The sequence below is a fragment of the Rhinopithecus roxellana genome, chromosome 19, assembly GCF_007565055.1.
Source record: "Rhinopithecus roxellana isolate Shanxi Qingling chromosome 19, ASM756505v1, whole genome shotgun sequence".
Taxonomy (NCBI): Eukaryota; Metazoa; Chordata; class Mammalia; order Primates; family Cercopithecidae; genus Rhinopithecus; species Rhinopithecus roxellana.
The window spans coordinates 77,295,405-77,857,494 of record NC_044567.1 but is presented as its reverse complement, the minus strand read 5'-3'; the positions used below and the strand labels follow the sequence as shown (position 1 = coordinate 77,857,494).

General features: G+C 46.8%; 8 protein-coding genes, 2 long non-coding RNA genes, 2 other non-coding genes and 1 pseudogene across 38 annotated transcripts; 6 read left to right on the top strand and 7 right to left on the bottom strand.

Moving 5' to 3' along the window:
- Positions 1–4,437: 4,437 nt before the first annotated feature.
- Positions 4,438–33,705, bottom strand: MILR1 (mast cell immunoglobulin like receptor 1). 7 transcript variants are annotated; one of them, XM_030923948.1, is made up of 10 exons: positions 33,518–33,697; positions 33,384–33,425; positions 29,794–30,063; positions 25,495–25,779; positions 22,323–22,433; positions 17,284–17,373; positions 16,324–16,380; positions 16,160–16,228; positions 7,023–7,236; positions 4,438–5,143 (listed from the first exon to the last, which is right to left on the bottom strand). In XM_030923948.1, exons 1-10 carry the CDS (start codon positions 33,570–33,572, stop codon positions 5,128–5,130), a joined length of 1,209 nt encoding a protein of 402 aa, XP_030779808.1. In that variant the 5' UTR covers positions 33,573–33,697; the 3' UTR covers positions 4,438–5,127. The 7 variants fall into 7 exon arrangements, with proteins under 7 accessions (XP_030779808.1, XP_030779807.1, XP_030779809.1 ...); XM_030923947.1 differs by having other exon boundaries at positions 4,438–5,102; XM_030923949.1 differs by having other exon boundaries at positions 4,438–5,102; positions 7,023–7,170.
- Positions 33,706–60,485: 26,780 nt separating this feature from the next.
- On the top strand, positions 60,486–168,710 carry PECAM1 (platelet and endothelial cell adhesion molecule 1). 9 transcript variants are annotated; one of them, XM_030922498.1, is made up of 18 exons: positions 93,373–93,523; positions 100,444–100,506; positions 101,668–101,829; positions 101,916–101,942; positions 114,421–114,714; positions 117,457–117,762; positions 121,292–121,567; positions 124,315–124,563; positions 127,049–127,324; positions 131,077–131,364; positions 132,742–132,849; positions 134,233–134,260; positions 135,271–135,344; positions 138,527–138,580; positions 140,978–141,040; positions 148,885–148,941; positions 161,166–161,188; positions 167,366–168,710. In XM_030922498.1, the coding sequence occupies exons 3-18, from the start codon at positions 101,712–101,714 to the stop codon at positions 167,393–167,395; spliced, it is 2,271 nt and encodes a 756-aa protein (XP_030778358.1). In that variant the 5' UTR covers positions 93,373–93,523; positions 100,444–100,506; positions 101,668–101,711; the 3' UTR covers positions 167,396–168,710. The 9 variants fall into 9 exon arrangements, with proteins under 9 accessions (XP_030778357.1, XP_030778359.1, XP_030778356.1 ...); XM_030922497.1 differs by lacking the exons at positions 93,373–93,523; positions 100,444–100,506 and adding an exon at positions 60,486–60,695; XM_030922499.1 differs by lacking the exons at positions 93,373–93,523; positions 100,444–100,506 and adding an exon at positions 77,683–77,755.
- Positions 65,264–65,338, bottom strand: LOC115894976 (annotated as a pseudogene).
- Positions 168,711–229,388: 60,678 nt separating the features above from the next.
- On the top strand, positions 229,389–345,781 carry TEX2 (testis expressed 2). 3 transcript variants are annotated; one of them, XM_030923048.1, is made up of 12 exons: positions 229,389–229,545; positions 276,033–277,701; positions 295,868–296,068; positions 297,074–297,404; positions 302,546–302,793; positions 316,242–316,388; positions 321,751–321,850; positions 332,304–332,436; positions 338,260–338,379; positions 340,058–340,267; positions 342,237–342,357; positions 344,108–345,781. In XM_030923048.1, exons 2-12 carry the CDS (start codon positions 276,058–276,060, stop codon positions 344,228–344,230), a joined length of 3,378 nt encoding a protein of 1,125 aa, XP_030778908.1. In that variant the 5' UTR covers positions 229,389–229,545; positions 276,033–276,057; the 3' UTR covers positions 344,231–345,781. The 3 variants fall into 3 exon arrangements, 2 of the variants coding, with proteins under 2 accessions (XP_030778908.1, XP_030778907.1); XM_030923047.1 differs by having other exon boundaries at positions 338,254–338,379; XR_004054957.1 differs by lacking the exon at positions 332,304–332,436 and having other exon boundaries at positions 338,254–338,379.
- On the bottom strand, positions 313,124–324,537 carry LOC115894784. Its single transcript, XR_004054960.1, has 4 exons — positions 324,264–324,537; positions 323,439–323,508; positions 317,915–318,104; positions 313,124–313,301 (listed from the first exon to the last, which is right to left on the bottom strand). It is a non-coding gene; the product is annotated as an uncharacterized LOC115894784 (long non-coding RNA).
- Positions 344,575–347,313, bottom strand: LOC115894783. Of its 2 annotated transcripts, none has more exons than XR_004054958.1 (3): positions 347,212–347,313; positions 345,859–346,980; positions 344,575–344,689 (listed from the first exon to the last, which is right to left on the bottom strand). It is a non-coding gene; the product is annotated as an uncharacterized LOC115894783 (long non-coding RNA). The 2 variants fall into 2 exon arrangements; XR_004054959.1 differs by having other exon boundaries at positions 344,576–344,689; positions 346,600–346,980.
- LOC115895052 lies at positions 346,739–346,871 on the bottom strand. The gene has a single exon (XR_004055256.1). It is a non-coding gene; the product is annotated as a small nucleolar RNA SNORA76 (small nucleolar RNA).
- LOC115895035 lies at positions 347,056–347,125 on the bottom strand. The gene has a single exon (XR_004055242.1). It is a non-coding gene; the product is annotated as a small nucleolar RNA SNORD104 (small nucleolar RNA).
- Positions 347,314–362,509: 15,196 nt separating the features above from the next.
- On the top strand, positions 362,510–453,874 carry ERN1 (endoplasmic reticulum to nucleus signaling 1). 2 transcript variants are annotated; one of them, XM_030922959.1, is made up of 23 exons: positions 362,523–362,719; positions 389,928–390,059; positions 394,484–394,604; positions 412,536–412,569; positions 413,615–413,687; positions 418,096–418,168; positions 421,223–421,345; positions 425,022–425,123; positions 426,376–426,637; positions 428,000–428,078; positions 429,145–429,310; positions 432,684–432,802; positions 435,217–435,408; positions 436,912–437,185; positions 438,036–438,126; positions 438,433–438,622; positions 439,513–439,612; positions 439,908–440,107; positions 443,696–443,843; positions 444,918–445,045; positions 447,500–447,623; positions 448,079–448,146; positions 448,835–453,874. In XM_030922959.1, exons 6-23 carry the CDS (start codon positions 418,165–418,167, stop codon positions 449,045–449,047), a joined length of 2,583 nt encoding a protein of 860 aa, XP_030778819.1. In that variant the 5' UTR covers positions 362,523–362,719; positions 389,928–390,059; positions 394,484–394,604; positions 412,536–412,569; positions 413,615–413,687; positions 418,096–418,164; the 3' UTR covers positions 449,048–453,874. The 2 variants fall into 2 exon arrangements, with proteins under 2 accessions (XP_030778818.1, XP_030778819.1); XM_030922958.1 differs by lacking the exon at positions 389,928–390,059 and having other exon boundaries at positions 362,510–362,719; positions 448,835–453,867.
- A 13,822-nt stretch (positions 453,875–467,696) lies between these two features.
- On the top strand, positions 467,697–488,138 carry ICAM2 (intercellular adhesion molecule 2). 5 transcript variants are annotated; one of them, XM_010380019.2, is made up of 6 exons: positions 467,697–467,813; positions 483,977–484,081; positions 485,397–485,663; positions 486,560–486,691; positions 486,777–487,097; positions 487,807–488,138. In XM_010380019.2, exons 2-6 carry the CDS (start codon positions 484,021–484,023, stop codon positions 487,983–487,985), a joined length of 960 nt encoding a protein of 319 aa, XP_010378321.1. In that variant the 5' UTR covers positions 467,697–467,813; positions 483,977–484,020; the 3' UTR covers positions 487,986–488,138. The 5 variants fall into 5 exon arrangements, with proteins under 5 accessions (XP_010378321.1, XP_010378323.1, XP_010378324.1 ...); XM_010380020.2 differs by having other exon boundaries at positions 467,714–467,930; XM_010380021.2 differs by lacking the exon at positions 486,560–486,691 and having other exon boundaries at positions 487,807–488,137.
- PRR29 (proline rich 29) lies at positions 486,456–491,990 on the bottom strand. Of its 3 annotated transcripts, none has more exons than XM_010380015.2 (6): positions 491,931–491,990; positions 491,561–491,636; positions 491,264–491,370; positions 489,433–489,662; positions 489,209–489,279; positions 486,456–489,013 (listed from the first exon to the last, which is right to left on the bottom strand). In XM_010380015.2, exons 1-6 carry the CDS (start codon positions 491,988–491,990, stop codon positions 488,985–488,987), a joined length of 573 nt encoding a protein of 190 aa, XP_010378317.2. In that variant the 3' UTR covers positions 486,456–488,984. The 3 variants fall into 3 exon arrangements, with proteins under 3 accessions (XP_010378317.2, XP_010378318.2, XP_010378320.1); XM_010380016.2 differs by having other exon boundaries at positions 491,561–491,615; XM_010380018.2 differs by lacking the exons at positions 486,456–489,013; positions 489,433–489,662 and having other exon boundaries at positions 489,177–489,279.
- Positions 491,991–500,412: 8,422 nt separating this feature from the next.
- SCN4A (sodium voltage-gated channel alpha subunit 4) lies at positions 500,413–551,724 on the top strand. Of its 2 annotated transcripts, XM_010380023.2 has the most exons (25): positions 500,414–500,615; positions 516,819–517,485; positions 517,569–517,687; positions 517,814–517,903; positions 518,190–518,318; positions 518,786–518,877; positions 521,717–522,049; positions 523,530–523,593; positions 523,830–523,971; positions 525,396–525,605; positions 526,249–526,402; positions 528,629–528,867; positions 530,613–530,786; positions 532,670–533,026; positions 538,304–538,780; positions 540,694–540,829; positions 541,448–541,602; positions 542,150–542,323; positions 543,039–543,161; positions 544,552–544,830; positions 545,132–545,185; positions 545,381–545,518; positions 546,367–546,471; positions 547,156–547,426; positions 548,233–551,724. In XM_010380023.2, exons 2-25 carry the CDS (start codon positions 517,213–517,215, stop codon positions 549,453–549,455), a joined length of 5,511 nt encoding a protein of 1,836 aa, XP_010378325.1. In that variant the 5' UTR covers positions 500,414–500,615; positions 516,819–517,212; the 3' UTR covers positions 549,456–551,724. The 2 variants fall into 2 exon arrangements, with proteins under 2 accessions (XP_030779834.1, XP_010378325.1); XM_030923974.1 differs by lacking the exon at positions 545,132–545,185 and having other exon boundaries at positions 500,413–500,615.
- A 5,143-nt stretch (positions 551,725–556,867) lies between these two features.
- CD79B (CD79b molecule) lies at positions 556,868–560,459 on the top strand. Of its 2 annotated transcripts, none has more exons than XM_010380024.2 (6): positions 556,868–557,024; positions 557,812–557,865; positions 558,799–559,113; positions 559,301–559,419; positions 559,724–559,765; positions 559,875–560,459. In XM_010380024.2, exons 1-6 carry the CDS (start codon positions 556,958–556,960, stop codon positions 559,971–559,973), a joined length of 696 nt encoding a protein of 231 aa, XP_010378326.1. In that variant the 5' UTR covers positions 556,868–556,957; the 3' UTR covers positions 559,974–560,459. The 2 variants fall into 2 exon arrangements, with proteins under 2 accessions (XP_010378326.1, XP_010378327.1); XM_010380025.2 differs by having other exon boundaries at positions 556,870–557,024; positions 557,815–557,865.
- The last annotated feature ends 1,631 nt before the right edge of the window (positions 560,460–562,090 follow it).

Below are 562,090 nucleotides of genomic sequence, written 5' to 3'. Positions count from 1 at the left end.
ATTCTAGTTAGGAGAAAAGTTAAAGAGACAAGAGCTAGTCAGCCAAGACTCTTCCCTTTTAAATTAGGAAAGTAAAAACTTTTCCAGACATCCCAGTTGGAAGATGTCTTTACATGTCTTTGGTCAGAACTAAGTCAAATGATGATTTCTAGACAAATCACTATCCAGGGAAATGAAAATGATTTAGATCAAACAATTTATTCCTTGAGGCTGCAATAGTATCTTACTCTCTCAGAAATGGGCTTTGTTACCAGGAAGGAAAAGGTCTTTATGGAATCTGCCACATCTGTATATCAAAAATTGACCTAAAAATAGACTTTTAAAACTTATTTATGGATTTTTGAAAACCAAACTAAAATATATGTTAGATGTGATCTATTGCGGTTTGTTTCCTGTCTAATATCTATGTTTATAAGAAATCTTTTATGTGTTGATATGATTGTGTAAAATATCCCATTGTTATCAACTTGACAAAAATTCCAACTGATAGTGCCTGTAAAATATTTCAAAAGTTTGGCTAACTTATCTTAATTGATTTTACTTAGTAGGTTTTTCTCTTTTTTTTTTTTATTTTAATTTTAATTTTTTTGTAGAGACAGAGTCTCACCATGTTGGCTAAGCTGGTCTTGCGCTCCGAGCCTCAAGCAGTCCTCCTGCCTTGACCTCCTAAAGTGGTAGGATAACAATTGTGAGCCACTGCACCCAGCCTCGTTTTGGTTATTTTATGCTTTTTTTTTTTTTTTAATGGAGAATTTTAAAAACAGACATATAATTAATAGTACTAATTCCGTGTACTGATTATCTAGCACCAACAACAGCCAACCTTTGGCCAGTCCCACCTCATCCACCAATACTGCCCTTCCATATTATTTCAGTTATTTATTTAAATTGATTTAGCACCAACAACAGCCAACCTTTGGCCTGTCCCACCTCATCCACTAATACTGCCCTTCCATATTATTTCAGTTATTTATTTAAATTGATTTATTAATATATGAGACAGGGTCTCATTATGTGGCCCAGGCTGCTCTCAAACTCCCAGGCTCAAGTGATCCTCCTGTCTCAGCCTCCCAAAATATGGGGATTATAGGCATGAACCACCTCGCCTGGCCTCCTTGAATATTATTGCAAGGCAGAGAGCAGATACCATTTAATCTGGAAATATTTTATTTAAGGATCTTTTGTTAATAACCACACCATTATCACATTAAAAAAAACACTACATGATATCAAGGAGTTATTTACAATTTTCTTAGGTGTAATAATGGTGTTTATATTTTTCTTTTTTTTTTTTTTTTTTGAGACGGAGTCTCGCTCTGTCGCCCAGGCTGGAGTGCAGTGGCGCGATCTCGGCTCACTGCAAGCTCCGCCTCCCGGGTTCCCGCCATTCTCCCGCCTCAGCCTCCAAGTAGCTGGGACTACAGGCGCCCGCCACCGCGCCCGGCTAGTTTTTTGTATTTTTAGTAGAGACGGGGTTTCACCGTGTTAGCCAAGAGGGTCTCGATCTCCTGACCTCGTGATCCACCCGCCTCGGCCTCCCAAAGTGCTGGGATTACAGGCTTGAGCCACCGCGCCCGGCCTATATTTTTCTTTTTAAAACAATCCGGCCGGGCGCGGTGGCTCAAGCCTGTAATCCCAGCACTTTGGGAGGCCGAGACGGGCGGATCACGAGGTCAGGAGATCGAGACCCTCTTGGCTAACACGGTGAAACCCCGTCTCTACTAAAAGATACAAAAAACTAGCCAGGCGACGTGGCGGGCGCCTGTAGTCCCAGCTACTTGGGAGGCTGAGGCAGGAGAATGGCGTGAACCCGGGAGGCGGAGCTTGCAGTGAGCTGAGATCCGGCCACAGTACTCCAGCCCGGGCCACAGAGCGAGACTCCGCCTCAAAATAAATAAATAAATAAATAAATAAATAAATAAATAAAACAATCCTTCTCTGACAGATACATAAGTTTATGCTATCTGAGACTTGGTTTATAATTCTCCTGTTTAGAAAAAACTTTAAGTGGTAGGAGATGAAATAATAGCACTGAGTTGGCCAGGCGTGGTGGCTCACACTTGTAATCCCAGCCCTTTGGGAGGCCAAGGCAGGTGGATGACCTGAGGTCAGGAGTTCGAGACCAGCCTGGCCAACACCGTGAAACGCTGTCTCTACTAAAACTACAAAAAATTAGCTGGGTGTGGTGGCGGGCGCCTGTAATCCCAGCTACTCGGGAGGCTGAGGCAGGAGAATCGCTTCAACCCAGGAGGCGGAGGTTGCAGTGAGCCGAGATCGCGCCATTGTACTCCAGTCTGGGCGACAGAGTGGGACGCCGTCTCAAAAAAAAAAAAAAAAAAAAAAGGAAGTGGTAGTAGTGAGTGTCTGGTTGTCTCTTTTTTAGGGTTGCCAGCAACCCCTGATTAATACCTCAAGTGGTGAGTTTATTAAAGCTTGCAAAATGGTGATATTCTCTCTTCCTTGTTTGCTAGAGTACTTTTTTGGGGGTTTTTTTGTTTTTCTTTTGAGATGGAGTTTCACTCTTGTTGCCCTGGCTGGAGTACAATGGCGCAATCTCGGCTCATTGCAACCTCCACCTCCCAGGTTCAAGTGATTCTCCTGCCTCAGCCTCCTGAGTAGCTGGGATTACAGGCATGCGCCACCATGCCTGGCTAATTTTGTATTTTTAGTAGAGACGGGGTTTCTTCGTGTTGGTCAGGCTGGTCTCAAACTCCCGACATCAGGTGATCCGCCCGCCTCGGCCTCCCAAAGTGCTGGGATTACAGGCGTGAGTCACCGCACCCAGCCGTTTGCTAGAGTACTTCTATGAAGAAAAGCTTCTCACTGAGTATTTGCCTATGTAGAAGTATGGGAAAGGTAGGATAAATGCTGGATTCTTTAAAGTTATTATTCCTTTTGATGTTCAGATTGTCCCATCTTTGGCCAATGGGAGCCTCTTCAAGTTGGCCTCAAGTCTTTTTTTTTTTGGAACAGTCTTGCTCTGTCACACCATCTGGAGTGCAATGGTGCGATCTTGGCCTATTGCAACCTCTGCCTCCCAAGTTCAAGCCTCCCTGCCTCAGCCTCCTGAGTAGCTGGGATTACAGGCACCCGCTACCACACCCGGTTAATTTTTTGTATTTTTAGTAAAGTTTCACCATATTGACCATGCTGGTCTCGAACTCCTGACCTCTGGGTGATCTGCCCACCTCAGCCTCCGAAAGTGCTGGGATTACAAGTGTGAACCACTGCGCCTGGCCAGCCTCAAGTCTTTTTGACACACCTTACTAGTCTTTGATAATTTCCTTGCTATCTAATAACTACTGTAGAGATTGTATATTTCCATGTTATTCCAAGGAGCTCTGGGTTTTTTTTAATCGGAAAAAAGTGGACACCATACTTTGGGTACTAGGAATGCTCATTGATAGAAGACGATCTGTTTCTAGGCCTTTCCAGTACTAACAGCTAGCAAATATAGGAGAGTGTATGTTTCCTCCCTGAAAAAAAAAAAAAAAAAATTGGCCAGATGTGGTGGCTCATACCTATAATCCCAATACTCTGGGAGTCTGAGGCAGGAGGATCACTTGAGCCCTAGAGTTCGAGACCAGCCTGGGCAACATAGACCACATCTCTAAAAAAACACTTTGAAAATTAGCCAGGCATAGTGGCTCAGGCCTGTAGTCCCAGCTACTCGGGGAGCTGATGGGGGTGGATGGCTTGAGCCCAGGGGATTGAAGCTGCAGGGAGCCTGGATCACACCACTGTACTCCTGCCTGGGCAACAGAGCAAGACCCTGTATCAAAAGAAAATAAAAAATAAGGCCGGTCGCAGTGGCTCACGCCTGTAATCCCAGCATTTTGGGAGACCAAGGCAGATGGATCATTTGAGGTCAGGAGTTCGAGACCAGCCTGGCCAACACGGTGAAACCCCGTTTCTACTACAAATACAAAAATTAGCCAGGTGTGGTGGCAGGTGCCTGTAATCCCAGCTACTTGGGAGGCTGAAGCAAGAGAATTGCTTGAACCTGGGAGGTGGAGGTTGCAGTGAGCCGAGATCACGCCACTGCACTCCAGCCTGGGCAATAGAGTGAGACTCCCATCTCCAAAATAATAATAATAATAATAAAATAAAAAATAAATTCATCATGAGTTCACACCAATATTTTCCATTCAAATTCAGGACTGCAGAGGGTCTGGGGTTTGTATGTGTGTTTTAATCAGTTTCATTAAGATACAATTTACATACAATAAATTTACCTCTTTTAAATGTACAATTTTTTTTTTTTTTTTTTTTTTGAGGCAGAGTCTCGCTCTGTCGCCGGACTGGAGTGCAGTGGCCAGATCTCAGCTCACTGCAAGCTCCGCCTCCCGGGTTCACGCCATTCTCCTGCCTCAGCCTCCCGAGTAGCTGGGACTACAGGCGCCCGCCACCTCGCCCGGCTAGTTTTTCTATTTTTAGTAGAGACGGGGTTTCACCGTGTTCGCCAGGATGGTCTCGATCTCCTGACCTCGTGATCCGCCCGTCTCGGCCTCCCAATGTGCTGGGATTACAGGCTTGAGCCACCGCGCCCGGCCTAAATGTACAAATTAACGAGTATTGATAAATGTATAACCATCTCTACAAAGGCAATGTAGAAAATTTGCATCACCCCATAAAGTCCTCTTATGCTTTTTTTGAGACTGCCTCAGTAGTAACCACTTCTAAATTTAGCAGAGAACTGCACACCTGGATTGTATTTTGACAGAACTTCCTTCTAACCCAATTGCTTTTAATAATTTTTTAATGATAAATTTTTACCAAAAATTTTATAGAATGTATTTACAACATTTCATAAGTTGTATTTCACTTACTGGTGTGGTATTATGCTAAGGAAACAGGTCTGGAGTCATGAAATCCTTAGGTGTCTAATTTTTCTAACCTCTAAGTTTCTGTGCTACTGCAGATCTCAGTTACTGTCTCTGGTGGTGGGTGTGTGCTGTGGAAGAGTCAGAGATAAGGCACTAGTCCGTTTCCTTCCAGGACAGTTAAGGAGAAAGAAGGAAATGAGCTCCAGGCATTACAAATCCACTGTTGATCATTCCTCTGGTCAGGTCTCCCCTTTAAATCCTTGGGAAGAAGCAACGCTGAGAAAAAGACAACTTCTTTAGGTCATGATTCTCCATCCCTGAGAGCAGAAGAGGCAGAAAGCCAAAAGGTCGACCACACATGTTTGCAACTCCTCATCCCAGCAAGATTTCTGTGCTGCCCTGGTGTTACCCTGCAGATGCCACCTTTTCCCAGTTTTCTACTGGTTTATTCGTCTTTCTCTTAATGATTTGTAAAAGCTCATAATATTATAAAACTTCATACAGTATCTGAGACTTGGGCTCAAAATACAGTCATGCATCGCTTAACGGTGGAGGTCACTGTTTGAACATCACAGCATGTACTCACACAAACTTAGATGGCATAGTCTGCTACATGCCTAGGGTGTATGGGATAGTCTATTCCTCCTAGGGATAAACCTGTACAGCATGCTACTGAACACTAGGCAATTGTAGCACAATGGTAAATATTTGTGTATCTAAGTGTGTCTAAACATAGAAAAGGGTAGAGTCAAAACATGGTATTATAGTTTTATGGGACCCCTGTTTTATATTTGCTCCATGAATGACTGAAATGTTATTATGCAACACATCATGGTGTTTTCTCCCTATTTTTTTTTTTTTTTTTGAGATGGAGTCTTGCTCTGTCGCCCAGGATGGAATGCAGTGGCACTATCTTGCCTCACCGCAACCTCCACCTCCCAGGTTCAAGCAATTCTCATGCCTCAGTCTCCCCAGTAGCAGGGACTACAGGTATGCACCACCACACCCAGCTAATTTTTGTATTTTTAGTAGAGACAGGGTTTCACCGTGTTGGCCAGGCTGGTCTCAAACTCCCGACCTCAGGTGATCACCTGCCTCGTGGGATTACAGATGGAAGCCACTGCAGCCGCTCCCTAGTTATTCTTTGGATTTAGTTTATGATTTCTAAATGTAATTTTTAAATGTCTCATCTAATTAAATGTTTTATCTAAATTTAACAATCTTTTATGTCTTCTGGATTGTGAGTCATACCTATAAAAGTCTTCCCCACCTCAAGATTATTTTTAAATCCCCCACATATTCTTCTAGCACTTCTGTGACCACATCTATCTGAATTAATTTTGTTGTAAAGAATGAGGTAGGGGACCAACTTTTTTAATGTGGTTCTCAAGTTTTTACAATATATTGAATAATCCATCTTTTCCCCATTGATTTAAGATGCCATATTTATCCTATACTAAGTTACTGTATATATTTAGAACTATATCCAGACTTTTCGTTCCATTGTTCTACTTGTTCAATTATGTACCAATACCTCATATACCAATACTATGCTTTTTTTTTTTTTTTTTTTTTTTTTGACACAGGGTCTTGCTCTGTTACCCCAGCTGGACTGCAGTGGTGCAATCTCGGCTCACTATAGCCTCTGCTTCCTAGGCTCAAGTGATCCTCACACCTCAGCCTCCTGAGTAGCTAGGACTATAGGCGTGCACCACCCCACCTGGCCAATTTTGTTTTTTGTGTTTTTTTTTTTCAGTAGAGATGGGGTTTCATCATGTTGCCCAGGCTGGTCTTGACCTCCTGTGCTCAAGTGATCCATCAACCTTGGCCTCCCAAAGTGTTGGGATTACAGGCATCAGCCACCATGCCCGGCCCCCATTTTTTAAATCATGATAAATTTATAATGTTCCTGAACCTTATGCAACTCTCTCATTTATGTTTTCTCACATGTTGAATCCTACACACTTTTTCTGTATTCAGTTTCCTTCTTCATAAAGTACATCATTTAGTTCCTAGTTCTTTCGGTGAGAATGTGTGATTAGATAACCTGCTGAGTCTCGGCTTTAAAATATATATTATCCTCACTCCCGATTGATATTTTGGCTACTGTGGTAGATATTTTAATGGGCTCTTTCATGCCACATCTTAACCCTCCTCCTATTTGGTGGGGTCAGAAACCTAAAAAATTACAGTCACCGTATTCCTGGGATCAGGGATGTGAGTCTCTTCCGCCAATGAGGTGCCCAGGCTGGGGTTTGGAAAGCAAAAGGTTGTGGCTGAGAAGCAAGTGTCCGCAGTGGCAAAGCTCTCCTCCATGGTGGGCTCATTTCTGGGTGTGAGGCAGCTGTGGCAGAGGCAACAACACAACAGTCACAACAGTAGCTTTCTGGTCTCCAGACTGTAAGAAAATCTACAGATAGAGAGTATTAAAATTGAATTTAGCAAGGATGCAGGACACAGAATCAACCAAAAAGATTATTTCTACATATCAACAACATAAAATCAAAATATAATTTATGAGTTCAAGACCAGCCTAGCCAACATGGTGAAACCCTGTCTCTACCAAAAAATACAAACTTTAGTTGGGCGTTGTGGTGCGCAACTGTAGTCCCAGCTACTCTTGGTAGGCTGAGATGGAAGATTTGCTTGAACCTGGAAGGTAGAGGTTGCAGTGAGCCAAGATCATGCTCAGGCCCCAGTTTCTAAATACAGAGCTCTTCTTAAAGGACGCAGAGCTCCTTGGAAATACAGCTGACTCCAGAGTCGGGTCAGGACAAGGACAAGATGAACCTGGAATATATTGTTGGGCCAGAAAGTAACCGGGCGCAGTGGCTCAGGCCTGTAATCCCAGCACTTTAGGAGCCTGAGGCAGGTGGATCATCTAAGGACAGGAGCTTGAGACCAGCCTGGCCAACATGGTGAAACCCGCAATCCCCTAAACCACAGGGCTGGGAGAGCTTTTGGGTTGATGAATGCATCCGCATGCCCCAAGGATGGCACTCCCCATGCCACGGGAACAGAAGCGCCTGTGCTTGAGATCCTTCTGGACTTTGCCCTGTGCATCTCCTCATCTGCATCCTTTGTGCCTTTTTTTTTTTTTTTTTTTTTGAGATAGGGTCTCACCGTCACCCAGGTCAGAGTGCAGTGGCAGGATCACGACTCACTGTAGCCTCAACTTCCCAGGCTCCAGTGACCCTCTCACCTCAGCCTCCTGAGTAGCTGGGACCATAGCTGTGCACCATCACGCCCGGCTCATTTTTGTATTTTTAGTAGAGACGGTTTCACCATGTTGCCCAGGATGGTCTCAAACTCATGAACTCAAGTGATCCACCTGCCTCGGACTTCCAAAGTGCTGGGATTATAGACATGAGCCATCGTACCTGGTCTTCTTTACATTTTTATAATAAACCAGTAGTAGTAATGAAACTGGTTTCCTGAGTTCTGCAAACAATTCTAGCAAGTTATCCAGCCCGAGGAGGGGGTGGTAGATCAGAAGTATGTGATGCTTTGACTTGTGATTGGCATCTGAGTTGGGGGGCAGTCTTGTAGGACTGAGCCCTTAACCTATGGGGTCTGATAGTGACTCCTGATAGTTAATGTTGGGATTGAATTATTGGTGTCCAGAGAGTTGGAGAATTGGTTTTTGGCGTGGAAAAAACCCACACATTTGGTGTCAGAAGTGTGAATGGAGAAAGCTTACCTTTAAAATGTTAAATATTATTTCAAGGCTATGATATTTTATTTGTCAGAACTCTCTTGGAGTCAAGATTCTGCCACCTGGCTGGGTGCGGTGGCTCACACCTGTAATCCCAGCACTTTGGGAGGCCAAGGTGGGTGGATCGCTTGAGGTCAAGATTTCAAGACCAGTCTGGCCAACATGGTGAAAGCTCATCTCTATCAAAAACACAAAAATTAGCTGGGTGTGGTGGTGCATGCCTGTAATCTCAGCTATTCAGGAGGCTGAGGTAGGGGAATCACTTGAACCTGGGAGGCAGAGGTTGTAGTGAGCCGAGATCACGCCACTGCACTCTCCAACCTAGGCGACAGAGCGAGACTCTGTCTCAAAAAAAAAAAAAAAAAAAAAGATTCTACCACCTGGTCAGGGCCTGTGTGTGCCAACATATGTTCTTGTGCCTGCCTGGATGTCCCCTGGCCTCACACAGTCATGAATCCTGCCCACAGGCCTGAACACTCACACAATCTACCTCCTTGTCCATAACCATTGCCCAAATGCCCAGCCCTCCTCTTCATGCATTTTTCAGATGCAGTCACGCACTGCCTAGCAACGTTTCAGTCAACCACGAACCAGGTATGTGACAGTGGCCCCTAAAATCATACCATATTTTTACTGCACCTTTTCTATGTTTAGATACAAAAATACCATTGTGCTGCAATTGCCTCCAGCATTCAGTACAGTAACATGGCTTCAGGTATGTAGACTAGAAGCAATAGGTTACCGTATAGCCAGGTGTGGAGTAGTGGATACCATCTGGGTTTGTGTAAATACACTGGTGTGCACACAGTGGAATTGCCTAATGACACGCATTTGTCAGAACCTATCTCTGTCATTAAGCAATGCATGGCGGTGCTTCCTTCTGCCTGTTTGGGTGATCTCTCTCCCACTTTCCTCCCATTGGCTTTGCCGCTTGACAAAGGGGCATCTTCAGTGAGCATGTGTGGGCCCCAGGTCCCTGCATCCTTGCTGATCTTGCTAATTCTGATCTGATGACTTTTCTGATCCGATAAGCCCTCAATATCCAGGTGTCCATCCTGGAATGTTAACAAGGTAGTGGTTGGAAGTGTGGGCTTGGCCCGGCGTGGTGGCTCATACCTGTAATCTCAAAACTTCGGGAGGCTGAGATGGGAGGATTACTTGAGTCCAGTAGCTTAAGCCTGGCCTTAAGGCTGAGGTGGGAGGATTGCTTGAGCCCAGCCTGGCCAACGTGGCAAAACCCCATCTCTACAAAAATATAAAAATTAGCCAGGTGTAGTGGCATGCATCTCTGGTCCCAGGTACTCAGGAGGCTGAGGTGGGAGAATTACTTGAGCCAGGAGGGTCAAGACTGCAGTGAGCTGTGATCCCATCACTGTACTCCAGCCTGGGCAAGAGGGTGAGCCCCTGTCTCAAAAAAAAAAAAAAAAAAAAAAATGAAGAAGAAGAAGAAGAAAAGAAGTGTGGGCTCTGGTGTCACTCAGATCTGAGTTCCTTTCCTGTTTCCAACAGGTGTTAGCTGAATGAACTTGTGAGTCAGTTTCTTTTTGTATGAAAAGAGGGAAATAAGAGTACCTGCCCCAGGCCAGGCACGGTGGCTCACACCTGTAATCCCAGCACTTTGGTAGGCTGAGGCAGGTGGATCTCCTGAGATCAGGAGTTTGAGACCAGCCCGGCCAACATGGTGAAACCCCATCTCTACTAAAAATACAAAATTAGCCAGATGTGGTATCATGTCCCAGCTGCTCAGGAGGCTGAGGCAAGAGAATCACCTGAACTTGGGAGGCAGAGGTTGCAGTGAGCCAAGATCACGCCATTTCACTCCAGCCTGGGGAACAAGAGCAAAACTCTGTCTCAAAAAAAAAAAAGAAAGAAAGAAAGAAAGAAAAAAAGAGTACCTGCCCCAAAGAGGTATTGTGGGGCTATAGAAAACAGGTACACAAAGCACTTAATAATAGTACCTGGAACATGCTATAAGCTCAATACATATATTATTGTTGTCATTTTTAATTAATTAATGTATTTATTTACCTACTGAGACAAGGCCTCACTCTCTTGCCTAGGCTGGAGTGCAGAGGTACAGTCACAGTTCACTGCAGCCTTGACCTCCCAGGCTCAAGCAGTCCTCCCAGCTCAGCCTCCTGAGTAGCTGGGCCTACAGACATGCTAATTTTAGTGGCAGTGATGCCTGGCTAATTTTTGTATTGTTTGTAGAGACAGGATTTTGCCAGGTTGCCCAGGCTAGTCTTGAATTTCTGGGCTCAAGCAATCCTTCTGCCTTGGCCTCCCAGGGTATTGGGATTATAGGCGTAAGCAACCACACCCAGCCCTATTGTTGCCATTGTTGTAGTTGTTGTGATAGAGGAAATGTTGGGAGGTGGTGTATCAGCCACCTCTGTGTCCTGCGTCATATCCCTGGGCCTTCCCTCTGACCCAGCTGCATCTGAGGGTCTACTCACTTTGCACTGATAGCTTCTTGCTTTAACTGCATAATACACATGTTCACTTTCTGTCCTGGGGTGTTTGCAGTGCCTGGGGTGAGACACTGAGGGAAGCCTGCTTGGAATACGCATATGCTAGTCTAGAAGTGGGGAGGTGTCACTTCCTGGGATGATCCTCAACCAATGAGGGTTGGACACCAATCGATAAATACCTCTCACTATCAATCCTCAAGTGGACAATACTGAGAAGAGGCTCTTGGACTCTTCAGAAGATTCCAGTGGGCTCATGTCCAGCTGCCCACCACAGTGCCCAACTCAGCAAAACACCCTGTACTGGCTTTTCCTGTGGCGCACTGGGCCTGCTTTCCAGGGCCACCTCCTACATAAATGATTTGCATAGAAGGCCTTATTTCAGGCTCTGCTTTCAGGTCTAGTCCAGGATAAAACAAGGGACCAGAAGGCCCTAGAAAGCAGCCTCAGGGAACAAAATTAACCCCTAGGAATGGATGGCAACAAGGACTCCCTTGCTGGTGATAGGCAGGCAGTGAGAACCCTTAGCACACCACAGCTCCACAATTCCTAAGACCTTCCCTTGCCATGTGGAATGAGGTTTAGAAAGAAAAGAGGCACTAGTGGACGCCAGCATTCCAGCACTTGAAAGGTTTGGGGCAATGCTAATTATGTGGATTGTGAAGCTAGTTGGCTTCTCTTAGCTGCCTTAGAAGCTTTGCAAGGGTAAAATGAGAGGCTACCAGTTCGGGGCAAGCTGTGAAACCCCGAGGATAGGGTTTAAGCCACCCTCATTTATCACAGCCAGCCGGAAGACTGTGCTGAAAGCCAATTCCAGAATCTGATCAAAAGGGTGGGGCAACCAAGGAGGAGATGGAATGAGCACATCTGGCATTTCTGCTCTGCTAACGTCTGACACTGACAGGGGCTGGGTGGGCCTTGGGATGTGGACATTTGAGAATATGAAACTCCCACAAGCCCACAAGCTCTCTTGAGAAGGAGAACAGCCCCTCTTCTTAGAAGTCCTCACATGAGGCAGGTGCCTCACAATAGTTTTTAAATTATTGTGGTAAGTTACACATAACATAAAATTTACCATTTTAACCAATTTTAGGTGTGTAATTCAATGGGATTAAAAACATTCATTCATATTGACCGGCACAATAGCTCACACCTGTAATCCCAGCACTTTGGGAGGCCGAGGCAGGCAAATCACTTGAGGTCAGCAGTTTGAGACCAGCCTGGCCAACATGGTGAAACCTCGTCTCTACTAAAAATACAAAAATTAACTGGGTGTGGTGGTGGGTGCCTGTAGTCCCAGCTACTCGGGAGGCTGAGGCACAAGAATCGCTTGAACCTGGGAGGCAGAGGTTGCAGTGGGCCTAGGTCATACCACTGCACTCCAGCCTGGGTGACAGAGAGAGACTCTGTCTCAAAAAACACCAAAAACACAACTCATATTATTGTGTAACCATCACCACTTTCCATCTTTTTTCCAAAACTTTTTGTCTTCCCAAACTGAAACGCTGTACCCGTTAGCCAGTCACTCCTAATTGTCCCCGGACCCCAGCCCCTGGGAACCACCATTTTATTTGCTTCACTACATTTTGCTTGTCTTCTTTAAGATCCATCCCTGTCTCCTTCATAGCTTAATAACCAGGGTCGGGTCTCAGCGGAGCCTGACGGAGGAAGGGCAGTTCCTGATGTGAGCGGCAATTGCTGAGCCACACAAAGACTGCAGCGTCTGCGGGTGCGCTCCTCCAGGAGCCAGGGGAGCCCACAGCAGCGTGGGTCTGAGCGGGCTACGGCAGTGAATGTGGATATAAGACTATATCGGGAAATGGAGGGCCAGGCAAGGTGGCTCACGCCTGTAATCCCAGTACTTTGAGAGGCTGAGGTGGGCGGATCACTTGAGGTTAGGGGTTGAAGACCAGCCTGGCCAACATGGCGAAACCCTGTCTCTACTAAAAATACAAAAATTAGCTGGGGATGGTGGCACATGCCTGTAATGCCAGCTACTTGAGAGGCTGAGGCAGGCGAATCGCTTGAACCCAGGAGGCGGAGGTCGCAGTGAGCCAAGATGGCACCATTGCACTCCAACCTGGGCGACAGAGCCAGACTCTGTCTCTAAAAAAAAAGGAAATGGAGGTTTAGTGTCGTGTCAAGGACACCTGGAACTGGCCCTAAACATGCATGATGGGTCTCCTTGAAGCTTGGATCCCACAAGACTCTACAGCTGAGTGGTCTAATACGGGATCCACAGCAAACCAGAGGCAATGCTACATTCTGAGGGAAATAGGGTAGTTGTACTTGTTAAAATGATAGGATTTTTGGATATGCTGGGTTAAATAAAATATATTATTCCAATTCATTTAGCCTGTTTCTCTTCTTTTCTCCTTTTCTTCCTTCCTTCCTTTTCTTTTTTTTTTTTTTTTTTTTCTTCTTTTCTTTCATTTCTTTTTTTAACACAGGTCTCACTCTGTTGCCCAGGCTGGAGTGCTGTGGTGCAATCTCGGCTCACTGCAACCTCCGCCTCCTGAGTTTGAGCGATTCTTGTGCGTCAGCCTCCTAAGTAGATGGAATTACAAGCACCCGCCACTACGCCCAGCTAATTTTTTTGTATTTTTAGTAGAGATGGGGTTTCACCATGTTGGCCAAGCTGCTCTTGAACTCCTGACCTCAAGTGATCCACCCACCTCAGCCTCCCGACGTGCTGGGATTATAGGCATGAGCCACCATGCCCGGCCATCTTTTCATTTTTTTATTGTGTCTGCTAGAAAGAGTGAAAAGTATGCCCATGTGGCTGACATTATATTTCTGTTGGACAGTGGTGACCAGTGGAAAATATCATGGAGATGCCAGACAGGTGTGAGCAGAATACTGAAGAGTCAGAAGGCTCAGAGAAGGATGCATGTTCAGATGAATTTATTCTGGGAGACGCTTTCTTTACTAAAGCAATTCAGGGCCGGGCACAGTGGCTCACGCTTGTAATTCCAGCACTTTGGGACGCCGAGGTAGGCTGATCATCTGAGGTCAAGAGTTCGAGACCAGCCTGGCCACTATGGTGAAACCCCATCTCTACTAAAAACACAAAAATTAGCTGGGTGTGGTGGTGGGTGCCTGTAATCTCAGCTACTCGGGAGGCTGAGGCATGAGAATCGCTTGAACCAGGGAAGTGGAGATTGAATTGAGCTGAGATCGTGCCACTGGACTCCAGCCTGGGCAACTCTCAAATTTTTTTGAGAATCCAGCTCAAAAAAAAAAAAAAAAGAAGAAGAGAAAGAACATAAAAGGCCATGTGAAGACAGAGGCAGAAGTTGAAGTGAGGCAACCACAAGCAATGTTTGGAGCCCCAGAAGGTGGAAGAGGCAAGGAGGCTCCCCCCGAGAAATTTTGGATGGAGCACAGCTCTACGGACACCTTGGTTTTGGACTTCCAGCCTCCAGAACTGTGAAATGGTTGCTGTAAGCCACCAATTTGTGGTCATTTGTAGCAGCAGCCCTAGGGGACTAAAATATTCTCCCTCCCCACAACTCAACTCCGTGGACTCTGTCCCTGGAACGTGACTGGGAAAGGCAGCACATCAAGGCACACCTTTGGCATTAGCTAAATCTGGAGGGTTAGCTAAATCATGAACATCAATGAACGTCTTTTTTTTTTTTTTTTTTTTTTTTGAGATGGAGTCTCATCTTGTCGCCCAGGCTGTAGTGCAGTGGCATGATCTTGGCTCACTGCAACCTCTGCCTCCCAGGCTCAAGTGATTCTCCTGCCTAAACCTCCTGAGTAGCTGGGACTACACACACGCACCACCACACCTGGCTAATTTTTGTATTTTTAGTAGAGACCGGGTTTTTGCCATGTTGGCCAGGCTGGTCTCGAACTCCTGACCTCAAGTGATTCACCTGCCTCAGCCTCAAGTTTGCTTTTTGTTCATGGAAATCAGCTTCATAAAAAGCATCTTACCCTGAGAGGTAGTTTGTTTCTGTAAATTTCAGAAGTTGAGTTCAGAATAGACATATCCAGGTTTATAAGAATCACAGGCTTCTGAAATATAAGAGGGAAAATAGTTTACTTAGGATATGTGACAGGTGAGGCTGTTTTTAAAAATCCTATTTCTAGTAGCTGGGTGGCCTGACAGAACCAGGTATTAACTAATTTTTTCCTGGACTGTGTTAAATAATTTATTCTTGAAAATGTTAGCGGGCATAATGCCTCATGCCTGTAATCCCAACATTTTGGGAGGCTGAGGCAGGAAGATTGGTCGAGCCCAGGAGTTCGAGACCAGCTTGGGCAATATAGCAAGATACCTGTCTTTACCAAAAAAAAAAAAAAAAAATTAGACGTGATGGTGCACACCTGTAGCCCCACTACTCAGGAGCTTGAAGTGGGTTGATTGCTTCAGCCCAAGATGTAGAGGGTGCAGTGAGCTGAAAGTGTGCCACTGCACTGTGGCCTGAGTGACAGAGTGAGAGTCTCAAAAAAAAAGAAGAAAGGCAGGAAAGAAAGAAAGAAAAAGGAAAGAAAGAAAAGGAAGGAAGGAAGGAAGGAAGGAAGGAAGGAAGGAAGGAAGGAAGGAAGGAAGGAAGGAAGGAAGGAAGGAAGAAGGAAGGAAGGAAGGAAGGAAGGAAAAGAAAAGAAAAGAAAAGAAAAGAAAAGAAAAGAAAAGAAAAGAAAAGAAAAGAAAAGAAAAGAAAAGAAAAGAAAAGAAAAGAAAAGAAAAGAAGAAAGAAAGAAAAAGGAAGAGAGAGAGAGAGAAAGAGAGAAAGAAAAAGAGAGAGAAGAAAGCAAAGGAAAGGAAAGGAAAGGGAGGGGAGGGAAGGTAAAAGAAAGACAGGAAGGAAGGAAGGAGGGAGGGAGGAAGGAAGGAAGCAGGGAGGGAAGGAGGGAGGAAAGGAAGGAAATGTTTGAGTAATGATCCTGTATCCTCCTCTCTGGATTTTTTCTATGACATTCCCCGACCACATCTTTCCCTCTTCCCCACCCTCCATTGCCTGATGAGATTTTTTTAGGAGCTGGGGTGCTGGTTGCCATTGGTTCCTTATGGTGTGCCTGCATTGCTCGAATCCACCCCATTCTCAGGCTCCTGAAGCCCCTGAGTATGGTGACATCACAGGGACTACCTGTCTCTAGTCACCAGCACCTCTTATCTCTTATCCCAAGCTGTGGCTCACCTTGCTGTCTTGGTGCCACCTCCCAGAACACAGGGGTGGCATACTGGAGCTCCTGGGAATGTTCGGCCTCTGGGCAAAAGATAAGGAATAGGAGTTATTGGGCCAATTATCTGAATTTCTAAGCACATGAGGGCAGTGGGAGAGACTCTGCAGAACATGCTCACCATCTTGGGCTGTGGAAACACATGGTCTGGATCCCACTTCTGGGACAGATCCCTCCTCTGTAAAATGAGAATGACATAAATTGGGGGTTGGTAGTGTTTGTGTTAGAAAAGGTGGGTAAATTACTCAGCACTGCATCTGGAATGTGGTTGTGTTGGCTGGGATTGTTCTATTGTCAGCTGATGATAGGGTTTGGCTGTGTCCTCACCCAAATCACATCTTGAATTGTAGTCCCCACAAACCCCACGTGTCATGGGAGGGACCAGGTGGAGATAATTAAATCATGGGGGTGGTTTCTGTCACACTGTTCTAGTGATAGTGAGTTAGTTCTCACAAGATCTGATGGTTTTATAAGGTTTTTCCCCCTTCCCTTGGCTCTCATTCTTCTCTCTCCTGCTGCCTTGTGAAGAAGGATGTGTTTGCTTCCCCTTCCACCATGATTGTAAGTTTCCTGAGGCCTCCCAAGCCCTGCGGAACTGTGAGTCAATTAAAACTCTTTCCTTTATAAATTACCCCATCTCAGGTATGTCCTTATAATAGCAAGAGAATGGACTAATACATCAGCCAAGCCGCTGGGTCTTGTTTACTGCAAAGCAATGTGCAGTGCCTGCTTTGAGAGGTGACCATGAAAGACTGTGAAACACAGTGCAGATCATTCTGAACAGATGTGAAAAATCTTCAAGATATGTTGTTACATGAAAAAAAAAAAAATCAAGGTGTAGAAAGTCATACCTACGATATGCTACAATCACTACCATTTCTTTATTATACACATAGAATATCTGTGGAAGGATTAAAAAAAAAAAAAAGTTTTTACCCCTAGAAAGTAGGGACTGGGCATCAATAGACATTGAACTCTATCCCTTTTGCTCCACCCCCCACTCCCGTATGTCTGCCAACCTTAACAAAATCAAAAGACAAAAACCTGAAACCACCCAAAACACCTAATAAAGTTCTCTTACTTGCTTGTTTTTCATGGATATTTGCATAGATTCCAACTTCCACAGCTGTGTCTCCACAGTCCCTGGGCACATTATTTCTCATGGCTTTTCCTACATAAATCGGTACAGAATCATTAAATTAAACCAATTCAGCCACATTTCTCTCATCTCCTCAGCCAAGGAGCAGAACTCCCCAAAGTTCTGAAACAAGGAGTGACTTGTTCCAATGGCCCAAACTGTTGTCTAACAAAGGAATACTATAGACTCAGCAGGGAGTCTAGACACGGCTTCACCAAGCCAGGGGCTGTTCTGATTTATTTTCCTGGCTTTCAGAGGAACAGGCTTTACCTATCAGATTATGCCTGAACTAGCCAGACTTATTTTCTTTCCTTCGCTGAAGAGAATATTCTGTGGAAGCTTTGTAATATCTTCAAGAGAGTGTAAATGGCCTACTGCTTTTTTTTTTTTTTTTTTAAGACAGAGTCTCGATCTGTGGCCCAGGCTGGAGTGCCATGGTGCAATCTCCACTCACCGCAACCTCCGCCTCCTGGTTTCAAGCAATTCTTCTGCCTCAGCCTCCCAAGTAGCTGGGATTACAGGCATGTGCCACCATGCCCAGCTAATTTTTTGTATTTTTAGTAGAGGTGGGGCTTCACCGTGTTGGCCAGGCTGGTCTCAAACTCCTGACTTCAGGTGATCAAAATGCTGGGATTATAGGCATGAGCCACTGTGCCTGGCCAGCCTCGCTGAATTCTATTGTTAGCTCCAGCCAGTAATAAAAAATATTAATGCCACTTTTGCAATAACCTGGACTTTTTATAGGAAGGAGAAACATGTTTTTAAGACATATGAGATGTGGGCCAGGGTGCAGTGGCTCACGCCTGCAATCCCAGTGCTTTGGGAAGCTGAGGTGGGAGGATCACTTGAGGCCAGGAATTCAAGACCAGCCTGGGGAACATAGTGAGACATTGTCTCCAAAAAGAATTTTTTTTTTGAGACGGAGTCTCGCTCTGTCGCCCAGGCTGGAGTGCAGTGGCCGGATCTCAGCTCACTGCAAGCTCCGCCTCTCGGGTTTACGCCATTCTCCTGCCTCAGCCTCCCTGAGTAGCTGGGACTACAGGCGCCCGCCACCTCGCCCGGCTAGTTTTTTGTATTTTTTAGTAGAGACGGGGTTTCACCGTGTTAGCCAGGATGGTCTTGATCTCCTGACCTCGTGATCCGCCCGTCTCGGCCTCCCAAAGTGCTGGGATTACAGGCTTGAGCCATCGCACCCGGCCACTAGAATTTTGTAATTAAAAAAAAAAATACTGTAATCCCAGCACTTTGGGAGGCTGAGGCAGGAGGATGATTTGAGTCCAGGAGTTCAAGACTAGCCTGGGCAACATGGTGAAACCTACAAAAAAAAAAAAAAAAAAAATTAGCCAGGCATGGTGTGCGCCTGTGGTCCCAGCTACTCAGGTAGCTGAGGCAGGAGGAGGCCTGGGAGGTCAAGGTTGCAGTGAGCAATGATTGCACCACTGCACTCCAGCCTTGGGTGATGGAAGTGAGATCCTGTCTCAAAAAAAAAAAATATATATATATATACACACACACACACATATATACACACATATATATACATATGCATATATATATACATGTATGGGATTATAGCCCTAGCTATAATCCCAGCTCCAGCACTTTGGGTGGCCGAGATAGGCAGATCACGAGGTCAGGAGTTCAAGACCAGCCTGGCCAACATAGTGAAACCCCGTCTCTACTAAAAATCAAAAATTAGCCGAGTGTGGTGGTGGGCACCTGTAATCCCAGCTACTTGGGAGGCTGAGGCAGGAGAATCGCGTGAACCCAGGAGGTGGAGGTTGCAGTGAGCCGAGATTGTGCCACTACACTTCAGCCTGGGCAACAGAGTGAGGCCCCATCTCTTAAAAAATGAAATGAAATAAAATAAAATCTTAAAGATGCATCAGATGTATAACTCGTGACCTCTGTGTTCAAGTTTTATGTCAGCTGAGTCCCTGACTTCTCTGAGTTGTGACTCTCTGGAGATGGTTCTCAATTGGTTCTCTTGCCAGTTCTGACAATATCTCCATGGCCCATTCCACAAGTCAGAACACTGAGGCTCAGAAGCAACAGCCTGAGGGGCTTGTCCAACAGCCCTCAGCTTGCTGATGGGCACCAGTGCTGGGACAGTCTTTTGTGTAAATCTTCATATCCTTCCACACTCATGTGCCAAATGAAAAAACCACTTTGAAGTCTTAACCAGCAGTGGCCATAAAACATGAGGAATGAAAAACAGTAAGTGGGCTGAGTACAGTGGCTCATGCCTGTAATCCCAGCACTTTGGGAGGCTGAGGTGGGAGGATCGCCTGAGTCCAGGAGTTCAAGATCAGCCTAGGCAACATAGTGAGATCCCCGTCTCCAAAAAATACTTTTTTAAAAAAAAGCTGTAACTGATTCTTCTAATAACATTGACAAGTTTTCTGTGGATGAAGCACTTAAGGTGGGGAAGAGAGAAATGATGCTTTTTTGTTTGTTTTTTTTTTTTTTTTTTTTGAGTCTGGTGTGTTTAATAAGGTTTTTTAAAAAAAAAATCTTATAGTAGAATAGATTATACTTTTACATTGAAAATCTAGAAAGCATAGAAATGTAGAAAGAAAATATATATATATATTAGGTTGGTACAAAAGTAATTATGGGCCAGGCATAATGGCTCACGTCTGTAATCCCAGTACTCTGGGAGGCTGAGGTGGGCAGATCACCTGAGGTCAGGAGTTCAAGACCAACCTGATCAACATGGTGAAACCCTGTCTTTACTAAAAATACATGGTGATGGGTGCCTGTAATCCCAGCTACTCAGGAGGCTGAGGCAGGAGAATCGCTTGAACCAGGGAGACAGAGGCTGCTGTGAACCGAGACTGCACCACTGCACTCCAGCCTGGGCAACAGAGCAAGACTCCATTTCAAAAAAAAAAAAAAAAGTAATTGCGGGTTTTGCCATAAAAGTAATGGCAAAAATTGCAATTACTTATGCACCAACTTAATATTTTTAATACTTCCAGCCCCAAACAATTGTAAACCTTTTGAAGGTGTCTTTTGTGCTAATGGGATGACGCTTGCTTGTCCTCATGCACTGAGCCTCCCCTACGTATGTGGCAGACCTAGAGTCGCGCGAGGCAAAGCTCTTGCTTGAGGTACTTGCAGTCAGGAGCAGCCGCACCACTTGCAGTGCCCAGGGTGAAACGAACACTGTTCACATGCCTTAAACTTGTGTTTAATTAAGAACACAAGTTCTTGGCCCAGCACAGTGGCTCACGCCTGTAATCCCAACACTATGGGAGGCCGAACGGGGAGGATTGCTTGAGCCCAAGAGTTCAAGACCAGCCTGGGCAACATAGTGAGGCCCCGTCTCTATTTAATATAGAATAAAAAAATAAGAGAGAGAGAGAGAGAGAAAAAAAAAAAAAGGAACACAATTTCTTAAAGTCATGACCAAGTACGTCTTTCATAAGAAGTTACACAAAGAAGCCGGGCGCGGTGGCTCAAGCCTGTAATCCCAGCACTTTGGGAGGCCGAGACGGGTGGATCACGAGGGCAGGAGATCGAGACCATCCTGGCTAACACCGTGAAACCCCGTCTCTACTAAAAAATACAAAAAACTAGCCGGGCGAGGTGGCGGGCGCCTATAGTCCCAGCTACTCGGGAGGCTGAGGCAGGAGAATGGCATAAACCTGGGAGGCAGAGCTTGCAGTGAGCTGAGATCCGGCCACTGCACTCCAGCCTGGGTGATAGAGCGAGACTCCGTCTCAAAAAAAAAAAAAAAAAAAAAAAAAAAAAAAAAAAAAAAAAAAAAAAAAAAAAAGAAGTTATACAAAGAAGAGAAAAGGGCCTCTTGTTTAAAAACATTAATAATTGCACACCCATGTTCCTAGCATTATCAAACAATAGACAAAAGGTAGAAGCAACCCGGGCATCCATGGGGGATAAATGGATAAACAAGGTGTGGTGTACTTATGTACAATGGGGCATTCTTCAGCCTTATCAAGGAAGGAAATTCTGACACATACGACAACATGGATGAACCTTGAGGACATTAACTAAAGTGAAATAAGCCAGTTATGAAAGGACAAATGCTTCCACTTCTACGAGGTGCCTGGAGGAGTCAAACTAATAGAGATAGAAAGCAGAATAGTGGTTGGCAGAGCCTGGGGGAAGAAGGGATGGGGAGCTAGTGTGTAATGGGGACAGAGTTTCAGTTTGGGAAGATGAAAAAGTTCTGGACGTGGATGGTGGAGAAGGGTGCATGACAATGGGAACGTGCTTAATGCCACCGAACTATGCATTTAAGCATGGTTTAAAGTGGCCAATTTAGTGTTATGTATATTTTACCACCATTAACAATTTTTAAAAGAGTATAAAATATTATTAAGAATTTCAAGATGTGGCTGGGAGCAGTGGCTCATGCCTGTAATCCCAGCACTTTGGGAAGCTGAGGTGGGTGGATCGCCTAAGGCCGGGAGTTCGAGACCAGCCTGGCTCACATGGTGAAACCCTGTCTCTACTAAAAATACAAAAAACTTAGCTGGATGTGGTGGCGGACACCTGTAATCCCAGCTTCTTGGGAGGCTGAGGCAGGAGAATTGCTTGAACCCAGGAGGCGGAAGCTGCAGTGAGCTGAGATCGTACCACTGCACTCCAGCCTGGGCAACAAGAGCAAAACTCTGTCTCAAAAATAAATAAACAAACAAACAAATAAATAAATACCAAATGTGGAGTTCTTCTTGGCACAGGGCCCTGTGTGACTGCACAGGCTGCACATCTGTGAAGCCAGCTCTGCTCGCCCTCAATCAGAAAAGGCTTTCCCTGGAGAAAGAATTACCCTCTGCATGAACCGTTCAGGGAGTCTATTCCATTCCCACTCCCCTTTCTCGTCTTTTCCTCCTGTTTTCATTTTCTCCCTATTCTATTTCTAATCCCCTTTTCTCTTTCTCCTCACCCTCTGCCCTGCTGTCTGTATCCCAAACCCATGGGAAAACGGTGGCAAAGCGACTAAAAGAACTTACTTGCTTTGTATTTGGGCAGTATCCAAAAAGCCAGAATTAGGATTATCACCAGCAGCAGCAGTAATAACCCCGGAAGCAGTAGCTTCAGACAGAAAGGACAGCTGCCTCCGTCTGGAAGAAGACAGCATCCACTGGTGACCATAGCATTTTCTTTGCCAATGACGTTAAGCCAGTAAGTGTTTTAGAAAAGGTGATGTCTCCCAAGTTAACCAATGTACTATGCACCCAGGTTCCCAAATGGTCATGACATCTGCCACTTATGGGACTTATTAGTCAATAAAGTTCTTGACCGGGCGTGGTGGCTCACACCTGTAATCCCAGCATTTTCGGAGATCAAGGACGGAGGATCGCCTGAGGCCAGGAGTTTGAGACCAGCCTGGGCAACATAGTGAGGCCCTTGTTTCTACAAAATAAATAAATACATAAAAATCAGCCAGGTGTGATGGCATGTGCCTATGATCCCAGCTACTCAGGAGGCTGAGGCAGGGGGAATCGCTCGACCCCAGGAAGTGGAGGCTGCAGTGAGCTACAACTGTGCCACTGCACTCCAGCCTGAGTGACAGATCCAGACCGTGTCTCAATAAATAAATAACTTAAGAAATAAATAAAAATAGCCCAGGCGCAGTGGCTCACACCTGTAATCCTAGCACTTTGGGAGGCCAAGGCGGGTAGATCACCCGAGGTCAGGAGTTCGAGGCCAGCCTGGCCAACATGGTGAAACCCCGTCTCTACCCAAAATACAAAAATTAGCAGGGCCTGGTGGCATGTGCCTGTAGTTCCAGCTACTTGGGAGGCTGAGGCATGAGAATCACCTGAACCCAGGAGGCAGAGGTTGCAGTGAGCCGAGATCATGCCATTGCACTCCAGACTGGGTGAGTGAGACTCCATCTCAAAATAAATAGAAAAATAAATAAATAATAAAATAAGTAAAAATAATAAAGTTTAAAAAGTCATGAGCAAGCATATCTTCCACAGTGGTCATCCAAAGAAGAGAAAAGCAATGTTTCCGGGGTCATAAGCACCAGAAAAGCCTGGGTGTTTACTGGGCAAGGCCCTGAGCCCTGGCAACATGTTTCGTGTCATCCAAACAGCTGCCAGTTTTTGAGTTTTAGCTGCAGGCCAGGCACTGTGTTAGGTACTTAGCCTGTGTTGTCTTACTTATCCTGTTGGCATCATTCCCATTTTATAGATGAGGCGAGTAAGGCTCAGGGAGGTGAAATGACTTTCCTAAGGTCACACAGCCAGTGAACGGAAGGGCTGTGACTCATAGCCAAATGCCTGACTCCAGCAGGCTGCCTCACTTGTTAGACCACCCTCACTGAATACCAGGGCGTAGGTTCTGTTCTGAGGATGTGGCTGGCTGGAGTGGTCAGTGTCCAAGCATGCCTTGTGCCTTTGCTAACCTAGTTTTTCTTTTCTTTCTTTTTCTTTTTTCTTTGAGACAGGGTCTCGCTCTGTTGTGCAGGCTGGAGTGCAGGGCACGATGATCACAGCTCACTGCAGCCTCCACCTCTCAGGCTCAAGCAATCCTCCTACCTCATCCTCCAAGTAGCTGAGACCACAGGCATGCACCACCACACCCGGCTACTTTATTTTCTGTAGAGACAGGGGTTTTGCCATGTTGCCCAGGCTGGTCTCAAACTCCTGGGCTCAAGTAATCTGCCAGTCACAACCTTCCAAATTGCTGGGATTACAGGTGTGAGTCACTGCACACGACCTAGTTTTCCTTCTATCCTTCTACCTTGACAAATGCACCCTCAGAAGGACCTGGAAGGTCAGGTTTGAATCTGGAATTCTCAGACTTTCCAGAGTTTGGCATCAGGACGTGGCAGCATGGACCGAACCCACTGAAGTCCCGGGCTGCCCCGCTTCCCACTTGGGCTCTGACCTGCACCCTAAGGGGCCTTGCATGCACGTGGACGCCCCAGCCCACATGTGCAAACACCATCCACACCCCCCACAAACAGCTCCCTTGGCTCAGGTCTAGGGATGCTTATACCCTCACTGTGGGCCACCCTCGGGAGGATGAGCTGGGGGAGAGACTGACGGGTACAGGCCCTGGAAATGGGTTCTGAGCTGAACCCATTGGGCAGGGGATCTGGGTCCAGGTACCCAGAGTGTGGAGCAGAAAAGTGGGAGTATAGGGTCCGGGTGGGTGCATCCCCATGGCTCCCTGAACCCCTCAGCGTAGGGGAAGGTACATAGCCCGGAGGTACCAGACCAGAGCCCTCCAAACACAGAGCTTGGCCAGGGGCGCCTCTTGCCCTGAGCCAAGGATGGTGCAGGAGTCTGGACTCACCATTGTTAGCAGTGGAGCAACAAACAGCCAAGCAGGAAGGCATGGGTATTAGAAATCAGTACAAGATGGCCAGGCGCAGTGGCTCACGCCTGTTACCCCAGCACTTTGGGAGGCCGAGGTGGGCAGATCACTTGAGGCCAGGAGTTTGAGACCAGCCTGGCCAACATGGTGAAAACCCATCTCTACTGAAAATACAGAAATTAACCAAGCGCGGTGGTGGGTGCCTGTAGTCCCAGCTACTCAGGAAGCTGAGGCACGAGAATCTCTAGAACCTGCGAGGCAGCACTGCACTCCAGCCTGGGCAAGAGAGTGACATTCTGTCTCAAAGAAAAAGAGAAAGAGAAAGAAAAAGAAAAAGAAAAAGAAAAAGAAAAAGAAAAAGAAAAAGAAAGAAAGAGAGAAAGAGAGAAAGAAAGAAAGAAGGGAAGAAGGGAGGGAGGGAGGAGGGAGGGAGGAAGGAAGGGGAGGGGAGGGGAGGGGGGAGGGGAGGGGAGGGGAGGGGAGAGGGGAGGGGAGGGGGGAGGGGAGGGGAGGGGGGGAGGGGGGAGGGGAGGAAGAAAGCATACAAGATGACAAAAAAAAAAAAAAAAAAACACACACAAAGAAAACCAATCTGGCAGTTCCAAGAGAGGTGCAAATTGGAAGGGGGGGGCAGAAAGTTTCGCCACAAGTCCCCCTCCTGCTCCAGCTTCTAGGCTTTTCTATGGTTCCTTTATGGCAGAAAGCAACCCCATGAGAGTTTGCGTGGACTCTATCATAGGGACCCTCCATGTGGAAGCAGGTGACCGTGGTGGGAAATGGGCAGGCAGAGGAGCAGCTGCAGTTTCTGGAAGCGAGTTCAGACCTGGCTGAAAGAACTCAGGTCACTCTTACCTGTTGAGGGCATGGTGACAGTTTGACTGTATGCTGCATAGTCGGGCAATCTGTTTTTAGCTTCACACCTATACTCTTCCTCTTCTCCAGGATTCTTCCTGGTTAACTTAAATTCAGCAGACTCCCTGTCGTACTTGGAAATAGCTGGTGATATGGCAATATGCTTTTCAAAGAAAGTGTAATTGATGGGCAGCGAGCCATTGACTGAGAGGCAATGTAATGTTATATGTCGGTCTGTTTCTGTTTGAATGACCGTAATGTTCAGCACTGGGGCAGTCACCGGGTCTGGAAGAATGAAAGTGAACATGAAAAGGATAAACAGACTGGGCACGCTCACTCAGACCACAAATACGGGTGGAACCCTTACTCCATTCCAGGCTGTGGAACCAAGATGAACGACCCCCTTCCTGAGAAGTCAAGCAGCTCACCGCCCGCTGGGAAAGGCCAATGGGCATGTGGCCAACCCCGTGCAGTGTGGGGTTAGCCGAGGTTCTCAGCCCAGTGCTGAGAAAGCCAGAGAGTGGAGGGTATCTCTCTGCTTTGAGGAAATGGGGTACAAGGTTGCCCTTCCTAGAATTCACAATCTATTTATTATTAATAATGAATATAATTTTGTCAATGATCCAGTTCTAAGTATGAAGTTGATAAGTGGTTTTTTATGTTTATTTTTTATAGACATAGGGTCTTACCATGTTGGCCAGGTTGGTCTTGAACTCCTGGCCTCAAGTGATCCTCCCACCTTGAATTCCCAAAGTGCTGGGGTTACAGGCAGAAGCCACCACACCTGGCCCAAGATGTGCTTTTATTCTCATTCCTTGTAAATTTACAGTGGGATTTTTTAATCCAAAAATATCATTTTCTTTTCAATGTATTTATTTATTCAGAGACAGGGTCTTGCTCTGTCAACCATGCTGGAGTGAAGTGGCACAATTATAGCTCACTGTAACCTCAAACTCCCGGGCTCAAGTGATCCTCCTGCCTCAGCCTCCCCTGGAGCTGGGACTACAGGTGCACACTGCCGGCTAATTTTTAAATGTTTTGTAGAGACAGGGTCTCGCTATGTTGCCTGAGCTGGTCTCAAACTCTTGGCTTCAAGTGATTTTCACACCTCAGCCTCCCAAAGTGCTGGGATTTCAGGTGTGAGCCACCACGCCCAGCCCCAAAAATATTGTTTTCTCTAACTGTACTTTTATTTATAGAACTCAGCTGCACAATTATCTTTCACTTTCTCCGAAGAGCAGGAGTAACCCTGCTAGCTAGATTCAAGAGAAACTCTCAACAGGAAATGGGTCTGCTACACTGTTAGATCATAGCCTATTCTATAACGTAACAGAAAAACCCAGCTATACATTTTATTATATAATGTATTAATAAGACAGTATTATAGGAAAGGAAGAAAAGTTGTTAAGTATCTACCATGTGCCAGGCATGCCATTCACATGATCTCATTTGACCTGCACGACAGTCCTGCAGTGTGGATAGTATCATACCCATTCCACAGATGAACCAACTGTGCTTCAGAGAGACTGAGAAATTTGCCCAATGTCACACAGCTAGTAAATGGCTGAGTCAGCACTGACTTCAAGAGTCCATACTTAAAAACAATTATTTTTAAAAAATGTACTTTCTGGGCTGGGCGCGGTGGCTCAAGCCTGTAATCCCAGCACTTTGGGAGGCCGAGGCGGGTGGATCACGAGGTCAGGAGATCGAGACCCTCCTGGCTAACACGGTGAAACCCCGTCTCTACTAAAAAAAAATACAAAAAACTAGCCGGGCGCGGTGGCGGGCGCCTGTAGTCCCAGCTACTCGGAGGCTGAGGCGGGAGAATGGCGGGAACCCGGGAGGTGGAGCTTGCAGTGAGCCGAGATCGCGCCACTGCACTCCAGCCTGGGTGACAGAGCGAGACTCCGTCTCAAAAAAAAAAAAAAAAAAAAAAATGTACTTTCTTTTTTGTTTTGAGACGGAGTCTCACTCTTGTCCAGGCTGGAATGCAGTGGCACGATCTCGGCTCGTTGCAACCTCTACCTCCCAGGTTCAAGCAACTCTCCTGCCTCAGCCTCCCAAGTAGCTGGGGATTACAGGTGCCCACCACCATGCCTGGCTAATTTTTGTATTTTTAGTACAGACAGGGTTTCACCATGTTGGCCAGACTGATCTTGAACTACTGACCTCAAGTGATCTGCACCCATTCGACCTCCCAAAATGCTGGGATTACAGGCATGAGCCACCGCAGCTGGCCCTGTGTTCTCTTTAAACATTTGTTGAGTGAGCACTTTGGGAGGCCGAGGTGGGTAGTTCATGAGGTCAGGAGATTGAGACCATCCTGGCTAACACGGTGAAACCCTGTCTCCAGTAAAAATACAAAAAAAAAAAAAAAAAGAAAGAAAATTAGCCGGGCGTGGTAGCGGGTGCCTATAGTCCCAGCTACTAGGGAGGCTGAGTCGGGAGAATGGCGTGAACTCGGGAGGCAGAGCTTGCAGTGAGCTGAGATGGTGCCACTGCACTCCAGCCTGGGTGACAGAGCAAGACTCTGTCTCAAAAAAAATAAAAAATAAAAAATTGATGAGTGAATCAGTGGTTAATGAATTTGTGTTTATGGCTCATAGTTTCAACTTTGACTGGGTTGGGGACAACACTGTGTTTTAGGCCTCATTAAAAACTCAGTAGTACAATTGCTTGCATGGAGTAGGTACTCAGTAGTGCCTATTGATCTGCCCTAACTGAAGATAATACAGTTTTATAATCTACCAAGATAGTTTTATTACTGGACTGTGTAATTACCCGAACAAATTGCAGGAAGGTCGTGCACAGAAAACATATGAACTGATGGGCTTATCGCCCAGCGCAGCAGGAGTCTGACCACTAGAGAACACCATCAGCTATGTTCCTGCCCTCACATATCCATCATATTCCAGTACCATGTTTGCAGGGATTTTCCCCCTCCTTCTTCCTTTTCCTTTCACAAGGAATGTACTCAGTTTATGTCCAAAGATCATTGGGATTTTTTTTTTTTTTTCTTGAGACAGGGTCTCTCTCTGTCATCCAGGCTGGTGTGCAGTGGTGCAATCACAGCTCACTGCAGCCTTGAACTCCTGGGCTGAGGCAATCCTCCCAACTCAGCCTCCTGAGTAGTTGGCACTATAGACATGCCACCATGCTCAGCTACATATATATATTTTTTAACTTTTTGTAGACACATGGTCTCCATATAATGCCCAGGCTGGTCTCAAATTCCCGGGCTCAGGTGATCCTCCCGCCTCAGTCTCCCAAAGTGCTGAGATTACACCTGTGAGCCACTGCACCTGGCCAAGATAATTGGTTCTAACCTGGAGTCCGTAGCATCCTCTAAAACCTTATGCAGAAATTTGTATCTGCAGTTTTATGAATATTTCTCTGGAGAAGGTATCCATTGCTATCATTAGATTATTAAGACAGTTATAACCTAAAAAGCTAAGAATCACTGAGCTACAGCAATGTCACCCAGTAGAACTTTCTGTGATGATGGGAATGGTCTACATCTGTGTTGTCCAGTGTGGCAGCCACCAGCTACAGGTGTGGCTACCAAAGTCTTGAAATATAACCAATGAGACTGTGGAGTGAAATTTTTTATTTCATCTAATTTTAATTAACTTGATTTCAATTATGGCATGTGCTTGTAATCCCAGCTATTCAGGATGCTGAAGTGGGAGGATCTCTTAAAAACAGGAGTTTGAGACTGCAGTGGACTTTGATTTCCTGTGAGTAGCCTCTGCACTCCAGCCTGGGTGACATAGTCTATTAAATTAATAAATTTTGGCCAGGAGAGGTGGCACACGCCTGTAATCCCAGCACTTTGGAAGGCTGAGGCGGGTGGATCACCTGAGGTCAGGAGTTCAAGACCAGCCTGACCAACACGGTGAAACCTTGTCTTAAGTAAAAATACAAAAATTAGCCAGGTGTGGTGATGGGTGCCTGTAATCCCAGCTACTTGGGAGGTTGAGGCAGGAGAATGCCTTGCACCCGGGAGGCGGAGGTTGCAGTGGACCAAGATTGTACCACTGTACTCCAGCCTGGGCAACAGAGTGAGACTCTGTTTCAAAAAAAAAAAAAAAAGAGAATACAGATCTCAAAAATTCAAAAATTAAAAATACTTCCTGTTGACCAGGTCTAAAAATAAATAAAAAATAAAAAAAGACTAAAGATCGCAGTAACATACTTTCCAGGTTGTTAAGTGTTCACAAGGGTCATGGAGAGCCCCTCATAGAACCAGAAAAGACCCTATAAATTATAGGAGCTCCAAGGAACAGGTGCTCTACTTACCGACAATTGTGAAGTTGAAGTCACGGCTGTATTTTGAGCAGCTGCAAACTTGGGCTTTGCATTTGTAGGGGCCTGATTCATGGGCTTCTGTGATGCTTAGGTTAAAAATTGCAGGTTCACCTTTTCCATTCTGGGTTCCCAGGTGTGTCTTATGTCGAAACAATGAATAGGTGATCTGCAGTGATTTGTTCTTATGGGAGCAAAACATAGATACATTTTGACCCTTCATAACCACATTAGTCTTCGAGTCCAAACATGGAGAAGGGAATTCTGAAAAACAAAATGACACAAGAAAAAGTCCTTGTTAAGATCCTGGCTGGGCAAGGTGGCTCACGCCTGTAATCCCAGCACTTTGGGAGGCTCAAGGCAGGTGGATCACTTGAGGCCATCAGTTCGAGACCAGCCTGGGCAACATGGCAAAACCCTGTCTCTACTAAAAATACAAAAATTAGCCAGCATGGTGGCGGGCACCTGTAATCCCAGCTACTCAGGAGACCGAGGCAGGAGAATTGCTTGAACCCGGGAGGTGGAGGTTGCAGTTAGCCAAGATCATGCCACTGCACTCCAGTCTGGGTGACAGAGTGATACTATTTCAAAAAATAAAAATAAAAAATAAACAAGAAGTTATTGAAGCTGGGTGTGGTGGTTCACGCCTATAATCCTAGCACTTTGGAAGGCTGTGGTGGGAGGATCACTTGAGGTCAGGAGTTCGAGAACAGCCTGGGCAAAATAGAGAGGCCTCATCTCTAATTTTTAGAAAGCAAAACAGAACAAACAAAACATAGCTGGGACCAGTGGATGGCTTGGGTGGAAGACAGATTAAGACTCTTCAAAAACGCTTTTAAAAATACAATAAACTCTTCTCCCACTCTTTGATCTGGACAATTAACATTTTCTCAGTCTTATATAAACTCAACTTTTTTTTTTTTTTTTTGAGACAGAGTCTCACTCTGTTGCCCAGGCTGGAGTACAGTGGCATGATCTTGACTTACCACAGCCTCGACCTTCCAGGCTCAACTGATCCTCCCGCCTCAGCCTCCTGAGTAGCTGGGACTATAGGCACACATTACCATGCCCAGCTAATTTTTGTAGTTTTGGTAGAGACAGGGTTTCACCATGTTGGCCAGGCTGGTCTCGAACTCCTGACCTCAAGTGACTGCCTGCCTCAGCCTCCCACAGTGCCGGGATTACAGGTGTGAGTCATTGTGCCCCGCCATATAAACTCAACTTTAAGACAAGACCTAAACTACCTTTCCAACCAAATAGCCAACCCTAAGTTTTTTCTAATATAGGAATGCTAGAGCGTTTGTGGCCAGTAAACATGAAAAAAGATGCTCAGCTTCACAAGTGATGAGGCAACTGCAAATTAAAACAACACTGAGATATCATTTTTCACTCATCAGATTGGCAGAAATTTTAAAAACGATTGGCCAGGCACAGTGGCTCATGCCTGTAATCCCAGCAATCTGGGAGGACGAGGCAGGCAGATCTCTTGAGTCCAGGAGTTCGAGACCAGCCTGGGCAAATGGTGAAACGCTGCCTCTACTAAAAATACAAAAATTAGCTGGGCAGGGTGGCGCACACCTGTATGGCACTACTTGGGAGGCAGCGGAAGCGGGAGGATCAATTGAGCTTGGAAGTTCAAGGCTGCAGAAAGCTGAGATCGCACCACTGCACTCCAGTCTGGGCGACAGAGCAGAGACTCTGTCTCAAAGAAAGAAAGAAAAAAAAACCCTAAATAAAATTAAAAAGTAAAAGTGATGATATCCACCATTGGGGAGTGGGTGGGCAAACTCATCCACCGTTGGTGATGGATAGGATACGATCAGCCTTGTTGGGAGGGCAACTTAGCAGGGTCTGTGACAATTTAAATGTGTATGCCCTCTGACTTTGCAATTTCAATTCTAGAATTTCATTCTACAGAGATGCTTTCAAGCTCTCAAGCATCCATAAAGGATGTTTTGTACAAGGATGTTTACTGTAGCATCGTTTATATTGCCCCCCAAAAGTGGAACAATAAATAAGGATGGTTGAAAGAATCATGGCTGAGTCTTAAAATACCATGCAGCTGTTGAAAAAGAGGAACTGAGGCCAGGTGTAGTAGCTCATGCCTGTAACCCCAGCACTTTGGGAGGCCGAGGCGGGAGGATCACGAGGTCAAGAGTTCAAGAACAGCTTGGCCAACATGGTGAAACCCCGTCTCTACCAAAAAAAATACAAAAATTAGTCAGGCATAGTGGCACCTGTAATCCTAGCTACTCGGGAGGCTGAGGCAGGAGGATCCCTTGAAACCAGGAGGCGCAGGTCACAGTGAGCTGAGATTGCGCCACTGTACTCCAGCCTGGACAACAAGGTGAAACTCCATCTCAAACAAACAAACAAACAAAAGAAAGAAAAAGATGAGCTAAATCGGTATCTACTACTTAGAAAAGATGTCTATAATATATTAAGTTAAAAGAAAGTCACAGACAAGTTTATTTACTATGATACCGAATATAAAATGACTGTTGACAGCAGTTGCTTCTGAAAGTAGGAAGGGGAGAAGGATTAGACAAGGATTGTAATGGAATTTTACATTTTATACAGTAACAACAACCACTTTGACTATCACTTATGGATGGTTTACCATATGCCTGGCACTGTGACGAGGAGCAGGGATTGTCTCATTTGATCTGCACACTAGCCTTCCAGGTAGGTGCTTTTATTAGCCCACTTCACAGATGAAAGAAATTACGGTGTCTCACGCCTGTAATCCTAGTACTTTGGGAGTCTGAGGAGGACGGATCGTGAGGTCAGGAGATCAAGACCATCCTGGCTAACAAGGTGAAACCCCATCTCTACTAAAAATATAAAAAATTAGCCAGGCTTGGTGACATATGCCTATAGTCCCAGCTACTCAGGAGGCTGAGGCAGGAGAATCGCTTGAACCCAGGAGGCAGAGGTTGCAGTGAGCCGAGATGGCACCACTGACTCCAGCCTGGGCAACAGAGCAAGACTCTGTCTAAAAAAAAAAAAAAAAAAAAAAAAAGAAATTAAGGTCAAAGTCGGTATGTCATGAGCTCAGGCTGCTGGCTAGTAACTAGTAGAACCAGAGTTAGACCACTTCCCCATGTATATTTCTAGTGTTGCTGGAATTATTTCACAATAATTCCGTGGGGTTTTTTTTTGTTTTTTTTTTTTTAAGAAATGAGGTCTCACTATGTTGTTCAGGCTGGCTTCGAACTCCTGAGCTCAAGCAATCCTACCCCATTAGCCTCCCAAAGTGCTGGGATTACAGGCCTGAGGCACCATGCCCAGCCTGTGTGTTGGCTTTCTAGTTAAAACACAACAACCATTAAACAATAACAAGGAAAGTTAGAAAACTTTCATTGTGAAAACAATTTCAATATTTTGTCAGAGTCTCAGGAAAAAACGCTGCAATCCCCTCCCAAAAATCATTTTATTTTAAGTAATAGATAATTGAAAAGACCATTCTTTGGTTGTTCATAAAAGTTCAGAAACACTTTCGAATGGACGCTCATGTTGCAATCAGACTGTCTCACCACTTCAATGAAAATGGTTTCAGTAAGAAAGAAGTAAGTGAAACTTACCATTTGTTTTCATTGCCTCACAATCCAATACAGCTTTTCTACCTGAAAGAGAGAAAAGGAGCACGATTAAGCTCACTTTCCACATGACGCGTTGGCTTAGAGGTTCGAGCCTCAAAATAATAAGGGGAGCTTACATGTGACAGAAGAAAATATGCTCCAGAAAAGGAGCCTGTTCAAATGTCTCCACATTCTCCCAGATGAAGTCCAAGACGGGGTCAGAAGGCATAGTAGCACCACAGTAGTGAGTCACTCGGAGAACTTCCTCTTTTGTGTGGCCAAGTTAAGAAAGTCAGAGGGTTTAGATGAGCTTTGTATAATATGACTGGTTCGTTCGACCAATCTGTTTTCCTCTATGAGTTCCCGTAAGTAGAGAGATATTTGGTAGACTGTCACCTGCCCCCCACACCCCCTGCCACCCAGTCCCACACTGGCTGGGAAAGAGAAAAGGAGGTAAATCTGACTGTTATATTGTCTATGTAAACCCACCTGATCTCCTTGCTCTGGACTCAGTCTATGCCAAAAGGAGTTTAGTGGAAGTTCGGTTTAGTCTTTAGAAGCAAACTGACTGTCTTAAGCAGATAATACAAATATTGTATCAAAAATGCCTGCTTTTTTTTTTTTTTTTTTTTGAAACTGGCCTCACTCCATCACCCGGGTTGGAGTGGAGTGCTGTGATCATAGCTCATTGCTGCCTCAAACTCCTGGGCTCAGGTGATCCTCCCACTTCAGCCTCCTGAGTAGCTGGGCCCACAGGTGTGTACCACCATGCCTGGCTAATCATTTTTATTTGTAGAGACAGGGGTCTAGTTGCCCAGGCTGGTGTTAAACTCCTGAGCTCAGGTGATCCTCCCACCTGAGCCTCCCAAATTGCCGGGATTACAGGTGTGAGCTACTGTGCCTAGCCAAAAATGCCTGCTTTCGTTAAATGTTGATTCCTAGACCCCACTCCAGACTGAACGGGTTTGAAGTCTGGGACTCTGATTTTTTTTTTTTTTTTTTTTTAAACAAGGGCCCCAAGTGATTCTTACACACAGTGAAGTCTGAGAAATATTTGTACAAGATGCTGCTGCCTCGGTGATTTCTGAATCAAGGGAGCCTTGGGGACTTGTTATTACAGCGAGCCCTCCAGTGTCAGGAGATCTGAGGTAGGAGTTAACTTAGATCAGCCTTTAAAATAAAACATGCAGGCCAGGTGTGGTGGCTCATGCCTGTAATCCTAGCACTTTGGGAGGCCGAGGCGGACGGATCACCTGAGGTTAGGAGTTTGAGACCAGCCTGGCCAACACCGCAAAATCCCATCTCTAGTAAAAATACAAAAAAAAAAAAAAAAAAAAAAAAAAAAAAAAAAAAAATTAGCTGGGCATGGTGGTGCGTGCCTATAATCCCAGCTACTTGGGGGGCTGAGGCAGGAGAATCCCTTGAACCCGGGAGGTGGAGGTTGCAGTGAGCCGAGATTGCACCACTGCACTCCAGCCTGGGTGATAGAGTGAAACTCCATCTCAAAAAAAAAAAAAAAGTCAATTGAAATAGGATGTGCAGAGCCACTTCTTGATGGAGTGGAGATCACCAAAAGGATAGAAAGGTATGACTATGGGGCTAGGTGGGCGAGACAGCTGGTCGACACGTGCAAGAATTGACAGGTCCACCAAGAGGAAGCAAGGAGCTAAATGGCAGGGGTGGCCTTGAGCTGGAACATTCGTCTCTGTGCCTTAGGTCCCAAGGTGTAACCAAATCCCTCCTTATTGACTTAGGGTCACCTAGCTAGGGGGTTTGACAGAGTCTTGCTCTGTCTCCCAAGCTGGAGTGCAGTGGTACCATCTTGGCTAACTGCAACCTCCACTTCCCAGAATCAAACTATCCTTCCACCTCAGCCTCTCTAGTAGCTGGGACCACAGGCACAAACCACCATACACTACTAGGTTTTTAACTTTTTTGTAGAGATGAAGTCTCACTTTATTGCCCAGGCTGGTTTGGAACTCCTGGGCTCAAGCGATCCTCGTGCGTGTGGCCTCCCAAAGTGCTGGGATTACAGGCATGAGCCACCATGTCCAACCCTTACTACAGCAGCTTTACCGCACTTTGTAAAAGTTTGCATGGGTGAACTGTCAGACACATGTGCAAAATTCCATCAACTTTTTCTTTTCTTCACATCTGCAATGTTTTTCATCAGCATCCTGTCACTTTTCAGCTACCACTGCTGGCCAGCTGGAAAAGAGCAGACAACCATAGGATCATTCCCCGCATCCACATTTTCTTTCTCTCTCTCTTTTTTTTTTTTTTTTTTTTTTTGAGATGGAGTCTCTCTCTGTTGCCCAGGCTGGAGTGCAGTGGCCCTATCTTGGCTCACTGCAACCTTCACCTCCTGGGTTCAAGGATTCTCCTGCCTCGGCTTTCCAAGTAACTGGGATTACAAGTGTGCGCCACCACGCCCGGCCAATTTTTTGTATTTTTAGTAGAGACAGGGTTTCACCATGTTAGCCAGGATGGTCTCGATTTCCTGACCTCGTGATCTGCCCACCTCGGCCTCCCAAAGTGCTGGGATTACAGGTGTGAGCCACGGCGCCCGGCCCTTTTTTTTTTTTTCTTTTCTTTTCTGAGATAGGGTCTTTCAAAAGTGCAGTTCTGAATGAAGGGAGCCTTGGGGTCTTGCTATTATGGTGAGCTCTGCAGTGCCAGGAGAACTGAGGTAGGAGTGAACTTAGATCAGCCTTTGAAATAGAATGTGTGAGGCCGGGTGCAGTGGCTCATGCCTGTAATCCCAGCACTTTGGGAGACTGAGGTGGGTGGATCACTTGAGATCAGGAATTTGAGACCAGCCTGGTCAACACAGCGAAACCTTGTCTCTAGTAAAAATTTAAAAAATTAGCTGGGCATCGTGGCAAGTGCCTGTAATCCCAGCCACTTGGGAACCTGGGAACCAGAGGTTGCAGTGGCCTGAGATCGTGCTACTGCAGCTATTACTCAAGTCTGAAAATACTAGAAGTTGCCTATATATATATATATATATATTTTTTTTTCGTTGCCAGATGTGTCTGCAATTTGTACTGGATCTGATAGAGAAACCATTTCCATGGGTCTATATGAAAATGTGGAGCCGGGGGTGGTGGCTCACTGGTAATCTCAGCACTTTGGGAGTGCCACTGCACTCCAGCCTGGGCGACAGAGCGAGACTCCGTCTCAAAAAAGAAAAAAAAATATATTTTTTTAATGGTGATATAGAAGAACATTTCATGATGTGGTAAGAGAACCACAATATACTTAAGAAAAGAGAAAAGCTATTATTAACAGTTGTAATAACATAAATCATTTTTCTACATAAGAAAGTGCATGATTTATATTCATAGAAAAACTATCTGGAGTCCAGGCACAGTGGCTCATGCCTATATTCCCAGCACTTTGGGAGACTAAGATAGGTGGATCACTTGAGCCCAGGAGTTTGAGACCAGCCTGAGCAACGTAATGAGACCTTGTCTCTAAATTAAAAAAGAAAAGGAAAAGAAAGGAAAAGAAGAAAAGAAAGAAAGAAAGAAAGAAAGAAAGAAAGAAAGAAAGAAAGAAAGAAAGAAAGAAAGAAAGAAAGAGAAAGAAAGAAAGAAAGAAAGAAAGAAAGAAAGAAAGAAAGAAAGAAAGAAAGAAAGAAAAAGAAAGAAAGAAAGAAAGAAAGAAAGAAAGAAACTATCTGGAAGGATATTTTCTCAAAATGTTAACAATAGCTATATCTGGAGAGTAGAATATTTTTATTTATTTTTTTATTATTATACTTTAAGTTCTAGGGTACATGTGCACAATGTGCAGGTTTGATACATAGGTATACATGTGCCATGTTGGTTTGCTGCACCCATCAACTCATCATCTACATTAGGTATTTCTCCTAATGCTATCCCTCCCCTAACCCCCCACCCCCTGACAGGCCCCAGTGTGTGATGTTCCCCTCCCTGTATCCAAGTGATCTCATTGTTCAATTCCCACCGACGAGTGAGAACATGTGGTGTTTGGTTTTCTGTCCTTGTGATAGTTTGCTGAGAATGATGGTTTCCAGCTTCATCCATGTCCCTGCAAAAGACATGACTCATCCTTTTTAATGACTGCCTAGTATTCCATGGTGTATATGTGCCACATTTTCTTAATCCAGTCTATGATTGATGGGCATTTGAGTTGGTTCCAAGTCATTTTGTGAATAGTGCCACAGTAAACATACGTGTGCATGTATCTTTATAGTAGCATGATTTATAATCCTTTGGGTATATACCCAGTAATGGGATTGCTGGGTCAAATGGTATTTCTAGTTCTAGATCTTTGAGGAATTGCCACACTGTCTTCCACAATGGTTGAACTAATTTACCAGCTTTTATTTTCTTATTCTAGCTCCTCTTTCTTTTCTTTTTTTTTTTTTTTTTTTTTTTTTGAGACGGAGTCTTGCTCTGTCGCCCAGGCTGGAGTGCAGTGGCCGGATCTCAGCTCACTATAAGCTCCGACTCCCGGGTTTACGCCGTTCTCCTGCCTCAGCCTCCCGAGTAGCTGGGACTACAGGCGCCCGCCACGTCGCCCGACTAGTTTTTTGTATTTTTTATTAGAGATGGGGTTTCACTGTGTTAGCCAGGATGGTCTCGATCTCCGGACCTCGTGATCCGCCCATCTCGGCCTCCCAAAGTGCTGGGATTACAGGCTTAGAGCCACCGCGCCCGGCCGCTCCTCTTTCTTTATTTTTCTTTCTTTCTTTTTTTTTTTTTGAGACAACGTCTCACTCTTGTCCCCCAAGCTAGAGTGCAATGGCATGATCTTGGCTCACTGCAACCTCCACCTCCCAGGTTCAAGCAATTCTCCTGCCTCAGCTTCCCAAGTAGCTGTGACTACAGGTGCCTGCCACCATGCCTGGCTAAATTTTGTATTTTTAGTAGAGACAGGGTGTCACCACATTGGCCAGGCTAGTCTCGAACTCCTGACCTCAGGTGATCCGCCCTCCTTGGCCTCCCAAAGTGCCGGGATTACAGTCATGAGCCACCGCGCCCGGCTGCTCCTCTTTCAATTATTTCTTTCCACATTAATATTCTTATTATGGAGAAGGAGGAAAGATGGGATAATGGCAGACCTTGACACGTTTCCTTGGGTCCTCCATAAGGAGAAAGAGCCTCCTCTAAGCCTGATAGCATGGTGCACTGAGTGAGAACAGGAGGTTGGGACATTTCCCAGAGGCTTGGGTTCAAAACCACTGAGGTATTGGGAAAGATAAAGTAACTTTTACATGGAAGGTAAAAACAAGATCCTTTCCTCAAAAGACCCACCTGGAGCCCATACTTATGCTGAGGCAACCCACAGGCTTGCAAAAAGAGTGTCTTTTTTTTTTTTTTTTTTTTTTTTGAAACACAGTTTCACTTTTGTTGTCCAGGCTGGAGTGCCATAGTGTAATCCTGGCCCACTGCAACCTCCACCTCCCAGGTTCCAGCGATTCTCCTGCCTCAGTCTCTGGAGTAGCTGGGATTACAGGCATGCGCTACTATGCCTGGCTAATTTCATAGTTTTAGTAGAGATGAGGTTTCACCATGTTGGCCAGGTTGGTTTTGAGCTCCTGACCTCAGGTGATCCACCTGCCTCGGCCTCCCAAAGTGCTGGGATTACAGGTGTGAGCCACCACGTCCGGCCAGTGTCTATTTCCTTAAGAAAAAATATGTGTTTTTTTCCCTTAAGAAAAAAATTTATAAAAATCGAAACAGCATACAAAATCCAAAGAAAATATCCAACAGGCATGAATATAATTCATTTCCACGTATTGTCCTTGCCCCCAGGAATGTCTTTAGCACCCCCTCCCCTGCATACATTCTTTGTTGAGGATAGCATGCATTGTTAGAAGCAGTTTATCACGAATTGCAGTTTCTCATGAATTTCGGTTCATAGCCATAGTGGCAGCTGTTGTGTATTGACTAGGCCTCGTGTGAAATGCTTTTTCCTCATGATCTCCTGTAATTCTCTAGAGGGTTATTGTACCCATTATATATTTGGGGAAAATCAGCTAGGAAGTAGCATGACTGGGATTCAAACCCTGTGTGGGTTGGGTACAGTGGCTCACACCTATAATCCCAGCACTTTGGGAGGCCAAGGCGGGAGAATCATTTGAGCTCAGGAGTTTAAGACCAGCCCGGGGAACATACTGAGACCTTCTCTCTACTAAAAAAATAAAAATCAGCCGGGTGTGGTGGTGTGCACCTGTAGTCCCAGCTACTCAGGAAACTGAAGCAGGAGGATCACTTGAGTCTGGGAGGACGAGGGTGCAGTGAACTATGACTTGCCACTGCACGCCAGCCTGGGCAGCTGAGCAAGACCCTGTCTCAAAAAATAAAAACAAAGAATAAGTAAATAAAAATAAAACAAACAAAACTCCCTCATCTGTCTGAAGTCATAGCCTGGCCTCCCAATTCTTTTCCACTATCTGTCTGCCCAGTGCCCACCATCAAAACTTTCTTGACTTGAGGTCTCAGAATCCCTAAATTACAACGTGGAGTAACTTGTGGTTGGTTCACTTCTATAGGACCCAGAATTCTCCTGGCGCTGTGAAGTGTACACAAAGTAATGCCACATATTCCAGTCTCACCAGTCTGAAGTGGGAGGTGGGAAATGATGGGAGGGGCTTCCCAAGTGAAAGGAACTATAATCAGGCAGGGTCGCCTGGGTTACTGATTCTTGTCACCACACAGGGTTAACCCTGTAGGTAGGTCCTGCACATTCCAGGTGAGGTTGCTCACGGCTGTAATCCCAGTACTTTGGGAGGCTGAGGTGGGTGAATCACCTGAGGTCAGGAGTTTGAGACCAGCCTGGCCAATATGGTGAAACCCCATCTCTACAAATAATACAAAAAATTAGTTGGGCATGCTGCACGCCTGTAATCCCAGCTACTCGGGAGGCTGAGGCATGAGAATCACTTGAACCTGGGAGGCAGAGGTTGCAGTGAGCCGAGATCGTGCCATTGCACTCTAGCCTGGGTGACAGAGTGAGACCCTGTCTAAAAAAAAAAAAAAAAAATCAACCAAAAAACCAAAGACAGGTGTCGTCTCTGTGGGGAAGCCAGTTCCCTGCCCACATCCAGATTCTCCTAGGACATCCTCCTCACCCCAGTGTTGACTCACTCCAGGCTCCCCAGACCCCACCTCCTGGTGGTCAGCCACTCTAGGGCCCACACTCTGCCACCACCAGGGGCCTGCTGCCCTCATCCCACTTCCTCCCTACCTGCCCACCACCGCCTGGCAGCAAGTCATCTGTAACCCTCAGTTCACAAAAGGCCTTTATTCCCTCTTACAGTAAAAATTACTTCTCAGGCACTTCCCTTCTAAAAGAGATGACATGGTGCTTTTCATACTGTGACATCAGTGGCAATTTCTCTCACCAAAGAAGCAGGGATGGAAAGAACTCCACAGGTTTAATCTCTGAGGGGATAACTCTCAGTGCTAGAATTTCTGCTAAAGGGAATTGGAGGTTTTGTAAGCATGACAGTTTTGACACTTTCCCCACCAGCATGTCCTCCTTGCTTGCCTGGGCAGAGGGAGGGATGGGGCCCCTGAGATCTGTCATGTCTGGGAGGACTGGTGACTTTTCAGAAAAGCTGAAATGTCTAGAATTCTCTGCTGCAAGCAGGAAGCTTGCTGACCGCAGATCTGACCCAAAGACAGATGAAACCAAGGGAAATATTGCTTATGGCTGTTAGCAAACATTGCTAGAAGCGCTTTAGCAAGGCCCTGGAAAAGGGATTTGTCAAAAGTGGAATAATATTAATCAGCCGGGCGTGGTGGCTCATGCCTGTAATCCAAGCACTTTGGGAGGCTGAGTAGGAGGCAGGAGTATCATTTGAGCCCGGGAGTTTGAGATTAGCCTGGGCAACAGAGTGAGACCCCATCTCTAAAAAAAAAAAATAGAAAAAATAGAAAAAATTAACTGGGCTTGGTGACATGTGCCTGTGGTCCCAGCTGCTTGGGAGACCAAGGTAGGAGGATTGCTTGAGCCTGAGAAGTCAGGGCTGCAGTGAGCTGTGATTGTGCCACTGCACTCCAGCCTGGGCAACAGAGCAAGACGCTGTCTTAAAAAACCAAAACCAAAACAACGACAACTACAAAACAAGTGGCATAATAAACCAGAGGTGAAGTCTTAAATTGAAAAAGAAAACATGTTCCCCATAGACCTGACACATTTCTCAAAATCATGCCAAATCCATGTTATCGTGGTCTGCAGTAATTTACCATATTGATAAGACTGATAATAAATATAGTAACACACAATAAAGTTGCTGTAGTCCTTTCTGCTGTGCTAAGAGCTTCATACTGATAATCTCATTTAATCCTCACAAACTTCTAATGAGAAATGCAGAAGTATTATAAAAGATGTTTACTGTCCAGGCAAGGTGGCTCATGCCTGTAATCCCAGCCCTTTGGCAGGCTGAGGCTGGAGGACTCCTTGAAGCCAGGATTTTTAGACCAGCCTGGGCAACGAAACAAGACCCTGTCTCCGTTAAAAAAACAACAACAACAATCATTAGGAGAACATAAATAGAGAACACAATACATAAATAAAAGATTTAAAAATAGATTTCACCATTGCCCCCACTTTCTAACTAAACTGACCTATATTACAAAACTACTTATACTTATCAAGATATAGAAGTTTTCATACAAATTGTTAATCACACCATTCTCGTATTTTCCAAGGTTTTGTTGATGTTTAGAAATGGATGGCCGGGCTCACGTCTGTAATCCCAGCACATTGGGACACCGAGGCAAGCGGATCACCTGAGGTCAGGAGGTTGAGACCAGCCTCACCAACATGGAGAAAACCCGTCTCTACTAAAAATACAAAATTATCTGGGCATGGTGGTGCATGCCTGTAATCCCAGCTACTTGGGAGACTGAGGCAGGAGAATCACTTGAACCCAGGAGGTGGAGGTTGCAGTGGGCCAAGATCACCCACTGCACTCCAGCCTGGGCGACAAGAGTGAAACTCTGTCTCAAAAAAAAAAAGAAAAAGAAAAAGAAGTGGATGGTGTAGTCTTTTGAATTCTGGCATGATTTAACATGGGCCTTGAACTTTTCCAATACATTCTTTCAAATTGATGGCCACTGGGTAATGTATGGTCTCCATAAGAAGGGAATTTCTCTTCATACTAATAGTATTATTCATGGTGTTAAATCCTCAACCCCTGGCCGGGCACGGTGGCTCAAGCCTGTAATCTCAGCACTTTGGGAGGCCGAGGCGGGCGGATCACGAGGTCAGGAGATCGAGACCATCCTGGCTAACACAGTGAAACCCCGTCTCTACTAAAAATACAAAAAAAAAAAAACTAGCCGGGCGAGGTAGCGGGCGCCTGTAGTCCCAGCTACTCGGGAGGCTGAGGCGGGAGAATGGCGTGAACCCGGGAGGCAGAGCTTGCAGTGAGCTGAGATCCGGCCACTGCACTCCAGCCCGGGCGACAGAGCAAGACTCCGTCTCAAAAAAAAAAAAAAAAAAAAAAAAAAAAAAAAAAAAAAAAAATCCTCAACCCCTGATGAACAATAACAATTACAAAATTTTTAAATGTTCTAGCTCGAATGATGCTGTTTGAAAATTTTATATACCCAGTGATATGATTTGGCTCTGTGTCCCCACCTAAATCTCATCTCAAACTGTAATCCCCAAGTGTTGAAGGAGGGATCTGGTGGGAGGTGATTTGATTATGGGGGCGGTTTCCCCATGCTATTCTCGTGATAGTGAGTTCTCATGAGATCCAATGGTTTAAAAGTGTGTGGCAGTTCCCCCTGCCTCTCTCTCTCCTGCTGCCTTGTGAAGAAGGTGCTTGCTTCCCCTTTGCCTTCTGGCATGATCATAAGTTTCCTCAGGCTTCCCCAGCTATGCAAAACTGTGACTCAATTAAACCTCTTTCTTCATAAATTACCCAGTCTCAAGTAGTTCTTTCTTTCTTTCTTTTTTTTTTTTTTTGAGACGAAGTCTCACTCTGTTGCCCAAGTTGGAGTGCAGGGGTGCAATCTTGGCTCACTGCAACCTCTACCTTCTGAGTTTAAGCAATTCTCCTGCCTCAGCCTCCCGAGTAGCTGGGGCTACAGGCACCTGCCACTATGCCCAGCTAATTTTTGTATTTTAAGTAGAGACGGGGTTTCATTACGTTGGCCAGGCTGGTCTTGAACTCCTGACCTCGCGATCTGCCTGTCTTGGCCTCCCAAAGTGCTGGGATTACAGGCATGAGCCACCGTGGCCGGCCTCAAGTAGTTCTTTATAGCAGTGTTAAATCTGGCTAATATAGAAAATTGGTACCGGGAGTGGGGTACTGCTATAAAGATACCTGAAAATGTGGAAGTGACTTTGGAACTGGGTAATGGGCAGAGGTTGGTAAAATTTGGAGGACTCAGAAGAAGACAAGAAGATGGTTGGACACGGGGGCTCATGCCTGCAATCCCAGCAGTTTGGGAGGCCAAGGTGTGAGGATTGCTTGAGCTCAGGAGTTCAAGACTAGCCTGGCCAACATGGTGAAACCCTGTCTGTACTAAAAATAAAAAAAAAAATAGCTGGCCATGGTGGTGTGTGCCTGTAATCCCAGCTACTCAGGAGGTTGAGGCATAAAAATTACTTTAACTCAGAAGGCGGAGATTGCAGTGTGCTGAGATCACACCACTGCACTCCAGCCTGGGCAACAGAGCGAGACTCTGTCTCAAAAAACAAAAAGAAACCCAAGAAGAAGACAGGAAGATGTGGAAAAGTTTGGAACTTCCTAGGGACTTGTTAAATGGTTTTGACCAAAATGTTGATAGTGATATGGACAATGAAATCCATGCTGAGGTGGTCTCAGATGGAGATAATGAACTTATTGGGAACTGAAGTGAAGGTCACTCTTGTTATACTTTAGCGAAGAGACTGGTGATATTTTACTCCTGCCCTAAGGTTCTGTGAAACTTTGATCTTGACAGATATGATTTAGGGTATCTGGCATAAGAAATTGTTAAGCAGCAAAGTGTTCAAGAGGTGGGCTGGCTACTCCTAACAGCATACAGTCATATGCATTTACAAAGGGATGATCTGAAATTGGAATTTATATTTAAAAGGGAAGCAGAGCATAAATTGGAGCTGGATGCGGTGGCTCACTCCTGTAATCTCAGCACTTTGGAAGGCTGAAGCAGGCAGATCACGAGGTCAGGAGTTCAAGACCAGCCTGGCCAACAAGGTGAAACCCCGTCTCTGAAAGCAAATACAAAAATTAGCTGGGCACAGTGGTGTGCACCTGTAGTCCCAGCTACTCAGGAGACTGAGGCAGGAGAATTGCTTGAACCCAGGAAGAGGAGGTTGCGGTGAGCCGAGATCATGCCACTGCACTCCAGTTTGGGTGACAGAGTGAAACTCCATCTCAAAAAAAAAAAAAAAAGTTTGGAAAGTTTGCAGCCTGACCATGTGGTAGAAAAGAAAATTGCTGCCGGGCACCGTGGCTCACGCCTGTAATCCCAGCACTTTGGGAGGCCGAGGCAGGTGGATCACGAGGTCAGGAGATCAAGATCATCCTGGCAAACATGGTGAAACCCCATCTCTATTAAAAATACAAAAATTAGCCGGGCGTGGTGGCAGTCGCCTGTAGTCCTAGCTACTTGGGAGGCTGAGGCAGGAGAATGGCATGAACCCGGGAGGCGGAGCTTGCAGTGAGCTGAGATCGCGCCACTGCACTCTAGCCTGGGCAACAGAGCGAGACTCCGTCTCAAAAAAAAAAGAAAAAGAGGCCGGGCGCGGTGGCTCAAGCCTGTAATCCCAGCACTTTGGGAGGCCGAGACGGGCGGATCATGAGGTCAGGAGATCGAGACCATCCTGGCTAATACGGTGAAACCCCGTCTCTACTAAAAAATACAAAAAACTAGCCGGGCGACGAGGCGGGCGCCTGTAGTCCCAGCTACTCGGGAGGCTGAGACAGGAGAATGGCGTGAACCCGGGAGGCGGAGCTTGCAGTGAGCTGAGAGCCGGCCACTGCACTCCAGCCTGGGCGGCAGAGCAAGACTCCGTCTCAAAAAAAAAAAAAAAAAAGAAAAAGAAAAAGAAAATTGCTGGGGAGAAATTCAAGCCACTGGGCTGCATAAATTTGCATAAGTAAAGAGAAACTGAATGTTAATAGCCAAGACAATAAGGCAAATGTCTCCAGAGCATTTCATAAATCATGGCAGCTCTTCTGTCACAGGCCTGGAGGCCTAGGAGGGAAAAATGGTTTTCTGGGCCAGACCCAGGGCCTTGCTGCTCTGTGCAGTCTCAAGACACAGTGCCACACATCCCAGTTGTTCCAGCTCCAGCCATGGCTAAAAGGGGCCAAGGTGCAGCTCAGGCCATTGCTTCAGATGGTGTAAGCCCCAAGTCTTGGCAGCTTCCATGTGGTGTTGGGCCTGTAGGTGTACAGAAGACAAGAGTTGAGCTTTGGGAGCCTCCACCTAGATTTCAGAGGATGTATGGAAATGCTTGGATATCTAGGCAGTAGTCTGCTGCAGGGATGGAGCCCTTATGGAGAACCTCTATTAGGGCAATGCAGAGGGGAAATGCGGGGTTGGAGCCCCCTACACAGAGTCCCCACTGGGGCACTGCCTAGTGGAGCTGTGAGAAGAGAGCTACCATCCTCCAGCCCCCAGAATGGTAGATCCACTGACAGTTTGCACTATGTGCCTGGAAAAACTGCAGGCACTCAATGCCAGCCTGTGAAAGCAGTTGTGGGGGCTGTACCTGGCAGACCCATGGGGGTGGAGCTGCCCAAGGTCTTGGTAGCCCACCACTTGCATCAGCATTCCTTGGATGTGAGTCATGAGTCAAAGAAAATTATTTTGGAGCTTTAAGATTTAACGACTGCCCTGTTGGTTTTGGACTTGCATGGGGCCTGTAGCCCCTTTGTTTTGGCTGATTACTCCACTTGGAATGGGAGCATTTACCCACTGCCTGTACCCCCATTTATCTTGGAAGTAACTAACTTGCTTTTGATTTTCCAGGCTTGTAAACAAAAAGGACTTGCCTTGTCTCAGATGAGACTTTTGACTTGAACTTTTCGGTTAATGCTGGAATGCGTTAGGACTGTGGGGGACTGTTGGGAAGGCATGAGTATTGTTCTTTTTTTTTTTTTTTTTTTTGAGACAGTGTCTCATTCTGTTGCCCAGGCTGGAGTGCAGTGGTGCAATCTTGGCTCACTGCAACCTCCACCTCCTGGGTTCAAGCAATTCTCCTGCCTTAACCTCCTGAGTAGCTGGGACTACAGGCATATCACCACACCTGGCTAATTCTTATATTTTTAGTAGAGATCTGGTTTCACTATGTTGGCCAAGCTGGTCTCGAACTCCACACCTCAAGTGATCCACCTGCCTTGGCCTGCCAAACTTCTAGGATTATAGGCATGACCTACCATGCCTGGCCTGATTGTATTTTGAAATGTGAGAAGGACATGAGATTTGGGAGGGGCCAGGAATGGAATGACATGGTTTGGCTCTGTGTCCCCACCCATATCTCATCTTGAATTGTAATCCTCAAGTGTCAGGGGAGGGACCTGGTAGGAGGTGATTGGATCATGGGGACAGTTTCCCCCATGCTGTTCTCATGATAGTTCTCACAAGATCTGATGGTTTAAAAGTGTGTGGTGGTTACCCCCAACCCCTGCTACCTTGTAAAAAAAGTACTCTCTTCACCTTCCCCTTCTTCCATGATTGTAAGCTTCCTGAGGCCTTCCAGCCATGTGGAACTGCAACTTAATTAAACTTTTCTTTTTTTTTTTTTTTTTTTTTGACACGGAGTCTCACTCTGTTGCCCAGGCTGGAGTGCAGTGGCCGGATCTCAGCTCACTGCAAGCTCCGCCTCCCGGGTTCACGCCATTCTCCTGCCTCAGCCTCCTGAGTAGCTGGGACTACAGGCGCCCACCACCTCGCCCGGCTAGATTTTTGTATTTTTTGGTAGAGACGGGGTTTCACCGTGTTAGCCAGGATGGTCTCGATCTCCTGACCTCATGATCCGCCCGTCTCGGCCTCCCAAAGTGCTGGGATTACAGGCTTGAGCCACCGCGCCTGGCCTAAACTTCTTTTCTTTTCTTTTCTTTCTTTCTTTCTTTTTTTCTTTTTTCTTTTTTTTGAGATGGAATCTTGTTCTGTCACTCAGACTGGAGTACAGTGGCACAGTCTCGGCTCACTGCAGCTTCTACCTCTCAGGCTCAAGTAATTCTCCTGCCTCAGCCTCCCAAGTAGCTGGGATTACAGGTGCCAACCATAATGCCCAGCTAATTTTTGTATTTTTTTTTTTTTAAACAGAATTTCACTCTTGTTGCCCAGGCTAGAGTGCAATGGCATGATCTTGGCTCACTGCAACCTCCGCCTCCCAGGTTCAAGTGACTCTCCTGCCTCAGCCTCCTGAGTAGCTGGGATTGCAGGTGCCCATCACCATGCCCAGCTAATTTTTGTATTTTTAGTAGAGATGGGGTTTCATTATGTGGGTGAGGCTGGTCTTGAACTCCTGACCTCAGGTGATCCCCCCGCCTTGGCCTCCCAAAGTGCTGGGATTACAAATGTGAGCCACCATGCCCAACCTAAACCTCTTTTCTTTATATATACCTAAGACTACCAGTCTTAGGTAGTCCTTTATAGCAGTGTGAAAATGGACTTATACACCATATCTATAAAATATAGATAGAGATTTTATATGTTTATAGATATTTATATATATTATTTATATATAATATTTAATAGTTCTCAATAACAAAAATTATCTAATTCATTCATTTAACTTTATTCTTCCACAAAACTTTAATAAATACCATCTGGTGAAGGTGTAATTGCCTGATGAGTTCTTCTTGCCTGCTGCACGAACAAAAATCAATTCACTGAGATGACAGCATTGCAAAAAGAGAGTTTACTTGGCATGCAGTCAGCCACACCACATGGGGAATGAAATTTATTGCTCAAATCAATGTCCCTGAAGGCTATGATGTTAAGGGTTTTGTGGAAAATTTGGTGGGCAGGGGACTCAGGAGTAGGTGTTACTGATTGGTTGAGGATAAAATCACAGGGGTGTGGAAAACAGTCTTCATGAGTTGAGTCCACCTCTGCATGGAGCCACAGGATCAGCTGACTCATGAGTCATGGGTCCAGGTGGGGTCAGTCCGAAAGATCTCCAAAACACCAATTGTAGGTTTTACAATAGTGATGTTATCTACAGTGTTTCCAGAAAGGGGTTCTGATCCAGACCCCAAGAAAGGGTTCTTAGATCTCACACAAGAAAGAATTCAGGGTGCGTCCACAGAGTAGAGTGAGCACAAGTTTATTAGAGAAGTAAAGAAGCAAAAGAATGACTACTCCATAGGCAGAGCAGCCCTGAGGGCTGCTGGTTGGCTATTTTTAAGGTTATTTCTTGATCGTATGCTAAACAAGGGGTTGATTACTCCTAAATTTTCTGGGAAAGGGGCGAGGAGTTCCCAGAACTAATGGTTCCTCCCCATTTTAGACCACATAGGGTAACTTCTGGACATTGCCATGGCATTTGTATACTGTCATGGTGCTGGTGGGAGTGTCTTTTAGCATGCTAATGAATTATATTAGCATAATGAGCAGTGAAGATGGTCAGTGGTCACTTTTGTTGCCATCTTGGATTTAATGGGTTTGGGCTGGATTCTTTACTGCATCCTGTTTTATCATTGGGTTCTTTGTGACCTGTATCTTGTGTCAACCTCCTATCTCATCCTGTGGCTAAAAATCCACAACCTCTTGAGAATGCAGCCCAGCAGGTCTCAGCCTTATTTTACCCAGCCCCTGTTCAAGATGGAGTCGGTCTGGTTCCAACACCTCTGACACACTTCCCCCTGCCTTTTACAAGGGGACTAAGTGTTGTAGAGGGATGAAGATCCATCATCAGTAACTTCTTTGGGCTGAATAGGGGTGGTGATATTCCTGCCTAACTATTAGGGTCTCTTTTATTCAGGGTAGAAAGGAGCTCAGTCAGAAAGCGTTAGTATGGTGAGGGCCATTCATAACTCTGAGTTCTGACAAAAGGTGGTATCTGGAAGATTAATAAGTGTTCAGTTTAAGAAAATATTGGCTGGGCACAATGGCTCATGACTATAATCCCAGGGCTTTGAAGGCCAAGGCAGGCAGATCACCTGAGATCAGGAGTTCAAGACCAGCCTGACCAACATGGAGAAACCCTGTCTCTACTAAAAATACAAAATTAGCTAGGTGTGGTGGCACATGTCTGTAATCCCAGCTGCTCGAGAGGCTGAGGCAGGAGAATCGCTTACAGTGAGCCAAGATTGCACCACTGCACTCCAGCCTGAGCAACAAGAGCAAAACTCCATCTCAAAAAAAAAAAAGAAAGAAAGAAAAGAAAATGTTGAGTGAGTTTATCCTGCATTCCTACATACAAAGAGTACAACAGTCATATATTCCATAATAATAAAACAAAATAGATAAAATAATTCCAAGTAAACTAAAAAGGAAGGCTTTCCATGAATTGGGCAATGGTTGGAACCAAGCTGATACGGAGTTGCTAGCCAATCCCAATACATGCCCAGAATTTTAAACTGATTCCACATTTTTACATCTCCCATTCCTCCAGTTTCTGCTGAGCAGCAGACAGAGATCATGGTTCACAAAAATAATCAGGGTCAGTCTAAATAGCAGAAAATGTCAGGTGTGATGGCTCACGCCTGTAATTCCAACATTTTGGGAGGCCGAGGAAGGTGGATCACTTGAGGCCAGGAGTTTAAGACCAGAGTACCCTACATGGTAAAACCCCATCTGTACTAAAAATACAAAAATTACCTGGCTATGGTGGTGGGTGTCTGTAATCCCAGCTACTCGGGAGGTCAAGGCATGAGAATCACTTGAACCCAGGAGATGGAGGTTGCAGTGAGTCGAGATCATGTCGCTGCACTCCAGCCTGGGTAACAAAGTGAGATTCTGTCTCAAAAAATAGCCAGACACAGTGGCAGGCACCTGTAGTCCCAGCTACTCGGGAGGCTGAGGCAGGAGAATGGCATGAACCCCTGGAGGCGGAGCTTGCAGTGAGCCAAGATCGTGCCACTGCACTCCAGCCTGGGCGACAGAGTGAGACTTCATCTCAAAATAAATAAATAAAAATAAAATTTAAAAAGCAGAAAAAATTCAAAAACAATGGATGAGATCAGACTCTAATAACAGATATGTACCAGTCCATTTTCACACTGCTGATAAGGATATACCTGAGACTGGGCAATTTACAAAAGAAAGAGAGGTTTAATGGACTTACAGTTCCACATGGCTGGAGAGGCCTTGCAATCACGATGGAAGGCAAGGAGCAGCAAGTCACGTCTTACACGAATGGCAGCAGGCAAAGAGAGCTTGTGCAGGGAAAGACCCCTTATAAAACCATCAGCTTTCATGAGACTTATTCACTATCATGAGAACAGCATGGGAAAGGCCTGCCCCCATGATTCAATTCCTTCACACCAGGTCCCTCCCACAATGTGTGGGAATTCAAGATGAGATTTGGGTGGGGACACAGCCAAACCACATCAAGGTATACCATAGTTTTTGATACATAGTTTTTTCTCTCTCTCATCTCCCATTTTTATTAAATTAAAACAAATCATGGTAGGACTGATTTGTTTGCAAAACAAGCTTTAGTCTTATGATACTTGGCATATTGTTCACATAATGTGCAGCAAGAATAATTATTTGCTATATAGGCTTCTTTTAAATTTGGCTTTGATTGCCAGGTGTGGCGGCTCACGCCTGTAATCCCAGAACTTTGGGAGACTGAGGCAGGTGGATCACCTGAAGTCAGGAGTTCAAGACTAGCTTGACCAACATGGAGAAACCCCATCTGTACTAAAAATACAAAATTACCTGGGCGTGGTGGTGCATGCCTGTAATCCCAGCTACTTGGGAACCTGAGGCAGGAGAATTGCTTGAACCCAGGAGGCGGAGGTTGCGGTGAGCAGAGATCACGCCATTGCACTCCAGCCTGGGCAACAGGAGCAAAACTCCATCTCAAAATAATAACAATAATAATAATAACAGAAAAATAAAATTGGCTTTGATGGAACTTTGTTCTATAAGTGTTTTGTTTTTCTAAGACCACCAGAGCGGGTACAAAAGAACCAGCGACTAGGCAAGGGTAGGAGCAAAACTGCAAGTTTATTTTGGTCACCTAGCTTCAAGGGAAGAAGGTGGGTAGGGAGAGGTCTGTTGGCCCCCCGACAAAAGGGTCCCCCAGAGTCACCCGTACAGCTCTCGGACGGAGTTCCCACGGTCCTGACATCCCGACAGGAGTGGAGGACTGAGGAAGGCCGCACGTGGCGTGCCTCCGGAGCGGCTTTTCTAGGAGTGGGAGGGCAATAGGTGGGGCACGGGCGTGTCAGGGGCGTTCCACAGGTGCGACCAGGTAAATCTTGGTCTCTTCAGATTGACATCACCTGGCGCATGCCTAGTTGGTCTGCACCTTCCCGGGTCGCCAGCTGGATTTTCGCGCGCGCGGGAAAAGTTGGGGGGGGGATGAAGAACCCGGAAGTGCGCCATCTTGCCTCCGTTCATCCAAACAGTCCAACCTTTTATTGATAATAGTGATAAGGGGCGCCGTGGTCTGTCTGGCTACTTCCTGCTGTTAAGGGGTGCTGTTAAGGTCGGGGCCCATGGTTGGCATTTGGACGTACGGATGAAGAATAAAATAAAGCACAGTATTAGTATAGGAACGAGGTATGGAAGCATTTGAGGGTTTGAATGTTAGTGTCTGCTAGGCCTGACTTGCTAACATAATAGCAGCACTCTTCTCTAAGGAAGAGACAAGTGCCTCCTTTTTCAGCTGTAAACAAGCCTAGGGCTTGCCTGTTTTGGGCAGCTACTTAGGCTATTGAGGTAGTTCGGCGCTGCAGGGAGGCCAGGCTTTCAGCTGATTTCAATAACTAGAGGGAGGAAAAACAGCCCGTTTTGACGGGAGTGGCGTAGTGGCATGGAAAGTTGCTGGAAAAGCTCTGCTACTTCTGCCTGGCTGTATAGAGTTAGACTGGGGACCAAGGACACGGGGACATAGAGGGATCAGTTAGTGGCTGTATGGTTAAGAGTTTTGGAGAGAGATCAGTTGCACGAGAAATAGCCTTCAATGGGGGCTGTTTTGGCCTCCATTGGGTGCCTGAGTATGATTACCTCAGGATGAATTTGGAGTTGAATAACGGAAAGGAAGGATCGGGCAGTTGCACGAGAAATAGCCTTCAATGGGGGCCGTTTTGGCCTCCATTGGGTGCCTGAGTATGATTACCTCAGGATGAATTTGGAGCTGAATAACGGAAAGGAAGGATTGGGCAGTAGCACGAGAAATAGCCTTAAGGAAGACAACTGGCAGAACTATGTACTACTGAGTGTGTTCGGCTGTCTTCCGGCCAAGTTTCAGTGATGAGAAAAAAATTGCCATACAGTAGGCGGACTAGCAAAGGTCTGAGTGTATGAGTGAAACAGCAATATAAGTATAAAATGAGACTTCATTTTCAGTGTAGTCACGGAGTGTCCCTTGCCACTGGAGATGTGTCTGGGTCCTCCCATGTGAAAGCAAAAAGGAACTGGCAGTCTGTGTGTAGGGGTATGGTAAAGAAAGCATCCTTAAGGTCTAGCACAGTAAAATAAGTAGAATTGGTGGGGATATGGGACAGAAGGGTGTAAGGGTTGGGAACTACAGGGTGCGTGGGACGGGTGGCTTCATTGACTAGCCGAAGATCCTGTACTAACCTATACGTTCCATCTGCCTTTTTAACTGGAAGTATTGGAGTGTTACAGGGGGAATGTGTGCGGACAAGAATATGTTGGCTAAGTAGTCGCGTGATAATTGGCTTTAAACCTTGTAGATGTGTCGGAGAGAGAGAGAATTGGGGGCGGTTTGGGAAACGAGTGGGATCTTTGAGCTTGACGAGAACTGGTGGGTGGTGAGCAGCTATGACCGGGGTGGAAGTGTCCCACACTTGAGGGTGTACAGAAATAGGGAAGATGGGGGGTGGGGGCGACATAGGAGGAGCCTGTGCACTTGCACAAAGCATGAGCAACAGGTCATGAGGGGGTTGAAGGGGAGTGGATGAGTTGGTGGGAATGTATATGGAGGCCTTTAAGGTGCTCAGGATGTCTCGGCCTAGTAAGGGGGTAGGGCATGAGGGTATAACGAGGAACGAGTGCGCAAAGTAGTTGTTTGCCAGGCAGCAATTAAGGAGTGGAGTTTTTCGTGGGGTGGATGGCTTTCCGTCTACTCCTACTACAGAGATATCGGATGGAAGGCTAGGTCCAGAGAAGGACGGCAAAACAGAATAGGTAGCCCCGCTATCTATTAAAAAATTGTCTTACCCGCTACCAGGAGAGTTACCCGCGGCTCGGCGAGGGTGATGGGGGTCCCCGAGTCTCGGCACCTTCAGTTGTCGTCATCGTCCAGATGTAGGAGCTGGAAGGAGCTCCCAGGATCCTGGGAAAGGGGGTCACGTGGAGACGCAGCACCTGTTCTCAGGGTGGGGCAATCAGACTTCCAGTGTCCTCCCTGCTGGCAAGCAGGGCAGGGGGTTGCTGGTGGACGAGGCTTAGGACATTCATTGGCCCAATGTCCTGACGTCTTGCACTTATGGCAAGGCTGCGTTGGGGCTCGGGGACCTTGCGGACACCTGTTGGCATAGTGTCCCGCCTTGCCGCACTTATAGCAGGCTCCTTTTGTAGCCTTGGAGTCTGCGGAGTATGTGCTCTCTGGTCTGGGGTTACAACTGGGCCGTAAAGCCGCTGCTAGGAGCTGGGCCTTCTGTTTGAAGCGTGCCTGTCGCACTGCCTCAGCCGTCTCCTCTCTGGAGTTATAGACCTTAAAGGCTAATTTAACCAGGTCTTGTATTGGTGCCTGAGGACCATCCTCTACCTTCTGAAGTTTCTTACGAATGTCAGGAGCTGATTGAGAAATGAAATAAGACGTCAAAATGGTGGCCCCTGTAGGGGAGGCCGGATCTAACCGGGTATATTGGGTTAGAACCTCAGTCAGCCTATTTAAGAATGCGGCTGGATTTTCTTCTGGATTTTGAATAATTTCTTTTGTTAAAATTTACAGTTTTGTTTGAGGCTGTTTGCATACCAGCCAACAAACACTGAACCATTATGTCTCGCCTACGGCGCCCAGGCTGGTTTGCTTGATAGTTCCAGTCCGGGTCTGCCGAGGGAACTGCTTGCTCCCCTAGTGGGATGGTGGCGTCAGTTAAATGTAGTTGGTTGGCGTGCTGCCTGGCGGCCGCTAGGATGCGCTCTTGCTCCTCAGGGTTTAGGGTGGAGGTTAGGATAACCTGGAGGTCATGCCAAGTTAAGTCATAGGCCTGACAAAGGTATCTAAATTCCTTTATGTAGATTGTGGGATTAGCTGAGAAATCCCCTAAACGCTTCTCAATTTTGGAAAGATCGGCCAATGAAAAAGGGACATGCACTCTGACTACCCCCTCCGCCCCAGCCACCTCTCGCAAAGGTGCTAACACTGTAGGAGGGTGTGGGGCAGGAGTGGAGGCATCAGCAGGGCACTTAGAGCGGGTGTGTGCAGAGACAGGAGACTCAAGACAGCCAGTTGGGGGCCCCGAAGGAAGCACAGGACTGAGTGGATTACTAGTAGGTAAGGAAAAGGAAAGAGGAGTCCAAGCGGAGGGAGGAGAAGTATAGGGCGGAAGTGAGGGAAACCCTAGATCCTCCGGCTGAACAGAAAGGAATGAGGACTCCTCTTTTTCGGGTTCCTGTGGGCCGGCGTCCTTGGCTAGCGTAACTTGGGCCAAAGAGCATTGGCTACACAGGTCGGGACGAGAGCGTAAGGCCCAAAAGCCTTGTATGTACGTAATTTCAGACCACTTGCCTAGCCGCTGGCAGAAATTGCTGAGGTCGATTACGCCACAGTGGAAAGGAAAATTAACCGCTTCCTCCTAAGGTCTTGTTCAAGCTGTAAGGTTTTTAAATTGGCTGGGAGGCACCCTAAGGGGGTGCTCTTTGGAAATTTGGACTGGGGGTTTCCCATTTGTTTCCTCTTTACCGACACAATGGACCCAATGGACATGGGAATGGATCCCTACCTGGCTTCAAAGCGTCCTTTGGAACCAGCAGAGACAGACGAGAGGCTCTTGAAGCCTAAGTGGAGATTACCTTCAGGCGGACGTCTCCGTCCTGAACGGGTCTCCCGAGCCACTTGGTGGCTCCAAATGGACCCCGGACCTGCGCAGGATTTCTGGCCGAGGGAGGTAAAGAGGAGACAAGGGCACTTACCCCAGAGAGGCCGTGGGAGTGAGGGAAGCCGGTCTCAGGTCCTGGTCCATCTGCTGCGTGGGAGCAGGAGGAGGTTCCTCAACCCTTAGAGGCCTGAGGAGGGGTCTCCTCCCGGGTCTTCGGCACCAACTGTTTTGTTTTTCTAAGACCACCAGAGCGGGTACAAAAGAACCAGCGACTAGGCAAGGGTAGGAGCAAAACTGCAAGTTTATTTTGGTCACCTAGCTTCAAGGGAAGAAGGTGGGTAGGGAGAGGTCTGTTGGCCCCCCGACAAAAGGGTCCCCCAGAGTCACCCGTACAGCTCTCGGACGGAGTTCCCACGGTCCTGACATCCCGACAGGAGTGGAGGACTGAGGAAGGCCGCGCGTGGCGTGCCTCCGGAGCGGCTTTTCTAGGAGTGGGAGGGCAATAGGTGGGGCACGGGCGTGTCAGGGGCGTTCCACAGGTGCGACCAGGTAAATCTTGGTCTCTTCAGATTGACATCACCTGGCGCATGCCTAGTTGGTCTGCACCTTCCCGGGTCGCCAGCTGGATTTTCGCGCGCGCGGGAAAAGTTGGGGGGGGATGAAGAACCCGGAAGTGCGCCATCTTGCCTCCGTTCATCCAAACAATAAGGACTCTTAGATTAGAGTTTTTAAGGCCTTGAGCCCAGCCACTGATTAATCTGTGCCTGCAAATACCTATATGAGTTGGGTAAATTTCTCTCTTCTTGAGGTCCCAAGATAACTTGAGGCTTCTGGGCCTGTCAGAAAGTGACATTCTTTACTTGCCACAGGTCAGAAACCCCGTACAGGGATTGTATAGACAAGGTATGATGGCAGTTTTCCTAAGGGGCTTTTATTGGCTCGATATGTCAACTTTGATTCCTTTAAAGCAGTCTGTTTGTATTTGAAAGCACTCCAGGTAAAATAACCTGATACAAAAGAAAAACAGATTCTTATTGCACTTATGCAAATAGCTATATTGCCATAAGTTAAGAATACTAGTCCAGATGTGGTGGCTCACACTGGCAATCCCAGCACTTTGTGGGGCTGATGTGGGAGGATCACTTGTGCCCAGGAGTTTGAGACCAGATTGGCCAACATAATGAGACCTCATCTCTAGAAAAAAATAAAACAAAATTAGCTGGGCGTGGTGATACACAATTGTAACCCCAGATACTTGGAAGGCTGAGGTGAGTGGATCACTTGAGCCTGTGAGGCTGAGGCTATAGTGAGCTGTGACGATTGTGACCATGCCACTGAACTTCAGCCTGGATGAGAGAGAAACGCCCTGTCCAGACAAACAAACAAACAAACAAAAAACCAACCAACCGCCGGGCGCGGTGGCTCAAGCCTGTAATCCCAGCACTTTGGGAGGCCGAGACGGGCGGATCACGAGGTCAGGAGATCGAGACCATCCTGGCTAACACTGTGAAACCCCGTCTCTACTAAAAACTACAAAAAACTAGCCGGGCGAGGTGGTGGCGCCTGTAGTCCCAGCTACCCGGGAGGCTGAGGCAGGAGAATGGCGTGAACCCGGGAGGCGGAGCTTGCAGTGAGCTGAGATCCGGCCACTGCACTCCAGCCCGGGCGACAGAGTGAGACTCCATCTCAAAAAAAAAAAAAAAAAAAAAAAAAAAAAAACCAACCAAACAAACAAAAAACACTCATGAATACTCACAAATAGTTTCCAGATTCTGGAAAAATCAGGTAGAGAGAAAGAAATATGCTCCAAATTCTGCTCATAGGAGTATACTTTACTCAATTGTTAAAAGCTGTAAATAATTCAAAAGAAGAGTTTTCTTGACTCTGAAAAACAAAACAGAGAGGATCAGCAATGTTTGAAGCAAAAAGTCATAAGAAGATTATTTTGGTCTTTTATTAATTTAGTCTATGCAATTAATTCCTGTTTTGCTTGATATTTATGAACACATTAGTTTTCCAAGAGAGTCTTGGAAATTTTTCCCCTCTACTTTAATGGCACACTTTCCAAAGTTAGCAGAGACCTGGATTTAAGAGTCAGAGTCCTATAGCTAATTATAAAACATCTTTTGAACAGGATCAAAACAAGACAATTGTCTGTGGATGACAAAAGGTCTTGGGGAGCCACATTCAAAGACACAATTGACAAAGAAATTTGGTCACTTCTGTGGTATACAACAATTTTACATAAAAATTATAATTATTACTGATAACTTACACTAACTCATATCAGAACTATAGGAGTTTCCCATAATTTTATACTATGTATCAATAACATATTAATACAGATAAATCCCAAAGAAAGCCAAACACCATTTCATATTTGACAGTGCTTCCAGTATGATTTTAATATACCACATAGGTCAAATCTGTTTTCTTTTTTTTTTTTTTTGGGACAGTTTCACTCTGTCCCCCAGGCTGGAATGCAGTGATGCAGTCTCACTCTGTCCCCCAGGCTGGAATGCAGTACATAATCTCGGCTCACTGCAGTCTTTACCTCACATGTTCAAGTGATTCTTGTGCCTCAGCCCCCTGAGTATCTGGGACTATAAGCACACACCACCATGACTGGCTAATTTTTGTATTTTTAGTAGAGATGGGGTTTTGCCACATTGGCCAGGCTTGTCTCAAACTACCGGCCTGAAGTGATCCACTGGCCTCGGCCTCCCAAAGTGCTAGAATTACAGGCATGAGCCACTGCACCTGATCCAAATATGTCATTTTTGGATTTTACAGGACTTAATATCTAAAAGGATTAATCAGGTCAGAAAAAGACATAATTTAAAATTTGATTTTGGAAAGTTTATCAAATATCAAAGATTTAAAATACTGATATTATAAAATAAAATCCTAGATCAACATAAGTCATTTATTTAGCCAAAATCATAACTCAAAGGTTTTTTTTTTGTTTTTTTTTTGAGACGGAGTCTCACTCTGTGGCCCAGGCTGGAGTGCAGTGGCTGGATCTCTGCTCACTGCAAGCTCCGCCTCCCGGGTTTACGCCATTCTCCTGCCTCAGCCTCCCAAGTAGCTGGGACTACATGCACCCACCACCTCGCCCAGCTAGTTTTTTTGTATTTTTTAGTAGAGGCAGGGTTTCACTGCGTTAGCCAGGATGGTCTCGATCTCCTGACCTCGTGATCCACCCGTCTCGGCCTCCCAAAGTGCTGGGATTACAGGCTTGAGCCACCGCGCTCGGCCAACTCAAAGATTTTTAAAAGACAAAAACCTTTACTCACTGATAGAGGAAGATGTAGCTTTCCAAAAAAAAAGTCTTTTTAATTTCCCTTCTTTTTCCTGTAGTTTATTCAAAAGGCAAGCAAAAATCTTTCGTTATCTTTTAATATTACGTGAAAATTTTATTCAAGAGAGAAAGCCAAATTTCACCTTTGCATTAGTGTACTATTAATGTCAAACCCAATTCTTAATAAAAGCTGTAGACAAATTTATTTAATTTTAATTAGTTTGACCATAAGGTAAGATTATGATAAGCCTTTTATAGCCCTTTACAATTTTCTGTTAAGGATCAAATTGGCCAGGCGCAATGGCTCAAGCCTGTAATCCCAGCACTTTGGGAGACTGAGCTGGGTGGATCACTTGAGGTCAGGAGTTTGAGACCAGCCTGGCCAGCATGGTGAAATCCCATCTGTACTAAAAATACAAAAACTAGCCAGGCTTAGTGGTACACACTTGTAATCCCAGCTACTTGGGAGGCTGAGGCATGAGAATCGCTTGAACCTGGGAGGTGGAGGTTGTAGTGAGCCCAGATTGCACCACTGTATTCCAGCCTGGGCAACAGAGCGAGACTCTGTGTCAAAAAAAAAAAAAAAGGATCAAATCAATGCCCTAAGAAAACTCTGTTGTGGTTTTATTTCAATGTTCAATTTATGGAAAAACTGAATAATACCCCTTTAACTTAGACAATATGTTCACACATAGAATTTGTTTTATAAGATTAATCTTTCACAAACCTTTCACAACTTTCTCAAAACTTTAGCTTTATCCTGTCGAATTTAAAACAATCCTTTAACTCTCTAAATTAGGCCAAAAAACCTATATTCCCATATCTTCTTTACCAAAAACACATTCTACTTTCCTTACATACTTTGCATGTAAAACTGTTTCTCCAGTACTGTCAATTACATATGTTACAATATTACCTCTTAGTTACTTTTATTCTTGGTGAAAAACCTGGCAAGTAAGAGATTTTATTTATGTACCAGGTGTGGAGTCTAGAACACCAGCTAAGAAGTACAGATAAGGTCTGACTCTTCTCAGCATAGCTAGGGAGGGGACATAGCTAACTCCACTTCCTCAGCCCTTTGCTCCAAAGCAGGTAAGTTGAACAATTATCACATTAAAGAAGCAATTTATGACATTAAATCATTTAGCAAATGTGTCAGAGGTGCGAGGTGCTGCAACCAGAGCAACTATTCTTTTTAATAGGAGCTGGGTAAAATGAGGCTGAGACCTTCTGAATTGCATTCCCAGGTTAGGCATTCTTAGTCACAGAACAGGAGATCAGCACAAGATATAGGTCACAAAGACCCAAGTGATAAAACAGGATGCAATAAAGAAACCAGTCAAAACTTGCCAAAACTGAGATGACAAGTGACCTCTGGAATGTCTTCATTGCTCATTATATGCTAATTATAATGGATTAGCATGCTAAAAGACACTCCCACCAGTGCCATGACAGTTTACAATACCATGGCAACGTCTGAAAGTTACATGGACTGCCTCAGTTTCAAGAATTCCTTCCCCTTTCCCAGAAAACTCATGAATAATCAACCCGTTGTTTAGCATACGATCAGGACATAACCAGAAAAACAGCCAACAGCAGCGCTCGGGGCTGCTATGCCTCTTGAGTAACCATTCTTCTGTTTCTTCACTTCTCTAATAAAGGTGTCTTCGCTGTACTCTGTGGACACATCCTGAGTTCTTTCTTGTGTGAAATCCAAGAACCCTCTCTTGGGGTCTGTATCGGGACCCCTTTTCCAGGAACATCTTGGCCCTTTTCCAGGAACATCTTCCTGGCAAACCACAAAAAGACATTACCAGATAGACCCTTGGCCCAAAAGAAAATCATCTGTGCAGCACTAATTGACCGACTTTGGGTAAGTAACGGGTACATTTTATCCTGGTTAAGGGACAAAAAGTTGGGTTAGAAGCCCAGCTTCGAAGGGTTAGATTCCCCCCTAAGACATAGGGGGTTAGAGGTCCCCCTCAGTAAGGCCCCTCTTAGTTAAAAATGGATCTAGTGGCTGGGCGCAGTGGCTCATGCCTGTAACCTCAGCACTTTGGGAGGCTGAGGCAGGTAGATAACTTGAGGTCAGGAGTTCGAGACCAGCCTAGCCAACATCGTGAAACCCCGTCTCTACTAAAAATACAAACATTAGCCAGGCATGGTGGTGTGCACCTGTAATCCTAGCTACTGAGGAGGCTGAGGTAGGAGAATCACTTGAACCCGGGGGGTGGAGGTTGCAGCGAGCCGAAATAGTGCTACTGTACTCCAGCCTGGGCAACAGAGCGAGACTGTCTAAAAAAAAAAAAAAAAAAAAGAATTTGGCACTATGGGATGCTAACAGCTATTCTCTTTGGATTAATCCACCTTGCGTTCTTTGCTGATGACTGCGGGTTTTTTCCTCCATCAAAGGGGAAAATTGAGATCTGACGGGACTCCTGGAAAAGATCCCTTTGTTCCTGACAAGCAGTCACCTGAAGTTTTGTTTCAGTGTTGCTTTGATGGTGGTTCTTTCTATGGCCTTCCGGTGCTTCTCATCCCCCCTTCTCTGCCACGGGCAATGCTTTACTCCCTCCCCTTTCCTCTCTCTGTCTTCCTTTCCTTTCCTTTCCCTTTTCTATCTTTTCTGTCACACAGGGTGACTGTCCACTCTTCCGTCTTGCCCAGAGACCACATGTTGAAACTCCTGGTTTGGAGATCCTTCCACTCCACTTTGAGTAGATCAAAGATAACAGGGGCCAACAGGGGCAAGTTTGAGCCTTGCCAGGTTGATATTGGGTGCTCAGCGGGGTGGCTAGTGTCTATGTTTTGTCACATGTATTTTGCTCCAGCCAGAATGAAAAATATTAATTTGATTTCTCCATGCAGCCTCTTGGGCAGCATCTTGCAAAATTGAGAGGCTTTTGCTTATGGTTCCATGAAACAGAAAAAGATGATTTTCTTTTGTCACATGGCTTGGCCCCCATAGCTATGGCACAGCAAGCAGGGCCACCAAAGTCACACAGAGAAAGGGAACCTAGAAACTTGGCATGCTGGCAAAAGGGTAAGGATTTCTTACCAGTCAGAGACCAGGTGCAGTGACTCACACCTGTAATCCCAGCACTTTGGGAGGCTGAGGTGGGAGGATCACCTGAGATTGGGAGTTTGAGACCAGCCTGGGCAACATGGTGAAACCCCCATCTCTACAAAAAGAACCACAAAAATTAGTTGGGTGTGGTGGTACACGCCTGTAGTCCCAGCTATTTGGAGGGCTGAGGTGGAAGGATCACTTGAACCAGGGAGGTGGAGGTTGCAGTGGGCAGAGATCTTGTCACTGCACCCCAGCCTAGGTGACAGAGAGATACCTTGCCTAAAAAAAAAAAAAAAAAAATTCTTACCAGTCAAGCTTCTGGCCTCTCTCTGTGCAAAATGGTTGAATAAATGGTTTAAAAAAAAAAAAATACTGTCTGTTTCCTCTGCAAGGTTTTGATTAATAGGAAAAAGTATTTGTGAGGCTAGTCTTAGGCTGTAGTGAATCTGGTGTACCTTGTGTCATGAATTTGTCTTTCTGTGTTGTTCTGTCATGAAGAGAGGGGTACCACAGGATAGAATGTGGACTTGGGACCCCTATAAGCCCACTATTCAAGCTGGCCCATCAGATTTCCAGTCTTGAATTTTCCTTTCTTAGAGTTACCTTTGGAGATTCCAGATCTTATAAAACCGCTCACCATCTCTTTGAAAATACCTCCTATGCCCATGATTAAGTCACAACTTTAGTTAAGGCTCATTGGTTTCACCTAGGAGATTACCGTTGGTAAAGTTCAAAAGCCAGAAATACTGTCTGTTTGTCCCGGCCAGAGTCTGGTAATAAGAGATTTGGTTAAAACTCAGCTAAATTAAAAGTGGATATTCAAGCTACGTATCTATCTATCTATCTATCTATCTATCTATCTATCTATCTATCTATCTATCTAGATATCTATTATTTGAGATGACATCTCCCTCTGTCGCCCAGGCTGGAGTGTAATGGCATGATCTCTGCTTACTGCAAGCTCCACCTCTCAGATTCAAGCAATTCTCCTGCCTCAGCTGGGATTACAGGCATCTGCCACCATGCCCGGCTGATTTTTGTATTTTTAGTAGAGACGGAGTTTCACTGTGTTGACCAGGTTGGTCTCGAACTCCTGACCTCAAGTGATCCACCTGCCTCCAGCTCCCAAAGTGCTGGGATTACAGGCCTGAGCCACCTCACTCAGCCAAAGCTATGCATCTATTTAAAAGGCCTTTACAGTTTCTTTCTCTTCTTAAATCAAATATTTCTTTTTAAAAAGTTTTTTTCTTCTCAGTCAACTGAATTGTTTTCTCCATTTTGTCTTCTTGTCACTCTTGATGCCCACATGAGAAGACCTGAGATAATTTCTAAGAACCTGAGACAGACCCCGTTTTGGGAAAAACCTATTTTCCTCATGAAATCCCAGAAGTTGAAAGCGGAGAGATCCCTCTCAAAATCTAAGGCTCTGCTCTGTTATGCATTGCATTACTTGATGTTTTTGACTTTTGGGGGTATCAGAAATGACTTTGCATTATGAGAGAGCTTTTAGTATTGGTATGTAACAACTTGGTGGGAAATAAACTTTTAGGGATGACTAATGGCAGCTATGGGGGGTACTCGGCTCTTTCCATGTTTGGGTCAGAGTCATCTTCTTGGAAGTTGCATGCTTTCCTGACCCTATTCCTCAAAGGGTGCCAACCTGAAGTTAGTAATCCAGTTAAGAAACTTAAAAACTGGGCCAAGTGGCTCACGCCTATAATCCCAGCACTTTGGGAGGCTGAGAAGGGTGGATCACTTGAGGACAGGAGTTTGAGACCAGCCTGGGCAACATGGTGAAACCCCATCTCTACTAAAAATACAAAAATTAGCCGGGCCTGGTGGTGGGTGCCTGTAATCCCAGCTACTTGGGAAGCTGAGGCATGAGAATTGCTTGATCCTGGGAGGTCGAGGCTGTAGTGAGCCAAGATCACGGCACTATACTCCAGCCTAGGTGACAGAGTGAGATCCTGTCTTAAAAAAAAAAAAAAAAAAAGCTCTTCTTCTGTGTGCATATTTATATGTGTTGTGTGTATCATGTTTATATAAAAGATCTCTAGTTAATTTGTTTAAAGAAAAATAAGCACTTAAGTATTTCTCAGAAAAGTAGAAACTTTAATGCCTTTTAGTTCACATGACTTAAATAATCTTTGGGAGATAGATAGTTTTAAAGATTATTGGTAAAATAAAAAATGTCTTCAAAATTTAAACATTTGGTCTAAGTTAGGCAGGTCAGATATTGTGTTTACTAAACTACACAAACTGCTTCTATGACTTTTGGAACCATTAGAGTCTAGGGAAGGCCTGGGGATATGTGAGGGTAGCTATGCCCCTTGGCCATGCTGGAAAGAGTCAGACCTTATCTGCACTACTGCCTACTGTCCTAGGCTCCACACCCAGGACTTGCCAAGTTTTTCTTTTTTTTTTTTTTTTTGAGACGGAGTCTTGCTCTGCCACCCAGGCTGGAGTGCAGTGGCCGGATCTCAGCTCACTGCAAGCTCTGCCTCCCGGGTTTATGCCATTCTCCTGCCTCAGCCTCCCGAGTAGCTGGGACTACAGGCGCCCGCCTCGTCGCCCGGCTAGTTTTTTGTATTTTGAAGTAGAGACAGGGTTTCACCGTATTAGCCAGGATGATCTTGATCTCCTGACCTCGTGATCCGCCCGTCTCGGCATCCCAAAGTGCTGGGATTACAGGCTTGAGCCACCGCGCCCGGCCAAGTTTTTCACCAAAAATAAAAGTTGCTAAGAGTTAACACTGGGACATGCATACAAGGTGTGTAAGAAAAGTCCAATGTTTTTGGTAAAAGATTACAAGAAGGCATGGGAATGTGGATTTTTTGGCCTAGTTTGGAGGGTTAAAAGATTATTTTGGCTGGGTGCAGTGGCTCACACCTATCCCAACACTTTGAGAGGCTGAGGCAGGTTACTTGACCATTTGAGTCCAGGAGTTCAAGACCAGACTGGGCAATATGGCAAAACCATGTCTCTACTAAAAATATAAAACTTAGCCAAGCATGGTGGCGCAGGCCTATAATCCCAGCTACTCGCCAGGCTAAGGCACGAAAATCTCTTGAATCCAGGATACAGAGTTTGCAGTGAGCCTAGATCACACCACTGCACTCCAGCCTGGGCAACGAAACGATTCTGTCTCAAAAAGAAAAAAAGAGGGAAAAAAAAAAAGGACTGTGAAATTTAAATAGGATAAAGCTGAGGTTTGAGCAAGTTGTGGACGGTTGTGAAAGGTTAATCTCATAAAAGAAATTCTATGTGTGAACATATTGGCTAAAGTTAAAGGGGGTATTATTCAGTTTTTTCAATAAATCAAACATTGAAATAAAAGCACAACAGTTTTCCTTGGAACTTTTTTTTTTTTTTTAAATATGGAACGCTTCACGAATTTGCGTGTCATCCTTGTGCAGGGGCCATGCTAATCTTCTCTGTATCGTCCTTGGAACATTGATCTGTTTTTTTTTTTTTTTTTAAATAAAGAGAGAAAGCAAAAATCTTACAAAAGGTTTATGAGAATCTTACCCCATGGTGAATCATTAAGATTGTATAGATTTGTCTATAAGGTTTTATTAAGAATTGGGTTTGACATTAATAGTACATTAATGCAAAAGTGAAATTTGACTTTCTTGAACAACATTTTCACATAATATTAAAAGACAATGAAAGATTTTTGTTCGCTTTTAAATAAGCTACAGGAAAAAGAAGGGAGGAAAAAGAGACATTATTTGGAAAGCTGTTTGCCCGCTATCAATGAGTAAAGGTTTTTTGCCTTTTAAAAATCTTTGAGTTATCAATTTGACTAAATAAATGACTTATGGTGACCTGGGATTTTATTTTATAATATCAAGTGCTTTAAATCTCTGATATTTGACAAACTTTCCAAAATCAAATTCTAAATGATATCTTTTTCTGACCTGATTAATCATTTTAGATGTTAAGTTCCGTAAGTTCACAATGAAATGTTTGGCCTATTTGGTATATTAAAATCATACAGGAAGCATGGTCAAATATAAAACAGTGTTTGGCTTTCTTTGGATTTTATTTGTATGAATGTGTTGTTGATTTTATGCTCCAAAATTATGGGAAACTCCTGTAATTCTGACATGACTTATTATTGTATGCTATCAGTAATTATAACTGCAATGTAAAATTGTTGCATGCCACAGAAATAACCAAAAATTCTAGTCAGTTGTGTCTTCAACTGTGGCTGCCCTAAGACTTTTTGTCATTGTTAACTAAAAGTATCTGAGACAGGTCTCAATCAATTTAGAAAGTTTATTTTCAAGGTTAAGGACATGTGCCCAGGAGACTGTGCCATTCTCCAAAGATTTTGAGGGCTTCAATATTTAAAAGGGGAAGGATGGATATTGCGGGAAGAGGAAGAAATTTTTAAAATGTCTGGGTAGATAAGAGACAAATGGTTGCATCTTTCTGAGTCTTTGCCCAGCCTTTACACAGTTTACATAAGGCAGGGGAGTAGATGAATAGTTACTTATGCCATTGTCTGACTCAGTAAATCTGCATTTTTACATACGATAATGTAAACAGTAGGGCAGCGGAAGAAATCAGATATGCATTTGTCTCAGGTGAGCAGAGGGATGACTTTGAGTTCTATTCTTTGTCCTGCACCTGTGAAAATAAGCTATCAATTTACACTGCCAGCGTGAAATTCAACAGAACGGTTCTAAGGAAAAGATCTTGAGACCCCCAAGGAATTTACTTGTGGGCAAATTGTAAGGGAGGTATATGGCTCTTTTTTTTTAAATCTTTGTAGCTATCTTATTTAAGAAGGGAGAGGCCGGGAGCGGTGGCTCAAGCCTGTAATCCCAGCACTTTGGGAGGCCGAGACGGGCGGATCACGAGGTCAGGAGATCAAGGCCATCCTGGCTAACACAGTGAAACACCATCTCTACTAAAAATACAAAAATTCGCTAGGCGTGGTGGCAGGTGCCTGTAGTCCCAGCTACTCAGGAGACTGAGGCAGGAGAATGGCATAAACCCAGGAGGCGGAGCTTGCAGTGAGCTGAGATCCGGCCACTGCACTCCAGCCTGGGCGACAGAGCGAGACTCCGTCTCAAAAAAAAAAAAAGAATGGGAGGCAGGTTTGCCTGATGCAGTTCCCAACGTGACTTTTCCATTTTGCTTAGTGATTTCAGAGTTCCAAGATTTATTTTCCTTTCACATCATCTACAGCCAATTGTCTTGTTTTGATCCTCTTCAAAAGGTGGTTTATAATCAGCTATAGAACTCTGACAAGTACTCTTAAATGCAAGTTTATGATAACTTTGGAACGTGTGCCATTAAAATGGAGAGGAAAGAACTTCCAAGACTCTGTTGGAAAACTAATGAGTCTATAAGCATTCAGCAAAACAGGAACTAACTGCGTAGACTGAACTAATAAAAAGACAAAAATTCTTCTTAGTTTTTTCTGCAATTTAAACTGACCCTGCTTATTCCTGTGAACCAACCAGTGATTTCTGGCTGCTGCTCAGAAAAAGAGAGGAATGAGTAACATAAAAATCTGGATCAATATCTAATTCTGGGCGCAGACGGAATTGGCTAGCCACTCCATCTCAGCTTGGTTCCAACACAGTTGTCTAATTGATGGAAAGCCTCCTTATTTAGTTTACTTTGGATAATTTCTTAAATTGAACACTTATTAATCTTCTAAATATCACCTTTTGTCAGAACTCACAGTTATGAATGACCCTGACCATACTGTCGCTCTCTAAGCTCCTCTCTATCCTGAATATAAGGTAACCTAATAGTTAGGCAGGAATGCCATCACACGTATTTCTCCTAAAGAAATTACAGAGGATGGATCCTCATCGCTCTACAACGCTTGGGATGAAAAGTCCCCTTGTAAAAGGGAGGGGGAGTGTGTCAGAGGCATTGGAACAAGAATGACTCCATCTTGAGTAGGAGCTAGGTAAAGTGAGGCTGAGGCCTGCTGGGCTGCATTCCTAGGAGGTCAGGCATTATCTCGAAACTAATAGGGCTTATTTAGAATCGAATGACTCCAAAGCAGGTAAGTTGAACAATTATCAAATTAAAGAAACATCCTGGCCAACATGGTGAAACCCCGAGTCTACTAAAAAAATACAAAAATTAGCCAGGCGTAGTGGCACATACCTGTAGTTCCAGCTACTTGGGAGGCTGAGGCAGGAGTATCGCTTGAACCCAGGAAGTGGAGGCTGCAGTGAGCCAAGATCGAGCCACTGCACTCCAGCCTGGGTGACAGAGCAAGACTCCAGTCTCAAAAAAAAAAGAAAAAGAAAAAGTTAAAGCAGTTTATGATATTAAAGCATTTAGCAAGGCTGGGCACGTTGGCTCACGCTTGTAATCCCAGCACTTTGGGAGGCCGAGGTGGGTGGATCACCTGAGGTCGGGAGTTTGAGATCAGCCTGACCAACATGGAGAAACCTCATCTCTACTAAAAATACAAATAATTAGCCAGGCATGGTGGTGCATGCCTGTAATTCTAGCTACTTGGGAGGCTGAGGCAGGAGAATCGCTTGAATTCGGGAGGTGGAGGTTGCAGTGAGTCAAGATTGTGCCATTGCCCTCCAGCCTGGAGAACAAGAGCAAAACTCTGCCTAAAAAAAAGAAAAAAAGCATTTAGCAAATATTTCAGAGGCATTCGAACCAGAGCAACTCCCTCTTGAATAGGGGCTGTGTAGAATGAGGCTGAGACCTGCTTGGCTGCACTCCCAGATTAGACATTCTTAGTCCCAGGACAGAAGATCAGCACAAGATACAGGTCACAAAGACCCAGCTGATAAAACAGGATGCAGTAAGAAGCTGCCAAAACCCACCAAAATCAAGATGGCAAGGAAAGTTGCCTCTGGCTGTCCTTGCTGCTCATTATATGCTAAGTATAATACATTAGCATGCTAAAAGACACTCCCACCAGTGCCATGAGAGCTTACAAATGGCATGGCAATGTCTGGAAGTTAACCTATACGGTCCATAAGGAATAGAAATCATCAGTTCCAGGAATTCCTTGCCCCTTTCTCAGAAAGCTCATGAATAATCCATCCTTTGTTTAGCATATAACTAAGAAATATCCAAAAATAGCCAACCAGCGGCCCTCGGAGCTGCTCTGCCTATGGCGTAGCCATTGTTCTGTTTCTTTACTTTTCTAATAAAAACTTGCTTTCACTTTACTCTGTGGACTCACCCTGAATTACCTCGTGTGAGATCCAAGAACCCTCTTTTGAGGTCTAGATTGAGACCCCTTTCCAATAACAAATCTATATTTTACTCAAACCAAGGAAAAGGGTGTGAATAACTGCAGTTAAGATTGTTAACAGCTCGGCTGGGCACGGCGGCTCACACCTGTAATCCCAGCACTTTGGGAGGCCGAGGCGGGCAGATCACGAGGTCAGGAGATTGAGACCATCCTGGCTAACATGGTGAAACCCCATCTCTACTAAAAAAAAAAAAATACAAAAAGTTAGCCAGGCGTGGTGGCAGCCGCCTGTAGTCCTAGCTACTTGGGAGGCTGAGGCAGGAGAATGGGGTGAACCCAGGATGTGGAGCTTGCAGTGAGCCGAGATCGCACCACTGAACTCCAGCCCGGGCGACAGAGCAAGACTCCGTCTCAAAAAAAAAAAAAAAAAAAAGAGACTGTAACAGCTCAATGGGTTCACCTTGCCCACTGCCTAGTCAGACTGATTTATTAAGACAGGAGAATTACAATAGAGAAAGAGCGATTCACACAGGGCCGGCTTTGCAGTAGACCAGAGTTCTATTGTTACTCAAATCAGTCTCCCCAAGCTTTCAGGCAGCAGAGTTTTTAAGGGCAACTTGGTGGGTTGGGGGAAGCCAGGAAGCCAGGAGTACTGATTGGTCAGGAATGAAATCCACAGGGAGTAGAAGTTGTCTTCTTGAACTGAGTTCCTGGGTGGGGACCACAAGATCAGATGAGTCAGTTTATCCACCTGGGTGGTGCCAGCTGATCCACCAAGAGCAGGGTCTGCAAAATATCTCAGGCACTGATCTTAGCAGCAGTTTAGGGAGGATCAGAATCTTGCAGCTTCCAGTTGCATGACTCTTAAACCATAATCTCTAATCTTGTGGCTAATGTTAGTCCTACAAAGGCAATCTAGTCCCCAGGCAAGAAAGAGGTCTGCTTTGGGAACGGGCTGTTAATGTCTCTGTTTGTTTGTTTGTGTTAGAGATGGAGTCTTCGCTCTGTTGCCCAGGCTGGAGTGCAGTGGTGGGATCTCAGCTCATTGCACCCTCCACCTCCCAGGTTCAAGCAATTGTCTTGTGTCAGCCTCCCGAGTAGCTGGGACTACAGGTGACTGTCACCACACCCAGCTAATTTTTGTATTTTTAGTAGAGACAGGGTTTCACCATATTGGTCAGGCTGGTCTCAAACTCTTAACCTCAGGTGATCCACTTGCCTCAGCCTCCCAAAGTGCTGGGATTACAGGCCTGAGCCACCTCACCCAGCCACCACCGCACCCAGCTTGTCTTTATTTTAAACTACAAACTAAGTTTCTCCCGAAGTTAGTTCAGCCTGTCCAGGACAAGGACAGCTTGGAGGTTAGAAGCAAAATGGAGTCAATCAAGTTAGATCTTTTTCACTGTCTCAGTCATTCTGCAAAGGCGGTTTCAAGATGGCCAGGAAAATCTTACACATGGAGAGTTCTTTAAAGTCGTAAGTTAAGGCTGGGTGCGGTGGCTCACGCCTGTAATCCCAGCACTTTGGGAGGTTGAGGTGGGCAGATCACCTGAGGTCAGGAATTCGAAACCAGCCTGGCCAACATGTCAAAACCCCATCTCTAATTTTGTAAAAATACAAAAATTAGCCAGATGTGGTGGCACACACCTGTAATCCCAGCTACTCTGGAGGCTGAGGCAGGAGAATCACTTGAGCCTGGGAGGCAGAGGTTGCAGTGAGCCGAAATCGTGCCATTGCACTCCAGCCTGGGCGACAGAGCAAGACTCTGTCTCAAAACAAAAAAAAGAAGGACGTAAGTTAATTACTGGCTTTAGGGTGGAGCCTTTTAAGGAACAGGGCCAGGAAAGTATGCAGTTTCCAGGGACTAATAGGCAGGCTTGGATCCCTAAATAAAGGGAATCCGGCTATCCCTTATAGGAGTCTTATCTCTCAGGGGGTGAGGGGGTGGGTATGTTTCCATACCTTCTAGGTGGTCAAGAGCATGGTTCTCTGATCTAAACATGCAAAGAACTGAATATTCCCCCATAACTGCCATTAGCCATCCCTTGAAGTATATTTCCTACCTAGCTATTACACATTAAGGCTAAAAGCTCTCTCATAATGTAATTTCTGATACCCTAAAAGTAAAAAAAAAAAAAAAAAAAAAAAATCAGGTAACACAATGCAAAACAGAGCAGAGCCTGACTTTTAACCAAATCTCTTATTACCACTCTAGCCAGGACAAATAGCCGATATTCCTGGCTTTCGGACTTTACCAAAGGTAACCTCCCAGGTGAAACCAGTAATACTTAACTAAGATTATGACTTAACCATGGATGTGTGTGTGTGTGTGTGTGTGTGTGTGTGTGTTTTTTGCTTTTTTTTGAGATGGAGTCTCGCTCTGTTGCCCAGGTTAGAGTGCAGTGGCACAATCTCAGCTCACTGCAACCTCTATCTCCCAGGCTCAAGCTATCCTCTTACATCAGCTCCCCTTGTAGCTGGGATTACAGGCACGCACCACCACGCCCAGCTAATTTTTGTATTTTTAGTAGAGACGGGTTTTGCCACGTTGGCTAGGCTGGTCTCAAACTTCTGACCTCAGGGGATCCACCTGCCTCGGCCTCCTAAAGTGCTGGGATTACAGGCGTGCACCACCGTGCCCAGCTGAACCAAAGTCAATAAGGATCTAGGTAGGCCCTTAGCTGCCTGCAGAAGTGATCTATCCTAAGAGATGATTTGTCAAGATTTTGTTAATGGAGAGAAGACGATTCCAGAAAATCTGGGTGTTTACCACAGGCTGAGCACAAGGAAAGAAGGGAGGCTTTGGGATTCCTTGTAGGGGCAGGGAACTAGTAGGGGCTCTGGTGACTCTGTCTTGCTGTCTTGTATCCAGAATGGCCTGGGCTGCCACCTGGGAGAATGCTGTACTCGCTGGGTCCCAAAGTGATGCCAGGAGACCCCCAGATCTCCCTCAGGGAAGGGGTTGCTGAGGATTCTGGGAAGACTACACCAGCTGACCTGGGTGAACTTGTTTCTTGTTTGTTTGTCTTGCTTGTTTGTTTGAGACAGGGTCTTGCTATGTAGCCCAGGCTAGAGTGCAGTGGTGTGATCTCGGCTCACTGTAACCTCCATCTCTCAGGCTCAGGTGATCCTCCCACCTCAGCCTCCTGAGTAGCTGAGACTACAGGTGCGCACCACCACACCTGGCTAATTTTTTGTATTTATGTAGAGACAAAGTCTCACTGTATTGCTCAGGCTAGTCTTGAATTCCTGGGCTCATGTGATCCTCTCACACTGGCCTCCCAAAGTGCTGGGATTACAGGAGTGAGCCGCTGTGCCTGGACTCAACATTTTTTTCTTTAATTTCAAGTGACTCAAAAGAAAAACAAGGACAAATAAAAATAAAGTGTTAAGGCATAAGCAGTTAATGGGCAATCAGTTCCTTCCTAGCACATTTGAAATTACAGACACTTGACAATGACGCCATCTAGTGGAAGATTAGCAGGTCAGACGAAACTCATCTATTTCTCCTGATTCTTGCTCTGTCAGTCCATAGCTGTGAATAAGTGAGTTTTGGTGGCCATCCCAGGAGTGGACTGGTGACCTCCCAATTGTAGGGCATCAGCACCCAGGAACAACATCCTGTGAATGGTCTTTCCTGCTTCTCTGAGTTTGCTGGGCTCTCCTCTGGTCTTTCAGGTTCCAAAGAGAAGAATCTAGCACTTACTGAGTACCTCCTGGTTAAATGTCAGTTCATTAGATGGCCAGCTGACTCCATCCTCATGATGACCCTGTGATGTGTTCTATTTCACACATGAAAAAACCCAGCCTGGTCAACATGGCAAGACCTCATCTCTACAAATAATTTAAAAATTAGTCAGATGTGGTGGGGCGTGCCTGTGCTCCCAGCTACTGGGGAGGCTGAGGCAGGAGGAGTGCCTGAGCCCGGGAGCTCAAGGCTGTAGTGAGTCATGATCACACCACTGCACTGCAGCCTGGGCAACAGAACAAGACCCCATCTAAAAAAAAAAAAAAAAGAAAAGAAAAGAAAAGAAACTAACTATAAAGATAGTCTGTCTCTTTGTAGGAAGGCTGAAATACTTGTTTGTACATAGTGCTAGAAGAGCCTTACTGTTGGAATTTACAGAGGGAGAAGCTGAGATATTTGCTCAAAGTTGCTTGCTATTCAATGGGAATGGTGTTTGGGCTGAAACTCAAGTTTTTTTGGGCAAAAAACTTGCAGTGAGCACTGCAGCCTCGACCTCTGGGGCTCAAGTGATCCTGCTGCCTCAGCCTCCCCAGTAGCTGGGGCTGCAGGCATGCTTCATCACACCTGGCTAATTTTTTTTATTTGTGGAGACGAGGTATTGCCATGTTGCCCAGGCTGGTCTCCTGAACTTAAGTGACCCTCCCTCCTTGGCCTCCCAGAGTGCTGGGATTCCAGGCATGAGACACCATACCTGGCCTGTTTTATATATTTTCAATGTACTATTTCTGTATTACATATTTTATATACTTTTTAACATCAATAGTTTGTCTGTATTAGAAATAACAATGTAAAAGTGAAATAAGCAATGAGAGTGTCCAAAGCTATTTTAAAAGTGTTTAGGGCGGCCAGGTGCAGTGGCTCTCACCTGTAATCCCAGCACTTTGGGAAGCCAAGGCGGGTGGACAGACTTGAGGCCGGGAGTTTGAGACAAGCCTGGGCAACATGGTAAAACCCCGTCCCTACTAAAAATACAAAAAATTAGCCAGGCATGGTGGTGCACACCTGTAATCCCAGCTACTCGGGAGGCTGAAGCACGAGAATCACTTGAACCCAGAAGGTGGAGGTTGCTCCATCTCAAAAAAAAAAAAAAGAAAAGAAAAGAAAAGCATTTAGGAGAAGCTGCGACTGATAAATTACAAATAGATGGGTTTTCGTCTGACCTGCTAATCTTCCACTAGATGGCGTCATTGTCAAGTGTCTGTAATTTCAAAAGGGGGCAGGAACTAACTGCCCATTAACTGCTTATGCCTTAACACTTTATTTTTATTTTTTCCTTGTTTTTCTTTTGAGTCACTTGAAATTAAAGAAAAAAAAAAAGTTGAGACCAGGCACAGCGGCTCACTCCTGTAATCCCAGCACTTTGGGAGGCCAGTGTGAGAGGATCACATGAGCCCAGGAATTCAAGACTAGCCTGAGCAATACAGTGAGACTTTGTCTCTACATAAATACAAAAAATCAGCCAGGTGTGGTGGTGCACACCTGTAGTCTCAGCTACTCAGGAGGCTGAGGTGGGAGGATCACCTGAGCCTGGGAGATGGAGGTTATAGTGAGCTGAGATCACACCACTGCACTCCAGCCTGGGCTACACAGCAAGACCCTGTCTCAGACAGACAAACAAACAAGCAAGACAAACAAACAAGCAAAACAAACAAATAAGAAACAAGTCGAAGTTCCCTTCAGAAATATCCTACTATTTCAAGCCTATAGAGGGTAAACCAAATGAGTTGCTTGTTAAAAGAATTTAGTCCTTAGATGAAAAATACCATCAAATGCATGTAGAGTTTCTTTTAGTCCTGCAGAAATTCACCCCTGATACCTTGATTATCACAGAGAAAAATGTTTTTGGCTGCTTTAAAATGTTCCATAATTCTGAGCAGGCTGGCAGTCCTACCTTTTCACCATCAACAACCCCTCCATTATTTTTATTATGTATTTATTTATTTTATGTTTTGAGGCAGGGTCTCGCTCTGTTGCCCAGGCTAGAGTACAGTGGCACAACCATGGCTCACTACAGCCTTGAACTCTGGGGCCTCATCCTCCCAACTCAGCCTCCTGAATAGCTGGGACTACAGGCATGCACCACCAAGCCCAGCTAATTTTTGTTTTGCTTTGTTTTGTTGTTGTTGTTTGTTTGTTTGTTTTAGTGATGGAGTCTCACTATGCTGCCCAGGCTGGCCTCAAACTCCTGGGCTCATGTGATCCTCCTGCCTCTGCCTCCCAAAGTGTTGTGATTATAGGCATGAGCCACCACTACTGGCCCCTTCATTATTTGTATTTTATAAATCTCATTATTGGGAATATTTTATCCAAAATAGCATTGACTAAGTAGTCAATGATTTTTCTATTTGTATTTACATGTATATTTGATTAATTAAAGTCCTCAGTAGATAAGGGACAACCTTGCTAGGATGATAAAACTCCATCCCTGCTGGGCGCAGTGATTCACGCCTGTAATCCCTGTTAGCCACCGTGCCCAGCCTGTCCTGTGATGTTTCTGACCTTGAGTCTTGCCCTCTGCAGGCCATGGGCACCGGGAAGACAAAGCTAATGTGACTGTTTAGAATGTATTTCCTATTAGCAGGGTGCAGTGGCTCACGCCTGTAATCCTAGCACTTTGGGAGGCTGAGGCGGGCAGATCACCTGAGGTCGGGAGTTCAAGACCAGCCTGTCCAACATGGAGAAACCCCATCTCTACTAAAAACACAAAATGAGCCAGGCATGGTGGCCCATGTCTGTAAGTCCAGCTACTTGGGGAGGCTGAAGCAGGAGAATCACTTGAACCTGGGAAGCGGAGGTTGCGGTGAGCGGAGATCGCACCATTGCACTCTAGCCTGGGCAACAAGAGTGAAATTCCATCTCAAAAAAACAAACAAATAAACAAAAAAGAATGTATTTCCTACCTTGGTGGCTTCTATGGGTTCCTGGGCAGGTGGGATGGTTTTTGCAGTTGTATTGTGCTAGAGGTGATAGTGGGGAGGAAGTGCATGGAAGGTAAAGCTGGGGTTTTTTTTGTTTTTTGTTTTTTTTTAGATGGAGTTTTGCTTTTGCTACCCAGGCTGGAGTGCAGTGGCGTGATGTTAGCTCACTACAACCTCCACCTCCCGGGTTCAAGCAGTTCTCCTGCTTCAGCCTCCCTAGTAGCTGAGATTTACAGGCACCTGCCTCCAGGCCCAGCTAATTTTTTTTTTTTGTATTTTTAGTAGAGATAGGGTTTCACCATGTTGGCCAGGCTGGTCTTGAACTCCTGACCTTAGGTGATCCACCTGCCTTGGCCTTCCAAAGTGCTGGGATTATAGGCATGAGCCACCCTGCCCAGCCAAAGCTGTATTTTTTTAAGCAACAATATTATTCTAGGCATTGTGCTAAATTTAACAGCTTTACCTACCATAAAGCTCACACATTGTAAGTGTATAATTAATTCAGGGTCTCTTAGTTAGGCTTGCACATAAAATACAGGATATCCAGTTAAATGTGAATTCCAGGCTGGGCACAGTGGCTCAGGCCTGTAATCCCAGCACTTTGGGAGGCCTAGGCAGGCAGCTCATTTGAGGTCAGGAGTTTAAGACCAGCCTGGCCAAAGTGGTGAAATTCCGCCCCTACTAAAAATACAAAAATTAGCTGGGTGTTGTGTGTGTACCTGTAATTCCAACTACTTGGGAGACTGAGGCAGGAGAATCACCTGAACCAGGGAGGCGGAGGCTGCAGTGAGCCGAGATCGCGCCACTGCACTCCAGCATGGGCAACAGAGTGAGACTCTGACTCAAAAAAAAAAAAAGAAAAAAAAAAGTGGCCGGCCGCGGTGGCTCAAGCCTGTAATCCCAGCACTTTGGGAGGCCGAGACGGGCGGATCACGAGGTCAGGAGATCGAGACCATCCTGGCTAACACGGTGAAACCCCGTCTCTACTAAAAAATACAAAAAACTAGCTGGGCGAGGTGGCGGGCGCCTGTAGTCCCAGCTACTCGGGAGGCTGAGGCAGGAGAATGGCGTAAGCCCAGGAGGCGGAGCTTGCAGTGAGCTGAGATCCAGCCACTGCACTCCAGCCTGGGTGACAGAGCCAGACTCCGTCTCAAAAAAAAAAAAAAAAAGTGAATTCTAGGTAAACAGCAAATGATTTCTTTTTTCTTTTTCTTTCTTTTTTTTTTTGTTTTTTTGGAGACGGAGTTTCACTCTCGTTACCCAGGCTGGAGTGCAGTGCAATGGCGCAATCTCGGCCCACTGCAACATCCACCTCGCAGGTTCAAGCAATTCTCCTGCCTCAGCCTCCCAAGTGGCTGGGATTACAGGCATGTGCCACCATGCCCAGCTAATTTTGTATTTTTAGTAGAGATGGGGTGTCTCCATGATGGGCAGGCTGGTCTCAAACTCACGACCTCAGGTGATCCACCCTCCTCAGCCTCCCAAAGTGCTGGGATTACAGGCATGAGCCACTGCGCCCGGCCCAGTAAATGCCTTCTTAGTGTAAGTATATCCCATGCAATATGCAAGGATGCTCCATCTGAGACATACTTATATTAAAAATAATATTTGTTGCGTATCTGAAATTTAACTAGGCATCCTGTATTTTTATTGACTACATTTGGGAACCCTATAATTTGTGAAGACAGAGTTGTACAAGCAACACCACAATCCAGTTCAGCACATTTTCTTCACCCCCAAAAGTTCCCTCTAGCCCATTGGCAATCGTCCTCCGATCCCTCTCCAAGTCCCAGGCAACCTCTGGTCGGCATCCTGTCTCTATAGATTTGGAGAAGACTGTATTTTTAAGTGGAGAGACTTGGCTGTTACATAACTTTGTTTAAAACCCGAGTATTTGCATGAAGAGTTTTGTTTCATTTTTTCAAGCGAAACCATGCAGGAGAGTGGCTGCCCAAGGTGGGGTTTGTCTTTTGCCGTCTGAGTGGCCCCTGGGATGCAGGTATGTCCCTTATTTAAATCTCTTGGTGTTTACAGACCACATGGGTAACCCCTGTTGTGGCAAGGCTGAGGGCCTCTTCACCCGTCACTGAGTGTGGGGACTGTTTTCAGGCCTGGGCAGGGCAGGGAGTCTGGAGGGGATATCAGGCGATCAGAGGGGCCATTCAAGAATGCTGCAGGCTACACTGACAAAATGCTGGTCCTTGGCTACCTGGGACCAGTCCTGGAATGACTTAACTAAATTAACTATTATGAATCAAGGTGCCTAGCACCATGCCTGTTGCCTAAACGGTAGCTGGAAAATAGTCTCCCATGAATCCAGAGGGACGTTTGCTCCACACCTAGTAGGGCCTAAACCTCTAGATCTAGAGATATCCATGAAGGATGGCTCTTGCTTTAAGAACTTAATTCTTTAGTGACTAATGTTTCTAGAGCATTAACCACAGGCAAGCATTTTCTAAGTGCTTTACATGTGTTAACGTCCAGTCCTCATAGACACACTGTGAGGCAGATGCTCGCATTCTCTCCATCTTGCCTATGGAGAAATCAAGGCTCAGAGAGGTTAAGCAAATCCCCTGAGGTCACACAGCTAGTCTGGGCCTAGAAGAGCCTTTTCTCATACTACTACTCTGTGTTGCTTCACCATATGGTGTAAGTTCTGTGGGAGCCCAGAAAGCAAGGCATCTGAGCTACTGGGAAGGAGGGATGAAACAAGTCCCCTGAGGAGTTAGCTGACCAAGGAAGCAGGGAACAGTATTTCAAGCAGAAGGAACAGCACATGCAAGGGTTACAGGCAAGAGACCGTGGCTGCATAAGGAGTGGCTGATGACGTTTGGGATAAGTGACTTCCCAGAGCATTTCAAAAAAACTCAAATGTTTTCTTTGGGGAAAATGGTCTGATTTTGGCAAGAGAAAGAATCTCAAAAGAGTGCCTTGAGACCTTCAGGAGCTATTGTTAACTTGGTGAATTGTCTCTGGTGCATGTCTCTCCCTCACAAGGCCTGTTTCTTCTTCTGTGATAAAAGGGCTAATAGCACCTGTGCTGTGGGCTTATTTAATAGAACACAGTCGTGTGTAGGGCATAATATAAGAGAACGGAATGGAATCATGTAGGTGGCATGCATCGAGAGCTTCACATGTGGCATGTGGCCACCCAGTTGTGGCACAGCCCTGGGCCCCGATGCATTTGCTTGGGCATCCATGCTTTACTGACACGTTGAAGAGGAGCTGGGAATTTGTTTTCCATCTGGCAGAGTCCCTTCTGTCTTCCTCTACCTGCGGTTCTGGGGGCTCAGTCTGGAGAGGCGCCAGGCCGCTAACCGACTCTGGTGTTGGGAATGCGTTTGCAGGGAGCCAGGGGAAGGGAGCAGTCTTATTGCCGGCTCCCTCCAGGCTCCCTTCCTGGTGATTTATCACTATGGAAACTGAGCTCCTTTCCTCTTCGCGCGGCTGGCTGGTGGGGGTGCACATTGTTGATGCCGTTGCCGCACGGGTCAGAAGTTCCTTCCTCTTTCCTGCTGCAGAAATGCCACAGTAACCTACGTGGCCCAAGAACTGCAGCTTACACCTGAAGAGCCCAGTCTTGGGAAAAACAATCTCATCGGATTCCCCAGGGCTCACGGGGGCCTTCTGGGTAAGCAGAGCCGGCCTGAGAACAATGTCAGGGGAGAACAATGCAGCCACTGGGCTGAGCTGGTGGCCCTGCTGTTCCTCTTCCTTCAGCTTCCCTAGCTGGGGGTTAAAAATGGATTTACAGGCAGTGGCAGATAGCATCATGTTAGGCGGCAGAAAACTGAAACTCAGAGTCTCTTAGTGTGGGCAAAGTCTCCCGTGACAGCCCACTTGCGGCAGGTGCCCAGCCCTGCATATGCCACCCATGACATACACCCACCCACTGCATATGCCCACCCACTGCATATACCCACTCACTGCATATGCCCACCCACTGCATATGCCCACTCACTGCATATGCCCACCCACTGCATATGCCCACCCACTGCATATGCCCACTCACTGCATATGCCCACCCACTGCATATGCCCACCCACTGCATATGCCCACTCACTGCATATGCCCACCCACTGCATATGCCCACCCACTGCATATACCTATTCACTGCATATGCCCACCCACTGCATATGCCCACCCACTGCATATACCTACTCACTGCATATGCCCACCCACTGCATATGCCCATTCACCGCATATCCCCACTCACTACACATGCCCATCCACTGCATATGCCCATCCACTGCATATACCCACTCACTGCATATGTCCTTCCATCACATATGCTCACCCACTGCACAGGCCTGGTGAGAGCTGGCTCTGCTGGACTTGGTCCGGCCCTCAGTAACCATTCCTTAGAGGCCAGTGCCTGGATTAGAGCACCCTGGGCATGGCATCACATGTACCTGTGCCAGGTCCTAGACTCAAGGACACAGGGCAAGGGGGGATTCCAGAGACAACGAAGGAAGCTCCCTGGCCAGGAAGTCCTGAGACACTGCCAGGCCCAGCAGTCCCCTTGCTGGCCACACAGACAAGACAAATGGCCAACCTCAGGGCCTCAGGGTCCTTCTCTGTAAGTTGACCTAAGGGATTCCTCTGTAGGCCTCATCCTATGGGGGATGGGAGAGAGGGAGCTAAGAGCACTTCCTACTTGCCCATCTCTCTCTTAGAGAGGTTCATCTAAGAGTAGTTTTCTGGGGAAACTGGCCTTGAAACGACCTGGGAGAAAAACATTTCATTTAGGAGTTGAGGCTTGTCAATGCATCTCACAATAATTTGCAGAAATCCCCTTTACCTCCCCGAATATACAAGATCTTTTCTAGGTGGAAAATGTCCTTGTTTGTTTTCCGTTTAGAATTTCCCCTTTTTGGGAGCATATTTGCTCCCTCTCACCCTCAGAGAAAATTTCCAAGTTCCTTCCACATTCTAAAGAGCAATGTAAAAATTCAAGGTTTTTTTTTTTTTTCTTTTTGAGACTGAGTCTCGCTCTGTCGCCCAGGCTGGAGTGCCGTGGCAGGATCTCGACTCATTGCAACCTCCGCCTTCCGGGTTCAAGCGATTCTCCTGCTTCAGCCTCCTGAGTAGCTGGGACCACAGGCACAGGCCACCATGCCTGGCTAATGTTTGCATTTTTAGTAGAGACAGGGTTTTACCATGTTGGCAAGGTTGGTCTCCAACTCCTGACCTCAAGTGATCGTTCTGCCGCGGCCTCCCAAAGTGCTGAGATTACAGGTGAGAGCCATGGCACCCGGCCTTATTTTTTAAATAGAAATATTTTTATTGAGATAATAGCACATTTGCATGCATTTGCAGTAAATAATACAGAGATATGTACCAGTTTCCCCTAATGGTAACATTTTGCAAAACTACAGTATACCATCACTACCAAGGTTTCTGGTTTTTGTTTATTTGTTTGTTTTGTTTTTGAGACAGGGTCTCGCTCTGTCACTCAGGATGGAGTGCCATGGCCCAATCATGGCTCACAGTAGCCTCCACCTCCCACCTCAAGCAATCTTCCCACCTCAGCCTCCTGAGTAGCTGGGACCACAGGCATGTACCCCCAGGCCTGGCTAATTAAAAAACAAAATTTATGTAGAGATGAGGGGGTCTCACTATGTTGTCCAGGAGGGTCTCGAACTCCTGGGCTCAAGTGATCCTCCCGCCTCAGCTTCCCAAAATGCTGGGATTACAGTCATGAGCCATAGCACTGGCTGCAACTGGTCCATTTTTAAAAAGCTCTAATTAAAGCACGTCCTTGACATTTGGGAGGTATCCATCCGCAGGCCCAGATGTTTTCTCACATTCTGAGTATTAGGAATGTTTACACAGGCTCCTGACATGGTCCTAAATCACATGAATCTCATTTCTGTCTAGAAGCACCATATCCTGTGCATATTCTCATACCCCAACTTGGCTACCTTTTTGATTTTTATTTATCTATTGATTTTAATTTTAATCAGGTAATGAAGCTGTAAAGAAACAGGAAACATGAAGACAGTTGTTTAGAACAAGGTAAAGGATTACATCCTTGAATAACCTTGGTGAATACATATGTTATATTCAGTGTATTTCAACTGTTTCAGACTTTGATCCCTTCCATCTTTGTTCTAGACCAAATATTTTTCTATTGTGGAGCATTTCAAGAAGTCCTGAAATGTTTCCTTTCTTCTTTTCTTTTCTTTTTTTTTTTTTTGAGACAGAGTCTCACTCTGTCACCCAGGCTTGAGTGCAGTAGCGGGATCTCAGCTCACCTCTGCCTTCCGGGTTCAAGCAATTCTCCTGCTTCAGCCTCCCGATTAGCTGGGATTACAGGTGTGCACACCATGCTCAGATAATTTTTTTGTATTTTTAGTAGAGATGGGGTTTCATCGTGTTAGCCAGGCTAATCTCAAACTGCTGACCTCAGGCAATCCACCTGCCTTGGCCTCTCAAAGTGCTGGGATTACAGGTGTGAGCCACCACACCCGGCTGTGAAATGTTTTTCTTCTAGAGGCCCTGTGTGAGGAACTAGGGCTCAGGGCTGAAGGCAGGCAGTCAGCATCGCCACTTCAGCTGTGGGATCGTGGGCAAGAGTACTAACCTCTCTGAGAGTCTTGTTTCTCTCTTGTGAAAGGGGGTAATAACAGTAACTGACTCATAGGATTAAAGGAAACGTGAGAAGTATGTAAGCACTCAATAAATATTAGTTATTATTGTTTAAGTAAAAGCTCCAGAGTGGAGTCTTATAATTTTTAGGAGTGCAATCATAACTCTCATACAAATATAAAATGAACATGTGTCAAATATTTTATTCAACTTATCAATTAATGAGTGAACCAGTGAAATGCTATAACTTACTCAAAGGAGAACCAAAGAGCATATGTGTATATGCTTAGATTGATCAATTGATCATTAGATACACAGATATCTACCATCAGGGATGCTAAAATGAATTGGCTTAAAAAATGTAAAACTGGCCGGGCGCGGTGACTCATGGCTGTAATCCCAGCACTTTGGGAGGCTGAGGTGGGCAGATCACCTGAGGTCGGGAGTTTGAGACCAGCCTGACCAACATGGAAAAACCCTGTCTCTACCAAAAATAGAAAATTAGCCGGGCGTGGTGGCACATGCCTGTAATCCCAGCTACTTGGGAGGCTGAGGCAAGAGAATCACTTAAACCCAGGAGGCAGAGGTTGCAGTGAGCCGAGATCGTGCCATTGCACTCTAGCCTGGGCAACAAGAGTGAAACTCTGTCTCAAAACAAAAGATGCAAAATTGCTCAGTATCATTAGGGGAATTATCAACTGCATCATCCCCACTGGACACAATTTGCATTTCTCTGGACAACCTGGAAAATTATAAAATATCTCAATGACAAATATCTCATAGAGTCAGATAAGCTGGAAGAATGCACTAGACAGTGTCAAGTTTTTGTTGAAGACACCCAGGAACCTTTTAGGCCTATTTCAAACCCTTTCACAATTTTTCCTGATGCTTGTTCATTTGATATGAGGTCAATCAAAGGACAATACTTAAAGTTACCCATATCCCTATAGAATTTTATGATATTGAGGCCCACAGTGGCCTTATGAGGAGCAATGTACAGGCTGGTGAGCTGAGGCTTGGGCTCACATGAGTTCAGAAGTCCACAAATCTCCCCCAGGGTAGCTCCTCCTCCCTCCTCCCTTTCTTTTTTTTCTTTTCTTTTTTTTTTTTCCTGAGATGGAGTCTCACTCTGTCACCCAGGCTGGAGCATAGTGGTATGATCTTGGCTCACAGCAACCTCTGCCTCCCGGGTTCAAGCGATTCTCCTGTCTCAGCCTCCCTAGTAGCTGAGATTACAGGTGCCCACCACTATGCCTGGCTAATTTTTGTAATTTTAGTAGAGATGGTGTTTCACCATGTTGGACCAGGCTGGTCTCAAACTCCTGACCTCAGGTGATCCTCCCGCCTCGGCCTCCCAAAGTACTGGGATTACAGGCATGAGCCACCATGCCCTGCCAGCTCCTGCTTCTTTTCATGGCAGGTGGTGCAAAGCAGGATTGTTCTTGGACCCTCAAGGCCGAACTAATGAAACTGTGCTACGTGGAACTGATGCGGGGCAGGTGAGCTCCAGAACTGGGGCTTAGCCTGGCAGGGTTCTTGGCTTTGCCCAGCAAAGAATTCAAGTGCAAGCTAGGGGAGCCAGTGGTGTTAGCAACTTTTATTAAAGTGGCAGTACACAGCAGCAGCAGAGGGGCTGCTCCTTGTGAAGCAAGGCTACCCTATAGGCAGTGTGCCCAGAGTACCAGCTCAGGGCAGTTCTCCATCATATGTGTGCCCATTTCTAGTTATATCCAAATTAAGGGCCAGACTCTACAGAAATTTCTAGAAAAAGGGTGGTAACTTCTGGGTCATCAGGTCATTGCCATGTAAAGGGGTGGTAACTCCCGGTGTTGTCATGGCAATGGTAAACTGACATGCACACTGGTGGGCATGTCTTATGGAAAGCAGCTTTCTCTCAGTCCCTGTTTAGCTAGTCTTCAATTTGGTCCAGTGTCCGAGCCCTGCCTTTGGAGTCCGGTCCCGCCGCCTACCTCACAACATTTGTACAGCACATTTAAAAAGTAAAACTCGCCAGGCGCGGTGGCTCAAGCCTGTAATTCCAGCACTTTGGGAAGCCGAGACGGGCAGATCACGAGGTCAGGAGATCGAGACCATCCTGGCTAACCTGGTGAAAACCCGTCTCTACTAAAAAATACAAAAAACTACCCGGGAGAGGTGGCAGGCGCCTGTAGTCCCAGCTACTCGGGAGGCTGAGGCAGGAGAATGGCGTAAACCCGGGAGGCGGAGCTTGCAGTGAGCTGAGATCCGGCCACTGCACTCGAGCCTGGGCGACAAAGCGAAACTCCGTCTCAAAAAAAAAAAAAAAGTAAAACTCTCTAATGTGACCCTTTGTAGATCCACCTTATGTCTGATGAGGAAAGGCTGGAATTCTTTCCGCTGTGTAGGCACAGGTTCAGGGCCACACAGCCTTTCCCTTCTATGAACACCTGGATTGGTGCACCAGGGAGCCCTGGCGTGGTGGATTCAGGCTCAAACACTGAAAACAGTCCAGCAAAACCTTGACCTATAGAGAGTGAAGGGCACAGGGCCAGGGGAGGGGAGCTCCTTTGCGGACACAGGGCGACTTCTTTCTCTAACCTGCCTTTTGGGTTTCCTTGGCTTTTCCTCCCTCCTCCTCTCGGGTGAACTTGTGAGAATGAAGGTGCATGTCTGTGGCCCATGCTGGGTCCTCCAGGCATGGTGAGGTCTGGGAGGGCCATGGCTGAGGAACCCAAGGAAGCCGGGCCTGTTGCTGTCTCACCTGAGGACTGGTCTCAGAACCATGATGCAGTCAAATGAGAACAGAAACCCCACTCTAAGGCCGGGCGCGGTGGCTCAGGCCTGTAATCCCAGCACTTTGGGAGGCCAAGGTGGGCAAATCACTTGAGGTCAGGAGTTCGAGACCAGCCTGGCCAACATGGCAAAACCTCATCTCTACTAAAAATACAAAAAGTAGCTGGGCGTGGTGGCATATGCCTGTAATCCCAGCTACTCGGGAGGCTGAGGCATGATAATCGCCTAAAACCCGGGAGGCAGAGGTTGCAGTGAGCCAAGATTGTGCCACTGCACTCCAGCCTGGGTGACAGAGGGAGACTCCGTCTCAAAAAAAAAAAAAAAAAAAAAAAAAAAGTGTCTGTGACCCCACTGTGGAAGCCTAAGCAGATTGGCTGGACGGACTTTAGAATAACAGGAATCCCAAAAACAAAAAGGAACGCAAAATGCAGCCTAGTCTCTATCCCCAGGGGTGGTGGGGTCATCTGGGGGCAACAGAAGGATGAAGGCCCAGGATGAGGCAGAAAGGAGCTGATCTGGGGGTTAGGGAAACAGTGAGACTGACTGGCTGACTTTGGGAGGGGTGGCGGGGACACTGGGGCCACTACCGTGACTCTGAGGGAGACACGGGTTTTTCATGGGTTTTTCTCTGTGCAGTGTGGTGTAAGTCTGCCCTCATGTCTCCCTTCTAGCAACCTTCAAGTAACCTCTAATAGAGATTTGAAGTGGGATTTCTTTCTTTTCTTTTTCTTTTCTTTTCTTTTTCTTTCTTTCTTTTTTTTTTTTTTTTTTTTGAGATAGGGTCTTGATCCTTCGCCCAGACTGGAGTGCAGTGGCGCAATCTTGGCTCACTGCAACCTCCACCTTCTAGATTCAAGTGGTTCAGCCTCCTGAGTAGCTGGGACTACAGGCTTGTGCCACCACGCCCGGCTAATTTTTGTATTTTTAGCAGACATGGGGTTTCACCATGTTGGTCAGGCTGGTCTTGAACTCCTGATCTCAAGTGATCCGCCTGCCTCAGCCTCCCAAAGTGCTGGGATTACAGGCGTGGGCCACCGTACCCGGCCAGATGCTGTTTTTTTATGTTGTCTGGGCAGTCATTTCTCCATGAACAGTTTCATGCTCGTTTTTAGCATCAGGCCAGAGCTATGATCCCAGCCCACAGTGACAGAGGCCACCTAGCCACCTTTGCAATGGCAACCACTTTGGCGATGACAGTCTTCCTTCCTTTTCCATTGTCTTCAGCTGTGGCAATCAGTGGGACACTGCTCTGACCCCTGGCCTTGGTTTTGACAAATACTTGGCTCCTGTTAGCTTTATTAATAAGATGAAGAGACATTTGACAGCTACATTTTCCCCCTAGAGGAAGAAGGAGTGGCCCACATGGCTTCTGGAGTCTTTGGGAACTGACACAAAACTTGCCTCTTGGTGGAGGCTGGGTTTGCCTCAGGTGGGCCCAGAGTAGACTCCGCAGCTTTAGTAATCACCTCCCTGTCTCTCAGCTGGTTTTTTTTTTTTTTTTTTTTTTTTGGACAGAGTCTCGCTCTGTGACCCAGGCCGGAGTGCGGTTGCGCAATCTGGGCTCACTGCAACTTCCGCCTCCCAGGTTTATTCGATTCTCTTGCCTCAGCCCTCTTAGTAGCTGGGACTACAGGCACACGCCACCACGCCTGGCTAATTTCTGTATTTTTAGTATAGATGGGGTTTCACCATGTTAGCCAGGCTGGTCTCAAACTCCTGACCTCAAGTGATCCACCTGCTTCGGCCTCCCAAAGTGCTGGGATTACTGGCGTGAGCCACTGCATCTGGCCTTTTTTGTATGTTTTTAAATAGAGACAGGGTTTCACCATGTTGCCCTGGTTAGTCCCAAACCCCTGACCTCAGGGGATCCGCCTGACGTGGCCTCCCAAAGTGCTGGGATTACAGACGTGAGCCACTGTGCCCAATCTCGTCTGGCCTTTTAAAACATTTGCAAAACTTTTTTTACCTGCTGTGTTGCACAGTTCTGGCTGAAATCTACCTCCCTATAATTTCCACCAAAGGTAGAAAAAAGTCTAATTCTTTTTTCGTATAAAAACAACGTAATTATTTAGGCTGTGCAGGATCAGGATGTCAGGTACTTTTCAGGTGTGAGGAGAGGCTGTGGGCAGGGCAGTTTCTACTCACCTCATCTCAACTCTACCTTTTCTTGCTCAGTGTCACATGTAGAACCAGTTACATAATTTGTGGGTCTAGTGCAAACGAAAATTCAAAATTATCAAGAATTTCAAGGTGGCGACAGCAAGGCATCAAACCAAGCATGGCAGCTTCTGTGACAGCACGGGTCACACATCCATGAAGCTGGCTCTGGTCTCATGACTCAGGGGCTGGGTCTGAGTCTTCTGCCCAGAAAGGTGCTATAAAAGGTCAGTTATAGAAGCCTTATAGCAAGCCGGGCAGACACAGGCAGGCAGATGTGGTGCTGGGAACTTGGCTGATGCTTCACCTCCTGACCCTCAGCTCCCCATCTGTAACATGGGTCATGATATCCCTGTGGTAGGCTGCTGTTGGCCCCCAAGGATACCAGGTCCTGACCCCTGGAACCTGTGAATATTGCCCTATATGGTGTCTTAGTTTGTTTGGACTGGGTGCCTTAGAAACAACAAAAATGGACCAGGCGTGGTGGCTCGTGCCTATAATCCCAGCACTTTTGGGAGGCCGAGGCAGGTGGATCACCTGAGGTCGGGAGTTCGAGAACAGCCTGACCAACATGGAGAAACCCCATCTCTACTAAAAATACAAAATTAGCCAGGCGTGGTGGCTCATGCCTGTAGTCCCAGTTACTCAGCAGGCGGAGGCAGGAGAATCGCTGGAACCCGGGAGGCTGAGGTTTCGGTGAGCTGAGATTGTGCCATTGCACTCCAGCCTGGGAAACAAGAGTGAGACTCCATCTCAAAAAAAAAAAAAAAAAGAAAGAAACAAAAATGTACATCTCACAGTTCTGGAGTTTGGGAAGTCCAGCACCAAAGCTCTAGCAGCTCCAGTGTCTGGTGAGGCCTACTTCCTCATTCATAGATGGCTGCCTTTCTGCTGTGTCATCACATGATGGAAAGGACTAGGGAGTTCTTTTCTTGCTTTTTTTTTTTTGAGAAGGAGTCTTGCCCTGTCGCCCAGGCTGGAGTGCAGTGGCGCAATCTCGGCTCACCACAACCTCCGCCTCCTGGGTTCAAGGATTCTCGTGCCTCAGCCTCCCACATAGCTGGGGCTACAGGTGCACCACCGTGTCAGCTTATTTTTATATTTTTAGTAGAGATAGGATTTTGCCACATTGGCCAGGTTGGTCTCAAACTTGTGGCCTCAAGTCGATCTGCCCGTCTTGGCCACCCAAAGTGCTGGGATTACAGGTGTGAGCCACCACACCTGGCCTAGGGATTTCTTTATGGTCCCTTTCATAAGGGCACCAGTCCCATTCATGAAGGCTCCACCCTCACTCATGATGTAATCACCTCCAAAGGCTCCACCTACAAATACTAGCACCACTGGGGATTAGGTTCCAACATGTGAATTGTCGCGGGGATGCAAACACTCAGTTTGTAACATATGGGAAAGTGGGATTTGCAGATGTGATTAAGTTAACAGTTTTGAGATGGGGAGATTATCTGGTGGGCTCCAAATGCAATCACAAGTGACTTTACCAGAGAGGCAGAGGGAGGCGGGGCACACTGGCTTACGCCTATAATCCCAGCACTTTGGGAGGCCCAGGCAGGAGGATCCCTTGAGCTCAAAAGTTCAAGCGAGACCTCATCTTTACAAACAATTAAAAAACTATCCAGGCATGGTGGTATGTGCCTGTGGTCCCAGCTACTCAGGAGGCTGAGGTGAGAGGATTGCTGGTGGTCAAGGCTGCAGTGAGTTGTGATTGAATCACTGCACTCCATCCTTGGAAACAGGGTGAGACCCCATCTCAAATAAATAAATAAATAAATAAATAAGGGACACAGAAGAGAGGTGATGTGAAGATTGAGCAGAGATTTGAAGATGCTGGCTTTGAAGACGAGTGAGGCACCCACACACCAAGGAATGCCAGCAGTCACCAATCTGCTCCTGGAAGAGGCCAGGAACAGATTCTCCTCCTGTAGAGCCTCTGCAGGGAGAGTAGCCCTGCTGGCAGCTTAATTTTGGTCCATTCATACTTATTCTAGATACGGAATGGGGAAAGAATACGTTTCTGTTGTTTTAAGCCAGGAAGTGTGTGGGCATTTTTCACTGTAGTCACAGGAAATAAAAACATACCCTCTAAGATTTTTAAAATAACAGCTTCATTGGCCAGGCGCGGTGGCTCAAGCCTGTAATCCCAGCACTTTGGGAGGCCGAGACGGGCGGATCACAAGGTCAGGAGATCGAGACCATCCTGGCTAACACGGTGAAACCCCGTCTCTACTAAAAAATACAAAAAACTAGCTGGGCGAGGTGGCGGGCGCCTGTAGTCCCAGCTACTTGGGAGACTGAGGCAGGAGAATGGCGTAAACCCAGGAGGCGGAGCTTGCAGTGAGCTGAGATCCGGCCACTGCACTCCAGCCTGGGCGACAGAGCAAGACTCCGTCTCAAAAAAAAATAAATAAATAACAGCTTCATTGAGATATAGTTCACATGCCATACCATTTACCTATTTAAACCGTGCAATTCAATGGTGTTTCGTATATTCAGAGTTATGCAACCATCACCCCAATCAATTTTAGAACATTTCATTCTCCCAAAAAGAAACCTGTATTCTTTAGCTATCACGCGTAATCCCCCAGCCCTAGCCAACCAAACTACTTTCCATCTCCATAGATTTGCCTTTTCTGGACATTGCATAGAAATGGAATTATATAATATGTGGCCTTTCATGTGTGGCTTCTTCCACTTAGCATGTCTTTAAGGTTCATCTATAGTGTAGCATGTATCAGCATTTCATTCCTTTTGTTGTTGTTTAGAGACAGAGTTTCACACCGTGACCCAGGCCAGAGTGCAGTGGTGCAATCCTAGCTCACTGTAGCCTCAAAGTCCTGAGCTCAAACAAGCCTCCCATCTCAGCCTCCAGAGTAGCTGGGACTACAGGGGTACACCACCACACCAGGCTAATTTTCAAAAATGTTTGAGGGAAGTTGGTGGCAGGTGAAAAAAATTTTTTTTTTTTTTGTAGAGCCAGGGTCTGGCTATGTTGCCCAGGCTGGTCTTGAACTCCTGGCTTTAAGCAATTCTCCAGCCTCAGGCTCCCAAAGTGCTGGGATTACAGGCGTAAGCCACCATACCCTGCCCAGTACTTTATTCTTTTTGTTGCCAAATAATATTCCATTATATGGATATATCACATTTTGTTTACTCATTCATCAATTGATGAACATTTGTGTTGTTTCTACGTTTTGGCTATTGTGAATACTGCTTCTATAAAGATTTGTTACTTTTTTTTTTTTGAGACAGAATCTCGCTTTGTCGCCCCAGGCTGGAGTGCAGTGGTGTGATCTCGGCTCACTGCAAGCTCCGCCTCCTGGGTTCATGCCATTCTCCTGCCTCACCCTCACGAGTAGCTAGGACTACAGGCGCCCGCCACCACACCCTGCTAATTTTTTGTATTTTTAGTAGAGACTGGGTTTCACTGTGTTAGACAGGATGGTCTTGATCTCCTGACCTTGTGATCCACCCGCCTCGGGCTCCCAAAGTGCTGGTATTACAGGCGTGAGCCACTGCGCCCGGCCCTATAAACATGTTTCTGTGTGGACATGTTTTCAGCTCTCTTGACTATATCCCCAATAGTTGAATTGCTGCTGGACCACATGGTAACTCTAGTTTTAATTTTGGGGGAACTGCTAGCTGTTTTCAAAGTGGCTGTATCATTTTACAATGCCATAGTAGGCTGTGGGCATTCCTGTTTCTCTACATCCTCATTAATGCTTAGCGTCTGTCTTTTTGGTTATCGTTATCCTAGTGGGTATGAAGTGGTATCTCACTGTAGTTTTGATTTGCAATTCCCTAATGACTAAAAATGTTGAGCATCTTTTTATGTGTTTGGGGTCTTTTTTTTTTAAATCTTCTTAGGAGAAATAATCTGCTCAAATCCGTTTTTTTTTTTTTTTTTAAGACGGAGTCCCATTCACTCTATCACCCAGGCTGGAGTGCAGTGATGCGATCTTGGCTCACTGCAACCTCTGCCTCCTGGGAACAAGCGATTCTCCTGCCTCAGCCTCCTGAGTATCTGGGATTAAAGGCGTGTGCCACCACCCAGCTAATTTTTTGTATTTTTAGTCGAGATGGAGTTTCACCATATTGGCCGGGCTGGTCTTGGATCTCCTGACCTTAAGTGATCCTCCTGCCTCAGCCTCCCCAAGTGCTGGGATTACAGGCGTGAGCCACCACGCCCGGCCCCTTTGCCAATTCTTTAAAGTGGTTGTGTTTTTGTTGTTGAGTTGTAACAGTTCTTTATATATTCAATATCCTAGACCCTTATCAGATATATGATTTCCAAATATTTTCTCCCATTCTGTGAATTACCTTTCACTTTCCTAATGCTATCCTTTGCAATAAAAACATTTTTAGTTTTAATAAAGTCCAATTTATCTATTTTTGTTATTTTGTTGCTTGTGCTTTTGTGGTTTTGAGAACAGAATGCACAAATACCTGTTTTGGCTTCAGTGCCTGGGACATGGCGGTGCTCTTCCCCAATCAGCGGCCAGGTCACTCAGGGTGTAAGACAGTAGCTCCCCTAATCCCTTGGGCTGTTGTGTGCCTGATCTGCTGTCAGGTCCTTCTTCATTAGATCTAGAAGATACAGTAATCAGAAGAATAAAAATACTGTCTAGGTAAAAGAAATTTTTAAATTTATAATGTGAATATGTTTTTATTTATACCAGTACAGTTTCAAAACATAATTTTTATTTCTTTTTATGGAGGAAGAGGTCTACAAAGGCAAAAATGCCTATGGTTATGAGTCATAATACAACCATGTCAGTCAGGTGCAGTGGCTCATGCCTATAATTCCAGTACTTTGGGAGGCCGAGGCGTGCAGATTGCTTGAGCTCAGGAGTTTGCGACCAGCCTGGGCAATGTGGCGAGATCCCGTCTCTACAAGAATTACCAAAATTAGCCAGATGTGGTGGCGCATGTCTATAGTTTCAGCTACTCGAGAGGCTGAGGTGGGAGGATGGCGTGAACCTGGGAGGCAGAGGTTGCAGTGAGCTGTGATCACGCCACTGCACTCCAGCATGCGCAACAGAACAAGAACCTGTCTCAAAGCCCCCCCAAAACCAAAACCAAAACAACCATGTCCCTTGTAACTGGAGGGGGCCTCCTGCAGGGGATGGGATAGCACAGACTCCTCCACAATGTCTCTGCCTGCCTTTGCCCAGCTGCCCACCTTTGTGAGGGGCCAGACTGGGGTGGTGAGGGCAGCACATGGTGGGTGTGGAAGAAAAGGCACTGAGCGCTTGCCCTTGGGTTCATGAAGTCAGCAGAGCTCCAGAGCAGCGATTCAGATGTGGCACGCCCAGCCAAACCAGACCAACAACTGTTGTTATTATTGTTCAATCATAACTATTGTTTTTTAAAAAAATTTTTAATTAATTATTATTACTTTTTGAGACAGGGTCTTGCCCTGTTGCCCAGGCTAGAGTACAGTGGCGTGATCGCGGCTCACTGTAGCCTCAAACTCCTGGGCTCAAGCGTTGCTCCTGCCTCAGCTTCACGAGTAGCTGGGACCACAGGCATGCACCACCATACCCAGCTATTTTTTAAATTTTTTTGTTGTTACTATGTTCTTATTGTGCTCTGCTGGTTAAATGTGCTTTCAAAGGCTAGCTCTTGTTTGATCTTCCTAACAAGCCTATTCAATGGATAGATGGGCATATTATTCCCATTATATAGGTGAGGAACCTGAGCCTCAGAGCATTTAAGCTATTAAATTACAGAGAACAGACAAGAACCTCAGGCTTCTGATTTACGCATTAGTGCACGTTCACTCCCAGGCTGGGGTGTGTCCCAAACCCAGTGGATGCGGGCTGTTGAGTCTGGCTCTTCAACTCTCCAAGACTAACGAGATCTGCAGCTACAGGTGGGGGAAATGGAATGGCCGGTGAATCTCATTTCCCATCACCATCGTCATGAAAAAGGTGGTCGGCCTCCTGTGCCTGGTGCTGGTTGCCCTCTGACATGTCTGTTGCCCACCTGCCTCCACCTTCCTCCCCCCACCCCACCCTCAGCTGCTCAGAAAAACCACTTCCTGAAGTTTACTCCAGCAGACAGCTTTTTTTGTGTGCAGTTAATGAGTTGCTATGTTTCGGAACTGCGTTACTTACCTGGTATTTGAAGGCAGGAGCACTGCAGGTAGAAATGACTGTGTGTCTGTCCTCCCTCAATTCCACTTGGCTGAGGAGAAGAAGTGAACAACACCATGCGAGAAACAGAGTCCTGGGTGAGTTTGTTAAGCCTGGTGGGAACTCCTGGGGTCCCTTGGTTATGTAGGAGTCGGTCACTTGATCAGTTACCAAGAAGCCAAAGCAATGGGGGAATCTTTGCCCCCACCCAATCAAGGAATCCACCAAGGTCAAGGGGAAGAAGAGGGGAGAAAGGAGAGGCCCACAAATAAAAACCCATTCAATTTACTATATTGAAAAAGGCCAGGCCAGGCATAGTGGCTCATGCCTATAATCCCAGCACTTTGGGAGGCTGAGGCTGGAGGAACTTTTGAGACAAGAAGCTGGAGACCACCCTGGGCAAGACCCTATCTCTACAAAAAGTAAAAAATTAGCCGTGCATGGTGGCGCACACCTATAGTCCCAGCTACTTGGGAGGCTGAGGCAGGAGGATAGCTTGAGCCCAGGAGTTTGAGGCTGCAGTGAGCCATGATTGTGCCACTGCACTCCAGCCTAAGCGACAGAGTAAGACCCTGTCTAAAAAAAAAGGAAAAAAAAAAGATGTTGGCTGAGTGCAGTGGTTTACACCTGTAATCTCAGCACTTTGGGAGGTTGAGGTGGGCAGATTGCTTACGGTCAGGAGTTTGAGACCAGCCTGGCAAACATGATGACACTCCGTCTCTACTAAAAATACAAAAATTAGCTGGGCATGGTGGTGCATGCCTGTGATCCCAGCTACTCTGGAGGCTGAGGCAGGAGAGCTGCTTGAACCCGGGAGGCAGAGGTTGCAGCAAGCCGAGATTGCGGCACTGCACTCCAGCCTGGGCAACAGGGCAAGACCCTGTCTCAAAAAAAAAAAAAAAAAAAAAATGCTAACTGATACACAGATGACAAATAAGCATATGAAAACATGCTCTATATTGTTAGTCAATAAGAAAATGCATATTGAAACTGTAATAAGATATTACTACACCCCCCACTAGAATGGCTAAAATTAAAGGCCTGCCAAGTGTTGGTGAGGGTGTGGAGCAACTAGGACTCAGGCACTGCTGATGGGAATGCAAAATGGCATAACCAGTTGGGAAAACAGTTTCTGAAAATATTAAACATACATACACCTATCGTATAATCCAGCTGCTTCATTCCTAGGTATTTACCCAAGAGAAATAAAAATATATGTCCATACAAAGGTTTGTTCATAGCAGCTTTATCTGTAACTGTGTAAGATTGGAAACAGCCTAAATGTCCATCAGTAGGTGAATGGAGAGGCTGGGTGCAGTAGCTCATGTCTGTAATCCCAGGGTTTGGGGAAGCTGAGGCGGGAGGATGGCTTGAGACCAGGAGTTCAAGACCAGCCTGGGTAACAAGAAAAACCTTGTCTCTAAAAAAAAAAAAAAATTAGAAAAAGTAATAGATGAATAAATAAGTAAACTGTGGTGTGTTCATATAATGGATTGCTACTCAGCAGTAAAAAGGAATGAAATACTGATACATCCACCAACATGACAACATGGAAGAATCTCAAAATAATTACACTGATCGAAAGAAGACAGGCCAGGCTGGGCACGGTGGCTCACACTTGTAATCCCAGCCCTTTGGGAGGTCGAGGTAGATGGATCACGAGGTCAGGAGTTCAAGATCAGCCTGGCCAAGATGGTGAAACCCTGTCTCTACTAAAAATACAAAAATTAGCCAGGTGTGGTGGCAGGCGCCTGTAATCCCAGCTACTGGGGAGGCTGAGGCAGAGAATTGCTTGAACCCGGGAGGCGGAGGTTGCAGTGAGCTGAGATTGTGCCATTGTACTCCAGCCTGGGCGACAGAGAGAGACTCCGTCTCAAAAAAAAAAAGAGAAAAAAGACACACCAAAGATAATGATAATAATAATACAAGGTACATACTGTATGCATCTTTACAAAATTCCAGAACATGCAAACTCATCAGAAAGCAGATCAATCCTTGCAGTGGGGAGGATGTAGAGGGCAAGGGAGACAAACGGCACAGGATCCTTTTGGGGGTGGTGGATGTATTTACTTCCTTGATTGTAGAGGTTGTTTCATCAGTATACACATGTCAACACTTTTCTAAGTGTATACTTTAAACATTTGCAGCTTATTGTATGTCAGTTATACAAAACTTCATAAAGCTGAACAGAAATTCAATTTCTTAATTAAATTTTTAAAGGTAATACTGCCGGGCACGGTGGCTCAAGCCTGTAATCCCAGCAGTTTGGGAGACTGAGGTGGGTGGATCACCTGAGGTCAGGAATTCAAGACCAGTCTGGCCAACATGGTGAAACCTCATCTCTACTAAAAATACAAAAATTAGCCGGGCATGGTGGCACATGCCTGTAGTCTCAGCTACTTGGGAGGCTGAGACATGAGAATTACTTGAACCCTGGAGGTGGAGGTTGCAGTGAGTTGAGATCGTGCCACAGCCTGGGTGACAGAGCGAGACTCCGTCTCAAAACAAAACAAAACAAAACAAAACAAAACAAAAAAAACGGTTAAAGGGTAATACAGTCACATGATTTGAAAACCAAAGTACAGAAAGCTTTACAAAAAAAAGCCCCCAAATGCTCAGTTTCTGCCATCCACCCCTCTGCCACAGATAATAAGAATCCTTTGCATCCTTACTGACTTTCTACAAGTTGATGTTTACCCTCCCCTACTGATGGTAAAGTATCCTAGTCTACTGTAAATAGCAAGTTAAACAAAGGTTAATACCCTTAGAGAGTCAGGTAAACCCTGGGCAGGCATGCAGTAATCACTTTTGCCTATTTCCAATTTCAGATACTTTTTCTTACATTATGGAAACTGTCTGTTCATATTCTTTGCCCATTTTTCTATTGGATTGTTGGTCTTCTCTTTTTCTTCTTCTAGTTTCTTTTCTTTCTTTTAATCAGGCAGCCTCCCAAGCCAGAGTTGGCTTAGACAGACTCTCGATCTTTTTCTTCTTAATTTATGAGTGTTCTTCACATACTGGGGAGGTTAGCTCTTTGTCCATGATGTGAGTTGCAAACATTTTTTCCAGTTAGTAGTTTTTCTCTTGACTTTTTTTTTTTTTTTTTTGGCAAAGCAGAACTTTTTTTTTTCCCATAAAGTACAATTTATCAATTAATTTTAAGGCTTCTGGATTTTAAGCTTTAGTTAAACCAGCCTCTGCCATTCAAGCTTGTAGGGACTTCTCTTGTGTTTTCTTCTAGAACTCTTTTTTTTTTTTTTTTTTTTCATGAGACAGAGTCTTGCTCTGTTGCCCATGCTGAAGTGCAGTGGCACGATCTTGGCTCATTGCAACCTCTGGCTCCCGGGTTCAAGTGATTCTCTTGCCTCAGCTTCCCAAGTAGCTGGGACTACAGGCATGTGCCACCACGCCTAGCTAATTTTTGTATTTTTTAGTAGAGACAGGGTTTCACTATAGGTGGGCCACACTGGCCTTGAACTCCTGACCTTAGGTGATCTGCCCGCCTCAGCCTCCCAAAGTGCTGGGATTACAAGCATGAGCCACTGTGCCTGGCCTCTTCTAGAACTTGCATGGGTTTATTTGTACATTCATTATCATTGGTCCATTTGGAATGTATTCTGGTACATAGTGTGAATTATGGGATAGAATTTTTCAATTTTCTAAAAAAAAAAACATTTATTTTTGAAATAAAGCTTTGTTTTATCATGGTATCCTAAAAGTATTAGAATCATTTATGAAGCAATTGCCACATTTTAGAAATTTACTTTGGAACTTGGAGGCACGGGGTCTGGAGTCTCGGCATTTATAGCTATCATTTGAATGTCGCTCTGCAAAAGGTGCTTATTCTGCAATATCTAAAAGTTACCATTGAAGCCAAAATTTATCTTATTACTCATGGTGTTTCCTTTTTTGTTCCCACATCAAAATTTGGTAGATGGGTGAGGGTAATTTCCAGTAGGTTGCCAAAGAAGATAGCTTATAGTGGGGAATGGGGAGCACCAAACAACAGCCAACAACGCAATGGAAAACATTCCTTTAGAAATAAATGGGTAAAGTGTGTATTGCTGTTCAAGGCTCTTATCAAAACTTCCACTGAACCATAGGTCAGAGAGAGGAATTGTTTTCTAGCTGGAAGCCATTACTTCTTGGTTATTGCCCTGAGGTAGAGGAATCTGGTTTCAACTGTGGCCAGTTTGTATCTGTCTTAGCTTTACCATGGGGAAGTCCTAGAGGGTGGCATTTCAGAAACAATATGGCACCCTAAAGGCAGGGATCTCTGATTCAGACAATACAGTAGCCTGTCTTCATCCATCCAGACAGTCATCCATTGCACTAATGCTTTTTCAACGTCTACTAGGTTCCAGGCACTGTGCCTGTCATCAAGGAGATTGCAGTCCATTTGGGGGAGGACAGGCCATTATGACACATTGTTTAATAAAAGTGTCCAGCCAGGTGTGGTGGCTCACGCCTGTAATCCCAGCACTTTGGGAGGCCAAGGCAGGCAGATCACTAGGTCAGGGGATTGAGACCATGCTGGCTAACATGGTGAAACCATGTCTCTACTAAAAATACAAAAAATTAGCCGGGCATGGTGGTGGGCACCTGTAGTCCCAGCTACTCGGGAGGCTGAGGCAGGAGAATGGCGTGAACCTGGGAGGCGGAGCTTGTAGTAAGCTAATATCATGCCACTGCACTCCAGCCTGGGTGACAGAGTGAGACTCCATCTCAGAAAATAAAAATAAAAATAAAGTCCAACAGCTGGGCACGGCGGCTCACACCTGTAATCTCAGCACTTTGGGAAGCCAAGGTGGGCGGATCACCTGAGGTCAGGAGTTCAAGACCAGCCTGGCTAACATGGTGAAACTCCATCTCTACTAAAAATACAAAAATTATCCAGGCACGGTGGCGCATGCCTGTAATCCTAGCTACTCAGGAGGCTGAGGTAGGAGAATTGCCTGAACCTGTGAGGCGGAGCCAAGATCACACTACTGCACTCCAGCCTGGGTGACAGAACAAGACTCCGTCTCAAAAAAAAAACAAAAAGTGTCTGACAGAGGGAAAACCAGGCAGGTGAGGGGGGTGCAGAGGAAGGGCAGCTCAGTCTGGGGAAGACAAGGAAAAATTCTGCAGAAATGGATTCCTGAACTGAGTTGAGAAGGTTGGGTAGGAATTTGCTTGGAAAGAAGTGGGGAGGCATTCCAAGTAGGGGAGCAGCCCCAGCAAAGGCACAGACAGATGAAGAGTGCTGGGAACTAGAAATTCTAGCAGCCATAATGTAGGTGCAAGGAAGGAAGTGGTGAGAGACTAGGCTTGAAAGGTAAGCAAAGGCTTTTTATGGCGGGCTGTAAATTGACTTTTTCCTGTCTCAAACAGAGGAATGAAAGGAAATGATGTACATCTTCTTTTTTTTTTTTTTTGAGATGGTGTTTTGCTCTTGTTGCCCAGGCTGGAGTGCAATAGCGTAATCTCAGCTTACTGCAACCTCCACCTCCCAGGTTCAAGCGATTCTCCTGCCTCAGCCTCCGAGTAGCTGGGTTTACAGGCATGTGCCAACACGCCTGATTAATTTTTGTATTTTTAGTAAAGATGGGATTTCTCCATGTTGGTCAGGCTGGTCTCGAACTCCTGACCTCAGGTGATCCGCCCGCCTTGGCCTCCCAAAGTGCTGGGATTAGGGGCCTGAGCCACCGTGCCTGGCAGAAATGATATATATCTTAGAAAGCTCCCGCGTAGTGGCCCAGTAGAGTATGCATTTGTTTAGGGGTGCAGGCTGGAGGTGGGCCTCTCATAGGGCTGCGTATGTCATCCACACCAAAGGCCAGGGAGACCTTACTAGTTCTGTTACCAGATGGTGCCATGCAGCTCCAGGCTGTTGGTACCACAAACAAAGAATTGGACATGACACACGTACAAACAGCAAAGCAGCAAATGATTGATTAAGCACAGCGCCACTCGGAGAGGGGTGAGTGGGCTGGCCTGCAAGTGGTTATTAGCACCGGTTTGTTACGTTTCATGGTCTTTTGTATGTTTTTCCTCACTTGCTTAACGTCACTTGCCTTTCTCTTATTGCGCCTTAACCCTACTTTATTTCTTGTGAGCTTGACCTTGTTTATCCCCACTTTACCTCTTCTGACCAAATTGCCCATCTTTACTTTTATTTTTTGTGACCAAATAGCTACTGGAAGGCCTTCCAACTTACTTCTCTTACCTTGCATGTCCCAACTTACTGCTTACTCCCTTATCTCTTATATTACTTTCTGCAGCAATATTTGATAGATGCTTTAAATTACAGACTATAAACACCATAAAATATTAAGACAGTCTGAGAGATTTTGATATGCTATTAATATCCACCTGGTTTGCTTCTTTTCCAAAGCATCTCATAACTTTTGACTCTAACAAGTTAGATTTTTAGAAACTGATGCAAAGGGTCAGATTTCAGTAGTTTCTTCCTTTCTTTTTTTTTTTTTTTTTTGAGATGGAGTTTTACTTCTGTCACCTAGGCTGGAGTGCAGTGGTGCAATCTCAGCTCACGGCAACCTCCGCCTTCTGAGTTCTCCTGCCTCAGCCTCCTGAGTAGCTGGGATTACAGGTGCACACCTTCATGCCCGGCTAAGGCTAATTTTTATATTTTTAGTAGAGACGGGGTTTCTCCCTGTTGGCCAGGTTGGTCTTGAACTCCTGACCTCAAGTCATCTGCTTGCCTCGGCCTCCCAAAGTGCTGGGATTACAGGCATGAGCCACCACGCCTTGGCCAGATTCTAGTATTTTCTACCATCAAAATATCTATTACCCAACGAATAGTCCAAAGGCCAATTTTTTTTGTTTTGTTTTGTTTTGTTTTGAGACAAAGTCTTGCTCTGTCACCCCAGGCTGGAGTGCAGTGGTTTGATCTCGGCTCACTATAACCACCACCTCCCAGGTTCAAGCGATTCTCCTGCCTCAGCCTCCCGGGTAGCTGGGATTATAGGCATGTGCCACTGTACCCAGCTAATTTTTGTATTTTTATTGGAGACAGGATTTCACCACGTTGGCCCGGCTGGTCTGAAACTCCTGACCTCAGGCAATCCAAAGATTACAGGTATGAGCCACAATGCCCGGCCCCAAAGGTCAATCTTAAAGCTACAATGTATTTTCTTTTAAAAGGAGTAGGAATAGTGTATTTTGAGGCTTGAAGGAGTAAGCATAGTATATTTTTAAGGTTGAAGTCATCTTCTAAAGGGTATGATATTGGGTGAACATGTCACTCCTTATTTCCATGGAAGAAGTTAATTCTATTCTTTTTTTTTTTTTTTTTGAGATGGAGTCTCACTCTGTTGCCCAGGCTGGAGTACAATGGTGCGATCTCAGCTCACTGCAACCTCTGCCTCCCAGGTTCAAGCGATTCTCCTGACTCAGCCTCCCAGGTAGCTGGGATTACAGGCATGTGCCACCACACCTGGCTAATTTTTGTATTTTTTTTTTTAGCAGAGGTGGGGTTTCACCATGTTGGTCAGGCTGGTCTCGAACCCCTAACCTCGTGATCCACTGCCTTGGCCTCTCAAAGTGCTGGGATTACAGTTGTAAACCACTGCGCCCAGCCATTAATTCTATTCTTACTGCTTACTTCCTTATTTCATATGTTGTTCTTCTACTATCTTACATCTTATGCTTTTGCTATTGCTTAAGCTAACCTACGCCCATGGGTCCTCTTTGTCCACTACTTCCTCTGCTATTCTCCCGCCTCAGTTCCGCTGTGTTCCAAGCTCAGCCTTCCCTAGCAGCAGGTCTCTTTGACAAACCTGCAATTTTGGGGAAAAGCCAGCCCAGGAAAGGCGGGGGGCCCAGACTTATGCTGTGTGGGAAAAGTCCTCTTTAATGGGGGAAGGGGAGGACCGGAAAAGCAGAGAGATCTTTCTGGACATCCTGGGAGAGAAACCCTCTGGGTGGAGGCTGGAGGTAGGGAGGAATCCCCTCACCATGCCATGAGAAGGGTCCCCAAACCCAAGCGAGACAGAGGGAGGTTTAAGAATGCCGAGGCAAATGTCACTTGTGCCTTGTTTTTTCCCTAAAGAAACTAAACAAAGCGGCCGCGTTCGGGGGCCCCTCAGGAAGGCCGGTCATTTCCTGAGGAGATATCAGGCCAGCCCAGGCCCCATTGTTCCCGGTTTCCAGCCATGGCTGCCATTACCTGACCAGCGCCACAGCCGGTCTCCCTGCAGGCGCCGGGAGAAGTGACCAGAGTGGTTTCTGCTTTTCACAGGGCGGGTTTCTCAGCAGTGACTTGTGGGCAGTGCCTTCTGCTGAATGAGCCATGGCCCAAAGGCAGAACTAACTGTGCCTGCAGTCTTCACTCTCAGGATGCAGCCGAGGTGGGCCCGAGGGGCCACGATGTGGCTTGGAGTCCTGCTGACCCTTATGCTCTGTGAGTGTTTACTCTCTTTCCACATCACTTTAACTCCATGAGCATCGAAGCTTCTGGAATCAACATGTTTCTTCTGTTTCTTGCAGGTTCAAGCCTTGAGGGTCACAAAAACTGTAAGTCTGATGTTTCCACTGTAACAGGTGTTTCTATCTGGTTTCCTCCCTTCTCTTCTGTGATGCCTAAAACGCATGTCAAATTGTTGGGGTTTGTTTGACATTACTAACAATTAAGGAAAAGATTCCAATTGAGAACTAAAGTTTATCCCATGTGGGCATTTTTAGAAAGGCTTAGATCTAAGCCAAGTTCTGGTCAGTGTGCTTTAGAAGTAGCATACGTTTCCTTGGCTGATCTGAAGGTAGTAGTTTATCTTGATGAGTTGTATAGTCAGTTACAGATCAAACTCCATGTTCTTTGTTCTCACTGCTACTCTTGACTAGTCTGAAAATATATTAGATTGTTGCAAAGTAATTGTGGTTTTTGTCATTTATTTTATTAAAAAATGGCAAAAAACACAATTATAAGTAGCATGCATTTTCTTTTTTTTTCTTTTTTTTTTTAAGACAGAGTCTCTGTCACCCAGACTGGAGTGGAGTGGCGCAATCCTGGCTCACTGCACCCTCCACCTCCGGGGTTCAAGGGATTCTCCTGTCTCAGCCTCCTAAGTAGCTGGAATTACAGGCGTGCGCCACCACGCCCAGCTAATTTTTGTATTTTTAGTGGAAATGGGGTTTCACCATGTTGGCCAGGCTGGTCTCGAACTCCTAACCTCAGGAGATCCGCCTGCCTCAGCCTTCCAAAGTACTGGGGATCACAGGTGTGAGCCACCGTGTCCGGCCTCACATTTTCTAGATTCCAGTGCATTGCTGTTTTCTGGAGATGGGGAGGTGATTTTATTTTGTTTTTTAATGAGCAATTCCATAATTAGTTTTTTGGTTTTTTTTTTTTTTTTACCATAATGGCTTATTTGAATATTGTAAACTATCCCCAATTGTTTTTATTTGCAAATGAGATATAATTGATCTGTTAGACATATGAAGACAGATCCTAGTTTAAATTATTGCTACTTTTTTACTCCTAAATGATAAAAATCACACACTGGAGCTCATTTTCCATTCACCTGTGAGACTACAAGTGTTTTCTATAATATTTTGTGCTTGCACATAGGGAAGGGAGGTGCTGCCTATCTTTGAAGCCTGGCTTATCTTCCACTTTAGAGCTAATTTTGAACCTTTGTCTTGAGATGAGAGGGTTCTGTTCTGCTGCTGCTGGGACCACATGAATGAGGGGGCTCACTAGTGTTCTGGGGCTGTGAATAGAGGGAGAGGCCACAGAACGCTACTTCCTTGTCAGAAGTCACTGCAATCAGCAAAGAATGGTGGTGACTGGGTTGCAGGCAAATTGCACAGCTCTTTGGAGGTGAAGTCCATGGGCAAGGCTAGCTGGTGAGTCAAGCTTCAGAGCAGTGGCCCCAGGCTGGGGAGGGCTAGTTGGCCACTGGCAAAGCCACTCTGCCAGGCTTCTCTGCTCAACTGTACAGTGCTTCTTTGGGCATTTGATCCCCATGGCAACCCAGGGAGGCAGGATATCCATTATCTTCATAATTATCCTGCTGGACTGATGGTGTCACCAAGCCTCAGAAATAACCGATTTTACCAGCTGCGTTGACTCACACCTGTAATCCCAGCACTTTGGGAGACCGAGGTGGTCGAATCACTTGAAGCCAGGAGTTCAAAACCAGCCTGGCCAACATAGCGAAACCCCATCTCTACTAAAAATACAAAAAATTAGCTGGACATGGTGGCACATGCCTGTAATCCCAGCTACTTGGGAGGCAGGAGCATGAGAATCGCTTGAACCCGGGAGGCACAGGTTTGGTGAGCCAAGATCGTGCCACTGCACTGCAGCCTGGGCAATGGAGCAGGACTTTGTCTCAGAAAAAAGAAAGAAAGAAAGAAAGAATCGATCTGTCCACGAGAGAGGCAGTTGACTGGGCACTGGCACTGGAACTTCTACTCTCTGAAGCCGCACCATTTGTCTGGAGCCATAAGCCTGACTCAAGTCTTTCAGACCAGTTTTACTTAACCTCTTTGAGCTATTTTCCCAATCTGTAACATGGGGATGATAAGAGAACTTCACGGGCATGAAGTGGGTATGAGGTTGAGACTGGACAAAAGGAGGTGATTCATTGGCCCCTGTCACGCAGTGATTGGTAAATGACAATGGTGTTTACTACACAGTCCTAGCCCACCTTTACAACTGTGGTTCCTGCCCCACCCACTCTCCCTTTGTCCACTCCAGCCCTGGTACCCTCCCAGACCACACCCTTTGGCCCATACCATGCCCTGCAGACACTCATGCTTTGGGGTTCCTCTTTTTCTCACCTGCAACATCCTGTTTCCCAAAACCGTGGTGCTCTCCCCTCTCCCGTTCCATCCCACATGGAAATCAATTGCTCCCTTCTTTGGGCTCCTAGAGAACGTTCTTTGTACCTTCAGGGAAGATGCTGGAACTGCAGAACATGGCACAGGGAGCGACTCTCCCACTGCTTCCTGGGGCCTCTGCCTTGTTTTACACTCAAGGAAACAGATCTGGAGGCCACAAGGCACCAAGCGAGCAGGGTCAACATGGGGGGTGGACAGGGCGGGGGCTGAAACCAGGTCTCCATTCCTTAGGCCCCCCCCAAGGCCAGCATTTGCAGTGTGTGGCCTGCAGGCTTGCTCTGCGTCTCCCGCTCTGTGGCTGGGGTCCTGGGACAGCCTCAGTCCTTTCCCTTCCTTTCATCTCAGGCCTCCTTGTTCCCCTCCCCGCACCTCACTGCAGCTGCCTCACCTCAGTGGGTGACCGCTGCTCCATCTTCACCTAGAAAACAGTCATCTGGAGGGAACTCCCTCAACTTCCCGCCTGGGCCTGGCTGCTGGCTTATCAGCCTCCCCACCCATCCTCTCAGCTTTCCTCCCGGCCTGCGAGGACATGTGCACTCCGCTCCTCAGCTGATCGGGGCCAGCCAGGCTGAGCCCCTCCGTCACCCCCAGGACCCCACACCTACTTGCATTCATGTCCCTCTCCCCTACCACCACTTGTAGAATCTCTATTTCTGCTTCTGGCTCTGTTCTCTCAGTGTACAAACATGAATGGGAACTCTTAGGAAAAAGAAAAAGCACATGCAGGCACCCAGCCCCACCGTTTATCTTGTGTCCCCCACATCTGGTCTTTCTAGTTTCCTTTTTCAGTCGAACCTCTCTGAAAGTTAGTTTATAATCTGTCCCTACCCCCGTCACCTCTCAGATACTCCTCGCCTCCCAGCAGCCTGGCCTCAGGCCCCACTTCTCCGGCTGTTGGGTCTCCTCTGGCTGAGGGGTCACCAAGGACCACCTGATGCCAGATGCAATGGACACTTCCAGCCCTCGGCTCCCTGTACCCCTTTCCTGCCTTTGACTTTTGATCATGCCCCAAAGCCTCCCTCCTTGACCTTCTCCATCCTCTTCCCTGCTTTGTCTCCTCCTTCTCTAACAAACCCTCCTCCTTCTCCCCCAGGGCTGACTTTGAACTTACTTTGTCTTCTCCTGGAGTCTGAACCCCGTCCTGGTCTCTGCAGGCTCCTGGTCTTATCCTCCCTGGAGACCAGCTCCTCTCTCAACACCTCCACATTCCCCCCTCCCCTAAATCCACACGCCTCCCACCTTCACAGTCCAGCCCTGGCCTCTGCCTTGAGCCTCCAGTTAGCACAGGCTGACCTTTGATGTCTCCTCCTGGTCCTCCTACTGGCCCTTGGCACCCAGCTGTACCACCATCACTTTGTCTTCCTTCCTTATCTTTTTCTGTTTTTTGTTTTTTTGTTTGTTTTTTAGTTTTAGTTTTGTTTTTGTTTTTGTAGAGACTAGGGTCTCATTTTGTTGCCCAGGCTGGTCTAGAACTCCTGGACTTAAGCCATCCTCCTGCCTTGGCCTCCCAAAGTGCTGGGATAACAGACATGAGCCACCACACCCAGCTGCGTGTGGCATTTTCTATTTTAGTTTGGTGGCACACACATCCTCCTGGGAATCTAATCCAGGAAGTTTATCTTCCATTCTTTCAACCCCATATCCAGTCAAACAAAATCTTTTTTTAAATTGTGGTAAAATACAAAATCTTTTTTTAAATTGTGGTAAAATAATATAACATTTATTATTAATGACATTTAGTACATTCACAGTGTTGTGCAACCATCACCATTGTCTAGTTCTAGAACATTTTGTTTCTTTTTTTTTGAAACAGAGTCTCACTCTTGTCGCCCAGGCTGGAGTGCAGTGGTTGGATCTCAGCTCACTGCAACCTTCACCTCCCAGATTCAAGCAATTCTCCTGCCTCAGCTTCCTGAGTAGCTGCAATTACAGGCACACACCACCATGCCCGGCTAATTTTTGTAATTTTAGTAGAGACGAGGTTTCACCATGTTGGCCAGGCTGTTCTCAAACTCCTGACCTTAAGTGATCACTTGCCTTGGCCTCCCAAAGTGCTGGGATTCTTTCTAGAACATTTTCAACACCCCAGAAACAAGTCCTGTTGAGTCCGCTCAAGAGATCCTCAGCCTATCCTTCCCTCATCCCCACTGCACCCACCTAGCTCAGGCCTCATCAGCTTTCACCTGGACCACTTCCAGGTTGTTTACTGGCCTCGGGTGCTATCGCACCCCTCCTGACACCTTCAGGACAGGGCCCAGCTTGTCAGCACAGCAGGCTGGCCCTCCATTCTGGCACCACAGACCCAGCCACCTGGCCTCTCTAGCCCCACACTCTGGTTTCTGTAATGGGCCATGCCCAGAATGCACTGATTTCTCACACCCCTGTGTCCTGGTACACGCTGTTCTCCTACCTGGAGCACCCCACTGCCTGTCCTTGGCCTGGCAGGTTCCGTTCAGTGGTCACTTCCTTCAGACTCCTTGACCTCTCCTAGGCAGCCCTTCCTCTTGGTGCTTACTGATATCACTGGAGTCCAGCTATGTGGGCCCCGCCAACCTTCGCTCTTTGGGACAGCAAGGATGATTTCTTATTTACTCTGTCAGCCCAGCACCTGGCACAGGTGCTCGACACATGTCTCATTGATGGGAACTTGAACTGAACTTGGAGATGCTTGAGATTCAGGTAGGAAGATGGCTCAGCGTGCTCTCTGATGAGCACAGAAGTTCATCAGGGGCTCTGTGCTTCATGGCTCCCAGTAATTTTCCTGATGAGAGTGGGCAGCCCCTCCTTCTCCTGCACCCTCCACTTTCTCTCTGAGTCATTTCCAGGTTGAGGGCCAGGTGGCTGGCCGACTCATGGTGCCGCATGTTTCCAGGGAGCGCCACCATCCATTGATGAGTGGCCTTGAGGTCAAGGTCCCACTGTTTTAGCATTTTGGGGTTTGGCACTGTGGTCACTGGCTGTTCCGTGGTGACTTTACAACTTTGGATCCTTCTCCGTCAACCTTCATCTCTCCAGGTTGAAAAGATCTGACCTCTTTAGGCTGTCCCACAGCCCCACCCTTCGTCACATTAGTCCTAAACCTTTTTGGGTTCCGTAAGGAAATCTGTGGGCCCTCTCTCCAGAAAAAGCACACATTTGCACACAATTGGAGGTAGTTGATGAGCCTCCTAACACCCACCCATGCACCTCCCAGGGCCCATGTCCCCCGGGTTGTGAACAGTCACTGTGTAAATAGTGAGACCTCCAGGCAGTAATTCAGTTTGCCTGGGCTTGGCTGGTTTATTTAAAAAGAAGATAATGTTTTCCAGATTATCAAAACAAGAATCAAGTAGAGACTTTTGAAGTTTGGTTGCATGGCATATTTGTTACTTACTGCTGCTTAGCAATTTACCTAAAACTTACTGGCTTAAGATAACACAGATTTATTATCCCAAAGTTTCTGAGGGTCAGGAATGCAGGGATGGCTGAGTTGGGTGGTGCTGGCTGGCACCGGGTCTCATTAGATCGCGCAGATAAATTGTTGGTCAGGGTTGCGGTTTATCTGAAGGCTTGACTGAGTCTGGAGAATCTGCTTCCGAGCTCACTCCTGTGGCTATGGGCTGGAGACCTTAGTTCCTCATCCTGGGGGCCGTCCACAGGGCTACTCATGACATGACTGCTGGCTTTGCCCAGAATGAGGGATCCCAGACAGGAGAAGAGAGTGGCCAGGATAAAAACTGCATTGTCTTTTATTACCTGATGGAGTATTTTGTTGGTTGATGTTAATGTGGGAGGCGACCACGTGTAAGTGTGATGAGCAGAGGGCAAGGATCATTGTGGGGGCATCTTGAAGAGCAGCTATAGCAAGGGAGGTAGTGGTTGTTGTGGCAGTAAAAACTAGGCCACTGTTTTTGTTGTTTTGTCAGTGATATTTGCGTTAAGATGAAGGGCTGAGACTCATATCTTGATAGATTTTATAAAATGCTTTTCCTTTTTCCATCCTGCCCTCTCTTCTCCCTTTTCTGTTCAAGCTAGCCATAGGAATGTGGTGTTCCTGTCAGTGCATACATTGAGTTCGTTTATTGTTAATTAATTTATTTTTTGAGATGGAGTTTTTGCTCTATTGCCCAGGCTGGAGTGCAGTGGCGCGATCTTGGCTCACTGCAACCTCCACCTCCTGGGTTCAAGTGATTCTCCTGCCTCAGCCTCCTGAGTAGCTGGGATTACAGGTGCCCGCTACCATGCCCGGCTAATTTTTGTATTTTTAGTAGAGGTGAGGTTTCACCATGTTGGCCAGTGGGTCTCAAACTCTTGACCTCAGGTGATCCACCCGCCTAGGCCTCCCGAAGAGCTGGGATTACAGGTGTGAGCCGCCGCGCCCACCTGAGTTTGTTTCTTTGAGCAGATGATGTGTGTTAGAGTTGCTTATAAAAGCAAGATGGTGGAAGTGCCCTGTGCTAGTGGGTACCAGCCCCACTAAAAAAACCACTGCTTGGTGCTTTAGTCAAATTTGCTTTAAAATTGTTTTTTAAAAAGGGAGGGCTTTTATAAAAATCAAATGAACTAGGACTGGTCAGTAGGAGGCTCAGGCAAGGATTGTGCTGAGGCTGGATGGCCCAGAGTAGGAAGAGTTGTGGAGTGCAGACCGAGCTCCCCAAGGGCAGACTGCCAGCCTCACTGTTCTCTGAACCCCCAGTGTGGGGGACAGTGCTTGGCATAGAAAAACCCCCTTAAATGTTTGCTATGAGTGGTGCTAAGGAAGAAGGCAGAGAATGTCAACCAGGGGCCAGCCACTGGGCAGTATATACACGGCCCCTTCTGTGCCCTCAGTCACTTGGGTGCAGTCACTGTTTAGGTTAAAGATACTGGAGAAGGCAGGTATTCGTGTTCTTATTTTGTAGGTGGAGACATGGTGGCCCAGAGAGGTTAGATAACTACCAAGATCACCCAGCTAAGGACTGTGGGATCAGGGGTTTGAACCTGGCGTGTCTGACTCCCTTCTGTATCCAGCACTGTCTGCTGGTCTAGGGCATGACCAGCCAGGGATGGGAGCTGGTTCAGTAAACAGGAGAGCAGATGAATGACTCGTGTGGAGAGCACTCAGTGGAGTGTGCAAAACTGGGAGGCTGGATAAGTCACTATAAATTAACCTGAAAATGTTAAATATGGTTTTTGTTTTGTTTTTGTTTTATTTATTTTTTTGAGATGGAGTCTAGCTTTGTCGCCCAGGCTGGAGTGCAGTGGCGCGATCTCAGCTCACTGCAATCTCCGCCTCCCAGGTTCAAGTGATTCTCCTGCCCCAGCCTCCCGAGTAGCTGGGATTACAGGCACCTGCCACCACGCCTGGCTAGTTTTTGTATCTTTAGTAGAGATGGGGTTTCATCATGTTAGCCAGGAGGTTGGTCTTGAACTCCTGACCTCAAGTGATCTGCCCATCTCAGCCTCCCAAAATTCTGGGATTACAGGCATGAGCCACCATGCCCAGCCTTAAATATGGTTTTTATTTGGGGGAAAAAAAAAAAAAAAAAAAAGCCCTAGAAACATGGAGTGGAGACACAGCTTTAAAGGTCTGAATAGTTGATTTTCGGCTCATGCCTGTAATACCAGCACTTGGGGAGGCTGAGGCAGGATGATTGCTTGAGGCCAGGAGTTTAAGAACAGCCTGGACAACATAATAAGACCCCATCTCTAAAAAATTAAAATTAAAAAATAAAAAAGTGTTGACTTTATTTCTGAAACTGGAAGAATCTATCTAACATTTCTCAAGCACTTCATAGGTGCCAGGAACTCTAAGTACTTAAACTCAGGTTCTAATTTATACTTGCATTCCTTGTGCCTATTGTATGGATAAGCAAACTGAGGCTCAGAGGAATTTAGGGACTTGCCAAAGGTCACACAGCTTTGTTGGTAGCAGAGATGAGATTTGGCCCAGGTCTGGCTCCATGCACTTGATTTCTGCTCTCCTGTTTGAGTCACTGGAATACACAGCATAGCTTAAAATGAAGGAGGAAGTACTGAAGAGGTCATGGAAGGAGACCTAACTGTCTCTGAGAGGGAAGAGATTGGATGGGAGAGAACTATATTAATTGAGGGGTACAGAGAAATTAATATGGTCCAAAGAAAAAAAAATTTTTTTGACATGGAGTTTTGCTCTTGTTGCCCAGGCTGGAGTGCAATGGCATGACCTTGACTCACTGCAACCTCTGCCTCCTGGGTTCAAGCAGTTCTCCTGCCTCAGCCTCCCAAGTAGCTGGGATTACAGGCGTCTACCACCACACCCAGCTAATTTTGTATTTTCAGTAGAGACAGGGTTTCGCCATGTTGGCCAGGCTGGTCTTGAACTCCTGACCTCAAGTGATCCACCTGCCTCAGCCTCCCAAAGTGCTGGGATTACAGGCATAAGCCACTGTGCCCGGCTGGTCCAAAGAAAATTTTGTGTCGAGAGCCCATCCAGCAGGCTCCTTAAATCAGGAGCTTGTAAGTTGCACATAAAGACAAAAAAGAGAGTTCCAAAGAGTAACGCTGGGGGAAATGACTTGAATTTAAACCATCACCTTGTTTTGCCTCATGGACTGATCAGACGCCATTTTTGTTGTTGTTGTTGTTAAATTAATTGCTCAGAATATAGCAGCAGACACAAACTGTGGTACTTATTTTAAAATTGCAGATTAAATTTCAATTACCCAAAAAAGGCCTAACTTTGTTAAAAGAGAGGGAAAGGATAGGTTTTGCCAGTATCTCTGGCCAGCTAGCTAACTTTTTTCTTATTCCAAAAAAACGACTTGGGACCACTTATAAAAATTATGTATTGTTGTTTAACAAGATACAATTAATGAGGAAATCAGGATGAGAGAAAAATAAAGGCAGGGAAATAAAGCCATGGCCCGTTTAGCACAAAACACATCCCAAAGACTGCTAGAAGCAGAGGTGAAATTTTGGCTGTGTGTTAGCAATCAAAGCAAAAAGGGGAACAAGGTCCATTAGAACATTCTCAGAATCCACAAGATAGAAATAAATCAGTTGTTCACCATAAACACAGTGTTTCCTGGTGCTGTTGGAACACTTTGTGAAATTAGGGACAACATCTCATCAACATCCCAGACCAACATCCCAAAAGACCATTTCTTAATAGCTTGCATCTGTGCTTCTCCCTACCCATAGTCTCTCCCTCCAGAGATGACCACTATGCTGACTTGTAAAATATGAATCTTATATCCAGCCACCTTTGCTTGTTTGTTTGTTTGTTTGTTTGTGTTTTTGCAGACAGAGTATTGTTCTGTCACCCAGTGGAGTGTTGTGATCTCAGCTCACTGCAACCTCTGCCTCCCAGGTTCAAGTGATTCTCCTGTCTCAGCCTCCCAAGTAGCTGGGATTATGGGTGCATGCCACCATGTCTAGCTAATTTTTGTATTTTTGGTAGAGATGGGGTTTCACCATGTTAGCCAGGCTGGTCTCGAACTCCTGGCCTCCCAAAATGCCAGGATTACAGGTGTGAGCTGCCATTCCCAGCCTTATCCAGCCACCTTTCTAAACTCACATTTATTTCAAATAATTTTTCTATAGACTCTTTGAGGTTTTTACATATCATATCATCTGTCTTTGAGAGTTTTAAACATTTGACTGCTCCATTCACTCACAAATTTAAATAAAAAATTTTAAATTCCATGATTGCATTATTCACACTTCATGGAGATAGATGGGGGACTAACAAAGCATACCAGACATAGTCACTTTCCATCCCAGGTCCAGATGCTGGATGGATAGCTTCCTTGAGAATGGGCATGTAGAAATTTCTGGGGGGAACATGTAGGGATTTGGGAAAAACACCTGGTTTTATGGTCATGGGCTTTCAGTACATTTTTTCCCAAATCCCCTACAGATCAGTTACTTTTTTTTAATTAATTAATTAATTAATTAATTAATTTATTTATTTATTTTAGTTTTTTTTTAGACGGAGTTTCGCTCTTGTTGCCCAGGCTGGAATGCAGTGGCGCAATCTCAGCTCACTGCAGCCTCTGCCTCCCAGGCTCAAGCGATTCTCCTGCCTCAGCCTACTAAGTAGTTGGGATTACAGGCATGTGCCACCACACCTGGCTAATTTCGTACTTTTAGTAGAGACAGGGTTTCATCATGTTAGTCAGGCTGGTCTCAAACTCCTGACCTCAGGTGACTCACCCACCTTGGCCTCTCAAAGTGCTGGGAATACAGCTGTGAGCCACTGTGCCCAGCCTCTTTTCTTTTTCTTTTTTCTTTCTTTTTTTTTTTTTTGAGGCAGAATCTAACTCTGTCACCTAGGCTGGAGTGCCCTGCCGTGATCATGGCTCACTTCAGCCTCGACCTCCCAGGCTCAGGTGATCCTCCCACCTCAGCCTCCTGAGTAGCTGGGACTACAGACGCATGCCACTATGCCTGGCTGATTTTTTTTTTTTGTATTTTTGTAGAGTTAGGGTTTTGCCATGTTACCTAGGCTGGTCTCAAACTTCTGGGCTCAAGCAATCCTCCTGCCTCAGCCTCCCAAAATGCTGGGATTACAGGCGTGAGCCACTGCATCTAGCTTCATCCGTATTTTTTTAGCCATGTATAGAACATGAGATGTTTGAAGTTGTTTTCTGACAGGAATTTGGAGAGTGAATATTTTATGGTGCTGATTAAACCCGGATTCTTGTGCTTGGAAAAGAGAACCACAGGGAAGATAGTGAGTGCTTTGAGATATGTCAAGGGGTATAACTAGGACCACAGGTGGGCTGCAAAAGCACCTATAGGCATTGCCAAGAGGATCTTCGAAAAGCAGGCCACCCTGGTCTGGTCTGAAGTTTGGATACAAGTCCCGACCCATGGGCATGGTTCAGGATCTTCTAGCCTGGAAAATTTTCAGGGCAGTGGCTCGCAACCAACCAACTGACAAAAACACAGCAATAGCTAGAGAGCACCCAGTTTTAAGCAATCCACCCTTCTGTCAGCCTGCTACCGTGAATGGGCCTCAACATGTGATCCGTAGTTAGCTGAATTCTATTGACAGCCTATGGTTGCTGGATATAAGCCAATTGTGTTCTGGGGACATCGGCCAGAAATGACACTATTGGCCAGTTGACCCAGAGCCTAGTTCCTGGCAGAGATTGGATAGCTGGTTGAGCGTTGTAACTGTTTTGGGTTTTAACTGGAGATGCCTGTCGTGGGCAGAGGGGAATCTGTAGTCTTTGTTTCTTGGTAGCAGGTGAGGCTGAAAATGCAAGTAGCAGCCTAAAAACTGGTTTCAAGTCCTCACCATCTGGTGAAACCTCAGAGCCCATCAGATAGAAAATGCCAGCTGGGACTGTGCTAATTCGGTAAGGCCTGGGTGGAGAAGGAGGGCCTGGGTATGACCATCTGGTTTTGGAATGGAGGTAGCGGTAATTTATTAAGCACTTAATGTATATCGGGCACTGTACAGGAGATGTTCTGGCTGCTCTCCTGTATGTTTCCTGCAAAGACCTAGTGAGATATGACTACCCCATCCAACAGGTAAGGAAACTGAGCTCAGAGAAGTTAGCTGCCCAGGGTCACACAGTACATGATAAGCCAGGACTTGAACACTTGACTGCTTGAATCCTATGCTCCCTCCAGGGGTCAAGATGTGGCAGCTCACAGGATACCTACATCTTTTTTTTTTTTTTGAGACAGAGTCTCACTCTGTCGCCCAGGCTGGAGTGCAGTGGTGCAATCTCGCCTCACTGCAACCCCCGCCTCCCAGGTTCAAGTGATTCTTGTACCTCAGCCTCTCAAGTAGCTGGGTTTACAGGCATGCACCACCACACCTGGCTAATTTTTGTATTTTTTAGTAGAGAGGGGGTTTCACGATGTTGGCCAGGCTGGTCTCGAACTGCTAACCTCAGGTGATCTGCCCACGCCTCCCAAAGTGCTGGGATTATAGGCGTGAGCCACCATGCCTAGCTCTACATCTTTATCATACTCTGCTCCTTTGCCTTGGTGGGAAAAGTTGCAGCTTAGTACCAACTGCCTCCTACTTGAGCCACTATGCACTGTTACTATCAGCCTGGCCCTGTTGGCATGTAGGACCTCTGGACTCAATACTGCATAGGATGGGATAAGATCACATCTGATGTGGTGAAGGTCACCAGGATGATGTTTCTGAGATAACAGGTATGTCTGCCTTCCTTCCCTTTGCATTTAGCTTTCACAATCAACAGTGTCGACATGAAGAGCCTGCCAGACTGGACAGTGCAAAATGGGAAGAACCTGACCCTGCAGTGCTGCGCGGATGTCAGCACCACCTCTCATGTCAAGCCTCAGCACCAGATGCTGTTCTATAAGGATGACGTGCTGTTTTACAACATCTCCTCCATGAATAGCACAGAGAGTTATTTTATTCCTGAAGCCCGGGTCTATGACTCAGGGACGTACAAATGTACTGTGATTGTGAACAACAAAGAGAAAACCACATCAGAGTACCAGGTGTTGGTGAGAGGTGAGTCCTTGGAACTAAGCACAGGCAAGCAGATGGAGCATAACACAGTGGCATGAATAACAGCTGTGAATGAATAGTGACGCTGGACTTAACTCTCCACCCATCACCCTCTCATTCATCTGCCTGGCATTTTCCTTACCTGAAAATGTAAGCACTAGATATATTTCCAATAGGCCAGGCTTTTTTTTTTTTTTTTTTTTCTTTCTTTCTTTTTTGAGATGGAGTCTCACTCTGTCGCCCAGGCTGGAGTGCAGTGGCGTTATCTCCGCTCACTGCAACCTCCACCTCCCAGGTTCAAGCGATTCTCCTGCCTCAGTCTCCCAAGTAGTTGGGATTACAGGTGTGTGCCACCACGCCTGCCTAATTTTGTATTTTTAGTAGAGACGGGGTTTCACTATGTTGGTCAGGCTGGTCTCGAACTCCTGACCTCAAGTGATCCACTTACTCTGGCCTCCCAAAGTGCTTCTTCATCTCATCTCATAAATTATGATTTCTTCCTCAAGACTCAACTCAGGCCAGGAGCAGTGGCTCACGCTTGTAATCCCAGCACTTTGGGAGGCTGAGGCAGGTGAATCACGAGGTCAGGAGATCGAGACCATCCTGGCTAACCCAGTGAAACCCCGTCTCTACTAAAAATGCAAAAACTTAGCCAGGCGTGGTGGCGGGCGCCTGTAGTCCCAACTAGTCAGGAGGCTGAGGCAGGAGAATGGTGTGAACCCGGGAGGCAGGGCTTGCAGTGAGCCGAGATCGCACCACTACACTCCAGCCTGGGCGATAGAACGAGACTCCGTCTCAAAAAAAAGACTCAACTCAATGATGTCTTCTCTTTTCAAAACAAAATTGATCTACCCAAGGGTGCCAGTCATTACAGCTCTGATGCTCTCTCTACATTCAATGGTATTTGTGTGTCTAAAGGCCACAGCGGTGTGTTAAGACACTGCATTCAGCAGTCTCTCTGCCTGGGTTACAATCTGGGGAAGTCCCTTAACAGCTCTAAACTTCAAAATCCTCACCAGTAAAAGGAAGATAACAAGACCCAGTTCAGGCAATTATTGAGAGGGTTAAAAGCTGTCATGTGGGTAGAGTGCTTAGCAAAATTTCCAGCACCTAGTGAGTTCCTAATAAATGGAAATTTATTTATTTATTTTGAGACAGAGTCTTCCTCTGTCGCCCAGGCTAAAGTGCGATGGTGCAACCTTGGCTCACTGCAACCTTCACCTCCTGGGTTCAAGCAATTCTCCTGTCTGAGCCTCCCAAGAAACTTGGATTTCAAGCATGTGCCACTGTGCATGGATAATTTTTTGTATTTTTAGTAAAGATGGGATTTTACCATGTTGGCCAGGCTGGTCTCGAACTCCTGACTTCAAGTGATTTACCCACCTTGGCCTCCCAGAGTGTTGGGATTACAGGCGCGAGCCACCATGCCCAGTCCACAAATTTCCTATTTCACTCAGTATTGCCATCCTTTCTTACACATCTGTCTGCTCTTCTAGATAGTGAAATTGTAAAGACAGAGATGGTGGTTGGTTTATTTTTATATCTTGAACAATGAATCTGGCTCATAGTAGGCATTCAGTCAATGTTCATGGAATAAATTAAAGTCAGTCCTAGCCTGTGGCTGCGTTCAATAAAGGGTAACAACAATCACAGTGACACTGACAAATACTGACTACCTTTCCCCTCTAAGCATCATCTGTTGGGAATCCGATTGTGTCCTCTTCCCAATGGGATTATAAACCATTGAAAGAAAACACCAACTACATCTTGACCATATATTATTTTTTAAATTAATTTTTAAAATTAATTTAATTTAATTTTTTTTTTTGAGACAGAGTCTTACTCTGTTGCCCAGGCTGGAGTGCAGTGGCGTGATCTCAGCTCACTGCAACCTCTGCCTTCGGGGTTCAAGCAGTTCTCCTGCCTCAGCCTCCCAAGTAGCTGGGATTACAGATGCCTGCCACCATGCCCGGCTAAGTTTTTGTATTTTTAGTAGAGACAGGGTTTCACCACGTTGGCCAGGCTGGTCTCGAACTCCTGACCTCAGGTGATCCCCCTGCCTCAGCCTCCGAAAGTGTTGGGATTACAGATGTGAGCCACCTTGCGTGGCCTTAGTGGTGATTTCTGTGATTTTGGTGCACCCATCACCTGAGCAGTGCACACTGTACCCAGTGTGTAGTCTTTCATCCCTCGCCCCACTCCCACTCTTTCCCCTGAGTCCCCAGAGTCCATTGTCTCATTCTTATGCCTTTGCTTCCTCATAGCTTAACTCCCATTGAGCGTATTTTATATTTTTTCTTTTCTTTTCTTTTCTTTTTTGAGACAGGGTCTCTGTTGCCCAGGCTGGAGTGCAGTGGTGGGCTCACTGCTCACTGCCACCTCAACCTCCTGGACTGAAGCAATTCTCCCACCTCCCAAGTAGCTGGGACTACCAGTGCGCACCACTAACTACTACTGGCTAATTTTTAAATTTTTTGTAGATATGGCATTTCACTGTGTTGCCCAGGCTGGTCTCAAACTCCTGGGCTCAAGAGATCCACCCACCTCAGCCTCCAGATTTTATATTTTTCAAATTACCTGGTACTGTGCTGGGTACATACCTGTTCAGTTATTACCTGGTAGGTCGCACTGGGTATTCAGAGAACAAAAAAGAGTCCTCTCATGGGTCAACTACAGTCACTCAGCGGAGGGAGGCTTGTGTCTCTCAATCAGGCTGATACTGACAGACTTTCTCTTTCCCCATAGGAGTGCCCAGTCCCAGGGTGACACTGGACAAGAAAGAGGCTATCCAAGGTGGGGTCGTGAGGGTCAACTGTTCCGTCCCAGAGGAAAAGGCCCCAATACACTTCACAATTGAAAAACTTGAACTAAATAAAAAAATGGCCAAGCAAAAAAGAGAGAAAACTTCTCGGGACCAGAATTTTGTGATGCTGGAATTCCCCATTGAGGAACAGGACCGCGTTTTATCCTTCCGATGTCAAGCTAGGATCATTGCTGGGATCCATGTGCAGACCTCAGAATCTACCAAGAGTGAACTGGTCACCGTAAGGGGTCAGAGTCCTGCTCCCTTTCTCATCGTTCTTTGTGGTTTCTGGTTTGGCATGGGGAGAAAGAACCCAGAACTGGAAAGAGGTTGGGCCTTCTGACTGGGCTGTTGTTCTCAGGACTTAAGACCTGTTCTTAATCATTTTAAGCCAGTTATTTTTCAAGCTTTTTTGACTGTGATACAATTAAATTGCATGTAATTTTTCAAACGAGAGTTTCGCCAACAACACTTTACTCTTAATATATATGATGCTTTTTGTTTGGTTGGTTTGGTTTTTTGTGTGTGTTTTTTGTTTTTTTTGAGACAGAGTCTCGCTCTGTCGCCCAGGCTGGAGTGCAGTGACGTGATCTTGGCTCAGTGCAGCCTCTGCCTCCTGGATTCAAGCAATTCTTATGCCTCAGCCTCCAGAGAAGCTGGGATTACAGGTGTGCACCACCACGCCTGACTAATTTTTGTATTTTTAGTAGAGACGGGGTTTCTCCATGTTGGTCAGGCTGGTCTCGAACTCCCAACCTCAGGTGATCTGCCTGCCTTAGCCTCCCAAAGTGCTGAGATTACAGGCATGAACCACCACAGCTGGTCTGTGCATTTTCAGTTAAAAACTTCAGCATGAGGCCAGGCATGGTGGCTCACGTCTGTAATCCCAGCATTTTGGGAGGCCGAGGCAGGTGGATCACCTGAAGTCAGGAGTTTGAGACCAGCCTGGACAGCATGGTGAAACCCTGTCTCTACTAAAAATACAAAAATTAGCCAAGTGTGGTGGTGGGCACCTGTAGTCCCAGCTACTCTGGAGGCTGAGGCAAGAGGATCACCTCCTGGGAGGTGGAGGTTGCAGTGAGCCACCGTGTCACTGTACTCCAGCCTGGGTGATTGAGTGAGACTCCATTTCAAAACAACAGCAACAACAAAAACTTCAGCAGGAAAACCTTATCATAAAATAAAAAGACAAATGACAAACTGGAGAAAGTATTTGCATAGTACCTTTGACAAAGAGCTAATTCCTTTAATTTATAAAAGGTTTGGCCAACTGTGCCTGGCTCAATATTGCCAAAGTGCTCTTCAAGATGCCTGAACATTTTCATCAGAAGTGATGCTAGTGTTTATTTTCCCACATCCTTACCAACAGAGTCTTTTCCTTCCTTCCCTTCCTTCCTTCCTTCCTTCCTTCCTTCCTTCCTTCCTTCCTTCCTTCCTTCCTTCCTTCCTTCCTTCTCTCTCTCTCTCTCTTTCTCTCTCTCTCTCTATCTCTCTTTTTTCTTTCTTTTTTTCTAAATAGAGATTAGGGTCTTGCTATGTTGACCAGGCTGTTCTCGAATTCCTGGTCTCAAGTGATCCTCCCATCTCGGCCTCCCAAAGTGCTAGGATTGCAGGCATGAGCCACTGCGCCTGGTCCCAACAGAGTATTTCAATGTTTTATTATTTTTGACAATCTAGTTGAGGTATAGTGATATATATCATTGTTGTGGTGGTTTGTATTTCTTTAGTTTTTAGTGAGGTTGAGTTTGTTTATTCATCTGTTACATTTTTTTCCCGTAAATTGACTATTCATATATGCTTTGTCATTTTTATTGTGAATCACAAAACTCCAGTGCCATAAAGAAACAGGATAGGTAAATTTGACTAAAGTCATTTTTATTGTTCCTGATTGGATTTGTTCAAGCCCTTTATTTTATTTTTATTTTTATTTATTTATTTATTTTTTTGAGATGGAGTCTCACTCTGTCGCCCAGGCTGGGGTGCAGTGGCACGATCTCAACTCACTGCAACGTCCGCCCACCAGGTTCAAGTGATTCTCGTGCCTCAGCCTCCCGAGTATGTGGGATTCCAGGGGGCTGCCACCATGCCCAGCTAATTTTTGTATTTTTAGTAGAGACAGAGTTTCACCATCTTGGCCAGGCTGGTCTTAAACGCCTGACCTCGTAATCCACCCACCTCGGCCTCTCAAAGTGCTGGGATTACAGGTGTGAACCACCGTGCCTGCCCCCTTTATTTTATTTTTAAAAATATTTTATAATATGTTTTTTTGAGATGGAGGGTCTCACCATGTTTCCTAGGCTGGTCTTAAACTCCTTAGCTCAGGCAATTCTCCTGCCTCAGCCTCCCAAAGTGCTGAAGTTGCAGGCGTGAGCCACCGCCCCCAGATGAGTCTTTTATAAATTAATTAGTTATTTTGTCAGTGATATTATGTAAATATTTTCTCTAGTTTGTCATTTTTCTTTTAGTTTTATGATAAGTTTTCCATGCTGAAGTTTCTAATCTTCAGTTAGTCAAATTTACCTGTTTTGTTTCTTTATGGCGCTTCAGTTTTGTGATTCATACTTAAAAGTCTTGACATACATTCTTCACATGTCAAGATTATTAAAGGAAAAAAACGCATCTATGTTTTCTTTTCCTGTGCTGTGGTTTCACTTCTTGTTCCCCTGCATTTAAATATCTGGTGCATCTGGAGTTGATTTGGGTGAAAGAAAAACACCCTTCAGCTATTATTAAGGTTCCCCAGAAGACCTAAAATTTGAGAGTCCTAAAACATGTAAAGGATGCCTTCCCCTTTTTTACTTTTACTTGAGAAGTCATATGCTATTATTTTATGATAACTTCTTATTATGAATTGACTTTATAATGTTAAAAATCACTAATGAATATTAAAGTATTAGATTACTCTAAATTCACTATTAGCATTTTTTAAATATCCCTACTCTATATTTTACACAGTTGGAATCTGTGTATATATTCCAGTTTATGCCCTGGGCTTGTTTTTTTGTTGTAAGTGGAAACAAAAGCCTAGGACCTATCCCTACTTCCCTGAAGATCCTATGCCCTGGTTGGTATCTGACCTATACTTGATTAAAATTATTTTTCTTTTTTAATAGAGATAAGGTCTCACTATGTTGCCCAGAGGCTGTTCTAGAACTCCTGGGCTTTCTAAGTGTTAGGATTACAGGCATAAGACCCCACGCCCAGGCAAAATTGTTTTTCAACTGTGTGAGTCATGAAATCAGTTTAGTGAGTGATGGCCAGGATTTTAAAAAATGAAATAGAAAAGACTAGAAGCCACTTTTTTGGAGGCATGCGATTATTTAAATATGCATTTCCATGAAGCAGCCCATTTCACATAGCTGAACTTTTTTAAGCTATAGTATCTTCCTGCTGAAATACCAAGCTTCCATGAAGTGCTGACAAGAGCCTAGAAAATTCGTAGTGGGCAGGAGGAAGATCATTTCTAAATACAGTGGTTATTTCTGAAGTCGTCCGAACAAGGTTCTGCAGGCGAGATCTAGAGAAGGTGTTTGGCCTTTGGGAAGCTTCAGAAAGCCAGAGAATTGCAGTGAAGAAGCCTGAAGATGCAAGAGTGAGTTAGAAGGGAGGGGGTATGAGAGCAGCCCAGGCAAAAGTTTTAGAGAAGAAATGTTGAATTTTTAAAGTTAGTTAGGAACAATAGAAGTTGGAAAAGGGGAAGCAGCAAAAAGAGCAGATGAGGTTCCTCTTGCGCAGGTTTGCACCTGAGTCCAACCAGGTTGCCTTCCTCTCTTGCAGAATCCTTCTCTACACCCAAGTTCCACATCAGCCCCACTGGAATGATCACAGAAGGAGCTCAACTCCACATTAAGTGCACCATTCAAGTGACTCACCTGGCCCAGGAGTTTCCAGAAATCATAATTCAGAAGGACAAGGTGATTGTGGCCCACAGCAGACACGGCAACGAGGCTGTGTACTCAGTCATGGCCATGGTGGAGCACAATGGCAACTACACGTGCAAAGTGGAGTCCAGCCGCATATCCAAGGTCAGCAGCATCATCGTCAACATAACAGGTAGGGCTGCTGCTGTGGGAGGGTGTTGGCATATGGTGGGCTCAAGGAGCCAATATGCTGCAATCCAGCATGGCCAAAGAGAGCTGATACATTTCCTGCTCCTGCTTATCTGAATGGATGTGCTCAGGTGGGGCTTTGGTGTTCGTGGGAAGAAGCCAGTGCAGAGCAAGTTAACAGTCTACTGTGCTTGTTGAGGGTACAGGCTCCGGCACCAAAACTCAACCCTGCCGCTCACTGCTTCTGTGACCTTGGGTGAGTTATTGAACGTGCCGCAGCTCTGTGAGATGTGATGATGACCACACTCACCTTTTAGGACTGCTATAATGAGATAACTATGCTATAAGCATGAGTGGAGAGACTTGTACAGAGTGAGACTCTATGAATACTGGTTACTGTTTTCTTTACTCTGTCATATTTCTCCATCCCCTGTGACAAGCACTATGCTAGATCCCAGACATGGGTCCTATGTCAGGGCCACAAATGAGAAAGTGTTAGTAAATTCAAAAATAATGATAACATGGTTGGGCATGGTGGCTCACGTCTGTAATCCCAGGACTTGAGAGGCCAAGGTGGGCAGATCACTTGAGGCTAGGAGTTCGAGACCAGCCTGGCCAATATGGTAAAACCCCATCTCTACTAAAAATACAAAAATTAGCTGGGCATGGCAGCATGCCTGTAATCTCACCTACTCGGTAGGCTGAGGCACAAGAATCTCTTGAACCTGGGAGGCAGAGGCTGCTGTGAGCTGAGATCATGCCACTGTACTCCAGCCTGGGCCACAGAGTGAGACTCTGTCTCAAAAAAAAGAAAGAAATAACAACAATTACCCTTTGTTGAACACTGTATGATGGGTTTATATATATTTTCTTTTCTTTTTTTCCAAAAAGGGTAGAGTATATGTTTTTCCAAAAATATACTCTACCTTTCTTGTTTATTATGTGTATGCAGTCACTAGAATGTAAGCCGCTGAGAGCAGGAACATTATTTTGTTCAGTGCTATATCCTTAACACCTAGAACAGTGCCTGGCACACAGTAGGAAGTCAATACATATTTGTTGGATGAAGGAATGAGTGTTGGATGACAATGTTTCAGGGGATAGAGAGAGTCAGCACTTCTTGATTGCACGGTGAAGGTGTTCTCGTGTGTCTGCGTTCATACGTTCATTCATTCATTTGTTCTCTTATTTACTAAAAGCCTCCTATGTGTCAAGCACTGAGTGTGCAGTGTCAGCAACAGTCCCCAGCATCATAAGTAGGCTGCCAACTACCCAACTGGGATATTGGCATATACATTGGATCCTGCTGGTCTATAGTGTGTGTTAGCAATTTAGTAAATATTGGTCATGACTTACATTTTGATGACTCATGATATTTTTTTGCTGATACAATTTATATTATCTCATTAAAGAAAAGTACAAGTTCAACACATATTGAGCACTTTCTGTATGCTGGGCAACTTACTGGGGATAAAGAGCTACCTAAGATTCGGTTTTACCTGTGAAGAATTCATAGACATAAATAGACCCGTCTACAGCATTTTGTGATAGAAGCCCAGATGGACTGAGACATTCTGTCTCAGACACTTTCCCTGGATAACTTTCTCCAAGAGGCCTTTCCCTGATTCCCCAAGGCTAAGTTCAGTGTTTTTTCTTTTCTTTTTTTTTGAGACTGAGTTTTGTTCTTGTTGCCCAGGCTGGAGTGAGGTGGCGCAATCTTGGCTCACTGCAACCTCCACCTCCCGGGTTCAAGCGATTCTCCTGCCTCAGCCTCCTGAGTAGCTGGGATTATAGGCCCCTGCCACCACACCTAGATACTTTTTGTGTTTTTAGTAGAGACAGGGTTTCACCACGTTGGCCAGGCTCCTCTTGATCTCCTGACCTTGTGATCCGCCCGCCTCAGCCTCCCGAAATGCTAGGATTACAGGCATGAGCCACCACGCCCTGCCAGTTCAGTGTTTTTTCTATGGGCTCTGCCACAAACAGTGCATCTAAATCAACCATTAAATGTAAGCACTTTGAAGTCAGAGACTGTTTCTTATTCACTGCTACTCTAGCAAGGGGCCCACCACAGAGAGAACTTGCAATAAATACTTGTGGGGTGAAATAAGTGAGTGAATAAATAAATGAGTGAATTCATGAATCAATATTTGCTGCATTACAAGCTGCAAAACTTTCCTTTCCTTTTCTTTTCTTTTTTTTTTTTGAAATGGAGTTTCACTCTTGTTGCCTAGGCTGGAGTGCAGTGGAGCCATCTCGGCTCACTGCAACCTCTGCCTCCTGGGTTCAAAGGATTCTCTTGCTTCAGCCTCCTGAGTATCTGGGATTATAGGCACCACCATGCCTGGCTAATTTTATATTTTTATTAGAGATGGGGTTTCACCAAGTTGCTCAGGCTGGTCTCAACTCCTGACCTTGGGTGATCCACCCACCTCTGCCTCCCAAAGTGCTGGGATTACAGGTGTGAGCCACCACACCTGACCACAAGTGGCAAAACTTTTCTAATCCTTATCATTGAAATAAATTGGATTAACAAGAAAGGAAAACATGCCATTGGAATCCTAGGCAAAGAATGAACCCTAATGCCTTATTGGGGTGATCATTAGGTATATGAGAAGCAAAGGAAAACTTTTTGCTGGAAGTTGGAAGTTGGTTCTGCTAAGAGCACCCGACCCAAGGGCCTCTCCAGGAAGGGGCTTTTAGGGTGGTGGCCAGACACATCTGGCTCCATTCCCACTCACTGTGTTTCAGAACTATTTTCCAAGCCCGAACTGGAACCTTCCTTCACACGTCTGGACCAAGGTGAAAGACTGAACCTGTCCTGCTCCATCCCAGGAGCACCTCCAGCCAATTTCACCATCCAGAAGGAAGACACGATTGTGTCTCAGACTCAAGATTTCACCAAGATAGCCTCAAAGTGGGACAGTGGGACGTATATCTGCACTGCAGGTATTGACAAAGTGGTCAAGAAAAGCAACACAGTCCAGATAGTCGTATGTGGTGAGTATATCATTGCTGACTCAGAAGGCATCCGGGGTTGAATGGGAGAAAGGAAATTTATCTGCAGCTGCCGCCCTATCCGGTCTGAGCAGACTCAGGCAGGGTAAGAACTAGAGGGAGAGAAGGGTGAAATCAAAAGGCCAAAGAAACAAGGAGGTATTCCTGCTCAGAGCACTGATTCACTGATGATGATGTGGCCTCTGACGTGCTAAGATTCTGGCAAGATTCTGCCTCCTGGAACAAGCACCCACCCAAAAAGTCAGGAAGGAAACACTACTTAGTCAATGTCAAACTTTTTTTTTTTTCTTCGAGACAGCGTCTCACTTTGTCTCCCAGGCTAGAGTGCAGTGGCACAATCTCAGCTCACTGCAACCTCTGCCTCCTAGGTTCAAGCGATTCTCCTGCCTCAGCCTCCCGAGTAGCTGGGATTACAGGTGCCCACCACCACATCTGGCTAATTTTTGTATTTTTATTTTTCTTATTTTTATTTATTTATTTATTTATTTTTGAGATGCAGTCTCGCTCTGTCGCCCAGGCTGGAGTACAGTGGCACGATCTGGGCTCACTGCAAGCTCCGCCTCCTGGGTTCACGCGATTCTCCTGCCTCAGCCTCCCGACTAGCTGGGACTACAGGCACCCGCAACCACGCTTGGTTAATTTTTTTTTTTTTATTTTTAGTAGAGACAGGGTTTCACCATGTTAGCTAGGATGGTCTCGATCTCCTGACCTCATGATCTGCCCGCCTTGGTCTCACAATCCTGGGATTACAGGCGTGAGCCACCACACCCAGCCAAGAATATCAAAATTCCATTTTTTCAATCTGTAACCTGGCTAACCCAAAAGGTAAGATTACCAGTGGACAGAATGTAGGTGTTTGACCACCAGGAGCTGGGCTTCTCAGGCCTGAATGTGCATGCAAGACCTGGTAAAATACAGGTTCTGATTCAGTATTTTAGGCCCAGATGGGGCCAGATTCTGTATCTCTAACTAGCATTTTGGTGATGTGGATGCTGTTGGTCTGTGGACCACACTTTGGGTGGTGAGATTCTAGATGATTATAGAACTCCAGTTAAGTTGTCACTGTCACTATATTGTCCAGTCACGATCCTTTCATTTAACCTGTGACTGTGTTTTATCAAGCTAAGATTCTATTATAGCTTCAACTGTAGCAGGATTTTTAGCCTATTTTCAGTGCTCTAACCACCTAACTCAAAAGGCAGGAATGCAAGAGACAAATGTGTGTTATTGCATTTTATTTTATTTTTTGTTCCTGGGAGGAGGAAATCTCATTGTATAAGGTTTAAATAATCTAACGCCTAAATAATGACCTAATATAATTCTTATCTGTTAAGAGACTGAAGCACTAAGGAGAATTTTTTTTCTTTCTTTCTTTCTTTCTTTTTTTTTTTTGAGACAGAGTTTTGCTTTTGTTGCCTAGGCTTGAGCGCAATGACATGATCTCGGCTCAGCAAAACCTCTGCCTCCTGGGTTCAAGGGATTATCCTGCCTCAGCCTCCCTAGTAGCTAGGATTACAGGCATGCGCCACCATGCCCAGCTAGTTTTGTATTTTCAGTAGAGACGGGGTTTCTCCATGTTGGTCAGGCTGGTCTTGAACTCCTGACCTCAGGTGATCCACCCACCTCAGCCTCCCAAAGTGCTGGGATTACAGGCATGAGCCACCATGACTGACTGAGAAGAATTTAAAAACATATATATTGTCTGGATCTGGTGGATTATGCCTGTAATCCCAACACTTTGGGAGGCCAAGGTGGGTGGATCACCTGAGGTCAGGAGTTTGAGACCAGCCTGGCCAACATGGTAAAACCCCCTCTCTACTAAAAATACAAAAGTTAGCAGGGTGTGGTGGCAGGCACCTGTAATCCCAGCTACTCGGGAGGCTGAGGCAGAAGAATCCCTTGGACCCAGGAGGTAGAGATTGCGGTGAGCCGAGATTGCGCCATTGCACTCCAGCCTGGGTGACAGAGCAAGACTCCGTCTCAACACACACACACACACACATCCTCGGCCAGGTGTGGTGGCTCATACTTATAATCCCAGCACTTTGGGCAGCTGATGTGGGAGGATCACTTGAGTCCAAGAGTTTAAGACCCTGTCTCTACAAAAAATAAAGAATTAGCTAGATGTGGTGTGCACCTATAGTCCCAGCTACTTGGGAGGCTGAGGTGGGAGAACTGCTTGATTCCAGGAGGTTGTAGTGAGCTGTGATTGCACCACTGCACTCCAGCCTGGGTAACAGAGTGAGACCCTGTCTCAAACACACACACACACACACACACACACACACACACACACACGCAGACTGTCAGTCTCATAGGTGTCCTATAAAGGTAAATAAGGCAGGCAGGAATTTGAAATTACAGCAGGGACAGAAAGCAAAGCTCAGGCTTTGGAGGAGAAACTCTTGGGCTGGATGCTTTGCTTTTACCTTCAGTGCCTTTTGGATTGTTTCTCCCTTTGTTTTAGAAATGCTCTCCCAGCCCAGGATTTCTCATGACGCCCAGTTTGAGGTCATAAAAGGACAGACCATCGAAGTCAGTTGCCAATCAATCAGTGGAACTTCACCTATTTCTTATCACCTTTTAAAAACAAGTAAAATTTTGGAGAGTAGTACCAAGAACTCAAATGATCCTGCGGTATTCAAAGACAACCCCACTGAAGACGTAGAATACCAGTGTGTTGCGGATAACTGCCATTCCCACGCCGAAATGTTAAGTGAGATTCTGAGGGTGAAGGTGATAGGTAAGTTGCTGTGCTATAAGAAGAAATCATGTGGGCTTGGGGCTTTCGTTCATGCCCAGGGACTGTGGGAAAAATAGGAGAAGTAGGGGGCCAGGCACGGTGGCTCACGCCTGTAATCCCAGCAGTTTGGGAGGCCAAGGCAGGCAAATCATTGAAGCCAGGAGTTCAAGACCAGCCTGGCCAACATGGTGAAACCCCATCTCTACTAAAAATACAAAAATTAGCTGGGCGTGGTGGCGAGCGCCTGTAGTCCCAGCTACTTGGGAGGCTGAGGCATGAGAATTGCTTGAACCCAGGAAGCAGAAGTTGCACTGAGCCAAGATGTGCTGTTGCACTCCAGCCTGGGCAACAATAGCGAAACTCCATCTGGAAAAAAAAAAAGAGAGAGAAAGAGAAGTAGTGGGTGCTTATGCAAAGTCCATACACTAGATATGCACCAAAGCAGGACCAAGGCCCAGTAAAGGAGGCTGGAAAATATTTGGGAGCTATTGATGAAGACAGTGTAATCTCTTTCCAGAACCTTTCAACGAACTGCTAAAATATGATAAGCGTGAAAGTGTCCTGACTGCAGAAAGCACTGAAGTTTTGCATTTGGGCTCCCTTAGCACTTTCTCCTTTTCAGATATACTGTTCTGAAAATTATAGATCAGGTCTCTGCTGTTGTGACTCCTAGCCGGGCAACCCTGTCTTGTGTGAAATCCACAGCAACGAGAGCTACAGGCTGTGGTCTCATGGGAATTGCTAACATTTGCCTGGGATTCTCATCATACTCAAGAGAAATATACCATTGTCTTGGGGGTGGACAGTTTACTTTAAGCCTCTATCTCATGCCTTTCAGAAGGCCTCAGGAGTGCCATTGCTTACATGTCTTAGATATTTTGCATCCTGTTGTAAAAAGTTTAATAAGGATTCCTCCTCTTCGTCCTTCTTGTTTAGTAACTGCCTATCTACACGTGCTGCTGATGGATGTGAATAGGAGGGAGGGATTCCTGCTTCTATTCGTGTATAGTCTAATGGTAGCCATACCTTTTCAATTGATATTACCATAGGCTGGGTGAGGTAGTTCACACCTGTAATCCCAGCACTTTGGGAGGCTGAGGCAAGCAGATCACCTGAGGTCAGGAATTCGAGACCAGCCTGGCCAACATGGTGAAACCCTGTCTCTACTAAAAATACAAAAAATTAGCTGGGTGTGGTGGTGGGCTCCTGTAATCCCAGCTACTCAGGAGGCTGAGGCACAAGAATCATTTGAACCTGGGAGGCAGAGGTTGCAGTGAGCTGGTATCATTCCACTGCACTGCAACCTGGGCAACAGAGCAAGACTCCATCTCAAAAAAAAAAAAAAAAAGAAATTAACGTTAACATAGACTAAGCACCTAATGGTGTGAGGCATACAAAAAAAGAAGGCATATTCTTTGTTTCAAAGCTGTAATAAGAAACACAAGATCTCCTAATTAAATGATGGAGAAACATCTGAATCATAATACAAATAAGCATAGAAAAAATGTTAAAGGTAATGTTTGGTTAATTGTCACATGAACTATATCCCTACAGTGATGGATAGTAATTCAGGGTGTGTCAGACGTCATCTAGCTTAAGTGGGTAAACATTGTGAAAGAGCTGGGCGAGGAGCCAGGGCTTGAGGATGGATGGGCAGAGAAGGCTGAAGATGGCTGAACATCTCCAGCAGACATATGAGCCAAAGGTTCTGCGGGGCACTTCAAAAGACTGTGCGGCCAGGTGCGGTGGCTCGTGCCTGTAATCCCAGCACTTTGGGAGGCCGAGTCGGGTGGATCACTTGAGCCCAGGAGTTTGAGACAACATGGTGAAACCCCGTCTGTACTAAAAATACAAAAATTAGCCCAGCATGGAGGTGGGTGCCTGTAGTCCCAGCTACTCAGGTGGCTGAGGTGGGAGAATCGCTTGAATCCAGGAGGTGGAGGTTGCAGTAAGCCACTCCAGCCTGGGTGACAGAGTGAGACTCTATCTCAAAAAAAAAAAAAAAAAAAAAAAAAAAAAAAAAAAAAAAAAGACTGTGGCCAAATCAGATGGCTGGAAACAAAGGCTGGACATTGGGAATGGAGAATCACTGGATATGAGTTGAAAAAGTGGGTGAGCCTAAGTGTGAAGGGCGTCAGGTGCCAGTCTCAGGAGTAGGGAACTGTCCTGCGTACAGTGAAAAGCCAAAAGATGGAAGGAAGGACAGGATGCAAATGAGTTCTCGGAAAGATTCACCTGGTGGCTGGGTCAGGGAGCAGACATGGGGACTTCAGACCTCATGGCACGTTAGAGGCTAATGCAGAAGCCCATGTGAAGCTGTTGGTTTAAACTGGGTCAATATTAGTAGCTCACATTTACCGACCATGTGTCCAACCCTGTGTGAAGTACTATAGTAAATTGGTCCAGTGGAAACTCACAATAACCGCAGAAGACCAGTAATAGCATTGTCATTGTTCTATCATGATGCAGGTGAGGCTTAGGGCAGACAGCTGGTGGGTGGTGGGACTGGGATTTGAGCCCCCTGGTGTCTCAGGCCCGGAGCATGGCTTCTTCCATTGTCTTACCACAGCCTGCACTCACAGCAGAGTGACTCATAAGTCACAATACCATCTGCTGACCATCTGCTCTCACACTAGAAGGAAAGTCTACTTGGAAAGACAATTTAGGATCTGAATTTTGGTAGTTGAGGATAGAGCTAGGAAAAGCAGATACAGGAGGTAGCTGAGTTCTGCTTGGACCTGCAGGGAAGGAGGCTGGCTGGGCTTCCAGGTCGAAATGCCCAGGTGAAAAGGGAGACTTGGAGTTCAGGAAAGTAACCTGGACTGGAGCCATAGGTTTAGGCATCAGTGGCTCGGAGACAGAAGCTCTGCGTGTAGGTGAAATCACCTAGGAGGAGAATGGGGATGGGAAACAGAGGACTGAATTTTGCAAAAAGTTCATACTTCAGGGCAAAACAAAGAATAACCAGTGAATAAGAAAGGGGTGCCAGGTAAGAAAGGAAGAGAATCAGAGTCATGAGGAAGCCCAGAAGCCCAGAAAAAGCTGAGTTCCACAGTAAGATCTGGGCAGCAGCAAAACTGTGGAGAGCCCGAGGTTGGAAGCCTGGAGGAAGAGCATCTACCACTGAATTTAATCTGCACAGGACTCAGGGACATTGGTTGGAGAATCAAGTGACCTTCCCAGTTTCTTCAAAACTTGAGATAGAGTGCAGTGTCACAAGATCGTGACTACACCAGAGTGCAGTCAGATTTCAGGGGTAACAAGAAAGTGGGAAATAAGGGTGTCAAAGCATAAAAGAAAAAGGAGAAAAAATGGCCGATAGGTAGAGAAGGCAGTGGGTCAAGATTGTTTGTGGCCTGGCACGGTGTCTCATGCCTGTAATCCCAGCATTTTGGAAGGCTGAGGTGGGCAAATCACTTGAGGTCAGGAGTTCAAGACCAGCCTGGCCAACAGGGCAAAACCCCATCTCTAAAACAACAACAACAACAGCAACAACAAAATCCAAAAAGTTAGCCGGGCCTGGTGGTGCACACTTGTCTTTCCAGCTATTCGGGAGGCTGAGGCAGGAGATTTGCTTGAACCCAGGAGGCGGAGGTTGCAGTAAGCCGAGATTACGCCACTGCACTCCAGCCTGGGTGACAAGAGTGGGACTCTGTCTCAGAGAGAAAAACAAAAGTTGAGTGGTGGCTGTCTCATGTTCCTCTTCCTCTGCCCTTCTTTGCTCAGTGTGAATCCTTTTCCTGCTTTTTCAGCCCCAGTGGATGAGGTCCAGATTTCTATCCTGTCAAATAAGGTTGTGGAGTCTGGAGAGGACATTGTGCTGCAATGCGCTGTGAATGAAGGATCTGGTCCCATCACCTATAGGTTTTACAGAGAAAAGGAGGGCAAACCCTTCCACCAAACGACCTTGAATGCCACCCAGGAATTTTGGACCAAGCCGAAGGCTAGCAAGGAGCAGGAGGGAGAGTATTACTGTACAGCCTTCAACAGAGCCAACCATGCCTCCAGTGTCCCCAGAAGCAAAATACTGACAGTCAGAGGTGAGTCAGGGTCTCCACAGCAAGCTGTGCTGTGGGCTCCCAAGGGCAAGACCAGAAAACACACCCCTTGTGAGAGGGAGTTGGGGGGAGTTTAGCTCTTGTGACTGAAGACTAGGAGACTAACGTCCTCCAGGCTCTTGGTTGCAAGTGACAGAAACCCACTAGAATTAAGTAAAAAAGAGGAATTGATTATTATAAGGAATTGGAAGAATGTCACATTGTTCCAATTACAAATTCTTGGAAGACTCACCATTGAGTCACCTTGAGTCAGACATCTACCCACAGACCACCTGTGGCCAAGTGGATTGGGTCATGCAGAACAGACATGGTTGGGGAGCCCACTTATGTGGGTGGGGGTGGTTTCCTGGAGAGGAAGAGGACTGAACATACGCGCCAAAAAGGAGTCTACTCCACTTGGGCTCCGGAGTTGGAGACCAGCCTGGGCAGCATGGTGAAACCCCGTCTCTACAAAAAGTACAAAAATAGGCTGGGCGCAGTGGCTGATACCTGTAATGCCAGCTACTCGGGAGGCTGAGACATGAGAAACACTTGAACCCAGGAGGCAGAGGTTGCAGTAAGCAGAGGTTGCCCCACTGCACTCCAGCCTGGGCAACAGAGCAAGACTCTGCCTCAAAAATCAAACCAACGGCCGGGCGCAGTGGCTCAAGCCTGTAATCCCAGCACTCTGGGAGGCCGAGACGGGCGGATCACAAGGTCAGGAGATCGAGACCATCCTGGCTAACACAGTGAAACCCCGTCTCTACTAAAAAAATACAAAAAACTAGCCGGGCGAGGTGGTGGGCGCTTGTAGTCCCAGCTACTCGGGAGGCTGAGGCAGGAGAATGGCGTAAACCCGGGAGGCGGAGCTTGCAGTGAGCTGAGATCCGGCCACTGCACTCCAGCCTGGGCGACAGAGCAAGACTCCGTCTCAAAAAAAAAAAAAAAAAAAAAAAAAAAAATCAAACCAACAAAAAATAGCCGAGTGTGGTGGTGTGCTCCTGTAGTCCCAGCTACTCAGGAGGCTGAGGTGGGAGGATTGCTCAAGCCCAGGAAGTTGAGGCTGCAGTGAGCTGTGATCAGCCTCTAGCCTGGGTGACAGAGTGAGACCCTGTTTCAAAAAGGAAAGAAAAAAAAGTCTACCCCAGCAAAGCTGGTTTGTTCCCTCCCTGAGGACCACAGCTGACCTCTATTTGTAGCAGAAACAATCATTTCTGCACCAGCTCTGAGTGCAGAACCCCTCAGAGGTATTTGGCAAGCTGCCAGTTACAAGAGCTGTGAGAATCAGTCTGACTTTTGTTGTTTAAGCCCGATATTATGTCTTCCTGGTAGAGGAAGAGCCTATATAAAAAAAAATTTTTTTTTTGTTTTGTTTTTCAGTCGTTCTTGCCGCATGGAAGAAAGGACTTATTGCAGTGGTTGTCATCGGAGTGATCATTGCTCTCTTGATCACTGGGGCCAAATGTTATTTTCTGAGGAAAGCCAAGGGTGAGCATAGTTCTTTCCTTCTATACTGACTGGTCGTCCTTGCCAGGAAACCAGCCAGGGATGTGTGGTGCTTTTCTGACCCCTGGATGCAGCTAGGCAAAAATGAAAGCTATTACTTTCCTCGTTGGGCAAACCAGAAAAGATAAATTGGGGGGAAATTGCATCTTCGTGTGGTTAGAAGAAGCCATTTCTGTAGATTTGTCCACACCTAGTCCTGTAATGCATGCAGAGTGGGATGCAAGCGTCTTGGAGACACACATACATGCGCATAACACCCACATGTTACACACACACATTGATTGCTTAGTAATTAACCTGGCAGTTGTGCTATGACTTCTACCCTATGCTTGGGGTTAGCTAAGTAAGCCCAGCTGAGCAGCCAGGACCACTCGATAACCAGGAATCAGAGTCAGCTGTCCAAGACTCAAGGAAAAGGGCAGAGCATCAGTAAATTCTGCAAAAAATTTTTTGTGGGATAAGGTAGGTTCTTTTGGAGCCTCTGGTGCTGCTGCCTAGGATGGGAGGGGCAGATGGGATGAGGAAGGGCCCTGGGTTTTGTCAGGAAAGCTGCTACCCATCAGGGAAGACAGAGCAACACCCTCGCATTGGTCTCAGGCCAGCTTCGAGTTCCAAGTGCAGGGATTGATTTGGCCTTTACTTTTTGTAATTATCTGGAATCAAAGAGAGTGGTCAGGCGCGGTGGCTCACACTTGTAATTCCAGCACTTTGGGAGCCAAGGCAGGTGGATCACTTGGGGTCAAGAGTTCAAGACTAGCTGGGACAACATGGCGAAACCCCGATCTCTACTAAAAATACAAAAAATTGGCCAGACGTGGTGATGGGTGCCTGTAATCGCAGCTACTCGGGAGGCTGAGGCAGGAGAATCCCTTGAACCCAGTGAGCCCAGATCATACCACTGTACTCCGGCCTGGGCAACAGAGTAACACTCTCTCTCAAAAAGAGAGAGAGGGAGAGGGAGAGAGCTGCCTGCTTATCTAGCTGATCTGATTCCTGTATCATTGTCTTTTTTTCCATCACATTTCACTAACAAAAATCACTTCTGGTTAAAATAGTCAAGAGATCATGTTTCTGGGGAAATATCTTGGTATAAGACCAAGAGAATACCTCTTTCTTTTCTGTCTTTTGTAAAAGAGTGAATATGTTTGGCTTCCTTTTCTGTCTTTTTCTGGGTATTCAATCTTCTGGAAAGTCAAATGTAGTTGAAAAGAGTGTTCCTTCACAGCTTACTAGCAGTAAAAGAAAGAAGAGAAAGTGTTTTCTATCTATTAGGTTAGTGCAAAAGTAATTGGCATTTTGGCCATTAGAGTAGTATGGATGTGGGCACCATATACTGACTTTGGTTTTTCTTTTTCTTTTTTAAAGCCAAGCAGATGCCAGTGGAAATGTCCAGGTGAGTGTAGTTGTAAGAAGGGGGCGGCTGCCCTGTGAGCACAGTGGACATGTCTGAAGCAAGATTCTGGTCATTAGGAAGTTTTCAGTGGCTCTGGCAAACTCAGAAAAATATAGGCCTTCCTTGGGTGTGAGTTTGTGTGTGTGTGTGTGTGTACGCACGCGTGCATATCTCAGTGGAAGATTGCCAATTGTCCTTTCATGGGGAGGAATGGCTTTTATTCTGAGATCATGTCCTTCCTACATGATTATTTGTGAAATCTCCTTTTCCTTATGAAATTATAATGGTAGTAGATAATTTTTTTTAATTTGGCAAAATAGAGTTGGCATTTAAAAAATAGTTTTACTACCTTTACTGTTCCTGAAATCTCAAATCCAAAAGTAGAGAAATGATTGCTCTGTTCCAGAGAGAAACTAGCACAGCATAAGGAATTCAGGGGCTTGGGAGCAGCCTGTGAAGGACTCCCAGTATTCATGTGCCCTTTGGTCCTGATACTTATTTTAATAGGAAAAAGTTTTATCACCGCCAAACATGGTGGCTCGCGCCTGTAATCCCAGCACTTTGGGATGCCAAGGCGGGCAGATCACCTGAGGTCAGGAGTTCAAGACCAGCCTGGCCAACATGGCGAAACCCCATCTCTACTAAAAGTACAGAAATTAACCGGGCATGGTGGTGCACTCCTGAAATCCCAGCTACTTGGGAGGCTGAGGCACGAGAATCGCTTGAACCCAGGAGGCGGAGGCTGCAGTGAGCCAAGATTGCACCGCTGTACTCCAGCCTGGACGACAGAGTGAGACTTTGTCTAAAAAAAAAAGTTTTTTCACATAATCCTTGGAGCTACCAAAAATATTAGTTTTCCAAATGAGAGAGTGAGTTAAGTTTTCCTTACGTTGGAAAACTCTTCCTGGTTTTCTCATGATCTTCCTTTGATTACTTCATTGGTTTGGGGTTAGAACAACAACAACAAATATATCTATATATTGTTTTCCCTTTTTATATTCCATTTTAAGGCCAGCAGTACCACTTCTGAACTCCAACAACGAGAAAATGTCAGATCCCAGTATGGAAGCTAACAGTCACTACGGTAAAGTCATGGTCTCCTGCCATTGCTAATTTTCCCCAACTTGCTACATACTTCCTTATCCCTCTCAGAAGCATAATTTGTAAGTGGTGGGAATGCAGTTGGAAGAGAAACCCTGGCTTCAACAGGGTACTTCATCTCATCAGCCACTGGGCCGTGAGCTAATATACAGAAACATAAAAGGAAAGGTAGCACATTTTATTCTAACTTCGCCACCTTCTAAACTCCCCGTAGATGAAAGATGGAGAATAATCATAATGCCTTGTTACCTTCAAAGACTTTGACATTGTTCCAGCATAATATTATCATTCTCCATTTTCAAGACAGAGACCAGATATTCAATGAAAACACTGGTAAAACATCTTCTCAGATGGAATTATTACAAGCACAAGACAGTTTTACTTCAAATTTGCCACAAAGGGAAAGCAATTACAATATTCTCTTAGTAGAGGCATTAAAAAAAAGTGTTCCAATTAAGAAATGTCTAGTCATAAGGCTCGTCACTAGCATCAGGGTCAGCTCAGCTGAATGATAGCCAGTCCTAGGAGTTCTTAATCCCAGCCTAGTAAGAAAATTGCTCAAGCATTTCAGCAGGGATGCTACTTACTTCCCAGAGGGGGCTATAATTACATCACACAAAAAGTCCTGTCCCACACCGGAACACTCTTCCTCTTTTCTTCCTTCCTTCCTTCCTTCTTTCCTTCTTTTTTTCTTCCTTTCTTTCTTTCTTTCTAGACAGGGTCTTCCTAGGCCTGCAGTGGTGCGATCTCAGCTCACGGCAGCCTCTACCTCCCAGGCTCAGGTGATCCTCCCATCTCAACCTCCTGAGTAGCTGGGATCACAGGCATGTGCCACCATGCCCAGCTAATTTTTATTTTTTGTAGAGATGGCACTCTACAATCCACTAGTTTCAGACTCCTGGGCTTAAGCAATCCTTCTGCCTTGGCCTCCCAAAGTGCTGGGATTACGTGTGTGAGCCGCTGAGCCCAGCCACTTTTATTGCTTTATCAGCAGGTTTGGTCAGAGAATGCTCATGTTCTTTTCTAATTCTATAAATATCTCACAAAATAAGAAATTTTTAGGATATACCTTTTACAGAGACATATTTTGCTTGAGAAATATGTTTCAAGAATTGAGTAATTCATATAGTACTGAATCATAAACTTTAAAAAAGGAAAATAAAATATTTGTAGTAATAAAACTAGTGTGTCAGTAAATAGAAAACAGCAAATATATTGTTTAAGAAACTATATTCTAGGCTGGGCGTGGTGGCTCATGCCTGTAATTTCAACACTTTGGGAGGCCGAGGCAGGTGGATCACTTGAGGTCAGGAGTTCAAAACCACCCTGGCCAACATGGTGTAATCCTATCTTTACTAAAAATATAAAAAATTAGCCGGGCATGGTGGTGCATGCTTGTAATCCCAGCTACTCGGGAGGCTGAGGCAGGAGAATCGCTTGAACCTGGGAGGCAGAGGTTGCAGTGACCTGAGATCACAACATTGTACTCTAGCCTGAGTGACAAGAGTGAAACTCCATCTCAAAGAAAGAAAGAAAAAGGAAAGAAGGAAGGAAGGAAGGAAGGAACTATATTCAGGCCAGGCATGGTAGTTTATGCCTATAATCCCAGCTCTTTGGGAAGCCGAGGTGGGACGATCACTTGAGGCCAGGAGTTCGAGACCAGCCTGTGCAACAAAGCGAGACCCCCCATCTCTTTAACAACAACAACAAAAAAAAGTAAATATTTAGCAAAATGTAATCTGCTACAGATAAAATAATACCTTTTTGGCATAAGGGGCTTCTGTCAGTGATTTGCATTATTTATACATAAGTAGAACATTTTTTTTTTTTTTTTTTTTTTTTTTTTTTTGAGACGGAGTCTCGCTCTGTTGCCCAGGCTGGAGTGCAGTGGCCAGATCTCAGCTCACTGCAAGCTCCGCCTCCCGGGTTTACGCCATTCTCCTGCCTCAGCCTCCCAAGTAGCTGAGACTACAGGCGCCCGCCACCTCGCCCGGCTAGTTTTTTGTATTTTTTAGTAGAGACGGGGTTTCACCATGTTGGCCAGGATGGTCTCGATCTCCTGACCTCGTGATCCGCCCGTCTCGGCCTCCCAAAGTGCTGGGATTACAGGCTTGAGCCACCGCGCCCGGCCATAAGTAGAACATTTAACTAAATTAAATGTTGATATAGGTTTATATGAAATAAGATTTTTCTCCAAATTTCCAAATACTCCAATTCTTATTATATCATCTCTGCATAGATTATTTCAATTTACAAATATATTTTAATAATTATGATAGTAATTAATTCAAATACATGATGGAAAACTGTGTGTTCAAGAATAGTATTTGTGACATTTGTAAGAATTATTTGTAATAAAGGACAACTTAATAAAAAAAAAAAAGACAAAAATGGTCTTTGTCCATGCCCACTGAGATGACAACATGGAGATACTGTTGTTTCTTTAAACTATCTTTTCATCAATCCAGTTCTCGAACTAGACAGGCTTAATTAACTAGTGTCCTTCATGTTTATGAGCACTAGCTGGTCCCTCCCAGAATTTCTCATGAACTTGCTCACATTGAACAATTCTGAATTCCAAATAGTTCACAAACAGAAGTGCCTCTGCCATGGGATGGTAGACGTCCCACCAGTGTTAGAAAAAGACCACACAGGCCTGGCGTGGTGGCTCACGACTGTAATCCCAGCACTTTGGGAGGCTGAGGAGGACAGATCACATGAGGTCAGGAGTTTGAGACCAGCCTGGCCAACATGGTGAAATCCCGACTCTACTAAAAATATAAAAATCAGCTGGGTGTGGTGGTGCGCTCCTATAATCCCAGCTACCCGGGAGGCTGAGGCAGAAGAATCACTGGAACCCAGGAAGAAGAGGCTGCAGTGAGCCAAGATCGCACCACTGCACTCCAGCCTGGGTAACAGAGCAAGACATCGTCTCAAAAAAAAAAAAAAAAAAGAAAAAGAAAGAAAAAAAGAAAAAGACTACACAATAGGTCAAATGGAGCCCACAGGGAGACCAACGAGAGGACCCAGGACTCAGAAACAATGCTGACTGTCACTACACTGAATAAATCAGACTTGACTTTGTTAGGGGCACTGAATTTTTAAAAGGTTTTAGAAAACTAGAATTTCCCTTGTCACTCATCCTACTTCTTGTTTTTCAACTAGGTCACAATGATGATGTCGGAAACCATGCAATGAAACCAATAAATGATAATAAAGGTAATTATCTAATTACATGTTTTTATTAGAACCAACTTTTACATTAAAAAAAAAAAATAGACTCACAGGAAAAGAAAACTAAAACTTGAAGGACTGTGGATAATTTCCCACCTCTCTTAATGACCCCGTACCCAACTGATGCGTCAAGGGAGGTGGCTAGTTGCTTTTACCAGAGATGCTATCTAGTGTCCTCAGTAGGAAAGTCACCTAAATCAAAGTAGGGAAGAACTGGGTTATATCCGAAAAACAACTTCCTGACTCATAATGGGCTACTGGGTAAGGCAGTGGGACCGCTTTTCTCTTGGGTATTGAGGTGGTGATTTTTAAAGACAATTGTACTGCTCTCTTCTGCCTGAAGCACTGAGGGATTGGACTAAATCATTTTTCAAAATTCCTTTTGCTCTGGGCTGCTGCCATGGGAGCTAAGGCTCCTAAGGAAGATAAAGGATTCCGTGAAGATCTCTTCCTTTCTTTCTTTTTTTTTCTTGAGACAAGAGTCTTGTTCTGTCACCCAGGCTGGAGTGCAGTGGTGCAATCTCAACTCGCTGCAACCTCCACCTCCTGGGTTCAAGCGGTTCTCCTGCCTCAGCCTCCCAAGTAACCAGGACTACAGGGGCCTGCCACCACCCCCAGCTAATTTTTTTATTTTTAGTAGAGACAGGGTTTCACTGTTTTGGCCAGGCTGGTCTTGAACTCCTGACCTCATTATCTGCCCGCCTCAGCCTCCCAAAATGCTGGAATTACAGGTGTGAGTCACTGCGCCTGGCTCTTTTTTTTTTTTTTTTTTTTTTTTTTTTTTTTTAAATACAGAGTCTTACTCTGTCGTGCAAGCTGGATGGAGTACAGTGGCACAATCTCGGCTCACTACAGCCTCTGCCTACTGGGTTCAAGCCATTCTCATGCCTCAGCCTCCCAAGTAGCTGGGATTACAGGTGTGTGTCACCACGCCCAGTTAATTTTTGTATTTTTTCGTATTGATGGGTTTTCACCATGTTGGCCAGGCTGATGAACTCCTGACCTCAGGTGATCTGCCCGCCTCAGCCTCCCGAAGTACTGGCATGAGCCACCACACTCAGCCTGAAATGTATCTTTGACTGCAGAATCATTGTTTTAGTAGCTGATGAGAGTCCCTGTTCTTTAGGGCTTTAAAAACAAAACAGTAATGTTATTTTTGACTTGAAGACAAACTACTTTTCTAGCTTTCACCTTGTACCCTGAGCGATTTCATTCACTTGTATGCCTCATACTTCCAAGTATTTTAGGCTAGTGACCCCTGTTCCCCATTTCCTGAAATCCTCTTGGTCTCGGAGGCAGCTTTGTTTGTCTGTGGCTGTGGAGAAGGCTTCCAGCATCTTGAGTGAGACTGAATTGGGAGAACTGCTGGGGCTGATACTGGGCTGTTTTCTGTCTCTACTGACCTGTTCCAAGTTCCCCCCACTGTAGAAACAGGGACCTAGGCCAGGGGGTCCCTCCACATCTTGGTAACAGGAGTCAGGGAGGAAACCATGGGCCCCGAGGCCCTGTGTCTGTCTCCTGGACCAGTGTGGGGGTTTCTACTCCCTTCTTTCACAAATGGAGGTAAGCCTGTGTCTGGCTGCCCCCTCAAAATACAGAATACTTTAGTAAGCTGAATGAAAATCTGGCCAGGCACAGTGGCTCATGCCTGTAATCCCAGCACTTTGGGAGGCTGAGGTGGGCGGATCACTTGAGGTCAGGAGTTCAAAACCAGCCTGGCCAATATGGTGAAACCCTGTCTCTACTAAAAATACAAAAATTAGCCTTGTCTCTACTAAAAATACAAAAATTAACCCTGTCTCTACTAAAAATACAAAAATTAGCCTTGTCTCTACTAAAAATGCAAAAATTAACCCTGTCTCTACTAAAAATACAAAAATTAACCCTGTCTCTACCAAAAATACAAAAATTAACCCTGTCTCTACTAAAAATACAAAAATTAGCCTTGTCTCTACTAAAAATGCAAAAATTAACCCTGTCTCTACTAAAAATACAAAAATTAACCCTGTCTCTACCAAAAATACAAAAATTAACCCTGTCTCTACTAAAAATACAAAAATTAACCCTGTCTCTACTAAAAATACAAAAATCAACCCTGTCTCTACTGAAAATACAAAAATTAGCTGGGCGTGGTGGTATACACCTGTAATCCCAGCTACTCAGGAGGCTGAGGCAGGAAAATCACTTGAACCCAGAAGGTAGAGGTTGTAGTTAGCTAAGATTGCACCACTGCACTCCAGCCTGGGCAACAGAGTGAGACTCTGCCTAAAAAAAAAAAAAAAAAAAAAAAAAAACAAGAAAAGAAAGTCTCTACTTCTACGATCTGAGGTGCCCACAAGAGATTCCACCTAAACAACAAGCTGCTGTGGTTTCTTTGAGCAGAGCCTCTGACCTCAGACGTGCAGTACACGGAAGTGCAAGTGTCCTCAGCTGAGCCTCACAAAGGTAAGTGCCACTCGAGTGAGTCCCCAGGCATTGCCTTTGGCTTGGGTGTAAACCCCAGGGGTGGCGGGCTGCTGTGTTCAGTGAGAAGAGTCTGTGCACCCTCAGTTGCTCCAAAGGAAGTGATTAGCAGACCTACCGGCCTGCTAAAACTGGAAGGAGCAAAGGCTCTGGCCCTGGACCTGTCTCGGAACTATAAAATTTCAGTAATTTAAAAGAAAAAAAAAAAAGACCAGGCACAGTGGCTCACACCTGTAATCCTAGCACTTTGGGAGGCCAAGGTGGGTGGATCACCTGAGGTCAGGAGTTCGAGACCAGCCTGACCAACATGGTGAAACCCTGTCTCTACTAAAAATACAAAAATTAGCTGGCTCTGGTGGCGTGCACCAGTAATCCCAGCTACTCAGGAGGCTGAGGCAGGAGAATCACTTGAACCCGGAAGGCAGAGGTTGCAGTGAGCTGAGATTGTACCACTGCATTCCAGCCTGGGTGACAGAGCAAGACTCTGTCTCAAAAAAAAATATATATATATATATGTGTGTGTGTGTGTGTGTGTGTGTGTATGTTTTCTTTGTGTATATACAATATATTTATCATATATTTTATGTATTTTTATTTTTATATATTTTATGTATAATATTGTAATATTTATATTATTTATATTTTTTAAATAATATATATATATTTTTTTTCTTTGTTGAGACAGAGTCTCACTCTGTTGCCCAGGCTGGAGTGCAGTGATGTGATCTCAGCTCACTGCAACTTCTGCCTCCTGGGTTCAAGCGATTCTCCCACCTCAGCCTCCTGAGTAGCTAGGATTACAGGTGTGCACCACCACAGCCGGCAATTTTTTTTTTTTTTTGTATTTTTAGTGGAGATGGGATTTCACCATGTTGGCCAGCGTGAATTCGAACTTCTGACCTCAAATGATCCACCCGGCTCAGCCTCCCAAAGTGCTGGGATTACAGGCATGAGCCACCACACCCAGCCTCAATAATTTTAAAACTTAATTAAAGAAAAATAGAGACAGGGTTTCGCCATGTTGCCCTGGCTGGTCTCAAATTCCTGGGTTCAAGCGATCTACCCACTTTTGTCTCCCAAAGTGCTGGGATTTCAGGCAGAAGCCACCACACCTGGCCAATTTTTGATAATTATTAGTTATGATACTACTAATAATAGGTAAGATTTATTAAGCACTTACTAAGTGCCAGGGAATTAGGAAGTACTGAGCAATTTGTCCCTTCCAGAGGTAGACCCCTTGCCCACACCCAGTGTGTTCCTAAAGTTGCTTGTGCAGACTGAATGTGTGTAAATCAAATGCATGTTTCAAGGTATCGAGTGCTTTGCTATTTAGAGGGACACTTAGGTAAAGGCCTTTGAAAGCACAAGATCCCTGTCCGTGTGAGCAGTGGCACTGATTTTACACCTTGGGTTTTGTTTTTGTGTATGTGGTTCTCTCAAGGGCAGGCTGGCCTGGAAGTCCCTGTCTCTGATTCTGTGCTGGGGAAATGGATGCAGAGTGGGCTGCTTCATAGCAAATACTAGAACATCAATCTCATTTGCTTTGGGCACCATAAAAAAACATGGATCTCCCGGCCAGCCACGGTGGCTCACACCTGTAATCCTAGTACTTTGGGGGGCCAAGGCAGGCAGATCACTTGAGGCCAGGAGTTGGAGACCAGCCTGGCCAACATGGTGAAACCCCATCTCTACTAAAAATACAAAAATTAGCTGGGTGTCGTGGCGCGTGCCTGTAATCCAAGCTACTGGAGAGGCTGAGGCAGAAGAATCGCTTGAACCCGGGAGGCAGAAGTTGCAGTGAGCCAGGATCACGCCACTGCTTTCCAGCCTGGGCAGCAGAGCAAGACTCTGTCTAAAAAAAAATTAAAAATGCATCTCCTAACCCTCCTCCTCCTTTGCTAATCCAGACTGGGCAGTACACAGTCCCCGGGGGTCACTGCACACTCCTGCACGCTCAAAGGAAACAGTGGCTCCTGCACGCTCAAAGGAAGCAGTCTCAGAATCTTCCTGCCCAGCTGGGAAGCTCCCTGGGATCATTGCCATCTGTCTCCCTTCCTCTGAGGCTAACCCCAGGCTGCATCCACCTAGCCAGGCAGGCCTGGGGCAGTTTTCCAGACTGTGCAGGCTGAATGCGTGCAGTTTTCCAGGCTGCGCCAGCCAGACCGCATGGCAATGGGGTCCTGAAATCACCCCTTGCTCCGTGACCTGGGAGGAGTCTTGCATTTCTCCTTTTCTTCTCTTTTTGAGCCTGGGCTGAGTGTCAGCAGGTGTATGCACAGAACCTTCCTTACAGAGATGCCCCGCAGAGCCGCTGGGCTGTATGCTGCACCACTGGGGCACATTCCCATAGCCTACCAACAGAATGGCCCCCGGGGATTGTGTACTGCCCAATCTGTACAACTCACTTCCGAGTCTAGGCTGGACCTGAGAGGGGTAGGGAACATGGCAGGCCTGAAGCTCTCTTCCTCTTTTTTTTTTTTTTTTTTAAGACAGCCTTGCTCTTGTCGCCCAGGCTGAAGTGTAATGACACAATTTCGGCACACTGCTTCCTCTGCTTCCCGGGTTCAGGCTATTCTCCTGCCTCAGCCTCTTGAGTAGCTGGGATTACAAGCATGTGCCACCATGCCTGGCTAATTTTTGTATTTTTAGTAGAGACAGGGTTTCACCATGTTGGCCAGGCTGGTCTAGAACTCCTGACCTCGGGTGATCCACCTGCCTCGGCCTCCCAAAGTGCTGGGATTACAGGCGTGAACCACCATGCCTGGCCTCTTCCTCTTTATTTCATTGTAAAGTGATTCACTTGTTGAGATAACAAATTGTGATTAAGGCTCGTGATGGACCAGCCACTATGAAGGCAGCACAGGCACATACAGATCCTCCTTTGTGGAGGGACAGCCTGAGAGGGAGCCAGGAACACACTGCAGCAAAGGCTGGGTGGCATCAGTAATCATAAGTGCCTGGAAGGGGAAGAACAGGGTGCGATGAGAAGGCATAAAAGGTGACACCTTTTCTGGCTTGGATGGCCCAAAGAGGCCTCTTCGAGGGGTGACATTTAAGTAGGGCCAGAAGGGTGCAAAGAAGGTAGCCCCACCAGGAGGGAGGGGTGTCCCTCCTGGAAATAGGAAGTCCCAGGAAATAGAAAGGACAATGTGAGGCAGTTCAGAGCTTGGCTCATCCAAGATTTGAAAGGAGGCCCTTACGTCTGCAGAGTGAGCAGGACAGAAAGCAGGCGCAGGAAGCTGGGGAGAATGCAGGGCCTCTGAGGATTTCTTTGCATTCCATTCTAAGTGGATTCGAGAGCCTTTGGAAGGATTTAGACAAGGAAGTAACAGCTTTCAACTTTCTTCTTTAAAAAATGTTCTTGGCCGGGCATGGTGGCTCACACCTGTAGTCCCAACACTTTGGGAAGCCGAAGCAGGCGGATCACCTGAGGTCTGGAGTTTGAGACCAGCCTGGCCAACGTGGTGAAACCCTGTCTCTACTAAAAATACAAAAATTAGCCTGGCATGGTGGCATGTGCCTGTAATCCTGGCTACTTGGGAGTCTGAGGCAGGAGAATTGCTTGAACCCAGGAGGCGTAGGTTGCAGTGAGCCGAGATTGTACCACTGCACTCCAGCCTCAGAGATAGAGTGATACTCCATCTCAAAAAAAAAAAAGTCCTCGTGGTTGGCATGGAAAACAGACTGAAGGAGGGCAAGAACAGAAGCAGAGAGACTAGTATGTTATCACCAGGCAAGAGGGATGGGCGGGCACAGTGCTGGCAATGTATGGATTCTATTGTAGATATATCTTGGACTCAGATTGCAGCACCAGATGAAGAATTGAATGGCCAGGATGGGAGACCTAATTACTGCCTGCTGCTGCTGCTGCTGCTGTGTGTGTGTGTGTGTGTGTGTGTGTGCGCGCGCGTGTGTGGCAGGGTCTTGCGCTGTTGCCCAGACTGGAGTGCAATGGTGCCATCTTGGCTCACTGCAACCTCGACCCCCCGGGTTCAAGCAATTCTCCTGCCTCAGCCTCCCGAGTAGCTGGGATTACAAGTGCCTGCCACCACATCTGGCTAATTTTTTTAATAGAGACAGGGTTTCACCACGTTGGCCAGGCTGATCTCGAACTCCTAACTTTCACTGATCTGCCCACCTCAGCCTCCCAAAGTGCTGGGATTGCAAGCATGAACCGCTGCACGTGGCCCTGGTTTTCTTTTTCTTGCTTAAAGATGGGGAAGGGTTGAAGGGACAAGAAGGAGGTATTGTAATGCCAGCACTTTGGGAGGCAGAGGCGAGAGGATCACTTGAGGCCAGGTATTCAAGACCAGCCTGGGCAACAAAGCAAGAACTCATTTCTACAAAAAATTTTAAAATAAGGAGGTATCGAGACCCCCCCAGGATTGGGTGAAGCAGAAGTGGTCAGCATGTGTCCTCCTTGCCAAGCTGTGCAGCTGCAGGGGTGCCATCACCTAACTGGCCCCTCTTTCCCCATTTGCACAAACGCTGTGTGGGTTGCAGAGGTCCAGGTAGACCCATAAGGAGGGTCACTTGGGGGCAATGGAGAGCTTTTTGGGGATTCAATATGAGTTTTCTAGACTCATCCTCCTCCTTGGCAGCTGAGGAGCAGTGTGGGAGGTCAGGCCTGAGCCTCAGGTGTTCCCTCTCTGCCTTCCTGTGGGTGGAGAGCCAGGTATTACCAGGTAAGAAAAGGGGCTTTGTGGGTACAAGGCCAGTGGTGAGTACATCTGACCTGGTCTTAACCAAGCCAGTTCCCTGTTCTTAAGGCTTCTTCCTCCTATGGAGGAGGGGATGGGAACCACATCCAGCTCTGACCCTAGTGGCAGCCAACCAAGTAGTCACTTGGGGTGGAGGAGGGGCAGGAAGGAACTCAGTAAATCCTGGTATGCTGCATGTTTGCTCTGAGACTAATTGCTGGGAAAACCCCATGACGTTGAAGCCATCTCCTTCTCTGTTAACACAGAGAAAAACAGAAGCCAAAATAAAGCCCCATCCGGAAACATCCCTGACAGCAGAGACAAACAGCCTGCCAGCCTGGTTTACTCATTAGCAGGCAGCTGCTGCCGTGGAGCGGGTGGGGAGGGGAGGTAGTGATAAGCTACAACTCTGCCTGCCCACCCGTCACTAAGCTGGGCAGATTTGGGAGCAGCTGCAACTCTAGCAGCTCCACCAAGAAGCAGAAGCCTCCCCTGCTGCCCTGGCTGGTATGAGTGTTACAGCATCCCCAAGGCCACCACAGAGGTCTCCAGCTGCCCCTTGTGGGCCTGGGGACCATGGGGTTCCCAAAGTGTGCAAGGTGTCCGGGCCCCCAGGCCCAAACACCAAGACCTCTCCCCCCATTTATTCCCCACCTGTCCCAGCCCCCACTGTAGGCCTGGGTCGGAGGGTGAGCTGGCCGTGACTGCTCCCGCACCATGCACCTGGTACATGGCGTTCGGCAGCATTTATTGCAGTGTCTGTGTTGTTTGTGCACCTGTCTGCCTTGCAGCCTGGAGCTCCTGAAAGCTGGGACCAGGCCTGATCACCTTTCCTCTTCCACAGTGCGGGGTTCACACTAGGTGGCTAGGATTCTGCTGAGTGAGTGACTTGGCCAGGCCTGACATCAAGCAGAGGGTGTCTTGGGGATGTGGAGGATCCCCCAATAGGGATGGGGATCCCTACAGCTTCCCTTGAGGCCCCCACATCTGGCGCCACAGAGAATGAGGGGTGTGTGGGCATCTCTGCTGTCCCAGCAGTGGGGCACCCTGGTGGCTCAGTCGCTCTACTGAGTTCCAAATCCTGTTTGGTGCCCTGGGGAAGTCAGTGTAAGGCCCTAGTCTCCCCAAATGCCCCAAGTTCAACTGTAGGGATCTGACCCACCCCCAGGCTTTCACCTCACAAATGGTTCCTGACACAGGAACCACCACCATTATTGTCACTTCAAACTTGGACAGGTGCCCCTGGGCAGCTGAGCAAGCCCAGGAATGGGACATGTCCAAGACCCCAGCTGTCGCCCCAGAGGAGGTGCCAGGGAGATGGTCTTGGGAACAAGTCACGTCAGTGTGTTGTGGACAAATATTACCAACATGCTATGAAGCTTAGGGGGCCCTGTAACTTCCCAGGACACAGAGGGAGGGTGAGTGTGGGGGTGTTGGTACATGCGTGAAGCTCTACCAGGGTTGCAGGGAAATGGGGCAGGGAGAAAGGGCAGTGCTGGCTGTGGAGGAGTGTGTGTGGGGCCAGGAGGTGAGAGTGGGGTGTCCCTGGAGCATGGTGAGACGAGGGCATCTCAGTGCAGGTAGAGTCCAGGGTCACACCCCGGCTACCCACTCCGAGGAGGGAAATGCACTGACCGTGGCACAGGAAGTCCCTTACCCTATCTGGGGCTCCCTTTCCCCATCTGTAAAAGGAGAATAATGGCCCACACGACATCAGGCTCTTTTCTACAGAGAGGCTTCCTGGGCCTCTGTGCAGGTGACAGGAGCTGGGAAGTGGCCAGGTTCCATCCTGTTTCCTCAGGGTTGGTGGGTAGGTATGTGTGTGCACACCCTGTGTGCGTGAGTGCGTGCACACCCAGCTTGCATATTTGTACATACAGTGTGTATGTACGTGCTGTATGTGTGTATACAATGTGTGCAGACACACCCAACACACTGTATGAGGGTGTACATAGCACGTATACACATTGTGTGCATGAGTGTGCGTGTGTGTACGCTGTGTGTGTATTTTTGTGTACACATCCTGTGCCCATACCCCAGTGTAAGGTAAACAGATGGCAGGAAGGGCGCCCTTGAGTCTCCCCTGGGTATACACCACACCCTGGGTCAGTCATCATGCTGCTGTATTGAGAGGGTCTAGCCCAGAGGATCTCAGCCTTGTCTGCATATTAGAGCCCCTGAGGAGCTGCTAAAAAAACCAGCACCAGGGACCCGCCCCCAAGACCGATCCAACCAGAAGCTGCAGTGAGTTTCAGGAGCCAGCAGTGAAAACAGCCAGCCCAGCTGTCTAACCCTGTAAGAGTTCTCAGTCCTGGCTATTCCTGGGGTCACTGACAACCCCCAGGCTCTAACCCAAACCTTGGGATCTGGGCTGGGCTCTCAGGTGATGGGAAGGCCATAGCCCAACCCTGCATTGAGGGACCTGGCAGAGTGTCTGGACAAGGGTCACGGTGGCAGGGGAAGAGGAACGGGGCCACCAAGCTGGAGGCTGCAGGCCCTTGCTGGGGCCCCTCCATCCGTGGCCCCTCAGGTCCAGGATTCCTCTGGAGCATGTGGCCCTGCTCCACAATGACCTGCTGACCTCCTATTCCCAGACTAGAGGTGATGCTGGTTAAACCAAGATCTTCTTCTTCTTCTTCTTCTTCTTTTTTTTTTTTTTTTTTTTTTTGAGATGGTGTCTCACTCTGTTGCTCAGGCTGGAATGCAGTGGTGCAATCTTGGCTCATTGCAACCTCTGCATCCTGGGTTCAAGCGATTCTCGTCCCTTAGCTCCCGAATAGCTAGGATCACAGGCACGCATCACCATGCCCAGCTAATTTTTTGAATTTTTAGTAGAGACTGGGTTTCGCCATGTTGGCCAGGATGGTCTCAAACTCCTGACCTCAGTGATCTGCCCGCCTCACCCTCCCAAAGTGCTGGGATTACAGGCGTGAGCCACCACGCCCAGCCAGGATCTTCTAATATCAGAAATGACAAGGTCTCTGGGTGCTTCTGGACCTGGTTCTGGTGGGGTGCGGTGGTGGGGTACAGCCTTGCCTGCAGAGCCTCTGACCTTTTCCTATGACTGCAGTGGACTGACCTGGTTCCCAGAGGCAGCTACTAACTTATGCCTGGTCCTTTTTCCAGATCTAGTAAAGAAGGGCACAGAGACAGTGTACAGTGAAGTCCGGAAAGCTGTCCCTGGTGAGTGAGGTTCCCCAGTGCCCCAACCTGGGGAATGCCCCTTAGAATCACTGATGGGGCCTTGGGAGTGGGCAGAGAAAAGAGGAAGCAAAGAAGGCCAAAAAAGGGGTGCCACCTCTTACACCAGTGCTCTGGGCTCCCTCTGTCCCACCCCCCTTAAAAAGTCACTCGGATTATATTTACTATTCATTTAGTCAACGAGCACTTCTTGAGTGCCTACTGTCCCCAGCCAGTAACCCTTACCTGCTCCCCACACAGGCCCTGGTGGCTGGGGTTCCCCAAGGTCTTGGACGTCGAGCGTTTTGCTTTGGAGACTCCCAGTAGCTTCAGCCCTTCTTCTTTTTTCTTTTTTTTTTTCTCTTTCTTTTTCTTTTTCTTTTTCTTTTTTTTTTTTCTTTTAATATGGAGTCTTGCTCCGTCACTCAGGCTAGAGAGTGCAGTGGTGCAATCTTGACTCACTGCAACCTACACTTCCTAGATTCAAGTGATTCACCTGCCTCAGCCTCCTGAGCAGCTGGGCTTACAGGTGCCCACCACCATGCTCAGCAATTTTTTCTTTTTTTTTTTTTTTTTGAGACAGAGTTTCGCTCCTGATGCCCAGGCTGGAGTGCAATGGAGTGATCTCGGCTCATCACAACCTCTGCTTCCCGGGTTCAAGCAATTCTCCTGCCTCAGCCTCCTGAGTAGCTGGGATTACAGGCATGCGCCACCACACCCAGCTAATTTTGTATTGTTAGTAGAGACGGGGTTTCTCCCAGTTGGTCAGGCTGGTCTCGAACTCCCAACCTCAGGTGATCCGCACGCCTCGGCCTCCCAAAGTGCTGGGATTACAAGTGTGAACCCCGTGCCCAGCAGCTTCAGCTTTTCTGACAATAGACTGACTTTGGGAGTGGGTGTGGGTTTGCAGGTCTGCTCTGTTTCCTTTGGTTTGGCCCCACTTCACTTCCCGTGATGACCCACTGCTTCCTCATGGAGGGCTTCTCCCGGAGCTGAGCACAGAGCTTTAGCAGACCCGGAATTGGGGGAGTTCAACAAGTCCCTTTTTCTGGGGGTGGGGGTTATAATAACTGTATTCAATTCTGGTGAAATGAGATACACAATGACAACTTTTAAATTCTGAAAGTAAGTCAGCAATCTAAAAGACATAAACATTATAGGGGAAATAGTGACTATGTGAGTATCTCGCTTTGTACAGCAGACCTCTATTTAAGTGGATTCTTGAAAAGGGAATCATTAAAATGGTCCAGGACATTTCTGCAAAGGGTAGCTACTCCGGCTGGGAGCGGTGGTTCATTAAGCACTCAGTAAGTGCTTTATTTATTTATTCAAAATAAATAAATAAATGTAAAAGGATGGCTCCTCTGATTACAGTCGGCAAACCAGCAGCAGCAGCAATATCAGGCCCGGCCCAGACCCACAAAACTAGTCTCTGGAATCTGAACTTAGCCAGTCTCAGATGTTTCTGATGCTGCCAATATTTGAGATCACTGTTTGTGTTTCGTTTTGTTTTTTGTTTGAAATGGAGTCTTACTCTGTCACCCAGGTTGGAGTACAGTGGTCCCATCTCAGCTGACTGCAACCTCTATGCAACACCCCCTGGCCCCTAAGGCTTGTGATTCTCCCAAGTAGCTGGGACCACAGACACACACCACCATGCCCAGCTAAGTTTTTGTATTTTTGGTAGAGATGAGGTTTCACCATGTTGCCCAGACTGGTCTTGAATTCCTGAGCTCAAGCAATCCACCCCCTTCGGTGTCCTAAAGTACTGGGATTACAAGTGTGAGCCACTGCGCCAGGCAAAAAGCATTGTTTTAAAAGAACCATCCAATTCTCTGAAGACCCTGCTTTTTATCTGAAACACTGATCACTCCTTACTTCACTTTATTTTTTATTTTTTTATTTTTTTTGAGACAGAGTCTCGCTCTGTCACCCAGGCTGGAGTGCAGTGGCCAGATCTCAGCTCACTGCAAGCTCCACCTCCCGGGTTTACGCCATTCTCCTGCCTCAGCCTCCTGAGTAGCTGGGACTACAGGCGCCCGCCACCTCGCCCGGCTAATTTTTTTTATTTTTTAGTAGAGACGGGGTTTCACCGGGTTAGCCAGGATGGTCTCGATCTCCTGACCTCGTGATCCGCCCGTCTCGGCCTCCCAAAGTGCTGGGATTACAGGCTTGAGCCACCGCGCCCGGCCTTTACTTCACTTTTAAAAGTTGGTATATTTGTAAGGAGAACAGAAACTCAACCCCTTGCGGAATTTGACCCTGAATAATTATTGAATAACCAATTCTCTGGGGAATTTTTGGCTCCAGTACCTCATTTCACACTCTCCATATATTCAGAGCTAACAAAATGCAAATCTGACAATAAATAGGCGTTCTCTATTTGTCTAGTGTAAGGGAAAGTTATAAGTGAGGTAGGGTTCAAGGTTGCTCCCATTGTGCAATTGTACAAAAATGCCCCTTCTGCTTTCTTGGCGGTCCCTGAGATTGTTCACTTTCTTGGACAGAGCTGAAGAGTTCACTTTTAGTTGCTTTGGTTATGCAAAAGCTCCTATTTGAGCACTTACTGTATGTGCTAAGTGGTCTAAGTACATCATCTCTTTCAATGGGATTTGTCAATGAGATTCACAACAAATCCCATTTTACAGTTGAGGCTACTGAGGCATAGAGAGGTTAAGACGCTTGCCCAAGATCACACAGCAAGCAAGCCCCTGAGAATCGTTCCTCCCCGGAGTGGACTCCATGCTCTTGATCACTGAGGTGTACTGTCTTCGGTTTTGGGAAGTGGGATGGTAGAAGGTGAAAGCTGCAGGGATCCTCACTGCAGGAGGCCAGCTCCTTCCCACCTCTGCCTCGAGGCCTCCAGCGAGGTCTGTGATCATCTGAGGCTACTGGTTGGAGGCCCTTTTATAGGTGGAGGGAGGCACCTTAGTGTGCGTTCTAGAGTCTATATAGGAAGGGAAAAACTTAACTTTTTTTCCTTTACTCTCCTAAGTACTCCGACTGGGGCCCTGCGAATTGGACAAGCAGATTAACAAGAGAAAAACAGAGTTTATTAACATACATAATGCAAATCACACAGGAGAAACATCAATGATGAGTAACTCAAAGGGGCGGTTAGCACTTGGGGTCTATAAAGCATCTTAGGTGATAACAGTGGCTTACGCCTGTAATCCCAGTACTTGGGAGGCCGAGGCAGGTGGATCACCTGAGGTCAGGAGTTGGAGACCAGCCTGACCAACATGGTGAAACCCCATCTGTACTAAAAACACAAAAAATTATACAGGCATGGTGGTACATGCCTGTACTGAGGCAGGAGAATTGCTTGAACCCGGGAGGCAGAGGTTGCAGTGAGCTGAGATCACGCCATTACACTCCAGCCTGGGCAACAAGAATGAAACTCTGTCTCAAAAAAATAAAATATATATATATATATATATATAAAGCATCTTAACAAAGAGCAATAAATATGTAGAGGAATGACAAGACAAAGGAAAAATGGTTTTTGGCTTCCCAGAGTGGCAAACTAGGGAAGTGAATCAAGTGGCCACAAAGCTTCTATGGGGACATTTACAGCAGGCGTCTTTTCTTAGGAGTTTCTGCTTTTAGGGTTGGGCATGGTGGTTCATGCCTGTAATCTCAGCACTTTGGGTCTTTTCTTAGGAGTTTCTGCTTTTAGGGCTGGGCATGGTGGCTCATGCCTGTAATCTCAGCACTTTGGAAGGCTGAGGTGAGAGAATCGCTTGAGCCCAGGAATTTGAGACCAACTTGGGCAACATAGTGAGTCCCCATCTCTACAAAAGAAGTAAAAAAAAAAATAAAAATAAAAAAATAAAAATCAATAGAAAAAAAAATTAGCTGGGTGTAGTGATACGTGCCTGTAGTCCCAGCTGCACAGGAGACTGAGGCAGGAGGATAGCTTGAGCCTGGGAGGTGGCGTCTGCAGTGAACCGTGATTGCACCACTGCCCTCCAGCCTGGATGACAGAGTGAGACTGTGGGTTCCAAAAAACTTAACTTTTTCCCTTTACTCTCCTAGGTTTTCTGACTGGGGCCCTGTAAATTAGACAAGACAGATTAACAAGAGAAAAACAGAGGCCCTCTTTGTTTTTCTCTTGTTAATCTGTCTCAAAAGAAAAAAAAAAAGGAAGAAGTAGTTTCCACTTTTAGTCAGATGAAGAAGCTCTGGGAAGACTTCTTTCTACATCTGAACCAGCTCAAGATGATCCTTATACCAAACGGCCATATTTTGTGGTGGCATATTCTGATTTCCTTCATCTGCTTTAGGGCAGCTGGCTATTCAAGTGGGCTCTCTCGTGGTCTCCAGGTTGGTGTCTGGGCTGTTGGAACCTGACCCCTCCCTCAGGCTGAAACCACAGGCATTGTAGAACCCATTCTTGTAGGATTTGAAGCGGTGTAGGGCACAGGCTTTGCTGGGAGACATCGCAGTCCCTGTTCCGAGGCAGCCCCCAACCAGCTGTGTGACTGTGACCAAGATGTCTTACCCCTCAGAGACTCAGTTTCTTCAACTGTTAAATGCAAATGGGGTTAAATGAGATAGAATCATGGGAGATGGTACTGGTTATCCCCACAGTTATGGTATTATCCCTGCCACAGAGTGAGCATTTAATCAATTTCAGTTTAAAAACACAGGAGGAACTTGAGCCCTACAGAATTCAGTGTCTTGCCCAGAGTACTACTAGAGCAGTCTCCTGACTCCCAGGCCAGGCCTCCCACAGCACCACCTGGGCCACCTGGAGTCGGGGCTCTGTCCCTCTGCAACCTGGTCTCTAAGCTGGCAGACCATTAGGGAACCTGCCAGGTCTCTAACCTGCCCAGGGGTGAAGGTAGAGAGAGCCCTGGGTCCTGCATGGGCTGTAGCCCTTGGGGCCCGCAGCTGCCTGCAGCTGTGTCTCCAACCCACCTAGAAGCCTCTGGTCCTGGAAGCCAAGGGATTTCTTGTTTCTCAGTGCTTCCTTGAGGAGAGGAGCCCGTAGGACATGGCTGATTCTCTCTCTCTTTCCTTTTCTTTCTTTCTCTCTTTCTCTCTTTCTCTCTTTCTCTCTTTCTTTCTCTCTTTCTCTCTTTCTCTCTTTCTTTCTTTCTTTCTTTTTCTCTTTTTCCTTTCTTTACTTTTTCTTTCTTTCTCTCTTTCTCTCTCTCTCTGTCTCATTCCTTACTTCTTTCTTTTCTTTTCTTCTCTTTTCTTTCGTTTTTGTAAGACAGAGTCTCACTCTGTTACCCAGGCTGGAGTGCAGTAGCACAATCACGATGCACAGCAGCCTCTACCTCCTGCTCAAATATTGGCAGCATCAGAAACATCTGAGGCTAGCTAAGTTCAGATTCCAGAGACTAGTTTTGTGGGTCTGGGCCGGGCCTGATATTGCTGCTGCTGGTTTGCTGACTGTAATCGGAGGAGCCATCCTTTTACATTTATTTATTTATTTTGAATAAATAAATAAAGCACTTACTGAGTGCTTAATGAACCACCGCTCCCAGCCGGAGTAGCTACCCTTTGCAGAAATGTCCTGGACCATTTTAATGATTCCCTTTTCAAGAATCCACTTAAATAGAGGTCTGCTGTACAAAGCCGAAGTGGTGGGATTTAAGCGTGCGCCACCTGAATGCTCGTTTTTTCTTTCTTTCTTTTCCTCTTATTGGTTTGCTAGAAAGCAGGCATCCATTTGAGGAATTTTTATCCTAAATTCTCTGGGACTTCCTTAATATAAACCATCTTCTAAGTAATCTCTTTTCCTCCACTCCCTACATGAAATCAGAGAGATTCTCTCTTCTCTGCCTGGGGGAAGGGAGATGATTCTACAAGGAGCCAGATCCTTTAGCCAGCAGTAACCCACCCGCTTAGGCTTCTCCCACACTCATCCTCAACCTCTCTTTGTTCAAGTCCTCCCCAGAGCCCAGAGCTCATTAAGGATCATCATTTCTTTATTTCTTTTTCTTTTGTTCTTTTCTTTTCTTTTCTTTTCTTTTTTTGAGACGGGATCTTCACTCTGTTGCTCAGGATGGAGTGCAGTAGCGTGATCTTGGCTCACTGCAAACTCCAGCTCCCAGGTTCAAATGATTCTCCTGCCTCAGCCTCCTGAGTAGCTGGTACCACAGCTACTGCCACCACGACTAGCCATTTTTTTTGTTGTTGTTGTATTTTTAGTAGAGACAGAGTTTCATGATATTGGCCAGGCTGATCTTGAACTCCAGACCTCAGGTGATCCACCTGCCTCGAACTCCCAAAGTGCTGGGATGACAGGCATGAGCCAGCACGCCCAGCCAGATCATCATTTCTTATACATCATCATAACCATCCCCAGATTCTTTCTCATTGCTAAATTCTTCAGCAGCTCTTTCCTCTGGATATTATTCCACCTCTATAGACTGCAGATTTCTTTTGTTCTGTGTTGATTTTTTTCTCCCTATACTCTAATTCTCTTGTGGTTGGGAGAGTCCCTTCCTCCTTGGTCACAGTTACAGCTAATATGTATTGAGCACTCCCTGTGTGTGAGACACTTGGAGCCCTACCTTAATCCTCAAGATCATCATACGGCTGATGGGGGTTCTATTATTATTCTTGCTCTGCAGATGGGGAAACGGGCCCAGAGGTTAATTAACTTGTCCTTGTTCCACAGCCAGTGGTAGAGCAGGGATTGAACCCAGGAGGCCTGGCTGAAGTCATGCTCTTCAAAGCCTTCCTGTTCCCTCTCTTTTTTTCTCTCAATTGGTTTGTTACCAATTGCTGTCAGTTGTTTGTTGCCAAACCAATTGACTGCATTCTTCTCTGTTTTCCATCTTTCTTAGTCTAGTTTTCATGTTATCTGCATAATTGGAGAACTCTGTCTACTTTTTTTTTTTTTTTCTTCCAGACAGGATCTGGCTCTGTCACCCAGGCTGGAGTGCAGTGGCATGATCTTGGCTCACTGCAACCTCCATTCCCTGGCCTCAAGCATCCTCCCATCTCAGCCTCCTAAGTAGCTCGCATCTACTTTAGACTTTAAGAGTAATATTCTACTGTGGCCTGGGTGGCCCTGGGCGAGTCGTAGAGCCTCTTGAGACCTTGATCACCTTCTCTGTAAGATGAGGGATGGTCTGGATGCAGGTCAGTGGTCCTCGGGCTTTATTAAAACATCGATTGTTTGGCAGCACCCCACTCCCTGTGAATTTCCCATTCACTAGGTCTGGAGCGGTGCCAAAAATGTGCATTTCTAACAAGTGCCCACATGCAGCTACTGCAGTCACACTAGGGCCCGGGCTTTGAAAACCACTCTTGATGCTGTGTGTTCCTTTCCGGTTGTGCCAGGCTAAGGCTCCGTTCTTGTTGGAAGGAGTAGGGTCTTTCTCACCCTCCAGAAATCCTGGAGGGATCTTGCAGCATTGGTGGGCAAGTAAAACCCAGAAATACTGTGCTTATTGGAGGGAAGGTGGTATTGAGTGACCCCCCTAAAACAGGGGGGCCGGTGTGGGGTAGGTCTTGGACAGATCAGTGAGCCAGCTGGGTGCAGAGTGGAGTCTTTGCTGACCTTTCTTCCTCTTGTTCGCCATCATCTTCTAGCCTGCAGTACTTCAGGGTTGCCTATTTTGGGAAATGGCTTACAGGGCACGGTTCTGGCCCTTAAACCCCCTTTCACCCCCTGACTGATACAAAACAAACCCTCCCCTAGATAAGCAAAGGGGCATGGGGCAGGCCTGCCTCCAAGGAGCAGCCCCAGGGCCGAGGAGAGAGAGCTGGGTGCTGGCACAGGAAGCTGGAGTTCGATGGGAAAGCTTGCAGACAGCGGGGAGCTGCCTGGTCTTTCCGGTCTTGGCTTTTGGCTCTAAGCACAGCTTTTTTTTTTTTTTTTTTTTTAATTGTTGTATCATGAGGCCCCTTCCACTCAGCTGCCTCCCCGCTTTAGGGGGTGGACACAGCACTGGCAGGGATCCTGTGTGTCTCAGTTTCCCTATTGACTTTCTATGGCCTAGAGATATACAGTAGAATTCTACACTATGCTTTTTTCCCACCTTTTTTTTGAGAGAGGGTCTCTCTCTGTCACCCAGGCTGGAGTGCAGTGGCACAATCTTGGCTCACTGCAACCTCCGCCTCCCAAGGCAGGCCCCTCTGACTCAGCTGGGACTACAGGCGTGCACCACTGCACGCAGCAAATTTTTTTGTATTTTTAGTAGAGATGGGGTTTCATCACGTTGACCAGGCTGGTCTTAAACTCCTGAGCTCAAGCAATCCGCCTGCCTCAGCCTCCCAAAGTGCTGAGATTGCAGTGCCTGGCCCACTTTTTTTTTTACTTTTTACAATTTTATTCTTAAAATTGTGGTAAAACACATATCACATAAAATTTACCATTCTAACTCTTAAGTGTCCAGTTCAGTGGCACTAAGTACTACACTTTTGGTTGTCACTGCGTGGTGGACAGAGAAGAGAATGCTACTGCGTCTCATGGATAGAGGCCAGGGATACCACTAACCATGCAACAATGCACAGGACAGCCCTCTCCCCACCACAAAACACCACCCAGCCCAAAATTTCAACAGGGCCACCATGGAGGAACCCTGGCTAGAGGAATTTACCTCCTGCAACTCCTCCAACAGGAGAGCTGGTTTTTCTCTCCAATGCCAGCTCTCGCCTGCCCTCTGTCTTGGGAGGTGACTTGGGGCACATCTAACCTGATTACTGTGGCTCTGGATGGGTGCTGAACCTTGCTCTGGGCACCAGCCAGTCAGAGAGGCCCACCTCCCCATCACAGAATCTGTTCACTCAGCGGTCCATCTTCTACTTTTTTGTTGCTGTTTTCTGGTTTTTTTTTTTCTTTCTTTCTTTCTTTTCAAGACTATATCTTGCTGTGTCACCCAGGCTGGAATGCAGTGGCATGATCTTGGTTCACTGCAACGTTCGCCTCCTGGGTTCAAGTGATTCTCATACCTCAGCCTTCCAAGTAGCTGGGATTGCAGGCACGCACCACCACGCCCAGCTAATTTTTGTATTTTTAGTAGAGATGGAGTTTCACCATGTTGGCCAGGCTGGTCTCAAACTCCTGACCACAAGTGATCTGCCCGTCTCAGCCTCCCAAAGTGCTGGGATGACAGGCGTGAGCCACTGCGCCCGGTCTACCTTCTACTTTCTATTTGCCTGGAATTCAGACTTCTAGGATGTTGCTTAAGGAGGCAGAAACCCTAGTCCTCACCACATCCCCTGCCACCCAGTATACCAAGAATGACTGGGCTGCGAGTAGCCGTGACAGGAAATGGCTGAGAAAGAACCGAAGAAAAGGAGGCCTCTGTGCCAAGTCTCCCATGGGAGGAAGAGAAGAGCACTTGAGGATCAGTCCCCACCCATCCTGTGAGGCCCAGAGCCAGTGAGGCCAGAGGGGCACTGCCAACCTTACCCCTAGGGAGGCATTTCCTACTTTGGCGTGCAAGATGGTAAAAGAGCATCCCATGAAAAAAATGGATGCTACCTCCAATTCTACTTTGGTGGTGACTGCTCTGTTACCAAAAAAACAAGAACTGCAAGTGTGTGTGGAGTGAGTGTTCCATCAGTATTTGAGATTTTAGCATTGTGTCTTCAGATTGCTTTAGAAAATGCTGACTTGAGGTTCTTTCTCTGTTGGGGAGGAAGTTCCAGAGCCCTTGGGAGAATAGGAGGTTCCAGCAATCACGGGGTCCTTTGGGTCCTTGCAGGTCAGATTTGCGTTGGGGATGCTGTCCCCAACCTCACTCAATGCATGGAAGTTGACACAATGGCTCAACATTACCCTTGGGCTGATTCATCATTTGGCTGTTGACGCCAGCCTCTGGCCCAGCCGGGACAGAAAAAGGGCCTCTGAGGAACTTCTGGCTCTGTTCCCTCTATGGGGGAGGAGCAATGGACTTGTGATAAGACAGGGTGTTAGGGTGAGGTGGACTTGGGGAAACAGGATATTTCTAAATTAGAGAAACAGAAGGGTTGTGACCCCCGCTGTGACAGATGGGCCCTGAGCCTGCCCGTGGTCCAGGAGGAACTGTATGTGAGCTTGGGGCTGGCTCTATACTGAGGCCCCTTGGCATGCTTTTCTCGATAAGACTGAGGACTTATGGCCCTCCCACCATTCCCTCCACCACCTTCGAGAACAGCAACCATCCCCAATGCCCACATCACTTCTTGGGGTCTCTCCCAGGCAGCAGGTGAGGTTTCCATGACTTCTCTGTCTTCAAGTCAGGGTCCACAGTCGGCTGTTTGGGAATCTGCCCCAACATATGGGCCGCTGACCATTGGGTGGGGGTCCTGGGGCAAGCCATACCCATCACTTGCCTCTCATAGTGAAGACCATCTCTAATGAATGCAGGCAGGGATCACCCACCACCCATGCAGAGCTTCCTGCTCTCATTGGCTTTTCTCACCCTCACTGTCCTCTTGCTGACATCTGGTTGGGACCATTTGCGCAACTGCAGACTGGCAGGGCCAGGCAAACACAGCAGGTCGCCTGCCAGGAAGGTGGTGTGAGACCGGGCGCGGTGGCTCACGCCTTGTTATCCCAGCACTTTGGGAGACTGAGGCAGGTGGATCACCTGAGGTCAGGAGTTTGAGACCAGCCTGGCCAACATGACTAAACCCCATCTTTACTAAAAATATAAAAATTACCTGGGTGTGGTGGTGGGCACCTATAATCCTAGCTGCTTGAGAGGCTGAGGCAGGAGAATTGCTTGAACCCAGGAGATGGAGGTTGCAGTGAGCCACTGCACTCTAGCCTGAGCGACAGAGCTAGACTCCGTCTAAAAAAAAAAAAAAAAAAAAAAAAAAAAAAAAAAAAGAAGGTGGTGTGGGCTCCTGGGCAGTTGAGAAGAGACTCCTGAGGGGAAGGGAAGGGGAAAGAGTTGCCCAGACCTGCTAAGAGCATTGGCAATGCTTCTGCCTCCTGCTCTGTTGAGTCTGCTCCTGGAAGGGATGGACAAAATAGTATGAAATCTAGAAATAGCTTTATTCCCAAAGAGGATACTGGTGGTGTTATTGAAAAGAGCAAAAACTTGGAAAGAACCTATATTTTTAAAGTAAGGAATTGGTGAAGTCAATAGTTGCACATCCATTTAACAATTATTTAGTAGCTAATTGGACAATTATGCTTAAGAAGTTATCAGAAGTTTATAAAGCCATGTTACATGAAAAAGTTAAGTTATAAAGTGGCATATACTGTATAATTATAACTGCTCCCCTGCCTCCCTGCCCCCCAAAAAGTCAAATCATAGTGGAAAATGACTAGAAAAAAAAAAAAACATCAACAGGGTTTGGAGAATGAGGCCAGAGATCATTTTTATCTGCTACTTCCTACTTTCCCATAGTTTTCATTTTTTTTTCTTAAAAAAAAATGTGCTACTAATTTTTTTTTTTTTTTTTTTTTTTTTGAGATGGAGTCTTGCTGTGTCGCCCAGGTTGGAGTGCAGTGGTGCGATCTCAGCTCACTACAACCTCTGCCTCCCAGGTTCAAGTGATTCTCCTGCCTCAGCCTCCCGAGTAACTGGGACTACAGGTGCCCACCACCACACCTGGCTAATTTTGTATTTTTAGTAGAGATGGGGTTTCGCCATGTTGGCCCAGCTGGTCTCCTGGCCTCAGGTGATCCGCCCACCTCTGCCTTCCCAAATGCTGGGATTATAGGCATGAGCCACGACACCTGGCCATGATACTACATTTTTAAAAAACTGTTTAAAATATTAAATGAGACCGGACATGGTGACATAGCCTGTAATCCCAGCACTTTGGGAGGCTGAGGTTGGCGGATCACCTGAGGCCAGGAGATCGAGACCAGCCTGGCCAACATGGCGAAACCCCATTTCTACTGAAAATACAAAAAGATTAGCCAGGCATGATGGTGCGTGCCTGTAATTCCAGCGACTTGGGAGGCTGAGGCAGGAGAATTCCTTGAACCCGGGAGGCAAAGGGTGCAGTGAGCCGAGATGGTGCCACTGCACTCCAGCCTGGGTAACAAAGGGAGACTCTGTCTCAAAAAAAAATAAAGAAAATTTTAAATGAAGTGCCAGGGACTTTATATGCATGTCATGTGGAGCTAGAGGGTCCCGGGGAACCTGTCTGTGCACACAGGAGCCATAAACCTCTAAGGGCACCTGCGGGCTGATGTCTCCTGGCTCTTGCCTCCTCCCTCTTTTCTCGGCCTGCTCCTGCCCCTGTGACGTTGTTGGGGCGGTTGAACTGGGTTCTTTGCATTGCTCACTGCCATGTCATCCTTTGTTTTGCAGATGCCATGGAAAACAGATACTCTGTAAGTACACATTTCATATACATTATATTTAAAAGTACTCCACTGAACAGTGAAATATTTCCAGACTCACCCATGTCCTGCATTCCCACGAATTCTTCCCCACTCCCTACTCTGTTTCAGACCAGGAGCCCTGGGCTTCTCTGACTAGCCTTGACCAGTTCTGATTTTGAATATTCTCTCTTGCAATTTCCATCATTACATCTCAGCCCACATGTGAGGGATTGGGACTCCAGGGTGCTTAGCACCAAACAAGCAAAGCACACATTTCGATTAATGGCAGAGTCTAGGCTCTGGAAGTGAGGCAGATCTAGGGCGTATGCTTGGAGGAGTGGAGAAGCTGACAGCTCAGTGCAATTTAGCCGATACCAATTACCCACTACACACCAGGCCATCAGCTGCAGGAGACACTCAAGGTTCTCCTTCTCAGTTCACCTTCTGTTGAGGGAATCAGACATGTGATCACTTATCATAAAGCAAAGTGAGCTATGCCAGAGCCTATGGGAACACAGAAGAGAGACCTGGCTAGTGGCCTCTTTCCCAAGGAATCATTTGGATGGGCCGTGAAGAGTGAATGGAGCGATGGCAGCATCGAGGGAGAAAGATCAGGAGCACAGGGGTGAGGGATGACCAGTTTCAAGCAGCGTGGGATGGGAGAAGAAGAGTGTGACAGTGACAAGTGATGGGAGAAAGATAAGTCAGGGCTTAAATCCAAAGGACTTACATGCCTTGTCTTGTTAAGAAGTTTCATTCTGTAGGAAATAGAGTTAGGAATCTGCTATTTGGCAGATGGGAGGGTTTAAGAAAGACACAGAGACACGTTCAACTTTTGCAAAGACCTGTCTTCCACTCCTTCCACTGAGGTCAGGAGTTTGAGACCAGCCTGGCCAACATGGCTAAACCCCATCTTTACTAAAAATACCAAAATTACCTGGGTATGGTGGTAGGCACCTATAATCCTAGCTGCCTGGGATTTTATGTGTGTGTGTGAGCTACCCAGCAATGCAGGAGTTAACTGGGCAGCTAATATCTTAAGAAATGAGGCATTTGCCATATAAACTTCTTTTCGGTCTGGGAAGAACCTTCAGCAAGATTTCTGGTAGCTCTTCCAGTGAGCCCCTGGCTTCCTTTGTTTTGCCCATGTCTGGACTCTTGTAAAACAGAGCTCATTATACCTTTGACAGACAGGAAGCCACTGATATTCCTTTTATGGAAGAAAGCTATGAATTTAAGGAAAAGAGGAATGAAATGAATGGTTGTTTTTTTTGTTTTGTTTTGTTTTTTTCTAGCCAGAACCCACTCAGACTCCTGAAATCAGAGATTATTGTGTCACTGGGACAAGGAGCCCAATTGGCAGATGAGGAAACTGAGGCCAGCGATGGTAGAACAGCATGCCTGGGGTCACCTGGATAGCTAATAGAGTGAGGAGCCCGGGCCTCTATACTCCGTGGCCAGTCCTCTGTCATGACAGAGACTCCTTCCAAGATGTGAAGTTGCTGTTCCAGCAATAATCTCTTTGAGAGAGTGGAAAATGAGGTCTTTGCTCCCTGGGCAGTGCGGGACACAGATGTGTTCTCCTGGAGCGATAAACATGGCTGGGTCCACCCAAAACACCCTGTAGGACCAACTTATTTACTTTGTCTTGGATCCAAAGGGTGTCTCTGGACAAAGGCTCTGAGCTCCAGATCAGACAGAACTTTCCCCAGAAGCTGGCCCTTGGGCATCAAAATCTGCTCCCAGGATGGTCCTGAGAGCTCACCCATGGCTGGTCCTGTCCCCCCAGAAAAAAGAATAAAGTCATCTGGTGGGAGCACAGGGTTTCCAGCCATTGGGAAAGGAATTTTGAACCTTTAAGCAAATGGGTTTTGTTTATAAAAGAAGCAGGTATAGCTTCCCTAATAATCAGCTGGTGTGGGTCAGGAGAAAATTAATTGAATTGCCTAGTGGGGAAATGGGAGGAGATTTCCTTCCTGAAATCAAACCTGGCGATCATTCCCAGTTGTTTAATGGCCGTTGCCTCTGAAAACATTGGAGGAAATATCTTAACAATGAGATAGCCACTTAGCCAAAGACTAATTTGGTATTGTTTGACTTGCTTCAATGGCACATTCTGACTTCATTTTTCCTCTGCCATTTTTACCTTGTTTATAAATTGTGTGTGTGGCCGACGTAGACAGATAGCATGGAAGAGAACACCCTGTACTTAAATGAAAGGGGTGAATCTGGACCTATGACAGTCTTGGGATCTTGGAGAGAACCCTGCCTTCTTACAGAAAGAAAGGCAATTGCCAGCTATAGCTCACCTCCCCACTTCCTGGAGGCCAGGAGGCAGCTGGGCTACAGTGGAAACTGCCCAGGTGATAGGATCAGGGGATGGGAGGGGAGCTCCAGCTTTCCAGCTGTCTTTTGGGTGATCCTGTCTTCCTCAGGCTCAAGCTTCCTATTCTATAAAGTGGAGGAGATGGTGATGACAATGATGATAACAGTAACCTCTTAGGATTTTCTTAAGGATGAAATGAGCAACTGCAACCACCATATAAAAGCTGTAAGCTGCAAACCACCACATACAAGCTGGTTGATTTCAAGCTCTTTTCATCACTTGCACAATAGTAGGTGTGGATGGGGGAACTTAACTTGATTTGGCCATGAAATGACCCTGCCACATATGGAGAACGTAGCAGTTGCTTACCTAAGGCATAGGATTCAACCAAGGCCAGGCTTTGACTTAGGAATCAGAGACCCACATTAACACTTGACTTCCTGCTTCTTAGCCATGTCACCATGGACAGATTTCTTGGTCTCTCAGGACCTCTGCTTCCTCATCTGTAAACTGGGAATCATAAACTCCCTCATCTGGTTGTTGCAAGGGTTGAATGAGCACCTGGCACAGACCTGGTCTATTGCAAGTACCCATAGCAGCACTTTGTAGAAGCAGGAACTGGAGATCCCAGAGTGTGTTGAAATCAAAATGACACCATATTCCGGGTACAAGGCAGGGCGATTTCACAGCTGCACTTGAGTGGCTGATGGCTGGCTTCTGATTTAAGCACAGCAAGCCCAGGCCTTGGATGTGAGCGTGTTAACCTTTACTTCGAAACCCCTAAGGCCCTGTTGACTGTGGCCCAGCCCTTCCTGTCTGTGGCTTTGGTTCTGCAGTGGTGCCCCAGGCATTGACTGCCCCCACAGAGGGAGAGCAGAGGTGTCTGGGGAGGGACTTGGTCTGGGGCCCGCAGAAAGGCTGGACACCAAAGTCATGTCTCCCCCATCCAGGCGGAGCAGAGGAAATGGAGCAGGGTGGCTGCCAGCGCTGGCAGGCCTCCAGCCTCTGGGGCCAGCACGGCTTGCTTGGCCCACTTGCATGGGGCTCTCCTGGCAGAGGAGGGGCCAGAGCCTTGGCTTTCTAGTTGGGGTACCTCAGCCCTGGGTCATCCTCCGGCTCCTGCTCCTGCTTTGCTGAGTTCCACCTGCAGCAGTGTCCTGTGTACATGGATTTCCAGAATAGTGGATTTAGGTGTTGCCTGCTCTTCAGGGCCCACTGTTGCCCAGGAGCCCCCTCTACTCTGGTATCTCCCAGCATGCCTGCTCTTTTTCCCTGCAAGGGCTCCTTCCATTTGTCAAAATCCAGTCTTTAGGCTGACTCCAGAGTTGCTTCTGTGAATCCCTCACTGCCCAGCCCAGAGCCCTCTCACTGCCTCTGAACCCCTTCCACAGTTTGGTGAGACCTCTTATACCTTCTGCTTCATAGTGGTGTTATCAATAATTGATACAATATAAAATTCTTGGGAACAGCTTCTTGCATCCCCAGCATAGAGAACAGCATATGGGTCAGATAAGGGTCCAGGCACTGATAGGTGGATAGGTGACACAAATACCATTTGAAGCTGTTAGAGAGCACGACAGGATGGCAGAAGGAATCCAGGAATCCTTTTGTGGGTGTTTTCTTTTTGTTTTGTTTTGTTTTTGAAATAAAGTCTCACTCTGTCACCCAGGCTGGAGTGCAGTGGCACTATTTCAACTCACTGCAACCTCCACCTCCCAGGCCCAAGTGTTCCTCGCACCTTAGCCTACTGAGTAGCTGGGACCACAGGTGCACACCACCATGCATGCCTAATTTTTGGCATTTTTTTATACAGACGGGGTTTCGCCATGTTGCCCACACTGGTCTGGAACTCCTAAGCTCAGGGGATCCACCCACCTTGGCCTCCCAAAGTGCTGGGATTACGGGATTGAGCTACCATGCCCAGCCAGGAATCCTTTTTGTTAAATTGTCATAAAATAGACATAATATTAAATTTACCATTTTCTTTTTTTTTTTTTTTTGAGACAGAGTCTCGCTCTGTCGCCCAGGCTGGAGTGCAGTGGCCGGTTCTCAGCTCACTGCAAGCTCCGCCTCCCGGGTTCACGCCATTCTCCTGCCTCAGCCTCCCGAGTAGCTGGGACTACAGGCGCCCACCACCTCGCCCGGCTAGTTTTTTTTTGTATTTTTAGTAGAGACGGGGTTTCACCATGTTAGCCAGGATGGTCTCGATCTCCTGACCTCGTGATCCGCCCGTCTCGGCCTCCCAAAGTGCTGGGATTACAGGCTTGAGCCACCGCACCCGGCCTCCATTTTCTTTCTTTCTCTTTTTTTTTTGAGATGGAGTCTCACTCTGTCGCCCAGGCTGGAGTGCAGTGGTGCGATCTTGGCTAACTGCAAGCTCCGTCTCCCGGGTTCACACCATTCTCCTGCCTCAACCTCCAGAGTAGCTGGGACTACAGGCACCCGCCACCATGCCCGGCTAATTTTTATATTTTTTAGTAGAGACGGAGTTTCACTAAGTTGGCCAGGCTGGTCTTGAACTCCTGACCTCATGATCTACCTGCCTCGGCCTCCCCAAATGCTGGGATTACAGGCGTGAACCACTGCGCCCGGCAAATTCACCATTTTCAAGTGTATACTTAACCATTTTCAAGTATATAATTCAGTTGTCTTAGGTCCATTCACATTGCTGTGCAACCATCACCACTATCCATCTCTAGAGCTTTTGCTTTTGCTTTTTAAGTGAAAGCAAGTTTATCAGAGAAGTAAAGAAACAAAAGAATGGCTACTCCATAGGCAGAGCAGCCACTAAAACGCTGTAGCCATTAAACACTAACTCCCCATTGCCCTCCACCAACCCCTAGTAACCACTGTCTACTTTCTGTCTCTATGAATTGGACTATTCGAGGTACATCATATAAGTGGAATCATCTATTTGTCCTTTCATGTCTGCCTTATTTCATTTAGCGTAATGTTTTCAAGGTTTTTCTGTGTTGAAATATATCAGAATTTCATTCTTTTTTTAAGGTAGAATCATATCATTTTAAAACATTTAAGTTGGACCATCTAAGTTCAGTCCTTCATTTTTAAAATAAAAAACAGACCTCAAACAGGTACATCTTATGTTAGTTAGAGGCAGAACTGGAGCTAGAAGCCAGATCTCTTACAAAATTTCCTTTCTTCTTCTGTGGGTAAATGGGGCACCCTCGGGGCTCTGTGCTGGGTGTACATGGGTGCTTGATGAAGTTACTTGGTGGACTGATGTGATTGGTGTCCAACATGTATGCTGGGACAGAGGCTATAGTCCCTACAGAGCAGGCATGGAGAGGAGACATGCATATGGGCAGGAGCCAGGAGAGGGAGGGTGTAGTAAGCAGAGATTGCGCCACTGCCCTCCAGCCTGAGTGACAGAGTGAGAATCTATCTAAATAAAAAAAATTGCTTGCTAAAGAAGTGGTCTCCTGAGGTCTTAAGACGCTCCTGACAGTGTCTTGAGTGGGTGGGAGAGAGGCTGCAGTCATTGTACTGTGGAATTTCACAGGTGAGAACCATGCCTAACCAAAATCACGTTCCCTGTTTGCCTCAGTGACACAGCTACAGGGACCCTGGTGGGTGTTGTATTAAGTAAAATTTGACCTTTACTCTTTGCAGATCTGTGAAATGTTGTCTTCTGAGGGGCCACATGCATCTGTAGTGCTGAGGACTCCTTGGGCCTCTAAAGTCACAGAGAGAACCCTGCAGGGTGGGGGACCAGTGCGTGACAGCCCTGCTTTGCATTTTCTTCGAGAAATGCTGTCTGCCATTTTGTATTTCTCTCCACCAGGGCAATCTTCAATCTTGAGAGGTGTGATCATAACTTGCCTTGTTTCTTGTCACTACAGAGAACGGAAGGCTCCCTTGATGGAACTTAGACAGCGAGGCCAGATGCATATCCCTGGAAGGACATCTATGTTCCAAGAAGAGCAGATGATCCCTATATTTCAAGAGCTCTGTGCACTTATTTATGAACCTGCCCTGCTCCCACAGAAAACAGCAATTCCTCAGGCTAAGCTGCCGGTTCTTAAATCCATCCTACTGAGTTAATGTTGGGTAGAAAGAGATACAGAGGGGCTGTTGAATTTCCCACATACCCTCCTTCCACCAAGTTGGAGCATCCTTGGCAATTGGAAGGGCAGAAGAGGAGATCCAGGGCAAACAGGCCATTGGGATATTCTGAAACTTGAATATTTTGTCTTGTGCAGAGATAAAGACCTTTTCCATGCACCGTCATACACAGAAACCAATTTTCTTTTTTGTAGCCAATCACTTCTAGCACATGGCCTGGTTAGAGGCTAGTTTTTTCTCTTTTCCTTTGGTCCTTCAAAGGCTTGTAGTTTTGGGTAGTCCTTGTTCTTTGGAAATACACAGTGCTGACCAGACAGCCTCCTCCTGTCCCCTCTATGACCTCGCCCTCCACAAACGGGAAAACCAGGCTACTTGGGAGCACCGCCTTTGAAATACTGACCTGAAGACACGGTTCATTCGGGCAAAGCACATAACAGAAAATGAAGGTGGAACAAGCACAGACGTTCTTAAACTGTTTCTTTCTACACTCTTTTTCTTTTCTTCTACCATGCTGAAGGCTGAAAGACAGGAAGATGGTGCCTACAGCAAATATTATTCTTAATTGAAAAATTGAAATGTATATGTTTCTTACTAATTTTTAAAGATTTATTCCTTGCCAGGGCAGGCGAGGTGGTTCACGCCCGTAACCCCAGCACTTCAGGAGGCTGAGGCGGGCAGATCACCCAAGGTCCGGAGTTTGAGACCAGCCTGGTGAAACCCTGTCTCTACTGAAAATACAAAAATTAGCCGGGTGTGGTGGCGCATGCCTGTAGTATCAGCTACTCAAGAGGCTGAGGTGGGATAATCGCTTGAACCCAGGAAAGAGGTTGTAGTGAGCGGAGATTGCACCACTGCACTCCAGCCTGAGTGACAGAGCGAGAATCCATCTCAAAAAAAAAAAAAAAAAAAAAAAAATTGCTTGCTAAAGAAGTGGGCTCCTGAGGTCTTAAGGCGTTCCTGACAGTGTCTTGAGTGGAAGAGAGGCTGCTGTCACTGCACTGTGGAATTTCACAGGTGAGAACCACGCCTAACCAAAATCCCTTTTCCTGTTTGACTCAGTGACACAGCTGCAGGGACCCTCGTGGGTGTTGTATTAAATAAATTTGACCTTTACTCTTCGCAGATCTGTGAAATGTTGTCTTCTGCCACATGCATCTGTAGTGCTGAGGACTCCTTGGGCCTCTGAAGTCACAGAGAGAACCAAGCAGGTCTATGTTTTTGTTTTGTTTTGTTTTGAGATGGAGATTCGCTCTTGTTGCCCACGCTGGAGTGTAGTGGCGCGATCTCGGCTCACTGCAACCTCTGCCTCCTGGGTTCAAGCAATTCTCCTGTCTCAGCCTCCTGAGTAGCTGGGATTACAGGCTGGTGCCACCACGCCTGGCTAATTTTTGTATTTTTAGTAGAGACGGAGTTTCACCATGTTGGCCAGGCTGGTCTCAAACTCCTGACCTTTGGTATTCTGCCCACCTCGGCTTCCCAAAGGGCTGGGATTGCAGGCATGAGCCACCATGCCCAGCCTAGATTCTTCTGACAATATGATGAAAGCTGTTGGTTCCTTTCCCCAACACACACACACACACACTTGTATCACAAAAATGTCATACAATTTCCAAGTTTTCAGAGTGGTGGGCTCAGATTGAGGTCAAAGGATCAGACGACCTCTAACAGCCTTCACATCTCTGTTGATGATCTGGGGACAGCTGGAGCCCCTGTGTCCAGGGAGTTCCTTAGTCCCTTGCCCTTACCAGAGAAGGGCAATTGCCACAGGAGCTGCAAAAACCCTATTCCTGCTCTCGGTGCCTTATGCAGCACGACTGAATTTTTTTTCTTTTTTTTTTTTTTGTTGAGACAGGGGCTTGCTCTGTTGCCCAGGCTGGAGCGCAGTCACCGCAGCCTCGAACCCCTGTGCTCAAGCCATCCTCCCACGTCAGTCTCCTGGGTAGCTGGGACCAGAGGCCTGAGCCACCATAGCTGGCTAATTTTTTAATTTTTTTGCAGAGATGAGGTTTCATCATGGTGCCCAGGCTGGTCTCGAACTCCTGGGCCCAAGTGATCCTCCCTCCTTGGCCTCTCAAAGTGCCGGGATTGCAGGCATGAGCCACCATCTCCGGCCTGTGGAGCACACACGGGTTTAAAATTACTTTCCCTTCCGCCTGTATTTCCAAGGAGGAAACTTCATGCGCAGGGATCTTTCTTAGTGGATTTAATTCTTAGTGGATTTAATGGCTAAAAGGTCTGTCTGAATCCAGGACGCTGGCTTCAGCCTTCCTATGCAGCTGCGGTAACCCCAAGCCTGAGACATCCCAGGAGCACCCACTCCACTTTTCTCGGCCGCGGAACTCATTAGTTAGAGCGCCCTCTTGTGTCCTCACGTGGTAATCGGCCATTAAAGGACTTAAAACGGTCCTTAGCCAACACACAGAACTTTCCCTCTTCTGACCCCAAGAGGTCAGCCACCCATTTCATGAGCATATACTGGTGGCCCCATCAGCGTTCTCTGATTGGCTAACTGAACTCACTCCCCAGCCTAGACTCAAGAGAGGCCAAGTGACGCTAAGGTCAACACTCACTAAAGCAATGACTCTCGGGCGATTTTGTGTCCCGTTGGTTTTGGAATGGTGTCTGGAGACATTTTTGGTTGTCACAGCTGGGTGGGTGTGCTCCTGGCATCTGGTGGGTAGAAACCAAGGATGCTCCTAAACATCCTACGGGCACAGAACCGTCTCCCATGACCAAGCATGATCAAGTCCCAAATGCCAATAATGGCCAGGTTGAGAAACTCTGCATAGAAGCATCCAGTTATTTGTCTGTTTGCTCAACAAGCTTGTGCTCATCGTGCTCTGTGTTCCTGACACTGTGCTGAGTGTTGGGGGTGGGACGATTACAAGAGTTACATGGCAGCTGTCCTCCTGGAAGGTACAACCCAGTAGAGATGCAGACGAACAGAGAGCCAATTACAAAGCAGTGTGACAAGCGTCATGCTGGAAAATTAAAAGCTCAAACAAGGGCACATGGGAGGGGCTTCCAACACAGACTTTGGGGAATCCAGGAAGGTCTAAGAGAAAGATGAGTCTCACCAAAGCCTTGACCACAGGCAGAGGGTACCAGGTGGAAAAGGTGGGGTGAAGAGCATTGAGGACAAAAGGAGAAAGTGCAGGAAGGCCCTGAAGCAAGGAAGTGGGGGGTGCCCTAGAGGGATGGCAGCAGGGCAGTCTGTCAGACTGAAGTGGCCTCCAGCCCTAGAGGCCAATTAGTCTTCCTCAAAAAGCTGCCGCTGTCCCCTAAGAATTGCTGCCATGCTCCCAATGGCCTGACTCAGTCTTAGAGAGTCTTACGGAGAAGGTCTCTGAAAGGTACACAGCAAGAACTCTCCCCAGCACAGCTGTTTTTAAGACTCTCCACTAGCGTCATTAGCGTGTTGGGAGGAAACCCTCTGCCACAGAGGCCAGCTTCAGCCTTTGCCTAACACCGCAGGGGCAAATGGAAAGGTAAACGGGAAGGAGATGTCTCCTCAGCAGGTTATTTGCGGACAGTCTCCCCTGCAGAGGATCTCAATCTGGGGTCCACAGAGTGGACATGTTAGAGTAGGGAGCTAGGCAAACATGAGCAGGACAGGAGAGGGTCCCCACAGGAACGTCAGGCGACCATCAGGTGATGGTCTCTGTAAAACTGTCTCTGTAAAATAACAATTGGTTGCAGCCAGTTCCAAGCAAGCACAGTCTCTCAATAGATACAAAACACCTGGATCTGGTGATCAGCCGCTTCCCAATAAGATCTCAGGAGCTGGGCAAGCAGGCTGGAGCATGCGCACCAAGAGGCAAAATGGCAGAATTTAACCAGTGTATGACTTTGCTCTGGGAACGCACGCCTGGTAAGGGAAAAATGCCTCAAGTGAGCATGCGCACAACTTCAGTAATCAGACTGTGCTTGTGACCCCTCCCAAGTGCTGGCAGGTCACCACATACGCGGACAGCCTGCGCCAAGGGAAGAATCAGGGGGAGATGAGATGTAAATCCCAGAACCATGCCAAATATATAACACCCCAAGTTAAGGGTCAGGCAAGGCACTTAGATCTCTCAAGTTGCCTGTCTGACCCAAGCATACTGTACTTCCTTTTGTTCCTGCTCTAAAACCTTTTAATAAACTCTCACTCCTGCTCTAAAACTTGCCTTGGTCTCTCCCTGTGCCTTAAAAAATCACTTAAAACCACCTCTGCCCCTCAGCTGAGTTCTGTCTTTGAGAAGGCAAGCATCGAGTTAGCTGCAGACCCGTTGGATTCACCACTGGTAACAGAAGTTGGGGTAAGGCGTGGGGCCTGAGAATTCTCTAAGCGTAGGTGCAAAAGGTTATGAGGGTGTGCAGTTTTCTGTGGGAGAGAATCCATAGCTTTTATCCATGTCTTTGTTTGTTTTGAGATAGAGTCTTGCTCTGTCACGCAGGCTGGAGTGCTCTGGTGTGAACATGGCTCACTGCAGCCTTGACCTCCCGGGCTCAAGCAATCCTCCTGTCTCAGCTTCCCAAAGCTAGGACCACAGGCGCCCACAACCATGCCCAGCTAATTTTTAATTTTTTTGTAGAGATGAGGGTGTTGCTATGTTGCCCAGGCTGGTCCCAAACTCCTGGGCTCAAGTGATAAAACTCCTGCCTCAGCTTCCCAAAGTTCTAGGATCATAGGTGTAAGCCACCACGCCTGGCCTTTTATCAGTTTCTTAAAGGGAGATAGGGTTCAAAAAAGGCTTAGGAACTTCTAAATAATTAAAAACTCACATATGCTTCATATTATTTGATGTCAGTTAAAACCCCAAAATAGTGATCAATACATTTCTTACCAAAGGATCTACTTTAAAGACAGTTTTACATCCGATATCCTCAGCAAGACTTGGCTTGCCTTCAGAAAATTGCTCAGAATAAGGAAACAAGTGGTGATTTCAACATTTGAAGGGGGTAGCCCTCATCTCTCAAAAGTAATAAGCTATTAGAATGTTTTGGAATACCAGACCAGGTGCAGTGACTCATGCCTGTAATCCCAGCACTTAGGGAGGCAGAGGCAGAAGGATTGCTTGAGCCCAGGAGTTTAAGTCCTGCCTGGACAATATAGCGAGACCCCATTCTCCACAAAAAGAAAAAAAAGAAAAAAAAAAGAATATTTTGGAATATCAAAGAACCAGCAGTAAATCTATTGAAAAACTTCATAGTCCAAAGTATTTCTAAAGCCTAAATTGTCCCTTCATATATATTTCATAATTCAGTAAGAAGTGAACTCTTGGCCGGGCGCGGTGGCTCAAGCCTGTAATCCCAGCACTTTGGGAGGCCAAGACGGGCGGATCACAAGGTCAGGAGATCGAGACCATCCTGGCTAACACGGTGAAACCCCGTCTCTACTAAAAATACAAAAAAAAATACAAAAAACTAGCCGGGCGAGGTGGCGGCGCCTGTAGTCCCAGCTACTCGGGAGGTTGAGGCAGGAGAATGGCGTGAACCCGGGAGGCGGAGCCTGCAGTGAGCTGAGATCTGGCCACTGCACTCCAGCCTGGGTGACAGAGCGAGACTCCGTCTCAAAAAAAAAAAAAAAAAGAAGTGAACTCTTACTTCAAAATGAACGTTGACAATAGAAAAGAAACATTATTTCCACATTCAGAAACGATGATGATGCTGGAAAGCAAATACACTTTTTTGTTTGTTTGTTTGTTTGTTTGTTTTTGAGTTTCACTCTTGTTGCCCAGGCTGGAGTGCAGTGGCTCTTGGCTCACTGCAACCTCTGCCTCCCGGGTTCAAGCAATTCTCCTGCCTCAGCCTCCCAAGTAGCTAGGATTACAGGCATGTGCCACTATACACTTGGCTAATTTTGTATTTTTTTAGTGGAGATGGAGTTTCACCATATTGGTCAGGCTGGTCAAACTCCTAACCTCAAGTGATCCACTAACACTGGCCTCCCAAAGTGTTGGGATTACAGGCATGAGCCACCACGCCTGGCCGCAAATACAATTCTTAAAGAAAAATAAAAGCTAAATTGGAGTAGGGGATTGGCCACCAGTCAACTACATGACCTTGGATGTGTCACACATCCTAGGGTTCCTCTCCTGCAAAAGAAAACGTATTCATCATCTCCCAGGGATGCAATAACAAATTACCACAAACCAGGTGGCTAAAAACAACAGAAATCTATTCTTGCACAGTCCTGGAATCCAGAAGTCCAAAATCAAGGTGTCAGCAATGCCATGATCCTCCAAAGCTCTAGGAAAGACTCCTTCTCTGCTTCTCCTGGCCTCTGATGGTTCCTGGCATTCCTTGGGATTTTCTGGGTTGCAGCTGCACTGGGATATTTTGGGTTACAGTGACTCCAGTCACTGCCTCTGTCATCACAGGGCATTCTTTCACATGCGTGTCTGTGCCTTCACATGGCCTTCTGAGAAGGACACTGGAGCTGGGTGTGGTGGCTCACACCTGTAATCCTAGCACTTTGGGAGGCTGAGGCAGGTGGATCACCTGCAGTCAGGAGTTCGAGACCAGTCTGGCCAACATGGTGAAATCCCACCTCTACTAAAAATATAAAAACATAGTCAGGCATGGTAGCGGGCACCTGTAATCCCAGCTACTCAGGAGGCTGAGGCAGGAGAATCGCTTGAACCCAGGAAGCGGAGGTTGCAGTGAGCCAAGATTACACCACTGCGCTCCAGCCTGGGGGATAGAGCAAGACTCTGTCTCCAACAAAAAAAAAAAGAAAAGGAACACTAGTTATCGAATTTAGGGCCCACCCAAATCCAATACAACCCCATCTTCACTAACGTTATCTACAAAGACCCTATCTCCAAATAAACTCACATTCTGAAGTTCCAAGCAGACATGATTTTGGGATTTGGGGGTGATGCTATTCAACCCAGTACAGAAAGAACTGGACTAGATGAGCTCAGGTCCTTGTAGCTCTGACTTTTCAGGTTTCTAAGATGCTCATGTAAATCGGAAGGCAGAAAGATGGTGATTTGCCTTCAGATAACATCATCTTCTCAGCATCATCTTTTGAGCCTTCTCAGGCCAATATTCTCTCACTGTGCTCTGTTCTCTTGTGCTTTGTGTCTCTGTATCTCTGAAATATTATTGTTTTCTTTTCTATTTTATTTATTTATTATATAGAAATGAGGTCTCACTATGTTGCTCAGGCTGGTCTCAAGCTCCTGAGCTCAAGCAATCCTACTGCCTCAGCCTCCCAAAGTTGTGGAATTACAGGCATGAGCCACCATGCCCAGCCTTTTTTAAAACTTTTTTTGAGACAGAGTCTTGCTCTGTCTCCCAGGCTGGAGTGCAGTGGTGCGATCTTGGTTCACTGCAACCTCTGCCTCCCAGGTTCAAGTGGTTTTCGTGCCTCAGCCTCCCAAGTAGCTGGGATTACAGGCGTGTGCTACCATGCCAGCTAATTTTTGTATTTTTAGTAGAGATGGAGTTTCGCCATGTTGGCCAGGTTGGTCTCGAACTCCTGACCTCAGGTGATCCTCTCGCCTCAGCCTCGCAAAGTGCTGAGATTACAGGCGTGAGCCACCAGGGCACCTGGCCTATTGTTTTCTTTCTCTGACCTTCTTCAAAGTTCTCCCTCACTCTCCTCTCTCATTCTTTCTCTGCATCCTCCTTTCCCTTCCTTTTTCTCCTCTATTTCAGCTTTTCTCTTTGTCTCCCTCCCATTCATTGGCCAGAATACGTAACTGAAGTTTATAAACTTCTTTTTTAAAATTTAGTTTTATTTATTTTAGAGACGAGGTCTCCCTTTGCTGCCCAGGCTGGAGTGCAGTAGCTGTTCATAGGTGTGTGTGATCGTAGCACACCACAGCCTCAAACTCCTGGGCTCAAACGATCCTCCTGAGTAGCTGGGACTACACGTGCGTGTCATAGCACCTGGCCTGAAGTTTATATATTTCTTGTATATCCTGAAGAATTTTATATTCCCAGGGTTGTTCTTGTTATGTTTTGTTTTGTTTGTTTGTTTGTTTGTTTGTTTGTTTTTGAAAGCCAATGCCTGCAATATTTTTTACTTTTCTCTCTTTTTAGGGAAAAAAAGGCTCCAAAAGCCTTCAAAGTTGTTTTCTACATATATTTCACCCTTGGTGGATTATTTTTCCAAGGATTTATTGGACTCATTAGGAAAAAGTCCCCAGTTGCTGCCTTACTTCCTCCCAGTCCTGGGATGTACTCGTTTTCCTGGAACCTCTTGGCACAGGAGGGTCTGGCGTGACGCCGGGCACTGTTCCATCAGTTTCTGGTACACCAACACACCCTCCTCAGGGACTGGGTTGTTTGGGCCAGAATTTGTAGCATGAGGAAATCTCCCACTCTCCTCCCAAGACTTCTACAGAGTCTGGGACTGGATTCTAGGAAGGGAAAAAGAGTGGATTTCAGTGCCTTCCAACGACAGACCTAAAGCAGAACCTAACACTGTCTCTGGAAGCCCATCACACCACCAGCCATTGATTAAAAGTGTGTATCCCTGGGCCAAGACGAGCTCAGTTTGCAGATGGTGTCTCTGGCAGGGTTAGTTTAAGATGAAAAAGATAGCAAATTTTAAAAGTTCTTTTTGGCTGGACACGGTGGCTCACACCTGTAATCCAGCACTTTGGGAGGCTGAGGCGGGCAGTTCATTTGGAGTCAAGAGTTTGAGACCAGCCTGACCAACATGGCGAAGCCCTGTCTCTACTAAAAATACCAAAAAAAAAAAAAAAAATTAGCTGGGGTGTGGTTGTGCACGCCTGTAATCTCAGCTACTTGGGAGGCTGAGGCAGGAGAATCACTTGAACCCAGGAGGTGGAGGTTGTAGTGAGTTGAGATGGCGCCACTGCATTCCAGCCTGGGCAATGGAGTGAGACACTGTCTCAAAAAGATAAAAATAAAAAATAGGCCGGGCATGGTGGCTCATGCCTGTAATCTTAGCACTTTAAGAGGCTAAGGCGGGCAGATCACGAGGTCAGGAGTTTGAGACCAGCCTGACCAACATGGTAAAACCCTGTCTCTACTAAAAATACAAAAATTAGCCAGGCATGGTGGTGCGCACCTGTAATCCCAGCTACTCAGGAGGTGGAGGCAGGAGAATTGCTTCAACCCAGGAGGCGGAGGTTGCAGTGAGCCCAGATCGCGCCACTGCACTCCAGCCTTGGTGACAGAGCAAGACTCTGTCTCAAAAATAAATAAATAAAAATTAAAAAATAAAAAGTTCTTTTCATCAGGAAGCTCTTGACTACAGTCATTTCAATAGACCCTTTGGCATGAGCAGATTAAACATTTGAGGTTTTGATTATTTAGAGAATGACCACAATGATTTAGATTTGAGGCAGGCTGTCCTTCCATTGGGCCCCTGTGGCAGGGTCATTTGCAGAATTAATTTGTTGTTAATCTCCCTGGGCTCCTTCCTGTCCCTGCTGCCACACATACCTCTAGAAATCCCAATTTGTGTGCTTCTCACCCCAAGAGAGGTTGTAGAGCAGGAAGGGGCAGAGGTGGGGCAGCAGATAATAAACTGTCCCCAAAACTAGAAAGAGAAAGCTGCAGGGATCCACTCTCTGCCTCCAGGTGATGGAGAGTCTCTCAGGAAAATGGCTGATGCCCAGAGCACCCAGGAAGACTAGACTACAGGCCCTGGGTTACCCAGGTAAGCTGGATCCCAGGCCCTGGGTCTTACAGCCTTGGCAGAGATCCCATGCACCTCATGTGGCCGGGAGCCAGTGGACCACCTGCCTTCTGTGGACCTTGGAAGCCTGGACTTCAAGGAGCTTGAGCAGTGACTATAACCAGAGTCCCTTCCCCTTCCTCTGTTTTCTAGAAACCACAGGAGCCTTCCAGATTCCTGTGCCACCCTAGAGGGAAGAAGGGATTTTCCAATTGAGACAAACATTAACTTTCCCAACAGTCTGGCAGAATGGGAGATCAGAGGCAGATTCTCTTTCATTTAATGACAATGAAGTAATGTGATGTTTGTTGCAAAACCAAGTTTGGGATTGATAAGTCATGCCCTCTATATAAAACTTTCAATCACGTTCTTTGAGGCCGGCAAGCAGGAATGGATAGCATAGCTGGTGAATGAGCCTAACCAGCCACTCAGTGGCCTCATCTTATTGAGTATATTTGCAAGAATTTTTTTTTTTTTTTTGACAGAATCTCGCTCTGTCGCCCAGGCTGGAGTGCAGCAGTGCAATCTCAGCTTACTGCAACTTCCGCCTCTTGGGTTCAAGCGATTCTCCTGCCTCAGCCTCCCAAGTAGCTGGGATTACAGGCATGTACCACCATACCCAGCTAATTTTTGTATTTTTAGTAGAGACAGGGTTTCACCATGTTGGCCAGGCTGGTCTCAAACTCCTGACCTCATGATCCACCTGCTTCAGCCTCCCAAAGTGCTGGGATTATGGACATGAGCCACCAGGCCTGGCCCGTTTGCAAGAAATTCTTAAGTGCCTACTAACGGTCTGGATCCTATGCTATGTATAGGGGATACATCAGAGAACCAGACAGACATGGTCCCTGGAGCTTGCAAGGCTTTACTCAGAGAAGTCAGGTTTTCCGGTCATGCCTCTCAAGGGGAAAGTTGCTAGATTGTGAGATGTTTGTAGGAGTCTTCCCTTTCCAGTGTTACAGATCTACTCAGGAAGTGGATCTGACATCTAGAAGACCCCGTAGTCATTGCAAAAGGTCCTCAAGGGCATGAGGGCATATTCTTTACCAACTTACAGTGCTAAAAGGACACTTTTGTCCTTTTGCGAGGGTCTTTGCAATAGTTTTGTTTGTTTGTTTTTTGAGATGGAGTCTCACTCTGTCACCCAAGCTAGAGTAGAGTGGCACAATCTGGGCTCACTGCAACCTCCACCTCCTGGGTTCAAGTGATTCTCCTGCCTCGGCCTCCTGAGTAGCTGAGATTACAGGTGTGCACCACCATACCCAGCTAATTTTTGTACTTTTAGTAGAGATGGGGTTTTACCATGTTAGCCAGGCTGGTCTTGAACTCCTGACCTCGTGATCCGCCTGCCTCGCCCTCCCAAAGTGCTGGGATTATAGGCATGAGCCGCCACGCCCAGCCTCGCAGCACCATCTCGAGGTTATGTGACTGTGAAGACCTCAGTCCCCGAGTATACACAAGTAGACATGTGCACAAACACACATGTCCATGCACTGAGACACATGCACACACGCATGTGCACAGCACACTGGAGAAAAAGGATGCCCCCATCCTGCCCTCGCAGCAGATCTTGTGCCAAGACTAACACAGGTGCTTCTCTCTGTTTTGTGGAGGTGTTGGCATATGGGCTGTGGTAGCTGAATCAAAAAGTGAAAATTAAGACAGCATGACTCCACATAGTTGAACACGCCGCCTTTGCTTTATCAGAGTTTATTCAACAAACAGCAAGCGTCTGGTTTGTGCTAAGCTCTGCAATTCCGTGGCTGTATGGAAGACGCCAGGCAAGCAGATACCCCAAAGAACTGATACAGACTAAAAGCTCTTCTGCAAAGCCTACCATAGGCCTACCCAGGCCCTTCCGACAGTGCTTTGCACACAGCAGGATCATGGCAGCCCCCGACCAGTCCCTTTTTTCAAGATGGAACCAACTGATCCATGTGGTTGAAACAGACTAATCCAGGCCATTCAGGCAAAAGCCTGGGGTTTGATTGGAGCAGAACCCAGCCTGGGATTACAGGCATGCACCACCATGCCCAGCTAATTTTTGTATTTTTAGTAGAGACAGGGTTTTGCCATGTTGGCCAGGCTGGTCTTGAACTCCTGACCTCAAGTGATCCACCTGCTTCAGTCTCCCAAAGTGCTGGGATCACAGACATGAGCCACTGCACCTGACCTGTTTGCAAGAAATTCTTAAGTGCCTATGAAGGGTCTAGATCCTAGGCTAAATACAGGGGATACATCAGAGAACCAGACAGACATGGTCCCTGGAGTGTGTGAGGCTTTGCCCAGAGAAGTCAGGTTTTCCAGTCATGCCTGTCAAGGGGGAAGTTGCTCAGTTGGTAGTTGAGGCCACTTGGTTTGTTGCAGATTCAAGCCCCTGGGCCCTCTCACAGCCAAGGATTGTCAAAATGGAGAACCAATGCCAGGTGGAGAAAAAATATTTCATGTGTGTGCCACATCTGTGACAGAGAGAGGCAGAACTTGGCAGAGTGAGGTGGGGTGGAGGGGTTGGTGGGGAGTGACAGTTGAAGATGACCATGGTGACCTCTACTTGTAACAAGTGTACCAGACAGAAAAACATGCCCTAGAAAATCTTCAAAATTGGGCCGGGCGCGGTGGCTCAAGCCTGTAATCCCAGCACTTTGGGAGGCCGAGACGGGTGGATCATGAGGTCAGGAGATCGAGACCATCCTGGCTAACACGGCGAAACCCCGTCTCTACTAAAAAATACAAAAAAAAAAAAAAAAAAAAAAAAAAGAAAATCTTCAAAATTGAAAAAATAATAAAAGATGAGGGGTCTAAAAGAAAAATTGCATTCACATTTATTAAAATATATTAGTTAATATTCATAGGATGTTCTGAGGCTCTATAAAAGAACTAGGTTTTTGAAAAGGCATCAGCAGAAGTCAGTAACTGTCCCTGCTGTGTAGTGGAGGACAACGTCCTAGTGGCCAGAAAAGGTGAATTTGCTGGATGTGCAGTCAGAGTTTAAGATAAACTCTGGCATAGGCTTTATGAAACTTGGCTGGGTGTGGTGGCTCACACCTGTAATCCCAGCATTTTGGGAGGCCGAGGTGGGCAGATCACTTGAGGTCAGGAGTTTGAGACCAGCTTGGCCAATGTGGCAAAACCCAGTCTCTACTAAAAATATAAAAATTAGCCGGGCATAGGCCGGGCGCGGTGGCTCAAGCCTGTAATCCCAGCACTTTGGGAGGCCGAGACGGGCGGATCATGAGGTCAGGAGATCGAGACCATCCTGGCTAATACGGTGAAACCCCGTCTCTACTAAAAAATACAAAAAACTAGCCGGGCGACGAGGCGGGCGCCTGTAGTCCCAGCTACTCGGGAGGCTGAGACAGGAGAATGGCGTAAACCCGAGAGGCGGAGCTTGCAGTGAGCTGAGAGCCGGCCACTGCACTCCAGCCTGGGCGGCAGAGCAAGACTCTTGTCTCAAAAAAAAAAAAAAAAAAAAAAATTAGCCGGGCATGATGGTGCATGCCTGTAATCCCAGCTACTCAGAAGACTGAGGGGGGAGAATCACTTGAACCCGGGAGGCAGAGCTTGCAGTGAGCCGAGATGATACCACTGCACTCCAGCCTGGGTGACAGAGCGAGACTCTATCTCAGAAACACAAAAAAGACTTTATGTAACTTGAAGAAATAGAGCTGGCTTTCCCTCTCATCTCTGTGCTCTTCCTCTCTGCCTTAGAGATAGCTGGGCCTGGGGAGTCGCAGGCAGAGAGTCGGCAAAGGAAAGAGGAGAAGGTTTATAGTAGCAACTCAATAAACATTTGTTGATGTATTCAACAAATCCAAACCATGAGTTCCCTGTGGTTTAATGTTTATCAAAGATTTGAGACATTGGTGGATAATAATAGAAGATATTCCTAGACAGGTTTATTCTAGATTCCTTAGTTTTCATCTTCATTTTCAGTTGGATCATCACAATATAATTCACCTGAACCACAAGAACTATAATGTGTTTTGTTTGTTTGTTTTTGTTTGAGATAGGGTCTCGTTCCGTCGCCCAGGCTGGAGTTCAGTGGTGTGATCTTGGCTCATTGCAATGTCCACCTCCTGGGTTCAAGCGACTCTCATGCCTCAGCTTTCCAGGTAGCTGGGATCACAGGCTCATACTACCAGGCCTGGCTAATTTTTTTTTTTTTTTTTTTTTTTTTTGAGACAGAGTCTCGCTCTGTCACCCAGGCTGGAGTGCAGTAGCATGATCTCGGCTCACTGCGAGCTCCACCTCCCAGGTTCACGCCATTCTCCTGCCTCAGCCTCTCGAGTGGCTGAGACTACAGGCGCCCGCCACCACACCCAGCATTTTTTTTTTTTTTTTTTTTTTTTGTATTTTTAGTAGAGACAGGGTTTCACTGTGTTAACCAGGATGGTCTCGATCTCCCAACCTTGTGATCCACCCATCTCAGCCTCCCAAAGTGCTGGGACTACAGGCGTGAGCCACCGCACCCAGCCAGCCCTGGCTAATTTTTGTAATTTTAGCAGACACGGGGTTTCACCATGTTGGCCAGGCTGGTCTTAAATTCCTGGCCTCAAATGATCCACCTTCCTTGGCCTGCTAAAGTGCTGAGATTACAGGCATAAGCCACCATGCCCAGCCTATAATGTGATTTAATATTACACCCTTAGTCTTTGCAGATAAAACGACTATGTTCTTCAACCATGACTTTGGGTTTTTTTGGTAAACATTGTCCAATGTGGGGCCAAAGGGATATTACACAGGGTTCTCCAGGACCTGGTTCCTTCTGGATGTGAGTCTCTGTGGAGCACTCAGTCTTCCTTAGCTCAGACAAGCAACGTTATGGAGTCCCACGTGCTTCCCGTTTAACCTCAGCTGCCAGAGGACTCAAAGCCAAATTCTGCCCCCCTTAGAGTAATTAACTACGATCTAGTGCCTGTTAGGCTGACTCCCTCTTCCTTTAGATGATATCTCCTCCATTTGGACTCCTAACTGTTCCATTCTATATTGCCTCTCATCTTGTCCACTGCTTCAGATCCCTTGGGGAAAATACCTAACACAAATTAAAAAATAAAACAAAATTAGAGCTTAGAAAATTAACTGATAGAAACAAGTCCGGCTTTTAGATTATATTCATTTAGAAGAATAAGAATATTCCCACAGTCTATGTGACCCTGGGCAAACCTTCGTCTTGCCCAAAGACCCAGGGCTCCTTTCTTCATCAATTAAATGAGGGGATTGGACTCTGTTATCTTGAAGGTCCTATTAAGCTTCATTCATTCAGCAAATAGTTCTTGTGCACCTACTATGTGCAGACACTGTTTAGGTGCTCAGAATATATCAGTGAAGACAACAGACAGACAAAGATCCCTTCCCTCGTGGAACTTAGATTCTAGAAGGGGGAGACAGAAATAAACAATAAACACGGGAGGTAGATTATATGGTATGTGAGAAGGTGGAGAAGGCTGGAGGAAACAGAATCAAGCAAGTTAAGGGAGGGTGTGAGGGGATGGGGGAGGCAGCAGTGTTTAATAAGGAGGTCTGGGTGAGCCTCATCAAGAAAGTGAAGTTTCACTTTGGGAGGCCAAGGTGGACGGATCGCTTAAGCTCAGGAGTTCGAAACCAACCTCGGCAACATGGCGAAACCCCGTCTCTACAAAAAATACAAAAATTAGCCGGGCGTGGTGATGCATGCCTGTAGTCCCAGCTACTGTGGAGACTTGGGAGGATCAATTGAGCCCAGGAGCTCGAGGCTACAGTGAGCCATGATCACGCCACTGCATGGCAGCCTGGGTGACAGAGCAAGACCCTGTCTCAAAAAAAAAAAAAAAAAAAAAAGAGAAAGGTTTGAGCTAAGAACTTGCAGGAGACAAGGAAATTAGTCAAGCAGGAGGATATCTGGGGGAATTGCATGCGAGGCAGAGGGGAAAGCTAGGGTGGAGGCCCTCTGGGAAAGAAGCAAGGCCAAGGGGCTGGAGTAGAGGGAGGAAGAGGGGAAGTAGTGGAAGATGAGACTAGCTTTACTGCTAATTATGATATAAGAATAGCGGCCAGTTTCCTTTCCAACGTGGGCCCAGCAGAATGGCTCCTGCAAAGAAGGGTGATGAGAAGAAGAAGGGCCATTCTGCCATCAATGAGATGGTGCCCCGAGAATACCCCACCACATTCACAAGTGCATTCATGGAGTGGGCTTCAAGAAGCTTGTGCTCCTCAGGCACTCAAAGAGCTCCGGAAACTTGCCACGAAAGAGATGGGAACTCCAGATGCGCACTTTGATACCAGGCTCAACAAAGCTGTCTGGGCCAAAGGAATAAGGAATGTCTCATACTGTATCCATGATTGTTTGTCCAGAAAATGTAATGAAGATAAAGATTTACCAAACAAGCTCTATACTTCAGTTGCCTATGTACCTGTTACCGCTTTAAAAAAAATCTACAGTCGGTGTGAATGAGAACTAACTGCTAATCATCAAAAATCCCAAATAAAGTTATCAAATTGTTTTTTTTTTTTTTTAGAGATGGAATCTTGCTCTGTCGCCCAGGCTGGACCACAGTGGTGTGATTTCGGCTCACTGCAACCTCCACCTCCCGGGTTCAAGCAATTCTCCTACCTCAGCCTCCCTGGTAGCTGGGACTATAGGCATGCACCAGCATGCCCAGCTAATTGTTGTGTTTTTAGTACAGATGGGGTTTCGCCATGTTGGCCAGGTTGGCCTCAAACTCCTGACCTCAAGTGATCTGTCTGCCTCGGCCTCCTAAAGCACTGGGATTACAAGCATGAACCATTGTGGGAGCCAACATTGTTTAAATATATATATATAGTGGCCAGGCGTGATGGCTCATGCCTTAATCCTCCTAGCACTTTGGGAGGGCAAGATGGGAGGATCCCTTGAGCCCAGGAGTTTGAGACCAGCCAGGGGAAGATACAGAGACCCTGTCTCCAAAATATTTTTTTAAATTAGCCAGGTGTAGTGGTGCATGCTTGTGGTCCCAGCTACTCAGGAGGCTGAAGCAGGAGGATCACCTGAGCCTCGGGGTCAAGGCTGCAGTGAGCTGTGATGGCTCCACTGCACTCCAGCCTGGGCAACAGAGTGAGACTTTGTCTCAAGAATATAAGCCGCTAATTGTAAATAGATTATAATTCTTCATAGGCTTGTTCTAAACCCCTGCTACTCAAAGCGTGGTCTTCAAATCAGCAGCATCACAATCACTTGGCCATTGTTAGAAATGCAGAACCTTGGCCAGGACAATGGCTCATGCCTGTAATACCAGCACTTTGGGAGGCTGAGGTGGGAGGATCGCTTGAACCCAGGAGTTTGAGGCTGCAGTCAGCCGTGATCATGCCACAGCACTTCAGCCTGGGCAGCAGAGTGAGACCCTGTCTCCAAAAAAAAAAAAAAGAAAGAAAGAAAGGTAGAATCTTGGGACCCATTACAGGTCTAACCAAACTATAACCCTAATTAGCAAGATCCCCAGGTCATGGAAAAGACACCACGTGCCTTTATAAACATGGGCACTGCCAACATCATATGCTTTACCAAATAACAGCTTTAGTTGATTGAGACAAGTTTGCTTGCCTTAAATTGATTGCCCTTTCTCAAGAGTTTCTAAGGACCAGGACCTACCGAGTGCGCCACCTGGTGGCAGCATAGATAAAATTTATATCTCTAGGACCAAGATCACGTGTAGAATTCAAATAGCATAAAGTAATTGTAATTTTAACACAATCGGCTTGGACTTTTCAAAAATGTCCGTGTCAGAAAAAATCAAAATGGTCTGAAAAGACAGCTCTAGATTAGAAGATGCCAAAGGGTCTGAACCACTAAATGCAATCTGCGATCCTGGATTGGACCTTAACAACAAAAAGCTATTCAAGGGCAGGCGCTGTGGCTCACCTCTGTAATCCCCGCACTTCGGGCGGCCGAGGTGGGTGGATTACCTGAGGTCGGGCGTTCAAGACCAGCCTGGCCAACATAGTGACACCCCAACTCTACTAAAAATACAAAAATTAGCCGGGCATGGTGACAGGTGCCTGTAATCCCAGCTACTCGGGAGGCTGAGGCAGGAGAATTGCTTGAACCCGGGAGGCAGAGGTTGCAGTGAGCCAAGATCACACCGTTGCATTCTAGCCTGGGTGACAGAGCAAGACTCCATCTCAAAAAAAAAGCTAGTCAAGTACATAATTGGGCCAATTGGAAAAATTGAATGTGGAATATATATATCACAATATAGTATTAATGTTAAATTTCCTTCTTTTTTTTTTTTTTTTTTTTTGGAAACAGTGTTTTGCTCTGTCACCCAGGCTGGAGTGCAGTGGCATGATCATGGCTCACTGCAGCCTCAACCTCCTTGGCTCAAGCAATCTTTCCACCTCAGCCTCCATGTAGCTGGGACCACAGGTGCATCACTATGTCTGGCTAATTTTTTGTGATTTTTGTAGAGACGAAATTTCGCCATATGCCCAGGCTGGTCTCAAACTCCTGGGTTCAAGTGATCCACCTGCCTTAGCCTCCCAAAGTGCTGGGATTACAGGCACGAGCCACTGTGTTCAGCCTAATGTTAAATTTCTTAAGCATGACAATATACTGTGGTTATATAGAATGTCCTCATTCTTAGGGGATACATGCTGAAGTAATATTAGAAATAAAATATCAATGATGCCTGCAACTAACTTTCAAAATGTTTAGCAAACATTGAAATAATTTTTCTTTTTTTTTTTATTGAGACAGAGTTTCACTCTGTCACACAGGCTGGGGTGCAGTGGTGTGTTCTCGGTTCACTGCAATCTCCGCCTCCTGGGTTCAAGCAATTCTCCTGCCTCAGCCTCCCGAGTAGATGGGATTACAGGTGCACACCACCACACCTGGCTAAATTTGTATTTTTAGTAGAGATGGGGTTTCACTGTGTTGGTCAGGCTGATCTTGAACTCCTGACCTCAAGTGATCCACCTGCCTCGGCCTCCCAAAGTGCTGGGATTATAGGCGTGAGCCATTGTGGCTGGCCAGAATAATTTCTTTGAGACAGGATCTCACTCTGTTGCCTAGACTGGAGCACAGTGGTGAGATCTTGGCTTACTGCAATTTCAACCTCCCAGGCTCAGGTGATCCTCCCATCTCAGCCTCCTGAGTAGCTGGGACCACAGGCACATACCACCACGCCCGGCTAATTTTTGTATATTTTATAGACATAAGGTTTCGCCCAGGCTGCCCAGGCTGGTCTTGAACTCCTGGCCTCAAGTGATCTGCCTACCTCGGGCTCCCAAAGTGTTGGAATTATAACCACGAGCCACCACACCCGGCCATAAATTAAAATAATTTTTTAAAAATGTGTGTGTGTGTGTGTGTGTGTGTGTGTGTGTGTGTGTGTGTATACAGACACAGAGGGGGAGAGAGAAATGGGCAAATGGGCAAAATGCTAGCAACAAATGAATCTAGGTGAAGAATATACAAGTGTTCATTGTCCTATTTCTTGTAACTTTTCTGAAAGCTTGAAATTTTCAAAATTAAAAAAAGGAGGCAGGCACAGTGGCTCACGCCTGTCATTCCAACACTTTGGGAGGCTGAGGTGGGTGGATTACCTAAGGTCAGGAGTTGAAGACCAGCCTGGCCAACATGGTGAAACCCCCATCTCTACTAAAAATACAAAAATTAGCAGAGTGTGGTGGTGGGCACCTGTAATCCCAGCTACTCGAGAGGCTGAGGCACGAGAATCACTTGAACCCGGGAGGCAGAGGTTGCAGTGAGCCGAGATCACGCCACTGCACTCCAGCCTGGGCGACAGAGAGAGACTCAGTCTCAAAAAAAAAGAAAGGAGTATCACTTTTGGATACACTTTCAGCTGCAAGGAACTACTTAAGAAGAAGCCCTGGGATGTGCGGATCAGGCAGCAACAGCTGAAGTAAACTTGAATCCCAACTCAACGCTTATCTCTGTTTCTCTGGCTTACTTGAGAGGTTAAAGATCAAAGTTCTTGAGAGGTTAAAGATCAAACCTGTGAGTAGATAGAAAACTGAAGAGATGACGTCCTACCTCTCTGGGCTATGGAAGGAACGGAGGTGGGAAATCAGACACCTGTTTAAAAAAGGAAAGGGCCAGGTGTGGTGGCATTTGCCTGCAATCCCAGATGCTTGGGAGGCTGAGGGAGGACAATCACTGAGCTCAGGAGTTCAAGACCCTGTCTCAAAAAAAAGATATTTTTTTTTCTTTTCTTCTCTTTTTTTTTTTTTTTTTTTTTGAGGAGTCTCACACTGTCACATGGGCTGGAGTACAGTGGCGTGATTTCATCTCACTGCAACCTCCGCCTCCCGGGTTCAAATGATTCCCCTGCCTCAGCCTCCCAAGTAGCTAGGATTACAGGCGTGAGCCACCATGCCTGGCTAATTTTTATATTTTTAGTAGAGACCATGTTGGCCAGGCTGATCTCGAACTCCCGACTTCAGGTGATTCGCCTGCCTTTGCCGCCCAAAGTGCTGGGATTACAGGCATGAGCCACCATGCCCAGCAAAAGATAATTTTTTTTTAAGAAAAAAAAAAAGATGGCTTACACCTGTAATCCCAGCCCTTTGGAAGGCCGAGGTGGGTGGGTTGCTTGAGCTCAGCAGTTTGAGACTAGCCTGGGCAACATGGCAAAACTTTGTCTCTACAAACAATACAAAAATTAGCTGGGCATGGTGGTGTGCACCTGTGGTCCCAGCTACTTGGGAGGCTGAGGTAGGAGGATCACTTGAGCCTGGGAGGTGGAGGTTGCAGTGAGCTGAGATCATGTCACTGCACTCCAACCTGGGTGACAGAGTGAGACCCTGTCTCAAAAAAAAAAGAAACCTGTCATCATGAAATATCAAGATCTATCAGCAAATGGAGCTCATTGCAAGTTAAGACTTTCTCAGTCACTCAACATCCATTACTGAGCACACTATGGAAGGATGAAGGTTGGTGGGTTGAAAGGGAAAGCCTGAGTAGAAGAGGGCACTCAGCTGGAGGTAGACTGAGTCAGACAGAAGCATTTCCACTCTGCTCGCTGATGCACAATTGTGTGTTGACCTCCTTACTCTAAGGGTGGGGGGGCGATGGTGTTTGTCAAGGAAGGGCAGGAAATGTCCAGGCTCACAGCCCCCTTGGCCTCCTACCCCTTGGCCTCCTGACCAGGGCAGGCTCAGCCCCTCACAAAGTCTCCAGGGCCAGCAGCCTGGTCTGATGGGCTCATGTGTACAAGCCCAGGAGAATTTCCCACTCTTTAAGTTGCTGGTGAGGGTGACTCCAGGGAAGGGACCCTGTCTGGCTGAAAGCTTCCCAGCAGAGCCTGAAGAACCCCTTCAACTCTGTCCCATCTGGTCATCTGACCTCTCACCCAGACAGTTGCCATCCCTGGCTCTTCATACTGGCAGTACCCGGTGAGAAAATAACAGAGCTTGGTCTGGCTTAATGGCTCATGTCCGTAATCTCAGCACTTTGGGAGGCCGAGACAGGTGGATCGCTTGAGGCCAGGAGTTCAAGACCAGCCTGGCCAACATGGTGAAACCCTGTCTCTACCAAAATTACAGAAATTAGTTGAGCATGGTGGTGCGCGCCTCTAATTCCAGCGACTCAGAAGGCCGAGGCACAAGAATAGCTTGAACCCAGGAGGTGGAGATTGAAGCAAGCTAAGATTGCACCACTACACTCCAGCCTGGGCAACAGAGCGAGATTCTGTCTCAAAAAAAGAGACAGAAAATAACAGCTTTAGGACTAAGATGAAGACGTAACTTCGGGCCTTAGCATCACCCTGGAATCTTGCAGGGGTAGATCCCACCTTAGTGCAAATGGTTTAGGGGACCCTTTGACCTTCTCTCTGCCCTTCCTATTCCAGTCAATCAGCTTCTTTTCTTTTCTCTCTGTTAACCATTAACTCAACATTGCTCTCTGCCTGACCCCCAGCTCCCCCTATTACTTCTTTCTGAGCTGATAACCAAGTCAGAAAATAAAATATCTTATATTTATATCATGCTTTACAATTGACTGAGCTCTTTCAGATAATGTTCTCAATAAGCCTCATTCTATCATGTGAAGAAGATATGATCCCATTTTAGAGCAGGGAAAATAAAGTTCAGAGAGGTCAAGCAACTTGCCCATGATCACACAGCTGGTTGACAGAGGTTTCACAACTAGCCCACTTCCCCCTACTATCCAACCACTTAGAGCAGAGGTTTACAAATTTCAGCTGCATATTAGAATCACCTGGAGATCATTAAAAAGCTGATGCCTGGGTCCCACCCCCAAAGATTCTCTTTAATTGGTCTGGGGTGAATTTGGACACTGGGAGGTTTTTAAAGCTGCCCAGGTGATTCTAATGTTTAGCCAGGGCCAAGAACCACTACTAAGCATGGCTGCTCCAAGACTGTCCAGACCTTTCGTGGGAAACTGTTTAATACCAAAGCTCTTCAGGAATCAAAGGAACGTTGAATAGTGAGTTTCTGTGTGTGTGTGTGTGTGTGTGTGTGTGTGTGTGTGTGTGTGTATGTATGTGTGTGTGTGTCCTTTCTTTTTTTTTTTTTTTAGATGGAGTTTCACTATTGTTGCACAGGCTGGAGTACAACAGCATGGTCTCGGCTCACTGCAATCTCCACCTCCCGGGTTCAAGCTGTTCTCCTGCCTCAGCCTCCTGAGTAGCTGGGATTACAGGCACCCACCACCATGCCCGGCTAATTTTTTGTATTTATAGTAGTGATGGGGGTTTCACCATGTTGGCCAGGCTGGTCTCGAACTCCTGACCTCACGTGATCCACCTGCCTTGGCCTCCCAAAATGATGGGATTACAGGCGTGAGCCACTGTGCCCAGCCTCAGTCTTTTTGCTATTTATTTATCCACCCTGGCTATGTGTGTTCCATGAGGGCAGGGGCTCTGTGTGGTTTGCCTTTTTATCCACAGTACCTGGCATGTAGTAGATCCTCACTGAATGTTGATTGAATAAATTATTTCCTTTTACAGAAACAGGATTGTTTTGTACAGGGATATTTTTTCTCCACTTGCTATTCTCATTTAACAGCAGATATTTACTTACTGTCTATACAGGTCTGTCATTGTTTTGTGTGTTTTGCCTCATTATTTTTAACTGCCTGGTATCCCACTGTATGGAAGGACCCTCAGTTACTTAACCAGTTGCCTGTTAGTAGGTGTTTGTTTGTTTGTTGTCTAACAGTAGGGAAAGTCCTTGCAAATAGCATTATGCACATGTGTAAGCATTCTCTGGGATCGATTTCCAGAATGGTAGCTGTGGGTCAGAATATGAGCATATTGAACAATTGAATGAACATTGTCCTCCTTTGGACTTGGTCATGGCATTCTTCCCTCCTGGAAACTTCTCTTTCCCAGATACACTGTAGATCCTGGAGCACAGGGGAGGGAATAATGGCCTTTTCCATTCTAAGGCAGGAATGAGCTGTCTAGGCAAACTTCAAGAAACTCTGCCAGGGGTGCCCTTGCTTGCCACAGATGGAGGAGGAAAGGGTGAAAACATGAAATATGACAGCTAAGAACATTGAGCTTTGGGCAACATTCTGCGCGGTGGACAGCCAGTCCCCTGCCCACACTGTAGGTGTAAATATCTCGGGTGAGATGCTGTCAGCTGAGTGGACCTGCCCGTTAGCTGAGTGTCTGGGGAAGATGAAACACACAGGCTTCATCCTTCACACATAGAGAGAGCAAAGCTTTTCTAGGAAAATGAAGTGATGGGTGTTTACAGCGTTGGCAAAATTACCAACCATGCATTGCAATTCTCAGTCTCTGCAAAAAGAAAATAATGAGCCTGTGTGTTCCTAGGCTGATTAAACAGTAATTAGGCTTCAAAAGCTTGCTAAATGCCTCTCTTTAAAAACCACCCAGCCAGGCAATTTTTCTTTCACATTTAATACCAACTATTCTCGTATTCTTTCTTGTCAAAAGTGGCCATAATTGTGGGGGTTTGATGAGACAAGCACCCTCGGAGGCTCCGGTGGGAGAGGGAAGTGGTGCAATCTTTCTGCAGAGTAATTGATGATCTGTCCCGGGAGCCTTAAAAACCTGCCTGCCCTTTGGCTCAGTAACTCCACTTGTAGGAATCTGTTCTAAGGCAATAAATAGACCCAGAGACAAAGAATTATATACAAAGATATTTATCACAACTTTGTTTATAGTACAAAAATATTTGAATCACCAGACCCTTAATGATGGATAATGTTGTACTAAAAGTAAGTACAGGGATGGATGAGTTTTAGAATCAGCTGGAATTTCATTAAATACATGTATGCACACATGTATACACACACGTATATATTTATATATATATATATATATAATACACTGAAATACAGTAGGAAGTTGAGCTGGCAAATACCTGTTGCATATCAGGCCGCTGTGCTTGGTGTTGAAGATTCTGAAATAAAGAAGACAGTCTGCCCTTTAAGAAGTTCACAGTCAGCCTGGCATGGTAGCTCATGCCCGTAATCCCAGTATTTTGGGAGGCCAAGGTGGGCGAATTGCCTGAGGTGAGGAGTTCAAGACCAGCCTGGCCAATATGGTGAAACCCCATCTCTATTAAAAATACAAGAAATTAGCTGGGAATGGTGGCAGGCGCCTATAATCCCAGCTACTTGGGAGGCTGAAGCAAGGAGAATTGCTTGAACCCAGGTGTTGGCAGTTGCAGTGAGCTGAGATTGTGCCTTTGCACTCCAGCCTGGGCAACAGAGGGAGACTCTGTCTCAAAAAAAAAAAAAAGTTCATGGTCTACAATAGAAAACAGCCACATAAAAATAAATATTATTCAATATACACAGAGAGACAAGCTGTACTAAAAGTAAGTGCTAGGTATAGAGATGATGCAATCATGGGGGAGGTGATTAGCTCTGGTTAGGAGGCTTGGGAAAATGCAGGCCAGGCACGGTGGCTCATGCCTGTAATCCCAGCACTTTTGGGAGGCCAAGGCAGGAGTATCACTTGAGGCCAGGAGTTCAAGACCAGCCTGGTCAACATGGTGAAACCCCGTCACTACCATAATTGCAAAACAAAAAAAAAAAAGTAACCAGGTGTGGTGGAGTGCACCTGTAGTCCCAGCTACTTGGGAGGCTGAAGAATGAGAATCACTTCAACCTGGGAGGTGGAGGTTGCAGTGAGCCAAGATTGTGTGACTGCACTCAAGCCGGGGCAACAGAGCAAGACTCTGTTTCAAAAAAAAAGTTTGGGAAAATGCTTCTGAGCAGGGGACATTCCAGCTAGTACATTCCTGAAAGCACATAGAGGAGGCAGGGAGGAAACAATGCCAGGCAGACGGAGACCCTCATGGAGGCATGAACACCCCCTCTTGTTGGAGTAATTAAGAGCAGTGAGCCGTGGCCAGAACAGAAGCTTGACCAGGGCACAAGAGGAGGTGAAACCAGAGAAGCAGCACTGGGGCCTGTGTACCAACTGGGCTAAGGGCCTGCAACTTGAGCCAGAAGCCCAGTGGTTCCCAGACTGTGTGCCGAGGAACACCAGTCCTCCTTCAGACTGACAGATGCTCTGTGCAAAAGGGTTCCATGGCAAAGTGCCCTTGGCAAACTCTGGGTTAAAGGGTTTTGGTTTTGTTCTTTAATTGCAGACGTATCAAAGCCTTTACTATACTAATATGAGAGGAATTCTCCAAGAAGGGGCAGCACAGGGAGCTAGTCCCAAATGGATTTAACCACAGGCCTCCCATGCCCACCCCACACACTTTGTTATTTAGGGAAAATTTCTGGCCAGGTACAGTGGCTCGTGCCTGTAATCCCAGCACTTTGGGAGGCTCAGGCAGGAGGATCACTTGAGCCCGAGAGTTCGAGACCAGCCTCGGCAACAAGCAAAACTCCATCTCTACAGAGAGAAAAATAAATTAGTTGGGTGTGGCGGTGCACTCCTGTAGTCCCAGTTACTCGGGAGGCTGAGGTGGGAGGATTGTTTGAGCCCAGGGGGTTGAGGCTGCGGTGAGCTGTGATCATGACACTGGACTCCAGCGTGGGTGACAGAGACCCTGTCTCCAAAAAAAAAGAAAAAGAAAACTTATTAACCTCTTATACAGTGATGTCCCCAGGCCACAAGTTTCAGAAACTCCGCTGTTGGGCAATGGGAAGCCAGTGAAGGAAACTAGTAAAGTGAGAAGAACTCAAACTTTGGAGTCCCACGGTCCTGAGTTCAAATGCATTTCACTGTTTACCAGCTCAGTGCCCTCGACCAACCTCGGGCAAGTTGCCTCATCAGTAAAGTGGGACCCGCAGAAGCTACTCTGTAGGCTTTTGGAAATTAAATGAAAGAACCAAGCAATATGGTAGACACTCAATATGTTCTTGGTACATAACTGGCAGTCACCTTTACAATCTTTTCATCCTCATGATCAGAAGGATCTCATGGCAGCTGGCTTGGGGGGTTGCTCTGCCCAGGTAAGGCCTGGACACAGCGAGACTAGAGAACCGGCTATGCAACCGCCCCAGGAGGGAGGCTAAGGGGAATATCCCACAGCTGTGAGAGGCGTGAAATCCACAGGACTGGGAGGCTGGATGGAGTCAAGAGTGAGATCAATATTGAGGACACCTGTGGGGCTAGGGCGAGGCTGGATGGAGTCAACCGTGAGATCAATATTGAGGACACCTGTGGGGCTAGGGCCAGTGGGTCAGGGAGTTGGAGGGGCTTTTAACCAGCACGGAAAGTCCAGACTGAGCAGCATTTCAGGTACAGAAACAAATTGTTGCATGTAGCCTCCTCTCTCTAACTCAGATCTTTCTGGCACGACTTAAGACTAGCTCTAAAAGCTACTCCTTGATTTGTTTACTTTTTTTTTTTTAGAATTGTTGACACAATGATTACTTCCAATGTTAAATTGCATTTCATGTTGCCTTCTTTGCCAGACTCAAAGGGTTTTTATTATGTCCTTTCTCCAGACTATAATAACAAAAGAAGGAAGAATCAATTTTAGGTGGGAAAATTAGTCACTCAGCACTCAGCATGAAAATTACCATGGATGCGGGAGTCTAGGTGCTGTCTTAGAAGAAATATTCTACAGATGGTAGCGGTGCCCATTTCTTTTTTCTTTTTCTTTTCTTTTTTTTTCTTTTGAGACAGAGTCTCACTCTGTTGCCCAGCCTGGAATGCAGTGGTACAATCTCGGCTCACTGCAACCTCCACCTCCTGGGTTCAAGTGATTCTCATGCCTCAGTCTCCCGAATAGCTGGGATTACAGGCACCTGCCACCATGCCTGGCTAATTTTTGTATATTTAGTAGAGACGGGGTTTCACTATGTTGGCCAGGCTGGTCTTGAACTCCTAACCTCTAGTGATCCACCCACCTCAGCCTCCCATAGTGCTGGGATTACAGGTGTGAGCCACCGCACCGGGCCTGTACTGTTACCCTTTGAATGGATGTGGTAGCGCTTAGATGGTTTTCTACTGAGAGACAACAGCTCACCCGCCTTTGTGAACACCCCCTTTGTGTGTTCAGGAATCCTAGTCACAAAGAACAAATGGTAGCAAGAAAACTGTGCCAGGCATTTCGCTCAAGGTAAACCTGATCCTCACAACATCCCAGGAAATAGGCAAAGACAGCACCATTTTGTAAGTGAGGCTTATGATGCTCAGAGAGATTGAGTCACTTGTCCAAGGTCACACAGCTAATTGTGGCAGATCTGAGACTCCAACTCAGGTCTTACTGATTCCAAGTGCAAACTCCACTAGCCTATTTCCATGCTATTTCTGGAGAATATGGACACTCTGGAGAACAAGCCAACTGCTTAACACAGCACCTGGCACGCAGTAAAGGTTAGCCACTCCTGTTATCATTCTTGTTATTCCAAAAACTCAGAGCCGGGTGGCTGTCAGGGGAATGAATCTAAGGGTCCCACAGCCCCAAAGGCAAGGATAGACCATGTTTGTGCAGCATTCCCTTTAAGCTTAACAGCATTTGCAGCAGGAGGGAAGCCTCCTCTTCTACCCCATGTGGGAGTTTCACAGCCAGGGAAACCAAAGGCCTAGGATCACTCAGTGAGGAAGGCAGAATGGGACTTGAACCCAAATCTCCTGATTCCCACATCAACACATTGATTCCTTGGCTGGGCTGCCCGCCCATTCCCGTGAAGCCTGCTTTGTGTTAAGGCAGAGGTACAGAAAGCCTCTTTAACCTAGCTCTGACCAGGTGCAGTGGCTCACGTCTGTAATCCCTATACTTTGGGAAGCTGAGGTGGGTGGATCACTTGAGGTCAGGAGTTCAAGATCAGCCTGGCAAACATTGTGAAACCCCATCTCTACCAAAAAATACAAAAAAATTAGCCAGGCATGGTGGCATGTGCCCAATTACTTGGGAGGCTGAGGCACAAGAATCACTTGAACCTGGGAGGTAGAGGTTGCAGTGAGCCGAGATTGCACCACTGTACACCAGCCTGGGTGACAGAGTGAGACCTGGTCTCAAAAAAAAAAAAAAAAAACCACTAGCTCTGAAAGCAGTATGGGGGAAGGTCATTTGACTTTATTGATGATTGCAGATAATTACTGTAAATAATTACTCAATGACTGTATTAGCTTTCTAGTGCTACTGCAACAATAGGTGGCTACAGAATAGGTGGCTTAAAGAAATACACATTTTTTCTCTCAGTTCTAGAGACCAGCAGTCCAAAATCAGTATCACTGCGCTGAAGTCAAGGTGTAGTCAGGGACTTGCCCCCTCCAGAGGCTCTAGTGGAGAGTGGATTCCTTATCTCTTCCAGCTTCTGGTGGCTGCTGGCATCCTTCACTCCAAGCATCAAGGCCAGCATCTTCAAACCATTCTCTGTTCTGTCTTCAGATAGCCCCTCCTGTGTGTCAAACCTTTCTCTGCTTCTCTCTTAAAAGAACACCTGTGATTGCATTGTGAGCCTACCTGGATAATCTAGCATACTCTCCCCCAGTGCAAGATTCTCTCTCTCTCTCTCTTTTTTTTTTTTTTTTTTTTTAGATGGAGTTTTGCTCTTGTTGCCCAGGTTGGAGTGCAATGATACGATCTCAGTTCACTGCAACCTCCGCCTCCCAGGTTCAAGCGATTCTCCTGTCTCAGCCTCCCAAGTAGCTGGGATTACAGGTGCATGCCACCACACCCAGCTAGTTTTTTTTGTATTTTTAGTAGAGACGGGGTTTCATCATATTGGTCGGGCTGGTCTCGAGCTCCTGACCTCAGGTGATTCACCCGCCTTGGCCTCCCAAAGTGCCCAATGCAACATTCTTTTTTTTTTTTTTTGAGACAGAGTCTCACTCTGTCGCCCAGGCTGGAGTGCAGTGGCCGGTTCTCAGCTCACTGCAAGCTCCGCCTCCCGGGTTTATGCCATTCTCCTGCCTCAGCCTCCGAGTAGCTGGGACTACAGGCGTCCGCCACCTCGCCCGGCTAGTTTTTTGTATTTTTTAGTAGAGACGGGGTTTCACCGTGTTAGCCAGGATGGTCTCGATCTCCTGACCTCGTGATCCGCCCGTCTCGGCCTCCCAAAATGCTGGGATTACAGGCTTGAGCCACCGCGCCTGGCCAATGCAACATTCTTAATCACATCTGCAAAGATTCCTTCCTTCCTTCCTTCCTTCCTTCCTTCCTTCCTTCCTTCCTTCCTTCCTTCCTTCCTTCCTTCCTTCCTTCCTCCCTCCCTCCCTCCCTCCCTCCCTCCCTGCCTGCCTGCCTGCCTGCCTTCCTTTCCTCCTTTCCTCCTTCTCTTTCCTCTTCCTCTTCTCTCTTTCTCTCACACTCTCTTTTTCTTTATTCTTTCTTTTCTTTCTTGACAGGGTCTTGCCATGTTGGCCTGGCTAATTTTTTATTTTTGTAGAAGCAGGAACTCACTATGTTGCCTAGGCTGGTGTCAAACTCCTGGCCTCAAGCAATCCACCTGCCTCAGCCTCCCAAAGTACTGAGATTACAGATGTGAGCCACTGCTCCCAGCTCCTTTTTCCATATAAAGTAACAGTTAGCAAGTATGGTAGTTCATGCCTGTAATCCCAGCACTTTGGGAGGCCAAAGGAGGTAGATCACTTGAGCACAGAAGTTCGAGACCAGCCTAGGCAACATGGCAAACCCCCATCCCTACAAAAACACAAAAAGTTAGCCAGGGGTGATGGTGCATACCTGTAGTCCCAGCTACTTGGGAGACTGAGGTGGGAGGATCACTTGAGCCTTGGAGGTGGAGGCTGCAGTGAGCTGAAATTGCACCACTGCACTCCAACCTGAATGAGAGACTGAGACCCTGTCTCAAAAAAATAAAACAAGGCCGGGCGCGGTGGCTCAAGCCTGTAATCCCAGCACTTTGGGAGGCCGAGGCGGGCGGATCACGAGGTCAGGAGATCGAGACCATCCTGGCTAACCCGGTGAAACCCCGTCTCTACTAAAAAATAAAAAAAACTAGCCGGGCAAGGTGGCGGGCGCCTGTAGTCCCAGCTACTCAGGAGGCTGAGGCAGGAGAATGGCGTAAACCCGGGAGGCGGAGTTTGCAGTGAGCTGAGATCTGGCCACTGCACTCCAGCCTGGGTGACAGAGTGAGACTCCTTCTCAAAAAAAACAAAACAAAACAAAACAAAAAAAAAAAAAAAAAAAAAAAAGCCAGTCCAGTTTCCAGGGATTAGGATGTGAATATCTTTCTGGGGAACCATATTTTAGCATACCACGAGTGCTAAATAGATTCACTTATCTACTAACTAACCTTCAAGGCCCTGGGTGAATGAAATCTGGATGGAGAATGCCAGTTAAATGGAGAGAAGAAGAGGAAGACAGGTCTGGGGCCTCGGGTGAGCTCTCATCTACCAAGCTTAGGTAGGCCCTCTGGGTTTTGGGGATGCTGAATGAGCACTCAGGGTACTCACTGGATGCTCTCGGGGAGAGATTGGCAAACTATAGACCACGGGTTGGCTGCCTGTTTTTATAAATAAAGTTTTACTGGAAGACAGTCATGCCCATTTGCTTATATATTGTCTATGATGGCTTCTGAGCAGAGTTAAATAGGCTGAGTCGACAAGTTGCAATATAAACCATATGGCCCTGGCCAGGCACGGTGGCTCACGCCTATAATCCCAGCACTTTGGGAGGCCAAAGCAGGCAGATCACCTGAGGTTGGGAGTTCAAGACCACCCTGGAAAACATGGTGAAACCCTGTGGTGGTGAGCACCTGTAGTCCCAGCTACTCAGGAGGCTGAGACAGGAGAATTGCTTGAACCCGGGAAGCAGAGGTTGCAGTGAGCCAAGATTGCACCGCTGCACTCCAGCCCAGGCAACAGAGTGAGACTCCATCTTAAAAAAAGAAAAAAGAAAGGAACCATATGGCCCACAAGCCTAAAACACCCACTATCTGTTCCTTTAAGTAAAAGTTTGCCTATCTCTACACTACAGAAATATGGGAACAGAAAGATAATGCTCTGTTTATTCCCCCCTCCCCCACCAGGGACTATTTCCAAGTTCATTTTTTTAGTCTTTTTCCCTTCATGTTTCATTTTGAATATTTGTAAAGGTTATGTCTTCAAGTTTACTGGCATTTTCTTCTGTGATATCTAATCTGGAATTAGCCCATCCAGTGTATTTTCCCACCACAGGCATTATATTTTTCATTTCTAGAAGTTCAGTTTGGATCTTTTAAAAAATATTTTCAGCCGGGCATGATGGCTCATGCCTGTAATCCCAGCACTTTGGGAGGCCGAGATGGGCGGATCATGAGGTCAGGAGATCAAGACCATCCTGGCTAACACGGTGAAACCCCGTCTCTACTAAAAGTACAAAAAAAAATTAGGTGGACATGGTGGCGGGTGCCTGTAGTCCCAGCTACTCGGGAGGCTGAGGCAGGAGAATGGTGTGAACCCGGGAGACAGAGCTTGCAGTGAGCTGATACCACGCCACTGCTCTCCAGCCAGGGCGACAAAGCAAGACCCCGTCTCAAAATAAATAAATAAATAATATTTTCTATATCTCAAACATGCTCAATCCTCCCTCTACCTTCTTGAATACAGGATATGTAATAGCTGTTATAAGAACTGTTTTGTCTACTAATTCTATCATCTGTGTTTTGTTTTTTTAAGAGACAGGGTCTCACTCCATCACCCAGGCTAGAGTACAGTGGCACCAGCATCGCTCACTGCAACCTCAAACTTCTTAGCTGAAGCTATCCTCTCACCTCAGCTTCCCAAGTAGCTGGAACTACAGGTGCATACCACAATGCCCAGCTAATTTTTAAATTTTTAGTAGAGACAATGTCTTATCATTGCCCAGGCTGGTCTCAAACTCCTGCCTCAAGCCATCTTCCCACCTCAGCCTCCCAAAGTGTTGGGATTACAGGCATGGACCACTGTACCCAGCCTCATCTGTGTACCTTTAAAGGTTATTTCTATTGATTGATGTTTCTCCTCATTATGAGTCATATTTTGTCTTCTTTGCATGACTGATCATTTTTTATTGAATGTCGGACTGTGTCTGTACCAGCTATCAATCTATTCTCTCTCAGCTTCAAATCTACCCTTCCTTGCGTGCCCTGTGATAACTGAGCTGGACCCTGTAAGAATTTCTCCCTTACGGTGAGCACAATGCTAAACTTTGTCAGTAGAGGGAGCTGGAGGAGCACTGTAGGTAAAAAGTTGCTTGCTTCTCTTTATTGTTTTCATGCACTTCTACGGGTTTGTTGCTCTTAGTTCATGGCTGCCAGGGGAGTATGAGGGACATCCAGTGGTACTTACCCTCACCAAATTTTAGAAGTATCCCCACTGACAGCTTGTCATCAGGTTTCAGCAGTCCCCATGGGCAGATTCTTAGTGAGTCCCACAGACCCCATGGCAGTTCACTTTCCAGCTTTAGCCCATCTGCACCCTGGTGGGGAGATTTATTGCTTGCCAGTCTTAGCCATGGGTCTGTGCCCACCAGTCTCCACCTGCTTGCACCCCAGATGGGAGTTTCTGTTTGTCCAGCAACTGTGGACCAGCTGTGGCTTGGAACAACACAGTCAACTTCATTATCCAGTGGTCTGTAATTTCACTTTGCCCCACAAAGTCTGAATTCCAGCTGTGGGTCTTCTCCCTTAGCCGTAGGATATTCTTTATTTGTTTGTTTATTTTTGAGATGGAGTCTTGCTCTGTTGCCCAGCTTGGACTGCAGTAGGGCAATCTTGGCTCACTGCAACCTCTGCCTCCCAGGTTCAAGTGATTCTCCTGCCTCAGCTTCCCAGGTAGCTAGGATTACAGGTATGTGCCACCATGCCTGGCTAATTTTTGCATTTTAAGTAGAGATGGGGTTTCACCATGTTGGCCAGGCTGATACTGAACTCTTGACCTCAGGTGATCGATCCTCCCACCTCAGCCTCCCAAAGTGCTGAGATTATAGGTGTGAGCCACTGCACCCGGTCTATTTCTCTTCTCTCAAGGATTGTTGTCCTTGAGATCCGTTGCCTGACATCGAATGTCTTGAAAACCATTGTTTTATATTTTGTCCAGCTTTTTTTTTTCCTTTTTTTTTTTTTTTTTTTTTGATTCACTGAAATCTTTTGTCCAATTTTTTACTTGTTTCAGGCTGGTCCCTGTCATTCCATCTTCACCAGAGGTGGAAGTCAAGTCTAATTTTAAAATATTCATTTACTCAACATGTACATCCAAAAAATTGTGGCACACCAGCCATGGGGATGCAGCAATGAAGAAAACAAACAGAAATTTCTGCCCTCCTGGAGCTCACATTCTTATGACAACAGATTAAGAAAATGTCTAATGCTGTTTGTGCTCACCGCTCATGTCCTGGCCTGGACCACCAGGCTGGGAATCCACAACAATACCTCCTTCCCCCTCATTGCTACTCTTTCCTTCCCTCCTTCCCCCCTTCCACCATGCCCACCACTCTGGAGGTGCCCCCTCCTCCTCTTTTCCAAGGTAATTCATGGAATCATTCAAACTGCCTTGTCTGTGCAATGCCTCTGGAAAGGTCCATGATAAATGTCTTCCAAGCCTGGAAAGTGTGATTTATATTTTTAATTATATCTTTCTGGCATCACAGGAGGAGTTTTCCTCTTCCCCATCTCCACAGCATCACAGTTGGCTCTTTAGTGAATAGATTGAGATCAAACTTTGCTCCTTGCAAGGTCACAGATAAGCAGCCCTCATCAGCACCTTGCATCTGACAACTACAAGCCAAGGTCTTATTTATAGGCCCTGTTACATACTCGCCCCACACCCCCAGCTCATCTTTTATTGTTCTATTTTAAATTGGGAAGACAGCCAACCCCACGTCCACCTCTTTCTGCCTTATCACCCTGCAGCACAGGTTGGATAATGGATATATATATATATATTTTTTAATAACAGCTTGATTGAGATATAATTCATATGCCATAAAATTCATGCTTTTAAAGTGATGATTCAGAGGTTTTTGGTATATCCAGAGTCCTGCAACCAACATGACAATCAATTTTAGAACATTTTCATCATCCCCAAAAAGAAACCCCTACTGGCTGGGCACAGTAGCTCACACCTATAATCCCAGCACTTTGGGGGCGGAGATGGGAGGATCACTTGAGCCCAGGAGTTCAAGACCAGCCAGGGCAACACGGCAAGAACCCATCTCAATAAAAAATACAAAAATTAGCCAGGCGTAGCAGGGTGCACCTACAGTCCCAGCTATTCAGGAGGCTAATGTGTGAGGATTGCTCGAACCCAGGAGGTCAAGGCTACAGTGAGCCATGATCACACCACTGCACTCCAGCCTGGGTGACAGAGCAGGACTCTCATAGTCCTAGGAAACTATGTATCAGTCTTCTGCCTCTGTGGATTTGCCTCCACTGGACCTTCCATATAAATGCAATCATAATATGTGACCCTTCATGACTGGCTTCTTCCACTTAGCATAATGTTTTTGAGGTTCAAACATGTTGTGACATCCATCAGAACTTTGTTCCCTTTTATCGCCAATAATATTTCGTTGTATGGATACACCACATTTTATCCATTCATCAGTTGGTGGACATTTGGATTATTTTACCTTTTTTGCTATAATGAATACTGCTGCTAAAAACATTCATCAATTAGACAGGCGTGGTGGCACATGCCTATAGTCCCAGCTACTCGGGAGGCTGAGGCAGAAGAATTTCTTGAAACCGGGAGGCAGAGGTTGCAGTGAGCCAAGATCACGCCACTGCACTCCAGCCTGGGGAACAAAGCGAGACTCTGTACAAAAAAAAACAAAAACAAAAATTCATGTACACATTTCTGTGTGGTGGGCATAAATATTTAACCTCAATTTCCAACAGCACTTTGGCTGAGGGTGGGCTTGGGACACAGAAAATGAAGGCGGCCACAAAACCCAGCCTGTCTTCTGACTGACACTGATAGAGCCCTCAAGGAAAAGGAAGACAGGAGAGCTGGCTTCCTCCTAGAAAACTCAGCCTAGGCCGGGCACGCTGGCTCATGCCTGTAATCCCAACACTTTGGGAGGCTGAGGCAGGCAGATCACTTGCGGTCAGGAGTTCGAGACCAGCCTGGCCAACATGACAAAACCCTGTCTCTACTAAAAAGAAGATACAAAAATTAGCCAGGCATGGTGATGGATGCCTGTAATCCCAGCTACACAGGAGGCTGAGGCACAAGAATTACTTGAACCCTGGAAGAGGAAGTTGTAGGGAGCCAAGATTGCACCACTGCACTCCAACCCGGGTAACAGAGCAAGACTCCATTTCGAAAAGAAAAAAAAAGAAAATTCAGCCTAATAAACAAGAGTTGAGGACTTGCTGTGTGCCTGGTTCTGAGATGGGAGCTGGAGGCTGTAGCCTCCCTCCCTGCTCACTCTTCCTCCTTCCTTCTTTCCAGCATTCCTGTATTAGCATCTACTCTCTGTCAGACTCTCTGGGGGTACCCCCAAGGGTCTTAACCTAACTTAAAACGCAGGCAGTTGAATTCAGAATTGTAAGTGCCCTGGTGACTGATGTCGGGCCAGGACAGCAACTAGGGTCGCCCATGAGAGGGACACCCAACCCAGTTCTGGGGAATCAGGGAACGTCCCTCAGAGGTGGTGACCTTTGTTCTTCCTACATTATATTATATAAATTTCCAAACATACAGAAAGCTTTACACGCTCACCACCCAGGCTTAACAGTTATTAGCATCTTGCTAGATTTATTTCTAACTTCCTTCTGAAGGATTTTAAAGTAAACTTCAGACATTGCAGCAGTTCACCCCCAAATACCTCAGTGTTCCTTTTTTTTCTTTTGAGACAGAGTCTCACTCTGTCACCAGGCTGGAGTGCAGTGGCGCAATCTTGGCTCACTGCAACCTCCGCCTCCGGAGTTCAAGGAATTCTCCTGCCTCAGCCTCCCAAGAACCTAGGATTACAGGAGTGCACCACCACGCCAGGCTAATTTTTGTATTTTTAGTAGAGACGGGACTTCACCATGTTGGCCAGGATGGTCTCAGTCTCCTGATTTTGTGATCTGCCCGCCTTAGCCTCCCAAAGTGCTGGGATTATAGGCGTGAGCCACCCCACCCGGCCTCCTTTTAAAAATAAAGATAGCTGGGCATGGTGGCTCATGCCTGTAATCCCAGCACTTTGAGAGGCGGAGGCAGGCAGATCGCCTGAGGTCAGGAGTTTGAGGCCAGCCTGGCCCACATGGTGAAACCCAGTCTCTACTAAAAATACAAAAATTAGCCAGACATGGTGGCACACGCCCATAATCCCAGCTACTCAGGAGGCTGAGGTAGGAGAATTGCTTGAACCCGGGAGGCGGAGGTTGCAGTGAGCCAAGATCGCATCATTGCACGTTAGCCTGGGGGATAAGAGCAAGACTCTGTCTCAAAAAACAAAAAAACAAAGATAATTTCCTACGTAGGATACCTTCATCACACCAAATGTAGGTCATCATATTTCTTTGATAATCCAATGCCCAGTTCATATCCAAATTTCCCCAGTTATTTCAAAGATGTATAGTTCCTTTGTGTGAAAAAGGATCTAATTACGGTAGAGGTGCCCTGTAATCTGCAACAAGAAGGCAGGGTGAGAAGGCTTTGTAGGCAAAGCAGCTCCTGGACCAAGGCTCAGGGGGACAGTCAGGGCTGGGGGAAATGGACGAACTCAGAGCTTGAGGAAGATGGGCCCAGTCCAGAGGCCCTACTTGCCCTGCTGTGTTCCCGCTGGAGGAGAGAGAGGGAGCCCTCCTGGGCGCAGCCGTGACATGCCAAAAGAGTGGGGGTCTGATGAAAGGGCCTGCTGGTTCTTGCTATGATCCCCAGGGCCTGACTCAGGACACACCTCAGGCTGGAAGGCCTTCTTCGAACCTTCCTTCAGTCAGGGGAGCAGTCAGTCCAACAACCCACGGCTCCGGAAAGTTCCCCCTGAAGATTGGTTCCTTCCTGCTCACCCTGTGCACCCTATGGGGACAGGCCCTGCCTTGGACTCCCAGGACAGTGTCTTTCTACTGTCTCTCAAGACAGGCAGGGTACTTGTATTAATCCATTTTCACACTGCTGATAAACACATACCCAAGGCGGGTCGTGGTGGCTCATGCCTGTAATCCCAGCATCTTGGGAGGTTGAGGCAGGCAGATCACCTGCGGTCAGGAGTTTGAGACCAGCCTGGCCAACATGGCGCAACCCCGTCTCTACTAAAAATGCAAAAATTAGCCAGGCGTGGTGGCGGACACCTGTAATCCCAGCTACTTGGAACGCTGAGGCAGGAAAATTGCTTGAACCTGGGAGACAGAGGCTGCAGTGAGGCAAAATAGCACCACTGCACTCCAGCCCGGGCAATAGAGTGAGACCCTGTCTCAAAATAAATAAATAAATAAAAATAAAAAACATACCCCACATACCCGAGACTAGGAAATTTACAAAAGAAAGAGATTTAATGGACTCACAGTTCCACGTGGCTGGGGAGGCCTCACAATCATGGCAGAAAGTGAAAGGCACGTCCCACGTGGCAGCAGACAAGGGAAGAGAGTTTGTGCAGGGAAACTGCCCTTTATAAAACCATCAGATCTCATGAGACTTATTCACTATCACATGAACAGCATGGGAAAGACCCGTTCCCATGATTCAATTACCTCCCATTGGGTCACTCCCAACACGTGGGAACTGTGGGAGCTACAATTCAAGATGAGATCTGGGTGGGGACACAGCCACACCATATCAGGACCCTTCCTCCAGCCCCGTTAGGACATGTGGCAGATCCTGACTCTAACAGCCCAAGACGGAGCTGTCTCTCTCCCAGGGCCCCATCATCCAGCCCTCTCAACTCCAGGATGGGCTGCCATGGCCCTCTGGGTGCCTTTGCCTGGTTCTAGTCATGGTGTTGAATGTCAGAGAAGGAAATAGCTGCAGTCTCTGTTTAGAGCCCTGTCCTTTGAGAACAGCAGGTACTCTCAATGTGGGCTGTAGATGACCTTTTGAAAGTCAGACCCTGCTTTCCGGGAGCCTTTCATCGTGTTTCTGAGATATTGCTCTTCTCTCTTTGATGGAACTTCAGACAGAAGCCACTCTGCAGCCTGAGCCTGGCTGGGCCTTGAGTCCACTTAACAACCTAGGAGCCCTGTTGGATGTGCCAGAGGAGTATTTATAATCTGGGAGCAGAGCTAGAGGAGTTAGGCAGGGGCAGCTGGCCCTCTACGACCTCCTGGCATAGCACCATGAAGCCCAGGGGTCTGGTCCCTGACAATTTGCTCCATGCAGCAAGGGGCAGGGTTGGGAGCGGTCTTTCTTATTCATCAGCCAGTCAATAAAGCATCTTTCCAGGCGGGGCTTTAGTTCAGGCCTTATGTTTCCCAAAACTTATTTTGTTTGTTTTGAGATGGAGTTTCGCTCTTGTTGCCCAGGCTAGAGTGCAATGGCGCAATCTCGGCTCACTGCAACCTCCACCCCACGAGTCCAAGTGATTCTCCTGCCTCAGCCTGGAGACTACAAGCATGCTGCACGCTGGAACTACAAGCGTGCACCACCACGCCTGGCTAATTTTTGGTATTTTTAGTAAGACTGGGTTTCACCATATTGGCCAGGATGGTTGAACTCCTGACCTCAAGTGATTCTCCCACCTTGGCCTCCCAAAGTGCTGAAATTACCAGCGTGAGCCACGGCCCTCAGCCTCTGGAACTTTTTTATTTTTTTTTGAGACAAGTCTTTCTCTGTCGCCCAGGCTGGAGTGCAGTGGCACGATCTTGGCTCACTGCAAGCTCCGCCTCCCGGGTTCACGCCATTCTCCTGCCTCAGCCTCCCGAGTAGCTGGGACTACAGGCGCCTGCCACCGTGCCCAGCTAATTTTTATGTATTTTTAATACAGACGGGGTTTCACCGTGTTAGCCAGGATGGTCTCGATCTCCTGACCTCATGATCCACCCGCCTCGGCCTCCCAAAGTGCTGGGATTACAGGGAAACTTCTTTATCAGCTTACTTCATTAATCAAGCTGTCAGGAGTTGGGTAAATAATTCAGGAGGCCGATTTCATTCAGTCATTCATTTATTCACTTATTCAATATGCATTTTTGAGCACACACTGTTTTCCAGACACAATTCTAGGGGCTGGGCATACAGTGGTGAAAAAGACAAAGTTCCCACCCTTGCAGGGCTGTAGTCTGGCAAATCCACCTGCGTTTAATTGGTTTCAGCGAGAAACTGAATGACCAGACCACTGAGGGCTCAAGTCAGCTAACCCACCACAGATAGGATCAGCAGGAATGGTGTGGGCAGCAGACCTAATGACAGACTGATACAATGTGAATATATATCCTGGCCAAATCTCATATTGAATTGTAAACCCCGGTGTTGGAGGTGGGGCCTGGTGGGAGATGTTTGGGTCATGGGGGGCGGATCCCTCATGGCTTGGTGCTGTCCTTGTGACAGTGAGTTCTCAAGAGATCTAGTTAAGTTTGTGGCACCCTTCACAACCACCACTCTCTCTCTTGCTCCTGCTCTGGCCACATGACATGCCTGCTCCCACTTCACCTTCAGCCAGGAATAAAAGCTCCCCAACGCCTCCCCAGAAGCCAAGCAGGTGCTGGCACCACGCTTGGACAGTCTGCAAAGCCATGACCCAATTAAACCTCTTTTGTAAATTACCCAGTCTCAGGTATTTCTTTATAGCAATGCAAGAATGGCCTAATACACCAGCTTTGGTCCCTGGACTACTAGAAGCATCTGAGTACCACAGTGGTGCCCACTTTGGAAAACCCTATTCTATGTCATCACGTACTGGTCATAAACCTTGAGACACTGCCCTAGTCATGACAACCGGCCTTGGCTGTCCCTAAATCCCCCTCAGGCACCCACTACTCATCCTTCCCTAGACAGATCACTTCTATAAATGACACAGATCATCCATGACATGGGGATTCCACCTGAATTTACTTAGGGGAATGGCTCAAACCCTGTATTTTAACTACACCAAGAGATTCTTCAAGATTCCTTTAAGGGTTTGTCTTAGTCTGTTCCTGCTGCTATAACAAAATACCTTAGTCTGGGTGATTTATAAATAGTAGAAATTTATTCCTCACAGTTCTGGAGGCTGGAAAGTACAAGATCAAGGGACTGGCAGATCCAGTGTCTGGTAAGGGCTCCGTCTCTGCTTTCGAGACGGTACCTTGTTGCTGCATCCTCCAGAAGAGACGAATGCTGTGTCCTCACATGGTGGAAAGGGAGAAAGGGATGAAAAGGACAGACTCCCGTAAGCCCTTTTATAAGAACCCTAATCCCATTCATGAGGGCAGGACTCTCTGACCTAGTCACCTCCGAAAAGCCCCACCTCATGCATTGGGAATGAAATTTGAACACACATTTCGAAGAGACACACACATTCAAACCATAGTAGGGTTGTTCCTTTTAAACATTATTTAAAGGCACCCACATGTATGTAATAATAATAAGGGGGGCTGGGCACGGTGGCTCACGTCTGTAATCCCAGTACTTTGGGAGGCCACGGTGAGCAGATCACTTGAGGTCAGGAGTTCAAGACCAGCCTGGCTAATATGGTGAAACCCCATCTCTATTAAAAATACAAAAATTAGTTGGGTGTGGTGGCACGTATGCCTGTAGTCCCAGCTACTCGGGGAGACTGAGGCAGGAGAATCGCTTGAAACCAGGAGGTAGAGGTTGCTGTGAGCAGAGATCACACCACTGCACTCCAGCTTGGGCAAGAGAGCAAGACTCTGTCTCAAAAATAATAATAAGGGCTTTGGGCTTTACCTATATTAAATAATTATGACTAAATAAATATAAATGTAATTAAATTATTACATTAAATAATCTTCACAACAAGCTTGAGAGGTGGGTATGAAGAGTACCATGTTCTTTTCGCAGATGAAGAAGCTGTGGCTCAGCAGGGTTGCGGGCAGAGCCAGGAGGAAATCTGCCATCTGCCTCCAGAGCCCTGCTTCGATGACATGTGCCACTCTTGAAACAATGCCACACTCTGGAGGAAGTTTTCCAGACTCCTCCGGAAGAGGACAGAGACTGGCAATTCCGGAAACGTCATCATCTCGGGAGTCCCAGGTTCCCAAACCCACTGAGTCTTTGTCAATTACAGATCCCCAGGGCCCCCCACCCCTGACCTCCTGCGTCAGGATTTCTGGGCGGACACAACAAAATTATGTCAAAGCGCCCCAAACACTTCAGAGCCAAGTGGCCCCACAGCTGGTTTAGGGTCCTTCCAGAACAACAGTTGGCTCCGGGGGAATTCGATGTGGGTGGAGGATACGGGTGTGGGTTCCTCTCGGACCACCCTCTTTCAGGTGGGCTTCCAGCGGGCAGGGGCCAGGTGTTCTCTGCACTGGTGGGTGGGCTTGCTCCTCTCTGTACGTTGCACACAGTGGAGACAGATTTCCAGAAAGGCTCAGGCTGAACAGAGGATAGCCCTAAGGGTGGGCTAGATTCATGAAGAATGTATCACGGACTAGTCAGTCATATAAAATACTTGAGCCTTATTTTTGTTCACCTGAGGTCAATTCCATGAGGCCCTTGGGATACCCACTGGGTCCATGAAAGCCCCGAGATAAAAGACGCAGCATAACATTTTTGCTACTTATGGAGCTATACCATTGCTCGTTTAATCCTTCCTTGGATTTTTTTTTTTTTTTTTTTTTGTCTAAGAGTAGTTGCTTAGTTTGACCACGAGGTAGCGCTAACGGGCTTGGTAGCCAATGGGCGGGGTTGTGGTAAGCCTTGTGGACTTAAAAGGAAAATCTCAACATTGCCCCCTTATTAATCAATCAAACCTTGGATTTTTTTCCCCCCATTCTGCACTTTCCAAATTTTCTGTAATGAGTTTGCATTGTCTTTACAGAAGCAGAGTAAGGGCAGGGGTGGGGGACGATAGGGAATCACTACGCAATGATAAACTGTTATTTTGACATATTAACTTTAGACACTGTCTTTATGTGGCTGTAGTTGTAGGATATGTGTATTTGTTTTATTGGAGTGCAGTGGCATGATCACAGCTCACTGCAGCCTCAATCTCCTGTGCTCAAGTGATCCTCCCAGCTCAGCCTCCCAAGCATCTGGGACTACCGGTGAGTGCCACCATGCCCAGGTAATTTTTTTGTTTTTAATTTTTTGTTTGTTTTGAGATGGTCTTGCTCTGTCACCCAGGCTGGAGTTGTGGTGATGCGATCTTGGCTCACTGCAACTTCTGCCTCTCAGGTTCAAGCGATTCTCATACCTCAGCCTCCCGAGTAGCTGGAACTACAGCTGCATGCCACCATGCCTGGTTAATTTTTGCATTTTTAGTAGAGATAGGGTTTCGCCATGTTGGCCAAGCTGGTCTCGAACTCCTGACCTCAAGTGATCCACCTATCTCGGCCTCCCAAAGTGCTGGGATTACAGGCGTGAGCCACCACGCCCAGCCTGTTTTTATTTTTTTGTAGCGGTCTCCCTTTGTTGCCCAGGTTGGTCTCCAACTCTTGGGCTCAAGCAATCCTCCAGTCTCAGCCCCCCAAAGTGCTAGGATTATAGGTGTGAGCCATCAGGACTGGCCTGTTTTATCATTTTTAAACTTGACATTATAATAATTTTTTATGTTACTACAGGTTCTTCACGAACATTTGTTACTGCACATTTTATAGTGACCATATATTGAGGGCTCACTTGGAAACATGCACTTTGCTGTCTCAGGTGCATTTTTGTGTAATCCTCACAATGGTAGGGCCTAACCCATGAGGTGGGTATTATCATCACCCATATTTTATCTGTAAAATGATGCTTCGAGAAGGCGGGTCACTTAATAGTAAATGAATGGTGGAGTGAGTCTTTCTAACGTCACTGCCTTTCTCTAACCACAATGCTATTTCACTGGGTATGACCGTGACTTAATTTACCTAGTGTGCCCATTTAATTTGGCCACATTTCATTATCAATAGCACTGCAGAAAACATCTCTATGTAGAAAATTTATTCTGCATTCAGGAAATATTTACAGAAGTGGACTTGATAGCCTAAACATTTTGAAGACTCTTGATAAATATTCAATGCCAAATATGAAGGAAAAACTCAGGAAAACTTAACTCTGGCTGGCTATTTTATGATATTAAGGAATTATTGTTACTTTTTCTAGGCATGCTAATGTTATTGTGGTCATGTATTTTTAAAGATACATAACGAAGTACTTACAAATGAAAGAATATATTTGGAATTTGTTTGAAAATACAATTGAGAGAGGAGTAGGGGGTTGATGAAAAAAGATTAGGCATGTGTTGCTCATTGGGTTATGGGTACATAGGCATTGATTCTGCTGCTATCCTCTCTGCTTTCGTGTCTGTTTGAAATTTTCTTTTTCTTTCTTTTTTTAAAATTTTTAAATTTTTTTATTTTTGAGACAGAGTCTCGTTCTTTCACCGAGGCTGGAATGCAGTGACAGGATCTCTGCTCATGGCAATTTCCACCTGCTGGGTTCAAGCGATTCTCGTGCCTCAGCCTCCCAAGTAGTTGGGTTTACAGATGCATACCACCATGCCCAGCTAATTTTTGTATTTTTAAGTAGAGACAGGGTTTTACCATGTTGGCCAGGTTGGTCTCGAACTCCTGACCTCAGGTGATCCGCCACCTCGGCCTCCCAAAGTGCTAGGATTACAGGTGTGAGCGCCCAGTCTTTTTGTTTTGTTTTGTTTTGAGACAGAAACTTGCTCTGTTGCCCAGGCTAGAGTGCAGTGAGGTGATCTCAGTTACTGCAACCTCCACCTCCCAGATTCAAGCAATTCTCCTGTTTTACCCTCCCGTGTTTGAAATTTTCTATGATTAAAAAGCTTAAAATATACAGATGAGGCAACTAATGAAAGAAAAAAAGCTTAAAATATAGCTATAAAATAAAAGATCTGACAGTAGACAGGACAAGCCAGCCCCATGATTCCTCTTCTGCCTAATTAGTGAGAAACACAGAAGAAAGGGGTAGCTTTCTAGAATAGTTTTGTTCAACCTCCTCTCCCATCAAATAAAAGTTAAGGTTTCCCTAAAACCAAAACACATCACTCTATTTTGTTTTTCAAAAACTTGTATTTATTTTATTTTATTTTATTTTATTTTATTTTATTTTATTTTATTTATTTCCAGACGAGTTTCACTCTTGTTGCCTAAGCTGGAGTACAGTGGTACAATCTTGGCTCACTGCAACCTCTGCCTCCTGGGTTAAAGTGATTCTCCTACCTCAGCCTCCCAAGTAGCTGGGATTATAGGGACCCGCCACCACACCCAGCTAATTTTTGTATTTTCAGTAGAGATGGGGTTTCACCATGTTGGCCAGGCTGGCCTCGAACTCCTGACCTCACATGATCCGCCTGCCTCAGCCTTCCAAAGTGGTGGGATTACAGGTGTGAGCCACTGTGCTCAGCCAAAAACTTGCATTTATTTTAAAATAGGATTATAAAGTTGGACAGAATTTTAAAGGTCTGGTCCCTATTCTTTTAAACTTCTGATTTTTTTTTTTTTTTTTTTAATGGAGTCTTGCTCTGTCATCTAGGCTGGAGTGCAGTGGCACAACTTCGGCTCACTGCAGCACCTCTCTGGGTTCAAATGATCTTCTCACCTTAGTCTCTCAAGAAGCTGGGACTACAGGCATGCTACCAAGTCCAGCTATTATTATTATTATTATTATTATTATTATTATTATTATTTTACTTTTTTTGTAGAGATGGAGTTTTACCATGTTGCCCAGGCTGGTCTTGAACTCCTGAGCTCAAGCAATCCACCTGCCTTGCCCTCCAAAATTGCTGGGATTACAAGTATGAGCCATTGCGCCCAGCCATAATCAATAATCTTATGACAATTTTACACACACACTTCCCAACTGTAATTTGATGCAGCCTTTGTTAAATTTCTAGAAACGTCTAGTGTTCCCCTTTACAGTGAGGAAACTCACCAACTGTTATTGGACAAAGTCCCTTGGGGGAGGTCACAGCATCAAAAGGAAAGAGAGTTACACCTCTTGTCAGTTTGTAGACACACAGACACATACACATACACACGCACGTGTGTGCACATCCTTAGTTTTACTCACATCCCTATCCTTCCCCCTACTCTGTCTGGGCAGGCACTTCCTGTCCACCCTCCCACATTATTCTCCCAGGACACTCACGCCTCACCTGGCCAACTCTGCCAGAATCAGCAGCCAGGCTTGGGCCTGTCACACAGCACTCATGCAGCTGGTTCCCAGTGGGCTAGAGTCAAAACCGCACCCCTCTTAATAGATCTTGGTTTTTCAGTCTTCAGGAGTCCTTGAGAGAGCAAAATTTAACATACCCCACTCACTCTTTTTTGTCCAGACTCAGCCACAGAAACAGGAATTTCCTCATGGTACTGCTCTGTTCCCTAGATGGGACTTGTCAGTTTGAAGCTTCTGGGGCCTAGGAAGAAGTGATGTCTGTCACACCTTGCGAAACAAGAACAGAAACTCAGGGCCAGGCAGGTGGCTCACACATGTAATCCCAGCACTTTGGTCTGAGGTGGGAGGATCGCTTGAGCCCAGAAGTTGGAGACTAGCCTGGGCAACATAGTGAGACCCTATCTCTACAAAAAATGCAAAAATTAACTGGGTGTGGTGGTGCATGCCCATAGTCCCAGCAACTCAGGAGGCTAAGGTGGGAGGATCACTTGAGCCCAGGAGGTGAAGGCTACAGTGAGCCGAGATGGTGCCACCGCACTCCAGCCTGGGCGGCAAAGCCAGACCCTGTCTCAAAAAAAAAAAAAAAAAAAAAAAAGAACAGAAACTCTGGTTCATCCCAGCAGCTGTTAGCCTAAAAATATCTCAACTCAGCATGCAGTAACTTTTTTCTCTCTCTCTTTCTGGCAGATGAAGCTGGAGTCAGACAGGACCTTTCCAAACGCTAGCTGGATACAGTATGTTGTGTCTAGAAAAGCTGGGAGAAGGACAGAGAAGAACTGAGAAGTGTTTCCTCGAGTTCAACAGGCCCAGAGACGGCCCTTCACGGGCCCCTAGTGGATTTCACTCTTTCAGCAACCCAGTGTTTCTGGAGGGCCTCTAAAGGGCCTGGTCTTGGGAAAAGAGGGAGGGGACAAGGTCCAGTTTCTGCATTCCTGGAGTCCACAGTTCAGGAGCAGAGATGCTAATAATTATGTGTATGGCTCTTTTGATGTGTCACATGGGAGATCTGCAAGGGGCCTCAGGAGAGGACCGGAGGGACCTAGGCCATTCTTGATTTATAACCCCAGGCCAAAGGAAATGTGTTTTCAGTATGACAAGGCTTTGATTTCATCTTTAGAGGAAGGAGAACTGAAGCTTCTGAGTCCAATAAAGGTGAAGAGGTCTGAGAAGGAGATCGGTATTGATACAAAAGTTTGGGATTGAATATGGATTGATCTCCAGAAAGAGAGAAAAGGCAAAGTTTCAAATGGTTCCCTGGGGCATTCTTTGTCAGCATAAAGGTTCAACAGAGTATATAGCAGGTACATGGATTCTATAGCCAAGTTCTTGAAAAGGTCACTGAGACACAATCCCTGCTGCACAGGAATCCTGAGTGATGCCAGCTAGGCTCCAGCCGTCACATCCTTCCGAGCTGCCGCTGCCGTGAGCAGGTCTCCATGAATTGCTGCCTGTGGTGGGGGGATTCTTCCCTGGTCACTGCCCACAGGCAGGATCCGTGCAGATGAGGGCCAAATCTTCTTATCAGGCATTGTACATTTTGGCACTCAACTTTTCTCTGTTGCCTAAACACCATTTTTTGTTTGTTTGTTTTGAGACAGAAGGAATCTCGCTCTTTCACCTAGGCTGGGGTACAGTGGCACGATCTTGACTCACTACAACCTCTGTCTCCCGGGCTCAGGCAATCCTCCTGCCTCAGCCTCCCGAGTAGCTGGGACTACTGGCATGTGCCACCATGCCCAGCTAATTTTTTTGTGGTTTTGGTAGAGACAGGGTCTCACCATGTTGCCCAGGCTAGTCTCGAACTCCTGAACTCAAGTGATCTGCCCACCTCAGCCTCCCAAAGTGCTGGGATTAGAGGCACAAGCCACCGTGCCCAGCCCCTAAACACCATTTTAAGAGCAACCATGGAAATTGAGAAGGGAAAAAGAAACACTAGTGATCCTGTCACTTCCTGCATCAATGTTTTATTCATTTTTATTTTTATTTATTTAGATTGATTGACAGGATCTTACTCTGTTTGTCACCCAAGCTGGAGTGCAGTGGCACAATGATAGCACATTGCAGCCTTGGCTTTCCAGGGTCAAATGATCCCCCTGCCTCAGCCTCCCGAGTAGCTAGAATTACAGGCACATGCCACCATGCCTGGCTAATTTTGTTGTTTTTTTATTTTGTAGAAATGAGGTCTTACTATGTTGCCCAGGCTGGTCTCAAACTCCTGGGTTCAAGCAATCCTCCTGCCTTGGCCTCCCAAAGTGCTGGGATTACAGGCATGAGCTGCTGTGCCTGGACTGTATCAATGTTTTACATTTTCTATTTCCAGCCCTGTGTAAAAGATAAAGAGAAAAGTTCACAGGGACATTGTCTGGTGATCCTAGTGGACATCTCATGGCCTGCCCTGGCCAACATTCCACCCTTGCATTTTCCAGCACCAGTGGACAGATTGACGTCCTTTCTTAAGTCCCATCTGCTGGACCACCACAAATGTGTGACCTGAGTGCTTAGACTTGACATCTCTCCATCCCACCATGGCCTGGAGAGAACAGAAGAGCTCATTGTAAGTGAATCAGGCTTAGATAGACTGAGAGGTGGCCAATGGATGTTTTGATCTCTAATTTTTTTTTTTTTTCCTAGATGGAGTGCAGTGGCGTGATCTCAGCTCACTGCAACCTCCGCCTCCGGGGTTCAAGTGATTCTCCTGCCTCAGTCTCTCCAGTAGCTGGGATTGCAGGTATGCGCCAACACACCTGGCTAATTTTTGTATTTTTAGCAGAGACAAGGTTTCACCATGTTGGCCAGGCTGGTCTCGAACTCCTGACCTCAGGTGATCCACCTGCCTGGGCTTCCCAAAGTGCTGGGATTACAGGAATGAGCCACTGCTCCCGGTCTCAGTAGATGTTTTGAAAAGGATTGTATAAAGGGCCAAGTAAGACAGAGACCTAGACGTGACCTCTGGATTTGGCAGAGTGGAGATCATCAGTGGTCTGACAAGAGCAGTTTTAGGGGAGCAGAAGAGGCAGAAGCCACTTTGGAGCAGGTGAAAGAGGATGATAGGAGAGGAAGATAACTGTTTGGAAAAGTTTTGCTGTAAAGGACAGCTGGGAATGGAGTAGCAGCGAGAGGGGTGATGGGCAAAAGGAAGGGAATTTTTCAGAAGGGAGATAGGAGAACATGTTTGGATGTTGATGGGAATAATCCGGTAGACAGGAAGAAACTGATTTTGCAGGAGAAAGGGGGAAATGGTTGCAATAGTAAAGTCTCAGGAAGCTAGAGAAATTAGGCCTTCTGTGGAAAGGGTGGTCACAGAGGTCTGAGAGTGGCAGAGTGAACTCACCCAGGTAATATAGGCTTGCCAGCCAGGGCCCAGTGCCCATTTGAGATTTGTGATGATTGTTTTGAAGTGGAATCATTGAGTAACAGCAGAGGTATGAGGTGAGAGAGGATGGTGGCTGTGGGGCTGGATTTGGGACAGAGTTTGGACATGCCCAGCCCAGGACTTGCTCATAGATTGATATGACCGGGAGAGGACAAAATTGATGACAAGGATGAAACTGAGACAACTCATTGTTCTTGGCTTGAACGAATGGGTGGGTGCCATTGATGAAGAAAGGGTGGGCAGAGCCTAAGAGCTCTGTTTGACACATTTTGACGTGAGATGATTTGAGATGATTATTAGCATCCAACAGGCGAGACCCAGCAGGCAGTTGGGCAAGTCTGGGGTGTAAGGGGAAGGTTGCTGTTTTCTCTTCTGCTCTGCAATGTATTAAAACATCCCATGGGCTGGGCCAGGGTATGTGACATTCACCATCATAATGTGCACACAAGCAGAGGAAGCGCTTCTGAATTTCCCACTAGACTGCGAGCTCCTTGTGAGAAGGGCCTGGATTTTGTTCACTAGCACCTTGTAGGGCACCCCAGAACCCAGCAGGCATTCAACCAGTATTTTCTGCTGGATAGATGAATAATGTCATAGTCCTCCCAGCCTCTGGAAACCAGGTGGCTTTCTAAAGTCTGGGACAGGTACCTTCTTAGTTTAATGAGGTCTTACTAATTATAATGGTGACAATGATGCTTTGGGGATGACTTATAGTCAGGGAGGGCCAACTGGTCTTCTGAATAAGAATTTAAGTGATTTAAGTGGGTCACACCATGATGGCTCAGAGTGACACAGCAGGTCAGGTGGGTGTAGGAGGGTGGAGTGGGTGATTGGATATACAAAGAAGGCAGTTCCAATTCTGCCAGTAAGCTGAGTTTGTTTTGTGACCTTAGGCAAGAGACTTGGCTTCTCCAGGCCTCAGTTTCCTTTTTTTTTTTTTTTTTTTGAGATGGAGTCTCACTCTGTTGCCCAGTACACAATGGCATGATCTCAGCTCACTGCAACCACCGCCTCCCAGGTTCAAGTGATTCTTCTGTCTCAGCCTCTCGAGTAGCTGGGATTACAGGCACCCACCACCACGTCTGGCTAATTTATATATATATATTTTTTTTTTTTTTTGAGACGGAGTCTCGCTCTGTCGCCCAGGCTGGAGTGTAGTGGCATGATCTCAGCTCACTGCAAGCTCCGCCTCCCGGGTTCCCGCCATTCTCCTGCCTCAGCCTCCCGAGTAGCTGGGACTACAGGCACCCGCCACCTCACCCGGCTAGTTTTTTTTTTTTTGTATTAAAAAAAATACAGGAAATACGTGTATTAAAAAAAATACGTGTTAGCCAGGATGGTCTCGATCTCCTGACCTCGTGATCCGCCCGTCTTGGCCTCCCAAAGTGCTGGGATTACAGGCTTGAGCCACCGCGCCTGGCCATTTTTATATTTTTAGTAGAGACAGGTTTCACCATGTCGGCCAGGCTGGTCTCGAACTCCTGACCTCGTGATATGCCTGCCTCGGTCTCCCAAAGTGCTGGGATTGCAGGCGTGAACCACCACACCTGGCCCCTCAGTTGCCTTTTTACTTATTTATTGTTTTAATGGGAATGGTAGGGATCTACCCCCTGCCCCCAGATGGCCGCAGGCACCGCTAGTAAAAGTGATCATGATGTTTCTTTCCTTTTTTTTCTTTTTTTCTTTTCTTTTTTTTTTTTTTGAGACGGAGTCCCGCTCTGTTTCCCAGGCTGGAGTGCAGTGGCCGGATCTCGGCTCACTGCAAGCTCCGCCTCCCGGGTTCCCGCCATTCTCCTGCCTCAGCCTCCCGAGTAGCTGGGACTACAGGCGCCCGCCACCCTCGCCCGGCTAGTTTTTTGTATTTTTTAGTAGAGACGGGGTTTCACCGTGTTAGCCAGGATGGTCTCGATCTCCTGACCTTGTGATCCACCCGTCTCGGCCTCCCAAAGTGCTAGGATTACAGGCTTGAGCCACCGCGCCCGGCCCCTTTTTTTTCTTTTTTGAGATGGAGTCTCACTCTGTCACCCAGGCTGGAGTGCAGTGGCACTATCTTGGCTTACTGCAACCTCCGCCTCCCAGGTTCAGGTGATCCTGCCTCAGCCTCCTGAGTAGCTGGGATTAAATGTGCCTGGCACCACGCTAGGCTAATTTTTGTATTTTTAGTAGAGGCAGGGTTTTGCCATGTTGCCCAGGCTGGTCTTGAACTCCTCAGGCGATCCACCTGCCCTGGCCTCCCAAAATGCTGGGATTATAGGCACGAGCCACCAGGCCCAGCCGATCCTGGTGTTTCTGTGGCAAATAAGGGAACCTAATAAACCCAAGGCTGAGCATTCGTTCTCAGAAGCCGGGTTCTCATCTCTGCTCTAGGAAATGAAGCCCGGGCCCTGGACACTGTGAAAGAGGCCAGTCATGTTCTAGCAAAAAGACGACTCCAGGACTTGGCCTTGAGGAAGAGTAGATGGCAGATGGTCCGCATTTGTTCCTCTTGTCACCTGTGTGTCACAGGGCCCTGTTGGGAACATTTCTAGTGTCCTCTGGCTGAACTGAGTAGGTGTAACCCAAAAGGCAGAGGGCCTGTACTGCTCTCCTCCTGCCAAATCGCACAGCCCCATGATCGAAATACCAGGAGAGCTTCAGGAGGAAGTGGGTGCCTGGGGTGTGTGAGCGCCTCAGAAAGAAGGGAGGTGGAACTAGCATGCGGTGGAGGACAGAGACGCCACAGATGCTGGAGTTCCTGCAAGAATGAAGTGTGACCCCGCAGCAGGCAGCTGGGCTAGGAGACAACACCACAGAGAGATGGAGACTAGTAGAATGTGAGGCATGGAATAGCCTAACCTCTGTGATGTTATAGGAGAGGAAGCTGAGACTCAACAAGGGTCACCCATGTGTTCACCAGATATTTTTCTCTTCTTTTCTTTTCTTTTCTTTCTTTCTTTCTTTTTTTTTTTTTTGAGACAGAGTCTCACTCTGTTGCTCAGGCTGGAGTCCAGTGGCACAATCTCGGTTCACTGCAACCTCCACCTCCCAGATTCAAGCAATTCTCCTGCCTCAGCCTCCCAAGTAGCTGGGATTACAGGCACATGCCACCACACCTGGCTAAATTTGTGTTTTAGTGGAGACGGAGTTTCATCGTGCTGCCCAGGCTGGTCTCAAACTCCTGAGCTCAGGCAATCTGCCCACCTTGGCCTCCCAAAGTGCTAGGATTACAGGTGTGAGCCACTGCGCCCGGCCCACCAGATATTTTTCAAGAGTCAATTAGATGCCGGAAGCTGAGCCAGCTTATGATTAAATATTGCAGTACAACACATCACTCCAAAACTCAGGCTGAAAACAACTGCCATTTTATTATGTCACATTTCTGTGAGTTGACTGAGCTCAGCTGTGTGTTTTGCTGTCTGTGGTGATAGCTAAGGTGTCTAGGGCATGACATGGCTGGAACCTCCAAGATGGTCCATGCACAGAGATGGCAACCAGTGCTGACTGTTGGCTGTGAGGCTCAGTGGGGCTTTCACCTGGAGTGCCTCAGTTCTCTTCTATGTGGTTTCTCCATGTGCCCTGTGCTTCTTATAGCATGGTGCCTGGATTCCTAAGGTCAAAAAGTAAAAGCTTCAGTTCTCTTAAGGCCTGAGCTTAGAAATCCCAGAATGTCACAGCTACTGCATTCTATTGGACAAAGCCAGTCATGGGGTGTTTTATTTATTGTTGCATAACAATCCCAAAATGTGGTTTAAAATGATGATAAACATTTATCTCTCACAGTTTCTGTGGGTCAGGAATTATGGAGCAGTTTTTCTGGACAGTTCAGGTTGGGAGTGTCCATGAGATTGCAGAGAAAATGTTGGCCAAGGTTGCACTCATCTGAAGGCTTGACTGAGGCTGAAGGATCAATTTCCAAGGTGGCTTACTCATATAGTTGACAAACTGGTGCTTGTCGTTAGCAGGTAGTCTCAGTTTTTCTGCACATCAGCCTCTCCACAGTCTGCCTGAGTATCTTCACAACCTGATGGGTACTTTTCCTCAAGCAAGTAATCCAGGAGACCAAGGCAGCAGCCCAAATGCCCTTTATAAGCTAACCTGAGAAATCATACATTGTCATTTCCACCATGCTCTATCTGTCATGACCCCTGACTCATGGTGGAAGGAGAGATTATGAAAGAGCAGGAATGACCAGGAAGTGAGAATTGTGGGGGCCATTCTGGACGTTGGCTACCTCACAAGGCCAGCCCAAGATTCCAAGGGATGGAGAAAAAAGCTATAGCTGTGGATGGGGGAATAGTCACGACTAAGTGGCCATCTTTAACCAATCAGAGTCCAACTGTCAGGACATAGCAGAGGACCAGTCAGAAGGCCCTCATTGTCCACAGAGCTCCCAGTCTAGAGGACCACACAGAAAACTAGCAGCAGAGAATGGATGTGTCTATAATCTTCATTATATAGATGAGAAACCTGAGTCTAAGAAAAGGTAAATTGTATGTCCAAAGTCTTATGGTAAGTGTCATAGCGGGGATTCATACTCAGACCCTCTGACTTCAAGCCAAGCCATTTTCTGTCTTATGTTATATTGCTGCTTATTATGTGACCACGTTGCATTTTAAATATAGAATATAAAATCATATATGTATAGTGTAAAACAGCTACGAAAAACAAATTAAACAAACAAAAGAACAGAAGGAAACACAAAATGTTGACAGTTGTTATTAGGTTGTAAGAAAATGAGTTATTGGCTGGGCACAGTGGCTCACGCCTGTAATCCCAACACTTTGGGAGTCTGAGGTGGGAGGATCACTTGAGGTCAGGAGTTCGAGACCAACCTGGCCAAGATGGTGAAACCCCTTTTCTACTAAAAATACAAAAATTAGTCGTGCATGGTGGTGCGCGTCTGTGTGATCCCAGCTACTCGGGAGGCTGAGGTGGGAGAATTGCTTGAGCCTGGGAGGCAGAAGTTGCAGTGAGCCGAGATCGTGCCACTGCACTCCAGCCTGGGTGACAGAGCCAGACTCTGTCTCAAAAAAAAAAAAAAAAAAAAAAAGAGTCTTTTCTTCCTTCTTCTATGTTTCTTTATTTTAAAAACATACTAAATGAGCTTCTATCATGTTCATAACAGAGAAACCCAAACCATTTTCTTGCTGCAGTGGATCCCACAGGCTCAGCAGGAGAGGGCTGCGGGGACGGCGCAGAGGTTAAAGGTGGGGGATTCTCCACCTGTGGATTTTGGTTCCTCCTCTGCTGTGGGGTATCCATTGCCAGGCAAGTATCTGGTTCTTCTGAAAGGCCTGTGGCTATTAATTAACTTACTTCTGCAAACAAAACTGTCCCTTCAGGCGAGGTGTTGGAGGAAGAATCTCAGAAAAGAAGGGTTATGCTTCTGACACTGCAGGAGTGGGTGGAATAAAGAAAACTAGAGGCTGATGTTTTCCCTCCTGGGTGGGGTAGACCTATAATGCTGTTTTCTGGTTCAAGATCAGGGTGACTGCCTCTCAAATATGAGTTTATGTACTGGGACAACCAGAGAGAATATTTTAAATAGATGCTATCTTGGAAATACCAGGATACGTAGTCATTGTAGATAGAAGCTGCTTGGTTGTTCAGAACATTTAAAAGTCTTTTTGGTTTCCTGCAACCGTATGATATCTTCTTTCACTTCTATTTTTGATTTTTGAGGCTTTAGCACATCACCCCATTATCTTCCTGCATGCCTTACGTTCCATGGTCAGTAATTTTCTCTATAGTAAAAAGCATCAGCTTCCGTTAGTTGGGCAACTATTATGTAAAGATGCTATACTAAGCAATTTACATACACAATCTTTACAAAAACGTAGGATGTGGACATCAGCAATTTCTAGACGAGGGGCTCAGGGAAGTTCAATAACTTCTCCAAGGTCACACAACTCAGAAACAATAGAGGTGGACACTGAACCCAGGTCGAAATCTGAGCCCAGGTTGAAATGACCTCAAAGCCACTAGCCTAATGCTGCCTCCCTAAAAGAATACTGTAACATTAAAAGACATTTGATATCTTATATCCTTCCATCTTAACTTAAGATATCTTTTTTGGCTCCAAATTTATCCTTCTTTTTGAAAATAGTCTATACCACACACCTCTTAAACACCCTCTGAGATCCTTCCAGCCACTGCTGTGGCAGTCAGACCTGTGAATGTCCCCAGCAGCTCTGGCAGGTGTAAACTGACAGTATCTTGCCTCAGGCCTGCAGCTGCCATCTCTCAGCCCCAGCCCAAGGCATCTCTTTTGACACTGCAGCTTAGAAAGCACTGGAACCCATTCAGTGCCAAGCCAGTGCATTCTGGAAACTCGGCTCAGGCAGGTGTGCAGAGCCTTTTACCTTTGGAGAAGGGGCCAGTGGGTAAGTGCCCTCCCCTTTACTCCAGGGGCGGGTCCTGAGACACTTCTTACAGTCCTCAGACAGTCTCTCCAAATCAAGCAGCCAGGAATGTGGCCACCCCAGTGACACACACTCAAGTGCTTCTGCCTCCCTCCCTGTGTCAGTTCCTGGAGCCTCAATTATGCTCCCTGGGCTCACACTCCCCAGTAGTGTATTCACATATAAGCTTTTGTCTCAAGCTCTGCTTTCTGGGCAACTCTCACAGATCCAAACATTTTCCTTGCCTAAACTCTCACCCAAATATCTTTGTTTTCTAAATCAGAAAATGGGTGCTAAGTAACCATATGGAAATGATGAAAGCTAGCAATTCCACGATTTCCACTCACAATTCTGTTGAACAACCCAGGAGGGAGCCGGCATCTCCCGCTTATTCCTGGGTATATATATCTGGGTATATAAATCACCTTTTCAAGGTTATGAACCAAAAAACACCCAACCTTCCTCTGTGTTTGGGTGGATGTATATGTCATTAAATGGCCAGTTGAGCCCTTCCACTTCTGCCATTTTAGGTGTGGTGTGTTCTGGTGGGGCTGAGAGGTGTCCCAGCTGCAGGACTGGGGCTGTCATCCATTGGCTGTGCTGCTGACCCTCTGTGCCTGGAGTTAGAGTCGTGTTCAGGGGTGATTCCAGGCAAGCTCAAGATTGGATTTCCCATGCTGGAATGGAGGCAGGAGGACAGTAGTCACGAGCAGGGGACCTTGTGGTTGGAAGGCAACAAAGATGGCAGGCAATGTCAAGGTCATCAAGAGAGCAAGGGAGTATGTGCTGAAAGGCATATTCCTTCTCTATGCAGAGTGTTGGGAAGGCCCTGAGAGACAACACGCAGAATCAGGGCAGAAAGGGAGGAAAATGTCAGTCTTTCTCTTTAGAAATTCCACCCTGGCACTGCTCCACATCCGTTAGAAGCTACCATTCCCCAGCAGGCCTTGGAATGACAGAGCTTTGAGCCATTTATATTTAATAACCTCAGGCCTCACATGCTAACTAGCAAAGTAAATAATGGGCATCACCACTGTCTGCTGCCCCAGTATGGCAGGGAATTATTCTTGTGAGTGCATCCACCACTTGAGGCATCTCTAAAGCCCCTGATGACGTCCCTCAAGGAGCCCTTCCCACAAATGTTCGTATCTCAAAGGTGGTGGGAGTCCTGATTATAAACAAGTTTTCATTTCAGAAGGAAAACCAGTCATGAATGAGCCTCTCCCCCTGCCCCTGATCTTGCAGAGCCTTCCCAGTGCTGGTTCAGAGTGGAAAGAAAGTGCTGGAGCCTTGCCCAGTCCTCAGATTGATTATTTCCCATAAAGGAACCAGGGGAAGAGAAAACCCAGGAGTTGAGCATCTTTAGAAACTCCCATTCTGTGGCCACACCTGACCTTGTCATCACTTGGAATGGTTCACCAACAAACAAAGTCAGTTTCCTCTCATCTTTCCTGCCACCACATATTTCCTCCCATCTATCCCCTCTTTGGATTTCCTATCCAGCATGGAACCCACGACCTATCTTTTCAACCACCCTGTTGTCAGTGTCCTCAACTGTTTAGTATTTCTCCTGTCTGTCCATCCCTAACCCTGGGATTCTCCATACCTGGCTTCTGTGGCTAAGCCCTAGAGAGTCATCCACCCAACTCTGCAGACCTGGTGCCACCACAAATGCATGGGTTTCCCAGAATCCTCCCTCTCCATCGGGCAGCTCCCACTTTCATTCCTCTTGGTGGCTTTTCCAGACCCTCACGGTACCCCTCAAAGCCCTTCGTCATCCCCTCCCCACCCATTCTCAAGAGATGACTTTGCTTCCTACCTCGACCCAGGGCCACTCTCTTGTCCCCTTGGGCCTCCTTGGACCCCATCACTGCACAGTCTCTTCAATCTTCTTTTCTTTTTCTTTTTTTTTGAGATGGAGTCTCACTCTGTTGCCCAGGCTGGAGTGCAATGGTGTGATCTCAGCTCACTGCAATCTCCACCTCCCAGTTTCAAGGGATTCTTCTGCTTCAGCCTCCCGAGTAGCTGGGATTACAGGCGTGCACCACCACATCTGGCTAATTTTTGTATTTTTAGTAGAGACAGGGTTTCACCATGTTGGCCATGCTGGTCTTGAACTCCTGACCTCAAGTGATCCACCCGCCTTGGCCTCCCAAAGTGTTGGGATTAAAGGCGTGAGCCACTGCACCTGGCCAATTCTTCTTTTTCCTTAACTCTTCTCCTCAGCCCAGCTCTAGGGAGCCTCTACATTTCCAGCCACATCTATGCTGCATGTGTCAATGACCCTACTTTTCTAATTTTGAAATCCCAAAGCATACTTTCAGGCCTCTTCTAATTTGACCCTTCTGTGGCATCTGTTGCTGTTGCTGTGGCATCTGTTGCTCTCTCTTTCAATGTCTTCTCCCTTGGGTTTGGTGACTCTTACTTGGGTTTTTGTAAACTTTCTGGCTTCTCTTCATAATGACCTTCATCTGGCCACCCCTAAAAACATTATTCGGTTCCCCAGGGGTTCTAAGCGCCTATTCTGTGTCCCCACAGGTCCTGGGCTTCCTCTAAGGAAGCCTGTAATGGTCTATCAACGTGTCAGTTTCTCTACTAGATCTAGCATCTACAAGTGCCTTGATCTCTATCCCCAGTACTGAGCCCACCACCTGGTACTGAGTGCACAGTGATTGCTCATTAATGGTGTGGCTTGTGGCATAATGATCCCTAATCTTTGTTAGATGTACATGTGGATCAACGTTTTGCTTTTCTGTACTTCTTAACCATTTCTATCTCCAAGTGTGCAATGTCAAAAACAGAATTAAAACTCTTAGGCTGGGCATAGTGGCTCATGCCTAATCCCAGCACTTTGGGATACCGAGGCAGGAGGATCATTTGAGCCCAGGGGTTCATGACCAGCTTGGAAGAAGACAGCAAGACCTCATCTCTACAAAAAGTAGAAAAAAATTAGCCAGGTGTAGTGGCACATGCCTGTAGTCCCAGCTAATCAGGAGGCTGAGGTGGGAAGATCACTGGAACCCAGGAGGTCAAGGCTGCATGAGCCATGAGTGTGCCACTGCACTCCAGCCTGGGCGACAGAGAAAGACCCTGTTTCAAAACAACAACAACAAAAATCTTAGAGCATTTTTTGGTTTGTTTAGAGATTGGTGAGAAAATACGGATTCTCCTGAAATGCAATAATTGGGAATCTTTCAAGTATATCAGAACCTATGTGGGCTTAACCTGATAGGTGAAACCTGGGTTTCAAGAGAGCCTGGCATGAGGGTTGAGGGGGTTGGGGTAGAGAAAGAGGGCAGAGTATTAGCTTGGGCTCGCATTCCTGTGACTTAAGATCCTACTCTAGGTGAAAAAATTTAGATCACTTTGTACATGCTATACATATAGAGTAGTTATTTGGGGGACAAAGTAAGGAATCTTGCTTGATATCTGAATTTAGCATCACAATCCCTAAGCTTTCTCAGAGGTCACTACGTTGAGTCACAGATGCCACGCTCTAAAATCACTCTTTTAAGCATGATTTGGGCCAGGCACAGTGGCTCATGCCTGTAATCTCAGTACTTTGGGAGGTTAAGGCAGGAATGTCGCTTGAGCCCAGGAGTTTGAGACCAGTCTGGGCAACATGGCGAGACTCCATCTCAAACAGAACAAAACAAAGCAAAACAAAATGTGATTTATAAGTTCAAAGTTCATATGTATTCATACATATTCTTCATTTGATTTTATTTTCCTGTCAGTCCAAGCGGGCAGAATATGTTATTGTTCCCATTTTATAGATGAGTGATCTAAGACTCAAAGAGATTTAATTATTCAACTTGTTCAAGGTCAAACAGATGGTAAGTTAGAGCAATGGGACTTACACTCCAAGTCAGTGCTCCTATATTATACTTCCTTTTGATGAAGACAAGTGATATTTGTTTCTTTTGCCTTTTGAAGTTATCCATCCTGTTTCTGTTAGCAAGACAGGGCATCTTGGCAGGCACTGGAGAAGCCTGGTGGTTAGGGTCATGAATGCTGGCTATTTCTTCAACTAGCCCTGCTATCTCGGACACATCACTAATCTGTGAACTTCAGTTTCTGCATCCATAAAATGGAGAAAATAATGGTCATATCTACCCTAAAGAGTTACTGTAAGGTTTCAGTGAATTACTATGTGCAAGGGACTTGGCATAGTACCTGGCACATAGTAACCTCTTAAGTTAGGAAACAGGCCAGACGCAGCGACTCATGCCTGTAATCCCAGCACTTTGGGAGGCCCAGGCGGGCAGATCACCTGAGGTCAAGAGTTCGAGACCAGCCAGGCCAACATGGTGAAACCTCGTCTCTACTAAAAATACAAAAAATTAGCTGGGTGTGGTAGCACGTGCCTGTAGTCCCAGCTACTCGGGGAGGCTGAGGCAGGAGAATTACTTGAACTCAGGAGGCAGAGGTTACAAGTGAGCCAAGATCATGCCACTGCACTCTGGCCTGGGTGACATGACAGAGGCTGACTCTATCTCAAAAAAAAAAAAAAAAAAAAAGGTAGGAAACATTATTGTGTGATGATATGTTCACTTATTTTTCAATGCATCTAAATTCCTCACATTTCAAAAAGAAGGGATTCTTCTAAGTGTTCATGCTGGATCTTACTGGCTTCTAGCTTGAGATCTGGTTGGAATGTATTAATTAATTTAACACTTACATGGAGCTTGGTAGGGAAAGGAGGTTGGTGGGCACTCTGAGAGGCACATTGCCACCTTCCAAGGACCTTTGCAGGGGGCAGCTCCAGGGCCCCTACCCTTTCTCTCTCTCTCCCTGAGTTAGGGGGCTGAAGCTGTGGCCAAGGAGAGTTTCAGGCTGTGTCTCCATTGATAACTGCCTTTGTTGCACATTTCCAGATAACCACAACTGGAAACCTCTCCTGTTGGGACATGAATTCCTTTTTCTTTGGGAAGAGCAATAGAAGCAAGTGGTGATCCCAGGCAGTAATGCCTGCAGCCCAGAGACTGCACTCTGAGGAGGCTGATCAATCCTTGTGCAGAGTCGCCCCTGGCAACACAACACCCATCAGAAATCACAGCACAAACAGGGTTATTGTGTGGAGGCCATTCCAAGAGCCCGAGATCTGTGTGGCAGACGGCTGACCTGCAAGATCTAGTGGGCGGGGGCTGACCTCCAAGTCTGAGGACAATGACTTCTGGGTCAGGCAGTTGTCTAGACCTGCAAGATCTGACCTGCAAGTCTGAGGGCAGTGACTTCTGGGTCAGACAGGTGTCTGGGATACTAGGGAGAGGAATGTTGCCAGAATGGTGAGCAGCGCTTGATGGCATTGGAATGAGGCGCCAGAGTAGCAGGGCATTCTTCTGGGATTATGACTGGGCCTGGTGGTGAGCAGGAGTGTGTCTGCCATTAAGATATTTATGCACTGTCTCATGGGTCAGAGAACTAGCCTGGCTTCCCCTTGCTTGAGACACCAAATCTTCTTCCTGCTTGAGGATTTCAAACTTTCAGCTTTTGTTTATCTGGGTCCAGTGCCCTTCTACACTCGTTCTTGGCATGACTTATTCTGTTCTGAGTGTCTTAGTAGGTCACCTCCACCCTTACTAGCAAGTCTCGCAACCATATTACTAATTCTGAGGATGAAAGGAGTTTGGCTTTCATTTTGCCAGTTGAATTTGAATTTCATGACTATGATAGACTCAAAATATGCACCTGAGTGTGGTCCTTGTACCACCTGCATTAGAATCACCTGGAGGGAGGGGTGTTGAAGGCCATCCCAGACTTAGTGAATTACAGGCTCTGGGGTGGGACTTAGAGATCTTCATGTTTAAACCCTCCAGGATGATCTGACGTTGAAGTTTGGGACCCACTAAGGCATGAGACACACCGACAGGCAATGTGGATATGCAGAGGGAACTCTCCCTATATGCCAGTGCTTCTGCCAGCCAACCCAGGTTCACAGAAGATAAATGCACAATGGGCATTGCCATCCCAGGAAGCTCATTCTAAGTGAGAATTTACCTCTCTGGGCCTCAGATAGTGCCTCTGTAAAAATGAGTAGTTAATACCAGGTAAGTTCTAAGCTCTAAGAACTCGTGGCCGGGCGCGGTGGCTCACGCCTGTAATCCCAGTACTTTGGGAGGCCGGGGCGGCGTATCACGAGGTCAAGAGATCGAGACCATCCTGGCCAAAATGGTGAAACCCCGTCTCTACTAAAAATACAAAAATTAGACAGGCGTGGTGGCGTGCGCCTGTAGTCCCAGCTACTCGGCAGGCTGAGGCAGGAGAATCGCTTTAACACGGGAGGCGGAGGTTGCAGTGAGCCCAGATGACGGCACTGCACTCCAGCCTGGGCGACATAGTGAGACAACGAACAAAAAAACTAGTAACAGTTAGTTCAGGATAGGATGTGGTAGTGCGGTAGTTAGGTGGGGGAAGTACATACTGGGGAAAACTGGGAATTTGCCTTTTTAAATCAACTTCTGCAGTTGGACGGGGATAGATGTGTCTGATGGCCCTCTAAAACGCAAATCGAGTGAATCTGCCCAGGGGGATGCCCCTGGTTCTCCGAGCCTCAGTCACCCCACCTCACCCCGCCAGCCCTCGTCTCAAGGGCACTTGTTGCTGCTGGACTGCACGAAGAGGAAATTAAGAAGTGTAAAGAGCTGGGGAGAGCGTGCAGCCCCGTGTGGGGAGAGTGAAGCTCTTGTCCCTCTCACCTGGGGCTCTTCCAGGTAACCCTCCCCACCTCCTCTCCCTAGCTCCAAGGGCGGTGGCCCCTTTAACAGACCTGACGAATCGCTCGCCCATTTCCGCGGCCTCACCTCAGAGCGCGGTAGAACTGGATTGGTTGAGCCTGGCGTGCCGTTTGCTCCGCCCCCGCGCCCTCTGGTTGGCGGCGGCGGCCGCGAGCGCGGGGCGGGTCCGCCGGCGGGGCGGGGCGGCGTGCGCCCGGGGGCGGGCGGGCTGCAGGGCGGCAGGACCGCGGCCGGTGCCCCAGCCGAAGCCGGAGTCGCGGCGGCCGGGAGCACAGGCGCCGGCGCAGTACAATGAGGCAGCCAGCGGATCTGGGGTGAGTAGTCTCGGGGCCAGGCGGGGGCGGTGGAGGGAGCGCCCCGTGGAGAAGGCCCGGGTTGGGCGCGGATCGACCCCGCGGGCTTCAGAGTACCTGCCGGGTCCGGCGGCCCTTGGCGTGGCGGGGCTCGGCCCCCCACCCCGCTGTCACGGTCCGGGTATTGACAGGGACGCCCACCCGCGACGCTCCTGGGCGATCCCTTCCTTCGGGGCCCCGCCGGATGGCTCGGTCTCGACTCCGGCCGGAGGAGCTGCCGGCCCCGTCCCCTCAGCCTGCGGTCCCCGGCGCCGGGCAGGGAGGCACCGTCACGCGCAAACTAGAGGAAAACGGCTTGCAATTTTATGAATGGGGCCCCGGGTTCCTGCCGCCCCCCTCACCTGCGACGCGAAATGCTTGGAAGTCGAGAACCGCAGTTACTTTTACTCGAATCTGTCAACGGTTGTCTGCGCCCGGGTTGTTTTTCTCCAACTCCTGGAGAACACGGGTGGCGGTGGGGTGGTTTGTGTGCTTTAGCAGGGAGGCGTCGGCGTGCCGAAATCCGGGGGATCGGAAGGTTAACAAGTGACATTGGGCTGAGGCCTAGCGCCAGGTGCCCTGCGGGGAGGCGGTGTGGCCGTGGACGCCGTAGCTGCTGGCTGCTGAGCACGGAAACCATACGATGGGACCGGGGAAGGCGGGGAACGGCTAGCCACATTGCACCACACGCTGCCCAGAGCGCACGGCTGCCATGGGAGTTGGTGCAGGGGAGTCTTCCCCTTTTGAAAACGATTTTTGGAAAACTTAACCCCTCAGTGGGTTGATAGTTACTTAAACCATCGGTTGTTATGGTTACAGGGCATCAAATGTAAGGGCAAAGTCTGTTTCCACCCTCGCTCTGTCTCCAGAGCTATGAAGTACTTTGTCACTGTGTTTTACAGACACTGCCCAGGGAGCACAGCCTTTTTTAGAGCTGAGGGAAAATTGTGGGCTCTTTGAGGGCAGGGCTTGTGCCGTATTCACGTTTAAAGTGCCAGCGTCTTCACACCATCACCACTCTGCACATGCATTAAAAGGAATGAATCTTTTACATGTTTTGAGGATTCAGAGGAGTCATTTCAGGAGCCAGGTATAAGCTGGAGAGGAAACAACGAGTGACTTTTATATGGAAAACAATAAGGAAAAATGGAGGGCAGGTTATCCTTGAACTCTGGAGTATGGGGAGTTTGAGGAGTCTAGGTTAGTGAGTTTTAGAGCTGGGTCACACAGAGACGCTTGTCTCATATTGGAAGAATGAAACTGCCATTTCTGTTAGCTCTTACCCAGAGCATAAACAGTATTCAGTCAGAGTCTCCCCAAACATGGTAGTTGGTCTAAAGTTATGGAAAACCAGCCTCCTGAGGTGATGTGGATAGAGTGGGATTTTGCCGTAACATTTCTTCCTTTTTTTTCTGGGCCTCTTTGGGAGTGTGAAGGCTTGGAGGGAGAGGATGTGGAGGGCTCTGGGTGAACTGAACTTGCTTGCATGTTTATCTCCAGTAAAAGGCACTGTGCCTGAGAGGAAGGAGATTAACAAATTGATTCACATCAGAAGATGGTGGTAATTGAGTCCACTGACAAGCAACCCAGGGGCTGGGACAGACGAGGAGGGAGGAAAAATTCAGGAGTTTGGTTTGGGCTGAGTGTTGGAGGTTTGAAGAGCGAGTTGTCATCGTGTGAGAAGATTAGACACAGCATATACCAAACATAATGTTCATTAGTAGAGATTATGTTAGAGTGCTTCTGGAGAAGAAGCAGGAAAGATTAGACTTTTAGATAGAATAAATATATAGCATGTTTTGGACAAAAAGCAGTTGCCTGGAGTCAGAAAAGAAATTATTTATTAATAATTTTGCTGTATGCCAGAAACTGCTAGCATTATAGATATGATGGAGGGTTTTTTTTTGTTTGTTTTTAAAGGAGGAAGAGGTTGTTTCTGTATGCCATATTAGTTGCCTTTCCTTCAAGTCAAAAGCTGCTCTTTTCTGGAAGGTTTTCTGAATCCCTTGAGGAAAGAGAGGGGAGAACTGCACAGTTTATTACTTAGTATGAGAACAGAGCAATGGGGGAAATTCTCCTCACTGTAGATTACTTTCAGTATCAAACTGAATCTTCAAAGACCAGTTTTCTGTGTCAGGTTCAATATTAAATTATATTAATCCTCACGTCTGTTGACTGGTATTTTTTGATGGAAAATTCCTGTTCTTTCTTTTTTTCCATTTATCAATTCATTCATTCAGAGTTAGGAAGTTCATTAAACATACACTGTCTCTTGTCCTCTAGGTGTTTCTAGTTCATTTTCTTTGCCTGAATATCCCTCAGGGTCTGCTTTCTTCTGTCTGATCCTTATCTCCTGAAGGTCTCCTTGGGAATCACTGAGGTCACAGGGAATGATTATTCTTTGATTCTGTCCCAAGGCAGAAGACTAGTATAGAAAAGAGAGCATTGTTGAGTTCCTCCTCAGCCAGGTACTGTTTTCTGCCCCTTGTGTATATATCCTCTCCAGTCCTAGAGCAGCCCTCTAAGGGAGGTGTGTGATAGCCTCATTTTACAGAAGAGGAAACCGAGGCTCAGAGCAAATCAGTAACTTGCCTAAGGTGACAAGCTGGTTAGATGGTGGAGCAAGAATGTCAGTCTAGGACATTGAATCAAAAAATGTGCTTTTTTGGGCCAGGCACAGTGGCTCACATCTTGTAATCCCAGTACTTTGGGAGGCCAAGGCAAGAGGATTACTTGAGGCCAGGAGTTTGAGACCATCCTAGATGACAGAGTAAGACCCTGTGTCCAAGCAAACAAAACATGCTTTTTCCATTGTACCACGTTGTTTTTCCCTGGAGAGAAATTACAGTTTATTAGAGGTGTCTCTTGCAGTGCCCTCTTGAGTGGACATGTTCAGAGTGGTCAGGTTCAGAGATAGTCCGAGAATTGCTGCACTAATGAGCTCCTGTGCTCCTGCTGGAACCAGAGTTAGATGCCAGTGTCTGTCTCTCTGCCCACTGCAGTTTTGAGTAATTCACGAGGCTGTTGGGAAATCTTTTACTGCCATGGAAAGGTGACTGGACTGACTGGGTCTGTATCTTGTGCTCTGCTTACCAGCTCTGTGACCTTAAGGGTAAATTACTTTCTCTTTCTGTGTACCTCAGTTTCTTTGTCTGTAAAGTGGGAAAATATTCCCATTTCAACAATGCTAAGACAGTGTAATTTATGTAATCTTAACATTCCTGGGGGGAAAAAAGCATCTTGTAACATTTGGGGGTCTTAGACTTGTAGTCGGCAGTGGCTTCCTTTTTTGGCACATAAAATAAGTGTGTCTAATAGTCAATGTTCTCAGATGAACTAGGGGAGTATATTATGTATAGGTAGTTGTAAGAATTAAATGAGATCACTCATGTCCCTGGTTCTAGTGAGCACCCAATAACAGGTCATGCTGTCCACTGACAGGATGAAGGTTAACTGGGAAAAGCAGAGAAGCATCTCGTAAGATTTGCCACTCAATGCCCAGGCATTAATCCGTGATTTGTGGATGGAGGAACATTTAGGAACATTTTCCAGTTTGCCTAGAGCACTATCCTTTGGCTGACTCTTGCCCCTGTGAGAAGCATTAACTTCAGGAGCTAACAAGCCATAGACAGACAGCTCCCTTTGTCTTCCTATTCCTTAAGGTCTTTGTCAACTTTAGATCCCAAGTTTAAAGTAAATATTGTTATAAGAAGACTGGAAGTCCATGCTGTTGTGAATATTCTTACATGTGAGTTTTAAAGCAACTCATAGGTTGTACAAGATTTTGTGTTGCTCCTTTCCAAACTCCTTATAATGCTTAATTACACTGTGTGAAATGTCCATGAAGCACCATTAATGAGAGGGATGCTAGGAGGTCACGAAAGTTCAGAAGCCCTTGACTGGCATTGGTGGAGTGGAGAGAACACTAGACTTGGAGTCAGGAGGCTACAGTCCTGACAGTTTCACCTGTCATCCCCACTTCGCCATCAGAGACATATTTCCCAGTGGTTGCGTGAATCACCCAAAATTGCACTGGGCAGTGAGGCAGGATACCAACTGCACATCACTTCACTAATTTGGACTTTTAAAAGTCTCTCTTTCAGGACAGGACGCAGTGGCTCACGCTTGTAATCCCAGCACTTTGGGAGGCCGAGGCGGGCGGATCACCTGAGGTCAGGAGTTCAAGACCAGGCTGGCCAACATGGTGAAAACTTGTCTCTGTTAAAAATACAAAAATTAGGCCGGGCGCGGTGGCTCAAGCCTGTAATCCCAGCACTTTGGGAGGCCGAGACGGGCGGATCACGAGGTCAGGAGATCGAGACCATCCTGGCTAACACTGTGAAACCCCGTCTCTACTAAAAAATACGAAAAACTAGCTGGGCGAGGTGGCGGGCGCCTGTAGTCCCAGCTACTCGGGAGGCTGAGGCAGGAGAATGGCGTAAACCCGGGAGGCGGAGCTTGCAGTGAACTGAGATCCGGCCACTGCACTCCAGCCCGGGCAACAGAGCGAGACTCCGTCTCAAAAAAAAAAAAAAATACAAAAATTAGCTGGGTGTGGTGGCATATGCCTGTAGTCTCAGCTACTTGGGAAGCTGAAGCAGGAAAATCGCTTGAACCCAGGAGGTGGAGGTTGCAGTGAGCCGAGATTGCGCCACTGCACTCCAGCCTGGGTGACAGAGTGAGACTCTGTCTCAAAAGAAAAAAAAAAAAAAGTCTCTCTTCAAAAAAGAAGAGTTGATTTCTTAGTGCCATCCCCCAGCACCAGCAGTCTGATAGATTATATGAGTTTATGAATCTAAGACTCTGAGAAATTAAATGATTGAAAGAAGATGATTGTATTCAGGACTTTTGAAGTCTCAGGTGTTTGTGATAATGCTTTGAAAAACTAAAACAATAGGCAGGTGATAACAATATGAGTAACTATCATTTACGGGGAATCGTGTGCTAGGCACTGTTCGTACCTTGAAACCTTACACCACTCTATGAATAGTACATACTATTATGAATCTTATTTTAAGATGAGAAAACTGAGTCTCAGAAAGGTTAAATAACTTGCCAAGATTACACAGCAAAGTCAAGGACTGGTAGCTGGGCCTAGAACGCTGACTTATGTTGCTCTCCAGTGGATGCCTGAAACCATTGATAGTACTGAACCCTATATACGCCATATTTTTTTCCTATGTATATATACCTATAATAAAGTTTAATCTGTAAATTAGACCCAGTAAGAGTTTAACAATAATAACTAATAGAACAGTTGGGCCGGGTGTGGTGGCTCACACCTGTAATCCCAGCACTTTGGGAGGCCGAGGTGGGTGGATTGCCTGAGCTCGGGAGTTCCAGACCAGCCTGGGCAACATGGTGAAACCCCATCTCTACCAACATACAAAAATTAGCCAGGTGTCATGGCGTGCACCTGTAGTTCCAGCTACTCAGGAGGCTGAGGCAGGAGAATCGCTTGAACCCGGGAGGCGGAGGTTGCAGTGAGCCAAGATTGTGCCATTGCACTCCAGGCTGGGCGACAGAGCGAGACTCCATCTCAAAAAAAAAAAAAAAAAAAAAAGGAAAGAACAGTTATAACAACCACATATTGTTCACAATTTTGGAGATAGAAGATTCGTCCTTAACATAGATCTTAGCAACCTCAGTACAAGATTTTTTTCCTTTCCTGAGTTTTGAAGTTTGACCTTTTCACTTAAAGGAAGCACTTTACAGCTTCACTTTGGCATACCCAAACTGCCAGCATCATTAATCTTGTGCTTTGGGGCTCTTAAGTAAAATAAGGGTAACTTGAACACAAGAGCTGTAATATCCTGACAGTTGATCTGATAACTGAGACAGCTAAAGGTGACTAACGAGTAGGTAGCACCTACAGCGTGGATCTGCTGGACAAAGGGAAGATTCGCATCCTGGGCAGGATGGGATTGGACAGTGAGAAATTTCATCACAGCTGTTCCTGCACCCAGAATGGCATGCAGTTTAAAACTTGTGAATTGTTGATTTCTGCAATTTTCCATTTGATATTTTCAGAACTTGGTTGGCTATGGGTGACTGAAACTGCAGATAAGTGGGGGAATACTTGTATTGGGAGAACTTTGTTAAATTTAAAGAATTAACTCTTATGGGAGTTGCAGAAGACTTAAGTCCTTGAAAGGAAAGGCTTTTCTTTGGTAAACAAAAACCATATGCCAGGTCACTGTGAGCATGAATGGGACTATTGAGAAAAGAATCTAACCTTTTTGTGTGGAAGCTGGGAGAATGGGAAATGTGGGTGGGTTTTGAAACAACCAGGTAACCTTTGTCTGCTGGATTTGCCTGGAATATCGGTTCTAAGGGCTTTTCCCTAAGAAGATTATTGCGACAAACGCGTTAAGTGCCTCCCCAGCTTATTCTAACAGTTGAAAGCGGCACTGGGCAAGAGGAGCTGGCTTCAGTCATAAGCTTATTTAGGATTTGAGATTAAAACCCACCCGTTGGATTGCTCCTGCAGATAACCTTTCAGAATCCCAATATGCATTTTATAAATTTCATTTCTCTTGCTGTTCAAAGCTGACATAAGCTGGCTTGTTTTCTTATTCAATTTTCAGTCCTTTCTTGGACCTAATGCTGTCTTTCAGGCTGTATCCTTATAGATGGTTATATTTATTATTTTAGGCTCGAAATAGAGAATTCAAAAATCTTTTTACTGAAAGAATTGACTGAACAATGATCATCATTCATCAAATATTTGAGCATCTACCAGGGCCAATCATTGTGCATGGCATTGGAAATCTGTTGGGGAGCAAAACAGATGTGGTTCCCTCCTGCACAAAGCACATTATCTAGTCTAGACAACAAACAAGTCAGTAGACATATGCATCATATATATTGGATTGTAATATGTGTAAAATCTCCTTCCTCTGAAGGAAAAGAACAGGTCACCAAGAAAGAAAGAAAAAGAAGAAACCAGCAACTGGGGGTTTTGGGCAGAGCATTTCAAGAGAGGGAGCAACGTGGATGTCTGGCAGCTGTCAAGAGGGGCAGAGAAGGGAATACGGGAAGGGCAGGCTCAGAAGTTGCCAGGCTGCAGAGGACATGTCACAGGGCAGCATAGTGTAGCAGGGAGAGCAGGAGCTCGGGATCCAGACGCTGCTCAAGGGGCCTCGGGAAGTTTCTTAACCTCTTTTGCCTCACTTTCCCACCTCCGAGAAGCTATGAGGGTTGAATGAGCCTTGAAAGCCATGCCTGGCATGTACAGAAAGGACTGCCGGTAGGGTTTGCTGACTCTCAGGGCCGTGGGGAACTTGACTTGGAGTGGATGAGCTTCTCTTCTTAGTCAGCATTTTCCATGATTCCATGTGTAGTGTAACCAAAGGGCAGAAGGTAAAACTAAGACAGCTGAGTAGGTGTAGCCATGGAGGCATTCTAAGGTAGCTTGTGTTGGGCTTTCTGTGGTGTGCTAAGCATTCGGTACCCGTACCTGGAAGACTTGGCCCTACCTGTAGGCATCTCTGCAGTGGGTGCAGTGGTCAGTGTGGAGCAAGATGGACCGGAAGCAGCTGTTCCTCTGCTGCAGTTGTCTGCTTTAGTGTTTGGATATGGGCAGGAGATCTTTAGCCTTTTTTCCTGATGAGAGGAGACAGATACTACTGGCCTTATAGCCAGGTGGTCAAACATGACAACTCGGAGTTGCTGTGTGCAAAACCTGCCTGAACCCCATCTCCAATGAGATTTGATGATGATTCCCCATTCAAAGGAACAACCACACTTCAGGACTATACAAGGAGAGGACTTCATATAACAGGTCACTGGCTTGGGATAGTCAGTAAAGTGCTATGAACCCAGCCATGTTAAAGTTATAATTATCTTGTAAAGTATGTGTGAGGCCTCATCAGATTTGTATATAATTGACTAAGTTTTTCAAAAAATCTTGGCCAGGCGCAGTGGCTCACGCCTGTAATCCCAGCACTCTGGGAGGCCGAGACCGGTGGATCACGAGGTCAGGAGATCGAGACCATCCTGGCTAACATGGTGAAACCCTGTCTCTACTAAAAATACAAAAAAAAAAACATTAGCTGGGCGTGTTGGCGAGCGCCTGTAGTCCCAGCTACTGGGGAGGCTGAGGCAGGAGAATGGCCTGAACCCGGGAAGCGGAGCTTGCAGTCAGCCGAGATGGCGCCACTGCACTCCAGCCTGGGCGACAGAGCAAGACTCCGTCTCAAAAAAAAAAAAAAAAAAAAACTTTTACTCTGGAACATTTAAAAAAAAAAATACACAAAAGTAAAGAATAATATAATGGATCTCAGGCATCTATTACTGAATTTTGATAATTATCAACTTTTGCTAATCTTGTTCCAAGATAGTTCCACAATGAAGCATTGTTGGTGGATTTTCTGTCACAGTATAAATGTGTCTTTGGACTATAAAATCATTTGGTAGATATTGTAGAGAAAAAAATGCCTGCATACTGTATAATCATAGGACTGGTGTTAGGTAGTTGAAATTCAGAATCTGAAATGAACATTTAGTGGAAACCTCTTATAGACTTGTCTATGAGAAGTAGGCATATAAAATTAAGAGTGCTTTCAAGATGACCAGTTAGTCTATGTATTTACTAAATGGTGACTGTATTGGGCAGTGTGCAAGGTACATTAAAAAAAAGAAAAAAAAGCTCAAGCCTGTAATCCCAGCACTTTGGGAGGCCGAGGCGGGCGGATCACGAGGTCAGGAGATCGAGACCATCCTGGCTAATACGGTGAAACCCCGTCTCTACTAAAAAAAAAATACACACAAAAAAAACTAGCCAGGCGAGGTGGCGGGCGCCTGTAGTCCCAGCTACTCGGGAGGCTGAGGCAGGAGAATGGCGTGAACCCGGGAGGCGGAGCTTGCAGTGAGCTGAGATCTGGCCACTGCACTCCAGCCTGGGCGGCAGAGCGAGACTCCGTCTCAAAAAAAAAAAAAAAAAAAGGTCAGGTGCTGTGGCTTATGCCTGTAATCCCAGCACTTTGGTAGACTGAAGTGGAGGATCACTTGAGGCCGGGAGTTTGAGACCAGCCTAGGCAACATAGTGAGACCCTGCCTCTACAAAAAAAAAAAAAAAAAAAAAAAAAAAAAAAAAAAGCCAGACACAGTGGCACACACCTGTAGTCCTAGGTACTTGGCAGGCTGAGCTGGGAGGAGGATCGCTTGAGCCCGGGAATTCAAGGCTGCTGTGAGCCGTGATGGCACCACCGCACCACAGCCTTGGTGACAGAGTGAGACCCTGTCTCTAGAAATCAAACAAACAAAAAAGGACAGTCTTTGTCCACAGTGGCTTATAAAATTATGAGCCCATGATGAAGTCACAGATTATTTTCAAACATTCTTAGCAAATGAATTTTACACAAAGCCCAAACTGTGAAACTGATTAAGAAGCAGTATTTTAGTGGCGTATGTTACTTTAAGTTCAATTTATAGTATTCACTTGTAGCATGAAACAGGACACAAGTTAATATGTTGAAAATTTCTATATGTTGAATTCTGTTTTTATTTTTTAAAGGGGAAATTCAAATCAAACATGCAAACAACCCTGTAGCAGTGCCTCTGTGCATCATGGTACGTACAACAGACCATTGAACATTTAAAAGGTGGTTAGTGCAACTGAGAGCTGGAAGCTTTCATTTTAATTAAGCTGAAACCGAAACTTTAATTTTAATTTACATAGTTCCATGTGCCCATATTGGACGGTATAGCTCCAGGGTTTATTAAACCACCATTCCCGGTGATAAGATAGAACCCAGCACAAACTAATCTGGGCAACCAATCAAAGGGCACAAGTCGCATGTAGGTTCCAAACTCAGTACATTTTACAGAAAAGGAGTTTGATTATGTAGTAGAAGGAAGAACTGCCTGGTGGGACTCATGATCTTCCTTCAAGAGCAAGGCTCAAAGACCTGGGGAGTTTTGATTTGATGCTGTGATGACTCCTGGGGCTCAGAATATTATGAAATGAGGAGTGAATCTCTGAGTGAAAAGAACTCAAGCTGCTTGTTGCATTGTGGAATGTCTCTAAGAGGTAGAGAGGCGTCTGTTAAGTGGCTTATATGAAGGTTTCAGAAGGTAACTTGTATGAAGTTTCAGCTTTGTGAGTTGTGTTTGCTGCCGGGAGGGTTTAGAGGCCGCCTCTAGGCAACACCCAGGGGCTCAAAGAAGACAGATGTAGAGAGCATGAGCTGCTGGTCACCTCTCTATCCCCAGAGCATAGTGGATGCTTGATAAATGTGTTAAAAATGGATGACAGTTTCTGGAATAGATTTAGGAGTAAATAAGAGATGGGCTTGAACTTTTTCTAGAAATTCTGAAAAATAGATGCCAAGGGAAGTGCGGTGCCAGTGAACTGCAGAGTTTGCTCAGCCTGTGCTTTCTGCCAGAGGTAATTGACATTTCTCCTCACTGCAAATGCAAGCTCGACCTCCCTCCACTCACCCTTATCCAGTCCTGCACCAAGTACTGCTGATTTTTATCTTATAAATGTCTCTTGGATGGTTCTTTTCTCTCAAGCTTCTCTGCCACTGTTCTAGTCTGGTCTAAACAACCATCTTTTTGCTTGGAATACTCCGGCAGCCCCTCACTGACCTGCCCTCGTCTACTTCTACTCCTTTCTAATCTCGTCACCACCTGGCAGTCAGAGTGGTCTTTAAAAAATTCCTAACATGGCTGGGCATGGTGGCTCACAACTGTAATCTCAACACTTGGGGAGGCTGAGGTGGGAGGATTGCCTGAGCCCAGGAGTTCAACACCAGCCTGGGCAACATAGTGAGACCCTGTCTACAAAAAAAAAAAAAAAGAAAGAAAAAAGAAAAATTAACTGGGTGTGGTGTCCTGTGCCTGTAGTCCCAATTACTCAGGAGGCTAAGGTGGGAGGATTGTTCGAACCCAGGAGGTTGAGGCCGCTGTGATCTGTGATCACACCACTGCATCCAGCCTGGGTGACAGAGACCCTGTCTCAAATAAATAACAAATAGTTCTAACATGATCCTGTCATATCCTTGCTCAACTTCTCTGAAGGTTTCTTTGTTACTTGTGGGATAAAATCTACATTCTGAACATGTTTAGGTGCTGTGTGATCTAGCCCCTCCTGCCTTCTCCAGCCTGGGCCTCTCTCTCTCTCTCTCTCCCGGTTTATTGTATTCCAGGCACACTGGCCGCTTTTCTCTTCCCAGTTGGAAGGGAGCTAGACTTTTTAGGAGCTGAATCCTCTGCAGGAAACAGCTCTGCTCCCCACCTCACCCCCACCCCCATTTTCTCTCTTCCTTTGTAGCACTCATCACAGTTTGTTACTGCATATTCTGTGGTAGATACCTGCTTTTCCCCTCCTTCCAGGAAGGCAGGGACCTTGTTGATTTTGCTCCGCATTATCTACCCAGTACCTAGCTTCGTATCTGACCCACTAGACATGCTGCTTAAATATTTTCGGGGTGAATGAATGAAAGAGTGCAAACCACATTAGAAAACAAGGGGAAACTCAACTGAGGAATTCTTTTGAAAACTGGGTTATATGGCTGAGCACAGTGGGTCATGCCTGTAATCTCAGCACTTTGGGAGGCTAGGGTGGGAGGATCGCTTGAGCCCAGGATTCCAGACCAGCCTGGGCAACATAGGGAGACCTCCCCATCTTTAAATTATTTACAAAAAATTTAAAAATTAGGCATGGTGGTGTGCAGCTGTAGTCCTACTCAGGATGCTGAGGTGGGAGGATTGCTTGAGTCTGGGAGGTCCAGGCTGCAGTGAGCCATCATTGCACCACTGCACTCCAGCCTGGGTGACACCTCAAAAACAGACAAAAACACCTTGGGTTTATTGGAGAGGTTAAGTAGTTTTTTGAGAATAACTCAGGAAGGGAAATGGCGGGGGGAAAGAGTCCACAGGGATCAAAACGGTACAGAGGGTTTAGAGCATCCTACAAAAGCATGTTCTGAGAAAGCATATTCCATGCCCTTGTCCCAGACTTGAAAGGCATTTGCCCATCATGTTGCAAGGATGGGATTTGAGGCTGACCCTCTTGTCTGGATGGGTTTTCTGCTCCCAGCCTCAGGAAGCACTGACATTGGGCTCCATTCTGAGACCTTAAGGTTGGAGTCTTCCATATACAGCCCACAGCTAGGGGTGCAGTAGTCTTCCTGTCTTCCTGGAGGGTGGGGGTTCTGCCCTGCTCGTATTTGCACCTTTCTCCTCCCTCTGACCTCCTTCACTGTCATCAACAAACTAGAGTACTTTGCCTGTGGGGGGTGTTTGCCAAGTGTTTCTGAGTAGGCCCCGGTACTACCTGGTGGACACTAAAAAGGGCTCTAGGCAGTAATAAGAGGGAATTCTGGTTGTGCCTTGCACAGGGGAGGCTTCCTGCTGCTGCTAGATTCCCTGTTGGAAAGAAGCTGGACAGCTGTGTTTAGACCTGACCCTGCAGATGGGGAGACTTCCCCCTTCTCTGTCTTCCTGAGGGCTGCTTCCAGATGAGTGGGGGAGCCTGCCAGTGCTCATCAGGTCCACCTGACATGTCATAAGGAAAAAGGAGAAACCTAGGTCTTCCCCGGGAACTTTGAGGTTATGAATAGGAAATTGAAGGACTTGATGCCGAGATAATGTTCTTTTGGAAGGAAGGGACTGGTTCCCCAGACCAGCACCACCGGTAACCAGAGAGATGTTTTGTGAAGGCTAAAGCGATGTGTTTTCTGGGAGACTGCAAGTTAAGAAGGCTTTAAGCTTTATATTAATTAGAAATTTGTATTAATATATAGTAATTAGAGAAAAGTCTACAGGAAAATCACAGAATCGGATAATGAGGAGACTTGTGTGACTTAGTAGCATTTTAGGTACCAAAGTGGTGCCTTGGAGCTCTTGAGTGGAAACTAGCACCAAAGCTGATTGGGAACACCATTAAGGGAGGGGCTCCGGTATCTGTAAGCTTGTGCCTGAACGTGAGCAGCTCATGCCCCCATGTGCTGGAAACCTTAACAGCACAGGCAGGCAAATATGATCTGATGGTTGTTAGGATTGGAGTTAGAGCAAAGTACTATGGGGTACACCTAGCCCCAAAAGAAAATCCTGTAAGTGATTTACTCTATGTGCCCTGATCATGGAAACCTGGTGGAAAGCATTTCCTTTTATAATGTAAAGGGGAAAGCTGGGCCTGGTGGCTCACGTCTGTAATCCCAGCACTTTGGGAGGCTGAGGCAGGTGGATCCCTTGAGTTCAGGAGTTCAAGACCAGCCTGGGCAACATGGTGAAACCCTGTCTCTACAAAATAAAAAACAAAAACAAAAATTAGCAGGGCATGGTGACGTGCACCTGTGGTCCCTGCTACTTAGGAGGCTGAGGCGGGAGGATTGCTTGAGCCTGGGAGGCAGAGGTTGCAGTGAGCCAAGGTGGTGCCACTGCACTCTAGCCCAGGCAACAGAGCGAGACCCTGTCAAAAAAAAAAAAAAAAAAAAAAAAAAAAGTGAGAGGGGAGCAAGTTATGTTGTTGTAGGATGTTGCCTGCCAGACCAAGACGACAGTGTTATTTTCCATAGACAGATTTTAAAGTAGGCCTCCGGCAAGTGTAGTAGACCGTGCAGATGTTTGTATAAGGTGGAAGTCTATTACAAGTGGACCATGTGGTAAACTCTAACCCTACCTTGCTGATAATATTACATCTGAGAGCAGGTAGAGGGAAGTGTGTGTGTTGGACTTAATGATGACAAATGAGGAAAAGCCATCTAGAGGGCAAGGGACCTTGTGACTGAGGCAGGGAAGTAAGCACAGAGATCTTGCTCAGGCAGGCCGGCTGGCACCTGCTCACTAAAGTTGCTCACTAACGGCTGAGCATTTCCTACCTTCTATTAATGTTTCCTTTGATAAAAATGATGGAAGTGCTCCCACTTAACTTGGAGCAGGAGCCATCCTGGTATCCTCAGTGCCTGGATGGGTGTTAGAAGTGACTGCTTGACGGTTAGTCCCTGACAGTGGCTGATCTGATGTGGCCATCCCAGTTTCCCATCCACCTCACCTACAGTTAGGAGCAGAAACTGCTGTAGGAAGCCTGGCAGGAGCTGCCCTCAGGGATTGAGCCTCTTTGCCCGGCTAAGTTCAGGGGCAAGATTGAAATGGAAAATAAGTCAGTAGCTGAAAACCTGTGGGAAAGGAATTGCTTTTGTTTTAATTTCCCAGGGCAGGCTAATGTCTGTGGGGATACAGTGAGTGGTATTCGATCCTGATGGAGTAGGTTAATAGTGAAGCAGGAACATTAATTTTTTTTTTTAAGGCTAAAACTCCCAGCAGAAATGGCTATTGATCATGCTCTGAGCCAGAAACCAAGCTCATTTGGTCAGCCTAGCTTTCGTCTTAAGGCTGACTGTGATCGAGAGTGGTGTTCAGAGGAGGCCTAATAGCCTGAAGTGAATTTTATTTCAGGAGGCACTAAAATCTTAGGGAAGGGAAAAACACATCTTGAGTTTAGTTTTCGAGTTAGGTGATAGAGTTGTTTTGGCAGCAAATGTAGCAAGTGCAGGGCCCAGAATTTTCTGGGGTGGATGGTTAAGAGGTCCTTCCAGAAGTCTGTATGATTTTTTATTTTTTTATTTTATTTTATTTTATTTTGAGACGGAGCCTCGCTCTGTCGCCCGGGGCTGGAGTGCAGTGGCCGGATCTCAGCTCACTGCAAGCTCCGCCTCCCGGGTTCACGCCATTCTCCTGCCTCAGCCTCCCGAGTAGCTGGGACTATAGGCGCCCGCCACCTCGCCCGGCTCGGTTTTTTGTATTTTTTAGTAGAGATGGGGTTTCACCGTGTTAGCCAGGATGGTCTCGATCTCCTGACCTCGTGATCCGCCCGTCTCGGCCTCCCAAAGTGCTGGGATTACAGGCTTGAGCCACCGTGCCCGGCAATTTTTTAATGCCAAAGTGTTAATCTCAAAAAATAAAATTGAAAACAATTTTAATATATATATATATTTGTTGACCCACAGCTCCGAAGAAGCCTTCCAGAAATGTCTAATTTCACTATTTCTAAAACCTAGCTTATTATGGTCTGTAAGAATTTTAGCCATTTTGTGGGCTCTGCCACAGAACTGAACCATTAGCCTCCGTTTTCCCTCTCAGAACTGCCTTCCAGCTCCTCCTGAGCTCCTTCCCACAGTGCTCCAGTGGAGTGTCCTAGCCTCTCGCCCTACACACTGCTGAGTAAGCACAGAGCAGGCTGTACTGTCGATTGGTTAATGTTGAGTGAGATGGGTGCTTTATTCAAGCTAAGGAAAAAAGGAATTTTTTTAAAGGATGTTTTTCTGTTTTAGGAGCTGGTTTATACCAGTGCTTAAGTCGGTATTTAAAGTTGGAATGAGAGGTTTTGGTTTCCTGTTCTTACAGCAGTAAACAGTAGGTAAGGGGCAGGTGCCTGGGGTCAGCCCTTTAGATTTTTTCTTTTTTCTTTTTTTTTTCTTTGAGACAGAGTCTTGTTCTGTTGCCCAGTCTCAAGTGCAGTGGCGTGACGTCATCTCACTGCAGCCTCCACCTCCCAGGTTCAAGTAATCCTCCTTCCTCAGCCTCCCAAGTAGCTGGGATTACAGGCATGTGCCACCATGCCCGGTTAATTTTTGTATTTTTAATAGAGATGGGGTTTCGTCATGTTGGCCAGGCTCATCTCGAACTCCTGATCTCGAGCAATCCACCCTCTTTGGCCTCCTAAAGTGCTGGGATTACAGGGTTGAGCCCCGCCCGGCCAGCCCTTTAGTTCTTATTTCTGTCAATGTGGGTACACAGGGACATCTTTTCAAGTGTGATGCTATTGCTAAGAGAGGGAGGGTCCCTGACAGACAAGCAGGAAGCCCAGAATTTGTCATGGGAACCCTCATCTAATCACTGGGATGATTTCAAGCCAAATTCTTTGAGGCCTGATAAAGGGCTTATAAAATAGGCTATACCTGCATTTAGTTAATGTGGACTGGTTATCCGGTGATAATGACACTGCTTAGAAGGCAGTGGCTATTCTTGGGGACTGTCAGTGGGCAGTTCCAGACACTGGTGAGAGTCAGCCTCCTGTGAATCTTTAAAATGAGGTCCCTACCCATCTTGTGTTTCCTTTTAGGGAAGGTCTTTAAAGAATCTTAAAGCAAGTATTTTAACTCTTTAAGTAGCATTAAGCATGGGAAATTCTTATGAAATAGATTATTTTCTCCCAATAAATTAGTGTACCAATTTTTCTTTTCTCTCTTTCTCTCTTGTTCTTTGATTATTTCTAATTCTTTCTCTCACTAACATAAAGCACTTAGGTATGTTTTGCAATTATAATTTGTTTTTCAATAGATTGGTTATTTATTGTCTAGAAAGTAACCAGCTGTTTTCCCTCTACAGTCTTGGTTCCAGGAGTAAAATTGCTGGCAAAGCTTTGGGAGGCACCAGAAGGCTGTCCTCTTCCTGGAGTGAGACTTCATGTGCTATCTCTGTCTTGCCCAAATGCCCTAGGACCATGCACTCACCATCCAAAGGGGTGTAGATTAAAACCCTACTCCTCCTATTCAAAACAGTGTAATGAATTCTGTACGTCTGGGTTTTTTAATCTTGGGGAGGGGGAAGAGAAATATCTGTGTCTCCTTGAAAATCAAGTGCAAAACTCTTGTGGGTATTTGCGTATGTATATTTGTGTGGTGGGGAAGGATCTTTGATGTTCATCAGGCTTTCAAAAAGCCCTCAACTGAGAAAGGTTAAGGAGGAACTTCAGGTCTAAATCTCTCATACCTCTCATCTAAAAAGCTCTAAAGTCAGCTTTTTAGAATGGAGAGACCAGTTCACAGTAGAAGAACCTGGAGCACAGACAACACCGGTGAGCGAACTGCAGGCTCCCCGCTCAGGGGTCCGTGTGCAAGTCTGGCTGCCTGCTCACTGCTCAAACCAGATCATCCCTGGAGCCCCGAGATTCTCTTTCCTCACTGCTAGTCCCTCTCCCCTCAAATCTTAGAAGACCTTTGCGGGAGAGAATTGGAGATACATGTTCTCCTAGCCAGGTATCCTGTGCCAGGATATTTTCTCCTTCAGTTTTCTTAGTCAGTTTGTTCTGACCAGTACCCTACTGAGTTTTCACAGGGAGTCTCTTTATTTTTCTTGGGTTTGCCTTTTTTATTCCTCTTCTTCCTCTGCCTTCTTCTTTCTTTCTTTTCTTTTCTTTCCTTTTTTTTTTTTTTGAGACAGAGTCTCACTCTGTCGCCCAGGCTAGAGTACAATGGCCCGATCTCGGCTCACTGCAACCTCCACCTCCTGGGTTTAAGCGATTCTCCTGCCTCAGCCTCCCAAGTAGCTGGCGCCTGCTACCACGCCCAGCTAATTTTTGTAATTTTAGTAGAGATGGGATTTCACCATGTTGGTCAGGCTGGTCTCAAACTCCTGACCTCAGGTGATCTGCCCGCCTCGGCCTCCCGAAGTGCTGGGATTACAGAATTACAGGCGTGAGCCACCACACCCAGCTGCTGCCTTCTTTCTTTTTCTGTATTCTGAATAGTCTGTTCCCTGTCATTGGCTTTTCTGTTAGGTCTCGTGATTCTTATCTGCAGCAAGAAAAGGGGGTCCCTGAGGTAGAGAGAGCACCAGGAGGCTGGTCCTCCCAGTACTGTGACTCTGGAAGGTGGATCCTGCCCTTCCCTGGAAGGCCTTAGGGCCTCAGATCGCCCATTTTAGCCCAGAAGTCCAGCCTTCTCCTCGTGCAGCCTCTAGCTGGTCGAGAACACACACCTGCTGCTGGCAGTTACTGACTCCTTCCTTTCCTCATGAACCTCATGCGTGTCCTGTGATGGTGGGCTCTGCTCATGAAAGTATGATTGTTTTATATACCTTTTTTTAAAGACAGAAGTTGCTGCTTTCAGAAAGCATTCTTCCAGGGGGCGGCCTAATATTTAAGACAATGCTGGTAGGCTGGACGTGGTGGCTCATACCTGTAATCCCAGCACTTTGGGAGGCTGAGGTGGGCAGATCACGAGGTCAGGAGTTTGATACCTGACTGGCCAATATGGTGAAACCCCATCTCTACTAAAAAATGCAAAAATTAGCCAGCTGTGGTGGCGCACACCTGTAATCCCAGCTACTCAGGAGGCTGAGGCAGGAGAATTGCTGGAACCTGGGAGGCAGAGGTTGCAGTGAGCCAAGATCATGCCACTGCACTCCAGCCTGGGTGACAGAGCAAGACTCTGTCAGAAAAAAACAGGACAACGCTGGTGACAAATATGCATGATTGCAGTAGATCCCTGTTAGCAGAAATTTAAATTCGAGTCAAGAATGGTCATCTTCTGCCTTTGGCCATTTAAGCTTCTTCCTTTCTCTGAATTTCAGCCTCTAGTGCTCAGGAGGAGGTCAGGGATCTGGCTCTTAAAGGGTGTTGGAGGAAGGCCTCCTTTCCGTATTGCTTCTGAGGACTCAGACCATTGGCAGCACACATCTTCACATGAAGGTGGGCTTTTGATCTGGGAGACTCTGCTTAAGAAACCGGATCTCTTTATTGATAGAGCTGTCTCATGAGCAAGTAATGCAAGTTGTTGGTAATTACAGAAAACCTACTGTGGAATTTCATCTAAAATTAATGAAGAGTCAGCACTGTGGATTAAATACAGAGGCGGTGATGGCTTTAGCTCTCAGCTGTCTGCGGGCTTTCCTTTGCTGTCTGTTGTACCTGGGGGCTCCCTTCCCTCTTGTCCAGTTGGTTCGTATTCCTATGACAGAGACCCATTTTAATGGAATGCCACCAAAATATGCAGTATATTCCAAAGTCAAAGGTTTAGGATCAGAAAAGTGAAAAAGGTTCATTGTATTAAAAAGAAAGCAATAAAATATGTGGAGAACAAAAACTGGGCAGTGAAATCTAGCTAGATGACCATAATATAATATGTCTGCTTTTCTTGACTTTATTATTATTATCTTTAAAGGAACATTGTTCAATCCTCGATTTTGTATCTATGGCAGCAGGTGAAGGTCTCTCGATGAGCATGCACATACACGATGATAAATGGTTAAGGAATTTTGAGGCTAAAATCTTTACTGCTTAGATGTCATGTACTTTATAGGTATAGCATTTCTTGATTTAATAGGAAGGATCTCTGCTCTATATGTGCTTTTATGTGACTTGAAAAGGAACTAACTATTCCATTTAAGTAGATTTCAATTAGGATAATGGGTTTGAGACATTTCGCAATGATACATTTTCTAGACTCGTAAGATGGAATTGTCAAATTATAGCAAATAGAGTTAGAAATTATTTTGCAATTTTCTCAGCAGATTGTAATTTCTCCTTCCATACATGTAGTCATTGTAAAAATAATAGTGTAAGGGTACGTTTTATAAAACTGATTATTTTCCAAATAGACTGGTACCTTTTGGTTTAGAAAAAAATGATGGAAGAAGATTGTAGTTTAGGGGAGCAAGCAGAAAGCAGTCAGTTTTCAGCCTTTCATTTTATTTTACCTTTGGCCACATTTTTTAAGAAAGGCCCAAAATTGCCATATGTCTGAAGGAATATTGGTAATGGGGTAGAGTTGTAATGAAAGTGAGATTTTCAGAGTAACAAGGTCACTTTCTTCTGTGGCTTGTAGAAACAGATATGTGATCGCAACAGGTCCAGCAGGCAGGGTTGTGGGAAGTAGAGAATTCATGTAATTTAGATCATGCTTAAATTTCCATATTTGAAAAAGCACCCAGAGAACAGGATTTTGTCAAAAGAAAAAAAAAATAATAATATTTTTTAAACGGGAGGGGGAAATGTGCGTGTTATTCTTACGAGATGTTGAAAAATGTTTAAATAGCTGCGATACAGTTTGTTGAGGGGGCAGGGGACAGTGGGAACAGTGACTAAAGGGTTACGTTTTGATGCAGAAATGCCCAGTTGAAGAAAAAAGCTTGCCTGGGAGGAGAGTTTCTGTGGAGATGTGCCCTGCATTTTGAGTGATGTACTGAAGCATCAAAGACTCAGCGTTAATTTTGATCTTTCTTGGGAAACGGGAGAAAATAATGCATTTCTGAGAAAAAAATAGTAACTTATGAAATAGCAAAGCCTGCTCTGGACAATGTCAACATCCACGAGTGAGAGGCAAATTCAGGAATCCAAACCCTAAGTGAAGACCTTACTGACTTGCTGTCTGGATGTCAGGGGCTGTTTGAGCCATGAGGTCCAGCAGGGCCTTTCTTAGGCATTCCAGGGATATGAGAGGTCCACACCCACACGATTGTGTGTTAGTTCCCAGGCTTCCGAGGATTTTTCTTGGGAAAAGGTTTTTAACCCCAAGTAGCTCCCAGCTTGACAGAATTCTTTAGAGACAGCTCAGAAAAACTTTGGTTTCCCAAAATAATCCAGAGGCTAAAGTTCTGCCACCCTTTAAAAGAGTAGTGTTTTGGCTGGGTACAGTAGCTCATGCTTGTAATCCCAGCATTTTGGGAAGCCGAGGTGGGCGGATCACGAGGTTCAGGAGTTTGAGACCAGCCTGGCCAACATATTGAAACCCCGTCTCTATTAAAAATACAAAAATTAGCCAAGCATGGTGGCGCATGCCTGTAGTCCCAGCTACTTGGGAGGCTGAGGCAGGAGAATTGCTTGAACCCGGGAGATGGAGTTTGTGGTGAGCCAAGATCCCACCACTGCACTCCAGCCTGGGCAACAGAGTGAGATTCCATCTCAAAAAAAAAAAAAAAAAAAGTGGTGTTTTAACTTCTTTTGGGACATAGTCGCCATTAGGACTCTGAACATTATGAACTCTCTCCGCAGAAATCCACACATGTACACACAGACCGAAACTTGCATGCATGCATATGTTAAGAACCCTTCATTTAAAGTAAGATGCAAAGTTTTGAAGAGAAAGCTTGCTGCTGTTACAGACACCATTTTCCCTTGAGTGTTAAAGCGTTCGGCTGGGAATGTCCTTTGCTGGTTGTTCCTCAGTAAGATTAGCAGAACTGGAACCTGCCAGCCAGACCTCATTTTGAAACTCGTACAGCCTGACAGTAGTGCTTCCAAAAGATGCACCTTCCCACTCACATCAGGAACTGAGGCCCAGTGTTTCCCCCAAGGGTCTTTTTGAAGAAGACGTTTTTGTCTAATAGCAGTTTTATTATTTTTATTATTGAAAAAGCAGTACCAACTCTGTATTCATTTCCCTGGTTATTCATATGCTTTTTTCCCCCGAGAGTCAAAAGACTGGTTTAACCTTAGACCTTGTGAGTTTTTATAGCTTGAAATTAATTTTTTAGAGAAATTGCTTTATATTTAAAAAAATTTTTGGCCGGGCGCGGTGACTCACACCTGTAATCCAGCACTTTGGGAGGCTGAGGCAGGCAGATCACGAGGTCAGGAGTTCGAGACCAGCCTGGCCGATATGGTGAAATCCCGTCTCTACTAAAAATACAAAAATTAGCGGGGCGTGGTGGCGTGTGCCTGTAGTCCCAGCTACTCAGGAGGCTGAGGCAGAAGAATCCCTTGAACCCAGAGGGCAGAGGTTGCAGTGAGCTGAGATCGTGCCACTGCACTCCAGCCTGGGTGACAGAGCAAGACTCTGTCTCAAAAAAAAAAAATTTAGAGATGGGATCTCGCTATGTTGCCCAGGCTAGTCTCAAACTCCTGGCCTCAAGTGATCCTCCCACCTTGGCTTCCCAATATGTTGGGATTATAGGTATGAGCCACTGCACCTGGCCAAATTGTTTTTTACATTAGTTATGAAGGAGGCATTGCGTACTTGTATTATGTGTCACACAATTTGAGAATACATGTTTTGAGAATACATGTTTTTAACAAAGTACCTTATGAAAACTGCATGTTTGATGTGTCCTGCTTTTAAGTCCTTTGCTGTACTTTCCCACAGGCTGGAAGGAGGATGATTCTGGTTCAGAGGCAGATCCTGGCACCACAGGTCTGAAACTGCAGTCCTCTTGGTGGCAACAGCCCTTTGATTTTTACTTCCAAACCCCTGGTAGATTGCATCCTGCAGAGGAGCCTTTATTTGTATGATCAAGATATGAGAAGTTACCACCACCCAGAAGTAGTATTCCTCCCTTTTCTGGAAGGATCCTTTTCTTTGATACAGCAACTGGATTGGATTTTCCGTTTCCTAAAAGACATGTATATTCCCATCAGAAACAACATTGTACAAAGTGGTTCTATGGAAGAGAGAGTTACCATGTTATAGTCCTCAGTTAGAAAGGCTTTTGTTCCTGGAAAGGATACCATTGATTAGTGACATCTGAGTTTTAAGTTAGATTTCACTTTCTCATAGCAACAGTGATGTAATGTTACATTATGGAAGCTAAAACCTGATGCTCAACTTGTAAAATATACTCAGCTATAAATATTCCTCTTCTGAACTGTATAGAATTTTCTTTTTTTTCTTTTTTCTTTTTTTCTGAAACGGAGTTTCACTCTTGTTGCCCAGGCTGGAGTGCAATGGCGCAATCTCAGCTCACAGCAACCTCCGCTTCCTCAGCTCAAGCGATTCTCCTGCCTCAGCCTCCCAAGTAGCTGGGATTACAGGCATGCACCACCATGCCCGGCTAATTTTGTATTTTTTTAGGGGAGACAGGGTTTCTCCATGTTGGTCAGGCTGGTCTTGAACTCCCGACCTCAGGTGATCCGCCCGCCTCGGCCTCCCACAGTGCTGGGATTACAGGCATGAGCCACCACGCCCGGCTATAGAATTTTCTAAAAAGGACACAAACAGGTTACTTAGGTATTATGTGCAGTGTTCATTCATTCATTCATTCATTAAACTAATAAATATTTCAGTGCCAGCATTGGGACACAGCAGTGAATAAACCTAACTTTCTGCCACGTACAGCATATTTTCTTATGAGGCAACAAGTAACAGGTAGGCAATGTCAGGCAGTACTATTCTCAAAAATAAAGAGAGGGCCAGGTTCAGTGGCTTACACCTGTAATCCCAGCTCTTTGGGAGGCTGAGGCAGGAAGATTGCATGAGCTGAGGAGTTTGAGAACAGTTTGGGCAACAGTGAGACCCTGTCTCTATTTAAAAAATTTAAAAACTAACTGGGTGTAGTGGCGTGTGCCTGTAGTCCTAGTTACTCAGCAGGCTGAGTAGGAGGATCGCTTGAGCCCAGGAGTTTGAGGCTGCAGCGAGCTATGATTGCACCAGTGCACTCCAGCCTGGGTGATAGAGTGAGATCCTGCTTTTAAAAAATAATAATAATTTAAAAAAGATAATAAGGGGATGGGGAGGCCCCACTTTTAGGATGAGGTAGTCAGGAGGGTCTCTCTGAGGATGTGACACTTGAGCTGAGACCTGCTTTTATTTTTACTACAGTAAATTTTAGGAGTAACAATTATCTTTGGGATCTTGGAATTCAAGGAGGCCTCTTTGCAGAGATTTTGATAGATTTGTCTGAAGGACCTCTTGAGTTAGGAGGACTTTGGTGTCAGTGTCCCTTGGAGAGAGAGACCCAACTATATCTGTTTTTTCCTTATTGTCAGTTTTCCTGTGGCAAGACCTGGAGGAGAGATGAAGTTACCGCTTGGCCTCTTGGCTGCAGTTCAAAGCAGAACTGAGCATCTTCCTGCTCGCTGGGCAGCTTCTGAGCTCAGTGCTGAACCTGGCTGCCAGACATTAGACAGTAGTTCCCAACTGTTCCAGACGCACGAACTGACCCCTTAGCAGTCACTTCATGAGCTCTGACAAACCCAAATGCTTTCCCTGGAGTGGTCACTGCATCTGGAGGCCAGCTGGCTTCAGCTTGGCCCTGAATCCCAGACACAGGAGCCTGGGCGTAGGGTGAAGGATTGCAGCTGTAGGCCTGAGGCGATTTTTCTTTTGAATGTCATTTTAAACACTGAATCACGAAATCCTAAGTCTTTTAAGCAGCAGTATAATACTGCCAATGATGCTGCTGCTGTTCAAACATTTTTTTGCATGTGACGTGCTCAGCCCTGCAGTTATTCCTGTTACTCCAGAGTCCCAGAGTACATTAATAATCAGTATTTGTATACGGCTGCAGTTGACAGATCCATTGCCATACATCTTCCTTTAATCCCCACAATACCCTATTGTTACTCTTGCTTTTCCCTTCACCGACCAGGCAACTGACTCTAAACCGATCAAGGAAGGAGAGGGACTAGCCATCCAGAGACACCTGTGCCAGGAATTTTGTAGAATTCCTTTCATTTCCTATGCAAATGCTGGGAGGTAGACTTTATTTTTCTCATTTTAAGCTCAGAAAGATTGTGTAACTTGCCTGAGGTCACACAGCTGGTGAGGGGCAGAGCTGGAGTTTGCAGTGGGTCAGTCTGAGTTGGAAGTATATAGTCTTTCTGCTGCACCAGGCACCTATCTGACCTGCCTGATGACAGCCCCGCTTGCTCCCTCCTCTTCATAACTCCACCTCCACCCTCTTCCTCTTCCGTGTCTCCTCAGTTACCTTGCCCGGTGTCTGAGCCAGGACAGGGTGTCGTGGGCTGGGCCGTGGGTGGGCAGTGACAAGTGCTGTTATCTTAGGTTCCTGGAGAATGAATAGGCTTTTGAACATTTAACAAAGAGCTTTACACACACACACACACACACACACACACACACACACACACACCCCTACCCCTACACCTACACCTACACACCTGCATATACACATACTTACATACATCTGTATATATAAAAATCATAGAGGAAAGTTAAGCTTCATATGACTCTGCCATAGCAGACATTCATTTACATTTTTAAACATTGTATAATCAGTGTACTTACTAGTTTGCATTTTCCCCCTCATTTATCATGATTTCATTTACACATTTCTAGGCAGTGCACATACTTACCATCTGTAAGGACTTGTAATATTTCCTGTTAGCACACATAGAGTCCTTATTTAACAATTCAAGTTGTTAACCTTTTGTGGCCTGGTAAGTTCCTTACCAGATAGCACCAGAGAGCATCTCATTCCTCTCCCTCTCCCCTCTCCCCTTTCCCCTCTCCCCTCCCCCCCTTTTTTTTGAGACAGAGTCTTACACTGTTGCCCAGGCTGGAGTAAAGTGGCATGATCTTGGCTCACTGCAACCTCTGCCTCCCAAGTTCAAGCAATTCTCCTGCCTCAGCCTCCTGAGTAGCTGGGATTACAGGCACCTGCCACCACGCCCGGCTAATTTTTGTATTTTTAGTGGAGACGGGGTTTTGCCATGTTGGCTAGCCTGGTCTTGAACTCCTGACCTCAGGCGATCTGCCTGCCTCTGCCTCCCAAAGTGCTGGGATTACAGGTGTGAGCCACCATGCCTGGCCAGCATTATTTCCTTCGGAAAATAAGTTGCTTTTGAAAAATTTTTTGTAAGTTAGGGTTAGTTTATTTATCATTGTTTTAGTGGATTTGGTTTGGAAACATGCGGTAAGCATTTGATAGAAAAAAACATTTGTATTTTCCAGGTTTCAGTTTACGTTTTGATCTAAATTCTGCGAATAGTTATAACCAGACTTACAAAGCTTTTTGGGGTATGATTATATGTCTAGGTAAAACTCTTTTAAGAAGATGAAGCAGAGAGGATTGAATTGACAAAGACAGTTCTTTAAAAATTAAGGTTATTTTGAGACTAAGAACATAATTGCTTAATTGCAGGTAATAACAGAAAAAACCAGGACATAAACATCCCATAATTTGACCTCCAAGGCAGAAGACTGGCACCAAGGAAATGGCAGCTTCGTTCCTTTCCTGTCTTGGGCATTGGTGAAAGGAGTTACCTAGATCTGTTTGATTTCCATTTCAGCCCTTATTAGTAGTTATGCCTTAGGCAAATTATTCAATTTCTCTGACTCAGTTTCCTTATTCAGAAAATGGAGGCATAATTCTTGCCTCATAGGGCCATGAAGATTAAATGAGGGGTGTCTTGAAGTGTCTAGGACATAAATCTTCAATAAAATCTAATTCCTTTTTTTTTTTTTTTACAGTTAACTCAAACCTTTTAGTGAATTGGTGCACTTTTTAGGTGATGCTTTTTAGGTGATGCAAAGACCCTGCTTTGCTCATTTTAAGGAACAGTTATTTTTCTTTCTCCATTTTGAAGTTTCTTGTTTGCTGCCTAGTTGATATGATTTGGCTCTGTCCCCACCCAAATCTCATCTTGAATTGTAGTTCCCATAATCGCCACACATCATGGGAGGGACCTGGTGGGAGGTAATTGAATCATAGAGGTGGTTACCCTCCTGCTGTTCTTGTGATAGTGAGTTCTCACAAGAGCTGATGGTTTTATAAGGTGCTTCCCCCTTTGCTTGGCACTCATTCTCTCTCCTGCTGCCCTGTGAAGAGGTGCCTCCTGCCGTGATTGTAAGTTTCCTGAGGCCTCCCTAGCCATGTGAAACTGTGAGTCAATTAAACCTCTTCTCTATAAATTACCAAGTCTTGCGTATTCCTTCATAGCAGCATGAGAACGGACTAATACACTGGTTTAAATTAGAATGCCAAAATTTAAAGAATTTTTATCTTGAATAGTAGATGGAATTAACTTTCTCTTGAAAGATATATCTTAAAAAGTTGAACTTACAAAGATAGTTTTGAAATGGTCTTCTTTTATTTTATATTTATTTATTTATTTTGAGACAGAGTCTCACACTGTCACCCAGGCTGGAGTGCAGTGGCACAATCATGGCTCACTGCACCCTCCACCTCCAGGGTCAAGCGATTTTCCTGCCTCAGCCTCTTGAGTAGCTGGGATTACAGGCACCCGCTACCATGCCCAGCTAATTTTTGTGTTTTTAGAAGAGACAGGGTTTCACCATGTTGACCAGGCTGGTCTCGAACTCCTGACGTCATGTTTCTCCCACCTCGGCCTCCCAAAGTGTTAGGATTACAGGCATGAACCACTGCGCCTGGCCGAAATTGGTTTTTTTTTTTTTTTTTTTTTTTTTTTTTTTTTTTTTTTGCGACGGAGTCTTGCTCTGTCACCCGGGCTGGAGTGCAGTGGCCAGATCTCAGCTCACTGCAAGCTCCGCCTCCCGGGTTTACGCCATTCTCCTGCCTCAGCCTCCCGAGTAGCTGGGACTACAGGCACCCGCCACCTCGCCCGGCTAGTTTTTTGTATTTTTAGTAGAGACGGGGTTTCACCGTGTTAGCCAGGATGGTCTTGATCTCCTGACCTCGTGATCCGCCGTCTCGGCCTCCCAAAGTGCTGGGATTACAGGCTTGAGCCACCGCGCCCGGCCGAAATTGTTTTATTATAGATGTTGCTTATGCAGTTTTATTAGAAATTCATGACTTTCAACAATGATGAAAATACTTCATCGTTCAACAAGTTCTTTTTCTGCTGGTTGTAGGTTATTTGTAAGGAACTGTTAGTCTCCTTTCTGGGTGGACATGTAGTAGTTTCAGTTACTGAACTAGAACTTTAAACACCTTTCTGATATACTGGGAGGTCACCAAGTATCTCAGAATAAAATGTCCCAAACTGAACCTACCATGTTCTCTGAAACCCAGCCCTTCTCAAATTCCCAGACTTGGTGAATGGGAGCCTGTCCTTGCAGTCTTGTAGCCCAAAGCCTAGGGTTTAAGAACACCTTCCTAGGCCAGGCGCTGTGGCTCAAGCCTGTAATCCCAGCACTTTGGGAGGCCGAGACGGGCGGATCACAAGGTCAGGAGATCGAGACCATCCTGGCTAATACGGTGAAACCCTGTCTCTACTAAAAATGCAAAAAAATTAGCCGGGCGTGGCGGCGAGCGCTTGTAGTCCCAGCTGCTTGGGAGGCTGAGGCAGGAGAATGGCATGAACCCAGGAGACGGAGCTTGCAGTGAGCCGGGATTGTGCCACTGCACTCCAGCCTGGGCGACTGAGCAAGACTCTGTCTCAAAAAAAAAAAAAAAAAAAAAGAACACCTTCCTTACTCCCATGTGCAGCCTATCAAGTTCCATGCATTTCATCTCCTAATCTCAAATCCCTTCATCCATCTCCACAGCTACACCCCTAGTCCTTGCTACCATTGTCTCTCACTTAAAATGTTGTTAGAGTCTAACTGACCTTCCTGAACCCCTTCTTGCCTCTTTCCAGTTTATTTTCCACACTACAGCCAGAATAAGCTTTTCAAAATTCGCATCTGGTCACCTTCATACCTGTCTGCAGACCACATACAATAAGCCTTCACTCGTTCCTCTTTGCCCTTAGGATAAAGACTAGATCTTCAATGTGGCCTTCAAGGCCCTGCACAACCTGGCCCTTGCCCCACTCCTCTCTCATACTGTGTATGTCATACTCACTCCCCAGAAGCTGCGTCAGATTCCCCCATGAGGCTCTGCGCCTGCCTCAGGCCCTTGCTCTTACCTTTCTCTTTTCTTCCTTTCTCTTTTCTGGAATGCCCACGCTGCCATTACTTAGCCAGCTCGACTCATCCTGGAGATGTCAGCCCAATGCCCACTTGCTCAGGCGTCCCTTCTGTGATTAATATGAAAACGGATCAGGTTTCCCTGCTGGCTGTGATCTCTTGATGCCCTTCACATCACTTCCTAGTTCTTGCATTGATTATGTGATTTTCTTGCTCCTCACCCCTCTCTAAGCTCCCTGAGGTCAATCTGAGTACTGCACCACTTTGCAAATTATAAGACAGGAAACAAGTCTGGAATATTCAATCATTGCCTCCACTCTCAGAGCTCAAATTCCATGTGTCCAACTATCAAGATTTGGCTTACATTAAAATGTTTGTGCAAACAGAGCTTTAACAGTGAATACATTGTCAAATTAAGAGAGCCATAGATCTGTAGCTAACTCCAAATGTTTGTGTGCATAATAAATTGAGGGAAAAATAAGAGTTTATCTTTAGGTGTTATTTTAAAATTAATTCCTGTATTGTAGTGTAATTGTTCTTCGGTATCCATAGATTAGTTCTAGGATCCCCCATGTATACCAAAATCGGAGAATGCTCAAGTCTCTTGTATAAAATGGTGTTGTATTTGCATATAACCTACGCACATCCTCCCATATACTTTATTTTTAAGTTAATTAATTTTTTGAGACAGGGTCTTGCTCTGTCGCTCAGCCTGGAGTGCAGTGCCAACTTGGGCTCAGGTGATCCTTCCCATTCAGCCTCCAAGTAGCTGGGACTACAGGCATGAGCCACCACACCCAGCTAATTTTTAAAACTTTTTGTAGAGACGGGGTCTCACCGTGTGTTGCTCAGGCTGGTCTCAAACTCCTGGAGTTTAAGCGATCCTCCTGCCTCAGCCTCCCAAAGTGCTGGGATTACACTGGGCCCAGCCCTCATATATACTTTAAATAATCTCTAGATTACCTGTAATATCTAATAGGAGGTAAATACTGTGTAAATAGCTGTTATACTGTGTATTGTTTTTAAAATTTGTATTTTTTTTTAGTTTTTTTTTTTTCCTGAATATTTTCGATCTGTAGTTAGTTGAATCTGTGGATGTGGAACCTGTGGGTATGGAGGGCCAGCTGCACCTTGAGCCGTTTAGATTGCTATTTCAAGGAGGAGTTTACATAGGGAAAAATCTGTGTAGCAGCTGCCTGAGGTGGCCAGTGTAAAGGGGAAGACAGAGTCATCAACAAAGTCCCCAGGTAACAGTAATGTGGATGAACATTTGCTACAGATGGAATTTCGTAAGAAAGTTCATCTGATATAGCTTGTTTGTGTCTCGGTAAAGTCCTAGGCTAATGTAACCAACTTCCCTAAAGATGGAAATATGTTCCCATAGCACTCAAAAAGGGATGTGCAGAATTTGGGAGTTGTTATGATTTTATTACTTGTAGTAGAACATTTACTTACATATAGCAATGAATTAGAGGAGCAGAATAGAATGGATCGTACTCAGGGATGATTTAGGCCTGCTGGGTTTCTTTTTGCTATAAACTGGTTTACTATCTTCTAAGAAAGTCTTCACACTATGGAACATGTGTATCCCTAAAATGTGGGGAAGAGAAAGAGAGATCAGCCTGTTACTGTGTCTATATAGAAAGAAGTAGACATAAGAGACTCCATTTTGTTCTGTATTTGAGATGCCGTTAATCTGTGACCCACTCCCAACCTTGTCCTTGCAAGAGACTTGTGCTGTGGTGACTCAAGGCTTAATGGATTTTGGGCTGTCCAGGATGTGCTTTGTTAAACAAGTGCCTGGAGGCAGCTTGCTGGTTAAAGGTCATCACCATTCTCTTTATCTCAAGTACCCAGGGACACGTACACGTACATGGCCAAAGGTCGCAGGGACCTCTGCCTAGGAAAGCTAGGTATTGTCAAAGGTTTCTCCCCATGTGATAGTCTGAAATAGGGCCTCGTGGGAAGAGAAGGACCTGATGGTCCCCCAGCCCGACACCCGTGAAGGGTCTGTGCTGAGGAGAACTAGTACAAGAGGAAAGAAGGCCTTTTGACGGATGTTGACAGTTAAGATAGAGAAAAGCATCTGTCTCCTGCCCGTTCCTGGGCAATGGAACATCTCAGTGTAAAACCCGATTGTATGCTCTGTTTACTGAGATAGGAGAAAACCGCCTTACGGCAAAAGGTGGGACTTGCTGGAACAATGCTGCTAAAAGGTTTATGGAGGCCGGGCGCGGTGGCTCAAGCCTGTAATCCCAGCACTTTGGGAGGCGGAGACAGGCGGATCACGAGGTCAGGAGATCGAGACCATCCTGGTGAACACGGTGAAACCCCATCTCTACTAAAAAAATACAAAAAACTAGCTGGGCGAGGTGGCGGGCGCCTGTAGTCCTAGCTACTCGGGAGGCTGAGGCAGGAGAATGGCATAAACCCGGGAGGCGGAGCTTGCAGTGAGCCGAGATGGCGCCACTGCACTCCAGCCTGGGCGACAGAGCAAGACTCTGTCTCAAGAAAAAATAAAGGGGGGGGGGGATTTATGGAGATGTTTGCATATGCATATCAAGACACAGCATTTTCCTTTGAACTTATTCATGTCACAGAGATCTTTATCCATATGTCTTACTGCTAATTTTCTCCCTACAATGATCCTATTGTCCTGCCACTCCCTTATCTTTAAGATGGTAAAGATAATTATCAGTAAATACTAGCACCGGTCCCCTGGGCCCACTTTTTTCTTTCTCTATACTTTGTCTCTGTATCTCATTTCTTTTGTCAAGTCTCTCATTCCACCTAACGAGAAATGCCCATAGGTGTGGAGGGGCAGGCCACCCCTTCACTAATAGGCAGCTTTTTACCCCAAACAAGTTTTGAGGGGCCTATCACAATAGACAAAAGTGCTTTATAGCCTGGTCTGGGAATTACTGTGACTTTTTAAAAGCACCTCTCAGTGCTTGCCTGAGTTGTCTTTAGACTCAAGGTCCCCCAGAATCGAGTTTCCCCCGGGTAAATAGGGTGAAGGTCTTTGTCTTTCCAGTGATGTGCTCAGTAAATACTGAGTAGATGGAACACTTTCTTGGAACACAGAGCACCTGCAGAAAGCTTCTGTTGCCTCCAGATTGGTTTGGCAATGGAAATATCCACATGAGGCAGTGCTGCCCAGTGGTTAAGAGGATGGCCTTGGAGCCTGAGTCCTAAGCTTTGCTAGTTAGTAGCTTTGTTACCTTGGTGAGTTGCCTAAACCACTTTCTTTTTGTGTATTAAATGTGCAAATGATGATAGTACCTACCTGGCAGAATTGTGAGGCTTAGATGGGATAGTGTTATGATGTTGGTAAAGTGCTTAGCTAGAGGGCTGGCAGTCAGAAACATTGATGGTTGTTCTCGGTTCAGGGTCCCTCTGATACATCTTCACAGATCGGGACTGCGTTTGACTTGGATCTCTATGGCCCTTTTTTCCAAGAAGAATTCCTGCCGCTTTACTGAACTGGGTCATGTGCTGCCCAGTACCTAACGGTGTTCTTTACCACAGGAATTAAAATGGCAATCATAATGTTTTTGGAGAAAAAAGAATACCTGTATTTTCTGAAGAAATAAATGACCATTATATCTTTGTATTTAAATCAAGTAACTGCGAAATCAATAGAATCCTTTGAGAACAAGTAGTAATATTTCTTGGTGTAATTTACTCCATCATAAAGATCCATGGGGAGAGAGCAGTGTGGTTAATTATGATGTTCCTGTGCTGTCACTGCCTAAATTGACAATGTATGAAGTGCCGTCCCATTTATTCTTTCTCCCAACAAGCTGAGGGGTGGAGTTTTACCATAATGGTCCTCATTCGACAGATGCAGACCCAGTGAGGCTGCTCCTGAGCTGGTGTTTTTTCCCGTTAGCCTCAGCTGTCAGCTGCACCATGGAGGATGATTTCGGATGTTGAGTTATCTGAGTGGTATTTAATGGGCTCCTAATTGCACATGGATGGCCAGAAAGTTCTGCTCCTGTTTTGGTGTTTTGCTTTGGCAGACAGTGCTCTCTGAGACTCCCATAAGCTGAAAGAAAAAAAAACCCAACAACAAACTCAACACTAATCATCTGGAAAGGGCAGGATACTGCTGTTAGGCAGTTATTAGACCTGTGAACAGAAAAACATCAAGATCACAATTTTACAACGTTTGTTTCTTTGAAATGTGAAATGGAACCCCAATACAGCCATCAGGTTTATAGCACCTCCAGAATTAGATTAGGCAATTTGGTTCCATGCTGTGTACTTGTATTTCTGGTTATGAAATGCTCCTTGTGCTTATTTTCCCCAATCTGCCGAGAAACACTTTTTTCTTGTTCCTTTATGCATTCACGTTTCTTTTTTATTCCACTTGCCTTTCTTCCTTACCCCTCATTTCTGCCTTGTGCTCTGCTTTTGGCCTTTAGACAGCAATGGAACAGACCTTCAGGAATGGGCGTCCATGGAGGCCCTGGCAGGGGCCAGCTCTATACCTAGGATCTGAGTTAATGTATATGTACAATACATATTTTTACATTGTCATTGTGTTTGTCATTCTTAATGGTCACAGCTGCCTGAACTAAACCTAAAGTCAGACAGTCAGGAACAGTCTCGTGCTGGTGATTAGAGAAGGCTGGAAACAAGCTGTCTGTTTGATCCCAGATAACATGCCGGTGAGTCCACAGGCCGAGTCAGCATGGATAAAAAGATGTACTCACACCTGCTGTGGATGCCGATAATAGTAACTTACATATGTTAAGTGTTATGTCTTAATTCTCCCAGCAGCCCCTATGAGATAGGCACTATTGTCTGCATTATATGTGAGGAAAAAGAGGCCTTTTGCCATAACTTGTCCGGGGTGACACACTGATAAGAGGTGGAACTGGAATCCAAAGCTGGGTCTGTTTAATTTCAGAGTTTGATTTCTTAACCAGGTTTTCTATGCAATTGTGTTGCACCCCAGGACCTATTCAGTTGTCACCTCCCTTCAGAGATCTAACCGCCTTCCACCTTAATAATGACAAATACATCTATTAATATGCATTAAAGTGACAGAAGCTTAATACTGAAACAAGATAGAGTGGATGCTGCTGGCGAACAGGAGCCCCAGAGACGGTCCTGTCCACCTGGGGCTTTGTTAGTTTTCCTAGGGCAGAGTGGTGTGAAGGGCCAGCCTGCATTCAGTCTCTTCTTTGGTTCTGTCTTTTAGTCATCCTCGAAGTTCTTCAGACTTGAATGGGCACAACAGTGACCACACAGGGTTGCCTGAAGCACATATACGGTACTTGGTGGGAGACTCAAGATTCTCAGTGAGGCTGAGAGGTGGTGCTTGGAGTGATGTTTGTGCAGAGTGAGAACTAATGAAGCACTGGGATAGAGAGCCCCATGGAGTTCAGCCCCCTCACAGCCAGAGCAGGAGCAGCCTCGGAGTCACCTTCTGTACTGCTTGGCAGTAGGTGGTGGAAGGATAGGGGCTGCTGAGGAGGACGGGTTGACGCCTGTCCTCTGTTGCCCGAGCACAGGCAGGTGCAGCTGATCTGCAGCTTATTCTCGTAGGTTGGAAACTCTCCACCTAATGGCCAGCAAACATAAGGGATGTTTCTACGGCTGGGCTAAGCCAGACAAGTCGGGAAAGTCTAGAAGTATTTGTTAATGGGAGATGAGCTGTTTTAATACTATTTGAAAAATATTTTGACTTAATTGCCTTAGGCACATTAGTCAGCTGACATGCACTCTGGTTTCCTTTGCTTGACTTTAACAGTTGCCAAGAATTTCTCTTGTTACAAAAGAGAAAAGTAGGACTCTAAGTATGTTCTGTTCCATGGAAATTGAATCATAGACTCATAGAATTTAGAGCCTTCTGGGAAATTCCTTGAAGACAATAGAGAAAGATTCCCTCAGTTTACAGCAGAACCCCAGGCTCAGGGAGGTGAAGTGGGGAGCTCCGTCACTGTCATTTGAGGGCCATTTGAGCCTGTGGTCCTCCGTGGAGCTCCTCTGTCTGCTGCCTCATGGCCTCATTTGGTCTGTATTTTCAATGACTGATTACTTAACTGAGCAATTGTCTGAATCCCAATCATCTCATCACTGTGCAATCCTTTCTTGGCATGATCCACAACAGAGGTAGAGTTGAGTGGGGAATGTTCCCCCTCAGGGCCTATAGGCAAGTGGTTCTCCTCAGGGAACCATGGGGTGGCCAGCCCAGCCGGCCAGGTCAGGACCATGCCTGTGCCAAGGAACCGGTATCTCTTAACCTTGCCAGTTTTAAACATGGCTCTGGGTTTCTTGCCTCTGTTCCTTTTCTTCTGCTCTGTCTTCCACTTAGAATGTACTCTCTACTTTGTCTTGGCGGGGCACTTTGTCAGGTCTCCATGGGCCAGCTCACACGGGGCCCCTGGGAAACCTTCCACCATGCCTTCTCTTATTTCTCCCATCAATTCCTATTTTCCTCAGTCCCGTTCTTTCCCCTACACACACGTGGCACACATACATGCACATATACACGTGCACACATGCATGCACACATCTTAAACCTGGTTTTTAAAAAATTATCTTCTTTGGGCCTCAGATGCCTTACCTATAAATAAAATTCTGATGTAAGATTACACTTGGCCAATTTACTGCCCTATATCAAGGTTAAGTCTGCTGATGCCTGTGTGAAAAGTAGTGTTTTTGGCTGGGGGAAATGGCTAATTTTTTTGAGTTCGCAAAGAGTTTTCTCAGTTTTTGAAGAATTAATCTGAAATACCTTCCTCACATGGAGAAGCTGAATGGCCAGTGATCAACCTCGATGGAAGCTAGGTTGTCTAATTTACTAATATGATTTGAAAGGAATAAATTCAATTGCTTTACAGTTTATTATAGCTAGAAAATACAGAGAAATGATTGTCCATATCAGTCAGTTTTTCCAAAGTTAAAATTTAGATCCTTGTATGGGAAACAGAGCAATATGTGTGTTATATACACTTTGGTCAGTGTTTTCTAAAAAGATTTCAAAGACAAATGTTTTTATGCTGATGGAATGGGAAGGCTTCCTCAGGAAGCTATAAAACCCAGAATCCATAAAGAAAAAGATAGAGAGCTTCAACATCTCAAAATGTAAAACTTCGTATATTTAAAAAAAAGCAAAAACCCATACTATTAAAAGGCAAGTCAGAGATGGAAGGAAATATCTGGAACACACACAATGGACAAAGTATTAACTATCCTTGATAAAGAAGTGAATAACAAAAGTCCTTGGGCAAGAAATATGAATGACCAGTTAACAGAAGAAGAGAAGCAAATGAAGGAAAAGTATGAAGTGACTATCAAAGCATTGAGATACCTTTTCCCTGCCCATTGAATGGGCAGAAATTTAAAATAATATTCATTCTTGACCAGAGTTCAAGACTGGTCATTCATTCTTGACTACAGGTGCCCACCACCATGCCCAGCCAACTTTTTGTATTTTTAGTAGAGCCGGGGTTTCACCGTGTTAGCCAGGATGGTCTCGATCTCTTGAGCTCCTGATCTGTCTGCCTCAGCCTTCCAAAGTACTGAGATTACAGATGTTAGTCACCGCACCCGGCCCATTATTATGTTTTATAAACCTCCACAGGCCTTGTATGGTTTTGCTGAACCTGGTTTTCAATGAGTTATTGTGAATTGAATTTGATTTTGTTATTTGAACCGTCTAGCAATCTATAAAGCAAAATTCTACTTTTGTTGGTGCTTTCAAACCCCCTTTTCCTCTGGGATGTGGCACCCTTTCCAGAGTGGGCTTTCTTCATGGCAGGTAAAAGGTCTATGCCGTGGTGGAAGAGAGTGGACATACTAGTTTCTTAGTTTAAACCCTGTGCTGTGTTGGTGGTGGTACAGGACCCTGCTGGGTTGGAAGAGATGGTGAGTAGGGGCCTGGGAACCTAACAACTAATTGCAAAGGATTTCGAAGTTTCTTGCCAGTACTGAAGATAGAGTCTTGTCTTTTTCTTTTCTTTAAATGAAACTAAGGCTAGAGCTAGTTCATTATCTACAATGTATTATTGATTTTTGTTTGTGAGGTGGAGTATTAACAGATTAGAATGGCTGCTGGCAATTCCCAGCTGCTTCATTGAATTTAAATGAATCAAGGGATAGCTATTAAGATATACTTGAGATTTGTAAGCTAAATCAGACCTTCCTGCCCTGGTTGGTTTTGACCAGATTCACTGTTTGCTCTGTGGCATCAAGGCAGAAAAATACAGAATCTTGTAGCCTTTTCCCTCCTTTTTACAAAACCAACTCCTATTAAAAAATGCACAGGAAAGAGGTATTAAGACATCCTCTGCAATAGAATGCAGCTTGCCTTTTTTCCTCTGCCAGGAGCTTTTGGATTGAAACTGTTGACTGACATAGCCCAAGCTAGCAGATGGTACTCATACATCAGATGTCCAAATGCAAGCTTGTTCAGAGGCAGCAAATGCCTAACAGGCTGAATTTTACAAAGACAAAGAGTGTTAATAATGACCTTGAAGGATTAGGAATGGTCTCGAGAAAGGAAGCACACTCCACACCAGGCTTGCCCCTTCAGATGCTGTGTTACCTGCCTTGGCCTCCTGGCCAACATGGTGAAACCCCATCTCTACTAAAAATAGAAAACATTAGCCAGGTGTTGTGGCAGGCGCTTGTAATCCCAGCTACTCTGGAGGCTGAGGCAGGAGAATTGCTTCAACCTGGGAACTGGAGGTTGCAGTGAGCTGAGATCGCGCCATTGCCCTCCAGCCTGGGCAATAAGAGTGAAACTCCATCTCAAAAAAAAAAAAAAAAAAAGATGCTGTGTTACCATGCTCCCTGTATCTGGAGGCTAGTTCCATTTTTAATGAAATTTGCTTTCTTCTCTCCTTGCCTTACTCTGTCTCTCATTCCTTCCTCCAGTACTTCCTCTAATCTAGTATATGAATTAGAAGTAAATAATGTTAATGGCCACACTACTATTTGGCCTAGTGTGTTTGCTATGAACAAACAGGTGTTGATAATTGAGCGGCCTGGAAGGAACCATCTTCTCTTTTTATGGCTCTGATTCTAAGACCCCAGGATTGAATTGTTTCAAGGACAGGTAGAGCTAGGAAGGGCAGTTATTAGTAGAAAATGAGACCAAAGAAAAAAACAAAGCCAGATTTGGTGAGGTTATTATTATCTTGGAAGTAATAAATGCTAATATTGTGTCTTGAAATGGCTCTTCATTTTTTTATTATACAGTCTGATTTATTGTCGATTGGTTTTTCACGGCCTAATTAATGATGATGACCTTTTTGGGTGACTAGAAAGCAAATCAACTTCATTGCTGTTTTGTATGCTCACTCTGACTCCACTGATACAGAGCGCAGTTGGCTCCTATTTGAGGCCTTTGTTTTGTATGAGTTCAAGTTAGAAGGCAGCTACTCATTTGTAAACTAGGTAGAACAGAATCCTACATAAATTCTGGAGAGAGAAGCCCTTATTAGAGGCTTTCTCAGTCTTAGTGGGAGAGATGACCTTCTTCATAGGGTTAGCAACCTTAAGGGAGGATTCTGGCAGAGTCCTTAGGAAGGACCCATCAGCAGAAGAGTTTGAGACATCCTGCTTTCTGGAAACATACCTGATCAAGGCTAAGGTTTAGAGAGCATTTGGCTCTAAATAGCCTCCCCCACACCAGCCCCCTCCTCCCCACCAAATGTATGTGAGCATAAATACATTTACATCTGTTATCTTAGAACTTAACCACACTGTAGTGTAAACTCTAAAGAACAATGTGAGGTTTTTGAATAGAATTGTTTTAGTTGGCATAAGTAGTTCAGAGTATTATTTCTTTGTAGTTTTGAAGAATGAAATCTTTTAAAATTTTATATTATTTATTTTTAAAAAAATAGTGATGGGTCTCCTGTGTTGACCAGGTTGGTCTCAAACTCCTAGCCTTAAGCAGTCCTCCCATCTTGACCTCAATTTTTGCCTTTTTTTTTTTTTTTTTTTTTTTGAGTTGGAGTCTCGCTCTGTTGCCAGACTGGAGTGCAGTGGCGCGATCTCAGCTTACTGCAACCTATGACTCCCAGATTCAAGCGATTCTCCTGCCTCAGCCTCCTGAGTAGCTGGGATTACAGGCCCCCACCACCACGCCCAGCTAATTTTTGTATTTTTAGTAGAGATGGGTTTCCCCAGGTTGGCCAGGATGGTCTCAATCTCTTGACCTCGTGATCTGCCCACCTCAGCCTCCCAAAGTGCTGGGATTACAGGCATGAGCCGCTGTACCTGGCCAGTTTTTGCTTTTTTAAATGTAACTAACCTGCACATATACTGGCCTTCAAATTTTATTTTTAATTATGGTAAAATGCATATAGCAAAATTTTACCATTTCAACCATTTTTAAGTTCAGTAGTGTTAAGTATATTCACATTGTTGTACAACCAATCTCCAGAACTTTTTCATCTTACACAACTGAAATTCTGTATCCATTAAACAACAGCTCCCCATTTCCTCCTCCGCCAGCCCGTGGTAATCTTCATTCCAGTTTCTGTTTCTATGAATTTGGCTACTTCAGATACCTCTTGTAAGTGGAATCATACAGTATTTGTCTTTATGTGACTAGTCAGCTTATTTCACTTAGCCTAATGTCCTCAAGGTTCATCCATGTAGTAGCATGTGACAGGATTTCCTTCCTTTTAAGGCGAATAATACTCCCTTGTGTTTGTCCATTCATCTGTCAGTGGACACTTGGGTGGCATCTACCTCTTGGCTATTGTCCAAAATGCCACGTGAACATGGGTGTGCAAATATCTTTTTGAGACACTGCTTTCAATTCTTTTGGATATATAACAAACAACTTGACACCTTTAAATATACCCAGAAGTGGGATTGGAGGATTATATGGTAGTTCTATTTTTAACTTTTTGAGAAACTTCCATACCAGTTGTACCATTTTACAGTCTTGTCAATAGTGCACAAATGCTCTAATTTCTGTACAACCTTGCCAACACTTCTTTTCTTCTTCTTTTTTAATTGTAGCCATCCTATTGGATGTGGGGTGATATCTCATTGTGGTTTTAATTGCATTTTCCTAATAACTAGTGATGTGGAGCATCTGTGCATGTGCATGTTGGCCATTTGTGTGTCTTTTTGGAGAATTCTCTCTTCAAGTCCTTTGCCCATTTTTAAAAAAATGTAATTTAATTTTAAGTTCCAGGATACGTGTGCAGGACGTACCTATGTTAACAAACATAGATAAATGTGTGCCATGCTGGTTTGCTGCACCTATCAACCTAGGTGTTAACCCCCACATGCATTAGCTATTTATCCTGATGCTCTCCCTCTTCCCACCCCCTGTCCCCTGCCCCCTGCCCCCTGACAGGCCCCAATGTGTGTTATTCCTTTCTCTGTGTCCATGTGTTCTCATTGTTCAGGTCCTACTTATAAGTAAGAGCATGCGGTGTTTTGTTTTCTGTTTCTGTGTTTGCTGAGGATAGTGGCTTCCAGCTCCATCCATGTCCCTGCAAAGGACATGATCTCATTTCCTTTGATGGCTGCATAGTATTCCATGGTGTACGTGTGCCGCATTTTTTTTAGTCCAGTCTATCATTGATGGGCATTTGGGTTGATTCTATGTCTTTGCTATTGTGAATAATGCTGCAGTGAACATTTGTGTGCATGTATCTTTATAAGAGAATGATTTATATTCCTTTGGGTATATACCTAGTAATGGCATTGCTGGGTCAACTGGTATTTCTGGTTCTAGGTCTTTGAGAAATTGCCACACTATCTTCCACAGTGGTTGAACTAATTTATATTCCCACCAACAGTGTATAAGTGTTCCTAGTTCTCCACAGTCTCACCAGCATCTGTTTTTAGTAATTGCCATCTGACTGGTGTGAGATGGTATCTCATTGTGGTTTTGATTTGCATTTCTCTAATGATCAATGGTGTTTAGCTTTTTTTCATGTTTTTTGGCTGCATAAATGTCCTTTGAGAAGTGTCTGTTCATGTCCTTTGCCCATTTTTTAATGGGTTTTTTTTTCTTGTACATTTGTCTAAGTTCCTTGTAGATTCTGGATATTAGACCTTTGTCAGATGGATAGATTACAAAAATTTTCTCCCATTCTGTAGGTTGCCTGTTCACTCTGATGATAGTTTCTTTTGCTGTGCAGAAGCTCTTTAGTTTAATTAGATTCCATTTGTCAGTTTTTGTTTTTGTTGCAATTGCTTTTGATGTTTTCATCATGAAATCTTTGTCTGTGCCTATGTCATGAATGGTATTGCCTAGATTTTCTTCTAGGGTTTTTATAGTTTTGGGGTTTTCCATTTAAGTCTGTAATCCGTCTTGAGTTAATTTTTGTATAAGGTGTCAAGTTGTTATTCGAGTTCTTTATAGTTTTTGGATATTAACCCCTTATCAGATAAATGATTTGCAGATATTTTCTTCCCCTCCATAGGCCACCCGCATTCCTTGGCTCATGCTCTTTCCTCTCATTATTTTGATGTCTGCTTCTGTTTCACATCGCCTTCTCTGAGTTTCTGCCTTCCTCTTATCTTTTAAGGGCACTTGTGATTACATTGGGCCCACCCAGGCAATCCAGGATAATCTTTCCATCTCAATCATATCTGTAAAATCTCTGTTGCCATGGAAAGTATCAGATTCACAGGTTTTAGGGACTAGGATGTGGACATCTCTGAGTGGGGGAGGGGAGGAGCATTACCTGCATACCACGTCCCTTATCTCCCCTGCCTGCCTTCACGGGAACTAGACTTATCTCTTTAGTGACTTAAGTCAATTTAGACTGTTCCTCATGTTTTCTTTTCCTTTCCAACCTTCCATCTGGTCCTATTGTTTCATTCTTTTCCTTCTCTTTCCATCTGCCTTTTCTTGCCAGCTCCACATCCACTCCTCTAGGTTAGGCATTTCTTACCTCATGCTTAGGCTGCCAGAATAGCCTTAAAACTGGTCTGCTTGCCTGTGATTCTCCCTATAGATATGTTATGTTATGTTATGTTATGTTATGTTATGTTATGTTATGTTAGAGACAGAGTCTCACTCTATTGCCCAGGCTGCAGTGCAGTGGCCCAATCTCAGTTTACCGCAACCTCCTTTTCCCGGTTTCAAGGGATTCTTGTGCCTCAGCCTCCTGAGTAGCTTGAATTACAGGCATGTGCCACCACGCCAAGCTAATTTTTGTATTTTTAGTAGAGATGAGGTTTTGCCATGTTGGCCAGGCTGGTCTCGAACTCCTGACCTCAGGAGATCCACCCACCTCAGCCTCCCAAAGTGCTGGGATTACAGGCGTGAGCCACCATGCCTGGCCTCCCTGTAGATATTTTAAACTCATCTTGATGCATACTTGTAAAAACAAGTCTATGCCTGATAATTCCATTATCCGAAGTCCTTATTTTTCTGTCATGTTCTATTTCTGCTGGTCCTTATTCTTGTTTCCTCACCTGCTTGGTTACCTTTGGTTATGTTCTTGCCATTCTTTGTATTTGAGAAAATATTTCTAGGAATAACTTGAGGCTTCAGATGAAAGTGCTTTGCTTTTGCGGGGAGATAATTTCTTCTGCCAGGTCTCTGGAGATATTTCTGGTCCAAGACCACCTTGAAAGCTCATGGTTGAGATTCCCTGGTTCTTTCAGAGGAAGCAAACCTAGGCCTCCAGTCTAAGTGAGGCCTGGTTTGCTTCTGGTTCAGCTGTTACCAGGTAGTTGTAGTCCTTTGGAGTCCTGGCTCCTTGAGGAAGAGTCTCCAGTTGGTGTTCCACGCTGGCCAGCCCTGGATGTTGACTTCTGCCCAGGAGGCTGTTAAAGTGAAAGGCCGCCAGGTATGGTGGCTCATGCCTGTAATCCCAGCACTTTGGGAGGCCAAGATGGGTGGATCACAAGGTCAAGAGTTCAAGACCAGCCTGGCCAATACGGTGAAACCCCATTTCTACTAAAAATACAAAAATTAGCCAGGTGTGGTGGCGGGCGCCTGTAGTCCCAGCTACTTGGGAGCCAGAGGCAGAAGAATCACTTGAACCCGTGAGGCGGAGGTTGCAATGAGCCGAGATTGTGCCACTGCACTCCAGCCTGGGTGACAGAGCCAGAGTCTGTCTTTAAAAAAAAAAAAAAAGTGAAAGTGTCCTTCGCCAGGCTGGGCTGTGCTTGAGGGCAAGGTGGCTTCTCTAGAGCTCATCCCTTGGGGTTCCTGTTTTCTTTAGTTTCTGCACTGTTACTCCTTGCTCAGTTCTTGAAGCTTCAAAGCCTCACAGACATCTTTTTTTTTTCCTTGAGACAGAGTTTTACTCTGTCACCCAAGCTGGGGTGCAGTGCCACAATCTCAGCTCACTGAAACCTCTGCTTCATGGGTTCAAGCAGTTCTTATGCCTCAGCCTCCCTAATAGCTAGAATTACAGGCGTGAGCCACCGTGCCCAGCCGTTCAGAAATTTTTTTTTCAATGTATTCATTGTTAGTTGTGTTCAGCAGAATTGTGGGCCTGATAATGGAGCCTGCCTTCCCAGACACCAGACTCCAGTCCTGTTTTTCCATGTTGCCTCCGCCGCTCTCATCCATTCTGGGACGGGACGTGATTAATTTTGCGTACCACTTTGATCATGTCAGACTTTTGCTTAAACACCTCTCCAGCAGGAAATGATACCTATGGGAGCCTGTCGACAACATGAGCTACAGCCCCCCTTCCCATCACAAGGCATGAGGGGTCAGTGTTAAAACCCAAGGGCTTTGTAGTCTGCTGGAACTATGGGAAAAAGAGACTGTTGAGAAGGAAGCTTTCTTTTTTGGCCTTTCAGTTCCTGAGGGCTGGAGAGAAGCTTGTCTCTTTTTTTGAGCCTGGGTATAATTGAGTTTCAGGAGTAGAGGGCAGGAGGCTAGCCATTTTATATGGTACCAGATTGTCAGATGGATAATGAGACCTTTCATTTCTCAATGCGACCAGTCACATGCTGCTGGTTGAGAACTGAGGTCTTAGCTTGTAAGCGAGCTGTCCATGACGGAGCACAGAGGGCAGGTACAAAGGCTGGGACAAAGCAGGAATAAAGAGCGTGTATGACATGTTTGAGAAGGCACCCTGCCGCAGCAGAAGAGCATCAGGCCTCAGTGTCAGGAAGCCCAAGTTGTCAGTGCTGTGCCTTTGGACAAACCATGTAGTCTTCCTGGGCTCAGTCAGGTCCTTCCTCTTGGCCTCGGCTGTCCTGCATGGCTGTGGCTGTGGGACGGTCGGCTCAGTTGGCCTTAGCAGCCAGCCATTGGGAGGACAGAGAGAAAAGGAAGCTTGGAGTGGTCCCCAGGAGGAGGCAGAGACACTGACCACTTGATAGGTTGTCTAGAGCCCAAACCACGGCCTCTGGTTCTAGTACACTCAATTACTCAGCAGTATGGGGCCTGGAAGCAGCCTTTGTTTATCTAGCCTGATCCCCTCATTTTGCAGATGAGCAAACAGAAGCCTGGACATTTTCTTGTATTTAAAGAGCAGTAGTAATGCTCCGACCTTGTGTGGCTTATTTTAGTAAAAATCTAGAGAAGTGGAGCCAGGCTTTGGTCAGTGTGGGTTTAGGAGCATTTACTATGAACCTCTGAGGCCACTGTCTGAGTGAGCCCTGGAGGATAATAACAACAGTGAGTCAGAGCCTGCCCCCATCTGGCCACCTGACACCCAGCGCTCCCTGGGGCCCACCTTTGGCTCTGTCGGCCCAGTCTGATCAGAGGTCGCTTTACCTGGCCAGTCAGGGGGCCCAAATGTGTGAAGGATTAGGCAAGCAGGGCCCTGGTGACATCCACACAAAAAATAACTCTGCTTCCTGAGCAGGTGCCAGCTTTTTGTTCCCTGGGACCTGGCCTGACTGCTGAGACCGCAGGCTTCTGAACACACTGCTGTTTTCACCCTTTGGCGCTAGACTGGGCCTGACTTTGCCCTTGGATTCCCAGGCCTTCTTACCCTCAACTGCAGACGGGCCTCTCCACTCTTTCCCTGGTTCCTGAAAGACCAACTCACTCTGTTCAACCTCAAAATCATGCCCTTTGTACTTGGGCTTATGCCCGCAGTTACCTTCATTTACAGCCACTGCTGCGGGTGAAGCAGCCTCAGAACAGCAGCGCGTTATATACCATCCTTTTATGTTATGAAAGCAATTTAAATGAGTTTGTTTTTCAGCCCACCGAGAATTATCAAATACCAAACTTTCTTTTTAAATTACCTCTATAATTTTCTTTTTAAAATGCCCTTATAAAACTAGGTGATAGTTAAATGAAAAACATATGTTGCTTCTGGTATTTTTCTTCTTACTAAGCCTACAAACTCCTTAGCTTAAGATAACAGGGAAGGATTGTCCTGCACCCAAGACTGTGTTTTTCTGGCTGCTGCCAGTTCCTGGATTTAAATTGCTTTGTTGGTGGATAGAGTTCATTCCGTTTTCCTGGATTCAGGATAGGAAAGCCTGAGGGTCACAAATGAGCCTGGACAAAACTATGTATGAATGTTTCTATGAGTAACTTCTCTCAAATATTTGATACTGAAAATGTGTAGTTTCAGCTTGAGTCCATGTTGCACCTGGACCCTTGAATGTAATTCTTGTCATCCTTGGAATATTTCCTCCTTCTAGTGATCCAGGATCACTGTTTCCCAAACCCCCCCATTCCCCTACCCGTTTTATGATTTCTTTTGTTGGTAGTATCTGTTGCCAGCATTTTGAACCTGAATATTTAGCAGAAGGCTTAAATTAGGAGCTTTTCAAATTAAAGAAATAAGGCACATAATGTTGATTGCAGTAGATTACTTGTAAGTGTGTTGTGTTGGGTTGGATACAGTCACCTGTAAACATAAACATGTAGGGTTTTAAATTTGGAAAGGACTGTAGATCTAGCTCCATTTTACAGACGAAGATACTGGGCCATCGAGAGGCCCTGGCTTGTTGAACGTCCCACAGAGTCAGCTTAGAAAGACAAGTACTGGAGATCCTATGTCCTGGGTCCAAGCTGGATGCTCTTTCCACTGCCCCACGATGCCCCGCTTGTCTCAGTGGCCTCCCACTGCTGCCCACATCCACCCTGTGTCCTGGAAACAGGATAGAGCCAGGTGGCTGCACACACCATGCCCTTTGCCATCCTCATGCCCTTGTCCCTTCCCTCTGCCTAATCATGCTCATCCCACTACAACTCACCCATCAGTTCCAAAGACCTGTTGGGTGTCCCACCTCCCACACAGGTGTCATCCTCCTCAGAACTCCTGAAGTGTGCCCTGTGTCTTGGCTCTTTTTACGTGTGTCTGTCCAGGTGTGGTCTTAATTTTTACGTAATTAGGGCTCGTGCCCAGTAAATGGGCCATAAATGAATAAAGAGAGTTGGAATGTACCATGTCACAAGGTGGGGATGGCATCTCATTTTGCTGCCCAGCCTTTCAGGTATCTGACTTTGTTCCAGCTAAGCTCCAGAAAGGCCAATCAGCTATTAAGCTCCAGAAGGGCAGAAAGCATAGCTTCCATGTCTCTCACCAGGGTCCTTGGTAGAGTTCTTGGTTGGTGGTGGGTTACAGCAGTGATACTTCATTTTCCTGACATGGGAATCTTGCCTTCAGTTTAAAATATGTTTGCTTTATCCTGAAGCCTCAGAATGTGGCCATGTCTTCATGGCTGCCTAAATACTCTGGTCTTATGGTACCTACCATTTGAGGAGGCCAACAGGTCATGGCAATTAGTTTACAGATTTCCACATTTGGATACTTTGCTACTTATTTGCCATAGCAGGAAGTTGGGAGATGCAAGCCAAATAATTGTTAGGATTGCTGTGAAAATTGCAGTGAAAGCAATACCCCTCCTGGGTTAGCTTGTTACTGCTAGAAGACCCCTAGTGAAATTTTTCTTCCAAGATCCTCAAACTCAACAGGATGCTACATTTTATCCTATTGGACTTCTGAAGCAATGCTGGTAACATCATATTGTTCAGGTATTTCAAGGCTTAAGATAGAGAATTGTTGGTAAAAATTAACCAGTTAAAAGGGAGGAAACGATTACTCAGGTATTGTGAAGTAAGACAGATTGTATGGCATTTATAACATTGGTTATGTAGTTTGCTCGTAAAAGAGTGCCTAACTGGAATTTAGTGAAAATTAAACCATTAAACCCATTGAAGTGAAAACCGGTGGACATCTGCCAAGTAAAAGCATAATCACCACTTAAACAGCTTCATCTGGGCTCCTATCTACACATGACAGTGTCTCCTGTGGAGAAACTGCTCTCTGACTTCTGGCTTTCTCACTGTTTTCACAGAGCCTGAGCCCTTGTGAAGCCGGCAATGACAAGTCTGAATGGTCGCCATGCCGAGAAAACCACTGACATGCCAAAACCATCAGCCCCTAAAGTGCACGTGCAGAGGTCCGTGTCCCGAGATACCATCGCCATTCACTTCTCGGCATCCGGCGAGGAGGAGGAGGAAGAGGAGGAGGAGTTCAGGGAGTGGTTTGAGGAGGGGCTGGATGACCAAAGCATTGTAACAGGGCTGGAAGCCAAGGAAGACCTCTATCTTGAACCCCAGGTTGGCCATGACCCCGCCGGCCCTGCTGCCTCGCCTGTTCTGGCAGATGGACTGTCTGTGTCCCAGGCCCCTGCCATTTTGCCCATCTCCAAGAACACTGTAAAGCTGTTGGAGTCCCCTCTTCCAGCAGCACAAGTATTAAGTACAGTGCCATTGGCTCTGTCCCCAGGGTCGTCTTTGTTGGGACCCTTAGCTAGCTCTCCCAGTGTGTCATCCCTTTCTGAGCAGAAAACCAGTTCCTCCTCCCCATTGTCCTCTCCTTCTAAGTCTCCCATCCTCTCATCCAGTGCCTCAACCTCCACCCTTTCCAGTGCAAAACCCTTCATGAGCCTTGTGAAGTCCCTGTCGACCGAGGTGGAGCCAAAAGAATCCCCACACCCCCCAAGGCACAGGCACTTGATGAAGACATTAGTCAAGTCTCTGTCCACGGACACTTCCCGGCAGGAGTCGGATACAGTGTCCTATAAGCCACCTGATTCCAAACTAAACTTACACCTGTTCAAGCAGTTCACACAGCCCCGAAACACAGGTGGAGATTCCAAAACTGCACCTTCTTCCCCACTGACTTCTCCCTCTGATACTCGTTCCTTTTTTAAAGTGCCCGAAATGGAGGCTAAAATTGAAGATACTAAACGACGCCTTTCAGAAGTCATCTATGAGCCTTTTCAGCTCCTTAGTAAAATTATAGGGGAAGAAAGTGGCAGCCATAGGCCCAAAGCCTTATCTTCAAGTGCTTCAGAACTCTCCAATCTGTCCAGCTTGAACGGGCACTTGGAAAGCAATAACAACTACAGCATCAAGGAGGAGGAGTGTGATTCTGAGGGGGATGGCTACGGAAGTGATTCCAACATCCCCAAAAGTGACCACCCAAAGTCCACTGATGAGCCCGCAAGAGAGATGGAACTGAAAAGTTCCCAGGGGAGCAGTCTGAAGGATTTAGGCCTGAAGACAAGTTCTCTAGTTCTGGAGAAATGTTCTTTGTCTGCCTTAGTGAGCAAAGAAGACGAAGAGTTTTGTGAACTGTACACTGAGGACTTCGATTTGGAAATGGAGGGGGAGAGTAAAGTTGATAAGCCCCCAGATGTTCCTCTCAAGCCAGAGGTGCTTGCGGAAGATGGTGTGGTCCTTGACAGCGAGGACGAGGCGGACTCAGCTGTGCAGCACCCGGAATTGCCAGTGAAGACGTTGGGCTTCTTTATAATGTGTGTCTATGTGTACCTCATCCTCCCTCTCCCCGACTATGTGAGTGGACTCTTTCTGGGAATTGGCCTTGGATTCATGACTGCGGTTTGCGTGATTTGGTTTTTTACACCACCAAGTGCTCATAAATATCACAAGTTACATAAAAATCTGCGACACTGGAACACAAGATCTCTGGATATCAAAGAACCTGAAATACTGAAGGTAAGCGCCTCCCCGGGAGCTGGCTAGTACACACACTTCTCACATACAGCTGTATTTTAGATCTGACTTGTTTTTTGGTTAGCTGTTAAAGATTTTTGTACAAGCCATGCTTTTTAAGACCTGGGGGCCACTTCAGTCTCCAGGCACCCAACCGACTGATCTGGTAAACCTCATTCTAACCCAAGCTTTGCAGATTCACAGAGTAGTTGCTGAAAGATCTCTGTGACTCTGGAGAGTAGTGTTTACATCAGTTCCTGTTCTGGTCTGTCTCTAAACTTGCTTGGAATGTGCTACTTGCTGAGCATTTGTAATGGCTGAATCTGTTAGGGTTCACTATTCTTGAGACCTTGAAGAAGGGTTAAATACTCTGAATTGCAAGAGGAGGGAAGGAAGAAGAGAAGGCAAATTAATGTCAGCTGTTGGCCCTTGCTAGCGCTCCTTCCTCTGCACAGTGGGGAATGGGATGGAGAAAGAGATGTCTCCTTTCACTGCATATCAGATGTCAGGCTTTTGGACCTCCTAAGGGGTACCTGGGACAATTCATTGGAAAGCAGGAAGAAAGTGTGAAAACGTTCATCTAGTTGTCTAATCTATCAATTGAGACGGAGTCTCACTATGTTGCCCAGGCTGGTCTCAAACTTCTGGGCTCAAGTGATCCTCCTGCTTCAGCCCTCCAAAGTGCTGGGATTACAGGTATGAGCCACTGCGTCCAGCCTAGAACTTCTATTTATTATTATTATTTTGCATATTAAAATTTCTGGTTATGTGTATACACACTATAAAAGTACACAATTAGAGCTTATATAGTTTGTAAGTTACATGCACGCACACATTTATGTACAGTATCCAAGGGGGCATTGGTTTCAGGACCCTCCAAGGATACCAAACTCCATGAATGTATAAGTCCCTTATATAAAATGGCATAGTATTTATATTAATATATAACCTATGTTCATTCTCCTGTATACTTTTAAATCATCTCTGGATTACTTATAATACCTAATATAATGTGAATGGTTATTATACTGTATTTTAAAATTTGTATCTTTTTTACTGTTGGATTATTATTTTATTTTATTTTATTTTTTTGTTTCATTTTCAATCCAAGGTTGATTGAATCCATGGATACAGAGGGCTGACTGTATATGTTTTTAGAGATAAGGTAGAGAGCCAGAAAAGTTTAGAGATCACTGCTTTATAACAGTTATCTAATTCAGCTTCACAACCATCTAGGGGTTTGATGCTTCCAATTTTACACATGAGGAGATTCAGGCTCTGAGAGAGGTGGTCATTGTCCAAGGTTTCTTGGTACTTAATAAGTAATAGAGGCCGGGCGCGGCGGCTCACGCCTATAATTCCAGCACTTTTGGAGGCTGAGGCAGGCGGATCACTTGAGGTCAGGAGTTCAAGACCAGCCTGGCCATCATGGTGAAGCCATGTCTCTACTAAAAATACAAAAATTAGCTGGGCTTGGTGGCATGCACCTGTAATCCCAACTACTTGGGAGGCTGAGGCGGGAGAATTGCTTGAGCCTGGGGCTGAGGCTGCAGTGAGCTGAGATTTCGCCACTGCACTCCAGCCTGGGTGACAGAGTGAGACTCTGTCTCAAAAATAATAATAATAATAATAATAACAATAATAATAAAAGTAATAGAGGTAGGATTTGGAGACTTCGTGTGTGCTCTTCCTGCTTTTCCCATGACACCTCTGCGGAAAGTTCATGCCTAGACCTGCCTAGAGAATCCCTTGTGTTATAGGAGATGTATGAAAAGGAGAACTTGGTTTCCCCGGAGCAATTTTGAACCTTAATTATTGGTTTTAATCTTTAGCTTTTCAAGTTCAAAGCTTGTTTGGCTTCTTGGTTAAATTAAAGGTATTATTCTCCCATCTATTTAAGTGAGAATGCTCTAAAAATGGCAGCATGATGTCTCTTTATTGGGGAAAAAAAAAAGCCAGGGGTTGGGGAGAACTCTTTTAGGATCCAAAATAATATTTGTTTTTAAATTTCATTGACTTTTTTCCTTGTTCAAAGAAAATACATGGTTAATGTTTTAAAAACACAGGAAACCCAAAGAAAAAAATAGATAGTTTTGATCACACTAGTGGAAGGGAATTACAGTTAATGATTTGGTATATATCCTAGTTTTTTGGGTTTTAAAAATTTCTGCATATATGAAGATAAACACCACATACATGCATACTCACCCACTCTTTTTGTTTTGATTTAATAGGATCATATATTTTGCAGTCTGACCTTTTTTCTTTCTTTCACATGGCAATATGTTATGACACTTTCTTCTTTGAGAGAAGCTGATGTTGAGTCTTGTGGATGTGACACCCTTAAGCTTAGCATTAATAAATGAAGTGGAGCAAAAATGACTCATGCGTGGTTACTAAGCTTTTTTTGATAGGGTGGTGCTGTGACTACCTGAAGTACATGCTCTCCGAGTTAGTGCTAACTTTAGTAAGGAAAAATTGCACTTATACTAACTCCAGTACCTAATGACTGACTGTGGCATTCAGTTTAAACTGGTTTGAGCACTGACTTGTCTTAGGAAGACTTTAATTTTAATCCAGTCAATCTTTAGTGTTTTTTTCCTACCCTCCTCTCACATGTAAATTCTTTAGTGTCAGTCCAATCACTGCAATATATCAAGAGTTTACTAACTACACAGGGTGCTGATGGAATGGGATTTTAATGTTACGGCACGGCCTGGTTGCTTTGATCCAATCACTGGAAGAATAAAGGCAACACTGTGATACTGAGTACTGCAATGGGCTAAGTGTTGGGTGTATTATCTTATTCAATCCTCATCACAGCCCTATTCAGTTAGCGTACGTATATGTGCTCATGCAGATGGAGGCGCATGGAAGTTAAGTTACTGCCCAAGGTCACACAGCTAGTGAGTGGTGGAGCCATGTAGGACAGTGTTTTCTTTTAAGGAAGGTGTTTTGCCCACAGTGGCTGGGGTAAATGTATTTGCATTTTCCTTGTAGAGAACAAGTACTTTAATGCTTTCGTAGACTGACACCCCTAATCCAAGCAAATTGTCGTAGACTGAGCATTTATTCTTCCTGATTGCTGTTTGGACAACTCTGATCACTTTGGTAATTCTTTTTTCATTCTTAGCCTTAACTTGTTTAGAATGGTTTCATTACTAAAGAGGGAAAGTATATTTTAGCCTGAAGTCTTGTTGGATATGCAGTGTTGTTTTTAGAAACTGGGCTGAATGCGTTCTCTATTTAGAAAAGGGACACTACTCTGAATTAGAAGGGTGTGCTGTCTGTTACAAGCTAATTTCAAATGCAAATGTTCTTCGGACTTAGTTAATTTTACTGAATGGGAGAATATACTCTTGGGAACCATTTTTAAACTATGGCACTTTAAAATATTTAGCAGCATTGACATTAACTTTAGGACCCAAGTTGATTGTTACCTGTCTTCCCTAGTATGCCATAAGCTTCATGAATGCATAGGCCGTGTCTATCTTGTTCATCTTGTATCCTCAGCATCTGCCATGTATTAGGTATGTGATAGGTAATTGTTGGCTGAATGAATGGGTAGATGAATGAAGGAGTGAGACTTTATCAGAAAATTTAAGCAGTGAATTGGTTTTGACCCTGTCATCTCCTGGTGACATTGCTTTTTAAAATAAATTCCTGGCTGGGCACAGTGGCCCACACCTGTAATCCCAGAGCTTTGGGAGGCTGAGGCAGAAGGATCACTGGAAACCAGGAGTTTGAGACCAGCCTGGGCAATATAGCAAGATCCCATCTCTACAAAAAATTTAAAATAATTAGTCAGGTATGGTGGTGCATGCATGTGGTTCCAGCTACTCAGGAGGCTGAGGTGGGAGGATCACTTGAGTCCAGGAGTTTGAAGTTGCAGTGAGCCATGATATCACCACTGTACTCCAGCCTGGGTGACAGAATGAGACTCTGTCTCTAAAAAAATAAATCCTTGATACTTGCTTTAAAAAAAAGTTAGGGTTTGATAGGAGTGTGATCTTTTAAGAAAATGAAAATAATGACTAAAAAGTAAAGCTTTTGACTGGGCGTGGTGGCTCATCCCTATAATCCCAGCACTTTGGAAGGCCAAGGCAGGCGGATTGCTTGAAGCCGGGAGTTCAAGACCAGCCTGGGCAACGTAGTGGGACTACCATCTCTATAAAAGTTTTGTTTAAAAAGCCAGGTGTAGTGGTGCAGCCTGCAGTCCCAGCCACTTGAGAGGCTGAGGCAGGAAGATCGCTTGATCTCAGGGGGTCAAGGCTGCATTGAGATGTGATCACGCCACTATACCCCAGCCTGGGCAATAGAGTGTGACCCTGTCTCAAAAAAAAAAAAAAAAAAAAAGCCAGTAAAGCTTTTCCTAGGCTTTTTTTCTGAAAATGGACAAGCCAAGACAGTCCATCTTTAACAGGATTTGAAGCTTGACATTTGTTGCTTAGAAATCGACTGGTGACAAGTCTGCTCTCCTGTCACCAGTGCTCACGCAGTGCTGCCCACCTGAATGCAAAGGGAGTAGTAGAAAGGCAAATACTGGCCAGGCGCAGTGGCTCACACCTGTAATCCCTGCACTTTGGGAGGCCGAGGCGGGCGGATTACGAGGTCAAGAGATCGAGACCATCCTGGCTAACACAGTGAAACCCTGTCTCCACTAAAAATAGAAAAATTTAGCCGGGCATGGTGGCGGGTGCCTGTAGTCCCAGCTACTCGCTGAGACAGGAGAATGGCATGAACTCAGGAGGCAGAGCTTGCAGTGAGCTGTGATCGCGCCACTGCCCTCCAGCCTGGGCTATAGAGTGAGATTCCGTCTCCAAAAAAAAAAGGCAAACACTAAGTGGAGGATTGGAGAAATGGGCAGTGATGAGTTCTAGATTTCCACTCTGCCTCCAGGTTGATGGCTTTAAAGTGATGCAGGAGATAGGCCTTGGTTTCTTTATGAAACAGGCCTGTGAACCTGTTTCTAGGGCAAGCCAAAAGAGCCACTTCTTTAAAATAGTTTGATTTCAGGGGATAAGTGAGCTGGTTTGAATTATTTTGTGTACATCTGATCCAATTTAGTTGGTGTTTACAGAGGATGATGCAGTTCTTGAGGGAAGGTATGGAAGCATTTTTAAAAAGCGCACTAAGGCCGGGTGCAGTGGCTCACGCCTGTAATCCCAGCACTTTGGGAGGCCGAGACGGGCGGATCACGAGATCAGGAGATCGAGAGCATCCTGGCTAACACGGTGAAACCCCGTCTCTACTAAAAATACAAAAAATTAGCCGGGCGTGGTGGCGGGCGCCTGTAGTCCCAGCTACTCGGGAGGCTGAGGCAGGAGAGTGGTGTGATCCCGGGAGGCGGAACTTGCAGTAAGCCGAGATCGTGCCACTGCACTCCAGTCTGGGCAACAGAGCAAGACTCCGTCTCAAAAACGAAAACAAAAAACAGAAAAAAAAACAACAGAAGAAAAGGCTCACCAATATGGGAGACTATAATACCTTCCTGCGATCAAGATCTCTAAGACAGGCCCAGCCCAGGACTAAGATCCCATATACTTTATGCCCTAAGTGGACTCCATGTATGAGCCGTGAACCAGTCAGGCCGGGAACTGGGTGCTCAGGGACTGTTTTAGGAGACCATGTGGTTTTGAACCTCTGAGCCATGTAAGTTCTCACTGATGGGTCCAGGAACTGCTTGCAGCCAGACTGGACTGAGAGTCTTGCTGCTTTACTGGTTCCATGAACAGTTCAAGGAGCATTGCAGTTTTTCTTCTGTGTAACTTCACATGATGAGGAAAGACTGGAGAAAAGGAAAGCTTTTGTGTACTTTTTCAGGGCAATTTTTTATTCTGTCCTCACTGCAGACATATGTATTTATATATGATGCTGCAGCAGTGATGCATTTATGGGATGATAAACCAAAAAGACCAATTTGCAGCCAAGTAGTAGCTAATCTCAAAGACTGTTGTGTTGTTGTCTAGGCCCTATGGTACTCCACCGTCTCCCCCTCTGAACCCAGCTGATCAGCAGCTGTACTGTCTGGAATATAAGTAAAAAAGAGGCTGGGTATAGTGGCTCACACCTGTAATCCCAGCACTTTAGGAGGCCGAGGTGGGTGGATCACCTGAGGTCAGGAGTTCAAGACCAGCCTGGCCAACATGGTGGAACCCCCCCCATCTGTACTAAAAATACAAAATTAGCTGAGCGTGGTGGCGGGTGCCTGTAATCCTAGCTACTTGGGAGGCTGAGGCAGGAGAATTGCTTGAACCTGGAAGGTGGAGGTTGCAGTGAGCTGAGATCGCACCACTACACTCTTATTGCCTGGGCAACAAGAGTGAAACTCCATCTGAAAAAAAAAAAAAAGTAAGACCTCTATGTGGCCAAAGAGCTGTCACAAAGTCCACAGAAGAACTCTTAGGACCTCTTCCAAAGCTGTTCTTAATATGTTGGAGTTCATAGCTGATGAGATGATGAGAAGCAGCAAATAGGAGAAAGGTTGCCACAGGCATTCGACAGGAAGTGGCATGTGAATGCGTGAAACCAAAGGCCAATACCAAAATGTGAGAAGAAGCTCACAGGACTTAGAGCATGGTGGGCTGGGCAAGTTAACTCAAGGTAGAGAGCCTCATGTGTGCCACAGACCAAGAGCATCCCTGTAGTGACACCCCCTGTGTGGTAGCCTTCTGGAATTCTTATGTTGGGTGACTGGCTAGATGCCCTAAGCTGGGGACCTTGGGAAAGGGTGGGTTTGAGCATGGGGAAAATGAGGCATTTAGAGTCAGGATACTACACTTGGCATGTTTGCTTAGCCAAATCGGATGGTCCCTTGCCCAGGATTATTTTTAATTCAGAGCCATTCCTGTTGCACACTAACTTTGTACATGTTTTTAATGAAAAGCTTCCTGAAGATTTCATAAAGGTCTTGGATTTATGTTTGAGTATATGGCTCAGATGCAATTTTGAATTATATTCTTGAGCAAATTCTTTATCTCAGATTTATAAACCAGCAGCAGCATATTGGTTTCCAGAGTGATAATCTGTCTCTTTTTTAAAGATACAGACTGCAAGTTTGACTAAAATTATATTTAGGCCATTGCAGAAACTAATAGAAATGAATTTTGGAGAACATTTTTTTCTTTAGGTTGTGTCACATGTAGATATTTAATAAGAGGGATAGTTTTTAAAAATAATTAGGTTCCCTGAATGTAGGCTTTGGTTTTGATATATAAAAGAATAACTTTGGGGGGAGGACATGATCAATTTTGCGAAGAAATTCCAGTTTGTAAATTTAATCTCAATTTCATGAAATTCTTTCAAGAAATTAGAGTAAGCAAGTCTTTAGGCGAAAACGGCCAGTGCATGCAGCCCAAAGAGGCTTGGATTGCTTTTTGTGTCGGTCTCTCATAACCCTCGGTAGAATAAGGACAAGAAATGTGAGTGCATTTCTTTCTACATTATACTTTACTGAAAATATCCTGCCCTTATAATGAGTTACCTGAGTTTTTATATATGGTTTTTACAAATATGGCTATTTCCCAGTGCCCCTTGTTGTAGAATAGTTTTCAGGTGAGATGTTTGTTTGTATGTTTGTTTGTTTTGCCTCGCTCTGTCACTCAGGCTGGAATGCAGTGGCACGATCTTGGCTCACTGCAACCTCTGCCTCCCGGGTTCAAGTGGTTCTCCTGCCTCAGCCTCCAGAGTAGCTGGGATTACATGTGCGCACCACCACACTTGGCTAGTCAGGCGAGATGTTTTGATGCAGGCAGCCGTCACTTACTAGAAGGTACTCCTTGTGTTGAAGTTGGAGAGGCAGCTGTGTGGAACATGCTTCCTGAATCCCATAGGAACAATATGGTTAAGGATGTCAGGTAGTCCCAAAATTACTTTTTTGAACTTTCATTTTTAAACTTTTTATTGTAGAAAATATAAGATACAGACAAAAATAGAGGCAATAGTAAAATGAACTCCCCATGTGCCTGACACCCAATTTCAACTATTGTCAACATTTTGCCAGTTTTTCACTCAATTCATTAACTTATGTAAGCATAGCTAAATTGTAATTCTGGTTACCTATGTATAAGTACAGTTTCTAGCATCCTGAAAATGCCTCTGAACTCTGTAAGAAAAGTACCAAAAACATCGAAGACTCTTATTGTAATTATTGTTCAATAATCAACTGTTAAGAAGAGGTTTGCTGTACTCCAAAGATGAGTTTGCCAGCAAGATGATTCTAGGGCATGAGCATGTTTTTGTGTGGGTGCCCAGGCCATAGTTGTTGACTCACTGTTCTCATTCCATCGCTTCTTTCAGTGGCATTCAAATGGGTTGCAGAAGACATTAATTAAGAAAATAGTAAAGTTTCTATCTGTATCAGTCTTTGCTCTTTCTAGTTAAGAAAGTAAATAAGCCTTGCTGATATTTAACATACAGATGACCACATATTGACTTTTGGCCAAAAACCTTGGAAATTATTAGTAAGACTCTGAAATACGGATTTACACTCAGGATCATCAACAGTGATCCTCACCTTGAGTGTATGTGTTGTGCCTTAAGGTGTCAGCTGAAGGTAGTACATAGCTGTCATACTGGAAAAACTAAAAATTATCAAAAGGATAATTATTTCATCTTTTGCTCTTTATTTCTATTCTGTATACTTTTTATAAAAGCTATATATATTGGAACATGTGTATAACTTATAAGTAAAGGTATGTATTTGTACATACCCAAAAAGTTGTTTGATAGAATGTGTGATCTGAAAAGTGGCAGAGGCTACTAATTTATTTGCTTGCTGATCTATTTATCTTACAATTTTAACCCTTGTTAATATGATTTAATGTTTATCATGTATTAATATAACTCAGAACTTGGTCATTTCAGTGGTTCATCTGAGATCATTTTACCTTTCTAATTTGAGTCCACCTTATCTCCTGTTCTGTTACTGTCTGCCAGTGCATTATAATTTCACAAATGTTCTGTGGCCACCTCAGTTTGGGAGAGTCTGCACTGGAGGATAGGAGAGCAGGATAAAGCTGTGGTATTAGCCCTGACTCCAGTGCTTCTAGTGTCACTGCTGGGAAGGTGACCTTGAAGCAGGCAGTTGGAGGATGTGGACTGTATTGATGGCACTTCCCTCCCCTCATGGGCCTCCTCCCTCCCTTCCTTCCTTCCTTCCTTCCTTCCTTCCTTCCTTCCTTCCTTCCTTCCTTCCTTCCTTCCTTCCTTCCTTCCTTCCTTCCTCCCTCCCTCCCTCCCTCCCTCCCTCCCTTCCCTCCCTCCCTCCCTCCCTCCCTCCCTCCCTCCCTCCTTCCTTCCTTCCTTCCTTCCTTCCTTCCTTCCTTCCTTCCTTCCTTCCTTCCCTCTTTTCGATGTTCTTTATAGTGTCTTTGAGCAGCATTTATTTTCAGTGCTGGCTCTCTGCTTAAGGCTATCATTTACAGTATACATTCTGGATGTCTGTGGGTCTGCTTGTCTTTCATGGGTAAAATCAAATTTGTATCTCAAGACCTATAAAGTTTATTAGACTGTGCTGCCCCTGCCATATTCTCAAACTCCATGATCTATGATACTGTGTTTATAATACTGATGATGCCAGTTCTAAACCATTAATATATCAAAAAAGGTTTAGGCCTGGTAAAGACAAAATCCTGCTTATGTTTTAGTTTTGGAGACAGAAAGTAATTACCTTTTTATGTGCTTCAGAGATGATTTTCAACAGGAGTGTCCTCAGGCCCTGGTTCTATTCTTGTGTATAGGATTTGCTCCTTCCCTGATACACTTGATGAAGGAATGATACAGGGATCTGAATGACAGGTGGACTGAAATGCCAGCACAGCCACATGTCAGCAGGGGTGAAAACATGCTGCATTGTTACTGCTGTCAGCCAGGCATGCAGCGCCTGAATTCTCATCACTTCCTCGGGCTATAGGGCTGGCACTTTTCTCTGGTCAGCTCAGCATCAAGCTGAGCAGTAGAGCGCTGGCCTTGAACTTCTGATTGGCACTGTAACTGAAACCACGGTAGTAGTTCTTCCAGACTTTATTATTTGCAAAAGGTTAATTGTAGCTTTTAATCTTTTAAAATATTAAATGGGCCCCTTTATAGATTGTGGTTTTGTACTTGCAGCCATACATGGCTTCTAAATCCAGCAGAGAATGGAGAGAAACCCCTGACCTTTTACAAATGCCATCACAGGACCAGTCTGTGGGCCAGACAGCTGCAGCCTGGCTGACTGGGTCATTGTCCCCAGCGGGGTGCACTGTGTCCATTTTAACAGCTTCAGCTTCAGAAAGAAACAAAGCTTGTCTGAGTCGCTTTGGTGTGGGTTGAGAGCATCTCTGAGTGTTTTTGGTTGAGCTGTTGAAAGGGAATGTTGCTAACTGTATGCATCTCTCTATACCCATTCCCATGTCTCGTAACGAGGTGGGATAAATACTTTACTTGGTAAGAAATTCAGGGTTAAGAATTTTAGAACAGCTGAGCAGTGGAGAGTTGGGCACTATGTGGAGAACAGGGTGAAGACCTTGGAGTTGCTTGCTGCTCTCAAGATTTGACAATTGCTGAAATCTGGAAATTTCATTTGCAGCTTAATCCGGGGGCTTGGTCAGATCCTGGGTGGGGGAAAATGGCTGATTAATGGTATCAAAAGGTGATTAGGTTTGCACTGGGAAATTGCTTTCTGCAAGAGCTACCTGGTTTCAGGTCCATAGGTGAGTGAGGGGGCAGAATTAGGGAGGCTTGGAGGAAAGTTGTGCCTCAGCCTCTTGTCCTGAACCTCCCTAAGGCCAGTGTGCAACCTGGTTTCTGACAATGGGGTCAAGTAGCAACTCCTGTGATCCTCTCAAGATTTCCTATCAAAGCCTGTAATGTTCTGGAAAGAGCCTTAGACAGGGGGCAGAAAACATGGGCTCCAGTCACAATACCCCTCTCTGCTCTAGATAAGACTTAGCTCATCCCATTTCTGTCCTGAAAATCTTTGGTTTCTGGGGTTATTTTCTTGTTCTGTGCTATTTTGTGCATTTTTACCTCGGTTTTTCTTTTTGAGAAGAATGACCAAGTCTTCTAAGTAATCTCTACAGCTCCTTGCACTTATTAGGGTGTCAGCTTCTTCCTTTGCTTGTTCGTCTCACGTGGTTAGCATGGTACTTACAGGCTCTGAGGGGCTCGCCAGCCTTCCTGCTTGCTCCTGCTTTCCATAGATTTCATTTAATCCTCACAGCCATCTCTGAATTAGGCTTCCTTCATGTATTCAGTCAACAAACATTTGTTACAGTTGTGGTTGGCAAACATGATGATCCCTGCTCTTGTGGAGTTTGTAACTCGGTTTAGTAAACCAGGCAGTTAACAGATACAGTGATGGGAGAGTACCAGAGAACTGAGCCTAGGTGAGGAGGGAGGCTTCCTAGAAGAAGTGTCGTCTTTGCTATGACCTGAGGGGTGAGTAGGCACAAGCCAGACTGCAGGTTGGGCCGTGCTGTGGAGCTGAGATAGCATCCCACACCTAGAGTCAGGAACACTTGGTTTGAGTCCCAGATTTGCCACTCTCTAGATGTTGGAAGGCAAATCACATCCCCTCTCTCACCACTTTTCTTACTTGTAAAATCGTAGGCAATTGACAGAAATAACAGGAGATAATGCACCTGGGGTACCTGGGCCATAAGATGAGCTTAAATATCAGCCATTGTTATGAATAGTAATATTAGTGTTTTAAAAAACCATATGCTTATGATTTCTTTATAAACTCTGAACAAATTGTACCTTAATCAACGTCAGTAGGGGAAAAATCATTATGGCTTGAGCAGAGGGTGAGGTGTAGGGGCCAGGGAGGCATGAAACTGGGCAGTAAGCCACCTGGACCCTTTCACAGGTGAGCAAAGCAAGTGTCTGAGGGATAAGCATCACCTACCCTGGCAGGAGGTAAGTGGTGCAGGCATGCTTGGAACCCAGGTCTGTCAGATTCTCAGTACTTCTGCTAAGGTGGGTGAGTTGGTTTCAGTGCATGTGTTTTGACCAGCAGTCTTTTGTGTAATTGGATATGATCAGTGTAGGGTCTCATTTAGGCTAACAAATGATTGTTCACAATAAACGTGTAATTCAAATCCTGATTTGTGTGCTGTGTTTGTTTTTTAGTAGCTGTGGATTTTAGCATCTGATGAATCTTTAACACAAAGGCAGGAACATGGTAGTTCAGGAAGGAGGAAATTTGAAGATAAAAGGGAAGGAGAAACCACAGCAGCTGGTGATTCTGAAAAGAAGGGGGTAGGGAGAAGAAGGGCCAAGCCAAGTCCAAGCAGAGTAAAGGAATCTGGGCCCCCTCCAGGCTTTCCCAAGAGAAGGAAAGCATCTCCTAGATTCTCTTTCTATGCCTACGTACTTCTTGCCTCTCACCTCTACCTCCTGTAGTACAGCAGGTAAGGTTTTGTGCTTTTGAACTGTGTAGGTAGGACTTGAAACTCCCTTCTCTCTCTCACATTCCTCTGAATCAGGTTGTTCTGGGATTCCTGAATTTGGCAAGTGGTAGAGGATGACCTTTATCTGTCAGAGCTGTCAGCAAAGAAGGTAATTGCATGCTCATCTCAGAACTGTGCCCATGTGTGAGCACACAGGCTGCAGCCAGCAAGAACTCCACAGTGGCTGTTCTTCAGCTAGGTTGGTAGCTCAGGCTTCTGGGTTGAATGCCTGGCTTTGTGGCTAAAAACCAAATCCCTGAAGCACTGCGGAAATGGTTGCTCTTGTTATCCAGGGACAGGAATTTTCCTAGGAATAATAATTAAGCAGCAGTTGGTTAGACTGAGGCAGAGTAATGGCTCAGCACCTGAAACTGTCTGACCTGTGAACAGATGAGCAGATGTATTTGTATCTCATACATGCCTGTATGTCTTGTTTTGTTTTCTAAATCTAAAAATCAAAGGAGTAAGCTAAAAAAATTGATACGTTTGTTTATTAATTGAGTATCTTAATTTTCATATAGAACTATGAGTTTTTCAAAAGCCTTTACGTAGAATACTCTTATTAATATTTCTGAGTTTTTAATACTGCAGGTTAGCTTTTAAAAGAGATTTTGAATTTCTACAATAGATGATTTCGTTAGGTGATTACTTAGATTATCTTCTCTCATTTAATTGTGGAAAGCATCTAATAAAATGGCAGAAAACTGCCGTGTACTGAATGACTGTCTCTTATCACTAAGACTGCGTATGTTGAAAGCATGCACAAGAAGAGAAAGGAAGGCTTTGCCCATTTCTATTCATAGTCGAGCCAAAGGTCTAGGGCTAAAAAGCTGAACCCAAGAACTGGCCCTGTACTGTCTCTGATACACTAGTCCTAAGCCCTGTGTAGCTGTTAATCCCTTGAAAACTGTAGGTAGTTGGAACCGAGATGTGTTCTAAGCGTAAAGTACACACTGGATTCTGAAGACTTAGTATGAGACAGAATGTAAAATTCCAGTAATAATTTTTAATATTGATTACATGTTGAAATCATAATTTTGATATGAATTTAAATAAAATACATTGTTTAAATTAATTTTACCTGCTTTTTCTTTTTTAATGTGGCTCCTAGACCATTTAAAATTACACATTTTTGGCAAGGCACGGTGGCTTACGCCTGTAATCCCAGCTATTCAGGAGGCTGAGGCAGGAGAATCACTTGAACCCAGGAGGTGCAGGTTGCAGTGAGCTGAGATCATGCCACTGCACTTCAGCCTGGGCAACAGAGCAAGACTCCATCTCAAAAAAATAAAATTACATATTTTCATGACTCACATTTATAGCTCACATTATATTAATATTTCCATTGTGCAGCACCTCCCTGGACAATTCTGCATTTTCTGACTTAGGAAAGACAAAATGAAAGCAATTGGAGAGAAACAACCTTTTATCCCTAAGTTTCTCTTATTCATAAATCAGATAATTTATCTGTACAATCCCAGGAGTTTCAAATAGGAAAAATTCCCACAGCTTATATTACTCTATTTCCCAGAGACTGTCCTTTTCTTGGAGAACAGTTACATATAATATAATACTTGTCTTTTTTTTCTCCTTTAGCCCTTTTAGTCTGGTGGTGAGTGGTTGATAAACATAATGCAGGGATTTTTGTCCAAAATTCCAGTATCATGTTAATCCTTTTCTTCTCTTTTGGTGCCAGTATCATGTTAATTCTACTGGCTTTTTTTTTTTCTTTTTTTTTTTTTGAGACAGAGTCTGGCTCTGTTGCCCAGGCTGGAGTGCGGTGGCCGGATCTTAGCTCACTGCAAGCTCCGCCTCCCAGGTTCACGCCATTCTCCTGCTTCCGCCTCCCAAGTAGCTGGGACTACAGGCACCCGCCTCGTCGCCCGGCTAGTTTTTTGTATTCTTTTAGTAGAGACGGGGTTTCACCGTATTAGCCAGGATGGTCTCGATCTCCTGACCTTGTGATCTGCCCGTCTCGGCCTCCCAAAGTGCTGGGATTACAGGCTTGAGCCACCGCGCCCGGCCTCTACTGGCTTTTTTTTACATGTATCTGTAATTTTATGTACCTGGAAATAACGAAAAATATTTTATATGGAGATTTGTTGCAGTAATGTCTATCTTATATCAAATTGTGATTATCACAATTCAAAAACAGTCATTAAATAAATGTTGAGCATCTCAGCTTAGGTATTAAGATGGACGAAAGTATCACACATAATCTGTATTCTCAAGTAGCCTCTACTCTAGACAGGAGACACATCCTCAGAGTGAAATGATTCAAGAAGAGCAATTGCATGCAGGGACTGTATGGCCAAATGGCTCATAAATGACACTGATAGCAAGTAGCCGTTTTAATCTCACAGAGTTCTCATCAGCTCCGACTTCCCCCGCTTCATGGATTCTTCTTGGTTTTAATAGCTCTGCAAGCACAAACAACCTCTGAAGTATCTTAGAAAAATGATTATATCTGCTTCAAGTTCTTTATTAATCTAGTTACCTTTAGAACTTTAGCCCTAGTAAACCTGTTATATATGTAAGACAGTATTTTCTGCAACCAAATTGGGTAAGAAGAAAGCTGTGTATTCTGTGTCAGGAGATCTTTAGTGAAAATGGTTGTGCTTAAAAAGACAAATGTATTTATAGAAAACCCCACTCAACAGCAGAATGCATTTTTTTCGACTGCACTTGGAACCAAGATAGACCATATAACAAGCTTAAAAGAATTGAAATTACACAAAGCCGATTCTCTTTTACGAAATTACACTAAAAAACAGTAAGAAAGATATCTGAAAATTTCTCAAATATTTGGAAATTAAGCAAAATACTTCTAAACAGCCTGTGGACCCAAAGATAAAGTCATAAGGGAAAATAGAAAATATTTTTAACTGAAGGAAACTGAAAATACAACCTATCAGAAATTGCAGGTAATGCAGTACCTAGAGGGAAATTAATAGTATTAAAAGCTTGTTAGAGGATGGGTGTGGTAGTTCGTGCCTGTAATCCCAGCACTTTGAGAGGCCAAGCTGGGAGAATTGCTTGAGACCAAGAGTTCAAGACCAGCCTGGGCAACATAGCAAGACTCCATTTCTACAAAGAATTTTTTTTAAAAATTAGCTTGATGTAGTGGCACATACCTGTAGCCCTTGCTGCTTGGGAGGCTGAGGTGGAAGGATTAATTGAGCCCAGAAGTTCGAGGTTACAGTAAGTTATGATTGTGCCACTGCACTCCAGCCAGGATGACAGAGAAAGACCCTGTCTCATACATAGATGATAGATAGATACATACCTACATACATACATACATACATACGTACATACATACGAAAAGAAAGATTTGAGAGAAGGACAAATTACCAGTGTCAGGACTGAAAGAGGGGCATCACCATAGACACTACAGATATTCACAGGATTATAGGGAAATATTGCAAACAACATTATGCCCAGAAATTGGACAACACAGATAAAATAGATAAACTCTTTGAAAGATACAAACCAAAGCTCACTCAAGAAGAAATAGATAACCTAAATAGTCCAATAGCAAGTAAAGATGTTGAATACATAGTTTGGAACCTTTCTGCAAGGAAAACTCTAGGCCCAGACAGTTTCATGGGCAAATGTTATCAAACCTTTAAGGAAGAAATATTCATTCTACACAAACTTTCAGAAAGTAGAGAAGAGGGAACACTTCCCAAATGCACTTACCTGCATTTTCTGAGGCTCATAATACCAAAAAACACTGCAAGAAAACTGTAGCCTATTTTCCCTCATGAACTTAGGGGGACAAATGAACAAAATATCAGCAAAGTGTTATGCTGGTAAACTGGCTCTCCAGAAAAAAAAAAAAAATCTTGATTTGTACTATTCCCTGATTCCTGTGATGTAGAAACTCCCACCATTGCCAGTTGCAAGCTACCAACGTAAAGTCACTGAACACTGAGTTGGGAAGGGATGTGTAGAATATGTTCCTGTGAGCTGATACAGCCCAATTTCAGCACCTCATGACTCATACATCCTTAATCCTGAGAATGCAAGACTGGTTCAACATTTGAAAGTCAATGAAGGTAATTTGCCATAAGAACAGACTAAAGAAAAAGACAAACTGTGAGCCAAAGAAAGTACTTAGTTCTACATTTAGCAAAAATACACCCACCCAAACGGATGCTCTGACAATACAGTCCACTTCAGGGCCCACTGTGATCTGTAATTGTCATCTTTTTCTCTTCATTGTTCTAATTGTTGCTGTTTCCTCACAAACACCTCTTCCCATGGCCACTGCTTGCTCACTCAATATTGTTGAATTGATGCTGCTCCTGTCCAGTGATTCACTGGGAGGAGGGAGAGATCCTCCCAGCTCAGGCCAAAACATCTACTGAGGTCTATGCATCCATATAATTGGCTCACAAGTTTCACACTCTTTTCCCCCATGACAAAGAGAGACGTTTGTCCATTTTTCCTTGCACTTCACACTTAGGTACTCTTTTTGTGACAACTTTTCTCTATTATGTTTACTCCAGTGGGGTCACAGGATAGGTAAATGAAGACCTAATTTTCTACTCTTTTGGAGGCACCTTTGGATCAAGAATCCTGTCCTTTTAAAAAATCTTTGTCCCAGCTCCTAACCTGTTACTTTGCACATAGATTCGATGCATGTTTTAATAAAAGGATGAATGAATAAAAGAATTCTAAGGAGTCCTCATTTTCACAGGCTTTCAGTTCAAGACTTTAGTGTGAGACTCAAATACTTAGCATGGAAATGGCTATTGCTTGAAAAGAATGACAGTCCCAACTCCCATGTAGTGATCTTTAGCATCTCTCTGCTCATTACAAAGACATGTAGTTTTTAAAAGTTGGGGAGAGTAGGAAGATATCAATTAAAACTCCCCAGAGAACTTCTTTTGTGAGATCTGGGCTACTGATAACCTTTAAAAGTATTTGAGGCAGGAGAAGTGTTCAGTGATGAATGATGAGGACAGCTGTGAGATTAGCTTTAACACAGTGCATAGTGTATTAGGCTTTTGTGTATGTATTTTTTGTCTGTACATTTCAATGTTTGCTCTTTTAAAAAATCATGTAACAAAAAATCACTTATGTCCAATTTGGCAGGAGGACCTGGAGCACAATTTTACCCATGTAAGTTACTATGTATCTTTGAATTTTGATATATTATTGATTATATTTACGATTTATTTAATGCCTAATTCTCAAATCATCTGCTTTACTGTATGGTTTCAATGAGGTACATGTTGCAGTGCGATAGAAGTAGAGAGGTAGTTGTTCTCTGAGTCCTGTGGTAACATGAATTAATGCCTGAAATTTCAAAGATTGCAGCTGGGCTGGGAAGAGCATGTGTTTGACTAATTAAGAAGGCCAGACTGGGGGCGTTAATCACCCCAAAGGAGGTCAGGCAGAGAAGATTGTTCATGTGACATGAACAAATCTTTTGAGTTTCCTGATGTGCTTATAAGCTTTAAAAAAAGAAAGAACCTTTTATTTAGGATAATGAACATTGCCATTTTTCCTCCAAGTCCAGATTTTTGGTTATCAAGAACCTCCTCAGTCCCAATTATCCTCCCAGCTAAGCACTTCTCTTTGCAACCTGTAGTCATTGGTGAGCTGATATCTGCGTCATGGTCAAGTTTGGTTTCGGGGTCCCAAATACCACAATGTTCATAATTTCACACTAAATCAGATTTGCTTTTATTCTGATTTTACTAATGGAAGTTTTTCTTCATCAGGGATGGATGAATGAGATTTACAACTATGATCCGGAAACCTACCATGCGACTTTGACACATTCAGTCTTTGTTCGACTTGAGGGTGGAACCTTAAGACTTTCAAAGCCCAATAAAAATATATCCAGGAGGGCCAGCTACAATGAAACCAAGCCAGAGGTCACCTACGTCAGCCAGAAAATCTATGACCTCTCAGACAGCAAGGTGAGCCTGAGCAATTTTGGAAGGATAGCTTAGATGAATGAAAAGCATATGGCATCTTGGATGCTTAACTGCATTTTTTTATTCCCTAAAAAGGTTAGTTGTCATTGAAGTATCAGTATACCTTAGGACAGTACCTCTCACACTTTAATGTTGATGCGCGTCACCCGGGCATCTTGTTAAATGCAGATTCTGATTCAGTAGCTGTGGGTAGGGCCAAGGGCCTGCATTGTTATGAGCTCCCAGATGATACTCAGGCTGCTGGTCCACAGACTACAACTTGAGGAACAAGAGTGTTGTGCACTCAGAATTCTGACTTTAAAAGCTAATTATTTCAGTCAAACAAAAAGCTGTGTGGCTCTGTGTGGTGATTGTAGGGTACTTAACTATTGAAGACTTTGTACATGTAAAAATGATAGATACGCAAAATAGCTACATTTTGATTAAGTATTATATACTTCTATTTTTGTGAGAAATGTAAATTATTTCTTCCACAAAGCTATCGTTTCTCTCTTCTTACAGTTCATCTGAATGATCTTTAGATTTCTCCAAAGGGAGAGAAGTACTTAAAATAGTTTTTATATAAGTTTATTCTTAACTTGAGTTTGATACTCAAGGTTGACTTGAGCTGCCCATCTAGATTTTAACTATCTTTTTTTTCTTCCAACTTAAGTTTGGCCCAAGGTCATTAAATTTAGTTGATAGCCAAACGTAGTTGATGATAAGCAGCTAAACATTGTTATCGAGCTACTGCCACCTGAAAATTACGGATATTTATAACTCGCAAAATTATTAAACATCTATTTTCTGGAATAATTTTGAAGAATAACAAGACACTTGTAAAAATTCCAGTTTCTGTAGTCATGTTACGAACAAGTGTTAAAAGTTATTTCATATTCATCATCTTAGTCAAAAAGTCTACAAGGTTTGCATTTGTGCTATGCATAATGTTAATGCATAGTGTAGCCAATCTTTAGTATATAAATCATCATTTTTCTTTCTCTGTAGATTTATCTTGTACCTAAAACTTTGGCTCGAAAGCGAATCTGGAATAAAAAGTACCCCATTTGTATCGAGCTTGGTCAACAAGATGACTTTATGTCTAAAGCTCAGACTGATAAGGAGACTTCAGAAGAGAAGCCGCTAGCTGAGGGAAGCGAGGACCCTAAGAAGCCACCCCGCCCTCAGGAGGGAACAAGATCTACCCAGCGAGATCAGATACTCTATCTTTTTGGGAGAACTGGCCGAGAAAAAGAGGAATGGTTTAGGAGATTTATTCTGGCATCTAAGCTAAAGTCGGAAATCAAGAAGCCATCGGGTGTCTCTGGAAGTAAACCAGGTAATGATGTTTGTGCTAAATGCTTATGCATTTTTAAAGGGCCACTAGGGAGAATAGAGTAAGAATGCCCAGTAGGAAGGAAGGAAGGAAGCCCACCCTGACTTGATGGTTGTCTGCCACCTAATGTGCATTCTCATGACTCATTTACCATCTAGGCTGATCACTGCAACACTCTGTCCCAAATCATTTAACCAACAGTGGATCCATTTGCAGATGCTGTTTATTAGCCTTTGCTGGTTATGTTTTCTTTGTATATGATGTGACTCCCCTGAGAGAAGTAGCAACAGAAGAACCCTAGTTCTGAGATGGCAGGTGAGTCAGGGAGATCATTCAGGCTGGTGCTTTCGAACGCCTGACCCTCAATATGTCCTCCAAGCCTGAGCTTGCCATAGAATGCAGAATCCTTGCACTTGCTGAGCATTCGGGTCAGATCATGGTCATTCGGATTGATAACCATGCAGCACCTCTTTGCTCAGCTTTGGCTGGGCTTGGAGCTGCAAGAGACACAAAACCAGTAAAAAGCAGCAGCTCCCCTGTCCTTCAGGTGTTATGCCTGTTTTGCAAAACTGGCATGTATGAGTCAGGTGTTCACAAATTGGCGTGCTATAATGAGCATGGTGTAACCAATAATTGGGACAAGACCAGTGTGGGTGTTATTAGGGAAAGCTTTCTTACATGGATCTGGAACAAAGACTAGGATGGAGCCACTCTGGGGCTTTCTCTAACAAGGCGTTGGTGTTGATCCGGGAGTTATGCTGGTCACATGAGTGTCACACATTTGCTTCAAAGTGCTTTGGTTCCTTCCCCTGGAACTTAATCTGAGCCTTTGCCCTAACACCCTTGCTAACCTTCCATTCTGTCAGCTTCAACACCAGATTCCATCCCAGTCCCAGCACTGAGATCCAAGAAGTCCCTTTTAAGAATCAAGGTGAATGGGGAGATTACTAGATATATTTATTTCCTAGGGCCGCTGGGACAAAATACCACAAGCTGGGTGATTTACAACAGAAATGTATTCTCTCCCAGTACTGGAGGCTGGAAGTCTGAAGTCAAGGTGTTAGCAGGGCCATGCTCCTTGTGAGACTCTGCATAGAATCCTTCCTTGCGTGTTTGCAGCTTCTGGTAGTGACCATCAATCCTTGGCCCACAGCTGCATCACTCCACACTGGCCTATCATCACATGGCATTGTCTCTCAGTGGCTCTGTGTCTTCTTGGAAGGACACCAGTCATATGGGATTAAGAGCCCACCCTGTTAAATGAATGGCATCTACAATGACTCTATTTCCAAAAAGGTCACATTCTGAGATGCTGGGGTTAGGACTTTAACATATTTTTTGGAGGACACAATTCAACCCATAACACTGAGTAAAAGAAAATTCAAGTGGGTGAGAACTCCTCAGCACCAGGCACTGCCTAGCTCTCCTGGTAGGTCTAGACCTATGTTGCCGCTTATGGTAGCCTCCTGCCCCATGTGGCTTTTGAACACTCGAAGTGTGGCCAGTCCAGATGGAGATGTGCTCTAAGTGTAAGATGCACATTGGATTTCAAAGTCTTAGTCCAATAAAAGAACATAAAATATCTCATTAATAACTTCTTTTATTGGTTACATGTTGAAATAATATTTTAGATATATTAGGTTAAAAATATATTCAAAAATGTATTCAAATTAATTTTGTTATTTCTTTTTACCCCCCCCCCCCCCCCACCGCCCCGAGATGGAGCCTAGCTTTGTCACCCAGGCTGGAGTGCGGTGGCATGATCTTGGCTCACTGCAACCTCCACCTCCCAGGTTCAAGCAATTCTCCACCTCAGCCTCCTGAGTAGCTGAGATTACAGGTGCCTGCCACCACGCCCAGCTAATTTTTGTATTTTTGGTAGAGACGGAGTTTCACTTTGGTCAGGCTGATCTCAAACTCCCAACCTGAAGTGATCTGCCCGCCTCAGCCTCCGAAAGTGCTGGGATTACAGGTGTGAGCCACCGGGCCCAGCTTCTTTTTACCTTTTTAAATGTGACTACTAGAAAATTTTAAATTGTTTGTGTGGCTCAGATTATATGTCTACTGGAAATATAAAGGTCTACTGGTCTAGGTACTGAAGCTCAGAATCAGGTAACCCACGGGGGTTTGTGGGGCCACCAGGAAACACCACTTTAGGTACTCAGGGGCCCCCCAGAGCACCTTCAAAAGAGGCATGTTATTCTTGGACTTAAATAAAGCATTTGATTATTTTTAATGAGTTCACATTTTTGTAAATCCTGCCAAAAGTTCCACTCACCACACAACAAACATAATGGTAAGAGCCAGAGATGTGGGAAAACCTTCAGTGCACTCACTTGTACTAAAATCAAGTAAGGCTTACACACCACTAATGTCTTTTTGTACATCTGTAAGTCTGGGTTGCCTTTGAAAGCTATGAATTGAGATTTTTGTGGTAAGTTTAACCCACCAAAAGTGTGATTAAACTAGTTAGCAAGGTAAATTGGTGAGGACTGTGCTGTTCTTCAAAACCATCTCTGAATCAGTGACTGCACAGGTGGTCAGCCATGAAGGTATGACTGGTCTGATTCTCTGAGGCCAGGTACATCTGTCAGTACCAAGAAGTTAGAAGTCTTCCTGCTCGACGACCTGCCCCTGTCCTCTCCCTCAGGGATGCTGTCACCAAAATCCTAGATTTCTCTAGCAACACGGATTGTGCTTCTCAGACTTGAATGTTTGAGGGGATCTTAAGATGCAGGTTCTGACTCGAGGTCATGGGTGGGGCTGAGAGTCTGCATCTCCAGCCAGCAGTGCCCAGGCTGCAGGTCAGGAAAGGCCTCCAGGAGAAACAAGAGTCTGGAGACAGCAGGAAAGCCACATGGTCACTTGGCAGAATTCCAGTATGGTCTCTGCACAGGAAGATCCTTGACTTTATCAGGGGCTGTTGTCCATGAGACCCACAGTGCAGTGACGACTTCTGTGTTTTGTCCCACTCAAGGGAAGGGTGAGGTGATGTGAAGAGGCTGTTCTGTGGGCAGTGAGCACCAGCCTGGCCTCCTAGGGGTCTCCTTTCTTCCTCTACATGGAGTGTGGCTCAGTCACAATGGGACCACTTTGGTTTGAAGTGTTGGTGTCATGCTGCCCTGTTTATTTCATCTTTTTTCTCTTTTTTACTATTAACTAAACTCTAAACTTTATTTGGATTTCACTAGTTTTTCTACTAATGTCCTTTTTCTCTTCCAGGATCCAATCCAGGATATTAAATGTAATATAAGTTTACATTTATTTTTTAATGTTTTTGGTGTAACTTTTATCCTAGCATTTAAAAAAATAATGCTAAACATGAAAATGGTATAAGGATAATAGAAGTTACAAAAAATATATTTTTATAGTTATGCAGTGTAAAATACTAAATATTGAAGTGTTGGAAATTATCTGGCTAAAATTTAAATTAAGAAATGGCTTGTATGACCCTTTGTGAGGCTCTGGGGAATTATGGTTCCAATGGTCGGAGCCTCTCAAGAAGAAAATGGTTTGATTTGATTTTCTGATTTTTTTTTTTTTTTTTTTTGAGATAGAGTCTTGCTCTGTTGCCCAAGCTGGAGTGCAGTGGTACAATCTTAGCTCACTGCAACCTCCACCTCCCAGGTTCAAGCGATTCTGCTGCGTCAGCCTCCCCAGTAGCTGGGACTACAGGTACGGGCCACCATGCCAGGCTAATGTTTTGTATTTTTAGTAGAGATGGGGTTTCACCATGTTGGCCAGGCTGGTCTCAAACTCCTGACCTCAAGTGATTCACCTGTCTTGGCCTCCCAACGTGCTGAGATTACAGGCTTGAGCCACCATGCCCAGCCTGGTTTGATTTTAACCACTCTACATTTCACCTGGCCATCAGAGTAAATCTAAATGAAATTGTTAGCATCAGGCACATCCCATCTTAAAACGTCTCTGGTGCAACAAGGTCAATATTAAATCCAAGGCTGGCTTTTGAGGCACTTTGCAGTCTGTTCCTGGCTAATCTCTCCATCCTTATTTCCTGTCCTCTGCCCCCTGTACTATGCTTAGAACTTCACTGAATCTCTCACTGGCCTCTAAACATACTGTGCCCTACCACTGCTTTTTGCATATGCTGTTTCCTCTACCTGGAATGCTCTTCCCCACCTGGGCCAGGAATATGGCAACTATTCCCTCAAGATACAGCGTAGATGTCACTGCTATGAAAGTCAGCTAGGGTAAGCACCACCCCACTCTCTTGGGCAGAGGTAGTCACCCCCTTCTTTTCGCCTAGCGAGTCCCTTAGTCATGCTGCAATTATGACACTTGTTACAGAAGATTGTGATTTATCTGCTTAGGTGCGTGAGTTCAAGGGCAGGGATTATGTCTTCTTCTTTTTAGCATGGTTTGCTTGAAAGTGCTTGATGCATAATTTGTCAAATGAAAGGTGACATCTTTGGAATTGCTGTGAGCTTGTGGATAAACAATTAATGAGGTCTCTGCCCACTTTCCATTTACCCCTGATAGCACTGACAAGTTCACCACTCCTTGGGATGTGTTAATCCTATATTTGATCTTTTCCTAAAAGATCATCAGGAGAAAAGAGAATAGTACCTACCAACTGTATATCTTTACTCTGTTTACTGTAATTATCTTGGAGAGGAATAAAAACTGTTCTTAAAAATTACCTTAGAGGAAAAATGTACTTTTCAGGGTGGGAAATAACCTTATAAATGTTTTTTTTTTTTTTTTTTTTTTTTTTTTTGAGACAGAATCTCGCTCTGTTGCCCAGGCTGGAGTGCAGTGGTGTGATCTCGGCTCACTGCAAGCTCCGCCTCCCGGGTTCGCGCCATTCTTCTGCCTCAGCCTCCCGAGCAGCTGAGACTACAGGTGCCCGCCACCCTGGCCGGCTAATTGTTTTGTATTTTTAGTAGAGACGGAGTTTCACCGTGTTAGTCAGAATGGTTTTGATCTCCTGACCTTGCGATCCACCCACTTTGGACTCCCAAAGTGCTGGGATTATAGGCATTACAGGCGTGAGCCACTGCTCCGGCCCCTTATAAATATTTTTAAACAGTCATTTGATAGCATTGCAGCTGTTTTCTCAGGAGTCCGCTTACTTTGCAGTGGTTTTCTTCATTGTGTGAATAGCCCCCTCTTCTTGGCTTCAGGGCTTTTGCCTGCACACAGCAGACACAACAGTCCCTCCGGGCACCTGACCCACAGCCGCAGCAGCAGCAAAGGCAGTGTGGAGGAGATCATGTCGCAGCCAAAGCAGAAGGAGCTGGTGGGCAGCGTGCGGCAGAAGATGCTTCTCGACTACAGCGTGTATATGGGCAGGTGTGTCCCCCAGGAAAGCCGAAGCCCCCAGAGGAGCCCCCTGCAGAGTGCAGAGAGCAGCCCCACAGCTGGGAAGAAGGTAAAGCTGGCTGCTGGGCCGGGCCTTTTTCACTTTTCAACTTAGACACATTTCTTCATGCTCTGAAGCCCTGTTCTGGGCACTGGGATAACAGTGGTACACAAGACAGAAGGACCCTGCCTTTGGGGAACTTGTAATCTACTCAGGAAGACAGCGAGAAACAAGCACCAGGTGGTGGGAAGAATGAAAATAAAGTCAGACAAGGGAGGAGGGAAAGTGGCCGGAACTGCTATTTTATTTATTTATGTATTTATTTTTAGTTTTAAAAAGTTTATACTGTTTTTCTCTGCTATTTTGGATGGGTGGTCAGGAAGGGCCTCTTTGAGGAGGTGACTTTTGGGCACAGACCTGTTGGTCACGGGGGAGTGAGCTGTGGTGATGGGTGTGGGAGGAGCACTCCCAGTGGGAAAAGCAGTAACCCAAGGGTCCACGGCAGGCATGTGCTTGGAATATTCGAGGAACAGCAAGGAGGCCTGGCCTGATAGTGAACAAGGGAAAGGGGGAGGTAGGGAGGCTGCAGGATCAACAGGGACCTTCGCTTTGTTCTGAGGTGGGGGAGTGATGGGAGGCCATGGGAGGGTTTTGAGCAGGTTATGGTGTTGACTGATCCACATATAAAAAGGTAAGTGGCTCTTGGTGGAGAACTGGCTGTAGAGGGAAAGAAGGAGTGGGAGGTGACTGTCATAGTGAAGCCTGGACCAACGTGAAGGTGGTGACGGTAGGTGGTGAGGAGAGGCTGGGCTGGGGTGTGCGTGGCAGGAGATGCTGGCTGGATTTGCTGTCAGGAGAGAACGCGGAGGCCAAGATTTGCACTTTGACCTAAGCAACTGGATGATCATTAGGGGTTGTTACAGAATCACTGGTGATTCAGGTCTCATTCCTCCATAACCATTGCATTTTCAAATTCTCAGTCTCCTCGGCTATGCCCAGTGCTTTTGAAGATTTACCATGAACTTTACAAAGTGTAATGGGACATAAACTTAGGATCTTCTGTGATAAGATAACTCCTGTAAGCTGCCAGATGGCAGGCCCTGTTAGACACTTTAATAGAATTACTCTGCTCTCTTGAACAGTCCTGCAAACTAGACAAGATTGTCTCCATTTTGTAAGTGGAGAAACTGAGGCTTGATGAAGTTAGGTAGCTTAGTCACACAGTTGCTGAGTGATGGAGTGTGCAAAACCTGACCAGAGACCCCAGGGCCCCTTGGCTCACTGAGACTATTTTGCTGGGTTATTCTGAAAGCCTGCTTGGCCTGAGGCCTCCTGCCTCTACTTTGCACACTATTCAGAGGCACAGTCTCTGCCTGGGGGACACTTAGCCTCTCTTTCACATCCAGGTGTTTGACCTCTTTTTTTTTTTTTTTTTTTGAGACAAGCTTTTGCTGTGTCACCCAGGCTGGAGTGCAGTGTCGTGAACACGGCTCATTGCAGTCTCGACCTCCTGGGCTCAAGTGATCTTCTCACCCTCCTGGGCTCAACCTCCCAAGTAGCCGGAACTACAGATGTGTGCCACCAGGTTGAGCTAATTTGTGTATTTTTGTAGAGTTGGGGTTTCACCATGTTGCCCAGTCTGGTCTTGAACTCCTGAGCTCAAGAGATCCACCTGCCTCGGCCTCCCAAAGTGCTGAGATTACAGGTGTGAGCCACCACCCTTGGCTGTGTTTGACCTCTTGCAATGACCATGTGTATTTCTGTTCTTAATGAGAAGCAAGCCATTGCTCTTTATCCATTGATCCTCTTCAGTGTGGAAGAGGTCACTCACGTGATCTGTTTGAATTTGTCAGGGCAATAAAAGACCATATGCCTCAGCCTCCTGAGTAGCCAAGACTACAGTCACACGCTACCATGCCTGGCTAATTTTGTATTTTTAGTAGAGATGGAGTTTCACAGTGTTAGCCAGGCTGGTCTTGAACTCGTGACCTCTGGTGATCCACTCTCCTCGGCCTCCCAAAGTGGTGGGATTACAGCGTGAGCCACTGCGCCTGGCCTCTGCTGAAGTTTTTGTTTTTTTTAGACGGAGTCTTGCTCTGTCCCCCAGACTGGAGTGCAGTGGCACGATCTCGGCTCACTGCGAGCTTTGCCTCTTGGGTTCACACCATTCTCCTGCCTCAGCCTCAGGAGTAGCTGGGACCACAGGCGCCCGTCACCACGCCCGGCTAATTTTTTTTTTTTTTTTTTTTTAGTAGAGACGGGGTTTCACCGTGTTAGCCAGGATGGTCTCGATCTCCTGACCTCGTGATCCGCCGCCTCGGCCTCCCAAAGTGCTGGGATTACAGGCTTGAGCCGCTATGCCTGGCCGAACATTTTTTAAAACCACATTGCACTTCCTGGCCCCCTGTGGCAGAGTAGGAAGGAATAATTTCATCTTTTCTTGATACTTTAAAGACTCAATACAACAAACAGAAACTTAGGCCTGTCGTCATACAGGGAGTATAGAGGTCAAAAGGCCTATCTGTCACCCCCAGTCTGAGACTTTGTGATACTTTCTCCCAGTTGTCAGTTGGCTGGTATTGCTGTGTTAGCTTTTCCTTGAGCCCTTGTCCCCATCTTCTACCCCCAACCCTAATGTTAATTTAATGACTGATAGCTGCCATGGGCTAGGAAACTGAGAGCCAGAATTGTGTGAATTCTTTGAAGAAAGAAAGTACATGAGCTCTAGTGCTGGCCTCCCACAACCCCTTAGCCTTCCTGGAGGTGCGTGAGCTGTGTCCTGGCTCTCCGGGATGGTCTGGCAGTGGAGATGGTCTTGACTTTTGTTCCAGTTACCTATTGGTGCAGAACAAGCAACCCCCAAAGTGGTGGCTTCAAACAATAACAACTATTATTTTCCTCCTGAATTTGTGATTCAGACAAGGCCTAGCGGACGGCTTCTGTCTGCTGCATACAGACTCACCTGGGGAGGCTGGGCTGGGGGCTGGAGGATCTGCTTCTGGCATGGCTCACCCACATGGAGGATATGTAGATGCTGGTTGTTGACTGGAGTCGTCTGGGGCTGAGTGCTAGGGAGGCCTCAGTTCTCCATGTAGCCTGGCCTTCTTCAGCACAGAAACTGGGTTCCCAGGGCAAGCATCCCAAGAAGGAGCTGGGCTGAAACTGTGTTACCTACTCTCAGTGACCTACTCTCATAAGTAAGGTGCCACTTCCATCACGCTCCATTAGTCAAGGCAGCCACAGAGCCCTCCCAGGTTCAAGGAGAGGGGCATAGATTTTACTTCTTACCATGGGAGTAGCAGATTCCCGGAAGAGCCTGTGGGATGGGAAATGTCATTGCACCATTTTGGGAAAGTGGGGTCTGCTCCAGTGTTCTTACACTACTTTTATTCCTTCCTTTACAAGTCAGTGGAGATTATTCTTTGCGTTTCTTTATTTTGTGATTTGAGCTAATGAGGGCCCTCTCCCTGATCCCTGTTGATTTTCTTTTCTGTGCATGTGAAACATTAACATGGTTCCAAAAATCAGAGCTGTACAAAGGCATATTCAGAAAAAACTTATTTCCCCGGCCTTATTCCTTCTGTCTCTCCAGGCCATTCTGACTCACCCCCTGTAATGAACCAGCCTCCTTAGTCTCTGGCTTATCCTTTCTATATTTCTTATTTCCCCTTCTGTCTTACTAAGAGGCTAGCATGCTATGGATATTCTTTTGTATGTTGTTTTTTTCACTTACCAATACATTCTGGAAATCACTCCCCATCGGCTCATAGGCCCCCACCCCCACCCCCTTTCTTTTTAAACAGCTGCAAAGTGCTTCACTGTGAGGATGTTCCATAGTTTATTCAGCCTCTCTCCTTTATGGGCATATAAGTTTACAATATTTTGCAATTATAAACAATGCTGCAGAATACCTTGGTGACTGTATTTTTGTGCTGTTTGGGGCGTGTCTTCGGTGTGAAACCTTAGAAGTAGGATTGCTAGGTCAGATGGTGAGTGCACACATAATTTTGTCAGGTATTTCCAAATTCCATTCTGTAAGGGTGGCACCAATGTTTATTCCCAGCAGGAAGGTATGGCAGTGCCCATTTCCCCACAGTCTTGCCAAATGCAGACCATTTGGAAGTCATTAGCACTCATCTCCCTTGCCAAAACCAAGTTATTTTTTAGGGTCCATATAGCCTCTGATATCATGAGTCCAGGAAGGACTCAGAGGGGTGAGGGATACACAGGAGCCTTTGGCATCTCTTCAAGTTGTACCGTCACATCTTCAATGTCAGCCACCCACCACTCCCGAGACTCTTGCCTGAGTGGCCTAATCCCTTCTCTTTCAGAGGTGGGGCTTAGAATGTAGCTCTAGCCTTTGCCCCAACCTCTTTCTAACCCCCCCACTCACCCTACTTCTGCCTCTTATAGGTCATGGCTAAAGCATCTCTTACCCTGAGGGCTCTACGGCCTGATGGCCACTTGTACATACTTGGTCTCCTTTTTCTCGCGTTGCTCAAGGCTAAACGAGTTCGACCACTGTTCAGGAAGTGAATGGAGCATTGTTAGATCACTGGTACTCAGGATCCAAACCAATGTTAAACATACGCAGTGATAAAATTAGTAAATATAGACTAGATTTGTATTAAACGATGCTAAACATTATTGGCAATTACTCCTTTTTTTTGAGACAGGATTTCACTCTGTCACCCAGGTTGGAGTGCAGTGGCACAATCACAGCTCACTGCAGTCTTGACTTCCCACGCTCAAGCGATCTTCCCACCTCAGCGCCCCAAGTACCTGGGGCTGCAGGTGTGCGCCACTACCCTTGGCTAATTTTTGTATTTTTTGTAGAGATGAAGTTTCGCCATGTTGCTCAGGCTGGTCTCGAACTCTTGAGCTCAAACCTGCCTCAGCCTCCTAAAGTGCTAGGATTACAGGCATGAGCCATTGCACCCGGCCTTTGGCAGTTATTCTTACCTATGATAATTAAAAATGTTTAGGGGATTCTTTATATTGAAATAATAGCTTTGGAGCTATTAAGCTCAAAATTTGAATTAGAAAATATCACTATTTTAGGGGGCAAGGGCCTAGTTTTCTAAATGTTTAGTGCCTGGTTTGGGAGGGATTTAATTCAGGAAACAAGGAAACTCTCTTTTTAAAAATGTCTACAAGTACAATAGTACTACTTCCAGCATGGGTACATCAGGAAGAGAGACCCCACAGGCCGGCTGCAGATTTGCTCCGGGGTGTGAGTCCAAGGAAGCTGCTGGTTCTGTGTGCCCTGTATTGCCTGCCTGGGAGAGAGGCCATGGTGCCTGTCCTCCAGTAGTGAGGCTCTGGTATTCAGGTTGCATAAGGCACTTCCACTCTCCATTTCAACAGACAGCTTTAAAAAATGTTAGAGATAATATTAACATATGCCACCCGGTATGGAGAGTCCTGTCCTCTTTATTACTAGTTGTGCTCATCATCTCATGTCTATAAACTGGATTACAAGATATTATTACCTGTTTTGTGTTATCAGGAGATGAAAATGTTACAAAGCAAATAGGAGTCAATAGAAACCAGGAAGTCTGTAACTGGCAGAATTGTTTTGCAGGACTTCCCTTGCTGCCCCCACAAAGTAGGCTTTTTAAACACCTAGAAGTGGAATAGGAAAATGTTTATGTTGCACTAAGTAAAAAAATGAAGCTATATATCCAATTTAAAAATAAACTTTAAAAAGAATACAGACAAGAGTGCTAAAACAAATCAGTGGAAAGAAAGAATAGTCTCTTCAACAAATGGTGCGGGAACAACTGGATATCTACGGGCAAGAGAATGGAGTTGGCCCTCTACCTCACACCATACACAAAAATTAACTCTGAATGGATCATAGACCTCAATATAAGAGCTGAAACTATAAAACTCTCAAAACAGAAGTGAATCTTTGTGACTTTCAGTTCGGTAAACTTTCTTAGCTAAGATACTAAAAGCATAAGCAACCAAAGAAAAGATAGGTAAATTGGACTTCATCAAAATTAAAAACTTTTGTGCTGCCAACAATACCATCAAGAAAGTGAAAAGATAACCCACAGGATGGGAGAAAATGTTTACAAGTCATTTATCTGATAAGGGTCTGGTACCTAGAAATATAAAGGACTGGTACCTAGAAATATAAAGGACTCTTACAACTAAATAACAAAGAGATAAATAACCAGATTAAGAAACGGGGCTGGGTGCAGTGGCTCGCGCCTGTAATCTGAGCACTTTGGGAGGCCAAGGCAGGAGGATCACTTGAGCTCAGGAGTTCAAGACCAGTCTGGGCAACATATTGAGACTGCATCTCTACAAAAAAGAAGAAAAAAAATTAGCCAGACATAATGGCATGTGCCTGCAGTCCCAACTACTCAGAAGGCTGAATCAGGAGAATTGCTTGAGTCAGGGAGGTCAGAGTGGCAGTCATTAGTGATTGCACCACTGCACTCCAACCTGAGCAACAGAGCAAGACCCTGTCTCAACAAAAAAGGGCAAAGGATCTGAATAGACATTTCTCCAAAGAAAATACACTAACAGGGCCGGGCGCGGTGGCTCAAGCCTGTAATCCCAGCACTTTGGGAGGCCGAGACGGGCGGATCACGAGGTCAGGAGATCGAGACCATCCTGGCTAACACGGCGAAACCCCGTCTCTACTAAAAAATACAAAAAACTAGCCAGGCGAGGTGGCGGGCGCCTGTAGTCCCAGCTACTCTGGAGGCTGAGGCAGGAGAATGGCATAAACCTGGGAGGCGGAGCTTGCAGTGAGCTGAGATCCGGCCACTGCACTCCAGCCCGGGCGACAGAGCAAGACTCCGTCTCAAAAAAAAAAAAAAAAAAAAGAAAATACACTAACGGCCAAATAAGCAGGCACATGAAAAGATGCTCAGTATCATTAGTCATCAAGGAAATGTGAATCAAAACCACAGTCAGATGTCACTTCACACCCACCCAAATGGCCACAATGAAAAAGACAGATGATGACCAGGCATGGTGGTGGCTCACACTTGTAATCCCAACACTTTGGGAGGCTGAGGTGAATGGACCACTTGAAGTCAGGAGTTTGAGACTAGCCTGGGCAAGATGACAAAACTTCATCTCTACCAAATAAATAAATAAATAAATAATAAAAATTTTTGAAAAGATAGATAACAAGTATTAGTGAGGATGTAGAGAAATCGCAGTCCTTGGCTGTGCACGGTGGCTCACGCCTATAATCCTTGCACTTTGGGAGGCCGAGGTGGGTGGATTGCCTGAGCTCAGGAGTTCGAGACCAGCCTGGGCAACATGACAAAATCCCATCTCTACTAAAAATACAAAAAATTAGCCAGGCGTGGTGGCGCATGCCTGTAATCCCAACTACTGGGGAGGCTGAGGCACAAGAATCACTTGAACCTGGGAGGCAGAGGTTGCAGGGAGCCGAAATCACGCCACTTCACTCCAGCCTGGGCGACAGAGTGAGACTCTGCCTCAAAACAAATAAACAAACAAACAAACAAACAAAAAAAACGAGAGAGAAAAGAAAAGAAAAAGGGAAGGAAGGGAGGGAGGGAGGGAGGGAGGGAGGGAAGGAAGGAAGGAAGGAATTGGAGCCCTCATACGTTGCTGTCAGGAATGTAAAATGGTCTGGCCGCTGTGGGAAATAGTTTGGTATTTCCTCAAAAAGTTAAACAGAGTCACCATATAAGCCAGCAGTTCCACTCCTAAATATATATCCAGGAGAAATGAAAATACATGTTTACACAAACACTTGTACACAAATATTTATAGTAGCATTATTCACAATAGCCAAAAATGAAAAATGGTGGGGCACAGTGGCTCACACCTGTAATCCCAGCACTTTGGAAGGCTGCGGTGGGTGGATCCCTTGAGGCCAGGAGTTTGAGACCAGCCTGGCCAATATGGCAAAACCCCATCTGTGCTAAAAATACAAAAATTGACCAGGCATAGTAGTGCACGCCTGTAGTCCCAGCTACTCAGGAGACTGAGGCACAAGAATGGCTTGAACTCAGGAGGCATAGATTGCAGTGAGCCGAGATCACGCCACTGCACTCCAGCCTGGATGACACAGCAAGACTCTGTTTAGAAAAACAAAACAAAAGTGGTAAACAACCCACATTTCCATTAACTGGTGAGTGGAAAAAGTATGGTATAGCATAGATGATAATATTATTATGCAATAAAAATTAGTTTATTATGCAATAAAAAGGAGGCACTGCTACAACATGGATACACCTTGAAAATGTTAGTGAAGGGAGTCAGTCACAAAAGAACACATTGTATGACTTCATTTATAGGAAATGTCTAGAATAGGCAAATTCATATAGACAAACTAGTTGTTTCCTAGACTGGTGGGCAGGGGGATGGGGAGGAGTTGGGGAGGAATAGGGAGTGACTGCTAATGGGTACAGGGTTTCTTTGGGGGGTGATGAAAATGTTCTAAAATTGACTGTGGTGATAGCTATACAACTCTCAATATACTGAAAACTGCTGAATTGTATTCTATTTTTAAAAATTATTTTTGTGGTAAAATACATAAAGTTTGCCATCTTAATCATTTTAAAATGTATAGTTCAGTAGAATTAAATACATTCATAATGTTATGCATTGACCACCACCATTCTCTTCAACTTGTATAACTGAAACTCTATACTCATTAAACAGTAACTCCCCATGTTCCCCTCCTCCCAGCCCCTGGCAACAACCATTCCTTCCCTGTCTCTCGGATTTTGACTATCCTAAGTACCTCATATAAGTAGAATTATACAGTATTTGTCTTTTTGTGACTGACTTATTTCACTTAGCCTAATGCCCTCAAGATTCACCCACGTGGTAGCATAAGTCAGAATCACCTTCCTTTTTGAGACCAAATCATGCTCCATTGTGTGTGTACCCATTTTGCTTATCCATTCCTCCATCGGTGAGTGTCTGGCTTGCTTCCACATTTTAGCTATTTTGAATGATGCTGTTCTGAACATCAGTGTACACATATCTCGTTTTGAGACCCTGCTTTCAGTTTGTTGGGGTATATTGCCAGAAGTGAAATTAGTGCATCTTAAGGGTAATTCTGTTTCATTTGTTTAAGGAACCGTAATACTGTTTTCCACAGAAACTATGGAAGGGTGCTCTTTAGATGGACGAATTGTATAATCTGTGAATTACATCTAAGTAAAACTGAAAAAAGAAAAAGAAAACACCAGCCAGGCGCGGTGGCTCACGCCTGTAATCCCAGCACTTTGGAAGGCCAAGGCAGGCGGATCACCTGAGGTTGGGAGTTTGAGACTAGCCTGACTACCATGGAGAAACCCTGTCTCTACTAAAAATATGAAAAATTAGCCGGGCATGGTGGTGAATGCCTGTAATACTAGCTACTTGGGAGGCTGAGGGAGGAGAATCCTTGAACCTGGGAGGCGGAGCTTGCAGTGAGCCAAGATCGCGCCACTGCACTCCACCCTGGCGACAGAGCAGGACTCCTTCTCAAAAAAAAAAAAAAAAGAATACAAAATCATGTAGCTAGATCTAATTTTGCCTTTTTTTTTTTTTTTTTTTTTTTGTTGAGACAGAGTCTTGCTCTGTTGCCAGGGTGGAGTGCAGTGGCATGGTCTCGGCTCACTGCAACCTCTACCTCCTGGGCTCAAGCGATTCTCCTGTCTCAGCCTACTGAGTAGCTGGGACTATAGGCACACACCACCATGCCCAGCTAATTTTTGTATTTTTGGTAGAGACGGGATTTCACCATGTTGGCCAGGATGGTCTCAATCTCTTGACTCCATGGTTTGCCCGCCTTGGCCTCCCAAAGTGCTGAGATTACAGGCATGAGCCACCACGCCTGGCCTAATTTTGCTTTTTAAAAGTTCTATATTCTTAAATGTTTATATACACTGAAAAGAGACTGAAAGAAAATATAGTAAAAATGTTTTAAATAATGTTTAAAATGTTTTAAATCTGAGTAGCGGGATTATGGGTGTTTTCTATAGTACATATGCATTTTTTTTTAATCAAGGGAAACAAACACAGGGGTAGGGTCCTCCGCCGTGTCATCTCCTGGACCACACTGTCCCTTATGCAACCCCCCTCCCCGCCGCAGTACACTGGGTGTGGCCAAAGAGGACTAGGGGCACTACACACTCTTTGTAACAGAAAAACTGGGCTGGCCTCCTGGCCATTTTTAATAGGAAATGTTACACCACAGACTTCAGTAAATCTGTCCTACTTTAGTTTTAGAGGTTAGTTTTAAATAACGTATATCCCAAGAGCTACACAGTTTTGATGGGCTTGCTTCAGCTTCAAACCATTGAATTTTCTCTGCACTTATTTGGAAGCCATTTTTGGAAAGTTACCATTTCCTAGTGTGTGTATACAGTTGAGATGGCGAAATGAATATCCTCCACACATTTCATCCTATAGCCAAATGGTGATATTAGGAAATGTATGCACATTGATTCTTTAAGCTCTTAAATTTTTATGACATTCGTTGAGCCTTCCTAGCAGGCTGTTGAATCCAGGTTTCCCTCATGAAGCTTCTTTGATGCATTATTGATGTTCTGCTCTGGAATTTTTCTTTGTTCCCAGTGAGTCTGTGGAGAGAAGCTTGCATTGGAAAAAGGAACTGTTGAAAAAAAAACTTGCTTGTCGGTTATTTCAGCAATTTGTTTACCACATCATATGCCATTGGCTTGGACATAACATTGTGAAATAGCCTTTGTTTCTTGCTATTTTGTGCTAAAACTGTTTCCCTGTGAGTAACTAGGGTTGTAAAGAAAGGCTAATAAAGGGTAGATGCTCCCTCTAGGGAAGGGAAAAAGTAACTTATTCTCTTGTGTAACCTACAAATCTAAAGTAAGACATGTGGTGTCTTACGTGGGTGGCAACTTAGTACTGTCTGAGGGGCCAGGTGGGCATTGCCCTTGGATGCAGAAGTCTGTATAAATAATCGGATGGGATTCAAAGACAGTAACCTCAGAAAAGCTGAACGAGTTACCCTGGAGGCTGAGAAGGGACTATTCAGTTAGAGAGAAAAGGGATTCAAAAAAACATGTACAAGTTGTGGCATGGCCAAGCCTTCACTGCTGCAGACTCTTGCCCTTCCATCCAGGACCTAGTGATGGAAAATGTCTTGGTTAAAGACAGAAAATGTCACAGTACTAGAAAAGCCCAGATAGAATCCGTGTCCATTAAGAAGAGTGAGGCAGATCCATGTCTTCTGAAATGGGCTGCCTTCTTTTTTAGACCTTTTTTTTTTTTTTTTTTTTTAATGAGACTCACCAATGTTCATAAGGGAGACTTTTGAAAACTCAAATTTGAAGGACTCCTGTAGAATATAAAGTCATGCAGTGACATGTGATTGAAAAATGTAAGCGAACCCTAGGCCCCCAGAAAGAGAGGGCACAGGCTGTGGAAGTGTGTCCAGAGCTGTTTCCTGCCAGTGGGTTCGTGGTCTCACTGACTTGAACAATGAAGCCATGGACCTTAGTGGTGAGTGTTGCAACTCTTAAAGGTGGCACAGACCCAAAGAGTGAGCAGTAGCAAGGTTTATTGTGAAGAACAAAAGGACAAAGCTTCCACAGCCTGGAACCGGGCACAAGCGGGTTGCCATGGCTGCTGGCTGGGGTAGCCAGCTTTTATTCCCTTTTTGTCCCCACCTATGTTCCGTTTTTGTCCTATCAGAATGCCCTTTTTTCAATCCTCCCTGCGATTGGCTACTTTTAGGATGCTGCTGATTGGTGTGTTTTACACCAGAGTGCTGATTGGTGCATTTTACAGAGCACTGATTGGTGCGTTTTTACAGAGCGCTCGTTGGTGCATTTTGCAATCCTCTTGCTAGCTACAGAGTGCTGATTGGTGCGTTTTTACAACCCTCTTGTAAGAAAATTTCTCCAAGTCCCCACTGGACCCAGGAAGTCCAGCTGGCCTCACCTCTCAGCAAGACTAGCGGAGAGCTGGGATGAGCAGTTTGCTGACTCAGGTACAGCTCAGTGACTGGTGAGCACCAAGCTTCGGAATGATTGCATGGAGCTGTGTGCTGTAGGCCTTGGGAGTACTCACAAACAATTGGATCTGCAGATTCAAATCCACACACACCAAGCAACAACATGTGCACCATACCACTGACCCAGGCACAAAGCTGCAATGTGGGCACAGTCACAGCTGCCCAGAATGGATAGCACTGGCATGAATACACAAACACAAAGCGTGGAGGTGATGAGAGTGTCTAGTGTGTGTTATAGCTGCAGCCAGCCCGTGAGGGCGGAACAGATGAACTTATAGACGCCATAGAGGAAGGGGAAAGGGGGAATAATTCACAGAGTCTGCATTTCTAAATCTTAATCTTTGCTTTCCAGAGCTCATTGTTTCTGCAAGGCTATAGTCTAATTGGAGACCTCAGCACAGGAAAATGTCTGCTATATCAGGGGGCCAGCTACCCTTCCCCCACCCCCACCACCACACACAGGACAGAGCAGATAGACAGGAGAACAGGACTCTGTGTCAGGCGCTGCACTCATTTCTAAAATGGAAGTAAAGTTCCTGTCTTTCCAGGGTATTGTGAGACATGAGTGGACCTGAGACAGGAGTGTGCCCATAGGGCTGGCATGTGGTCAGTGGACAACTGCTACATTACTGAGTTCTCAGCCCGTGCCTGCACCAACCACATAAACCTTACAACACCGTCTGTGGGTGCTGCTGTTTACCCCTTCTTTATCTCCATCCCTGACCCTCTCCAGGCCAGAGTGCATAGTCTAATGATTAGCCGAGGAAATCAGAGACTCAGATTTGCTCTCTCCCCCACCTCACACATGGGCCACAGCAGATGCTTCAGATGGATTGTATCAAGTGGAAGTAAGGATCGGGGTATTTCACTGGGCCTAGATTGCTGAGAACGGCTGTAGATGTTTCATGGAAGCCCTGAGAGCAGCTCTATCCAGATCTGTGATTCTTTGTCTTGCCTGTTGATTACATTACAAGGGAGTGTCTGAAACTCCTGATGCTCACTGAAATCAGTGACTCTGGGGGTAGGATCCAGGCATCAGTATTTTTAAGCATCCTGGGAGTATTTTGACCTCACAGGGTTCAGGCTGAACTTGAGTCCTGACCATTGGGAAACTGTGGTGTCTGCCTGGATGAGCACCAGCTTGACAATTACATGTCCAAGCCTTAGCTTGAAGAAAGATGGACAGGCATTTTATCAGATGTGTCGCTGATGCATAATGTTGATACCAAGCTAATTTGGAGGCAGAGCGGTTTGGCTAAGCTAATTGTATGAAATATTAACTGGTGTACAGGAAGACTGGTAGAAAAAGAAAACAGACAGAGAAAGTTTTAGCTGTGATGGCAGCTTTCGTTTCTCCCCTTTTCTAGTCACGAATATAATGTGTGACTTGTAATTTATAGGGAAGGAATATGACTCCTGTGATCTCCTGTTTCTGTAAGGAGGGACCTTCAGTGACTTTATAAAAATAAGCACCTGTCTTACTCTGCAGTTGCTTTCTAGCTAATTTTGGTCCCTTTTCTTTTGCCAGTTGCCAGAGGCTCCACCCTCTGAGGAGGAAGAACAGGAAGCCTGGGTGAATGCCTTGCTTGGAAGAATATTTTGGGACTTCTTAGGAGAGAAATACTGGTCTGATCTGGTGTCTAAGAAGATCCAAATGAAACTCAGCAAAATAAAGGTATCACTTTCCACACAAGAGGCTTCTAATCCCCTATACTTCTTCATTTCTGCAAGTTTTGTACCCTTATGTCCTAAGTGAAAAATAACTTGGTTTAAGCATATAACATATGAGGGTAGTAAGTTCTCAAACAGCACATCTGACCTTGACCACACACTGACCTTATGATTAACTGGGGACTTAGTGAACATTAATGTTTACTCGTTTTCTTGTGTTGCCCTCGTTGTTATCCACTCTAGGTGATAATCCAGAATTTGGTTTGGGAAAATGTGAGCTCTTGTAACCAATTTGTCTTATATAATTGTTATTTTTATGTTGGAAAAGAACTTAAATTGTACATCCAGAGCCCACCCAGCCCCACAGCAGTCTAGGCCACATGGTATATCCTCTGAGGAAAATACAGATTACTTAAGGCCTCTTAGTATACTCACTGAAGAAAACACTAGACTACTTAAGGCCTCTTAGTAAACTGACTGAGGAAAATACCAGACTACTTAAGCGCTCTTTCCCAGGCTGTGCTCTCTCTCAAGCTGGGAAAGTTGGCACTGCACTTTAAGTGTGTCTGTGTTTGACCTTTACTTTTTGGCCAGATGGTACTTTATTTTGGGCTCTCTTTGTTGAAGAAACACTCTGGTGCTAATCCAGGCCCAGTTGGAAGTGAGGTTGAACTGTGTAAGTATTGCTGTCATTAAATGACTCATTTGCCAATCAGGAGACCTTATTGAGGATCTTGAGGTTCTTTTAAATTAAGTTTTTGACCCAATGAAGACCCAGCCAAGGAAGAGTCACTTTGGATCCCAAATCCTCACCGAACACTGTCAATAGCTTAAGTCAGTAGCTCTGAAATTGTATGGATCAGAGATATTTTTGAGAAGCAGAAACCTATGAGATCCTTTTACTAGAAAAACACGTTGACACAAAATTTTGCCCATTATCTCAGGAAGTTCAAGGACGCTAGACTAAGAAACTGTGAACTACGATAAACTAGATTAGAAGGAAAATATGGGCATAGAGGAGCTTCAGGTTGATTTCTATTGTTCCTTTGGGTAAAGAACAGAGCTTTTCCTGCCTCATCAAGCTCTGGCTGCTGTCTGTGGGCCAGTGTCCCTTCTTCCCCAGCTCCTGAGAAAGAGGAAGGAGGGGCTGCCTTCTGAGCCAGAAGGGTGGATTTCAAGGCAGATTTTGGGCGAGGGCTCTGTTGACAAGTGTCAGCCTGTTTGTGTTCCTGAGGTAGTTTGAGGGTTGAACGTGCTTCTGCTAGCCAGTTCCATAGCAAGAGACAACAGGTAGCAGTTACCCTCTGTGTTGGGAGATGCAGTGTTAGTAGCCAATCTAGAGCTCACTCAGCCTCTCCGTGTTTTTGGAAATGATGGAGGGCTTGAGTTCCCAGGTCAAGGCATATGGGTAGGGCTGGCCCTGCTCTTTTCCCAGAGTCTACCTCGAGCCCTTCCCTAAGCAAGAGGGGCCCTTCCCTGAGCAGGAGGGCTGCAGTTCCTGGCAGTGTGCAAAAAGAAAGCAGGACATACTTGAACTCCAGATGGGATGCTGCTCCCCTGCTACAAGCATTCCAAAACCGACTTGAGCCAGGAGTGCTGGTGCACACCTATGGTCCCAGAAACTTGGGTTGCTGAGGCAAGAGGATGACTTGAACCCAGGAGTTCTGAGCTATGATCGCACCACCAAACTCCAGCCTGGGTGACAGAGCAAGACTCCCATCTGTAAAAACAACAACAGCAGCAACAACAAAACCAAACTGATTTGAGAGGTCCCACCCTTCTCTCTCGAGCTGGAAGTCCCCAGAGCCTCTGCCCTGTTTGTGAAGGTGCCCCCCTCATCCTGGAGAAAGTTGAGGGAAAGACTGTTTTCATTTTCTCCTGTTGATTATCATGGAGGCATTTGTAGTTCACAGACTTAAACTTCCTTTTGTTTTTTGAGGTCAGAAGTACTAAAAGGTTAGAGTGGAGAAGTGTGGCCTAGATGCGGCAGTGCCAGAGGCTAGAGGTGGGCAGTGTGTCCATCCATGCCCTGCATCCCCTCCTGATATGCTGCACTGTGAAGTGCCTGCAGACCAGAGGAGCCCCTGGTAACAGAAGAAACAGGAAAGCAGAAGGACATTACCAAATTCTGAAGCTGTCACCACCCCTACCAGAAGAACTGATTGCCACCAAATATCCAAGTACCCCTGGGAGGAGCTAAGCCTTAAGCCTCGTAGTGAGTGGGTATTGGTTAATAGCCGGTCAAGAGCCAAAATGGGGATAGGGAAGTGGTGTCTAGAGGAGCCTGAGCTTTCCCCTGTGACACAGATCGCCCTGATCCCCTGGTTTCCCTGGAAGGCCTGACATATGGAGAACTCTTTGCTGGCCTTGCCCTCACTCCTGTGGATCAGTGTCAGACTGACATTCCCATAGAAACACCTTTGGATGTCCAGGCATGGTGGCTTATGCCTGTAATCCAGCACTTCAGGAGGCCGAAGTGGAGGAAATCTTGAGCACAGTATGAGACTAGACTAGGCAACATAGTGAGACCCTGTCTCTACAAAAAAATTAAAAAATTATCCAGGCATGATAGTGGCACATGCCTATGGTCTCAGCTCCTCAGAAGGCTGAGGTGGGAGGATTGCTTCACCCTAAGAGGTTGTGACTGCAGTGAACCATGATTGCACCACTGCACTCCAGCCCGAGTGACAGAGCAAAATCCTGTTTCAAAAAAAAGGAAAGAAACGCTGTTGGAGGTGACAGTATTCCCTGGCTCTCCCTGGGAGGTCTCTCTAACGTGGCATGCTCCCTGAAGCACGGCATTTGAATGACAACAGTGGACAAAAAGGACAGGGCAAGTGTGCAACACTTTGGTTACATTCTTGGCCAAGTAGCATTTTGTAGGTCGATAGAGAGGCCAACGCCACTTACAACATTAATGCTTTGGAAAAAGGTTTTCCAAATATAGCAAACCCCAATTCAAAACTACACCTTTGAACACTGTCTCTACTCACATTTTGTTCATCATAGACATTATAACCTCTTTAACGTAACCCATTGCCCCAACAAAAAATCAGATTACATTCTTTCAGAGATTACATTCTCTGACTGGTGAATCGTGAAAGTTTATGTTTCTCTGCAGAGAAACAGCTGAAGAGGTCCAGCCAAGTTACGTATTAAATCCATGCCTGACGAGATGCTACCTCGTTTTATGTGGAATATTTAGTTTACATTTAATTTTTAAAAACCTCTTAATTTTATTCTACGTTTTATAAAACTATTGTAACATTCAACTGGAAAAATACTTATGAAAATAACTAAGAGAATTCTGGGAGAAAGAAAAAGGAGAGGGACTTGCCAGATTTAAAAGTATATTGTAAAGCTGAAGTGTATTAGAAAGCTAAAGTAGTCAAGCAGTTTGATACTGGTGGAAATTCGGTACAGACTCCAGTGCAGTGGGAATTTAGTACTTCAAGGTGGCGGAACAGATTAGTAGGGCAAGTGTTCGTTGCTGAATAAATAGGTTGAGATTGCTGACCAACCGTTTGGGGGAAAAATTAAGCTAGATCCCTAATTTACATCTTACACTAAAATTATGAATGGAATAAATATTTTTAAGAAATACATATACATCCACAAATGCAAGCAGAGAAAATATAGATGAATTAATTCTATAATCTTGAGATGAAGTAGGAATTTTTAAGCATGATGCCAGTATTCTTACGTTATTTCCTGTAGAATAAATTCCTATGGATAGATTTGGGCGTATTAGTCAGGGTCCCAGCAGGAAGCAGATGGCACACTCAGATAAGTAACTCTGGGGCGAGTCTGCTGAAGGAAATATTTATAAAGGTGTGGGCAGATGGAGAAAAACCCATAGGGAGAGTGCTACACTCCAAGCTAGCAGAAGTGGGAGCTGTTACTCTCCCTGGAGTGGCAAAGGCAAGGAGCAGTTTCCAGAACTTGGGCAGGGCAGCTGTGTGGAGAGGCTGCCTGTGTTACAGGAGTTGTGGCCTTCAGTAGATCGGCAGGACAAATGCCCAACAACACTCTTTTCCATGTGCCTCCCCATCCGCTGCCCATTGGTGTATCCCATTGGCCATGCCCAACCAGAAGCTGGAGGGTAAGGGAGACCATTGGCAAAGTTCACACCGACCAACCACTGGGGGTAGAGTGTAGATTGGCAGGGCAAACAGAAAATGTCCAGCATGAGGTCAAAGGACGTGCTATTTTTCTTTTCTTTTTTTTTTTTTTTTGAGACGGAGTCTCGCTCTGTCACCCAGGCTGGAGTACAGTGGCACGATCTCAGCTCGCTGCAACCTCCGCCTCTCAGGTTCAAGCAATTCTCCTGCCTTGGCCTCCTGAGTAGCTGGGACTACAGGTGTGTGCCACCATACCCGGCTAATTTTTTGTATTTTTAGTAGAGACGGGGTTTCATCATGTTAGCCAGGATGGTCTCAATCTCCTGACCTCATGATCCACCCGCCTCGGCCTCCCAAAGTGCTGGGATTACAGGCGTGAGCCACCACGCTCGGCCAGGATGTGCTGTTTTTCAAGGATTTTCATACACGTGTAAGTTTGCCTATCGGAAATGTAGCAATTTCTTTTCTTTCTTTCTTTTCTTTTTTTTGACACAGAGTCTCGCTCTGTTGTCCAGGCTAGAGTGCAGTGGTGCAACCTCCGCCCTCAGGTTCAAGTGATCCTCCCACCTCAGCGTCTCTGAGTAGCTGAGACTACAAGTGCATGTCACCACGCCTGGCTGATTTTTGTATTTTTTGGTAGAGACGGGGTTTCACCGTGTTGGCCAGGCTGGTCTTGAACTCCTGACCTCAAGTGATCTGTCCACCTTGGCCTTCCAAAGTGCTGGGATTACAGACATGAGCCACTGTACCTGGCCTTGTGGTAGCAGTTTCTTACTCCCCACCAAGAGTCTGAGAGGTCTATTTTCCCATACGTCAGCAAATGTAGGGTATTGTTAACGAGCATGACTGGCTTCTTCTGCATAGGTGGTCTCTGCTCAAATGCCACTCCTCAGGGAAGCTGTCCCTGACCTCCTCAGCCAAACAGCCACCCCAGTGTTCCCTCTGCCCATTACCTGCTTGATGTTCTTTGCAGCACTAATCACTCTGGAAGTATACTGTCTACATATTTACCTGTTTCTGCCTTTCTATTATAAACCCGTGAGAGCCAGGCCCTGGCCTGACCTCTTCATGGCTCTGTCTGGACTATGAAGCCTAGTATATGATGTGTGCACGTTACGTTTTTGTTACATAAATGATATGTCCCAAAACCTTGGCCACCATCCTCTCCGGAAGCACGTTGACTTCCAACAGCATGTTTTGTAGGTTGCTTATGGGTCTCACTCGTTGTTTGCTTGTTTCCTCTAGCTCCCCTACTTTATGAATGAACTCACTCTGACCGAACTTGACATGGGCGTGGCTGTGCCAAAAATCCTCCAGGCCTTCAAGCCTTATGTTGATCACCAAGGTAACTCCGAACTGACCATTCTATGAGTGTTAAAATATATCCTTTGCTGCAGATTCAGTACCATGATGGCTTTGTGTTTGGAGGGTGTTGAGGACTTTTTAAATCATCTGTTTCATGTTGAGTGTCTTTTTGTTCTTACCAATCATGGCCTTAAAACTGATTTGGGGCCGGGCATGGTGGCTCATGCCTGTAATCCCAGCATTTTGGGAGGCCAAGGCAGGATGATCACCTGAGGTCAGGAATTCGAGGCCAGCCTGGCCAACATGGTGAAACACCATTTCTACTAAAAAAGTACAAAAATTAGCCAGGCATGGTGGCAGGTGCCTATAATCCTAGCTACCCAGGAGGCTGAGGCAGGAGAATCGCTTGAACCCAGGAGATGGAGGTTGCAGTGAGCCGAGATCGTGCCACTGGACTCCAGCCTGGGTGACAAAAGTGAGACTCTCTCAAAAAAACAAAAAAAAGATTTGGAATAGATCTAAGCTCCCGTCCTAAGTCTTCTAGTCTCTTGGTTATTATAGGGTCTCCTCCAGCCCAATGATGCCCACATGCCAGCTGATGGGGCCTGTGCTTTTGTGGGGGTTGCAGCCCTTGCCAGGGCTTGAGGCAGTGGCTGGATTTCAGTTCCACTCACCTCTCATGGCCCTCACAGGTGCAGCTGCCCCAGCCCCAGCCCCAGCCCCAGCCCCTTGCCAGGAGCTGCCTCTCCTCACTTGTGTTCACATCCTTACCTCCCCTGACCTGTAGGTTCCAGATTTTTTGAGTTTCTTGTCTTCTGTCTTTACGTTCCTTGTTACTTCTAGTAGGTGCTCAGTACATGTTTGAGAAATGAAGACATACAGTATATTCAAAGGCAATATTTAGAGAGTAGGGCTCCCTGCTGGAGGAAAGGTCTCAGATTTGAGTTTTTAAACATGTCACTAACACATTATTTATGTCTGCTTTTGTGAGTCGGGGGTTAAAGAGCTGATCAGATTGTAGAGAGTTTGCGTAAAATGATGATGATGATGTGAAGATTTGTATCTCTTATGTCACATAAACCATAAATATGGTTTTAAAAGGATCTTGACAGGGAAAATTTAGTACACAGGAGTTTGGTGAAAAAGAAATGAGCCAGGTAGGCCAGAATAGCCCATTAGCATGCAGAGAGAATTCTCACTGACGTTTTTACTGTAGCCTCCCTTGGCAAGTAAGCCTCTTTCCACTTCAACCATATTTACATTTTTCCTAAAATGGCTTAGGAACAAGGTAGGAGAAAAAATAATTATAGCTTTTCAAGAGAGTGATAGTTGTTTTGAAATAAATGTTTTATAAAATTTGTAGAGTATGGAAGCTACTTTTCTCTCTGGCTGTATCAGATGGTTCTTGAATTGTGTTTAGTGAAATCAGTTTTTCTGCTGTTGTATTTGATGTAAATATGAAGAGATTTTTCTAGCACTATAGTTAGCAACTCTAGCATATCTCTCCAGCAATATTTCAGCTGACAACCCATCCAGGTTTTTAGCATTATGTCAATTTCAGAAAGATAGACCAGGGTAGTATTTGCACATCCAGAGAAGTCCACCTAATTCTTGCATGTTGAGCTCACCTGTAACGCCTCAATTATGTCTACATCTTGATGAATCTGGGTGTGTCTAGGTTTGGTAATTTCTGGTTCACTGAAAGTAAAAGTAGAAAACATTTCAATTCTTGGCAAATGGCTTAACTAGAGTGTTTTTAACCCCATGCAAAATTGTAAAAGATGCATTGGCTGAGTGCGGTGGCTCACGCCTGCAATCCTAGCACTTTGAAAGGCCGAGGCAGGTGGATCACTTGAGGCCAGGAGTTCGAGACCAGCCTGGCCAACATGGTGAAACCCCATCTCTACAGAAAATACAAAAGTCAGCCGGGCATGGTGGTACGTGCCTGTAATCCCAGCGACTTAGGAGGCTAAGGCACAAGAATAGCTTGAACCCAGGAGGCAGAGGTTGCAGTGAGCCGAGATTGTGCCCCTGCACTCCAGCCTGAGTAACAGAGCGAGACTCTGTCTTAAAAAAAAAAGAAAGAATAACAGAGCTTTAGAAATAAGATGAAGATGTAACCTCGGGCCCTGGCGTCATCCTGGCCTGTAATCCCAGCTACTCGGGAGTCTGAGGCCTGGGCACCAGAGCGAGACTCTGTCTAAAAAAAAAAAAAAAATCATGGATGTGTTCACTGCATAGCTAGCTAGCATCTTCACTCCATCAGTGTACAACTACTGCCTTTCTTCCTCTAACTCAGATGGCCTCTCTATTCCTTTTTGCTCTTTGCCTCTTTAGAAATGTATAACAAACAAATGGTGAATGATCAGCTAACACAAACCTCATGAGAGGCTTAAAGAAAGTGAATAATAAGTGTGCATGCTCTTTTTTCTAATGTGTTAGCAGCCTCTTACCTCAGGACTGTCCTTTGCTGAATTTGTAGAAAGTTCCAAGGAGAAGGGAGCAAGGCCACAACCGGGCCCCTGTGGCTTTGAACTCTGCAGCCCCTCAGGGCAGCTTGGTCAGGCTTTGAGTAAAATTCACCAAACACCTAAGTGTCAAGCTTCTTAACTGTTCTTCTAGAGCAGGAGCTATGGTGAGACATTTCACTATATAGGTCAAAGCTTTGCCAGTTTTTAATCCATTTGAGGCTATTTAACTCCTTTCAGGTATGTTTTTAGAGATTTGCCTGCTTGTGTAACAAGGGAGAAAATGGTATTAGAGAAACAATAAAGACATAAAGCCAGTAGGGTTTTCAAAGTTTGGTCAAATCAGGTTTTTCCAAGTCCACAAATGATGCATGTATGATAATAAAATAGAAATGACCATGAAAGAAATCAGCATTTTGGATTCCAGTGCTCTAAGGGGAAATCTTTCCTTTTAGTGAAATTTGAATCTGGGTGACAAGCAAACTGACTCTGAAAAGCAGAGCTCACCTTCCAGGGAAATGCGACCCAGGTGAAGGAGGCCTTCACAGCTCTAAGGAGCGCCACCTCCTATGGGATCCCCTCACGCTCTTTTTAAAAATATTTCCTGGCTTGTGCTTGTTTGTTGGAGGCACATGCTCAGAAGGGATATTTTGGCCACAGCTGGTTGGATTATCCCGTCCTAGGGATGCTCTTCTTGAGGCAAGAGGCAGCACTGGTTTTGAGCACCAGCTCTGGACCCCTGACTGCCTGGTCCACAGCACCATGGCCTCAAGCAAGCCCCGGAACCTCTTCACTTCCTCATCTCTCAAACAGGGATTCTTTTTTTTTTCTTTTTGAGATGGGGTTTCACTCTTGTCCAGGCTGGAGTGCAATGGCACGATCTCGACTCACTGCAACCTCCATCTCCTGGGTTCAAGCGATTCTCCTGTCTCAGCCTCCCAAGTAGCTGGGATTACAGGCACCTACCACCATGACTGGCTAATTTTTATATTTTTAGTAGAGAGGGGGTTTCTCCTGGTTGGCTAGGCTGGTCTTGAACTCCTGACCTCAGCTGATCCACCCACCTCAGCCTTTCAAAGTGCTGGGATTACAGGCATGAGCCACTGCGTCGGGCTCAAATAGGGATTCTTACAGCACCTACTCCATAACCTTGTCGTGAGGATTAAATGAGTCAATACAAAAAAGGCACTAGAACAGCATCTGGAGCAAGGAGGAGCTCTCTGAGTACCAACTAAGAATTGTTATTATCATGGCTGCTTGGATGCTGCTATTAGGGCGTTTAGCATGGAGGTGGCCATGGTATCCAGCTGACCATCCTACAGATCAAAGCTGGCAGATCCTACTAGGATAAACAGGAAAAACAAAACAAAACAAAACACACAAAAAACCAGCATTCTTAGCTTTCATGGCCTTGCTGCTGTGAGAAGTAAAGTCTGTGGTTCTTCTGAATGAAATAGCACACGATGGCCATGTTGGCTTGTCCCTGTTTCAACACACACAACCTGTCTCAAGTGAAGTGAATGAGTTTAAATGACCACCTTTTCCAGAGCAGCCTCACTTCCCACTAAAGGCAGATGGCTGGACGATAGACAAGCTCTGTCCCTTAGAAACTGACTGTGCTCCTCCTGCCTCAGCTCTGACGCCTCCTCACTCCACACACACCCTGGAACTAGCCCCTCTACCTTCGGGATATATATGGATTTCCTTTCTTTCCTTTAGGCCACACAGCAAAGACCAGAAACCTGTGTATGTTACCCTTCCCCCACCAGACTGGCCTCCTCTACCCAGCCTTCATCCCTACCCTGGGCTGCCGCCTCCAGGGCCTGCCACTGAGCCAAACTCTTTCCAGTTATTTTATTAACTCCCTTAGGGTAATGTTTGTTCATTCATTCAACAGATACTCATTGTGGGAAAAATGGAAATATTCAGGAAAGGTCAAAGGAAAATATTACCCGTCATCCCGCCATTCAGAGAGAACCAGGGTTGCCTTTTCAGTACATGTTTGGGGTATGCTCTCCAAATCTTTTTTTTTACGGCTAAAAATTTAGAAAACATGGCTCATTTTCAAAACCCTTGAAGAACTGGGCAGACTTGAAAGGGCAGTCAGCTTTGCCTCACTCCACCCTATCATGTTTGTATGAGCCAAAGCCCAGAGAGGTGTGACTTGCCCAGTTCAGCAGCAGCCTCACACTTCCAGCCTGTTCCATGGAGTCTAGGCCCGGTCAAAGGCTGTCCATGAGCACTGGCTCTACAGCCAGGTCACCTGTGTTTTGGGTCCTGCTTGTATACCATTCAGCGGTACAACTGTGGGGAAGCCACTAACCACTCTATACCTCAGTTTCCTCATCTTTCAAGTGCTGGTGGCAGTGCTGCCCGCCTCGTTCGGGTGTGGTAGAGATGCAGTGTTACATGTAAAGCACTTGGAGCACGTGGCACATAGTAAGCATCAGCATTAGCTGCTGCCCTCCGGCCACTTTGTTAGTATTAATAAAATCATCCTGAAGAGGCTGGGTGGGTGGGGGCTGCTTCTGTCAGTAGGTTTTTATCTTCTGTGCCTGAGACCAGCGGTTTCAGAACAGGTGCCCACAGGTGTGTCAGCAGGGTCAGAATGAGCCAAGGATGCAGACCACAACCCCTCAGGCTTAGATGAATTCATTTAGTCTTCGGGATGTTTGCAGCATGAATCTAAAACTGAAAATAGCCACTGAGTGTCTACATAGACAGAGGACCCTATTGGGTTTTGCCTTGTTTCAGGATACCCAAATAACAGCCCAAATTTAGACTGAATATCTCAGATTCTATGGAAATATTACCATGTCCCACAGAAATAGAAACCTTATCTGTCTCCAGAGTTGCCCTTAGTCATCTGGACTGATGTTCCAGACCTTAACCTCTGTGCCCGGTGCCTTCACGTCCAGTGTTCCAGACTGGATCCTACTAGGATCCACTGCCTACGTGCCTGGTGCCTTCACATCCAGTGTTGGGACTGATGCTACTTTGCCACCTGAGTAATAACAGAAAACTGGAGCCAGAGCCAGTCATGATGTGCCCACTCCTCCTGCCACACTTGCTTCAAGAGCGACATTAGAGGGCAGCTACAGCCACTAGGGCTGCCTGGGCCTGAGCACCAAGGCAGGGCTATACTCTAGTGCATGGGGCTGATAGGGTGGCTCCGACCAGCTCGTGCTGTGGGAAGAAAAACACTTAGTGTGGGAAGGGCTTAGTGTGGGAAGGGGAAATCATACCTCTTGTGGAACATGGGTCGGGTAGGGGACAGGGGACCCTGATTTGCAGCTTGTCAACCTTGAAGGGGTGGAGCTCTATTTCAGAGGACAGTTACAGGTAGATAAAGCTAAAAATGATGTATGTCATCAAAGACACATCCACACACAAGGAACTGCTAATTTTCTGTAGTATCTGAATGAGCGATATGGCACTAGTCTCTTTGCCAGGAGCACAACAGTCACTGGTGTGTTCTTCCCAGAGCTGAATAACTCCAACATCTGTTCTTGATAATATGTTATCAAATGTTCCATTTTAAGAAGTTTTGTTCTTTGGATGCCAAATATTGACTTTCATAGTGAAATCAGCTATTTATAGTTACAGGTAGAAGGAAATGGAGGAGAAAATAATGTGAGGACTTGGCCGGGCGCGGTGGCTCAAGCCTGTAATCCCAGCACTTTGGGAGGCCGAGGCGGGCGGATCACGAGGTCAGGAGATCGAGACCATCCTGGCTAACACGGTGAAACCCCGTCTCTACTAAAAATACAAAAAATTAGCCGGGCGTGGTGGTGCGCGCCTGTAGTCCCAGCTACTTGGAGGCTGAGGCAGGAGAATGGCGTGAACCTGGGAGGCGGAGCTTGCAGTGAGCCAAGATCGCGCCACTGCACTCCAACCTGGGTAACACAGCGAGACTCCGTCTCAAAAAAAAAAAAAAAAAAAAAAAAATAATGTGAGGACCAAGCTCAAGTGTGCAGGGTTTTGGTTCCCTTAACTACTCCCAAGCAGCAGGTGCCCTGTCAAGCCTACTCCAGTGAGACAGATGCCTAAATAGTAATAAAACAGTGAACAGCTGTGTCAGATTATTAGATTCACCTGGCCATAGGAGGACTGAGGCCATGGGGTCTGTTAACTAGAAAACCAGGCCGAGGGCAGAAGAGCGTCTTGTAGTTGTGGCCGCTGCTTGTCTGTGGGGACGAATGCAAAGGCATTTTATGATATCATCTGGCATCATGGTCTGAGCTGCACCAGCTGGCCTAGGCCACTTTGATTTTCCTTCAGACATACACTTCCTGAGGGCAGGGGTTCATCTCAGTGCTTTTGGCTCTGATATCGTACATTAAGAATGCATACATGCTTTTTGGCGGAATAAGCTGTAATTTTTGCCACAGTGTCTCTGCGTAGTGGTGGTGGTGGTAATTGATCCTGCCCCCATGAAACTGAAGAGTGGAAAAACAGCATCTGAGCTCCTTCCAGGTCCTTGTACACAGACTAAGTCTTATTTCATTATCACTCGTGTTGCTGCATGAAGTGCCAGGGTTTTTTTTGTTTTGTTTTGTTTTTCTTCTTATGGGACAGAGGCTAGAGTGCAGTACAGCGATTGTGGCTCACTGCACCTCCACCTCCCAGGCTCAAGCCATTCTCGTGCCTCAGCGTCCCTAGCAGCTGGGACTATAGGTGCGCACCACCATGCCTAGCTAATTTGTGTAGTTTTAGTAGAGACAGGTTTCACCATTATGGCCAGGCTGGTCTTGAACTCCTGGCCTCAGGTGATGCGCCTGTCTCAGCCTCCCAAAGTGCTGGGATTACAGGCGGGAGCCATTGTACCCAGCCTGAAGTGCCAGTTTTATAGGGGCCCGTTAATAATTGGGTGCCACTGGTTACCACTGGACAACCTCTCAACATGATGTGGAAGAGACCCTTCGTATGCGTGCCTCCCGCCCCCTTTCCCAGAGAACCTCTCAGGACTGCCTGCCTTACTCCTATTTAAAGGCATCAAAAATTGTCCCGCTCCTCAATTTCTGGTTTTGTTCTTGAGCACCAGCCAGGGCACATGGTTATAGAAAGTATTTTCAGTGAAATGCCTATAGCTAAGTCTTACCATTTGTCAAGAGTACAAAATAAAGGGCTGTGTAACTGCATTGCTCTAGATTAAGTAGCATTTAGCTGGGTTACAGTGGGAGATGCTGCTCATGGGGTCGAGTGTGTCCCCGTGTGCTCATTGTTGCTATGTTAGTCCCCAGGGGGAGACAACCTTTCTAGTAACTGTTAATTTCATCTTTCAGTCTTGCAAGGCAGGGGCCTCCTGACTCACCCGTCACATAACCAGTTGGTCTTTGCTCCAAGTTTTGGGAGTTGCCCATGTCTCCAGGTTTTCAGGTCAAGTTCTGCCTGCTGAATCATTGTTACAAAAGCAAATTTTTCTTACACTTAATGCTAAAATAGTCTTCTTACCCTCACCGGAATGCAAGCACCTCATATTAGTCATTTGTTGGAATATTTATTTACCATTCATGTCTGCTTTTAAAAGTTCTTAAACCATTCCCAGGCCAGGTGCAGTGGCTCACACCTCCCAAAGTAATCCCAGCACTTTGGGAGGCCAAGGCAGGCGGATCACTTGAGCTCAGGAGTTTGAAATCAGCCTGGGCAATGTGGCAAAACGCCATCTCTACCAAAAATAAAAAAAAATATATATATATATATATTAGCCAGGCATGGTGGCGCATCCCTGTGGTCCCAGCTACTCAGGAGGCTGTGGTGGGAGGATCACTTGAGCCTGGGAGGCGGAGGTTGCAGTGAGCCAAGATCTTACCAGGTGGTACGCACCCAGCCTGGGTGAGAGTGAGACCCCATCTGGGGGAAGAAAAAAGTTCTTAAAGCATTCCTGACTTCTTCATATTTTTATGAGTGCCAGGGCTGAGCAGGGCCCTGTGGGTGGGTCTCATGAGGCATATTCAGTGTTTAAAACAGACCACTCCCCCAGGCAGAGGCTCAGTCAGATGCCCAAGTCTCATCCTCAAATATCAGGCTCCGTGGCTGCCCAGTACAGTCTCTTCCCTGGCAACAGCAGCAAGGGAGACTGGAGCAAGAAGTAAGGGTGGGCTGGTGAAGGCAGAAAAAGGGAGGCTACCTGGTCAGACTGTGCCAGGTGCCAGGGTGTACACAGCCCTCCCTGGAAGAGGCAGTATAGGTCTCCTTGGTGCAGACGAGGGGACTGATGCCACAGAAGTGAGGAAACTTCCAGTGAAACGTAAGCCCCAATCTATGTGACTGGGCTCCTTGCTCTTCCCTGGGCCTTCCTCCAGTCCCCCAGCTCCTGGCAGGGACACTGGACCACACATCATTGGGTGGAATGTCCCTGTGACTGAGGCATGAGCCAGCAGTTTACTAAGCCTAAATCCATATTTCTTCATTTAAAAAACAGACTAGCAAAACTTTCCATTTTGTAAGAAGTGTAATTCTGTTGTCTTTAATATGTCAGTTTGCAAAGGCAACGCATACTATTAATATTTATTGGAAACTTGACTAGAATTTTCAAAAGAAACTATTATGTTTGGATGTATATAGTAACTAGGTAGTTTGAATCTATTAATTCTCAAAGCTGGAAATACTGTACAACAATAAATATCTTGTTTTTTTTACATTGAGTTTAAATCTATTAATATTAGCCTTTTGCTGTAATCCCCTTTCTCCTGAAGTGCTTAAAAACTGAATTTCTTTATTAAAGCAGATATACCCTTTATTTCCAGTAATAGTACCTTTGAAGAGCAAGCTAATTAATTCTTTTTAACTGCTTAATGTAAACAAGAAATACAGCAGTTTTGTGAGTGTTGCTGCAAAGAAGATAATCACAGTTGATCTCCATATCACTTAATTAAACCAGGTCATTCATGGAAAATAATTACCTTCAATTATGGTAAAAAGAATTTGTTGAACACAAAATGGAAATCATCCTGCCTTTAGTGAGGAATGATGCCATTAGTGCTGGTTGGGGTTAAGCAGTGCTTTTATCTGAAGTGGTGGCTGTGTAGGGGATGGGCTGTTTACTGTAATAGCTTGAAAACAACACTGTATGTGAACAGTGGTTTTAGATTAATTTCCTTTTAGATGTTGTCATTTGTCATGTGAGGATCTATAAAAGTTTATTAACATTTAAACACCCACTTAAAGGATCACATTTTGATAGAAAGTCCATGAGGTCTTCTGGAGCCCTGAGTCTGAAAAATCACAGAAAAATACTTGACAAATCATAGAATCCTCAAGTAGAAGAGGGTCATGAGATAAACCCTGTTTGCATTTTAAACCGTTGATCAGCGGCCATCCCAGTAAAATTCCATGAAGCTACAAGCCTTTTAGATATGATCTCATTGGCGTAATATCTTTCCTAAGGAGCTGATTTTTAGCTTAAGGTACAAAGTGATTACCCAATTGTATCTGGATAATCCTGGGAATTGAAAGTTAATTCTTTGGTTCCCATTTGTCACTCTTCCTGTTAAATCTGAGCCAATTTCTATGTCCCACTCCCAATACTGGAGAATTTTAAGAAAGAGTGGTTCTTATATGTGTTTTTAAAGAATAACCCAGCTTACAGTGAAGTCTTAGCACTTCCCTTCTGCCTCATAACTGGCTGGGCATCAGCATGCCTTGTCCTGGCTTTGCCCTGGGTCAAGCCATTTTCTTCTGCTGGGCATATATCTTACTAAATACAAGGAGATTTTAGAAGCCAGAGCATGGGACCCTTCCAGTGCTGACTTGTGCACTGAATTCCCCAGGACCGTGTTAATGGGTCCTGAGATACTGGCTGTTTACCAGGGGCTCGATCTATTCCATGACCTTTTCTCGTGTGTGTCGATGGCATAGCGCACACTCAGTCCTCTTCTCACCTAGATTAGTAGACAGACGATACATGGACTTTCAATATGGTGCCTACTTAGATATTTTTAAATGTAAGTTTTTATACTGTCATTTATAGTCATGTGTTTTTTTGGGGGAAAAAAACCTTCTGTTTTTTCACCATTTCTCCAGGACTCTGGATTGATTTGGAAATGTCCTACAATGGGTCCTTTCTGATGACTCTCGAGACCAAAATGAATTTGACCAAACTAGGTAAAGAGCCTCTTGTTGAAGCCCTGAAGGTTGGAGAAATTGGCAAAGAAGGGTAAGGGGCTATATATGAATTTACTAAATCAATCCTGGGGCACCAGCCTCTCCCTCCAGCCTTTGAGAAGCAGGTTTGATGTGTAGTGGCCCCTGGATGTTGAGTGAGCTTCTGTGTAAGTGCTCCTGGACCAAAGCGTTTCAGGGAATGGTTTCCTAGTCTCATCCCCAGCAGCCTGTGAGTTCTCAACCCAGCTCAGCTGTGACAGTGTCTTTGACCTCAGTGCTGGTGGTGGTACACATGGAATTGATTACCCAGAAAGCATCACTGACTCAGACAAGCAGGGCAGACTCATCCGAGCAATAAAATGATCCTCGAATGGAATCGTTAAGATCCTTCCGGTCATAAACAGCAATATGTGGAGCAGGCTGAATCTACCTGCTTTAATCACAAAGTCAGAATTACTTATAATTAGATGATTGATTTTGTAGCACAGAGGGTGCTCCTAAAGTGTTTTGAGAAGCATTTTCCCTAAATAATACAAAGTTGACTTGCCTTGTAAATCCCTCTCTTTGTAGATAGCGTATCTGCTGCCTAGGGTTTGTCTGATTTAGTAAATATTCCAAAATTGTGAGGGAATTCATGAAGCTTAATTTTTTTCCCTCTTAAATGCGTAGACTAGATAAGCTGGAACTTTTACATCCTACTCTACCTAAAAATGACTGCTCTGACTATAAATTTAAATTATATTATTGTTTTTACCATATTAAAAATGTTGACTAGAGGCCGCTTCTCACATCTTTAGCCCTTTGCATAGAATCAACAGTGTGATGACACGAAAATGTCACAAGGAGCTACCTCCACGGGGTCTAAATATAAGATACTGGCTCTTAGACTTTTGCTTGGTTCTGGTACTGACCTAATGCTTATATTCATGCTTGTGGTAATAGCAGATTGGAAAGCTGGGTTATACATTTGAGAATATTCTTTTACTTAGATTATTCTGATTTATGCAAGTTACTTAATGAAATGTTTCTATTTTAATAATTGGAGAATTTTACCAGCTATATGCAATCTAACCTGTGTCTGTGCTATTTTCCTTTCATTTTTCTATTTGTTAAAATATGTTTGGATTCGGCAATCTGTGGATTTATATTTTCTGGTGAGTGTGGTATTTATCAACTCTCCACATAGCATTTCATACCCTGTAACTTCTGAGTCTTGTTTGATCCCATGTGAAACCATGAGGAAACCTGTCTTTTCATCACATTCTTGGACATAAAGGCACAGTTCGTGAGCCTGAGAGACCCCAGACCAGGAGTAGTTAAGAGGCTTTCCTGACAGGGAAAGTCTTACAGACTTCCCCAATTTGAATTGCTGGAGTCCTGATCTAGTCAGATTCAATTCCTGGTCCTGCTGTCCCCACCCCACCCCCACGCATTAGCTGAGCACAGTAAATCCAGCTCATGACGACAGAGTTGCAGTACCAGCTGCCTAGAACATGAAGCACCTGAGGCAGAAGCAGTCTTGAAAATGAGTTCTAATAAAAAGGCAGTGTGGCAGAGCAACCTCGGGCAGATGTGTTTGTGCAAGGAGCCCTTTCTAGAAACAGACCCATGTAGGCACAGAGGTGCAGGGACTCTATTGCAAAGGGGGTCTTAGGCACCAGGGGTGGCAACCAGGCCAGTCCCTGATGTGCTTGCCACATAGGCGTCCACATTCACTGCTATTCCTGCAGCCCTCATGGCCTAGTTTCAAGTTCATAAACTCTGGCCGATCAGAGGATGGACGTGTTTCTGGAAAGCTGTGCTTCTCTAGACTGAGTGAAAAAAAAATCCTCTGCTTTAGGAATGTGATGGTATTATATTTCACTTATATTTCTAAAGTACTTTTTTTTTTTCTGTGAGAGTCTGTTATAAAATGTTTTGCTTCTTCCTGTGAGGGTGTTAAATTATATGTTGATGTGTAATTGGCTGTCATTTGGTTTTAAAAGTAAGGAAGAATACAAGCCAAAAGCACTTCATTTGGGAGAAAAAGGGTGGAAAAATGGACCCTTACCCCTTTTTTTCAGAAAGGATCCCTTCGGGAACCTGAGAGCACTGGGTCCTTCTTTCTGAAAATGCTTCCACATACACCATTTGGCTCACAGTTTCTAGGAGCATTGTGAATCTCGGAAAGCCCATCTGTGGTTAAGAACCTAATCCCAGAAGTGATTCCAGAATCCACTTCACTTCCTCAGTCGTGAGGTTTATGGAATCACCATGGGGCTTAGTAGCAGAGAAGGGACAGGAGTCAGCATACGTAGTAGGTGTTTGAAGCGCGTGATCTTTGGAACTGACATCTTCCTTAATATTAAACCTCCAAAGCACAGAACGTCTGAAGAATTGGCCAGCAGCAGCCCTTTCCTCCAGGCCCTCCCTTCAGCCTGTGGCCGCCTGTCCAGGGCCTCACTGCGCATCAGGGTCTGCTTCCTGGTGTCCTGCCTGGCAGGGCCTCGGCTTCGTCTCACTGCTTTTTTCAGTCCCTGTTCAAGTGTGCAAATGATTGTGCTCTTGCGGAGTCTCTGAGGAGATGCTGCTCAACCTGTGAGATGTCCTCCTTACTGGTAGGAAGTTTGTTCACCTTTAGTTAGCACCCTGAGGGTGAGACTGAGATTGAAACCTGTGTAGCTTTGCCCTAGCAAAGTATCTTCCCTTTGAAATGTGTGTCTGCTGTATTTTCGTGGGCATTTTTCCTTTAGTCTTTTCATTTCCCAAATAGTCCTTTTGTCGCACACTGCAGGTAACATAACTTTTGGGCAGTACGGCATTCAGATGGCATTGAGATAGTGAGCTGAGCAGCATCTACTTTAGGAACTGCCCTGCAGAGGGCCAGAATGAGTTAGTAAAGGGAGCGCTCTGCCTCTTGGGTGGCCTTTAAATGAAAAGTGGCATGGGAGTGAAGTGTTTCCTGTAAAGCACGTGGCCTCTTACTGCTCCACCACCGCAGACTGGGCCCTTTGTACAAGTCCCCAAGTCAGAAGTTGGCCCCATCTGACCTCTTTTGGGTCACTAGTCCACATCTACCCCAAACCACCCTTCTGCCCCCAGGCCCCTGGTGTTCTGCGCACTGAGTGCCTGCAGTTTACACTGTGACTCTGTCTAGTTTGTGGGTGTGTATGCACATGTGTGCCTGTGGCAGGTGTATGGAACTGATTTTCTCAAAAGAAAATTAGTACATTCTTGAGTGTGGTCCCTCTCAAAGCAAACATCTTACAGGCCTTCTTAATTTAATTATGCATCCTTCATTTAAAGCATTTTGGGGGCTTCTTTTTAGAACTGCCTCCAGAGTCCGTGACGTTCTTTTAGCTAACTTGAGCGACAGCCAATTGTCCTGCTTTGTAGATGGTTTGGACCTTTGAGAAATTGCTAGAAGTCCTCAGAGGTGATGGTGATTATGAGACCAAGAAATGAAATATTTGGTCTAAGAGTATCAGTGATAAAATAATTCACTTTTTCTTATATATCTGACATTTCCAAAAGATTTTTGGCAGAAGGAACATAACTGGAATAAGCCTTTTAAGGTGTCTCTTTGAAAGGATATCACACTCATCTGGAATTCTGAGGTGTATTTAAAACAAGTAGGCTGATTACATTCCAGCACGTCTTCTACAAGGAAGTGCGGTGTATCTCTCTGAAGTTCATGCTGAGATCATAAAATGCATGTTCAGTTATAAAAGTGAATATCAGGCAAACACTGGGCTACACTTACAATACCTAAGTATTGGGTGCCGCATAATACCGCCCCCAGTGTGGCGAGCAGAGGTACCACTCGGTCAAAATCAGATTTCACATCATCTGATCTGCTTGAAGTGTACAGCGTTACCTAAAGTGTTCACTTCAAGCCACAAAATTTGTCCTGTTCTGTGACCTGCAGAGGATTAACTTGGTAACTTGAGAGTTTGCCACAGCGCTCAGCCTCTGGCATCTTCTGCCCAGGGTTGGAGCTGCCAGATGATATGCCCCGGTGGGGACACAAGGAGCGGTGGCTCAGCAGATCTCACTGGGGTCCCAGAGCTTGCAGGCAGCCTTTTTGTGCTTTGTGGGTGAGAAGCAGGCTCCTTGTGCTGTGGAGACAGATTCCACGCCTGGCAGCACGAGATCAGAGAGCCTCAGGCACTGCCATCCTACTGATGGAGAACTCCGATACTCTTCTGAGAGGGGTGTGTGATCTTTGGGGATTTACATCTCTGGCTTTCCTCACCCAAGACCCAGTTTAGGCTTTCATGGGAATCAAATTTTGCTATATACATTTTAAATATAAGATTCCTGTGAGGGCTGCCTAACCACAGCACACTCTGATATGACTCTGCAACCAGCAGATACACATAAGCATTTCCTGGACCAGCCAGGCCTTTGGTGGAAGAAGGAAGAGCCAGTTAGGTGCTGTCCTGTGGCCAGGGACAAGAGGTTTTTGTTTCTGCAGAGGTAGTTTCCCTTTAATGTGGAAATTCAGCCTGTTGGCTGGAGCGCTGGTTCTAATGTTTCAGAGTGGTGTTGAGGAGGAGCTGTGTGTCCTACCAGGGAGGACACAGTCCAGGTCCTCTTACAGCCGGCTCCTGTTTCCAGGGTGGAGGTTTCAGTCCTGCCCTCCCAGTGCACAGTGCTGGGGCCATTGCTGGGCCTTCAGTTCCACACTGGCATGTGTGCTGTGCCCTTGGGTGCCTTTGGCTCCTGTTGGTCAGGAGATAACTGTCCCAGTGGGCCTCTGGTGGCCCAAGGACAGCATCAGGAAAACCAAAGGACTGCAGCTGCAGGGAGATAGGCCCTAAGCCCCACTGCCTTCCCTTGTCCATATAATTGTGTCATCAAAAATCCAATGAGCAGCTTTTGCTTGGTGACCATTTGGTTGTGTAATAGTGTTCAGAGACTACTCTGTCCCTAGTTCATTTTGTCCCATTTAAGTCTCTGGACTCAGACACAGCCCTGCCAGTACTTTCTGAAGCAAAGCCACAGTCCAGGGAGGAAGCTGCTTTCTGTAGGCCCAAGGCTCAGCCCAGAAGCCCCCAGGTCCCCTCCAAGGGGAACTGGACCCCTCACCTCTGCAGGTAATCCAGCAACCCCACAACTCTGGAACTGAGCATCCGCCCTGGAGAGTTGAGTGAGGGACACTGCTCTCCCATGAGGCTTTCCCTTACTTCAGTCAAAGGAATGGTCTTTAGTTGTATACTTTTCCAGAAAATTTCCTGGGTTCTCATGTCAGTTGCTTTCTAGAGTCTCCTGAGACTTGTGTGTGTGTGTGGTTGTTGGCTTTTTCTGTGACCTTCAGGAGATAGGGCAGGTGTGGAGTGAAATATGTAATTTCACTGGAAAGGACGCATGAGTCAAAACTAACTTGGAGGGTAACTAAGCCAGAAAGCATCAGAGTTGCTGAACTAAGCCAGAGCCAAGGGACTTGCCTCAACATCCCATCATCGGTGAGAAGTGGCCATGTCACCAGTATAAGCTGTCACCTCACCCTTGCAACCATCTGCTCTTTCTGTTCATCCTCCCACGTGGCTCCCGCTGCACTAATTGAAATCACTGCATTTTATGTGTGCATCACACTCCCACCACCTGTCCTCTGACGCATGCTCAAAAGCAACCTCTTCTGGGCCCAAGTCCTCTGTGGTCCTGTCAGAGGCGTTGGCATTGAAGAGTGTCCTGAGCATCTGCACTGATCCAAGGATTCTTGGATTGGGCCTCTTCTGTTTTGGGTGGGTTGGAGAGAATGACGAGCTGTAATAAGTTACATCCCAACCCTGTTGTGGTTGAGTGTGTGTGCATGGGTGTGTGTATTCTCTTTCTAAGCAGAGCTTGGGTGACGGCAGGCAGTGGTGGTGACTCTCTCTCTGTCCAGTTGCAGGCCCCGGGCATTCTGTCTGGCAGACAGCGATGAGGAATCCTCCAGCGCTGGCTCCTCCGAGGAAGACGATGCCCCAGAGCCCAGCGGGGGAGACAAACAGCTCCTCCCAGGGACCGAAGGGTGAGTGGATCAGTGCTTCTGTGTCTCTAAGTCTCCATGGATCAGGACAGCAAGTTAGGAGTGAGCCTTGTTTCCCTTCCTTCCTCTGTGATCTTCCTTCCTCTTTCATGTTGAGTAGATGGTTTTTGTATTAACATCCCAGGTCAGTGGTCTGTTTAAATTCCAGGCCCCCAAGTGAAAAGACCCATATAGCTTTCCTTACTAAAATGGCTTTCTGTTGCTGTTTGATTAAATAATAGAGAAGTTGAAGGGCGTGCTGATGATGAAAAGCATCGCCCTGAGCCTTTAGAAGGAGCGGAGCACACGCCCCCTCCCCCTGGAGCCAGCGGAGAGCCCCCCTCCCCTCAGCTTCAGCTGCAGTGCATTTGCTTCTGTTGAGCTGCAAGTTCCTGCAAAGCAGAAACGTTCAGATGATTTTCTTTGGCGAATTTTGAAAGCACTGATAACTAAGCTGATCTTTTGGATCATGAACTTCATTTGGAGAGGGGCACTCTTTGCCTGTTATTTGGGCTGTGAAATGATCAAAGTGCTTAAACAGCCTATCCACAAGGATCTTTTAATTACATAAAGTGACTTGAAGAAACTAAGATTATAAGGAGCCAAATAATTCAGAAACTTTTATAAGAAAAAATCAACCTATTCACTTTTGAAATCCTACAGGAGATGAGAATTCAGATGTTTGAGGAGTTGGTGCCAGCGTTTGTGTGTATTATTTAGTCGAGCTGCTTGACCTACTTAAGAATGATTGCTGTTCCCTGAACACATACTATTCCTCATATTCTGGAACTGTGGGGGATTTTAAAAAGCAAATATCCTTTCTTCTGAGGGCAGCCTCATGGTACATGTAACCTGATACCACAGCTTATTTTCTTGGCCTGTGAGCACGTCAGCTTGGTGTAGCATTTTGTTTTCTTGAGATGGCGTCTTGCTTTGTCACCCAGGCCTGGAGTGCAGTGGCACGATCATAGCTTACTGCAGCCTCAACCTTCTTGGCTCAGGTGATCCTCCCACTGTAGCCTCCCGAGGAACTGGGACTACAGGTGCACACCAGCACTCCTGGCTAATTTTCTGTTTGTTTTTTGTAGAGATGGGGGTCTCACTGTGTTGCCCAGGCTGCATTTTTCTTTAAGAAGTTCCAAGCCCTTTGAAAAGTAATCGCCACTCAGGGTAGCCACGTGACACCACCTAAAGACAGTCTGTTAATTACCGATTTGTTTCCTATTGATGCAGCATGATTTATTACTTGCTGCATGGAGATTATGAGATTGATCTGTCATTGGATTTCTGTCTGGTATTGGAGTAGTGTAAAAGAGGACAGGTGAGAAACCTCTGCATGAGGACTTTGTCCAGCTCTCCATTGTCAACATTTGGGCTGTTTCAGTCATTTACACCTTCTCTAAAGTAGTAGTTCTCAACTGGGGGTGATTTGGGCCCCCAGAGGACATTTGCTGATGTCTGGCGACATTTTCTATTGTCATAACTAGGGGGAGTGCTACTGGCATCTGCTAGGTAGAGACCAGGGATGCTGCTGAACACCCTGCAATGCACAGGATGCCGCCCACCCCAACACAGAATCACCCTATCCAAAACATCGAGTAAGGGGAATGAAGAGCCACAGGTTTTTGTCTGTGAAAGAGTGAAGTCCATGCTAACCGCCCTTTGTGTTCCACATTTGAAGGTACGTTGGAGGTCATCGAACAAGTAAGATTATGAGGTTTGTTGATAAAATTACCAAGTCAAAATATTTCCAAAAAGCAACAGAGACAGAGTTTATTAAAAAGAAGATCGAAGAAGTCTCCAACACACCCCTGCTGCTAACTGTTGAAGTACAAGAATGTAGAGGAACCTTGGCGGTCAACATTCCACCACCCCCGACTGACCGAGTATGGTACGTAGAGGGCCCTCAGGGACAACAAGTGATTCCTCTTATTGCATGGCCACAAAAATCCCAGACTGCTTAACCTTGAGGTTATGGAAAGTACCGTCTCCCGGGCAGAAGCACTAACAAACATTTTTCATGGGACCTTAATATTAGTTGCAAATCTGATGGTACTTTCTTCTGTGAGTGGTGAATTCACGTTCAAGAATTCATCTTCACATGGTAGGAAAAGTTAATACATAAAGTTTATGAGATAAGCTGTTTCTATTCTTGGTCTTCCTCCTCTGGAAAGCCAACTGTTCTGCCAGTAATAACAGCTGTCATTTGTAGATAGCACCTTTATTCTCTGCCTGGCCCTGGTTGTAATTGCATTACCTGATTAGTCCTCATAGCATCCTGTTGAGGTCAATGCCATTGTTATCCCTACTTTAAAGATGGGGATCACACATCCAACAGAGTCTGGGAAGTTAGGGAGACTTCCTGAGTTAGGCCTCGATGCTGAGGAGTCAGGAGCGTGTGCCTCTAGTGTCTGAGGACTTGATTATCAGCACCAGCTGCATGTTAAAATCACCTGGGGACTTGCTAAAAATATAGATATGCCTGGTCTATTCCCCGGGATTTCAGGGGTGGGGGGTGATGAAGCCAGGGTTGAGAGTCACTGAAATAAATTACTGATAAGTTCAGCATCACTGTCTGTGAGTCTCAATTTAAAATTGACATGCTAAGTCCTAAAAAATGGGCATAAGTGTAAATGTGATTGCATAAGAGATCTCATTGTACCATTAACTACACTCATAACAAAAATATAGCTCTGTTCTATCATAGAATGAAACCAACGTGCTAGTACATATCATTGGTATTCAGAAGGATTTCTAGGAATGATCAGACGAGGGTTTTTGAATTGACTAACCTTTTAACGATAATGCTGGTATTTCCCAATAAAACTTTAAAATGCCTTTTCATACCTTTTTTTAAAGTAATATTTTCATTGTAAAAAAAAAAAAAAAGAGATTGGGAAAAGGTGAAAAATAAATAAATAAATACCCATAATCTCACCATCCAGAAATAACCACTGTTAATATATTGTATGGTCTTTCAAACCTTAAAAAAAAAATTTAATAGTAAAGGTTGATACATTTCTTCTCCTTCCTGCCAGTTCTTTAGATTTATCAGTTTTCAATGGCTCTGCTCAGGGGGAGATAAAATAAAAGGGCTCTAGGATAGTGCTACCCAAGGCATGCTCAAATGCTGACCTATGTGTTATTGATCTATAAAGGTAAGTATAGATATTGAGAGTGTTTAGAAATATTTATGGCAACTTGACATTTTTGCTGTATTTCCAAAAGCACTGGTCCATGACAGATGTAAGGTTTTAGTTGATAGCACACATGGTCTTGTCTGGATACTTTGCCAACAGTTCTGATTGCCAGTCTGCTCCCTCGGGAAGTCATAAAGAGCATATTGTTGGGGTGTAGGGTGAAAAAACAGGTTTAGAACCTTACCGATCGACATATGCACAGTAGAATGTAAGGGGAGTTGACCCCACTTCTGTCCGTGGTCCTCTCTTGGGGGTGACATTCAGAGAGAGGCAGTGTATCTTTCACTCTCTGCTTTATCTGCTTGAATGTATGTTTTGTTTTTGTAATGTACATATACTACTTTTATAAAAATTGAAAGAAGAAAGGTTATTGCCATTTTAGAAAAACACAAAAACCAGTGCCCAGGTCATGGCTTTTTCCAGTGTGCTTCATGGCTTTCCGTTCGTCAGAACTGTTCTAAATCCACCACAGCCCTAACACCATCTAGGGAACACAGGGGGTTCACAATTCAAACTTTGTGTGTGGAATATTTTTAGAGGGCATTTTCAGAAGAAAATAACATTTTAAGTAGTGATAAAGCCCCGTGTAAATGAGGAACGTGTGCTGTCAGTGCCTCATTCCTTGCTTTGCTTCTAAATGTGGTTATTATCTTCAAAAAGGTATGGTTTCCGAAAGCCACCACATGTGGAGCTGAAAGCTCGGCCAAAACTTGGAGAGAGAGAAGTGACTTTAGTTCATGTGACAGACTGGATAGAGAAGAAACTGGAGCAAGAGTTTCAGGTAAACCTCTGGTGTTATCTAGTATTTCACACCAAGTACAGAAGCTCTGGGTAGGACCGAGGTTCTGAACTTCAGCTGGGTCAGGATCCTCTTTTGAAAATCTGATGATGACCTTCATCCCGGAAGAGTATTACATTTGATCAAATATGGGAATAAAGTTTTAGGTACAGTGTCAAAGCCCTGAAACTTACCCACAGAACATTACTAAGTCATCTTCAGACGAAACCCAAAAGATGTGGGTTAGAGCAAAATGATGACGTCTTTTCCCAGCAAGCCTGCTGGGACCCTCAGGCTTTGTTTTCTCTTACGCAAGGCCTGGCCTTGCCCAACTTATAGCACCCCACCTGTGGGCAGGGAGGCTGCCCCCCTGTTCTTGTGTGCTGTTCACCTTGCTCATTTTGATCAGTTCAACAAACTTTCCTGGAAACCCTTCTGTGTGCCAGGTACCGCCTGCCCTGGGAGTCCAAAGATGAATCAGGCCTCTCCCTCCCCTGGGTAGCTTCTAGTGTAGTCTGGGAGTTTAAGCCAGAGCTTACTCTCTCAGCTTGTTTTTTGTGCATTTGGCCACCAAAGGTAATATCAGTATAGCTGAGGCCCTGGGATGAGCTATTTCCATCAAACTTTTATCAGATATTTGAAGCACAGTTGTCTGTCAGGGTTTTATGGATTAGCAAACTATTTAATGAAATTCACCTTTTGAAGAAGACCTACGTTCTTTCTGCAGTGGTGTATTTTGAGTTACTGCCTTAAAAAAAAAAATCCTCTTATTTAAAAACTAGAGATTAAACATAACTGATAACCAATTTCTGAAAAAGCTTAATGTCATCACCAAATAGAAAAGTACTTTGAACCTAGTGAGGGGAAAGAATATCATGCCTTATAATTTCCCCTTTTTCTTTTCTTTCTTTCTTTTTTTTTTTTTTTGAGACAGAGTCTTGCTGTGTCACCCAGGCTGGAGTGCAGTGGCGCCATCTCGGCTCACTGCAAACTCTGCCCCACTGGATTCACACCATTCTCCTGCCTCAGCCTCCCGAGTAGCTGGGACTACAGGTGCCTGCTACCACACCTGGCTAATTTTTTGTATTTTTAGTAAAGATGGGGTTTCATCGTGTTAGCCAGGATGGTCTCCATCTCCTAACCTTGTGATCTGCCCACTTCAGCCTCCCAAAGTGCTGGGATTACAGGCGTGAGCCACTGTGCCCGGCCTAATTTTTTTGTATTTTTAGTTGAGACAGGGTTTCACCATGTTGGCCAGGCTTGTCTTGAACTCTGGACCTCAGGTGATCCGCCTGCCTTGGCCTCCCAAAGTACTGGGATTACAGGCGTGAGCCATTGCGCCCGGCCATTAGCTTACATTTTATTGCTAGGATTTATTAATAAAAGGATAATTTACATGGAATATGTATTCTAGACATAGTAGCTGGGAACTGCTGTGAACAGCTTAAGCCAATTCTTTTAAATTGTTGGATATGTATCAGTGTATATGGGCAATCTCATTAAATGTACACCAAATCAAAGGCCACTTCTGCCTCCATGCTGATAGATTAGAGGATTCTCGTAGCCACGCACTGGTATGATTCCTCAACTCTTTCTGAAGTATGTATGGTGGGAGAATTAGTTTGGAATGCGTAGGAAATTTTTATATGTATTTTTAAAAATTTGTCTAAGGCCTAAAATTATCAGAACAAAGGAGGGTGACAGCCTGGCAAGGCATTCTTCCACATAGCTCTTCTTTAATATCTTCCTACAGAAAGTTTTTGTTATGCCAAACATGGATGATGTTTATATCACTATAATGCACTCAGCCATGGACCCTCGCTCCACTTCCTGCCTCCTGAAAGACCCACCTGTGGAGGCTGCTGATCAGCCATGATGGGTGATGTCAGATGTTCCCCGTATTGTGACATCCAGCTGGACGTGTGGGGTTCTTGGCCGCCATCTGTACTGTAGCACTGGCCTCTGTGCCACAGCTACTCTTTCTTAAAGGACTGCTTCTGCCCTCTGCCTGCCAGTGCCCATTCCACTGTGAGGTGTCATTCCCCGCATCCAGTGACAATTGTCTGGATTGCCTGCTGCAAAGCTTTGATTTGGCAAAGGAGACCATGGAAGAATCATGGTGGATCCAGAAGTTACAGGTGACCCACACCATGGCTTTTAAGTCTACCCAGTTTTGTGGCAGCAAATGAGCACAGTAAGAGCAAAGCTGAACAACTTGCCTCCTCTACTCCTCCAAAGCTTTTCTTCAGGCAGCCGGTGCACAGTGGGACTTTTTCACTTCTACACTTTGTATGCAGCCTTCCACGCTTCCAGAGAATGTCAGTGTGCAATGTGTCTGGAGGGTGGGGAGAGGAATTCTGTGAGCCTTTTCATTTCGGTGACAGAAAAGATGGGCAGAGCAACTTACTTTTTTTTCACATTAAATTGTGCATTTGGGAATCAAGTAGCCATAGAACATACACACACAATAACACGCTATCAGCTTGGGTAAGGACAGTGGAACTTATGTGAACATCAGGCAAAGCCATGAGATCAAACCATCCCAAGCCTTTTACCAATGAGGTACAACCACCTGGCTGCTAGCTAATCTTGAATGTTTTCCTGAGACAGGAGCGTATGTGAAAACATCAAACACTGCACAGAATAACAGGATGGGTCCTCTCATACAGATGGGTGGGGCCAGAAAGCCAGAACCACAACTTTTCCATCTGGCGTTTCCTATATCCTCCAGGTTTTATATGGGAATCGAAAGTTTGTTAATCTGATTGGGAGAGTTCCACGGGCAGATTTCCCTTCCTGAAGGCCAAAACGGAGAACTGCTCTCTTAAATTATTTCAAGAGTCAAGACCAAAAGTTTGCTCAGCATCACACTACATCTCAAAATTAATGTTGCCAACTTAATTTTGTGCATTTGTGTCAGAATGCTTAGTTTACAAGGTTGGGGGCTCTCTTATTGTATAATTTGCTTCAAGAAGTAAACCTAATACCATTTTTTATTGTTTAAAGTTGCATTCAACGTCAAAATTACCTAGGGTAACTTTTGATAACTTACATCTGTGGACAAAGCTAATAGTGGTTTTTTAAACAGCACCTTGCCTGAACATGACTTTAAAGAAATTAATATATTGAAAACATGTTTGAATCCTTGATTAATTGCACCATTAAAACATTTGACTTAAATTGTTTGACCATTCCAGTTGGTGTACTGTTGATTTCATTGTGTAAGCCAATCTGCCTGTCACAGTCTGTGTGTCTTGGTCACTGGTCTTTATAATTGTTGTGCAATAACTAAAGGCTAAGGACTAGATGCACTATCGCGTAAAGAGATTACACATGACTGTACCATGTTGCACTTAATCAAATAGTATGTGGGGATTTAAAATCGCTTGCATTGTTTCACAAAATAAATATCTCATGTCAAATACTAGATAAGCATCTAAGTCATTTCTACTGAATCCTGTTCAGATAGGGGCACAAGTGAGTATGGAGCACCGAGGTCCTCACCTGGCAATGGCAGCTTTCACTTAACTGGTTTGGATCACTGCCCAGTCTTAAGGCTGCAAAGCCATCCGCACCACATCCCTTCAAATTATGTGCCATTATCTTCAGCCCACATTTAAAGAATCCAGTGAAAGTTCACAACTGAGGGGGTAGGACAGTGGTGCTCCTGGGCTTCAGTTTATACCCTTCATCGTCTAGTTGTCTTCATTCGGGACATCTTCATTCATCGACTGCCCATGCAGTGAACGCGTACGTGCATCCTTGCCCACCACTGCTGCCTTGTACTCAGAACTGATGCACATTTCACTGGAGCCCTTGTGCAAGATCTTTTACCAACCATAGAATCTGGACTGTGTAACTAGGTGTCTATGTTGTCCCCAACTATATATAAAATCTAATTCGTCTTCACAACCGCCCTGTAATTTTGAACTGTTTAGGAGTGACAGATTAACCTGCCCGAAGCTTTAGTCCCATGCTTGTCACACATACTCCTGCATGGTGGTTGTTTGTAAAGAGGTCGATTACCCCTTTAGTCAGGAGTTAACTCATGCAGTTCCACACTGAATCCGTTTATGTCAAGTACACAGCAGCCCTGCAGACACCATTCCAAGCTGCCTTCAACTAAATCTGCGCGTCTGATGGCAGACACGACAGCTTGGGACTTAGGTCGAACTCATGGCAAAGGCACAGCGCGCGCGATGCACTCGGGGAGGGCGGGGCTGGGGAGCACAGAGGGGCACTCACTACGCAGCAGAGTCCGCGTGTCCCCGTCAGTCACCGTTCCCCTCACACGCCATTCCAGCCTTGGTATTACGGCTTGAGGCCTGTCGTGGCAAAACCCCTGGAAAATTGCCCAGCCTAGCAGCCGGACAGTCAGGTTACTTATTGTCGCTCGCGGTTAAAAGGGCCGCCCGCGGGGGGCCAAGCGGCCCCAGTTATGCGCAAGCACATGCTCTAGCGCTGCAGATTGACCCCCGGCGCCACGAGGAGGCTCGGCGGGGGCTCAAAGACAGCGCGTCGCCAACGACACACACCGACACCAGGGTTGGGTTCAAAACACTTTATTGAGGGGAATGGGGTGGCAAAGCAGCAAGGACGGTAAGACCCGACGTCCTCGGCTGGGAGCTACAAGAAAAGGAGAGTGATGGATGAGCGGGTGTGCGCTCGCCCGCCGGCCCCCTCCCTGCTTCGCTCGGGCCGGCTCAGACTCCAGTTCGCATCACCCGCGTCAGCAGTCTAACACGTGCTTTAATTGGAATGTCATCACAGCAGGCCGGCCTCCCCCGCCTCCCTGTTCCCGGGCCCCGAGCCCTGGTACCCACCCAGCCACACGGCCCGCCTGGCAAACAACCTCACCTTCCGGAATCTGCAGGCGGTGAAAGACTGGGGAACGGTGATGGCTTTCTCTTAAAGGAGCCGACCAGAGCTGGTGGGCGGGCTTTACTGCCATTAACCAATAGCAAGTTCAACTTGCGAGCACGTGCATGTAAAGTTGCCTGGTGATTGGTAGTCCTTGCTGAATCCTCCAGAGGATAGATGGGTCACATACCAACCATAGAGATGAGAGCCGCTCAGTCTCAAGTCCTTTGCGTTTCAGCGTCTCGATCGCCACCTGCTAATGAGCGCATTTCTCTGCAGTACGCAAAAGAAAACTTTACCAAGAGCAGGGGACAAGTGATGCCTAACTTGGATGATATGTTCTGTGCCAGGAGCTAGGATACGAGTTGAGAATGTAAAGTTGAAAACTGCCCCCGAGTGCAAAGTAACGTGTTGTGGTAGAAAGAGCTTGTATTGAAAGTGGACCGATATGCATCACATCCTGACTTTGTGATGCGTTCGCTCTGTGACCTTGCTCAGTTAACCTTTCTGAGCTTCAATTTCTGGAGATTGGGAATACCCCGTTCTCCTCCCCGCCCCCCCCCCCCGCCCCCCCCCGCCTCCGCACACACACCGCGGAGGGAAAAAAAAAAAGTTGCAAGGGGATTAGGTGAATTAATTCCAATTGCCTGGCACGTTCTAAGTGGTAAACAAAGGTTTTCAAAGGGCAGGGTGATGTGGAAAACTTCCTGGGACTGCAAAACGTTAATAAATACTAAAATAGAGCTATGAACAGCCTACTGTAAAATCCCAAAGGACAGAAAGGACAGAAACTTTGGGAAAGTTTCGCAGAGTTGATTGAGCCCATTCACTGGAAATACAGGTGGCTGAATGAGAGTTTGCTTAACTGGGTGGGGACACAGTACACCAGCAGTCACAATCGCTGGTTATCTTTATTGCCTTCCTGTTTTCCTTGGAAATTCTTTTCCTTTTTTTCCTCTTAATACAGAAAATTTATTGTTTTGTGTGTGTGTGTGTGTGTGATAGTGAAACCATTTCACCTTATGAGTTTGTAGTTGAATGGGCTCTTATTTTCATTATTTTCTATATAGACTTTAAATTCAAACAATTCCTCTTTGGCCGGGAGCGGTGACTCACGCCTGTAATCCCAGCACTCTGGGAGACCGAGGCGGATGGATCACCTGGGGTCAGGAGTTCAAGAACAGCCTGGCTAACATGGCGAAACCCCGTCTCCACTAAAAATACAAAAATTAGCCGGGCGAGGTGGTGGGCGCCTGTAATCCCAGCTACTCGGGAGGCTGAGGCAGGAGAATCGCTTGAACCCGGGAGGCGGACGTTGCAGTGAGCTGAGATCGCGCCACTGCACTCTAACCTGAGCAACAGAGCAAGACTCCGTCTCAAAAAAAAATCCTCTTTAATCCAAAGCAATAATGACTTTGACAAGTGTTTAGTACCCTCTAGATTATTTATGTTTGTTGCTGTTTTAACTTTTGTTATTCAACATTTATTACATTATGGTACAGTTTCTACATTGGGCAGTGTATGAAAGTTTTCTTTGTGATCTAAAGTATCAGTTTTTATAAGTGTTCCACAGATTGTTGAAATGAAGATGTTTTCACTATCAAGTACAAATATGGTATAAAATATTTATTTATTAATTCAACCTTAGTTGTGTTGTAATTACTTGGTCCATAGCTCTATTTTGTGTATTATGTACTTGCTTGGAAGTTGGCGGTTGGCTTTGATTGTGATGTGTTAAGATTAGGCCTCAAATACCAAATGCCAATGAGGATGTGGAGCAACAGCTTTGCTCCATTACTTTTTTTGTTTTGTCTTGTTTTGTTTTTTGAGACAGTCTCACTCTGTTGCCCAGGCTGGAGTGCAGTGGCACAATCTTGGCTCACTGCAACCTCCGCCTCCCAACTTCAAGCGATTCTCCTGCCTCAGCCTCCCGAGTAGCTGGAATTACAGCTGTGCACAATCACGTCCGGCTAATTTTTGTATTTTTAGTAGAAACAGGGTTTCACCATATTGGCCAGGCTGGTCTCGAACTCCTGACCTCATGATTCTCCCACCTCAGCCTCCCAAAGTGCTGGGATTACAGGCATGAGCCACCGCGCCCAGCCTGCTTCCTTTCCTTCCCTTCCTTCCCTTCCTTTCCTTCCCTTTCCTTCCCTTCCCTTCCCTTCCCTTCCCTTCCCTTTTCCCTTTTCCCTTTCCCCTTTCTCTTTCCCTTTCCCTTTCCTTTCTTTCCTCTTTCTTTTCTTTTCTTTTTTTGAGACACTCTGGCTCTGTCGCCCAGGCTGGAGTATAGTGGCAGTATCTCGGCTCACTGCAACCTCTGCCACCTGGGTTCAAGCGATTCTCCTGCCTCGGACTCCCTAGTAGCTGGGACTACAGGCACGTACCACCATGCCTGACTAATTTTTGTATTTTTAGTAGAGACGGGGTTTCACCATGTTGGCCAGGCTGGTCTTGAACTCCTGACCTCAAGTGATCCAACTGCCTCGGCCTCCCAAAGTGGGGATTACAGGCGTGAGCCACCGTGCCCAGACTGCTTTTTTATTTTCTTGACAGTGTCTTTCAAAGAGGAGAAGTTTTTAATTTTGATGAAAATCTAATTTATCAATTTTTTTATAGGTAGTGCTTCTGGTTTCATATCTAAGAAATCTTGGCCTAATACAGATTTTTCTTTTATATGGTTTCTTCTAGAAGTTTAATTTAATTTAATTTTTTTTGAGATGGAGTCTTGCTCTGTTGCCCAGTCTGGAGTGCAGTGGCTGGATCTCAGCTCACTACAAGCTCTGCCTCCTGGGTTCACGCCGTTCTCCTGCCTCAGCCTCCTGAGTAGCTGGGACTACAGGCGCCCGCCACCTCTCCTGGCTAGTTTTTTTGTATTTTTTAGCAGAGACGGGGTTTCACCGTGTTAGCCAGGATGGTCTCGATCTCCTGACCTTGTGATCCGCCTGTCTTGGCCTCCCAACGTGCTGGGATTACAGGCTTGAGCCACCGCGCCTGGCCTAATTTAATTTAATTTTTGAGACAAAGTCTCACTCTGTCACCAGACTGGAGTGCAGTGGCGCGATCTCAGCTCACTACAACCTCTGTCTCCTGGGTTCAAGTGATTCTCCTGCCTCAGCCTCCCAAGTAGCTGGGATTGCAGGTGCATGCCACCATGCCCAGCTAAGTTTTGTATTTTTGGTAGAGACAGGGTTTCACCATGTTAGCCAGGATGGTCTCAATCTCTTGACCTCATGTTACGCCCACCTCGGCCTCCCAAAGTGCTGGGATTACAGGTGTGAGCCACTGCGCCCGCTCTTCTAGAAGTTTTATAGTGTTTGTTCTCGCATTCAGGTCTATTATCTTTTTCAAGTTAATTTTTGTGTCCAGTGTGAGACAAGAGTTAGGTTCATTTGTTTGTGTATGGATATTCACTTGTTCCAGCACCATTTGTTGAAGAGAATATCCTTTCACTTAAATTACCTTGTCATGTTTGTCACAAAAAAAAAAAAAAAAATTGACCATATATGAGTTGGTTTGTTTCTAAACAGTATCTTCTTTTGCACTGTTATCTATCTATCCTTATGCCAATACTATACCCTTAATTACTATTGCTTTATAGTACGTCTTAAAATCAGATATACAAGATCTCTAACTTTGTCCTTTCTCAAAATTATTTTGGCTATTTTAGGTTGTTTGTATTTCCAGAAACATTTTAGAATCCGCTTGTCAATTTCTACGAAAGACCTGTTGGAATTTTGCCTGAAATTGTATTGAATCTGTAGATCAATGTGTGAATAATTGACATCTTAACAACACTCAGTCGTCCCATGAATACAGTCTATTTCTTCATTTATTTTAAGTCTTATTCATTTCCCTCAGCAATGTCATAGTTTTCAGTGTACAATCTTGCATGTATTTTGTGAAATTTATCCGTCAGTATTTCATTTATAATGCTATTATGAATGACACTATTTTTATTCTTTTTTTTTAGTCAAGCTTCTGAGATGAGAGATACTATTTTTAAATTTCAATTTCTAAGAGTTTATTGCTGGTATATAGAAATGCAATTTATATTAATTTAAATCTAATTTTACTTAAATTATTTTAATAAAATTTTGTAATTTTGTAAATTTTTGTAAATTGATTCCATCTTCTATAGGGTGGGTACAATCAAGGGTGAACTTGAGAACTGGCTTCTATTTTTTGCCCCACCTCATCACAAGCTTGTTCTCAGGTGCCCTGGAAGCAGTTGAGGCAGAAAAGGCCCATGGGTTATTTAGAAGAATTATGTTTAATTTCCAAATAGCAGCCGGGCGTGGTGGCTCATGCCTGTCATCCCAGCACTTTGGGAGGCCGAGGTGGGTGGACCACAAGGTCAGGAGTTCGAGACATATTGGCCAGGCTCGTCTCGAACTCCTGACCAATATGGTGAAACCCCATCTCTACTAAAAATACAAAAAATTAGCAGGGCATGGTGACAGACACCTGTAATCCCAGCTACTCGGGAGGCTGAGACAGAAGAATCTCTTGAACCCAGGAGGCAGAGGTTGCAGTGAGCCCAGATCGTGCCACTGCACTCCAGCCTGGGTGACAGAGCGAGACTCTGTCTCAAACAAACAAACAAACAAACAAAAATAGCCTGGGCGTGGTGGCTCATGCCTGTAATCCCAGCACTTTTGAGAGGCCTAGGCAAGTGAATCAGGAGGTTAGGAGTTCAAGACCTGCCTGGCCAAGATGGTGAAACCCATCTCTACTAAAAATACAAACATTAGCTGAGTGTGGTGGTGGGTGCCTGTAATTCCACTACTCAGGAGGCTGAAGCAGAGAATTGCTTGAACCCGAGAGGTGGAGATTGCAGTGAGCTGAGATCGCACCACTGCTTTCCAGCCTGGTCAACAGAGTGAGACTCGGTCTCAAAAAATAAACAGAAATTAAAAATAGAATTTTCTAGTTCTAATTTTTTTTTTTTTTTTTTTGAGACAGAGTCTCGCTCTGTCACCCAGGCTGGAGTGCAGTGGCCAGATCTCAGCTCACTGCAAGCTCCGCCTCCTGGGTTCATGCCGTTCTCCTGCCTCAGCCTCCCGGGTAGCTGGGACTACAGGCGCTGCCACCTCGCCCGGCTAGTTTTTTGTAGTTTTTAGTAGAGACGGGGTTTCACCATGTTAGCCAGGATGGTCTCAATCTCCTGACCTTGTGATCCGCCCGTCTCGGCCTCCCAAAGTGCTGGGATTACACGCTTGAGCCACCGCGCCCGGCCCTCTAGTTCTAATGTTTTACTAATATCAATAGGTATTAGAATTTTCTAGTTTCTAATGTTTTACTAATATCAATAGAATGTTTTACTAATATCTAGTTTAATTCTGTTGTGGTCAGAGAATATGCTCTGTACAATTTCAGTCCTTTTAATTATTTTGTGTATCAACTTCTTTATTACTGCATAACAAATTAATTACCCTGGAGCCTGGTGTGGTTTAAAACAACAGGCATTTATTATCTCACAGCTTCTGTGAGTCAGAAATTGGGGAGCACCTTAGTGCGGTGATTCTGGCTTAGGGTCTCTTATGAGGCTGTAATCAGGATGTCACCCAGGTCTGTAGGCTTGTCTAAAGCATCTACTTCCAGCCTCATTCAGATGCTGTTGGTAAGAGGCCCCCATCCCTCACCCTGCGGGCCTCGCCTTCACACCACTTGTGACATGGCAGTTGGCCGGTGTCCCGCAGAGTAAGTGCTCCTGCGAGATGGGGAGGATGGGGGGAACATGATCTGTGATGTCTTTTATAATCCATCTTGGAAGGGGCATCATCACTTCCCACATTCTGTTGGTCACTTAGACCAACTCTGGTACCATGTGGGCAAGGACTACACCAGGGCATGACTACCAGGGGTTAGGGATTTGGGGAGCCATCTTAGAGGCTGGCTATCATATTGAGACTTATTCTATTGCCCAGCATATGGTCTATCTTGCACTTGAAAAGAAATTTTCATTTCGAATATATTTATTTATTTAAGACAGAGTCTTACTCCATTGCCCAGGCTGGAGTGCAATGAAGTAATCTCAGCTCACTGCAACCTCTGCCTCCTGGGTTCAAGCAATTCTCATGCCTCAGCCTCCCGAGTAGTTGGGATTATTACAGGCACGCACCACCACGCCCAGCTAATTTTTTTTTTTTTTTTTTTTTGTATTTTTAGTAAAGACAGGATTTTACCATGTTGGCCAAGCTGGTCTTGAACTCCTGACCTCAAGTGATCCACCCACCTTGGACTCCCCAAGTGCTGGGATTATAGGCATGAGCCACTGCACCTGGCCTATATTTTTAAAGATTTATTTATTTGTTTTTATTTTATTTTTGAGACAGGGTCTCACTCTGTCACCCAGGCTGGAGTGGAGTGCAGTGGTGCAATCATGGCTCACTGCAGCCTTGACCTCCTGGACTCGAGAGATCCCTGGGCCTCAGCCTCCTGAGTAGCTGGGACTACAGGCGTGCACTACCATGCCCGGCTAAGTTTTTAAATTTTATTTTAGAGATAGAGTCTCATTATGCTGGTCATGCTGGTCTTGAACTCCCAGTCTCAGACAATCCTTCCACCTCTGCCTTCCAAAGTGCTGGGATTACAGGTGTGAGCCACTGCGCCACCCTCTTTTTCTTCTCCTTCTTTTTTTTTTTTTTTTTTAATTGGGCAACACTTCATTCCATAAAATAGAATAAGTGTTTCCAGAATGTGTATTCTTTTGTTGTTGGGTATAATGTTTTGTAAGTGTAAAGGAGATCAAGGTAGTTGATAGTGTTATTCGAATCTCAATGGAGCCTGGCGATTTTGCCATCCAGGGGACATTTGGCAATATCTGGAGACACTTTTGGTTTTCACAACTAGGAGGGATGCCTATAGTCCCAGCTACTCAGGAGGCTGAGGCAGAAAAATCACTTGAACCCAGGAGGCAGAGGTCGCAGTGAGCCGAGATCGCGCTACTGCACACCAGCCTGGGTGACAGAGTGAGATGCCATCTCAAATAAATAAATACATACATACATAAATAAAACTTAAATTATCTGGCCAAAAATGTCAGTAACACAGAGGCTGAAAATCTTGTCTTATGATTTAGTGTTTGCCTACTTATCCTATCAGTAAATGAGTGTTGAAATCTAATCTAATTGTGGGTTTATTTTTTTCACCCATCAGTTGCTTCAATTTTTGCTTCATGTATTTTCAAACTGTTTTTAGGCGTTTACACATTTAGGATCGCTATATTTTGTTCATGAATAGACTCTTTTATCATTGTGAAATGCCGCTTTTTATCTCTGGTAACACTCCTTGTATTAAAGTCAGTTTGGCCAATGTCAGTATAACCTTTCCAACTGTCTTATCATTTTCACAAGGTCTATCTTATTTTTCTCCATCTTTTCACTTTTAGCCTACCTATGCCTTTGTATCTGAAGCTTAATTTTTGTAGTCATCATATAATGGTCTTTATTTTTTTCAGCTTGGTCATTTTCAGCCTTTTACTTGGCCTGTATAGACCATTTACATTTTTATAATAGCTTTATTGAAGAATAATTTACATACCGTACAATGAACTCATTCAGGTTAAAAATTCAGACTGGGCACCGTGGCTCATGGCTGTAATCCCAGCACTTTGAGAGACCAAGGTGGGAGGATCGCTTGAGCCCAGGAGTTGGAAACCAACCGGGGCAACATAGCGAGACCTCATCTCTACAAATAATAATAAAAAAAAAATTAGCCAGGCACGGTGGCGGGGCACCTGTAGTCCCAGCTACTTGGAAGGCTGAAGCAAGAGAATTGCTTAAGCCCAGGAGGGTGAGGCTGTAATGAGCCATGATCATTGTGTTCATAGAGAGCACCACTGCACTCTAGCCTGGGCAACAAAGTGAAACTTCGTCTCAAAGAAAATAAATAAACTACAACTTCAATGGCTTTGGTGTATTAACGGAGTTATGCAGCCATCACTGCAATCGACTTCAAAATATTTTCATTAACCCAAAAAGAAATCCACACTTCTTTATCATCACTCTCCAGTCTTCCCCATCTGCTTCCCCTACCCTAAGCAACCACTCATCTACTTTATGTCTTTCTAGATTTGGAGATTTATATACACAGAATGGTACAACATGTGGTCTTTTGTGACTGGCTTCTTTCACTAAGCATAATATCCTCAAGGTTCATCCCTATTAGAGCATGTATCAATACTCCATTGCTTTTCAGTTGTCAAATATTCCACTAAATAGATAATGCCATATTTTGTTGATCCATTTTGGTTGATGGACACTTGGGTTGGTTCCACTTTTTGACTATTATGAACCATGCTGCCATGAACATTTGTGCACAAGTTTTTGTATGGGTGTGTATTTTCATTTCTCTTGGGGAAGTATTTGCTTTTTAATTGGGAAGTTTCTCTCATTTTTTTTTTTTTGTAATTTACTATGCTGACTATGTTTTGTTTCATTTTGTTTCATCTTCTGTAGTAATTTGTAATCAAGCCACCTTTTAAAATTTTCTAAGTTCTCTCTAGTGCTGTTAGTGATATATATATAAATTATATATCTAATTTCAGAATGCTTTTTATTTTAATGGAAAACACAAAGTAACTAACCAGCTCACACAACTTGAAAACCCAGAGGAACCACAGCCGGGTGCAGTGACTTATACCTGTAATCCCAGCATTTTGGGAGACTGAAGTGGGCGGATCACTTGAGGTCAGGAGTTTGAGACCAGCCTCACCAACACGGTGGAATCCCATCTCTACTAAACGCACAAATTAGCTGGGCATGGTGGCATACACCTGTAGTCCCAGCTACTTGGGAGGTTAAGGCACGAGAATCACTTGAACCCAGGAGGCGGAGGTTGCAGCGAGATGAGATTGTGCCATTCCACTCCAGCCATGGTGACAGCAAGACTCCATCTAAGAAAACAAACAAACAAAAAAACCAAGGAGCCAGACTCCAGGCAACACTTGCCCCATGGCCCCACTCAGCCACCATGCTAACAGCATCATCCTAAGGGAAAACCCAGCAGCTCCTGGGCCCCCTGCTCCCTCACATGCATTCCCCCTGAAGGTTTTTCATGTCATGGGCTCACCCTGAACCGATTACTGTGAAAAGGGCCTTCATGAAGTTACTCAGCGCTTTCCTTTCCTCAGGCCTTTGTTCAGATCCTCTTTATCCCCCTAGAATGTCCTTTCCAGTCAGATCTAACAGATGGCACATTCCAGACATCACTTCTTCCATGAAGCCCTCCCTGCTGTATCCATTCACCACCTTCCTTCCTGATCTCTCTCGATGACCGAAGTTCTGTTTCTCTAAGTTTATTCCCTCCCTCTTGTGCTTTTCACAGTTAGTCTTTATTATCATTTTTTTTTAGATGAAGTTTTGCTCTTGTCGCCCAGGCTAGAGTGCAGTGGCACGATCTTGGCTCACTGCAACCTCTGCCTCCTGGGGTTCAAGTGATTCTCCTGCCTCAGTCTCCCAAGTAGCTGGGACTAAAGGCGTCTGCCACCATGCCCGGATAATTTTTGTATTTTTAACAGAGACATTTCACCATGTTGGCCAGGCTGATCTCAGACTCCTGACCTCAGGTGATCTGCCTGCATTGGTCTACCAAAGTGCTGGGACCCCACCCCCGGCCCTCCCCCCCGCCAAAAAAAAAAAAAAAAAAAAAAAAAAAAACACAGATTCTGGAAGGAGGAAATAAAAAGCAGAGACACAGGAAGAAAGCCAGAAAATGGTAATATCCAAGGAGGAAAAGTTCCAGAGGAAAGAACCCTTTATATACCTGAATTGAAAAGAAGCCTAGTGGGGGGGGTAGGGGGTGGCGGGGAACAAACCCAGGAATTAGGTCCAATGGGATTTTAAAAGAGGAAGAATGTTTATGAGGTGCTTGAGAGAAGTTTCCAGAGAGTTTTGTGGAATTAAGCCAGACCTCAGGGGATTAGGATGGCCTGGCCAGTGAGGAAGTGGAGGTACTGTGAGAGATGGCCATTTCCATCTTGGTGCTGCCTTGGCCCTTTGAGAATATTAATGTACTGTAAACTGGGGACACTGGAAACTTTCTGTGGCCGCGTATAGACTTGGCACAAGTGGGTGTGAAATATAAGACCCAGAGACAAATGAACAAATAACGAGTCAGGATTAGCCTAAGCTACCCCACAGGGTAGAACCTGGGAGTGGGGTGGTGAGTGACGGGTGCCAGGTAGCGGGGGAGGGGCCTTGTTTCTTAAAATTAAATAACGCCCACTACATCAGGCAAAGGTCATGATCTTAGAGTAAAGATAAGATAATACCATAAAGCATGTAGTTGCATATTTCCAAACAGCCAATAAAAAAAATAAGAAATAATCACTTTTTACTCCTTATGGTATAATGTGAAAAAAAATAAATAATCAGTTTGCAACCTAAGAAAGTGTGTAGTGAGTGAGATTCTGTGGTAAAGGGAAGTTCTTAGAATGAGTGTCACAATCTTTTCAAATCCAGTCATCCTAGAACAGGAAGAGCCCAAGTCCTATTTACCTAAAAACCAAAGTGCTCACGGTGAGAACAACTTTTAAAATGTCCGTTAAACTTGAGGGGAGGACGGAGATAAGAATTTAGCTTGCTATCAGAGACTCTTGATTCATTGTTGTTTGTTTTTGTTTGTTTGTTTGTTTGTTCATTTTGTTTTGAGACAGGGTCTCACTCCGCTGCCCAGGCTGGAGTGCAGTGGTGCGATCACAGCTCACTGCAGCCTCCACCTCTCAGGCTCGAGTGATCCTCTCACCTCAGCTTCCAGAGTAGCTGGGACTACAGGTGTGCACCACCGCACCTGACTAATTATTTTATTTTTTTGTAGGGACCAGGTGTCACTATGTTGCCCAGACTGGTTTCAAACTCTTAGGCTCAAGATATCTGCCACCTCAGCCTCCCAAAGTGCTGGGATTATAGGTGTAAGTCACAGCGCCTGGCCCCTTTATTGTTGTATTAATATTTATCCCATAACTACTCCACACACACTGTAAGTTCAGTTCTAGAAGGAGCAGCAGCGATATCACTAAAAAAAAAAAAAAAAAAAAAAAAAAATCTGACTTGATTTATTCTGATAAAGATACCGTTCCTTTGAAATGTTACTGGAGTTTTCAACCATGACCTTTCTTTCTGGTTTTACTAGATTTTTCTTTCAAGTCTCCTCCTTCAAAGGTATCTATCCTCTCACTAGCTATCTGCAAATCAACCTCACAAGCATTTTTAAATGAGATTTTAAAGGGTTTTAAACACAAATGAGACAGGCACAAACTCCTTTTTGGGTCATAATTTATTCCACTAGAGGGCGACATTTGCTAAACTAAAAGGGATTCATGGCTGCAGGGCTCAAGGCTGGACATCAAGATTGAACTGGAGCCCTGGATCTTGACTGCCTTCAGTGCACAGTGGAAACTGTAAAACGCACAGGTATCTGGGCTTTGCCCCTGGACATTGTGAATCAGTCAGGGAAAGGGGTACAAGAAATTGTCAGAAATAGGTTTATTTCTTTTATTTTTTTTTGAGGTGCAGTCTCACTCTGTCGCCCAGGCTGCAGTGCAGTGGTGCAGTATCGGCTCACTGCAACCTCTGCCTCCTGGGTTCAAGCGATTTTTCTGCCTCAGCCTCCCGAGCAGCTGAGACTACAGGCGCACACCACCACGCCTGGCTAATTTTTGTATTTTTAGTTGAGACGGGGTTTCACCATGTTGCTCAGGCTGGTCTTGAACTCCTGACCTCGTGATCCACCCGCCTTGTCCTCCCAAAGTGCTGGGATTACAGGTGTGAGCCACCATGCCCAGCTTTTTATTCATATTTTTTGGAGACAGGGTCTTGCTCTGTCGCCCAGGCTGGAGTGCCATGTCACCATCAAAGCTCACTGCAGCCTTGACCTCCCGGCTCAAGCCATCCTCCTGCCTCAGCTTCCCAAGTCACTGGAACTACAGGTGTGAACCACCATGCCTGACTAATTTTTTGTTTTTTTGTTTTTTTTACAGAAACACTGTCTCACTATGTTCCCCAGGCTGGTCTTGCTCTCAAGCAATCCTCCTGCCTTGGCCTTCCAAAGTGCTGGGATTACAGGCGCGAGCCACCATGCCTAGCCTGGAAATCTATTTTTGTTGTTGTTGTTGTTGTTTGTGTGTGTGGGGGGGTTTATTTTGTTTTGTTTTTGTTTTTGTATTTTTTTCTTTTTTTTTTTTGCTCTCCAAGTTTGGGAACCAGTGGTTTAAAGAGAGGTTAAGTGAAAATAAGATTTTCTTCCACCTCCCCATAGTCAGGTCCTGCTGCAGTTCTTTGTTGAATCTGATGTATATATGTTTTTTACACTGGTGGAAAAGGGGGCTTATCTTTACACTAAGACCATGACCTTTGCTTGATTCAGTGGATGTTATTTAATGTGACTTGCAGAAAGGTCATTTACTGCCCATTTTCAGGTCTTTTATACGGGCAGGTCCACTTCAAAGGCACCCTACAAAATATTCCATTTCTGTTTGTGTTTATCAGTGCTGCCAGCTTTTACTTTATCATAAGCAAAAAGCTGCCTAAAGAAGTACTTGACTGGCCAGGCTCGGTGGCTCAAGCCTGTAATCCCAGCACTTTGGGAGGCCGAGACGGGCGGATCACGAGGTCAGGAGATCAAGACCATCCTGGCTAACACGGTGAAACCCCGTCTCTACTAAAAATACAAAAAACTAGCCAGGCGAGGTGGTGGGCGCCTGTAGTCCCAGCTACTCTGGAGGCTGAGGCAGGAGAATGGTGTAAACCCGGGAGGCGGAGCTTGCAGTGAGCTGAGATCCAGCCACTGCACTCCAGCCTGGGAGACAGAGCCAGACTCCGTCTCAAAAAAAAAAAAAAAAAAGAAGTACTTGACTGTGGAGCAAGATTATGGGCAATGCCACCATAAATAAAACCAGTGCTTATCAGTCTGGACTGCCAAGCAAGTGGAGAAGTGCATGAAGTATGTGGACGATGCATAAGAAATTCAGAGAATGGGGCTGGGTGCAGTGGCTCATGCCTGTAATCCCAGCACTTTAGGAGGCAGGGGCGGGCGGATCACGAGGTCAGGAGTTCGAGACCAGGCTGGCCAACATGGTGAAACCCCGTCTCTACTAAAAATACAAAAATTAGCCGGGTATGGTGGTGGGCGCCTGTAATCCCAGCTACTTGGGAGTCTCAGGCAGGAGAATCGCTTGAAACCGAAAGGGCAGAGGTTGCAGTGAGCCAAGATCATGCCACTGCACTCCAGCCTGGGCAAAAGAGTGAAATTCCATCTCAAAAGAAAAAAAAAAGAAAAAAAGAAAAAAAAATCAGAGAACATGTAACAGTGCAATTAAGCCCTGGGGATTTAGTCCAACTGAGTGTAAGACAAATAATACCTATCTGGCCAGGCTTCTTGGAACGGATTTTTTTTTCTTTCTAAGATCTTTAAAACTGATTTATGAGTGAAATTGAGGTCAGCATTCCCTTTTGTGTTTCATCTGCTGATGTTACAGGGTCACAGTGACATTTTGAATTGTAAAAGGGCTGCCAGAGTTCCAGTACAGCGAATTTTTCCCTCGTAGACTTACTCTGAGAAAAAGCACCGGCGGAGGGATGTGAAAGTGACATTTTTCAGTCAAGCTTCTCTTTTAAGTTAAGTATACAGGGTCTAACAGATGCTGTTGTCAGCTGGCAAACTGGACAGGTAATCATTAAAGAGGTCCTCCCAAGCCAGGTGTCATAGGGCACACCTGTAGTCCCAGCTACTGGGGAGGATCTCTTGAGCCCAGGAGTTCGAGAGCAGCCTGGGCAACATAGTGAGACCTCATCTCTGAAAAGAAAAGATAAAAGGTCAAGAAATAAAGAGCTCCTCCCAGTTTCAGGGCTGTAGGCCTCTCTGGACACCTGGCTACATTGCTCAGGAGTGCTGGGTCTCTCAGTACATCTCTCTGCCAATCCCAAACCTCTGTTTGCACTTAGACATGCAGGTAACACTTTTCAAAATGTTTCTACTGTTTTCACAGTTGCCAAGATTCTTCCCACTCTTACAGAGATGCGTTGGAGTCTCCAGCATGCGGTAGGGATTAGTCCCTTCATTGTAATCCAGGCCTAGGGGGTTAGGAATGGGGAGTTCTATTTGCACGATTTGGACTTACTATCATTTTGGTCTGTTTTAGTTGGATAAGATTGACCACAATGCACACAGACTGGACATTTGGCCAGTCCCCCACTACTACTTTGTTGTTTTGTCTACAACTGCTTATTCTTTTCCTTCAAATTCGAAAAATCTTAGGCTCTCATATGAGCAAGTCAGGAAAAATTAGAGAATGTCATAGCCCTGTTTTCTTTTTCCCCTAGGATAAGTTAGATACCTTTCCTTGGGCTCCAAATCTCAGTTTACTCTCTTTCCTTGCAAAAGACATGTCCTCCGTCCCCATGTCCCTCTCAGTGGAGGCCAGTGCCAGTGACCAAAAAGCTGCCGAGCTCTTTAACTCTAATTAGTAGTCCACACCCTCACACAGACCTTGCAGGAGGCCTCAGCCCACCCACTCCCTCCAACGAGTTGTGACGCAGGCCATCTCAAACTTCACATCCACACGTGTCACATCAACGCACGTGACACAAGTGGCCGAATTGGTTTCCTCCTTATAATTTTTGGTGAGTGACTTGGCCGTGGTTCATTCCAAACGGAACTGATGGCTGTTGGATATGACTTGAGGGGAATTCCTGAGGGCAAGGAAAAGGAAGAAAGAGGCACTGGAGGAGACGAGGCACAGCTGGAGAACCCTACGGCTGTGAACACTGCGACTGCCGCGCGGGGCAGCTGAGCCGTGTTTGCTGGAAGCCTCCGGTAGCTGCTGAAACCTTCGCTCCGGAGGTCGCCTCAGTAAACCTCGCCGATGAGTCCACCACGGCGGAAAGACGGAAAGGGGGCTTCTAGGCACCCGGGACCGCCCGTGTCCCGCCCTTTTCCCTGATGAAGTCTGACGCGGCAGGTCCCTTGGCAGGGTTAATGGGACCACCTGGTGGGGCATTGCAGGTCTTTCCCAGCCACAGACAAACTTCGCGCCTCGATCACCCAGCGCCCCCAGACGCTGGATGCCGAGGCCGGCTCCTTCATAGCCGCCACCGCCTCCTCAGGAGCGAAGCCAACCAGATGCCAGCACCGCCTTCGGCCCCGCCCCGAGCCAGCCCCCCACACCCCCCCCCGGTCACGCCCTCGGCCCGCCCTCGGCCCCGCCCCCATCCCCGCCCTGAACACGCCCCTGGGTTGGCCCCGCCCCCATCACCGCCCCCAACCCCGCCCCGACCGGAAGAAGCCGAGGCACCCGGCACTTATAGGGCCGGGAATGGGGGTGCCGCCGTCGCCTAGTCAGCTCTGCGTCCGCTGAGGCTAGGTCGCCGCCTCGCTGTCGTCGCGGCGCCCCCGCCCGGTCCTCTGTCCGTACCGCCCCCGGAGTCAGGGCCGAGTCCTCGCCATGCCGGCCCGGCGGCTGCTGCTGCTGCTGCTGCTGACGCTACTGCTGCCCGGCCTCGGGGTGAGTGACCCGGGAGCGTGGGGTGGAGGACAGCTCGCGACGGCCGGGTCGGGGCCGGTGCAGAGTCGCGCCGGCCGTCGGGGCTGGAGTCCGAGCTGGGAGCGCGGCGGCGGCCAGAGGCCCCGTGCGCCCCGCCGAGGGAGGCTCGGGCCGGGCGTAGAAGGCGGCGCCGGGCCGGGAGAGCTTCCCTGACTGGAGTCGCGGCCCCACCGAGGTGTCGGCCGCCCGAAGAGCCTCCCAAGCCAGCGCGGCTGTCAGGGGCAGCGGCTTCCCGGACCCCGCGGGTTCGGGCGCAACTTCGTGGCGCCCTGGACGGCACCTGGGGGTCCCAGAGGGACCCGGCCTGGGGAGGCCGTCCACCTGCGGGACCCTCGCGGGTTGGCGCCGGCGCTGCCTGGCGGGGGCCGCGGGAGGAGCCGAAAGGGCGCTGGGATCCAGGGGAAGGGTCTGTCCTGCGCTTCGAATCCGTGTTTGAACTTTTTAAAAATTCGAAAACTTTGGGGAACGAATGCAACAGGGAGTAAGGACTCTCACCCGAGAGCTGGCTTCTGCCACTTGCCCTGCCGGTTTCTTGGTACTGGGAGGCTGCAGGCTTCCTTCTGTGCACAAGACTTCCTTGAGCAAGTGGAGCTGTGGGAATTGCACTCTTGGAAGATCCCATATGGGTTCGAGGTGAGGCCACTTCAGAACCTCAAATGAAAGACTGTCTCCTTGTGGGAGAGCACCTGGGGTCATCAGAAATGTCTTTTCATCTTTTTCTGGAGGAGACGAATGATAGGGCCTGGTTTACATTCATTTAACTATTTATGACCTTCACTCAGCTGTGGATTTGGAGACATTTTGTGGGAGACTTGGCTTTTTTTTTTTTTTCTGGTTGGAAGAACCTAAATTAGCGAGTGTTTTTTACAAAATGTATTGTTCAGGATGTGAGCGTGGCAAATTTGTCCGTGTTCTGTTTAATGACCTCTTTAAACGTACTGTGTACTCTTTAATAGGGATATCATGTACCAAGTGTCCCAGTAGAACACTGACATGTGTGTGCCTGCGTGCCAGCCACCGCGTGAACTCTTTGGAGGTTTTGCATTTTAGGTAAATAACTGTCTGTACTCTTGGAGTAACAAGAATTTGGAAACAGACGAAATAAATAAATAAGGTCACCTTTTTCAAATTCGGGTTTTTTTTGTGTGTGTGTGTGTTTTTTTTTAATAAAGGAAAATTTGTAGATACTTTCTTTATAATAGAACTTGTGGAAGTTAAGTTTTTCTTTAAAATAAAAACCCCACTTCTGCAACTAAGGTCAGGTTTTGAACTTGAGCATCTCACTTTGGATTGGTAACTACTGCCTGGCATCTGTTCACAAATGAGGGTGTAAGTAGAATGACCAAATGTTAGACATGGAATTCGATCATTTCATATCGTCAAGGGATAGGTGTATATGGTTTCCTTTGCCACATCTTTCCTTTTGTTACTTTTTCACTGGATTCTAGTGTTTGGTTATTGAATAACTTAGGCTAAACAGCCAAAAATAACGATTTAGCTTTAGTAGGAACTATAGTTTCAGTTCGTGTAAATATTTCCAATTTGTATTTAGAAATCCAAACTTCTCAGAGTTCATGATAAAATATTCTATACCCTTATGAAAAGGTTATAGTTTAGTGTAACTACTATTTAGGTGAAAAGTCAGGCTGGGCGCGTTGGCTCACGCCTGTAATCCCAGCACTTTGGAAGGCTGAGGTGGGTGGATCACTTGAGGTCAGGAGTTCGAGACCAGCCTGGCCAGCTTGGTGAAACCTTGTCTCTACTAAAAATACAAAACAAATAAATAAATAAATAAGTAAGTAAGTAAAATGAAAATTAGCCAGGCTAATGCGCAGGTAGCACAAGCCAGTAATCCCAACTACTGGGGAGGCTAAGGTAGGAGAAGCACCCAAACCCTGGAGGTGGAGGTTGCAGAGATGGAGCCACTGTGCTCCAGCCTGGGGGACAGAGCAAGACTGTCTCAAAAAAAAAAAAAAAAAAAAAGTCACAATTTCACTCCTAGAATTTTCTCTCAAGAGTTTTCATCCCCAAACATAGTAAAAATTATTATTTTAAAATTGTGAATGAAACTCATAGCAAAGTTTGCAGTTAAACCAGGCAACAGTGATGTGCAGAACACAGTGGGTATAAAATCAGACAAACCTGAGTTCTAACTGGTCACTTGCTAGCTGTGCCCTGGGCATATTCTTTTACTACTACTTCTTCTTTTTCTTTCTTTTTTGATATGGAGTTTCTTCGCTCTTGTTGCCCAGGCTGGAGTGCAATGGTGTGGTCTCGGCTCACTGCAACCTCCGCCTCCTGGGTTCAAGTGATTCTTCTGCCTCAGCCTCCCAAGTAGCTGAGATTACAGGTGCCTGCCACCACACCCAGCTGATTTTTGTATTTTTAGTGGAGACGTGGTTTCACCCTGGTGGCCAGGCTGGTCTCGAACTCCTGACCTCAAGTGATCCACCCACCTTGGCCTTCCAAAGTGCTGGGATTACAGGCGTGAGCCACCGCGCCCGGCCGTGATTTTACTTCTTAGAGACTGCTTCCTGATAGGTGAAATTGGGACAGCTAACATGTGAAAGAAGGCACCACCTTCACACGTACTTAATAAATGTAAATTCTCTTTACCCTCCAAAAATGCTTTTTACACTACGTCATCATTTTTTGAATGTTATACTATGCCTCTGCAAGAAATAGTTTTTGATGTTTCTTTTTGATTGATGGAGTAACTGTTGCATTGGAGGCAATACTGTGATTTTCTTTCAGTGTGTGTCTTTTTGAGCCAGACATTGACTCATTATGAGTTGAGACTTTAGGCTACCAGATCCAAAACGCAATAGCATTGGCATTATTAAGCACTTGAGGCTGTCTTTTGTTAATCCAGAATGTGCTTATTTAGTCAGTGAGTTTCTCCTTTCTTCCTAGACCTATATCTTGCTCCTAGAGTTGGTTAGTGTTACATCATCACTGTCAGCAGTCCTCATTTTATGGTATTTAGGTGCCATATCTCTCAGTTATCAAAGAGATCAGTACAATGTGAGGCAAAGTACCTTTTTTAAAAAAGCTATAATATATCAGATTTCTTTCATTTAGCCAATATTTTGGTTTTAGAGGGAGGTTTTTGAAAAGTCACCAAGAACTGAGGATCATACGTGTACAGAAACACTGTAATCTGATAGATGAGTCTTAACTAGCAATGTCTTTGCTTATCATTTATTCTGACTGTGATCACCTGCATTCATTATCCTAATAGGCGATATCAAGTGTTTATACTGAGGCCACAAGTAGAATGTTTCATTGAGTTTGTTATCAGGGCTGCTGATCATGAAATTAAACTGTAGTTGTGCACATGTGTATTGTTTCATTAACTTGCCTGCCTACTCAGCCTTCTGCAGTAATGTAGCTTCTCAGAGCACGGGAGAAAAATGTATCTGAGAGTTATTCGAGAGAGAGTTCAACAATAGACCATGTTTCCGAGCATAAATCCAGTGAACCACATAAAAATTTCTTCGTGTCTGGTTGGAATAGTGTCACTTGCATGGGTCTGAGGGTTTCATTATTTGCCTGCCCCAGATTTGGACTCCATTTTTCAGGTGAAAGAATCCTTGGATAACTGCTTCATTTTCATAGGAAACCTCTTTAGTTTCGGGATCCAAAGTAATACGTAGGTTCAATATTTTGTAGGTTTTATAATCAAATGTTCTCCCTAAAGAGATGACATAGGGGAGAAAAGCCTAATGTATCATCTTAATGGATTCAGTTTTTATTATGCACAAACTCTGGGCTTGTAACCTAGGAATATGATTAGAGTGTGATGCTGGCTTAAAAAATAGGACTGGTGAATCACAGTTTGTGAATAATAAACATACTGGTTGGAAATATTTCCCAGAAGCAGTTTTTTTTTTTCCGTCTATCTTTACCTATATCCCATGTTTGGTTTCAAACTTCCCTGCCTTAGAGCAACACAGCTGGTTTTAGACAGTCTCTATATCACTATCTTATGATCTTTGCTCATGTACAAACATACAGCAAATACAACAGTATAAAAATATGATGTGATCTATTTTTGTTCACTTTTTCCCCACAGAACGTCTTCTCTAACCCGATAGGAAATGTTCTGAGTACACCATCACATTTGTCATTTTAGTAGCACCTCAGTAAACCATCATCCATGTGAAAAACATTGAGCTTCTCAGCCGGGCGTGGTGGCTTGCGCCTGTAATCCCGGCACTTTAGTAGGCCAAGGTGGGCGCATCACTTGAGGTCAGGCGTTCGAGACCAGCCTGGCCAACATGGCAAAGCTCTGTCTCTACTAAAAATACAAAAATTGGCTGGGCACGGTGGCATGCACCTGTAATCCCAGCTACTCAGGAGGCCGAGGCAGGAGAATTGCTTGAACCTGGGAGGTAGAGGTTGCAGTGAGCTGAGATCGCACCACTGCACTGCAGCCTGGGCAACAGAGCAAGACTCTTGTCTCAAAAAGAAAAAAAAAAACTTGAGCTTCTGTGCCCAACCATGGGTTGGGGACTGGGGTTGTGACTGATCAGGGTTGATGCGGTAATAAGCCGAGCTTTGCCTGCCAGTCATCTTGCTGTGGCCATAGGGATCATAAGGAAAGGGGTATTTTCATTTTTTCAATTATTTTGGGTTTGGTGCTTTCTGTATGATAACAGGGGAAGTTTTTTTTTGTTTTTTTGTTTTTTTGTTTTTGAGGCATTGTCTCAAAGTAATCATATTCATTGTAGAAAACTTAGAAAGGATAGATAAGCCTAAATTAAAAAATAAAAACAAGGCTTCTATTATCTTATTTTCCAAACATTACCTCTATGTAGATTTTTAACAATTTTATTGAGATATAATTCACCTATCATCACAATTCACCCATTTAAAGTGTATAATTCAGTGGGTTTTAGTATATTCCCAGAATTCTGCAGTCATCACCACAGTCCATTTTAGAACATTTTCATCATCCCAGAAATAACCTTCATACCTATTAGCTGTTACACACCGTTTCCCCCCAAACCTCCTAGTCCTTGGCAACCACAAATCTACTTTCTGTCTATAAATTTGCCTATTCTGGACATCTTTATATAAGATATAAATGGAATCATACATTATGTGGTCTTTTGTAACTGGCCTCTTTAACTTACCATCATGTTCTCAAGGTTCATCCATGTCGTATAATAGCATGTGTCAGTACTTTGTTCCTTTTTATTGCTGAATAATATTCCATTATATGAATATACCACATTTTATTTATCCATTGTATTAGTCCATTTTCATGCTGCTGATAAAGACATACCCGAGACTGGGCAATTGACAAAAGAAATAGGTTTAATGGACTTACAGTTCCACGTGGCTGGGGAGGCCTCACAATCATGAAGGAGGAGCAAGTCACATCTTACTGACATTGATGGCAGCAGGTAACGAGAGATCTTGTGCAGGGAGCCTCCCATTTTTAATACCATCAGATCTCGCGAGACTTATTCACTATCACAAGAACAGCACGGGAAAGACCCACCCCCATGATTCAGTTATCTCCCACTGGCTGCCTCCAACAGCACAGGGAATAATGGGAGCTACAAGATGAGATTTGGGTGGGGACACAGAGCCAAACCATATCATCCATCCATTGAGGGACATTTAAATTGTTTCTGCTTTGGGACCATTAATAATTCTGCCATGAACATTCGTGTACAAATTTTTGAGTGGGCATTTATTTTCAGTCTTCTCGGGCATGTGTCTAGGAATGAGATTGCTGGGTCATATGGTAACTTTTTGTTTAACCTTTCAAGGAACTGCCTGTTTTCCAAAGCAGCCTCACTGTTTTACATTCCCACCTGCAATATAGGAGGGTTAAAATGTCTCTTATTCCCTAACCATTATTACCTATCTTTTTAATTTTAGCCATCCTGGTGGATGTGGAGTGGTAACTCATTATAACTTTGATTTGCATTTCTCTAGTGACTAATCTACTAATATCTTGACATATGTTCTTTCAGATGCTTTTTCTGTGCACATATTTACAGGTAATACTTTTCCTCCCCACACTGGAACATATAGATCTATGTCAATTCACTTAATTCTGCAACATTATTCTTAATTGACTGCGTAGTATTTCTCTGAATGGAATGGATGTACCATAATTTGACCACTCAATCATTTAGGTATTGTGGCTGTTTTTATTTTATTTTAAAAATTTTTTTCACTACACAGATGTTTTCATTTTCATTATAAAAATTGTAACAATGTAATGAACTTTCTTGTTGCTAAACTCTTGAATGAGTTTTAACTACTTAGTTATTTCCTTGAATTCAAGGAAATTCCTAGAATTGAAATTTGCTGATTGTATGTAGTATTTTACAGCCCTCTCCCCCAGCCCCTAAGCAATATTGAATGTTTTGAAAACCACAAAACTAACCTTAAATTGTTTTTATGACAGGCAGTTTAAAGTATACCATTTTCTTTTATCAGTGGCCACTTTCTTTTAGGAGTGTGGACTTTAAGTTGGATGAAAACAGAATGTTTACATTTTGTTTATATTTTAAAGATGTAAATAAACCAGGGCAGTTCTCTGGATGACACCTTTTATACCTAAAAGCTGTTGAGAAAATGTTTTATTTGGATTTGTTAAATAACTCACTTGTGGGGTCCTTTGGTTTGCAGTGGTTTCAGATCAGCTTTCTAGCAGATGTGGCTCCCGTGAGCACCCTGAACTACCTTGGGATAATTCTCTGGTTTTGAGGGTTGCCCGCCTCCTGCAGATAAGATTCTTTGTATGGTCAGTTGTGAGGCCATTTAAAATTTTGCCTCAAGACTGTTCATAAATCAGAGTTGATACATTGATTGTCCCTTTTGGAGGCTGCAGTTCTTAAAACATGTGGCTGTTCTTCCTAGGAATATTGAAGTGCCACTTGATAATAAAGTAATACCTTTTGCTGAGGTTAGCTACCTGGAAAAATAAAAAAATAAATGTAATATCTGTGGTGGTTTATTTTTTGTTTTGTTTTGCTTTTCCTACAAATGTACCTGAATTTATTCTTCTAAAACAATATGTCCCTTTCAAAATAATCACCCTTTGGCATGAGTTTGCATGTTATGGAAATCAGTCTTTAAAAAAGAATTTCCAGTTAAATTTAATAACTTGTCTCACCCATTTAATAATTCAACTTTAAAACAAAAACGAACCTTTAAAAACAAATATTTGCTCTTAAGCCAGTTATCCTTATACAAGTTAAAACATTCTCCAGTTCCTTCCAGTCTTTGCTTAATAGGACTTTTACATGATTCACACTGCACTTTTGATCAAAATAGTTATTACCCAGTTTGATCACACGATTTATTGAGGACACTTGGATTTGATTTTCAACTATTTATTAAAATGAAATCCATCCTAAAGTGAGCAGGACTTTTACCATTTAGGGGATTCAAAAGTATATTCTTTGAAGGGAATTTCCAAAGAATTCCAGAAATATTTTGAACCCTAGAAGCATGTATAAATAGATGTGTAGCCTCCCAAGATAACTGGAATCAGAGTGCATTAGACTGCTTGATGGGCTTTCAGCCATGTAGTCCAATGAGTCTCAATTTTTTCCCCCTCCAGCTGCACATAAGAAATATGATGCACATCCCTCAGTAACAGTATGAGCACATCAGAACCTAGGAGAGTGGTATTTGGGGCACCCTCTCTCAGGCATTACCCTCCTCTCCCAAGCTGAAAAAGATCACTACCCTCCTCTGTCTTCCAGAACAGACAGATGGGAAAAGCCAACCAGCAAGGGCTGGTGACTTGTCCAAGGTCATGTGTGAGTGGCAGAACCAAACCTTAAACTAGATCCTCCTACCTCCCTTTGAAGAGCGGTCACTGCAGTGCTTATGTTCTGGTGTGTGTGTTGGGACAAACCAGTCTGGCTGCCCTCAGTCATACCCTGAGGAGCTGACCAAGCTACGTGGCCATGAGACAAGGATCTAGAGAAGGTCTAGGCCAGTAGGCTTTCTTGTAAGCTTCAGGAAAATACCCAGATAATGCTCTTTTTCCTCTGTCAAGAATCATGGCCTTCTGTTGCAGTTGTGCGAAGATGCCGTTTTGTGATGGGCTGCCTTCACCTGAGAGTCTCCGTAAGGAAAATCGACCATTTTCAACTGTAGAGTCAAATCCAGCAATCATGGAAAGAGTAGGGATTAACAGCCTGCTAGGTCGGGCATGGTGGCTCACGCCTGTAATCCCAGCACTTTCAGAAGCTGAGGCAGGCAGATCACAAGGTCAGGAGTTCAAGACCAGCGAACACGGTGAAACCCCATCTCTACAAAAATACAAAAATTAGCCAGGCATTGTGGCAGGCACCTGTAATCCCAGCTACTTGTGAGGCTGAGGCAGAAGAATTGCTTGAACCTGGGAGGCGGAGGTTGCAGTGAACCAAGATCCTGCCGTTGCACTCCAGCCTGGGCGACAGAGCGAGACTCCATCTCAAAAAAAAAAAAAAAAAAAAGCCTGCTAAGCCTAATTCACAGTTTAAGCTCATTTCTTTGCTTGGAGTCTAATAATATCCAAGCAGGTGCATGTTTTCAGTAACACCTCGCCTAGTCATATGTCTGAAAGAACAAAACGGAAAGTTCTTTCCTTAGAGGCTTTTAACCAAAGCCTCTCTTGTCTGGCTCAGTCACAGCCTTCACTAAGAAATCCTGAAACTTTTGCATTACCATGCTGGTTCTGGGTATTTGCCTTTGCAGAGGCCCCACCTGCCAAGCAGTTCTGGCACCAGGGAGCAGGTCTATGATGACAGGAGAGAGACAGTGGCCGTGACTGTGGCTCTTAAACCACAATGGAGGGATTCAAGTTAGCTTAGGTAGCTCTCAGAAGAGACTAATGAGGGAAGGAAGGAGCAAGGGGGCCAGGAAGGTGCCCCTGGGAGTGTGTCTCACTTCCCTTGCTGATTCATTCTAGAAGGCAGGGACCCTGGCTTGCTGTTGGTTGTATCCTCTGTGGCATTTAACATGGCATGCTGGTTATAACCACTGTAGTGGGCACTCAGCAGATATTTATTGAATTCCTTTTTGAGACTGATTAAGACCAATAAAACAAGGGGCTGTATTATCATCAATCAAGCGGGTATGGATGGGGTGGGAGGTGTTGCTTCAGCTATATTTTATATTCTTTAATGGGATTGCACCAGTTGTGTGTCTTTCTATAGAATTAGAGGAGCTTTCAGGATATTTGCTTGGGTGGACGTGACCCATAGTGTGTAGTGTTCTTTTGGTGGGCTCTTCTTATCAGTAGTGAGATTAATTTTTCCATTGCCAAACCCCATGAGGTAAATGGTTTGTGATTATTCCATGTCAGTTTCATTTTTCACTCAGCATGATGTTTCACTGTTAAAAAAATGAACCTTGGCCCAGAGTTGTCCTCTCATGTATTAAACATGACTTCCTTTGTTAGTAGACTAATTTATAATTATAATTCAAAACCATACCATTCTCCGGTGGATCATTTCCCCCCTCTATGTCAGATGAGGGAATAATTGTTTGTCTGGGCTGCAGGAGTGTCTGTCATGGAAACCGAATTTTTCTGTACATTCTCTGAACAAACAGTGCTGTCACCCCTAGAACCTGACATCGTCATTGATCTCCAGTTGAATCAGAGGAGTTTGTTGACCAAGGTCAATCAGATCTCTCTTCTCTTAAAGCAAATGGCCCGTGACTCCTGAGAGGCCACTAGGAGTGAGAGAATCATCTGTACTGGGAGCCACAGTTGTGGCTAGGAATGTGTTACTTGAGGCAGTGCTTCCCAGCCATGACTCAGTCACCTGGGGGGCTTTTTAAAAACCCTATGCTGAGGCCCCATCCTAGGTGAATGAAATTGGAATCTCTGGGAGTGGGGGCCAGCATCTTTTCTTTTTTTTAAAAAAAAAAAGTTTAAGGCGAGGTGCAGTGGCTCACACCTGTAATCCCAGCACTTTGGGAGGCCAAGACAGGAAGATCACTTGAAGTCAGGAGTTTGAGACCAGACTGGGCAACAATGAGAGACCCCATCTCTACCAAACGAACCAATAAAAAATGTTTTAAGGCCCAAGTGACTCAGATGTGCAGCCAGGATGAGGTCTTCAAGTAATTTTTGTAGCTTAATCCTGGAAAGAACAAATGCTTCCCCAAATTCCCAGTCATGTCGCAGAGCACGGGACCAGACTAGAGACAGCATTCGGCTCATTTTACAGAGAGGTTAGGATTGACAGAGTCCGCTAGTTAGTGTTAGAACTAGAAGAAAAGTGCCAGGCACGGTGGCTCATGTGTGTAGTCCATGCACTTTTGGAGGCTGAGGCAGAGCATCATCTGAGGTCAGGACTTAGAGATCAGTCTGTCCAACATGGTGAAACACCGTCTCTACTCAAAAAAATACAAAAATTAGCCAGGCGTGGTGGTGTGTGCCCATAGTCCCAACTACTTGGGAAGCTGAGGCAGGAGAATCGCTTGAACCCAGGAGGCAGAGGTTGCAGTGAGCCAAGATCCCACCACTGCACTCTAACCTGGCCAACAAGAGTGAAACTCCATCTCAAAAAAAAAAAAGCCTAGAAAAAAAGGAACCTAATATTACATTTTCTTTACTATACTATATCATTCAACTTTTAAAGAGCAAGTAATTTAAGACTAATAGATTTTTTTCTTTGAGTACAAATGGTTGAAATTGCTTTTGTCAGCTTTAACTAATGGGCCTTATATTAAAACATGTTTAGTTACTGAATTGTAAGATGTTTAAATGTTTATTTAAAGTTACCCAACTTATGCTTGTTTATTTATATATTTGTTTATTGCCTTTTCCATATATTATGAGGCTTAAGAAATCAAAACAATACTGTTTTCCAGGTTCCTTCACAGTACCCTGATGGGTAAAATAATCTTCATGGTTTTAAAAGAACCTTCTATAACAAAAGTGAAGTAGCCAGTGGGAGTGAGGAGAAGGGATTTGTAGAAGGAGTGGGTTAGTTAAAGCACAAAAAGAAGCTTGTGAACAAACAGGAACTTTCCTATCAGGGTGGGAACGTATGTTTTGGAAGCAAATGGTGGGAGGGTGCAGGCTGTGACACTCCCTTCCCCTTTTCATGTGAGAACTGGCTATTGGCCTCATTGCCTGAGTCAGGCAGAGTTCCCTGGAAGGGTTTTTATAGCAGGTGCCGAGTTGACAAGCCCAACTGTAAAACACAGGAGAGGACCAGTCAGTTGTCTCAGCCCATGGACCCATCTCAGTTGTTTCTCAGAGGATCCTTATTAGCTGGTTTAGAAACAAGAGGACACTTGCTTCCAAGCATCACATTGAGTGCGCTGGACCAAACCCAAAGCTCTGCTGGAACCAGGTTGACAAATGTCAGTAGAATTGGGAGCCTGCTCTTTGAATACAACCTTGGAATGGGGCTTGGCACCTGGCCTGAAAGTGCTGTGTGGACTCCAGCACCAGGGCTGTTTCCTAATTTAACTTAATGCTTAAAGGAAATCCCAAGTGGCAGACCAGTTCTGCACTCCTTGAGCAGATAGGCAGAGTTTATCATTTTTGCTGTTTTTAAATGTAATCACAGGGTCAGTACCTTGTTTCTATATGTGTTTTTGCTCCATGTGATGATATTGTATGTATTCTTTCAATAAGGGAAAGTCCGGAGGTTCTGTACTAGCTAGCTGTGCAACTTTGGGCAAATGAGTTATTTCCCCCCCTGCTTCCTCATCTGTAAAACAAAGCAATGGAACCAGAAAATCTCTTTGGTGGGCCTCTTTCCAAATGTCTTCCCAAATTAGGATCACCATTTAGGTGAAAGCGATTAGTCCCCCAGCCGCCTCTTTTTCTGGTGCAGCCTCATACTCTCACCTGGGGAGGTAGAAGATGGGAGGGCTGCTTTGCTCTGAGCCTCCCAGCTTCCTAGCTCTTGAATGTAGTGAATTTCATCTGTTCATCTGTTCATTTATTTATCAACTTTTTGACTACATATTTTATGCCACGCACTGTTCGAGATGCTTGGGACACATGAACAAAACAAAGACCCTTGCCCTAAAGGAACTTCTACCTAGTTGGTTGGGATAGACAATAGCATGGTAAATGCATTATATAGAATGTGGCAAGGTGATAAAGTTCTGCAGGGGTTGTAGGGGAGAAACAGAGCAGAGCGCGCGGGAAATGGAGGCCTCGTAAGTTGCCACACCCCGTGGTGTGGTTTCATTGGCTATTGCTCACCTGTCTTGTATAGGGCCTAGGGCCTTCCCTGACCACTGTACTCTCCTAGACTAGATCCCTTCCTGCACTCCAAATAGCACCACCTCACTTAGTGTTGGGGTAATATACAGGTTGGTACTCTCGTTTGTTTCTTGTCTAATCTTCTGGAGGACGGGTGTTGATAGTCCTCAGGTATGTCTGAAAATCCTGAGCAAATATGAGGGACTGAATGTGAACATTGTTGACTTTACTTTCTTTTTCTTTTTTCTTTTTTTTTTGAGATAGAGTCTCGCTATGTCGCCCACACTGGAGTGCAGTGGCATGATTTTGGCTCACTGCAACCTCTGCCTCCCGGGTTCAAGGGATTTTCGTGCTTCAGCCTCCCAAGTGGCTGGGATTACAGCCATGTGCCAACACGCCCAGCTAATTTTTATATTTTTAGTAGAGACAGGGTTTCGCCATGTTGCCCAGGCGGGTCTCAAACTCCTGGCCTCGAGTGATCTGCCTGCTTTGGCCTCCCAAAGTGCTGGGATTACAGGCGTGAGCCACTGCACCTGGTCACATTGTTGTTGTTGTTGTTAATTTTTATTTTTTATTTATTTATTTTGAGATGGAGTCTCGCTCTGTTGCTCAGGCTGGAGTGCAGTGGTGAGATCTCGGCTCACTGCAAGCTCCGCCTCCCGAGTTCACACCATTCTCCTGCCTCAGCCTCCTGAGTAGCTGGGACTACAGGCACCTGCCACCTCGCCCAGCTAATTTTTTTTTTTTGTATTTTTAATAGAGACGGGGGTTTCACCGTATTAGCCAGGATGGTCTCGATCTCCTGACCTTGTGATCTACCCTCCTTGGCCTCCCAAAGTGCTGGGATTACAGGTGTGAGCCACCGCGCCCAGCCACATTGTTGATTTTTAAGGATAACATTATAAGACATTAAGTCCTGTCAGGGAACTCTCAGAAAGCCCCGACAACTCAGAGGGGTCAGAACCAGCCATTCTTTGATTTTTGTGATGGCTGTGCTCCCAGATACACAAATGGGTATGTGTGTGTGTATTTTTTTTATATTAAATAAGATTACATTGTTTTTGCCATTGTAGAAGTATTTGTAACATCTCCAGATAAACAAATGCTATAAGAAAGTTGTAAGAAGGAATTTGGGGAATCTGTGACCTTTAAAGGTACTGCCTCATTATGAGCAATCCAGTGACCTTATTCTAGAATTCTGTTAGGGTTCGTTTTCCACTTGCCATGAGCTGGTTTTGCAAAGAAGAAAACGGTTTCCTTTATATGTGGAGATTAAGAACAAGTTTATCTGTAGTTTTGGTGCTCAGCTAACGGGGAACCAAGCCACAGTTGCTTGTACAACTGACCCTAAGTTATCTTAATCTTGATGGTTCAGTGCTTGGAAATCTCTGGGGCTTTCGTTGCCTGGTAAAAGTTCAATCACTTATCTGATTTGTGGTTGGGAGAAGAAAAGGCATTGCCCTTTCAGTTTAGGAGATGGTTGGTTTTAGAGTCTACAGTAGGTGTGTGTGCCTAGGAGTCAGCTACCTGGTCCCATGTAACATTAGTTGATTTTCATGGTATTTCTTTTCCCTATCCTGAACCTTAAAATGACTTAGATTATTACTAATTTCTAATGTTGCAATATTTTGAGGTAAGTGGAGACACTTAGATGTTGCAAGACCAGGATTGGAAATGACTATGTTCAAAGGCATCAGGACTTCTAAACTCTCAAATTCTTATGTGGATTTTGGGCATGTTTTTATTGGTTGGGGCTAGAAGAAGCTGCAGCAAAGCCTGAGGAGAGATGAGGGTCTGGTAAGTCATGGCTCGTCATGCTTCAGAGCTGCAGCCACCATCCACACCTCAGGCTTCTTTCTAAAATTGGAAACTCATGCCTAGAGAAATCTAATGACTTGCCCAGAGCTCAAACCAGAACATGCATCTGTGTGCCCACCTCATCTTCTGTCAGCTTCATTCACCCCAAAAGCATCTATATGTTCCACACTCATGAGGATACCTGAGGAACTTTTTTTTTTTTTTTTAAACCAAAGAGTTTTGAGAGGATAAAATAACAGGTTTTGGAGCTATATGGACACAGGCTAGGGCAAGGAGTAAGAAGACAGCCGAGCAGGGTAGAGTGGGCCCAGACTCTTGGAACTGCCCTGTGCAGGACCTGGGGATGATGCCAAGTCAGCTTTCGGGAAGCTCAGCCATGGAACTTGCCGTCTTTTTTTCTGCATTACACGGCTCTCCTGCTAGACGGCAAACCCCTTGAAGGCAGGAGTTTTATAGGCCTTGTGGCGGCATTGCCTTGTGTGTAACAGGACCCTTCTTTCTGTATATATGCAGGATAAGAGTCCAGCCTAGGGGCGGGGTTGGAGTAAGTGAACTAGCACATAGGAGTTGAAATAGAAGAGTCAGCCAACAGGAAGAAGTATGAGGCAGGGAGTGCCTGGAAGAGACTGGCAAATCCTGAAGTCCTTGCCAGCCTACTTGAGTAATATGAGACCATGAGCCAATTATTTACCTTGTCCTGTAAGTTTAGTACCCCCAAGATTTCTGCCTCTTATAATGAAAATAGTCCTGGCACTGACTGCAGGTACTGTGGAGATGGGGAGCCTGGAAGATTAAAAAGACAGGAAGGTACAGGTTTAACTCAGCCCTTCAGAGGGAGCTTTCTGATTCCATGCGTGATGGCTAGCCAGATAAATGGCTCCACTTCAAATGAGGAGTCTCAGGAAACAAGAAAACCTGTATTGGGGTTTATCCTGATGGCCACATTTCATCACAGAAACAGCCATATTTACTACACTCTCCTATGAAGTTCTGATGTGTTCTGCTAATATTCAGCTGTAAACCAGCTAGGCAACATCAGTCTAATGTTAGTATAAATGAAAACACTGGAGGAGACTCACCGAGAGTGTGAACAGATTGTGGTTGGTGTATTACACACCTCACCTTAGGGGGAATGCTTTTTTTTCCTTCCAGGTTGGCTTTACAACGATGTGAACAGCAGCCTTCCTGTTCTTTCCTTCAGCCGCACAGATAACAAATAAGACATGTGAAAAAAGATTCTGACCCTTGAGGCCCACTCCGTATGAGTGCATGCTGGGACTTCTCCCCTAACCCCACCGTGTCCCATATCCCCTCTGCTTTCTCTCTCCAGCTACACTGGTCCACTGGGTCCTCAAACACAACAAATTCTCTGCAGTCTCAGAATTTTGCATAGGCTATTCCCTTTGCCCAGGAAATTCTTCTTTCCTTTTTCCATTCCTATAGATCTTAACTCAAACATCACTTCTTCAGGAAAATCTCCTTTAACACTGTGCTTCCCCCACCATCACAAGACCAGATCCTCTTCTTCTGTTATGCTGTTGCAGTTTCCAGTATGACCCTTTCACGGCACTTACTACAATTCGTCATTTTATGTTTGTGTCATTATCGATTACTGGGGTCTCCTATTGGACTGTAAGCTCCATGAAGGCAGGAATCAGATCTCTTTTGTTGTGATTAGATCCTAGTGTCTCATACAGTTCTTAATGAATAATAATAACTGATACTTACATGATGCTTACTGTATGTTAGGCCCGTTCTAAGAGCTTTACTTATGTTGACTCAACTCTCCTTGCAATAGTTTTTCTTTTTTCTTTTTAAGCATTTACCTTCTTATTAAAAGTTCATGGAATTATTCTAGGGACACAGAGGACTTGTGGCATAGATTTAGGTAAAGGTCGCCAGGCGCGGTGGTTCATGGCTGTAATCCCAGCACTTTGGGAGGCCGAGGCAGGTGGATCACGAGGTCAGGAGTTCAAGACCAGCCTGGCCAAGATGGTGAAACCTCATCTCTACTAAAAATACAAAAATTAGCTGGGTGTGGTGGTGGGCGCCTGTAATCCAGCTACTCGGGAGGCTGAGGCAGAGAATTGCTTGAACCCAGGAGGCAGAGGTTGCAGTGGGCCGAGATGGCACCACTGCACTCCAGCCTGGGTGACAGAATGAGACTCTGTCTCAAAAAAAAAAAAAAAAAACAGTTAGCTTGGCATAGTGGCTCATGCTTATAATCCCAGCTACTCCAGAGGCTGAGGCAGGAAGGAGAACTGCTGGAACCTGGGAGGCAGAGGTTGCAGTGATCCAGGATCATGCCACTGCACTCCAGCCTGGGCGACAGAGCGAGACTCTGTCTCAATAAAGAAAAAAAAAAAAGCAAAAGATTTACATAAAGAGCAAAATGCTCTGGAAAAATAAAGTGTTAGATACCAGGGAGATTTGGCTGTAGCTGGAAATGTTTAACTCTGCAACTACTTGGAGCCACTAATTATGTATACTTGTTTTATTTCATAATTTGTAATGTTACAGGATAGCAAAAGTAATTCGAATGATGGTTGAATTTAATAAAATGTTTTTAACCTCATCCTAAAATACCCACTGATCTATCTCATTCAATGGCAATATGCAGTGGTTAAGGGAACATGAAAACAAACATCCACACAACTGCACAGTTTTCATGAAAGTCTACCTCATTATTGGCGGGGGTAGCACATTTAACAGCTTAAACATATAGGTCACTGCATGATGCCGCACTGGCAACTAGATAGCCAGGGAACCAACTAACTAGTAACTGTTTAAATATTTAAAACACAGCTTTTGTTTAGATCATCCTTTGGATCACCTTCTTGGGAGAAAAGCCTGCTAGTCACAGTGGAAATATATTAAGGCCAGATCTTCTGATATCCATTCCCAGAGATTTCTTTCAGCTAGATTTAGCCTCCACCTCCAGAGCACACCCAAGTTTGTGCTCTCCAGCACTCATGATCTCTTGTCTACCAGAGCAGACAGTGTGAGCCTCACACTAGGCCTCAGAGTCTGTGTGTAGCCCAATCCAATTAGACTAGAGTTGGTGACTTTTGCATTTACCGGTTTATTATCAAGGATACAGATGAAGAGACTCATAGGGCAAGGCGTGCAGGAAGGGGCATGGACATCTCATGCCCTTGGGGTATGCCCTACCCATCAGGAACCTCCATGTGTTCAGCTATCCAGAAGCTTTTCCCAACAACTTTTTAAAGTTAGTTAGCATTATCCCTATTTTATGGGTGAGAAACTCAAGGCCCAGAGAGGTAAGTGATTGCCTTAGGTGGTCTGGCTCCAGAATCTACCCTTTTAACAACCACATTATACTGCTCAGGAGCTACATTGAGCTTAACAAGTGTCTATTGAATCGTTTAGTAGCAGCATTATAGGTGAGTTTCCAAATGATTGAAATACAATCCTATAACTTAAAATGTAGTAATGTTTACTGACAGTCTCCTCAGCAGTTACACTCTACTTCCTTCTTCTTCTTCTTTTTTTTTTTTGAGACAGAGTCTCGCTCTGTCACCCAAACTGGAGTCCAGTGGTGCAATCTCAGCCCACTACACCGTCCGTCTCCCAGGTTCAAGTAATTCTCCTGCCTCACCCTCTCGAGGAGCTGGGATTACAAGGATGTGCCACTGTGCCCAGCTAATTTTTGAGTATTTAGTAGAGATGGGGTTTCACCATGTTGGCCAGGCTGGTCTTGAACTCCTGACCTCAAGTGGTCTGCCCACCTTGGCCTCCCAAAGTGCTGGGATTATAGGCGTGAGCTACTGCGCCTGGCCACTGCTTCCTTCTTGAACACCACAAGCCAAACGTATTTTAACTCTTCCTTAATTATTCCTGATTGTCTCCTAGCATCAGTTGTTACATTATTGCTGTCTGCCCATGAGGGTAAGAGATGAGGAGTAGTGGAGGTTTGAGACAGAGTGGGTAGTCAGGTTTTTGAGTTTTGTTTACTTCCTGATGATTTCTTTGGCTGCCACAAATTTTTTCTGTATTAAATAATCTCTCTTAATATTTGTATAACTCTTTTGAAATTCTCAATATTTATTTTGCTTTCTTAGTGTTTAGAGGGATGTTGTTATTCCTCAGTTTTTAAAAGAAAAAACAAATGTGGAAACTTCGCCACCTTGCCCCACAATCCAGATGCCCATGTCCACTTCTGGGACCTAGAGAAGTTGTCAATAAGATTGGATGACGTGGCCCGGCACGGTGGCTCATGCCTGTAATCCCAGCACTTTGGGAGGCTGAGGTGGACAGATCACCTGAGGTCAACAGTTTGAGACCAGCCTGGCTAACATGGTGAAACCCTGTTTCTACTAAAAATACAAAAAAATTAGCTGGACGTGGTGGCGCGTGCCCATAATCCCAGGTGCTTGGGAGGCTGAGGCAGGAGAATCGCTTGAACCCGGGAAGTGGAGGTTGCTGAGAGCCGAGATCGCGCCATTGCACTCCAGCTTGGGCAACAAGAATGAAACTCCGTCTCAAAAAAAAAAAAAAAAAAATTGGATGACTTCCAGGCTAGGCAGAATGCTGACCAGGGTGATGACTTCAGAAAGAGAGATTTCTGGGAAAACTGAGAATGACAGCAGAGAATGTCCTTTATAGGACCATTGTACATTCCACAATGTATACATGTATAGGACATTGATAAGACCATTAGCCATTCCACAATGTATACATATATCAGAACATCATGTTGTATACCATAAGTATATATAAATTTTATATGTCAATGTAAAAAATAAAAACAAACTTTTAAAAAATATTTTGTAGTATAGTCCCTTGTCTATTCCTGCCTGGGACAGCCATTTTTCTCTTTTCACAAGGGAGTTCTTCCTTTGATGTCTGGAAAGTCCTCCTCTTTGAGCCCATAGGTTTGCTGTCTCCTCGTTGGTATTTCTTTCCTGCTTCTGTTTCCTGCCAACCACTTGATAAGCAGGAGAAAGCAGCGTTGTTCGCTCTTAGCCGGTTCCTCATGCTTTGCGCCTGTTTCTGAGTCCTGTTTTCAAGCCTCAACTCGGAAGGTTTGGTTGTGCCAACACAGTCTTCCTAGCAGTTTCTTGTGCTTTCCAATCTCTATTTAAACGTGTGAGGATGCATAAAGATCGCCTGTCAGAGAAGCCTAGAAAATAGAAAACCTATGCTGAAATTACAGAAATCTGATGTAATATTGACAAGAAGAAGTCAGTTATCAGAATATGCTTTCTTTTGTGTGAGCATCTTATTTCTACCAAGTGAAGCAGTCATAGCTTACTGTGTGAGGCCCATCAGTTTATGGTTGGTCATTAAAATGGGCCTTACAGTTCAAAGAAGTTGTGCTGTGCTGATCAGTAATGCGCGTTTCCTTGGCACTGACATTAAAAGAATGTTGACTTCATCAAAGGAGTTGGCAGTGGCCACATTATCATCGTCTTCATCAAAGGACATTTTTTAAAACCATTAAAACTAGGCTGTTCAGGAGATCTATTATATAACATGGTGACTATAGTTAATAACAACGTATTATATACTTGAAAATTGCTAAGAGAGTAGATTTTAAATGTTCTCACCACAAAAACGTGATAAATATATGAGGTAATGGGTATGTTAATTAGCTTGATGTAGCCATTCCACAACGTATACATATATCAGAACATCATGTTGTACACCATAAGTATAAATAATTTTTATATGTCAATGTGAAAAATAAAAATTAACAAACTTTTTTTAAAAGACTGGTTTGGATAAATGTGTATTGTAGGAATTTTTTTTATGGTGATTAAGGCTGTGACCTTTGACTTTTTTGTGTGTTATTCCCACCCACTTAGATGTACAGTGGGATCTCAGGAATTTTCATGCTGAACATTTTTTAAGGACCCCTCCCTGTATAATTTGCAGTGCCAGTTGGTATACTGGGTTTCTATAGAGACTCTAAATATTACATTTTGGTCTCATCTGAAAGATCCAACCCTCATATCAAAGTGGAGTGCCGATCTTCATCTACCCCAGCAGGATTCAGAGGGGGAGCTTCAGGCCTGAAGTAATTTAGGCGTTGGCTCTCAGTGAACCATGATTTAAAGTAGTGAAATTATAGTGTGGCATAGTGGGCAAAAGGACTAGACGGGGAGGCGGAGGCCTTGGTTCCAGTCCAGTGTCTATGGTTAACTGTCTGTGGTGCCCTGGGCAAGTCACTTCACCTCTCTGAGCCTTGATTTCCTTTCCTGTGAGATGAGAGGGTTGGGTAAGGTAATCTCTTCGGTCCTTTTCATCTCAAAAATTGCACATCCCAGAAGCAGTAAACAGTCCCTACTGGTGGATCTGCGTTGTGTGCAGCCGCATGGACTTAAAGGATTATCTTGCTAATTGGAGAGAGGAAGGTGGTATGGTGGCCTGGGCCAGTAGAGAAGTGTGTGATCCTCAAATCAACTTCAAACAGTGGGAATCCTGGCTGGCAGAAGTCAGTCAAGCCAGATATCTCAACTCGAGGTGTATTTCCTAGTACTTGTAGCCTAAAGTTTGGCAACATCTGGCCAGTGTGGGTAGCAATTATGTCATAAATACAGTTGTTTGTAGGTAATTTTATTTTAACTAGAGTATTTTCCCACTTTCTACTTGACTCTCCTATCTACTCCTCTACTGTCCCCTGCAAGAAATTCCTAACTAAATGTGAAGAGCAAAATTGACAGTTTCAGATTAGTTGCTATTACCAGGACTGAAAAAGTTGGTATGTAATTAAATTATTATTATTTTTTTCCCCTTGGGGTTTCTCCGTGAGGACTTCTTTTTTTTTTTCGATTTTTTTTTTTTTTTTTTTTGAGATGGAGTTTCCCTCTTGTCACCCAGGCTGGAGTGCAATGACACAATCTCGATTCACTGCAACCTCTGCCTCCCGGGTTCAAGCAATTCTTCTGCCTCAGCTTCCCAAGTAATTGAGATTACAGGTGCCTGCCACCACGCTCAGCTAATTTTTTGTATTTTTAGTAGACACGAGGTTTCACCATGTTGACCAGGCTGGTCGCGAACTCCTGACCTCAGGTGATCCGCCCCTGTCTGCCTCCCAAAGTGCTGGGATTACAGGTGTGAGCCACTGCGCCCAGCCAGGACTTCTTAATAATAGGTTTAACTACGCATGAGTAGACATACTCAAATGGATAAAATTTGACTTTTTGTAAGGCTGATGGTGCACATACAAATTTATAATCTGTTGGGCCTGTATTAGTTTAGTTTGTTTAGGAGGTTTCTCCACTAAAGTAAATTAGCCCAATACATTTCTTGGTTGTTACTAGATATCAGTTGGTGCTGTTTCCCTTTAGCAAAGACAACAAAATAGAGTAGCGACACCTGCATTCTAAAGCTCAACCACTAAATGATCGTGTAACCTGGGGTTTCAGTTTTCATATCTGTAAAATGTGGGATTTGGCTTAGCTCCCCAGGGATCCTCAGGGACCTTAGGGATTTGATACCACCCTGAGAAAAAGGGCTTGTTTTCCTGACCATGGCGGGGAAAAGGATTTCATGTAGCACCTTTCATGCCCAGATATATTTCTTCTTCCAATGATGGCAATATAAGTGGATGGCAGAGCGACCATGAACATAAACAGAACTGCAAATGGTTGAACTCAGACACTCAGCCCAGGGCCCCAAAAACAGTGTGGGGGGAACTATATTCACCTATTGTGAAATTAGCATACCTTTCCATTCAGGAATACGGTGGATTTATGAGGTACTTTTTTTTTTTTTTTATCAGATCTATTAAAGGAGGATAGTAGCCTAAACTGAAGAAGAGTCCTAACTGTCTTGGGTGGTGGTTAATTACACCATATGCCAGACTTGCCACAAACACTGAAAGTTTAACTCTCTCAGCTGCTTAGTTTGGAAACCACACAGTGCCGTTCAGTTAGGCCTTGGCCTTTACTGCATCCCAGCTAGACACTTGACTCCCATCCAAAGCAAATGTCATGGTTGCCTTTATTGACTTAATATCAGGAAACATAACAGCCGATAGACTGGTTAGAAGGAACTGTATGGTTGATGGATTATTGCTGACCTACAAGCAGGTAAACGAAGTATAACAGAATTTGGAATGACTTAGTAGCGGACTGAAATCTTTAAAACAGTAATACTTTTGTTTGTGTCTATGGCTGATGTTTTAATTCTGTTCTGAATGTCCTTCCATAGACAGGAGACTAAAAGTAGTGAAATTTCTGTTACTCACTGTTCAGGTGGCTGTATAGAAATCTCCATATTTGGGTATAAGTGCTTTGCTGCTGTATGTGTAAATGATATGAGGGTCAGGGAACAGGGTTTGATTTGAATAAAAATCTTTTGTGTAGGCTAGCCGCTCAAGCCTATAATCCCAGCACTTTGGGAGGTGAGGCAGGAAGATTGCTTGAGCCCAGGAGTTCAACACCAGCCTACAACATATAAAAAATGAAATAAAAAGCCGGGCATGGTGGTGCATGCCTGTAGTCCCAGCTACTTGGGAGGCTGAGGAGGGAGAATTGCTTAAGCCCAGGAGGTCGAGGCTGCAGTGAGCTGTAATTTGTGCTGCTGCACTCCAGCCTGGGTGACAGAGCAAGACCCTGTCTCAAACAAACAAAACAAAACAATTTTTCTTTGTATCTGTCGTAATTAGGTCTTTACTTAACATAACTTCAGAGATAGTGCTTTGTGAGCTGAGAGTTGAGCCCCTCCTGATCATTGTGAGACTTTTACTCTGAGGGCTTGCTTTAATCACTGAGAGAGCTTTATGTTATGGGCCTTTGCACTTACTGGGCACTGATTTCAGTGTTCTACTGCTTTGGTGAATTTTTTTTTTTTTTTTTGTCTTTTTGGCCATGATGGGACAGTCTCCTACCATGTGATGAAATGGTATTAGAAAGTGGTACTCTGCTGGCTGCCTTTATAAAGCAGAGAATCACAAATGGCCAGGCTTTGAGTTTATCGTCTGAGGTAGATAATATTGCTGCAAGTAGAAGAATTGTAGACACAGATGTCCTTGTTTTGAATATCCTTTAGTGCCTTTCAAGGGTCTATGTTATAGAATACCATTTTGAGGTACTTCTTCCTGCTATATTGGTGTTACTGCACAGGTTGAGTGAGAGAGAGAGAGAGAGAGCGCTTGTGTGTGTGTGTAAGAAACCCTGTAGGACTGGTGTCCTGTTATGGCATGCCAGAAAGTGTCTCACTGGTGTTTCTTAAAATCAGCTGATCCATCTTGTGGCTTTCAGCCGGTTATAGCCAGCAGAATAATCCAGTCTATTTGTCATTGCTCATTATTAGCCCCTACTTTCTTATCCATCTAGACAGCACCCCTCACCACATCCACATGTGTGTACAGGCAACCTTATCTTGCCTTTTTTGATAGGTACTTTGGCATAGGCACATTCCCCTGTGTAGCGTGCCCTTCCCACCTCCAAGCATGATTGCCAAGGTTAGTAATTATAAGCTCTAATTCCTTAGCACATTCTAATCCGCTTGAAATCATTATTCTACATTTAGCGACATGCACTTTTAATTGTTCTCAAGATTTCATATGTCGTAACTGGGCTGTAAAACAAAATTTCTTGGAAATCTTTGTTATATAATCCTTCTCTCACTTGCATACCTGTTTCAAGTCTTACCTTTAATACTGTAGTGTGTATTCATTAGCCAACTAAAAGGAACCCTTATGCCAATTTATTGTTTTACCTCTGTGCCAACCATCCGGTAGATTTGAGTCCTGGCAATGAACCCTGCGCTCCAAACGGCAGCCTGGCTGTTGTTGGCAGGTTGCAGGTTCCAAGAACTGAGGAACACGTGGTATTGTATGATATTCTATTGTCCTTGCTCAAATTATGTAAGTATTTTTAGTTTGGAGGAATGGTTTTCTTTCTTTCTTTCTTTCTTTTTTTTGAGATGGAGTTTTGCTCTTGCCGCCCAGGCTGGACTAGAGTGCAGTGGCGCAATCTCGGCTCACTGCAACCTTTACCTCCCAGGTTCAAGCAATTCTCCTGTCTCAGCCTCCCGAGTAGCTGGGATTACAGGCACCTGCCACCATGCCCAACTAATTTTTGTATTTTTAGTGGAGACGGGGTTTCATCACATTGGACAGACTGGTCTCGAACTCCTGACCTCAGGTGATACACCCACCTCGGCCTCCCAAAGTGCTGGGATTACAGGTGTGAGCCACTGTGCCCGGCAGCTTTCTTAACCTTAAATACAACTAACGTTGGGATTATGCAATAACACAGTAATCCAATGAACAGAGAGGACTATTAGCAAAACAAACAAAAACACACACAGAAAAAAACCAGCCTCTGAACAAATTCTAGAGATTGGTGTGATAGTCCTAAAAAAGTTTTTTTTGTTATTAGCCGGATTATTGTATAAACTCTGTGGTCTGTTGGAGTGGAGGTGGGATGGGGAGAAGATTTGTAGAAAAGATTTTTATTTTAAGTCTTTTTTTTTTTTTTAATTATCAGGTAAGTCAGCCAGATAATTATTTTATTTTATTTTATTTTATTTTATTTTATTTTATTTTATTTTATTTTATTTTATTTTAAGCTTATGCCTGTAATCTCAGCAACTCAGAAGGCTGAGATGGGAGGATTGCATGAGGCCAGGAGTTCAGGACCAGCCTGGTCAATGTAGTGAGACTCTCATCTCTACAAAACATTTAAAAATTGGCCAGGCTAGTGTCACACACCTGTAGTTCCAGCTACTTGGAAGACTGAGGGGAGAGGATTGCTTGAGTCTAGGAGGTCAGGCTGCAGTGAGCTCTGATCGCTCAACTGTGCTCCCACCTGGGTGACAAAGCAAGATCTTGTCTCAGAAAAAAGAAGAAAAAAGAGACAGGGATGTACAGTTGGGTTGGACTTGATCCATTTACGTGCCATCTGAGAAGTGTGTGACTCTGTAGTTCACAATTGTAAGTTTTCTGTGTCTGTGTGTGTGTGTGTTTGTGTGTACATGCCTTTTTTTTTTTTTTTTTGCAGGGGTAAGATGCTCCAGTTTTGTAAATGGAACAGAGATTTTAAACCTCGTTAAGTGTAGATCACTGGAAAACTGTGGGTATGGAACATGTGTGCATGACACTGTATCCTCCCACTGACTTAGAGGTGAAAAGGCTGTGCCATTTTAATGATCTTATTTCTGACCCCCCCTTTTTTTTTGAGACAGAGTCTCTCTCTGTCACCCAGGCTGGAGTGCAGTGGCGTGATCTTGGCTCACTGCAACCTCTGCCTCCTGGATTCAAGCAATTCTCCTGACTCAGTCTCCTGAGTAGTTGGGATTACAGGTGTGCACCACCACGCCTAGCTAATTTTTGTATTTTTAGTAGAGATAGGGTTTCACTATGTTGGCCAGGCTGGTCTTGAACTCCTGACCTCAGGTGATCCACCTGCCTGGGCCTCCCAAAGTGCTGGGATTACAGGCATGAGCCACCACACCTGGCCCTGTCCCTTGTTATCAGGTAGTCAGTTAACCTGGGAATCAGTTCTTGAAATGTATGTCTGAAATTGACAAGCTGCATTTCTTTGGCAAAAGCAGCATTTCTGAAACCCCTGATAAGGAACATTCGGCTTTCATATGTTCTGAATCTCAGAGGAGCTTGCAGGGTCTTCCCTGCTGTACTTATCATTGCATGGGGCAACAGTGCAGTGGTAAGTGGAAACAAGCCAAAACTTCGGTGATAAGGCTGCTGAGATCAAGCCCTGGTGCTTTTGTTTGCTTGTTTGTTTTGAGACAGGGTCTGGCTCTGTTGCTCAGGTTAGAGTGCAGTAGCACTGTCTTGGCTCACTGCAACCTTTGCCTCCCAGGCTCAAGCAGTCTTCCCTCCTTGGCCTCCTGAGTAGCTGGAACTGCATACACAAACCACCACACCTGGCAAATTAATTTTTTTTTTTGTCAAGATGGGGTCTCCCTATATTGCACAGGCTGGCCTGAAACTCCTGGGCTCAAGCAATCCTCCTGCCTGGGCCTCCCAAAGTATTGGAATTACAAGTGTGAGCCACCATGCCCAGGAAGCTGTGGGTTTTTTGCTGGTTGTTCTCCAGCCACTGATGAGCTTGCCTCCCTGCCTGACCAGTCAGTCCCAAATGCTGGTTTAGAAACTGGTGGTTTTTTTGTTAGAGGCCATTTCATTTGTTTTTGTGCTGTTTGAACACCTATGTGCCCCGTGTCCATAATTCTCTTTACTGAAGGCTTTTTCTAAATGAAGTCATTTCAGAAGACATTTAAGAAAATATTTTTTTCTTACCTGAAATATATGTAAATAGTTAATTAATGCAAGAGCATTAACAGCTGAATTCACAATATTAGGGAATGATTAAATTGTTGGTGATGTGTCTTTCAATCATCTCTGCGTAAGCAGTTGATAGCCACTTCTGCATGTTGCAGTAAATGCAGAGTGAGTGGTGGATTTTATGAATGGGGAAGCTGCTGGATTTTGTGTAACATTGCTTTTTTTTTTGGAGATGGAGTCTCACTCTGTCGCCCAGCCTGGAGTGCAGTGGCGTGATCTCATCTCACTGCAGCCTCCGCCTCCTGGGTTCAAGCGATTCTCCTGCCTCAGCCTCCTGAGTACCTGGGATTACAGGCACCCGCTACCACGCCCAGCTAATTTTTGTATTTTTAGTAGAGACAGAGTTTCACCATGTTGGCCAGGCTGGTCTCAAACTCCTGACCTCAAGTGATCCGCCCACCTCGGCCTCAAAGTGCTGGGATTACAGGCATGGGTCACCACGTCCAGCCATAACATTGCTTTATAATCAGAACATTGAACATCAGGATCCAGTGCTGGTCTTGTGTTGGCTTTCATGGGAGGGAGACTCTTGTTACAGTCTTAGCTGAGTAGGGCTGCAGTGAGGACTCTTATACCACCAAAGACCGCGCTAAGTGACACATGTTGGACAGAGTCTGATGTCTGTGGGGACCAATTAGCTAATGGATATTTAGTTTTAGGCTATGTTAGCTAGATGCCTGCCATTACCCTTCCCACCCTCCACAGTTACTGTTGGTTACTTTCTACAAGTCACCATCAAAGCCAGGAGTATATATTCCACTTTTTTTTTTTTTAACCTCCCAACTACTAGTTTTAAAACTGAATCAAATTCCAAATAGTTGTTAACTTGACACAGATCTGCAGACTCGACATTTTCTTTCCATTTTCAGGCTCTCTGGAAACCAGTGCGTGTGCCGTAGGGTATGTTGCTTGTAGAGAAAAGTGAGCACTGAGGACTGAAATGGCTGGGCAAAAACAAGGCGCAAGTTCATCTTTGTGAAGCAGCGTTTTTCATTGTTCAGGTACAAATAGTTCTCAGCTGTGCTCAGTATCACACAAGGCATCTGGAAACATGTTTAATTCATGTTAGCTATAGCAACTGCATTTGAACTCAGGCATGTTCATGCTTTTAAAAATGCCAGAGGGCAAAAAGCCAGAAAATTTGTAATTTTTATTTGCCTTATGAGAGAATAACACTGTTCCGAGTGGCTCCCAGGAGTTTTGATTTGGTACCGTTGAGAGCCTTGAGAAGAGAACAACCTGCCAATTTTAATAGTTTGTGACATTTCTGTAGACATTGTGATTGACGGAATTCTCAGTTGCCAAATTCAGCTTCTTTCTAAACCTTGTATTTTTGAGATTTTTCCAAGACTGAATTAGTCATGTGATTAGTGGTGTTGTTGTTGTTTTTGTTTTTGAGACAGAGTCTTGTTCTGTCACCCAGACTGGAGTGCAATGGCGTGATCTTAGCTCACTGCAACCTCCGCCTCCTGATTCAGGCAATTCTCCTGCCTCAGCCTCCCAAGTAGCTGGGATTACAGGCATCTGCCACCAGGTCTGGCTAATGTTTTAGTATTTTTTTTAGTACAGACAGGGTTTCACCATGTTGACCAGGCTGGTCTCAAACTCCTGACCTCAGGTGATCTGCCCGCCTTGGCCTCCCAAAGTGCTGAGATTACAGGCATGAACCACCGCTCCCAGCCGTGATTAGTGTTTTATTTTGATCCATGAACCAACCGCAGACAGTTGCTCTTCCAGTGGCTTCCAAGATGCTCAGACAAGGCAGGTGGCTTTTGTTTCCACTAGTACTTCCACTAGTAGCAAAGGAGCACTGATATCTTTTAGTAAATATTAACCCTTTTAAATATTAATACTGTGATAAGATATACTTGGGGCATTTAGTTCATTATGGTTGTACTGTTGGCTTTAATAATAGCTAACTCTTCTTATTCTTGGATGCGTACAATCTTATTGGGAGACCCCTGTGTTTCTAAACTCTGATCCCTTGTTTGGTGGAGATTAACGATCAAAGGTGGTTGAGTTGCCTACTGTCCTGAGGTGGAAAGTGCTTCACATGGAACTTAGGCACTTGCCGAAGCTTCTTTAAATTCAAGCTTCTCTGCTACCTGCTAGCTTGTCCATCTTCTTTCTACTTTGTGAAAAATTCACTACAGATTAGCAAATCATATTATTGGAAGTTTAAAAAATGAGAGAAGAAATATTGCTATAATTTTGCAGTGTTGTTTTCCCTTTCTCTCTCTCCTTTTTTTTTTTTTTTTTTTTTGGAGACAGAGCCTCACTGTATCCCCCACGCTGGAGTACAGTGGCGTGATCTAGGCTCACTGCAACCTCCACCTCCTGGGTTCAAGTGATTCTTCTGCCTCAGCCTCTTGGGTAACTAGGATTGTAGGCACCCGCCACCATGCCTGGCTAATTTTTGTATTTTTAGTAGAGACGAGGTTTCACCATGTTGGCCAGGCTAGTCTCGAACCTCTGACCTCAAGTGATCTGCCTGCCTTGGCCTCCCACAGTGCTGGGATTACAGACATGAGTCACCGTGCCTGGCCCTTTTTTTCCCTTTTTCTATCTGCATATTTCATCATTGGGTGTGTGGTGGGGACTCTTTGGGTTGCAAGTGACAGAAACCTAATTCCAACAGGCTTAAGCAAAGAGGGGAAGTTTTTGTAAGGACTGGAGTGTCTCTGAGCCCAAGGGCAAGAACTTAGCTAGGCCTGAGGAGCTGTGGAAACCAGGGTGGGCTCTCCCAGTCTTTTCAGCCATGTTTCTTCTCAGGCTGCTTTCTGTTTATGTGTCTTTCTCATTCAGCTTTTTCCATGTGGCAGAAAACACATTCACAGAGCTCTCTCAAGTCTTATTTCCACTTTATTCTTAATTATTTATTTATTCTTTGAGACAGAGTCTCACTCTGTCACCCAGGTTAGAGTACAGTGGCACAGCCTTGGCTCAGTGTAATCTCCCTGCAAACTCCACCTCCCAGGTTCAAGCAATTCTCCTACCTCAGCCTTCTGAATAGCTGGGACTACAGGCACATGCCACCATGCCTGGCTAATTTTTATATGTTTAGTAGAGATGGGTTTTCACCATGCTGGCCAGGCTGGTCTCGAACTCCTGGCCTCAGGTGATCTGCCTGCCTTGACCTCCCAAAATGTTGGGATTACAGGGGTGAGACACCATGCCCAGCCTTATTTCCATTTTAGCCACCCAGAGTTTAACTCATTTTTTGTGTGGCCCCCACAAGACCTGTTGTACAGAGTGGTTATTCCTGTGGTAACTTTGAGGGGTGGAGGAGGGCTTAGCAGGGATTTCCACTTCTTGGCCCCAGGTATGCATAATTTGCCCTTTCACTTATTCATCCTCCAGACTGTCACACCTAACATAATCCAGCCATCCCACACCAAGCTGCACACCCATTCCCCCTCCTCAGTGGTAGACAGCCCCAATTCACTTAGCCAGTTTACTCATGAACTCCCGGTGACCTTCTCATAGGGCCACAGTTCTCCAGGCCCAGGTACCTTTGGTTCAGGTGGCTTGTCACCATCTGGACCCTCTGGGCCAAAATAATTCTAACCACTCCTAAACAGTGACCTTTGTATCCCCGGCTAGGGCAGATACCACCCTTGAGGCTTCTGTTTTCCTAGCCGATTCATACTCTGAGATTAATTTCCTAGTTCCAAAGGTGGAATTAAAAGCACTCTTCTTCCTCAGACTTGAGACTTTGCACAAAGTAGACTCGGTAGTTGGCAACACAGCTTGCTGGATATCCTTTCTCCCATTCCAGGGAGTGGGCCCTGGCCCTGGGCAAAGCGAAGAGGTAGGATGCGCAAAGTTCTGGCAACCGTTTCACTCCCTCCGCTGGTGGGTCTCCACCATGGAAAACGAATACGGGACCCCGGAGTATTTCTCCTGCCACCTCAGGCTGCCCTGGAGAGAGCCTGTGGGGCCGTCCCTTTGAAGGATTAATTAGGCATCCTGGCTCTTACTGAGAGTAGCTGGGCCTTCTGGGAACAGGCTCCCATGCACAAATAACCCCAATCCTTTTACATTTAATGCTCCATACTTCTGTGTTTCAAAAATAGCATTTGTGCCAGAATTCAAACTGTTGCAGTATAGGCAAGTTGCATTGGCCTGTGTTTTTTTAATTGAAGACCCAGGGGAAAAGCTAATTTGCAGGATAGTATAGTGACAAAGGAGGAGAAAATCTCATTCCAAGGGTGGGGTTGCTGAAGGGACCCTACCTCAAAAGGGAAATCTTATCCAGGAAACCTTACCAGCTGTCACCTGCAAATGTGTCCATGTGTGTGCATGTGCGCACACACCTGCTCCCATGGAAACCCTGTGGAATGAGGGTATAATTCCTAGCAAAGCCAGAGGACAGGCAGGCCAAAAAAAATCTGTCCAGTGTAATTGTAACCACAGTGGATATTAAATCTTGGATCCTATATTTCCTTTATAATGTATATCAGCATTTTTCTATATTGTAGATTTTTCCAAGTGTTATTTTGGTGATAATTATTTCACTGAGTATATGTCTTTATTTATCTTAGCTGTTTAGATATTATTGGAAATTTGGGTCTTTCCAGTTTTTGTGTTTATAAATGGGATGTCATGAGTATCATTGTGCACAGAACTTTTTGAATTTCTGGAGTTATTTCTTTAGAGTATAGAAGTGGAATTACAGGATCAAAAACTATGAGCACTTTTATATTTTCCAGGAAGATGATCCTAGTAATTTTCAGTGCTACTAGTGATGGATGAGAAATTTCACAGCCTTTGGCTATTTCCTTTCAAATGTTTTTTGTTTTGTTTTAAGTTTGTTGAGAAAAAAGTTCCATTTTAATTTAAATTTTATTTTTATTCTAAGTGAGGACCAGTTTGGGGTTATCCTTTTTATTCATTTACTTTTATAACATGTCTTTATTGGAATCTTGGTGTTTTATTTTATAAATTCTTTGTATAATGAAAGCTGTTTTTCCTATTTTGCTTTAAGCATTTTCCCCTAAGTCTTTGCTTTTTAAAATTTCATAGTGTGTGTGCGCATGGGTGTTGGCATTCTTTTTTATCATAACGTCTTATGAGATGATCAGGTTTTCGAGAATAGAATAGATCCAAGAGAAGGAAGTCAGAAAGCTGAGCATACTTTGCCCCTTTATTTCAGCGGAGGCTGCCCATGGATTATTTCAGAATTCTTGTCCTTGTCCTTTGAGGTCATGAGCCTGCCTGTCTGCAGGCAAGATCACTGCTTAGAGTGAGGTGACCTGGGTTCTAGTCCTGAGTGAGTGGGAATTTAGGCTCTCCACCTTCCATTTCTTCGTCTGTAAAATGGAGGGTTTTAGCTGGATAACCTTGGGGGTGGGGGCTCTGTGATTGTACATGCCCAAGGTGAAGAATCATATCAACATGAAGATTCTTCTACATCTCCTTGCAGATTTTTGGAAGTACCAGCACAGTGACGCTTCCTGAAACCTTGTTGTTTGTGTCAACGCTGGATGGAAGTTTGCATGCTGTCAGCAAGAGGACAGGCTCAATCAAATGGACTTTAAAAGAAGGTAATTTGGATTTGGGCCTTGGGCACCATGGACATTTGCTTAGCTGGTTCCACAGAAACATATTCGGAGAAAGAGAAAACATTGCTCATTATCTAATAAAATAAATAAGAAATAAAGAAGAACGGGATCAAGAGAGGAAAAGGTGTTCTGCTCAAAGGATGTTTGTAGTTTTGCTGTGGTTGTAGTTTTAACTGTGGCACTAAGTGCATCAGTTAAAGAAGCGCATTTTATCTGCTTTTCTTTTTTGCTTCTGTTTAGACTTCATGTTAAAATGGCTCTAGGCTTTTCTATTAATAGCTGTGGCTGGTTGGTCTTTATGAAGACATGCTGCACTCAATTTGTTCTCATGATTAGAATCTTGTAATCATAATTACAAGAAGGTATCTTCTTAACACCTCAAATTACTCATTTGTTTTATTTATAGAGGCTGAAATAACAGAGGGCTGTAAGATTTGACATTCATCCAAGTTAACCATTTTATTGGGTTGTTATGGTGAGGGGAATAAAGACTGAGCTTGTTTCTTACTTAACATACCATACGTCCATGTTATGATCTGCTCTTACTGATGCTAACTAGCAGAGTCAAGCCCTATAGCTGGGAAATTGTATTTGATTTCCAAAGTAATTTTTCCAGATAAAGCCATGCAAATCCCAGGATTTGGGACTTTCAGAGTCACCTATATTATTTAATCTGTCTAGCAATAAATCTCATTTGGCCCGAGGTTTGGGTTTGAACAGCATCATTCTCTTTCGTCACTACTCTGTGACTCATTACTTTCATGAGCACAGCCAATGTTTTTCCTTTCTTAATAAAATGTTCCAAAACAGTATGCTAGATGGAAAAATATTGGCATATGTCAGAAGGTCACACATTGTCTTGTGAATTCAGCAACAAACCTCGTTACCGTCCATAGATGATGGCAGCTAGGTTACCACAGGCCATCCTGCCCCACCTGCATGGGCCCTGCTTGGATCAGCAGGGACTTAAGGCAGCCCAAAGACCAGCTCTCTCAGGAGTGTGTGGCCACAGGAAGACTGTAGAGTGTTTTATGACAGCTTCCAAGAATGTCATCTGTACTGTATCTCCATTGCATTTAAGCCTTTTAGTGTTTTTAAAATGAAACAGAGTCCTTCAAACTTCAGGATTTCCTATTTTGTCCAGAGATGAAAATCAGCAAATCACACAAGAATTGAGAGAAACACGTTGGCTATGGAATGTTGGGGCATGTTTTCAGTTTCGTTGTTCCCAGGCAGGGCATCTTCACCCTGAGCCACTTCATTCTGCTTTGTTTTGCCCTGCACATAATGCTTGAAGTAGTTTTTTTCCAAGTCTTCATTTCTGCAAGTAACGTCATCTGTATCCAACAAAACTGTGTCCTGTTACTTAGTCAAACATCAGAGTTAACCTGTTTTCTCCTCTAACTTAGGGTTGAAAGAATTTGACTCTTTTTTTTTTTTTTTTGAGTTGGAGTCTTGCACTGTTGCCCAGCCTGGAGTGCAGTGGCGCGATCTCCGCTCACTGCAAGTTCCGCCTCCCGGGTTCACGCTGGTCTCCTGCCTCAGCCTCCGGAGTAGCGGGGACGACAGGTGCACGCCACCAGGCCCGGCTAATTTTTTTGTATTTTTAGTAGAGACGGGGTTTCACCGCGTTAGCCAGGATGGTTTCGATCTCCTGACCTCGTGATCCGCCCGTCTCAGCCTCCCAAAGTGCTGGGATTACAGGTGTGAGCCACCGCGCCCGCCCGAATTTGACTCTTTTTAACTCAATTGAATGTGTATTTAGAGAACCTGGAATGTGAGAGACCGTATTGCAGCAGTCCCCAACCTTTTTCACACCAAGGACCAGTTTCGTGGAAGACAGTTTTTTCATGGACTGGGGGAACGGGGGCAGGGAATGTTTGGGGATGACTCAAGTGCATTACATTTATTGCGCACTTTATTTCTGTTGTTATTACTACATTGTAATGTAGAACGAAATAATTATACAACTCACCATAATGTAGAATCAGTGGGAGCCCTGAGCTTGTTTTCCTGCAACTGGACGGTCCCATCTGGGCATGATGGGAAACAGTGACAAATCATCAGGCATTAGATTCTCATAAGAAACATGCCACATAGATTGCTTGCATGCGTAGTACACAATAGGGTTCACACTCCTATGAAAATCTAACGCCGCCAATGATCTGACAGGAGGTGGAGCTTAGGCAGTAATGCCAGTGATGAGGAGCAGCTGTAAATACAGATGAAGCTTTGCTTGCTCACCCACTGCTCACCTCTTGCTGTGTGGCCCGGTTCCTAACAGGTCACGGACCCGTCCACAGACCAGTATGGGTCCACAGCCCAGGAGTTGGGGACCCCTGTTGTATAGGACACCAAAATGAAAAAGGCAGACCTTGTCCTCAAGAACCCCACGGTCTAAACCCTTGGTGAAAATACAAGAACACAGGACTTCAACACAGCGGAGTCCTGTAACCACTCATGAGAGGGACCAGTAATGTGCTGTAAGCCCACATCCATTTGGAGGGCCGGAAGCTCTGTGAAGTAGGGTGTCGGAGGTAAGCCCTGGTGGGTGAATTGAGTTCAGTCAGGAGTGAGGCCTGGAGAAGAGCAAAGGAGGCAGCAGGTCTAGGGTGCAGGAGCTGACCCCATTTAGCAGGAGCTTAGCAACGTCTCCAGGTACAGGGAGGGAGGATTACAAGGGGACCTTGAGTCTTACGGGAGCACTTAGGCATTTGTATCTGACTGAACAGGAAATTGGGAGTTGTTAATGTGATTGAACAGGTGAGTGACTCAACAGGTGCTCGCTTTGCCATGAATCCAGCAGCTGTGTGTGGGATGACTAGAGACAGGAAGCAGACCTGGAAAGCAGGGAGGGATGGGAAGGGTGAGAGGCAAGCCAGAAATAGAATCAGTAGAATCCAGTGACTGGTTAGGGAGGAGGAGTTACAAGACACTTAAAGGAAGATTTAGAGAAATCCAATTAAAGTTTAATAATTTATTTTCTTTTTTTTGAGACAGAGTTTCCCTCTGTTGCCCAGGCTGGAGTGCAGTGGTGTGCTCTTGGCTCACTGTAAGCTTTGCCTCTCAGGTTGAGTGATTCTCGTGCCTCCACCTCCTGAGTAGCTGGGATTACAGGGATGCGCCACTATGCTTGGCTAATTTTTGTATTTTCAGTAGAGACAGAGTTTCACCATGTTGGTCAGGGTGGACTCAAACTCCTGGCCTCAAGTGATCTGCCTCCCAAAGTGCTGGGATTACAGATGTGAGCCACCGTGCCCAGCCTAATAATTTCCAGTAGTATTCATGATGATCTAAGTCTGTTTTTCTAATAATAAACTGGCTTGTTTTGGTTCAGCCCTAGATACCAGTGGCCTTAACTTACATTTCTATACAAAGATTAAAGATAGTAATGTGTAGATACTCTTGAGTTTTCAGTTTAATTTTAATCTTGTGGTTATAACTAAAGATTTCAACATCTTTCTAAATTGTTAAATACAGATAAATGATAAAGGTATCCAGATGCTACTCTAAGTCCTGAGGATAGAGCAAGTGAGCAAAACATGCAAAACCATACAGCAAGTGAGCAAAACACGCAAAACCTTTTATCATAGAACTTTCATTCTAGTGGGAAAACAGGAAATCAGTTACTTAGTAGTGACAAGAGGTTTGGAGAAAAAATGAAGTGGGGACATGGAATGGGCAGTGCCAGGTTGGGGTGGGAGTCTGCAGTTTTCTTTTTTTTTTTTGAGACGGAGTCTCACTCTGTCGCCCCGGCTGGAGTGCAGTGGCCGGATCTCAGCTCACTGCAAGCTCCACCTCCCGGGTTTACGCCATTCTCCTGCCTCAGCCTCCCGAGTAGCTGGGACTATAGGCGCCCGCCACCTGACCTGGCTAGGTTTTTTTGGTAATTTTTAGTAGAGACGGGGTTTCACCGTGTTAGCCAGGATGGTCTCGATCTCCTGACCTCGTGATCCGCCCGTCTCGGCCTCCCAAAGTGCTAGGATTACAGGCTTGAGCCACCGCACCTGGCCGAGTCTGCAGTTTTAAACAGGGAGGGCACCACTGAGGAGGTGTCATTTGAACAAGAGCTCAAGGAGGCAAGGGAGTCTTGTAGACAGCAGGCATAGTGGGTCAAAGGTGGAGTGTCCTTAAAAAAAAAAGGGTGGGAGTGTCCCTGGCATGGTAGAGGAGGAGCACAGAGTTGATGTAGCGGGAGGAGATCAGCTCAGAGAGAGATGGGCCAGCCATACAGGGCAGGAGGGACCCGCGCTTCCTTTACTTAACATTTACTATAAAGATGCTTACTGAAACAAAATGTATAGTCAGTAAACTACATATACACAGTTTCAAAAAGAAATAAACATATTACCGAACGGGTAATCTAAAACAAATAATAGGAAAGTAATTTTTAATCACATAGATGTAACATGTAAATGCTCGGGCACACACTGACACTCCCCCCGTGAGCAAATGCTGTGCCTGTTGATGCAGATGGAGACAAGGGCAGGACAGTTTACCACCATAGCCATGGCAACTGGATTTCCAAGATGGTGAACTGTTCTTGGTAGTGTTTCAAACAAAAGAAGTATAGCCTTACCTGCCTTATACAGTAGTTACGTTCGGAGAAAATTCAGTATATTATGAAAAAGTACATTTGTGCTTATGTGTAAAACAGACTGTAGGCTCAGATAATTAGTAAAGGGTTTTGACCCGTGAGAATGTCTGGCAGGACATTAGAGTGGCGTGCAGATGCAGGGCAATCCTTGGTTGTGCAGGACCACTAGAATCCCTGGTCCCCCACACTTAGTGCCTGTAAAGTCCCCTAGTCTCTGTGACCACCAGAAAATACCTTCGTCGATTTCCCAAGCATTCTCTAGGGAGCTGTGCCCTCCCTATGGATACCAGTGGTGTAGGGCCTAGCAACTGGTGTGAGGACATTGGCTTTTTCTCAGCCATTGGAGGAACCTGAGGCAGGGAGCCACATGCCCTGTTGTTCTGGACTGAATATTTGTGTCGTCCTTCCACTGCCATTCATAAGCTGAAGCCCTAGCCCTCGGTGTGATGGTACTTGGAGAAGGGGCCTTTGGGAGATAATCATGAAGGTGGGGCCCTTAGGATGGATGAGCGTCCTTATGAGAAGGGAGAGACCAGAGCTTGTTCATTCTCTCTCCACCATGTGAGGACATGGTGAGAAGGTGGCTGTCTGCAAGCCAAGAAGAGAGCCCTCACCAGAAACCAATCTCAGACTTTCAGCTTCCAGAACCATAAGAAGTAAATGTCTGTTGTTCAAGCCCCCTAGTCTATGATATTTTGTTGTAGTAGTCTGAGCCGAGTAAGGCACATGACCTCCACTTTACAAGATTAACAAGTGCTGTGTTGAAACTGAACAGATGGGGCCAGGAAGAAGCTGGGAGACCAGGTAGGGGTGTATTGCACTAGTCCACACAAGAGAGGATACTAGCCTGGGTCTGAGTCTCAAGGAGGGCTTCAGAGTTGAATGGAATAAACTTGCTGATGCAAACACATACCTTTAACTCACCACACTGGGGTTCTTCAGAATAGAGGCCTGCAACTTCATTCTGCTGTTTACTTTTTTCAGGAGCCAACAAACTGGGCTTTTTTTTTTTTTGGCTTTCTGTGTTGGTTTGGCAGGTGCTTTTGTTCCTCAGTCAAATGTGTTGTGGTTCCCAGAAATGGAGGTTTCTTACACCATAGTGGCAAATTATACCTAACAGAGAAAATGCGTTTTGTTTTCTGGAACTCATTTGGGTTGTGACATTTTGCTTTAGAGGCCATCCTTCTAAGCAGTGATTTTGTAACTGTAGTCTGTCTTTCTCTAAAACCTCACCAGTGAATATAGTTGAATACATTTCATCTGTGTACTTTTAGACCAAATGCAAACTGAGAATGTTGCCATCACGTTTTGTTTTAGATTAGCTTGCTTTGGCCTGATGGAGTTGAGAGGACTTTCTTTAGTATGTCCAGGGCTGATGTAGGGCTTCTCGAGCTCACTTTGAAATACTAGTTAATGCTGATTTTTAACACTCAAATCCCCATCAGATTACAGGTTATTCTTTAGTAACCATGCTCCGTTATCTTCTGTCTCCTTTCCAATAATAGTAGGCATGAAGGGCTGGGTCAAATTAGAACCATTCTTTACTAATCATAAAAATCTGCTAAATATGCAATATGACTCCTCTCCTAGCCAGCTGGGCCCAGACTCCTGAGATATCCCTTGAGTGGACATTTTGATAAATGATAAATCTATCCAGGTACTACTCTAGGTTCTGAGTATACAGCAGGTGAACAAAACAGGACATAATACTGGAGATTTCTTTGGAGGGAAGAGTCAGAACAAAGTTATTTGAAATTTGAAGACAATTTGATTCTCACATGAGTGTCTCTTTCTAAACCTGTGCCTCTTGCCACAGTTCCTCCCTGTGCCGACAAAATCATGGCCAAGCAGTCTAGAAACTAGAGAAAATAGAATGATGCTGTGCTACTTCCCCCTTGATGCCCAGTGGTCACCAAGCCCTGTCATGTAGACTGGGAAGGACACTGCAAACCTGACTCCTCCTATCTGGCCCCATTGCTGGTGCCTTAGCCAGGCTCTTGGCATTCATTTCCTAGGTGAATGCAACAGCCCCTGACCACCATCCATGCCCCCTCCCCACCTTAACCCTCTCGTTCACTCATCATACTGCCCTCAGATGTACCCTCCAAAAAGACCAATTGGACCTAGCTGTACCCTGCCTGCTGAAATGCTCTTGGTGTTGTCTATAGTGGTAGCATTGTGCCTGTGCCAGTGTGTGTGGTGTGTTACCTATGAATGATGAGGAAAGGACAAATAGGGAGTGTGAGCATCATCCATGATAGGTTGACCATTTCAATAGCTGGCCCTTCACCCCTGCTAGTTTGAGAAGTGCTGCTCCACAGGGTCAAGTCTAAGCTCCTTAGTGCATGTGCAAGGCAGTTCATAGTCTCTCACCGCCCCCTTCCGCAACTCCCTGGGCTCCTTCCCTTGCCCAGCAGGTGCCCTACTTGCAGCCATGTAACTCCTTACCAGGCCTTGGAGACCTCTGGCCTTTGCTCATGCTCCCTTTCCACCAGCAGCCTGCAATGTTAGACAAGCTCCTGTTCATCTGTGAAGACCCCTTCCCAGATTGCCTCCCTGGCTTCTCAAGCAGGGTGAGCCACTTTTTTGTCTGGGTTCTGGAGGTGCTTTTCTGCACCCTCTGTTGTGGCACTTCTGGCTTGTATTGTAAATTTTTGTTCTCATTTGCTTCCTAGTGGATTTCTACCTCCTTGCTGGGGCTTTGGGCAGCCAGGATGCTCAGTAAATGTCCAAGGCACTTGATGCTGTCTCGGGTCCCAGAACTCTTCTGCCTGGACGTCTTTTGGGAGTCCTGAGAAACAGATGGGACTTGACTGCCTTCTCAGGATGAATCATTTGTTGCTTGTATCATAGTCATGACAGTTTCCGGTTGTGGTTTCTGATCTTGAGTTTTGCATGGCTTTTGGTGGTTGGTTTTTCTGTCCTGCGCTTTAGGCAGTGTTTGTGTGACTCTGGAAGAGTTGGAGATCCGTCCTCAGAAGTGCAATGGAAACATGAGAAGGGGAAATTGTGGAAAGTGATGATGTTTTGTTAACAGATCTAATCTGTTTTCTCTCAAGGACTTTTCTAGGCTTACAATATGCATCATCTACCTTTCTGCCTCACTGCTTAAATATAAGGAAAGTGTTTGTTTCCTCTCCATTCTTGTGAAGGATTGAAAATTAAGTTTTATGAGAGGGACTGTGAGAGAAACCTGTTTTTGCTTTTGAGCATCTTGAAAATGTGTTGGTTCTTTCTTTTTTTTGTATTTTACTTTTAAACATACAAGGTTTAAAACATACCCAAATGTAGAAGTATTGTATAAAGAATCCCCATGTACTCATCACTCAGCTTCAACAGGGACTGGCTTGTAACTAGCCTTGTTCTCCTGCAGCCCCACTCACTTTCCTCCCTTATTTTTGGGACTTGCTTCAAAGTAATGCATTTCTCATTTCAGATGGCTCCTCTTAGCAGCTGCTACACATGTAGTAGTGTGGATCTCAGCTCCGATGAGTCATCTTTGCAGCATTGGTTGGTGTGTGTTGGAATACGGTTGTGATTGTTGAAGTACATGGATAAAGTGCCTTATTTTGTCTGTGACTTAGTTACCTGTCCCTTTGTTCACTTTTGAGCATCTGGTTGGATGGCACCCCATCACTCAGGAATGAATTCTGTGAAGTTATGACATCCTGAGAGGCACTTGGACACAGGCTGTACTGTTGAATTGTCTTCAGTGCCTTCATGATTGATTATAACGTTCAGTGTGTTTTTTGGCCTGAGTTACTTCTGCCAAGGTGGAGATGAATGAGAACACAATAGAATTCAGCTGCCTTTAGTATGGGCAGTTTTCTGGATTACTTGGTCATTTCTACATGATCATCTTTGTCAAATGTGACATTTAATGACTTATGGAGGTTACCTCCAAAGAAAACTTGTTACATCCTTTTTCAGTTCTGCTGAGATGAGAATTTGGGTAGCTTTTGATTAGATGTCTTAAAAAAAAAAATGCTTTCCTCATGACAACTGAACTGTAAAGAATGTCTGAGACTTTCTGTCTTACAATTTGGACCTAACAGCTTTAATGGGAGTTTATGGCTTAGGTTAATGAAGTGCTTTTTCTCTGGAGGGAAGGAATGAGCTGCCACTGGGGAGAAATACTCCCTAATTGGGCCACTCGAATGTATGAAACATATTTGGGAGACTGAAGGTTTGAATTAAGGAAGGGTGAATGAGTTTGTTTCTGCCAGTAATTTTTTTTTTTTTTAAATAAGAAAACAGTATTAGAACCTTAAAACACATTCTTGAGAAAACAGCAGTTGTTTACCTCATTCAGACTACGCCTTTCTAGTTTCACTGTTACCTGTCAGCCAGGGTTAAAATCTCCATGTCACCTTTAACTCTTTCCTTTCTCCCACTGCATTTATCTAGACAGGGCTCCGTTTTGCTGACACTCTTTTCCCTCCCGTCTGTTTCTGACTCCCCTCCTCACTCGTCCCTTCTCCCCGACTCCGGTCTGTCTGTTGTAGCACCTTTGTGATTCCTTCTCCCCTTTTTCCTTCATTTTGTGCCTTGATGCCCACCTGTCTAACTAGCCTTCAGAGGCTTGTACAGGTTGAGTATCCCTTACCTGAAATGCTTGGGACCTGAAGTGTTTCTGATTTTGGATATTTTCAGGTTTGGAATATTTGCATTATATTTACCAGTTGAACATCTCAAATCTGAAAATCTGAAATCCCAAATGTTCCAATGAGCATTTCCTTTGTGCATCACGTTGGCGCTCAGGCTTCAGATTTTGGAACATTTCAGATTTTGGATTTTTGGATTTGGGATGCTCACCCTGTGTCACTTTCCTCTTTTTTCTTTTCTTTTTTTTTTTTTGAGACTGAGTTTCACTCTGTCACCCAGGCTGCAGTGCAGTGGCGCAATCTCGGCTCACTGCAAGCTCTGCCTCCCGGGTTCACGCCATTCTCCTGCCTCAGCCTCCTGAGTAGCTGGGATTACAGGCGCCTGCTACCACGCCCGGCTAATTTTTTGTATTTTTAGTAGAGACGAGGTTTCACCGTGTTAGCCAGGATGGTTTCGATCTCCTGACCTCATGATCTGCCTGCCTTGGCCTCCCAAAGTTCTGGGATTACAGGCATGAGCCACTGCGCCCGGCCCACATTCTTCTTTTTCTCAGAGGCTTCCAGTTGGACTATTCCACATCACAAAGTTTTCAAGGCTTTCTTCCCCATGGTGTCACTGCCTGCAGTCCAGCCTCATTTGTGTTGTTCCTCAGGAGGAACATGTCACATTTGCTGAGCCTGCGTCCTCTGTCCCGTGAACACAGTGACAGGTTTTCACTCATGTTTTCTTGTCATCCCTGTGCTCGGGGCCGGCTGCCTTTATGAGGGTTTTCTGCTCCGAGTATTCTGGTCCCCACCTAGGAAAGCCTGTGGTGCATGCCCCATGTTCTAGCAGTTCGTTATGTATGGTTCTTGTATATTAGCTTTGTAACTCAAACCATAAGCTCCCTTCTTGATCCTGCATGGCACTTAACAGAGAACCCAGCTGAAGCAGACGTCTGACAATTGTTTCTGAGATGTGTTTGGCGCATCTCAACAGAAAGTTACTAGTAGCGAGAATGTCAGTCCTCTTCCTCCTGGCGGGGGTGGGTAATGGGGGTGCGTGCGTGTAGAGGATTACACAGACTATAAAGCAGTTGGGACTTCATCTCTGCTCTTTGGGTCCTTAAATACCTTTCAAAGGACCAACCCAGAGCACTTAAAATCACTGCTAGGGGTACACTTAGAAGGGACTGGTTTGGGGACTTCCTAACTGTGTGGTGATATCTTAGCTGTACAGGAGAGAGAGCTGATTTCCAATGCTGCGTTATGGGTCTCAGAAAGGTGGTCAGATGGGGTCAGAAAGAACAAGGTTGAAGAGGGTGGTAAAAGCCAGAGGTCATCTAGATTCTACCGAAAAAGCAAAAGCAGTATGTTCCAGAAATATCCGTGCTCATCTGGGAGAGAGAAGAGAAGGATCTTACAAGGCTCCTTGAGCTCCAGTCAAGTGAGCAACCTGTTCTTGTGGCTTCTGTAATCAAAGGGATCTTATTTCTTCCTACATGGAAGGAAGTGTGCCCAGAGCTACCTCCAGAGAGAGGTCATCAATCTTGAAGTCTGGTTTGAAACAATTATTTAAATTTTGGTTGATTTCATTAAAGACATTTTTCTGTTCAGCTGACTTATCACCTCATGTTTTCCCCATTCCCTCACGAATTCTGCCAACCCTGCGTTTAGGGAAGCCTGAGATGGTCCTGATGGGGTCCTTCATGCTCTTAACATAGGTTTCCCTTCAGTCTCTGTGCCCTGTGCAACTGGAAGAGCAGGCTTTCCAGAATTATGCCACAGGTGAGAGCAGGAGGAACAGGCCATTCTGTCCAACCTATTGCAGATGTTTGCCTTAAATAGCTTCTGTTTTTAGCTTCTTTTTTTCTTTTAACTTTTCATTTTATAAAAACTTTATACATACCCCAAATTAAAGAGAGTAGTATCATGAAACAATGTACCCATTGCCCAGCTTCAGTAATGATCAACACGTGGTAATCCCCGTCCCTCTCCCTTAAATACTTTTCAAAAGGGCCAACCCAGAACATTTGCAATCACTGCTAGAGGTGCACTTAAAAGGGACTGGTTTGGGGACTTTCTGAGTTTCTAGATTGTATGACTGGGTGGAAGTGGAACCCACCAGCCAATCTGGGGAATGTGAACCGAGTAACAGGTCCTGGGGGTGTGGCCTTGGGTTGAGACAGCCATAGCAGTTGCAAGTGGGACTGGGTCAGGAGTCCAAGGGATAACATCGTCAGATGCCATATGGAGGATTTGCAAGTGTTGGTTTTGGTCACGGGAACTTGACAGTGGTAGTTCTGATCTTATTCTGAGAGTAGGGGCCAGAGGGCAATGAGTGGAGGAAGGCAAGAAGGCAGGAAAGTGGAACAGAGGATTCGGAGCAGTGTAGTTTCCCTGCATGGCTCAGTCACCCACCTTGGGTTATAGAGGCAAATTCCCTGTCTCTACCTACAAAGTCAGCTTCCTGGAGGAGGAACCTAGGAATCAACATTCTAAAAATTCCACAGCTATCTCTAATACGTTGCTGGTGGAAATATAAAACAGTACTACCACTTTTGCAAACTGTTTGTCAGTTTCTTGCCAAATGTAAACAATATGATACAGCCAGTCCTCCTCCTTAAGTGTTTTAAGAAATGAAAATAGGGCGGGGCACGGTGGCTCACACCTATAATCCCAGCACTTTGGGAGGCCAGGGCGGGTGAATCATGAGGTCAAGAATTCAAGACCAGCCTGACCAATAGGTGAAACCCCGTCTCTACTAAAAATACAAAAATTAGCTGGGTGTGGTGGTGCATGCTGTAGTCCCAGCTACTTGGGAGGCTGAAGCAGGAGAATCACTTGAACCCAGGAGGTGGAGGTTGCAGTGAGCTGAGATTGTGCCACTGTACTTCAGCCTAGGCGACAGAGCTAGACTCCATCTCAAAGAAAAAAAAAAAAAAAAAAGGAAAAAGAAAAGAAATGAAAATACGTCCAAATAAAGACTTGTACACAAATGTTCACAGCAGCTTTATTCACACCAGCCAAAAAAATAGAAGCAACTCAAATGTCCCTCAGCAGATAAATAGGTAAACAGATTGTGGTAAATTCTTACAGTAGAATACTATTCAGCAGTAAAAAAGAGTGAACTATGATACACACAACAATATGGATGGATATCCAAGACATTATGTGAAATAAAGAGGCCAGGCACAAATGAGTATCTATGATGTGGTCATTTGTGAAATTTTAGAACAAACAAAATGAACTTGTGCTTATCTGGAGCAGGATTTGGGAGTGTTGAATCCAAAGAGATATGAAAAAATGTTTTAGGGTGATGGAAATGTTCTGTATCTTGATGGTGAAGATAGTTACATGGGTGTGTGTGTTTTTCAAGATTCATTGAACTGTAAACTTAAATGGATGCATTTTGGAGGAAAAGGAGACTGTGCAGAAGAGTGGGCAGAGCCAAGGGGTTTTTGTATTTACAGGCAAAGGAGGAGTTGAAGATCCTTGGAGACAGGATCTAATGTGAGTGTGAAATACCTATGAATGAGAAGACAAAAGCATCGTCCCTTCATAGAGATGTGAAAGGAAGGGTGGAGCTGAGCAAATGTAGAAGGCAAAGGGTAGGAAGTTTCAGCGAGCTCACTCAGTTTCCCTTAATTTCCCCTGTAACACAGAAGGCAGAGTCATTTGTGGCGAGACAGCGACCTTGAGGCAAGGAGTGGTTTGAAATACCAGCTACAGGGGTGAGAACAGAAGTCAGCCAGGATCTCCTAGTTGCAGGGGCCTAGCTGGCCACACCATGGAGATATTGTGTATGATGGTATCTCCACAAATGATCACAGTATTTTCTACAGCCATGCTCAGAAGCCTGGGTGGAGGAACAGGGACTGCTATGCAGATCCTGGGTTCAGGGTGAATAGAGCTTATCTGCTGGATTATTAAAAGTGATCAACAATGGATTTCCAGGCTGGGTAAGAGTGGAAGTAGGAAAGAAACTGCTCTAGTTTGAATATTTGACCCTCCAAACCTCATGTTGAAATTTGATTCCCAGTGATGGAGGTGGAGCCTAATGGGAAGTGTTTGGGTCTTGGAGGTGGATCCCTCATGAATGGCTTGGCCCTGTCCTCACTGTAGTGAGTCCTCACCCTATTAGTTCTTGTGAGAACTGGTTGTTAAAAAGAGCCTGGCACCTTCTCCCCTCTCTCTTGCTGCTTCTCTTGCCCTGTGATCTCTGTGCACGCCAGCTCCCCTTTGCCTTCTGCCACTAGTGGAAGCAGCCAGAAGCCTTCATCAGAGGCAGATGCTAGTGCCATGCTTCTTGTACAGCCTGCAGAACCGTGAGTCAAATAAACCTCTTTTCTTTATAAATTACCTAGCCTCAGGTATTCCTTTATAGGAACACAAACAGACTAAGACAGGAAATGACACTTAATTACTCCATTCAACAAATACATTGGTTACCACCTGTGTGTCAGGTATTGTTTTAGATCCCTGGGAAGATGCAGATAACAAAAAAATAAATCCCAGTGGCCAGAGTTAGGCATTAAGTAAGCAATAAAATATGCAGAACTACAGAGGTGGTAAGTGACATAGAGAAAAATTAAGCAGGGAAGAAGGGTTGGAAATCCTGGGCAGTAGAAAGTGATCTTGGGAGACCTCTCTGAGATGCCAACAGTTGATCAAAGGTCCCGAGGCAGGGGCAGGCCTGGCAGTGCTTGTTGAATACTTGGAGGCCGGCATGGCTGGAATGGAGTGTGTGAGAAATAGTGGGAGATTATTAGAGGGTGACAGGTTGAAAGGGAGGGACTGCTTGGGATTTTTGAGCTACTGTGTAAACACTGACCTTCACTGAGTGAGATGGGGAACCACCAAAGGATTTTGAGTGACAGAGAAGCTTAATCTGATTTATGCCTTTCAAAGGATCACTCAGTGTCAAAGCATTGACTTACAGTCTTGACAAACATTTAATCCACATAGAGATGCCCCGTGAGGTTGATTTATCTCTATCTTTTTTTCCTTACTGATGAGGAAATTGAGGCTCCACGAGTTTAAGTAACTTTGCCAAGGTCACTCAGCTGGTGATTGGCAGAGCCAGGATTTACGCCTTCGTTTGTCTGATTCCAAAGACCACTCAGATTAGGAGAGGAGGGAAGACAAAGGGTTCCAATGGTGTTGAAGGGAATGGGAACAGGACACAGAACTATGATTGGCATCGAAGTAGACCACAGAGTTTGGCAACTGGTAGCATGTGTTAGAGAGAAATAGATGTCAACAGCGTCGTCTGAGTCATGGCTGTCTTCTAGGAGAATAGTGGTACTGTCAATAAAATACAGTAGTCAGGAGTAGAAGCCAGCCTGGGGCAAAAGATAGAGGGTGTGACTTGGGCAAGCAGAGGCTGAGGCGTTGGTGGGAAGTAGTGGATGTGTCCAGCTGATCCAGAGAGAGGACCCGGGAGAGAGGACCCAGGAGAGGGGAGCCTAGCACTGTGGTTAGGGTGGAAATTAAAGAGAGGCATGTGCTCTCTGAGTGAGAAGAAAGGCCGAAGGGAGAAGCTGGCAGTGTTCCTCCCTGTGTGGAGGAGGCAGTGGGGACCAAAATTCACGGCTTTTGGGGACAGAAATGTTTAAAACTTTACCCTTATGAACTTGGACAAAGGAAAGATGTGGACGTCTGTTTTGTCATTTGAGCTTAAAGAGATGATTTAGATTAGCACAATAACCTAGCAATGAGCATCTCCTGACCTCACCCAGGATGTCAGTTCCTGCAGGTATAAAGCTTGTGCCATTCCAGGCCTCAGCTGGACACACGATGGGGGCCGGGGAGTAGAGTTGAGGCCAGTGACTGCTCCCAGGGGATCAATGAGCAGGTTTGTTTCTTTCCCGTGTTAATCCCGGGAGACCAAACCTTTATTTCAGCTGCATTTTCCCATATCTGTACCTTTACCAGATAACCTTACCTTTACCTTTACCTTACATAACAGCCACTTTTTATACTTGTGAAGTAACTCCCCCCAACTTTTTTTTTCTGAAAGTAAAACAACTTGGTGACATTGGCTTTTATTCTTATCAGGCCCCATATAGATAGTGGCTTATTTTACAGCAGTATTTGTTTACATCCCTACAGGCAGGACAGCATTTCTTTTCACGTGGCTGAAAACTTTTTTTTAAAGCAAGAATCTTGCCTGATACCAGTTTCTCATTATTAAATCAAAACCACTTTTTCATGTTGTTCTTTCATTGCACATTTTCAGATAATGCTCTCTGTTTTTATTTTTGCTGACTTTCCGAATATTTTTCTCTTTAACCTTTTTTAATATGAAAAATTTTAAGCGTATGTACAGAGAGTAGTAAAATAACACCCCAGGGTTCCCATTTCTCATCTTTAACTGTTATCAACAGCCTGTCATTTTTTTATCTGCCCTCCCCACCCCCATATAATTATTTTCTGTAGTATTTTAAAGCAAATCTTGAATTCAGATGATTCTTAAAGAAAAACATTTACAGAATTAGGTCATTGTTACATTTCAGAAGCCAAGCAGCAGTGTGTCTGCCTCTGTCAGAACTGTCTTAATAATTGTGTCTTTACCTGGCCTGCAGCTTTGAAGAGGCTTATTCCAGGTACTTACTTTACTGAGTGGATGGGAAATGCTAAGACAACCATAAGGTCCTCCTACTGGAGTTTATCTTCTCCTAAGCCTAGAAAAAAAAATCACAGTTCTTAAACACCAATGTAGTTGTCCCAGGAATCTTCCCCTGTCTCCTGCCGACGTCCTGAATCTTAACTGGAACTTTCCTGGTACAGAGCACATCCTGGGACCTGAGGCCTCAGTGTCAGGTGACCAGTGGCTAAACTATAGAAAACCAGGAAAATCTGCATCTGAAGACAAGTCTGTGAGACTGAGCAAACACTGTACAGCAAAGATCAGGTTATGAACAGGAATTTAAATCATATTGGTCTCCATGTCTTGTTTCTGGTGAATTGCTGGAATTTGGCTGCGTCCTCTTAATCTGCGTTTATCTGTGATACCTTTAAGTGGCTGAAACAAACAAAAAAGATGCCATTTACTGCCATGTTTTCTTCGGAATATGATATTCTTGCTCTTCTTGACTTGCATGGCTTCAGGCCCGTGTTAAGGTAACTGGGTTACTGCACCTTGACTAGCTTGTTTGAGTAGGATGAGTGTGGTGTGCCTTTATTTCCTGTCTCTTGCATCAGTCTGTTTGTGAGAGTGTACTGAGAGGTGATTAATGGGGAAGATAAACATATGCTTACTGACTGAAAGTTCTTCCTGTTTCCTAAAGTGTTTTTGGTTTAGTGAATTGTTTGTTTGCTGCCCACAGACCACATATGGTGTGTGTACCTGTTATTGTGAACACCATATGCCTTTGTATAGGAGCTGGGCTTTTAAGCAAAGTCAACATATGATAAGGCTTAAAAGATTTTCCTTCATCCAACAATTGGATGGATTGGACAGCTGTCTGTCACCACAAGCAGAGCCTACAGAGTCTGGAATTCTGCATACAAAATCATATAAGAATACTTGCTGTTCTTGCTCCCAGAGCTTAAGTTGTGTACAGCAAGGCTGTGGGGTTTTGGTTGCTGGAAATACCTCATCGCTGTGAATCTCCTGCCTGCGGACTTATAGATCTCTCACTACATGGTGCTGCTGTGCCAGTGTTCATGCTCTCTCACTGCCACCACCATCTGCCCCTGGAATCAGGAGCTTCCTCTTGCTTTCTGCCAAGGAAAATCTAGGGAGGGAAGAATTCTGCCATTAATTGCTGCAAATGTAAAATTGACTTAGAGAAAAAAACACATTCTCAATTTAAAAAGTAATGTCTGCTCTTGCAGAAATTTTAAGATACAGAAAAGGTTGGGGGGAGTTGCATTTCCAACAAGGATCATTTACAATTAGCATTTTTGATCTTTCCATCTAGTTAGGTACATTGAAGCCTTTCCCCATAGTTGCATTAATACTGTATGTACAATGTTATCTTTTCTCCTGAACATAGTAGTAGGTTTGTTTATGTCTTAAAACTTTATTAGCCCTCTTAGAAGCCTTAATTTTTTGCCCAGGGGACATTCTGTAATTTAACCATATTATTGGGTAGGTCATTTGTAATGCTGCTACATACACATCGTTGTACAAAAACCATTTTCTATACTTTATATTATCTTTAAATTAGATTTTACAGAAATGCAATTGGTGGGCCAAAGGGAATGAACACTTGGAGGCGCTAGGATTACCGCTCCAAAGAGGTGTGTCCATTTGCTATGCAATCAAAGTCAGTTCTTAAACCAGTTTTACTTTTCCTAATGGGAATATGTAGAGCTACTCCAGGCATCGGACAAGGTAATGATTTAGGTTTTAGAAGTCCTTGAGGTGTCAGATAGTGATGCTCTGACCCCTTGTCCACTGTGGGTGGTGGCTGGTTCTTCCTTCTGCATTCATCTCCCAAGTTATATGCAAGTTTCTTGAAAGCAGTTCTGCTCTGGTCTCAGTTCTCTATCCAGCCTCGGTGACTATCCAAGAGCTTACATTTGCATCACTGTGGATATGTTTTCTAAAAGATATGCATGATGATGCAGACGTGCATATAACCTTCATGTACACTAGACCATGTAAGTTAACATGGGGGAGAAAGTTATTACCAGTACAACTTGACCTGGTCCTGGGAAGCCTCTGGGAGTCTTGACATTGTGGGATGTTTCTGATGATGCCTTTGTTGTTCTTTTGCACAGATCCAGTCCTACAGGTCCCAACGCATGTGGAAGAGTAAGTTTTCTGATTTGCTCAGTACTTCCCTTAAATTCAGTCTTCTTCATTCAGTCAGTGTTTATGAGGCCAATTGCTGGGAGTGCATATATGTGTAAGTTTGAGGAATAACAGTGAGTGACATATAAAGTCTTACAGGTACTATGATGAAAGCCTGTATTGAGGAGGAGGTCGTCAGTTTCCTGGGGGAGAAGGGTAGTGGTTTTAAAAAGGCTTATTTGAGATGAAACTCAAGTTGAGCTTTGAGCTTAAACTTCCAAAGTCCTCAGGGGGACTGGACCTCTTCCTCTTTGCTGTGTCATATCATGGAGAAAAAAGGTGAATGTGACCTGCTACTGCAGAGCGTGTGTTGGAGTAAAAGCTGGATAGCGCCTGTAAGAGCCTTAAATGATGGCGCAACCTAAGTAAAGGAACAATTCAGCCAAGAGTTTCTGAGGGACTGTAGTTATAGTTCAGTCTTTAGCAGATTAGCTTGACAAAAGACCACTTCACATCTGCTTCAAGGGAAGCTACTGACGGAGAGACCTTGATCTGTCCCCTTGGCGGGTTCTCTCTGATGTCCAGCCGTTAGAGTTTGCTTTTATTGCCTCCAGTTAAACAAAAAATATCTCTTGAAAACTAAAAGCAGATTTGTTCTACCTGTTTATGTACCACGCTATGCTATTAAATATTAATGGCTGAAGTTCTATATACAATTGATGTAGAAATTGAAAAGTGGACTTGTTGGGTCCTTTCCACATATTTTGCCTTCATCCAGAGTGCTTTGACCAAATGATGATTTATCTTCTATGGTTTTGTATGATTTTTCCTTTCAGGCTGCTTTTCTCCAGTCGAGGATAGTGTTTACCACCATAGGGGTATTTTATTTATCTGTGGTTGAATTGAGAGAGAATAGTGGGTGGAATTGTCTTATATACTCACTTATACACCCACACACAACCACCCCCCACTCTCTATTCCTCCATCATGGGTTCACGTGGCTTTGATACATTGTTCCATGCCCTGGACTATAATTTATCTTTGATATTTATTATTTAATCTCTAGGCCTGCCTTTCTCCCAGATCCTAATGATGGCAGCCTGTATACGCTTGGAAGCAAGAATAATGAAGGCCTGACGGTGAGTATATTTAGCTTCTTTTTGTACTCCAGGGGTTCTAGACCAGCAGTCCTTAAGTGTGTCTGCACAGTGTCTTACTGTGTCTCCCGCCCGGAGCTTTTAAAAACAACCCCTGGGGATTCTGATTCAGGTGATCTAGAGGGGAGCCTGGGCATCAGTCTTTTCAGAGAGCTTCCTAAATGAGCTTTTAAATGTGGTGCCAGAGTTCAGAAACATGGATGCAGACCAGCAGGTTTTCGTGGCCCAGCCCATACACTGGAGGATGTAATGTTAGGAACAGGGTTTGCTCTAACTGGTGACCCTCACCTTAGGAGGGAGGGATATAGGGAAATGCTGTCTCCACCTGCCCCACCTTCCAATGACTCCTTAGGGGAGTCATGTGTTATTCCATCCTCATCTCCATTTGAGAATCTAAACCAGTGGTTTTCAGCCTTAGTTATACTTTGTAATAACCTGGAATTCGAAAAAACAGCATTGGGACCTAGAACATAGAGCCCAATCCTAGAAGGTCCCAATTTAATTGATCTAAGTCATCAGGACTTTTTTTTTTTTTTTTTTTTGAGACAGAGTCTCGCTCTGTAGCCCAGGCTGGAGTGCAGTGGCGCGATCTCGGCTCACTGCAAGCTCCACCTCCCAGATTCACGCCATTCTCCTGCCTCAGCCTCCCGAGTAGCTGGGACTATAGGCGCCAGACACTACACCTGGCTAATTTTTGTATTTTTAGTAGAGATGGGGTTTCACCGTGTTAGCCAGGATGGTCTCAATCTCCTGACCTCGTGATCCACCCGCCTCGGCCTCCCAGAGTGCTGGGATTACAGGCGTGAGCCACCGCGCCTGACCATCAGGACTTTTTAAAAGCTCCTCACATACGAGAATTTAGAAACAGGCCCACACATATGGTCACCTGATTTATGACAAAGGTGACACTGCAGTGTCCTTTCTTGTCTTTTCTCTTTTCTTTTCTTTTCTTTTGAGATGGAGTCTCACTTTGTCACCCAGGCTGGAATGCAGTGGTACAATCTTGGCTCACTACAACCTCTGTCTCACAGGCTCAAGCCAGCCTCCCACCTCAGCCTCCTGAGTAGCTGGGACCACAGGCACACATCACCACGCCCAGCTAATTTTTTGTATTTTTGGTAGAAATGGGGTTTCATCATATTGCCTAGGCTGGTCTCCAATTTCTGGGCTCAAGTAATCCACCCACCTCAGCCTCCAAAGTGCTAGGATTACAGGCGTGAGCCACCACCACCCAGCTTACAGTGTTTTTGCAATAAATGGTATAGGTCAATTGGGATATCCATACAGGAATAAAAGTCTTGACTACTACCCCCCACAACACATATAAAATCAGTTCCAGATAGATCATCCATCTAAATGTGAAATGCAAAATAATAAAGCTTTAAGAAAAAAAGTAATGGAACCATCTTCGTGATCTTAGAGTGAGTAGAGATTTCTTAAATAGGATATTAAAGAACACTATAAATTTAGCAAAAAATCAATATATTGACTATATTAAAATTAAGAACTTTTCCTTCTTAAGAGGTCAGAAAGTATTTCCAACACATCCAACAAAAGTTCATATTCAGAATATATGAAGAAATCCTATGGTACATTAAAAAAAGACAGCCCAATGGAAGAATAACAGAAGAGAATATCCAAATGGTCATAAACATATGAAAAGATGTTCCATTTTATTAGTCATTATTAAATGCAAATTAAAGTCACAGTGCCATACTGCTACTCACCAGAATGGCCAAAACAAGGGAAGTAGAAAAAGAAAACGTCATGATGATATAGAGCAACCAGGATTCTCACCTACTGCTGGTGGAGGTGCAGTGTGGCACAAGTGTTTTGGAAAACTGTTTGGCAGTAAGTCCTAAAGTCCTTAGGACCCAGAAATGCCTTCCTAGGTTACAGACCCAATAGAAATGCATGTTTGTGGTTGGGCGCGGTGGCTCACACCTGTAATCCCAGCACTTTGGGAGGCCGAGGCGGGCGGATCACGACGCCAGGGATTGAGACCACGGTGAGACCCCATCTCTACTAAAAATACAAAAAATTAGCCAGGCGAGGTGGTGGACACCTGTAGTCCCAGCTACTCAGAAGGCTGAGGCAGGAGAATAGCGTGAACCCAGGAGGTGGAGCTTGCGGTGAGCTGAGATCGCGCCACTGCCCTCCAGCCTGGGCAACAGAGCGAGACTCCGTCTCAAAAAACAAAAGAGAAATGCACATTTGTTCACCAATGGACACGTGCCCGAATGTACAGCAGCACCATTTATAATAAGCAGAGTGGCCAAATAACATCCACAGTGCAGTGGAAAAATCAACTCTAGAAGAGGCATGTCCAGTGATGAGGACCAACAGTCTGACGACACACACCACAGATGACTCGCAAGCGCGATGTTGAGCAAAACAAGACAGACCAAAAAGGCCACACACTGCCCTTCACTTATATAAAGCCAAAAACAGGAAAAACGAGTCTCTGCTGTTTTGAAGTTAGGATAATAGTTACCCTGGAGAGTTATGGCTAGAAAGGGGGTTGAGAGAGAGGGGGGCTTCTGTTTCTTCACCTGGATGCTGTTTCTGTGGGTATGTTCACTTTGTGAACACTGACTGAGCTGTGTGATGATGAGTGCTTTTCTGTTTGCGTATTATGCATCAGTAGGAAGTTTTTAAAGCTTCCAAGTAATTCTCATGTGCAACCGAGGATGAGAACCACTTGTCTAGGCTGTAAGTGGATTGTGGGCTTCTATTTGGGTATTTTAAAATTATTTTGTGACCAAAACAGAGGGGAGGAGGGCAAGCTTGTGTAGAGCTGTGTGTATTTCACCTTCAACACTGCTCTCCATCGGTTTCTCTCCACAGCTCTGTAGTCCTCATTTCTTAAGCAATTTGTTTGCCAGAAACTGGGCTGAGTGAGTTGTATAAGTTATCTCATTTGAATCTCTCAGCAGCCCTGTGGGTGATATCCCCATTTTAGAGGTGTGGAAACTGAGCCTGGAGAAGTGAAGGAATATGTCCAGGGCCGAGTCTTCTCGTGTTGGAGATGGTTCTTAAAGAGGATTCCCTTCATCGCTCCCTTGTGCTCCTTCCTGGGTTGTGGTTTAGCAGCTCCAGAAACAGTGTTTCCCAAGCTTGGGCCTTGAAGCAGAGACCACAGGACTCCAGGAGACTGGACAATCTGCAGTGCCTTTCTGATTCTCAGAAACACGTGGCAAAACCCAGTCATTGCAGCCTCTCTGAAGCATTTTTCCTCCTCTGAGGCTTGGTTTGAATGTTGGGATGATGAGAAAATCCAAGTTATTTAGCATGCAAAGCTCTGCTTATTAAAGCTAGAGAGAAATCTGTTCTTTCTTGGAGAAAAAGGTGACCATGCAGTAGAGGCATTTCTATAAAAGCAGGTATCTATAGAACAATTTCAAGAACACAGAATGTTCTAAAAATAAAGTATACTGAAACGAGCACTAACCAAAAGAGCTCGTCAGATGACAGCTGTAGACTCAGAAGAATCAGTTTTATGATGAAATGCAGTTGAAACATTTGGATTCCTTCAAGTTTCTTTTCCTGGCACCTATCTTAACTTCCTCTTTAAAACCAAAAGCCTCCATTTTTCTTGTTTTTCAATAGTGAATTTTTTACTGAAGAAAACATCAGAACTCTTTTCCACCTCAGACTCTTGTGTTGCCCCTGTAATGGCGACTTCTTCTTTCCCTCGAAGCTTGAGCTTGGCACCAAGGTTGCATCCCTTCAGCATCAACGTCGTGGCTCTCTCCCATGGGGCTCTACAGAGGACTGTCATTCTACTCAGTCTAGCCAGCTCTGGCTCTGTATTCCAAGCCAGGACAATTCTTTCTCCCACTCTTAGAATTTCAAAGAATATATAACTTTCCATATGTGTGTAAATATTTTCATAAAAGGTTTGTGTCACCCCTGGGAAGCACCCTGGACAGGAGACCTTGAGGGGCGTCCGCATATGGTGTCAAGTAAAGGAGTGGATGTTTATGGAGCTCGGGGACCTAGGAGCTTGTCAAAATAGACGTGGAAAATTAGCTGGGTGTAGTGGCAACATGCCTGTAATCCCAGCTACTTGGGAGGCTGAGGTGGGAGAATCACTTGAACTCAGGAGGCAGAGGTTGCTGTGAGCCAAGATGGTGCCACTGCACTCCAGCCTGGTCAACAGAGTGAAACCCTGTCTCAAAAAAATAAAAATGAAAACAAAGTAGATGTGGAAGCATAGGGTGCCGCTTCTCCTTCTCCTTGGTATTCAGTTAGGAAAACTCCCATCTGCAAAGTGCTTCTCTCTTTTTAGCAGAATTAGGTAATAGAAATAGACTGCTTGGTAAAATTATAATAATTGCACAAGACTTGGTTAACTTTTTTCCTTTTTTTTTTTTTTTTTTTTTTTAAGAAACTTCCTTTTACCATCCCAGAATTGGTGCAGGCATCTCCGTGCCGAAGTTCAGATGGAATCCTCTACATGGGTAAGAGTTCCTGTCTCCAACCCTGAAACTTGTGTCTCTTTGATGTAAGTCCCAGAATCTGGGAAAGTGGCATGTGGAGAGAGAGGGCGCAGACACTGCCTTGCCAACCCTTTCTTTCCTGGGTTGTGCTTCAGGTGCTGTTCTCCCCAGGATCAGCTGACCAATTAAGAAAGAGTTCCCCCAACTTGGGAGAAGAATTGACATCATTAATATGGTTACTCATTTAACAAGCTTTTAGTTGCTGTGTTGACTTAGTCCTGAGATTCCAAGATTGCAACATACCCAGTGGCAAATGGATGAAATTTAAAGTGAATACAATCGTCTAAGCCAAGAAAGGAAAGCCAGGCTCTGCCTCTTAATTATAGGGCTTTCTTAGTATTTCCTGCTATCAGAATATTTGATAAAACAGCACTTAATAGCTTGCCTAGATAAACTGCCTTCATACCTATGGGGTCACAGCTTTCAAAGCATCAGATCACCTGCTTTTCTTTTACCATGTTGCTGCCAAAATGTCAATAAAACATTTGCAACACAAAGGAGAGCTGTATTTATCTTGAAATCATAGTAGTAATAATAGCCCGTATTTATACAGCAGCTTTCTTTTTGAGGAACTGAAAGTGCTTATTGCCTATTCATGCCTTGAGAAGCTTTATGTGTATTTCTGGGTCTCAAGTGCAGGCCAGACTTTTAAGGTTTTGCTCAGGACACTGGGACACTTGCTTCCTTCCATACCTTCAGAATGAGGAACTCCCAGCCTAGGAATTTGGAGGAAACAATCAGCACAGATTTTTCTCTCTGTGGGCCATGCCCTGGGAACATCTGACAATCTTCTGACCATCCATGTCACTGTGTCCTATCTGGTCTTTCAGCTTTTGCCAGCGATTCACTTATAGTCTGCTTAGGGTGTTGTCTTCTCATCATCTTTGTGCTGTACCCTCTTAAGCGAGTTCATTAAACATATTTAAGAGCATGGTAGTTGCCCAGTCTATCCATTAAAGTAATAGCTGAGTTATGTAAACTCTAGTGGTCCTTGAAGTAACCAGTTATGTCATGCCAGATGGAAAAGGTTCATGGTCTTAGCTCTGTTCCCCTCTACCTTCAGATCATATTCATATTATGTTTTTGTCATTGAGAACAGAGTTGTGATCCACGGGTAAGTTGCACACATGTAGAACAGGCATGTATGCAACATCTGTTAGAACTTTAGAAGTGTAGCTTTAGCAAATTCTAGGCTGGGCACAGTGACTTACAACTGTAATCTCAATACTTTGAGAGGCTGAGGCAGGAGGTTTGCTTGAGGCCAGGAGTTTGAAACCAGCCTGGTCAACATAGTGAGACCCTGTCTTTACAGAAGAAACATTTTTTAAAAATTAGCCAGGTATAGCCCGGGAGCCTGGTGGCTCACACCTGTCATCCCAGCACTTTGGGAGGCTGAAGTGGGCAGATCACAAGGTCAGGAGATCGAGACCATCCTGGCTAACACAGTGAAACCCAGTCTCTACTAAAAATACAAAAACTAAGCTTCATGTGGTGGCGGGCGCATGTAGTCCCAGCTACTTGGGAGACTGAGGCAGAAGAATCACTTGAACCCCAGAGGCAGAGTTACAGTGAGCCAAGATCGTGCCACTGCACTCCAACCTGGGTGACAGAGCGAGACTCTATCTCAAAAAAATTAAAAATAAATAAAAATTAGCCAGGTAGCCGGGTGTGGTGGCTCACACCTGTAATCCCAGCCCGAGTTAGGCGGATCATGAAGTCAGGAGATCGAAACCATTCTGGCTAACACGTTGAAACCCTGTCTCTACTAAAAATACAGAAAATTAGCTGGGTGTGGTAGCACGTGCCTGTAGTCCCAGCTACTTGAGAGGCTGAGGCAGGAGAATCGTTTGAACCTGGGAGGCAGAGGTTGCAGTGAGCCGAGATCGCGCCACTGCACTCCAGCCTGGCGACAGAGCGAGACTCCATCTCAGAAAAAAAAAAAAAAGAGCCAGGCATAGTGGCACATGCCTGTAGTCTCAACTATGAGGAGGCTGAGGCAAAAAGGATCACTTGAGTCCAGGAGTTCGAGGCTGCAGTGAGCCATGACCACACCTGTGTACTCTGTACTTGAGTGACAGAGCAAGATCCTATCTCAAAAAAAAAAAAAAAAAAAAAAAAAAATTCAAAGGCTGTGTGACCTTCCTCAGCATCTCAATATTCTGCTTCTAAGAGTCTCCAAAATAGGAGACTTTTCCAATGAGTTAGGAAGATACGAATGACCACCAGAGATCATGCTTTACAAAACAGAGATATACACGTCACAGTGACTGTGTTGACCTTCATGTTGGAGGCCGGTGCCACTGACTCTCTATTGCTAGGATGCTGTTGGGTGTATACCATTGATACATATGCTTTGGATTTTCTTAATAGTGTTGTTTACCGTGCTGTCTGCCTGTCATAATCAGCTGACCAAGATTAGGGGTATGGTCCAAAGCCAGAGAATAACTTACTGGCTGGGACCAGGGGCCGAGACAACTTTGACCTCCTTAGCATCAGATTGCAACCAACTCCACTGACCAGTCCCAGGTACTAGTTAATTATAGTCATAAACAGTAACTGTAGATCCTTCTCAATGGGGGCTAGTTAGTAGAGATGTTGAGAAATGTGAATGATGGTTATTAGGGAGATAAACCCCTGGGCACATTTCTGTATTTCTGTAGATCCCAGTCCATGGGAAAAGGGTTGCCCTTCACAGGAAAGACTTTTCATATTTAAAGCCACTCATCAAAGCAATAAAATCTAACTTGAAAGTTTGGGGAACTTTTTGAAACTGCAATTATGTTATTAGGTTTGGAGGAATTTGTATACCATCATTAGGTTATTAAATTATTATAAGACCTATGGGCCTAAGAAGTTTTATCGTCTGTGCATTACCATTTGCATCATCACCTTAGAAATGACATCCTAAGAATTTCAGGTCTATCTCTCTCAATACAGAGCATCTTGGCTGCTAGTTTGGCAGTGATACTTTTTTCCATATGGCATAAACGAGGATGTGTTTTTGTGTCCTTTCAGGTAAAAAGCAGGACATCTGGTATGTTATTGACCTCCTGACTGGGGAGAAGCAGCAGACCTTGTCATCAGCCTTTGCAGATAGTCTCTGCCCATCAACCTCTCTTCTGTATCTTGGGCGAACAGGTAAGAAATGAACCTTTGTCTTCTACAGCCTGCCTGTTTCCAAAAGGGATCAGAAGAAGCGTCCCAGCCTCTTTCCCTAGAAGGTGGCCAGAGCTTCCTTTTTCCAAACACAGGTCTGATCATGTCATTTTCCTTTATAAGACCCTTCAGTGTCCCCCACTGCTCAAGGGATACAGTCCAAACTGCACCACTGCCCAGAAAAACCCCTGTGATGCGACTGCCACCTCTCTTGCCTCATTTCACTCCTTTCAAAGTTTCCTAGCTGGGCGCGGTGGCTCATGCCTGTGATCCCAGTATTTTGGGAGGCTGAGGCAGGTAGATCACGTGAGGTCAGGAGTTCGAGACCAGCCTGGCCAACATGGCAAAACGCCGTCTCTACTAAAAAAAACAAAATTAGCTGGGTGTGGTGGCGGGTGCCTGTAATCCCAGCTACTCAGGAGGCTGAGGCAGGAGAATCGCCTGAACCTGGGAGGCGGAGGTTGCAGTGAGCCAAGATCAAGCCATTGCACTCCAGTCTGGGCAACAAGAGTAAGACTCCGTCCCCCCACCTCCCCCCAAAAAAAGTTTCCCAATTAGGATGAACTGCCTGCAGCTCCCAGAATGGCAGTGCCGTTTTTAAAGGCTTGTAGTGGTGTGGCCCTCTCCACCAGGTATGCCTGTTTTTGCCTATCTGGCAAATATCCTCTTTTCTTGCACAACTCTGCTCGAAAGTCACCTTCTCTGTGAAGCCTCTTCTCCAGCCTCTCAGCCTCCACCCTGCTCAGGAACACCTGGCTCTCCCATTCTAGGGGCACACGTAGCAGTTAACAAGCCTGTTGTGACAGCCATCTCACCCCTTGTCATTGTCCCTTTACAGGCATGGCTTGCACCCTCTTCACCGCACCATTTTCTTTTTCCTCCTTTTTCAGCCTCTTTCTTCTTAACTCTTGGCACTGCATATTTATAAATTCTATGTGCCTACTTCCTGCCTCCCTCACTAGAATATCAGTTCCCTGAGGGTATGACTTTGTTTTGCTCACCTGCTGTCTCTCAATACCAGGCCTGTATGTGTAACAGGGGCTCAATGTTTGAATGTATGAATGGGTGAGCCCCATTACTGCAGAGACTTGCCTTACTCATTATCATATGTGCAGCACCTCACACATGTCGGGGATGCCATGAAACTTGTTGAACAATACTTAAAGCTAAAAGGAGAAACAAAAAACATTTAGAAGGAAAAAATTATACCAAAAACCTAGGATGAATTCATTACAATTGAGCACTACATTTAGGTCTAAACTTTCAGACAGCGAAGGATTTGAAAAAAAGAGAACCTTCCTGAAAGTGTTGGGGAAAGCACTGCATTTCTAAAACTCAGTGAGACTCATCTTGGACCCTGCAGAAGCTGGCTGGGCTCTCCTGGGAATGGGTGGAAGGTCTTAGACTGTAAAAATCAGGTATTCCAGCTTCTAACTGTAGTGACTGCTTAGGATTTATGTGTTTATCTTTTCCATCAAGTAAATTCTTACAGTGGCCCCCGCTTCATCCAGATATAAAACTTGTGTCATTCTCAGGTGAAACTGTGGTGTTCAAAGGAGCTGGGATATGCATGAGGTGGAATGTGTGTGCATAGGTGTGTAAATCCATTGCCTCTGTTGTCTATTGCCGCATGACAAACCACCCCAACTTAGTGCCTTAAAACAAGCGTTTTATTGTTAATGATTCTGTAGGGAATTCAGGAAGGACTCAGCAAGGACCCATCATCTTTACTCCACATGCTTGGTTGGCCTCACTCATGTATCTGAGATTTCAGTTCACTTCCATGTGACCTTTCTCCATATAGATAGCCTGGACTCTTGACATGGCAGCCGGGCTCCCTCTTGAGTAAAAATGGATATTACAGTGCCTCCTAAGGTCTAGGCTCAAAAGTTCTAGAACCTTCCTTCCACTGCAGTCTGTTCGTTAAAGCAAGTCTCGAGGCCAACTGAGAATCAAGGGTAGAGATACAGAATCGGCCTCTTGATGGGAAGAGTAACATGCATATTACAGGAATGGGAAGAATTGGTGGTAGTGACCTTTAGAGATGTTCTACTTCAGTCCTCCCTCAGGCTGCAGTAGTTTACAACCCTCCCACGCCCTCCAAAGACCCCCAAAATCCAATCCCAGCATCAGTCCCAAAATCTCATGTCTCGTGATCTGCATCAGGTCTGGAGGTGGATGATGTTCTTCAGGTGTAGCTCCTCTTGATTGGAGACCTGTGAATTAAAGAGACAGGGTCTTTCTCCCCTTCCCATCCCCCACCCAACATACAGTGGTGAGACGGAGACAGGATAGCTGCAATAAACATGTTCACTCAAAAAAGGGCAGGAAAGAGAAACACATATCACACATTGGACCTTGGTAATTCTGAAATCTAGCCAGGCACATGTTTTCAGGTTCCCCTCCTCCAGGGGTAGGGAATATTCCTTCATTAGGGCCCAGTTTTGCCCTCTGGGATTAGTTCCCTAATATAGTGCTCTCAGTGGCTCTTGGTTCTACCCTCTGAGAAGTCCTTTCTTTTCCGTAACAAATGGCCAGTTTTGTGTCTTTCTCAGTCTGTTCCTTGTCCATTGAAATTTGGGGATCTAAAAGCCCTTTTTTTCAATTTGACTATCTCTGATCCTTTTAGTCTATGCTAATACCACTCCTTTAAAAACTATGTGAGCTTCCCATGTGTCAAATTATAGTCTATTCCATTAGAAAAAAACCATACCCACAAGTCTCTAGACTTTGGAATGTGAGTTTAGAACTCCTTTGATGCAGAGGGTGTATGAGGGGCCGCCTTAAAATCTTTTGGAGGTCTCAAAGAAGGATCTTACAGCTTAACCTTTGATTTTATTGATCTTTACCCTGAGCCCATTTTTTGTTGCTGGCAGTACCCTGGATTTGATCTTTTCCCTAAAGTTGTTTTTTATAATGAGAATCTTTTCCAGCAGTATTCAGTCCTGGACCCTTTATATTTCCTCTGTATTCTGCTGAATAATTTCTTCCTCAGCTCATTTGTCTCACAGTATATCATAGACAGCTAAGAGAAACCAACATTCTCTGCTTTCTGTCTGGAAATCTCCTTAGTTGGATCCCTGAGTTGATTAGATATTTTTTCTGTCTTCCAAGTTACTGCAAGCAATAGTCACACTCATCATGGCACCCTCCACAAGCTGGGTCACCCCGTTTCCACTTTGAATAGCAGTGCCACCTCTGCACTAGCAAGTCTCCACCAACCTTTTTGTCAGCCTCCCAGCCTCCACCTACCAGCTGGTCCCAAAGTCAATGCCACATGCTTTAGGTGTTTGTTATGGCGCCATCCTGCTTCAAGGTGCCAGTTTTTGACTATCAGCAATCCATTGCTATGTAATAAGGCACCCCAAACCTTAATGGCTAACAACAACAACCATTCTATTGCTCACGATTCTGTGAGCCGTGAGTCCAAGGGCATAGCAGGGGTGGCTCGTCTCTGCTTCCACATGCTGTCGGCCAGGCTCACTCATGTGTCTGGGACTTCAGTTCTCCTCACATTGCCTTTCTGTATCAAAATGGATAGTCTGGACTTTTTGGCCTACAGTTTAGGGAGGATTTGTTTGTAATTAGATAAGGACCACACCTCAGTATGTACTGTGGCCCCTCTGTGGTAATGGGCTGGCTGGTCTGTGTTCTTTAGAATACACCATCACCATGTACGACACCAAAACCCGAGAGCTCCGGTGGAATGCCACCTACTTTGACTACGCAGCCTCACTGCCCGAGGACGACATGGACTACAGTAAGTGCTCTCTGCTGGATTTCACAAGCTTGGGCCAGTACTTTTGACCTATGTGGAATCAGTTGCTCCAGAAAGTAGGATTTTCTTTTAAGATACTGTTTGTCACCAGGTTCTTTCTTTCCATGGATTTTTCATGGGCTTATGGTAAATACTTCCCACAGTCAATGTGCAGGGACCTTGGTGAAGTCTGAAGGGAAACCGAAGTAAAATGATGACAAGCTTAGCCAGAGAGGAAGGAGGACACCCCTTGTTGAGTCTTTCTATGTCACAGAAGGAATTTACTGCAAGCCCATGGAAAGTAGAAGTAAAATCAGCATAGGCCATTAACAACCCTGTCAAGGCCTCTCTGCAAATGTGACTCATCCCTAGTTATTTCTGCAGTTAACATTCACCCCGCTCAAATGAAAACTAAAAACCAATTCTGTCACCTTAACATTGGTGTCAAAGTTGGACTCTGCCTTTTCTGGTCAAGGACCTAGAATATTTTCGTTTTTCTCTGAGGACTCCTTTGTGAATCTCATGGGACAGTGTCAGTGGTTCAGGTCTGACTTTCAGGGTGTTTTTTTTTTGTTTTTGGGGGGGTTTTCTTGAGGCAAAGTTGCCCGGGATGTGTGCAGGGGTGCAGTCATGGCTCACTGTAGCCTCAAACTCCTAGGCTCAAGCGATCTTCCCACCTCAGCCTCCTAAGTAGCTGGGACCACAAGCACGCACCACCACTCCCCTACCTCCCCTGGCTAAATTTTTTTTTTTTTTTTTTGTAGAGATGGGGCTCTAACTATGTTGCCCAGGCTTGTCTTGAACTCCTGGACTCAAGTGATCTTCCCACCTCAGCCTCCCAAAGTCTTGGGCTTACAGATATGAGCCACCACAGCTGTCCCTGACTTTCAGTTTGATCGATGGGTTTCAAGTGACTGCTATGAAATGCCAGATTAATAGGCATCTCCATTGGCTCCTTTCTCCTCAATATTTACTCTCACTTATTGAATAGAATGGTAAAGCACATCACCAAATAAATTGCCTTTGGGAGAGTGATCCTATTCTGTGTTTATAAGCCAGCCAGTTCCCAGTGTCTTGATATTATAGAGACTAAGTGAGTTCATTGGAAACAAGTTAAATTGCTCAGAGGAGATCTGAGAATATTCCAGAAGTCTTATTTCCTCTAACTGAGTGACTACAGCCTGCCACAAGAGTAGAGGATGTGGTTTCAAGATGGGGTGAGACTCAGCATGCTTTGTTTATTTGATCTGTACAGAGATGTCCCACTTTGTGTCCAATGGTGATGGGCTGGTGGTGACCGTGGACAGTGAATCTGGGGATGTCCTGTGGATCCAAAACTACGCCTCCCCTGTGGTGGCCTTTTATGTATGGCAGCGGGAGGGTCTCAGGAAGGTGATGCACATCAATGTCGCTGTGGAGACCCTGCGCTATCTGACCTTCATGTCTGGGGAGGTGGGGCGCATCACCAAGTGGAAGTACCCGTTCCCCAAGGAGACAGAGGCCAAGAGCAAGCTGACGTGAGTTGGGAGCTCGGGGAAGGAGAGGGCGGCCATGGCCTTTGTGTTCTGGTGCTGTTGCAATGTAGCAGGCCCTGCACGGGAGGCCAAAGACAGGACAGTCTCTGAAGCCATGAGGAATATCCAGAGCCACGACTGCCTCGTTCGGAAACCTCAGAACAGAAGAGCTGAGGGGCACCCATTAAAGCTTCAGAATTCTTAAATATTACATAAAAATCATGAGTGGGAGGTGCCGGGCACCATGGCATACACCTGTAATTCCAGCTACTTGGGAGGCTGAGGTGGGAGGATTGTTTGAGCACAGGAGTTTGAGGCCTACCTGGGCAACGTGGCAAGACCCTCCCCCTGCTGCCACACACACACAAATAAAGGTGGGGATAGGAAAGAGACTGCCAGTATAAGTATAGTTTGGATCTATCTTAGGTGGTAGGGATGCAAGAGACTTATTTTTTTAACTTTCTATATTTTCTAAATTTTTAGGTTATATTCATTTTAAAAATCAGAAAAAAAAATAGTTAACAGTGTGTGTCCAAGACTCAGCAGGCTTCTGTTCTCCATCCCCCTGTTATTAGCCTATCACTGAGTCACTTAAACTCCCCAAGCCTCAGTTTCTTACTTCATAGAGTTGTGTGGAAGATCAAATACGATAATGTGCCAGAGAGTATTTAGATTGTAAAACACCATTCAAATGTAAGATATTCATTGAGAGAGGTTTAGATAATGTAGTGGATGACCGATCAGGTGGACTCTGGACAGTAAGCAGAAGGGCCAGGGGGTGTAGCTCTCCTCATTTTCCATCTCCCTGATGTCCCACATGGGGACAGACTATATAGCTGAGGAACCAGAAGTCTCGCCAAGTCTGGAATTTCTTATGCATCCCTTTTGCTATCGGCATCCAGAGTAGAGCACCATTTCTCAGGAGTTCTGTAGGACCTCCAGGATCCTTAGAAAGCATGGGGCAGAATGGGGGTATTTTTGGTGGTCGCTGGAGTGCAAGTGTGTTGTACAGGGTCGTCTGAGGGGCCTCGGCGGTGGTGATAAGCACTCAGTCTCGTGGATGGCCATTGGATGTAGTCCTTTCTGCAGGCATCATGGGCATTGTCTAGTCCAGCCCTGCAATTTTGCTGAGGCTTGCCATTAAGTGGCTTGTCCATGTTTCTGCAGTGAGTGACAGCTGGGACTAAAGTCCTGTGGCCCTGTTCCCAGGGCAGTGCCCCACCTTCACACCCCTACTGCTTTCCTCCATGTCTGGGGGGTTAATGCGGTCATCCCTGTGGGTGGTATTTGGGGTTATGATTCCTCCTTTCTGTGGGATCTGGAAATTAAATGACTCTGGAATGCATGTATCTGTTTTTCTCTTAGGCCCACTCTGTATGTTGGGAAATACTCTACCAGCCTCTATGCCTCTCCCTCAATGGTACACGAGGGAGTTGCTGTCGTGGTAAGTCCACTATGGAGGGCTCACAGCTGCCTAACTGCTTCTATTCCATTTTAGCAAAGAATGACTTTGCTATGCACAAGCATACTGCGGGTTAAGCATGCAAAATACAAATCTTAAATTCTCAAAAACAGTTTCTGCACATGACACATTCTACTTTGAAAGAAAGATACATGACAGAAACAGCTTCTTAAAGCTGAGGAATCCCTGATTATTTCCTTTTGCTTTTGTGGTCAAATCTAAACTCCCCAGACTGGTGTTCATGACTCTCCTTAATCCAGTCCCACGATGCCGTTCTGCCATCCTGTTAGTTTCTCTGTGTGAGTTACATGACCCAAGCAAGTACACCTTCTCCCTGACTTCTACAAGCTTCCTGTTCATCTTTCCCCAGGGCATTTGTTCAGGCTGCTCCTCACCTCACGCTTCAAGTGCCCTTTCTTCTTCCTTTTCCCTACTCAAACCCTTTGCATGCTTTTGCAATCTCTCCAAGCCTCCTTGGGCCTCACCAGCCTGCCTTGAACATTCTGTCTCTAAAAGTCCGAGGCATCATAATCCTAGCTGTTTGTCTTGATCCCTGCAATGCTTGGGCTGTGTGGTTGGCTCTCTTGTCTTCCCAGTGAGTTGGGCGACTGCTCCTGTGAGCAGACAGCGCCTGCCTCTGTCGTAGTTCCAGCAGCACCTGAGCCAGCACCGGCTGTGTGGGTGGACTTTATTCCACCCCGTTGGTTGCATCACTTGTGACTGACAGAGATATCCATTCGTTCTCCTTCACTTATGTCTGCTTCTCATAACAGCGTCTTGGAGTTCTACACACACACTTCTTGTTCCCCAGTACCCAGACATAAGAATCTGAAAAGACATCCATAAAGACATCAGTGCAGCTTGTCACATCCTGAGAGAGGAGCTTCTTTGCCCAGAGTTGGGCCTTTGTGTCCTTGTCCTTTGGGCTCTGTCCTGGACTAGCCCTGCACTAGAAATCGCTCACCTTTCAGGACAGTGGCTGGGATGGTGTGCTATGGGACCGGCTCTCCCTTCAGGGCTCCTGACCCTCACTGCACCCTCTCCACAGCCCCGCGGCAGCACACTTCCTTTGCTGGAAGGGCCCCAGACTGATGGCGTCACCATTGGGGACAAGGGGGAGTGTGTGATCACGCCCAGCACAGACCTCAAGTTTGATCCCGGACTCAAAAGCAAGAACAAGCTCAACTACTTGAGGAATTACTGGCTTCTGATAGGTAAGAGCGGGTCTCCCACAGTAGCCAGAGGTGACAGCATGCTGCCTCCTGGTGGTCAACCACCGGCCCTGGTAGTTACACCGTACTCAGCTCGGAAGGCCTTGTGCTCAGAGCCTTTCCCGGCTGGCCCCTGAGACCTTGGGACATTTTTACCCCCCAAGGAAAATCAACAAGTTAACTGTGTTTCTGAGTCAGTTTTTGAAAACTGTTTAATGTTCCAAAACCCAGGTACTAAATCATGTAAACCTTGTATGATTATCTGACATTAAGCCCTTCAGAATGCATTTCCTCATTCCTCACAGCCACCCTGTGTGAGGTAGGTACCCTCGTCATTTCCATTTTATAGTTAAGAAAACTGAGACTGTTTCTATGGAAGAATTAACTTGGGGTCCGTGTGGGCATGAGGGTGAGGGGTTTGAGAGGCAAGGGCTGAAGACCCAGGAGGTATGAATTCCCAGGATGGGTTGAGAGCAGCAGAGTCGGGCTGGTTGTGGTTCTAGGGCAGTATCGTCCCAGGTGTGTGGGAAGGTCCCTTTTTTCCTCTCTCTCTTGTTTTTGCTGCCATCAGTAATGGCCAGGGGTTGAACTAGAGGCCCTGTCCCAAGAGAGATAAGAAGTTGAGATGACACCCAAAGGCAGCGAGTGTGACAAACGAAGGCAGAGGTGAGAAGAGCTGTGTTCCTAGCGAGTGTGCCAAGTCATTAGAGCAGGAGGGAGTTTTCTTGAAATGCACCTGCCCTTCCTGTGCCCCACCCCCCACTGTTCTGCCACCTCCCAGCCCCAGTAGGGGCAGAGCAGGGCAGGAGGTCAGTCGGGTGCTGGAGCACCGAGGGGCCGATGCAGTTTCTTCTCTCTGTTCTCTCCCTCTCATGCTTGCTGCTGACAGGTACTAGGGGAGAAAGAGGTCAAGGCTGGGGCTCTAGAAAAGAGATGTGGGGCAGCCGGGAGCATGTGGGGATGAGGAAACAGTAGAATCTGCCAGGCAGTGTGGTGTGGGTGGGGATGTGTGTAACCAGGTGTTACGGGGGGAACCAGATATCCTTGAGCCCTGATCCCTTTCTTTATAGATTGTCAAGGTCCATTTCTTTTTTCATCCTGATTCCTTGTAGCCATTTTTATTTTATTTTTACCAAATAACAGGTAAAGGAGATGACAAAATAATAATATGTTTTTACTAACAGAAGTAGTTGGAGGAGCATGTATGAATAGGCCCATGGTGAGAAAAAAATAACTAATGAGCAGAGGCCATTGCAATTACAAGGCTGCTCAGCATTACCGGCCAGTTAAGGGGCTCACAGACTGCCCAGCAGTGATTAAGAAGATGTGTATATATGAGAATAAGGAAATGTGTATATATGAGAATACAGAAAATATGGGGGCAGGGAGTCTTCATGGTTAACTTGTAAAATGAGATCCCTTTAAAATGGAAAGGTTGTCCAAGTAAGAAAACTGCAAAAACAGCAAAGTATAAGGAATCTATTAAGTGTAAGGATCCCACAATTCGAAAGCCTCTTTGGAGGAGCTCCAAAGCTCATCATCTTAAAATATGACACTGAGACTGTGGCAGTGTCTCCTGTTGACGAGGACCCTTCTGTGTCCAAATGTGTCCTTTCATTTTCTCTTTGTGGAAAACATTAAAGATATTCCAGGTTGTCATTAATCTTTAAAATACAAGGATCCAATTAGCTTGAGAGGCATGGTCTCTGGGTTGCCCCAGAGCCATGGCCCTGACCTTGGGTGCTTTCGGCATCAGAGCTTAGTTAACTAGGCATATATAAGCCCAGGAGAGCCTGATTCAGTAGGTCTGGGGCAGGGCCTAGCCATCTGCTTTTTGCTCTGGAGTCTGGACCTAAGAGATAATGATAGATGAACATAGTATTTGTACAAAATGTTTAGCGGTCTCATGAGTAAAGTTGTACAGTGGTTGGTCCAGCATGTGCAGTGTGATATTAGTGAAGGCCCAGCTCCGGGAGAAGCCTGTTTACAAGAAGGTTGACAGGAGGACTAGGGGGATTCAGGCTAATGCCTTCCATAGCAGTCTCTTGGCAGGTGTCCTACCAGACAGGTAGGACTCTGAGCACTGAGTGGGTATTGTGGGAAGGGCAGAACACTGCTGCGCAGCGTGGCATGTGGAAGAACACCTCACTTTTCTTAGACCATAGGTCTCTTGTTAGTGAGCCTCAGAGTTACCCGCACATACTCACGTTCAGATTCCTGGGCCCTACCAGCAAGTCTGATTCAGAGGTCTGAAGTGGGCAGACCACACATGGAGAAATCCTGCTCCCAAGCAAAGCATGTCTCAGAGCTCCTTGGTACACAAGAGAAAGTAGTGGTGGCTCAAAACAAAAGTAGGTTTCCCTTAAAGAACGATATTATGTTGTAGATAGAGAACTGACCTAAAGATGGGGAATCAAAGAGGAATTTTCCAGATCAAGAAATGTACATTGCTTAGACTAGTTCCTGTTTGTTGTCATCTTGGCATGTATATCATGAAATCTTTGATAGGTTTAGGGGAACAATGGAAAGATCATAAGGTGAAAGAGATGTGAGTCAGAGTGAGATCTGCTCATGGCGAGAGAACAGAGAGGAAAGTCAGCCAGGCTGCTGGCAGCCTAATCTGAAAAAGTGACCTGGCTCTTTGGGGCAGTATGTGGACTCATTTTTAGAGATGAATGGATTATCAAGCCCTATCAAATCCCAGTTCCTTATTCTAGTCAGCTTTGTATCTCTTACAGTAATTGCACACAATAGATGCTCAATAAATGCGTAATGAATGCTCACTCAGTAGCCATGCAATAGTTGTGTAGTGAACAGCGAATGAACGTGGAGCGAGCTATGGCCCCATCCATCTAGCAGGTGTGTCCTACTGCTCTCTTGCAAGTAATGTACCACTTTCCCAGATGGAAGCTCACATTTACGTAATAGTAGGACTAGAACTCCACCTGAGCAATTTAAATACCAAGATGGGAATTCGGCAGCCATAGAAGAGTGACGTTATAGGGGAAAGCATTGAAAGGAGAACTCCTTGAACTTTTAATGAAGCCTCATAATACTTCACCTGTGGATTGGACCCATGCAGCCCCATGAGCCTTGTGTCTGGTGCATCCCAAATGTCCTGATCCCTATCATGACAAGGACACTTCTTTGCTCCTCAGTAGGAGACACGGAATACTGTATTCTGCCATCAAGTAGTAAAGGTCCTGCTTTGATGGAATTTTCTGATAACTGCCACTCATTTTCTCTAACTCGCAGTCCTGCTGAGAGTTCGCACTGCGGGCCCCTTAGTGGGTAGCACCTGTTGCCTAAGTTTAGCGTTGAGTGCCACCACAGCTCGGGAAACTGTTCTCACTCAAGGTTTTGTTTCCTCTCATAGGCCACCATGAAACCCCACTGTCTGCGTCTACCAAGATGCTGGAGAGATTCCCCAACAATCTGCCCAAACATCGGGAAAATGTGATTCCTGCTGATTCAGAGAAAAAGAGCTTTGAGGAAGTGAGTCAGGGGGTTGTTGGTGTTAGGTGTTGGGAGGTGAGGCATTAGACTTTGACTTTGCCTTCTGAGCGTGCAGCCTAGTCTGGAAGGGAAGAGGAATGCACCAGAATGCAGAGCAAACAACATAAATGGTTAAGGGCTAGTGGAGAGGAATAGGAAGCAACTCGTGAAGGAAGGTGCAGGAAAGGCAGCAGAACCAAGCTAGACCTGGACCTGGATGAATGGGTAGGATTTGGCCGAGTGGAGGGAGCAAGGGGGCACAGGAGGGATGGTACAGCAAGGGCAAAGGCCTAGGTGGGAAGAATGCTGGTGTGCCCAGCTCTCAGGCCAGACCCGAGGCTACAAAGCAGGGAGTAGTAGGAAATGGGCTCACATGGGTAAAAAGGAACCATGTTACAGGGCCTGGAACAAGCCCTGTGGAGGAGTTAAGAGTTGTTGAAGGCTGGGTTGGATGGCTCACATCTGTAATCCCAGTGCTTTGGGAGGCCAAGGGAGGAGGATTGCTTGAGCCCAGGAGTTTGAGAGCGGCCTGGGCAATATACCAAGACCTTACTGCTAAAAAAAAAAAAAAAAAAAATTGTTGAAGAAGTGATGAGACCTGAAGTTTTATGAAGCAGACAGAGAGTGGCCTGAGACTATTTGCACAGAGTTCCAGGGGCTCTCTCAGCACACCTTGGCCTAAAGCCAGAGGAGAGGGAGTAGAAAGGACTCCAGACCGGGAGCTGAAAGCATCAGTTGAGGAATTCAGCAGCCCCACAGAAGTCAACCTCATTCTCCTTCCTCTCTCTCCTCTGCTGGCACCCCCTGTTAGCTTTACCCAGTCAGAAACGACAGGGGGTTGGGGAGGCCATTGCTTTGGTCCATACAGTTCAGCATTCTGGGGCACAGAGCCGGTGGAGGAGGTGGAAGGGTGGCTCTGTAGGAGGGAACTCAACATGGCCAGGGAAGGGGAAGAGGGGACGTCTGAGGCTTAGCGAGCTATTCAGGCTTGGCAGCTTCGGCAGCCCTGCCATGGAGGGCCCAGGGACAGAGACACACCTGGGCTACATGAGCAGGGTCAGAAGAAGAAGAGAATGGCTGACTAATGCAGAGACCAAAAGCACAACAAATTCGGTTGAGAGATTTAGATTTTATCCAGAGACAAAGGAAATTGTGGACTTTCAAGATTCCAGGGCCCAGTATCTGTTTACCATCATCTATGGAGGGAGCCCGGTTGGAGAAATACGTTGATTCCTAAAACAGCAATCTCAAACAGCATTGTCCTATAATCTTATTAAAGTCCTGCGTATTCATTGTTGAACACTTAGAAAATAAACACATACAGAAGAAAATAAGACAGTGCCCTTAATTTAACACCCAGAGGTCAGATCTTTACATTTAACCATCTAGTCTTGGATAACAGTCTTTGAAAAAGTAAGTATTAAAATACTCTGAGGTGCATCTGTATGGTGATGAGACACACAGATGTCCCTGGCCACATGCCCAGATGCCTCCTCTACACTCTGCAGGCCACAAACCCCCCAAAATGTGGGAGGCACTGTGGGAGAGACGCGAACAAGAAGGGTACACCTGGAAGGGGAGAGAACATTCTAGGCAGCCATCTGGGGGAGGGGTGAAATGGTGTGAGTGTGCGGGAAATTTAGCACGTGGGAAATTCAGCATGTGCCGGGGAGGCTGTGTTAGTTTTGTTGGGCAGATGATAACTGCATACCTGGAATACTAGATATTTGAGAATGAATCAGTGCATTTTTCTAAATGCATGTTCCATGAAGTCTTGGAGATTCTGAGGAACTCTAAGGAAGCTCCATTTTTATCTGATTTAATTTTGGGCTTCTAAATTTTCTTTAACAAACGCTTCTGATGCTTCTTAAAAACTTTGAAGAAATAGTGGACTACTGGAATAAATTATATTTTTGGGATTGCACTGACGGTTTACAGGCAACACAAAACTGCTTTATTACTTTCTAGCCATGCGTCTCCGTATACGTGCGAATTTCCTTTTAATGAGAAATGGTATTATTAAATCAAATACCAACTTTTCACCAGACTTTGCTACAGATGACTTCAGAGTTTTCCCGGATACTGAACCTACCATCAAAGGAGGAAGTGTTTGCCTATTTGAGGATTTTCAAAAAAAATATGTAGGGTCTGAAGACACCTGCCAAAAGTATTGCTCCAAAAACTATTTTTGAATAATGATAACCTCACTGCAAAGATGCATGGTCTCTGAAAGCAATTGCTTTGAAGGAGGCAACAATTATCTGCCTACATGATCTTTGGTGAGCTTAAAACAAATACAACACCCTGCAGTACAGTCATATCCTTGTAAACAGTGATTGCCTCTCTTGATTGCTGGCCTCATCTGTATCTGGCTACAAATTTTGCAGTGATGTCGCAACTCTCTCCCATGCAAGGTTATCAACCTGGTTGACCAGACTTCAGAAAACGCACCTACCACCGTGTCTCGGGATGTGGAGGAGAAGCCCGCCCATGCCCCTGCCCGGCCCGAGGCCCCCGTGGACTCCGTGCTCAAGGACGTGGCCACCATCATCCTGAGCACCTTCCTGCTGATTGGCTGGGTGGCCTTCATCATCACCTACCCCCTGGTAAAGCTCAGCACTTCCCCTTTGCCATCCACCTGTTTCTGGGGCTTCTCTGCCTGTCGCCTCACGTCAGTGAGATCCAGACAAAAACAACCAGCACATTTCGTTCCCCATTTAAAAGTCAGTGTTTATCTTCAAAAACATAATTAAAGAGACACTAGCCTCCCAGAAAAGGACAATTTGGTACCTAAATCTTAGTGTTTTTCAAGTAAGAGCTGATGTATAAGCCTTGCTCAAAGATGATTTTGAATAGTTACCTGTATTTTTAAAGAATAAGGATAATAGATGATGACTTTTCCTCTCTTAAAAACTGCCATTAGAACGTCTGCTGGGGAGAAGAACCAATAGAAGAAAAAAGAAGCTGCCCGTGAGATCAGCTTGTGTGAAAAAGGCAGCATGGCCATTCCATTACTTCCTAGTTGGAAATGAGCAGGCTCCGTAGTGGAGCAGGCTGTGGGTGGGATGAAATATGTGAGGGGAGTGGTCCTTCAGCAGGTTGCTCAGAGACGCTGTTACCTGAGCTCAGGGAGCTAATGACCCGCCCAGGATAGGGAATGACAGACCCTTTACGGCACTCCCCATTGGCACGTCTGCACCTGATGGTTTAACTTTTCACCTCACTCAGTCCTGTGAGGTCATCATTATTGACCTCATAGGTCAATAATGATTTTCTTTTGTCCACAAAGGAAGCAAGTAGACCCTGAGAAGCTAAGTTACTTTCCCCACGGGTACCCAGCTAGTAGGCAGCATTTCCAGGACTCCATCCCGTGGTGGAGGGAAGGAGAGATGACTCTCTGGTGGGTTGGTGGCTCACAGAAGTCCCTTCAGTCCACCTCCCGGACATGGGTAGGGATAATCACAGATCGCTGCTACTTCAGATAATTACAGAATGAATCCTCAGGTATTTGAGAGGCATGTGGCCACGGGGAAGGCAGTGGGATAAAAGGGGAAAGCAGGACCTTAGCCAGGCTCCCCATGTGTCAGCCCCACTGCCACCTCCTGGCAGTGTGTGTGCAGGGGACCACAGCTTCCTCACCTGCCCCTCTGGACTACTGAGCATCTGTGCGCTAGCCTCTAGCCAACACACAGACATGGTAGATGGCAAACCTGGGGCTTGCCTCCACCCACCACTGGCTCAGCCGTGCTACCTGTACTTCCTGTTTGGTTTCACCTTTGCAACAACTCTCAGACTTTCATAAAAATCACAGAATTTTAGAACCAAATGAAACTGGACAACCTAGAACACAGTCCTTCCCCTGGTGGCCATCCAGCCCCTCCTAGGGTTGGGGAGTGGGTTGTACAAGCGAGGATCTAACTAGTCGGCAGAAAGACCTCCAGTCGTCAAAGCGATTCTGCCTCCAGGTGCCTTCTCACTGGTCTCTTTGTGCCCTGTGGGGTCACATAAAATACACATGCTCCCTCTACCACTGGGACCTGTCCCTTCCCAGCTGCTTGTTTCCCTGTGGGAACAGCTGCCCTTGTCTGGATGTGGGTTTCTCTTCCCAGAGCATGCATCAGCAGCAGCAGCTCCAGCACCAGCAGTTCCAGAAGGAACTGGAGAAGATTCAGCTCCTGCAGCAGCAGCAGCAGCAGCTACCCTTCCACCCACCTGGAGACACGGCTCAGGACGGCGAGCTTCTGGACACATCTGGCCCATACTCAGAGAGCTCGGGCACCAGCAGCCCCAACACGTCCCCCAGGGCCTCCAACCACTCGCTCTGCTCCGGCAGCTCTGCCTCCAAGGCTGGCAGCAGCCCCTCCCTGGAGCAAGACGACGGAGGTAAAGCCAGTTGCCATCTTGATGCTGTTTCGTGTTTCCTTCGAGCACCTCCTGAGAAGTCCAAGGAGTCTCTGTAGGATTGTAAAGTGCCATTCTCAGGGATTCACTGTGTTCTCCTCTAACTGGCACTCTGGGGGTCTCTGCAGGAAGGCTTCTGCCCCATCCCTTGGCATCTCCCCCTCAGAGGGCCTTCTGGGGACCACCCTGGCCATCCCCGTCTTTCTCTACAAGGGCTGGGTGTCGCGGCTGACCAGAGGTGAGCTGCCCATTGGGCTGGAGAGAGTTCCCAGGGCCAGCTGGTGGCCAAGTGTGAAAGTGTCACAGTTGATCTGCTTTCCTCTGTGGAAGTTGGCTCAAGCCAGTTGTCAGAGCCCCAATTCTGAGGGAATTGGCACAGAGCTGGTGCAGGGACCTCAGAGCCCTCTGTCCCAGGCAGTCTCCTCATTTTACGTGTCCACCGCCGCCTCCTGAGTGTTTCAGTGCGGATCTTTACAGTGGACTTTCGTGGTTGTTGTTAACTAAATTAAACCATTCTAACTATATCACAATAAATATGTATAAGTATATGAAATGCTATGGAGAATCCCTGCCTTCCAGAAGGTTTTAAGATAAGCAATCACACAGTAAGGTAAAGGCAGAAACAGAATGCAGGGGCAGGGGGAAGAGGCAGCCCTGGGTGTACATGGGGAGCGGGCCTGGCAGGCTCTTCCTGAGCAGCAGTCTGGGGTGCAGTGCCTCTTAAATCCCATCTCTTAATCTGAGGTCAGGAAGCTTGCCACCACGTTAACCTCAAGGTTCTTTAGGTGATAATCTGTTTGAAACAATCTCTCTTTTTCCTGTTTTGTCCCAGATGAGGAAACCAGCATGGTGATAGTTGGGAAAATTTCCTTCTGTCCCAAGGACGTCCTGGGCCATGGAGCTGAGGGCACAATTGTGTACCGGTGAGTGGATTAGCCAGCCCCCTGCCCTCACTGCCTGGTGTCTAAGTTGCTGCCTGTCAGGTTGCGAGCCTGGTGCCAGGCTCAGAGCACAACAGGGTCAAAGCAGTGACCTAGGCACTTGGAGTCCCGCCTCCAGGGAGCTTGCACATAGAAGCATGATTCCGGGGCCACCAGGCAGTCAGTCGGGGCCCTCTAGGCTGGGAGGCATGGGAGGCAGTAGTTGAATGCTGTGGACCCAGGTTCTCACCTCATTTACACAGCCTGACTCGTGCTTACCAGACACAACTCCTGCTCCTCATCCTGCAGGGGCATGTTTGACAACCGTGATGTGGCCGTGAAGAGGATCCTCCCCGAGTGTTTTAGCTTCGCAGACCGTGAGGTCCAGCTGTTGCGAGAATCAGATGAGCACCCGAACGTGATCCGCTACTTCTGCACGGAGAAGGACCGGCAATTCCAGTACATTGCCATCGAGCTGTGTGCAGCCACCCTGCAAGAGGTGGATTTATTTATTTTTTTTTATTTTGTTAACTTTATTAAAGTCATAGCACTTTGGGAGGCCAAGGTGAGCAGATCACTTGAGTTCAGGAGTTTGAGACCAGCCTGGACAACATGGTGAAACCCCATCTCTACAAAGAAACCAAAAATTAGCCAGGCCTAGCACTGTGCTCCTGTAGCCCCAGCTACTTAGGAGGCTGAGGTGGGAAGATTGCTTGAGCCTGGGAGATCGAGGCTGCAGTAAGCAGTGATTGTGCCACTGCACTCCAGCGTAGACAACAGAGTGAGACCCCGTCAGAAAAAAAAAAAAAAAAAAAAGTCACAGTGAATTGTACTCATTTTAAATGTACAGCTTGATGAATTTTGACAAATGTCTATACCCATTTAACCACATACGCAGTCAAAATGTGGAGCATTTTCATCCCCCTAGTTGTAACAGGGTGGTCCCCCTCGCATGCCTGGGCAGTCTGCTTGCAGTTGGCATGTCTCTACCTCTTTGCCTCCAGGAAACCTGGACAGTTGCTCTTCCCATCTTCAGTCATGGCTGGTGTGGGCCTGAAGGATGCCAGTTGGTAACTCCAGGCTTTAAGATCATCCAGCAAATTCCTTTTGCTCAGTTTCCAGGCTTACCTTGAAACTGTATCAGTATCATTTGGATTCCTTTGTAGGTTCACCTATATGAGGCAATGAACTTGAGTTTCTTGCCTTCTTATCTTTCTCATTGTAAATTAGTAGATTGGAGCTTTGCTCCTTGTTGGAAAATATAGATTTAGACAGAATGTTGTCAGTAAAACTTCCTGTTTCTTTCTTAAAATGGTATCAAAGAAAACGAGCTGAGGGGCCAAGTCCTGAGGACTGTGTGCCGTGACCTCATTGTCATGTCTTTTGCAGTATGTGGAGCAGAAGGACTTTGCGCATCTCGGCCTGGAGCCCATCACCTTGCTGCAGCAGACCACCTCGGGCCTGGCCCACCTTCACTCCCTCAACATCGGTGAGAGGCCGCGCTTTACCAGGCCAGCAGCCTGGGTAGGGGTAATCAGTGGCCCAGGTGGGGCTAACCAGTAGCTTGGGTGGACCTTGCTTCTGTTCAATCTCTTGGCTACATCGCCAGTAGCAAAGATAAGTGGTGTAAGAATTTGAGGAGGAATCCTACATAGTTGAATACCAGAGCTTTTCGAGGTGGCGGCAGGCATCCTGGGAGTCTGACGAGGACATACTCCCCATTGGAGGAGGAGGCCTGGGGTCGCTCCTGGTAAGCATTGGACTAATCTGGAGTTCTCTATTAGTTCACAGAGACCTAAAGCCCCACAACATTCTCATATCCATGCCCAATGCACATGGCAAGATCAAGGCCATGATCTCTGACTTTGGCCTGTGCAAGAAGCTGGCAGCGGGCAGGCACAGCTTCAGCCGCCGATCTGGGGTGCCTGGCACAGAAGGCTGGATAGCTCCAGAGATGCTGAGCGAAGACTGTAAGGAGAACCCTGTGAGTAATAGGCTATGGCCCTTTGAAAACTACAGAACCAGCCCATTGTATCTTCAGGAGTAGAACCTTTAAATTCCAGGTTTGGGGGCTGGTGCCCTTGTAGCTGGAGAATGGCATTCCTTTCACCAAGAGCTTCTGTGTGAACTTTCTATGTCATCTCATGTTCAGGTGATTAAAGGGGCAAATGTGGGCAATTATCTATTTTTTTCGCTATTCTTCCAATTACTTGTTTTTTTGTTTGTTTGTTTTGTTGGTTGGTTTTCTGTTTGTTTTTTTGTTTGTTTTTGTTTTGAGACAGAGTCTTACTCTGTCACCCAGGCTGGAGAGTGTAGTGGCGTGATCTCAGCTCACTGCAACCTCCACCTCCCGGGTTCAAGCGATTCTCCTGCCTCAGCCTCCTGAGTAGCTGGGATTACAGGTACCTGCCACCACACCCAGCTAAATCAATCAGTTTTTAACCCCTTTTTAATTTTGGTAAACTTGGAAGTCAGGACTTGCATAGCGTGAGCAAACTTCAAGTTTTCATTATTTTTAAATTTTTTTGTTTTCTCAACTTATTTTGATAATTTTTAGACATAGAGAAAATTGAAAGAAAAAAATTTTTTAGAAGTGAAATCTCACTATTTTGCCCAGGCTGGTCTTAAACTTCTGGGCTCAGGTTTAGCCTCCCAAAGTGCTGGGATTACAGACGTGAGCCACAGCATCTGGCTGAAAGAATGTTAACATGAATACCTGTGTACCTCCACCTAGACTCAACGTTTGTTAAAACTTTTGCCACATTTGCTTTATCTTTACCTATTACTGAACCATTTGAATATAAGTAGCAGGCATCCTGACCGTTCACCCCTGAAGACCTCAGCACGTGTCTCCTAAGGAATACATTGTGTTTGCAACCACAATACCATTATCCCACCTCAACAATTAATGCTGTTTCTATCCATCATCTCATATTCAATCCATATTCAAATTTCCCCAGTTAGTCCCCAAATGTCTTTTATAGAGCTGGGTATTTAGCTACATACTGGGTTCGACACCTACTGGGTTTTGTATACCAGGATGGAATCAAGTGTCTTGCATTACATTTGATTCTGTCTCTTGGAATTTATACCTTTCCACCTATATTTTGTTCCATGTTGAAGTTCCATTTTGAAGAGTCCAGGCAGTGGGTTATAAAATGCCCCATTCTGATTTGTTTACTTGTTTCCTCATGACAACGTTGAACATTTCTCTGTATTCCTCGTATTTCCTGGAAACCAGAAGTTAGGTGTAGAAGCTTGATTAGGTTCAAGTTAAATGTTTTTGGCATGAATAGATCACAGGTCTCTGCATCAGCAAGCATGTGATGGCAGATTGTATCTGTAAGATTGTTATCACCTCCTCTTAGTGATGCTACAGCTGATCTTTCTATCATAAGGGTTCATTTCCTCCTCTGTTGTTAGTATTTGGGGTGATCCTTCAGCACAATGTGATATCCTGTTTACTGACAGTCACTCACGCAGTGGTTTAGCATGTGTTGATCACCCTTGCCTGAAGTACTCAGTTCAGTAGAAATTATTCTGCATTATTAGCTGGCATTTTTCTGTAAAGCAGAGCTTTCTTTTCACTTTCTTCTCTCTCTCTCTTTTTTTTTTTTCTTGATCACTATGGGCTCAAGGATTTTGAAACTAATGTTATAATCCATTTTCATCCTTTTTTTGTTATTTACTTCTTTTGATACACAAATTGTTCGAAATTTGGTCAACCTGGAACCCCTTCAAGCTGGCTTCTGCATCCATTTGCTAGGAGTGCACTCACATTTGAGCACCTTATTCTAGCACAGGTCACCGAGGCTCACCTTGGACTCTGCCCGATGGAGACCTGGATGGGTCAGCCATCTTGAGTGGATTAGATATGGTCCTCTCTTACCCAGCTCACTGGGGACCAGCAGCTGGTCAGTTCATCAAAGAAGTCAGTTACAGTGAAGAATCATAAAAACACGTACACATGCTGTAACACTGAATTTTAACTTCAAGTAATATAAGCCCTTAAGTTATAGAAATCTTGTACTGTAGGCTAAGGTCTTTTCAGATTTGGGTCTGACTGACTGGAGTCCTCATTTTCCACCTTGCATTAAGCACACTCCTGTACCACTTCCATGACTTCTGCATGGAGGCTTGGACACTTCAAACACTTCCTAAGCGATTTGAGAGCAGAAGCCTGGTTTTTAACGCTTCGTGACCCAGTCCCTTACAGCTGAATCCACCACACCGAATGCCGCAACAGCTCTTGTAACCATGCCCTTTCCTTTGTGGAGTCTTTCTAAAGATTCAGCTTACCTCAGAATTCGTGGCACTCATGTTTAACAGCTTATGGAATATTCAAATTACAAGGACAAGAGGCAACAATAAGTTTGGGAAAGAACATAATTGGAGCCAGGGAGGTTGGAAAGATGCCTCTTCACCTTAGTGTTGACTATGCTGGGGACAGCAGGTTGCACAGAGTGTAGGGGGCGTGGGAGACCCGGAGAGCTCTGGGAATCAGGGGCGAGTTCCAGCTGTGGTGACCATGTTCCTCCTGTCCTGAATCCAGCACCTTCCTAAGGGAAAATCTGGTGAGGTGGAATAAAGCATGGTAGGTTTGGGGATTGGAAGACCTGAGTCTCATCCTGGTTTGTCACATCCAGCAGTGACCCTGAGCTTGTCATGCAACCTTTCTGTCCACATTCTCATCTGGGGATGAAAGTATTTGCTCTGCTTACCTCATGATGTTGTTGTGAGGCTGAGAGTGCTGTGTTGTTCAAGGTGTGTCTCCTCCAGCATGGGAGTCAATGAACCCCTGGTTCCTCTCACTAGACCCTCAGTTCACCTGGTGGAGAATCTCAGAGGCGGGCCCTAGTAACAGGGACCTGAGCTGTGCTCAGGAACCACCCTGGTGTTACACCCCAGGTAGCATGAGCTAAAAAATACAAACGTACATTTCCCTCAAAGGAAGCTCGTCTGTAGACACAGAATGGTTTCATGGCATAAGTGAGAGGCTTTCTCGGATTAACATCAAAAATGACCTCCTTGGTAACTTGTCAGATAGTTTGTTTCTGGGGCTGTTTTTGAATCATAAGCTGTTTTATTCACTTACTAGCAATTTTGATACCTACTGTGTGCAGGCACCATTCTGGGCCCTGGGGGTACAGCAGGAAAGCAATGACACAGAGACCCTGCCTGTGAGCACTTTCATGTTGGGGGTAAGGAATATATAACAGCCAGGAGTGCTTTTGATGGGCCAAGCACTGTCGCAAGCAACCATTTTTGCATACTAATGCATCTCTCTTGACAACAACCCCATGAGGAGCATGCTGTCAGTGTCCACATCTCACATGAGAGGGAACCAGGGGCTTCCAGGTGGCTCCAAGCCCAGCTTCTCCACTGTGACTTCTGACACCCATGCAGTGCTGCAGGTTACCCCTCACTGCTCTACGCAGTTCACATATATCAGCTGATTATCCCAGAACACCTTCCAGGTGGCAGAAGCAGCAGCAGTGCTCCTCCCTCCCTGGCTGTGAGTGAGGATGAAAACTCTGCTCCCACATTTCTCACGCCTCGTGTCTCTTTTCAGACCTACACGGTGGACATCTTTTCTGCAGGCTGCGTCTTTTACTACGTGATCTCTGAGGGCAGCCACCCTTTTGGCAAGTCCCTGCAGCGGCAGGCCAACATCCTCCTGGGTGCCTGCAGCCTCGAGTGCTTGCACCCAGAGAAGCACGGTGAGCAGTCCAGGGGTGGGGGTTGGGAGCAGCTCCTCAGCTGCCTCGGGTGGCCCCATGGAGCTGGGCTGGTGCCACCTCTGCACTCACAGAAGCCCTGGCGCCCCAGCTGCTCACCCCGCAGGCCTCAGGAACCTACAGACTTGTGCCAAATCTGGTAGAGGGTTGGCAGGGTTATCCCTGGGGCACCACCTTCTAAAGCTGAGACACTCCAAGATTCCTCCAGGTCACCAACTACTTGTGTGACCCAGGCAAAGCCCCCTTTGGAGACCTTCTTTTTCTACCTGGTGACATGAGGGTTAAATAATCTGTGGTCCCTTCCTGCACTGGCATTTGGGAAGACAGATTGTCTTCTCTCTTGTGAGGGCCAGTGGTCAGAAGGTGCGGTCCATGCTGGGCTGGGGACAGACAAGCTTTATCCTCACCCTGCTGGGCTGGTCTCCTGGTATGGGTGCAGCAAGTCTTTCTTTCAGACTTCAGGTTTTCCTTACTGGTAATTGGCCCATGACACTCCAATGCTGCCTTTTGAAAAAATTTAAACTAAATTATTGTTTTGTTTATGGTTGATTTTCCTTATTGTAGAAAACACAGATTAGCATAAAGGCCCGTATAGTCCCATTATACAGGGATAAATGATGGCTATTAATACCTTTGCATATACGTTGTTCTAGTCATTTATCTAGACGTGTATGCATATTTTATAAAAATATGGTTAAATCCTGCATCCTGTTTTGCAACATGCATGTTTTGCAACGTCACCTTGAATGTCTCTCCACATCAATCCATATTTAGCCACAGCCGCATTTTAACAGCTCATGGCCCAGTGTAGGGAGGCACAGTAATATATCCACTCAGGCTTCTGATGTTGGATGTTCCCAGTCACTTCCTTCACAAACCATGCAGTGAGGACTCACCTCATTGGCTGAGGTTTTGTGTCTGTTCCTAATTATTTTCTTGGAATAAATTCCTGTGAATAGAATCATAAATGAGAGGGTATGCAGCTTTTTAAAGCTTTGGTATTTCCCTGTGACTTTGGACTGGTAATCGTGAGTTGCTTATTTTCCTCCTTTATAGAAGACGTCATTGCACGTGAATTGATAGAGAAGATGATTGCGATGGATCCTCAGAAACGCCCCTCAGCGAAGCACGTGCTGAAACACCCATTCTTCTGGAGCCTAGAGAAGCAGCTCCAGTTCTTCCAGGTAGAGACGTTTGTTCTCTTTATCCAGAGTCTTCATTTAATGTTTTTCAGATTTTGAAAATATAGAAAAGGACAAAGAATAAAACAAATTGCCTATTACCCTAAAACAGAGAGATAATCATGGCTGATGTTTTAATGTTTTCTTCATATATAAAAGTATAACTGGGATCTAACCATATATACAGTTTTAGAACCTGCTTTTTTTTTTCAACTGTACATGATATTCTAAGTATCTTTCATGTTAAAGTTCTAAAATTCCAGTGATCGTAGCATTCTTTCATATGGATGCGCCGTAATTGTTAAGCTTTATATTATGGAATTTCCAAATATATAATACATAAATGTTTAAACACTGTAACGAGCACTCCTTTATTCATCCCTCAGGTTCAACAAGTATTAACCTTCACCCTCTCCCCTCCCCAGGTTATTTCAAAGCAAATCTCAGGCATCATATAATTTCATTCAAGTGTCTTAAGTTTATTTATTTATTTATTTATTTATTTATTTATTTATTTATTTTTTTTTTTTTTTTTGAGACAGCGTCTCACTCCGTTACCCAGGCTGGAGTACAGTGGTACAATCTTGGCTCAGTGCAACCTCTGCCTCCCGGGTTCAAGTGATTCTCCTGCCTCAGCTACCTGAGTAGCTGGGATTACAGATATGCACCTCCACGCCTGGCTAACTTTTTTTGTATTTTTAGTAGATATGGGATTTCACCATCTTGGCCAGTCTGGTCTTGAACTCCAGACCTCAGGTGATCTGCCTGCTTCAGCCTCCCAAAGTGCTGGGATTACAGGCATGAGCCACCATGCCCAGCCCAAGTGTCATAAATTTAAATGCTTTCTTATATTGTATTTGTTTCTATCATCTTTTACACAGTCTTTGCCCAGATCTCATTTTGCTTAAAATAGGTTCTGCACAGTTAGAACTCCTTTGGCGATTTGACTGTTTAAAAGCTTTGTGACAATGTCAGGTGACTTTTGAAGTGGTGACGTGTTTTTCAAAGTCTTCCATGTATGAATTGAACATAACTCACCAGATCGCCTCCTGCCCAGCGCGTGGCTCTGAAGAGCAGGCTTGTGGGGCAGTGCTTTTCCCCTTGGGTCCAGGCAGAGTGCAGTTTGGTGAGCACCATACTCAGAAGTGACCATCATGCTCTCCGGGGGTCGGACTGGGGCCTTGGCCAGAGGGAAGCCCCCAGAATGTAAGCTCCTCGAGGGCAGGAGTGCTTGACTACTGCATTCACTACTGTGTCCCTGCCTCCTGGCCCAAGGTGGGGGCTCAGAAACCATTCAGATGGATCGGGCTGGGGAGAGTTCAATGCTGTCTTCCATGTTATAGCCTAAGGATTGGTCACTGTGTCCATGGACATGATGTGAAAATTCTCAAGTCCGTATGTCTTCCAGGGACTTGTGAAAACTCGCCAGGTCATTTCGATCACAAAATACAGAACACGAATAAAACCCATGCAAAGGGACCTTCACCCACCATGGGACAGGATTTAAATGCTTAGTATCTCCAGGTATATGTCTGTCAGACACACCTGGCTTCCACCCAGGTCATTTAGCTGTAACAGCTTTGCAACTCAGACATGTGTGTTCCCAGTGCACCCAAGTTGACAATCTGACCTCTCCACAGCTTTTCTCTGACAATTGTAAAGTAGGAATTCAGCCAGTCTGGCTTCATCTTCATCATAGAAAAGGCTGCTCTGAGAAAACGGTCTCCTAAGGCTACTTAACATTGATGTAGGCAGGGCTCACCACTCCCCGCGTCCTCAGCTGTCGACCTGTCTTACTGATGGGACTTCAAGAGGCCCGTACTTGGGTGCTTCCTGACCCTCTCCTTATTTCCAAAGTCAAATGCAGAGCAAGGTTTGAATCCCAACAGAAGCCCCTGGAGCCCATACTCTTGCCACCAAGTTTCCTCTTTGAGAAGAAGGCCCAGCTTCACTGGTCTTTTCTCCTGTTGGAAGGAGGAGTGGCGACCCTCCACCAGTTACGGGCTTGAGCATACCGTGTTTCAGTGAGTAGACAAAGCACAGGATGCACATCAAATCTGAGCTTTCCTTTTCTTTTTGGTTTTGGTTCGTTGGATATAGATTGCACTTGCGGCTTCGTACACATGGCACGTGTGTGCACATGTGAAATTCAGGGTATGCGTTCATGGTCTATGTGCAGGCATACTCTGTGAAGCCTCTCTGTCATGGAGAAGCTCTCTGTGGGCCTGTCCTTCATGAGGAACAGACAGGGCAGCTCACAGGGAAAGACACGGATGAGGGAGGCAGAGGGCAGGGTGCCTGCTGCCCAGCTCTGGGGCAGGCTGCAGTCTGGGCCTAGGGGCCGTCATCCCTTCATGGCTCATGTGCCAGTGACCGTCTGTTACTCAGAATCCCAATCGCACAGCTCTCAGCATCTCCGGCACTGTCCATCATCTGCTGCCCTTGTTTCTCTCACAGGACGTGAGTGACAGAATAGAAAAGGAATCCCTGGATGGCCCGATTGTGAAACAGTTAGAGAGAGGCGGGAGAGCCGTGGTGAAGATGGACTGGCGGGAGAACATCACCGTCCCCCTCCAGACAGGTGAGCACACTGCGGCGTGTGAGAGGGCATGTTGCAAAAGCCGCTGCCGCCTTTCCAAGAAGTAAACGTGGAAATGGACGCTCCAGGCTGTTCAGGCCCCAGATCCCACCTGTCGGTTTGAGACTTTCTTGGGTGTGTCCTTTATGGTTTGGTTACACTGATGTGTGTTTCATTTTTGTTCCCTAGAGTGACAGGTGAGTGATGGTGTCATGCTCTAGGTGGTCATTTCCGATCTGGGTGCGATCACCAGGTGGGGTTCAGGGGGACACCGCCCTTGGGTTGAATGGGAGGATCTGCTCCTGTGACTGGGTGTGGAGTGACCTCACCTTTCAGTCCAACTCCCCTCCCTCCTTTCAGTCCAACTCCCTAATCCCCAGAACCCCGGGAATTGTTTTCTTTTAAAATTTATTAGTTTTAAATTTGATTACCCATTGCATCCCTCAATGTTTTTCTAGACCTGCGTAAATTCAGGACCTATAAAGGTGGTTCTGTCAGAGATCTCCTCCGAGCCATGAGAAATAAGGTAAGCGGTGTGTAAATACTGGGGAGGAAGTTTATCCAGTAGACGGTTGGGGATGCTACTCACGCTGACACGACACCTTCCTCCTTTCATCCATTCTTGATAAATCTTCTATCCGTGCTGGCATTCTCATCTCTCAGGAGCTAGGCAGCTTCAGCTGGACTTGACAAACTGCAGACTGTTGCTTCTCTTACGCTGGTTTTCCCTTCAGGGACGTAGGTGCAGATGAAGCTCTGAGAAGCAGTGCTCTGTGGCCCGTGTCCCTCATGGTCACTGGTTACTGACTTTTGTGGGGCCTTCTCCCTGTCTGATACAGCCACTGTGTGTAAACTTATATAAACGTGTCTCGAATGCGGGGACCCCACTGGGACAGACACTCCAATCTCAGGCGACTTTACTCCTCCTGAGGTGACCAGGAGTGTCTCCAGGTCCTGACTGTCACAGAAGGCCTGAGCCCCCGCTGGACCAGCTGGGCCTTGCTTGCTTCGAGGCCTCCTCCTGAGTGAGGGAAGCAGGCGAGATGATGGGGCTGGATTGTTGGATACATAAACCTTTTTTCCTTTTCTTTACCAAAAACCAACCAACACTCATATTCTTTCTCTTCCTTGCATGATGAAAGGGTGTTTTGCCAACATTTCCCAAGCCTTCTAACCCCTTTCTAACCTCTCAAGCTTTCCGACTCTCTTTGCAGAAGCACCACTACCGGGAACTGCCTGCAGAGGTGCGGGAGACGCTGGGGTCCCTCCCTGATGACTTCGTGTGCTACTTCACGTCTCGCTTCCCCCACCTCCTCGCACACACCTACCGGGCCATGGAGCTGTGCAGCCACGAGAGACTCTTCCAGCCCTACTACTTCCACAGGCTCCCAGAGCCCCAGCCCCCAGTGACTCCAGATGCCCTCTGAGCAAGGGCGGCCCCTCTGTTCTGGTGGCCCCAGCTGTGACTGAGGGCCTGGTCACCACAATTAGAGCCTGACACCTCCCGGCTTTGCAGGGAGACCAGGCTTCCCAAACCAAGTGCCTTGAGCTGCCTGCTCTGCAGCCCACAGAGGACAGTGCTGACCCCAGGAAGTGGGAGAAGTGGCCCCTCGTGACCTACAGGGAGCTGGGAAGATGCTGGCCCTAAAAGCCTTACAGTCAGGATGTCTGCAAAGGAGAGCCTCAAAGACAGCGCGAGTAGCACCCCCAACCATCTACTGGATAAACTTGCTTCAGACTGTTTTTTTAAATTCCTGCTTAATGTCAGTCTGTGGGCCTTTCAGGAAGGGGAAGGAGGGAATCCTGCATTTTGCTCGCGTGCTGGGGCAGCGAGGCTGAGACGCACCAAGTGCAGCCTTCACTGGAGACCGGACTTGAGTGGTGGGGGATGCTGACAAGGAGGATGGAGTTCAGAGGGTGTCGTCCTGTGGTATGAGATGCCTCATTGATCACAGATGTGCCCAGAGTAGCCCAGGTCACTGTTAACTAGTGTTTCTACAGAGGCAGCAGGAGCCGTGAGCATGAGGCATGGCATTAGGGACCGGTCAGCTATGCATGCCAGCAGGTGGAGTCATGTCTACAGGTCTCAGAAATGAAGAGGCTGCTGTGTTCTGGAGGCAGTTGTGGCCCAGTGCCAGTGGCCAGAACAGTGGCCTTTAGTGGATGTGCCCTGGGCCATCTGGAGGTGGTGCTCAGGAGTGCTTGGGGCAAGAGGTAAAGAGTTCCCTGGCCTTCAAGGAGAGCAGCTAAGACCCAGACAGGGGCTAGCCTTCAGGACCAGAGGGAGGCTGCCGAACGGGACCCTCCTGGTCACCAGGAGAAAGCCCTGGGCCAGCGAGTAGTCAGTCAGCCTCCTTCGTCCCCAAGGCTGGTGGAACAAGAGGCTCATGGTGAGTCAGGGCCAGGGTGGGCGGCCAAGGCCAGGGTCACCGTGTGCTTCATGGGTCAGCTGTTTTGTTTTTCTTGGCAAATTTTAATAACTATATTTTAATTATACTGTAGAATGCTATGTCAGCATGAGTAAGCTAAACTTGAAGCTTACTTGTGAAGAATAAATAGATAGAATACATCTATTTTTTTGTGGTACCAAAAATCACCATCCCTCAAGAAAGAGTGTTCATGTATAGAACATTCTCTAATGCTGAAGAGTAAAACATTATAGCAACACTATGTAAATGTATTGAACAGTCTCTAGATTGTATTTGTGCCATACCGTTTTTTTCTAAACTTAACATAATTTTTAGGTTTAGTTTCCATCAAAACTTTTGTATTTTCTCTCCCAAGAGCCTTAGAAGTTAAAATGCAATCAGCCTACCGTGTAAGGAGATGTTGTCCATGTACTCTCTCCAGCCAGTTGGGGGATCATTGCGGCTCAGGCCTGGTGAACTCAGAGACTCCATTCAGTATTAAGAATGGGATTGTTGAATTTTACTCACTCACAGAGAAATCACTGTTTCTTCATGTTGTAAGATGTTTTCTGTTTGTGTATTTGTATCATGGTTACTCATCTAAAGCTCTTAATCTGCCTTTGTAGAATTCAGTTCCCTTCCTTTCATCATAGCTAAACTGACTTTTGTGCCTACTATTAACATGATCCTACATCCTTAAATCTCATTGATTACCTCATTTAGGCCTTGGAACCTTGGCCCTTGGTCGGTGTCCTTGGCGTCTTCTAAGCAAGGCTGTGCACTTTTCAGAAACGTGGCCAGACTGCGTTTCCTGCTGCTCAGTGCCGCGTGCCAGGTGGTCTGAGACTGCTCCCCACACGACTGCAAGGCGCTTTACCTGTGGCTTTGGCAGTAACCCGAGAGAGGATCAGAAGGTGGAGAAGCTGCCACGAGTGATTTAGCAGGACTGCCACAGGGACTGCCCCCCACCTTGTTCTCAGCGCAGATTTTCTCTTTGGGAGTACCCAGGTGATTTCTAGTGGCCCAATTTTGTGTCATCTCCCTGCTTTAGCCCTACTTGCCTAGAGACAACTGTTTCAAATGCCTTTTCTGCTTATGCTAGTTTCTAACCACCCAGATTTCTCAAAACCATTTATTCAATGTATTTTGTTTGAGCACTTACTGTATTGAGCTAGGCAGGATATAGGGTGCTGGAGATACAGCGATGAACAAGACAGGCAAAACTTCTGCTTTCCTGAAACTTGTGATGAGAAACAACAATAAAAAAGTGTTGCTGCCACAAAGAAACCGAAGTGTGTGGGGAAGGGCACGTGTTTGCGGTTTGCATCTCTTCTGTCCCAGAATCACAAGGATCTGGTCCAATCACCTCTGGTCTGTCCTCTTAGTCACCTTTAGGAGCCCAGGTTCCCGTCCATCCTCTGGGGGGTTTGTTTGAAGAGATCTCGTGTGGGTACTTGTCATGAAAACACCTTGGGCATCATCTGGTGTATCCAGTTCTAGTCTCGAGAATTCTGGTTTCCCACTGTGCTCAGCAAGTGGAAAGGTCTTTTCAGGCCAGAACAGCTCTGCACCATCGCGTATCATGTTGCATCTTAGCTGTTTGATCTGTAGTTCAGGTTATGGGACTTCTCCAATCCTGGAAGGCTGTTGAGCGTTTTAGAAATACTGTATGCTATCTTCATCTTTAAGATGGAACTTGGTCACATCTGTTAGGAATCCAAAGGACACTATGACTTATTTAAATCTTGTCTTGAACCTTGTATTGAACCTCTGTTGGGCACGTGTGCCAGAATTTCTCTTGTTGTTTCTCAAGTCTTTTTAATTTCAATTTTTTTGTTTGTTTGAGACAGATTCTCGCTCTGTCGCCCAGGCTGGAGTGCAGTGGCATGATCTCTGCTCACTGCAACCTCCGCCTCCTGGGTTCAAGTGATTCTCCTGCCTCAGTCTCCTGAGTAGCTGTGATTACCAGTGCATGCCACCACGCCCAGCTAATTTTTTTTGTATTTTTTTTTAGTAGAGACAGGGTTTCACTGTGTTACCCAGGATAGTCTCAATCTCCTAACCTTGTGATCCGCCTGCCTCGGCCTCCCAAAGTGCTGGGATTACAGGCACGAGCCACCGTGCCTGGCCTAATTTCAGTTTTTGAAGTGTCCACAAGTCATGAGGCGCCAAAACATTTTCACTTGGGGGGCATTGGTATTCCCTGATTAGCCATGAAGCAATCTAGCAGCTGAAGTGTGAAATCCTGGGTGCGCAGGTGTTCTGCCTCCCACTGTGTTCTCAGTGCAGTGGTAGTCGAGGCCCTTCCAAGGAGACATCACTCTGATCAGTTACAGATAGATGTTCTGGAAGATCTGCAGGTGAGTAGATCCAGCAGACTTTCTTCCCACCAACTCTAGAAGAAAGGGCCTTATCAGAGTTGACCCTGAGCCTTTGGTAAGGTTTTGTGTGCATGTGATTCAGTTATCTTTGGCAATTCTTTCTCGCTGCAGTGAGAGAGATTAATTGGTTGCTGATCAAACTGCTCGTGCAGACGGGGGGACCTTTGGATTGTACGGCTTTCTCATCTTGGCTGCTTTCTTTTCAGGCAGTTGGACTTTGGCCAGGTTTGGCTTTCCCAGAGCCATTTCTTTCTCTATCCTTTGCTTGGATCCTCGTGGTGTGCCCATTGGATCCTCGGCCTTGTGATCCTCTGGGAAGGGGGGCCAGTTCCACTTTTGCAGCCTTCTGTGCTGGAAGAGAAGTCCAGCGTCCTAGAAGGAGCCTCTTTAAGTTCCCCGTTTCGCTTTCTCTCTCTGCTCTTTTAGTGTCTGAGATTGCCTTTCTTTGAATTTCCCAGCGTTTCTTTTCCTTGTTCCTTCCCTCACCATCTGGAGTCATTTTGGTTGACTGTGTCCTGGCTTTGGCTTCTCCTGGCAGGAAGTCATCAGGCATCCTCTCCAGGTGAGCCGAAATTCCACCCTCCCAGGTTGGACTTCATCTTTTAAACCCAATGGTCTACTCCCCTCCTCTACTTTGTTATCTTTATGAAACAGTGATTTCCCATGAGTAACCCTGGTTCTTTTTGTACTAGCGCTTAAATCCTTTCTGTAGACATTGGAAAACCACAAAGAACGTGACTGCAATGAGCCTCCCACTGGAGCAGCCTTAACCAACACTTTGGCCAAAGCCCCCCACCTCCCCTGTGTACTGTGTATGTGTTTGGTGGATACAGTATTCCTTTTCAGTGTCCCTAAAGCTGTGACGGGGAGTCCCCACTTACCTAGAAAGCATTACCAGTCACCTACTCTGCATTCTCAGATGCAAACCTTGTGTAGTGTTCTTTTTGCAATGACCTATTTATTTAACCTATTTATATTTATTTAATTTTTACTCTGAAATGTATCCAGTTACAATTGTACTTGCTTAAAGCACATCAGATTTGTTTACCCCTGACCATTTTAAAACTGGAAAAGTGATACTGTATCCTTCCATGGGACGGATGCTTTACAGTAGTGTCATTAAAGGGTGATGAATTTGGTTGGGGTAAAATGTTAATTTTTAGGTGATTTTTAAGAATTCTGTGCCATTGTGTCTTCTGTGTGGATGGTTGTTTAATTGGTATGTGTTAATTGTGTGATATAGTCTTCTTTGTGGAACCCAAAATCCTCTTTTTAGCTTTATATTTTATAAACTGCCAAATTGTACAAGTTTTATGTGTATTTTTAAAGCTTGAAGACACATGAGGGTCATTATCTAAGTTAAACAGCCTATTTTTGTACCTCCTGTACAGTTTTATAATTCTGCTGATTGATGGCGGCATCTTATGTCGAGCCAACCACAATAAAGGTAGTTTTAGATTTTGGAGTCAGTCTCATTTTCTTAAAGACTCAAATACCATTCTCAGACAGGCTGTGCTCACTGTCCTCTTGGGTGGCCGGGTCTGGACTATGAGTCCTTTGCAGCGGGCTCGGCTGGTGGGGGATGGGTGTGCTCATGTCCACAGCGGGGTCCAGGGACTGGGACACCCTCCATGGTGGCTGTGTGTCAGAAAAGCTTCTTTGAAACCTTGCAGGAAGTTCCCAAAAGTATTGATTTGGGCTGAATTCCAGGAAGGTGGCCATCTGGGACAGACACGCCACGTGATAAGAATTGGGCTTCAAAGCAGAGTTTGGGGCATGGGTACAGTAGGTAGGATACTGGACCAGGAAACCCAGGAGGGGAGAAATGCCATTGAGGCCAACAAGGGCGGGGAGTGCCCCAAAGAGCGGGTTAGTAGCATGTGGAATGAGCTCAGCTGACATCTGCTTGGACTTTGCGATCCTCCCAACACACCTGCTCCTTCCCCTGCGCCCTCTCTATGGACAGGTGAGGCTCCACGTGCTCTTGCAGTGCCAGGCCGGGGGCAGCTTACAAGGGAGGACCCCAAGGGCCCACCCACCCCAGGACAGCTTAGCGGGGACTGCACCCAGCCTGGCTCCTGCCCTCCACAAGCTCCACCAGCCACTACCCCATCCGGCTCCCCTCATGCCTTACAGGGCACCAGGAGCAACCCTGAGACCTCTGGACACACATCTCCTCTGAGATGCAGTCTTGGACACAGCCAACTCCAAGGGCGAATGAAGGGCGGCGAGGTGTCATTGTGTCACCTGTAGAGGGTTGTGACTGCAAGTTGCCCAGGTTCTTGGCATTTTGAACAAATAATTGGACAAAATGCCCAGAAAAGCACAGAAAGAATGAAGCAACAAAAAACGAAAGGGATTTATTGAAAACAAAAGTACACTCCACAGTGTGGGAGCGGACCTGAGCAGCGGCTCCAGGGCCCGGATACAGAATCTTCTTGGATCCAAATACCCCCTTAGAAGTTTCCCATTGGCCACTTCATGCTCACCTCAGGTAAATGAAGTGGTAGCCCGCAATCAGTGAGTTGCAGACAGCAGCCAACCAGAGGCTTAAGTTACTAAGGTCACACCCCTGTGCAAACATCTGATTGGTTGCCAAAAGCAACCAATTAGGGATGAATTTACAAAGTTATACTTCTGTGCAAATGAAGACTCAGTCTGCAATCAGTTGATTGGTTGTGGACAGAAAAGATCAAAGGGAGTAGCCTCTGGTCCTTTTGTTACTTAGGCATGGAAAGTTAGGGTTTTCCTTTCGATTTAGTTCTAGGAAGTCGGTGTGAAACACCCTTAGGTTCCCTGCCTCCAGACCCTATTCTCCTGCCTCAATTGGCTGCCTTGTCTCACTTCATGCGGCAGCAGAGACAGCTCTTGGATTCTCACCAGGGCTGGGACTGAGTCTTGAAATGCTCCAGGCCTAGGAGGAGGGCAGGCCCGACCTGGGTGTACTTCTGGGGCCTGGGGACAATTGTCAAAGATGGGGCATGGAGGTGGGGTCTGCAGCTTTGCATGCCAAGTCCGTACTGGACTGCAAAAATGTTCTTTTCCAGATGTTTGATCCATTTCATAAAATATAGCTGAATAGGTGTGCACACATCTGTATTCCATCAGTGTCCTTGTTCATACTACCTGGGTATCTGTTCCAGTAGTCACTTCCATGCGTCACTCCCAGATCCTTGTGACAGCTACCTCACCTGTCTGCCTTTCCACAGTGGGCCAGGAACCCGTGCTGGAGCGTCCTGTGCCTTGGGGAAATCCCTGATGACCTTATTCCTCTCTCCGCAAACCAGTGTTTCCTTCGCCATTGAAAACATTTAAGATCTTTCACTTTAGCAAGAGACTGACCAGACCCTGTGCCAAGGCCAAAAATCAAATCATGAGCCCACCTATCTCCAGGCCAGTTGCTGTGGGCGAGGGTCAAGGCTGATGAGAACGTAGCAGCCCTGGAAGACCTACCCTTGAAGGCTGAGGGAGCTGAAAGGCTGAAGAAAGAGGTTGACAAATCCAGTTTTCTCAGAAACATTTAATAGGGACATAGAGATAGAAGCCATGTCTCAGGCGGCCATCAGATGAGAGGGTGGATCCCTGCACTGCTACCCTCCAGACTCAGGGCTTATATACCACTGGGGATTTGCCTAAGGACCGGGATTTGCCTAAGTACCAGGATTTAGGGTAAGTGTGCGTTTGCAATAGCATCAACCTTTTTTGACCTAAGGGTAAGTACGTGAAAGTAGAAATCTTAGAAGTATTCCCGGAACTAGGGTTAATCGAGGTCAACATGGGGGATCAGCATCCAAGCTAGAATAGCTTTAGCCCCCACAGTGAGGGCTGAGGGGCAGGACTGGCCAGACAGTAACTGAGTAGACTTGGCCTCTGAGAGGTTTGGCTGGTCAGTCCCGTAAGTGGCGACTGTTGTGTTCTTCCCTTTCCTCTCATCCCTATGCCTCTTGAAACTGCTCTTTCTCTTCCCAGCCCAGCTCCCCTACTGGTTAAAGTCACAGAGGTGGTCTTGGAGTTGCTTCCAGGTGACACAAAGCTGGAAAGAGTAATCACCACCAGGACTATGGCCTAGTGAAGTTTCTGGAGGATAAGCAGAAGCTGGAATGCTGAGCCAAGACGTGGAGGATGACAGGGAGGCCTGCTTCCATGTTAAAGAGAAAGTGATTGGGTGAGGGCGGGCTGGGGGAGCCTGTCACTGACCAACAGTGGCCAGGAGAGGCCTGGCGCTCCAGTCCCATGTCCCTACTGAGCCTGATGTTCCCTAACGATGGGGCTGAGGACTGAGATGGGGCCATGAGAGGTGATGTGACAGTGGAGGAGAAGACGGTGACAGGGTCAGGGGTTGGAGGGTTGTATGTTGATGGAAGAAAAGGCCATGGAACTGGAAAAGGCCAGGAAGTGGACTCTTTCCAAGACTCTGGGCTTAAGCAATCCTCCTGCTTCAGCCTCCTGAGCAGCTGGGACTATAGGTGAGTGCCACCATGCCCGGCTAATTAAAAAAATTTTTTGTAGAAACAGGGGTCTCACTTACATTGCCCAGGCTGGTCCTAAGCTCTGGAGCACAAGCGATCCTCCCCTCTTGGCCTCCCAAAGTGCTGGAATTAGAGGCCTAAGCCACCTTGCCTGGCCGACATTTTCGAATACAGTATAAAAGAAATTAAAAAGATTACCACCCACAAACCCACAACAAAGGAATTACTGGCAGATACATAGTAACAAAAAGGAATTCAGGAGAAGGCAGTGGGATACTAAGACCCAGGATGGTAAGTATAGAAGTTTGTTTATTTTAGAGACGATCTCACTGTGTCATCCAGGCTGGAGCACAGTGACCCAGTCATAGCTCACTGCAGCCTCGAACTCCTAGGCTCAAGTGATCCTCGGGCCTCAGCCTCCCAAGTAGTTGGGATTACAGACTTATGCAACCCACCTGGCTAATTTTTTCATTTTTATTGTTTGTGGAGACAGGGTCTAAAACTCCTGGGCTGAAGTGATCCTCCCACCTTGTCTCCTGAAGCTCTGAGATTGGAGGCATGAGCTCTCCTAATAAAATTATTTAAAATTAAGTATTTTCATTAATTTCTCTTTGAAAACTTCCCCCTCCCAAATTTGAGTCTAAAATTCCCAAATATGTAGGGAGAGGGGTGCTGAGGTTTGGCAGATATCTGCAAAGGCTCTTGACCTGCTTGGTGGGAGGTTATAGATAATGGTCAACTCTAGACATGGTGAAACAATGAGCTTAAGTAGGCAGGTTAACTGGGGAGTGACTGACTGCAGGACAGATAGAACCTTTCAAATTACTGGGGCCAGGTGAGGAATGGAACAACAACATCCAACGAACTATGTGAAAGAGGAAAAACCTGGTAAACAAGAAAAGTACCAATGTAGTCTAAAGGAAAACTTCAAATGACAGAAGTCAATGGCATAAACTCACCTATCGAAGTGCAGCAATTCTCAGGCTGGACTCTTTTTAAATTTAAACATCTAAAAGTGTTTGAATGAGTAATTTATGCTTAGGATTCAAAAGTCCAAAACGGGGCCGGGGGCGGTGGCTCAAGCCTATAATCCCAGCACTTTGGGAGGCTGAGGCGGGCGGATCATGAGGTCAGGAGATCGAGACCATCCTGGCTAACATGGTGAAACCCCATCTCTACTAAAAATACAAAAAATTAGCTGGGCGTGATGGTGGGCGCCTGCAGTCCCAGCTACTTGGGAGGCTGAGGCAGGAGAATGGTGTGAACCCACGAGGCGGAGCTTGCAGCGAGGTGAGATCGCAACACTGCACTCCAGCCTGGGCGACAGAGCAAGACTCCATCTAAAAAAAAAAAAAAGGTCCAAAACGATAAAAAGGTGAAATGCCTCCCTCTCCCCTCCCTGGCCCCTTCTGGTAAATCCACCACCGAAGTAGACTGTCTCTTTTGGATTCTAGAGTATCCTTACAGTCGTTGTTTAAGCAAACATGACTTCATATTCTTTCCTCCCATTTTTTATGCACATACTATGCACACCAGTCTGAATCTTGCTTGTTTTTTTCTCTTTAGCAATATGCCATTTTAAAAGTTAAGGTATAAAGCTGGGTACGGTGGCACACACCTGTAGTCCCAGGTACTCGAGAGGATGAGGCAGGAGTGTCACTTGAGCCCAGAAATTCAAGGCCAGCATGGGCAACATAGTGAAACACTGTCTCTTAAGAAAAAAATGAAAGGTTAGGAGGCTGAGCTGGGAGGATTACTTGAGCCCAGGAGTTCAAGACCAGTCTGGACAACATGAAAAAAACCCCACCTCTACCGAAAATAATAATAATAATAATAATAATAATAATAATAATAATAATAATACAGAAATTAGCCAGGCATGGTACGCACACCTGTAGTCCCAGCTCCTTGGGAGGCTGCAGTGGGAGGGTCACTTGAGCCTAGATGAGCTGAGATTGCACCACTGCACTCCAGCCTGGACAACAAAGACAGATCCTGTCTCCAAAAAAAAAGGAAAGAAAAGATATAATTTACATATAGTAAAATGCATAGATCTTAAATGTGCAACTTGGCGATTTTTACATACATTATAAGAACCAGTATAACCACCTTCCAGATCTAGACATTGATCATTTCCACCTCCCCAGAAGGTCCTCTTTTGCCCCTTTCAGTCCAAACACACTCTCCATTCCCCAGGGGGTAACCACCCCTCTGGCTTCCATCACCATAGATTAGATCCATCTCTTACTCTTCATAGGAATGGAAGCATGCAATATGTTCTCTTTGTGTCTGACTTCTTTGACTCAATATTGTTTGAGATCATCCATGTTGTTGGGTATATTAGTTATTTGTTCTTTGTTATGTAGCATTTCATTGTATGAATATGCCATACTTTACCTGTTGGTGGACATTTGAATTATCAGTTTTAGCTATTATGAATAAGGTTTTAGCTATTATGAATAAGGTAATTATGAACATTCTTGTATATACTTTTTTTTTTTTGAGACAGAGTCTTGCTCTGTCACCCAGACTGGAGTACGGTGGCTCGATCTCAGCTCACTGCAACCTCCGCCTCCTGGGTTCAAGCAATTCTCCTGCCTAAACCTCCTAAGTAGCTTGGATTACAGGTGCATGTCACCACGCCTGGCTAATTTTTTGTATTTTTAGTAGAGACGGGATTTCACCATGTTGGTCAGGCTGGTCTCAAACGCCTGACCTCGTGATCTTCCTGCCTTGCCTCCCAAAGTGCTGGTATTATAGGTGTGAGCCACCATGCCCAGCCATATATATCTTTTTATTGTATACCTTAACAATAGTCTAGCACATAGGTGCTAAAATTTTTTCATTGTCTAGTATCCCTTTGTATGAATATATAATAATTTACTCATCCATCCTTTAGTGATAGAGGTTTAGGTTGTTTTCAGTCTTTGGATATTACAAATGATGGGCCAGTAGGCTGGGTCCAGTGGATCATGCCTGTGATCCTAGCACTTTAGGAGGCTGAGGCAGGTGGATCGTTTGAGCCCAGGAGTTTGAGACCAGTCAGGGCAACATGGCAAAACCTTGTCTCTACAAAAAATAAAAAAAATTAGCCAGGTTTGGTGGCAGGTGCCTATAGTCCCAACTACTCTGGAGGCTGAGGTGGGAGGATCACCTGAGTTCGGGAGGTCAAGGCTGTGGTGAGCCATGATCATGCCACTGCACTCCAGCCTGGGTGACAGAGTGAGACCCTGTCTCAAAAAAAAAAAAAAAAAAAAAAAAAAACAAAAAAACAAAACAAAAGAAAAAAAAAACAAAAAAACAAAAAACGAAAACACACACACACACACAAAACACAGAAAGAGAGATGGGAGGAAAACTCAACACTGTAAAGATGTCATACACGACTTCAATAAAAGTCTAAATAGGTTTCTTGTAGAACTGCATAAAGAACAATAACCGATGACTAGGAGAGCTCTGGAAAAGAATAATATTAGGGCATTATCCTTCCAAATGCTATAATATTATAACTAAGGCAGCGTGGACCAGACACAATGGTTCACACCTGTAATCCCAGCACTTTGGGAGGCCAAGGCGGATGGATTGCTTGAGCCCAGGAGTTCAAGACCAGCCTGGGCAACATAGGGAGACCTCGTCTCTACAAAAAAATACAAAAGTTAGCCGGTGTGGTGGTTGAGGTGAAAGGATTACATGAGGCTGGAGAGGCCCAGGCTCCTGTGAACCATGATGGTACTACTGCATTCCAGCCTGGGCAACAGAGTGAGACCCTGTCTCAAAAAATATTTTAAAAAATAAATACATAGAAAAAGATATGTCAAACAAATATTAACAAAATTCTGGTTTAGCAATACCAATCAGATTCTATAGAACTCAGACAAGATCAGGCATGTTCGGAGTGCTATGGCTGTAGACAGAATTCAAAAAGAAAAGGATTGAATGGGACAGAAAAAGATAGTTCATTTTTATTTAAAAAAAACTGAATAGAACGTACCAGGCATGAACCCTTACACATCTAACAACATAGCTTCAAAATATATAAGGCAGAAACTGAACTACAAGGAAAAATTTTCAACGATGGATATTTTAACCATCTTTGTCACTTATCAAATAGACCCCCAAAAATTTAAGATGTGGAAGATTTGTACAGCACAATTAGCAAGACTGATGAAATAAATGGTAAAATCTTTTCATAATCAGTAAGTGGGGTCCAGAAATACAACTGCATGACTTGCGGAGCTGCCTTATTTTGAGGTTAACGAGAGGCCTTGGAGAGCCTGCACAGCTGGGGTTCCCCATCAGCCCAGGCCCGCTAGGTTTGGTGCCACCTGGTGGCAGTTGTCTCCTCCAGACTAAATCACTTACCCTAACAAGGTGGAATACGTTTTTACTTGTATTTATTTGTATTTATATATTTTTTGAGACAAGGTCTTGCTCTGTTGCCCCCCTAGGCTGGAGTGCAGTGATGGGATCACAGCTTCCTACAGCCTCAACCTCCTGGGTTCAAGGTGATCCTCCCACCTCTGCCTCCTGAGTAGCTGGGACTACAGGCATGTGCCACCATGCCCAGCTAATTTTTAAATTCTTTTTCAGAGATGAGGTCTCATTCTGTTGACTAGGCTGGTGTCAAACTTCTGTGCTCAAGCAGTCTACCTATGTCGGCCTCCCAAAGTGCTGGAATTACAGGCATGAACCATTGCACCTGACCAGAATATGGTGGTTTTTTTTTTTTTTTTAATCTTCTTTGTGCCTAGTTCAGATTGTCTTTCATGAATATGAATTGCTTTAAGAATAAAAAACTACATTTTTCTAAGCCCCTACCCTTCTTGTCTACAACATGAAGAAAGCAGTTTGAATGATCCCTAAGATTTCTCTAGCTACACAGGCCTATGAGTTGGCACCAAAAGAGCCTCCCAGCTCTTGACATTGGCTGCACCGACTCTCCTGGTTTAGAGCTGCATCTGCTCCAGGGCCCTCAAGCTTGTGGCCTGGGCTGAATCACCCTCTGCTCTGGGCCTGTTATTGCTTCCCAGGCCTTTCCCATCTCAGGAAAATTTCCTCCAGTGTTATCCTCTCCCTCTCTCAGCCCCAGATCTAATTCATTCCTTACCTTTTTTTTTTTTTTTTTGAGACAGAGTCTTGCTCTGTTGCCCAGGCTGGAGTGCAGTGGTGTGATCTCTGCTCACTGCAACCTCCACCTCCTGGGTTCAAGTGATTCCCCTGCCTCAGCCTCCCTCGTAGCTGGGATTCCAGGCACCCGCCACAACCCCCGGCTAATTATTGTATTTTTAGTAGAGACAGGGTTTCACTATGTTGGCCAGGCTGGTCTTGAACTCCTAACAGGTGATCTGCCCACCTCGGCCTCCCAAAGTGCTGGGATTACAGGCCTGAGCCCCCGCACCTGAGCATCTCCTACTATTGTAGAACAAATTACTCATCTCTTTGCTCATCATTTTCCTCCCAAAGATTTGGACTCACCAGTTGACTCATTTAGGGCAATTTCCCAAAGTTTATGCCTCCAAATATTAGTTCCAAGAGCTATTCAATTATTTAAAAGGGCTCAATCACCAAATCTAAGAAATGCTGGATTTAAAAAAGTTTCATATTTACTGCAAGACTTTTCAGAGGCCTTTAGCATGACAACAACATATTCTCCAAGAAGAGATACAACACTTTTATCTCCAATTATTGCCTTTGATTTAAAAAAAATCAACAAAGGAAGGATGTTTGTTATGTCAAAGATAATGCTATATTTTCACCAAATCTTTTTGCATTTTCTTTTTTCTGGGTACTCAGGAAGACAACACTCCCAGCCACCACTGCAGTTAGGTTGGGGCCATTTGACTAATTCTGGCCAATGGGAGTGGAAGCGACATGCGTTGCTTCTGAGCCACAGTCTTGAGGAGCAGAACACGTTCCCCCAGCACCTTCTCCCTTGGACACAGTGATGGGCGATTGTGGAGGCCTCCCAGCTACTCGGGAGGATGAGGCGCGAGAATCGCTTGAACCCAGGCAGCAGAGGTTACAGTGAGCCAAGATGGCGCCACTGCGCTCCAGTCTGGGCTACAGAACGAGACTCCATCTCAAAAAAAAAAAAAAGAAAAGAAAAGAAAAGAAAAAGAAAATAAAAGTGTGTGGCACCTCCTGCTCCTCTTGCACCTGCTTTCACCGTGTGATGCATCTGCTCCCCCTTTGCCTTCTGCCATGATCGGGAGCTTCCTGAGGCCTTCCCAGAAGCAGATGCTGCTACGCTTCCTGTACAGCCTGCAGAACTGTGAGCCAAAGAAACGTCTTTCTTTATAAATTACCCAGTCTGAGGTATTCCTTTACAGCAATGCAAGAATGGCCCATCTCCTTCCTCCGGGGCTGCAAAGGGAAGAAACTGAGGGATAAAGAAGGATGATGGTGAAAAGAAAAACATTTTAAAACCACAGCTACTGCTTAGCACACTTGCTCCTCCCCTTCCACGGGTGAACCATGCCGGACTCTCGATGTGGCAGAGTAGGGAAATATTTATTTATTTATTAGATGGAGTTCCGCTCTGTGGCCCAGGCTGGAGTGCAGCGGGGCGATCTCTGCTCACTGCATCCTCTGCCTCCTGGGTTCAAGGGATTCTTCTGCCTCAGCCTCCCAAGTAACTGGGACTACAGGCCTGTGCCACCACGCCCGGCTAATTTTTGCATTTTTAGTAGCGACGGGGTTTCACCATATTGGCCAGGCTGATCTCGAACTCCTGACCTTATGATCTGCCCGCCTCGGCCTCTCAAAGTGCTGGGATTACAGGCGTGAGCCACCGCGCCCGGCCCAAATTGATTTAAAAACAAAACAAAACAACAACAACAACAACAACTCATCTCTCTCTTGGATTTTGCCTCTGCTCGCTGCTCTGGCATCTTTCCTAAGGAAACCGTGTATTTTCCCACCTGAGTTCCTAGTAAGCATCTCAGTTTTATTCTCGCATTTGGAGAAAAGCTTAGAGTAAGAAAAATGGCAGCTGGCAGGTGCCTTCACGTCCAGGGTTTCCAGAGAGAAGACATCTCTTCTCCGCAGAGACCCTCCCACGCTCTCCCTCCCTCAAATTAGTGCATCTACATAGACCGCCCTCCTTATAAACAGTCTCTCAGGGCATCCTAGCCCATTGCAAATCTACATGTGATTGATTGCAGAATCCCAAGGAATGCGCAGATTGCGGGGCGTCGTGTCTTTTAGGGGAGCTGCTCACTTTGGCCACTAGGTGGCGCGCGGTGCCGCCCCCTGCTCCTCCCGAGCCTGAGCGTTCAGCGTGTCTGCCGCCTCGGCCCCACTCCGCAGGGGGGCGCTGATGAGATGAGGCTGAGGTCCAGGAAGACGGCAAGGGCTTGGTTTTGTAAACAACTCCATTCCTCACTCGCTGATGAGTTTTCTAAGTGATGCATATACACAACTTTGTCCCATCCAAGGACCCGAGAATTAACACATTACATAATATGGACAGCCCCTCCTGTCCAACAGGCATGATTTTGGGGTCTGATATTCTGTGGATCTGTGCAATAGTCAACACACGTGCTGGGGTGTCCTTGGACACAGCCCACAAGGACAGAGAGGTGCACGTCCAGGCACCAACTCACAATAACCACAAACTTTGTTGAGTGCTTCCGTGTACCAGGCCATCAGCCAGTGTTTTACAAATCATCACACTTTCCTCCCAGAAGCCCTCAGAGGGGGGATCTGAAGGGGGCAAGAGGGTCTCTCCAGTATGAAAGCTCAGATGTTGAGTCCCAGCTGCCCGGATTTGAATCTCGGCTCAGCCTCTTGCTGGCTGTGTGCCAGCTACTGCCCGCCAGCTACTCTACCATGTCTCAGTTTCTTCATCTGCAAGAGGGATAACACCAGTATCGACTCATAGGCTAGTTATGAGGATGAAATGTGATGATACCATAGAGTGCTTAGAACAGCGTGTGGCATATGTAGTAAGCACGTCGCAAACGTTGGCTATTATTATTACCCCATTTTGCAGATAAGCAAACTGAAGGTCAGAGAGGTCACGCAACTTGCTCAAGGTCACACAGCCTTATCATTCCACTCTGCCAGACTGAGCTCCCAGTCTCTATTAGTCAATCTATAGTCTGGTGATACCTCTAGTTTCTACTTGTGGTTTTGATGAGCTGGTTGCTATGTAAATTGAAAACACTTTCTTATTCCGCTAAAACAGTGTGGTCCTCATTTCTAAGAAGTTCCCAGGTGATGCTGGTGCCAGCAGCAGCAGCATCACCTGGGAACTTCTTAGAAATGCAAGAAAAATCTCAGGCCTCCCTCCAGACCTACTACTCAGGAACTCTAGGGATGGGGCCCGGTGGGCTGTTGCAGCAAGCCCCCCAGTGATCCTGACACACGTTCAAGTTTGAAAACCCTTGCTATAAAATATGTGTCTCATAAAACTAAGTTGCTAGCTTACATTCAATAAACATTTACCTAGCATGATCTTGGCAGTTCAAAGAGGAATGTGCCAGAAACCAAGCAAAGAAGAAAAAGAAATAAATGGAAATGGAAAGTGATCTACTCAGAAGCCATAAAGTTGAGGGAGGAGGTTTACAGAGTGGAATTTGGCCCAAATGATGCCTGAGTAAGCACGTAAAGGGGTCTCAACTCTGGCTACCCAGCAGAACAGCAGGACTGTGTGTGCAGCTCTCAAAGTGGGTACACAGGGTAATCTGCAAGTTCTGGGTAGATCTAGCACCTGGATTGTTAAAAGTTGCATAGACGGCCAGCGTTCATACTTTCTGCTTGTTTGTACAAAGTCACTCTTCTAGAGTAATTGTTGTAATATTGCTAGGCAAGGTGGCAGGTCCGATAAGATTTGATGAAGTGATGGCTCTTAGTCGCTAATAAGAGGCTTTCGTGGAGTGGCATGTCACAGCCAGGGAAGGCTCAGCTCTGTGATCTTCGCCTGCCTCACTTGGGGGACCAGAAGGCAGCTTGTCCTGGAACTGCCTCATTCACAGAAGGCCCCAGTGAGTACAGAAACTGCACATTAAAGGGAAGAGTAAGGAAAATAAGATGGCAAATCCTCAAAAATTAAACAAGATTACCTTTTTATTTTTTATTTTTGTAGAAATGGGGTCTCACTTTGTCACCCAGGCTGGTCTTGAAGTCCTAGGCTCAAGCAATTCTCCCATCTCAGCCTCCCAAAGTGCTGGATTTACAGGTGTGAGCCACCCACCCCAGCCAGAATTACCACTAAAAAAAAGAAAAAAGGTGAAGATGGTAAATTTTGTTGTGTATATTTTACCATTGTGATCCAGCATTTCCACTTCTGGGTACACACCCTAGAGAATTGAAAGCAGAGTGTTGAGCAGGTATTTGAACAACCCTGTTGATAGCAGCACTACTCACAATAGCCAAAGGTGGAAGCAACACAGGTATCCATCAGTATACGAATGGATGAACAGAATGCTGCACACATGCACAATAGGATATTACTCAGCCTTCAAAAGGAAGGCAGTTCTAGCCAAGCATGGTGGTTCATGCCTGTAATCCTAGCACTTTGGGAGGCCTAGGCGGGCGGATCCTTTGAGGTCAGGAGTTCGAGACCAGCCTGGCCAACATGATAAAACATGATAAAACCCCATCTCCACTAAAAATACAAAAATTTGCCAGGCGGCGTGTGCCTGTAATCCCAGCTACTCAAGAGGCTGAGGCAAGGCTGGGGACAGTGACTCATGACTGTAATTCCAGCACTCTGGGAGGCCGAGGTGGCCGGATTGCCTGAGCTCAAGAGTTTGAGACCAGCCTAGGCAACATGGTGAAACCCCATCCCTGCTAAAATACAAAAGAAATTAGCTGGGTGTGGTGGCATGTACCTGTAGTCCCAGCTACTCAGGAGGTTGAGGCAGGAGAATTGCTTGAACTCAGGAGGCAGAGGTTGCAGTGAGCCGAGATCATAACACTGCACTCCAGCACTCCAACACTCTAGCCTGGACAACAGAGCGAAACTCCATCTCGAAAACAAAAGAAAGAAAAGAAAAAGAGAGCGCTCCAGAGATGGATGGTGGTGATGGTTGCAGAACAATGTGAATGTACTTAGCACCCCTAACTGTACACTTAAAAATAATTAAAATGGGCCTAGCACGGGGGCTCATTCCCATCATTTGGGAGGCTGAGGTGGGAGGATCGCTTGAGCTCAAGAGTTTGAGACCAGGCTGGGCAACATGAGAAAAACTTGGTCTCTACAAAAACTACAGAAATTAGCCAAGAAAGTGGCTGCACACTTGTAGTCCCAGTCACTTGGGAGGTTGAGGAGGGAGGGTCACTTGAGCTCAGGGGTCGAAGGCTGCCATGAACTGTGATTGTGCCACTGCACTCCAGCCTGGGGGGCAAAAGCAAGACACTGTCTTAAAAACAACAACAAAAGATTGGCTGGGCGCAGTGGCTCTTGCCTGTAATCCCAGAACTTTGGGAGGCCGAGGCAGGCAGATCACTTGAGGTCAGGAGTTCGAGACCAGCCTGGCCAACATGGTGAAACCCCGTCTCTACTAAAAATACAAAAATTAGCCGGTCGTGGTGGCGGGTGCCTGTGGTCCCAGCTACTCCGCTGGCTGAGGCACAAGAACCACATGAACTCAGGAGGCGGAGGTTGCAGTGAGCCGAGATCACACCACTGTACTCCAGCCTAGGTGACTAAGACTCAGTCAAAAAAAAAAAAAAAAAAATTAAAACGGTAAATTCTGTTGTGTACGTTTTACTACAATTAAAAACAAAAAGGCAGGGCGGGAGTCGAGCTAAATGAGGCTAGTTTAGGGTGGGAACCTGGGCACAGGAAGCACGTCACTTCTGGTCGGGGGGAGGGAGAAGACTGAATAACAAGTTGTGAACTGGGCAGCTGTGACACGCACATCTTGTCACCTTGTCACCAATTTCCTGCCGGGGATCCCAGAGCCACCCTTGTTGGAGCCCACAGGGGTAAGGTCGAGCTTCTCACTTTCCCTCCAGTGAAGCTTGGCGGCATGGGAAGAATTTTGGCAGTGTCGAGGTCTGAGTTTTAGTGCGTTCCCCTTTCTGGGCGTCAGTTTCTCCCTGGTAAGTACAGGGGCTGGAGAATCCCCAGCACTCCTGTGGCTCGACATCCCGTCCTCCGTGAAGCTCCTGGCCTGCCTCTGAGCTCACGCACTTGCCCTGGCGCTCCTTTCCTGATTTGTCTCCGCTCTCTCCTTCCTCTACTCTGCCATCTTGTTGGCCGATGTAGAAATGTGGGGCTGCCTCCTTATTTAGGGCTATGATCTGGACCATCTGAGCTGAAGCAGAGGGGAAGGGACAGTCCCTGTTCTCCCCGGCAGGCGCAGTGGGTTCATAATGGATCTCAGTCGCTCACGTCCTACCTGCCTCGGTTTGAGGGGTCTTTCCTAACCCATGGCTCCCATTCCCATGAAGCCTCTTCTTTCTAGGCATGTAGAAAGGTCCTTTTTCCCTTTTATTATTTTTTGTGAAATTTACTACGTAACACATAAAAAGCATATGTATCATACATATCATCATACTGCTCAGTAATATACCAAACACCCCCGAAGCTGCCACTCACTCAGCACAAGGATGGAATATCACCAGACTGCAAACACCACTTATCTGCCTTTTTTTATTATTATTTTTTATTTTTTGAGACGGAGTTTTCATTCTTGTTGCCCAGGCTGCAGTGCAATGGCTCAATCTTAGCTCACCGCAACCTTCACCTGCTGGGTTCAAGCGATTCTCCTGTCTCGGCCTCCCAAGTAGCTGGGACTATAGGGGTGCATGCCACCATGCCCAGCTAATTTTTGTATTTTTAGTAGTGACAGGGTTTCACCATGTTGGCCAGGATAGTCTCGATCTCTTGACCTTGTGAATCCACCCGCCTCAGCCTCCCAAAATGCTGGGATTACAGGTGTCGGACACTGCGCCCGGCCACCACTTGTCCACTTTTATGCTACTTGCCTCCCACCCACAGCTATCCACCATCTGGAATTTTGTGTTTATTGTTCTCTTGATTATTATTATTATTATTTTTTTTGAGACGGAGTCTCGCTCTGTCACCCAGGCTGGAGTGCAGTGGCGTGATCTCAGCTCACTGCAAGCTCCGCCTCCCAGGTTCACGCCATTCTCCTGCCTCAGCCTCCCGATTAGCTGGGACTACAGGTGCCCGCCACCACGCCCAGCTAACTTTTTGTATTCTTTAGTAGAGACGGAGTTTCACTGTGTCAGCCAGGATGGTCTCGATCTCCTGACCTCGTGATCCCCCCGCCTTGGCCTCCCAGAGTGCTGGGATTACAGGCGTGAGCCACCGCGCCCGGCCTCTCTTGATTATTTTTAAGTGCTTTATTACATATGCATATCTATGTATTTATTTACTGAGATGGGGTCACACTATATTGCCCAGGCTGGAGTGCAGTGGCTATTCACAGGCATGATCATAGCACACTACAGCATTGAACTCCTGGGATCCAGTGATCTTCCCACCTCGGCCTCCTGGTTAGTTGGGACTATAGTCTTGAACTGCTGCACCCGGCTACCCTATTTATTTCTATTTGATGAAACAGTTATATAGCATTACTGTGTGCTAGGCACTGTTCTAAATGCTTTAAAATATTTACTTATTTTATTTGTTTAATCTGCACAAAAACCTTATGAGGAAGGTACTATTATTGATTCCATTTTGCAGATGAGGAAATTGAGGCACAGAAAGATTAAGTGATTTGCTCAAGGTCACACAGATAGTAAGAAGTAAGGCCGGGCACGTGTGGCTCACGCCTGTAATCCCAGCACTTTGGGAGGCCAAGGCGGGAGGATCACAAGGTCAAGAGATAGAGATAGAGACCATCCTAGCCAACATGGTGAAACCCCATCTCTACTAAATATACAAAAATTAGCTGGATGTGGTGGCGGCGCCTGTAGCTTCAGCCATTCGGGAGGCTGAGGCAGGACAATAGCTTGAATCCGGGAGGTGGAGGTTGCAGTGAGCCGAGATCGCGCCACTGCACTTCAGCCTGGGCGACTGAATGAAACCCCGTCTCAAAAAAATAAAAATAAAAATAAAAGAAGTAAACACAAGGACATGTCTGGTTCTTAGTGTGACAGTGTTTCTAGGGCATACATCTAAGAATGGAATTGTGAGTTACAGGGTTATAAGAATATTGAATTTACAAGATAATGCCTAATTATCTCCGAGAGCACCAATATACGCTCTCGTCAGCAATTAGAAGGGTGCCTATTAACCTTTGGCCTCTCCAAAAATTGGTCTTGTCAGATTTCTTAACTTTTGCCAATCTAAAGCATATAAAATAATATCTGTCTCATTGTAATTTTAATTTTAATTTCCCTGGCTACTCCTGAGCTAAAGAATCTTTTCACTTCTTTAGACATGCCTCCTTTTCTTTGAAATGTTTCTTTGTGTCTTTATTTTTTTTTGGAGACAGAGTCTCGCTCTGTCACCCAGGCTGGAGTGCAGTGGCACCATTTCGGCTCACTGCAAGCTCCACCTCCTGGGTTCACACCATTCTCCTGCCTCAGACTCCCAAGTCACAGGGACTACAGGCGCCCACCAGCACGCCAGGCTAATTTTTTTGTATTTTTAGTAGCGACGGGGTTTCACCGTGTTAGCCAGGATGGTCTCGATCTCCTGACCTTGTGCTCCACCCGCCTCGGTCTCCCAAAGTGCTGGGGTCACAGGCGTGAGCCACCATGCCCAGCCTATTTATTTGTGTCCTAGTCAAAGTTACCAGTTGTTGATTTTATTATTGACAATTTTGAGGTCTTGCCCCAAGGATATGGATATACTCTCCTATATTTTCTTATGAAGATTTTCTTTCACATATAAATCCTTAATCTAAATGGAATTGATTTCTATAGTTGGTGTGAGATAGGGATACATTTCACCCCTTTTTTCTCCATATGGTTAATCAATTGATCCAGCATCATTTAATAGACACTTCTTTTACCCAGCGATATTCTATGTTATCTTTGCATCAAAGTTTCAAACAAGTATAGGTGTATTTCTGGGCTCTTTATTCTGTTTCATCAGTTAATTTGCCTATACCTACACTAACACCATATTTTACAGAAAGTCCTAATATCTAGCAGAGCAAATCCCTCTCCTTATTCATTTCCTTTAGGAGTGTCTTAGTTCTTTTGTTCTTCCGTATAAACCTTAAAATCAGCGTTCAGTTTCCATGAACAACCCTATTGGGGTTAATTGGAATTGCAAGTTACAGAATAATTTACATCTTTATAACATTGAATTTCCTATCCATGAACATGTGTTATCTCTCCATCTATTTAGATTGTCTTTAATATTTTTCAATAAAGTATTGTAATTTTCTTACTCTAGGTCTTGTAGTTCTAGGTTTTGTTAGTTTTGTAGCTCTACTTTTTTGACTGTTGTAAATGATGTATTTTTTAAATTATGTTTTTGTATGTTACTGATACACACAAGAACAACCAATTTTTGAATATTGATCTTTTAGCTAGTTGCCTTGCTAAAATCTCTAATTACTTTGAATCATTTGCTTGATGATTCTTTTGGATTTTCTACCTAGGTAGTCATACCGTATACAAATATTGATGGTTTTGGTCACCCTTCCTTCCTTCCTTCCTTCCTTTCTTCCTTTTCTCCCTCCTTTCATTTTATTGCAATGTATAAGACCTTTGGTACAATATTAAATAGAGGCAGAAATCATAGGCATCTTTGTCTGTTCCTGATTTTAAAGGAAGTTCTCCTAAGATTTACTCATTAAAAACAATATGTAAGTTTGTGTAAGTTTTCTTTATCAGGTTGAGAACATTTCCTTCTAATTTGCTAAGAGCTTGTATCATAAAAGGGTGTTGAATGTTGTCAATTTTTTAAATCTGTCGATATTATCATATTTTTTTCTTTTTAAATCTATTAATGTAAGTTTTAGTTTGGGCTCCTTTTGCTCTAAAGCAAAATCCTTTGTTCCAAAGCAGAGGCTGGAGCAAGGACTTAGATTCAGATAGGTTATTTGAGAGGTGATTCCAGGAAGCAGGGAGTGAAGGAGCAGGGAAAACAGACAGGATGGAAGGAAAAGCCCATTTAAAGGAGGGTGGCTGATGTTGCAGCTGTAGACGACGGAAGCTTGTTCTGCTGAGACCTCTGACAAAACTACAGGATGTCTCCCAGAGTTGCCCACTGGCAAGAAGGAGGCTGGAAAGTATATCCACCGGCTCCTGTTCCCCCATGGGGTGAGGATCACATTCTAGGGACCTTAACTCTCCCACACTTCTGGGAATCACTAGCTGGCAAGTAAATTGTTCATAAAGCATCGAAGAAGACCCTGAGGCAAAAAGCAAAAAGAAGCTTGGTATAAGTTTGGGAGTAGGTGGAGGGGCACTGGCAGCTTAAAGGGAGTCTAGGCTTGTGCAAAATTATCCACTGTAGGGACAGCTGAAATCAGCAGAGGGCAGAAGTGGTATGACACAGAGTACCAAAGTCTACTATTACCAACATAATAAATAATGTTTATAGACATTTCGTCTGTTGTTAAACTATCTTTGCATACCTGAGACAAACCCAACTAGAACATGATGTCTTTTTTTTTTTTCACACTGTCAGATTTGATTTACCAGTATTTTTCTTATAACTGTTGCATTTATAGTCATGAGTGAAACTGGCCTCTAACGTTGCTTTCTCTTCTTGCACTGGTCTTGTTTAGATATTAATGTTACACTGGCCTCATGGAAAGGGTTAATGTTTTCATTTTTTCCATTCTCAGAAAGAGTTTTTATAAAATTAGAATTACTAATCAGGCACAGTGCTGTGTGCCTATAGTCACAGTTACTGGAGAGACTAAGGCAGGAAGATCTCTTGAGCCCAAGAGTTTGAGACTAGCCTGGGCAATATAGCAAAACTCCATTTCTAAAAAACTAAATAAATAATAATAATTTTTTTTTAAAGAGTTACCCTTACTTGAACTTCTGCAAAAACCATCTGGACCTAGTATTTTCTTCATGGGAAGATCTTTAAATTGTTGATTCAAGTTTTTTTGTTTTATTTTATTTTTTTCTTGGAGACACGATCTCACTTTGTTACCTAGGCTAGAATACAGTGGCACAATCTCAGTTTACTGCAGCCTCAACCTCCCAGGCTCAAGCTATCGTCCTAACTCTGCCTCCTGAGTAGCTGTGACTACAGATGTGTGCCACCACGCCAGGCTAATTTTTGTATTTTTTGTAGAGATGGGTTTTGTCATGTTGCCCAGGATGGTCTCAAACTCTTGGGCTCAAGGCACCTTCTCACCTCAGCCTTCCAAAGTGCTGGGATTACCCGTGAGCACTTTCATGGGATTATCCATGAGCCACCACACCCTGCCCTGATTCAATTTCTTTAATAGTTGTTAGAACCATTTAGGCTTTTTATTTCTTCTTAAATAAGTTTGTTAAGTTATATTTTTCTGAGACTTGATCTGCTTTGATTCCTATGTTGTAGCCTAACGTTTTTATAGTCTTCTTTATTTTTCATTGTGGTAAAATACACATAACATAAAATGTACCAAATAACCATTTTTAAGTGTACACTTCAGCAATTAATGATAAGTACGTTCTCATTGTTTTGCAGCCCATCTTCAGAACTTTTTCCATCTGGCAAAACCAAAACTAAACGCATTTAAAGGATTCTCGTTTCCTCTCTTCCACAGCCCCTGTTTCACTTTCTGTTTCCATAAATTTGTATAGTTTTCTTTCTTCTCATGTTTATGTTTCCATTTACATTCCTGATCATGTTTACGTGTGCCTTCTTTTTCTTTATATATCGATTTCACTGGAGACTTGCCTATCCTATTGAGTTTTGTAGGGAAGGGTTTTTTAAAAAACATTTTTTATTTTAATAGAGAGATAATATCTCACTATGTTGCCCAGGCTGGTCTCAAGTCCCTGAGCTCAGGTGATCCACCCGCCTTGGCCTCCCAGAGTGCTGGGATTATAGGCATGAGTCACCACGCCTGGCCATCAGACTTTTCTTTTTTTCTTCCCTTCCCTTCCCTTCCCTTCCCTTCCCTTCCCTTCCCTTCCCTTCCCTTCCCTTCCCTTCCCTTCCCTTCCCTTCCCTTCCCTTCCCTTCCCTTCCCTTCCCTTCCCTTCCCTCCCCTCCCCTCCCCTCCCCTCCCCTCCCCTCCCCTCCCTTCCCTTCCCTTCCCTTCCCTTCCCTTCTCTCTCTTTCTCTCCTTTCTTTCTCTCTTTCTGTCTCTCTCTCTCTTCTCTCTTTCTTTCTTTCTTTCTTTCTAGATGTGATCTTACCATGTTGCCCAGGCCTGTCTCAAATTCCTGGGCAGGGGCAATCCTCCTGCCTTGGCCTCCCAAAGTGCTGGGATTACAGGCATGAGCCACTGCATCTGGCCCAGAGTTATTTTGTAATACAAGCATTCAAGGCTATAGATTTCCGTCCAAGCACAACTTTTGCAGCCTCGCAGAAATTTTAACATGGTATTTTCATTATCATTCAATTTTAGGAATTTATAAATGTGTCATTATGATTTCTTCTTTGACCAATGCATTATTTAGAGTATGTTTTTAAACTGTCAAATATATAAGGATTTTAAAACTCATCTTCTTGAAGAATTTGTATTCTCTACTTTATAGATGCAGTTCAAGAATTTACAACACTGATTTTTTTTTCTGTCTGCATCTCGTAATTAAGAGACATATGTTAAAATTTCCTGTTGTGATTGTGGTTTTACCTCTTTATAGTTCTTTCAAGCTAGGTGCTTAGAAATTTAGAACTATTGTAGCTTCCTGGTGAATTGACCCTTTATTCTAGGTACTCACTCTATCCCTAATATATGTTTTTGTCTTTAAATTCATCTTTGTCTGATATAAACATAGCTTCCCAAGCTTTCTTTCGATGTTTGCCTAGTATATCTTTTTCATCCTTTGACTTTCAACCAATTCCATATCCTTATGCATGAGGTGTGTCTCTTGTAAACAACAAGCAGCATAGAGCTGAGCTTTGTGTTTTAGCATTATTTTTTTCTTTTTTGAGATAGGAACTCACCTTATCACCCAGGCTGGAGTGCAGTGGCACGATCTTGGCTCACTGCAACCTCCACCTCCTGGGTTCAAGCGATCCTCCCACCTCAGCCTTCCAAGTAGCAGAGACTACAGACACACATCACCACACCTGGCTAATTTTTGTATTTGTATTTGTAATGTCTTGAGACAGAGTGAGACTCTGTTGCCCAGGCTGGAGTGCGGTGGTGCGATCTCAACTCACTGCAATCTCCGCCTCCCATGTTCAGGCAATTCTCATGCCTCAGCCTCCTGAGTAGCTGAGACCACAGGCACATGCCACCATGTCCAACTAATTTTTGTATTTTTAGTAGAGAGTGGTTTCACCATGTTGGCCACACTGGTCTTGAACACTTGACCTCAGGTAATCCACTCGCCCCAGCCTCCCAAAGTGCTGGGATTACCGGTACAAGCCACACTCAGCTTTCTTCTTAATTTTTTTAAAGGGTTGTTTGGATTGTTTTTATACATTTTTAAGTCTCTCCAGTGGTTTAGAATTTATATACTTTATCTGTACTGGTTTTCCTTGAAATTTTACATGCTCTTTTAATATTTGACAAAAATTATAGAGTCACTATTCAGCACACATGAGGGGATCGGTTTCAGAACCCTCCCAACAGATGCCAAAATTTGAGGATGCTCAAGTCCCTAATATAAAACTGCATAGTGTTTGCATATAACCTACACACATCCTCCTGTGTACTTTAAACTACCTCTAGATTATTTAGAACACCTAAGACAGTGTTACACATCACTTCATTCACGTGGATTCAACAGTACTTGGTGTGCAGCAAACCCAAGTTTTGCTTTTTGAGATGTTGTGTAAACTTTTTAATACTTTTTCTTTTTTTTTTTTTTGGCAGAGCCTTGCTCTGTCGCCCAGGCTGCAGTGCAATGGTGTGATCTCAGCTCACCACAACCTCCGCCTCCCTGGTTCAAGTGATTCTCCTGCCTCAGCCTCCCAAGTAGCTGGAACTACAGGCATGTGCCACCACACCTGGCTAATTTTTGTATTTTTAGTAGAGATGGGGTTTCACCATGTTGGCCAGGCTGGTCTTGAACTCCTGACCTCAGGTGATCTGCCCGCCTCAGCCTCCCAAAGTGCTGGAATTACAGCCTGAGCCAATGCGACCGGCCAATATTTTTTATTCTTGGCTGGTTAAATTCATAGATGTGAAACCCATGGATACGGAGGGTGATGTTATATATCTATATATACATGGTGTTGTGACATATGCATACATTGTGAAATGGCTAAGTCAAGCTAATTAACATATGAATTCTTTCACATAGTTACCACTGTGTGGTGAGAACACTTAAAAATCTATTCTCTTAACAATTTTCAGCCAGGCGCGGTGGCTCACACCTGTAATCCCAGCACTTTGGGAGGCCGAGGTGGGTGGATCACCTGAGGTCAAGAGTTCAAGACCAGCCTGGCCAAAATGGTAAAACCCCCGTCTCTACTACAAATACAAAAAAAAAAAAAAAAAAAAATTAGCCATATGCGGTGGTGCACGCCTGTAGTCCCAGCTACTCAGGAGGCAGAGGCTGGAGAATCGCTTGAACCTGGGAGGCAGAGGTTGCAGTGAGCCGAGATTGTGCCATTGCACTCCAACCTAGGCAATAGAGCAAGAGTCCGTCTCAAAAAAAAAAAAAAAAAAAAAAAAAGAAAAGAAAAGAAAAAGAAAAAAAGAAAAGGAAAGGAAACAATTTTCAACTTCACAATACAATGTTATTATAGTCATCATGTTGTATAATGGATCTCTTAAACTTTTTCTTCCAGTCTAACTGAAATTTTTAACTATTTGACCAACATCTCTCACAATCCCTCCCCTTCTCTCACTCCCTAGTAGCTGTCATTCTACTTTCTGATTCTATGAGTTTGATTTTTTAATTCCACCTGTAAGTAAGATCATAAAGTATTTGTCTTTCTTTTTTTTCTTTTTTAATTTTTATAATTCTTTTTCTTTTGAGACAGAATTTTGCTCTGTCGCCCAAGCTGGAGTGTAGTGGCACAATCTCAGCTCACAGCAACCTCTGCCTCTTGGGTTCAAGCGATTCTCCTGCCTCCGCTTCCTGATTAGCTGGGATTACAGACATGCACCACGAGGCCCTGCTAATTTTTACATATTTAGTAGAGATGGGGTTTCACCATGTTGTCCAGCCTGGTTTCGAACTCCTAACCTCATGTGATCCACCCGCCTCGGCCTCCCAAAGTGCTAGGATTACAGGCATGAGCCACCTTGCCCAGCCTAAAATTTTTTTTTTTTTTTTTTTTTTTTTTTTTTTTTTTTGAGGCAGAGTCTCGCTCTGTCGCCCAGGCTGGAGTGCAGTGGCCGGATCTCAGCTCACTGCAAGCTCCGCCTCCCGGGTTTACGCCATTCTCTTGCCTCAGCCTCCCGAGTAGCTGGGACTACAGGCGCCCGCCACTTCGCCCGGCTAGTTTTTGTATTTTTAGTAGAGACGGGGTTTCACCGTGTTAGCCAGGATGGTCTCGATCTCCTGACCTCGTGATCCGCCCGTCTCGGCCTCCCAAAGTGCTGGGATTACAGGCTTGAGCCACCGCGCCCGGCCCCAGCCTAAAATTTTTAAAATAATAGACACAGGGTCTCACTATGTTGCCCAGGCTGGTTTTGAACTCCTGGGCTCAATCAATCCTCCTGCCTCAACCTCCCAAAGTGCTGGGATTACAAGTGTGAGCCACCATACCTGGCCAGTATTTGTCTTTCTATGCCTGTCTTATTTCACTTACCATACTGTCCTCTAGGTTTGTTCATGTTGTCAAAAATGACAGGATTTCCTTCTTTTTAAGGCTGAATAGTATTCCACTGTGTATATGTATCAGATTTTCTTTATCCCTTCATCCACTGTTGGGCACTTAGTTTGATTCTATATCTTGTCTATTGTGAATAATGCTGCAGTGAACATGGGAGTGCAGATATCTCTTTGACATGCTGGTTTCATTTCATTTGGATATATGCCCAGTAGTGGGATTGCTGGATCCTCTGTAGTTGTACTTTTAATTTTTTGAGGAGCCTCCATTCTATTTTCCATAATAGCTGCACTAATTCACATTCTTCCTAACTGCATGTAAGCATTCCTTTTTCTCTACATTCCCATGAACACGTTTCTCTCTTTTAAAAAGTATATTTTTTTTCAAGACAGGGTCTCCCTATGTTGCCCAGGCTGGTCTCAAACTCCTGGGTTCAAGGGATCCTCCTGCCTCAGCCTCACAAAGTATTAGGATTACAAACAGGAGCCATCATGCCCAGCTGTCATCAACACTTATCTCTTGTCTTTTTGAAAACAGCCATTCTAACAGGTGTGAAGTGATATCTCATTGTGGGTTTAATTTGCATTTCCTTGATAATTAGTGATGGTGGGCACTTCTTAATATACCTCTTGGCCATTTGTATGTCTTCTTTTTTTGAGACGGAGTCCCGCTCTGTCACCCAGGCTGAAGTGCAGTGGCGTGATCGGCTCACCGCAACCTCCGCCTCCCAGGTTCAAGCGATTCTCCTGCCTCCGTCTCCCGCGTAGCTGGGACTACAGGTGCGCGCCACTACGCCCGGCTAACTTTTTGTATTTTTAGTAGAAACGGGGTTTCACCGTGTTAGCCAGGATGACCTCCATCTCCTGACTTCATGATCCACCTGTCTTGGACTCTCAAAGTTCTGGGATTATGGGTGTAAGCCACCGTGCCTGGCCCATTTGTATGTCTTCTTTTGAGAAATGTCTACTCAGGTCCTTTGCCCATTTTCGTTTATTTTTTTCACCTTTCTCTTTATTCTGACAACATTATATGGCATTAAATAAAGTCCAAGAGACATTGGGCTGGTCTGTGCCCATTTTTAAATTGTGGGGTTTTTTTCTTGCTCTTGAGTTGAGTTTCTTATATATTTTGGATATTAGCCCCTTATTGCATGTACGGTTTGCATATATTTTCTCCCATTCCTTATATAACTTAAAATGTGTCCTCCTCCTAAACATTCCAAGTTAGAATCTTAGAATGCTTTAACTCCAATCCTTCCTTATATATTCTTACCCAGTATTTTAGTTTTGAACTTCTAAAAACTTCTCAAAATAAACATTATAATTATTAATATTACCATTATTGTAAACAATATTTGTTTGCCATTTTATTTTCTTGCCCTTCTTTGCATAGCAAACTGTTCTGTAATCATTTTTTCTTCTTGTTGAAGCACATTTTTAAATGTTCATTTAGGTATTTGGGGGGATAAATAAACCTTTTGTTTATCTGTTTTTGTTAACTTTGGTTCTTGAAAGATGGCTTTGCTAGGTACACAATTCTAAGTTAATAGTTTTGTTTTGTTTTTTTTTAAATTTCAAACAAGAGAGGCTAGTCATTGGATTAGGACCCAGTCACAGTTTAATCCTTCCAAAGCTCTGTGGGAGAGCTTTGTGGCTCTCCGGGCGTCGTGGCGGGCACCTGTAGTCCCAGCTACTTGGGAGACTGAGGCAGGAGAATCGCTTGAACCTGGGAGGTGGAGGTTGTGGTGAGCCAAGATCACGCCACTGCACTTTCTAAACTGAGACTGTAATCTCCCCTCCCCTCAAAAATTCTCTCATGTTTTCCAGAACTATCTTAACTCCTCCCGTTTTATAGCCCCCTTCCTTGAGAAACTTAGGGATCCAGAGAGCAAAACAGGAGACATTTCATGGTGAAAACAATTTTCCAGGAAGGACCCCAAGTTTCTTCTCTCTTCTACATCATGGTTGGTTTCCTTTATTCCTGTGTTACAGGACCAACAGGTATGTATGCCCACTGCTGTGCAGCAACAGGCCAATTATACTGACACAGCAGGGTTTGCTGCAGAGATAAAGGTTAATGATCCCAGGGTGCCAGGTGAGAAGATTGGGAAGACCATCAAATCCATCTCCCCAAAGAGTTCTGGGCTGGGATTTTAGAGGAGATTGTGGAGGGCAAGAGGCCGGTAAACTGGGGTCAATGACTGGTCAAGGTAAGGGGATAAAATCATCTGAATATGGAAACTGCATTCTTTTGTGAGTCAGCTCCTCGCGGGGTCCTTCAGGCCAGCTGGCATCAATTGGGTCCCTCAGACTGGCTGGCATCAGTGGGGTCCTTCAGACCAGCTGGCATGAGTGCTTTCACTGGCATGCAGGCACTGAAAGAATATCTCAAAGAGAAAAGTTAACATTTTATAATGTTCAAGCTGTTACCTTTAGAGCAGTTAAGGGAACTCTAATCCTGTGACAGAGTCTGCATAATTCTGGGGCAATAGGCACTGAGCAACTATGAGGAAGCAGGTCAGAGAGCATGCTGGCCTAATGATTAACGTTGAGTGTGCTGCAAGCTCTTTTCCTGTTCTGTCCTGGACATTTTGTAGGGGAAGCCTCACAGTAACTCTCTGTATACAAGGACCCATGTCCAGTCCTGACTCCCACGGTCCGATTTGAAGGGTCAGAACTTTCCACTGTGTTCAGCCTGGAAAGCTCTTTCACTTCTGCAACACGAGTCCTGAGTGAACACAGAGTCATCGCCTGGCACCTAACCCAGCCCACCACCCATCAGAGTCCACCCCTTACCCCCACAACCAGCACTTTCGCCGTAACAACTCTAGATCACCTTCCATCTTGGGTTAAGGGCACCTCCTACACTGAGTTGATTTTCCTTCCTTTCAACTTCTTCAGTTGTGGGGCATGAGCACACAGAGTTGCTGGCTCATGTGCATCTAGTGTTAGGACTAGAAAGGGAAGGGTGTGTTCCTACCGGCTCTGGTTCAGAAAGTCCCAGGAAAATCTCTGCTCAGAGGTGGGCAGATCACAAGGTCAGGAGTTCAAGACCAGCCTGGCCAGCACAGTGAAACCCTGTCTCTACTAAAAATACAAAAATTAGCTGGGCGGCCGGGCACGGTGACTCAAGCCTGTAATCTCAGCACTTTGGGAGGCCGAGACGGGTGGATCACGAGGTCAGGAGATCGAGACCATCCTGGCTAACACAGTAAAACCCCGTCTCTACTAAAAAAATACAAAAAACTAGCCAGGCAAGGTGGCGGGCGCCTGTAGTCCCAGCTACTCGGGAGGCTAAGGCAGGAGAATGGCGTGAACCCGGGAGGTGGAGCTTGCAGTGAGCTGAGATCTGGCCACTGCACTCCAGCCTGGGCGACAGAACGAGACTCCGTCTCAAAAAAAAAAAAAAAAAAAAATTAGCTGGGCGTGGTGGTGGGTGCCTGTAATACCAGTTATTCAGGAGACTGAGGCAGGAGAATCCCTTGAACTCAGGAGGCGGTGCTTGCAGTGAGCCAAGATCGCGCCACTGCACTCCAGCCTGGGCGACAGAGCGAGACTCCGTCTCAAAAAAAGAAAACCTCTGCTCAGGCCTAACTCAAAGTGCCCATCCTGGAGGAGTAAGGTACCATGATTGGCCTTATTTACATTATAAGGTCAGCCTTGTGGCCTTGGGGAGCAGAGACTTTAGCAGTAGCAGGAGGAAGAAGCTGGGCAAACAAAAACAATAAATGCTTAGGACCTAAAAATAAAAACAGCCTTTGCCCAAGCTTGTTTAGGACAAACTCTCTCATTTATTCACTAATCCATGCATGCATGCATCCATCTACCAATTCAACAGTGATGAAGCACCCACTGTGTGCCAGGCAGTGTCCTACACTGGGTGGATGTAGCAGTGCATGGGATTCAGCTTCTGCCCTCATGGCTGATGGGCCAGTGAGGAGGCAGGGAGGTTGATGTGTTAACGGTTAGAAAGCAGTAAATATTTCTAACAAATAGATGGTCACATGCCCCGTGTGTCCCAGCCAAGCAAGGCCTGCCCAGGAAGGATGGGAGACATTACAGGAGGAGATGGGGGGTGGAAACTGGGACCTGTGCTTTCGGGGAGGATGTTGGACTGCAGAGGCCTTGCTTGAAGAGGGAATCAGGCTTGCCCTGCTGTGTGTGCCGGTGGGATTCCCAAGCACTGTCCCTTCCAGAAGCTGTTTGGAGCACTCCAGGTGTGGATCACCCCACCTTCCCCCAGTCCCTCACAGCGAGGAAGGCCCCAGAACCTTCCTTTGGCCTTCTGCTGTGTTGCTTTTCCCTCTTGAGGGTCTCCTGGGAACCTGGCTCCTAACAATCCTCTTCTTGCGCCTGCTAGGGTGGGTTTCAACAGTCACCATGGCAGGCTATCATTCATAGTGACTTCATTTTTTCTAGGTATGTGACCTTGAACAAGTCACTTAACCTTGCCGTGCCTCAGTTTTCCCATCTGTAAGATGGGGACAGTAACAGGACCTGCCTCACAGAGTTAGGGGATTAATTGGTTGATATTTATAGAATACTTGTGACAGTGCACGACTGAATGTTTACTATTATTATTGCTGTTGTTATTGTTATTATTATTCTGACTCAGTGGAGGACACAGAGTCTCCACTACAGCAATGTCCCCATCCCCACCCTTTTGTCCCAGTCCCTGGAACCACCTCCTCAGCCCCTGGCTTGGGTTTCAGAAGTGTTTCCTGCTCTCAGGACTTTGCTGGCCCCACATGAAATCAGATTCCTCCAGGCTGGGGGTGAAGCTCCACCCTGTTCTCCTTTTCTTTGCTGGCCCCAGGCCCTGCCCCTTCCTCCCTACATCATTCCAAAGTCCAGCGACCGTGTCTACGTCCAGGGACGTCCCTGGGTCCAGGCTAACAATGGCAGTGCTTGATGGTTGTGCACAGTAGTAACCGCCTTTGACCTCAGCAGCGAGGGAAGGCCAGGACCTCACCCTGCCCTCCCACCCCGGAATGGAGCTTGGCTGAAGCCCTGATGATTCTGGGGCACCCCTTTGGAAAGGCCCCATCGGGGGTTCCCCTGAGAAAGCAAGAAGACTTGTTCTTTCCCTGCCTGGTTGCGAAAGAGATCTTAGGCAGAACTGGGGGATCAGACTGTGTGGCAATCCCCTAGGAAGGTCCTCTCTTCCACTGAAATCCCTCCCTTATACCTGCTCACTGCTTCTGGGGATTCCTCCCTAGGAATAAACTGAAACACCTCAGGCCCCAATCCTCCCAGCCCAAGGCTCCCTCCTGGAGGGAGGGAAAGGGGAGGACATCAGGTAGGCCAGGAAATGGAGGCCATGGTTTGGGGGTGTGGCTGCCGCCAGACTGGACCTCATTCTCTGTCTGTGCCTGGGTTGCTGGGGACTACTATGGGATGCATTTCCTGAGGCTCTGGGCCTCCAGTTGGCCCTGAATCAGCTGAGTCAAGATCAAGTCTAGGTTGAAAACTGAGTGGGGGCCAGGCGTGGTGGCTCATGCCTGGAATCCTAGCACTTTGGGAGGTCGAGGCAGGCAGATCACCTGAGGTCAGGAGTTCAAGACCAACCTGGCCAACATGGTGAAACCCCATCTCTACTAAAAATACAAAATTAGCTGGGCGTGGTGACGCGCTCCTGTAATGTCAGCTACTCTAGAGGCTGAGGCAGGAGAATTGCTTGAATCTGGGAGGCGCAGGTTGCAGTAAACCAAAAATCGTGCCATGGCACTACAGCCTGGGGGACAAGAGTGAGACTCCATCTCAAAAAAAAAAAAGAAAAGAGAAAACTGAGTGGGATATTAAGGTTTATGCAGACTTGCGCCAGGCATGTAGCAGGAGAAGTTCAAATTCCCGTCTAGGCTTCCTTAGAAAAGCCCAAGTCACTGTCCCCTTTTGCTATGGTGACTGCATTTCCTGGACAGGTCCTGCCTTTGGATGGTTGCCTCATAGGCGTGACTCCAACAATGCATCCCATGGGATTTGGGGTTCCCCAGATCTGGGGCTTGTAGGCCTGACTCCCCTGTGCACACATCTCACACACACACGCATGCGTGCACCCATTGCTTGCCCTGCCCCTTGCACAGGGAGCCAGCAAGGAGGACTGGGTTATGCACTGCTTATCAGCGGCTTCCCAGCTTCCTCTGCCTGGATTCTTGGAGGCCTGGGGTCCTAGAACCAGCTGGTGCACGTGGCTTCCCAAAGATCTCTCAGATAATGAGAGGAAATGCAGTCATCAGTTTGCAGGAGGCTGGGGATTCTGGGCCGTGGTCAGACCTGCGCTCTGACCTGCGCCCTCCGTCTCCCTCCAGGCAGCCCTTGGCTGGTCCCTGCACGCCCGTGGACACCGCCGGAGATGTCCTCTTTTGGTTTCGGGACCCTGACCGTGGCCCTCTTTGCCCTGGTCTGCTGTTCAGGTAAGCTGGATTTCTGGGGTTTCTGATTTGGCACATGCCAGCCGAGAGGGTGGGGGTGCCCCGTTCCCTGTGGCTTCAGGTGGAAGAGAAGGCCCAAAAGTTACTAAGGTTGTTGGGTTTGTTTTGTTTTAAGACAGGGTCTCGCTCTATCACCCAGGCTGGAGTACAGTGGCATGATCATGGCCCACTGCACCTTCCTGGGCTCAGGTGATCCTTCCACCTCAGCCTCCTGAGTAACTGGGATCACAGGTGAGAGCCACCATGCCCAGCTAATTTTTGTATTTTTTGTAGAGACGGTGGGGGCTGGTCTTGAACTCCTGGACTCAAGTGATCCACCCACCTTGGTCTCCCAAAGTGCTGGGATTACAGGCATGAGCCACCATGCCCAGCCTACTGAGACTTTTTAAATTTTTTTATTTTTACTGTAGACAGGTTCCTGCTCTGTTGCCCAGGCTGGAGTGCAGGGAGTGATCATAGCTCACTGCAGCCTCCAAATCCTGGGCTCAACAATCCCCTGCCCCAGTCTTTGTACTGCTGGCCCCCTTCCCCTAGATCACTGCCCCTGGGTATCTGCAGAGCGTGGCACGCCCCTGCATGCCTTTGCCCAGGAGTCACCGTCTGGGTGAGGCCTTCGTGGAGCACAATATTTAAAGTGGCCTCACCCTTAAAATGCCCTCACCCCCACTTTCTCGCGTTTTCCTTTCTCGGCGCTTTCCCGCCATCTGACCGGCTGGGTGCTCTGCCTGTCACTGTTTACTGGAGCTCCGCCAGGGCAGTGTTTGGTCTACTTTGATCACTGCTGTATCCCCAGAGCCTGCTGCTTTGGACATAGCAGGTGTTCAAAAAGTGTTTGTGGAAGAAAGGAAAGGAGGGAGGGCCACAGAGGGCCCTCTGTGGGAGGGCTTCGTGGGGGAGGGGACATTCGAGCTGACCTTAAAGAGTGAGTGGGATCCCACTCCATGGAGATGGAGCACAGCCTGAGGAAGACTACTCTGGAGCTGATGGGCAGATGGGCTGGAGGAAGGAGAGCCCGAGGCGGGGTGTCAGCTGGGGGGCTGGAGGAAGGAGAGCCAGAGGCAGGGTGTCAGCTGGGGGGCTGGAGGAAGGACAGCCAGAGGTGAGGAGTCAGCTGGGGGGTGGCCTGCTGGTCTAGCCGGGGCCATGACACCTAACAAGGGGAAAGTAGCAGCAGGGCCCCCAATGACCTTTCCTCTTCAGCCCCTGACCCAGGAGCCAGACTGCCTCAAGGGACAGCTCCACTGGAGGGTGGGGGGCGGGGGGGTGACACCACTGCCCAGTGTTTCTGGTCTTGCAGGATCTGATGAGAAGGCATTCGAGGTACATGTGAGGCCAGAGAAGCTGATAGTAGAGCCCAAGGAGTCCCTCAAGGTCAACTGCAGCACCACCTGTAACCAGCCTGAAGTGGGTGGCCTGGAGACCTCTCTAAATAAGATTCTGCTGGCCGAACAGGCTCAGTGGAAGCATTACTTGATCTCAAACATCTCCCATGACACGGTCCTCTGGTGCCACTTCACCTGCTCTGGGAAGCAGGAGTCAATGAGTTCCAACGTCAGCGTGTACCGTGAGTGGCTGTGCGGCGGGGCCCTCCTCTCCCCTGGGGCAGAGCCTGTGTCTACTGAATGCATACAGAGCCCCTCTGTGCCTGCTCCTGGGCACTGTCATCGTGGGCCCTGCCTCCCTGAGCTCCTGGGGTAACAAGGGGCAGGACCAGGCCTGCTGGCATTTCAGACACAGACAACCCACGTTTTGAGTCTTGCTTAGGGGAGGACAAGCTAACCAAGGGTTAGCCATATCCAGAAGTCATTCCCAACATAGCTGAGTCACCAGCGCACCCCATGTCCTATACCAAGTAGTGGGGTCACCACCCGGGGAGCTGGGCCCGTCCACCTCATGACAAGAAGGTTGAGGTGTTGCCCAGGGCGTTTATCTTCCCCTCAGGGCCCACGGCAAATGTGTGGCCATCACACTCCACCTGCACCTGAGCCATGGAAACCTTCCAGATGGGCCAGGATAGGATGTCTTGGTGCTAAGGGTATCACCTGGGTCCATTCCATCACCAGCTTCAGTGGATCAATGAACAGAAAAACGTCTTAAATCCAACATATTTTCCTGGGGTGGGAGGTGGGGTGAGTGGAGGTGAAGTATTCTAGTTCAAAAGAGAATCCAGGGCACCCCCTCAGGTGGTTGAACACGTGAGGAATCGTGCTGGCCACGGCCCTGACCCTGGAGAACCTGGGCAGGTCTGGCTCTGGCCCCCGCCTCCTAAGTGAGGAAATTCACAGCTCAGTTCCCCGAGTGCCCAGTTCCAGTGAGCACGCCCACCTAAGTCTCTCTCAATGTGATCACCCGACTGTTTAATTTTTGAAATTTGTATTTCATCTCTGAAGGAGAGGAGACAGACCCAAACTTTTCTATCTTTCCAGTTGGCTGTACAATTTCTGAACCTTGTCCTTGTAGATGCCTGGTCACCGGAAATCAACATGTCTGTAAAACTGCCATGCAGTCCAGCCTCCATCCTCAACTGCCGCCCTCTTCCTCTCTGCACTGGAGCTGGCCAGGCCACCTCCTCCCCGACCGTGGAACACCATGGTGACAGGAGATGGCCCTGGCCAGGGGGAGGCTGCTGGGGCTGCACCCCCATCCTGACCGGACCTCCCTCCTTTGTCCCCTGCAGAGCCTCCAAAACAGGTCTTCCTCACACTGCAGCCCACTTGGGTGGCCGTGGGCAAGTCCTTCACCATCGAGTGCAGGGTGCCCGCCGTGGAGCCCCTGGACCGCCTCACCCTCTTCCTACTCCGTGGCAATGAGACTCTGCACAGTCAGACCTTCGGGAAGGCAGCCCCTGCCCTGCAGGAGGCCACAGCCACATTCAGCAGCACGGCTCACAGAGAGGACGGTCACCACAACTTCTCCTGCCTGGCTGAGCTGAACTTGACGTCTCGCGGTGGCGACGTCTTTCAAAAACACTCAGCCCCGAAGATGCTGGAGATCTATGGTGAGGGGGGCCCCACGGATGGAGTTGGGAGTGAGAAGCCACTTTCAGCCCCTTGGGGGAAGAAAAATCTCAAGCCCCACTTGGGAAACAAACACCCAGGCACCCACCCTTCACCCTGCGGCTTCCCCCCTTACTCTCCCTCTTCCCTGAAGTTCTTTCCGAGTCCCCAGCTTGAACCTCAACTGTTCCAGAGGTTAGGAGAGGTCAACTAGTTCCTCGGCCACCATCAAGTCCCATGACCTTGACTGCTCTCCCTGGCCTTGGCTGCCCTCCGCAATGAGAAGCTTGGCCTGATCGCCTCCCCTGAGGTACCCAGAGCTCTGCTGCTCAGTGACTCTGGGCGGCCAGCACATTCCCTGTCCTCAGGGAGCTTGGCATGAAGTTCACTCAGCTGTGCCCAAGAAGGGGTTTGGCTGGGACCATGCCACCCTCCAGGCCATGGTGTCCAGCAGCTACACACTGGTCCCAGGGCTGCTGGCAAGGGACATCTGCCCTCACAGCCTCACAGAAATTCAGCTGGTAGCCTGAGTCCTGGGCCACCTTTTTTCCAGATAATAATTTTAATTTAGACACCATTCACCACACATGTCTACAACCTGGGGTGACTGCAGGATGGATGAGTGGGTGGCGGGGGCTGGGGGGGCTTCCTTTTAGTTCCTGATAACTGGGATCACAGGACGTCTAAGACCCTTGCCCCCTCCCTGCCCAGAGCCCGTGCCGGACAGCCAGATGGTCATCATCGTCCTAGTGGTGTCAGTGTTGCTGTTCCTGTTCGTGACATCTGTCCTGCTCTGCTTCATCTTCAGCCAGCACTGGCGTCAGAGGCGGACGGGCACCTACGGGGTGCGAGCGGCTTGGAGGAGGCTACCCCAGGCCTTCCGGCCATAGCACACATAAGTGGCATGGCCACCGCTATGGTGGTCACTGGAACTCAGTGTGACTCCTCAAGGTTGAGGTCCAGCCCTGGCCGAAGGACTGTGACAGGCAGCAGAGACGTGGGACATTGCCTTTTCTAGCCCGAATACAAACACCTGGACTTAGCCCTGTGCCCACAGTGTCTCCTCCTGGTATAACAACGGCCACGGAGGGGAGCCACCATGGGGGACCCCTCTCCCCAGATGCCTCCCTTCCCATCCTCTCCTTCACAGGGGCCTCCCAGTCCAGGCGCCAGGCCCCCATCTGGCCTGAGTAGCTCATTCCTACTGAGGGAGGGTGGGGGAAACACATCCTGGCCCAGGGGGCAGAGGACACAGTGTTCCCACCTGGCCCTAGGAGACCTCAGGCCACTCCGGGTCACAGCAGGACAAAGCTCTGACCTCTCCTTTCTGCCAACAGAACTGCTTCCTGGGACGACGAGTGGGGGTCCCAGGGAACTGACTCTGCTCGGGGGCGCTGCCCAGCAAGGCCTCTCCCCCACCACTCTGGGCCCCTGCAGCCACCTCAAAGCGGCCTTCAAAGCTGTGGAAAGCAGAAGGAACCCCCACTCCCCTCTTGCTCCATTATTAGGCTGAAAGGAGACCTCATCATCCCAGAGAGAGGGGTGAGGGAGAGAGGGTGGGGGCTCTGTTCCCAGGCCTCCCCCTGCTCCAGGCAGGAAGCAGTGGGGCAGAGGCGGGCTGACGTGGCTTCAAGAGCCTGGGTGGTGCTCTAAGGAGCACTTACACCCGTCCAGGTGCACGGAGCACGTAAGGAGCACGCCCGTCCAGGGACTCACTGGGGTGGGGCCGGGACTGATTTCCCCAGGAGAAGAGGGCCTGGCTGAGGTTGAGGGAGTGAGAAGGACCACCAGCCATGGACACAGAGGAGCTGACAAGAGGTGCAGGAGGGGGCTTCGGGGCTATATCCCGAGCACAAAGCTGGTGCAGGTCCCAGGGCCAGCATCTGTCCTCATAGGAGGCTCTTGGCATCATAGTAGTCTGGGGAAACAAGAGCCTCATCTTGACTCCCTCCTGCCTCAGTGGACCCCAAAGACGAAAAGGGAGGGGGACAGGCCAGTTGCCTGCAGCAGTGATGGTAGGAAACCCCCAAACCCCACCAGAGTGCACAGGGCCCTCCTGGCCTCCTGATTCACTCCCAGGCCTGGGCCCCACTGCCCACCACCCCAGCCCTACCTGAAGCCGGGGGTACGTTGGCGCCCACAGTCCCTGTGGCACTGGGGGGTGGGGGTGGGGGCACAGCTCTCCTGAGATGGAGGAGAGAAAAAGACCCCCATCAGAGGCCCAGGGGTGGCCTCTGGGGTTTCACCCACAAGTTATCTCCACCAACCACCTGTCCCTGCACAGCTCTTCCAGCCCAGCCCCAGAGCAGAACCCTGGCAGCACCCAGCCTCACTTACGCCTCCCTTTCCCTGGAGGCAGGAGGACAGTGCTGAATCCTGGGCACATCCCGCAAGTGGGGCTGACAGGTGGGAGCGGGGAAGAAGGGGGCCGGCCAGGGCAGCAGGGCACCCGGGGAGGGCATCAAATAGGGCAAGTAGTGGTGGTGAAGCACCAAAGGCCCTATCTCCTGCACATCCATCTCCTCCTCCTCCTCCTCAGGCTCTTCCTGTGGAACCTCCAGGTAGACCTGGGGATTGTGCAAAACAGGGAGGGGAAATGAGAATCCACGATCAGGCTCTCCCCACCCCTACTCCTCCATTCCCCTAAGCTATTTCCTCCAGATAGGCTTTGTAAGAATGGCTTGTGTAGGCCAGGCACAGTGGCTTGTGCCTGTAATCCCAGCACTTTGGGAGGCCAAGGTGGGCAGATAACAAGGTCAGGAGGTTAAGACCATCCTGGCTAATACGATGAAACCCCGTCTCTACTAAAAACACAAAAAAAGTAGCCGGGTGTGGTGGCGGGCGCCTCTGGTCCCAGCTAATCGGGAGGCTGAGGGAGGAGAATCACTTGAACCCAGGAGGTGGAAGTTGCAGTGAGCCGAGTTTGTGCCACTGCACTCTAGCCTAGGTGACAGAGTGAGACTCCATCTCAAAAAAATAAACAAAAAAAGAAAAGAATGGCTTGTGTTTATTGAGCATTTACTACATGTGGACAAGGCATTGTGGAAACATTTACTCCTGTAGCTCAAGGAGGTTGAGCAACTTGGTCACCCAGCTGTTTCCAGGTGTGAACACAGAGCTGGGTCCAAGAGTCCACTGAGCTGTCCCCAGCCTCAGCCCCAGTGAGGCTGGACCCACCTATGTGCCATCACTGAGGACCCAGGGGTGAGGGGTGGCAGTAGCTCCTTAGGGTCTCCCTCTGTCTGGATTCCTTGAACCCCTCTCTGACTCCTCTGAGTTGACCAGCATTCTCTCTCCACCCAGTCCCTGCTTCTCCTGACCTCAGGATGCCCACTATTGGCTAAGGCTTAGCCTTAGAGCTATATGCACATGCATGCACATACACGCTTGCACATACACGCTTGCACACGTGCACACAATTGCACACACGTGCATGCACATGTTTGCGCACACACGGACACTCGCACACACACATGCATGCACACAGGCTTGCACACATGCACACATGCATGCACACAGACACCCACTTGCACACACATGCACACATACACACATTTGCATACACACACTGCCGCACACGGTTTCCCCCATTCTGTCTCCTGACTCTGCCCCTGCCAGCCTGGATGGGGGACACAACCTTTGCCTCCTCCAAGGGTCAAAATCCTACCTGGCTTTCAAGGGCTGGTTCTAAGGTCCCCATCCCCCAACTCTGTGTGCACTTGTGCTTTGTACCTCTCCATGTGCCATCACAGCCAACCTGGCCTGTATCCCTAACCATTTATTTATTCATTCAGTTGTTCAACAAATATCAGCTGAGCCCCTACACAGTGTCAGGCACCAGGCCAGATGCTCATGATGCATGGGGCAGGGTTACCATGGTGCCTGCCTTCCTAGAGCCTGAAGTCCAGTGAGGGAGGCACTGCAAGGAAACATCCTTGAAAACAAGACCTGGGTGGTCTAGACTTTGGGGGGGGTCTCTTCCCCCCACCACCCACCTTTCATGGAGGCTGAAACAGGGCCTGACACATAACAGATGCCAAACAGTCCCAGCCAGAGACAGGCTGGCTTCCTTCTCCTCTGTCTCCCAGTTCTTTTTCCCCCCCGAACAGGAACCCCAGGTGGATCGGCATCCCTGGACCCACAGGTGAGCGACCCCCCACACACACACCTGAGGGCAGGGCGAGGCCGGCCTGGGCTGCAGCGCTCCAGCCACCAGGCGACTCAGCAGCAGCTGGTGCATCTGCGCGTTCTGCAGCATCATTAGTTCCAGCAGGTCTAGGAAGAGGGGTTTAGCAAGCCCACGCCTGGACTCCGGGTCCCCCTCCCCATGACACCCCTGTCCTCAGGGGAGGGGGAAGAGTGGGTGGGTGGGATGTGCTGCGGGGACTCCCAGAGGATGTGCGAGGCAGAAGGGGGTGAGTGGTGGTGATGGTGGTAATGGGGTGGGGGGACCCTGGAGTCTCACCTTCCTTCACGCGGCCTGGCTGCGGGGGCGCAGGTGGGACGGCCCACCAGAGGGGCTGCAGGACGGTGACCCAGGGCTGGGGGTGTGCGCGGAGTCAGTCACGTGGGGTGGGGGGAATGGATGGGGACATGTAGCGACCCCCAACCCCTCCCGGCCAGTGGACTCCCTAACCCCGCAGGGGCCAGGTTCTCCCCTCCCTGCCCCGCGGCCTCCCTGCTCCCTGCCACGCCTCTTCCTCTCGGTTTGGGGTTGTCTCTCCTCGCCTCCCCATACCCGCCCACCCACTCCAGGGTCTAGCCCCTCCAAGGACCCCACCCGCTCTGCCGTCCCCCAAGTTAAGGCAGGATCTGCTCCCGGGCTCAGCCCTCACCGTCGGAACTGCGCTCTGCGGTGGGGAGCGACCCCAGCTCCCGCCCGCCCCAGAGGCCATGGCTGGCGCCGGTTGCCTTGGCGACGCCGAGGACGCCAAGTTCTCCTCCCACGCATGCGCGGAGCCCCCTCTTGCTCCTGGGTCCTCCCCCTCCCTGCTCCCTCCTCCTCCGCGGACTTGGGGTCCCCAGGAGCCCTCGCCTGCCACCAGGAGGCCGGTCTCCTCCCTGGCATGTCCACCTCCCACCTCGCTGCTCCGGGCTCCCCTCCCCGCCCCTTGCTCGTCCCTAGAACTGGGCCTGGGTTAGTGCGGGGAAGGGGGGTGTGTTTGTTGAGTGAACAAGCGAGTGGTTGGGGAGGCTTGGTTTCGGGGTCCCAGAGCCCAATTGACTCATCTGAAAAGTTCAGGAGAAACAGAGACTTTTGTAGGAGTAGGCTGGGGGCCAGGGCAGGCGAGTGAGGAGGGCAGAGGGTCTGTTCCCTGTCACTCTGACAGAGAGAGGGTCTTCCTGCCAGCAGAGTGGTTTCTGGAGCAGACCAAGGAAGGAAACACTGCCCGAATTCACGGAAGAGGCTGGGGACTCTGGCTGGAAACACGTGGCCGGCTTCTCGCCTCTCTCCTTGTGGCTGTTCTCCCCGTTTCCTGGCCAAGGTGAGCCACTGTTCCTCAGATGAGGAAAATCGTGGTGACTTCAGCACCTGCCTCCCCAGTACTGCCTCCCATACTGGAAAAGTTACCAAAGCACGCATTCTTCTGACAGGAAGTTAGCAAGGTCTTCCTTGCTTAAGAACAGGTGAAGGGGGAGATCTATTTCTGCAGCTGTGACCATCCTAAGATAGGCCCCCGGCAGCAGTCAAGGAAAATCCAGACAGGAAGCTGGGCTTAGCACCCCGAGTAGCCCTTCCCCCACTCTCCATGTCAGCTCCCCTTCCTGCCAGTCCTGGAGTAAGAACCAGAAAGACCATTCCCACCTCCTCCTTTGCTCCATAGTCCCTGTCTCTAGGGGAGCGGGCCTGTGGGCATTGCTTTACTGTCCCCATGGGTCTTATGGCTTCAGTAGCCATCAACAAGCTGAAATCCAGGCACTGGGGTCACAGCCCCCCAGTGAATAGAACACAGAGGTGCCTCTCTCCATCTGCACTCTCATTCCATGTAGAAAGAGAACCAACCATTTTGCTCATCGTCAGCAAACCTTGACCAAGGAAGTGTCTGCATGTGCAATGTGCCATCTGAACCCTGGAGGCATAAGCAGTATGGTCACTGGTCCCAGCATTGTTGGGAAGTGAAAATGTATCCATGAAAAGAGAGCAGAAAGATAAGACTACGCCCCAGGGATAATGAAAAAGAGAGGACTTGACCGCTGAGGGATGGAGTTCCAAGGAAGGCAGTCCTTGATGGGGCCAAGCAGAATGGAAAGATGGGTGCTATCAGGCTGGGGACAGAGCCCAAGCCAAGACCCAGGTGTATGAATGGACAGGACCTGAGATGACGCCGTGGGTCAAACTGTCTGACTGTGGAAAAGGAGCTGGGCAGAGAGCAGAGGTCCGGGGACAGGTCAGACTTGAATGCCAATGTTTGAAATTTAGGCTTGGCCCTGTGGGTAATGGAGAGATATTGGTGGGTTTCAAGCAAGAGGGAGATACCGAGTGATGTGGCCAGTCCTGTTTCAGGAAGATTCTTCTTGTCTACCTTTGTTTGTGTCAACCACATTTAGAAATAACAAATGTCTGATAGGGGGTCAGGTGAGGTGGCTTGTGCCTATAGTCCCAGCTACTCAGGAGGCTGAGGCAGGAGAATCACTCGAGCTGAGGGATTCAAGGATGCTGTGAGCTATGGTCACGTCACTGCACTCCAGCCTGGGCAACAGGGTGAGACCCAGTTTCTAAAACAAACAAACGAACAAACAAATGTGTCATGGTGATGCATCTTCCCAATAAAATACTATTCAACCATGGATAATGTGGGAATAGAATATTTCTGTTGATGTGGAAAGTTGCCCAAGAGAGTTCAGTCAAAAATATCAGTAAGCATAGTAAGATCTTATTTTTGTTTTAAAAATCATATGCATAAGGCTGGGCACGGTGGCTCACACCTGTAATCCTAGCAGTTTGGGAGGCCAAGGCAGGCAGATCACTTGAGGTCAGGAGTTTGAGACCAGCCTGGCCAACATGTTGAAACCCTGTCTCTACTAAAAGTACAAATATTAGCCAGGCATGGTGGCAGGTGCCTGCAATCCCAGATACCCAGGAGGCTGAGGCACGAGAAGCGCTTGAACCTGGGAGGTGGAGGTTGCAGTGAGCTGAGATCATGCCACTGCACTTTGGCCTGGGCTACAGAGACTCCATCCAAAAAAAAAAAAATATTCATATGCATACACGTGTGTATGTATATATGCGTGTGTGTGTGTGAACACACACACACACACACACACACACAGATCCAGCTGTGGAGCAGCTGTCAGAGCTGGCCTGTACCCCCAGCCTCCCCCAGAGTCTTCTGCAGAGGGTTCCTGCACTCACCTACAGCCCCTCCACCTGAGGACACCTGGCCACAGGTGAGACAGGCCAGACGGTGGCCCAGGAGCAGCCCACAAGCAATAATGGATGCGAGTTGATAGCTAAACTCGCAGCCTCCTGGCCTCAGTGCGGCGACTCTGAGGTGTCTCCCACACAGCCTCTCGGTGATGCCCGTGGGCTTGTGCCCAGGTGGCCCCCAGTGACCCGCTCAGAAATGCACACTTTACTGCCTTTTCTCCTCTCCCTGTCCCTTCTCCACTCTCTCGTAGTGCTCACTGGGATCTCCTTCCAAAGAAACGACTGTTCCCCAAGCCTTGTGTCAGGGTCTGCTTTTGGGGGATCCCAGCAAAGACATCAGCCTCCTACTCACTGCACATCTGCCCCCAGGCTACTGAAAACTCCTGGAAAATGGACTTAAGTAGCTCTGTGGTACATTTGCTTTCAGAGATGTGAAATACTAAAATAGACATTGAAGAAAATGAGTTTGGGTGTACAATGGTTAATAGGTTTGACCGAGGCAAGGCTGGAGGCAGGGGGCCCAGCAAAGAAGCTGCCACCCTTGTCCCTCTAAGGAAGCCTGCAGCAGGCTAGAGGTGGCCGTAGAAAACAGTCAGGAGGAGCTGATCATTCCAATGCCTCAGAAGTAAAAGTGCATGTTGACCACTTGTATTTTGAAAAATAAGGCTGAGATCAAAACTCTCTGGCTTGTGGTATTGAGTTCGATTTCTTTGTCAAAAGAAACGGAAGCATTTGCCATGAAGAAAGGAAAGCCACACACTTATCTGCCTGAGCTATTTTGCTCATAGAAGGTCTCCCATCAGCACAGCAGAATAGGAGGTGACTTACTTTCCTGCTATTTGCCTTGCCTACTATTATTTTCTGTGAGACGCTGAACACTCCACCTATTTCCTTTTTATTTTCTTCTCAATAGGAACTCTTGTTGGCCTCTTTGGATTTTTTTTTCAGTGACCCAAGACAATATGTACTATAAGTCCTCCCCATTGCCTTGGTAAATCTATTTCTGGGAATAAGCTAAACATAGGAAAAGATTTATACTCAAACACGTTCATCATAGTGTTATTTTTAAAGGTTAAAAATTGAACATTTGGCAGGACATGGTGGCTCACGGCTGTAATTCCAGCACTTTGGGAGGCCAAGGCAGGTGGGTCATTTGAGGTCAGGAGTTCGAGACCAGCTTAGCCAACATCATGAAACCCCATCTCTACTAAAAACACAAAAATTAGCCAGGCATGGTGGCAGGCACTTGTAATCACAGCTACTAGGGAGGTTAAGGCAGGAGAATTGCTTGAACCTGGGAGGTGGAGGTTGCACTGAGCTGAGATGATGCCATTGCACTGGGTGACAGAGTAAGACTCTGTCTCAAAAAAAAAGAAAAAATTGAACATTACTCAATGTCTAATAATAGGGGGATGGTTGAGTGAATTAAGGCAGTTCACTCAAAAGAAAATTGTGCCATTATTAGAAACCATGAAATTGTGAAAATAAGCTACCTCCTCTTTCCCTCAGATGGAAATGGAGAGAAAAGGACCCTTTCTAAGAATTCAAGTGGAAATTTCAAAGCTATTTTTGGTACAGTTGAGGAAGCATTGTTCAGAGAGTGACCCCAACAAATCATCCCTTTCCTCGGGTGCAGTTCCTAAAGAGACACAAATTGAAAGGAACTGCAATATGAAAGTTGAAGGAAAGGAGCTAAGTATTGCTCTGCAGAATTATGTTATCGAGTAGATATGCGGGAGGGAGGGAATCTCGAAAATTCAACAGTGAAGAAACCTCAATTTTCTGCCTAGAGGCTCTGGCTGCACTGTTTCTGCAAATTATGGTTATTCTGGTGAGATATTCAGGTGTGCTTTTGTCCAACAGACACCTGCAGGTACTCTGAGGACTTATAAGTGAGCACATTGCACAGGTGGGATGCCCCGTGTTGGGGACCTGGCTTCGAGGTCCCACTCCATTGGAACTGCACTGAGGGGTGGAGTTCCAGAGCCTCCCCTCCCGGACCCCTGGAGTCAGGGTGCCACCACCCATGGGGGAGCAACCTGATGCAACTCCCGGGAAATCACCCCAACCCAACCACTCAGGGAGGAAGCTGAGTGAGCAGGCCGGGGGTGGGGGTGGAGTGGGGCGTGACCAGGCCAATTCCTGTGGGTCAGGTTCTGAGATGTGGTTCTGTTTTGCAGAATTATTTTGTTTGTGGGTAACTGAAAATTTAAACTAGGTTAAAGGAAAAGGGTGGGCTTTTTTGGCTCATGTGACAGGACAGTAATGGAGTTGGTCTATAGTTTAACTGTTTCAGAGACTCAGTGTCTTCAGGGCCCTGTCTCCTCCTTCCCTCCCTCCCTCCCTTACTCCCTCCCTCCTTCCTTCCATCCCTCCTTCCTTCCTTCCCTCCCTCCCTCATTCCTTCTTTCCTTTCTTCCCTCCCTCCCTCCCTCCTCTCTCCTTCCTTCCCTCCTCCCTTCTTTCCTTCCCTCCCTTCCTCTCCCTCCCTCCCCTTTTCCTTCCCTCCCTCCTTCCTTCCCTCTTTCCCTTCCCTTCTTCCTTCCTTCCCTCCCTCCCTCCTTCCCTCTTTCCTTCCTCCCTCATTTCCTCTCTCTTTCCTTCCTTTCCTCCCTCCTTCCTTCTTTCCCTCCTTCCTTCTTTCCTTCCTTCCCTACCTCCCTTCCCCTTTCTTCCTTCCTTCCTTCTTTCCTCCTTCCTTCCCCTCCTACATCTCTGCTTCTCTGTTTGATGTTCCTGTTCCCTCCTCCTACAGACAAGCTTCCTTCACAGGTGGGAGACACACTACGGCTCCTTCAGACACATTTAGAAACTCCCAAGACCAGAGAGATTGTCTTTCCTTTAATCTCAGTACACACATAACTCCCAGGGAAGGACTGTGATTGGTTCAGCTTGAGTCGTGTCCCCAGGTTTTGGATGAGCCACTATGGCCCAAAGGATTGGCCAGAGGTGGGTAACATGCCGCTCCCTGTGTTAGGGGAGGGGGTCATCCTTTAAGCAGCAACTCCGCAGAATCACATATTTGGATGGAGGAGGGGAGGAAGCCGCTCCCCAAAGGAAGGAGCCAAGGGAGGGAAACATTCGTTCCCCTTAGGTTGTGAAGAAAAAGCCATGTTTAACATACAGCTTTTCTTGTTCAATCATTCCCATCCCTAGTCCAAAGACACTTTGTGCCGATTACAAAAATTAGCCCCTTCCCCTAGGCGTTTTGCTGCCATCTTTCAGAACTTCATCATCTTAAGTTATGTTAATCTACAGTGCCTTCAAATGGGCTTGGTGCCCAGAATTGTGTAGTATGCAACCCATGCAACTGAATGTAGTAGCCCTGCCTGCTCATATGTGGTAATCCCCTTCAATTACTCTAATTGCTCTTTAAAAAAGGTCTTGCCCTGTAGTTTTGGGCAGTGGTGAGGCAGAAACCAAGGAGTAGAGCCATAAATGGGAATGACAGCAGCTTCCACCCCCTCTTCTCCCACGCCCACAGACAGGGAGCAGTGGCCCGGTGATCATCGGGGTGGTGACCAGCAGTCCCAGATGGTGACCAGCAGCAAAGTGAACTGAAGCCACAGCAGGGCTGGGGGTAATGAGAGGACCCCCGAGGAGCAGCTTCGGGGAGACAGCATGGGAAAGAAATGGGAAAAAATGTTTACTTTTCCTCTGAACGCTAGAAGCAGCAGACCCTGGCAAAGAAGCGGGGGGCTGGGCAGGCACTTGGATTACATCAGTAATGAAACTCCAGTGAGTGGGAGTGGGTGTGGGTGTGGCTGTAGTTGTGAGTATATGGGCTTGTGCTATGGTGTGTGTATACACAGATGGGCACTCGGTAAGAGTCTTGTGTCTGTGCGATGCAGCGTTTATGTTGCTGGTGGCACAAGTGTGCCTCTGGGCACATATAGAAGCCACGTGTGTGCACAAGCCCGCTGTGCGGGTGCAAGTGTGTTTGTGCATGTCTCTCCAGTGAGCAGAGCTGGAGAAAGAACCGAGTGCAGGTGCCCCTCTACTTACCATGGGCTCTGTCCCAATAAACCCATCGTGAAGCCGAAAAAATCCTAAATGGGCCGGGCGCAGAGGCTCACACCTGTAATCCCAGCACTTTGGGAGGCCAAGGTGGGCAGATCACCTGAGGTCAGAAGTTTGAAACCATCCTGGCCAACACGGTAAAACTCCATCTCTACTAAAAATACAAAATTAGATGGGTGTGGTGGTGGGCACCTGTAATCCCAGCTACTTGAGAGGCTGAGGCAGGAGAATCACTTGAACCTGGGAGGCAGTAGTTGCAGTGAGCCAGGATCACACCATGGCACTCCAGCCTGGGCAAAAAGAGTGAAACTCCATTAAAAAAAAAAAAAAAAGGAAGGAAGGAAGGAAGGAAGAAGGAAGGTAGGAAGGAAGGAAGGAAGGAAGGAAGGAAGGAAGGAAGGAAGGAAGGAAGGGAGAGAGAGAGAAAGAAACAAAAAATCCTAAATGGAGCCATCACAAGTCAGAATTCTCTGCATAGAGAACACCAGCGTCACACCTAGGTTTAGAAAACAGCCCTGGGGGTGTGAGGTGACTCCGTGGGGACCACAGGCCACAGCCAGAGCAGGGCTGGGCAGAGATGGGCATCGGGCCTGGCAGGAACTTCCTAAACCACGGGCAGGCCTGGCCCCCAGGAGGGGCTCGGCAAGGACTGAGGCTGTGTCCACAGGGTCTGGGCGGAGCTGCTGTGGGTACAGGGGAGGGTAGCCCCTCCCCAGGCCTCCTTATGCTTCCGTCGAAGGCTGCTCTGACCTGGGCTCAACTCACTCCGGGCCCAGGGAAGCCGCTGGACCTCTGAGCTGCCAGGAAAGATGGTGGCACAGGGCTGCCAAGGCTGACAGATTTGGTAGAACGAGGGTTGGGCGACAGGATTCCCCAGGGGTTTCTCCAGCTGGTAGCCAGGGTGCACTTCACAGCGGCTCCACCAGGGGTCACCAGAGCCCCAGAGTGGAGGGATGAGGTGGGGTCCATCAACCTGGCCCCCAGCATAGCCCTCCCTCAGCCAGGGACAGATGTCCAGCCAGGGGGGTGGGCGTGGGGCTGGAGAAGGGACCTGCAGACATCTGTGTGGTCCAGCTAAATAGCTAGGGGCGGGGGTGTTCATGCACTTGTGTGTGTCCGGTGTGTGATGTGAGGGTACGGCTGTGGGTGTACAGATGGGCATATGCTTGGCGCACATCTGGTGACCATGCTAGTGGTACTTCTCCACGTGACTGGGAGCATGTCACATGCGTGAAATCCATAAACACAGGGGCATGATTGTGGGTGTGTGTGTGGAGGGGAGTGGGTGTGGGTGTGTGTGGCTGTAAGAGTGGGTGTGGGAGTGGGTGTGGCTGTGGCTGTAGTTGTGGGTGCGTGTATGTGTGCTTGTGCTGTGGTGTGTGTACACACAGGCAGGCACTCAGTAAGAGTCTTGTGTCTGTGCGATATGGCATTTGAGTTGCTCGGGACACAAGTGTGCCTGTGGGCGCAACTAGAAGCCATGTGTATATGCACAAGACTGCTGCGTGGGTGCAAGTGTGTTTGTGCGTGTGAACTGGAGGCGTGTGTGTGAACGGGTATAACAGCAGAGGAAGCATCTGCGTGAACGTATGAAGGGTGATTTGCACATGACTGAGCCTGTGGGAGCACAGCTTTTGTGTGGGTGTGTCTGTGAGTGTGCACTCGAGTGACTGTGTGAGTGTGAGCCAGTGTGTACGTCAGGAGTGCTTCTGGGAATAAGTGTGGAGATTCGAGTGTGAGATGAGCCTGTGTAAACTGTCCTGGTTGGGAGAGGAACCACCTATGTAGGCTCATACATGTGTCCCAGTGAGTGAGTGTCTGTGTGCCCGTGCGAATGGGTGCGTGTGCCCGGGAGTCTGTCACTCCTAGAGCAGTGAGGCTGGAGCCCAAGCGGTGAGGCCGGAGCCAAGCAGGCTGAGTCCAGAGCACACCCGGCGAGGGAAGTGTGACCGAGGCTCCCACCTGAAGATTGGCCCAGTCCTCAGGTTTCACTCATGACCCTGTGACATCAGCGGCAGCAGCTGTCCTCGCCGGCCCGGCCCCCCAGCCAAGTCCCCCAGAGTTCCAGCCCCAGCCTGAGGTGGGCACGGCGCTCTGGGCTTGTCAGCAACCGCTCTGCTCCCGTCCAATAGTGAGTACTGCGCCCCCACACCCGCTCCGGGCTGGGTACCCCGAGGGGCAGGCCACCCCCAGGGGGAGACCTCTCCGGCCCGAACCCCAGCGTGCCTCTGAGGAAGTCACCACTTTGTTCTGGGTACTGCTGACCGCCTGCCCACACGGGGCTCTGCGGCCTGAGCCCCGCTCTGTCCCGCAGCCCCTGCCGAAACTTCTGGTGCCTGGACCCTCTCTCTGGCCCCAGACTTGCCTCTCTCTGTCCCGTCATCTGTTCCTTCTGTCCCTGCCTGGCAAACTGTCACTGCCCTCAGCAAGGTTCCTTGTTCTGGTCACAAATAGCCCACGGGCTAAGGCTTGGCTCTGGAGGGGCATGGGTGACCCAAGGGACACAGAACGGGGCTGCAGTTTCTTCAGGAGAGGAGAGCAAGGAGCCGAAACAGTGACTTTGCTTGGCCTGTTTGCATGGCTCAGAGGCAGGGCTGTGGGGGGAGGAGTGCGGCAGGAGGCCGGGGTGGGGGGTGCCGGCGGCTCCTTTGCTCTGCTGAGAACAGGAATCTGTGAGATGCCAGCAGAGGACACATCCCAGGCTCTGCCCACGTCCCTGCCCCTCCCCCAGCCCACCCGGCATGGCTGGGCTCTTTCCCTAGAGAAGTCGAGAGCGCTGAGACCTGCCGGGAAGGCGAGGGGGACATAGGGACCGGGTCCATAAAGCCCAGCTTGAGGGGAAGAATATGTGACCACAGCAAAAAGAGGACTCTGGGGGGCCAGAAGGGGTCTGGGGGGCTCTTAGGAGGAGACACAGGGCTGGAGAGTGGGGTCCGGGGATCGGGGCTGGCACAGAACACAGCCCCCTCCCTTCCTCCCTGCTGGGGTGGGCCGTGGCTGGTGGAGAAGGCAGAGTGGCCAGAGTGGAGTTGGGGGGACGTAGTTTGGAGGCAGGGAGGGCTTGTTCTACCAGGACCCTCCAGGTTCTTCCGGGCCATCCCCAAGTCCTCTCACTGTGGCCAGTGGCCTCACTCTGTGTGGTGGTTGTATGGACAGGTCTGGTCACTGTGCTAGCATTTGGAGCCACATCACCTGTGCGGCACCACGTAAATAGACCCAAGGACCTTGGAACCTGTGTCAGGCAGGGCGACCAAGAAAAGGTGAGCAGGGTAAGGGCCTGCCCAGCCCCCTGGCCACACGTGCCCGGCCCGCAGCCTCCTCAGCAGCCCTCCCCCTCTCCATTCCTGGTGTCTCTCAAGGAATTGTGCTGGGATTTTAGGGGGCTTAGGGAAGGCAACGGAGGGTCCTTCGTAGGTGGCTCCCATCCCAGCCTGGCCCTGCTCATCATTTCTGGTTGGAAATCTGCATGGGGTGCGAGCTCAGCCTCAGGGAGCTTCTCCTCAGTTCAAGACCGGCCTGAGTGTTGGTCGAGACCTGCTGTGCTGGCTTTTGTCACCAGGGTCTCTGCTGTGACCCCAGGCCAGGTCCAGGGAAGCCCCGAGTTTGATGCTGAAGGCACGGAACTCCGTGTCAGGTGTTGGGGTGGGTGTGACAAGGCATCTGCCTTTTGGGGGCAACTCTGGCCATCAGAAAGGACAGATCTGATGATGGTGGGGGTGGGGACAGTGCATCTTCAGGGCAGGGGCGGGGTTCTGAGAAGGCTCCTGGAGGAGGCATAACCAGAGAGGCAGGAAGGATTGGAACCTGCAGGGAAGGGTAGAAAGGCTCTCTCCAAACGGAAAATCTGGCCCTGAGGCCCCAGACAGCAGCTTGGGAGAAGGGAGGGGACGCTGGAAGAGGGTGTCAAGGACCATGGAACAGGTTATACAAACGGTCAGGCCCTTGACTCCTGTCACTTCCCTGGGGCGCACAGCTCTCGAGTGGCCAGGGCTGTGTCCACAGAGGCCAAGGCCCCCACTCCCTGGGGAGGAAGCTGACTGGTGCAAGGCAGGGTGGGGGCAGAGGGCAGTGGGTCTCATGGGCAGCCCTACGGCTGGGGCAGGTGTGGGGCTTCCAGCAGTTCTGGTGACTTCGGCAGGGGTCCCCAGCCCTGCTGTGGCAGGAACAGGCCAGGTCCCCCATGGCTCCATTGGAAGGTGCTCGTTGGGGCTGGGGGATCCCAGGTTCCCTGCAGCACCCCCGCCCCGGCCTTTCATGCGTGCTGGCCCCCATTCTGCCTCATCAGCAACAGCTATTTTTATTCCCTGCAGTTTTCAGTCAACAGCCCTTGTTGGGGGGATGGGCTGCTGGAGAAGAGGTGGGGGCTCAAGGAGCCAGGGACAGTAGGAGTGGTGGGGAAGACTCAGCGCCCTGGCAGGGCCCTCTGCCAAGAGCCCTTGCATAAAAGGAAAGAGTGAAACTCTAATAGTTGCTGGCCCCTATCCTGTTTTTGAACTGGACTGTGAAACCAGGCACCCCCACCTAGTGCATAGGTGCTTGAAGGTCACGGTCCACCTCCTGATTAAGAGCCCGAGTTCCTTTCAAACCCTGAGGGTCAGGCTTCTAATCCCAGTTTACTGTATAAATACCATCTGGTGAGTTACTTATCTCCCCTGTCCCTCAGTGTCCTCATCTGTCAAATGGGGGTGATAACAGGATCAGGGTGAGAATTTAATATGCTCATGGACATGTGAGGTGCCTGGAACAGTGCTTGGCATGTAACTGGCTCTACATATGTGTTCACCAGTATTATTGCGGCTATTGCCAGTCTGTGACCCTGACATAAAATGTCTCGTCCCAGGGAAAATAGAAGGAGAGAAGGAGTTACAAGAAGGATGGCTTTGTTCAGTTCTGGGCACCCTTCAGAGCTGGGGGTCGGGGTGGACGTTTTTTTCCCTATCTGGTCTCCCTTGGGTGAGGGGCCTTTTTTTTTTTTTTTTTTTAAATGGAGTCTCACTCTGTCGCCCAGGCTGGAGTGCAGTGGTGCAACCTCGGCTCACTGCAACCTCCACCTCCCAGGCTCAAGTGACTGTCCTGTCTCAGCCTCCCAAGTAGCTGGGATTACAGGCATCTGCCACCACGCCCAGCTACTTTTTTTTTTTTTTTTTTTTTTTTTTTTTTTGTCTTTTTAGTAGAGATGTGGTTTCACCATGTTGACCAGGCTGGTCTCTAACTGCTGACCTCCAGTGATCCACCTGCCTTGGCCTCCCAAAGTGCTGGGATTACAGGCTTGAGCCACTGCGCCCGGCTGGGTGAGGGTCCTTCTATAAAGTGGACTGCAGAGCCCCTTCCATGAGGGCCTGTGGTTTGCAGATGTGGCCATGATGGCCATGATGCCAGAGCAACAGAGCAGGGTCCTTCCAGCCCACCTTTCAGTAAGCTCTGCCGTCAATGCTTAGCTTTTTTTTGAGGTTGGCAAGTTCGTGATCAGTCTAGCTTTGGAGAAGGCTCTCCAAAGAGTAGCTGGGGAGGAAACATCCTGGGAGTGCTTTCTGGGGTGGAGGATTTTCCCAGAGCGAGCCGCAGGGCGCAGCTCCTGAAGGGGTCGTGCTTGCAGTCATGGGAGCAGGGGAGCTGGGTGTCAGCCTTTCCTTCCTCCAGGCTTCAGGCTGTTGCTGAAAAGCCTCTTCTCTAGTGCTGGTGACTGTGCCCCCAGCTCCTCTGTCTCAAGTCGGGAGGACTCAAAGGCTGGGGACGGATGGAGGGAATGGGGAGCCAGGTTGCCTGGAGTTCTCCAGGCCCAGGATTAGGTGTGAGCAGGCCTCTTGGTGGCCTTTCCGTGGACCCACTGCTTCGAGGAGCAGGCAGGGGAAGGGAGGTAGCTCTATGTTCAGGGACGATGTGTCCAAGGGCAGGGGAAGTGGGCTTAGATGTGTGTGTGGAGGATGTGCACATACCAGTATGGGAGACCATCATGCTCAGGGGCTCCTTAAAAAGATCTGATGCCAGGCATGGTGGTACACACCTGTAGTCCCAGCTACCTGAGAGGCTGAGGCAGGAGGATCAACTGACCTCAGGAGTTTGAGTCCATCCTGGGCAATATAGTGAGACCCTATCTCTAGAAAATATTTTAGGCCGGGCGCGGTGGCTCAAGCCTGTAATCCCAGCACTTTGGGAGGCCGAGACAGGCGGATCACGAGGTCAGGAGATCGAGACCATCCTGGCTAACACGGTGAAACCCCGTCTCTACTAAAAATACAAAAAAACTAGCTGGGCGAGGTGGCGGGCGCCTGTAGTCCCAGCTACTCCGGAGGCTGAGGCAGGAGAATGGCGTAAACCCGGGAGGCGGAGCTTGCAGTGAGCTGAGATCCGGCCACTGCACTCTAGCCCAGGCAACAGAGCAAGACTCCGTCTCAAAAAAAAAAAAAAAAGAAAAGAAAAGAAAATATTTTAAAAGAAAGATCCAAGCCAACAGAGGGCAGGAAGCCCTGAGCCTGAGTGGAACAAATTAGCCTCCCCACCCTTCTGAGCAGCTGGGAAATGACTCATAGAGGCAATGAGTGTGCGTATGTGAGAGTGTGTGTGTGTGTGTGTGTGTGTGTACACTGGCAAGGGCATGTGCCTGCATCCAAGTAGGCCATATGGGGGTCAGGGGATATATGAGGGTCAATTGGTGCAAATTGACCTGTGGTTCTCTTCCCCCCACTGACCCCTCCCACACACAGCTCCCAGCACAAAACCTCAGGAATCCTGAGCGTGACCCTACCAGGGCCTACCAGATGCCCACCCCAGCCCACGCCTCTCAGGGGCTTGGCCCAAGGATCTGGCTTGCCCTTTGAAGGGGATAGATGGTTGAGGGTCAGGCTGGCCCATGGAGCAAACTGAGTGGGACCTCAACCTGGGCGGGCCCTGTGCTGAGGGAGGGCAGCTATGCCTAGCCCAGTTCCCCAAAGGGCTGGAAGGAGGCCGAGTCTGCAGTAGCAGGCACAGGGGCTTGGCATGAGAGAGAGCTGCATTTGAGTCCTGACTCCACTGCTGGTTAGCTAGGATGACGAAAGCGAAGTCCCTAGGACAGTGCCTGGCACGTGATAAGCTCCAAATGAACGTGTCCATGATAACTTTTCATCTAGAAATATTTCTTAAGCCTCCACCTCGTGAACCTGTGCACGTCAGCACGACAGGTGACTGCACGGAGATTTGGGGGCCAGAGAAACCAGCCCCTCCCACACTAAGGAAAATCTTTCCCAAGCTGACTGAAACTCAGAATTCCACATCTTACAAATTCTTTTAACTTAAGGCTCAGACTTGGGAGGAGAAACCCACTCTGGAACCTTGTGTTTAGGGAGAAAAGGCTCTGGGGCCGACAGATGAGCCGGGAGAAGTTAGTGGGAAGCGGTCACAGTGCCTGAAACCCAAAGAGCATGTTTGTGGGCTTTTATTTCATCAGACCGGAACCTGTTAGAAGCACTCTGGGTAGAGGAAAAGGGTCAGGTTTGGGAGAGGAGGAAGAAAGTTGGGGAAAAACAAACCAGTTGGCCGGGTGCAGTAGCACATGCCTGTAATCCCAGCACTTTGAGAGGCTGAGGTAGGTGAATCACTTGAGTCCAGGAGTTCAAGACCAGCCTGGCCAACAAAAATTAGCCAGGCATGGTGGTGGGCCCCTGTAATCCCAGCTAATTGGGAGGCTGAGACAGACAGAATTGCTTGAACCCGGGAGGCAGAGGTTGCAATGAGCTGAGATCGTGCCACTGCACTCCAGCCTGGGTGACAAAGTGAGACTTTATCTCAAAAAAAAAAAAAAAAAAAAAAAAAGCAAAAACAAAACTAACCAATGTTCTTGGAGAGCCTTTGAAAATTGTCAGGGAATGGGGCTGATCATGAAAGGAGGGCCTGCCCATACATCCTGAATAGGAAACCAACCGTGGCATACAGTAGGTGCGAAATAAACATGGCCACCACTGTTACTCTTACCCTTTGGGTAGAACAAGTTATCAGGCTAGTTGAATCAGGAGCTTAAAACAGGGAGGCTTGTTCTGACCCAGTGAGCCCCCATGGAAAACACAATCAGCTTTGCCCATCCCTCACCCAGGAGCCCACCCCAACATCACCCCAATTGGTTTCCGGAACTCTCTGGGCCCCTGAGTGTCTGGAGGTTTCCGCCCAAGGCTCCTGGCTCCAGGCTTCCCTCCAAAGTCTGTCAGAGCAGATTTCCTCTGCAGAGTGTCAGGCCAGGAGGAGAGGGCCACTTGGGGTGACTTCCTGTAGGCCCCTGCCTGCCAAGGCACAGGCCACACTTCCTCCTCTCCAGGCCCTAAGTGCTGGCAGAGAAACAATACAGCTACCCCCTTCCCATCCCCACCCCCAACCTGCCCCAGCTGAGAAAAAGTTGTGACTTGAGACTTACAACCTGGGGGACATAGGGATGGATTTTTCACTCCTGGAGCTGGGCCATAGCAGGAACATAGGAATTTGGGAAGTGGGCCACCCGGATGCCCGGTGCTGTCTTTGGCCAGGACAAAGAAGTCTGGTCTGTTTTAGATTCCCAGGAAGTTCCAAGTCTGAGCCCTCACTGCAGGTGAAGCTTGGGGTGGGGGTCTCCACTGGCCGCACATGGTACTTGATCATTTTGCTCCCAATCCATAGAGAAACAAAACAGCTAGATCCTTGTGGGTAGCTATAGCAGCTTTGCCAGAGATGAAGAGCATACTTGGTTGGCAAGAGGGGAGATGGGTGGTGCCTGAGCAAGGCCAGCAAGCAACCTGCCACCTCTGCATCTGGAAGGATGTACCCTGGAGTTAACAGGGAAGGCAGTGAGGGCCAGATCACATTCATTCTCAATCTTCCAAGAGAGTACCTGTATTAGTCTGTTTTCACGCTGCTGATAAAGACAGTGCCCAGACTGAGCACTTTACAAAGGAAAGAAGTTTATTGGGCTTACAGCTCCTCATGCCTGGGGAAGCCTCATAATCATGGCAGAAGGCAGGGAGGAGCAAGTCACATCTTACATGGATGGCAGCAGGTGAAGGGAGAGAGAGAGACCTTGTGCAGGGAAACTTTCCATTTTTAAAACTGTCAAATTTTTATGAGACTTATTCAGTATCATGAGAACAGCACAGGAAAGATCCACCCCCATGATTCAATTATATCTCACTGCGTCCCTCCTAACATGTGGGAATTATGGGAGCTACAACATGAGATTTGGGTAGGAACACTGAGTCGAACCATATTAGTACCTTACAGTGGCTTTTATATTCCAGGCTGGTAGGGGCATGGCTGAGACCACTTTGGGGATTTCAGGCTGATGCACTTCAGCTGGGTAGATTTCTGGATGTTTGAAGAACCCTCACCAAAAGTGTAGTTGTCCCAGGAGGGAAGGTTCTAGAAGGATATAATGGGGATAGGGAGGGAGATCTGTCCTGAGCTTTTGCCTGGCCAATAATTTGGGATAGGATCAGAGACACTCAGCTGTGAAGGATGGCCTTGAACTGAAGAAAAATCAAGATCCAGCTGACCTTCAGAGGACTGGAGGTGGATGAGCAAAGGGAACTTAAATAGAGGAAGATGTAAAATCCTGCATCTGGATTTATATTAACCTTGTATCCTGCAACCCTGCTGTTATCATGATTAGTTCTATAAATTTTCATGTTGATTCTGATTTTGTACTTAGACAATCACATCATTTGTGAACAAAGATAGTTTTATTTCTTCCTTCCCAGTCAGAATACCTTTTATTTCATTTTCTTGTCCTATTGCATTAGCTGGGACTTCCAGTCCGATGCTGGAAAGCTGTGGTGAGAGGGGATAGCCTTACCTTGTTCATGATCTAAGTGGGAAAGCTTTGAGTTTCTCACCATTAAGAGCAATGTTAGGCCAGGCACAGTGGCTCATGCCTGTAATCCCAGCACTTTGGGAGGCCAAGGTGGGTGGATCACCTGAGGTCAGGAGGTCGAGACCAGCCTGACCAACATGGTGAAACCCCGTCTCTACTAAAAAAAATACAAAATTACCCAGGCATGGTGGTGCACACCTGTAATCCCAGAAACTTAGGAGGCTGAGGCAGGAGAATTGCTTGAACCCAGGAGGCAGAGGTTGCAGCCGAGATTACTCCATTGCACTCCAGCCTGGGCAACAAGAATGAAGCTCTGTCAAAAAACAAACAAACAAACAAACAAACAAAAAACAAAGCAATTTTAATTGTAGGTTTTCTGGTAAACACTCTGTTAACTTCAGAAAGTTTCCCTCTACTCCTAGTTTGCTGAGACTTCATCATGAATGGGAGCTGCATTTTGTCAAATGCTTTTGCTGCATCTATTGATATGATTATGTGATCTTTCTTCTTTAGCCTGTTGTTGTGATGGATTACATTAATCAATTTTTTTTTTTTTTTTTTTTTTTTTTTTGGCAACAAGGTCTCACTCTGTCACTCAGGCTGGAGTGCAGTTGTGTGATCACGGCTCACTGCAGCCTTGACCTCCGGAGCTCAGGTGATCCTCCCACCTCAGCTTCCTGGTTAGCTGCAACTGTAGGTGGCCACCACCACACACACCCAGCTAACTTTTTGTACTTTTTGTAGAGATGAGGTTTCACCATGTTGTCCAGGTTGTTCTCAAACTGTGCTCAAGCAATCTGCCTGTCTTGGTCTCCCAAAGTGCTGGATTACAGGCATAAACCACTGCGTCCAGTCTGATTTTCAAATGTTGAACCTGCCTTGCATACCTGAGATAAATTCCACTTGATCGTGGTGTGTAATTCTTTTCATACATTGTTGGATTCAAGATGCTACTATTTTGTGAGGTGCACATGGGTTTAAAAGAGAAAAATCCATTGCACAGTGCATAAGAAGGGGAAGACCTAATTAGACCTCAGCTCATGAGGAAAAGACCTAGGAGTGACTGCAAACCCCAGCTTTGTTTGGGCTGCGGAAGAAGTGAGGCCATTCCGGAATGAATGAACATAAAGTGTGTCCAGGCCAGGGAGAAAAGGCCTCTGTGATCAGACTATATCTGGAATTGGGTGTTCCGATCTGGCTGCACCACAGAGAGAGACAATGCAGGGCTGGACCCACTCCAGAGAAGAGCTGCCTCGCCCTCCAGCGTCCTCAGCCTCGGCTCCCTGCCCGAAGACAGCTGGCCCCAGCCTGGCTCTCTGACTCCCAACCCCTCCCCCCGCATCCCTGTCAGCTCACCACTTCCAGGCCCCCAGGATGGCCTGAATTTGCCCACCACTTCCACCCAAACTTCCATTTCAACGGAGGTTCCATGGGACTTTTCGCTTGTGAAACGGACTCCAGCCCTGGCTACCGGGGAGCTGGGTTTGAGTCTTGGCTCAGCTTCTCATTTATCACTCTCTAAAATTATCTTATTTGCTTCCCTATTTACCGCCTGCTCCCTCCCTCTGGAATGCAAGCTCAGTGAGGACAGGGACTTTGCCACTACTGCGGTCTGCCCTGGCACCCAGACCACAGCCCAGCACGCTGTAGCAGGTGTTCAGAAAATGTTTGTTGAATGAATAAATATGTGAGCTCTGGGTGGGTTCTGGTCCTCTCTGGGCCTTAGTTTCTCCATCTGCAAAATGAGGGAGTTGCACTTGCTGCTCTCAAGTCCTTGTGACTCCAACATTTTTTTTTTTTTTTTTTTTGAAACAGGGTCTCACTCTGTCATCCAGGCTGGCATGCAGTGACACAGTCATAGCTCACTGTGGCTCAAGTGATCCTCCCGCTCCACCTCCCGAGTAGCTGAGACCACAGGCGCACACTACCATCCTCGGCTGATTTGTTTCATTTTTTAGTAGAGACAGGGTCTCGCTATGTTGCCGAGGCTGGTCTTGAACTCCTGAACTCAAGCAGTCCTCCTCCCGCGCCTTCCCAAAGAGCTAGGATTAATTACAGACGTGAGCCACCATGCCCAACAGACTCCAGCATTCTTAAATTCACTGGGAGGAGGTTGCATGGAGCTCCCCCAGACCCTCAACTGCCACATCTCAGGGGATAACTCGGGGGTGGAGGCGAGTGGAAGGACAGCAGGAGCTGTCATCTTGGCCCCCATTACTTCTGCCTGTGGCCTAGGGAGCCACATGGAGATGGCCAGCCCATCGCCTGACTTATCTCCTGGGGCTTTGTTGGTGCTTTGTCCCTGCCAGGAAGTCACTGTTCATACATCCCAGACGTCCTTTCATTCCCCCACTGCTGCCCGTTGAAACAGCATAACTCATGCTCTCTATTCTAGACACACGGAAAGTGTGGACCAGAGGACCACACATGCTGCCAATGATGGCGCCACCCCAGCCCACCTGCCCTGTGAGGGGCTCTCCGAGGCTGCAGGTTGAAATCCAGACCCTCAGGCCTGCAGCAAGCCCTGGCCCAGCTACCATCTTCCCTGCCCCCAAGCCCCTAAACAGCTTCTGTGCTATACATGAGGGAGTTCCCTGTGTCCTGCCTATCTTTGCTCTGGTTATTCTCGCCCCCTGGGATGTCCTTCCCCTCCACTTCCCTGTGTTCCTAACTCACTCATCCTTTGAGGCCCAGCCGAAAAGCCACATCTTTCCTCCCCCTACTTGGAAGTAATCCACTCAAACTCCCAAAACACAGTCAACTCCCCTCTTGAGGGCAGGCCTTGCCATCTCCTTGTGTCTCAGCCGCCATGTGCCACGTCTACCTCCCCCAGGACTGTCAGCTGTGGCAGCTTTCTGTCCTACTCATGCCCAGCTCAGCTTCCAGCCCACAAACAGAATGAATAAATGGGTAGATGAATGACTGAATCAGCGAAACATATCAGAATCCATTTTATCCCTGGAAAGGTCTGTATCCAAAGCCCCATTCGCTTATTCATTCAACAGACACTTATTAAGTGCCTACTGTGTGCACAGTGTTGGGACTGGGCAAGGCAACCAAGACAGACACAGTCGCTGCTCTCTTGGCGTTTCAGCCTACTGAGGGTGACAGACAAATACATAAGGCAAATAAGCAAGTGATTACAAATTATGATATATGATGTCAAGGAAAATACAAGGGTCTGTCACAGGAAGTAAAGGAGAAGGAAGGCCCTTTGCAAGAGGGGACGTTTGAGCTTAGCACAGAGGGATGAGAAGGAAAATCCACGTGAAAGGGGAGAGGGAAGAGGGACCTAGGGGGAGCAGGAGCTGGGTGGAGGCCAAGAGCAGGAGCCAGCGCAGTGGTCAAGGAGCTGGAAGGAGGCCAGTGGGACTGGAGGGGCAGATCAGGAGACAAAGGTGAGAGGTTCAATCACCAGGCCAGGGAGGCCACTATGGTAAGGTTAGGTTTACTCTAAGTGCAACGAGAAATTACTGGAGAATTTTATTTTATTATATATATTTTATTTTATTTTATTTTTTTGAGACAGAGTCTCACTCTGTCGCCCAGGCTGGAAAGCAGTGGCATGATCTCAGCTCACTGCAGCCTCCATCTCCCAGGCTCAAGCGATTCTCCTGCCTTAGCCTCCTGAGTACCTGGGATTACAGTTGCCCACCACCACGTCTGGCTAATTTTTGCATTTTAAGTAGACATGGGGTTTCACCATGTTGGTCAGGCTCATCTTGAACTCCTGACCTCAGGTGATCCACCTGCCTCGGCCTTCCAAAGTGCTGGGATTACAGGTGTGAACCACTGCGCCCAGCCTGGATAATTTTAAAAGGAGAAACAGCATGACTAGTTTTTGTTTTTAAAAGATTCATGGCTATTTTAGGGGCCTGATTCGGAGGGCGTGTATGCAAAAGCAGATAGCAGGAAACAGGCTATTGTAAGAGACTATTGTGGTATGGACCCAGGGAGATGGAAAAATGTCAAGTATAGGTGTATGTTGGAGATGATATTAATAGAACTTTGGACAGGCTGGGTGTGGAAGGTGAAGGAAAAGGAGAATTCAGGGAGACACCCTATTTTTGATTTGAGCAGCCAATAGCAGTGATGCCATTTCCTGGGTGGAACAGTGGAAAATGCAAACGTCTGATTGCAGTTGGGAGGGTGTGAGCCATCCCAGTGGAGCCGTGCGGGGACAGTTGAATATACCAGCCTGGACTTCAAGGGAGACGTCTATCACATTCCCATTCCCATGACATGACTATTATTTTATTCATGAACTTATTATTTTATAATTGATTATTATTTTATTGTATTTATTGATTTTTAGAGACAGGGTCTTGCTCTATTGCCCAGGCTGGAGTGCAGTAGCGCAATCACAGCTCACTGCAGACTCCACTTCCGTGGGTTCAAGTGATCCTCCTGCCTCAGCCTCCTGAATAGCTGGGACTATAGGCACACACCATCACACCCAGTTAATTATTTTATTTTTCGTGGAGACAGGGTCTTACTTTGTTGCCCAGACTGGTCTCCAATTCCTAGGCTCAAATGATCCTCCCACCTTGGCCTCCCAAAGCACTGGGATTATAGGCATGAGACACTGTGCCTGGCCCCACGACATGGTTTGTAGTCATAGGAATGATGCCACCCCAAACCAGCTTGAACCCTGAAAAACCTTAGAGACTGGGGAGAGAAATCAGGACAAGCAGAGGAAAGTGATACAGAGCAGCCAGGGGTGTGGAAGGTAAACAGTGAGCAGCTTCCATGGAGGCTGCAAGAATCGAGTGCTTCCAGAAAGGGGCTGTGGCCAACTGGGCTGTATGGAGCTGAGGACAGAAGCGTGTTCACTGGACTTGGCAGCAGGGAGGGTGTTAGTGACTTGACAAAAGTAGTTTCAGTTGAGGGAAAGGGAAGCCAGGTTGGAATGGATTGGAGAGAGAATGAAAGGTAAGGAAGTCAAGACAGCTGGTGTAGACACTTTCCAAGAAGTTTTACTCTGAAGAGGAACAGGAAAATAGGGCAATAGATGCAGGGAGGTGTGGGGCCAGGAGGGGAGTTTTGTCACCACTGCCATTGCTTTTAAAGTGGGGGAAACTAGACTCTGTTCACAGATGGGGAGAGGTGGATGGGCCGTAGAGAGAGGACACCTGGAGAGGTCTTTGAGAAGCAAGAGGGGCTGAGGTCCTGAGCCCCGGGAAAGCCTGACTCTTGCTTATTATTATTATTCTAACAGGATGGAGGAAGACGAGGTGGGATGGGGAGACGGTTCGGTGGATTTGACAATGTGTGGTGGTTCTTCCTTCCCCAGGGAAGACCATCAGCTAGGAGGCACATGGGGAGGAGTGTGGAGGTCTGAGGAAAGAGGAGAAGGCATGAAATAGTTCTTTTCAAAAAGTGGAAAAGTGAGCCTACCAGAAAAATCCACACTACAGGGCTGGCAGGATTGCGGACAAACCCAGAGTATGTGACCATGAATTTAAGATGAGCTCAACCTGGTCATACCATTTCCCCAGCCACAGTTCTCCAGCTCAGGGCTGACTTTGGAAAAACAGAGCTGGGGACATGCAGTTTCGGGGTTCCCCAGGACAGTGTGATAGAAGGAAAGCGATCATACCCTGGGAGTTGTGGAGGAGGAAACAGAATGATGATCTTCTAAGTGAGGCTAGATGAGGAGGGACGTGAAGTCAGAAGCAGTCTGATGGAGAGGGAGAAAGTGCAGGGTCAAAGAATTGAAGGTGCCCAAAGATTATAGCAACTGGGCCCCTGAGCCAGGAGCTGAGGTGGCAGGGGCAAGGGGAGAGCTTGAAGTGGTGATTTCAGAGGAGATATGTTTTTCTGGCTATGATTTAGGTTCAGGGTGTGTTTAAAGGAGAAAAGAGCTAAGGTGGAGTGCCCCTGTAATTCACTCACTTATTCATTTGCTAAACTTTTATTGAGCTGGTGACACAAACAAGGGGAGAGTTCCACCCGGCTAGGGTACCCAGGAGGGCTTCCTGGAGGAGGTGGTTTTTGTGTGGGTTGAGTCTAGAAAGATGAATGGAAGTTCTCCAGGGAGACAAAGAAGATGGGTGCTCTGGGAGGAGAGCAAACCACAAGCAAAGGCATGGGGGTTAGGGCAGGAGGGTGGGAAATAACTTGGCCCATTTTTGAAAATGGAGGTAGCATGGCAAGAGGATGGGGGAAGGGTAGGCGATGAGGTAGGGATCTGATCATGGAGGGCCTTGGGAGCCCTGGGTAGGGCTTAGGACTTACTCTTAAGCAGTGGAAAGCCATTAAATATTTAAGCAGGGGTGAAATTTGTGATTTTACAAATATTTATGGTAGTCTAGGGGAGAGCCCAGTGGGAGGGGTTTTTTCAGTTGGTTTTTGAGACAGGGTCTCACTCTGTCACTCAGGCTAGAGGGCAGTGGCATCATCATGGCTCACTGCAGCCTCGAATTCCTGAGCTTAAGGGATCCTCCTGCCTCTGTAGCTGGGACTACAGGAGCATGTCACCACTCAGGGAGGTTATTTGAACAGAGCAGGTGAGGGATGGAGGGTGGAAAGGGCAGTGACACTGGAGAGGGAGCCTCAGTAGGGTGTGGAACTGGCCAGATCTACCACCAAGATGCTTCGGGCAACCACCAACCAAAGCCAGCTTTAACAAGTGGAACCAGTGAGGACATTCTTTCCCTCACATTACAAAACAGCCAGACCTCAGGGGTAATGGAGACCTAGGAGAAGAGGAAATTAGGAGGAAGTGAACATTTTGAAGGGTGCTGTGCAAAAAAAAAAAAAAAACAGGCTGCAGAACAGGCCCCAGAGAAGAAGCATCTTCCAGGGGCAGGGAAGGGGCAGGTCCCAGAGCAGAGCTGGGGAGAGTGGCCAGACGCGCAGGTGATGTCCTGCTCCCAAGAAGAAAGGTGATGAGCAGTGTGGGAAGCTCAGGAGGGCCAGTGGGGAAGAAAACACTGGATCTGTCCCCTGGGGAGCTCTGGTGACTCAGGTGAGAGTCATTTCCTCGAGTGCTGGGGTTGGGAGCCAGACTATGTGTCTGTGGGCTTTTGTGGCCCTACTTGGGCTCCTGTAATGAAGAGAGTGAGCAGTATCAGGACAGGAGGATCGTCGCAGCAGGGACTGTGGACTGGGTGGGTGCACAGCAGCCCTGGGGTCTCTTCAAAGCAACCTGGCTGGTTGGCATCTTCTGCGTAGTGACAAGCAGCATGTGGAGGTGTATGTGCGGTGGGTGATGGGGAGGAAGGTGGCAAGGTATACGACAGAGCTGTGAGATGCTGCTGGGAAGGTCTGCATGAGGGGTGGCTCCAGGCCGGGTATGCATGCGTGTGCCTGTGTGTGAAAGTGTGTGTGCACGTGCACATGCACGCTCACGATGGGGGCCAATGAGCAGCTGAGGGCAGGGTTGGCAGGAATAAGCAGAGTCATCCCCGTGGAAACACGACTCCCTTGGTGCTGTAGGGAGCAGCTGGGAAGCCAGGCATGGAGGCGTGGCCAGCTCTGCCCAATGACTCTGGCCTCTCCCTGGCCACCCTCCCCACCCGTTGATCAAGCCTGAGAAGTGCCTGTGCTGACCAGGGCGGGGGCGCTGCTGCAGGGGTTAAGGTCCACTGGGAGAGGGCCACCCTCAGGTGTGGCTTTGGGAGTCTCTAGGGGTCTGTCCAGGTCTCTGTGGTGCAAGAGTGGCTCCAGGTCTGTCCATGTGGGTCTCATGGTGGCTGTGTGTGGCTGGGCTGCAGGGGTCTCTCTGCAACTGCCTGCTGATGTGATCATTCCCCCAGGGCCATTTGCAATAAGTGATCCTCCTTCCCTTCTACAGGGAACGGGCTCTGGAGGGCTGGGCAGGGGAGAGGGGCCAGGTGGGCCCCAGTCCACACAATGCTCACAAGCATCAAAGGCTCCTGGTGGGTGCCCCTTCCCCCCATCCAGTATGTGCATCCACCAGCCAAAAGCAGTCCCCAGGAGCTCTAGCCCTGCCCCCACCATTGGAGTTGTCTATCTCCTTGTCCCTGTGACCTTCCCTGTATGTCCTTCTCTTCCATGTTAGCATCTGCAGCTCTCCAGACTCAATGTTCCTCTCCCAGTTCCCCCTGCCTGCCCAGTGGGCTAGGTCCCCCAGGGCAGTGGGAGGGAACCGCTGGGAGACCTCTGCCGGGCCCAAGGCCCTTCCTTCTTCCCTCTCCCAGCCCAACACCAAGTACTCCAAAGGTCAGGAAAGAGGAATCCACACCCACCCCCATCTTCCTTTTCCCTTCCCTCCAGGCCAGGGATGGCAAATACAGGCTGAGGCACCACATTCTTCCTCCTTGCGCCCCGGCAGACATCACTAATCAATCATAGCAACCTTTTTGCACGGAGCCTGGCTGCCACCTTCATGGTCTCCACCTACATCTCCAGGTGGCCAATATCAGGATCCACATTGGCCCTCAGGATGAAGTCCCTGTGGCAGTCCCACTTTGGGCTAACCCCCCAACCAGGCCCCTCATCTTGGCCCATCCAGAGGTCAACTGAGCACAGTCAGCTGTGATTCTCTCTCTGTCCCATTAGGCTGAAGCCACACAGTTCCCAGAGCTTGAGCCCAGGAGGCAGTCGAAGGCACGAGGGTGTTGGTCCCAAGTCCCAAGGCCACAAAGAATCTGGTTGGTTTGCCGTCGGTCCTGGGGGCGGCCCCTGCCACTGCTGGGGAAAGCGTGGTGTGGGGCCAGGGGTGATGTTCTGTGCCCAGCACCCGTGCAGCAGCAGCACCTGGGCCTTGCAGGTACATCTCCCAGTCCCAACAGAGCCTGCACGCCCACCTCCCCGGCTCAGCCACTGGGCAAGCAGGAGGTGAGGAGTGGACGGCCGGCCCAGGGAGGGGCGGCCGCCTAGCACTCCGGGGCTGTGCACTGCAGCTCCCTTGGCCACCCACCACTCTCCTGGTCTGTGAGCCCAGGATGCGAGGATGGCCAGACCATCTCTGTGCACCCTGGTGCCTCTGGGCCCTGAGTGCTTGCGTCCCTTCACCCGGGAGTCCCTGGCAGCCATAGAACAGCGGGCGGTGGAGGAGGAAGCCCGGCTGCAGCGGAACAAGCAGATGGAGATCGAGGAGCCCGAACGGAAGCCACGAAGTGACTTGGAGGCTGGCAAGAACCTACCCATGATCTATGGGGACCCCCCACCAGAGGTCATCGGCATCCCCCTGGAGGACCTGGATCCCTACTACAGCAACAAGAAGGTCTGGGCCTGGGAGGGCCCCCTCTGTCTGTCTGCAGTCCATCTGTCTGTCCCCGGGCCTCACAGCCTCTCTCCCCACCTTAGACCTTCATCGTACTCAACAAGGGCAAGGCCATCTTCCGCTTCTCCGCCACACCCGCTCTCTACCTGCTGAGCCCCTTCAGCCTGGTCAGGCGCGGGGCCATCAAGGTGCTCATCCACGCATATCCTGCCTGAGACGGGAGAAGCGGAAGGGGTTAGGGATGGGCGAGATGGGGTGCTCTGGCCCAGGAGACCCTCTGTCACCTCCCATCCTAGCTGCTTCCTCACTTTCCTTGACCCTGCCCCACGCTGTTCAGCATGTTCATCATGATCACCATCTTGACCAACTGTGTCTTCATGACCATGAGTGACCCGCCTCCCTGGTCCAAGAATGTGGAGTAAGTCTCCCTGCTCCCTGAGCTCCCCAGCCCTGGGACACAGCCCGTTTCAGGTGTCTGCACCTCTGTGTGATGCTGCTCTTGTCTTTCAGGGAGACACACTGTCACCGTGACCCTCATTCGCACCTTGAGCCCCCAGGGTGGCCACACTATCACTCACTAGTGTCCTTAGCCACCTGAGTGGCATATTTCATTTCTGTGTCCCTCCCTTCTTGGGGTCTGTCGTTGCCACACTCACCCCTGCCCAGGTGACATGTCTGCCCTGGCTGGTCCTCTACCCCCCCAGGTACACCTTCACGGGGATTTACACCTTTGAGTCCCTCATCAAGATACTGGCCCGAGGCTTCTGTGTCGACGACTTCACATTCCTCCGGGACCCCTGGAACTGGCTGGACTTCAGCGTCATCATGATGGCGTGAGCAGGGGCCCCAGGACATCCTGAGGCTGGAGTGTGTGAGGGGACGGGGCCAGGCCTCAAAGAGGGCAACTGCCTGGGCTGAGGGCTGCAGGGGACATTGGTCAGTTGTGCAGATAGGGAGCTGCACAATTCTAGAAACTGCCATTCTCAGGGTCTGGCTCAGAGCTTTCCTGATGGACTCCTGATAATCACATGAGGCAGCCCTGACCCACAGGCCCATGGGCCCTCACCCGCTGGGCGAGCCAGGCTATCTTTGCCATCCCCACTCCCCCAGAGCTCCTGCACTGTCCTTCCCAAGTCTTGGGCTCCCAGGGGAGATTTGGGGTGTCTTCCCTGCCCTCCAGACCCTGTGGTACCCCCAGTTTCTTGAGAATCCTCATTCCAGGCCTGGAGAAGCCCTGATTTCTGTCCTACCACCCACCCCAGCCTCTGACAGTTCCCACCCCCCTCCACCCCCTACCCAGGTACCTGACAGAGTTTGTGGACTTGGGCAACATCTCAGCCTTGAGGACCTTCCGGGTGCTGCGGGCCCTCAAAACCATCACGGTCATCCCAGGTACTGGGGAGGTGCAGGGACCCTCTGCCTGAGCCGAGAGACCCCCGTACCACACGCAGGCCTGGAACCTGACTCAGTGTCACAACACTCCCAGGCTGGTGTTTTTGTAGAACTCACAGCAAAGCCAGGATACAGAGGGGCCCGTGTGACCAGAGGGCAGAAGGAGTTCTACTTGGAAGGATAGGCATTTGAGAGGCAGCATGGCAAGGTTGTTAAGCGCACAGACTCAGCTGGGCACGGTGGCTCACGCCTGTAATCCCAGCACTTTGGGAGGCCGAGGCAGGTGGATCAACTAAGGTCAGGAGTTTGAGACCAGCCTGGCCAACAAGGCAAAACCCTGTCTCTACTAAAAATACAAAAATTAGCCTGGCATGGTGGTGTGCACCTGTAATCCCATCTACTCAGGAGGCTGAGGCAGGAGGATCACTTGAACCTGGGGGACAGAGGTGGCAGTGAGCCAAAATCATGCCACTGCACTCCAGCCTGGGCAACAGAGTGAGATTCCATCTCAAAAAAAAAAAAGAAGAGAAATTAGCTGGGCCTGGTTATGCTCTCCTATAGTCCCAGCTACTTGGGAGGCTGAGGCGGGAGGATAGTTTGAGCCCAGGAGATTGAGGCTACCATGAGCTGTAGTCTTGCCACTGCACTCCAGCCTGGGAAAAAGAACAAGACTCTGTCTCAAAAAAAAAAAAAAAAAAAAAAGCACAGATTCTGGAGCCTGACTGCCTGGTTTCAATTCTCACCTCTACTACTTCCTAACTTTAACTTTGGGCAAGTGCCTCACCCTGTCCATGTCTCAGTTTCCTTATCTGTAGAATATGAAGACTAATAGTACCACTCTTTAGATTGTTGTAAGGATTAAATGCCTTAATATCTGTAAGGCCCTCACAGTCCCTGACCCATGGTTTGTGATATATATGCGTGTGCTCAATAAAATAAGCAGACCAAGCAGAGCAGAGAAAGACACAAAAGGACTCCATGAGGAAAAGTCAGAGCCCTGAGAGCTCAATTAGGAACACAGCAGGCACCTGCTGGGCAATAAGGCCAGGGCAATTCCAAAGTAATGCATCAAGAAGCATGTGATCAATAGAATCTGATCATTCAGACCCGCACAAGAGCATGTGGAGAAACTGGAGATTCTCTCCCAGTAAAGGAGAAAAAGAAAAAGGATAGAGATCAGGCTCTCAGAAGAGGGGAAACTGTTAAATCCTAATGTGAGAAAGTACCTGAGGCCAGGTGTGGTGGCCCACGCCTGTAATCTCAGCACTTTGGGAGGCCGAGATGGGTGAATCACTTGAGGTCAGGACTTCGAGACCAGCCTGGCCAACATGGTGAAACCCTGTCTCTACTAAAAATACAAAAATAAGCTGGGCGTCGTGGATTGTGCCTGTAATCCCAGCTACCTGGGAGGTTGAGGCAGGAGAATTGCTTGGACCAAAAAGGCGGAGGTTGCAGTGAGCCAAGATCACACCACTGCACTCCAGCCTGGGCGACAGAGCAAGACTCTATATCAAAAAAAGAAAGAAGGAAGGAAGGAAAGAAAAAAGAGAGAAAAGAAAGAAAGTACCTGAGCTCTCTTCTAGTCTAAAGCCCTCTGACTGCAGCCGAGGAAGGTGTGAGACCCAGGAGAGGAAGCATTTCCAAAATTCCACACTGTACATTGGCCACTGAGCAAGACGGCGTTGCCTTTCCTCTATGCCAGCTGCCGGCATCCTCGGGGCGCAGGAGGGCTTTTATAAGGAGGCTGCCGAGCATTTATTTTCCATATCAGGATAAGAAAAGGAAATGAAGTCATATTAACGCAAGAGGCACTATGATTAGGCCCAAGGAAGAAGTTATGGCTCTTCCATAGGTGATGGGAATCTGCCCTGGGATTCTTTCAGCATCGTTTATGCCTTTGTCTGTCTAAAGAATATAATGATGTTTCAAGGTCAGTCTAGAGCTTCTGCTGTTCCTTGGATGTTACTAGGCATTTTAAGGAAAAGGGTTCTATGGTCAAATATGTTAAGGGTACGTGAGATTAAAGTTTTTGTTCAATAGGCCGGGCGAGGTGGTTCGTGCCTGTAATCCCAGCACTTTGGGAGGCTGAGGCAGGTTGATTACTTGAGGCCAGGAGTTTGAGACCAGCCTGTCCAACATAGTGAAACCTCATCCCTACTAAAAATACAAAAAAAAAAAAAAACAAAAAATGAGCTGGGTGTGGTGGCACACACCTGTAATCCCAGCTACTCGGGAGGCTGAGGCAGGAGAATCACTTGAACCCAGGAGGCAGAGATTGCAGTGAGCCAAGATCATGCCACTGCATTCCAGTCTGGGTGACAGAACGAGACTCTGTCTCTAAATAAATAAATACAAATAAAGTTTTTGTTTATTTCTGCAGGACTTTTCAGAGCCTTTGATAGGATCATCTACATAATGACTCTCCAAGAGCAGAATCTAGAGCGCAGCTTTTCCCAAACATTATCAACCCCCTGCTTTTTAAGGGCACAGCATGGGAGATTAGTGTTCTGTTGAACACACTTTGAGAGCGTTAACCTAGTGACATGTATTAAGCTCCACTGTATGCCTTTGTTTGCTCTATAGGTCAGGCAACAGCCCATCAGGTCTTTATAGTTCCTTCTCCTAGTGGCTGAGTATCTGCGGCCATCTGAAGGCTCCAGATTGAGGATGCGATCAGAGAAGGGTGGGGTTAATTTCAGAAGGCTTCAGGGAAGTAGTGGTGCTCAGTAAGTCAAGCCTTGGAGATGGAGTAGGAAAAAGCTTGGTGGTGGAGGCTGGGGGGGCGCTGTTTTCACCCTGCCCTGCCTCCTGCCAATATCCTTGCCCTCTCTGCCATCAGGGCTAAAGACAATTGTGGGGGCCCTGATCCAGTCGGTGAAAAAGCTGTCGGATGTGATGATCCTCACTGTCTTCTGCCTGAGCGTCTTTGCACTGGTGGGACTGCAGCTCTTCATGGGAAACCTGAGGCAGAAGTGTGTGCGCTGGCCCCCGCCGTTCAACGACACCAACACCACGTGGTACAGTAATGACACGTGGTACGGCAATGACACATGGTATGGCAATGAGATGTGGTATGGCAATGACTCATGGTATGCCAACGACACGTGGAACAGCCATGCAAGCTGGGCCACCAATGATACCTTTGACTGGGATGCCTACATCAATGATGAAGGTAAGAATGGAAAGTGGACAGGCAAAGGGGATCCTGTCACAGTCCCTAGGGTAGCCTCTGCTCCCACATTTTCTTTTTTTTTTTTTTTTTTTTTTGTGACAGAGTCTCACTCTGTCACCCAGGCTGGAGTGCAATGGCGCCATCTCAGCTCACTGTAACCTCCACCTCCTGGCTTCAAGCGATTCTCCTGCCTCGGCCTCCCAAGTAGCTAGGATTACAGGCATGTGCCACCAGGCCCAGCTAATTTTTGTATTTTTAGTAAAGATAGGGTTATGTCATGTTGGCTAGGCTGGTCTCGAACTCCTGATCTCGAACTCCTGATCCTCCCACCTCAGCCTCCCAAAGTGCTGGGATTACAGACGTGAGCCACCGCACCCCACCCTGCCTCCACTTCTTACAAGACAAATAGGCTGGCAAGGACCTGAGCTTAAATCCAGCACTCCGCAGCCTGTGTCACCTCTGACTAGTCACTTGATCTCCCTAGCCCTCTGAATCCTCACCTATAAAATCAAGATAACAATACCTTCCTCAAAGGGTTAGTGCAACAACAAATGACAAACTGTTTTAAAAACCCTAAAGTGCCAGGCGTGGTGGCTCATGCCTGTAATCCCAGCACTTTGGGAGGGCGAGGCAGGCAGATCACCTGAGGTCAGGAGTTCCAGATCAGTCTGACCAACAAGGTGAAACTCCGTCTCTACCAAAAATACAAAAATTAGCTGGGCATAGTGCCTGTAATCCTAGCTACTCGGGAGGCTGAGGCAGGAGAATAGCTTGAAACCTGGTAGATGGAGGTTGCAGTGAACCAAGATCACGCCATTGCACTCCAGCCTGGGCAATAAGAGTGAAACTTGGTCTCAAAAAAAAAAAAAGAAAAAGAAAAATCCTGAAGCTCTCACTAGACAAAGCAAGTCTATAGTTCCTACTCCCTAACCTGTGCACCCCCTGTCCTCCTTCATCACACCACATGCTCACACCCTGGCAGGGTCACCGTTCACCCACCCACACACCCACATCCTATTCACATCTTCACAGGCACACATGCCAGAAACACACACATTCTCACACAGCCACTGTTAGTCTACATAGTGCCTTCTTGCAAATTAGGAAAAGGTACCCCTTCTCACCCTGGTACGTGGATTCCAGCCCCCACACACCCTTCACTCAGGTGCCCTGCACAGGTACACAATAGCCCCATGCACACACATACACGTTCCCTGTTTGTGCTGCTGCTGCGTCCTGACTTTTCGCCTACACTGGGCACTGGGCTGACAGTGCTTGCAGCTGAGCTCCCTGCCAAGTCCCTACCCAGAGACCTTGGAACTTGGAGCTGTCCTTAAAGGATGGGGAAGTGGCAGCCAGGGAACATCCATTTGGTTTATGTGGTACACGCAGACCTGTCCACAGGTGTGCAATGGGCTCAGGTGCTCGCACTGTGTCCATGTGGGTGACTTGCCTCCTCTGTGGCCTCTGACTCCCAAAGGGAACTTCTACTTCCTGGAGGGCTCCAACGATGCCCTACTCTGTGGGAACAGCAGTGATGCTGGGTGAGTGATGCTAAGGGATGCAGAAATGTGCCCCAGGGGTCTTGGAAGGTGGGAGCTGATTGAGACAAGGACCTGGGGTGGATGGGAGTGCAGGGAAACCTACGGGTATGGATGGAATGCTTTTCTGTTTGGGGGACACAGGCAGAACTGATGGATTTTTTTCCCTTGGGGCCCCCATCTGTCCCCAGCTGGAGTGCTCCTCCTACCCTAAACCTAGCCCCCTGTCCTATCCCTAGGCACTGCCCTGAGGGTTATGAGTGCATCAAGACTGGGCGGAACCCCAACTATGGCTACACCAGCTACGACACCTTCAGCTGGGCCTTCCTGGCTCTCTTCCGCCTCATGACACAGGACTATTGGGAGAACCTCTTCCAACTGGTACAACTGCCCCAACCCTGCCCCCCAACCCTACAGCCACTCCCCCTCCATCCCTGCAGCCTCTTCAGGGTCTGATGGGGCCTACCGCAGGATGGCCAACCCCTCAACTGGGCCATCTCCTCATGGACTCCCACAGTGCCCTTATAGGAGCTTGCGCTCTCTGAAACTGGATACCTGTCCCGAGCCAAGCCATGGCTTTAATTCTTTCCACACCTTTGCTTTCAGAGATGAGGTCTGGGCCTAGTGCAGGCACAAGCCCAGGAACCCTTAGGCCTCACAAGAACCAGTAGGACAGCTTAGAAATACAGTGCTGCCTGCCGGGCGCGGGGGCTCACGCCTGAATCCCAGCATTTGAGGAGGCGGAGGTGGATTACGAGGTCAGGAGTTCGAGACCAGCCTGGCCAACATAGTGAAACCCCATCTCTACTAAAAATACAAAAATTAGCTGAGTATGGTGGCACGCACCTATAGTCCCAGCTCCTCAGGAGGCTGAGAAGAGAGAATTGCTTGAACCCGGGAGGTGGAGGTGGCAGTGAGCCGAGACCACGCCACTGCACTCCAGCCTGGGTGACAGAGTGAGACTCTATCTCAAAAAAAAGAAAGAAAGAAATTCAGTGCTGCCCATATTTTATTTGGCTTCTGCTGTTTGCAGGGAAGGTAGGCTGAGTCTGGAAGGACAGTGCCTTCTGATGCCTGACGATGTTTCTAACATTGATGGTGTTGATAACAATAACAAAAATAATAACAGCTACTGGCTGGGTGCAGTGGCTCATGCCTGTAACCCTAGCACACTGAGAGGCTGAGGCAGGCAGATCACTTGAGGTCAGAAGTTTGAGACCAGCCTGGCCAACATGGCAAAACCATTTTTTGTCTCTACAAAAAATGCAAAATTAGCCGGGTTTGGTGGTGAACACCTGTAATTCCAGCTACGCAGGAGATTGAGGAAGGAGAATCACTTCAACCTGGGAGGTGGAGGTTGCAGTGAGCCGAGACCGCACCACTGCACTCCAGCCTGGGCAACAGAGCGAGACTATGTCTAAAAAAAAAATAAATTGATTAAATAATAATAATAATAGCTATTATTTGTTGAGTTCTTACTAGGTGCCAGGCACTGTGGCAAAGCTAGAATTCAAGCTGACCCCAAACCCATGTTCACCAATTTTCTGTCCTGGCTCTCTGATTTCAGGATGCCTGGCTTTTGTCCTCCTCCAAGCCAGAAGACCAAAAACCCTTGAGTCCCAAGTAGATATTTTGAAGTTCCCCAGAACATGGCTCAGCATGCCAATGACAGCCATCAATTCCCCAGGCTCTGTGAGGGAGGGGCTCTGCTTACCCATCTGGGCAATGGATGTATGGAAAGGGGCAGTGGGTCAAAGGAGGTGGATATCATAGAACCCCTCCACTTCCTCTCCCTCTGCTCCCAGACCCTTCGAGCAGCTGGTAAGACCTACATGATCTTCTTCGTGGTCATCATCTTCCTGGGCTCTTTCTACCTCATCAATCTGATCCTGGCCGTGGTGGCCATGGCGTATGCCGAGCAGAACGAGGCCACCCTGGCCGAGGATAAGGAGAAAGAGGAGGAGTTTCAGCAGATGCTCGAGAAGTTCAAAAAGCACCAGGAGGAGCTGGAGAAGGTCTGGACTCAGGGAAAGGAGATAGAGGAGCCAGGGCTCTACCTTCCCTCAGCCGGGGCTGCCACTGGCTTCTCCCTGGGGAGGCTGAGGATGAGGGAGGGCACGGGGGTAGGGGTTTTGAGGCAGAAGAAGCAGAAGGCCCTGGGCTGGGAGTTTTGCTGGTGGCAGGGAGGTGGGGGGATCCAAGCAGTAGAAAAAGCATTTCTCTGCTCTGTGCCTCAGTTTTCCTGTCTATAACAAGGAATCTGGAGTAGCTAAACTTGAAATATTCTTCCAGCTCAAATATTTCTGGTTTTGTGATGCTTTCTGGGTAATGGAAGAGTCCATACTGAGGGAGGGGTAGGTCCTAATGAAGCCCCAGGGAGTGGCTGACCATTTTCTCATTCTGTCAACAAGTGGAGGGTTAGTAGGAGGATCAGAGTCAAGGGTCTTCAGGGCAGAGGGTCCTCAGTCACTTTGGTTCCTACCCTGTCACCCCCACCACCACGGAGGCTGATCCCTCCCCCACCTGCACTAAGTTTGACATAGGACAGGAAGAGGGGCTGCCACCCTGAAGGACTCTGGAAGAAGCTCTGAGGGTCAATTAGTCCATCCCTCTGGCTCAGAGCTGGGCTTCCTGCCCGTCACTCTTGCTGGTCTACAGGCCAAGGCCGCCCAAGCTCTGGAAGGTGGGGAGGCAGATGGGGACCCAGCCCATGGCAAAGACTGCAATGGCGGCCTGGACACATCACCAGAGGAGAAGGGAGCCCCAAGGCAGAGCAGCAGCGGAGACAGCGGCATCTCTGATGCCATGGAAGGTGAGTGCCTTGTGCCCCCCTGCCCACTTAGGTAGGGTGGAGCCTGGCTAGACTGGATTCAGGAGGACAGGGATGCCATGAAAAATGAGTGCCCTGTGCCCCCTCTACCCATTCAGGCCCCTGAGGTCAGGGTGGGGCCTGCCTGGACCAGCTTCAGGACAGTAACTTAATATTGGCGTAGAAGAAACGGCTGTGATAAATATAGTCCTGTCTTAACCTGGCCCAGTTCTAGCTGCAAGGCCAGGCTGCTGTGGGAACTGGGGACTTCCGGGAGGGCCTTGGGGGCTGCCCAATGGGAAGCACAGGCTAATAATACTAACCAGAAGGCCCAATGTTCCGGAAATTGGACATCCTGCTCCTCAAGTGTTCTCTGGATAAAAGTTAAAGGCTGAAAGTCAAATTCTGCCCAAGAAGAGTGACAGACTCCCCAGTCCCTGTGTCACATGCCGAATCTCGGAAGAATAAGGATGTTGTGATGAGAGAGGGTGAATAGACACAACACGACAGATGGATGGATAGATGGATGGACGGATGGATGGATGGATGGATGGATGGATGGATGGATGGATGGACGGACGGATGGGTGGGCGGATGGATGGATGGATGAGAGGGAGGGAAGTCAGGAGGCAGGAGGGAAGGAGGAAGCACAGGAAAGGGGGACAATAGAATAAAGGAATTCTGACGCAGAGAGATCTGGTTCCCTCCTCAGGTCGGCTTGTCTTGTGCCGGGGAGTTGGGGGCCTGCAAGGCTTTGCAGATCTCTAGAGGTCACCATGTCACCTGACCTTGTATGACAGGTATCCAGGTGCCCATATGCCCTGCCAGAGGGTGCCCAGGGAATGCTGGGGGAGGAGGCCTCTCCACCCTGCTGTTCCCGGGACCACTGTGAGAAGTTTTGGGCCTTAGACCCTGTTTGGGCACCTGCAGAAGCACAGGGTAGGGGTGGAGGTGCAGACTGGGGAGGCTTTGAGTGAGACTCAGTGTGCTAATTGCTAGGTGTGGGGGGAGGTTCAGCCACCCTCCCTGGCATGAATCCAGGGTCTCCATGGGGCTGCCACCCACTCCAGTCCGTTTTCTTCTGTCTTTGAAATGGGAGGCACTTATTGTATTTACCTGGAGGCACTGATTATATTTACCTGCCGTGATGAGTAAGTGAGATCATGCCTGGGCCAAGGACACTCCGCATGTGTCCCCACCGTGCCCCAGATTTCCACAGAGCCAAACAGCCAGCCAAGGCCAGGAGGAGGAGGAGCAGCTTCGTCCCACGGTCCTTACAAAGCACTCATGGCTTTGGGGTGGCAAGAACAGGGGATATTTCTTGAAGGCCACTCTAGTGGGAAAGGATGGACCAGCTGGGGACACTTTGGAGGGGCCGGTATTACCGACAGTGCATCCCCAAGGGATCTGTCCGTGCAGAGTGGCACCAGCCAGCAGCTCATGGGGCTGGAACCCAAGCCCCTGCAGTGGCCTCCCACCTGTCCCTGGGAACTCAGACCCAGACAGATTAGGGCATCTCACAGGCCAGGCTCGCAGCCCTGGGCCTCTGGCAGCGGGTGGGCGTCCTGTCCCGCTCCCTGAGGGGTGGGGCTTTGTGGGGTGAGCCAAGAGGGCGGGGCTTGAGGCAGGGCATTGAAAGGTGGGGCTTGGGGAAGGGTTTGCTGAGCAGGTGGGCTTGTGAGTTACTGCACTATGGGGCGGGGCTTTGGGAGGAGGTGGGGCTTCCTCAGGAGTGGGGAATGTGGGCGGGGTTTAGAGGGGCCAGGCAAGAGGATGCGCTGTGTGAGGCTGAGGAACTTGGAGCTGGGGGTGGGGCTTTGAGGAGGCGGGGCTTTGAGGGGCGGGGCTGTGGGCGGAGTTTAGAGAGGTGTGTCCGGAGGGTGATGCAGTGAGTGATGGTGGAGCTTGAAGTAGGGGGCGGGGCTCTGAGGACGCGGGGGTTCCAGGGGTGGGGCTGTAGGCGGGGGTTAGAGGGCGGGGTCTGGAGGGTGCTCACTGAGGAGCTTGGAGCCAGCTGCGCTCAGAGGGCGGGGCTTTGGGGTGAAGCCATGTGGGGCGGAGGCTACAGGGAGGTGACAGTAGGGGTGACGCAAGAGGCGGTGGAACTTGGAGTAGGCCTTGCGCTAGAGGGTTGAGATGTGGAGCGCTAAGGGGCGGGGCTTGGTAGGTGGAACCGGGGCACGCAAGGGGAGAATCCTCACTAGGTACCTGCTACCACCCCTCTCCCAGAACTGGAAGAGGCCCACCAGAAGTGCCCACCATGGTGGTACAAATGCGCCCACAAAGTGCTCATATGGGACTGCTGCGTCCCGTGGATGAAGTTCAAGAACATCATCCACCTGATCGTCATGGACCCGTTCGTGGACCTGGGCATCACCATCTGCATCGTGCTCAACACCCTCTTCATGGCCATGGAACACTACCCCATGACGGAGCACTTCGACCACGTGCTTACCGTGGGCAACCTGGTAGGGAGGGGCGGGGGAGAGGGATCATTCACAGGCAGGATGGGAGCGGGTGGAGCCCAGTGGAGCTGTCTGGCTGTGTGGAAATATGGGGCATGGTGGGGGACACATGCGAACAGCTGGGATGATTTTCCCAGCATATGGGGGGCATTAGTTGATGTGGGGGGTACTTGGGGTGATCTATGGCACACAGAACTGGGGTTTCAGGACTTTGGGGGCAGGGAGATGGGGGCGAGGCGCTGGGCTTCTTAAGGTCTGGATTCTTGGGGATCTGGGATCCAGACCATGCCCTGGAAGCAGGGGTAAGGAAATGGGAGTGTGGAGATAGGGTTGAAGGGGCTAGCTGACAAGTCTGTCCACTTCCAGAAGTTGTCATGGGCCTGAAAGGAGGCAAGGGATCTGGCAATGGGACCTATAGCCCTGGCTACCCAGGACCAGTGGGCTCCAGGGCCTACTCCCCCAGCCCTCACCTATTTCTCCAATGTGGCCAGGCTTCTCCTCTCTCCAGCCCTTTCCTGCTCCACTATTGTTGACACCGCTGATCCACCCGCTTATCCAGGCCCATTAGGAGCATTATCACCTCATTGCCAGCCCCAGAGGAGCCTGACAAAGGGAAAAGCCGCCTCCTCCTCTAGCCCTGCCCCACCCTTCCCAATTCTCTTTGCAATTTTTCCAGGACGGCAAATGGGCGAGATACTCCCCAACCCTGAAGGTTAGGGGAAGCCAGGGAGAGTAAGATTTGGGGTCTGGGACAGAAACGGGGCTGGGTGGGTGGCACAAGCATCAAACCCTGGGCTCCCCAGCCTTCAAGGCAGGCACCTCTGTCCCATAGAGGTGCCGAGGCAGCCGTGGCCAGGCCAGGCTGGAGGGGCAAGGGCATGCTCTGGACTCATGGCACAGCTGCTGGGATGTGCGTGATGGACCGGGTCTGCCCGCCTGCCCAGCCCCTGCCCACACTATGCTGCTGTCTTGGCACCTGCTGTGGCCAGGAACAGCCTCTGGGAGGGGCTCAGCATGTGCCCGGGCAGGCTGTGGACCCAGGGCAGCTGGTGCCTGGCAGGAGGGGAGCCGTGCCCAGGGAGCTTTCAGGGACTGTGCAATCCTCAGACCCCATGTCCACGGTTGGCAGGGGCAGCTCTGGTCATCTTCTCATTGATTTTGCTCCTTTTGGTCCCTGCCCTAGACCTTTGAGTCTGCCAAGATTTTCAGGATCCTGGGACTGGTCCCTGTGGACAGGCTGTAGGCATAGAGGCAGGATGCTGAACTAAGCACCTGAGGTTTGAGATGTGGCTCGTTCCCATGTGGGTGCTGTGATGCCAGCTAGCTGCCCAGCTAGCTGAGCCTTAACTGCTCATGCATGGAATGTGTGTGAGAATCCCTCCCAATGTTGTAGAGATCAGGATGCCAATGAGGTCACAAAGTGAACCACAGAGCGCCCTGCAAATGTTGAATGTTATGACAGGGTTGGGACTCCCAGTAGTGAAGTGCCTTGCCCACTGTCACAAGGCCAGAAATGGATGGCAACGGGTTTCAGAGTTGTACCCACCTCAGCCCTATGGCTTGACCTTTGCCTCCATCACTTACTTACACACACATGGGCCATGCGTGCCACTCCTGCTCCTCTTAGGGCTCTGGACCCCTTCCCCTCAGCCCCTGCAGCCTCTGCCAAAAGGTGGGAGTTGGGTAGGAGACTCCCAGGGCCCTGGGCTCCCCGAGGCTCTGTGACAGGGCCTCACCCCACTCCCTAGGTCTTCACAGGCATCTTCACAGCAGAGATGGTTCTGAAGCTGATCGCAATGGACCCCTACGAGTATTTCCAGCAGGGCTGGAATATCTTCGACAGCATCATCGTCACCCTCAGCCTGGTAGAGCTAGGCCTGGCCAACGTACAGGGACTGTCTGTGCTCCGCTCCTTCCGTCTGGTACTCGAAAGCCCTGGGGCCAGGGGCTGGGATGGGGCTGGGCTGAGGAGAATAAGGAGGGTGGGCACAGGGATGGGAGGAGAAACCCCAGGAAGCCAGAGGGCTGAAAACAGGCCCCCTCTGCCTTGTGCACACCTGTTACCTATCAGAACCTTTCTTACCTGTAAAACAGGGAAAAGGAGAGCCCTGTTTTCTTTCGTAGGGCTGCTGGGGGGACCAAAGTGACCTCTGTCACATTACCAGCCCCAGAAGAGCCTGACAAAGGGAAAAGCAGCCTCCTCCTCCAGCCCTGCCCCACCCTTCCCAATTCCCTTTGCAATTTTTCCGGGACGGAAAATGGGCAAGATGCTCCCCAACACTGTGTTTGATTCCTTAGTGACCTTGAGCAGCAGTGGAGCAGGAACTCCAGTCTCATACTACAGACCTGAAAGCGGAAGTTCTGGAAGTTCATTAGGTGTAGGATTGGAACCTCTGAATTTGTCTTTCCACCACCCCATAAGGAGCACTATTATTCTTTTTAAAACTGTATCGGCTGGATGTGGTAGCTCACCCCTAATCCCAACACTTTGGGAAGCCAAGGCAGGTGGATCACCTGAGGTCAGGAGTTCAAGACCAGCCTGGCCAACATGGTGAAACTCTGTCTCTACTAAAAACACAAAAATTAGCTGGGCGTGGTGGCGAGCGCCTGTAATTCCAGCCACTCAGGAGGCTGAGGCAGGAGAATTGCTTGAACCCGGGAGGCAGAGGTTGCAGTGAACCGAGATCACGCCATTGCACTCCAGCCTGGGTGACAGATTGAGACTCTGTCTCAAAAAAAAAAAAAAAAAAAAAAAAAAAAAAAAACTTTATCAGGTGACCTTTTCATGCATGCACAAAAGTGTAGAGAAAGTATAATGAACCTCCATGTACCTATGTACCCAGCTTCAACAACTGTCAACATTCTATAATTCCTGTTGCATCTGTTCCCTAATTTTTATTGTGAAAGCAAATCCCAACATATAGTTTCACTTGTAAATACTTTAGTCTGTATTTTTTTTTAGACAGGGTCTCTCTGTCACCCAGGCTTGAGTGCAGTGGCACAATCACTGCTCACTGCAGCGTCGACCTCCCCAGGCTCAGGTGATTCTCCCACCTCAGCCTCCTGCATAACTGGGACCACCACATGGTGGCTCAGACCACCACGCCTAGCTAATTTTTTGCATTTTTTGTAGGACAGGGTTTCGCCATGTTGCCCAGGCTGGTCTCCAACTCCTAGGCTCAAGTGATGCACCTTCTTCGGCCTCCCAAACTGCTGGGATTACAGGTGTGAGCCACTGCTCCCAGCCATAGTCTGTATCTTTAACAGATAAGGACTTGTTTTTTTCTTTTCTTTTCATCTTTTTTTTTTTTTTTTTTTGAAATGGAGTCTCGCTCTGTAGCCCAGACTGGAGTGCAGCGGCACAATCTCCGCTCACTGCAACCTCTGCCTCCCAGGTTGAAGCGATTCTCCTGCCTCAGCCTCCTGAGTAACTGGGATTACAGGCACCCACCACCACACCCCGCTAATTTTTTGTATTTTTAGTAGAGACAGGATTTCACCATGTTGGCCAAGCTGGTTTCCAACTCCTGAGCTCAAGTGATCCGCCCACCTCGGCTTCCCAAAGTGCTGGAATTACAGGCATGAGCCACCTAGTCCTGCCCGAACTTGTTTTCTTTTTAACGCATGAAGGGCCTGAGGTGGTAAAATGAGTGTTCCCATTTAACAGAAGGGCAAACTGAGTACTCAGATCGTGCAGGGAGCTGGAGATTCAAGCTACTCGACACTGTTCTTTCTCCTAAGGCTGGGGCTGCCTTGGGTGGTGGACCCTGGGCTTCATTCACCCTTGCCCTCCTCTGCCCGGCAGCTGCGGGTCTTCAAGCTGGCCAAGTCATGGCCGACGCTGAACATGCTCATCAAGATCATTGGCAACTCTGTGGGGGCGCTGGGCAACCTGACGCTGGTGCTGGCCATCATCGTGTTCATCTTCGCCGTGGTGGGCATGCAGCTGTTTGGCAAGAGCTACAAGGAGTGCGTGTGCAAGATCGCCTTGGACTGCAGCCTGCCGCGCTGGCACATGTATGATTTCTTCCACTCCTTCCTCATCGTCTTCCGCATCCTGTGTGGGGAGTGGATCGAGACCATGTGGGACTGCATGGAGGTGGCTGGCCAAGCCATGTGCCTCACCGTCTTCCTCATGGTCATGGTCATTGGCAACCTCGTGGTGAGTAAGGCTGGCTGGGTGGCCCCTGCCCTCGCCCGGGAAGCATACAAGACGTGCCTGATGTTTCACTGTTTTCTATCTCCCCAACACATCCTCTCCAAAATGGCAATTTTATGTGGTTTAACCCAGTAGTTCTCAAATTTTAACCTGTGTAAGAATCACCTAGGAGTTACTTAAAACATAGATCCCTGGCCCCACCCCCAGAGTGTCTGATTCAGCAGCTCTGGGCCTAGGCCTAGGGATCTGTATTTCTGACAAGCTCTGAGGTGATGCTGATCAGTGGATGCTGATGCTGGTTCTGGGACTATGCTGTGAGTAGCGCTGTTGGAACCTAGTGTTTTGAGTAAAGCAACATGATAATGAGTCACAGACCCACATTCCAGTCCCAGCTCCTTTGCCATCATCTGTGTGACCTTGAGCTAATTGCTGCTTTCTAGTTGGGCTGGGTTCTCTAACTGTCAGATAGAAGAAAAACAACAGGGACTTCATAGGGTCACTGCAAAGATGATGCCATAGTGTGTACAAAGGCACAGTGTTGTGGGGGAACCTGGGCCTCCTGGCCTCCTCCCACCCTCTTGACCTCCTCTGCTCCAGGTCCTATGGTCCAGGCTCCAAAAATGGATGCGGTGGCTCATGCCCATAGTCCCAGCACTTTAGGAGGCCGTGGCCAGGAGTTCAAGACCAGCCTGGGCAACATAGCAAGACACCCTCATCTCTGCAAAAAATGGAAAAATGAAAAACATTAGCTAGGCATGGTGGCACACACCAAACCCAGCTATTTGGGAGGCTGAGGCAGGAAGATGGTTTGAGCCCTGGACTTCAAAACTGTAGTGAGCTATGATCCCACCACTGTACTCCAGCCTGGGGGGCAGAGCAAGACCCCATCTCTAGAAAACATAAAAGAAATAGGTGAAGATATTGGGAAAATGCAGAGATGGCATAAACTGCATCTCTTCTGCCGCTTGCTGTGGCTCAGGACTTGGCATGCGGGGCTGGTGCAGAGGAAGGGGCCGGGAGGTGAGAGCCAGGGTGTAGGGCCATGGTCCAGCTGGCCAGCATTTCTGTGGCTAGGGACCCTGCAGGTGACCCTGCCTCCTCCCATTCTTGGGGTGGCAGTGGAGGTCACTCCTGGCAGAGCCCTACAATGCTATGCCCAGCTGCCCCCTGCAGTGGCTGGTGCTGCCCTGGGCAACAGGGACTGGGAAGACGCCTGTCCCCATGTTCCCCAAAGACCTATGGAATCCCTGAACTGCAGGGACAGCACTTCTCAGATATCACTGATCTCCGGTTGGGGGCAGCACTCAGAGGGGGAAAGGGGTGTCACCTTGGCTGCAGAAGACCATGCTGCAGCTACAGAAGAGAACCCAGGCCTCCTGTCCCTAAAAGGAGGGTCTTAGGGAGTGGGGAGAGAGAAGGAAGGTGCCTGGGCCCAACTTCGGGGCAAGATTGGGGATGGGGACAGCAGACCCTGAGTAGGAGTTTGTGGATGTAAGTCTAAGGACTTGGGGGTGACCAAGTCTTCAGGGGATTGCTGTTTCTATGTGCGGAAACTCAAAAACGTTTTAAGCCCCCACTTTGCCACTCACTGACTGGGAAACCTTGAGCCCGTTATTTAACCCTTTGGGCCTCAGTTTTCCCATCTGGAAAATGGGGATGATAATGGGGATGACTCTTTCACTGGGTGGTTGCAAGGACTATGTGATGCATGTGCTTACAAGTGCTTACCAAAGTGCCTGGCCACGTGGTTGGGGGTGCAGGTGTTACAGGCATGCAGCAGGGCAGTGCTGGTTTAGGTTCCTGCCACCAGGGTGATGCTCCTGTATTGGCAGTGGGGGCCTACTGTGTGTCAGTCCCTGCCAAAGGGATTTACCGGCATTGTACCTGATTCTCTCAGCCACCCCATGAGACAGGAAATGTTATTTCCACCCTCTGGAGGAGGCACTGCCCAGAACCTCACAACTAGTGAGAAACAGAGCTGGTACTGGAACTGGGTCCGTATAACTCCAGTAACAATAACGTCAACAATAACAGTATCGTCATAATGATAACGTCAGCACCAGCAGAAGCATGGTGACAGCTGATATTTATTTAGCATTTACCTAGCATTCTGGGTGCTTCACGTGTATTCATTTCACCTCATCCTCACACCCACCTGTGAGGGCCGCGCTGGTTCATCTGTTTTATAGATGAGGAAACAGGCTCAGGGAGGTGAATCTGTTTCATGTGTGGGACTGGAGCCCACAGTCTGGCTGCAGAGTCTGGAACCAGTGCAGACCCTGCCTCTGTGTGCCTGTCACCCCCATCACACAGACATGCACACACACACACACACACAGACACACACACACACACACCACTGACATCCTTTCCCAACCCAGCTTTGTGGCTCTCCCAGTTTGCTCAGAGGGAGTGGAGCGGCCCAGGGAGGTGGCACTGTCAGCTCCTTGGGCACCGTCCCCTCCCACCACCTCCCCAGGCTTCAGAGAAGCAGGTGTCTGCCAGAGGCCACCAGGGCACCCTGCCAGAGAGTGTGAGGACCCGCATCCCCTGTGCCCATGGCACTTGGTCACTTCCTGTGGGTAACTGTGAAGAAGAAGAGGAAGTGACTAGGTCACCAGTAACCCAAAGCACAGAACCCCCAGGGAAATTGATGTCGGCCCCCTCCCCTCCTCCCTTCCCCCCTGCCTGAGGCGGCTATTTCTGTCTTGGGCAGGAGCCGTGTGCAAACCCTGCTGATCCAGAGAGCAGCTAATTCCCATCTCAGATGTGTTTCTGGCAACTGGATCCCTCCCCCCGAGAGAGGGAGAAGAAAGACTAATGCGTTTTGGTAGGGGGCAAATGCAGAAAAGCCTCTAGGGGACATGGCAGGGAGGAAGGGAGCCCTGGAAATTCCCCCAGCACATTCTCTCAAAGAGGGTTTTCAGATATTTTTTAAAGAGAGTATATTAATGTGATTAACAAAATATAATCAACGGAATGTAGTGAAGACAATGACGAGAAGACCTTGGAGGAGGCTGGTGAGAGCCTGGAGTGAGACCCGCTGAGGAGTCGGCCAAGGGTGGCGGATCCGCAAGTGCAGGCTCCCCAACTCCCTGCGCCTTCTCACTCCCCCAGGCCTCCCAAGGAAGAACCTGGCTATGCTTCTGGCTGACAGGAGCCAGGACCCTCACCCCAGACAGGATTCCCCTTCCTCCCACTGCCCAGGGTCAGGCAGACTGGTAGAAGGAAGGGTGACCACATTAAAGACCTTCATGGCTGCCATTCACCTTGTAGTCTAAGTAAATGATGCCTTCTAAAGTTATACAATGACTAGAAGCCTGGTTCTAGTCCTGGCTATGCTCTGTGTCCTAGGGCAAGCCATGCCACCTCTCTGGGACTCAGTTTACTCATCTATAAAATGCTGAGCTGGCCTCAGAGTTCACCACACTCTTCCCTACACCTTGTATAGCTTGCTTGCTTGTTTCTCTTTTTTTTTTTTTTTTTTTTTTCGAGGCAGGGTCTCGCTCTGTCACCCAGGCTGGAGTGCAGTGGTGCAATCTGGGCTCACTACAACCTCCGCCTCCTAGGTTCAAGTGATTCTCCTGCCCCAGCCTCCCAAGTAGCTGGGATTATAGGTGTGTGCCACCACGCCCAGCTAATTTTTGTATTTTTAGTACATGGTTTCACCATGTTGGCCAGGCTGGAGCACCTTGTATAGCTTTCTATTATTTCAAACATAATAACAGCCAACATCTGTTGAGTGCCTACTGTGTGCTCTACCTGTATTGATGGGTTTTCTTGTTTGTTTTTTGTTTTGTTTTGTTTTGTTTTGAGACGGAGTCTCGCTCTGTTGCCCAGGCTGGAGTGCAATGGCATGATCTCCGCTCACTGCAACCTCCGCCTCCTGGGTTCAAGTGATTCTCCTACCTCACTCAGCCTCCCAAGTAGCTAGGACTACAGGCGCATGCCACCACACCCAGCTAATTGTTTGTATTTTTAGTAGAGATGGGGTTTCACCATATTAGCCAGGATGGTCTCGATCCTCTGACCTCGTGATCCGCCCACCCCAGCCTCCCAAAGTGCTGGGATTATAGGCCTGAGTCTCCACGCCCAGGCTTGTATTGATCTTTTAATCCTCACAACAATGGGAGGAACACTGGCATAATCTCCCTTTTACAGATGAGGAAACTGAGGCACAGCGCAGTGAAGCAATTTGCCTCAGAGCACACACCTAATAAACCAGGGTTCAGAGCCCTGCAATATGGTTCCAAAAGCTGTGCACGCCAGTCTCTGCTGCCACCCAAACCCACAGTATTGCATGTGTCTGATCCACTCTCTGTCTCTGCTGGGCTGTGAGCTCCCTGAGGCCATTCATGCAGTGACAGGGGCTCAGGAAATATCCATCCACTGGAAAATCAAGTGGGTGGAGGTGCTGGGGGGGAAAAGCAGTAGTCTCCTAAGTCTCTTTCCTTAGAGATGTGGGACAAGAACCAGAATAGATGGAGTCAGAAACCCCAAGAGGAGAAAAGAGGGTAAATAGTAGGTCACATGTCCCTTCCAGAGTAGCAGGGGCCAGGTTTCTGCACACCAGGAGCGCGGGGTCTATAGTCCCACTTAACAGAGGAGGAGAAGAAGGCACAAAAGATAAAGGTTCCCAGTAAGTCCTGGAAGCTCGACAACTTGAGCCCAGTTCTTTGTTCTGCATCCTCCAGAAGTGGAGGTAAAGGACAGTCACGGGCCAGGCATGGTGGTGACGCCTCTAATCCCAGCACATTGGGAGGCTGAGGCAGACGGATCACCTGAGGTCAGGAATTTGAAACCAGCCTGGGCAACATGTTGAAACCCTGTCTCTACAAAAAATACAAAGATTAGCCAGGTACGGTGGCACTTGAACTTGGGAGGCGAAGGTTGCAGTGAGCCAAGATCACGCCACAGCACTCCAGCCTGGAGTCTGGAGGCAACAGAGGGAGACTCCTCCATCTCAAAAAAAAAAAAAAAAAAAAAAAAAAAAACAGTCATGGAGAGAGTCCCTGTGCCCCAGCAGGCCTCCCTAAACCCTGCCTCTGCCTTGGGTAGCAGAGTCCTCTCAGAAGCCCAAGACTCAGTTTCCCCAACTGCAGAAGGGATGATAATAAGCATCACCTCCACGGGCAGTTGTGAGCACCTCTTATGTGGCATTCTTTTAAATGCCCAACATGTGGTCGTTTGGATCTGTAGACCGAGGACCCCTGTGCTGGCTGAAGGTGGCACCCTCTGGGTCCCAGGGACTGATGTGAGGCTCCCCTTGACTCCATGCAGGTCCTGAACCTGTTCTTAGCTCTGCTGCTGAGCTCCTTCAGCGCCGACAGTCTGGCAGCCTCGGATGAGGACGGTGAGATGAACAACCTGCAGATTGCCATCGGGCGCATCAAGTTGGGCATCAGCTTTGCCAAGGCCTTCCTCCTGGGGCTGCTGCATGGCAAGATCCTGAGCCCCAAGGACATCATGCTCAGCCTCGGGGAGACTGTCGGGGTCGGGGAGGCTGGAGAGGCCGGGGAGACTGCCCCCGTGGATGAGAAGAAGGAGCCGCCCGAAGAGGACCTGAAGAAGGACAGTCACATCCTGAACCACATGGGCCTGGCTGATGACCCCCCATCCAGCATTGAGCTGGACCACCTTAACTTCATCAACAACCCCTACCTGACCATACAGGTGCCCATCGCCTCTGAGGAGTCCGACCTGGAGATGCCCACCGAGGAGGAAACCGACACTTTCTCGGAGCCTGAGGATAGCAAGGTGAGTCAGGGCCGGGGCTCAGACAGACCCAGCTTCAAATTCTCCTGTGACCTGGAGCAAGTCCTAAGTCTTCTCTGAGCCTCAGTTTCTCCAGCTGTAAAATGGGGGTGGTGTAAAATGGCATTGTTGTAAGCATTATGTGAGACGCTGTATGTAAAACATGCAGTCAGTGCCCTGTGAGTGGCGGCTGTCACTATCGTTATTGATGTGGTTTGATGATCAGCCCTGTCTGTCCGGAAACCCTGATTCCCTCGGTTCATGCCTGGACCAGAACAACACCTGGGTCCCTCTCACCAGCAGGTGGTGCCCTTGGACATGCTGCTCTTACCTGGGCACTGCAGCTCCAGGACCAGGACCTGAGAGGCCTCTCTTACATGTTATCCTCTGGGCTTGAGGCCCCTTGCCCAGTCCTCACACTTACCCTCTATTTCTGTTTAGACCCCACCTGGGTCTGCTCCCAACCTCCCAGTGTGGGCCAAAGTGCCAGATCCAGGCAGGGGACTCAGGAGAGGAGCCAGGGGCCAACAGGAGTTGGGGACAAGGAGGGCAGAAGCCTCGGGCAGGAGCCCTGACCCCTCAACCATGCCGGGGGCGTGCTGCTGTTCTCAGATGCCCCTCCCCACCCCTCCACGGCGAGGGCGAGGAAGGGAAAGGAACGCAGTGGTGGTCACCCCCAGCAGCTGGGGCTGAGGATGGGACCCTGCCTGGGTCTTGAGCCCCCTTCCCCACCGTCCAGCTCTGGCAGGGAAAGGACTCGTACAGGCGCTAGGACGGGCACCCCTGCCCACCCCTGCACCATCAGCCTGAGCCTAATGAACTTTGCCCTGAAAGTTTTTGACTCCTTATTCCCCCAAATATGTGGCACGCTGGCTTACCAGGGGCCGAGTGCCTGTGAGCTATAAATACCCAGGCAACTGTGGCACAGACCTCGGTATGAGGCACTCAGGTGGTGGGGGAGCTGGAGAGCACCAAAGTCCCAGGCTCCCCAGGGCCAGGGCCTGGGGACTTGTTCAAGGAGGGCAAGCACAGTTCCAAGGGGGATTTAGGGAGTTGGGTGCACATTCGGGGCAAGCAACTCAGTGGATGCCCTGGCTGATCTAACACTCTGTGCCTCAGTCTCCCGTTTTGTCAGCTGAAAACAAGGACCCCCCTGCCACCACCATGGCGGTTTTCTGGTCACCACTCTGGATACAGAGCTGCCCCCCAAGTTGCCCTCTTCTTCCTTCTCTTCAGAGGCCCCACCCTCAGCCTTGAAGGGGTCCCCTGCGGGGTGGAGGCTGGGGCCGGGAAGCTGGCCTGGCCCAGCAGGAGGAGGTGGGAGGAGGCCTGGCCCGGCTGGAGCACCCGCCTCCCCTACTCCCGCTCCCAACACTGATCAGGTTCCCTTGGCATGGGATGGAGGCTTTGGCTGGGGAACATTTTCCACCCTTTCTGGATTCCTCAGCCAAACAGACCCTGGGGGTGGGAAGGCTCAGATGCTAGGGGAACCACACGCCCATGCTCTGAGGGCTGTGACAGCCTGGCTCCATCCTGACCCCTTTTCATACCCCTGCCCCCTCAGAGCTACCTTCAGGCCCCCCACGCCTCCCAGACCCCCCCCCCCTCGGGCCACGGTTCCCGCCTCCTCCCTCATCTGAGTCCTTCGCATGGATCCTCATGCCCTCACCATTCCTTCCCAGGCATCAGCCCCGCCCCACTCCTTATGTAAGTGCCATGCGGGCATGACCAGGGCCACCTATGTCCCCATGGTTCCTCGACCATCCAGGGCTGGATGAATGAATGAATGAATGAATAAGTTTGCTCCTCCCTCTCTTCTTCCCTTCCTTTCTTGTCTCCCATCCTGCCCCATCTGGTGGGAGAATGAGGGGGTCTGTCAGGGACCTAGATGTCACGTGACCCTGTGACCTCTGCAGAAGCCACCGCAGCCCCTCTATGATGGGAACTCCTCCGTCTGCAGCACAGCTGACTACAAGCCCCCCGAGGAGGACCCTGAGGAGCAGGCAGAGGAGAACCCCGAGGGGGAGCAGCCTGAGGAGTGCTTCACCGAGGGTGAGGGCACCCCCCACCTCATCTGGGTGTCTCCCCGAGGCCTGCAGCCCCTGCAAGGGGCAGGCTACACCAGGGCCAAAAGCACACGAACCTGGGGCTGCCTGGTCATCCCCATGCCTCACGTGTCTAGGGGTGGTGGCAGTGCGTGCCCAGAGCTGTGGCGCAAGATCCATGCAGAGCCCTTGGTGCAGACCTAGCTTGGAGCGAACGTGCAAGAGTGCGGGTGTCAGCTCCTGAGATCCTCCCCTCCATCTTCAGGGAGCAAGGCCTTCAGGACATGGCACTGGAGAAATGTCATTGTCCATAGAGCTTCCTGGGCTGTGCAGGGTGGAGACTGCCTGGGCGAGGTGGGGAGTGGGGCAGCTGAGAGCGCCAGCACCAGGGCTGGGGGCCAGGAGGCCTTTCCTCTGCAAGCCGTTGTCGCATGTTGGATCCAGCTGTGGAGGGAGGCCCTGAGCCCCTTGTGTCAGCCAGATGGAGCTGGGTGAGGGAGGAGGTGGGGGCCCCGCATCTGGGAGCTGGAGAGAGGCATCCTGGGATGCCGTGGGAGGGTGCTGACTGCGCACCCCAAGACAACCTCAGGCCCATGATGTGGTGCCTGTCCCCGCCCCCCGTCAGCCTGCGTGCAGCGCTGGCCCTGCCTCTACGTGGACATCTCTCAGGGCCGCGGGAAGAAGTGGTGGACTCTGCGCAGGGCCTGCTTCAAGATTGTCGAGCACAATTGGTTCGAGACCTTCATTGTCTTCATGATCCTGCTCAGCAGCGGGGCTCTGGTAGGCACCTCCTGGGAGCACGGGTCAGGGGCAGGGGCCAGGCCCGCAGCAGGTCCTCCAGGAGCTCCCCGTCTCCACACACAGAAAGGGCCATACCCTGGTCAGTCCAAAACCCTGAGAATCCTAAAGGAACTCGCTGTGCTTCCAGGATAGGTTACAGGATGTGCTGACTTTCTTAATATGGCAGAGGTCCTCCGTTGTTACTTCGGCGCTGACTTTTGTGCAATCTCTGCTGATAAGGAGGCGGGAGAACTCTGGGAACTAGGGATGCAGGACCGAAGATGTGTCACTGTGGACCTGCCCAGCAGATTATTGCAGTTTGCTGTTGTTGGGCTTGGGGAAGGAGGGCTGAGGGATTCTCCCCACTGGGAAATGCGCTTATCCCCATGATGGGTGGTGGGAGTCCAGGAGATGCGGACAGACTGTCCCCTGGGCTGGGCCCCCATGGCAGACCCCTGGGAACCAGCAGCATCAAGCAGGGCAGGGGACCTGGCTGCCACCCCAGCCTGCTGGACCCCAGCCACCCTGGTGGTGCTGGTGCCCCCAGGCCTTCGAGGACATCTACATTGAGCAGCGGCGAGTCATCCGCACCATCCTCGAATATGCTGACAAGGTCTTCACCTACATCTTCATCATGGAGATGCTGCTCAAATGGGTGGCCTACGGCTTTAAGGTGTACTTCACCAACGCCTGGTGCTGGCTCGACTTCCTCATCGTGGATGTGAGTCCCCCCACGCCGGCCCCGTAGCTACATCCAGAGGCTGTCAATGTGGCGGGGACCTCAGGAAGCCCAGGCCCTGAAGGGCAGGACCTGCCCGAGGCCACCCCCAGAGTCAGACCCTCCATCAGCACTGCCCTTCTCAGACACAGCTGCCCAGGGAGGGGTTAGGGACTTGGGAGGCCTTCCCTTCTCCTCAGGGAAAGGAGGCCTTGTGGGAGGACAGCAGGCAGGAGGGCTACTTACCATCCCTGCCAATAGGAGTAGAGGAGTTTCTTACTTCATACATTTTATGTATTTATTTTTAAGATGAGGTCTCGCTATGTTGCCCAGGCCGGTCTTGAACTCCTGGGCTCAAGCAATCCTCCCACCGTGGCCTCCCAAAATGCTGAGATTACAGGCGTGAGCTGCCACACCCGACCAGGAATGGAGGATTTTCTTAGCCTCTTAGATGCGCTCACAGGCCTCTGGAAGGAGTCAGGTACCATCCCTCCTACAGTGATCCCCAGTTAGTTGATGACATCACTGAGGTGGTACCAAGCTCCTACAGGTACTGGGACAGGTGCCGGAGCTGCTCTTCCCACCGGACAGAACCACCCACTAGGGAGGGTATCTGAGGGAGACAGCCAGGAGCTGAGTCCAGGAAGACCCCTGTGGCCTGGGCTTGAGGGGAGGCTGGGGCCTTGCACACAGTGACCCCCCTACCCCTCCCCTGCAGGTCTCCATCATCAGCTTGGTGGCCAACTGGCTGGGCTACTCGGAGCTGGGACCCATCAAATCCCTGCGGACACTGCGGGCCCTGCGTCCCCTGAGGGCACTGTCCCGATTCGAGGGCATGAGGGTGGGTGCTGAAGGGGCCTCTGGGGTGGGCTGGGGATGGGGGACCGGCCACCTTCAGTGTAGGGTGGAGAGTGCATGTCTATACTCCAACCACCGCCAGAGGGAGGTAGAGAGCTTGGACCCACGGTCCTGCCTGAGGCCAGGTCTGGCCCCCATCTCGCCTAGCTGTCCTCCCCGCAGCCCATCTTCTGCCTGCCCCATTCCCGCCCTCAGCCCCTGATCCAACCCGCCCTTAGCTTATCTCTGCCACTAGTTGGGGGGAGCAGAGACTGCAGAAGCACCCAGGAGGGCCCCACAGCCAGGGAAGAGGAGGAAGGAAGGCAGGTTTATGTGGTGTTTATGGGTGGTTTATGAATGGGTTTATGGGTGGCCCTCCCCAGCCTCAGACTGAGCCATCCAGGGCTTTGAAACAAGGTGCCTGCACCCTGGCTCTGAGCCTCCCCCTCACCCCTCACTGATGAGCTTGGCGTCACGGTTGGGGCCATGCCCTTGAGCTTGGGGTCAGTTTGGGGAAGATCCACTCAGGCCCTGGAAAGCGGAAGTGGCAGGTAAACACAGGGCTGGGGCAAGAAAAACGGGACTTCCCCAGGAAGAGAGGTCTGCCAGGAGCAAGACCTGCTCCAGCGGGACAAATTTCTGCAAATCCAGAAGCCATGGCGAACCCACCCAAGCGTCCCCTTCCTGTCTCTGCAAGAGGCCAGCCTAATGCTGGGCCCTCTGACCCCCAGAGCCAGAGAGTCCTCCCATTGAGGGGAAACAAGCTGCCTGTGGCCATGCAGCTGGTCGGTGCCCCAACCAGGAATAGAGCTCCCCTGAGCACACCAGGCTTGTGCCACCCGCTCTGGAGGTCATGAAATGGCTCCTCCGTAAAAAGAGAGGGGTCTCAGATCCAGCCCAGTCTGCAGTGGTCGGGTGGGCTGCGTGACTAGGGCTGGTGGGGACGGGGCTTCTGTCCCAGAGTTCCTGCTGCTTCAAAGGCCCTGGTGCCCTCTTCTCTGTGCCTGTGTCTGGGGCTCTGGAGCTGAAAACCCATAAGCAGGGGCTGGGTCACATGAGCTGAGTTTCCTATGGGGGCTGAGCAAAGAGTGTTTGTCTCCTGCCTGGTGACCCATGACCAGGCTGCTTCCAGAGAAACCCAGCACCCCTACTCTGGGCTGATGGCTCCAGCCAAGCAGAGAACCCTCTTGACCACCAGGCCTGCAGCTCCCTCCCCCTCCCCCTCACCACCCCCAACCTGCACACACACACAGCCCAGCAGGTCAGCCCTCCTCTAGGAAGCCCTTCCTAATTGACAATGCCCAGCTCTGCCTGGTCCCCTGGGTGGCGTGGAGATCGGGAGCCCTCTCTCAGAGGCTGGGAGAGGCACTGGCAGTGGACCCCTTGGCCCCCAGGTGGTGGTGAACGCCCTCCTGGGCGCCATCCCCTCCATCATGAACGTGCTGCTCGTCTGCCTCATCTTCTGGCTGATCTTCAGCATCATGGGTGTCAACCTGTTTGCTGGCAAGTTCTACTACTGCATCAACACCACCACCTCTGAGAGGTTCGATATCTCCGAGGTCAACAACAAGTCTGAGTGCGAGAGCCTCATGCACACGGGCCAGGTCCGCTGGCTCAACGTCAAGGTCAACTACGACAACGTGGGTCTGGGCTACCTCTCCCTCCTGCAGGTGGTGAGTGTGACCCACCACCCCCTGCCGGGAACCTGGAGGAAGGTGCCCCCCACCCTGGTCCCTCTCATTGTACCCAACCCCAATGTCACTCCTTGTTAGCGGACCAGCCACCCTACTTCCAATGCTGGGAGGCTCCCAGGCAGTGTCTAGACCTCTCTAGTCTTTATTTGATGCTTGCCCAGTGGGGTTCTGGCAGGCGGCCTCTGGCAGGGGAGGACCAGATTGGGCGGGGGAAGGAAACTCATGGATGATGAAAGCAGGGAGCAGCCCCCCGGCTCACTCCCCAACCACATTCTCTCAGGCCACCTTCAAGGGTTGGATGGACATCATGTATGCAGCTGTGGACTCCCGGGAGGTGAGTCAGGGTCGCTGAGATGTGGCTGGTGAGTGAGCCAGGGAAGAGGATTCAGACAGGAGGGAGATATGGTAGCACATTCTGTCCCCGAGACCCGGCAGTCCTGGGGGTGGATGGGTCCTGCCCTCAGGGCTGTGGGGGGCAGGAAGAAGCCAGTGTGCACACCCACGCCGTCCCACCCTGTGGCTTCCACAGAAGGAGGAGCAGCCGCAGTACGAGGTGAACCTCTACATGTACCTCTACTTTGTCATCTTCATCATCTTTGGCTCCTTCTTCACCCTCAACCTCTTCATTGGTGTCATCATTGACAACTTCAACCAGCAGAAGAAGAAGATGAGTATCAGCCCAGCCCCCCGGGCCCTCCCCGTGCAGGACCTCCCTCCTGCCTCCCTTGTCCACTCTCTACTGTGCAAACCCACAAATGCTGCCTGAGCACCTACCAGGTTGCTGGTTCAGGAAGGTAGCTTGAGTCCCAGTCCCACCAGGCCACCTTGAACAAGTGACTTGGCTTCCGTGAACCTCGGCTTCCTTATCTGTAAAATGAGACTGCTGGGTCAGGTGCAGTGGCTCATGCTTGTAATCCCAGCCCTTTGGGAGGCCGAGGCAGGCAGATCACAAGGTTAGGAGTTCGAGACCAGCCTGGCTAACGTGGTGACACCCCATCTCTACTAAAAATACAAAAAAAAAAAAAAAAAAAAAAAAAAAAAACAGAAATTAGCTGGGCATGGTGGCAGGCACCTGTAATCCCATCTACTCAGGAGGTTGAGGCAGGAGAATCGCTTAAACTCAGGAGATAGAGTTGCAGTGAGCCGAGATTGCGTCACTGGCACTCCAGCCTGGACGATAGAGCTAGACTCCATCTCAAAAAAAAAAAAAAAAAAAAAAAAGAAAGAAAAAAAGAGGCTGCTACAACCTGCCTTGTGGGTTACTGTAGGGCTCAGCAAGATATTGATGAAAAGTAGCCAGAAACAGACTGCAAGACAGCATTGATCCCCACTCCCCTTCCCTCCCTTCTCCTCGGTCTCCCATTCTCCCCTTGTCCTTCCATCTCTGACCCTCTGCCTTCCTCCAGGCCGATCTATAGGGGCGGGGGCTGCCTTATAGGTGGTGCCTGAGGTGGGGGGTCCTGGAGGCAGGAAGGGGGACCCCACCCCAACCTGACAAGCCATATCCCACTATACTTTGGAGGGAAAGACATCTTTATGACGGAGGAACAGAAGAAATACTATAACGCCATGAAGAAGCTTGGCTCCAAGAAGCCTCAGAAACCAATTCCCCGGCCCCAGGTACCTCCCCTCTGGGCCCCCTGTCCTGTGTGTGGTGCCGGGCTCCTGCCTAGGGGACTGATGGGGATAAAATATTTCCTGCCCTCCACCCACCAGGCTGTGTCCCTGGGTGAGGTTAGGCCCACCCCGGGGGCAGGGGACTTGGTCTACCTGCAGAGAGAGACACCTCTTTGTAGTGCCACAGAGACACCATATGCACAGAGGCTGTCCATGAAACTCCAGTGACTGCTTTACCCTCACCTGACCCTGTGAAGCTCCTCAGTGCCCATCTCCCTCCCACCTGGGACCCCAGTGGCCCCTGGGGCAAGGGCTCCCACAAGAGGAAGGAGGAGGATGTCCAGACACCCTTCCCAGGAGCAATGACTTTGGGAGAAAGGGGAGGAGCATCTGGAGGACCTTGCAGGTGGTCCCCAGGGGAGGAGGAGGGACCATTAACCCCGTAAAATGACCTGGTCCCAGACCTGTCATGATCGGATGGGTCACCCTTCCTCCCCTGGCTGATTCCACCACAACCCCCAATATCTCCTCTCTCCCTCTCTCTCTCTCTCTCTCTCTCCCTCTGTCTCTCTCTCTCTCCGTCATCTCTGTCATGCTGTGGTGCCATACTGTGTCTCCTGCCTGTCCATGTCCTGTCTGGGCCTGGCCACCCCGACTCCCCCACATCCACTCCCACCCATGCTGCAGAACAAGATCCAGGGCATGGTGTATGACCTCGTGACAAAGCAGGCCTTCGACATCACCATCATGATCCTCATCTGCCTCAACATGGTCACCATGATGGTGGAGACAGACGACCAGAGCCAGCTCAAGGTGGACATCCTGTACAACATCAACATGATCTTCATCATCATCTTCACAGGGGAGTGTGTGCTCAAGATGCTCGCCCTGCGCCAGTACTACTTCACTGTCGGCTGGAACATCTTCGACTTCGTGGTCGTCATCCTGTCCATTGTGGGTGAGTGGGGCAGGCTGGGCCGGCAGGGCAGCACTGAGCTGAGGCACTCGGGAAGATCCATCCTCATGTGCACATACCTGCCCCTGCACCCTCACACGCTCACCCAGACACACGCCTGTGCATGCTTGCCATTCACTCTCAATGCTCAAAGGTACACGGGTGTGTGCACAGGCAGATCATTACCCATGCATACATGGATGCACCTCCAGACACACGACTGATCAGAACACGTACATTCTGGTGCCTACATACTGAGCGAAAAGTGTAAAAGATGGTTCCATGTCTGTGTGCACTTCTTGCGAGTACTTATGATAGAAACTAGCTGCCATTTATTATCAACTGTGCTGTGCGCTTGACAGGCGTTATCTCAACTGTGGTTCATAACAATGTCTTGATCAGGAACGGTTGTTCCCACTTTACAGGTAAGGAAATTGAGGCACAAACAAGTGAAGTGGCATACCCAGAGTCACACAGCTGTTCTCTCTCCCTCTCTCTCTCTCTGTCTCTCTGTCTGTGTCTCTTTCACGCACACACACACACCAGTGGCATTTGCAAACAGACTTGGGAATGGACCTTACCCTCCCCTGCTTCAGGGTATCCCACCTCTAGTTCCATCAAGACAAAGCTGCAGCTCCTGGCCCCAAGACCCATGGGAGAGCCCAGCCTCACCTGTCAGTCATCTGGGCTGCATTCTGAGACTTGAGCAGAGTACACCAGGACGGGCCCCCTGAGCCCCGCATGCTCCCCACACCCTGTGCCGGTTCCCCCCGCCCAGTGGCAGTGTCCTCACTAGCTCCTCCCTGCAGGCCTTGCACTCTCCGACCTGATCCAGAAGTACTTCGTGTCACCCACGCTGTTCCGTGTGATCCGCCTGGCGCGGATCGGGCGTGTCCTGCGACTGATCCGCGGGGCCAAGGGCATCCGGACGCTGCTGTTCGCCCTCATGATGTCGCTGCCTGCCCTTTTCAACATCGGCCTCCTCCTCTTCCTGGTCATGTTCATCTACTCCATCTTTGGCATGTCCAACTTTGCCTATGTCAAGAAGGAGTCGGGCATCGATGATATGTTCAACTTCGAGACCTTCGGCAACAGCATCATCTGCCTGTTTGAGATCACCACGTCGGCTGGCTGGGACGGGCTCCTCAACCCCATCCTCAACAGCGGGCCCCCAGACTGTGACCCCAACCTGGAGAACCCGGGCACCAGTGTCAAGGGTGACTGCGGCAACCCCTCCATCGGCATCTGCTTCTTCTGCAGCTACATCATCATCTCCTTCCTCATCGTGGTCAACATGTACATCGCCATCATCTTGGAAAACTTCAACGTGGCCACAGAGGAGAGCAGCGAGCCCCTTGGTGAGGATGACTTTGAGATGTTCTACGAGACATGGGAGAAGTTCGACCCGGATGCCACGCAGTTCATTGCCTACAGCCGCCTCTCGGACTTCGTGGATACCCTGCAGGAACCGTTGAGGATCGCCAAGCCCAACAAGATCAAGCTCATCACGCTGGACCTGCCCATGGTGCCGGGGGACAAGATCCACTGCCTGGACATCCTCTTTGCCCTGACCAAAGAGGTCCTGGGTGACTCTGGGGAAATGGACGCCCTCAAGCAGACCATGGAGGAGAAGTTCATGGCAGCCAACCCCTCCAAGGTGTCCTACGAGCCCATCACCACCACCCTCAAGAGGAAGCACGAGGAGGTGTGCGCCATCAAGATCCAGAGGGCCTACCGCCGGCACCTGCTACAGCGCTCCGTGAAGCAGGCATCCTACATGTACCGCCACAGCCACGACGGCAGCGGGGACAACGCCCCTGAGAAGGAGGGGCTGCTTGCCAACACCATGAGCAAGATGTATGGCCACGAGAACGGGAACAGCAGCTCGCAGAGCCCAGAGGAGAAGGGCGAGGCAGGGGACGCCGTACCCACTATGGGGCTGATGCCCATCAGCTCCTCAGACACTGCCCAGCCTCCCGCCTCTCCCCCGGGGCATATAGTGCGCCCAGGGGTCAAGGAGTCTCTTGTCTAGCAGGCAGCATCGAGATGGCCCTCTGAATCTCAGCACAGTCCCCAGAGCTCCCCCGTGGTGCCTGCACACAGAGTGAGGGAGGAGGGCTTTGGTTCTGGGACTGTGTCTGGCTCCCTGATGGGGGACAGGATTTGGCCACACTGGGGCTGACACCCAGGCCCGAGCGTCTGCATCTCCAGACCCGAGCGCCTGTGTCTCTAGACCATGGGAAATGGGCATTGCACTCAGGGGCTCCATGCTGGGCCTGAGGCCCCTGCCTCCATGATTTAACCTTCAAGTTGCTCTGACCTCCTCCTGGGCCCTGTCGCCCCCTCTTTTGGCCTGGGGGAGATCAGAACGTTGGAATCTCTGCCCCTCACTTGGGGAGGAGCTGGCCTGCGGTGGAGCGATCAGTTGCTGCCCCATCACCAGAGTCTTAAGGGTCACTGGCCTCTCCCCAGGAAGTGGCTCAGACCCCTCAGCCCCAGCCCAGACAAAGATGTCTTAACCTCAGGGAGTGCAGACACCTAACCCCAGGGCACTGCCAGCCCGCTCCCGCTCTGACTCTGGGGCGCAGCTTCGCCCACCAGGCCAGCTCAGGAATTCCCTGGAAAAGGGAAATGTGACTGGTTCAGAAATAGCTCCTCAAGCCTCAAAACCTGATTGGCCACTGGATCCTGCTGCTTTGGGCTGGGATGGTGACTCCTGAAACCTTTTCCCAGGCCACGTCCAGGTCCATAGCTCCCCTGGCTGGCCCCTAGGGGAAGAATAGAAGGAAGGATGCCACTTGGGAATTGTCCTTTTCTAGGAAGCACGGGTGATTCAGGCTGGGTCCTGCCAGCTGGATCGCTGCACATGGCCTGAGCATCCAGACCTGAGCTGGGGTCGGGGACCTGCTGCTCAGTAAGAAGATTCTCGCCCCTTCCCTCTCTCCCTGCCTCATTCCTCCGTGAGCACCACCAGGGCTCCAGGAGCCTCATCCAGCCTCAGATATCTCCCTTCTCATCTCCCCAGGCCTGTCTCATTCTCTCTCCTCATTTTTCCCACCTCTCTCCTCAAAGTGATCCTAAGAATGTACAGTTTAGCTCAGGTTAGATATTTTGAGCCTGGGGCGTGCAGCAGGGAAGACCCGACTGGCTCAGGCTCAACCTTCCAACGTCCTGTGGCCTGAAAAAGCACTTCTTCTGCACTGCTGTTCTGGGCATGGCAGGGCCAGGCCTCTGCTGGCTCCTGGAGAACAGAGGCTGTGTCCAGAGGAGGAGGGGTGAGAGACCTGCTCAGGCGTCACTGGATTTATTCACTTGTGTGTGTACCTGTGGCTGTGTGTCTGCTTGTATGCTTGTAGGCCTGTGTGTATAACCGTGTGTGTGTTCAAGTGCGTGACTGTACATGTGTGTGTGAACCACTGTGTACTGGTGCCTGCATTATGCACGTGTGTCTGGGTATCTTTGTATATATGTGTGTCAGTGTGCCCTGGAGTGTTTCAAGGTCCATGGAGTACGGCTGGTGTGTCGTACTGTGCAGGCCTGTCCCTGGGAGTGTTCCCGTGTCTGGGAGAGTGGACCTGTGGATGAGTGTGAGTGCGTGTGGTAAGGTGTGTACTCAGGGCATTCTGTTGGCCTAAGTGCCTCTTCTTTTTCTTCTTGTTTCTCATGAAAAGTTTGATTCAAATTCAGGAAGCACCAAAACCTTCAAAACAAGACATGTATGTGTGCTTGTGTGTGTGCACGTGTGTGTGTGCACGTGTGTGTGTGCACATCTACATGCCATGTCTATGGGCCAGAGTTGTCTTTATTGTCCACCATGCTCTCTCACCTGCTCCTGGTCCCGCCTGAACAGCCCTCTCTCTCATTCCTGGTGAGCTCCTCTCCTTCCCTTCCTGTTTCTCGTCATCACACCCATGGCCTCAGCCCTGCTCCCCGCCTCCCACCTATGTCTCTCCTATGGAAGGAGACCTCCACTCCTTCCATCTCTTCCTTCAGAAGTTTTGTCTAATGGGGACAGCCTCCCCTGCCCAGCACCCTGCCCCTCTGCCTTGCCCTCCTGGGCCCTGGGCTGCCACAGCCCCTGGAGCCTCAGAAATCTCTTTGATTGGATATTCTCCTCGGACTGTGTGCAGGTTGCAGAGGAAGAGTATGATAAGCCGGGTCCAGCCTCTCCCTGCCTGTGGCCCCTCCCCTACACACAGACGCCCATTCCTGCCCGGTCCAGTGGGGAACAGGTCCCACACCAGGCCAGCAGGCGGGCTCCTTTGTACAGTTCTTACAATAAACCCTCCCTGGTGCCTCTGGTGTGTGGTTTCTCCCTTCTGCTTGTCAGTGTGTGGATGTGGGTGGGGGCTGAGAGCAGTGAGAAGCAGAAAGGGTCGGCAGGGATTGGAGCCAAACACGGAAGACACGGGAGCTTCTCAGGGGGCCAGGCAGGATAAGGAGGCCCCAGCTCCCCGCTCTGGCCCAGTCCAGCTCTCTCCTGCCTCCTTACAAAAGCCCCTTAGCTGGAATCCAAGAGACCAGATAAGATCAGGGGTCAAGACCTGGCTCCCACAACAGGCAGCACCATACTCCCTCTCTTCCGGGTGATCCACGTTGGAACTCTGTGTCCCCAGCTCTTCCTCTCCAGAGGCCCCTTCACTTCTTTGCCCCTCTGAGAGGCCTCAAGGTGCCTGTGGGGCACACAGCACAGCCTCTCCCTCTCCCCAGAGGCACTGACCCCAGGACTGACTTCTGACCCCAGATAGCCCAGGGTCACATGGACCTGTGACTAAGAATATTCTTATGCAGCACGTTTAGCCCAGAGAGTGAAATATAATCTGGTATGTAATTTTCTTTTTCTTTCTTTCTTTTTTTTTTGAGATAGGGTCTCACTCTGTCACCCAAACTGGAGTGCAGTGGTGCAATCATGGCTCACTGCAGTTTTGAACTCCAGGGCTCAAGCAATCCTCCCACCTCAGCCTCCTGACTAAACCTGGGACTACAGGCACATGCCACCACATCTGGATGGTTTTTTACAGATATGGGATCTTGCTATGTTGCCCAGGCTTGTCTCAACCTCCTAGCCTCAAGTGATCCTCCTGCCTCGGTCTCCCAAGGTGCTGGGATTACAGGCATGAGCCACTGCACCCAGCCTGTAATTTTATTTTCTGTAACAACTTCTGACTCCCAGGGCTGTATTCTTCCAGATAAGTAAGCACTTAATTCTTCCCAGGATTTCTGTACCCTCTCTTCCTGGGTCCTGAGGTAATATAGCACTGGTGTAGGGGATGAGGAGGGGCCCTCAGGCTGCCTGACTGTGTCCTTCCATTGTCTCTGCGGCACCTTCCACCTTGCAGCTCTCTGTGCATGCAGTGGGGAGGGGAGGTGTCGAGAGTCTCTACAGGGTTGTCTAAGTGCCCTCAGGGTGCCGTCTTCCCTCCCTGGAGTGGGAGCTTCTTCTCACTTGTTTTTTTATATTTTTTATGTCAATAGTTTTGGGGGAACAGGTAGTTTTTTTGGTTATCTGGATAATTAGTGGTGATTTCTGAGATTTGAGTGCACCTGTCAGCTGACCAGTGTACACTATACCCAATATGTAGTCTTTTATCTCACACCCCTCCCTCAACGTTCCCCACTGAGTTCTCAAAGTCCATTATATCATTCTTGTGCCTTTGCATCCTCATAGCTTAGCTCCCACTTACAAGTGAGAACATACGATATCTGGTTTTCCATTCCTGAGTTACTTTACTTAGAATAATGGCCTACAGCTCCATCCAGGTTGTTGCAAAAAGATGTTATTTCGCTCCTTTTTATGGCTAAGTCGTATTCCATAAAGAGGTGTATATATACCACATTTTCTTTATCCACTCACAGGCTGATGGGCACTCAGGTTGGTTCCGCATCTTCGCAATTGTGAATTGTGCGCTAAAAGCATGCGTGTGCGTGTGCCTTTTAGAAAATCAAAATCGTGTCAAGTATCTTCTCCAACCACAGTGGAATAAAACTAGAAATCCACTCAAAATTATACAAATATATGGAAATTTATCTGTTCTTGAATGATTTGGGGGTTACCAATGAAATCAAGACGGAAATTTTAAAATTCTTTGAAATGCATGATGATAATGACAAAACTTCTCAAAACCTCTGTGATACGGCAAAAGCGGTGGTAAGAGGAAAGTTCATAGCATTAAATGCCTACATCAAAAATTCTGAAAGGGCACAAATAGACAACATAAGGTCATGCCTCAAGGTACCAGAGAAACAAGAACAAATTAAACCCAAACCCAGCAGAAGAGAAGAAATGACAAAAATCAAGCAGAACCAAATGAAATTGAAACAAACAACACAAAAGATCAATTAAAACAAAAAGGTGGGTCGGGCGCAGTGGCTCACGCCTGTAATCCCAGCACTTTTGAGAGGCCAAGGCAGGCAGATCATGAAGTCAGGAGTTCAAGACCATCCTGGCCAACATGGTGAAATCCTGTCTCTACTAAAAATACAAAAATTAGCTGGGTGCAGTGGCGCATGCCTGTAGTCCCAGCTACTTGGGAGGCTGAGGCAGAAGAATTACTTGAACCCGGGAGGCCGAGGTTGCAATGAGCTGAGATCACGCCACTGCACTCCAGCCTGGGCAACAGAGCAAGATCTTGTCTCAGAAAAATCCAAGAAAACAACAGCAAAAAAACGCACTATTGGGCTTATTTCTATTTTACGCAAATGAGGAACCTTGGCTACTGAGAGGTTAAGAATGGGTGTTGCCTCATGGGTGCTGTTGGCATGTGGGGCAGGGACCTCTGCTTTGCCAGCCAATGACCCTCCCACCCTTGGGAACCCAGCGGTCATCGAGACCAGCACGATTGTCCTGGGGCATGTGCAGATGCTCCCTCCGTGGGGGCAGGCAGAGCCACTCCTAGTTGAGAGCCACTGGTAACCTGAGGAGGTTTCCTGACTGCCACACTGCTGGATCAGGACTCAAACCCACGTCCTTCTTAGCAGGTCTCTTCCTGCTAAGTCACAGCAGCCCAGCAGACCCAGGACACCTGGGCTGGAGAAGGAGGCAGGGGTCTGAGCTCTTCTTTCTCTGAGATTCTTCCCCTCCCAGCATCCTAAGCTGCCTTCTCGCTTCCCCAACCCCTGAGCCCCTTGTCCCTTCCCCCGACCCCGGCCCCCATTCCTTATTTTGATGTTGCCTTCCTGGAAAGGGAGGTGTCGTCAGATGTCAGAATGTGAAGCCCAGGGCAGCCGAGGGCAGAGGCGGGGGTAGGCTTGCGAGGCCTCCTGTTCTGGGAAGAAAAGGGTATCATGAGCCCAAGATGGGGCTCAGGACTGTTGTCACCAGTGAGGGAACAGCACGGCTCAAAATGTGACAAATAACCCTGCAGGCGGTGGGGCCCCCGCTGCCTCCGCCCCTCCTGAAAACAGATCCCTGCCCGGCATGAATGGGAATGAAGCCCAAAGGCCACATCTGCATTCCTGTCCACGGGATGTGTGTGAGTCTTCCCTCCCTGGAGTCGGAGCTTCTTCTCACTGGTTTTTTAAAATTTTTTGTTTCAGTAGTTTTTGGGGTACAGGGAGTTTTTTTGGTTACCTGGATAAGTTCTTTAGTGGTGATTTCTGAGATTTTAGTGCACCTGTCACCTGAGGATGGATGCCAACTGCCCCCCACCAACCTCTGCGCCCCCTACAGTCCCCTGGGCCCTAGGACCAGTTCCTGAGTAGGCCCCACACCACAGGGCCCAGGCAACACACTTGTGTAAGCATGCACACACACACACACACATCCCACAAACACATGTGCCCCAAGCCTTTCCCAGTTATACCCCTGACTTTGGGGAGACACTAGCCCCAAAGTTAACGAAGGACTCTGTCATCAGGGGCTCGGGAAGAGTATTTCGCAAACCAAGAGACTCCCAGATTTTGCCTCACTCCCCCCGGGTCAGTCCCTCTCCAACCACCCTCACTGGCACGGGGGCCCATGGTCCCCAAGCTGACCTCAGGTGATGTTTATATTTCTGAGCTGTTTATTCCATGAACTGAACATCTGACACCTTTTCAGAGAAATGTTTTTTCATTTGGAACATCTGGAAACAAGCAAGAACATCTGGGACTGCCCAGAACGGGCTGTTCCTCGGATGAAACCTTAACCCTCCTGCCCCTGATTTCCGTGGCTCAGGTCCTGGCCTGCACCCTTTGAGAGTGGCCCCCACCTTGTCAGGTCTGAGGCCTAGGCCAAGATCTAAGGAGGGATCACCCAGACCCTCTGCCTTCCAACCACGGCATGGGAGGTGGGTCTGCTTCTCCCTAAATCCAGACTTGCCCCAGCACAAACTGCAAAATGGAGGGTCATGAGGAGAGTGAGATGTGGACAGAGGGCACTGACAATTTAGCATCTCTTCCTCTCCTGGGGGTCGAGGATGAGAGACAAAAAAGAAGCTGCCAGGAAACATGAAACTCAAAGAGGGCTCAGCTGCAGGGCTGAGGTCTGCAAGCATGCTGTGTCCAGTTGTGCAGGTTGTGCCCTGCACAAGGGCATCTCTGAAGGGGCTGCATTGGACCCAGGGGCAGGGACCCAAAGGTGAGCTTCTTTCAGTTCCTGAGCACTGTGGCTCCATCTAGCACCCTGCGGACAGGCAGGATACAGCTGGAGGACCTGATGCCTCCCCAACACCAGTTCCTGTTCCCTGCCCAAGACTCCCTGGACCTGTGACAACAATTCAACGAACTCAGAGTCCCACAGTTAAGAACTCCCTGAAGAAGCCCCCAATGGCTGTGTGGTGGATTTTCGCAAAGCTGTCTCCACCTACATCCACCCTCTTCGGCAGCCCCTCCAGACTCTTTCGCAGCATGAGGAAGGGAGGCCTCTCACCAAGGCCTGGACTGAATCTTCTCCCAGTGGCTGCCACACTTGGCCTGCTCTTGCTGCAGAATCTCTGTGGCTCCCATCCTCCACAGGGTCAACTTCCAATATGGCTGCCTGCACTCCAGCCAAGAGGCTCTGCTCTGGGCCCCTCCAAGTGCCTGACCTGGTCTGTGGCTGCCCTGTCCTTCCTCAGTGCTCCTCTTTCCCCTGGGTGAGGGATAGATCAGGGCAGAGGAGCTAAGTTCAGGTTCATTCACAGGACAGGTGCCTATTTCACTCATGGCCCGGGAATAAAGACTTGCCAGGCTCAGCCCTTTGGGGAGCTGGCGGACAGCAGAGGGGAGGCTGGCTGGCCCAGGGAATGACCACCGGTGGGGCAAGCACAGACAGAGGGGAGCACAGGCTGCCCCCAGAAGACTGAGAGGCCCTCAGAGGCATCCGCAGAGCACCCCAGCTGTCCTGTCCAAGCTGGGCAACCGCCAAACCTTAGCGGCCCAGCTGACAAAAGCCCGCCCTCCCCCAGGGTCCCCGGAGAGTTGGTGCCTCCCCCGGGTCCCAATTTGCATGGCAGGAAGGGGCCTGGTGAGGAAGAGGTGGGGAGGGGACAGGCTACAGCCGGTGCAGTTACACGTTTTCCTCCAAGGAGCCTCAGACGTTGTCACGGGTTTGGGGTCAGGGACGGAGTGGTGACCATGGCCGGGCTGGCGTTGTCTCCTGTGTCCAGCCACTGGCTGGTGGCGTTGCTGCTGCTGCTCTCAGGTACAACACCCAGGACGAGGCCTGCGGGGTTTGGTCTGGGCCCTGCGGTTCAGCCTCCTGCTTGCTCCACCCTCCTCCTCTGTCTCTCTCCTTTTACCGCCTGTCTCCTTCTCATGGCCCTGGAGCCTGGGTCTGTGGGTGTCAGCTGCACGTGGTGATGGGCTCAGGAGTCTGTGGCCCCAGTCCCTCTCCTGCCTGGAGGGCGTCAGGCTGAGCTGGGCATGAGGAGCAAACCAGAGTTAGCAGCCAGGATGGTGGAAGCACTAGGCTCAGGAGGAAGAGAGGCTGAGGACACTGCCTGGGGATCTGGAGGGGAGAGGCTGTCCCAACTGAACCCTGGAAGATGCGAGATCCAAATGTGGTCCCCTCCTCTGGGAGATGAAAGTACCTCCGGGCTGTGACTTTCTTCCTGTCTCTCTTTAAAAAAAAAAAATAGAGACAGGGTGTCCCTATGTTGCCCAGGCTGTTCTCAAACTCCTAGCCTCAAGCGATCCTCCTGTCTCAGCCTCTCAAAATGCTGAGATTTCCCTGTCCCTCTTGTCTCATTCAGATGCCTGCTCAAAGCCACCCTGAGGGTCAAAGGCAGAAAGGGGGCTGGGGGTGGGGCTTCCAGTACCCCCACCCCATGCCTGTCTCCCAAGTACAGGGGGCAGGAAGGACCGAGGGGTCTTGAAGCTGCTGTCATGGAAGGAGGAAGTAGCTCCGGGAACATAGAGGGCGTGCAGGGGTGGGGCAGCCCAGGCCAGAGGAGGCCCTGACCTGGCCCCGCCCACTTCCTCCCACCCAGCAGCTGAGCCAGTGCCAGCAACCAAATCAGAGGACCTGTACCCGAATCCCAAAGGTCAGTAACCTCACCTGCCGCTTCTGAGGGCAAGTTGTGTCCGACTATGTCCCGTGTCCAACTATGGTCCCCGTCCTGGGGGCGGCCCCGCTTCCCACCCTTGCCTGATCTCCCCATCCAGGATTCCCATCCCCAGGCCTCCTTAGGATCTCCTCTGAGCGCCACCCCCAGCCCACTGTCACCTTCATCAGACACATGCTCTCCAGCCTTGGCCACTGAAGGGCTGGGCTAAACTCTGAGTCACAACAGAGAAGCCTGAAGGTTCCTCTAGGACTCAGGCCCAGGGCCTGTCTAGCTGGGGATCTGGCTGAGCCTCGGGTGAGCCCTCCAGGGCAGGGTCACTATGTGAGGGGCTCAGGGATTCCCAGGGAGTGCTCGCTAAGAACAAGGCAGTAGAAGCTGGAAAGAGGGTTCTGGAACAAGAAGTGGTCCCAGTCCCTGCAGGAGGGAACAGGAGGATGATGGAGGGAAGTCAGGCAGGGAGGGGGTTGACTGAGGAAGGTCTCAGTTGACAGGCTAGGAATTTGGCCTTTATCCCCAGAGGAACGGGGGAGACTGAGGATTTCAGGCCAGTGCAGGGCAGCACAGTGAAGGGAGGGGCCAGGCCTGTGGGCCTCCAGGTCCTGGGGGTGTGGCCTGGGTCAGGCTGTTGTAATGGGCATGGGAAGGAATGGCAAGGTCCCAGAGCTCTTCTAAAGGAAAATCGAAGGGGAGGTGGGGCAGTCGGGAAGGGCCGGAGTCTGAGAGCTTGGCCATGGCTTCTCACGTGGCTCTGCTTCCTAACTCCAACCTCGGCCTCCTGCCTGACCCACACCCTGAGAAGCAAGGACTAAGCCCAGGGAGTCTGTGCCAGCCAGGGCGGGGACCTGCTGCTGGAGCTGGCAGTCAGGAAGATGCCAAGTGGAATGCTGAGCCTGGCCTTGGCACCCACAGGTAGTGCTTGTTCTCGGATCTGGCAGAGCCCACGTTTCATAGCCAGGAAACGGGGCTTCACGGTGAAAATGCACTGCTACGTGACCAACAGCACCTTCAGCATCGTGAGCTGGCTCCGGAAGCGGGAGATGGACAAGAAGCCCCAACAGGTGAACCTGGAACAGGGCCACATGCATCAGACCCAAAACAGCTCTGTCAGCACCCTCATCATCCAAGACATCCGGTTTGAGGACAACGGCATCTACTTCTGTCAGCAGGAGTGCAGCAAGACTTCGGAGGTCTACCTGGGCTGCGGCACGGAGCTGCGAGTCATGGGTGTGTGCCAGGTGGCTGGGACGCTCCTGTAGCTGTCCACCCCCACCCTAGCCCGGCCTGCCTCTTGTGGAGATGGCCGTAGCCCTAGAGCACTCAGGAGAGCTGCTGGGACCTGAAGGAGCTGCCCTTGCAGGCCTAAAAGGTGGACTGTGGCCCAGGCTCACAACCCCACCCCTGGTCCCTGTAGGGTTCAGCACCTTGGCACAGCTGAAGCAGAGGAACACGCTGAAGGATGGCATCATAATGATCCAGACACTGCTGATCATCCTCTTCATCATCGTGCCCATCTTCCTGCTGCTGGACAAGGTGATCGGGGACGGGGGAAGCCTTGGGGGACCGCAGAGGAGGCCACTGCATAGGCCAGGCATATGCAGGGTCTCCATCTCCCCAGCTCTCGTTGTGGCCTTCTTGGCCCAGTCTGTCCCCAGAGCAGGCCCACTGGCTCACCTATTCAATCATTCCTTCCTTCCTTCATTCATTCAGCTGTTCTTGCAGAATGCACCTCACTCCTGACCCCTTACCCTTCTCCCTGGCCCTCCCCAGCCTGGCCCAGCAGAGGATAGGGCTGGGGGAAACTAACACTCTGATCTCCATCCCTCTCTGCCCCCAGGATGACAGCAAGGCCGGCACGGAGGAAGATCACACCTACGAGGTAAGGAGCGGGGCAGGCCCAGCAGCTCTGAGTCCTCGGGGTCAGTGGCCACTATCTGCTGGTGTGGTTGGGGTGTGGCCCCGGCCTGAGATCCACTTAATGTCTCCAGGGCCTGGACATTGACCAGACGGCCACCTACGAAGACATAGTGACGCTGCGGACAGGGGAAGTGAAGTGGTCTGTGGGTGAGCACCCAGGTCAGGAGTGAGAGCCAGGACCTCCCCATGGCCTGGGTGCAGGCTCCTCGGCCTCAGTGACTGCTTCGGAGCTGCCTGGCTCATGGCCCAACCCCTTTCCTGGACCCCCAGCCGGCCTCTGAAGCTGGCCCACCAGAGCTGCCACTCATCTCCAGCCCCTGGTCCCCAGCTCTTGCCAAAGGGCCTGGAGTAGAAGGACAACTGGGCAGCAACTTGGAGGAGTTCTCTGGGGATGGATGGGACCCGGCCTTCTGGGGGCGCTGTGAGGGGTCCATCCCCACGCACGGGATTGGGGAGGCAGAGACTGGTCCAGAACCCGCAAATGGACTCGGAGGCAAGGGCCTCCCGGCAGAGCTTGGGAAGGGCCGTGGACCCAGCAGGGCCCCAGAAGAGCCACAGGAACATCATTCCTCTCCCACAACCGCTCCCACCCCAGGGAGGCCCTGGCCTCCAGTGCCTTTCCCCGCGGAATAAACAGTGTGTCCTGAGAAACCACACGCAGGCTCATAGCATCTTATGGGTTTGGGGTGGATAGGAACATCTATGTGGGTACTTCTGTTGTTTGAATGTGGCACCTGTGAGCCCTCGAGGGTGTGGGAAAGGTGACTGCTACCCCTTCTCTCTGAAGACCCAGTTGGAGCCTGTGGTCACATCCACCCTTTCTTCCCCCTGGAACAGGGCTGCATGCCAGGCCCTAGCTGGACCCAGAGCACCTGGCCAATGACTGGGCCTGTCCTTCCCCTCAGCAGGGACGCCCTCATCCCGCACTCCATTCAGCCAAAAAGCAGCAATTGAGTCCCGCTCTGCCTCCACCTACAGGAATCCCTCCCAAAGCACCCGGGTCCCCGTCCAAGCCCTATTCAGACCAGCCTAGAAGCAGCGACTTAGCTACTGCCTTGTACTACTCACACTGGCCTTGGTTCTCCAGTCAAACTGGAAGCTCCCTGAGGGTAGAGGTTTCCCTGCCTCTACAACAACCCCACCCCCACCTCCCAGGACGCCTAGGAAAGCTTGATGCAAAGCCATCAAGAGTGAGATCCTGAAGAGTGGAGCTTTGTATGGTGGAGCTTTGGGGCTCTTTGCCAGGAGACCCCTTCAGACTTTCACAGCATCGGAGGTCTGCTATGGCCCCAGGGTCCTCAACAATGGTCCCTAGGGCCCTCCAGCCCACCAGCTGTGGGAGGTACTGGGAACAGCTCCCAGTTGGGAGGCCAAGTGCAATCAACCTGAGTGTGCAAAGCCTCCCTCCCAAGTCAGGCTGTGCTCCACTTCCTGTTGACCCTGGAGGGAATCCTTCGAGGCCTCTCTGCTATTCCTGCTCTGAATTCCGGCAAGGGAGCCCCTATGCTGTGGCAGCTGCCAGTTTAACTGGGGAATCAAGACCAGCACATGGGAACTAGTGAGAGAAGTGCCTAGTTTCACCAAATTCCCTCTGGAATTCCAGGAGGGGCAGGTGGGTAAGGCCCCACACCTGCGGTTTCAGGTAAATCTCTCCACCACCCTGCACCAGGCTGGGCCAAGCCAGGCGGCCCCTGCGTTTTCCTAGTCTCTGGGCTGCTGGAGGGAACTGGGTTGTTTTGGCATCAGCCTCTATTGAGCCGGAGCCCTTCCTTTCCTGCTGCTTTGCATAGTGGCACTAATTCCGTCCTCCTACCTCCACCAGGGACCTAGGCAACGGGGTAGATGGTGGGAGGAGGCTTCACTTCTCCCCTAAGCAGGGTCTCCACCTGCTTGAGGCTGTCCTGGGTGGGGGAGGCCTTGGCTTTACCTAAAGACTTTTTAACACCTTTGAACAACTCAGTTTCCCTTAGACTTTGAAGTTCTTGTTTTATGTATTTATTTATTTATTGCTGACTTATTTATTTATTTGTAGACGGAGTCTCACTCTGTTGCCTAGGCTGGAGTGCAGTGGCGCCATCTCAGCTCACTGCAACCTCCGTCTCCTGAGTTCAAGCAATTCTCTTGCCTCAGCCTCCCAAGCAGCTGGGATTACAGGTGTACACCACCATGCTCGGCTAATTTTTATATTTTTAGTAGAGACGAGATTTCACCATGTTGGCCAGGCTGGTCTAAAACTCCTGACCTCAAGTGATCCGTCCGCCTCGGCCACCCAAAGTGCTGGGATTAC

Bases quoted from the DNA above. Each gene is read 5' to 3' on its own strand.
- PECAM1 (XM_030922497.1), top strand. From the start codon at position 101,712: ATGAGCCATGGCCCAAAGGCAGAACTAACTGTGCCTGCAGTCTTCACT. The intron at 114,715-117,456 runs GTGAGTCCTTGG...CTTTCCCCATAG, and splicing joins GTACCAGGTGTTGGTGAGAG to GAGTGCCCAGTCCCAGGGTG. The intron at 121,568-124,314 runs GTAGGGCTGCTG...ACTGTGTTTCAG, and splicing joins CATCATCGTCAACATAACAG to AACTATTTTCCAAGCCCGAA.
- TEX2 (XM_030923047.1), top strand. From the start codon at position 276,058: ATGACAAGTCTGAATGGTCGCCATGCCGAGAAAACCACTGACATGCCA. The intron at 297,405-302,545 runs GTAATGATGTTT...TCTTGGCTTCAG, and splicing joins TGTCTCTGGAAGTAAACCAG to GGCTTTTGCCTGCACACAGC. The intron at 342,358-344,107 runs GTAAACCTCTGG...ATCTTCCTACAG, and splicing joins AACTGGAGCAAGAGTTTCAG to AAAGTTTTTGTTATGCCAAA.
- SCN4A (XM_010380023.2), top strand. From the start codon at position 517,213: ATGGCCAGACCATCTCTGTGCACCCTGGTGCCTCTGGGCCCTGAGTGC. The intron at 517,904-518,189 runs GTAAGTCTCCCT...CTACCCCCCCAG, and splicing joins CCCTGGTCCAAGAATGTGGA to GTACACCTTCACGGGGATTT. The intron at 518,878-521,716 runs GTACTGGGGAGG...CTCTGCCATCAG, and splicing joins AACCATCACGGTCATCCCAG to GGCTAAAGACAATTGTGGGG.
- CD79B (XM_010380024.2), top strand. From the start codon at position 556,958: ATGGCCGGGCTGGCGTTGTCTCCTGTGTCCAGCCACTGGCTGGTGGCG. The intron at 557,025-557,811 runs GTACAACACCCA...CCTCCCACCCAG, and splicing joins GTTGCTGCTGCTGCTCTCAG to CAGCTGAGCCAGTGCCAGCA. The intron at 559,420-559,723 runs GTGATCGGGGAC...CTCTGCCCCCAG, and splicing joins TCTTCCTGCTGCTGGACAAG to GATGACAGCAAGGCCGGCAC.
- ERN1 (XM_030922958.1), top strand. From the start codon at position 362,660: ATGCCGGCCCGGCGGCTGCTGCTGCTGCTGCTGCTGACGCTACTGCTG. The intron at 362,720-394,483 runs GTGAGTGACCCG...ATCTCCTTGCAG, and splicing joins TACTGCTGCCCGGCCTCGGG to ATTTTTGGAAGTACCAGCAC. The intron at 426,638-427,999 runs GTGAGTTGGGAG...TTTTTCTCTTAG, and splicing joins GAGGCCAAGAGCAAGCTGAC to GCCCACTCTGTATGTTGGGA.
- MILR1 (XM_030923947.1), bottom strand. From the start codon at position 33,572: ATGTGGAGACATTTGAACAGGCTCCTTTTCTGGAGCATATTTTCTTCT. The intron at 22,434-25,494 runs GTAAGAGTGACC...GTCTTCTTCCAG, and splicing joins TGTCACCATGCCCTCAACAG to ACGGAGGCAGCTGTCCTTTC. The intron at 16,229-16,323 runs GTGAGCATGTTC...TCTTTTGCCCAG, and splicing joins TGTTTCCACAGCCCAAGATG to AGGCCGAACATTCCCAGGAG.
- ICAM2 (XM_010380019.2), top strand. From the start codon at position 484,021: ATGTCCTCTTTTGGTTTCGGGACCCTGACCGTGGCCCTCTTTGCCCTG. The intron at 484,082-485,396 runs GTAAGCTGGATT...CTGGTCTTGCAG, and splicing joins TGCCCTGGTCTGCTGTTCAG to GATCTGATGAGAAGGCATTC. The intron at 485,664-486,559 runs GTGAGTGGCTGT...TTGTCCTTGTAG, and splicing joins TTCCAACGTCAGCGTGTACC to ATGCCTGGTCACCGGAAATC.
- PRR29 (XM_010380015.2), bottom strand. From the start codon at position 491,990: ATGGCCTCTGGGGCGGGCGGGAGCTGGGGTCGCTCCCCACCGCAGAGC. The intron at 491,637-491,930 runs GTGAGGGCTGAG...GCACACCCCCAG, and splicing joins CGCAGAGCGCAGTTCCGACG to CCCTGGGTCACCGTCCTGCA. The intron at 491,371-491,560 runs GTGAGACTCCAG...CCCTCTTCCTAG, and splicing joins GCCAGGCCGCGTGAAGGAAG to ACCTGCTGGAACTAATGATG.